The sequence below is a fragment of the Hoplias malabaricus genome, chromosome Y (genome assembly GCF_029633855.1).
Source record: "Hoplias malabaricus isolate fHopMal1 chromosome Y, fHopMal1.hap1, whole genome shotgun sequence".
Lineage (NCBI taxonomy): Eukaryota > Metazoa > Chordata > Actinopteri > Characiformes > Erythrinidae > Hoplias > Hoplias malabaricus.
This window is the reverse complement of record NC_089820.1, coordinates 17,635,832-18,174,667: the sequence shown is the minus strand read 5'-3', so window position 1 is coordinate 18,174,667 and position 538,836 is coordinate 17,635,832. Positions and strand designations below refer to the sequence as shown.

The window sequence follows — 538,836 nt, the reverse complement described above, 5'->3', positions numbered from 1 at the left end:
TCCATTGTGTTTATGTCTCCACCTAAATGCCTTTCCATGCCCTGCATTGTTGCAGTTGGACAGTAAAGTTCATTGCTTCAGCTTTCTCTGTGGTGCAGGGTAAATGATATGGCCAAAATAATCACAGTACCTAAGGGCATATTCATTATACACATCACATATCATGATATTTCAACACCCAGATACAATAATGCTATATTTAAAAAGTGCCATAAGCTACCTCATTTATTCAGATTTATTCAGTGCTCCCCTATATACACCTACCTTAAACTCACCCACTTCCACATAAAATATAACAAAGCAGATTGTTCATCAGCATAACACAGTGCATCATGATAATCTAAATGACTATATTGCTCCAAAAATTATTATAATATATACCAGTCAACCAAAGTATAAAATTTACCTCCTTGTCTATAAACTCATTGTTAATTTTATCAGTTCCACCCCCCATATAGATTCACTTTGTACAATAAAAGACTGTAGTTCATCGATTGTTCTACTTATTTTGTTAACTCACCCAAGACCAAAAGGTGGCAGGTATTATGAGTGCTTCATTATTCTCAGCAATGCAGTGACACTGACATGGTGTCAGCATGTTAATGTGCTGCACTGGTGTAAAGGGATCAGACACAGCAGTGCTGCTGGCATTGTAAACAAAATAATGCCACTTCAGAACTTGGCCCACCAAACAAATATATCCATCCAGCATCTCCCTGTGGGCAGCATTTTGTAACTAATGATCACAAAGTAATCAACAAGGTAAGTTGAATTGAACAGTGATGGACCAATGGTTTAAAAACTAGTTCTGCTGTGTCTGATCCATTCATGCCAGATCCATTCTCACCACACATTAATACACCAACAACAATAATACCCGCTCGGTGGTGGTACCTAAAAAACAAGGGGCTTAACAATATGAAGAGAAACAGATGAAGAACAGTCTAATTATAGAGCTACAAAGTCACTTATATAGTATTTGGAGCTGATCAAATTGACAATGAAAAAATAAATCATTTTAATGTTTTGGCAGATACAAAACCTTTAATAAGTACTATTTAGTGTACTAAAACAACTTATTTCTCAGTGCTTTTAAGCAACCTAGCTAGAAACTGCCAGCCTCTTTAGTTACAGCATGTCCAATGCAGTATCATCACTGTTTACAGACAACAGATTTTCTTATTTACTTCAGGTCTACCCACCCACAGGCTCAAAATCCTTTGAAGAAAAATATGACCTTAAGATTAAGGATTCACCAATGACAGTATCTGACATTTTTCAAGTCCCTTATGTATCTATCTGTCTGCAGATCTAAACATTTGTCCATGTAGATGGTCATGTTTTATATAAACCAATTTTGTCTGTGATACTTATATAATCCCAATATCAATATGAATCCCTAATAAGATTGCAATTCAATGTCTTAAATAGCTTTGACGTACTGCAATAAATATGCTGAGAACATTCATTGCATGAGAACATCCTCTGAGAAAATCTTGAGGATGTACAATCCGTTTTCCTTAAACACGAAGCAGTATCAAAACTTTTAGGATAATATTGACACCAATTTCCTTATTTCCAATATTGTTATTTTCTCAAAGCTTGTGGTCTGGCGTCTCAGAGAAGAAAACTTGCCTCATATATTTGGACAGTTGATAAAGCTGAATCAACATGGCCCACCAGCAGCTGTTGGAGTGTTACTAACAATATACTGTTTATTCCCATGGTGCAGTTGGAGTTGGAGAAAGAAAGTTAATTAAATAAAAAAAAGCCTAAATAAGTAAGTGAATATAGCCCTAACCTGAAGCAAATACCACAATCTGTGCAAAACACTTTAATTTGGGATGCTTATAGTTCTAATAAGGAATGATCATTGCAATGGCAATAACCTGATAAATATTTAAGCAACTTAATATGCACAGTGGTCATTCTTGACTGGATCTCATATTCTTGTGATACTTAGGGGGTGAGGGACATTCAGCCCTTGAAGCATCTGTCCAAACAAAAGAAGTGAAAACAGACCACAGTCAAGTGGAGTTCTGTTTGGTGTCTTATCAATGAAAACGAAGACACACTATCTAAAGCACAATTTCCATTACATTATTAACTTAATGTTTAAAAGAATTCTGAATCAGAATCTAAGTTATTGAGTCTTCAGTATACTCGTGTCACATTGGCTACTGTACAGCACACATTATAAAAGCCAAAGACATTTAAATACACATCACATCTAGTACAGAAAAATTTACCTAGTTAAAAAGTTGTTTTTGTAAAGGAGATTGTGTAACTGTGAACATTCCTTTTATGACTGGTTTCCCAGACGTGGATTAAGTTTATTCGTAGACTACAGCACCAATGATAAATAATCATTGAAAATTCTTTTGAAGTCTAGGATTAGGCTTAATATGGGTCTGGGAAACCAGTTTTAAAGAAAGAACATCCATATAATGTAGAGGTGCTGTACCATTTAAAAGTATTTCCAGAACTGTAAGTCCAAGTCAACAATTTAAAAACCCTATTTTAAGAGTGTAAAGCAGGTTAAAATATATATATTTTTTAATTGGGTGAAAATTCCATAGAACTCCATAGACTCCATAGAACAACGAAAAGTTATACAAAATAAACTTTTTCTTCCAAGAACTGTACATTCAAACCAAAAACCATTTAATGACATGTATTTTTAACTGTGTAGTGGCAGATTCTTCAAATTTGACATTAGGGTACATTCAGTGATTTATTTAGAACCACACACAATGAATGTAGCAGAGCACGTCTTCTTAGAAACATATTCACTTTCTAACAAATGCCAAACCCATCTGTTATCCAACAAGTGATACGAGTTCACATAAAGCTGTTTTGTGTTTCCTCCTTTGTTCCATGTCCCCATCGAGACAGTCTCTTCCTCTGTTTCCAAACCCTTTTTTCCCCAAATGCGCACGCAAATATGTACTTAGTGCATCCTATTTCCAGACACAAAAGGGCTGCTCATGACGTTGGTGCAGATTAATAATACCTGTTAATTTTTAAGCAAGACAATATTCTATCCAGCCTTCTTCCAAATATCCTCTAAATCTGAGGTTTTCAAAAAGTAAAATTTAACACCAACATATGATGACAGTTGGCAATACATTTTTCATATCAGTGCATGTGAAACTGCAGGCCCTTGTGCTTCCTAAACTGTGAGAAAGTAGAGTGTGAATAACTTTTCATACATTCCAGAACAAGGCGACTTTTCATGATGGGAAAAGTGGACACATTCTGCTGATCTGTATGGCTATCTATTCTTCTAAAAAGTATTCAGTTTTTCCCTCACTAATCTGCCAAGTCTAAGCATTGCACCACACCATCATAACGAAACCTTTCAACTAAAGGCCTCTAGCAACAAATATGACCATATGCTTTGTAAATAACAGCCAAAGGAAGACTGGAAATATGAAAACAGTTTTACTACTAATAAAAAGTCCTTAGAAAACAGCGTGTCAGACAAGTCAGACAACTATTGAGGCATAACAAAACATAGAAATTCAAACTTGTGATTTGCCCCATTTGTCCTTGCCTTTCTAAATGTCCAGCATACTGAAGTGTGTTCAATATACAAAGGTTATGAAAAAAGATGTAATGTAATTTGACCTTTATGGGACACAACAGACCAACATTTCAAAGGCTTTTTTTCCTTAAGATACTATTACTGATTTTCTTAACTGTAGTTTTAGTTACTTTTCCTAGGCTACTTTTTATTTTTTCCCTGAGTCATTGAGTATATGTTACCTGTTTGAGTTTATATTACTTAACTATGAACACAAATCATTTGCGCAAATTTGTTTGCAATTCACATCTACTTCCACTTTCTAAACCCATTCTTACAGTTCCAGTCAACAGTGTGGTAACCACATCAGGTTGTAAGCAGCAGGAATTTTGGTGCTGGGAGCAGGAATGCAGCTGTGTACAGCCTGGTACGCCACACTTGTTGCAAAAGCTAACAGGATCTAGACACTCCCAACGAGGGTAAAGAATGATATCCAAGCATAACCGTGGGAGTATAGCACCAGGAGCTGAGAGCCAAACCTTTTCATGCAATGAGATTCATTGAGGCTCAGGTCATTTATTGCAGCTTGAGTCAGACTGTGCTGAATTTATGCTGAGTGAAATTCTCCTACAAAATCTCCCAGGAGAGAGTGGAAAGTCAAGGGAAAACATGCCACTACCTTAAATAAGGACTCCTAAATTGTCCTTGGCTTAAATGTACCCTTTGAAGTTCATCATACTGTTTTTGACTAAAAGTACTGATTTACATGAACATTCTTAGAAAAGAGAGTTCTAATCATTTCTTCAGTTCTGGAACGGGAATACAGGCTCACACACCTTTATTTATCATTAAATAACTTTTTTTTTCAAGCATTTAAGAATGAAAAGAGAAAAAGTCAGGGACACAATGCATTCATGCAGCTGAAAGTACTTTTGAACAGTGGGAAAACTACCAAACTTAGAGAGAACTAATAGAGGAGGTGCTGCTAATGTGTCATGGGTTAGGGATTTAGTTTGAGCTTAAACTACAGTGTTGCACATCTGCGTTCAGGAACTGATTCCTAACCGTTTATCATTCTTATCATTCAATTTTACATCCTTCCTTGCTTAAAATAATTATTTGCACATTGGAACAGAACATTGGATGGAAATTGTGCTTTTGTTCTTGTTCTGTTTTGCCCTCGTTTTCACCCAAGGTGTGGTGGAATTCCTAGAACAGAAGCAGGGCAACACGCAACTGAAAAGTATTGTTCACAGCCAGAGGGGTGAGGGACTTTGAAGGAAATTGGGGTTGGATACAGGAGCATGGTCCTTTCTCCTAAACTAATGACCAACATGCATATGTGAAATCGTTGCGCTGTACATGTTTTGCAGTCCAGACCGTGACAGTATCTAGTGTTTTTGATGTTGTGGCATTTATATAATTAGAAACAGGGAGGTATATTTCCGAGAGTTTATTTAAAGTTATTACAAGAGTTCCTCCATTTGTAAAATAAACGCTTTAACACCCTGAACATGCACATAGTCACTCAGGTTTCACAATAAACAAAAAACAAACTTCTTAAAGCTTGTTCCTAGCTTTAATATTTCCCTCCATTGTCCAAGTATTCTTAGTGACAGCTCAAACTCTCCTGAGAGAAATGTGGCTTATCCTGTTGGCCTCTTGTTCCCATAAATGAGCAAATGAAGGTGGGAGGATGAACTTCAAAAATAAATCTTGCACTCATGTTAAAGGCCATTCAAAGTTTATTTCTGTTTTAGGAAAAAATATATTTTACGTATTTTCTTAAATACAGCTTCGTGATCGCTACAAATCATTTCAGACTTAGTTGAGAAGTTGTCTCACTGTAGAGTATGGCCAGACACACCGGTGCATTTCTTCGGAATCTGAAGAAAGAAATGAGCTTGATTTTCTCCTATTTCTCCGGTGTTGTCTTGTTCATCTGGTGCTGACAGTTTTGGTGGTCTGCATGGAGTCCTGGTTTCTCAGTATCATTAAATAATTCTCTTTCAGTTTTAATTCTTTGACTTAGCAGTTTCCTTTCTTGTGCAAGTGGATAATCATATCTCTAATCTCCTCTGAAATATCACCTGAAAATACATTTCAGGATTTTTTTTCTGGTAATAATGACTGTTTTAATGGAAAGCTAAATAAAATTAACTGCTTTCAATATGTCTAATGTTCATGGTATAAAACAGGAAATAATTAGGCTTCATTGTTGTGTTTATAGATAGGAATGCCAGAATTATAAATGCTTTGAGACAAGGCCAGAAGATGATTGTTTGAAGCTATTAACTTTTTTGTGCAGAAGACATGAAACTCATACTATAAGCAAAATAACACTAATATTGCAGAAAACTTGATGGAAGATTCACATGTTTGCACAATGCTCATTTAGCTGGGGTGTCTAGATTTCATAAACACTCTTAAAAATACATTCCTCTTTGGTTCTTGATATGAGTGTTCATTTCAAGGGTCAAGCAAAATATTTAATTGTAATGTTTGATGAAATATGCTGAGGTCATTGTGACTATTCTGCACCTTACTGAATACACAGTCTGGTGGTTTCTAGATTGGGTAAACGGTAAAAGGAAATAAAGTACAATTTTATAGAACAATGCATACAGGCCAATAAAAACCCAGCGAGCACAGCTCAGTCACGGTTGAAGGCCACACGGGTTGAAGATGGGCATGGGCTCTGGGTGGGTCAGTACATAGGCTACTAATGGGACCTGGATGGGCTGCTGAACTCGGATAAATATGGGAAGCCATGAAATGCTCCATAAATGGGGGCCACATGGACTCATAGTGGGTTGTCTTAATTTAGAGAGATTTTTTGCCTTCAGGTGAGCTGAAGTCCATATTGCCCTGATGGGCTTTATATTTAACCCATCCTGGTCCCATGGTCTCACAGACCCTGAAGGGCGTCCATATGTGCAGGCAAAATTTAAACCATGGAGAAAACTTGCTGGGCTTCTCATATGATTCCTACATGGGTGTGTTGGCTGGGTATAAACACCTTGCTAAATTTACTCTAGGTCAATGGTGTAGATTTGCTCTTGACATTGGTGAGGACCTAACAATCTACAACACCCCCCCCCCCTATTTTTTTCCTTTGTTCCGTGATAAAACAACAATATAAGAGAACTGACAATTGGCAGTTTGTTGTGCAGTTAATTTACAAACCTTTGCCTACTGTTATTATAATGGACTTTAAGTGACTTACATGTTCCTTGAAAAACAGCTCATGTCCACCTTCTTCTTTTTTAATGCCATCCTCATGATGCACCTGAGTCTTGCACAGTAATACTCGCTTATGACGGGAAAGTTTTCCTTTCAGTTTTGGCGCTGCTAACAACCAAACTACAGAGACTCTCATGAGAGCAGGGAGAGGCACAGCCAATCACACTGGCCATATGTATTACGGGGAAGTAGGACTTTTTTTTGGAGGGGATCAATTTATTAATAATCGCTGGACCACGCAGATAATCGCTGGATGTTGGGGACATGTCACCTCCATCCATGCTAATTCTACGCCCTTGCTCTAGGCTGTTGAACCTGTGGGTGGCACAGTGGCATAGCAGGTAGTGTCATAGTCACACAGCTCCCGGGTGCTGGGGTCGGGGATTCAAGCACCGCTCCAGGTGACACTCTGTGAGGAGTTTGGGGGGTCCCTGTGTCTGTGTGGGTTTCCTCCCATGGTCCAAAAACACGTTGGTAGGTGGATTAGCGACTCAGAAGGGTCCATAGGTGTGTGTGAGTGAATGTCACTCTGTGATGGAATGGCACCCCATCAGTGGTGTATTCCTGCCTTGCACCCAGTTATTTCGGAACTTACTGTGACCCTGAAGTGGATAAGCAGTTACTGACAATGAATGAACAAATGAATGTTGGACCTCTTAACGTGATCAGATCAAAGGGAAAAAACGGCCTTTATATATAGCTCCCTTTGTCTCCAAACTTACATAACTGATTTCTCTTTTGTATGCAGGACCTCTTTTCCCCTATTTCTGGTACATCACATGGCCTGACATATCTACCAGCACGCGATTGGTTCTGAATGGAATTCCATTTACTCTCCAGCCAGCAGGAACTTTATACCTGTCTCAGCTGTAGCAGCAAGCCCTGGGGGAATGACCCTATAAACATTTAATAGTGCTGTACATGCCTTTAATTTCCCTGACGGCAGCTTTAATAGGGAAAACTCTCACGGGAGATATTCCCACGTATGGAGATTCTCACTAGCTGTGCAAGCTTAATTGTCTCCACACTTGTCTACAATGTCTTCACATTTTCCTGATAATGTAGCTGTCCATAAATATTCTTATTAATTCTTCTGGACTAGTACTTGCCATCTGTGGCTGGAAGCACAAGAGAGCATAACTGTCCTCGCTCCCTCTGGGTGGTTAGGATAGCAGCATCTAAATTAGGGAGAAAAATTTGTAAATATACCAAATAAAGATTACTCAAGTCAAATATTATTCTGATTGTTCAGGAACTTTGTTTCAAGGTCAGTCTAGTGAGCAATATAAGGGTGTGCTGACTGATCAAACAATTTAACAAGCATTTCAATTCACTTTATTTCTCAAGCCACTGTCTTAGTTATCTAAAGTAACTTTCTTGGTCTCAGCAGTAACTAAGAAACACCCTCAGAACACAAACACACACACACGGCTCCTTGGAATGGTCAGACCACACCACGTTTTGGTTTTCCTGACACGTTTGCCTTAGGTGTGTGCAGAGCAAATAAAGTTAATTTGTATTTACTCTTATAAATGTGCCAAAGGGTTGACCTCAAATGGGTATAAGACAAGTAACAAGTAAAGCAAAAGTACATGGGAAGTTGTAGCTTTTCCAAAAATATCAGTGGAAATTGGATGAATTTTTCCACACATTTTAGATGGTTGTGTAAGTTCTATACAAGAACATGTGTGAGACACATCAAGGTTCGCTGATGCCCACATGGTTCAGTTTATACAATGTACAGTGATAGAGTGCTAATTAAAAAACACTAAAACTAAATAAAAATTTTATATTCCTACAGGTACTTCCTAATGAAAAATATTACATGGATAAGCTACATTTAAGATATTTTCCCAAAGATGGATTCTAGAAGCCATAATAGATGGTTGTTCAAAAAGTGATCAACCAAGAGAAAACTGGACCATTATTTGAGACCGGTAAGAAAACATCCTGAATCTTCAGAGGGTTTCCTGCAGGCCTGCCGGACTAATCAGTGAGTTCTGATGAGCTGCTTGAGTTGGCCATTAACTATCTTTCTTCTGCATTAATGTTCACACTTAAGTTGTTGTTTGACTGACTTACAAAAAAATACAAATTAGTGAGGGGTGCAGATTCTATTTTGACTGGATTCATTCTGTGCCATGTGAGCCTTCTGTTTGAATCAGATCCTACAGTGATACTAGGAAACCAAGACACACTTTATACATTTCTGCTTCTAATCAGACCCATAGTGCAATATGGCAGTTTTGGGCACTGAAAAGCACCTCCAATATTAAGCCTAGTCATGCGCTATATTTCCTTTTTAATGACCATCCTGTTTAGTCTAAAGCTAGGCTGAAACCTTGTTTGGGAGACTGGCTCTGAAAGTAATAACAAAGTCAGTAAGTTTTATCACATATTTTTAACAATGATAATTTATCTGAAAACCAAACAAAGCAACCGAGATTAAGTGACTTGCTCAAATGCTTTTAGTAGAAGTGTGCATCAGTAGGATCACACCCATGATATTCTGACCGCTGAATGATTGACCTGCCCCATTTCCACATCAAAATAATATGAGTAATTATGTTAGCAAGACGCATGTCTTTGCTTGAAGACATAAGCATGATGAAGCTTGTTTGTCATGAGGAACATTAAAGGCCCCAATGAAATTCCCTCTAAGTTCAGCATTAGTATATATGAGATGGTCTTGTGATCAGGGGTGTGAAAAGCTGTCACAGTGGACTGAAAGGTTAAATGAGAACACTGTATGCTTATAGCATCCATGGTTTCTTGGCTAGGTTACTTCAGATTTAATCATATCCAAGCTCATGCTCATTGTAACGTATTCTTACAATAATAGCTCACAAGTGTTCTGTTGAGCAATATCATAAAACAGGGGTCAGCAAAGGCCAATGACTCTAGTTCTTCGTTTAAGCAAAGCAGGAGCATAGCTCATAATACTGTTTAAATATTTGAGGACATTTAAATTCAGTTTTGTTTGAACAAATGTAATTATTTGGTGCAACGCAGGAACACACCCAGGACAGGGTGCCAATCCATAACTGGGTATCACACACTCATGTAATCACTCACAAACTCACACGTGGGAATACACCAGACTTCTCAAAGACAGTGACCTGAGGCAGGAATCAAAACCATGACTCTGAAAACTTGGAGCAATAACACTACCTGAAGCTCCACTGTGCCACCCCTTTAGACCATTGACCCATTAGAGACTTCTAGATTTACAGTAAAAACCTTTTCCTATACTTTAATGCCGTTTGCATCAACATGTTTCCTGTTATATTATGAACAATGGAGCATTCCTTTATAGAGGTATTTATTACAATGTTCTTCAGAAAAACAGATGTGTATTTTTTCTTGGCCTAGCTACAAAGAAGTCCTTTATCTCCTTTATTTTGAAGAGATTATATGTTAAAAACAATTTTAAAGGTAAATAAATCAAATAGAGTAGTGGTTTTCCAATGGTATCACTCTAAAGAATTTGTCTGTTTCTTAATAGCACTGTTCTAATTTTGCTGCATGTTTGTATATTTCATTTACTGAGATGTAAAAAGACAATAACAGTAGTTTGATGTTGAATGGTTCATTGTAAGGACAAATACTGACACATTCTTTGCAGTGTTTGGTGAAAGGAACCAAGTGTTGCAATGCACATAAGGCAAGTTACACTAATTTTAGTTCCAAACCCACAATGTGATTGGCTAGGAGTGCAAATATTGCACAATAATGAGAGAATGTTATTACTTTACCTTGTGGAATGCTGATAAACTATTTGTATTTTTTCTGCAATGACAGAACTGTGGTAATATAGCACTTCCTCTCCTGTATTATTCCTTATTTGTAGCCATTATATTTACTATATAAAACAATGACTGACAATAGACGTCTCCTGTGTATTATATATAGTGTTGAGATGGGTAAAATTATCATCAAACAATGTTAAAATGTTTTACAGTAGAACATCTGCATGTAATTCTCTACCATAAACTGATTTGTAAAAAGCACATTTTAGGACAAAACAATCACAAAACAAATGCCATCTGCATTAGTGCATGTGCTCATAAAAATTCCATTTAATAGCTTAGTGTGAAATAGCTCTACAGACATCTATTTGCAATCAGCACTTCTGTAAATTGTACTGGCGTAATAAGTTTGTCTGAAATGGGACATTTTGAATGAAAACAAATGGTTTTTGTTTAAATCTTATGACTTTATTTATGCAAACAGTTTATAACATTGCTGGATTTCCCGTTTAAAGTTCTGTGTGTTGATTAGCAGTTTTTAGGAAAAAAAAAAAAAAAAAAAAGGAATGTATCCCAAAAACGATTCTAAGGCATAGCTCCAAAACAAATATTTTGCCTTTTGTTTAAAGTGTGTCCATCTGTGTGCCTATATTTATAACATGGTCATAAACTACTGAAATGCTTCTGACATTAGTTACTTTATGTTCAAATTATAAAAGATAATTTGTTTTTATGATCATATACTTTTTTATTCGTGTTTATGACCTCCTACCGTTCGATATTCTGAGTCATGTTATAAAACCATAATCACGCATCATTTTCCAACTTCTGTTAAAAGGGTGCACTCAACAGGGCAGAGAGTTTTAAAACTGAGGTTGCAGAGTTGCAATGAAGAGTGAGAGGACAGTATTGTCCTACTTACAGAGCATTAACTGAGGATCTGGCTGCAGACAGAGCTGCTTCTGTCTCTTTTCCCAAATGTAAACTCTCTTCCCGGCCTCTTTATGAAGCCAAACCTTCATCACATGTGTACAGCACGCAGAGCCACTGGCATGAGCTGGATATATCAGAGCGAAATTACTGGAATGTTTATGTTTGTGTTCATTCCTCACATGGCTGGCTTTTGCTTAAACTTAATTTAATACTGATTAAAAAGCAAGCAGCATTTGCCTTAACCTCTTAAAACATAAAGGCCTGTAAGGAGGTTCACACTTCAGCTCCTCACTACTGTACATCATAGGAGTAGTTATTGAAAAACATGTTAGGTAATGCTCTTTTTTCCCCTCCTACACAGACTGGTTTGACTCAGGTTAAAGTTTTGACTCAAATGCAACCTTTTTAGTACCTGCTGTCCCAGACCTCAAAATATAATACACCACAAATATCACAGAACTTACATAAGAAACTCAGTAAAAAAGCATAGTTATGGGTGTTTACAGCTTAAGCCCCAAACCACCATGCCTAGTTGTGATCACTGACTGTGCTTTTTCATGAACGACACAATCATGTGTTAGACATACATTTTAAATGTTGGTATATTGTTTAAATATATATATATATATATATATATATATATATATATATATATATATATATATATATATATATATATATATATATATATATAGTTAAACTCTTACTGAATGTGTAGTGTATTCTTATAATCCCAGTTCTCTTAAACAGACAAGTTTCATCCAAACTTGGCAAAAATTAGAAAAGGTTCAGACAAAACATGTGCTTTCACCTGGTCATGCAGCCAGAAAATGGCCGATCTAAATATATTTGAGATTTTTTTTTTTATTTGACGTTACACATTAATTTCGGCTTTTCTCATAGATCTTGAGAGGTGGAAATGTGAAAAGTAAAAATAAAAATCTTCTCCAGGATTATAGTAAAATAGATACTGTTACTTTCTGGACCTGGTGTACACTGTAAGAAAAATATTCATTGTTGTGGTACGCCCTTAATGGTACATTTCAGTATCTTTAGTTAGGGAATATTATTGTACATTATTCTAATTGTAGTTTTAACTGTGTTGATTTCATACACCCCATTTCATCTCCAAGACAGTTCTTACACATTTCTTTAATGAGTGATTACAAATATTCACCTCTCCTTCTGGAGAACAGAATGTCATGTAACTTAAGGGAACACAACTGGAATTTAACAGCACTGTTCTACCTTTAAAGGTACATTACACTGTTTGTACCATTAGTGACCATTAATGTAACTCTACCGTACATTTTTTTCTGAGTGTGTAGCTACTTCTGAAAATTTTTACTAGTTACACTAAATGTCGTTGTTAATCTCACTTCTTACAGGGGCTTTACAGTGGGGAATGGTGGAAATACACTAATAGTCTTTTTGGGGTAGGGGAGTTAGGCCCAGAAAATCTGCCCCAAACATTTGTGGAATGCCCCTGATCTCACTTGTAAACCTGCTTTTAACATAATCCCAATATACAGGTGCTGGTCATAAAATTAGAATATCATGAAAATGTTGTTTTATTTCAGTAACACCATTCAAATAGTGAAACTTGTATGCTATACTCATTCATTACACACAGACTGATATATTTCAAGTGTTTATTTCTTTTACTTTGATGATTACAACTGACAACTAATGAAAACCCCAAATTCAGTATTTCAGAAAATCAGAATATTACTTAAGGCCAGTACAAAAAAGGATTTTTAGAAATGCTGGCCAACTGAAAAGTATGAACATGACAAGTATGAGCATGTATAGCACACTCAATACTGTTGGGGCTCCATTTGCCTGAATTACTGCAGCAATGCGGCGTGGCATGGAGTCGATCAGTCTGTGGCACTGCTCAGGTGTTATATGAGAGCCCAGGTTACTCTGATAGTGGCCTTCAGCTCTTCTGCATTGTTGGGTCTGACGTATTGCATCTTCCTCTTCTCAATACCCTATAGATTTTCTATGGGGTTAAGGTTAGGAGAATTTGCTGGCCAATTAAGAACAGGGACAGCATGGTCCTTAAAACAGGTAATGGTAGGTTTGGCACTGTATGCAGGTGCCAAGTCGTGTTGGAAAATAAAATCTGCATCTCCATAAAGTTGGTCAGCAGCAGGAAGCATGAAGTGCTCTAAAACTTCCTGGTAGACGGCTGCATTGACCTTGGACCTCAGAAAACACAGTGGACCAACGCCAGCAGATGACATGGCACCACAAACCATCACTGACTGTGGAAACTTTACACTGGACCTCAAGTAACGTGGATTCTGTTCCTCTCCTCTCTTCCTCCAGACTCAGGGACCTTGATTTCCAAAGGAAATGCAAAATATACTTTCATCAGAGAACATAACTTTGGACCATTCCGCAGCGGTCCAGTCCTTTTTGTCTTTAGCGCAGGCAAGATGCTTCTGACTTCTGACACTGTCTCTTGTTCAAGAGTGGCTTGACATAAAGAATGTGACGCTGAAACCCATGTCTTGCATACATCTGTGTGTGGTTGTTCTTGAAGCACTGACTCCAGCTGCAGTCCAGTCTTTGTGGATCTCCCCCACATTTTTGAAAGGGTTTTGTTTCACAATCCTCTCCAGGGTGTGGTTATCCCTGTTGCTGGTACATCTTTGTCTAACAATTTTTTTCCTTCCCTTTGCCTCTCTATTAATGTGCTTGGACACAGAGGTCTGTGAACACCCAGCCTCTTTAGCAATGACTCTTTTGGACAACTGTCAAGTCCACAGTGTTCCCGATGATTGTGTAGCCTATAGAACTAGACTGAGAGACCATTTAAAGGCCTTTGCAGGTGGTTTGAGTTAATTAGCTGATTAGAGTGTGGCACCAGGTGTCTTCAATGTTGAACCTTTTCACAAAATTCTAATTTTCTAAGAAACAAAATATATCAGTGTGTGTGTAATGAATGAGTATAATATACAAATTTCACATTTTGAATGAAATTACTGAAATAAATGAGCATTTTCATGATATTCTAATTTTATGACCAGCACCTGTAGATGCAATCCCAAGGAGCATAAGAGGGTTCTCATTCTGAGCATAAATCTATTACATTAGATTTTTTTTCTCCTCAGTGTTTTTATTTAAACAAGATCGTGTACATGTATTATAATTATCTATTTCAATTATATAAGAGCATAAAAAGCAATGAAGACAATTAATGAAATTACTACAAAAAACACAAGCATTGCTAAACAACCCAGACCAAAAAGACGGAGGGAGGATAAGGGTTAACAAAAAAAAAAAAGGAACCAAAATGATAAATAATCAAAATAAAAATACAGCAGTTGTGTTGATTGTGCAAATAATAGGTTACGTTCTGTTAACACTTATGATACTGGCACAGCAGTCACTTTCAGGCATGTCTAAGGCCCTAACAGGTTTGAGATTGTTTAAAAATTACTTACAACCTCAGGCTACACATTTTTTGGAAACAATTGCCCTTCACAACTACTTTAGCACCTGGGTAACTCGTATAAAACAAGTACATTTCAGCTTAACGTTTTAAGTGAGCAGTGAAAATCTTCAGGGAAACATTTTAATGGCTGTAGAAAAAAAATCCATATTTATGAACAGTGAAATGTTCTACCCCCAAATTACAGCCCATAGGGGTTTTACAGTGTTGTATTAACACTTCCTGTTGTAGGCCTCTCTCCTAAGCATTTAACTGGAGATGGTTTATCAAAATGACTAGAGGACTGACCTGGCCACAGTGGTTTGCTGAATGTATGCTTAACTTGTTTATGCTCATATTAAATATAAACTATGGGAGATGTTAACTACAAAACTACACCACACTAAGCCTTACAAATTTGGAAACATTCGGGATTTTTTAATTTATTTACTTTGTTGTTGTTTTTCCCCTGTAATGAATGTAGTGTCCGTCTTGTTGATGACAGTGCGCCTCCTAGTGGTGCTCTCTGTGTAAGGAGTGGGCAGGGTCTGCTTCCATAGCAACCACAAGCGCACACACCAAACAGACCTGGACAAACGTGGACAACACTTGTATACGTTTTTGGGAATTAAAATCGATGTAGTTTGAAGATCAGTCAATACAAGTCGATGACTGGTACAAAAAGCAGCGAAATGAGCGACAGAATGTGTCCCACTGTGCTCCGAGAGTGCGCCCCTCAGCATCCGTGGTGAGTCCCTTTCTTTTGAAGACTTAAATCAAGCTATTTGTAAAATACCATACATTTATTTATTGTATGAATTGAATGGGTGTGAACCTTGTCCCCAGTGAAATTCAAAGCCAATGTAGATCAAAAATCAAAATAATGACTTACAGATTATCTCAGAAAATAGATACTTACTCTCTTAAAATAAAATTATTTTAACAAAGTCTACACAAGTCTTATAAAGAAATAAATAACAAAGAAACATTGCAGTGAAAATCAGATTTTTACAATATAAACGTGTCTGTGTGGTGTTTTTGTAAGATGTATCAAAAGTGAAATAAAAAGTGTATTTCCGCTGCAGTGTTCCAAAGGCAGTGTCACAGGGGTGAACTCAGAGAGCCAGGGTTTCTTACATCATAAACCTAAGGAGCCAATCCTGTAACTTGAGGGGTAGGGATTCTGAACTGCAGGCCAGAGGTGGGGGGTTATGTGAAGGCGAGGACAAATTACAAACGCAAAGATCAGTACTGAATGAAGGTGTAGAGCTTAATTTAAGCCATTTCAAGGCATTGGGTGATAGAAATACATTTTTAAAAATATATATTTTTGATAAACAGATATTAGTTTGTATTTAATCAAATTATTTCATGGTACAAGAAACATCTCTTATACTAGTTACTAAATCAATATGTTGAGAAAATAAATGAAGTATGACTGCTCCATGTTTCATAATAGGCCTGAAGATAGGCAGCGATAAAAATAAAAAAAAAGTATAGCTCCAAGTCAGGAACAGGACATGAATTCACAATTTATCTCAATGGTAGGTTTGTACGGTATAAAAATCTTTCCCGTTATTTGCTGCAGGTATAAGGAGAGACTGCGGACTAAGAGCCTAAAGCAACCGCTGAGGAAGCAGCAGCTCTGCGGGGCGGTGGATGGCAGAGCTTGGCGGTTTCTGCCCCCGGGGCAGGATGACTTTAGAGATGGACTTCCGGCGCTGCGGAGCGGCGTGTTGACTGAGTCTCAGCAGGGTGTGACTCCTCCGATACTGGGTCTGGAAAACCGGGCCCGTCCGGTAACGGGACTGAAGAAACGGTTCAGTAAAGACCAGGTCTGCTTCACCAAACTCAACTCTCTGCGCCAAACCCGCCGCCAGTTTGTGGAGGCGGTGGAACACCGGCTTAGCGCTCATCCCCTAGTCTTGTATCCGCATTTAATTAGCGGACTGCCCCCCCAGGTAACCGTCATATTACACACGTGACACTGGAAATTTGACAGCCATCTTGGTGAAAACCCTAGGCAGTTATTTCTTTCAGTATTCATACCCCAGTAAACAAGGAACGTCCCTGGACGATCAAAATAGGTCTAAAAGTAGTCTGTCTGTCAAGGACATATTTTAAACGCCATTGAACGTCCAAAATCCATCTTAATAAGTGGTGACCAATTAATAACGTCAATGGACGTCCAAAATACGTCTAATAGTCGTCTTTTCAATGTCTGTGTTTGGACGTCTTTTCAACTTTCATTTTCAACCTTAAGAGAACGTTGATTAGACGGCAGTCATTATGTTATTTCAATGTTGAACCAGGTTAAATGTTTACTGGGACAGGACCACCAGACTCTGAAGGGCTGGAGAAATATGCACCAAAAATTAAACAATAACAGTAATCTTTCAAAAACAAGTTTGAAATAGTATTTTTTTTTTACTTTGTTTTCATGCAGTTCTCTTCAAAGAGTTTTTCCCCCTGAGTGGCTAACTACTTCATGTTGAAGTAATGAGCGTTCCCCTAAACCCCTAAAAACAAAACAGCTAATTAAAAAAAATAATTAAATTAAAAAATCTGCTAATCTAATGGTGTGTCAGCTGCACCTCTTACTACTAGCTAGATTTTGAGTAAGTAGTATAGTTTCAGGTGTCACCATTGAGTATACTAAAAAATTCACAATGCATTCTTAGAACCATTTGAGTTTGATTTTTAGATTAGATTTTTGAGTAAGGTAAAAATGGACACAGTTGTCCCACAATCGAACAAGGAGCAGAAAGGAAGGAGGTTCTTGCCTCACTGTCACAGTAGTTCTGGTTAAATGACAGTTAGGGCTTATTTATTTATTTATATACAATATAAAATAACAAATAGCATTAGATATTGTTGTTAAATAAAAAAAAATTTAATTAGACATTATAAAAACTACTATAACAATTTTAATGTGGTGAGCACACGTTTATATTCTTGTTCCTATATGGTTAAAATAATCAGTATATGAATGCTCAGTAATGTTTGTGTACGAAACTGTACTAACACAAAAGCATATGACACATCATAGATTATTGATGATATTATGTAGCTAGCTTGGCAACTGGTAAATGATAAAATGTTAAAGCATTAATACTTTAATACTTTGTGTACTAATCTGCTGAACTCAAACTATTAAGATTAATACCAGTATCTACTAGTGTTTCTTAACCCTGGTCCTCGAGAATCCCATGTAAAGACTTGTATATTAACTGATTATTTGAATCAGATGTGTTGGGAAAAGGAAAAGCAAGAAATGTGCAGGGCAGGGTGCCTTGAGGAATAAGGTTAAGAAACTCTTCCATGTAATGTCTGGTATTAGTGTGTGTTACACAACTGGGATGTAGCGATCAATTTATGACATAAAAACCCTGGCTGTGTATCCACCCTTTAACACATCACAACCACAGAAGACATTGCGTAATACTCCACAAATCCCAAGGCCAAAGCAAATAGCACCCGTCTTTCTAAACCCACTGCTAACTTACATGGTAATGAAAACCTGCTTGGAACTATAAGGCATTGTGCAACACCATGCTAAAGACAGTGAGATGGTGTTCACGCGTTGAGTTAAATACATGTTTCTGTCCAACCTCTGGAGGCTCTTAATATGGGCTGATTGAACCCTCTGCTACACTTGTCAGCCTGTAGTCGTTTGGTTGATGCTGTGCAATTAGGCCTTAAAAATATTTCCCTGAGAATTTTCATACTTAAGTAATGTTAAGCCTTTAAAATCACCTTGGAAATGCAATACTCAGAAACTTAGAGTTCTGAAGTTTTTACATTTGCATGGTTTCTTTGACCTTGAAATATTGTGCCTTATGTAATTTGTCTAAAATTATTTTGATGTTGTTCGAGACAAAGCATTTCCTTCAGCTGCTTTCTCCCACTACAACTGCCTATAACACAAATCAAACATCAGAATTAAAATGAATTTATATCAGTTCTGCCATTTACATTTGAATGGTGAAAGAACAATAACATTGAACACACAAAGAACATTCCCTTCCTTTTCCTTTACACAGCTGTTTAATGACGTGCTGTACGTCCTGGACCCGGAGATGCATGTCAAGAAGGAGTCAGATGTTATTTGTTTTGCAAAAGAAGAAGATCGTAATGAAAACAATGTGGCAACTTTTGAAGGCCCAACCCAAGAGTCATTAATGGAGAAGAAAAAAGAATCATCTCTCAGCAACATGTATGTTTTCTAGCATAGCACCCGAGCAACATGCTTTACTGCTTTTTAAACTGAACAAGATCAGTGAATTTATTGATCTCATGTTTTTATTTCTGCCATTCTGTTATGTAGTTTTAGCAAACAAGGTTACATTAAACCATGCTGTACTTTTAATACATTTACAGCATGACATTTTTAGTTCTGTTAAATGGGCCAGAGTAACAATAATTGCAGAGTTAATATTGATCTTTTATGTACAATTGGTTGTTGTTAGAAAGGTATTTATACTGTAATATGTCTTCCTTATTCACCATTTAAAGACACATTATCTGCTTTATCACTGATTTTATTAACTCTAATATAATCTATGAGTTAAAAAAAAACCCTAAAATGTATTCTACTGTATGATACTCACATTTATACCTATATTAAAACCTGCTATAAGTGTTGTTATCCACACACTCTCTGTGACATTAATTCGTTATTACATCCACAGATCCTTGAAGGAGGAAGTAAATGGCCTTAGTTCTAGGAATCCCTATAAATGGCAGGAAGTTAAAAAGACCTGTGCAAAAGAGGACCAGATGGTCGGTGAAAAATACTGGCACTCACCCTCTCAGGATGAAGACATCAAGAAAGTGACCAAGCCCTTCTGTGACTGGGTTGCTTCGCTGGTCAGTTTTTGCGTCACGGCAAATACACTGCCTTATTTAAGAGCCAATAGATCACAATTTACAAACCTCTAAAACGCTGGGGTTGTTATTAAGATGATAAAGAGTATCATTTAAACACAACCACAGGTCTGATAAATACAAATCAATTCTGTCCCTTCCTATATTTAATTTCCTTCTAGAAGGTAACCTTTCATCTCTGAACACTTAAATCTTTTAGGGTGGGGACACCAGCAATTTCACAGAGTCCACAGTTCTGAGCCTGTTTTTCAATGTCCATGAGAAGAAGCCTATATTAACATTACCTGTTCAAGCACGGGAAGCCAAACAAATTCCAGAGGAGCTCTGCACCACTGTAGAGTGCACGGGTAAAGAACACTCAAGCTCTGCACAGGTGAAGGACATAGAGCAGCATGGTAATCATTTATAGTCAAAATGTATAGGGCTTAGTATCAGAATTGTACTGAAGAAGCCAAAAATCTATTAAAAAAAGGAAAACAAAGAGTAAACTTAAAAATTAAAAAAGTTCCCATTAAGCTCAAAAATAAACAAAGAATATTCAGATGCATTTGCAATCCGTATGTTATATGGAATAGTTCAGTAAACTATTAGTTTTAATTGTGACTGGGATTTTTAGGTCCATTGCTGTTGGGTTTTCTTGTTTCTTACTAGGTGTTGTGTCTGACTGTTGTGTTTGATTATATATGTTCTTATCTTTGGATTAATTTAGACTAATTAGGTTGTCTGTCTATACCCCAGGTTTGTAGTCCCAGTATAAATCATGAGACACTGTATTTAGATTCAAAAAAATGGAAGAGGCATATTGTTAACAAGAAACTGAGAGATCCTTCAATACCTGGGGACGTGGAGCTTGAGCAGCAGCCAACTGAAAAGGTAGGTGTGATCATTGTGCACATGTAACTACTAGTCACACTAACTCAACTGTCAGAAAGGGAAACTGTAACTGCAACATGTAAATAAAAACAAAATGCAGTCATTCAAATTTTAACTGAAAACATAAAACAAACAATTTAAATAGTAAATAACTTGAGTATTTTCTCACCTATAGTATATATATCATTTAAATACTTAGAGAATCTAGACAACTCTCTACATGTAAAGGACAAGGCCTAAAACCAGTATTGGTTTGCTGTGGCCTTTAGGACGTCGTGTGACACTGCCTTGAAAACAGACACTATTCTGTAATGAACATCACTGCATGGGCTGTTGTTGTTCTATACATCCACGAAGTCAAGTTACAACTCACAATTTGAAAGAGGAAAATATATAAACAGCATCCAGAAATGCTGCTGCATTCTCTGGACCCATGTTCATTTAAGATGGACAGGAAATCATTGATCATTGATCATTGAGTGGAATGTTAGTGAAGAGGAAACAAATTGGGAAAGACAGAAAGTTATATTCTGGGATGGTCTGACTTATTTCAGTAAGACAAGGCCAATCCACATTCTGCATGGCTCCTTAATAAGAGTCCAGTGAATGAACAAGATACTAGACAAGAGTAAATCTGTCACCAGCGGCTGCTAATAGCAACCAAAGTAGTTTTTCTCTAGTGGTCTGTAATATTGTCCCTAGCAGTTGCCAATGAGGGATTTGTAATTTAGCTAGCACCCTGTAAATCTACCACTAATAGCTACGAATATTGACACGGGGAACTAGTCTCTTTTGCAGCATATGTGTTAATGTAAACCCTGTTGTTTGGTGCTGCTCATTTTGCTTATTTACATTTTGCAGTGTCCCAACATTTTTGGAAGTGAGGTTTGTATATGCAAATAAGCAGATAGCATAAGGATAGAGCCTTTCAATATTATTCTTTTATTAGATATGTGACATCCATTCACATTTCCTTGTTGGGCAGGACAAAGAACTGAAGCACACTCATGGAACGCTGGCCTTCAGGCACTTCATTATCAGTGAGGGACTGAGGATGCCCCGGGTAAGGCCAAGAGTTTTTCATTCGGACCTCAGAACACAAGAATTGTATAACGTCCCAAATCAGCTAGGAATTTATTGTATAATTCCTTGCAGTTTCTCAGCTCACTCTTAGTGGAGGAGGAGCAGAAGAACAGGACCAGAGGGGCAGACAAAACAGCCACATCCTCATCACGCAAGGGGACAGGCAAGCTTTAAATATATCTCAGGCCTTATTCCTGGGTGGCACAGCTGAGCTGTACTTGAAATGAAGAATTATTAAAGGAGAGCGGTAACTACTCTGGTTTAAATGAGATTACAATGGTGACAGCTTGGTGTCTTCTACTTCTACTGTAGAAATTCCACGTTTTTTTTTTTATTTAAAAAGCCTTTATTTGAAAGTCATGGCAGGTCTAGAGGTTCATGTGTTCAGAGGGCCTCTTGTTTTTCTAAATCCCTTCATCCGCTTTTCTTGGCTTTTTATCATGCACACCATGTCTGCAAAATTAACAGAGAAACATAATAAATACAAATGTGTGTTCTTTTATCTGCCTGGACTGTAGACTGTCTGTTCTCTTATACTATACTCCTACCTTGATTCTTTATCTGAAGATCCTCCACTAAATTCTGAAGACTGTCCAGCTTATTCTGCAGTTCTTCGCAAGTCTGTCTCCTTACTTCATTTTGGTTATTGGCAGCTGTTTCAATAAAGCAAATTAAGCATGTTTAAATTTCTTGAACTGGTGTGATAATCATTTTTACATACACTGATCATCCATAAGATTAATACTACCGTATTTTCCGCACTATAAGGCGCACCTAAAAAACTCAAATTATCTCAAAAGCCGACAGTGCGCCTTATAATTCGGTGCGCCTTATATATGGACCAATATTGAGCCAGGTCTCGCAACTACGGTAAGCAGCCGCCTACTTCATTTTCTTCCGCGCGCGGTGCATGCTGGATATATACCGGTATATATATTTCATTTCCATTTGTTTTTTATGTAAAGACCCCAAAATGGCTCCTATTAAGAGACACGCATATGACGCAGAGTTTAAACTCAAGGCGATCAGTCACGCAGAAGAACACGGGAATAGAGGAATAACTTAGTAAAGTGAGCTTTACGTGTTTATTTTGTGTGTTGTGTGATTTTAACTTTTGAGCAACGTTGAGTTATTGATATATTGTTATCGCTTTGCACTATTTCGAGTGTTACTATATTGTGATTATTATTATTATTGAATCGAGGAAAAGTCCCCCCCTCCACTATGTGGGGTATATTAACATTGCACTACATGTTTTACCTTAAACTACGCTGGGTTGTAATCTATTAATAAAGTTGAACTGACCTATCTGACTGTTTTGTTGACATTCCCTTTAGCGCAGCTCCATCTAATTGATGCGTAACGTAACCCCCAGCCTCTACTGTAGCGTCTATTGTATGCGCCTTATAATCCGGTGCGCCTTATATATGGACAAAGTTTTAAAATAGGTCATTCAATGAAGGTGCGCCTTATAGTGCGGAAAATACGGTACTTCCCTTTTTTTTTTTTTTTTTTAGCATTCACTGTTCCTTCTCTCAGTTCCACTGATCTTGCAGGAATGATCTGAGTGGTGGATCATTCTCAGTGCTTCAGTGACAATGGTGTGGTGGCATTGTGTTAATGTGCATTCTGCTGGGGGACACAGCAGTGCTTGTCACAGCAGGGTTGGAGTTTTTAAACCCCTCAGGGTCACTGCTGGACTTGTCTAAGCCACAGATGCTCCGCCCACAAGTTGATGGAGAGTGATACTTTCAGTGCACTAATCTGGCTTTCTGGCATTCTGACTGGTTCGCTGTTCATCCACATATATGCACCTCTGCATATCATTTTGTACTGACTCTGCTACTGGTCCAAACTGAAAGACTGCCTCCACACATCATGCCAAAATAGCAGACTCGTGATTGGTGATTGGATTGTGTGTCAGTCAATTTTTTCTCCTGCAGTAGTATGAAAGGCGAAAGGTACTAGATTCTCTGTAGAGTTTGGCAATGCAAGACTACTGCTAGACTAATAATAGTCCAACGACCAAAAATATCCACTACCCAAACGATACCTGCTCTGTGGTGGTCCTAATCATTGAATAACAGGGAGCAGAGCAACAGATATACTACAGTCTGTAATTGTAGAACTACAAAATGTATACTTTCAGAATACAGTGAGTGTAGAAACAAGGAGGTTGTAATAAGTATTTGGCTGATCTGTATATTGGTTTGCGACAAACATATTAAAAAAGGCGTAGTTCATGTTAGTATTCAAAAAACACTTTTTATAAAATTCAGATGTTTCCTGACCTTTTGCTAGTTCTCTGGTCTATTTGTTTGCTCAAAACTGGTCTAATGTGTTTTTTACGATGCCCTAGTTTCTGTAGATTAGTAGACAAATAAACTGGCTCAGTTTGGTGTTTGGTGTAGTGTGCTAATCTTTCTCTCTCTTTGAGACAAAGGAGAGAGCTCTAAACGTTGAAAAGCATAAACCGAAATCAGGATATGGCACTGTTTCTGCTTCAAAAGTGGGTAATATTGACTTATTTTTACTGTGTCAGATCACTTAAGGTGGAAACGCCTCCAAATCAGGAGATGACTAAGTGCATTACCAAAAGTGCTACAAAATTAAACAACTCCAGTTAAAAATTTGTTTCTGTGGTAATACAAACAGTGAATAAAAAGTGAAACTTCATCCATGTATAAACAACTGCTGTTTTTCTCCCTCAAACACACGGTTTCACCTTACAGCTGCATATCCCCACAATCGGAGATGTTCCCTTTAAGTGGTCACATCGAGGAAATGTGCATTCATGACCCATAGAATTACCAGGTGTATACGTCTATAAGCCTGACAGTACATTTTTGGTCAAATTTTGATACCAAGTGTGAACAGTCATAAATTAGTCCATTAATCAAACATACGTTGATATATTTACTGATTACAGAATTAAATATTAGATGAAGACCTTATTTTTCTGAAGGAAATACCTGGGCTTTGGAAAGTGGGGCTTTCGGTTTTTAGAATATCAGGGACATCAGAAATTAAGAGAGAGTGGACTGGAGATCTCCGTCCCAGTGCAGTCATACAAGATGAAGGTCTGTAGCAAGGCCTAGCTGCTGTAAATCCTGGTTCTTCATCTGAGAAATCGAAAACAAACATCAGGTCTGAATTGAACATTACATGTACCTTATCCTTAAACTTACATTAAAGTTAACTCTACAACCTTGGTCAACATCTCGTGACTGATATTTTGTGACATAAACCAGGGCTTTTGTCACATGCTGTGTTAGAAGCAATTGTCCATTCATTAGTTACAGTGGTTATTCACAGAAGCATAGGCACGAGGACTCACTGTCTGCTGAATAAGCACAGCTCACGTCCAGTTTATCGAGGTCAGTCCTTTGGAGAGGACCCTGCTCACTGCATTACAGCAAGACATGCAAGAAAAGCCACACATGCATTAGCTGCAATTCAGAGCAATCATTTGACATTCACATAGTGCAAAACAAAGAAGACAGAAAGCAGAAACCACAAGCAGGAAATACTTCTATACGTTCATTTGTTACAGAATACCACGCATATATATAGGTGTCTCAAGCAAGCTCAAAGGAAGCACTGTAGAAACAGACACACTTGCATGAAGGAATAAGCAACAAGCCTTTGGCAATATTAAGCTCAAGATCCTGTCACTTGTAACTGTCACTGTTTAATCACCCTTCTGGCACTTTGGCTTTGGTGACTTCAAACTGCTATTCCACATTTTTTCAACTGAATTCCACAGTTTTTTTATGTTTGTTTTTTTGTTTTTATTTAAAGTTGAATGTTTAATGCTTACTGAGTCTGACATTTTCATCGTAGTGATTTTCTGAACATCTGAATTATTTAATGCCTCCGAAAGCCATGCCATTTGTTGCTGGGTATCCAAGTCATAGCATAGTTTTGCATCCTATACAGTACACTATTTTACACTGAATTAGTAACTTAAGATTCCAATCACACTGTTCATGGCTTAATGACTGAATTATGAAAAGTCATTGGCATCGTTACGCAATGATGAGCATCTAAAACCTAAACATGTTGAGAGGGCTTTCAGGTTTTTTTTTTGGTGGGTGTTTTATTAGTCCTGCGCACGTCCCACCCAGAATGCTATGGTTGCCAAGCAGAATTAATACAGAATTTAGCTGATGTGATCATATATGTGCAAGCAAGTGGACCGTTTTACAGACATGGTGAGGCAAATATTACTTGTGAGCTGGAGAGAGACTGAACATCTGTGAAATGGTGGGAGGCTACAGCAGGTTATGTTTACACATCACATCATTCACATGGATTCAGCATAGAGAGCTTGATGTGCAGCAAATTCAAATGTTGTCTATTGTAAAAGTTTTTTGTTTTTGTTTTTTTGTTTTGTATTTTTTTTTTTATATTTTCAATAAGAGGTTAGTTGAAGTGGGATGGAGGTGGATTAACCACCTCCATTGAGGTTGAGGTGGATTAACACATCTGTTAATAATTCACTAAAATTGTGAAACCATGAATGTGCTGTATTTCCTGGTAATATGAACAATTCTTTCTTCTCACTGTTTCTCTGTTATTGCTGCCTATATAGAGGCTACATGATGACTCATTTGAGACTAGTTTCTTACTTTGTAGCTTTCTTTTTCCTGTAGCTTTCATCAGACCTCATCCTGGTGGCTAGGCTTGTGTCAGGACCCTGGCTCTCACTGATTGCACTGTACAATTCCGTTAACGTACTTCGCAGCTGCAGAGTGGGGCTAGGCCTTTGGCATCCTATGTTAACCTGGACACAAGCCAGAGAAATCATGTTTCAAAGCATTCCTTCAGATAAAATGTTGATATTTGGAAAACCCCCTTTTCAGATTTATACCTCTGTATGGCTGGTGGAGTTGTTCTGAAAGTTAGGCAGTTGCTCTGGCATGGTAGGACTGGAGATGGGGTGGGATCTATGGATGTTGCTTATGGCCCTCATGTTTTGGCCTTGTAGTTCCTACACAAGATACACAAAGCAATATTGTGAAAACAGGGGAATGATGATAGGAACCGATGTTCATAGTTGGAGAAATTCTTCAGAAAAATGAATACCTTAAGCTCTAGAGCATGCTGGAGTTTCAGTCTTATGATCTCTTGTTCTTGCTTCTGGATGAACTCTTGGCACTCTGCAAAGCTGTCTGACATCTGGAAGTGATAAAGCATAATGGTCAAGGTACATGGTAAAAAAAAATCATACCCTTCACCTTATAAACACATGTACTGAAATATATTCATCATCTAAAATGTAGATCAGTTTACTGAGAACCTTGTGCAGGGCTGCATGCATTTCCTCAACCTTGCTCTTCAGCAGTTTCTCATTTGTACGCAGTGTGTCCAGTTCAGTCTCCAGCCTCTTCCTAATCTCCTTTTCAAAATGCAGCTCCTGCAAATGACGTTTGCTCTTCATCACCAGATAACGCTTCTCCTGCAAATCCATATGCACATGTATAAATTGGAACAGAATGCTTACAAGTTTCTGTTTAGAGTTTTAATCAGGCCTGAGATTCTGTCTGAATGTATTTCAAATCTAAATATATTTTCAGGAAATTTCCAAAACCAAAAACTAAACAGATATTTTTAGAGCTGAATTTTTCAACCACTATTTATGCCTGTGATTTAAACAGGTGATGTTTTTGTTACTGTGTATTTATGAATACTAATGGTAAATAATCTTTGTTTTGACTAAATTACTAAGATTAGTTGTTGACTGAATGGTAGATTTAGAAATGTAACATGGTTAACAATATACATGACAAATACGAGAAACTTCAAATCTGAACATTACTGGTGTGGACCAATGTTTAAAAAAATTTTTTAAATGTAGTGCTGTGTAAAAGCATGATGCATTTATTATTATTTATATTTTATTATTATTATATTATTATTATTTACCAAGATGCACAGCTTTAATTAACATTGTTTAACATTATAAAACCATTCATAAACAGAATGGAGTTACTGATAACCAGCTGTACCTGTGTAAGCTTGTCTGTGGTCTCCTCTAACATCTGTACATGGCTCTGGAGATGATCAATCTGCTCTCGTTTTGCAGTAATTTGCTTCTGCATCCCCAAGGCTACCTGCAATCCTGTAGTGCCAAACGTCCCAAAAAGAAAATAAATAATAAGAATAAAATAAAATAAAATCTGTGTATCACCACTGCTGTCATCAAGTCACATTTTCTGTTTGATTTAAAATAGTGTTTGTATTTTTTCAGAGGTGAAGAATATGTTTCTGATGCAATCCTAACTGCCACAGACTAACACAGGCTCAGTAGACAAAACTTTTTACATTTCAACTTTGAATAACATTCAGAATCAGTCATATTTTTTAAGCTGCTTCACATGAACTGTAGAGACAAAAGCTAGGCTATAGGGTTCAGCTATTGTCAGCATGTAAAAGGATGTTTTGTTTAGCATCTAAATGCACTTAAACTTGTGTCATATGATGTCACATTGTTCTTGTTCTCCCTGAATGTCCCTACGACTCCTTCAATAGCACCAAAACAACACTGCAAGCTGCTTTACAGCAATCTGACTTTTGTGGTTAGTTTGTCAAATGCAAACACAAGGCTCCCTAATGCATTTATCCAAATACAATGCATTACTGTTATTTAACAGTATCGTACCACAATGACGTGGTGTGAAAGCAGCAAACGAACAAACGAGGGAGTCGAATTACGTAGTCACATGACGGAAAAGAACACGATGGAATAATAGGAGGAAGTTACAGCGCTAAGATGCTCCAAAACTAGCCTCTCAGTGTGTAGCCTTCCTGCCATTATCCACAACCCAGGGATAATACAGGGAAGGCCACACTCCTTAAACAGATTAAATGACTCCAGAGAGTCAAAGTGTTTGGTCTTCCACCTATTATACTAAATAGACCTAGATCTCACCACTTAGGACGAACACTGAACTTTAACTTTTGCTATAAATGTTTTTCGTGAAAACATCCTCTAGCTTTAAACATGAGCCGGGTTCTTACTGGAGATGGAGGCCCATATTTCTGTGCATATTTATACAAAGTTTCTTAAACAATCTGTTTCATTTGTTAAGTATGGGTCATATAAAGGGAAAAAGTTCATTGGGCAAATGGGTGTGTGTGTGGGTTGGGGGGGGTGTTTGTACCATGTCCGTCAGCTCCCTCCAGTGTTCTGAGGGTGCCCTTGGCCTGCTTCAGTCTTGTTAGAGTGTGATTTAGCTGGGCTTTGAGTATTTTGTTCTGCTCTTGCAACTCTTCTGTCTTCCTGCTGTGCTGCTCTATCAAAACCTCCTGCTCTTCTATACAGAACCAATACAGTGTCAGTAACCAATAATTAGGCAGCTGGATATGGCAGAACACTAAGACATTTTAATGTCATACACGGACAAGTGACAAATTTATGTTGCTTCCAAATTAATAACATATTGCCATAGTAATATATGTCTTGATGTGATTAATGATAAATGATTAATGTGCGTTCATCACTTTTTGTGTATACATGCTTTTAAAGGTAGAATTTAATGGTGTAATTAGAAGTGTATCACTTCAATTATATATCAAGTCAAACACCCATGCTCACAAACGGGGCTAATGAATTCCAAAAGCTATGATTATTTGGGCATAAACAGAGTTCTGTTAAACAACGATAATTTATCTGAGCTAAACCCCTCTGTATAAGTAGAACTTTGTACTATGTCTTGAACTTAGAAACATGAGAGTATTGTAACACCTTTATTTTCCTATTTACTGTATTGCAAAAACCACCTATCATATTGTACAATGCTGTTTAATAGTTTTCACTCAACCAGAAGATTAGCTATACAACTGTAAAAGTAAAACCCTCATTAGGCTCTGTGTTGAGTCATTTACCTTTGAGCTTGAGCTGATTAATGCAGCAGTTTTTTTCTGAAAGCGCTGCCTGCTGCTGAATCTCCTTTACCGCCACTGAACACAGCCTGCCTTCGGGCTCCTTCAGGGCACACTGCTCACAAGGAAAGCACAGATAACACGTAGGAAATTATTGTATCAATGACAAACAACTGATGAATGTAATACTCCAGTTAATTCACTGGTTTGTATTTTATTTACCGACATCCAATTTCTATTGATTTGCAATAATTAACTCATGCACTACCCTTGGCAAAAAATAATGGGATCACCACATTTTGGAGGATGTTCACTCAGCTCTTTTATCAAATGAACAAATCATAGATATGATTACTCATACATTCACTGACTGTAACCGCTTATCCAGTTCAGGGTCACGATGGGTCTGGAGCCTACCCGGAATCATTGGGCGCAAGGCAGGAAAACACCCTGGAGGGGGCGCCAGTCCTTCACAAGGTAACACACACACACACACACTTTTTTGTCGCCAATCCACCTACCAACGTGTGTTTTTGGACAGTGGGAGGAAAACCGAGCTCCTGGAGGGAACCCACATGGACACGGAGAACACACCAAACTCCTCACAGACAGTCACCTGGAGTGGGACTTGAGTTGTGTGACTGTGACACTACCTGCTCCACCATTGTGCCGCCATAGATTAATTTATTGAAAAAGTTAAATAAAAGAAAAAGTTTAAGGAATCACTCAAAATTGAACATGGAATGAATAAAAGCATCAATCCAAAAGCAACTTCCATTATCATCATATTATGTAGAGTATTCCCAATCCGATCTCAAGGAACGTTATTGGGCCGATCAAGGAAATTTTTATATCTGATAGTAGAATTAAATTATAGAATATATAAGAAATTATAGAATATATAAGAATATATAAATCATAGACTATATAATATATAAGGTATATATTTAAATGTATACCTTGTACCTTGCCCAGAGTCTTAATGTTAATCTTCTCAGATTGGGATCAGGGGCAAAAACACTTTACAGGGACATACCTAAAATTGCTATTATTTTTTATCCTGTACAAAATATTTATAAAAATTACAGGCCTATAACACAACCTTACCATTGGTATAAAGTGTAGAGCTACAGTGAAAGTGTGTGTAATAAACACATTTTCAGTCAGTAATTGTAAACCTAAAAAACTGCAGTCATAAAAGAGCACCTGATAAATAACCAGTGGTTATGTATACAAACTACCCTAATAAACCAGGAATCTGAATCTGAAAAAAATCAAACATCCAAAATGATTTATTGCTATTTTACCTTCAGCTGATGGTTTTTAAATCTGAGCTGCTTCAGTTGCTTGGCTAGACAGTTCCTCTCTTCTTGCAGGGTCTCCAAAGGCTTCCTCATCAATTCTGTGTTCTTCTCTCCATCTTGCAGTTTTAGTCTGAGCATTTCCACCTCAGCCATCATTGCCTCCACCTTGTTCTGTGCCTCATCCAGCTTCTTTTGGGTCTTTTGTGCCTCCTGTTCCTGGAAATGCATCTCTGCCTCTTGCTTGTCAAGCACAGCCTGCAGCTGCTTGGCCTCTTCAGTGCTCAGCTCCTGAGGTAGTTTGGTGATATTTGAAATACTAAGAATAAATAGCTATTTCCAAAAGTCTCTGAACACATGCTTATCTAGTGTTTCTACTCAGCATTTCAGCTGTGCTGTATTAACAGCCTCTATTCTTAGGTGAAGAATTTACACCAGATGACGAAGGATTTAATTTCATTCAGCCACAAACACATTAGTGTAGTTATGTTCTGATGTTGAATCATTAGAGATACTGGATGATCCTCCATCCAACCTGTTTCTAAAACATGTACTAGCACTACGCCAACAAAACTACTCTAAATCAGACTACATTGTTGTAATGCATTCTTCTAATCTGTGAGTCCTGACATTTTTGGTACTGTTGTTTGAGGGAGTGGACTAGGATATAAAGCTGCTGGATGCCTATGCTGTGCCAGAGCTGGATGCTCTGGCCTATGTCCCTTTCCCTCAGCTGCTGTCTCTGCTTGCGCTCCACAGAGAGCACTTCTGTAGTCTCACTGAGATTACAACTTTATATTACTGAGATTCTGAAGCTGAGATTCTGAACAATTTTTTGTTTGTTTTCTACAGTAAAAATCTAGCAAATGTACAAGACGCCATATTTGCATTACCGTAAGTCGACACAGCTGAGAGTCCAGATCCTCTGCTTGTTGGATTGAAAGGTCTCTCTCTCTTTGGAACTGTTCTGCCAGTGAGTTAGCCCGGGTCAGTGCCTCCTCCAGAGTTTTGACCTTAACAAAGAACCAGAGATTCACTCCCTTTCTCAGAAACACACTTGATAGTTTCCATATGCTCAGCTGTTTTCTCAGAGCATATGGATACACTCAAGAATATCAGCAAATGGCAGAAAATTTTTTATTACAGTACAAAGCTCTAATTCATCAGGAATGTTTGCTTTCTGGTGTTTCTGAGAGGTGGTCCAGATGGTCTGGCTTTTACCTTTGCTTCAAAGGTCTGCAGTTTTTCCAGTAGTTCTGACTGCAGTATGAAGAGAGAAGACTCTAGATTGCTTATCTGAGAGTGGTGCAATGAGGTCTCACATTCAACTTGTGCACTTTTGGAAACATAAAAAAAAGGCAGTGTTTTCTATAGAGAATTTGGATTATTTAAATGGTGCATTCACCTTAACATTGGATAAAAACATGGGTTATCAAAATTAAAATTTCTTTCTGCTTCCACCACACTTAGCTTTGAGAACGTGAGAGATTAGCATGAGCCTTACTGTAGTTGTTCCACCTGGACATGGAGACGTTCAGCGTTACGGTTAGAACTTCTTAGTTTCTCAGTCAACACTGCCATCTCCTGTTCATGACTGGAAGTGAGCTGTTCAGTTCTAAAACAATAAAGACAGAACCTTTTTGGGTGAATGTTCAAATCAGCAACATTACTTAAAGAAATACTTAGCTTTATAACAATAAAAAACCCAATAATAATCAATAAACTATAAAAACACAACAACATCTGATTAATCAACAGACATTCTCTTTAGTTGTGTAAGTTACAAAGACGCTGTCAGTTACTCATTCCCAACCAAGTCATAGAAGTATATATACTTTTCTTGGTGCTCCTTCAGAAGACATTCTGTTTTAGTTTGATCTTCTTTTTCAAAGTCTTCCAACTGATTCTCCATCTGCAAAATATGAAAAGTGCAAAAGCTTTAAAAATCAAATGGTAGGTGATAATCAATCAATATGGATAATTTTAAAGATTTTCTTAGATCCAGTACCATTGTGCATCTCTACAATTTTTCCATTATGCAAGATGCAGTCAATCAGTCTACACATGCTTGATGTTCAAGGGAGAAGAAATAATGCTGATTTTTGTTCTTTTCATGATTTAGTTTGTGTGAGATTTCCATCTAAATTGGTGAGGCAGCTTATGACTTAGGCAACCTAATAGAACCTGAGTAAAGTATGATTTGCATTGCAATTTAAATACTTGACCTTTGCAGCTCCACTTACACACTAAAAAAAGCATGTTTTTAAACAAACTCGTCTTTGCTGATCTACTGGGCTAATTAGAAAACTTGTACGTTCACTGATTGACAGAACTATCAGTAAATTAATGTGATTGTACTTTATTAATATAAATATAGACAGGTGCCACACTATAGATAATATCATTTAGTAAATGTAAAAGTAATACATTTTATAGAGTTAAAATAATAATAATATAAAAATAGACATAATCAGGTGTTAAGGGTTTTAGCATGTTTGTTGGACAGCAAACGGCAAGAGGTTAACGTATTGACCAGTGGCTGTACTAATAAAATAGTTAGGTTTATGCGTAAGGGGGAAATGTTTTCAAGAAGGTGCACAGGCTACAAATTTTGGTAGATGGGGTGAAGCATGAGACTGGAAATTGCTGGTGGACTTAGGAAAAAAGCTGCAGGTCCCAGACTGCATTGTGTAAACTACACTGAGGCCAGATAAGGTGCTCTACTCTGAAAATAAATGGATAGTTTATTTCATAGAGTTAACTGTTCCATTTGAGAATGCAGTAGATGACACATTTGAAAGGAAGAAGCTGAAGTATGCAGACTTGGCGGCTGAAGTGAGGAAACACGAGTGGCAAGCACATGTATGACTGGTGGACATAGGTGTTATTATGATAGTTGGTGATGAAGCACGTAAAGTTCACATGGGACTGGTGGCACAGCTCATGCATTAACGGTGCCAGTGGGGCTAGGTACAGCCTTAGTCACCATGGAGTCTGGTGTGGATTTACGGGTGGGGTGGGTCTGGGACGCCAGACTTCAATATTGAGCCTTCTGGAGGCGTTGTGGCCTTAATTCAGCAAAACAACAACGAGAGGAGGTGCCTACCTGATGACCCCTGTGAAGAGATAGTGATACAGTGGGCGGTTTGGGTACTCATGGGCTGGGCTCATTGAGTAACCGTAGTTGTTAAGGATAGCTGGTTGCTGGTCGGATCATAAACGGCCACAGCAACCTTAGTGTTGAGGTGTAGGATTCAACAGGAATTTTGTGGCTGCAGGTAGGAAGAGTGTGGTGAGTCCTACGTGAAGCTTTAATGGTTTGGCATAGGATATTTTACATCTTATCTTGTGTATGATCATGATTACTATATAAATGTCAGAAGTAAGTGACATGCCTGTTGCAGTCTATCTTGGAGGCTACAGTTGTCTTTCTCCAAGTCCTGTAGTGCTTTTTCTACTGCAGGTCCCAGCAGAAATTCTGTAGGGCTGAAGGTACCATCACAGCCAAGATAGTTGCTTTTTCCACTGCATTTCTCATAATTTGAGAGCCTGATGAACATGTCCTGGAGCATTTCGTCCAAACACTTTGCTCTCCTTCTAAAAGCAATGGCTTGGTCCTCAGCTTCCATCAGCTTCTGCTCTCCTGATTGCTTTAATGAGTCCAGCTCAAGAAGAGTCTCCTGTAGCTGCCCCATTAGCTTAGACTGCTTTCTGGATTCCTTCGTTCTGTTGTGGGATATTGGGGAATTAATATATGCATTTGAGAGGGATTTTGAAATAATTGGATTACAAATTTTAATGTTAAGCATTTATTTTTTACCTTAGTTCCACCAAACAATTTTTCTCAGTTTCACTCTCAAACAGTTTTGTCTGTAACTAGAAGATGGACGGATGAAAATTACTGTTCTGCTGATCAAGCAGCTTGTGTGCCTGCAAGATCATTGACAGGTAGACTAACAATATAAGGCTGTTTTGTATCTTGCAAAGTGATCTGATATGATTCACAATCACCATGAAATACACTACTGAAAGGCCACATTTCAGCATCCCTTTACTGCCAATCTGTTGTTATGGTTTGTCTTAATGCAAATAATAACATGAGAGTGGAAATCAGATAACCTAGCTACTAACCTGTCTGAGATTCTTTTGTAGGTCTGCGACCTGCTGAGAATACTTCGCTATAGCATGCTCAAGAACATCTTTCCCTGGAAAGTTCAAACATCTTGTGATATTTACATCCACTTTGTTCACCACGGTTTGCAGAACTGGTTCTGCAGATGCTTCTAACGTTCTGCCTACAGTACAGAAGATCAGAATTATGCCCCTGAAATTTATGTAGTTCTATTAATGAAGACATCAATGTACAAGGTAAATTATATTTACACCTTAAGTATAAGGTATATTAATATTCTCACTTGAAGAGGTGTAGTTTACTGGGACTTCTGTGCTGTTAAATGTATGACCCATTCTCTCTAACGTCTGTCTTGTAGCTTGTTCAACATCTTCTTGCAGCTTTTGAGTGTCCTTAGTCTGTCTCTCCAGTTCTTTGCTGTAAAATGACATGGAGCGAAATGGACATGAAAGTTTATTTGTTTTTTTCATTTGTTAAAACAGGGCCCACCACTTTTTTCTAAAGGGAAATCTGAGCATGATGCATTTTTGTTCAGGTAGTGTTATCTTTACCTTAGAGTTTCCAGATTGATGCAGTTTTTTACTGGTGTGTCTTCCTCCAAACCTGAAATGCATTCTTCGATTAGAGAAGTTTAACTGTGATTCAATTAAAGGTGATGTTAAGTTGTTAAACTAGCCAAATAACGAACAAATCTAGCCACGAAATACTAACGTTACTGATGCAAACAAAGCACCCTTCACATCAGAACATTCCTGCAGGTGAAGCAAAACTACGGAAAAAGACGGAACTGGAGTTTGCTTCTTGTTAACACCCGTTTCTTCTTTTTCGTATTTTCCCTTTCACCTTACAAGCTTCTAGCCCCTTAACTATACTGCTGTATCATATAAAGTGGAACATTAAGTTAGAATGACTTCAAGTTATTCTCAAAAACTCCTAAAAACAAAAAACATTTCATACTCACTAACGCTAATATCATTGAGAGGCTCCAGAGACATCTGTAACTGCTATTTTTAGCGTTGCTCGGACAAACAGCTTGTGTAATATAAAGTTGTACAGCACTGTTAGCTAGCGATATGTTTCTTGTCTGCCGCTTCAATCAAGCCCGACTGCGCCTCTTAGCTAATGCTAACTAAGCTTAGCCTGCTGGAATCGAGCTAGCGCGGCGGAGCTCTCATTACCATGGCAACAGACAACCATACACCAGCGAGGCACAGTTTTGTGTGTGTGTGTGTGTGTGTGTGTGTGTGTATGGGGGTCGCAGGTATTTTTTGGAGAGACTTTAGTCTCAAAATATTTTACAAGATACCTAAATGTTAATACACAAATTAAACACAAGTCGCAAATATGTTTAACTATTCACAAATGAATACATCCCAATCTGTGGCTCACGGTTTGCAGTTTGTACAAATACAGTTAAATTCATAAGTACATGTTTTGATTTTCATAGATATATCTTAATATAATTTATGTTCGAAAATTCCACATTAAATATTGCGCAAATGCGTCTCCATTTAAGTTGGTCCCCACATCTTAAAACAACAGTGCCAAAGGCCACAAGTACATATCTCTGAGAGTGAGAGGCGCGAACGCAGCAAGGGGCCGGAAACCAGCACGTGGGCGATCTATGTTTTGTGGGAAGGCGAATGTAGGAAAAGCAGCGATTTGAAAAAAGGGCATAATTTCTCTCCAGCAGAATTAGATACCCTCTACTAGTTATATCGTTTAAAATATTAAGTATCAGTGAAAACGAAATACATAGCACTTCTGGTATTTTAATGATATATTTTTGATAATCTGATTATGGGGTGAACTGCAAACTTATGAAATCCATTAGGTCTCTTATGTCTACAATCATTATTTTAATTTGATTACAGAACTATAGGACTGTATTATTTGTTTTGTATTCAGCACAGTATTCGATTATAATCAGTTTAAACGTGTAAACCCTTAAGTAACACTATAGAAAATGGCCCACTATTCAAATAAATATTTAAAGCAGCTCCTTTCCATTAATGGACATGGGAGAAATGGTGCTAATGATTTGCAAATAATCATAATATTCAGCAAACCTACCATGACCTCTCAGTCACAGTGGGTTTATATGACAATAGAGTCAGTGCATGTAGCTACAAGTGAGGTGAACTTAATAAGATGGAATTTCACTGTAATGTAGTTATGGTTTAATGAATTCCAAGATAGTGGTGCAACCTTTCAGGAAATTTGGCTCAACTTAAAACTAAGAAAATAAACAGACATTCAGAGAAGTTCACTGTACTTCATGTCTCTTGTTAGGAAGTGAGTAGTAGCCTATATGTAAGCAAACGTTATCATTCTCAGTACATGTGGTCTCAGTTAAATGGTTATTCTATTTTTATTGCAAGAATTTCACATATTAAGCCAACCACAAACAAGTCTGTAAATCACATAATGCTGAAAATGTACTCCATATAATGTACTCAATGTTTACAAGGTACAATATTAATGAAAATTACTGAAAACTAAACAGTTATTACATGTTCGCCAGGCACACAGCTTTACTACAAAATACACAATAATCTAACACAATATCCCAAAGAACTCGCTGACATTCTCTTAAACTTCCAAACAATGCTCAAACAGAGCAATTTGAGCTGCATTAGTTGTTAGAAGAAAGAAAATAACTAGGATACCTATTTTGTGCAAGGGCATTTTATGCAAAGGAGGTCATCACAGTTAACCATGACAGCCTAGGTTTCTAAAAGTATGAACCTATACAAACTGTTTGAACTGTGGTGTATAAGGTGCCCTGCAGTCTAGTATCTGTGTCTTAAGAATTGAGGTGAGGGGCCCTACAGTCCAGTTTCCATGCCTTAAAAATTATGGGGTGAGGGGCATGCTGTAACCATTGGACCTGAGACCCTGCTTTTAGACGAGCTTTTAGAAACAGCTCCATATCACCCGTTTTCAAAAACAAATAAAAAGGGTTCTTTAGCCTCTGGGTCATCTCCAGAGCCTTTATGCCAACTACATATCTCGAAGCCAGCGACATGCTTGAGTCGTGTTTAACATGTTCTTCCGCGCTCACTTGGAGCTGCCTCCAGCCTGCAGAGATACCCTTTTTGCCAAAGGGCACTCCGCCAGTGGGCGTGAGTAAAGGGCGGAGCATATGACAATTATTTTTGACTGCAGCCAATTACACAAGCGAGTCTTGATGTCAATCATTTTTTATTAAGCCAATCACCAGCCAGAATTAAGTCCTCTCCTACTGGGGTTTGTTTTGCGGCTGTAAAAACATGGCGGAAAAGCACTAAATTGCAAGGCCGGGAAACTTACAGACTTATTTTAGGTATAAATTAAACTGGATTTAACAGACTGTTCAGACAGATAATCTGCTAGAATAGTAACTTATATTTATCAAGTGTTTAGTCTGTACTGCTATAAGTAGGAAGCGAGGTTTGCTTGGAGTAAGTTAGAGCTCACCATTTTTTTAAAATGAATATTTATGTTTCACATGATATGTATCTTAATTTTGAATGATAGGCCATTACTCTTGGTTAGCCAGAGGAGGCAGAAAAAATTTCATCAGTGGACCAGCGTACACTCAAATACGACAGAGTTTTAGGGCCACAGTGTTTAAAAAAAAAGAAAAAAAAAGGAAAAAAAGATTCAGAGAATAAAGTCAGAATTCTGAGAATATTCTCGGAATAATTCGCTGTGTATAATGGAGCAGACACACAGTGTAACTGTGGAATGCTGTGTGTTGCGTAAGTCATACTATGGTATATATTTCAGGAATAAACACTCGGTTCTCTTCCACATCAGGACCACAGTGTGAATAGTATTTAAACTCTGAATCGGTGCATGAACCCATGGCATGTAGTTTCACGATACAATTAATGATCACGAAAATGATAGATCCAGAGTGAGTGGAACTCCGGCGTGCCCATGAGACTCCATCGCGTTACGGTTCGGACTGGTACAATAAACTAAACTCTTCTGCATCGCAGTCAGGGGCTGCACTGACGGGGTTGTCATGTCGTGTGAATGCGTTTAAAAAATAATTCTGTTCACTTCACTGACTGCTTCTTTCACAACTCACTCACGGCACACAGACTGTGAGTCTGTCTGTCTACATATTATAATAAATAATAAACCAAACAGTATTTTTCTAAATATTCTGATTATATTCTCCAAATTATACAGATCTTTTTTACTCAATCTTTTTTTTTTTTTTTTTTTTACATCGTGCCCCTAAAACTCCATCGTACTCAAGGCATGGTAACACTAAACGTTACTGGTTTATGCTCTAAATGTTTATGCTGTGGTTGATTTCAAAGTAGTTAAATTGCTTGTTAACACATTTTATTTCTTTGAATAATGGGACTATTTTATAATGTATTAAAGAGATATATACTATTTCTATATTATTTCTGGTTTAAGAAATTGTCAAATACATGTTTAAAATACAAAATTTTAAAAGAAATTTATCTTTATTAAGAAATAGTAATTACACGTTTGTATTAAACGTGTGTGTGTGTGTGTGTGTGAGACATTCCTGAACGTGGTGTGTGATGATACAGGCCTTGCCTACGGAACGTATTAAAGAGGCAGTTGTACCTCATAATGGCATTCGAGATCTGAACGTGTTGCAGTGCGGATGAGTGTCCAGCTTCTCTCCCTCTCCGATTCGGTCAATCTACAACACAAACAAAACAATGGTTTCGAGCAATAAGATCTTCCCCAGCGCTTGTGCAGAAAAAGAAAGGTAAAGGTTTTCAAATGAAAATAGATATATTTCCAGTATGTGTGTGTTCACTGCCACAGATGGGTTACATGCAGAAGACACATTTCCTTGTGTGTTGTACAATGACAAAAAATTTCATACATTAATAACTTTTAATGGAACTCAAAATAACAACATGCCCTGTGAAGGACTGGCGCCCCCTCCAGGGTGCCTTACGTCCAATGATTCCAGGTAGGCTCTGGACCCACCACGACCCTGAACTGGATAAGCGGTTACAGATAATGAATGAATGAATGAATGAAAATAACATTTTATTCCAAATAAATTTTGAATATTTCAACTGGTTCATTATTAAAGGATCACACTGTGTTTGTATATGTGTGTGTATACATGTGTTTGTATATGAACACACTGAATTGTGTCTAATATTACAAAGCTAGCAGATTCCTGAATGAACCATAATTGTCAGTAGTGTGTGTGTTCTTGTGAAACAATGTACTTACTGTAGCAAAGAACCAGAAGGAAGAATCTGCAGGAATGTATAACGAATACAAATCATATGTTAATGTTGGTAAAAAACTCAAAACCCCAGTCACAATAGTTATTCATTTAAACTGCTGCATATTTACATCTTACTTAACATGACTTTAAAAATGTGGAAACACTCAACTCAACTTTATTTATAGAGCACTTCAAAAACAACAACAGCTGAAACAAAGTGCTGTACAAAGATGGTTATAAAAGAAAAAATATCCAATAAGGAGAAATAAATAACTCAAATAAAACAAAGCAAAAGTCTCATGCTGGGTTGAAAGCCAATTAATAAAAATGGGTTTTAAGATAAGATTTAAAAATTGATAGCGAGGATGCCTGCCTAATATATAATTGGAGACTATTCCACAATTTCGGCGCAGCAATTGAAAAGGCTCTATCCCCTCTGAGCTTACGTTTTGACTTTGGCACCTCCAGGAGCAGCTGGTCAGCATTGGGGCGGGTCCATTTTAAGATTTAAAAACAAATGAGAATCTTAAAATGTACTCTAAAATGCACAGGCGACCAGTGGAGAGAGGTCAGAATGGGAGTTATATGCTCCCTCTTACACGATCCAGTTAAAAGTCGGGCAGCAGCATTTTGTACTAATTGGAGACGTTTGAGAGACTGGCAGACTCCAAAATAGAGTGCATTGCAGTAATCCAGCCAGGATGTGATGAAGGCATGGATTACTGTTTGAAAGTGCTCATGTGCGAGAATTGGCTTCACCTTTACCAGCTGCCTCAGGTGGAAAAAGCTGGACTTAACTACTGGGCCAATTTGGTGGTCCAATTTAAAATCAATGTCCCTCGTAAAACCTAAGATTAAGATTGTTGGCTTCAAATACAAATTCAAAAGGCCCAAGTCAATCAGAGGGGCTTCACGGGGACCACTGGGACCAAACACCATCACTTCTGTTTTGTTTTCATTAAAATGTAAAATATGACTTTAATGTCATTAAGACATAACAAAAGTGGTTTAATCGAGAAAGCAACTTTCTTCTTACCAGGGTCATATATCTGGCTGTCGTCAGCGTAACAATGGAATGATGCCATGCTTTCTCAAGATAGAACCCAATGAAAGCAGATAAATTGAGAAAAGAATGGGTCCTAAAACTGAGCCCGGTGGAACCTAATATGATGGGGAACTGAGGAGGATTCTGAGCCTCCTCGTAAAACGTAGATTATGTGCTAATAATATAATTTAGCTTAGTCTGAATGTCCAGCTCTAACTTACATTACTTTGTGGTTGTGTTTCAGTGGGTGTTTATTATTTGTTGTTCGCTAGGGGACATTTAAATTCTGAGGTAACTTTACATTAACCCGGTTTGCTAACTGAAAGACCAACAAAAGATTTTAAACCCTGATCATAACCCACATTTAACAAACAAACTATTCATTAAATACATGGGGTTTGTTGAATTCAAAATCGAACGTTTTTGAAAGCGGTTATTTTCAGAGTTACAGAGTGTGAGACGGTTGTGTATCGATTGACGCTGAAGAATCTGTTAAAAAAAATGTTTCAAAGCACAACAGGCTCAGTGACATGTTTATAACAAGCCCCTTCCTGAAGTGTATGCTTCAATGAGGTTAAAGGGTGAGTGAAAGGTGTGCATTTATTTTACAATATTTTTTTGCTTTAAAGAAATATATATTATTTATAAATTATTTCTGGTTTAAGAAATCGTCAACAAATCAATTGCAGCAAAAGCCACGCACTCTTTGGAAGTGAAGTAAGCATAAAATGACTTCCAGTGATCTTCATCTCATAGCGCCTGGGGATATGAGTTGAAAATCAGAGCTTAATTGGCTCTCTGATTGGTTAGTGGAACCACACCTATTGGTTTGAGAGCTTAGAGGCAAAAAAACAGGTCCCATTTTTCCGTGGAAACTGAGCAGTGCACGTGATAAGCTTTTAAATGGTAAGTTAATGCATTTTTATTTCATAATTTCAAAGTTATGTAAAATATATTTACAATTTAGTTTTTTTCTGATTTATTTAATGCATTTGAAATGGTTCTGTGGTTAAACTGTTTATTTATTTATTTAATATACACGTTTGTTGAACTTGTATGTTTAACCAGGCACATACGTAGACATTTTAGAGTGCAAAGGTTTTAAACTGGAGAATAAAATTTTGTTAAGTCGACATGCAACGTGTGAAGGAAAGGAGCAGCATCGAGAGTACATTCAGGAGAGCAGAGCGGTGGACTGCAGAGTGGGGGATGGGCGCGTGCAGCACGGACTGAGTGGGGGATGGGCGCGTGCAGCACGGACTGAGTGGGGGATGGGCACGTGCAGCACGGACTGAGTGGGGGATGGGCACGTGCAGCAGACTGCAGAGTGGAAAAGTTTAATCACAGCTACAGAGAGAGTTGGGTGAGGGGTGCAGGGCTCTGCCATATAGTAATTAATAAATGGTAAATAGGACAACCGTTTTTGGTCAAATTTTACATGTACATCTAGTCTAGTCTTTAGTATATTTAGCCATTTACAGCCATGTTTTCCCTGTTTCTTAACCCTAGCTCTGCAGAATATTTACAGTCTGTTATATTATACAAAATACTTATTCATTGTATGTATTAAGTATGCAGTGTACAGTTTGTGTAAAATTACAATGAGCATACTGAGTATGTTGTTTCCTTAAAATGTTTAGTATTCATATTTACTCTTTTTCCATGATAAATTCTATGATTTAAAAACAGTATTAAGGAAAATGTTAAATAGAAGAACAAGACGAAATCCTGTGGCAGATGCTACAGAACATATTCTTTCCTGCAAGGACAAGCCTTGGTTTAAAGAAAGATTTATCAACTGTTGTAGAAAACAATTTTATTACTTTGTGTTTGTTGACAAATATCCTTAAATGATGATTAGTTAAATTAGCATACTCATTGTGTGAAATCCTGTACCCTATATGCATTTATATGAATGACTAACCAGCATTTACATTATGAATTACTTACACATGTAGTTAAACATTTTTGCTTGATTCTGCACTACTAACTCATATGATAATTACTCTTAAAGACATATTATAAGCTAACTTCACTATATGGCATGATAACTTGATATTGACACACAGTTTTAATTCTTAACGTCTAACCTTGAACAGATGTGCACTCCAGGATTGTAACACACTGACATCATAGTGTTGGGCATGGAGGCGCTGATCTGTAGCTTCTGTTTGTGGCCTTGAAGTGTATTTCTAACTCCCTAAATTTTAGTCTCTAGGGAAAAAAAGTGCTGAGAAGAGAGGCCCATTGTAAGCCTGGCCAGATAATGAATGTCTTCAGAGTCACAACAGGCACCTGAATATTGCACGTGAAGAGCTGAGTACTAACATGTGAAATTATGCATATTAATATACGCTAATCAGCCAGAAACGCCTCACCACAGGCTATACGTCATCATGGGTATAACTTTTTGAGTCAGATGATGGGAGGTCAGAATTTTCACTTGGGAGGGGTATCACACTGTTCTCAATGTGTTAATTCTCTTGGATCCAATATTTTGTAAAATAAATACTTTGATTTGCTTTGAACTTCACTCGACTGGTGTCTGCGACTCTCTCGTGACGGACACGCCTTCCCCGAAGAGGGAGAGTGTATTTTTGGACCTTTTTGTAAACTTTGAAATACTTTGAGAGTGGTCCAAAGGAACATTTTTATCTTCAATTGGTGACCCCGACGTGCGGGAGGTCCAGACCGGACACCTTAGGACTCCTTTCCACTCGCGGCCGCAACATACTAAGGTGGGTGTGCAGACCCTGTTTTATTCAAATTCTGCATATTGGATTTTTTAAATTGGAGTGGTGTGGAGCCCCGAAGGTGGTCCGGAGTGGGGTATTGAGCAAATCAATTTATTTTAAATATGTTTTTATAATTTGTTATTGGTTTATTCTTTTGGGGTTGCTTGGTTATGGAATTTAAAATGGAATAGATGGACGTTGTACCCATCATGGAATTTAAAATGGAATAGATGGATGTTGTACCCATCTGAGACAGAGTGGTGGCGTCCTCAGCTCGGAACCTGACGAGGTTTCGTGTTAATTGCCTGGTCTAAGGGTAGGCCGTGAGAGTTCGTCTCCTCAGAAGTATATTCATAAGCGGAAGTTGTCCCCGCAAATTTATTAAAAATAGCAGCGGAAGTTGTCCCCGCAAATTTATTAAAAATAGCAGCGGAAGTTGTCCCGCGAAAAATAAAAAGAGCGGATGTTGTTCCCGCCACAATTTGGTGTATATTTTAATGAAATTTGATTGTGCATTCATGTTTTATGTCTGTTTGGAATTGCCTGTTATTCTTACAGGCTGTTATGTGACTGTCGTGTATGTTTTTGCTCGCTAGAGGGCGATAGAGGAGTGTCTTGCTGTGTATGTGTATGTGTGTGTGCCAGCTGAAACAATTTTTTTTTGGGAGAAAATGGAGAAAGTGGGGGACTGATCAACCCCCTTTTCTTCTGCGGTTGCTTTTGAGTGTGTGTGTGTTGAGAACTCTCCATGTACTGTAAAGAGCCATAAATTTTATGTGAGTGTGTTTAGAGAAAAGGGGGGAAAAGACATCTCTGCCTAGAGAGTGTCAGAGAGAGAGAGTGTGTTTAAAGAGAACGGAAAGTGTCAGAAAGAGAGATTTAGAAATTAATAGGGAAAGAAATTTGTAATGGTAACAATTATGAGCTTCGTTCAAGGACAGTTATTTAAAGTATATGAACCTCAATAATATGAGGGGCTTGTTTATTTATGACAATGAGCCTGAACGGAAGACGTTTTAAAACAAAATATATAAAGTAAATTAAATGAGCTTTCTTGGAGACTATACATTAAGAAAATATAGACAATGAGCTCCAGAAAGATGTTTTTAGAGGTTGAGAATAGGAGAAAGGAGAGCAAGGTGTAAAGCTGAGTAATTAATAGGATACATTGGGGTAACTGTAAGGTTTAAACATGGGAATTAAAGGGAAAATTGTTAATTGAACACTTGCTCTAATTTTGAATCTGGTTTCTTTGATATTGTTAATTTAGACTTGTAGTGGATAAAATATATTTTGTATTTTGTTTACTGCTTATTGTCCTAAGAATATTATTTTTCCGGTTTAGTTTGCATTTTTTTAACTATGGTAGTTCGTCTAAAAATTTATTTTCTGCCTCGGTTTCAATTTTTTCGTTCATCATAACATATTTTGTAACTTGCTTGCTAAATTCAGTAGTTCATAAAAATTGTGTTTTTGCTTGCTAGAATATATCTTGTGATTTCACTGTGGCCTGTGGACTGTTGAGTGTCTCTGGAACATTGTTTTCGTACCTTACATATAGTCTTTGGTTTAATTCTGTGTTGTGACCTCACTGTCCTGTCTTCCTAGCTTTTTTGTTGATTACAAATTCTATTTCATATATTGGTGTGTTATTTGCTTCTGACTTATAAGCTTTTTCGGTCCGTGGGTCGGTTTCATACTTCATGTAAATTAGGCTTCACTTGCTTTTAAATTCAATACTGTGTTTGAAGACAAACTTATGTTTTATATCCACCTGTGAAATTATTCACAGAGCTGAGGTGGTCCTGCTTTTATTGGCTGTGTTTCAGAACCTGTCTTTAAAACTTAGATTTTTTTCTCTTCTTTTCTATATATCGTCCGAGGTTGCGTGGGTGTTGGGAAACTGTTTTGGTTCACTCTGAATTGTGATGAAACCTAACGGTGATAATTGATTTGCATTTAAGGGGTGAACTAGAACGAAGACCATTTCAGGTAAGGTCCAATTTTTTAATCAGTTTCTTACAGACACTATGGCTACTCCTAGAGACTTGCATAATGAATTAAACGCCATTTACGGCATGGGGAATTGGGAATGGAAACCGTTTGTACAACAAATTGAAATTATTACTGAGGGATTAAAACTGGGAGAAATACATTTGAAAAAGCGGGATATTGTGCACAAAAGTGTGCTCCAGAGATTTGAAATGTGGGCTAAATTACACACAGGGGAGAAAACTTCTTCAATCACCTGTATTAATCAGTTAAAAAGAGAGTTGGAGGAAATATTATGTCAGGCTGAAGCAGAGGTTAGTAAGGCTAGCCTTTTCCAAAGACCTAAGGCAAACACAAGTTTAAATATAGCCAAAACGGACATTGCGGAGCTTCAAAATTTTAAAATGGCGTTCCTCAGTCTCCTTCCGCAGCTTGTGGTTTTGAAAACACCAGGTCCGTCACCTTCGAGCGCTGTATCACTCACTGCCGTGAAGCCGGAAGTGGACATTGCCTATACGAACCACAAGGGGGAGGAGCCTACAGCTCCTACAGCTCCGCCTCCCGCATATAACATAGGTCACGTCACACCAGTTGATAATGTCCCACCAGTTGATAATATCCTCCCTGTTTTCAGTGTTGATTCCGGCAAAGTGAGCGTACAGACAGACACAAGAGGCCGGGATTTTGCTTGTGAGCAGCCAGTTCAAAGTGACAAACACACAAACGCACACACAGACGACCCATTCCAATTGCGAAAGCCACATGAGTCAATTTTAAATACACACACGGATATTAACACCGACTGTTATGACATTATAGATGACACGGGAAAGCATGTAGAACAGGATAATCCGCGCCTTGTCGATAAACAAACACTAACAACACCATTTAAGAACCCGATGCCACGTAAAAATAAACAAAAAATCAGGATTAAAGCTGATTTAGAGGGCCATGTCACAACGGATGACTCTGACCAAGATGAGGGACTTATAGCAGATGATGAGGACAGTGCGAATGAACGTCGTGGTGGTAGACGGATTTCTGATTTGAACAAAACATTGCGTGCCATGGAAAAACTCATATTAGAAGAACAGAGACAATTGGACTTAAAAAAACAGACTTTAGAATGCGACATGCACACCTCAGACAAAACGGACATTTTGAGACGAAGCAACAGACCCCGACACCCGCCTGACAGGTATATGTCTGACACTAACGTTGATACTATGCTTCCATTAGTGGCCACTAGTACTGGAACATATAAATATGTACCATTATCACTAACTGATGCACAGACTTTGGTCGATCAGCTTCCGCCTTTATGTAGTGGAGCGGCTGCCTGGTTAAGAAAGCTGGACAGTCTGACAGGTGGCATGACTCTGGCACTTGGGGATTTTAGAAACATTATTAAAAGATCGACTACTTCCATGGAAGCAGCTGAAATAGAGAGACAGGCGCAGACATCTACTCAACCTAATTATGATCTTTTCCACATTCACTCACAGTGCCTTACTGACGTTATGAGAGAGATGTGGCCAACCAGAGCAGCGTCCACAATCCCATTATATGCCTGGGATGAAAAGCTTAGCCCAGGGGAATATATGGGTAAAGCAGTTGAGGATTGGACTAACACTACAGGGGTTCACCCTGCTAGGGGGCAGCAGGTGGTTTGGTTTAGGACTGCAGTTGTGAAAGGCTTGCCAGCCCTCATAAAGGATAAAATTGAGGACGATCCTAATATGGGCCCTGACGCACCACATGACTTGTGGGTTAGACACGTTTTGTTCCATATGAACAAATATAAGGAAAAATTAGATAACAAGGACAAGGAGACACTTAAGTTACAAAGAGACCTATTAAGTGTTCAACTAACAGAAGCCAGGAAATCTATAAATGATAATATAAAGCAAACAAAGTCTGATACCATGATGCCTATCACTGCACTACCACCTAATATGCAGTCACCACGAACATTTATGAACACAGACACATATATGCCTACTCAATCAGGGCCACCACAAAACCCACCGTATAATTATGTTAATTATTAATAATTAATAAGTCCATATTTCTCATATCAGCCCTACTAAAGGGGCAGTGGGCGTGGTAATGGCAGGTGGAGGGGCAGGGTCCGCCGTCAGACAGGGGCGTGCCTAAGATGTGGAGCTTTGGACCACTGGGTAGCACAATGTGAGGCACCACACCCACAGGCGGCACCAAAATCGGAGCCATCACATCTTCCTGCTGGCCAATACAGCATGGAGCCGTGGGGTGGACATTGACGGGGTCAAGAGGAGCACCAGGACAGCAGGGCCAGGGCAGAACCCATGCTGTCATTAACTGTGGGGGCCTCAGAAATCGTTTTTCTGGTAGACATGGGAGCCACATGGTCAGCCATCAACACAGTATTACCTGCACATCTGATGAGCGAACACACTGTGCAAGTAAGGGGCTTCTCGGGGACATCTACATCACTGCCAAAAACAAGACATTTGCCAGTCAGTACTGGTACACAGACTGTGTCACATTCATTTTTAATTGCATCACAAGCACCCTTGAACATTTGTGGTAGAGACTTGTTGATGAAAATGGGAGTTACTATTTTATGCCAACCTGATGGGATCACACTTACGTCGTTGGACGGACATAAAACTGTGGCAGTGGTGGGGTACACTGACAGTATGTACCTGATGAGACCTCAACAGGATGAGTCGGTAGACATTTATTGGGGTTTAGTGACTGGACAGACGGACCCGTCACCACGACTCATTGCCTTGTTCCACCAGTGGTCGCCTTGGATTACAGCCATGGTACCCTACATCTCTCCGTTCGACCCATTCCATGTCACCCTGTTCTATGATGTAGGGGGAGATTTAACTTACTATGAAGCTTTTCAAACAGAATTAGAGGGTACACAGTGGTCGGTTGACACCACAGGGATTTATGTGGGTCCTGAAGGGGTGGCATCTCCTGTTTCACTAACACCACAACAACATTATTGGTATAAACTGTCTGACACGGCGGCACCACAAATTTCACTAGCTCTCCATCAGAGACACGAGGCCAAGCAGTTGGGCCGTATGGTAAAAAGAGCAAATGAGGCCACGGATTGGGTCTGGACCCAGCTGCCTGGTGTCATGTTTTGCAGTCCACAAAGACATATCACATCACTGATAACTCACCCATCCTAGTCACATTGTACCATCAATTGCTGCCTAGACACCATGGTTGTGAGGACACTGATCATCTACAGACGGAGGTATTATTAGCATCTCTACCTGACACATTGTGGTCCATAGGGCCAGATGATGTAGGATAAACTAATCAGACACCTGTCTCTTTTTGTATGAATATTACACAACCAATTTGGATTGCCCAATATAACCACAAAACCAGAGACTGTGTAAGACATGTTAGCATTTTTAGAACTGACTGGTTACAGCAGACAATAAATTTCTGACTTTGTCGGACGAACATAACCTTTTAGGGACATGGTGAAATTTCTAGGGATGAGAAATTTGTCTGGTAAGCTCAATTGGACGGTGGAGTCTGAACAGGCGTTTATAGATGTTAAACAAACCTTATTGACCCCATTAGGAGATATAGATATCTCCTGGTCGTTGTAGATAGATTCTCGGGGTGGGTGGAGGCACTCCCCACTCTGAGGGAAGATGTAAAATCAGTCTGTAAGTTTCTGATTGATTGTTGGATTCCGAACCATGGATTTCCTAGGAAATTTTTTTTTTTTTTTCAGATAACGGGAGTCATTTCACGAGTAAAACACTGCAGTGGGTGGAGCAGTCATTGGGGCTGCGCCATAGCTATGGTTGTGTGTATCATCCTGCCTCACAAGGTCAGGTGGAGAGGATGAATCAAACTTTGAAAACCAAATTAGCAAAAATCAAACTGGCCACGGGCATGAATTGGCTTGAGGCCCTTCCAATTGCTTTAATTAGTGTCTGTAGTTCAGTAAATAGAACTATAGGATTTACTCCTTTTGAATTAGTGAGAGGCATGCCATTTCCGGGCCCCAACAATGCGCTTGCGTCCCCACAGAAACCACGTCAAGCAGAGTACCGACAGCTATATGAAGAACTAAAAGCTGTTTGTAAAGATTTCTCTATACAGGTGCAGGAAAGGAGAGAAGGAGAAGAAACGGAGGAGAAGGATCCAGAAGTGACAGTCTCACCCTGGGTCCTCCTGAAGGTCATCAAGCGGAAGTGGTACGAACCTCGCTGGACAGGACCCTACCAGGTGACAGAGAGAACCAGTCGGGCAGTCCGGCTGAAGGGTAAAGGCTTATAGTGGTACCACCTCACACAGTGCAGAGCCACACCGACACCTAACATCAAACATTCACTGAAGGAAAAACAACACCTCAGAAGAGGCTGATCAAGCAGCCTCAACCAACATAGGGGCAGAATAATCCCCTGAGGCAGGGGCACGACAAGGAAAGTCTATCCTTGCCCCCAGCGCAGATCCCTACCAACGGATGAAGAATACACTTTAACACATACACATATAGGGCTCATTGTAATCTCTTAGTCCAGAGAGTGAGTGGTAGGACAGAGGTGTCCACTCCCAACAGGAGTGGTGTAATTGCCCGCTACCACCACAATCTGCCATCACGCTCTACCTAAGTCACTCGCCAAACCGGGGGTGACCTAGGCAGACCAATCTAACATTAATTGCTTACCATTTATCTAAATGTATTGACCTGTCAGTTGGACAGGTCAAAAGGGGGAATTGTTGTAGAAAACAATTTTATTACTTTGTGTTTATTGACAAATATCCTTAAATGATGATTAGTTAAATTAGCATACTCATTGTGTGAAATCCTGTACCCTATATGCATTTATATGAATGACTAACCAGCATTTACATTATGAATTACTTACACATGTAGTTAAACATTTTTGCTTGATTCTGCACTACTAACTCATATGATAATTACTCTTAAAGACATATTATAAGCTAACTTCACTATATGGCATGATAACTTGATATTGACACACAGTTTTAATTCTTAACGTCTAACCTTGAACAGATGTGCACTCCAGGATTGTAACACACTGACATCATAGTGTTGGGCATGGAGGCGCTGATCTGTAGCTTCTGTTTGTGGCCTTGAAGTGTATTTCTAACTCCCTAAATTTTAGTCTCTAGGGAAAAAGTGCTGAGAAGAGAGGCCCATTGTAAGCCTGGCCAGATAATGAATGTCTTCAGGGTCACAACAGGCACCTGAATATTGCACGTGAAGAGCTGAGTACTAACACGTGAAATTATGCATATTAATATACGCTAATCAGCCAGAAACGCCTCACCACTAGGCTATACGTCATCATGGGTATAACTTTTTGAGTCAGATGATGGGAGGTCAGAATTTTCACTTGGGAGGGGTATCACACTGTTCTCAATGTGTTAATTCTCTTGGATCCAATATTTTGTAAAATAAATACTTTGATTTGCTTTGAACTTCACTCGACTGGTGTCTGCGACTCTCTCGTGACGGACACGCCTTCCCCGAAGAGGGAGAGTGTATTTTTGGACCTTTTTGTAAACTTTGAAATACTTTGAGAGTGGTCCAAAGGAACATTTTTATCTTCACAACTCATATAAAGGCATGCCTGAATATTACTACATTTACAATAATTACAATTATAAATGTTAAACCTCAGGGGTACATGTGTGTGGGGTGGGGGAAGGACATTTCTTGTAGCTTTAAATTGTTTTGGTTCTAAAATTTTATTACTGTTACAAGAAAAAAAGTTTAAAAGGTTAAATCTCACTTACATTGGCTCTGTGTTAGTAGAATTGTATGTAGAATTGGATTTGTAGAATTGGATTTGTGCACCTGCAGTTAAGAATTTGTGAAGGTGTAACTGTTAAGTTGCATTTGTGGGAGAGGAACAAATCTACAGGTTTGCAACTCCTGAGGAGGTTTTCTCTGTGACTTCAAATTATAATAAAACACGTGTGACTATTTTCTCCAGAATAGATTTCACTGTCACTGGTGCTCAGGGGTTTTGCTCCAAATATAACTCCATAGTGGCACACTTTCAAAAGGAAAGAAGCATATTCTATCTTTCCGTGGTATATTTATTGTGGCGTACAAATGCAGGCGTTTACAATTTTGCGTGGAACATGTGCCCCATCCCTGTGGTTCCTATGCCAATTAAACTAAGACTAATACTACTTCAAGTGATATTTAAAAAATGTTGTTTTTGTGACACCCAGATGGAATTCAAAGAAAGTGTACATTGTTTTTTCACATGATGTTGTAAGCCATTATATTGAGCCAAACAGTGGGTAGGTCTTGTATGCTTGATGTCTTTCCTATTTAATAATTTCTGCTTATGTTCTTAAAGTTTGATATTTAATTAGAAGTAATTAAAAATTAACTTCATTTACATTTTCCCCTTTGCTGTATTTTAGGAAGGGGAGTATTTGCTCTGGTGAAAATAGAAAGAGGAAGTTTTGTCCTTGAATACCAAGGACAACGTATTTCTCAAAAAGAGAGTTCAGGGGGCGCTCGAGAGCTCGCTATGGAGTAGGACGTGTTGAACTTGAGCTCCTGCCGAGCCTTTGTTTTATTTAACTTTTTTGGACGCTTAAGATTACGATATTTTGTTAAACTTTCCTAAAAAGTGCTCTTTAAGTAAGGCAGCAAGTTTGTGTGGACTTATGGCTACAAATTTGCGTAAATATAAGTATAGTGGCCCGCTCAGTACTAGGCCTAACGCCGCCTCGACCTCAAGCTCCACAGACACCTCGGAGCGATTACCTTCGACCGAATCCCCTGTAATGGACGTCGTAGCTCTCAAATCCGAGATTCTCCTCTCACTAAAAGCGGATATCTCGGCGGTGATTAAATCAGAACTGAAAAATGCACTTGCTGAGGACTTTGATTCCCTTAAAGCCGAGCTGCACGGAGTAAAAGCTGAGATCGTTGGAAATATGGCGGCAATCCGCTCCGAGGTTGACCAGGTGAAGGTAACGCTGAAAGATGTGGAAGGCGGATTGTCAACATGGTCAGATGAGGTGACTGCCCTGCAAACAACGGTGGCGGGTCTGAGAGCGGAGTTGTCGGAGCTACGGGAGAAATGTGTAGATATGGAGGGGAGAATGAGACGATGTAACATCAGAATCCTCGGGGTGGCCGAGACGGACGGCTCGTGTACTACAGCATCCGTCTCAAAGTTGTTGCGGGATGTTCTGCAGTTGGATAGAGATGTGCTCGTGGATCGGTCACACAGAAGTCTGGCTCCAAAAAGATTAGATGGGAAGCCGCGAGCCATTATAGCCAGGCTGCACTACTATCAGGACTGTGTTGAGGTGCTAACTCGTGCACGCACCCGCTCTCCACTTCGGCTTAATGGCAACCCAATTGCGATCTTCCCGGACTATACCGCCACGGTGGCTAAGTCCAGGGCTGCGTTCACGGAGGTCAGGAGACTGCTTCGCAATCGCCAAGGTGTCCGGTACGGCATTCTTTTCCCAGCTCGACTTCGTATCACGCACAAGGGAGAAGAAAAGGTATTCACTGATGCCAAGGAAGCGATGAGTTATGTAAAAGAATATATCATTTCGCCAGTAGAGATTGAGGGATAGGAGTCTGAATTTAGTGGGCTCTTGAGCTGCAATTAGTTTGGGCATATATCCTAATCTTGTCTGTAGTGCCTGTTCATTTACCCGTGATTATATCTCTCGGACACACTGCTTTTTGTTCAGACTAATTTTGTTTGTTATATTGCACACTGTTTTAGTGCATATTTTCCGTAGTCTTGATAGAGTAATGTACCATATATAGTGCTACATAGCGTCTAATATTGTTAATTTGTTTTATGTTTTACTTTTATTGCTCGGCCGGGGCTCTAGCGACTGGCTCTTTAAGTTCCCTGATAACACTAAATGTGTAGTTCTTTTTGGAGGGGGTACTGTGTTCACCTGTGTTCTGTAGGGGGTGAGGGGGTGGGGTATACTAGGCATGTTATTACGGTTACTGGTTTTTATAATATTGGTATTATTTATGTTAACTCTGTATTTCCTCAGTCGTTGCTATGCTGTAAATTCTCTGTGCTCCAATTTCTCAATCTGTTGTACCTAAATGGCTCAGATCAACTTTTCTAGTAGGTCAGGCGGCTGTTTAGTCAATTTTGTAAGTTGGAATGTTAAATCACTTAACCACCCTGTTAAATGCAAAAGGGTACTGGCACATTTAAAACACCTCAACGCAGACATTGTATTTCTACAGGAGACCCATTTACGTACAACAGATCATTTTCGGCTAAGAGGGGGTTGGGTTGGGCACACGTTCCACTCTAACTTCCACTCAAAAGCTAGGGGGGCAGCTATATTGATTAGTAAAGATATACCATTCACAGTCTCAAGTGTAGAGGCAGACTCAGCAGGGCGATATATTATTGTGGTGGGGCAACTATATACATCTCCAGTAATATTGGCCAATATATATGCGCCAAATTGGGACAATCCTAAATTTTTCTCAGATTTTCTCTCTTCCTTACCAAATATGTCAACTCACCATCTTATCCTCGGGGGTGACATTAATTGTGTACTATCCCCTGTCTTGGACCGCAGTTCACTAAGGCAGGGCTCCTTATCCAAATCAGCTCATACTCTCCAGTCATTTCTGGAGCTCTACGGAGTAGCAGATGTATGGTGGTTTCGTAATCCCACCGCCAGAGGATATTCCTTCTTTTCTCCAGTCCATGGAACATACTCTCGTATTGACTACTTTTTTGTTGATAAGGGCTTTCTGCCCTTTATCACTAAATGTGATTATGGAGCCATAGTTATCTCAGACCATGGCCCCTTGTTTATGCAAATGCGTATTCCTAACACACAGCTCAATTACCGTCCTTGGAGGCTCAATCCATTACTCTTATCAGATGAAATTTTTACTAATTTCATTACATCAGAAATTAGATTATTCCTTTCAATCAATCAGACCCCTGGAATGTCCTCTCTAACTGTATGGGAGGCATTGAAGGCATATCTAAGGGGCCAAGTCATATCGTACAGTGCCAATATAAAAAAAGTTGAAACCGCACACCTTAAGGCATTGATGGACGAGATGTTGGAGATAGACAAATTAAATAGTGTTTTACCATCTGCAGAAAATGTGAAAAAGCGCATGTCATTACAAACTGAATTTGATCTCCTATCAACACGACAGGCTGAATATCTGATCCATATATCACGCCATAGGAGTTATGAACATGGGGAGAAAGCTGGTCGGTTACTTGCTCACCAGTTGCGACAAAGAGCTGCTAATCAAGCCATACCAGCAATTAATGATGATCTAGGACATATCCATAGCGATAGTCTTAAAATTAATTCATGTTTTAAATGTTTTTATCAGTTATTATATACGTCTGACTTAAGTACAAATTCATCTGAGCTGGAGGAGTTCTACAAGACCTTGCATATCCCTTCTTTAGATTTAGAGGTAGCTGGTGAATTGGAGGAAGACTTCTCAGTAGAAGAAATAACATTAGCAATACAATCTATGCAGAGTGGTAAGTCTCCAGGGCCTGATGGTTACCCTACAGAGTTTTTTAAAAAATTCTCAGAACTACTTTCTCCGTTGTTATTATCAGTCTTTGAAGAATCGTTTTCAGAACAGTCTCTACCTTTAACCATGCGTCAGGCAGTTATTTCTTTGATTCTAAAGAAGGATAAAAATCCTGTGGATTGTAGTTCATATCGCCCCATTTCTTTATTAAATACAGATGCAAAAATTCTCGCCAAAGTACTAGCTCGCCGTTTAGAAGGGGTCCTCCCCAATATTATATCTCAGGATCAAACAGGCTTTATCAAAAATCGTTTCTCTTTTTTTAACATTAGACGCCTCCTGAATATTCTTTATACCCCTCCCCCGCCTGGAACGTCTGAAGTAGTGCTATCACTTGATGCGGAGAAGGCCTTCGATCGGGTGGAATGGAACTATCTCTTTGATGCGCTGCGGCGGTTTGGGTTGGGCCCCAAATTCATATCATGGGTAAAGATTTTATATAAGCTCCCAATGGCTGCAGTGCGAACTAATAATAATCTGTCCTCTTTTTTTGAACTTCATCGCGGTACAAGACAAGGGTGCCCCTTATCCCCACTCATTTTCGCAATCGCAATGGAACCACTTGCTATAGCTATAAGGCAAAATGTAGACATTAAGGGAATTGTGCGTGCTGGGATGGAGCAGAAAGTCTCGCTTTATGCTGATGATATGTTATTATATATTTCTGACCCCCACTCAAGTATACCAAAATTAATGATCCTACTAACAGAGTTTGGTAAGATTTCTGGTTATAAAATAAACTTCCAGAAAAGCGAACTAATGCCTATAGACGCTGGGAAAGATATGTCCTTGACCTCCTTTCCATTTAAACTTTGCCTTAAAAAGTTTAGGTACCTCGGAATTTGGATCACACGTGATCACAATGATCTATACATCGCTAATTATCAACCTTTATTATCTCAGCTTAAACAAGATATGGTGCGATGGGCCCCCCTGCCTCTTTCCTTGATTGGCCGAATTAATTCAGTTAAGATGAACGTTCTACCAAAATTCTTGTATATTTTCCAGTCTCTTCCGATTTTCTTGACTAAATCGTTTTTTCTCAAATTAAATAACTTAATATTGAACTTTATCTGGAACAATAAAACACCCCGAATAAAAAGGAAAATACTGCAAAGAGGTCGGAGTTCAGGGGGTCTAGCACTCCCGAACTTTTTGTTTTACTATTGGGCAGCAAATATAAGGGCGTTGTTGTATTGGATGATGAATGAAGGTACTGCCCCTGTATGGACGATCTTAGAGGAATTGTCTGTTGATTCTACTTCTCTAGCTGCATTATTGTGTTCCGATCTGCCATTTACACAACCTATCACTGCTTTCAGCTCAAACCCTGTTGTCATATGTTCAATTAAAATCTGGAACCAATTCTGGAGATCCTTTTCCTTGAGAGGTCTGTCACAAGCAGCTCCAATTATAAACAATCATATGTTTCCCCCATCAATATTGGATAAAACCTTTGCTATTTGGGCCAGAAAGGGCATGCTTTCATTGTCTGATCTTTACATTGATGGTAATTTTGCCTCCTTTGAACAGCTAATACAGCGATACAATATTCCTAGATCACAGTTCTATAGATATTTACAGCTTCGACACTTTGTATCTTCAAAGTTGGACTGTTTTCCATTATCTCCTTCAACCTCTCTGCTAGAATCAATCTTTAAGTACAAAGCAATTAATAAACAGACGATAAGTATAATTTATGAATTAATTAATTCACATAATTCTACCTCACTAGAACTTCTTAAAAATAAATGGGAAACCGATCTGGATGAAACAATTTCGGTAGAAACATGGCATAAAATAATACAAGGAATCTTCTCAACCTCTATATGTGCGAGACATACCGTTATTCAGTTTAAGATTGTACATCGTTTACATTGGTCCAAGGTTAGACTTTCAAAGATCAGGACCAACTTAGATCCTACATGTGATCGATGTGGATTGGCACCAGCGTCACTTCTGCATATGTTTTGGACGTGTTCAAAACTATATCCCTTTTGGAATTCTATCTTTGAGACTTTCTCAAAGATTTCTGGGAAAACAGTGGAAGCATCACCATTCATAGCACTGTTCGGTGTAGTCCCGATAAATTCTGATCTCAATAGACGGGATATGAATATGCTTGCTTTCTGCTCTCTCCTCGCCAGGAGGTTAATTTTGTTCAAGTGGAAAGATACTAACCCACCAACTTACAGTCACTGGATAAGAGAAGTCTTGTACCATCTTAGATTGGAAAAGATTAGATATACTCTGAGAGGGTCCATTGGGAAGTTTTTTGATACTTGGCAACCTTTTCTAACTTTCGTTGAAGATCTGGATGCAGACAGGGTGTTAGTATAACATTTTGTTTTGTTTTACTTTGTAATTAATCTATATATTCACACATTGTGTGTGTATGTTTGTGTTTATATGTATATATGCATGCTGTTGTTATTATTAATTATTGTTATTTGTTGATTTGATTACTTTATAATTTCTGTTTATATGCATAGCTGGCCTTTTTTTTTTTTTTCTTGAGAATATATGTGTATCATGCCTGGTATGGGGAGGGTTAGGGATGGGGAATCTGATATTTCTTTTCTGTGATTGTAATATGAAAAACGCAATAAAAAAACTTTGATCAAAAAAAAAAGAGAGTTCAGAGAGACAAAAAAATGTATACAGGAAAATAAAAAATGGGTTTTTGTTTGACTTTAAATGTAATGGGAGTAGCTGGTGGTAAGTGGCTGCCTGTTTAGGGTATTCTAGCTTTCCTTCTTTTAGGAAATTTTAGGAGTTAATTTCTAACAGATAAAATGAAATTACATGAATAAATGATTAATACCTCATACTGACATTTATTTAAGAGTCATATTAAGTAGTTGTAATTTTAGCAGTTGGTGTTGTAATTAAATATATCTGAATTTTCTTTTTCAGTACAGATGCTGCCAAAGAAGATGATCGAATAGTAAATGATGATCACAAAAATCCAAACTGTAAAATTAAAAAAAATACTGGTTAAAGGCAAGCCACATTTGTGCTTATTTGCTATGAAGGACATAGACCCAGGGCAAGAAATAACGTACAGTCATGGAGACAGTCTCTGGCCTTTGTGTTCACTGGTGAGTTTAGATTTAGATTTAGGAATTAGATTTAAAGGACAGGGAAAATATTTTCATTAAATATTTTTTGTATACTTTGTAATATTATTTCAACTAAACTATTTGTAAAATATAAAAAAATTGGAATTGGAAATTTGATGTCTGCAAGACACGGGACAGAACCAAGTTTACCACTGTTACATTTCCTTTTAATTATACTGTTTAATCATTTGGGAACTGAGGATACTAAACTAATAAAGTGGAATGTTTGCCCATTCTGGTATGATACAAGACTTAAGCTGCTCAACAGCCCATGGTCGCTGTTGCCTGATTCTAATATCATTATTAAAATAGGAGACACAGATCTAGACCACAGGCAGGTTAAGCTCACGCTGTTGTAGCACATACCAAATAAGGCATGGCATCATCCCTCTGAAATAACCCTAGACTTCCTGGGGAAAGACCTAATCATTTTTCTCTAAAAATAGTAATGTTCACATCCACATCAATAGAAGCTACTCACATATGCAAGTCATCCATGCAGTGGTCACTGATGCCCACTGATACCTCTCGTAGGGTTTTGCCCCTGTCACTGATAAAATTTGGATGGTCCATTGTGTCAGTGGTACAGAAAACATGATTTATTTGGATTTTTTATTAGGTACAGTAGATTTTGAAATATACTGTATAGAACATTATATATTTTTACAATAATTCACTCACAAAGTTTGGCACAAAGTGGTGAGAACCAACCCATCTTTGCTTAAAAACAGTGGAAGCTTTTTACCCAATATCGATCTACTCTCTTGTTACCAGCTCACCTGCTTGTTATGAAATGCTTTAAGATTAAAATATATCTTGAGTGTCTATACATATTGTCCCTTTAAAATTTTGTCTCTGCGCCTGTGTTGAATGCAGCCAATTCTTAATTTTTTTTATATTTACAAAATTTTAAAAAAATTAGGTAATTAGAAACACATCTTAAGGCAGACTTAAACATAAAAAAACTTAAACATTCTAGACTTTAACACTTGAACACTGATAAAGACAATTTCTGTGTTCTCTTGCATGTCTGTCGTGTTTACATTGTCCATTTTAAAGATGACCAAAACCAACCAATTATCCTATGAATCTCAGTGTACTTTACTCACCACCGGGACACAGTTAAGCATGTTGAAGCATATTGATACGCAGCAAAATAGTAGTTTTGATAAAATATTACCATGTTTGGAATTCATGTGTTATATATTAAGAAATATCCGTATGTCCAGTCCTTATTTTATATTTGGGTGTAAGCGATGTTCATGTTGCTTCTATTAGTCCTTATTTTTGTAAAATTTTTTCCATGAGCAATGAACATAAGCAGTATGAAATGTCTGTTGACTGGTCTTTGTCTCACACCTTGCAGGACAGAAACATTAACAAATCACCTGAAGATCCGGATCTTTTGTGATTTCTCATGAGCAGAGAGCAGAAATCATGGCAGCACAGGTAGAAATTGATTATCCATACACTCTATTTGGACAGTTTAATAATAAAAATAACTGCCCTAATAATGATGCTCCAAATCTTTTCTGGGGTAAAATGTTTTGACCTGAGGGAAATCTCAAATGTCTTGACATTGGACTGTACCAGAAATGGGGTGTGTGTTGTGTCCTAATTTTGCATCTCGGCGTAAATCACTTTGAATAAATTATTGTTGATACTTGTTTTAGATTTTAATAGTCAATTTTGTGGTCTTTTTCTGTTATTGTTTTAATATTACTATGCCTACGTTCATTTAGACTGACAGCAGAATCATGCGGAGCGCAAAGCTTGCCAAGTATGGTGCTGAACCAGAAACATCTTTGGCCCCTGAGGAACCAACAGTGGAGGCTACTGCTGCACAGGTTAAAAATGAACCTATTTTCATATAATAGTAAGCTAGGCATTTCAGTATTTCTTTCCATTAAGGGCTACTACATCAGTTCTGCCCTTACCCAATGATTGTTCTGACACCAATATTCCAAGACTGTTTTGGGGTAAAATATCTTGGTGAAGTTAAAGGGGACTTTCACGGTTTTAATCAAAACACACATTTATTTATATACAATTCTGATGATGATTCCTCATTATTTGCTGCTTTCCAGTAGTTTTGCGTGCTTAGAACCTATCTAATGCATTTCCAAAGCCTGTTTAAAAAAAATTATAAAAAAAATAGAAAAAGAAAAATGTCTCGGTCCACTGTGTTCACTCTCTCAAGAGTTCTGTTCATGTAGCATCAATGCCATCCTCAAATACAGGCTGGAGATGTAAGAAGCAGCAGTATTGTCTATATTGTGAGAAGCCATTCTCTAAAATTTCAAGGCATCTGCAGTATGTACATCGCAATGAGTCAGATGTGGCTGAAGCATTCAGCTTTGATAAAAAATCAAAAGAGAGGCGAGTGCGCCTGCGTTTGTTAATAAGCAGAAAAAATTTTGTGCACCATGCTGTTGTATACAGTGAGGGTAAGGGTGATTTGGTGGCCTCTAGGAGACCTAAAAAAAAACCTGCATTCACAAATGACTTTACACATTGCATCCACTGCCAGGGTCTGTATGCAAGAAAGACACTTTGGAGGCACATTAGAAACTGTCCACAGAATTCCAGTTTTAATGAGTCTAGGACTGGCAAAAAGAATGTGCAGTCACTCAGTTACATGGCATTTTCCCCTTCTCCTGATCCGTCCAAAGCATTTTGGGAAAACAGTCGTATGCCAAATGAAGCGTGATCAAATTTCTGATTTGATCAGGAAAGATAAATACATACTTCTGTTGGGAACAGATGTTCAACAAACTCAACCCAAGTTCCTCGAAAAACGATTACATTCGACAAAAAATGAGAGAAGTAGGACGTCTGCTGTTTGAGGTAAGAAGAATGACACCTATGAAGTGCATGGAAGATTTTGTATTGCCATCCAATTTCCCCCATGTCATCAAAGCAGTGAGAAGTGTTGCTGGACACTGTGAGGAAACAAATACATAGAAGACTCCTTCACTCACTCTAAAATAATAGTGGGACGAGAGCAGCTTGCTCAGGATGCGCGAAACTTCAGAGTTTTGCACGAGATTAATTGGTACGAATCAATCTCAGCTGCAGCAGGAACAACCCTCAATGAGGCAAAAATGAACAAGCCACAAATTTTACCATTCACTGAAGATGTGAAGACCTTGCATTCTTTTTTAAAAACAGAGATGGAGAAATATAAGAATGCTTTGAAGGAAAAATCTGATGTCAAAAGCTATGCAAGCTTATGCAAACTGACACTTACCAGAGTCATACTTTTTAACAGAAGGAGGGGTGGAGAAGGAGCAAGGTTGAAACTAGAGTCTTATGTTTCAAGAGAACAGTCACCAATTCATGAAGACCTGGCAACTGGGCTTAGCGATTTTGAAAAGAGTCTCTGTAAACATTTTCAAAGGGTGGAAATTTGTGGAAAGAGGGGCAGGATGGTGTCTGTACTGTTGACACCAGAGATGGTCAATTGCATGAATCTCCTCGTTGAGAAAAGACGAATTTGTCAGGTACCAAGTGAGAATGTACACCTTTTTGCACGTCCAAATGCTCTCAACTTATTGTGGATCGGATGCTTTGCGTGAGTATGCAGAAGCCTGTGGTGCAAGAATTCCAACAGCTCTTTCGTCAACAGTGTTAAATTTAAAAGAAAATGAAGTGGATCAGCTTGCCAACTTTTTGGGTCATGACATTAAAATTCATCGTCAATACTACCGTCTGCCTGAAAGTACTTGGCAAATGAGCAAGCTTCTTATCGCAATGGCGAGAGGGGCACTGTCAGAAATTCAGGGTGTTCAGCTGAATGACATCGTAATTAATCCAAAAGGTAGAGGAACATAACATTTATTTATAAAACTAGAATTTATGAAGTGCAGTAAGATCAGGTCCAGTGGGTCATTTAATGTGATGATAATTTGGCAAAGTGAAATGTTTTTGATACACCTGTATTTTGTAATATCATTTTCACTAACCAGTTTTATACGTGATTAGATTAAATTGAAGACACTGATGCTGATACTTCAAGTGATGAGGCAGAGATAAAAGACCTTCCGCAAAGCCAGAGCCCAAGAGCTCCTCAGCCATCAACTTTAGAAAATCCAGGCAACTCAGATCCAAATGGTAAGCTTAGGTTAACAAGTTGAGTTGAGGCCTAAATTGTATATAAAATCGCCCAAAAGAAAGAATACTACTGTTGAATTTGCTGGTCGCATAGTGTAGCTTGATTTTTCTCCTGTTCATGCTAATTATTCCATGTAAGTTTGTTTTATTCATTGAATTTTTTTTTGTCTGATCTTTTTGTTTAACTTAATCCTCTCTTTGTTTAATCTTCTTCCTCTCTGCCTGGTAAAGCACTCTGATGTGGCTGTTGCGTTCATACCTATTTTGACATTTCCAGATTACAGTGCTTTTGGAGTAGGCTGTTTCATTGTGCTTGTGCATTGATCATAATTATAGATAATATTGCAGCATGAATTCAATTGGTTTTAACATTAAAAGAGTATATGGTGTAAAGCATTTGTCCAAATATAATGTATACTATAGTATTTGGCTTGCAGTTTTAGGATGGCTTTGAAATATTCTATTTTGTACAAACACTATATTTAAAAGTTGTAGGCTGGTGATTTACATTAGTGTAAATTTTATTTATTTATTTATTTATTCATTTAGTATTTAGATCAGCATAACGGAAAAGGAGAAAAGCGGAAAATCCTTTTCTGACCAAACTCGTCTACAAGACTCAAGTTCAACACAAAGCAACGCTAAGGGAAAACAGTTCTGGAATTTTATTTTATATGGCACACAGATCAACTAGTCACTTCATTATCCTTCAGTTTTCTACACTCTGCCTATTCACTCTGTTGCACTGACCACACAGTAGCACTTTGTAGTTCTTCAGTTATTCTGAATATTTTTTACCCATCACACCAGGTGTGATGTGGTGGTGGATCATTCTCAGCACTGCAGTGACACTGACTGGGGAGGGCAAAAATATAAAGAGCCACCACCATTTTCCCTGCATTTACAAGAAAGTAATGTCTACACCACGTTAAAATTTAGACTAGACAAGGCTGGTATTATTTTCCCTTCAACCATAAGCATCAGTTTAGAAGGCAGATTCTTGCTTCCTATTCACAATTTTTGTATTTAAGCATGTAGTTCCACCTTAAATGGGTCTGTTTAAGAGTCTCCAGCTACTTATTGAATACTCATTTCCATCTTAAACAGCTATGCGAAGCTAAAGCTAGCGCTAGGATTATAAACTAAACTCGTTTTGAAACACTAATTTCCCATCTTATCCATTTAAAACACACACCCAAAGAAAGAGTAAAAAGATGAATTAACAAGAGTTAAAAATAATAAATAAATGAATGAATGAACACTCCCAAGTGCTGAAATATAATACTGCACGTAACCCATTAGAAGGCTTTAACAGTGCTAGTAACAGTGAGAAAGCTAGAACATTTTCAGTTTCACACATTCATTCGTTCACTGCCTTTAACCTCTTCTCCAGTTCAGGGACGCGGTGGGTCCGGAGAATACCCAGGCGAGAAAATTCCACCCTTCGGAATTTTTATTTAAGAAAAGCAGCCTGATCTATGGCATCGGAGCCAATTAAAAATTTGAGAGAAGAGAAAATAATTTTCTGTGAGGAAAACCACGTCAGGCAACGAACAGTGCTCTCGCAAACCGGAAAACATACACTTTGAGTGAAGAAAAACCCACCGGATTCACCTTGTGTGCGAGGGAAAGCTTCTGTGCTTGTGTTCTGACAGGGGGTCACCATACCAAACACAATACACCCCAAAACGCAGTGAACAGCAGACTATAACATTAAACCTATTATAGTCTTGTTTACCTTCTCGCGTTCATGCGGTCGCCGTTCATTTACCGTAATAGCATGAGTATAAGCGCCAGATAACGTGCAGTTGGCTGTGCTAACCGGGAATAGAAATGAAAGCTTATCGTTATCAATCGAAAATTAATCACGAAACATATCGATATCATTTATCGCCCAGCAATACAACCAAGTGTACATCATGTCATTAAAACATCTACCTACTAGAGAAGTGCTTACACAGGTGCTGGTCATAAAATTAGAATATCAAGAAAAAGTTTATTTATTTCAGTAATTCCATTCAAAAAGTGAAACTTGTATATTGTGCTCATTCATTACACACAGACTGATATATTATAAGCGTTCCTCTAGTAGATAGATGTTTTAATGACATGATGTACACTTGGTTGTATTGCTGGGCGATAAATTATATCGATATGTTTCGTGATTAATTTTCGATTGATGACATGACAATTGTCCAAATGACGACCATTGACACCTTACACAAACAGAGCACGACACAAAAGGTCATTGCTAAAGAGGCTGGGTGTTCAAAGAGCTCTGTGTCCAAGCTCATTAATAGAGGGGCAAAGGGAAGGAAAAGATGTGGTAGAAAAAAGTGCAGAAGCGATAACTGCACCTTGGAGAGGATTGTGAAAAAAAAACCCTTTCGAAAATGTGGGGGAGAGTCACAAAAACTGGACTGTCATTTCTTTTTTATTCTTCTGACATATCAGATGTGTTCTGTGCAGTTTTTTAAGTTGGTAAAGTTCAGCCAGCAATATTCTTATACCTTCTTTGTTCAATATATAACCGTCATTGAATAGTTAACACTGGTCACCATTCACCAGTTTGCCATTTTTATTTTAATTGTTTGAGAGAGAAAATTTGCAGTGGATTGAGCAATGTATTAAAATGTTTTAAATTATTGGCTGGAAGATAATATAAATGTAAATGAAAAATTGATGCGTATTATTATTATTGCTATTGTTATTAATAATATGATTATATTGATAACATAATTGTAATAACACAATGCAAAGTTCCTATAAGTGAATACATTGTCCCTGTCCAAAAAAAAGCCCCATGCATATCCACTTTAGAAGAGATGGATAAAAACCTTCTTTGGAAGTCAATCTAAAATATTTTATTCCATTTTGGAGTATTTTTATTCGTCCATTCATCATAGCAGACTTGAAAGTGTGTGTATTGTATGTCCTGGAAGTTCACATAAACCTGAAAGTGTCCTATAATTTCACAAATAGGTTTCCTTTGTTTCTGGAACCTCCAGAAAGGGATGTCCCCATTTGTAGGTAGTTGGTCTGGTGTCCTGAAATTACACAAAAATGTGTGTGTGTGTGTGTGTGTGTGAGACATTACTGAACGTTGTGTCTGATGTTACAGGCCGTACAATGCTACAGAGCGTATTAAAGAGGGCATTGTACCTCATAATGACATTCGACACCTGAACGTGTTGCAGTGCAGGTGAGTGTCCAGCTTCTCTCCCTCTCCGATTCGGTCACTTCTTCTTAACCTACTTTAACTAAATGCGTTTTGATGTTTTACTATTACTATTTACTGTTTTAATATTGTGAATTTGTCTTTATCTTACTACAGTAAAATCTACAGCATAAAAAAAACACGAACAATAAGATCTTTCCCAGCTCTTGTGCAGAAAAAGAAAGGTAAGGGTTTTTAAATGAAAACATATATTTCCAGGTGTTTTTCTACTGAAATGATATGAAATCCTGTTAGAAATGATGTTAGCGGATTCATATATACACCATCCAAAATTAGTATTTATCTGTATTTTAATATATTTTCTCAACATTTGAACTGTGAGACTTCATTAGGAACGGTCCAATAGAAACGCAGCAGAATTAATCTGAAAAAAGTCTCTGTACATTAATGTACATTAAAGGAGCAATATAATATATTTGTATATGTAATATATTTGCTGTAATAAATTATAACATGGCCAGTATGTGTCATCGGAGATTAAGGGAACTGTCTTAGTTGAAGCACTGGTGTCCCTGAGAGCACTGCTGCAGGCCGTTTTTTCTTATGTGAGGAGGCCCAGAGCGGCGCTCGATTGGTGTTTGGTCCCGCCCCCTGCCCAATCACAGTCCGATCACAGTACAGTACACAAACCCCAGGTTGCCAGGTAAAAGAAAAACAGTACGCTACAGTCAAGGAAGACACAAGCAAAGAGTGCTGACGTTAGATGTAACTGTTTTATTTATATTTTTTGTGTGTGTTAGACAAATTCGTTTTGTCATTAGTAGTTTAATTGAATGCAGATAATGGATGTAAACTGTGTGTTTTGAGAGCAGATAATGGATTTAAACTCTGTGGTTGTTTTAGACAAATAGGTGATTAATGACCACAGATTAAGGATGTAGAGATTGTGTTTTTTAAATGAAAGGATATTCAGAGCAAATCTTCATATTTATTTGATTTCAGCTGCATCTGTTCCCTGTAAGAACGTCCTGTTCCACCTTAAATGCTGCATTGTTTAATAACTCTACAAAGGTCACATTGGAATCATATATGGAATCAGTGGAATGGAAAATTCTACAGGTGACCAAGAGTATAGCATTTTAAGGTGGAATGGATAATTTCTACTGGGTCCACTGCTCCATTTAAGGTGGAATGTAAAGTTATGCAGGTGACAGTATGGCGTGATTATGGGAATTTATAGCTTTATGTTATTTAGGTTTTATTTATTTAAACATATGATATTCCATATCTAATGTGTGAATATTCTTAACTTAAGTTATTGCTAAAATGTATTTGCTCTTTAAACGGGTGTAACAGCATCGTAGAAATAAACACAATTTAAAAATCCACACTTAATACAGAATATGGTACAATTATGACTCATAACGGGAAGTAGTGAATTATGTCCCACAGACGGACAGATAGATTGATTTAAGTTTATTGTCATTGTTCAGCAAAAGGCACAAAAGAAGTATGCAAACAGAAGAGTGAAAATGTGCCTGAAGTAAAATAGGTCGATGATAAAATATGAATTAACGATGGGGTGCCATCATAGCCACAGTTTATCTGAGAATGTAGGTGTGTTATTGTAGGTAAGCCTTTATCTCTTGACCAAATGAGCATTACTGTGCGATTGTAGGGGTGCAGAAGGTCAGGAGGAGATGGACAGTGAAGAGCGGCGCCGAACAGAATTCCTGCAGCAGAGGATTCAGCCCAGAGTCCTGTCCACCTTGAACTGCCATCTTCAGGGTCCGGCTGAATCCAAACCTGCGGATGTCCAGAGGGAGTTTACAGAAGGACTCGCCCTGGAAATTATGAAGGAGGTCATCACAGTCATAAACCTGCTAGATTATGAAAAGAGACTGACCCCAGCTGATGGTTCAGTTGGCCCAGGACTTCCTGCGAAAGAGGAGCAGGATGAAGAGGGTGCGTCTCCCTCCGGAGCTACTGAGGAGGAGGGGACGGAGAAAAGCTCTGGACCGTGTGACGCCTGGTACGACTTTATTCGACCTGAGCGGAGGGCTGTGGATGCTGCGGAGGACAGTGTGGATGTGTCAGACACAGAAAATCAGGAGGACACATCCGTGGAAAGTGTGGAGGTGGTGGACGAATCCAGCTGTTGTCCCCGCTCCATATTGTGGACTTTATCCAGGGGCCATTCACAGAGGAGGCCGTGATGGGGCTCCTGGAGTTCTTGATGAGCATGGAGCTGTCTCATCCCAGATACAGACGCCAGACTGCCACCGTGGCGGAGGTGTACTCTCAGCTGCTCCGTATGGTCGGCACTCTGGAGAATCTGCAGAGAATCGCAGAGCATCCAGCTGTTATCCCAGCCTCAGGAAGTTGTGCATATCTGCCAGGAAGAGGATGAGGAAGTTAATCGGCAGAGCTGCTCGCATCTTCCTCAGAAGAGTATCTCCTTCTCCCTTCAAATCTGCAGGACAGGGGCTCCACCGTTTCCCCAAGATGTGCGTCCCTTTCCAATTTGGGGCGTGGTCCTGTCCAGGAGTACCTCCATGTTAGGTCTCATTTAGAGGAAGCCGGAAATGAAAGGCCGCTCCCGCTCCATATTGTGGACTTTAACCAGGTGCCATTCACAGAGGAGGCCGTGATGGGGCTCCTGGAGTTCTTGATGAGCATGGAGCTGTCTCATCCCAGATACAGACACAAGACTGCCACCGTCACGGAGGTGTACTCTCAGCTGCTCTGTATGGCGTGATATCTACTACCTGATCACGGACTCCATCATGAGGGCAGTGTTCAGTGTCCCGCCCTCCTCTTAGCTGTACTGGGGATGTCCAGAAGGGTTCAGGCTTCCTATGGAGAGTCCTCACTCCTGGGATCGTGAGCCGGTGGTTGAAGGAGAAGGCCAGCTCCCAATGGGACAAGAGGGACAGGAAAGAGAAGGAGGGGACCCTCCAGGTTCTTCAGACTCTTCAGAGTCAGAGAGAAGGAGTTTTGATTTTACAGACAGTGCATTTACAGACAGCATTAAAAACAGGTATTATCTCTGAAGCTTACCACTGGGAACCATGAGGGGACAGTGTAGAATGCAGCTCATGGTTGAACCGAAACATCTTTCCTGTTGTCACGCCTGTCTCTGCGGACGTCTCGCTTCCTCCCTCAGTTCAGGACGCAGTACCACTTGAGTCTGGGAGGGGCTCAGAAGACTTCAATTCCCATGATTCAGCTGATGGTCACATGACTTCACCAACCAATAGAACCCCTCTCACACGCTCCAGGTCACCTGAGTTTTAATTCAAAGCTGTTTCGTTTTAGTCACAATCACTCACTCACCATATAAACCCGGACTCTTGCATTCACCATTTGCGAAGTATTGCTAACCTTATGTTACTTACCGAGCGAACCTTGTTTCTGAAACCAACCCGTGTATGACCCTTGCTTACGTTCCACTTGACTCTGTGTTTTTGGTTCCGGACTGCTATTGTTTAGTACGTTGTGTTTTTGACCCCAGCCTGTACCTCACTATTCTTTGGATTGCCCCTTTTGCTGTGACTGCTTTCTCTTTACGGTGTGCTTTGCACATCCCTAAAGTAAATCTCTTTCTGTTAAACACCCATGAGCGTCTCTCTTGTTTACCAAGCCTGACAGAATACTTCGCCTTTAAAATGCAGACGGCGGGTTCTGGTGACTTAACAACTGCTATCGGTAACCAAGGTCAGTTGTTAGGAGAACATCACTCTATATTGCAGCAATTATCGGAGTCTGTAACCCTATTGAGGCAACAGCAGAGCCAGCAACAAGAGCAAATGGCGGTGATTTCTGAACATCTAAAGAATCTTGTTCCCCAGCGACCTTTTGCTCCTTTGCTCGAACCTCCGTCGACCTCGAATGAAGTTACTCCTTCTTCTGTCCCATCATCTCCCTATAGCGTAAGTAAACCGGAGAAATATGATGGCTCTATGGACAAATGTCAGGGATTTTTGTTGCAGTGCTCATTATATTTTAATAGCTCCCCTCCATGCTCTGATTTTGCTCAGATATCATTTTTAGTATCTCGCTTGACTGGTAAAGCTCTTGATTGGGCTACGGCCGTTTGGCCTAATGTACAGAGCCTCTCTTACGATCATTTTGAAAAAGACTTTAAGACTGTTTTTGATCGCCCTAATGAGGGGAGATCTAATGGCGAAATAATCGCAAAAATTCGTCAAGGCAGCAGATCTGTGGCGGACTATGTATTAGAGTTCCGTATTCTCGCTGCTGGTAGCGGCTGCAATAAACCCGCATTAATCATTGTCTTTCACAACGGACTTAACGGGGACATCCAGTCGGAGTTAGCCTGTAGGGATGAAAATTTCACACTGGAGGGATTATTCGACTTAGCTATTCGTCTTGACCATCTTTTAAGTACTCGTAAACCTTGCAATATTGGAAAAACATTCCAGGGCACCCACATTCCTACCCCGCAGCAACATCACAACAGGGCAATCCCTGCACCTGTTTCTTCCACTCATCAAGCATCAGAGTGTCCTACTCCCATGCAGTGTGATTCGTCACGTCTTACACCAGAAGAAAGGCTTCACCGTCAAAACAACGGTTTATGCATGTACTGTGGCGCAGCTGATCACGTTCACCGTCAGTGTCCGGCTCGGCCACGCAAATATCAGGCACCTCACCCTGGAAAGCGCGAGACGCCTCCGCAGACGAAATTGGTGAGTACCATCACAAAGGGGCTGGTTTCGAGGTCATTCACTCTTCCAGTGACTATTCACTGCTCTCAGGCTTGTTCCCCTATATTTTCAGCCTTGATTGATTCGGGAGCAGAAGGAAACTTCATCACTGCGGTTGTGGTGAAAGACTTGAAAATTCCTGTTATTTCTCTGGAACGATCTCTACAAATATCAGCTATTGATGGAGACCCCCTAGGAACTGGTTTGGTTTCTCAAATGACTGCTCCTGTCCTGTTAGAGACCAGTGCTCTGCATAAAGAAAAAATCAGTTTATTTGTTATAGACTCTTCAGACTATCCTGTAATTTTGGGTTTGCCATGGTTAATGAAACATAATCCAGTTATCTCTTGGTCCGAAAGGGAGGTTTTGTCTTGGTCACTACATTGTTTTAAGCATTGTCTGTCCAGACCACAGATCAATATTCATTCCACCTCTATTGAGAGTCCTGAGACTAGTACACGATGTGATATTCCTCATGAGTATAGAGACATTATCGAAGTGTTCAGCAAAGTAAAGGCCATGTCACTTCCCCCACATCGTTCATACGATTGTGCTATAGACCTCATAGATGGAGCTAATCTTCCTAAAGCTCGGATTTATCCCCTTACACAAACCGAAAACCAAGCTATGGAGGAGTACACAAAGGAAGCGCTACAACAGGGTTTTATTCGTCTTTCCACTTCACCAGTATCGGCGGGATTCTTCTTTGTTGAGAAGAAAGATTGGGGTTTAAGACCATGCATTGACTATAGAGGCCTAAACCAAATAACCAAAAGATTTCCATACCCATTACCATTAGTGCCTGAAGCCTTGGAACAGATTAGGGGAGCAAGGGTTTTTACTAAACTAGACCTCCGTAGCACTTATAATCTAATAAGAATTAAGGAGGGAGATGAATGGAAAACCGCTTTTTCAACTAGCAATGGACATTATGAATACCTAGTAATGCCTTTTGGTTTGGCAATAGCGCCTTCGGTCTTCTTAGTCTTTTATTAATGATGTACTGAGAGATATACTGGGAAAATTTGTTATTGCATATTTAGACGATATTTTAATTTACTCACCAGACATTAAGACACATGTTCAACAGGTTCGCCAAGTTCTCCATAGATTGCTAGACAATCAATTATACGTAAAAGGAGAGAAATGTGAGTTCCATGTACCAAGAATCTCATTCTTGGGATATATAATAAGTAATCAAGGGGTAGTCATGGACGACAACAAAGTTGACGCTGTTATTAACTGGCAAGTTCCCACTACTATAAAGGGTCTTCAACGCTTTTTGGGGTTCGCTAATTTTTACCGCCGCTTTATTAGAGATTATAGCACAATAGCGGCTCCTTTGACTTCATTACTTAAAGGGTCCCCTAGAAAACTCCAGTGGAACAGTTCAGCTGTCACTGCATTCCAAAAGCTTAAAGAGGCGTTTACTACAGCACCAATCCTTCATCATCCCAATCCGAAGATGCCTTTCGTTGTTGAAGTAGATGCGTCCGATGTAGGTATTGGAGCGGTTCTCTCCCAACGTTCAGACAGTGCTAAGAAACTACATCCCGTAGCCTTTTATTCCCACAAATTAACGTCTACGGAGAGAAACTATGGTATAGGGGACAGGGAATTATTAGCCATTAAATTGGCTCTCGAGGAGTGGCGTCACTGGTTGGAAGGGTCCCTACATCCATTCCTAGTTTTAACGTATCATAAAAATTTAGAATACTTACGTAATGCAAAAAGACTCAATCCCCGTCAAGCTTGTTGGTCTCTCTTCTTTTCGCGTTTCCAATTTACCATTACTTACCGCCCGGGTTCGCGTAATACTAAAGCTGATACTCTGTCTAGACAGTTTGTTACGGAAGAAGACTTGGAGAAACAAACGGAAGAAATACTGTCACCCGGGGTGGTAGTCGCTGCAGTTAGATGGGAAATTGATGATAAAATTGATAAGGCTTTAGAAACCATGAATATTCCTTCTCAGTGCCCCGTCAACAAAAAATATGTCCCTACGGAATTCCGAGATTATTTAATCACTTGGGCTCATTCTTCACTTTCCTCTGGTCATCCAGGAGAGACACGTACTCAGGAATTAGTAAAAGCTAGGTATTGGTGGGAAAACATGTCAATGGATATTCACCGTGTTGTTGCGTCTTGTACAGTTTGCGCACAATGCAAGACCCCAAAGACTTTGCCTGCTGGAAAATTGCATCCATTACCTGTTCCTAACTGCCCATGGTCTCACATAGCAGTTGACTTTATTACTGATTTACCTCTTTCACAGCAATTCACCACCGTCTTAATGGTGGTAGATAGATTCTCTAGAGCGGTGAGATTTATTCCATTTTATCAGATTCCTACAGCCTTCGAAACTGCAGAAGCCTTGTTCAATTATGTGTTCAGACTGTTTGGTATCCCGGAAGACATTGTATCAGACCGAGGTACACAGTTTACTTCCCAGGTGTGGGCCGCATTCTTTGAACATCTGGGGGTCAATGTAAGCTTAACCTCTGGTTACCATCCTCAGTCCAATGGACAATGTGAAAGAGTTAACCAGGAACTGGGTAAATTCCTTAGATTAGCACATTGATTAGCACACCCTTTTAGCACATTGAAAGGGTGATACACAGATATAAGAACTTTGCTGATCGTCATAGAAAGGAGACTCCACTCTATCAGCCGGGAGATCGGGTCTGGCTTTCTACACGGGACTTCAGAACTGAAGGGGGTTGTAAGAAACGGACTCCTAAATATATTGGTCCATTTAAGATTATGGAAAGGATTAATGATGTTACATATAAATTGGACTTACCTAAACAGTATAAAGTTTCTAGGTCTTTTCACGTATCCCTTTTAAAGCCTGTGGTTCCAGGTCCTTTGGACGAGGTGATACCAGGCGAGGCACCTCCGCCTCCGGTGTTCGTGGATGTAGTCCCGGTGTACCAGGTTCGTGGCTTGCTGGACTCCAGGAGGAGGAGTGGTCAATTGGAATACCTGGTAGACTGGGAGGGTTATGGTCTGGAGGAGAGGAGTTGGGTTCCTGCCCATGATGTTCTGGATCCTGCCTTAGTGTTAGAGTTCCACCATCTCCATCCTGACAAACCAGCCCCTCGTCCTAGAGGACGCCCCAGGTCTCAACCACTTGGCACAGGCAGGGTTCATACTGCTTGACGTTCTGGGAGTCGTCGTGGGAGGAGTTCTTCCGGTCAACGCTCTCTTGACTCAGGTGGTTCAGGAGGCTTACCTGCTCGTTCCGGTGCGAGTCCTGGTCGACCTCGTCATTCAACTGCGCCGGACTCCTTGGGGGGGGTACTGTCACGCCTGTCTCTGCGGAAGTCTCGCTTCCTCCCTCAGTTCAGGACGCAGTACCACTTGAGTCTGGGAGGGACTCAGAAGACTTCAATTCCCATGATTCAGCTGATGGTCACATAACTCCACCAACCAATAGAACCCCTCTCACACGCTCCAGGTCACCTGAGTTTTAATTCACAGCTGTTTCGTTTTAGTCACAATCACTCACTCACCATATAAACCCGAATTCTTGCATTCACCATTTGTGAAGTATTGCTAACCTTATGTTACTTACCGAGCGAACCTTGTTTCTGAAAGCCAACCCGTGTATGACCCTTGCTTACGTTCCACTTGACTCTGTGTTTTTGGTTCCGGACTGCTATTGTTTAGTACGTTGTGTTTTTGACCCCAGCCTGTACCTCACTATTCTTTAGATTGCCCCTTTTGCTGTGACTGCTTTCTCTTTACGGTGTGCTTTGCACATCCCTAAAGTAAATCTCTTTCTGTTAAACACCCGCGAGCGTCTCTCTTGTTTACCAAGCCTGACACCTGTAGTGAATAATATTATAGGTAGATGACACGGAAGTATTGAAGGGTTCATTTGCACCACGTAAAGGGAGAATATATGAGCCTTAAAAATATACCTGAATAGGAACATGACGTTAATGAACTTATAAAAGAGTTTGACATCATTTAAAAAGCAAGGGGATCCCTTACACAAAACGGGATTCCTGTTAGCCAGTTCCATTTAGGCTTAAGTTATCTGACTAAACTGAAATTTTGATTTGTGGCCGTTTAAATAAACCAAGCAGCTCCTTGGATATTAAACACAGCTCTGAGTTGTTGGGTAGTGGTCTCTTTTTAAAATATTTATGATATTATTTCTTTATTTGATTATATATGATTTGTATATTATTATATATTATTTAGACTCTGGGGGTGAGACGGAAGGGTTCAGGCTTCCCAGGGAGATTCCTCACTTCTGGGATTGTGAGTCGGTTGTAGAAGCGGAAGACCAGCTCCCACTGGGACAAGGGGGACATGAAGGAATTTTAAGGTGGTCTGTCAAAACCAGACATTTAAAAAGGGAAAGCACATTTAAGGAACACTATGTAGTATTTCTACCTTAACATTTCAGCTTCTAAATGATTGTGAGGTCCCACTGAGCTGGAACAGGGAGAATAGAGCCTCTGTGGCTGCTACACCGGGTCATCTGCTGGTCCCTGCACTAAGCAACTTAAGAATCACAGGACAGAGGGTTCTTGTGAGAACTCCGTTATGCTTGATGGCACATCTCACAGGGGTTTATATAGATACAAAAATAATCTAGCTTGGTATTCTCAGTGCGGACATTGTGGCAGAGGTAGCAAGGAGGAGAAAGACAGCGAACGAGTGGGCGGCCATACAAGAGTTAATAGTGGACTGGTTTTGCACAGTAGGGTGAGCTGAAACTGACCTAAAGATAGAAGCCGGAGGAGGTCCTCAGATAGTAAGTCTGCTCTGAGTTATGTGTAGTGGCCTGTTGGTAAATATCTGTGATGTTATTTCTTCACCAGTGGCTGGTGGTGATGAGATGCTGCTCTGCGGATCGACTGTGACACTGTCCATAGAAGCCTTAGCCCAGTGATTCTGGCCTAGCTCTGGACCCTCCACCGCCCTAATCAGGATGAAGTGGTTATGGAAGATGAACGAGACTAATCTGGCAACCCGTTTGGCTGTTCCTGTACCCATTTAGAAGAAGCGGATTTGTTCACCCTGGTTTTCCTGTTACTTGTTTCTAATGTTAATTCTGTACTTATTTCTGTTTTTACCACTTAACCACTCATAGATCTATTTTTTTAGATTGTCTCCGCAGGATTATTTATTACAGAGGCACTAAAATTGCCACCTGCTCCTGGAGTAACGTTTCTGGTGTAAATTCCTAAATCAACCAAAAGCGGTAAGTACCTGCAATACCATGGCTACTGCTGGCTGTTTTGCCTGCTCAGAGTATGGCATATTTAGTTTTAACTCCCTTTACCACCCGCTTTACCACCCCATTTACCAGAGGATGTCCCCTGAATTAAATGTAAAAGTAGAAAAACTAAATCAGCCTGTTTCAACAACCTAATCAATATTAAATCATACACATATGATAGCAGCAACACCTCAGAACTAAACTTTGGGTTACTCAACATAAGATCACTAAACTCAAAAGCAGTCATCGTAAATTTTAACATAAGTGATCATAAATTTGATGTTTTCTGTCTCACAGAAACATGGGTTAGACCAAATGAATATTCAGCACTAAATTAAGCCAATTAAGCCAAGATTATAATTATGTACATAGCCAAAGAATATCAGGCAAAGGAGGTGGAGTATGTGTAATTTACCAAAATACCCTAGACACCAGTCTTAAACAATGTGACACCTTCACTTCTTTTGAGGTGCTCTCCACCATTATTACAAATCCAATCACAAAAAAGGACGCATATTTATTATGTAACATTTACAGACCACCAGGGCCTTACTCAGAATTTCTTGAATAATTCAGTGATTTCTCTGCAAACCTAGCTGTGTGCAATCATAAAGTTATAATTGTAGGAGATTTCAATGTCCATTTTGAGAAGGCTAAACCCACTAAAAAGGCATTTACTTCAACCTTAGACTCTATTGATATTACTCAAAATGTAACAGGGCCTACACACTACTGCAGTCACACTTTACACTCAGTTTTGACTCTAGGTCTTAACATAGACAAAATCAATATCTTACCACAATTGTCAGCATTCTCTGACCATTACGTAATTTCATATGAGCTATGTCTTAGCCATAATATATGTAAGTCCCCTCACTATTCTACAAAGCATATAATAAAACCATGTACCACCCTACAATTTATAGAAAACCCAGAACTATCAACCCCAGTTCCCACTCCATCAGACCCAGTGGAGCTAGATGTACTAACTGATTACTTAGAAAATACCTGTCAATCTACTTTAGAAAATGTGGCACCACTTAAAAGAAAAAGCATGAGACAGAAAAAGCTCGCCCCATGGTACAATGATAAAACCCATACCTTAAAACAAACATTACGGAAACTAGAGCGGAAATGGCGATCAAGCAAGCTGGAAGTGTTCCACTCTGCCTGGAAGGGCAGCCTTATAGACTATAAAAATGCCCTCACTAAAGCTCGCTTAGCATATAAGGCCTTGCTGATCTCCAGTAATAAAAGTAATGCTTGAGTAGTGTTTAGCGTGTTTTCCAGAACTACAAAAAATCAGGCAGGCTCTGAACAACTAATTTCAGCAACTCTCACCAGTAAAGTCTTTATAGACCATTTTTTAATAATAAAATTGAGAATATTAGACAACGAACTCAAGCCACAGTATTAGATCTGACCTGGCTGCCACCTGATGTGACTGATATAGAACATAATGTAATTATTAAAAAAAGACTTGAAACCTTTTACCCACTTCCACAGTTAGAACTAGAGAAGATTATCACCTCCACAAACTGTACAACTTGCACACTTGATGCAATTCGCATAAAATTACTCAAAGAAGTACTACCAGCTATTATCAGTGCTCTTTTAACTATAGTAAACTCATCCCTTAACCTGGGCCATGTACCCAAAGATTTTAAACTAGCAGTTGTTAAACCTATGATCAAGAAACCAAATCTTGATGCTAGCACACTGTCTAATTACAGGCCTATTTCTAATCTGCCATTTCTATCCAAGATCTTAGAAAAAGCTGTGGCCCAACAACTTAGTTCATATCTACATAAGAATCATATATATGAAAAATTCCAATCTGGATTCAGGCCACACCATAGCACTGAGGCAGCTCTAGTCAAGATAACATATGATCTTCTACTTGCTTATGATCAAGGCCACGTATCCCTGTTGGTGCTCTCTGACCTCAATGGAGCTATCTGGATACGATAGACCACAGTATTGAAAGGTTAGAAAACATTGTTGAAATTACAGGGACAGCCCCTTTTTGGTTCAAATGTTACTTAACGGAACGTTATCAGTCAGTAAAAACAAACGATTTATCTTCCAATTATTCTAAAGTAAGATTTGGAATTCCGCAAGGCTCTATTTGAGGACCTTTATTATTTACATTATACATGTTACCGCTAGGCACAGTTATAAGAAACCATGACATTAATTTTCACTGTTATACAGACAACACACAAAAGCCCGAGGACAAACACAGATTGAAGAAAATAGAGGACTGTGTAAAAGACGTAAACAGCAACAAAACAGAGGTCCTGCTTTTGGGTCCAAAGGTGGCAAGAAATAATTTTAATTTTAAGTCTCGCTGACTTTCCAGTTAAACCTGTTTCAGGAGCAAAAAATCTTGGTGTCATAATTGACCAGGATTTATCATTTGATCAACATATAGGCAGTATCACTAGGACAGATTTTTTACATCTTCGCAACATTGCCAAGATTAGAAATGACTTTTCCCTGCAAGACACAGAAACATTAGTACATGCCTTTAGTAAACTTCAACTAGTTCAAAATGCTGCAGCCAGGGTCCTTACTAAAATGAGAAAATTTAAACATATCAGTCCAAGTCTATCATCACTTCATTGGCTGCCTGTTAAATTCTGCATTGATCACAAAATTCTGTTATTAACATATAAAGCTCTACCTGGGGTCATTACTGAATACCTTCAAGATATTTCCTATTATGAGCCTCCACGATTACTCAGATCACAGAGTACTGGATTTTTAATATTTCCAAGAATTTAGAAGGCCTCAGCTGGGGAAAGAGCTTTTTCTTATAAAGCCCCCAACTCTGGAGTGATCTTCCAGAAAATTCTCGGGACTCAGACAGAATCGCAATAGTCAAATCGAGGCTAAAAACTAATTTGTTTAGCTTATATTTTGGTAGTAAATGCTCCCCATAGATAAAGGTGGCAGATCCAGGGGGTCCATGGACACAAGGATTTATAGTAAACTGAGACGCTGGTGTCGTCCATCCGCTTCACAATATCACTCAGTTTTGTTGATAGTGGAGCGGAGGGATGCAGGTGTTTCAGGATGCTCCCGCGTCTGTGTCCTTCTGGTTCTCTGCTTTTAGTTAAAGCTGTCATAGTCAGATCTGCCAGAGTCATTAGCCACACTCTGGAAATGTTAATATTTTCTGCTTTACAAACACCAAACCGTTTAAAACTAAATCCATCCCTTTACCTTTTTCCAAATAAACGACCGCCCACCTGTCCAGCAGGACGCTGATGGATAACTGTCAAGCTCCTCCTCCATGCTTCAGACCAGCTGCCCACACTCCAGCAACCACCAAGTGCCTTGGACCTGCACCTACACTGAAGTTCTCATGGACTCCTGTTACCAGTAGATTGACCAGAGGAGGATAGGTCACCCCTTGTGAGCCTTGGTTCCTCCCAAGGTTTCTTCCTTAGCTGAGGGAGTTTTTCCTTGCCACTGTCGCCCTTGGCTTGCTCACCTGGGGATTTTTACATCTTTTATGTTCTTTACATTTTTATATTTCACGTCAAAAATGTCTTTACTGGAATTATGTGAAGCTGCTTTGTGACAAAAAAGTTGTACAGTTGTTTTACAGTTGTAAAAAGCGCTACACAAATACATTTGATTTGATTAGATTTGAATGAATGAAGACCAGTAAAGCATTACCTCCCGAGTGCTACAGGTGAAGTGAAGAATCATTTCAGCTCAACGGATCTGTCCGAGCAACTCTGTCTAACTCCAACTCTGAACAAAGCTCTGAAATAAAGACCAACAGAAAGATACTCGCCTTCAGTTCATTTCAGACTTCACTCACAAACACTGCACAGTACTGGCATCTGTACTGTAACTAACACTGTGAGGGGTAAACAGAGCACTGAGGGGTAAATACAAATACACACAAAGCACTGAGGGGTAAATACAAACAGAAAGAAAGTAGTCAGTGGTAAATAAAAACACAGACAGCAGTGAGTGTTTCTGAGACAAAGATCAGGAGGAGAGAGCTGGAGTCCCCAAGCAAGTCCCAACTTTGGTTCTTGGCTGAACCTTCAAGACTCTGATACGTCATTAGAACACAAAACAGAGCAGCGCTTCATTCCCTGGAAACATACATTTAGAGCCTCATTCTAAATTTTGATATTATACAATTTCAGCTAAACAAGCTAAACAAAAGATCAGAAGCATAAATATTTGATCCGGTCCAATCTAAATGGTGCCAGAGGTGTCAGAATGGAGCTTTACCAACAACACAAGGTTTTAGAGTGGCGCAAGCAACAAAACCAGTCAATCTACCTGCATTGTTTTCAAAATTCAGCTTCCAAAGTGGAGCAGCTACTAACCAGTAACACACCAGCTCTCTAAAAAAGAGTTCTTGGAGAAAGACAAGAGAGACAGAGAATCAAACTGTGTTGGTCACTGATGACCTATATACACCTTTAACACATTTACTATTTAATACTATATTATTATATAGTCATGTGTTTATTTCCTTTATAATTTAAATGTTTTTGCTCCTGGGGCTCCCTCTTGTGTTAACTCTGTACTGAAATCAATGGGGAAGGGGAGGGAGGGGGTTGGCTTCCTACCCTCCTCCAAAGGTTACATAGTGTAGTTTCTGCAGTGCTGAGCCCAGAGTTGCAACAACAGTGGCTCTGTTCTCCCTATTACAGATCAGTGGACTACCACAAATGTTTTGAAGCTGTAATTTTAAGACATTAATATCACACAGTGTTCCTTCAAGGTAAACAATGATTTATTAACAGCTTTGTTAAAAAATATCTTGCAGGTTTAAATATACTGAATTACATCTACCCATAATCACCTGATCATCCAGATTGTCTATGAGAATTCTCATCTTGTCTCCAAGTACCATCTATTATCAGATCATAGCCTCAAAGTACTACCTATCAATCCTATATCTTGCTTGAATATTTGTAAACTGCATGCATTCCACAAAGTTGCGCTAAAATAATCTCTAAAAATTTATTTACAAATAAATTAGTTATTTACAAGTTTCTGACCACTTATATAATGTGTTCAAAGTGCTGCCCATTGTGTTGGATTGTCAATGCAACCCTCTTCTCCCACTCTTCACACACTGATAGCAACACCGCAGGAGAAATGGTAGCACAGGCTTCCAGTATCCGTAGTTTCAGGTGCTGCACATCTTGATGGTATGGTGTGGTATATGGGGTACAAAGATAGTGGGGCCATTCTTCATCAATGGAAACTTCAAGGCCACTGGATATATGAAATTACTACATGATGATGTGTTTTCCTCTTTATGCACTGAAGCTGGCACGTTCCCTGAGTTTTTCCAGCAAGATGGTACACCACCACATTATGGGTGTCAGGTCCAATCATTCCTAGATGGACAGTTTCCTGGAAAGTGGATTGGTCATCGTGGGCCAGTTGAATGGCCCCCAAGGTCTCCCGATGTGACCCCCTTAGACTTTTATCTTTGGGGTCATCTGAAGGCAATTGTCTATGCTGTGAAGATACGAGATGTGCAGCACCTGAAACTACGGATACTGGAAGACTGTGCTAGCATTTCTCCTGCGGTGTTGCTATCAGTGTGTGAAGAGTGGGAGAAGAGGGTTGCATTGACAATCCAACACAATGAGCAGCAGTTTGAATACATTTTATAAGTGGTTAGAAAATTGTAAATAAGTCCTGAAAGAATAAAGTCACGTTAAAACCAATGCCATTGTTTTTCTCGTGAAATTCCCAATAAGTTTGAATAAGTCACATGACCCTCTTCCCATTGAAAAAACAAAAGTTGGATCCAAAATGGCTGACTTCACAATGGCCACCACCTATGCTGAAAAGTTTCCCCTCTCCCATATACTAATGTGCCACAAACAGGAAGTTAATATCACCAGCTATTCCCATTTTATTAAGGTGTATCCATATATACACCTGAGCATGTTTCAATTTCAGATTTTCAGTTATTAATCATCTTTTTAATTAAGTAGTTATTTTTACGAGGTCACCTGGCATACCACCATTTGCTGCTTCACGTACCACTAGTGGTACGCAACACAGTTTCACAATCACTGCCCTAAGGGGATCAATAAAGGTGTTTCTTCTTCAGATTAACACACATGTCAATCCATATGAATCAACCGGAAATGAAGAACACACAAGTAAAATGTTGTGTCAATTTCCCTCCCACTGTTATGCAACATGTATTTGCATTTTGCATTACTTAACACCCTAACCTGGCTTCATGAGTATTTTAGTATAACACGTTTAGCGAGCAGAAGTGTTACTCGTATATGTCACGACTAAGGTTCAATCCGTTGAAAACTCACAAAAAGCTGTTTATTTTTGAAATATCCACCGTAATAAATACCACTACTGATTTCAGTATTTTCATGGATAGAGATTGGAGATATCAGGCTTTTCTTTGCCATGTTCTCTGCTGTGTCTAGCACTAGATGCCATATCTTCTAGTCAATCCAGGAGGAAAGCAAAATGTGAGATTTTCCGTTGGGTTGCATTATTTTCAATACGTTTAATAAACAAAAATTCATGGGATAATAACCATCATTTTTCATGGCATATTACAGTGTGAAACTACTAACTTTTATTGCTAAAATCCTAGTGTTGACAAGCACTTCAGGTAATTACATATGTTTATATTTACTTATGTGGGGAGCCGTGGCCTACCGTTTAGGGAAGAGGGCTTAAGACTAAAAGGTCGTTGGTTTGATTTCCACAACCGACAGGAAAACTGGGTGCAGTGGGAGTGAACAGCTGAAGTACCCCTGAACTGCTCCCCGCCCTGGGTGTATTTTCACAGCCCCTAGTGCTCTAGTGTGTGTGTGTGTTCACAGCCTCTAGTGCTCTAGTGTGTGTGTGTGTTCACTGCCACAGATGGGTTACATGCAGAAGACACATTTCATTGTGTGTTGTACAATGACAAAAAATTGCACACATTAATAACTTTTAACGGAACCCAAAATAACCTTTTATTCCAAATAAATTCGGAACATTAAATTGGTTCATTACTAAAAGTTCACAGTGTGTGTATATGTGAGTGTGTATACATGTGTGTATATGAAAACACACACAAACACTGAATTGTGTCTAATTTTACAAAGATCGCAGATTCCTGAATGAACCATAATTTTCAGTAGTGTGTGTGTTCTTGTGAAGTAATACACTTACTGTAGCAAAGAACCAGAAGGAAGAATCTGCAGGAATGTATAACGAATACAAATCATATGTTAATGTTGGTACAAAACTCAAAACCCCCGTCACAATAGTTATTCAATTAATTGCTGCATATTTACATCTTACTTAACATGACTTTAAAAATGTGGAAACAAGTAGGTTATGTGTTAATAATATCATTTAGCTTAGTCTGAATGTCAAGCGCTAACTTACATTACTTTGTGGTTGTGTTTCAGTGGGTGTTTATTATTTGTTGTTCGCTAGGGGACGGTGAAGACATTTAAATTCTGAGGTAACTTTACAAAAGCGGTTGTCTTCAAAGTGGTTATTTTCAGAGTTTCAGAGTGTGAGAAAGTCACGTATCGATCGACGCTGAAGAATCCGTTAAAAAAAAATTTCAAAGCACAACAGGCTCCGTGACGAGTACCGCACGGGTTTAACCAGACGCACGCACAGGGGGCGCCTCTAAATGCAGTTGAGGCTGTGTCTGAAACAGAAGGCAGTACCCTCAATAAACATTACTGTTTATAACAAGCCCCTCCATGAAGTGTACGCTTTGATGAGGGTAAAGGGGAAGTGAAAGGTGTGCATTTATTTTACAATATTTTTACTCTAAAGAGATATCTTTATCTATCTTTATGAATAAATAGTAATTACACTTATTATTACAAATAATTACAAATAGTGGATACAATTACAAAAACATTTTATGTAAAATAAATAAATATATAAGTATTTCTTTAAAAAACTATATATATATATATATATATATATATATATATATATATATATATATATAAAATATTAATATTTAATATATATATATATATATATATATATATATATATATATATATATATTTCTTTTCTTTTTTTAAACATGTAATTCCTGAATATTCCTGAAAGTTGTGTGTGATGTCACAGGCCCCGCCTACGGAACGTATAAAAGAGGGCCTTTTACCTCATAATGACATTCAAAACATGAACGTGTTGCAGTACAAGTGAGTGTCCAGCTTCTTTCCCTCTCTGATTTGTTCACTTCTTCTTTATCTACTTTAACTAAATGTGTTTCGATGTATTACAGTTTTTACAATGTAAATTTGTCTTTATCTTTCTACAGTAAAATCTACAGCATAATCATGGCTTTAAACAATAATATCATTCCCAGCGCTTGTGTAGAAGAAGAAAGGTGAGGGTTTTTAAATGAAAACAGATATATTTCCAGGTGTTTTTCTACTGAAATGAAATTAAATCCTGTTAGGAATGATGTTAGCGGAATCATATATACACTGTCCAAAATCAACCTTTATCTGTATTTTAAATATATTTTCTCAACATTTGAATTGTGAGAATTCATTAGGAACGGCCCAAATAGAAATGCGCCAGAATTATTCTGAATACAGTCTCTGTACATTAAATGTACATTAAAGGAGAAATCTGTAACATTTGCTGTATTAAATTATAAAATGCCCAGTATTTATCATCGGAGATTAAAGAAACCGTCTAAGGCCCAGAGCGGCACTCGATCGGTATTTGGTCTGAGTTCCCGCCCTCTGCCCAATCACAGTCCGATCACAGTACAGTACACAAACCCCAGGTTGCCAGGTAAAACAAAAACACTGCGCTATAGCCAAGGAAGACGCAAGCGAAGCGTGCTTAGATGTAACTGTTTAATTTACATTTTTTGTGTGTTTTAGACGAATTCGTTTTGTGATTAGAAGTGTATTGAATGCAGATAATGGATTTAAAATCTGTGGTTGTTTTAGACAAATAGGTGATTAATGACCACAGATTAAGGGTGTAGAGTTTGCGTGTTTTTAAATGAAGGGATATTCAGAGCAAATCTTCATATTTGACTTCAGCTGCATCAGTTCCCTGTAAGAACTTCCTATTCCACCTTAAATGCTGCACTGTTTAATAACTCTACAGAGGTCACATTGGAATCAGTGCTCTATTGAATCATATATGGAATCAGTGGAATGGAAAATTCTGCACGTGACCAAGAGTATAGCATTTTAAGGTGGAATGGATCATTTCTACTGGGACCAAATTTTACTCTGCTCCATTTAAGGTGGAATGGAAAGTTATGCAGGTGACAGTATGGAGTGGTTATGGGGATTTGTGGCTTTACATTATTTAGGTTTTATTTATTTAAACATATGATATTCCAAATCTAACATGTGAATATTCTTAAATAAGTTATTGATAAAATGTATTTGCTCTTTAAACGGGTGAAACAGCATCATAGAGATGAACACAATTTTAAAAATCCACACTTAATACTGAATATGGTACAATTATGACTCAAAATTGGAAGTTGTGAATTATGTCCCACAGACAGACAGATAGATTGATTTAACTTTACTGTCATTGCACAGCATAAGGCACAATAGAAGTATGCAAACAGAAGAGTGAAAATGTACCTGAAGTAAAATGTTATATGTTAAAATATGAATTAACGATGGGATGCCATCACAGCCACCGTTTATCTGAGAATGTAGGTGTGTTATTGTAGGTAAGACTTTACTTCTTGACCAAATGAACATTACTGTGCGTTTGTAGGGGTGCAGAATTCCTGCAGCAGAGGATTCAGTCCAGAGTCCTGTCCACCTTGAACTGCCATCTTCAGGGTAATCTGGCTGAATCCAAACCTGTGGATGTCCAGAGGGAGTTTACAGAAGGACTCGCTCTGGAAATTACGAAGGAGGTCATCACGGTCATAAACCTGCTGGGTTATGACCGGAGACTGACCCCAACTGATGGTCCAGTTGACCCAGGACTTCCTGCGAAAGAGGAGCAGGATGAAGAGGGTGCGTCTCCCTCCGGATCTACTGAGGAGGAGGGGACGGACTCTGAGGGGACGCAGACAAGCTCTGGACCGTGCGACGCCTGGTACGAGTTTATTCAACCTGAGCGGAGGGCTGTGGATGCTGCGGAGGACAGCGTGGATGTGTCAGACACAGAAAATCAGGAGGACACATCCGTGGAAAGTGTGGAGGTGGTGGACGAATCCAGCTGTTGTCCCCGCCTCAGGAAGCTGTGCATATCTGCCAGGAAGAGAATGAGAAAGTTAATCGGCAGAGCTGCTCGCATCTTTCGCAGAAGAGTAGCTCCCAGCACCGTCAGGGACGATGTACTCCCCTCCCCTGCAACCAGCGTGTCTCTTGGCCTTCTCCCTTCAAATCTGCAGGACAGGGGCTCCACCGTTTCCCCAAGATCTGCGTCCCTTTCCGATATGGGGCGTGGTCCTGTCCAGGAGTACCTCCATGTTAGATCTCATTTAGAGGAAGCCGGAAACGAAAGGCCGCTCCCGCTCCATATTGCGGACTTTATGGAGGAGCCATTCACAGAGGAGTCTGTGATGGGGCTCCTGGAGTTCTTCATGAGCTTGGAGCTGGCTCATCCCAGATACAGAGGCCAGACTGCCACCGTCGCGGAGGTGTACTCTCAGCTGCTCCGTATGGTCGGCACTCTGGAGAATCTGCGGAGAATTGCAGAGCACCGGAGACGTGATATCTACTACCTGATCACGGACTCCGTCATGAGGGCAGTGTTCAATGTCCCGCCCTTCTCTCAGCTGTACTGGGGATGTCCAGAAGGGTTCAGGCTTCCTATGGAGATTCCTCACTCCTGGGATCGTGAGCCGGTGGTTGAAGCAGAAGGCCAGCTCCCACTGGGACAAGAGGGACAGGAAGGAGAAGGAGGGGACCCTCCTGTTTCTTCAGACTCTTCAGAGTCAGAGATAGAGTAAGAAGGAACTTTGATTTTACAGACAGTGCATTTACAGACGGTCCCATTCGTGCTCAGCATTAAAAACAGGTATTATCTCTGAAGCTTACCACTGGGAACCATGAGGGGGCAGTGTAGAATGCAGTCCATAGTTGAACCGAAACATCTTTCCTGTAGTGAATAACATTATAGGTAGATGACACAGAAGTATTCAAGGGTTCATTTGCACCACGTAAAAAATAAATGAGCTTTAAAAATATACCTGAATAGAAACACGACGTAAATGGGCTTTAATAGAGTTTGACATCATTGCAAAAGCGAGGGGAATCCCTTACACAAAGCGGGATTCCTCAGATAGCCAGTTCCATTTAGGCTTAAGTTATCTGACTAAACTGAAATTTTGATTTGTGTCTTTTTAAATAAACCTAGCAGCGCCTCTGATATTAAACACAGCTCTGAGTTGTTGGGTAGTAATCTGTTTTTAAAATATTTATGATATTTTTTCTTTATCAGTTTCTAGTGGTGAGACGGAACGGTTCAGGCGTCCCAGGTAAATTCCTCACTCCTGGGATTGTGAGCCGTTGGTAGAAGAGGAAGACCAGCTCCCACTGGGACAAGGGGGACAGGAATGAGGAGGAGGGGGCCCTCCTGTCTCTTCAGATTCAAAGCTAGAAGGGTAAGTGTGTTTTTTGACTTTATACACAGTGCAGGAACATGAAGGAATTTTAAGGTGGTCTGTCAAAACCAGACAACATTTAAAAAGTGAAAGCACATTAAAGGAACACTATGTAGTATTTGTACCATAACATTTCAGCTTCTAAATGATTGTGAGGTTCCACTGAGCTGGAACAGGGAGAATAGAGCCTCTGTGGCTGCTACACCTGGTCCTCTGCTGGTCCCTGCACTAAGCAACTTAAGAATCACGAGGCAGAGGGCTCTTGCGAGAACTCCGTAACGCTTGATGGCACATCTAGAGGGCTTTTAAATTAATACAAAATTATTCTAGCTCAGTATTCCCAGTGTGGATGTTGTGGCAGAGGTAGCAAGGAGGTGAAAGACACCGACCCAGTGGGCGGCCATACAAGAGTTAATACTGGACTGATTTTACACAGTAGAGTGAGCTGAAACGGACCTAAAGACACAAGCCGGAGGAGGTCCTCAGATAGTAAGTCTGCTCTGAGTTATGTGTAGTGGCCTGTTGGTAAATATCTGTGATGTTATTTCTTCACCAGTGACTGGTGGTGATGAGATGCTGCTCTGCGGATGACTGTGACACTGTCCATAGAAGCCTTAGCCCAGTGATTCTGGCCTGGCTCTGGACCCTCTGCCACCCTGATCTGGATGAAGTGGTTATGGAAAATGAACAAAACTAATCTGGCAACCCGTTTGGCTCTTCCTGTACCCATTTAGAAGAAGCGGTTTTGTTCACCCTGGTTTTCCTGTTGTTTCTGTTATTTCTGTTTTTACAACTTACCACTTAACCGTCCATAGATCTGTTTTTTAGATTGTCTCTGCAGGATTATTTATTACAGAGGCACTAAAATTGCCACCCTGCTCCTGGAGTAACGTTTCTGGTGTAAATTCCTACATCAACCAAAAGCGGTAAGTACCTGCAATACCATGGCTACTGTTGGCTGTTTTGCCTGCTCAGAGTATGGCATGTTTAACTTAGTCCACTTTACCAGAGGATGTCTGATGCAGTAATCTGCTTTGATCCCATCCCAATGCGGTGCGGCACTGAAGCCTACAGCAGACATTCAGCGTTAAACTGCTGGATGTCCAAGTGGTGTTCCGAAAATCAAGTGGGCTTTATAGACAGTTGGTTACATTTGAGGGCAAGCATGATCTTATAGGTAGGAATGGTGCTGCCTTCTTTTCTTGCAGCATAGCACACAGTCTTTTAGTTAGTCAGCAGTGTAGTGTAAACAGTTGCTGACAGTCCAGAGCCGGGACCAAGTCGCAGACAGACAGGCTAAACCGACCGTCTGCGAACTGCCTTCTCGTTTTCTGCTTTTAGTTAAAGCTGTCATAGTCAGATCTGCCAGAGTCATTAGCCACACTCTGGAAATGTTAATACTTTCTGCTTTACAAACACCAAACCGTTTAAAACTAATTCCATCCCTTTACCTTTTTCCAAATAAACGACCGCCCACCTGTCCAGCTGGATGCTGATGGATGACTGTCAAGCTCCTCCTCCATGCTTCAGACCAGCTGCCCATACTCCAGCAACCACCAAGTGCCTTGGAGCTGCCCCTACACTGAAGTTCTCACAGACTTCTAATTATTGTTACCAGTAGATTGACCAGAGGAGGATAGGTCACCCCTTGTGAGCCTTGGTTCCTCCCAAGGTTTCTTCCTTAGCTGAGGGAGTTTTTCCTTGCCACTGTTGCCCTTGGCTTGCTCACCTGGGGATTTTTACATCTTTGATGTTGTTTACATTTTTATATTTTACATTAAAACTGTCTTTACTGGAATTCTGTGAAGCTGCTTTGTGACAATATCAGTTGTAAAAAGCGCTACACAAATACATTTGATTTGATTAGATTTGAATGAATGAAGACCAGTAAAGCCTTACCTCCAGAGTGCTCCAGGTCTACAGGTGAAGTGAAGAATCATTTCAGCTCAACGAATCTGTCCGAGCAACTCTAACTCTGAACAAAGCTCTGAAATAAAGACCAACAGAAAGAGATACTCGCTTTCAGTTCATTCCAGACTTCACTCACAAACACTGCACAGTACTGACATCTGTACTGTAACTAACACTGTGAGGGGTAAACAGAGCACTGAGGGGTAAATACAAACAGAAAGAAAGTAGTCAGTGGTAAATAAAAACACAGACAGCAGTGAGTGTTTCTGAGAGGAAGATCAGGAGGAGAGAGCTGGAGTCCTCAAGAAAGTCCCAACCTTGGTTCTTGGCTGAACCTTCAAGACTCTGATATGTCATTAGAACATAAATAAAACAGAGCAGAACTTCATTCCCTGGAAACATACATTTAGAGCCTCGTTCTAAATTTTGATATTATCCAAGTTCAAAAGAAGCTAAACAAAAGATCAGAAGCATAAATATTTGATCCGGTCCAATCTAAATGGTGCCAGAGGTGTCAGAATGGAGCTTTACCAACAACACAAAGTTTTAGAGTGGCGCAAGCAACAAAACCAGTCAATCTACCTGCATTGTTTTAAAAGTCAGCTTCCAAAGGGAAGCAGCTACCAACCAGTAACACACCAGCTCTCTAAAAAAGAGACTGAGTTCTTGAAGAAGGACATCAGAGAATCAAACTGTGTTGGTCACTGACGACCTATATACACCCTTAACATATTTACAATTTAATACTATATTATTATATAGTCATGTGTTTATTCTCTGTATAATTTAATTGTTTTTGCTCCTGGGGCTCCCTCTAGTGTTATTCATTTTTACAACTCTGTACTGAAATCAATGAGGAAGGGTAGGGAGGGGGTTGGCTTCCTACCCTCCTCCAAAGGTTACATAGTGTAGTTTCTGCAGTGCTGAGCCCAGAGTTGCAACAACAGAGGCTCTGTTCTCCCTATTATAGATCAGTGGACTACCACAACTCTTTTGAAGCTGTAATTTTAAGGCATTAATATCACATAGTGTTCCTTTAAGGTAAACAATGATTTATTAACAGGTTTGTTAAAAAAACATCTTGTAGGTTTAAACATACTGAATTACATCTGCCCATAATCACCTGATCATTCAGATTGTCTATGAGAATTCTCATCTTGTCTCCAAGGTCTCTGGTGCTGTAGATTTGGGTTCGTGTAGCTGTGTGAGGATCAGGAAATGTTGTAAAGGAGGATTTAAGGTCCATACAAGTCATCCTTTTGAAACTCAGCTAAAACCTGAAGGGGACCAACCAAGAGAGTGAGAACGAAAGAGAGACGAAGAACAACACATTTACAGTATCAGTAGAATATTACAATCAACTATCTAATTTGCACTTACTCTCAAACAAGTAAACCTAAATAAACACTTACTTGTTCTCCCAAAAATACAGAGTGAGACTGTATTCTCCATTCCGGAATTGTTCACATTCTGGTCCACGTTCTTTTTCTTCACTTCATTTCGGAGGTGAGGCTGCTCTCTTTCCCCAGTGGCGTCATCTACACCAACAGCGGTGTCTGGAGGAAAGTTAATGCGTTATTTGATCATTTTAATACATCAGTTTCTGTTCCTGATTCTGCGTGAGGCTGGCGCATGGGCGATGGCTGAAATCTAATTGGAAGATGGTTTCTGCATTAAACACCACTATGTTTACGACTGGTATGACATCTTGATTAGTCAAGAATATTTGGGTTTGTGTATATTTGATTTCTCTTCAAAACCGATCGGTCCATCACATACTGCAGAAAAACAATTTCCCTAAGGCAGTGGTTCTCAAACTTTTTAGACCAAGTACCATCTATTATCAAATCAAAGCCTCAAAGTACTACCTATCAATCCTATATCTTGCTTGAATATTTCTAAACTGCATGCATTCCACAAAGTTGCGCTAAAATAATCTCTAAAAATTATAGAGCGAATATGAAGGTCACGCCTGTCTCTGCGGATGTCTCGCTTCCTCCCTCAGTTCAGGACGCAGTACCACTTGAGTCTGGGAGGGACTCAGAAGACTTCAATTCCCATGATTCAGCTGATGGTCACATGACTTCACCAACCAATAGAACCCCTCTCACACGCTCCAGGTCACCTGAGTTTTAATTCACAGCTGTTTCGTTTTAGTCACAATCACTCACTCACCATATAAACCCGGACTCTTGCATTCACCATTTGCGAAGTAGTGCTAACCTTATGTTACTTACCGAGCGAACCTTGTTTCTGAAAGCCAACCCGTGTATGACCCTTGCTTACGTTCCACTTGACTCTGTGTTTTTGGTTACGGACTGCTATTGTTTAGTACGTTGTGTTTTTGACCCCAGCCTGTACCTCACTATTCTTTGGATTGCCCCTTTTGCTGTGATTGCTTTCTCTTTACGGTGTGCTTTGCACATCCCTAAAGTAAATCTCTTTCTGTTAAACAAGAGCGTCTCTCTTGTTTACCAAGCCTGACAGAATACTTCGCCTTTAAAATGCAGACGGCGGGTTCTGGTGACTTAACAACTGCTATCGGTAACCAAGGTCAGTTGTTAGGAGAACATCACTCTATATTGCAGCAATTATCGGAGTCTGTAACCCTATTGAGGCAACAGCAGAGCCAGCAACAAGAGCAAATGGCGGTGATTTCTGAACGTTTAAAGAATCTTGTTCCCCAGCGACCTTTTGCTCCTTTGCTCGAACCTCTGTCAACCTCGAATGAAGTTACACCTTCTTCTGTCCCATCATCTCCATATAGCATAAATAAACCGGAGAAATATGATGGCTCTATGGCCAAATGTCAGGGATTTTTGTTGCAGTGCTCATTATATTTCAATAGCTCCCCTCCATGCACTGATTTCGCTCGGATATCATTTTTAGTATCTCGCTTGACTGGTAAAGCTCTTGATTGGGCTACGGCCATTTGGCCTAACGTACAGAGCCTCTCTTACGATCGTTTTGAAAAAGACTTTAAGACTGTTTTTGATCGTCCAAATGAGGGGAGATCTAATGGCGAAATAATCGCAAAAATTCGTCAAGGCAGCAGATCTGTGGCGGACTATGTATTAGAGTTCCGTATTCTCGCTGCTGGTAGCGGCTGGAATGAACCCGCATTAATCATTGTCTTTCGCAACGGACTTAACGGGGACATCCAGTCGGAGTTAGCCTGTAGGGATGAAAACCTCACACTGGAAGGATTATTCGACTTGGCTATTCGTCTTGACCATCTTTTAAGTACTCGTAAACCTCGCAATATTGGAAAAACATTCCAGGGCACCCACATTCCTACCCTGCGGCAACATCTCATCAGGGCAATCCCTGCACCTGTATCTTCCACTCATCAAGCATCAGAGTATCTGACTCCCATGCAGTGTGATTCGTCACGTCTTACACCAGAAGAAAGGCTTCACCGTCAACACAACGGTTTATGCATGTACTGTGGCGCAGCTGATCACGTTCTCCGTCAGTGTTCGCCTCGGCCACGCAAATATCAGGCACCTCATCCTGGAAAGTGCGAGACACCTCCACAGACGAAATTGGTGAGTACCATCACAAAGGGGCTCGTTTCGAGATCATTCACTCTTCCAGTGACTATTCACTGCTCTCAGGCTTGTTCTCCTATATTTTCAGCCTTGATTGATTCGGGAGCAGAAGGAAACTTCATCACTGCGGCTGTGGTGAAAGACTTGAAGATTCCTGTTATTTCTCTGGAATGATCTCTACAACTATCAGCTATTGATGGAGACCCCCTAGGAACTGGTTTGGTTTCTCAAATGACTGCTCCTGTCCTGTTAGAGACCAGTGCTCTGCATAAAGAAAAAATCAGTTTATTTGTTATAGACTCTTCAGACTATCCTGTAATTTTGGGTTTGCCATGGTTAATGAAACATAATCCAGTTATCTCTTGGTCCGAAAGGGAGGTTTTGTCTTGGTCACTACACTGTTTTAAGCATTGTCTGTCCAGACCACAGATCAATATTCATTCCACCTCTATTGAGAGCCCTGAGACTATTATACGATGTGATATTCCTCATGAGTATAGAGACATTATCGAAGTGTTCAGCAAAGTAAAGGCCATGTCACTTCCCCCACATCGTTCATACGATTGTGCTATAGACCTCATAGATGGAGCTAATCTTCCTAAAGCTCGGATTTATCCCCTTATGCAAACCGAAAACCAAGCTATAGAGGAGTACATAAAGGAAGAGCTACAACAGGGTTTTATTCGTCCTTCCACTTCACCAGTATCGGCGGGATTCTTCTTTGTTGAGAAGAAAGATGGGGGTTTAAGACCTTGCATTGACTATAGAGGCCTAAACCAAATAACCAAAAGATTTCCATACCCATTACCATTAGTGCCTGAAGCCTTGGAACAAATTAGGGGAGCAGGGTCTTTACTAAACTAGACCTCCGTAGCGCTTATAATCTAATAAGAATTAAGGAGGGAGATGAATGGAAGACCGCTTTTTCAACTAGCAATGGACATTATGAATACCTAGTAATGCCTTTTGGTTTGGCAATAGCGCCTTTGGTCTTCCAGTCTTTATTAATGATGTACTGAGAGATATGCTGGGAAAATTTGTTATTGCATATTTAGACGATATTTTAATTTACTCACCAGACATTAAGACACATGTTCAACAGGTTCGTCAAGTTCTCTGTCAGGACATAACAGAAAGCTGACAGTCGCGGAACACAGTTAACAGTCTGTTTAATGTCGTTATCCAAAAGGGTAATCACAAGGCAGGCAAAGTTCAAAAACAGGAGCAAACAGTACCTCGGAGGATGGACAAAAATCGTAGTCAAAAACAGGCAAAGTTCAAAAACCAGAGAATGCAGACAATACCAATAGGGACAAGACAGGAGACGTAAATCGGGTACACAGGCAGGAAGTAGGCAACAGGAGACCGTCAGACAAAGTACAAGGAAACGCGTTGTATGCATGGGAGAACCAAAACAATACTCGGCAGGGAACAGTTCTCAGAGTGAGGTATATATAGGGAGACAGACAGGTGTGAGTAATTAGAACTCTGGTGAGGGAGACCGGTAGGTAGTCATGTGACTGGCAGGTGCATTCTGGGAATTTGAGTCCTGAGATGTAGGCGTGACAGTACCCCCCCCCGAAGACACCGGAGGAGGCCTGGAACGAGGACGACCACGACCACGACCACCCAGCGGAACAGAGTCACCAGAACTATGGACTTCTGCACGTGCGGAGGACTGAGATTGACGTGGGTCTCTGGATCGAGACCTGGGAAGGGACGGAGCGGGATTAGATACCGATCCTTTCGGGCGACCTCTGGGACGGGGAGCCGGCTTCTCAGGATGACGAGAGTGAAACGCCAACACGAGACCCGGATCATAGATGTCCTTTGCTGGTACCCATGAACGCTCCTCAGGACCGTACCCCTCCCAATCAATAAGATATTGGAGAGTTCCTCCACGTCTACGAGAATCTAATACCTCTCGCACAGCATATGTGGAAGAGTCCCCAACGTCCAATGCCGGGGGCGGAACGTCGTCAGGCTGCAACTCATTCAAAGGGCCAGAGATCACAGGCTTGAGAAGAGACACATGAAAGGAGTTAGCAATACGGTATTGTGCAGGTAATTCTAACTTGTAAGTAACCTCATTAATTTTATCAGAAATACGAAAAGGACCAATATACTTAGGAAGGAGCTTCCTGCACCTCCCCTCAAACCTGATATCCTTTGTAGCCAACCATACTCTTTCTCCAATCTGGAATAACAGGGAATTTGATCTGTTTCTATCAGCTTGTTCCTTATACCGTGAAAGGACTTCTGTGATGTGAAGATTAGTTTTCTCCCACACCTCCTCACTACGTTTCATCCACTCGTCGACTGATGGAATTCCAGATGTAGCTGCAGTCCAGGGTGCCAACGGAGGTTGATAACCTAATATACACTGAAATGGGGTGAGACCAGTAGTCGAGTTAACCAAGGAGTTTTGGGCTATCTCTGCCCATACCAAGTACTGGGACCAGTCTTGTGGATTCTCATGACAATAAATTCGTAAAAACTTTCCCAGCTCCTGATTAACCCGTTCACACTGGCCATTACTCTGGGGATGATATCCTGAGGTGAGGCTAACATTTACTCCTAAATGTTCAAAGAAAGCTTTCCATACATGTGACGTAAACTGAGGACCTCTATCAGATAAAATGTCTTCTGGGATTCCATAATGACGGAATATATATGTATATAAAGCTTTAGCAGTATCCAGGGCCGTGGGTAATGAAGGAAATGGGATGAACTTAACTCCTCTAGAGAACCGATCAATGACTGTGAGAACTGTAGTAAATCCCTCCGACAAAGGTAGGTCAGTGACAAAATCCAGCGCCAAATGCGACCAGGGACGTTCTGGAACGGGTAGAGGCATTAATTTACCTGCTGGAAGGGTTTTAGGTGTTTTTGCCTGAGCACAAACTGAACAAGATGCTACAAATTCATGTACATCCGCTCTTACTGACCCCCACCAATAACGTGCTAGAATGAGCTGTGTAGTGCGTCTCTCTCCGGGATGACCAGATGACAGTGACGAATGGGCCCATGTAATCAGCCTATTACGGAATTCTGGCGGTACATAAGTTTTGCCTTCCGGACAAGATTCAGATACTCCTTTTGACCGATTTTCCTGTGCAATCAGTTCATCTAACTCCCATCTGATAGCTGCCACCGAAACGGAGGAAGGTAGTATAAACTTATTTGATTCTTCACCTTTCTCTTCTGATTCATTCTGATTAAAACGAGAGAGCGCATCTGCTTTAAGGTTACGATTACCTGGCTGAAACGTGATGGTAAACCGGAACCGGGAGAAAAACAGCGACCACCTAGCTTGTCGAGAGTTCATACGTTTTGCAGAACGAATATATTCCAGATTCTTGTGGTCAGTTAAGACTGTGAAAGGATGTAGAGAACCTTCTAGCCAGTGTCTCCATTCCTCTAAAGCCAACTTTACCGCTAAAAGTTCTCTATCCCCGATACCATAATTTCGTTCAGCAGGTGATAATTTATGCGAAAAAAAGGCAATGGGGTGTAACTTAGGAAGTTCCCCACTACGTTGAGATAATACCGCCCCTACACCCGTCTCTGATGCGTCTACCTCCACCACAAAGGGGAGTTCAGGGTTAGGATGTTTTAATATGGGAGCGGTAGTGAAGGCGGTCTTGAGACGTTCAAAAGCACCTTGGGCCTGAGCAGACCAACACAAACGATGAGGACTACCCTTTAGTAAAGCAGTAAGTGGGGCTGCAATAGAACTAAAATTTCTGATAAACCGTCTGTAAAAATTCGCAAACCCTAAAAAGCGTTGAAGCTCCTTCACGTTAGTTGGGACTGGCCAGTTTACGACCGCCTCTACCTTCTGGTCGTCCATGACTATACCCGACACACTGATAACATATCCCAAGAATGAAATGGTTTGTTGATGGAATTCACATTTCTCTCCTTTGACAAAAAGGTTATTCTCCTTTAACCGCTGAAGCACTTGACTGACCTGTTTTACATGAGTTTTAACATCTGGAGAGTAAATCAAAATGTCATCAATGTATGCAATTACAAATTTTCCCAACATGTCCCTAAAAATGTCATTGATAAACTCCTGGAACACAGATGGAGCGTTTGCCAACCCATAGCTCATTACCAAATACTCATAATGTCCCTTGGTAGTACTAAAAGCAGTTTTCCACTCGTCACCCTCCTTAATTCGCACTAGATTGTATGCACTACAAAGGTCCAACTTGGAGAAGATGGTAGCACCTCTAAGTTGCTCTAATGCAACTGGAATAAGGGGTAGAGGATATACAAATTTCTTGGTGATCTCGTTCAGAGCACGATAGTCTATACATGGTCTTAATCCACCGTCCTTCTTTTTGACAAAGAAGAAACCCGAAGATATAGGAGACTTTGATGGACGTATAAACCCCTGTGTTAAAGCTTCTTTGACGTACTCTTCCATGACTCTTTCTTCTTCTAAATTCAAAGGATAAATACGTGATTTAGGTAAGGTAGCACCCTCAACAAGTTCTATCGCACAGTCATATGGCCTATGCGGGGGTAGTTTAGTAGCTTTTGTTTTACTGAAAACTTCTAAATATTGGGAATAAACGGGAGGAATTTCCACTGACATGGTTGAATCTGGACTCTCCACTGAAGTGGAATGGATAGAAATGTTTTTAAGGGCTAAACAGTTTGTGTGGCATAAGGATGACCAGGATGTGATTTCGCGTTGGCTCCATGAGATAACTGGGTTATGAATTTCTAACCACGGTAGTCCTAAGATAATCTGAAAATCCGCCTTGGGTAATACCAAGAACAAAAGCCACTCGTGATGCAAGAAACTTGTCTGGAACCAAACAGGAACTGTCTCTTGTGAGATGAAATCTCCTCCAACGGGAAGGCCATCAAAAGCTCGGACTTGGATCCGTTTGCACAACTGTTTTGTCTTAATTCCCAGCCGGGTAACGAGGGATTGTTGAATGAAGTTTCCTTCAGCTCCAGAATCTATTAGCGCTGAAATGACAAAAGAAGTTCCTTGGCAGTACACTTTGACAGGTATGAGAAAAGATTTTGATATTAACCCTTTTGTGGGTACACTCACCAAGTTAGCACGAAAATTCCTCTCCAGGTTTTGAGTCCGGACTCGTGGAGGTAAGCGTGTACAATCACGACGAATATGATCGGATCCTCCACAGTATAAGCATAGTCCACCGTGGAGACGACGAAGGCGTTCTTCATGAGAAAGTCGCATATTATCACATTGCATAGGATCCGAAGGAGGATTAGGACAGGGAGCTTGACCTTGTACCGGGCGAAATAGAAAACCAGGAGCGGATTGACGCTTGACAACCTCTTGTCTCTTACACGGTGGTCGAGGACGTTTTTGTAGGAGTTGGTCCAGGCGGATGGATAAAGAAATTAACTGATCTAAAGTCAATCCGTCATCTCGACAAGCCAGTTCCGTGAGTATTTCTGGATTTAGACCATTACGAAAAACATTAATGAGCGCAGGTTCATTCCAGCCACTACCAGCAGCAATAGTCTGAAACTCTAACGCATAATCGGCAGCTGTTCGGGCTCCTTGCTTAAGAGTGAGAAGGATCTCACCACAAGAACGTCCCTCATTAGCATGGTCAAACACTTCCCGGAAAGTATTGACAAATTCGGGATACGTGTTACTGACTATACTGTTCCAAATAGCGGTGGCCCACTCAAGTGCTTTACCAGACAGACGGGAGACCAAAAAGGCGATTTTTGCCTGGTCATTACTGGGAGGAGAATTCTCAAAAAATATAGAACATTGCAATAAAAACCCGCTACATTTGGCCGGATCGCCTTCAAACATCTCCGGTTTACTGACAGGATAACGAGAGTTCAAACTGACAGACGCTACAGGAGGATTGGGATTAGGGCTAGGAGCAGGAATACGCGCTACAAGGGCGCTAACACTCTCCAACACTTGTTTCAGCTGGAGCTGTTGACTCTGTTGTTGTTGAGCGAGAGAATTAACTGATTGAGTCACGCTATCCAACATTTGCTGGTGTTGACCTAGCATCTGGCCCTGACTAGTGATAGCCGTTCTGACGGCATCTGTGTCCGCTGTCTGCATGTTGGCCGAGTATTCTGTCAGGACATAACAGAAAGCTGACAGTCGCGGAACACAGTTAACAGTCTGTTTAATGTCGTTATCCAAAAGGGTAATCACAAGGCAGGCAAAGTTCAAAAACAGGAGCAAACAGTACCTCGGAGGATGGACAAAAATCGTAGTCAAAAACAGGCAAAGTTCAAAAACCAGAGAATGCAGACAATACCAATAGGGACAAGACAGGAGACGTAAATCGGGTACACAGGCAGGAAGTAGGCAACAGGAGACCGTCAGACAAAGTACAAGGAAACGCGTTGTATGCATGGGAGAACCAAAACAATACTCGGCAGGGAACAGTTCTCAGAGTGAGGTATATATAGGGAGACAGACAGGTGTGAGTAATTAGAACTCTGGTGAGGGAGACCGGTAGGTAGTCATGTGACTGGCAGGTGCATTCTGGGAATTTGAGTCCTGAAATGTAGGCGTGACATTCTCCATAGATTGCTAGACAATCAATTATACGTAAAAGGAGAGAAATGTGAGTTCCATGTACCAAGGATCTCTTTTTTGGGATATATAATAAGTAATCAAGGGGTAGTCATGGACAACAACAAAGTGGACGCTGTTATTAACTGGCCAGTTCCCACTACTATAAAGGGTCTTCAACGCTTTTTGGGGTTCGCTAACTTTTACCGCCGCTTTATTAGAGATTATAGCACAATAGCGGCTCCTTTGACTTCATTACTTAAAGGGTCCCCTAGAAAACTCCAGTGGAACAGTTCAGCTGTCACTGCATTCCAAAAGCTTAAAGAGGCTTTTACTACAGCACCAATCCTTCATCATCCCAATCCGAAGATGCCTTTCGTTGTTGAAGTAGATGCGTCCGATGTAGGTATTGGAGCGGTTCTCTCCCAACGTTCAGACGGTGCTAAGAAACTACATCCCGCAGCCTTTTATTCCCACAAATTAACCTCTACGGAGAGAAACTATGGTATAGGGGACAGGGAATTATTAGCCATTAAATTGGCTCTTGAGGAGTGGCGTCACTGGTTGGAAGGGTCACTACATCCATTCCTAGTATTAACGGATCATAAAAACTTAGAATACTTACGTAATGCAAAAAGACTCAATCCCTGTCAAGCTCGTTGGTCTCTCTTCTTTTCGCGTTTTCAATTTACCATTACTTACCGCCCGGGTTCGCGTAATACTAAAGCTGATACTCTGTCTAGACAGTTTGGTACGGAAGAAGACTTGGAGAAACAAACGGAAGAAATACTGTCACCCGGGGTGGTAGTCGCTGCAGTTAGATGGGAAATTGATGATAGAATTGATAAGGCTTTAGAAACCAAGAATATTCCTTCTCAGTGCCCCGTCAACAAAAAATATGTCCCTACGGAATTCCGAGATTATTTAATCACTTGGGCTCATTCTTCACTTTCCTCTGGTCATCCAGGAGAGACACGTACTCAGGAACTAGTAAAAGCTAGGTATTTGTGGGAAAACATGTCAGTGGATATTCACCGTGTTGTTGCGTCTTGTACAGTTTGCGCACAATGCAAGACCCCAATGACTTTGCCTGCTGGAAAATTGCATCCTTTACCTGTTCCTAACCGCCCATGGTCTCACATAGCAGTTGACTTTATTACTGATTTACCTCTTTCACAGCAATTCACCACCGTCTTAATGGTGGTAGATAGATTCTCTAGAGCGGTGAGATTTATTCCATTTTCTCAGATTCCTACAGCCTTCGAAACTGCAGAAGCTTTGTTCAATTATGTGTTAAGACTGTTTGGTATCCCGGAAGACATTGTATCAGACCGAGGTCCACAGTTTACTTCCCAGGTGTGGGCCGCATTCTTTGAACATTTGGGGGTCAATGTAAGCTTAACATCTGGTTACCTTCCTCAGTCCAATGGACAATGTGAAAGAGTTAACCAGGAACTGGGTAAATTCCTTAGATTATATTGCCACAAGAACCAGGCAGAATGGGCTCGTTTCCTCCCCTGGGCCGAAATGGCACAAAATTCCCTGGTAAATTCCACAACAGGTATCACACCATTTGAATGTATTTTGGGTTATCAACCTCCTATCATGCCATGGACAGCGGTGACTACCGAAGTTCCAGCTGTGGACACCTGGATGAAAAAGAGTGAAGAGGTATGGGAACTTACTCATCAGCACATTGAAAAGGTGATAGACAGATATAAGAACTTTGCTGATCGTCATAGAAAGGAGACTCCACTCTATCAGCCGGGAGATCGGGTCTGGCTTTCTACATGGGACTTCAGAACTGAAGGGGGTTGTAAGAAACTGACTCCTAAATATATTGGTCCATTTAAGATTATGGAAAGGATTAATGATGTTACATATAAGTTGGACTTACCTAAACAGTATAAAGTTTCTAGGTCTTTTCACGTATCCCTTTTAAAGCCTGTGGTTCCAGGTCCTTTGGACGAGGTGATACCAGGCGAGGCACCTCTGCCTCCGGTGCTCGTGGATGGAGTCCTGGTTTACCAGGTTCATGGCTTGCTGGACTCCCGGAGGAGGAGTGGTCAACTGGAATACCTGGTAGACTGGGAGGGTTATGGTCCGGAGGAGAGGAGTTGGGTTCCTGCCCATGATGTTCTGGATCCTGCTTTAGTGTTAGATTTCCACCATCTTCATCCTGACAAACCAGCCCCTCGTCCTAGAGGACGTCCCAGGTCTCAACCACTTGTCACGGGCAGGCTTCCTACAGCTCGACGTTCTGGGAGTCGTCGTGGGAGGAGTTCTTCCGGTCAACGCTCTCTTGACTCAGGTGGTTCGGGAGGCTTACCTGCTCGTTCCGGTGCAAGTCGTCCTGGTCAACCTCGTCCTTCGACTGCGCCGAACTCCTTGGGGGGGGTACTGTCACACCTGTCTCTGCGGACGTCTCGCTTCCTCCCTCAGTTCAGGACGCAGTACCACTTGAGTCTGGGAGGGACCCAGAAGACTTCAATTCCCATGATTCAGCTGATGGTCACATGACTTCACCAACCAATAGAACCCCTCTCACACGCTCCAGGTCACCTGAGTTTTAATTCACAGCTGTTTCGTTTTAGTCACAATCACTCACTCACCATATAAACCCGGACTCTTGCATTCACCATTTGCGAAGTATTGCTAACTTTATGTTACTTACCGAGCGAACCTTGTTTCTGAAAGCCAACCCGTGTATGACCCTTGCTTACGTTCCACTTGACTCTGTGTTTTTGGTTACGGACTGCTATTGTTAAGTACGTTGTGTTTTTGACCCCAGCCTGTACCTCACTATTCTTTGGATTGCCCCTTTTGCTGTGATTGCTTTCTCTTCACGGTGTGCTTTGCACATCCCTAAAGTAAATCTCTTTCTGTTAAACACCCGCGAGCGTCTCTCTTGTTTACCAAGCCTGACAATGAATAATTAGGCTTAAGTGAATGTTTAAATAAAATTATACATTTATGAGAACATATAGAATTTTGGGGAATTTAGCATTTCTGAAAGAAATAAAAACATGAAGAGAAGTTAATTTAATATGTGCTTTAACAGACTAGATGTGGAGCAGGTCACAGTGGCTCTCGGAGCTTGTAGGTGATGGCGCTGTTAAACAGTGTTTTAGGACTCTAATGATGCCAAGATCGGTCACGTTCTTTTCCTTCAGCAATGCGTTCTCTCTGTTTATGCCTCTAGATTTAGTCCTTCTGGGCTTTGAAGTAGTTTTTTTGGGGTGGGTCTCTGTTTGTTCGTCTCGTTTCCACTTTGCCGTTTTTGTAGTGGAATTCTAATTAATCACGTCTGTCTCTAGCCTTTCCTCACATTTAGTAGGAAGCTGAAACTGGACTTTCTTTTCATGGATTGTGCAAAATACTGGGAGATCACGTTCCCTCTTTGGAAATAAGAAGCGGGGGAACGCTGCACCACCCCTTCTCTTACAGACGTACTGAATACCATTTCTCCGTAGCCCATTCTGTATTTTATTTTTTTAAACAAACTACATTTACACAAACTTATGAAAACTGTGAAATATTATGTAGTTTACACATTAGCATGTTTCAATTTGAGATTTTCAGTTTTTAACCATCTTTTTAATTAAGTAGTAATTTTTACGAGGTCACCTGGCATACCACCACTTGCTGCTTCACAGTTTCACAACCACTGCCCTAAGGGGATCAATAAAGGTGTTTCTTCTTCTTCAGATTAATGCACACGTCAATCAACTACAGTCTTTTATTTCACTAAAACCTACCATACATCCAAACACACACACACCAAAGAAGGACACTGTGTGCTCATGTAATACAGTTTTAACAAAAGCTTTACAGTGTCAAAGAGATTTAAAAATAAATAAAAAACACAGCAATCTGAAATGAACACACAAGTAAAATTTTGTGTCAATTTCCCACCCACTGTTATGCCACGTGTATTTGCATTTTGCAATTTGGATTACTTAACACCCTAACCCGGCTTCATGAGTATTTTAGTATAACACGTTTAGCGAGCAGAAGGGTTACTTGTATATGTCACGACTAAGGTTCAATCCGTTGAAAACAAAAAGCTGTTTATTTTTGGAATATCCACCGTAATAAATACCACTACTGATTTCAGTATTTTCATGGATAGAGATTGGAGATATCGGGCTTTTCTTTGCCATGTTCTCTGCTGAGTCTAGCACCAGATGCCATGGCTTCTAGTCAATCCAGGAGGAAAACAAAATGTGAGATTCACCATTGGGTTGCATTATTTTCAATACGTTTAATAAGCAAAAATTCATGGTACAATAACCATCATTTTTCATGGCATATTACAGTGTGAAACTACTAAATTTCATTGCTGAAATCCTAGTGTTGACAAGCACTTTATATATATTATATATGTTTATATTTACTTATGTGGGGAGCCGTGGCCTACCATTTAAAGAAGAGGGCTTAGGACTTAAAGGTCGTTGGTTTGATTCCCATAATAATTGGGTGCAGTGGGAGTGAATGGCTAAAGTGCCCTTGAACTACCCCCCCACTCTGGGTGTGTGTTCACAGCCCCTAGTGCTCTAGTGTGTGTGTGTGTGTGTGTGTGTTCACTGCCACAGATGGGTTACATGCAGAAGACACATTTCATTGTATGTTGTACAATGACAAAAAATTGCACACATAACTTTTAATGGAACTCAAAATAACATTTTATTTTAAATAAATTTGAAAATGTTCAGTTGGTTCATTATTAAAAGTTCACAGTGTGTTTATATGAACACACACACACACACACACAAACACTGAATTGTGTCTAATTTGACAAAGCTAGCAGGTTCCTGAATGAACCATAAATGTCAGTAGTGTGTGTGTTCTTGTGAAGCAATGCACTTACTGTAGCAAAGAACCAGAAGGAAGAATCTGCAGGAATGTATAACGAATACAAATCATATGTTAGTATTAGGGTGACCAGACGTCCTATTTTACCCGGATATGTCCTCTTTTTTAGCCTTAAAAAATGTCCGGGCGGAATTTCACAAACGTCCGGGAGTTTGTTTTTCTAGAGCTTACATAAAATTTCTAGAAGCGTTTCGTTCAAAAACTAGTCCCGCCCTCCCCTACTCCGTTTGGTTCGCTTGAGAAGGGGGCGTGGTGAAGTAGCCTAATATCTTCGGATTGCACGGTCTGACTGTAGAGCTACCGTTATTGGTCGATAACCTTGTCTGTAAACATTTAATTGGTCAGTCTGCACGTCAGTAGTCCTTGTCCATCTTACTTAACATGACTTTAATGTGGAAATACGTAGGTTATGTGTTAATAAAATCATTTAGCTTAGTCTGATTGTCAAGCCCTAACTTACATTACTTTGTGGTTGTGTTTCAATGGGTGTTTTTTTATTTGTTGTTCGCTAGGGGACGGGGAAGACATTTAAATTCTGAGGTAACTATACACTAACCCGGTTTGCTAACTGAACTACCATCAAAAGGTTTAACCCTGATCATAACCCACATTTAACAAGCGAACTATTCATTAAATACACGGGGTTTGCTGAATTCGTTTTTGAAAGCGGTTATTTTCAGAGTTACAGAGTGTGAGACGGTCTTGTATCTATCGACACTGAAGAATCTGTTAAAAAGCGGTTTCAAAGCACAACAGGCTCAGTGACTAGTACCGCAAGGGTTAAACCATGCGCATGCGCAGGGAGCGCCTCAAATGTAATTGAGATAGTGGCTGTGTCTGAAACAGAAGGCAACACCCTCGATAAACATTACTGTTTATAACAAACCCCTTCCTGAAGTGTACGCTTTTATGAGGTTAAAGGGTGAGTGAAATGTGTGCATTTATTTTACAATATTTTTTACTTTAAAGAAATATATACTATTTCTATATTATATTTAGTTTAAGAAATTGTCAAATATATGTAAGATTTAAAAAAAATATTTCTTTATTAATGAATAGAAATTACCCTTTTGTATTAAATGTGTATATATATGTTTTATGTAATAACACATTATGTATAAAAAAAAAGACATAAAAAATGATTTATATATCTCGATTGGTCTGAGCTCCTGCCACCTGCCCAATCACAGTTTGAACACAGTACAGTACACAAACCCCAGGTTGCCAGGTAAAAGAAAAACAGTACGCTACAGTCAAGGAAGACGCAGGCAAAGAGTGCTAACGTTAGATGTAAGAGTTTTATTTATATATTTTGTGTGTTTTAGACGAATTCGTTTTGTTATTAGTAGTGTAATTAAATGCAGATAATGGATGTAAACTCTGTGGTTTTTTAGACAAATAGGTGATTAATGACCACAGATTAAGGATGTAGAGTTTGTGTGTTTTTAAATGAAGGGATATTCAGAGCAAATCTTCATATTTGACTTCAGCTGCATCAGTTACCTGTAAGAACTTCCTATTCCACCTTAAATGCTGCACTGTTTAATAACTCTACAGAGGTCACATTGGAATCAGTGCTCTATTGAATCATATATGGAATCAGTGGAATGGAAAATTCTGCAGGTGACCAAGAGTATAGCATTTTAAGGTGGAATGGATCATTTCTACTGGGACCAAATTTTACTCTGCTCCATTTAAGGTGGAATGGAAAGTTATGCAGGTGACAGTATGAAGTGATTATGGGGATTTATAGCTTTACGTTATTTAGGTTTTATTTATTTAAACATATCATATTCCAAATCTAATGTGTGAATATTCTTAACTAAGTTGTTGCTCAAATGTATTTGCTCTTTAAACGGCTGTAACAGCATCGTAGAAATACAATAGAAGTACAATAGATCTATGATAATATATGAATTAACGATGGAGTGCCATCATAGCCACAGTTTATCTGACAATATAGGTGTGTCATTGTAGGTAAGACTTTATTTCTTGACCAAATGAACATTACTGTGCGATTGTAGGGGTACAGAAGGTCAGGAGGAGATGGACGTGAAGAGTGGCGCTGTACAGAATTCCTGCAGCAGAGGATTCAGCCCAGAATCTTGTTCACCTTGAACCACCATCTTCAGGGTAATCTGACTGAATCCAAACCTGAGGATGTCCAGAGGGAGTTTACAGAAGGACTCGCCCTGAACATTATGAAGGTGGTCATCACGGTCATAAACCTGCTGTGTTATGACCAGAGACTGAACCCTGCTGGCGGTCCTGTTGGCCCAGGACTCCCTGCGGAAGAGGAGCAAGATGAAAAGGGTGCGTCTCCCTCCGGAGCTGCTGAGGAAGAGGGGATGGGCTCTGAGGGGACGGAGACCAGGTCTGGACCATGCAACGCCTGGTACAAGTTGTTTCGACCAGAGCAGAGGGCTGTGGATGCTGCGGAGGAGAGCGTGGATGTGTCAGACACAGAAAATCAGGAGGACACATCCATGGAAAGTGTGGAGGTGGTGGCCAAATCCAGCTGTTGTCCCCATCTCAAGAAGCTGTGCATATCTGCCAGGAAGAGGATGAGGAAGCTAGTCGGAAGAGCTGCTCACATCTTCCATAGAAGAGTAACTCCCAGCACCTCACTCCTGGGTTCGTGAGCTGGTAGTAGAAGAGGAAGGCCAGCTCCCACTGGGACAAGGGGGACAGGAAAGAGGAGGAGGGGGCTCTTCTGTCTCTTCAGACTCTTCAGATTCAAAGCTAGAAGGGTAAGTGTGCTTTTTCACTTTACAGACAGTGCAGGAACGTGAAGGAATTTTAAGGTGGTTTGTCAAAACCAGACCACATTTAAAAAGTGAAAGCATATTAAAGGAACACTATGTAGTATTTCTACCTTAACATTTCAGCTTCTAAAGGATTGTGAGGTTCCACTGAGCTGGAACAGGGAGAATAGAGCCTCTGTGGCTGTTACACTGGGTCCTCTGCCTGTCCCTGCACTAAGCAACTTAAGAATCACAACGCGGAACTCCGTAACGCTTGATGGCACATCTCACAGGCGTTTACATTGATACAAAATTATTCTAGCTCAGTATTCCCAGTGTGGACGTTGTGGCAGAGGTAGCAAGGAGGTGAAAGACACCGACCCAGTGGGCGGCCATAGAAGAGTTAATACTGGACTGATTTTACACAGTAGAGTGAGCTGAAACGGACCTAAAGACACAAGCCGGAGGAGGTCCTCAGATAGTAAGTCTGCTCTGAGTTATGTGTAGTGGCCTGTTGGTAAATATCTGTGATGTTATTTCTTCACCAGTGGCTGGTGGTGATGAGATGCTGCTCTGCGGATGACTGTGACACTGTCCATAGAAGCCTTAGCCCAGTGATTCTGGCCTGGCTCTGGACACTCTGCCACCCTGATCTGGATGAAGTGGTTATGGAAGATGAACAAAACTAATCTGGCAACCCGTTTGGCTCTTCCTGTACCCATTTAGAAGAAGCGGTTTTGTTCACCCTGATTTTCCTGTTGTTTCTAATGTTATTTCTGTTTTTACCACTTACCACTTAACCATCCATAGATCTGTTTTTTAGATTGTCTCTGCAGGATTATTTATTAGAGGCACTAAAATTGCCACCTGCTTCTGGAGTAACGTTTCTGGTGTAAATTCCTAAATCAACCAAAAGAGGTACCTGCAATACCATGGCTACTGCTCACTGTTTTGCCTGTTCAGAGTAAGGCATATTTAGTTTAACTCCCTTTACCACCCCCTTTACCAGAGGATGTCCGATGCAGTAATCTGCTCTGGTCCCATCCCAATGCGGTGCAGCGCTGAAGCCTACAGCAGACTTTTGGCGTTAAACTGCTGGATGTCCAAGTGGTGTTCCGAAAATCAAGTGGGCTTTATAGACAGTTGATTACATTTAGAGGGCAAGCATGATCTTATAGGTAGGGATGGTGTTGCCTTATTTCCTTGCAGCATAGCACACAGTCTTTTAGTTAGTCCGCAGTGTAGTGTAAACAGCTGCTGACAGTCCAGAGCCGGGACCAAGCTGCAGACAGACAGGCTAAACCGACCATCCGCGAACTGCCTTGAGGCGTCACCTAGGTTCAACTGTATTGAGATTGTGTCTTTCCCCCGAAATAAATGTAAAAGTAGAGAAACTAAATCAGCCTGTTTCAACAACCTAATCAATATTAATTCATACACATATGATAGCAGCAACACCTCAGAACTAAAATTTGGGTTACTCAACAAATCAGATCAGTAAATTCAACCCTAGTGCTGTAGTGTGTGTGTGTGTGTTCACTGCCACAGATGGGTTACATACAGAAGACACATTTCATTGTATGTTGTACAATGACAAAAAATTGCACAGATTGATAACTTTTAATGGAACTCAAAATAACATTTTATTCCAAATAAATTTGAAAAATTTCAATTGGTTCATTATTATAACACACACACACACACTGAATTGTTCCTAAATGGTTCCTAAATGAACCACAATTGTCAGTAGTGTGTGTATTCTTGTGAAGCAATGCACTTACTGTAGCAAAATACCAGAAGGAAGAATCTGCAGGAATGTATAACGAATACAAATCGTATGTTAATGCTGGTACAAAACTCAAAACCCCCGTCACAATAGTTATTCAATTAATTGCTGCATATTTACATCTTACTTAACATGACTTTAAAAATGTAGAAACACGTAGGTTATGTGTTAATAATATCATTTAGCTTAGTCCGAATGTCAAGCGCTAACTTACATTACTTTGTGGTTGTGTTTCAGTGGGTGTTTATTATTTGTTGTTCGCTAGGGGACATTTAAATTCTGAGGTAACTTTACATTAACCCGGTTTGCTAACTGAAAGACCAACAAAAGATTTTAAACCCTGATCATAACCCACATTTAACAAACAAACTATTCATTAAATACATGGGGTTTGTTGAATTCAAAATCGGACGTTTTTGAAAGCGGTTATTTTCAGAGTTACAGAGTGTGAGACGCTGAAGAATCTGTTAAAAAAAATGTTTCAAAGCACAACAGGCTCAGTGACATGTTTATAACAAGCCCCTTCCTGAAGTGTATGCTTCAATTAGGTTAAAGGGTGAGTGAAAGGTGTGCATTTATTTTACAATATTTTTTACTTTAAATAAATATATATTATTTATAAATTATTTCTGGTTTAAGAAATCGTCAATTAATCAATTGCAGCAAAAGCCATGCACTCTTTGGAAGTGAAGTAAGCATAAAATGGCTTCCAGTGATCTTCAACTCATAGCGCCTGGGGATATTCCATGAACAATGAACATAAGCAGTATGAAATGTCTCTTGACTGGTCTTTGTCTCACACCTTGCAGGACAGAAACATTAACAAATCACCTGAAGATCCGGATCTTTCGTGATTTCTCATGAGTGGAGGGCAGAAATCATGGCAGCACAGGTAGAAATGGATTATCCATACACTCTATTTGGACAGTTAAATAATAATATTAAATAACTGTCCTAATAATGATGCTCCAAATCTTTTCTGGGGTAAAATGTTTTGACCTGAGGGAAATCTCAAATGTCTTGACATTGGACTGTACCAGAAATGGGGTGTGTGTTGTGTCCTAATTTTGCATCTTGGCGTAAATCACTTTGAATAAATTATTGTTGATCCTTGTTTTAGATTTTAATAGTCAAATTTGTGGTCTTTTTCTGTTATTGTTTTAATATTACTATGCCTACGTTCATTTAGACTGACAGCAGAATCATGCGGAGCGCAAAGCTTGCCAAGTATGGTGCTGAACCAGAAACATCTTTGGCCCCTGAGGAACCAACAGTGGAGGCAACTGCTGCACAGGTAAAAAAATGAACCTATTTTCATATAATAGTAAGCTAGGCATTTCATTATTTCTTTCCATTAAGGGCTACTACATCAGTTCTGCCCTTACCCAACGATTGTCCTGACACCAATATTCCAAGACTGTTTTGGGGTAAAATATCTTGGTGTAGTTAAAGGGGACTTTCACGGTTTTAATCAAAACACACATTTATTTATATACAATTTTGATGATGATTCCTCATTATTTGCTGCTTTCCAGTAGTTTTGCGTGCTTAGAACCTATCTAATGCATTTCCAAAGCCTGTTTAAAAAAAAATTATAAAAAAATAGAAAAAGAAAAATGTCTCGGTCCACTGTGTTCACTCTCTCAAGAGTTCTGTTCATGTAGCATCAATGCCATCCTCAAATACAGGCTGGAGATGTAAGAAGCAGCAGTATTGTCTATATTGTGAGAAGCCATTCTCTAAAATTTCAAGGCATCTGCAGTATGTACATCGCAATGAGTCAGATGTGGCTGAAGCATTCAGCTTTGATAAAAAATCAAAAGAGAGGCGAGTGCGCCTGCGTTTGTTAATAAGCAGAAAACATTTTGTGCACCATGCTGTTGTATACAGTGAGGGTAAGTGTGATTTGGTGGCCTCTAGGAGACCTAAATAAAACCTGCATTCACAAATGACTTTACACATTGCATCCACTGCCAGGGTCTGTATGCAAGAAAGACACTTTGGAGGCACATTAGAAACTGTCCACAGAATTCCAGTTTTAATGAGTCTAGGACTGGCAAAAAGAATGTGCAGTCACTCAGTTACATGGCATTTTCCCCTTCTCCTGATCCGTCCAAAGCATTTTGGGAAAACAGTCGTATGCCAAATGAAGCTTGATCAAATTTCTGATTTAATCAGGAAAGATAAATACATACTTCTGTTGGGAAAAGATGTTCAACAAACTCAACCCAAGTTCCACGAAAAGCGATTACATTCGACAAAAAATGAGAGAAGTAGGACGTCTGCTGTTTGAGGTAAGAAGAATGACACCTATGAAGTGCATGGAAGATTTTGTATTGCCATCCAATTTCCCCCATGTCATCAAAGCAGTGAGAAGTGTTGCTGGACACTGTGAGGAAACAAATAGAAGACTCCTTCACTCACTCTAAAATAATAGTGGGACGAGAGCAGCTTGCTCAGGATGCGCGAAACTTCAGAGTTTTGCACGAGATTAATTGGTACGAATCAATCTCAGCTGCAGCAGGAACAACCCTCAATGAGGCAAAAATGAACAAGCCGCAAATTTTACCATTCACTGAAGATGTGAAGACCTTGCATTCTTTTTTAAAAACAGAGATGGAGAAATATAAGAATGCTTTGAAGGAAAAATCTGATGTCAAAAGCTATGCAAGCTTATGCAAACTGACACTTACCAGAGTCATACTTTTTAACAGAAGGAGGGGTGGAGAAGGAGCAAGGTTGAAACTAGAGTCTTATGTTTCAAGAGAACAGTCACCAATTCATGAAGACCTGGCAACTGGGCTTAGCGATTTTGAAAAGAGTCTCTGTAAACATTTTCAAAGGGTGGAAATTTGTGGAAAGAGGGGCAGGATGGTGTCTGTACTGTTGACACCAGAGATGGTCAATTGCATGGATCTCCTCATTGAGAAAAGACGAATTTGTCAGGTACCAAGTGAGAATGTACACCTTTTTGCACGTCCAAATGCTCTCATCTTATTGTGGATCGGATGCTTTGCGTGAGTATGCAGAAGCCTGTGGTGCAAGAATTCCAACAGCTCTTTCGTCAACAGTGTTAAATTTAAAAGAAAATGAAGTGGATCAGCTTGCCAACTTTTTGGGTCATGACATTAAAATTCATCGTCAATACTACCGTCTGCCTGAAAGTACTTTGCAAATGAGCAAGCTTCTTATTGCAATGGCGAGAGGGGCACTGTCAGAAATTCAGGGTGTTCAGCTGAATGACATCGTAATTAATCCAAAAGGTAGAGGAACATAACATTTATTTATAAAACTAGAATTTATGAAGTGCAGTAAGATCAGGTACAGTGGGTCATTTAATGTGATGATAATTTGGCAAAGTGAAATGTTTTTGATACACCTGTATTTTGTAATATCATTTTCACTAACCAGTTTTATACGTGATTAGATTAAATTGAAGACACTGATGCTGATACTTCAAGTGATGAGGCAGAGATAGAAGACCTTCCGCAAAGCCAGAGCCCAAGAGCTCCTTAGCCATCAACTTTAGAAAATCCAGGCAACTCAGATCCAAATGGTAAGCTTAGGTTAACAAGTTGAGTTGAGGCCAAAATTGTATATACAATCTTCCAAAAGAAAGAATACTACTGTTGAATTTGCTGGTCGCATAGTGTAGCTTGATTTTTCTCCTGTTCATGCTAATTACTCCATGTAAGTTTGTTTTATTCAGTGATTCTTTTTGTCTGATCTTTTTGTTTAACTTAATCCTCTTTGTTTAATCTTCTTCCTTTCTGCCTGGTAAAGCACTCTGATGTGGCTGTTGCGTTCATACCTATTTTGACATTTCCAGATTAAAGTGCTTTTGGAGTAGGCTGTTTCATTGTGCTTGTGCATTGATCAGAATACACCTACGCAAAATAAGTGAACATGTGACCACGATTTCCCTGCATTTACACATTTACTTAATCTATCCAAATCCACCTGAAATATTTCCACTAGACATGGCTGGTGTTACTTATCGATTTTCTTTTCCACCATAAATGTTGTTTAGGAGGCAGATCTTATCCACAATTTTCGTAGTCGTGTCGGTTTATGAGTCTTATTGGCGTTATTCGCCAGGTTCTTGAATTCTCTGTTCCACCTTAAAAGTCGAAACTAGCGCTATAGCATTTTGAAGCAACTGTTATTCCACTTTATCTGTTTAAAACACACAAACCATGCTACGTCACTATTTACCCACTTAAGGGGAGGGCAAAAATATAAAGAGCCACCACCATTTTCCCTGCATTTACAAGAAAGTAATGTCTACACCACATTAAAATTTAGACTAGACAAGGCTAGTATTATTTTCCCTTCAACCATAAGCATCAGTTTAGAAGGCAGATTCTTGCTTCCTATTCACAATTTTTGTATTTAAGCATGTAGTTCCACCTTAAATGGGTCTGTTTAAGAGTCTCCAGCTACTTATTGAATACTCATTTCCATCTTAAACAGCTATGCGAAGCTAAAGCTAGCGCTAGGATTATAAACTAAACTCGTTTTGAAACACTAATTTCCCATCTTATCCATTTAAAACACACACCCAAAGAAAGAGTAAAAAGATGAATTAACAAGAGTTAAAAATAATAAATAAATGAATGAATGAACACTCCCAAGTGCTGAAATATAATACTGCACGTAACCCATTAGAAGGCTTTAACAGTGCTAGTAACAGTGAGAAAGCTAGAACATTTTCAGTTTCACACATTCATTCGTTCACTGCCTTTAACCTCTTCTCCAGTTCAGGGACGCGGTGGGTCCGGAGAATACCCAGGCGAGAAAATTCCACCCTTCGGAATTTTTATTTAAGAAAAGCAGCCTGATCTATGGCATCGGAGCCAATTAAAAATTTGAGAGAAGAGAAAATAATTTTCTGTGAGGAAAACCACGTCAGGCAACGAACAGTGCTCTCGCAAACCGGAAAACATACACTTTGAGTGAAGAAAAACCCACCGGATTCACCTTGTGTGCGAGGGAAAGCTTCTGTGCTTGTGTTCTGACAGGGGGTCACCATACCAAACACAATACACCCCAAAACGCAGTGAACAGCAGACTATAACATTAAACCTATTATAGTCTTGTTTACCTTCTCGCGTTCATGCGGTCGCCGTTCATTTACCGTAATAGCATGAGTATAAGCGCCAGATAACGTGCAGTTGGCTGTGCTAACCGGGAATAGAAATGAAAGCTTATCGTTATCAATCGAAAATTAATCACGAAACATATCGATATCATTTATCGCCCAGCAATACAACCAAGTGTACATCATGTCATTAAAACATCTACCTACTAGAGAAGTGCTTACACAGGTGCTGGTCATAAAATTAGAATATCAAGAAAAAGTTTATTTATTTCAGTAATTCCATTCAAAAAGTGAAACTTGTATATTGTGCTCATTCATTACACACAGACTGATATATTATAAGCGTTCCTCTAGTAGATAGATGTTTTAATGACATGATGTACACTTGGTTGTATTGCTGGGCGATAAATTATATCGATATGTTTCGTGATTAATTTTCGATTGATGACATGACAATTGTCCAAATGACGACCATTGACACCTTACACAAACAGAGCACGACACAAAAGGTCATTGCTAAAGAGGCTGGGTGTTCAAAGAGCTCTGTGTCCAAGCTCATTAATAGAGGGGCAAAGGGAAGGAAAAGATGTGGTAGAAAAAAGTGCACAAGTGATAACTGCACCCTGGAGAGGATTGTGAAAAAAACCCTTTCAAAAATGTGGGGGAGAGTCACAAAGACTGGACTGTCATTTCTTTTTTTTATTCTTCTGACATATCAGATGTGTTCTGTGCAGTTTTTTAAGTTAGTAAAGTTCAGCCAGCAATATTCTTATACCTTCTTTGTTCAATATATAACCGTCATTGAATAGTTAACACTGGTCACCATTCACCAGTTTGCCATTTTTATTTTAATTGTTTGAGAGAGAAAATTTGCAGTGGATTGAGCAATGTATTAAAATGTTTTAAATTATTGGCTGGAAGATAATATAAAAGTAAATGAAAAATTGATGCTTATTATTATTGTTGCTATTGTTATTAATAATATGATTATATTGATAACATAATTGTAATAACACAATGCAAAGTTCCTATAAGTGAAACAAAAAAACACGAACAATAAGATCTTTCCCAGCTCTTGTGCAGAAAAAGAAAGGTAAGGGTTTTTAAATGAAAACATATATTTCCAGGTGTTTTTCTACTGAAATGATATGAAATCCTGTTAGGAATGATGTTAGCGGATTCATATATACACCGTCCAAAATTAGTATTTATCTGTATTTTAATATATTTTCTCAACATTTGAATTGTGAGAATTCATTAGGAACGGTCCAATAGAAGCGCAGCAGAATTAATCTGAAAAAAGTCTCTGTACAGGTTTGCTCCCAAGGTTTCTTCCTTAGCTGAGGGAGTTTTTCCTTGCCACTGTTGCCCTTGGCTTGCTCACCTGGGGATTTTTACATCTTTGATGTTGTTTACATTTTTATATTTCACATTAAAACTGTCTTTACTGGAATTCTGTGAAGCTGCTTTGTGACAAAAAAGTTGTACAGTTGTTTTACAGTTGTAAAAAGCGCTACACAAATACATTTGATTTGATTAGATTTGAATGAATGAAGACCAGTAAAGCCTTACCACCAGAGTGCTCCAGGTCTACAGGTGAAGTGAAGAATCATTTCAGCTCAACGGATCTGTCCGAGCAACTCTAACTCTGAACAAAGCTCTGAAATAAAGACCAACAGAAAAAGATACTCACCTTCAGTTCATTCCAGACTTCACTCAAAAATACTGCACAGTACTGACATCTGTACTGTAACTAACACTGTGAGGGGTAAACAGAGCACTGAGGGGTAAACACAAACAGAAAGAAAGTAGTCAGTGGTAAATAAAAACACAGACAGCAGTGAGTGTTTCTGAGAGGAGAAACACAGGAGGAGAGAGCTGGAGTCCTCAAGCAAGTCCCAACATTGGTTCTTGGCTGAACCTTCAAGACTGTTTTAATGACAATGATATGTCATTAGAACACAAATAAAACAGAGCAGAACTTCATTCCCTGGAAACATACATTTAGAGCCTCGTTCTAAATTTTGATATTATCCAAGTTCAAAAGAAGCTAAACAAAAGATCAGAAGCATAAATATTTGATCCGGTCCAATCTAAATTGTGCCAGAGGTGTCAGAATGGAGCTTTACCAACAACACAAGGTTTTAGAGTGGCGCAAGCAACAAAACCAGTCAATCTACCTGCATTGTTTTAAAAGTCAGCTACCAAGGGGGAGCAGCTACCAACCAGTAACACACCAGCTCTCTAAAAAATAGACTGAGTTCTTGGAGAAGGACATCAGAGAATCAAACTGTGCTGGTCACCGACGACCTATATACACCCTTAACATATTTACTATTTAATACTATATTATTATATAGTCATGTGTTTATTTTCTGTATAATTTAAATGTTTTTGCTCCTAGGGCTCCCTCTAGTGTTATTGATTTTTACAACTCTGTACTGAAATCAATGAGGAAGGGGGTTGGCTTCCTACCCTCCTCCAAAGGTTACATAGTGTAGTTTCTGCAGTGCTGAGCCCAGAGTTGCAACAACAGAGGCTCTGTTCTCCCTATTAACGATCAGTGGACTACCACAACTCTTTTGAAGCTGTAATTTTAAGGCATTAATATCACATAGTGTTCCTTTAAGGTAAACAATGATTTATTAACAGCTTTGTTAAAAGACATCTTGCAGGTTTAAACATACTGAATTACATCTGCCCATAATCACCTGATCATTCAGATTGTCTATGAGAATTCTCATCTTGTCTCCAAGGTCTCTGGTGCTGTAGATTTGGGTTCGTGTAGCTGTGTGAGGATCAGGAAATGTCGTAAAGGAGGATTTGAGGTCCATACAAGTCTTCCTTTTGAAACTCAGCTAAAACCGGAAGGGGACCAACCAAGAGAGTGAGAACGAAAGAGAGACGAAGAACAACACATTTACAGTATCAGTAGAATATTACAATCTACTATCTAATTTGCACTTACTCTCAAACAAGTAAACCTAAATAAACACTTACTTGTTCTCCCAAAAATAGAGTGAGACTGTATTCTCCATTCTGGAATTGTTCACATTCTGGTCCATGTTCTTATTCTTCACTTCATTTCGGAGGTGAGGCTGCTCTCTTTCTCCAGTGGCGTCATCTACACCAACAGCGGTGTCTGGAGGAAAGTTAATGTGTTATTTGATCATTTTAATACATCAGTTTCTGTTCCTGATTCTGAGCGAGACTGGCGTGTGGGCGATGACTGAAATCTAATTGGAAGATGGTTTCTGCATTAAACACCACTATGTTTACGACTGTTATCACATCTTGATAAGTCAAGAATATTTGGTTTTGTGTATATTTGATTTCTCTTCAAAACCGATCGGTCCATCTCATACTGCAGAGAAGCAATTTCCCTAAGGCAGTGGTTCTCAAACTTTTTAGACCAAGTACCATCTATTATCAGATCAAAGCCCCAAAGTACCACCTATCAATCCTATATCTTGCTTGAATATTTGTAAACTGCATGCATTCCACAAAGTTGCGCTAAAATAATCTCTAAAAATTTATTTACAAATAAATTAGTTATTTACAAGTTTCTGACCACTTATATAATGTGTTCAAAGTGCTGCCCATTGTGTTGGATTGTCAATGCAACCCTCTTCTCCCACTCTTCACACACTGATAGCAACACCGCAGGAGAAATGGTAGCACAGGCTTCCAGTATCCGTAGTTTCAGGTGCTGCACATCTTGATGGTATGGTGTGGTATATGGGGTACAAAGATAATGGGGCCATTCTTCATCAATGGAAACTTCAAGGCCACTGAATATACGAAATTGCTACATGATGATGTGTTTTCCTCTTTATGCACTGAAGCTGGCACGTTCCCTGAGTTTTTCCAGCAAGATGGTACACCACCACATTATGGGTGTCAGATCCGATCATTCCTAGATGGACAGTTTCCTGGAAAGTGGATTGGTCATCGTGGGCCAGTTGAATGGCCCCCAAGGTCTCCCGATGTGACCCCCTTAGACTTTTATCTTTGGGGTCATCTGAAGGCAATTGTCTATGCTGTGAAGATATGAGATGTGCAGCACCAGAAACTACGGATACTGGAAGACTGTTCAAGCATTTCTCCTGCGGTGTTGCAATCAGTGTGTAAAGAGTGGGAGAAGAGGGTTGCATTGACAATCCAACACAATGGGCAGCACATTGAACACATTTTATAAGTGGTTAGAAACTTGTAAATAACTCCTGAAAGAATAAAATCACGTTAAAACCAATGCCATTGTTTTTCTCGTAAAATTCCCAATAAGTTTGAATAAGTCACATGACCCTCTTCCCATTGAAAAAACAAAAGTTGGGTCCAAAATGGCCGACTTCAAAATGGCCACCACCCATGCTGAAAAGTTTCCCCCCTCCCATATACTAATGTGCCACAAACAGGAAGTTAATATCACCAACTATTCCCAATTTATTAAGGTGTATCCATATATACACCTGAGCATGTTTCAATTTCAGATTTTCAGTTATTAATCATCTTTTTAGTGCCCCTGAACTGCTCCCCGCCCTGGGTGTATGTTCACAGCTCCTAGTGCTCTAGTGTGTGTGTGTGTGTGTTCACAGCCCCTAGTGCTCTAGTGTGTGTGTGTGTTCACTGCCACAGATGGGTTACATGCAGAAGACACATTTCATTGTATGTTGTACAATGACAAAAAATTGCACACATTGATAACTTTTAACAGAACCCAAAATAACATTTTATTCCAAATAAATTTGGAACATTCAATTGGTTCATTACTAAAAGTTCACAGTGTGTGTATATGTGAGTGTGTATATGAAAACACACACAAACACTGAATTGTGTCTAATTTTACAAAGATCGCAGATTCCTGAATGAACCATAATTTTCAGTAGTGTGTGTGTTCTTGTGAAGCAATACACTTACTGTAGCAAAGAACCAGAAGGAAGAATCTGCAGGAATGTATAACGAATACAAATCATATGTTAATGTTGGTACAAAACTCAAAACCCCCGTCACAATAGTTATTCAATTAATTGCTGCATATTTACATCTTACTTAACATGACTTTAAAAATGTGGAAACAAGTAGGTTATGTGTTAATAATATCATTTAGCTTAGTCTGAATGTCAAGCGCTAACTTACATTACTTTGTGGTTGTGTTTCAATGGGTGTTTATTATTTGTTGTTCGCTAGGGGACGGTGAAGACATTTAAATTCTGAGGTAACTTTACAAAAGCGGTTGTCTTCAAAGTGGTTATTTTCAGAGTTTCAGAGTGTGAGACAGTCACGTATCGATCGACGCTGAAGAATCCGTTAAAAAACCTTTCAAAGCACAACAGGCTCTGTGACGAGTACCGCACGGGTTTAACCAGACGCACGCGCAAGGGGCGCCTCTAAATGCAATTGAAGTAGTGGCTGTGTCTGAAACAGAAGGCAGTACCCTCAATAAACATTACTGTTTATAACAAGCCCCTCCATGAAGTGTACGCTTTGATGAGGGTAAAGGGGAAGTGAAAGGTGTGCATTTATTTTACAATATTTTTACTCTAAAGAGATATCTTTATCTATCTTTATGAATAAATAGTAATTACACTTATTATTACAAATAATTACACATAGTGGATACAATTACAAAAACATTTTATGTAAAATAAATAAATACATAAGTAATTCTTTTAAAAACTATATATATATATATATATATATATATATATAAAATATTAATATTAAAAAAAATATATATATATATATATATATATATATATATATTTATTTTCTTTTTTTAAACATGTAAATTCCTGAATATTCCTGAACGTTGTGTGTGATGTCACAGGCCCCGCCTACGGAACGTATAAAAGAGGGCCTTTTACCTCATAATGACATTCAAAACATGAACGTGTTGCAGTACAAGTGAGTGTCCAGCTTCTCTCCCTCTCCGATTTGTTCACTTCTTCTTTGTCTACTTTAACTTAATGTGTTTCGATGTCTTACAGTTTTTACAATTGTAAATTTGTCTTTATCTTTCTACAGTAAAATCTACAGCATAATCATGGCTTTAAACAATAATATCATTCCCAGCGCTTGTGTAGAAGAAGAAAGGTAAGGGTTTTTAAATGAAAACAGATATATTTCCAGGTGTTTTTCTACTGAAATGAAATTAAATCCTGTTAGGAATGATGTTAGCAGATTCATATATACACTGTCCAAAATCAACCTTTATTTGTATTTTAAATATATTTTCTCAACATTTGAATTGTGAGAATTCATTAGGAACGGCCCAAATAGAAATGCGCCAGAATTAGTCTGAATAAAGTCTCTGTACATTAAATGTACATTAAAGGAGAAATCTGTAACATTTGCTGTATTAAATTATAAAATGGCCAGTCTGTATCATCGGAGATTAAAGAAACCGTCTAAGGCCCAGAGCGGCACTCGATTGGTGTTTGGTCTGAGTTCCCGCCCTCTGCCCAATCACAGTCCGATCACAGTACAGTACACAAACCCCAGGTTGCCAGGTAAAACAAAAACACTGCGCTATAGCCAAGGAAGACGCAAGCGAAGCGCGCTTAGATGTAACTGTTTAATTTGCATTTTTTGTGTGTTTTAGACGAATTCGTTTTGTGATTAGTAGTGTATTGAATGCAGATAATGGATTTAAAATCTGTGGTTGTTTTAGACAAATAGGTGATTAATGACCACAGATTAAGGATGTAGAGTTTGTGTGTTTTTAAATGAAGGGATATTCAGAGCAAATCTTCATATTTGACTTCAGCTGCATCAGTTCCCTGTAAGAACCTCCTATTCCACCTTAAATGCTGCACTGTTTAATAACTCTACAGAGGTCACATTGGAATCAGTGCTCTATTGAATCATATATGGAATCAGTGGAATGGAAAATTCTACAGGTGACCAAGAGTATAGCATTTTAAGGTGGAATGGATCATTTCTACTGGGACCAAATTTTACTCTGCTCCATTTAAGGTGGAATGGAAAGTTATGCAGGTGACAGCATGGAGTGGTTATGGGGATTTGTGGCTTTACATTATTTAGGTTTTATTTATTTAAACATATGATATTCCAAATCTAACATGTGAATATTCTTAACTAAGTTATTGCTAAAATGTATTTGCTCTTTAAACGGGTTTAACAGCATCGTAGAGATGAACACAATTTTAAAAATCCACACTTAATACTGAATATGGTACAATTAGGACTCATAATTGGAAGTAGTGAATTATGTCCCACAGACAGACAGATAGATTGATTTAACTTTACTGTCATTGCACAGCATAAGGCACAATAAAAGTATGCAAACAGAAGAGTGAAAATGTACCTGAAGTAAAATAGACCTATGTTAAAATATGAATTAACGATGGGATGCCATCACAGCCACAGTTTATCTGAGAATGTAGGTGTGTTATTGTAGGTAAGACTTTACTTCTTGACCAAATGAACATTAATGTGCGTTTGTAGGGGTGCAGAATTCCTGCAGCAGAGGATTCAGCCCAGAGTACTGTCCACCTTGAACTGCCATCTTCAGGGTAATCTGGCTGAATCCAAACCTGTGGATGTCCAGAGGGAGTTTACAGAAGGACTCGCTCTGGAAATTACGAAGGAGGTCATCACGGTCATAAACCTGCTGGGTTATGACCGGAGACTGACCCCAACTGATGGTCCAGTTGACCCAGGACTTCCTGCGAAAGAGGAGCAGGATGAAGAGGGTGCGTCTCCCTCCGGATCTACTGAGGAGGAGGGGACGCAGACAAGCTCTGGACCGTGCGACACCTGGTACGAGTTTATTCAACCTGAGCGGAGGGCTGTGGATGCTGCGGAGGACAGCGTGGATGTGTCAGACACAGAAAATCAGGAGGACACATCCGTGGAAAGTGTGGAGGTGGTGGACGAATCCAGCTGTTGTCCCCGCCTCAGGAAGCTGTGCATATCTGCCAGGAAGAGAATGAGAAAGTTAATCGGCAGAGCTGCTCGCATCTTCCGCAGAAGAGTAGCTCCCAGCACCGTCAGGGACGATGTACTCCCCTCCCCTGCAACCAGCGTGTCTCTTGGCCTTCTCCCTTCAAATCTGCAGGACAGGGGCTCCACCGTTTCCCCAAGATCTGCGTCCCTTTCCGATATGGGGCGTGGTCCTGTCCAGGAGTACCTCCGTGTTAGATCTCATTTAGAGGAAGCTGGAAACGAAAGGCCGCTCCCGCTCCATATTGTAGACTTTATCCAGGGGCCATTCACCGAGGAGTCTGTGATGGGGCTCATGGAGTTCTTGATGAGCGTGGAGCTGGCTCATCCCAGATACAGACGCCAGACTGCCACCGTCGCGGAGGTGTACGCTCAGCTGCTCCGTATGGTCGGCACTCTGGAGAATCTGCAGAGAATTGCAGAGCAGCGGAACCGTGATTTCTACTACCTGATCACGGACTCCGTCATGAGGACAGTGTTCAATGTCCCGCCCTCCTCTCAGCTGTACTGGGGATGTCCAGAAGGGTTCAGGCTTCCTATGGAGATTCCTCACTCCTGGGATCGTGAGCCGGTGGTTGAAGCAGAAGGCCAGCTCCCACTGGGACAAGAGGGACAGGAAGGAGAAGGAGGGGGTCCTCCTGTTTCTTCAGACTCTTCAGAGTCAGAGATAGAGTAAGAAGGAGTTTTGATTTTACAGACAGTGCATTTACAGACAGCATTAAAAACGTATTGTCTCTGAAGCTTGCCACTGGGAACCATGAGGGGGCAGTGTAGAATGCAGTCCATAGTTGAACCGAAACGTCTTTCCTGTAGTGAATAACATTATAGGTAGATGACACAGAAGTATTCAAGGGTTCATTTGCACCACATAAAAAATAAATGAGCTTTAAAAATATACCTGAATAGAAACACGACGTGAATGGGCTTTAATAGAGTTTGACATCATTGCAAAAGCGAGGGGAATCCCTTACACAAAGCGGGATTCCTCAGTTCAGCCAGTTCCATTTAGGCTTAAGTTATCTGACTAAACTGAAATTTTGATTTGTGTCTTTTTAAATAAACCCAGCAGCGCCTCTGATATTAAACACAGCTCTAAGTTGTTGGGTAGTAATCTGTTTTTAAAATATTTATGATATTATTTCTTTATCAGTTTCTGGTGGTGAGACGGAACGGTTCAGGCGTCCCAGGTAAATTTCTCACTCCTGGGATCGTGAGCTGGTAGAAGAGGAAGGCCAGCTCCCACTGGGACAAGGGGGACAGGAATGAGGAGGAGGGGGCCCTCCTGTCTCTTCAGATTCAAAGCTAGACATTTAAAAAGGGAATGCACATTAAAGGAACACTATGTAGTATTTCTCTCAGATAGTAAGTCTGCTCTGAGTTATGTGTAGTGGCCTGTTGGTAAATATCTGTGATGTTATTTCTTCACCAGTGGCTGGTGGTGATGAGATGCTGCTCTGCGGATCGACTGTAACACTGTCCATAGAAGCCTTAGCCCAGTGATTCTGGCCTGGCTCTGGACCCTCTGCCACCCTGATCTGGATGAAGTGGTTATGGAAAATGAACAAAACTAATCTGGCAACCCGTTTGGCTCTTCCTGTACCCATTTAGAAGAAGCGGTTTTGTTCACCCTGGTTTTCCTGTTGTTTCTAATGTTATTTCTGTTTTTACAACTTACCACTTAACCGTCCATAGATCTGTTTTTTAGATTGTCTCTGCAGGATTATTTATTACAGAGGCACTAAAATTGCCACCCTGCTCCTGGAGTAACGTTTCTGGTGTAAATTCCTACATCAACCAAAAGCGGTAAGTACCTGCAATACCATGGCTACTGTTGGCTGTTTTGCCTGCTCAGAGTATGGCATGTTTAGCTTAATCCACTTTACCAGAGGATCTCCGATGCAGTAATCTGCTCTGATCCCATCCCAATGCGGCGCGGCACTGAAGCCTACAGCAGGCATTCAGCTTTAAACTGCTGGATGTCCAATTGGTGTTCCGAAAATCAAGTGGGCTTTATAGACAGTTGGTTACATTTGAGGGCAAGCCTGATCTTATAGGTAGGGATGGTGCTGCCTTCCTTTCTTGCAGCATAGCACACAGTCTTTTAGTTAGTCAGCAGTGTAGTGTAAACAGCTGCTGACAGTCCAGAGCCGGGACCAAGCCGCAGACAGACAGGCTAAACCGGCCATCCGCGAACTGCCTTCTCGTTTTCTGCTTTTAGTTAAAGCTGTCATAGTCAGACCTGCCAGAGTCATTAGCCACACTCTGGAAATGTTAATATTTTCTGCTTTACAAACACCAAACCGTTTAAAACTAATTCCATCCCTTTACCTTTTTCCAAATAAACGACCGCCCACCTGTCCAGCTGGATGCTGATGGATGACTGTCAAGCTCCTCCTCCATGCTTCAGACCAGCTGCCCATACTCCAGCAACCACCAAGTGCCTTGGAGCTGCCCCTACACTGAAGTTCTCACAGACTTCTAATTATTGTTACCAGTAGATTGACCAGAGGAGGATAGGTCACCCCTTGTGAGCCTTGGTTCCTCCCAAGGTTTATTCCTTAGCTGAGGGAGTTTTTCCTTGCCACTGTTGCCCTTGGCTTGCTCACCTGGGGATTTTTACATCTTTGATGTTGTTTACATTTTTATATTTCACATTAAAACTGTCTTTACTGGAATTCTGTGAAGCTGCTTTGTGACAAAAAAGTTGTACAGTTGTTTTACAGTTGTAAAAAGCGCTACACAAATACATTTGATTTGATTAGATTTGAATGAATGAAGACCAGTAAAGCCTTACCACCAGAGTGCTCCAGGTCTACAGGTGAAGTGAAGAATCATTTCAGCTCAACGGATCTGTCCGAGCAACTCTAACTCTGAACAAAGCTCTGAAATAAAGACCAACAGAAAAAGATACTCACCTTCAGTTCATTCCAGACTTCACTCAAAAATACTGCACAGTACTGACATCTGTACTGTAACTAACACTGTGAGGGGTAAACAGAGCACTGAGGGGTAAACACAAACAGAAAGAAAGTAGTCAGTGGTAAATAAAAACACAGACAGCAGTGAGTGTTTCTGAGAGGAAGATCAGGAGGAGAGAGCTGGAGTCCTCAAGCAAGTCCCAACATTGGTTCTTGGCTGAACCTTCAAGACTGTTTTAATGACAATGATATGTCATTAGAACACAAATAAAACAGAGCAGAACTTCATTCCCTGGAAACATACATTTAGAGCCTCGTTCTAAATTTTGATATTATCCAAGTTCAAAAGAAGCTAAACAAAAGATCAGAAGCATAAATATTTGATCCGGTCCAATCTAAATTGTGCCAGAGGTGTCAGAATGGAGCTTTACCAACAACACAAGGTTTTAGAGTGGCGCAAGCAACAAAACCAGTCAATCTACCTGCATTGTTTTAAAAGTCAGCTACCAAGGGGGAGCAGCTACCAACCAGTAACACACCAGCTCTCTAAAAAATAGACTGAGTTCTTGAAGAAGGACATCAGAGAATCAAACTGTGCTGGTCACCGACGACCTATATACACCCTTAACATATTTACTATTTAATACTATATTATTATATAGTCATGTGTTTATTTTCTGTATAATTTAAATGTTTTTGCTCCTAGGGCTCCCTCTAGTGTTATTCATTTTTACAACTCTGTACTGAAATCAATGGGGAAGGGGGGGAAGGGGGTTGGCTTCCTACCCTGCTCCAAAGGTTACATAGTGTAGTTTCTGCAGTGCTGAGCCCAGAGTTGCAACAACAGAGGCTCTGTTCTCCCTATTAACGATCAGTGGACTACCACAACTCTTTTGAAGCTGTAATTTTAAGGCATTAATATCACATAGTGTTCCTTTAAGGTAAACAATGATTTATTAACAGCTTTGTTAAAAGACATCTTGCAGGTTTAAACATACTGAATTACATCTGCCCATAATCACCTGATCATTCAGATTGTCTATGAGAATTCTCATCTTGTCTCCAAGGTCTCTGGTGCTGTAGATTTGGGTTCGTGTAGCTGTGTGAGGTTCAGGAAATGTCGTAAAGGAGGATTTGAGGTCCATACAAGTCTTCCTTTTGAAACTCAGCTAAAACCGGAAGGGGACCAACCAAGAGAGTGAGAACGAAAGAGAGACGAAGAACAACACATTTACAGTATCAGTAGAATATTACAATCTACTATCTAATTTGCACTTACTCTCAAACAAGTAAACCTAAATAAACACTTACTTGTTCTCCCAAAAATAGAGTGAGACTGTATTCTCCATTCTGGAATTATTCACATTCTGGTCCATGTTCTTATTCTTCACTTCATTTCGGAGGTGAGGCTGCTCTCTTTCTCCAGTGGCGTCATCTACACCAACAGGGGGTCTGGAGGAAAGTTAATGTGTTATTTGATCATTTTAATACATCAGTTTCTGTTCCTGATTCTGAGCGAGACTGGCGTGTGGGCGATGACTGAAATCTAATTGGAAGATGGTTTCTGCATTAAACACCACTATGTTTACGACTGTTATCACATCTTGATTAGTCAAGAATATTTGGGTTTGTGTATATTTGATTTCTCTTCAAAACCGATCGGTCCATCTCATACTGCAGAGAAGCAATTTCCCTAAGGCAGTGGTTCTCAAACTTTTTAGACCAAGTACCATCTATTATCAGATCAAAGCCCCAAAGTACCACCTATCAATCCTATATCTTGCTTGAATATTTGTAAACTGCATGCATTCCACAAAGTTGCGCTAAAATAATCTCTAAAAATTTATTTACAAATAAATTAGTTATTTACAAGTTTCTGACCACTTATATAATGTGTTCAAAGTGCTGCCCATTGTGTTGGATTGTCAATGCAACCCTCTTCTCCCACTCTTCACACACTGATAGCAACACCGCAGGAGAAATGGTAGCACAGGCTTCCAGTATCCGTAGTTTCAGGTGCTGCACATCTTGATGGTATGGTGTGGTATATGGGGTACAAAGATAATGGGGCCATTCTTCATCAATGGAAACTTCAAGGCCACTGAATATACGAAATTGCTACATGATGATGTGTTTTCCTCTTTATGCACTGAAGCTGGCACGTTCCCTGAGTTTTTCCAGCAAGATGGTACACCACCACATTATGGGTGTCAGGTCCGATCATTCCTAGATGGACAGTTTCCTGGAAAGTGGATTGGTCATCGTGGGCCAGTTGAATGGCCCCCAAGGTCTCCCGATGTGACCCCCTTAGACTTTTATCTTTGGGGTCATCTGAAGGCAATTGTCTATGCTGTGAAGATACGAGATGTGCAGCACCTGAAACTATGGATACTGGAAGACTGCTAGCATTTCTCCTGCGGTGTTGCAATCAGTGTGTGAAGAGTGGGAGAAGAGGGTTGCATTGACAATCCAACACAATGGGCAGCACTTTGAACACATTTTATAAGTGGTTAGAAACTTGTAAATAAGTCATGAAAGAATAAAGTCACGTTAAAACCAATGCCATTGTTTTTCTCGTGAAATTCCCAATAAGTTTGAATAAGTCACATGACCCTCTTCCCATTGAAAAAACAAAAGTTGGATTCAAAATGGCCACCACCCATGCTGAAAAGTTTCCCCTCTCCCATATACTAATGTGCCACAAACAGGAAGTTAATATCACCAACTATTCCCATTTTATTAAGGTGTATCCATATATACACCTGAGCATGTTTCAATTTCAGATTTTCAGTTATTAATCATCTTTTTAATTAAGTAGTTATTTTTACGAGGTCACCTGGCATACCACCATTTGCTGCTTCACGTACCACTAGTGGTACGCAACACAGTTTCACAACCACTGCCCTAAGGGGATCAATAAAGGTGATTCTTCTTCAGATTAACACACATGTCAATCCATATGAATCAACCAGAAATGAAGAACACACAAGTAAAATTTTGTGTCAATTTCCCTCCCACTGTTATGCCATGTGTATTTGCATTTTGCATTACTTAACACCCTAACCTGGCTTCATGAGTATTTTAGTATAACACGTTTAGCGAGCAGAAGTGTTACTCATATATGTCACGACTAAGGTTCAATCCGTTGAAAACTCACAAAAAGCTGTTTATTTTTGGAATATCCACCGTAATAAATACCACTACTGATTTCAGCATTTTCATGGATAGAGATTGGAGATATCAGGCTTTTCCGTGCCATGTTCTCTGCTGTGTCTAGCACTAGATGCCATATCTTCTAGTCAATCCAGGAGGAAAGCAAAATGTGAGATTTTCCGTTGGGTTGCATTATTTTCAATACGTTTAATAAACAAAAATTAATGGGACAATAACCATCATTTTTCATGGCATATTACAGTGTGAAACTACTAACTTTTATTGCTGAAATCCTAGTGTTGACAAGCACTTCAGGTAATTATATATGTTTATATTTACTTATGTGGTGAGCCGTGGCCTACCGTGTAGGGAAGAGGGCTTAAGACTAAAAGGTCGTTGGATTGATTCCCACAACCGACAGGAAAACTGGGTGCAGTGGGAGTGAACAGCTGAAGTGCCCCTGAACTGCTCCCCGCCCTGGGTGTATGTTCACAGCCCCTAGATAAATACATAAATATTTCTTTAAAAACTATATATATATATATATATTTATAAATATATAAATATAAATTAAAAAAAAAAAAATATATATATATATATATATATATATATATTTTTTTTTTTTTTTTTTCTTTCTTTTTTTAAACATGTAAATTCCTGAATATTCCTGAACGTTGTGTGTGATGTCACAGGCCCCGCCTACGGAACGTACAAAAGAGGGCCTTTTACCTCATAATGACATTCAAAACATGAACGTGTTGCAGTACAAGTGAGTGTCCAGCTTCTCTCCCTCTCCGATTTGTTCACTTCTTCTTTATCTACTTTAACTAAATGTGTTTCGATGTATTACAGTTTTTACAATTGTACATTTGTCTTTATCTTTCTACAGTAAAATCTACAGCATAATCATGGCTTTAAACAATAAGATCATTCCCAGCGCTTATGTAGAAGAAGAAAGGTAAGGGTTTTTAAATGAAAACAGATATATTTCCAGGTGTTTTTCTACTGAAATAAAATTAAATCCTGTTAGGAATGATGTTAGCGGATTCATATATACACAAATGCGCCAGAGTAATCTGAATAAAGTCTCTGTACATTAAATGTACATTAAAGGAGCAATCTGTAACATTTGCTGTACTAAATTAATAAAATGGCCAGTATGTATCATCGGAGATTAAAGAAACCGTCTAAGGCCCAGAGCGGCACTCGATCGGTGTTTGGTCTGAGTTCCCGCCCTCTGCCCAATCACAGTACAGTACACAAACCCCCAGGTTGCCAGGTAAAACAAAAACACTGCACTATAGCCAAGGAAGACGCAAGCGAAGAGCGCTTAGATGTAACTGTTTAATTCATATTTTTTGTGTGTTTTAGACGAATTTGTTTTGTTATTAGTAGTGTATTGAATGCAGATAATGGATTTAAACTCTGTGGTTGTTTTAGACAAATAGGTGATTAATGACCACAGATTAAGGATGTAGAGTTTGTGTGTTTTTAAATGAAGGGATATTCAGAGCAAATCTTCATATTTGACCTCAGCTGCATCAGTTCCCTGTAAGAACTTCCTATTCCACCTTAAATGCTGCACTGTTTAATAACTCTACAGAGGTCACATTGGAATCAGTGCTCTATTGAATCATATATGGAATCAGTGGAATGGAAAATTCTGCACATGACCAAGAGTATAGCATTTTAAGGTGGAATGGATCATTTCTACTGGGACCAAATTTTACTCTGCTCCATTTAAGGTGGAATGGAAAGTTATGCAGGTGACAGTATGGAGTGGTTATGGGGATTTGTGGCTTTACATTATTTAGGTTTTATTTATTTAAACATATGATATTCCAAATCTAACATGTGAATATTCTTAACTAAGTTATTGCTAAAATGTATTTGCTCTTTAAACGGGTGTAACAGCATCGTAGAGATGAACACAATTTTAAAAATCCACACTTAATACTGAATATGGTACAATTATGACTCATAATTGGAAGTAGTGAATTATGTCCCACAGACAGACAGATAGATTGATTTAACTTTACTGTCATTGCACAGCATAAGGCACAATAAAAGTATGCAAACAGAAGAGTGAAAATGTACCTGAAGTAAAATAGACCTATGTTAAAATATGAATTAACGATGGGATGCCATCACAGCCACAGTTTATCTGAGAATGTAGGTGTGTTATTGTAGGTAAGACTTTACTTCTTGACCAAATGAACATTAATGTGCGTTTGTAGGGGTGCAGAATTCCTGCAGCAGAGGATTCAGCCCAGAGTACTGTCCACCTTGAACTGCCATCTTCAGGGTAATCTGGCTGAATCCAAACCTGTGGATGTCCAGAGGGAGTTTACAGAAGGACTCGCTCTGGAAATTACGAAGGAGGTCATCACAGTCATAAACCTGCTGGGTTATGACCGGAGACTGACCCCTGCTGACGGTCCAGTTGGCCCAGGACTCCCTGCGAAAAAGGAGCAGGATGAAGAGGGTGCGTCTCCCTCCGGAGCTACTGAGAAGGAGGGGACGGACTCTGAGGGGACGGAGACAAGCTCTGGACCATGTGACGCCTGGTACGAGTTTACTCGACCTGAGCGGAGGGCTGTGGATGCTGCGGAGGACAGTGTGGATGTGTCAGACACAGAAAATCAGGAGGACACATCCGTGGAAAGTGTGGAGGTGGTGGATGAATCCAGCTGTTGTCCCCACCTCAGGAAGCTGTGCATATCTGCCAGGAAGAGGATGAGAAAATTAATCGGCAGAGCTGCTCGCATGTTCCGCAGAAGAGTAGCTCCCAGCACCGTCAGGGACGACGTACTCCCCTCCCTCAGAACCAACGTGTCTCTTGGCCTTCTCCCTTCAAATCTGCAGGACAGGGGCTCCACCATTTCCCCAAGATCTGCGTCCCTTTCCAATATGGGGCGTGGTCCTGTCCAGGAGTACCTCCATGTTAGATCTCATTTAGAGGAAGCCGGAAACCCAAGGACGCTCCCGCTCCATATTGTGGACATGATCCAGGGGCCATTCACAGAGGAGGCCGTGATGGGGCTCCTGGAGTTCCTGATGAGCGTGGAGCTGTCTCATCCAATATACAGACGCCAGACTGCCACCGTTGCGGAGGTGTACTCTCAGCTGCTCCGCATGGTCGGCACTCTGGAGAATCTGCAGAGAATTGCAGAGCAGCGTAACCGTGATTTCTACTACCTGATCTTGGACTCCATCTTGAGGGCAGTTTTCAATGTCCCGCCCTCCTCTCAGCTGTACTGGGGATGTCCAGAAGGGTTCAGGCTTCCTATGGAGATTCCTCACTCCTGGGATCGTGAGCCGGTGGTTGAAGCAGAAGGCCAGCTCCCACTGGGACAAGAGGGACAGGAAGGAGAAGGAGGGGGTCCTCCTGTTTCTTCAGACTCTTCAGAGTCAGAGATAGAGTAAGAAGGAGTTTTGATTTTACAGACAGTGCATTTACAGACAGTCCCATTTGTGCTCAGCATTAAAAACAGGTATTATCTCTGAAGCTTACCACTGGGAACCATGAGGGGGCAGTGTAGAATGCAGCCCATAGTTGAACCGAAACATCTTTCCTGTAGTGAATAACATTATAGGTAGATGACACAAGTATTGAAGGGTTCATTTGCACCACGTAAAGAATAAACGAGCTTTCAAAATAAACCTGAATAGAAACACGAAGTCAATGAACTTCAATAGAGTTTGACCTCATTTCAAAAGCGGGGGAATCCCTTACACAAAGCGGGATTCCTCAGTTCAGCCAGTTCCATTTAGGCTTAAGTTATCTGACTAAACTGAAATTTTGATTTGTGTCTTTTTAAATAAACCCAGCAGCGCCTCTGATATTAAACACAGCTCTGAGTTGTTGGGTAGTAATCTGTTTTTAAAATATTTATGATATTATTTCTTTATCAGTTTCTGGTGGTGAGACAGAACAGGCTTCCCAGGGAAATTCCTCACTCCTGGGATCGTGAGCCGTTGGTAGAAGAGGAAGGCCAGCTCCCACTGGGACAAGGGGGACAGGAATGAGGAGGAGGGGGCCCTCCTGTCTCTTCAGATTCAAAGCTAGAAGGGTAAGTGTGTTTTTTGACTTTATACACAATGCAGGAACATGAAGGAATTTTAAGGTGGTCTGTCAAAACCAGACATTTAAAAAGTGAAAGCACATTAAAGGAACACTATGTAGTATTTGTACCATAACATTTCAGCTTCTAAATGATTGTGAGGTTCCACCGAGCTGGAACAGGGAGAATAGAGCCTCTGTGGCTGCTACACCTGGTCCTCTGCTGGTCCCTGCACTAAGCAACTTAAGAATCACGGGGCAGAGGGCTCTTGCGACTCACAGGTGTTTACATAGATACAAAAATAATCTAGCTGGGTTTTCCCAGGGGCGGCACGGTGGCGCAGCAGGTAGTGTCGCAGTCACACAGCTCCAGGGGCCTGGAGGTTGTTGGCTTGATTCCCGCTCCGGCTGACTGTCTGTGAGGAGTTGGTGTGTTCTCCCCATGTTCGTGTGGGTTTCCTCCGGGTGCTCCGGTTTCCTCTCACAGTCCAAAAACACACGTTGGTAGGTGGATTGGCGACTCAAGTGTCCGTAGGGGTGAGTGTGTGTCTGTGTTGCCCTGTGAAGGACTGGCGCCCCCTCCAGGGTGTATTCCCGCCTTGCACCCAATGATTCCAGGTAGGCTCTGGACCCACCACGACCTTGAATTGTATAAGTGGTTACAGATAATGAATGAATGACAGACATTGCGGCAGAGGTAGCAAGGAGGAGAAAGACACAGACCGAGTGGGCGGCCATACAAGAGTTAATACTGGACTGATTTTACATAGTAGAGTGAGCTGAAACGCACCTAAAGACACAACCCGGAGGATGTCCTCAGATAGTAAGTCTGCTGAGTTATGTGTTGGTACATATCTGTAATGTTATTTCTTCACCAGTGGCTGGTGGTGATGAGATACTGCTCTGCGGATGACTGTGACACTGTCCATAGAAGCCTTAGCCCAGTGATTCTGGCCTGGCTCTGGACCCACCGCCACCCTGATCAGGATGAAGTGGTTATGGAAGGTGAATAAGACTAATCTGGCAACCCGTTTGGCTCTTCCTGTACCCATTTAGAAGAAGGAGTTTTGTTCACCCTGGGTTTCCTGTTGTTTCTAATGTTATTTCTGTATTTACCACTTAACCATCCATAGATCTGTTTTTTAGATTGTCTCCGCAGGATTATTTATTACAGAGGCACTAAAATTGCCACCTGCTCCTGGAGTAACGTTTCTGGTGTAAATTCCTAAATCAACCAAAAGCGGTAAGTACCTGCAATACCATGGCTACTGCTGGCTGTTTTGCCCGCTCAGAGTATGGCATGTTTAGCTTAACCCCCTTTACCAGAGGATGTGCGATGCAGTAATCTGCTCTGGTCCCATCCCAATGCAGCGCGGCACTGAAGCCTACAGCAGACCTTCAGCGTTAAACTGCTGGATGTCCAAGTGGTGTTCCGAAAATCAAGTGGGCTTTATAGACAGTTGGTTACATTTGAGGGCAAGCCTGATCTTATAGGTAGGGATGGTGCTGCCTTCCTTTCTTGCAGCATAGCACACAGTCTTTTAGTTAGTCCACAGTGTAGCGTAAACAGCTGCTGACAGTCCAAAGCCGGAACCAAGCCACAGACAGACAGGCTAAACCGATCATCTGTGAACTGCCTTGAGGCGTCACCTAGGTTCAACTGTATTGAGATTGAGTCTTTCCCCCGAATTAAATGTAAAATTAGAAAAACTAAATCAGCCTGTTTCAACAACCTAATCAATATTAAGTCATACACATGATAGCAGCAACACCTCAGAACTAAAATTTGGGTTACTCAACATAAGATCAGTAAATTCAAAAGCAATCATGGTAAATTATATCGTAAGTGATCATAAATTTGATGTTTTCTGTATTACGGAAACATGGGTTCGACCAAATGAATATTCAGCACTAAATTTAGCCACCCCTTAGATTATAATTATGTACATAGCCAAAAATTATCAGACAAAGGAGGTGGAGTATGTGTAATTTACCAAAATACCCTAGACATCAGTCTTAAAGTGTGACACCTTCACTTCTTTTGAGGTTCTCTCCACCATTATTGCAAATCCAGTCACAAAAAAGGATGCATTTTTATTATGTAACATTTGCAGACCACCAGGGAAAGAGCTTTTTCTTATAAAGCCCCCAACTCTGGAATGATCTACCAGAAAATTTTCGGGATGCAGACATAGTCGCAATCTTTAAATTGAGGCTAAAAACTCATTGGTTTAGTTTATCTTTTGGTAGTTAATGATCCACATCGATAAAGGTGGCAGATCCGGGGGGTTCATGGACACAAGGATTTATAGTAAACTGAGTGTCGTCCATCCGCTTCACAAGATCACTCAGTTTTGTTGATGGTGGAGCGGGGGGATGCCAGTGTTTCAGGATGCTCCCGCGTCTGTGTCTCCTTCTGGTTCTCTCCTTTTAGTTAAAGCTGTCATAGTCAGACCTGCCAGAGTCATTAGCCACACTCTGGAAATGTTAATATTTTCTGCTTTACAAACACCAAACTAATTCCATCCCTTTACCTTTTTCCAAACAAACGACCACCCTGCCTGTCCAGCTGGATGCTGATGGATGACTGTCGAGCTCCTCCTCCACGCTTCAGACCAGCTGCCCATGCTCCAGCAACCACCAAGTGCCTTGGAGCTGCCCCTACACTGAAGTTCTCACAGACTTCTAATTATTGTTACCAGTAGATTGACCAGAGGAGGATAGGTCACCCCTTGTGAGCATTGGTTCCTCCCAAGGTTTCTTCCTTAGCTGAGGGAGTTTTTCCTTGCCACTGTCGCCCTTGGCTTGCTCACCTGGGGATTTTTACATCTTTGATGTTGTTTACATTTTTATATTTCACATTAAAACTGTCTTTACTGGAATTCTGTGAAGCTGCTTTGTGACAATATCAGTTGTAAAAAGCGCTACACAAATAAATTTCTTTTGATTAGATTTGAATGAATGAAGACCAGTAAAGCCTTACCTCCAGAGTGCTCCAGGTAAACAGGTGAAGTGAAGAATCATTTCAGCTCAACGGATCTGTCCGAGCAACTCTAACTCTGAACAAAGCTCTGAAATAAAGAACAACAGAAAGAGATACTCGCCTTCAGTTCATTCCAGACTTCACTCACAAACAATGCACAGTACTGACATCTGTACTGTAACTAACACTGTGAGGGATAAACAGAGCACTGAGGGGTAAACACAAACAGAAAGAAAGTAGTCAGTGGTAAATAAAAACAAAGACAGCAGTGAGTGTTTCTGAGAGGAAGATCAGGAGGAGAGAGCTGGAGCAAGTCCCAACCTTGGTTCTTGGCTGAACCTTCAAGACTCTGATACGTCATCAGAACACAAATAAAACAGAGCAGCGCTTCATTCCCTGGAAACATACATTTAGAGCCTCGTTCTAAATTTTGATATTCTCCAAGTTCAAAAGAAGCTAAACAAAAGATCAGAAGCATAAATATTTGATTCGGTCCAATCTAAATGGTGCCTAAGGTGTCAGAATGGAGCATTACCAACAACACAAGGTTTTAGAGTGGCGCAAGCAACAAAACCAGTCAATCTACCTGCATTGTTTTAAAAGTCAGCTTCCAAAGGGGAGCAGCTACCAACCAGTAACACACCAGCTCTCTAAAAAAGAGACTGAGTTCTTGGAGAAGGACATCAGAGAATCAAACTGTGTTGGTCACTGACGACCTATATACACCCTTAACATATTTACTATTTAATACTATATTATTATATAGTCATGTGTTTATTTCCTTTATAATTTAAATCTGTTTTGGCTACTGTGGCTCCCTCTAGTGTTATTCATTTTTACAACTTTGTACTGAAATCAGTGTGAAAGGGGAGGGAGGGGGTTGGCTTCCTACCCTCCTCCAAAGGTTACATAGTGTAGTTTCTGCAGTGCTGCGCCCAGAGTTGCAACAACAGAGTCTCTGTTCTCCCCATTACAGATCAGTGGACTACCACAACCCTTTTGAAGCTGTAATTTTAAGGCATTAATATCACACAGTGTTCCTTTAAGGTAAACAATGATTTATTAACAGGTTTGTTAAAAAACATCTTGTAGGTTTAAACATACTGAATTACATCTGCCCATAATCACCTGATCATTCAGACTGTCTATGAGAATTCTCATCTTGTCTCCAAGGTCTCTGATGCTGTAGATTTGGGTTCGTGTAGCTGTGTGAGGATCAGGAAATGTTGTAAAGGAGGATTTGAGGTCCATACAAGTCATCCTTTTGAAACTCAGCTAAAACATGAAGGGGACTAACCAAGAGAGTGAGAACGAAAGAGAGATGAAGAACAACACATTTACAGTATCAGTACAATATGTTGTATTGTTTTTTTTCCCCTTTGGATCTGAATTGTAACATTTCTCCTATAACATTTTGGACTGTTTTAGAGATCACACATTCCCTGTTTTAAACACCTTTGATAAGAACTGATTGTTAACTTTACAACTCAGGAACTCAGATGTTGTTTATGGCCTAGGTTGTTTATGGCTTGTTCACGACAGTGATGTGTTACGACAGTTCCTGGTGCTTCCAGATCCTGTTTTAGGTAAAGATCAATCCATGTGTGAAGTTGTAAAATGGGTATAAAGATGTGTGTCTCTTACAAACAATTAGATCAGTCTGAGATTCAGCCTGTGACCAGATCATTCTGAGATCAGTCTGAGGATCAACCAGAGCGCTCAATAAACAGCATTAAATCCAGACTGGTCTCCTCTCTTCACTTTGAAACCACCAGAAGACAAGTTTACAAAAAATATTACAATCTACTATCAAATTTGCACTTACTCTCAGACAATTAAACCTAAATAAACACTTACTTGTTCTCCCAAAAATACAGAGTGAGACTGTATTCTTCATTCTGGAATTGTTCACATTCTGGTCCACGTTCTTATTCTTCACTTCATTTCGGAGGTGAGGCTGCTCTCTTTCTCCAGTGGCGTCATCTACACCAACAGCGGTGTCTGGAGGAAAGTTAGTGTTATTTGATCATTTTAATACATCAGTTTCTGTTCCTGATTCTGAGTGAGGGCGGTGGCTGAAATTTAATTGGAAGATGGTTTCTGCATTAAACACCACTATGTTTACGACTGGTATCACATCTTGATTAGTCAAGAATAATATTTGGGTTTGTGTATATTTGATTTCTCTTCAAAACCGATTGGTCCATCTCATACTGCAGAGAAGCAATTTCCCTAAGGCAGTGGTTCTCAAACTTTTTAGACCATGTACCATCTATTATCAGATCAAAGCCTCAAAGTATTACCTATCAATCTTATATCTTGCTTGAATATTTCTAAACTGCATGCATTCCACAAAGTTGCGCTAAAATAATCTCTAAAAATTATAGAGCGAATATGAATAACTAGGCTTAAGCCGAATGTTTAAACAAAATTAAACATTTGAGAACATATAGAATTTTGGGGAATTTCGCGTTTTTGAAAGAAATAAAAACATGAAGTAAATTTAATTTAATTTAATATGTCCTTTAACAGACTAGAGGTGGAGCAGGTCACAGCGGCTCTCCGGGCTTGTAGGTGATAGCGCTGTTAAACAGTGTTTTAGGACTTTAATGATGCCAAGATCGGTCACGTTCTTTTCCTTCAGCTAAGTTTTCTCTCTGTTTATGTCTCCAGATTTAGTCCTTCTGGGCTTTGGAGTATTTCATAGGGTTTGTCTCGTTTCTACTTTGCCATTTTTGTAGTGAAATTCTAATTACTCACGTCTGTCTCTAGCCTTTGCTTACATTTAGTAAGAAGCTGAAACTGGACTTTCTTTTTATGGATTGTGCAAAATACTGGGAGGTCGCATTCCCTCCCTGTATATAAGCGGGGGAGCGCTGCACCACTCCTTCTCTTACAGGCGTACTGAATACCAATTCTTCATAGCCCATACTTTATTTTTTTAATGTCAGGGCCGGGCGGACGCACACGCTTAAACACAGTGACTCTATAATAAAAGATAACAAAACAGAGACGGACTTGGATGACTAGACAGGACACTTAGACAAAGGAAGACCTAGACAGAGAGACTTGGACAGACAGGGAACTGGACAAAGAGCTAAAACAGTCTCAGACTATTAAATATTACCAACTTTGAATTTGTAGCACTGAATTTGTTTGCACTGAAAATTTGCTCTTGAATAGTACTCGTGAATTTTCAGAGTACACATCCAGGATACAAAGGATGAGCAATCGATTCATTTGGATTTTCCCTTTCACCTCAAAATTGTGCCCTAGGTGCATTCACTAGATGGCGAAATACGAACACAACTTCCATACTGTGTAAAAACACGTTTAGCTTCCTTCCGCGGATATTATCTCTTTATTTTCAACGCGTCTCAAAAACCTGAAAGACTCACTAAAGACACAATATAACAGACTATTAATATACTGAAGATGAAGAAATTTTACTGTGGGAAATTTTTTGTAATGGCCCTGTGTACATAGAATGTGATATGACAGAATATGGAAACATGAACTGTGGGGATACAGTCATGTGAAAATTAGAACACTCCATAAAAGCCTTTGTCTTTTTAAACATATGTACATTTTACTTATTTGAACAGCACTAAGAAATGGAGCTTATACAAATAAAACTGAAGAAATTACTTATAAACATTGTACAACCTGTTATTGGCTTTAGCAGAGAGGATTTGGCAAGTTTTTCATGGCAACCCACACACTAATCTCTAATGCTCATTCCACAAATGCATGTTCCTTACAAATGTGGGACCATTGAAAATGAAAATTAACAGGCTTTTAAACAGTATAAAGTTTATTTGAAGCATTGTTACAACAAATTTACTAGCATAGACCATGCCCAGAGAAGCGTCGGAGAGGGGGGCGAACTCAGGAGGTTTGGGCTGGAGTTTGAATTGGCTCGGAAGCTTGTGCGTAAAGCTGGGAGTGGTGGGAATAAGGATGTGGAGAACTGTGGAGGATTTTGTGGAAAACAATGTATGGCTGCTAGGTAGACTTTGATTGTTGATGACCGGATAGAGAAGTGTAAACTAGTAAAAGTGATGAACGAGGTTGTGGTTTGGGAGTCAAAGCATGAAAACGGAATGTTATGAAGTTGGTGGAAATGTCTGAAGGTTAGCCAGCCCGTCCAGTATGTATGATGCTACGGCCTGGAGGATGAGGTCTTGTGAGATGACTGAAAGATGGCGGAGCCGGGATGAAGTGGGAAGTTGATTTCTGAAAATGGAGGCGTCTGCGTGGGATGAAGGTCAGATTGAGGTGCCAATGCTCTGAATCTCAAATTGAGAGGGAGAGTCAGCTATTGGATTGGAATGGCCAGGGATGCGAGTAGCTCTTAAAATGAATTGGTGCATAACTGAATGCCAAACGAGACGGCGGAAAAAGAACATGAGTGGCAGTGACTTTGAAGGCCCTTTGTTAATTATGTTTACAACTGATGCGTTGTCTGAATGAATGATAATGGCACGACGGGCCAATTCTTGCCCCCAAAGAATGGCAGTGGCCACGATGGGGTACAACTCACACAACGCAATTGAGAAGGGGGGGAGATCTGAGGGCCAGTGATATGTGAACCAGTGACCATTGTAGTAGCTGCCAAAACCTATAGAAGGAGCTGCATCCATAAATATGGAGGGGTCTTGGGATTGGAAAGAGCATGAGATGCCATTCCAGTGGCAGGGGAGGAGGAGCCAAAAGTTCAGCTCGGATTTACAAGCAGAGTCTAGATTAACGACCTGGAACAGAGACGAGACAGAAGAGGTGAGATTAAGGAGGTGTGAAACGAAAGTGCGACCTTGGGGGATAATTTGCATAAGCAAAGTTGAGGTGACGCAACAGAGAGGAGTTGATGCTTATTGCAACTAGCTTGGGTAAGAAAGTCAAAGAGGAACTGGATGATGCGATTTTGTTTTTCCTGTGGGAGGGATGCTTGGAATAGGACGGAATCCAGGACGATGCCAAGGAACTCGAGGGAAGTAGTGGGACCGAGGGTTTTCTCTGCTGAGAGGGGAACACCTAGGTGGCAGAAGGCAGATTTGAGTTGGGTAATGCAGTGTGCTGGCGGGGAGGAAGGGATGTTAAGCAACAGGAAGTCGTTGAGGAGGTGGATGATGTAGGGCAGGTGATAGACGTTCAGCAATATCCAAGATAGGGCCTCGGCAAAGGAGTCAAAAATCTTGGGGCTACTCTTACAACCGAAGGTCAGCCGGACTGCAAAATAATGAGCCTCGCCAGTGCACACCAAAAAAAAGTGCCAGAAGTCGGGATTAACTGGGAGGATTTTAAGGGTGGAGACAATGTCCGTCTTGGCCAACCAGGCGCTGTGTCCTGTGATCTTGAAGAGCGAAATTGCGTCCTCGACGTGAGTATAGGAGAGGGAAAAACCCCTGCCGGGGATGAGACTATCGATGAACCGCACGAAGGACCCATGGGGAGCCGAGAGGTCTATGATGAGGCGTTTCTTGCGACGATGCCGATGGGGTTGATGCAGAAGGAAGAGAAGGGAGGCGTGGAGAAGGGGTCAATCATGAAACCATCTGAGACGAAAAGACATCAGGTTCAGCTTCGGCTGATAGCAGTTTGCGAGAGGAGGAGTTGGGGAGGACTACCAGACCGGGAGAAAAGCCAAAGAGAAGGCCATCGAGAAGGAAACAGGCGAAAGTGGAGTCGGGATAGGCAGGTGGCAAATTCCGACACATTGATAGGAGTGGAAAGGAACTGAAGCAGTCAGCTGCTGCTGAATCTCGTGATCTAAGGGGACAGCTGGGTCGGGCGTGAACCTGGCCACAGTATGTGCAGGAATCTGCATGAGAGTGCGAAACATCCACCTGAGTTAAAGTTGTTACAAAATCATCTGGCCATTGAGGTAGGACAGGTGTTGTCCGCGACTATCACGAGAGCTGGAAGTAGTAACGTGGGAGTTTGTGTGAAAAGTGAACATGATGCTGCGGGATGGTTTGGGTTGCCACACACATCGCACGAAAGGGCGATGTGACCGGCGAAGACACGACAGTAGAGTTCTAGATCCAGAGCATCCTAGTAGCAAGCGATGTTCCATTGCTGCAGGCTAGCAGTGGCCTGGGCAGAGAATTGCCAATGGTACTCCTAAAAGCCTTGAGTGTAAAGGAAAGATCCCCTATGTTGATTGTGCGAGGGGCTACAGGGGCTAACGAAGGACGTAGTAAGGCTGAAAGGTCGATGTCTGCACCTTGCAAGATCCTTTCTCTAAGACTGGGAGGCATGAGCGGTGGATTGAACAGCCAAGGAAAAGGACGTGTCATGAGGCCTAAGCACAGGGAGCTCGGACGGGTCAGCAGTAGCACCTGTAGGCAGATAGAGAAGGTGAGGGGCCTGAGAAGGTGCAGCCAGAAATGGAAATGGTTGGGATGAAGGGGGAGGGGGCTGAGATGACGAGAATGCGGGAAGAACGGAAGAGGAGGACAGCAGAAGAAGAAGAAGAGGCAGGTAGAGTAGAAGGATAGAGAAAGAGAGAGAATTAGAAACAAAGGGGGCAAGGAGGGGAGGAGAAAGTCGAGAAAACACGTAAACCTGGGAAGGGGGGGGTCTGGGTAGAAGAGGTGGGGCCTGGGCCGGAGTTAGAGCCTGGGGGGCGGGGGAGGCTGCCGTCCGGCCACCGGTGGAAGTAGCAGCAGACAAGGGACACCTGGAACAGATAACGAGGAGGCAGGATTACAAAGGAGACACTGATGAGGAGGAGGAACTAAGGCGGGACTAGGGCGGAGACAAGCACAACAACAAAGAGCCATGTGCTACATGGTTGGAACAGACACTGGACAGGGCGTGACATTTAAACAAACTACATTTACACAAACTTATGAAAACAAAATATTATGTAGTTTACACATGAGCATGTTTCAATTTCAGATTTTCAGTTATTAAAATCATTTTTAATTAAGTAGTCATTTTTGTGAGGTCAGCTGGCATACAACCACTTGCTGCTTCACATACCATTAGTGGTACGCACCACATTTTGACAACAACTAAAGAATAAAAGGTGTTTCTTCAGATTAACACACATGTCAATCCGTATGAATCACAGATCAACTACAGTCTTTTACAACACCACACACACCAAAGAAGGACCCTGTGTGCTCATGTAATACAGTTTTAACAAAAGCATTACAGTGTCAAAGAGATTTAAACAGTGTCAAACAGCAATCTGAAATGAAGAACACACGAGTAAAATTGTGTCAATTTCCCACCCACAGTTATGCCAAGTGTTTGCGCATTTTGTATTAAACACCCTAACCTGGCTTCATGAGTATTTTAGTAGAACACATTTAGCGAGCAGAAGGGTTACTTGTATATGTCACAACTAAGGTTCAATCCCTTGAAAACTCACAAAAAGCTGTTTATTTTTGGAATATCCACCGTAATAAATACCACTACTGATTTCAGTATTTTCATGGATAGAGATTGGAGATATCAGACTTTTCTTTGCTGTGTCTAGCACTAGATGCCATATCTTCTAAGCAATCCAGGAGGAAAGCAAAATGTGAGATTCTCCATTGGGTTGCATTATTTTCAATATATTTAATAAATTCATGGGACAATAACCATCATTTTTCATGACATATTACAGTGTGAGACAAATTTATTGCTGAAATCCTAGCTTTGACAAGCACTTAGATTAGATTCAATTTATCGTCACATACAAAGTTATACAAGTACAACATTGCAGCGAAAAGATTGTTTCGTCTGTCCACTCGCCCAACAGGGGTTAGGTCTGCGCAACAGACGCGACGGCAGCAGATGCACCGCGCCATCTTACAGTTAGAAAAACAGCAGGATTACAACAGGGTTACAAAGAAGGTCCCAGACCCCCAGCCCTTGAACTGCTCTGGGTGTGTGTTCACAGCCCCTAGTGCTCTAGTGTGTGTGCGTTCACTGCCAAAGGTGGGTTACATGCAGAAGACACACATTGTTGTACAATGACAAATAGCACACATTAATAACTTTTAATGGAACTCAAAATAACATTTTATTCCAAATAAATTTGGAACATTTCAATTAAATTATTAAAAGTTCACACAGTATATACGTATGTATACGAACACACTGAATTGTGTCTAATTTTACAAAGATCGCATATTCCTGAATGAACCATAGCTAATTGTCAGTAGTGTGTGTGTTCTTGTGAAGCTTTGCACTTACTGAAGCAAAGAACCAGAAGGAAGAATCTGCAGGAATGTATAAAGGATACAAATCATATGTTAATGTTGGTACAAAACCCCAGTCACAATAGTTATTCAATTAAACTACTGCATATTTACATCTTACTTAACATGACTTTAAAAATGTGGAAACACATAGGTTATGTGTTAATTGTAATGGCAGCTCCCGGTGAGGTTGGAACTTTCTATTCCTGGATGTTATTCAGAAATCCGAACGGGTGAGCTACCAGTGTAATTGAGGAGTGGACCCAAGTGCCAAGCAGTAAGGGAGGGGAACAGAAGTGAGTAACTCCCAACTGAAAAACAAACAACAAAAAAAAAAATAAGAGAAAGAGAGCGAGACCGCTCAGCCTTCTAATAAAACAGAGGAAAGATGAGCAGACAGATACCAAAATTACCAGCTAGACTCTCTCACACATGTAGTGCCAAAGAACCAGCAACTCAGGCTGTTTCTAGTGAGTCTTTACAGACCTGTTACCAGGTGCAGGGTGTTATGGCTGATTGGCCGTCTGCCGCTGCCCTCTGGTGGCTGGAGTGGTTAATAATATCATTTAGCTTAGTCTGAATGTCAAGCTTTAACTTACATTACTTTGTGGTTGTGTTTCGGTGGGTGTTTTTTATTTGTTGTTCGATGGGGATGGGCCCCTCCCTGGAGTGTAATCTTCGATGAGTTTAAAAGGTGGTTTAAAGGTGTGCATTTATTTTACAATATCTTTTACTTTAAATTGTTATTACTTAATTAAATGGTTTACATTGAAAGAAGAATACAAAGTTATGTAGTCCTGCTTCAAGAGTAAGAGCTTGAAAGTAATTCTGATTTTTTTCACATATTACTGAACATGGAGTCTGCATTACAGAAAGCCCTGTTTCTAAATTCTGAAATTCACAGCAGATTTTTTTACAATAAAAAATGGACATACTTTTCTGTGGAGAAACATTATGTATTTTTATTAATGTTTCTTTAAATAGTGAGAGATAATCATGAAGCACCAAAATAACTATGGCACCACATTTTCCCCACTGGCTGACACTGGCAAAATAGGGTAAAGCCCCAAGCATCGCCACAAACTCCCTAAACCCCCCACAGAACTTCTGAGAACATGTCTGAGGAAGACATACAACAAACTCCCATCCTTCCAGGACATTTACCAGTCGTGACGCCTGATAAAGTCTCAAACTCACAGCAGACTGCAATCACTGAGCACACAACCTGTTTACCAGGCTACCATCTGGTAGGCTGTATAGAAGCATCTGTACTACTACTGAAGAAGTTGCTTTTTGTTCTCAAATTTCTGATTCTTACTTAATATGTCTCTTCATATGCTTTCATACATTGATGTCAATGCTGCTATTCGCTTTCATTTGTCGTATATGGACTGTAAACTTGGCTTATTATTATATGTTTTGTACATTTCTGCATGTTTTATATTCTGCATATTACAAAGTAATAATGAAACAATGAATTATCAAAAAAGTATTACTAATACTGGGCGTCATGGTGGTGCAGCAGGTAGTGTCGCAGTCACACAGCTCCAGGGACCTGGAGGTTGTGGGTTCAATTCCCGCTCCGGGTGACTGTCTGTGAGTAGTTGGTGTGTTCTCCCCGTGTGTGTTTGTCTGTGTTGCCCTGTGAAGGACTGGCGCCCCCTCCAGGGTGTATTCCCGCCTTACGCCCAATGATTCCAGGTAGGCCCTGGATTGGATAAGCAGTTACAGATAATCAATGTATTACTAACACCACTTTAATTTCATGCAGTAGCACAGCAATCGAGACATAGAGTTCTCATTTACTGTCTATAGTATTTTTCAGAGAAGTAAGTAATTGTTTATAGGTAATTAGAAATATATAATCACATTAGATAATTCCATATAACACTGATACAAAGTATTCTAAGAGTGCAAGACAAATGTGAGAGTCTTAAACAAGCAGATTGTCCTGTATACAATACATAGCCTAACAGTAAAACAAAACCAGCAAATGTGTACGATTGTTGATAGTAATATTAGAGTTAATTATTGTATGTAAAATGCCATGCAAGGAGATAAAGATACATGATATATGAAGACAATGGTAAGTATAAAAAATGTTAAAATATTTCCATTGGAAAAAAGAACCAAAAGTAGTTTAATCATGATTTGAAAACATTCATTCATTCATTCATTATCTGTAAGCGCTTATCCAGTTCAGGGTCGCGGTGGGTCCAGAGCCTACCTGGAATCATTGGGCACAAGCCGGGAATACACACTGGAGGGGGCGCCAGTCCTTCACAGGGCAACACAGACACACACACACACACATTCACTCACACATTCACACCTACGGACACTTTTGAGTCGCCAATCCACCTACCAACGTGTGTTTTTGGACTGTGGGAGGAAACCGGAGCACACGGAGGAAACCCACACCGACACGGGGAGAACACACCACACTCCTCTGATTTGAAATCAGAAAATCGTTAATGGGTTCTATAGTTTGATTATATTTGGCTACCACAATCTAAAATTATTTGCACTGATAATCGTGAAATCGGTGAAGGCTGCAATGAAAGAACGCCAGATTTGTTTATTTACTTACTGTAATGTAATGACATTTACAATAACTTTTAAGTCGATAAGATACTTTACTTATAGACAAGTTGGCTAATTAATAAACAACCTAAAGGCAAGACACGGCATGTTTATTTATAGAGCACCTATCACACACAAGTGCAATTCAAATTGCTTTAGAGAGTGAAAAGAAACTGTTAATATGCAGTTAAATTAAGAGCAACAATAAAAAAATCATAAAAGGAATTTAACACTATTAAAATAGTACAATAAAAGTAAATACATGATTACATTATTCAAACAATTAAAATCACACAAAAAAACATTAAAATACCGTTACAGATTTAAAAGTGAAGATTATTTTGATCTCAGCTGTAGCAGCTCAACCAGGAAATGTTCAGTCTTGATTTAAAAGTGTCTAAAGTTGGGGCTCTTCTAATGTTCTAAGGTTCTCTGTCAGCTGGTTCCATTTAAGAAAGGCATAGCATCTTCTCCATGTTTAGTTTTCACCTTACGTTTTGAACTCAAATGTTTCAAATAATCACCATGGACTGAGCAGTAAAAAAAACAATAAATGAAGATATGTCCAAAATGTTCACGATGGGGGTCTTCACACTACAACTGCATGACGTGCTCATTGTCCGGCCCTCTCTCCCTCACACACACACACAGGTTTGGGTGGCCTATTCCCATACACTCCTCCCCCTCTCCTCTTGTTCCTTTGCCAAAATATGTGAAGGCAACTCGAGCCCAGAGTTATTTCAGACGTTTCTGCTCAGTTCAGCCTGGATCATGGACGGAGCTCAGCTGTGGTAGTGGAGAGGAACCGTTTGCTTTGGTTCACCGCGAAGAAAATGAAGGAGCCTCACTGCCTGGTCTTTGCCGTCGTTGTTGTGTGGGCTGGTGTCAAATGTCTTTGCCGGTAGTGCTGCCGGGTTCCTGCTGTCGGTTGGCGGGGGGTTCGACTCTCTCCCAGGCCATAGACCGCTCTCCGTGTGCCCGGACCCGCGGGCGCTGCTGCTCGTCCGCTGCACGCTGTCGGACTCCAATGCCGGGCTCCGAGGCACGGCTCCCCGCCGCTCTGTTGCCCGCCCGGCCGCTGCTGTCCCTCGGGCTCCTGCAACTGCTGCTCGGCTGCTCCACGGTGGCACTTTCCTTCGGGGCTCTGTCCCTCAGCAACTCGCCCCCGGTCCGGAACGCCTGTCCGTTTTGGGCTGGATCTTCTGTGAGTATCTCTGGGTCTGTTCATTTACAATAAAACAGTCTAAAGGCTCCGTGGAAATATCACACTAGCCAGTGTGTCAGAATCACAGTGTAGCCTACACTATTTAGTGCATGCCACAATTAAAAGTGCATTAATTATTGTAGGACCTATTTACACCATCAGAATATACTTAAACGGTACTGTAAACAAACTGCATCAACAGGTAGCGGGCTTGTTGGTAAATCTGTGCAATGATGGGATAAAATAACCTCTGAACAGCGCCTACGCAAGGTACACGAAAATTACGTTAAACGATTTTCTATGGGTTTTGTAGGGTTTTATATAAAGTACATATCAGGTTACCCTACAGCTCCTTTGGACAACCTGCAATAGTCACACTAACTTCTCTTTGAATTAATAAATAATGCACATTACATGAGCAAAATCTACTGAACAAGAGCTTATAAAATTTCAGTGACTCAGTGCCTCACTTCCCACCAAAGCAAAGTGTGAAAATCTGTTTTAAATTGTGTAAATTGTGTAAACTGTTTTTAATGGCCGGATGTTTTGCCCTGTCTCCCTCAAAAGCAAACAGACAAAAATACTTTACTTTTAGAAGTATTATGATTTTGTGATGTTCTGAAGATTAATAATTTTGTGGCCATCAGGGACAAGCCATTGTTTCTACCGCCTCTTAACACGGTGCAATTTATAGAGATGTATCAAGGAAGAACAAAATGTCACTCGTCAATCATGTACTGTTCTAATGCCCCCCACAAATGTCTTTCACATGATTCTCAGTATTCTTGATAAACAAACTGCTCATTTACCCAGCAATAGTAGGAATGATTTAGTACACCAGGGGCATGTCTGTCAAACTCAATTTTATTTGGGATTGTTCAAATGTCAAATTTCTACAATTTTTCAATTCATGAAAATTATCACGCAAGATAATGTGTCCAATGTCTGTTTTTATTAGTTTTATACTGGAGATACAATGCTTTCATTCATTATCTGTAAGCGCTTATCCAGTTCAAGGTCGCGGTGGGTCTAGAGCCTACCTGGAATCATTGGGCGCAAGGGGGGAATACATCCTGGAGGGGGCGCCAGTCCTTCACAGGGCAACACAGACACACACACATTCACTCACTTTTTGAGTCGCTAATCCACCTACCAACGTGTGTTTTTGGACTGTGAGAGGAAACCGGAGCACCCAGAGGTAACCCACACAGACAGGGAGAACACACCAACTCCTCACAGACAGTCACTCGGAGCAGGAATCGAACCCACAACCTCCAGGCCCCTGGAGCTATGTGACACTACCTGCTGCGCCACCGTGCCGCCCAGATACAATGCTTATATAATAGAAATATTCTGGCAGTTACACAAGCATCCATAGTGTGTTAGGGTAGTTAAATCCTAACTCCAGGGCAAAATTAATAAACAATTCTCACATTTTAATAATTTTGAATTGAGTGATCAGTTGCAATGTGTGTACCATCCCATGTGAAATTCATTGGAAGGTACACCCATTATTATCTCTGTTCCAAAAACACATATCTCCAGAGTAGAAAACGTACAGGAAAAAATATCTTAATATTCAAAGTAATACTGCAGCATTGTTCATTGTTCCAAAAATGGAGCATTGTTATCATTACATTTCTTGCATAAAGTAAATTACAGCTGTTATGGCCAAAACTATGTAGAAATATGACATTTATTGATAGGAAAATAATGGATAGGAGATAGTGAAAAATAGCTAAATATATAAATGTGTACTATGTACTATACCTTTTTAATTTTACACTGACATCACTTAATGGAGAATTCCCATGGCACTGGCATAGCCACATGTTGGAGACACTTAGAAATGGGAAGTGGTGGTCAGATTTTCTGAGGAAGGAAAAAAATTATATAGACGGATAAGAATGGGATCAACTTTACTAATAGCAGACTGAATGAGAAACAAAATGTCAGGATATGAATGTGTTCGCTGCCATATGGAAAAGTCTTATGCATCTGCTGTGGCTACATTGCAAAGTTAATCTGTCTGTTTCATGCCGTCTTTGCTGAATTGGCTGATTCTGCTCTCTGCAGGTCATCCTCTCTGGGATTATCGGCCTCACAACATGGAAACGGCCCATGCTCCTGCTGGTATGTGTCTCAGGGCTTTAGTTTTTAACTCTCAGGTTGACATATTCTCTTAATATAAGGGTTTCTAAATTGTTCTTGGCTTGAATATACATTTGAAAAGAAAAATCTAATTGGCGTAACATATAGGGGTATTTGTCCACATAAGAAGGCAGAAGTCCAGGCTTAGATATTACACACTTAAAACATAATTATAAATATATGAGTGTAGACATTTACAGAGGGTTACACAAACATATTTTCCACTGAAAGCTTGAGTGGTTCTTCCTTGATATGGATTTGCTCTGAAGAACCCCTAGGGGCAGATTTATTTTTGAAATTGTAAACAGCAGGACTACAATTAGCAAATGGTTGCTGTCCTTGTTCGTTCATGATACAATAACACACATACTCTAAAGATCATAAACTGCAAATATGCAGCCAGTTTGAATCAAGGCTAGTGGAAGATAGAGTATGATGTACTCCAGTCCGAGGAGAATACTTTATCTCCTTATCATGGATTCTGTTTGTAAAATTCCTTATCCTGTGTGTCCATGGTGAGTTATTAATGACAGAAATGCTGAAGATAGTGCTGACCTCACACACAGGATCTATGCACAGCAAGCATTCAAATTTGGCCTCGTTAATCTAAGCTTAAACTGTCCATTTTGTCTCTACCTGCAGGCTCTTAGTCTGATGTTTGTGTACTGTTGTTAGTTTATTATATCGTTTGGAATCTTTCCAAGCACTCACTGTTGTATTATTCTGCGGTAACACAAAACAGCAAATCAAACCCATGTCTGCTGTGTTGAGGTAAGTAGAGTTACACACTGCTAAATAAGCTTCTAAAAAGTGAATAAAAAGTAAACTTATAGTGTTTGGCAGACACGCTAATGTTGAGTGATGTGCAAGCTTAATCACGTAACCCATGTAATGCAGGGTTAGAAACGTTATAATGTGTGGTGCTTACTTGAGTGGGGAATTGAAACTGTAGTAATATGAAATGTGAAATAAATATATCATCACTTTCAATCATCACATCAATTTTTATTTTACTACATCATTGGAACACAGCAGCTATCCTTCACACGTTGAACATTTCATGATGAATCGACCAATAGAAATTATTCCTAAATTACCTAAAATAATTTTTTTACATTGACTTCCATTAATATTTAAAAAGGCTTTTTTTTCCTTTTCCTGTAAAGTTGCTATTTTAAGGGATACATGGTTTTTAATTGGATAGTGACGACATCTGAAATATGTTTTGATTTTAGAGTAAACTTAAATATATATATATATATATATATATATATATTTAAGCTATATTGATTATTAATATTTATACACTTTCTGTCTTAGGTGAATCTGTTTGTGTTGCTGTCAGTGGTGTGCATTCTACTAAACTTGGCGGGCTTCATCCTGTGCTGTCAGGGAGCTCAGCTAGTGTCCAACGCCAGCAGCTGTCCGGTAAGGACACAGACCTCTGATCTGTTCCACTGGCAAAACACACACATCATAATCTAACCCAGGCTGTAATCTGCTGCAGTGGTATAGGAGAGATACTGAAATTACACAGATGAACATACAGTAAAGTGGAATAAGCCCAATTTATATCTTCAGGAAAACTGAGGTCCTGGAATAAAAACAGAGTAGATCCTGTACACTATTTGGCCAATATTTAATAATGATATTGAATGTAGATTGCTGCAGTAATGGTCTCTACTCTTTTGCTCTTGTAATATGATGCACTCTTCCTCAGCCCAGTGTTAGGGGGCTTTTGTACCCCTCTAGCCAACACTTGTATTAAGCATGGTGAATTTAGGCTCAATTGGAGCTGTTCCAGAATGTTCCATTTCATTTAATCCTTTTTTGGAGATTTTTTGGGTTCACCCTAATTGACCTCAGTTCTCTAAATTTCAGGGAATAAATACCTTTTCAATAATAACCATTGATTTATCTACAAACCCCATTTACAGAACAGTTGGGACATGTGTAAAATTAAATAATAACAATAATTTGTGCTTTGGTATTTCTATTGAATTTTTTTAAACTTGTTTTTTGTAAATATAAACACATTTATGAAGTGATTTTTGCACATTCTTGCTTTATACGAGACTAAAGCTGCTCAGCAACCCGTGGTTGCTGTTGCCTGATTCACCTTTTCACGATGTGTCATAGGGCACAAATCTGGACTGCAGTTATGTTAGTCAAGCACACACATTCTGTGTCTACAAAGCTATGTAGATGTAGCTTGAAAAGAATGAAGTCTGGTTTTGTCTGGGTGTAATAAACATTAACTTCCCAGGATAAGATGTCATCTTTATGGCAGCATTTGTCTAAAAACCCTCTGTTTGCCTCCACAGCAATGGAACATTTTCACATATGCAAGTCCCCCTGCTGCAGTCACTGGTGCATACCCTATACCATAAGAGATGTGGACTTTTGCGCCTATCACTGATTACAATCTGGATAGTCCTTTTTCGTCATTAGCAAAGAAAACGCATGATTTTTTTTTCATGAAAACAAACTGAAATATGGACTCCTGACCACAGCATTTGTCCAATGTCTTTTAGACAATCTGAGAAGAGTTTTGGCACAGATAGCTCATTAGCTGTTCTGCATAGTATACATGTGGGGCTTTTTTTCCTTGCTTAATATAGTTTCCGATCACATTTCACAGTGTATTGGGGAATCTGTTCATTTACTATTTGTTCAACCTTACTCTTTGTAGACTCCAGATTTCCTGAATCTTTTCAGAATACTGATAATGGTAGATGATAAATTGCCTAAATTCTTTGCAATGGAGGATTCAGAAAAATCAGTTTGAAAATGCTATCATGAATTTTGGCATAAAGTTACATACACTGATTTATTTTTCATTTCAAACTCTGAGTGTTAGCTGAATGGTCATTTCATACCTTCTATATTCCCTTGCTTATAGGGTAATGCTTCAGAACAGTGATATGCAAATTTTCTATGCATTTTTCACTTTTATTTGACCCCTGTCCCAAATTTCTTGGAGTGTGTTGCAGGTATTATATATATATATATATTAAAAGTATAATCAAGTTGTTGAGTGAAAATATTGTAAACCATTTCGTCATATACAGGAGGTCCTCGGGTTACATCAGTCCCGAGTTACGATGTTTCGTGATTACGACACATCTCCCATTTACTGTATAAATCCTTGTTTCGACTTAAGTGGTTTTGCGTCGTAAACGTCGTAACGCGAACTTGGTGTTTGGTGTGCGTGGCGGAAGAATACACGGTTATGCGGCTCGGCACTGAGGAGGATAGGTGTTAGGATAGGATAAGTGCTTACAGTATGTTATTTACGTTATTTAATGTATGTATGTGGGCGGCACAGTGGCGCAGCAGGTAGTGTTGCGGTCACACAGCTCCAGGGGCCTGGAAGTTGTGGGTTCATTTCTCGCTCCGGGTGACTGTCTGTGAGGAGTTGGTGTGTTCTCCCCGTGTCGGTGTGGGTTTCCTCCGGGTGCTCCTGTTTCCTCCCACAGTCCAAAAACACACGTTGGTAGGTGGATTGGCGACTTAAAAGTGTGTGTGTGTGTGTGTGTGTGTGTGTTACCCTGTGAAGGACTGGCGCCCCCTCCAGTGTGTATTCCCACCTTGCGCCCAATGATTCCAGGTAGGCTCGGGACCTACCGCGACCCTGAATTGGATAAGCGCTTACAGATAACGAATGAATGAATTAATGTACGTATGTTCCGACTTACACCGAAAATCGGTTTATGACGCGACGTAGGAACGGATCAACGTCGTATGTCAAGGACCCCTTGTATTTGTCAGTTAAAGGAAAATTAAAGACTCAGAGAAGAGTGGTTAAGTCAGACCCAGCCCTGCTACATGGACAGAAATGTGAAAGATTCACACCATAGTGGCCTGCTTTATTTTCACACTCTCTCTCTCTGCATTTTAAATGGCTGTTAAAAAAGATGGACAGGTAGCAGATGACCATTAAAGTGGAGCTTGATTGTGGTGTGTGTTGCAGATTGTTGAGAAGGATGTCTGTAACTGTTGTGCTGATAGCCACACCAGACAATGCCAGGAGGAGAAGCTGATAAAGATTTCTGCCATCCCCTCGTGCACGATAAAGAGAGGGCTGCTCAAGGTTTGGCCTGAGTTTTTAGTAACACTACATTACCATTCAGTTCTTCATTAGGAACAATGCAATACTATAATCCTCCACTGAAATTCTCTTGAATGGATGCTGTGTATTTGTGGGAATGACTGTGAAATACAGCATGTAATCAGTTTGAGTGTGTTTTCACTGCATTAAAGTGGGTATTAAATGATGTTTTTCTTGGTTCCAGAAAGTTCTGTTTGCGTTGTGTGCATTGAACGCACTGACCACAGCAGTGTGTCTGATAGCTGCAGCACTCAGGTACCTCCAGATTTTCTCTACCAGGCGGCCCTGCATGGTAAGAATCCACTAGAATCAATATTGTTTCTATTCTATTCTGCACCTAAATGCTAGGGGCTAGGTCTCCATAAAAGGGATTTAGGCCTGAGCTACATTTTATTCTCGGTAGGGTTTCTCTTGATAGTTGAACTCAGGATTGAACGTTTTAATCAATCAGTCATTTTCAGTCATTATTAAACTTTAAGCCCTGTCCAAGAACTTGAATACAATCTGGTTGTCAGTTAAAACAATATTATGAAACAATATTCATTTTTACATTCTTAAAAGAGATATCAATGCAATGAAGTAGAAAATACATTATGTACTTGCTTTACATGTTTTTATCAAATAAGTTTTTCTCCATTTATAAATTTTACAAATACTCTTCTCCAATCTGAGTAGTTTGTAAAACTAAAATTCCTTAAATGTCTTTGTGCAATGTATATTTGCAACACACTAGAAAACTAACTTTAATTAGTTTTTCTTCTGTACTGATAATGTTGATTCATGGTGCAAAAATACATTATGTATCATGAAAATTGTTTATAGTCTTTTTTAAGAAAATATTTATGGGTTTTTCTGTTTTTTTTACACTGCTGAAACATTATTTACACCTGTAGACTCCCTCTGGACACTGTCCATGGATTCTGACACTGTGAAAGTCACTGGTATCATCTGGCAACTTGGGCCCATGCTAAATTGCTAAACTGGTGTTGGCACTGTTCCTATCTGCCAGGAGGAGACGAGGAATGTTCCAGAAGAAGGAGAGGAGCAGCAGCAGACCCCTGATCCTGAGGAGTTCGTAGCTCCGACCCCACCTCCTTCATACTTCTCCACCTTCTATTCCTATACCCCACGACTAGCTCGAAGGTACTAGCCAGCATAGTTTTCATTATGATAGGATACAAAGCATGTTTTTTCTGATGAGTACATTCATCGACTGCTCACAGGGACACGCTGAAAATGTGTTAATGACATTAAAAAATAATGACATTAAATTTTCATTGTGTTAGCATGTTATTATCACGTTACACCCTTAATATTGTTATATATAGTTTAATATTCTAAATAACCTGCATTGCATAAATACAACAGATAACTTTTGGGGATCCCTCTGGTTTAAAAACATCATGACACTTAGCCTAGACAATGACCTGTAATCTAATAAACACAACCAAGCTAAGACTGGTGTTATATCAACAACATTAGAATTGAATAAAACCATAAAAACATGATTATATCTCTAGTCAGCTCAATGTTTATACCAAATAAAAAATGGAAAGCAGTACTGGCCTACGATATTTCACGACTTTCCCATTACATAGCCAGGGAGCTTGCAGACATTAGCCACTGTCCACTGTCCATTTGATTTGAATGTATTCTCTTTTGTAATGATGAAGATTGTTCAGAGTTATAGAGTTGCAATAAGATGTTATATAATGGTGGCGCAGCAGGTAGTGTCGCAGTCACACAGCTCCAGGGACCTGGAGGTTGTGGGTTCGATTCCCACTTCTTGTAACTGTCTGTGAGGAGTTGGTGTGTTCTCCCTGTGTCTGCGTGCTCTGGTTTCCTCCCACAGTCCAAAAACACACGTTGCAGGTGGATTGGTGACTCAAAAGTGTCCGTAGGTGTGAGTGAATGTGTGTGTGTCTGTGTTGCCCTGTGAAGGACTGGCGCCCCCTCCAGGGTGTATTCCCGCCTTGCACCCAATGATTCCAGGTAGGCTCTGGACCCACTGTGAATTACACAGTTATTAGTTTATTAAACCACACTTTACGCTGGTATTTGAACTTACATTTAAACTCATTTCCCCATCCCAGCTCTACCCTCATCATTCTCTCAGGTCAGGATTAAAGCTCTCTCATTCCACACACACACACATCCCTGCTGCACAACAGATGCAGCTGGATTTAGCAGCTGTGTGGGAGGTTTTGCTCTTTGGCAGAACAACCAAAAGAAAGCAGTCGGGTGCGTTCCATATTGTGGAACACGATGAAAGAGCTCAGTGAAACATTATGTATGATATAGAGCATGTCTTTTTGGCAGTTTTAAAGTTAGCTGTAAACGTGACTACAGATATCTGACAGATGCTCACAGTAACTTCTGGTTCTTATGATTGAAATTCAGTCTGCTGTTGGTAAAGTTCTGAATGGTGAAAACAGTCAGTATAAGATAAATGAATTTGAAATATCATTATTTCTTTCTAGATCCAGATTAATCACTGTATCGGTGATTGTTTAATATCTGTAGTAGTAGAGCGTCAGTGTCACAAAAAAATCACAAATTATTGTTTTGCGACAGCAATAGCATTTACCATTATGTATGGCATTGGTAACATTGTGTCTTTCTGCTTTGACAGGATGTTTGGTGACAGTGTGATCCCGCTGCCTCATATTTACGGAGCCCGGATCAAAGGAGTGGAGGTTTTCTGTCCCCTCGACCCCCCACCCCCCTATGAAGTTGTTGCAGGAGAAGAGAACCAGCCCATGTCGGTAATTCCAATGTTTAACTTGCACATTTTTGCTTGAAAAGAATAAAGCAAATGTAATACGTTCTCAACATGCCCTCATAATTATACATCAAATAAATCAGGATTTTCCAGTTAAAAATAATTGATCAGCTGATCCCAAAATCTTCTGGGTAATAAATCCCAGGTGGCAGTGATTTGGAAATCACTGTAAATCACATAAAAATGTATTCTCCCTAATGGCTCAGATTATATAGAAACCACTGCTTTAACTAATATTTTATTTTCACTGTGTAGAAAAATGGATTTTAAATAAATGACTGTACTCTGTATCTCTCAGTCACATGTTTACTTCCAGGATCCCTAACAAGCAGAAGGTGCTGTAGCTTGTGTTGGCAACAGCTCAACCATATTAAGCTTTGTGCTGTTAACCAATCCCATGTGTTTATATCAGGCGCAGAACTCTGAGCTTCAAGTGACAGAGTTAACCGAGGGGCTAACCCACTGCTCTGAGATAGACACCGCCAGCGATGGTAAATAACCTCAGTCTTTATTACCGTCAAGCACAATTTCACATGGCACTGATAGATGGTGTTACAACATTGAATGTGGTTTCAATTAACCTACATGTAAATGAATGTGGAATTTTCCATTGAAAACTAGGATCTATATTAAAGTTCTTTGTTTTCTTTGGGCAGAGACCACTAACAGCACTATCTCTATATATACTTGAAATAATCTAAGCTATAAACCCACAGTATGTCAGGCGCTTCATCCGCAATTATGTCACCCATGTATTAAAAGAAATGTATTTGTGTCCCCCGTATCTTGTTTCCATCTCCATATGCTTCCTTTTCATGAATAGAGTTGACCCCATTGACTTTCAGTGAAATTTAAAATCAATCTTTTAATGAGCACATTTACTTGGTTCACTGCCAGCATCATCCACCGTACTTATTTAGCTACCTTTCTGGAGCATTTGTAATTTGTTTAGTTTGTCAGCTGGCAGCGGTTTCTGCCTTGAGTATTTGTTTTTCGTCTTATGCACTAAATACATTCTTTTTACTGTTGCTATTTACTAAACTTTCTTGATGTCTTGAAAGTAAACAGACTGATTTGTTGTGTGTTTTAGACTATTTCACAAAGCAGTCCATGCTAAAACACTACCTACAATTAAAACATTATTTTACATTACATACTTTTATATTTAAAAAGCAAGTAAAATTCAGAGGAGTTGGTGTGTTCTCCTCGTTTCCGCATGGGTTTCCTCCCATTTTCCAAAAACATACGATGGTAGATGGATTGTGAGTGACTGTGTGTGTTGCCCTGTGAAGGACTGGCGCCCCCTCCAGGATGTATTCCCGCCTTGCACCCAATGATTCCAGGTAGGCTCTGAACCCACCGCGACACTGAACTGGATAAGAGGTTACAGGTAATGAATGAAGTAAAATTCAGGCTTTATTAATATGAACCTTCATCCATCCATTTTCTGTAACTGCTTATCCAGTTTAGGGTCACGGTGGGTCCAGAGCCTACCTGGAATCATTGGGCACAAGGCGGGAACACACCCTGGAGGGGGCGCCAGTCCTTCACAGGGCAACTCACACATTCACTTTCCAGAGGAAACCCATGCAGACACGGGGAGAACACACCAAACTCCTTACAGACAGTCACTCGAAGTAGGAATCGAACCCACAACCTCCAGGTCCCTGGAGCTGTGTGACTGCGACACTACCTGCTGCACCACCGTGCCGCCCTTAATATGAACCTGAGCATTCTAATTCATAAGGTCCAAAACAAATGTTGAGATTTAAATATGTACTGAAGGTTGTGTTTCACTCAGACAGGTGTCTGCAGACATCAGTGCTGTATCCCACACCTCCATCACAATCTTGTCAGCCTGCATCCAGCAGAAGAACACATTCACAGCGCCTCCGCAGGTCCAACAGTGACCCTGTGCTCGTGGACCTGGCCTCTAAAGGTACACATGTGAACTCCTCATGTTTCTGAAATGTGTTAAAAGCAGTCTGCAGGAAATGGAGCGTGATAAATGTTTAGAGTGTAAGACAGTATAATTAGCCCTACTATATCTTGGTGAGTGGGTATTATGGCCCTCACTCTCCCCCATCAATGAGTCAAATGCTATCCAATATTTGTTTGTTAGCTTTTTTTTTTAATGTTAATATAACAATCTTTATTTATTTATTTTTAATTGTGTAGCAATTCTGTTTTATTAAAATTTAGCAATAGATTTTTACAAAGTTATAATGGTTTTATTGATGGATTTAACAGTTTAACAGTTTATTTACAGATTTTGTGGGTAAATTGTAGCAGTATGGTTTCACTTGTTTGCACATGTACACAACACCACATTCCATTTTTTCTAAATGAATACATGTCAGTGTATTTTATCTTTAAGGAAACATTTTGTTCAGTGTGAGTGTAAAATGAGCCTTAACCTCAGTTTAATGAGCTATTGAACAAAAAGCCAGTGGCTTCATGTTTTGAAACAAAGGCCCAGTTATGGGTTATCTTTAGGTAGTGTGTGTGTGTGTGTGTGTGTGTGTGTTTCAGAGTCAAAGGTTGGGGTCTGACACTTCACATAGTAAATCTTTGGACCCTCTCACTGTCTGTCAGCAACTTCATCAGAAGCTTTTTAAATATAGAGCTCTACCTCTTCAGTGTCACTGACTGAGCCTCTGCTCTTTGGCACTCACACAGACATCTGAGAGGATGAGTTTGCAGGGCTGTTAAACACATTGCTAGCACGCACTTTTATCAACACCCCTCACAGAAAACATATAGCCATGTGCAAATGTTTATACACCATTGGGCAAATTGCACATTTGTGGATTTTCTAATAAAATAAGCTACTCTTGTATTTAATTTCCACTCGTTCCTCTGAGTTTAAAATATTGGAAAAAATAAAATGTCTAATAAAAAATATTCCATAATTTTCTTACAAATTTGTTAAATTCAGCAAATACACAGTAAATCTCTGTGTTAACGTCTTTCAATTAGAATCTCAATAAAACCTTTAAAATGGAAGTGCACACATGCTTAAAGGCAGTATATGAATAAATGCAGAGGGTCACTAAAAAATATAAGAATATATGGGTAATCTTTGGGCATGTGAGATGTAGATGCCTATAAGAGGCTCCCAGAGTAAAAATAATCCCAGGCATCTTGGCTATGAGGAATTAGAAAAAGCTTTAATTGAGCTTTAAAATTGAAAATGTATGTGTTGAGATGTTACAGTTCCTTCTATATTAATTATCCCATTTTTTATGACTTATATTAATTATGCAAAGTCAGTAAACACATATCAGTACTTTTGTTAATGTAAATGTATGCAAACTGTGCTCTCACAAATGATGGCGCTCCATTAAGTATCTCTGACATTAGTTGGAGTGGGTGTTGTGATCCAGAACTAATCATCCAACCTGACCTCACTAATGGTATTGTGGCTGAATACAATCAAAGCCTCACAGCCATGTTCAGATATCTAGTGTAAAGCCTTCCTAAAGGAGTAGAATCTGTTTAAACTGCCTGTTCATTACCTTGATTATACAGGGTGGGCCATTTAATGGATACACCTTAATAAAATGGGAATGGTTGGTTGGTTTGCTTGGTTTTAATGTAATATTATTCTTTCATGAGTTATTTACAAGTTTCTGACCACTTAAAGTTTCTTGACCACCAAAATGTGTTCAGTGCTGCCCATTGTGTTGGATTGTCAATGCAACCCTCTTCTCCCACTCTTCACACACTGATAGCAACACGTTAAAACCAAGCACACCATTGTTTTTCCTGTGAAATTCCCAATAAGTTTGATGTGTCACATGACCCTCTTCCCATTGAAAAAACAAAAGTTGGATCCAAAATGGCCAAATTCAAAATGGCCACCATGGTCACCACCCATCTTGAAAAGTTTCTCCCCTCCCATATATTAATGTGCCTCAAACAGGAAGTTAATATCACCAACCATTCCCATTTTATTAAGGTGTATCCATATAAATGGCCCACCCTGTAGATAACATCATATATATTTGGCCATGTATTTCATTCTCACTGTTCCACAGTCACTGCTCAGTTTCCATGATATTAAAGACCATTGTCTTCTCTGGTCAACATTTGTCTGTTTTTCCACTTCAGTTATGAGCTGCGAGGCAGCCACTCAGACGGAGTTAAGTCCTGGGACGGGGTCAGTGCAGCCGGTCACTGTGACCCTGCGGCGGGGGAAGGGCCATCGGAGGCCACGCCCCTCCTCTATGGTGGACTACCAGAGCTACAGAGACACCAAGCTGCTTGTGGCCCGCTTCCTGCAGCAGTCCTCTTGCAGCCTGACCCCTGAGGTCCAGGAGCTCATCAACAGCATCAAGACAGTGCTGCGCACAGACCAGGAGCACATGGAGGAGGCTGTACGCTGCGCCAATTTCATCGACCAGGTCAGACACAGGAGACACAAAATAATGAAACCAATAACATGTTTGAATGAAAAAATCAACCATAACATTATGACCACCTATTTGTTTCTTCACTCACTGTCCATTCTCTCAGCTCCACTGACCACAGGAACAATTTGTAATTCTACAATTACAGACTGAAGTCTATCTATTGCTCTGCATACTTCGTCAGCCCCGTTTCACCCTCACACCCACAGGACTCCCACAGAGCAGGTTTGATTTGGGTGGTGGATCATTCTCAGTGATGCAGTGACACAGGTGCGGTGGTGATGTGTTAGTGTGTGTTGGGTTAGTATGAATGGATCAGACACAGCCTTGCTGCTAGAGTTTTTAAACCTCTCATTGTCACCGCTGGACTGAGAATAGTCCACCAACCAACCTACCAGTGAGTGTAGAAACAAGGAAGTGGTCATAATGATATGGGTGATCGGTGTGTGTGTGTATATAAATGTATAGATTTGTGCACACACACAAATAACACACCACTGCTAAATGACACAGAGGGTTCTGAGCAACATGCTGTTATCCAGATGTATTTTCTGGCAAGACATTGCTTATTCCAGTAAGACAAATCCACTCCACATTTTGTATGGATTACAACAGCATGGCTGCTTAGTTAGATTCCATGTGCTAATCTAATCCATGGTGTATTATGAAACAGAAGATTTCAGGTAGGATCCTGACCCACCACGACCCATTCATGAATGAATGAATGAAGCAAAAAACACTGTAACAGGCTCTATATGGTTGCGCAGTTGAACTCCTATAACAAGCATAAACAGGAAAACATTTCTCTTTCAGAACTAGAACAGTACTTCAGTTAACAAGCACACCAGAACAGTGTTAAAGAAGTGATGCCACCCAGTGATAAAGATGAAATTGTGTGTTTATGTATGTGGTTAAACACCTAGGTGCTTATGTATATACTTGTTATAAAATTGATTTCTAAAAATCTGTACATGAATATATATATATATATATATATATATATATATATATATATATATATATATATATATATATATATATATATATATATGAGGAGCAGTTAATTGTAATAAGAAACAAATCTGTGCTCTATTTCACCATAAAACAATAAAACATCATCATAATCTCTAAGCCCTAATCATAATCTCACTTTTAACACCCATTTGAATTTCCTGCTCCATCCTTTGTTTCCAGGCCATCACTGGGTCAGGGAGTGATCGAGGGACAGTATCCCAGACAAGGCAGCTGCAGCCAGACTGCACATCCATCACACTGCCACTGCGCAAACGTCCAGGCCTGCTGCACCTGCGTAGCTGCGGCGACCTCAGCACTTTCACATGGGCTGAGCTGCAGGGGGGCACTGCCTCTCGCTCTCGGACTGCAACCCACCGCCACAGACACGAGCGTCCACACAGCCTCATAGGAGTGTCCAGAGAAACCATCCTCTGAAAACTTTAGACTTTCTCTATGGACTTTGAAGCTGGGGGTGGGAAAAGGGGAGGGGTGGTGGTGGTGGTGGGGGTGGTTCGGGGGCTGTATGGACTGCCCTCAGTGACACAAAGCCTGGCGAACATAGTTTGTAATTTTGAGGATTGTAATTTTATGTCTGTTACCAAGTTTAGTTGTATCTGCAGGGTTCCAGTGGTGGTAGAATTTACTTTACATTAGCTTGAGCAAAATACTGTGCCACAGCTGCGTTATGAATGTTAGAAAGCACCAGAAACATCACTGCAGGATATGAATAATTTCTTTCTTAGAAAAGATGCACTTCTGATATAACACTGGAGATTAAAATAATATTTAGTTTTTACTAAAACACTATTATTTACACTATGACTTTGTATTATTTTCCTTTAATTCAAGTTTACAAAAGGCAAAAATCAGAATGAGGCAAAGCTTAAACCACACCTGGGTTCGGTTTATTATTTCATGTCACATTCAGATTTGTTTCTATTTTGATTATCTTAACTGTCTGGTCTTGAGTCAGGTTTGTGTATTTCACATTGTCCTGTCTACCAGCTTAGTTACTGAGATGAATGTGTGTCGGCAGTGTGTTTTGAAAAAGGCAGGCTAATGAAAGGGCTTATGAAATAAAAGTTTAAAAATCTGCAGAGAGAAATTTTTAAATATGAAATTTAAAGCCATGACAATCTTCTATCAAATAAACACTTTTTTAAAAACCTTGCTGGGAGGCTTTGTGTGGGTATGTGGAGAGTATGTGTTATCTGCACATCTGAATTTATGTATTCCTGTTTTTCAGACCAGAATAGAACTGAAAAGTGTTGATTATATGGTCTGAGCTCTTTGAGGATGATCGTACTGGGGTTTGATAGGATTAAAGGGGATTTCCACTGAAAACAATTTCTGTACTGTTTCGTGACCCGTTATGGAAGTGTAGGTGCTGCTGTCTGCAGCACAGTTACATCCTGATGCTTAGGCTGTTGTCTGTGAAAATGAGTTGAGAATTGATTCTACACCTTCACTTTGGATTAATCAACTGCACTTGCTGCCCCATTTCCACATAGATATGGTTATCCCTAGTTTAAATAACCTGCACACTTACTGTGAAATTCACATGTGCTCTGAAATGATGTAAATACAATGCAGGTTTATTCTGAGCTCAGGGAAGTCTCCCTGTTTATGAGGCTTAAAAAATATATATATTCAGGTACCTGGAAAAAGTAAAGGCAGTGTGGACACTAATGGCTCTGGAAAATAAATAACCTCCCCAGTAAACATTTGATTCAACGTTGAAATAACGTAATGACTGCCGTCTAATCAACGTTCTCTTAAGGTTGAAAATGAAAGTTGAAAAGACGTCCAAACACAGATATTGAAAAGATGACTATTAGACGTATTTTGGACGTCCATTGACGTTATTAATTGGTCCCGAAAAAAATTACTTGTATAAAACGCATTGTGGACGTCCACTGACGTTATCGATTGGTCCCCACTTAACTAACTTATTAAGATGGATTTCGGACATCCATTGACATTTAAAATATGTCCTTGACGGACAAACTACTTTTAGACCTATTTTGAACGCCCAGGGACGTTTGTTGTTTACTGGGTCTGCTATTTTGATAAAACTGCACATCTACAAGTGTTGTGTGATTCCATTTAAAAAAAAATACTAAATAAAAAGTGTCAGCGTGTTTGTACTTTCTCAGTAAGTCGTTTATTGTTGTAAATACTGTTACAAACATTCCTGCTATGGCAAAGGAATGTGGCTCAATATTTAATCACGGAAAAGCTAGCAAATAAATAAACATTGCCATTGCTTTACAGAAAGTGTTTTTTTCCCCTATTTCTTTACAATAGACATACAGACAAACATAGATATAAGTTTATTACATTCAGAGCGAGTGCATAATAAACACTACAGTCAACCCCCAGCAACCGGCTCGTGTTCCTCTAATTCAACAGCACTATTCGGCCAGGACTGGTGTTCTACTCTCAGTTCATATTTCTATATCTGTCACTTCCACGTGTTCAAGGTCCATGTGTCTAATATGTACAAGGGGATTTCTTTCCTCATGGCATTTCAAAACCCACCACGTCAAGCCACCTATGGATCTACAGAAACTCGAGATAATTTCCCACATAAAGCCATCACTACAGCCATCGGCATGGATAAAGCTTGCTAAACTTAGCCGGGTTTGCCACAAACATGTCCTGCTTTTATACACAGCCTACAGTGCAGAAGTCCTGGGAAACCGAATGGTGTATTTTGAGGTGTGAGGTTGTTTACATTGCTCAGAGACTCAGACAGCAGCACTGCTGTCCATAGAGTAAATACAGTATAGAATTTCACCTTGATATGAGCCGGACATTTCATCATCAGTTTCACAAAATTACTATTCACATTCAATTCAGTTCAGTTCAGCTGAGATTATACATATAGTGCCTTTTGCAATAGAAATCGCCACAAATCCGCTAAATGCAGCACTGGAACATATCATATTAAGACCAAAGAAATTTTGGTCTTATTTCAGCCAAATGGAGATCACTTGGGTTTTGCCATATCCCTGAAGAAATTCATATGTGAAGTACTCAGGGACAGAGACTCAGAGACTCTTGCACTGCTTATCATTCTTAATTGTAACATACTGTATATAATCTGTGTATACTGTAGTGTATATGTGTATATAAATATATTTATATATTGGTTTACAGTTATCCAGCTGGTTTTGTTTATGGTGGAGTAATGTCATCACACATCACACCCACTACAAGCAGAAATGATAAAGCATACCTATGACATGACAGACCATGCTCATCATTAAAAAAAAAGAAAAGAAAACCATGAAGTCATCTTTTATATCCTTCCATAGAACCTGCCTCACACAGATTAAAATACAGTATTAATATGGCCAGGCCATTTAGGAACTGGGACACACGTGAAATGGCCACTGCTAAAGCTGACACTGCAGTACCCTTATGACCAGCTGTAGGTGTAGTGAATGCAGACCTGCATCACTGAAGTTACAATACATTGTTTGTACTGTCATCAAGTGAAAATCACCCAAAAGACTGAAACATATCTTCTGAAGGAGGAAAAAAAGAGTGGAGGTTCCTTAGAAACCTTAGATTGTCCAGTCTCCAAATACACAAAGCAAAAAATATGCAACATTTGGGTGCCTTAAGGAACCAGCTGAAAGCCACTGCTCTTAAAGAAACTGAAAAATGTTATGAGACACAAAGTGAGGGGCATGTGCTAGTCCCTCCAATAAGATCACAGAGAAAAACTCTAAACAAAACAAAGCAAAAAGTGCCCTCTGAGGCTAACGTGCACTTTAGTTGAGTCTGCTTAAAAACATCTGAATGAATTTGTACTTATTTTGAAATTTTGACTTGTGCTGAACATACTGCAACATTTATTTACTTTATGACAGCAACTGCACTGCTTCTCGACTGGCCACACAGATTAGACCTCTGTGGTTTATTATCTGATTTATACAAAAAAATTCATCAAAAACAGAAGGACATCCCAACAGGCTTCTGGTTCTCACTGATGGGCGCTGGATTTATGATCAGCTCAAGCTACTCTGTACTTAACTAATGTTTTGACAAATAACAATCCCTTTAACTTAAGAAAGATTTTACATTATTCCACCAATCAGCTTGTTATTAAAAGGTAGTAATGGGAAAAGCATGTGGAAGCCCACTGTTGGACAAATGGCACAAGACCAGCAAAACCCACATGCTTAACTTCTCAAATTATAGTTTGTAATAGATGTGAAAGAGAGCTGATTAGATTTTTTTAAATGTAGACTGATTAGTTTTAATCTGTGCTACACTATTCCCTTTAATTGAGTTCCCTGAAAGAGCTTGTGGGATTAACCCACAGACCTAGATTAAACCTGGCCAAATTACTCAGCAAATGCACTTCAAAAAACTGCCAAAAACATTTATAGCAGTCTAAACACGGGGTCAGTGCACTACACTACACAGGAAAATAAGTAACCATAGTGTGAAACGATAAACTCTAAAAGTGCAATGCTGTAATAATCATACTACTTAATTATAAACCATACTTTTACATAATTACAACTTGTTAAAAAAACAAACAAACAAACAAACAAACAAAATGGTCTCAAACCAGAGAAGAACAGTTAGGAAAATAAAATCTCAAATAAAAATCAATATACACCTCATAACTTTTTACAAACAGAGGTTTCTTCAAATACGGTTTCAAGTATGAATTTTTTAAACTGAAACAAAACAAAAATGCAGACAAATAAAATAGCAGTGATGTCATTAAATATGAAAACCATATGTGTTCTGTACACCAGGATACAGAGGAAATTATCCCAGAGTTCAGTCACCACAAAATATCAAATTGCACATCAGTCCTGAAAACAAAAAACTACCTCCAGAAAATCTCAACTAAAATATACTTTTCAAATACGGACCCTATGCATTTTGCAAAACAAAATTCAAAAATTTCAATTTTTTTTTAAATGATGTCAATGTCAGTTTGGTTATTCTGTGCTACCAGGAAGGCCAAAATCGCCTTTCTGTAATATTAGATCAAGATGTCAAAGTGTGGGTGAACCACATTAGGACCCTCTATGATATTTCATGTGCTAAAATATCTGAGTTGATTTCCCTCTTTCAAAATACGGTGTCATGATATTGTTAAGGCATTAACAGTCCACGGATTCATGTTATATATATTTAACATTTCTTCAAATCCACAGAGCCTGCTTACTCTAAGTAGCTGTTGTTCTAAGGAATGCACATTGCAGTACACAGTTTTCACATTTTTTTTGGTCCACTTCTCCACACTATTCCTCTAACAGCTGCCCTTTAAAACTGCAGTGGAACAGAATGAAGCTGGAATGTTTGATGGTCTCCAGGTTCAAATTAATAACAGGGAAAGAATCAGTGAAAAGGCAAGTTCCATTTGCATGAAGAATGTGATCAGGTTCAGAGAACTTTCAATTCATTTCTGGGAGTAAACAAGGTTTTTAAAGAGAAATGTTGGAAGGGCCACACATTGTGTCCAGAAGGCGAGGTCTTCATTCTCACTCTATTTCCATCACTGTTTTCTTCCTGGACAGCCAGACATGTGCAGAAACAGATGTTCAACACATTGAAGCAAACACCACCACACTGACAGAAGGTGAGTTGGAAGGGTAAAGGCAGTAAGTAGAAAGTAAAAGTTCATGGAAAATAGTGGTCATAGTGGGTAGAGCTCAGTTCAGTCATTCAGTTAGCAGTCCATAGTAGATTAAAGAAGGATAAGGGATAAGGTGAGGTGAGGACAGGTCAGGAAGTTGAGGGTAGTACTGTGGATTCAGATGTAAACTGGTTGCTCCTGGGCTGTCAACAAGCGATACATGGCAGCAGGCATAGTCTTCATGTGAATCTGTTTAGAGACAGAGATAAAGGATATGCATCAACAGCCACCGATCTATTTCAGGAGGTGATGTCCAAAATCAGTTAAAGAAAACAATCTGGAGGAAATACAAACTGAAACTGATGCTTTGACTAAAGCAAACAGAGCAGAGTAGATGATGAAATAAATGTAGAAGCCGTGTAAGCAGAGAAAGCTAGGTCAGTTTTTGTCATTTATCAGACAGAAAGCAGAATGAGAGCAAATAGAAATACATTCTTTGCCAAAACATTTCAACATAGTTACTAAATAATAAACCTGAGTCTGAATACTTGTCAGTAATTAGATAATGTTGTGTATATTTGCTTAAACATCTTGCTCTTGTCTTTTGAATTGAAAAATTAAGGGGAATGCAGTAAAATGACTGTCTGGAGAGCATCCTGTTTAGTGCATCTCAGCACTCACTTTAGCTGTTTTGAGAGTTTAGTGCCGCCTGTTTGCATTTTAATATTCCATATAAAAAGCATTGTTTTGTTCTTTATAAAAACACCTCCTTCATTCTTCACAGTGTAATATGTAAGCACACATTTAATTAAAAAAAATATATACATCTTTGTGTGTAAACAGCAACACTCACAGCATTTAAAAATCTCTTGACAACCACTGCAAATGATTCTTTTGTTTTGTTTGATAATCATTGAGGTTCCATTGTGAGGAAGAGTAAATAATTCACTCTATAAATTATTAAACTCTTACCCTACTATTGTCTACCCTTACCTCGCCAACTGCGTTTGACAGGATGTGTACAATCTTCTCATGAGGAGTGGCCACAACACTCTGGCCATTGATCTCAATGATGCGGTGACCCACACGGACGCCGCCTCGTTCAGCTATCCCTCCTCTCATAAGGCTGCAAATCTGTCTCACAGAGAATATACTGCAGGTTAATGGAATAAACTGTAGTAATTAATAAATATTTTCCCCAAATCAATTTAATGATACGCTCAGCATATACACACAATGCCATTTTGCACGCTGAAACCCAGCTGGTATCTCAGGTCCGGTCTTCTGATGAGGACTGTGGTTACTGGTGGGCATCTGACTATGTTTAGCTTGATTCTGGACTGGTTCTTCAGCCCCTGGAGTATAAGACAAGACCAAAGACAAGAACTGAGGTCATAGATTTATACAAATGTATCATGCTGTAGATACAAGTTTACTATCAAACATTAATCCAGAACAATCTCTACCTTTGAACAATCCACTAAAAGAAAAACAATAACTACAATCAAACCCACTGATGGTAATATTTTGTAGAAATAGCACTAACCCAAGTGAGAGTACAGCTTCAACAACACAGAAAACTAAACTGAACATAACTCCCCAAATGAAACGCAAAACACTACCTTTATAATGCTTTGACATGTTGAAAGAGGAAGTCCAACAAGGCTGGTGCCATTGATAGACATGATCTGGTCTCCAATATTCAGTCTTCCTGATTTTTCTGCAGGTCCAGCATGCATCATGTTAGCGATAATGACTGTGGGAAGGATAGAACCCCAGCCAGACTCTACAATCACCACGCCTAGAATCTCTCCCTTCTGCTTCTCTATGTAAACCTAAGGAGCACATAATAAACACTCAACTTACAATGCAAATACGGAAAGAATTACCAATATATCTTACTGCTACAGCATAGTACAGCCAGTTAGTGATGCAGAGGTTTTGCCTCTCCATAAAGACACTGCTCACTCACATCTTTACAATTCTCTGACTTTGAGAAGTGTATGAGGTCATCATTGTACATGTCCTGTGTGTTTAGGAGGTCACTGTACTCTTTCTGGCTCAGGTCTTCAGGGTTGATGCCATTGGCACGCAAGAATTCTTGGTATGCTACACTGAAGGCTTGACCAATGGACTGTGCTATGAGCTGGGCCTAAGGGAACAGGGGAATAAGGAAAAAAACAAGAAAGCCAAAGTTAAAAAAACAACTCACAAAATCTGCCTAAGAAGTAGCTGTTACTTGTAACTTACAGACATTGGCTTGTGAAAATATATAAATAAATGTTCGGGAAAATAACAATAATGGGCAGCATGGTGGCGCAGCAGGTAGTGTCTCAGTCACACAGCTCCAGTAGGTTGTGGGTTCGAGTCCCACTCCGGGTGACTGTCTATGAGGTGTTTGGTGTGTTCTCCCTGTGTCCGTGTGGGTTTCCTCCGGGTGCTCCGGTTTCCTCCCACAGTCCAAAAACACACATTGGCGATTCAAAAATGTCTGTAGGTGTGACTGTGTGAATGTGTGTGTGTTGCCCTGTGAATTCCAGGGTGTAATCCTGCCTTGCGCCCAATGATTCCAGGTAGGCTCTGGACGCACCACGACCCTGAACTGGATAAGCGGTTACAGATAATGAATGAATGAAAATTAACAATCAGATTTTTAGTTATTATTGCATTTTGAAAAAACAATATTTATGACTTTTTAAAATAATTTTAGCAAAAAAAAAAAAAAAAAAAAACATAATAAAACAATACATTTTTTTGGCTGTCCCGTTTAGTAGTAACTGGATATTCCAATAAATCATCTTCATACTGTTCATATATCTAGACGTTCTGAAATCCCTGACAAGTGTCCTTTTGGTGGTTTTACAAAAGGTCACACTGGCAGTTCATTAAAAACTGGACTCACATCTTCAGACTCGAAGACATGGCAGATCATCTTGTACTGGCGCTTTTCATCCTGGGCTGGGTCAGACGCCTCCATATTCTCCTGAGAGTCTGAGCGAGGCATTCTCCTCCTGGCCATCAGTACAACAATGTTCCCAATGTCAGCAATGTAGGAGATGGTCCTCAAGGGGTGGTCCATCATGGTCTCCTACAGAGCAGAAGAAAAGGTTAGATTCGTGATGGTTAAGCGGAACCAGTTCTTTAAACATGACATGATATTTTACAGAGATTTTACTGGTTACAATAAGTCCAAGTACTGTTGTGTAATATTAAAAGGTTACATGTCAAAAAATGTAAAAGAAAAAAAATAATTAATCAGACCAGGCTCCACTGCTCCACAGTCTAGTTCCGGTGCTTAAATGACCAATGTAGTTACTTTCAGCTGGGCAAAGGGGGCAGCATGGGCTTGTCTGTGGTTATGCAGCCACATAAGTCGCAAGCTGCACTGTGTTTTGCAATGTGTTTTGACAACTTTGTATCATAGGCTATATACATTTTTCTGACAGCCTAGCCTTTACTCCCCATGCACATGCGTGAGCCTAAGGTCGCCAGCTGCTTTCCTTGGGCTACTTCTGGTTGGTAAAAACCTCTGCATACTAGGAACACCCCACACGACCTGACAATCATTTACAGCCCAATTTATTCAAATCCTTGTCAAATATAGAGATCCTTACATGCCTACAGTTATTTATGGCAAATCAAAACAAACTTCAGCAATGGGCGTTTTGTCTGTAAGTTTAAAATGAAAAAATAAATGATGGGAGTTATACCTGGGAGTCTGCATTCAGCACTTTAATTCTCTGAGTGGAAATAAAGAGATCCACCTCAGTCATGGGCTGAGCTTCACCTTCAGGAGCCTGCTGACACAAAGGAAAGAGCACTAATCATCAGTCACTCCCTCAGCAAAGATCCACACAGGTTAGTCTGATACTAGTCATTCAACGAGAGTTAAATGAACATGTAGAAATAACAGAATTTTAATAGGGTCCAGGGGGGTAAGGCAAAGGATTTGCATAAGCTTGTTTTAATCATGGTATTGACGAGCTCTGAAAACAACATAGATTTTTCCATATCTGGAGACTCATTCATTTCAAACAAGGTGTAAAGATAAATCGCTTTCAGTGGAAACTCTGACAGCCAGAGGATTAGTTTCAGCTTCAGTTAGTGTGGTAGTTAGTATTAGTCTAAAATTGCCTTATTCATACATTGATGAATATGTAAATTACTGCATAACAAAAGCTGGTGTACAAGAAACACGCCTTGGAAAAAAACACACTCACAAACACAGGACATCACCTCAGAAAGAAAAGACTTTGGAAAGAAAAGAATGCTGTAGGAACCTGTATTTTCTGCATCCAGCAAAAACAGCTTCCTCTAATCTTATCTCAGCCACTATCTAACCATCTGTTTTAATGTAAAGACTGCATTAATTTCTGATATGGATGGAAACAAATGACAGACAGACTCCACAGACAGACATCTGACAGGTTTATGTCTTGTTGCTGGATTCAGAAAAAGAGTAAACTACAGAAAGGCGGGCACTAAGAATGCAGAAATGTCGATACCAGGCAAAAAGAAAGAGAAAGAGGAAGAAGAGATATAAATATAAAAAGCAAAACACCAATCAATGAGGATTTACTGCACCTTCTTCCTGTTTTTGGCTAATTTCTGGGCCGTCTGCTTAGCATGGAACAAACAGAGACAGGAACATAGTTAGAGTGAGACAGAGCCCAGCTGACACAATTTGCACTGCTAAGTGCATAGAAATACAGTAGATTTAGGGAACCTAATCAGCTGTTACTTCAAACATGGGCTTGAGATATCCACCACATGCTGGCTCTTTGCTGAATCGTAATGGGATCTGCATTTATTTTTAAGTGAATGCCCCTTTCCTCCACCAGGTGGCTTACTTGCCCTTTCCTCAAGAATTCGGCTGGTGTTACATTACAGAACACCCTCTGAAACAAAAGAATGACTGCAAAAGGCATAGAGGAACTCCGCTGAAAATTAGATCAAGAGCTAGTTTGTACATGCCAGTGTGTAAAAATAGATCAAATAGAGCATGAAAGTGAGACTCGCGTCACAGCGACTGCCGTGTCACTGTCTGTACTTGGGAATCTCTCTATCCTTCACTGTCTCAGAACTCATTTTTAACATGGCATCAGACCATCTTGTAGAACATGAGCTGTGGCAGAATGTCACTGCATGTGAATAATTAATAGGTGGAGGTGTGTTAGCTCTATTGGAGGACAGGAGGGGGGTTTGATATGGGAGGACACTAAACATTATCTGACGATACAGCAGAGCTTCCTCCATACAAATAAACCCTCTATTGTTTCGTCATATGTAGAAGAGTAAAACTGTAAACTTTCAAACGAAATCAAACCAGACATTCGTATCCTTTCAAATAATAGGATTGTACTAATAAAACAATTAGGGCATTGTTGAAAAGTTTTGAGTATTGGATATGAAAACTACATTTGAATCTTCTTGCCCCAGTTATAATTTGAACAATTCCAGATCAGAAAAGGTCTGGAAAAAGTCAGTACTGCAGTGGACGTGTTCAAACAGGGTTCATCAGCAGACCTCTGGGTGGGTTCTGAGTTTGCAAGGGACCTGGTGCAGTTTGTTATTCATCACCACCTACTACAGTGGTTAAAATGCAACAAAGGTTTAGCTCTGATGAGGTGGGGCGTTTTCAGTGTTTTAGTCTGGTTTTCATTATGGTTGAACAACATATTTTCACTGTCAAGCTGACAACAACATTGCTCAGATTTAACAACCTGATCATTTAAGTTCTCTTCAGGGATGATGAAGCACTAAATATAAGACCCCCTTTTATGCTACCTGTCTGTAAAGTGAATGTTTGTGCTGAAAATTTTAGTGAAGCGATTGTTTATTTTATCGTTATTCAAAGCCAAACAGCAGTCTTGACGGGCTTTATGCGTGTTATAGCTGTCCAGTATTCACCATGTCTGTATATACAATAATATCTAAGGCTCAGATCAGTTAATCTAGCAGCACTGAGCAACTGAATAGGTTTAATTTCACAATTACACTAATTCCACTCCATACAGAGATGTTCTGATGGTGCCGACACATGCTGAGAAAACACAGAATGGTGGTGCTGGGCTCACTGCACCATGAGGCTGACTAGGAGAATGGCTGCCTATTGCCGCAGGAGGATGAAAAGGGGGTGAAGTGGCAAACGTCTGCAGTCCTTCGGGATTGAGGCAGTCAGTTGAAATTGATCACCATTGCACAGAGGAATGTTACAATTACTGCTTAATTATTCTTGTTTTGAGAAAGAGTAACTGGTGTAAAAAAAAAAAAAACAACTGCTTTAAATCTTTGCAAACATTAAGCCCTTTCTCAGATCCTATATATCACCTTTGCTTCAAACTGCTAGCAACATCCTAATATTAGGACAACAACAATTAAATATAAAAGAGGCAATTCCTTATCACTCTATCAACATCCTTTGTCCTAAAAATGTCATTCTGGATTTCTGAGAGCATGTCTGCTTATCCTGAACACGTATGGTGTTTTGCTGAGAAAAAGACAAGAAAAAGCTGAAGTTCACTCAAATTCAGTTTCTCAGGAGAGTCTGATCTCAAAGATGCAAAACCACAGAGCCACAGCTGTCTCACCTTGATGCGACTGACAGCCTCCTGGGCCTGCATCATGCGTACATTCTTTGAGGGCGTCTTGTCTGAGAGCAGCTGCGTCGAACCCAGGTAGTTTGCAGCAAAGATGATGCCATCAATGAGGTCCTCTGGGTCACAAGGGCCTGGAACTGAGGCAAGAGGAAGATTCCAAACAGTGTTTAATAAAATAAACAACTATATTCTTCCCTGAAACTACTACTACTACTACAAAAATATTAATAATGTTTAAAATATGATTAAAAGAGATGAACTGTGACAAAATATGGAAAACATATAAGAAATCATCATCTAAAAGGTCTTGCCCTTCCCCTGCAACCGGACATTTTCATGGGTGTTTCCTTACTTTTGAGTCATGCTGTATTTCCATGCTTGTAGTCAAAACTCACCTTCCACATATGTTGGGAATGAGGCAAGGCTCCTCCTTGACTGCCATTTTAAGAACAAAAGCAAACAAAAGTCAGTTTTGTATCATGTCACAAGATGTAAACCAATCAGAACTAGACATACAGTAAGACAAAATAAAGTGATAATGAACTAGAAGAAGGTTTTTCTGCACCCAGTGTAAAGGTGTGCCACCATTTTCCTGACCCAGAGATTCCAGAACAGCCATCAGAAAGCAAAAAATTAATTCTTCATTGCTCTACTAAGTCAACATCATTTCAATAGTTTATTATTTCAATGTTTTGGAAGTAACATCACTAACATTAATGTTGGCAAAACTAATCACACTGATTAACAGAACAGCTATGCATGACTATGCTTAACCATGGTGTCAGCCAGTCTGAATTGTAGGTTTTGATATTGTCTACTTTATATTTTATATTCAATGATGTCCAGGCTGTAACCTGAGTGTGGGAATGGATTGTACAGTGAATGTAAAGATTTTAAAACAGTAACTATGTCAATTTTCACACTTATCAAAAACAACTGTTCAAGTCTCCATCACCGATCTCCCAGTGAGATGCAGCAGATATTAATATGGCCAAAATTGACAAACAACAAAAAATAGATATATAATAATACACACTCATACATAAAGATGTGTTTTTGTCTGTATCTTTTGTGTAATTATCACCAGTACACCTCTTAGACACACACGCTACACTTCTCTGTTGCTTATGACTGTTCACAGATGCTTCTGGAGGCCCGCCTACCTCTTTGCTGGCAGGAGATGGGGACTCAAAGCTGTCACTTCCCTCTTGCAGAGGTAGGTGGCGGCTGGAAGACTCCGCCCCCTGTGGTGAGGTGGAGTCTGAGCCTGGGGACTTGACAAAGGGAAAGAATATATATAATATATATAAGAAATATATTGGAGTAGAACATGTAAAAGCGCAAGCATGTATCAATGTATAAAGAATCGTCTGGTAAATAAAACACACTGCAATGTTTATTTAAAAATAACAAACAGATGATGGTATGAGATCAGATGAATTTATGCAAATAATTTAGACAATAAATATTCATATAAATTGAAACAGTACTAAATATCACATAATTGTAATGAGGACACTGTTTAAGAAGATGCAAGATTTCCAAGAGAGAATAAAAAAAACATCTGCTAAAGCCCCTACACTGTTCATCAAGCCAGCAGAGCAGAGGACTAGTGTTAGCCAATGCCAGATTTACATCTCACAGGTGAAACTGAGTCACATATTCAGAAGAAATACCTCGTAAAAACAAGAAAACCAACGACTCACTGGTTCATCGGCACGAGAACAGATTAACATATTGAGATAAATCTATGATCTGGAGTGTTTTTCAGGAACATTAGATTTCTTTACAAAAGTGGTGTATAAATGTTACAATTAATTAAATGTGTTTTCATTACGTAATTACACAAACATTTTTATAGCTAAGAGAACAAGAAGTTCTTGCTCACAAACCATTAATCATTAAAAAGATCCAAAAACAACCAAAACCAAAACTGACTTTGAACCTAACCTTGTCAGTGTTGTGATGGTCAACCTGGTACATCCAAAAGTTCTCCATAACAGAATGAAGCAAGTAGCAAAAATTAAAGCAGAAAACGTGTGCAGTGCGAGAAGCAAAGAAGCCTGGGGGCAAACAAAAGGTCTGACTAAATAAAATGAGTGCTGCTCTCTGGTAGCCTGTAGACAGATCAGAATTCACTGTAGCATGGGACAAGAGAGAGCTCCTGTTACAACCCAACACCAAAGATGACTTTTTTCAACTCTACTGCATCCATCCATCCATCCATTATCTGTAACCGCTTATCCAATTTAGGGTCGCGGGGGGTCCAGAGCCTACCTGGAATCATCGGGCGCAAGGCGGGAATACACCCTGGAGGGGACGCCAGTCCTTCACAGGGCAACACAGACACACACACACTCACACCTACGGACACTTTCGAGTCGCCAATCCACCTGCAACGTGTGTTTTTGGACTGTGGGAGGAAACCGGAGCACCCGGAGGAAACCCACGCAGACACGGGGAGAACACACCAACTCCTCACAGACAGTCACATGGAGCGGGAATCGAACCCACAACCTCCAGGTTCCTGGAGCTGTGTGACTGCGACACTACCTGCTGCGCCACCGTGCCGCCCTACTCTACTGCATAATAAAGAAAATATATAATTTTCTTCTGTGTCACAAGTGTCAACAAAAAGCTAGCACTGATGATATGTCAAAAATGTACAATCATAAACAAAACTTTAATATTTGATAAATATGATAATTCACTTTTTGTGTAGGTTTGTCTGAGAATTTGACACATCATTTACCCATTTGATTGACTTTCATTCATATTTAACATCTTCCCAGAGAGCAGAAATATGATGGTCAAATTTGTCTCACTTTTGGCACTTATGGCTCATGTTGTGAGTCAGACGTGGACTTGATTCCATGAGCTGAGCTTGACATAATTTATGGCACATGTTGTGCGCACCAGCCATTTGGCCCAGATTTGTTCCACAACACACCTGACATCTGGCCCATTTAAGGACCTGTGGCAAATAAGCATCGCCATTCAAAGCCAACTGTGGGCCATAAGAGGCCTGCAGATGTGCCACATTTGGGCCACATTTGTTGCAATCTGTGTTCAAGCTTTGTTCAATTAAGTAAGGCCAAAATCATGCTCTACTGGACTCAAGAGCACAGAGTTTACTAACACTTGAGTTTAGTGTTTAATAAAACTGGCAGTGTTTATACTAATCTCAATATTTTCAGAACACTAATTTAATTCATCCTTATATTGCAGTAATATCTTTACTCTTTCATGGGAAAAGCAAATCAAACTTCACTGTGGTGTCTAGATCAGAGGTTAAAACAACAGGGAGATTTGTTAAAAGGGCAGTGCAAGATCCATAAAGATTCCAGTCCTTTTACTCCTCCCCTCTTGAAATTATAATGTGTTAAAATATACAAATATTTACTAGGATTTTTTTTCAGCTGGTATGGTCTTTGAATACTACTGCAAAGCAGAGGCTCCTTGTAACATATCAGCTCCATAAAACTCATCACATAAATAAGCATAAATAAGTACTTTTCATACTGCCAAGACACTGTGAAGGAAAGCTGTTTTTTCTTTCCTACAGTGTTATGTGAGTCTCATTGAATTATTTACACGCAGTCTCTTTCAGTGTCTCTCACCAGTGCTAAATAAATTATACCATGGAAGGAAAAAGTAAGTCCTGTGATGAACTTGCAGTGGAATATGGCTGCACATGAAAGCAGACAACACAGTAGTGATCTAAGTTTCTTGATGTTTCAGGGAAATAAGAGAAACTCTCTGGCTTTACAAAGTGTTTATTTTTTTTATTATTATTGCAAAACTTTCAACCAGCTGAAAGGCGTCACGTCCCAGTGTAAGGAATGGTGTAATTGGTGACCAAAAATACAACATAAAACAATCTTTTTCCTGTCTACACAACCACAGAAAATCTTAAAAGGCAATGCTTGTGTAATACTCATTTTGCTGAGAGCTTCAAACATAACATTTCATTCATTCCATATGCAGTATTGGCTTCTCTCTGGACCACACAAACATTTTGTATTCCAGTGCAGCTGTAAAGGCACCAAAGCACCAATAGATCTAGCTGTCTTACAGACAACTGGCATTAAATGAAAATTTTAGCCGGTGAGTAAGACTGAGACAAATGCTGGTAATCAATTAGCATCACCAAAGGAGCCGTATGGGAGATGTGGGTACCACCGCAATGTGTTTGTACAGCGACAGGGTATCTAATTTGCTTGTGAATTACAAAGAGACTTACTACATTCAATAGACAGCTCAAGTGTATAAACTGTGTGTGACAGGACAGAAGAAAGGACATGAAGTGTCCTAAGTACCAAAAATAGCATTATAACATTCAGCAAGGACACAAGATAAATACTAAGCAAATGAACATTGGTTTTCATTAGAATTTTGCTAGTACCGTTGTTAAATGAGACCTCTGTCTCTCCCTTCGGTCTCTCTTATCAGGCAAGCCCTGTCGTGACTGAGGTAGTAGTCTGATCCATTTGCATGCACTGGTCATGTGTTTCTAACACAGAATACAGATGAACCCTGCCAGCTTGGGGAGAAGCAGACCCATTGCAATATGTATGTCTTCAATTTTCTACAGGCAGGCAATTTGGCCAGGCACCACTTGCAGTCTGAAGAAAAGCTCGGGTCACAGCACATTGAGGATGAGCGAGAGAAAAGTGAAGACCCAGGGAGTACAACAAGCATCCAGAGACAGCCTCGATTCGTCTGTGAATCTTACCAAAAGCAATCTCCTCTCTTTTCAGGAAACTGAATATGTTTGGATCTAAGGGTCATAAAGTGCAAGTCTGTAAGTAACAGGACATATACAAGGACTTTCTGTTATTATAGAGCAAAATATGCTTTTATCTTGAAGATATAAAGTAGGGATGTCCCGAGCCGATCTCAAAAATTGGTATCGGGGCCGATCACAGGATTATTTTACTGAGCTGTATCGGCTTTATTGAGCTCAATCTTAAGTCACATTCTCCATATCCTCTAGATGGCAAGCTCACACTCCCACCTACTCCTGTAGCACGCTTTGTAAATGTTGTGACTCTGCTGGCCATCGTAGCAGACTGTTCCTCACAAATGCCATCCTGAAGTTCACTGGTGTTTGTGTCATTGTAAATATCACATCTACAATATAGATTCTATTCATTACCCATTCCGTGGATAATAAACATATTTCTGTTTGTGTTCTTTTCGTCCACATTCTCATCTCTGTTACAGTTACTCATTTCCCGTGCATTAATCCTAACACACACCTCATTCTGTTACGGCTCAACCATAGACTGGGTCGTAACAACACTCCCGTGAGTCAAATTCAGAGATGGAGTGTGAGGGGACGTGACTGGTCGCTAACCATCCACAAAGGAACACTTATCCCCTTAAAGGAACACTACGCAGGATTTTTTCATTAAAATTACAGCTTCAAAAGCTTGTAATGCTCCACTGACCTGTAATAGGGAGAATAAAGCCTCTGTTGTAGCTACTCAGGGCTCAGAACTGCAGAAAGTGCCCTTTTGGAGGAGGAAAAGCAAACACTCAATCCCCCTTGATTTCTGGATAGTTTTGTGAAATTTATTTAAACTCTGCAACTGAAGTGGGTGCCTAGGAGCAAAAAAACAAAACTTACCTAGGGGTCTTTTAATGGAACTTGGCAGAGATTTTAGGAAAGCACTGTGCTGTGGCATGTTTACACAGGCAGGGAAATTACAGTTGACAAAAATTAGTCTTTGTAAAACGCAGCAATATCACACCGTATCCTAGATGTTTTCATACATATTTTTTGTATTTCAAACAGCAAAGTGTAATTGAACACCTCAGTTAAATGTTTAAAGTCATGTTTCATACTTGGTCACAAATCTTTTGCAATCAAATGTTTGAGGTCCAAAAGCCACAAACATCACCAGACATTGGACATTTTCAGTTCCTGCTTGTTTTGAAGGTGCTTTATCAGCGGTCTCACATTCAGCATTAAAAACTCCTGCTCTCGTCAAACATAACAGTAACGTAACAAACATAATCAGTAAGTCAAGTGAGTGATGCCATCACGCTTGACAGAACATTCAACTATATCTTATCCCTATTACTTCTGATCAAGAGGTTATTTTCATAGTGAAAATCAGGTGTTGCATATCCACATATCCATTACTGCAGTCTTCCAAGGTCTGTCAGGATGTTTAACTATATTTAGCTGTCCCTGACCCATTCACTTTCAAGAAAATCAAAATAATGTAAATATGCAATAGGGGTGGGCGATACGGCCCTAAAATTACATCAAGATATTTCAGGGTATTTTGGCGGTAACAATATTTTATTTATTTTAAGAACACACTATTGCATCGAAATAAACGTTATATTAATATTAACTACATTAAATTAACGATATATTTCTTATTTAAATTATATTTAATTATATTTTATTTTAGTAGAAATCTAACAATATTAAACATTCAGAAGAAACAACAAATACATTTGTAAACATTTGCTTATTTTGTAAACAACCCTCTTTTTGAGCAAATTTTTGAACACAGGGCAAATCAAGCATATGGTTAAGAAAACTACTGATGTAAATACATTACATACTAACTCACATCAGGCCCATCTACATACATTCATTCATTATCTGTAACCCTTATCCAATTCAGGGTCGCGGTGGGTCCAGAGCCTACCTGGAATCATTGGGCGAAGGCGGGAGTACACCCTGGAGGGGGTGCCAGTCCTTCACAGGGCAACACACACACACGCACATTCACTCACACCTACAGACACTTTTGAGTCACCAATCCACCTACCAACGTGTGTTTTTGGACTGTGGGAGGAAACCGGAGCACCTGGAGGAAACCCACGCGGACACGGGGAGAACACACCAACTCCTCACAGACAGTCACCCGGAGCTGGAATCGAACCCACAACCTCCAGGTCCCTGGAGCTGTGTGACTGCGACACTACCTGCTGCGCCACCATGCCGCCCTTCATCTACATACACCCTTAAATAATTTAAGAATCTACAAATTATCTTCATGGAATTTTTTACTATGCAATACACATTTAAATTTTCCACTTCTGAAATCTTAACTGCTTTCTGAACAACTGAACTGAGCTTGTAGAACTGAAACACAATGCTGAGCCTAAAAAGGCAAAATCAAAAATGTAAAATTTATATTTAAGTCAACTGAAGGTTTTTGAAGCTCAAGTAAGTAAAGGGTTTGCATGATCTTCACATGAAATACATGACATTAACGTGGTGCGTTAATGTGGCATGTCACATGGTAGCTTCAGTACTTAAAATAGCTAAAAAAAAAAGATGACCAAGAACACCCTGTGAGGATGACGATGCTGTTTATTTTCTGTACTCACATCTCCCCCTAGTGACGGCTGTAGGTCAGACTCCACTGTGGGGCTCAGGTCCTGCCTCATTACCCAGATGGGCTCTTTGGGCTCGTCAGGCGTGTACGGTGAGCGCACTGTCCTGGTCTTCACCTCTTCAATGGCCTCCTTGATGTCCTTGATGGCCAGAGAAATAGCATCCCTCTTCTGCTGACTGTTCCTAGCTGTAACTGGTTCCTCAGACGGGCTGCTTACAGGTGTCCTACCTTCCTCTCCTTTTCCCTCCACACCTGGGGTCTCCTGCAGCTTGCCCTCCTCCGTCTCAGCTTGCCCATGGTGCTCAGACTCAGGCCACTCATCTTCTTCTTCCTCGTCCTTGCCCGTTCCTGCAGCAGCACGCTCAAGACTTTGTGAACTCAGGCTCTCCTTCACCTCTGCTACGATCTGGTCGATGTCCTCATCTTGCTCACAGCTGTCAGCACGAGGATACGGTGCAAACTCTGCCTCCTTCTCTGGGCTGTCTGACTCACCATCTGAGCGTTCATCATAGTGGTGTAACCTGGAGCCCACAGCCTCCTGCTGCTGGTATGAATCTCGCTCAAACAAACGAAAGTTGGCTCTCTGTCGCTGCTGTGGCTTCTGGCCTTCGGTCTGTGTCCCAGGGGCTTCTGGGATCTCCTCGTACACATGTTCCTGGACGCTGTATTCGGCATAGGGTTCAGAATAGGGCTCGTCTTCAGCCTGAGTTTGGCTCTCTCTGCCTGGCCCACGGTACACTGGCTGCGTATAAACGTAATTGGAGTAGTTAGGGTTGAGGGCCTCTGCGTCGTGCCTGAGGGGCCGCTCTGTGTTAGGAAGAGGCTCACGGGGTAGTGGTGGTGGCTGGGGAGGGTACTGGGCCTGTGCATGAGCTGGTCCTGCAGGCTGTTGTTCAGACTCAGCACTCTCTGTGTATTCTTCAGCCTCAGGCCTCAATGGGACACCATACGTGCCCTCATCCTCAGGCTCCACCTCCAAAGCCATGACAGCATCACCTTCTGCCCGATCCGTGTGGTTATGAAAGCCACTTTCGGTGCTGGCTGATCGAGCGAGTGCATTGCCACCATCCTCATCCTCTTCAGTCTGCTGCTGCTGCTGCTGCTCCAACCTTTGCTGCTCAGCCCTCTCTGCCTCCCTCTGCTGCCTCTCCCGTTGTCTCTGCCTCTGCTGCTGTGCTCGCAGTCGTGCCTCTGTATCACCCTGCCGGCGGTAGCGTGTCACTGCAGGCCGTGGGATAGGCTGCTGTGTATGTTGCTGCTCCAGATCTCCCTCTTCGGGTGTCCTGCGGGAAGTGCGTGAGCGGCCAGACCCCTCAGAGCCCTCGTATCTGCGGTAGCGCTGGGACCCAGGCTGCCCCTGGGCATTTTCTCCACCTTGGCCATTGTGGTGGTTGCGGGAGCGGCCAGAGTTGTCATGGCGTCTGCGGTGGGAGGGAGGCTGCTGGCCTTCAGGGCCTCGCCGCTCCAGGTCTGCTTCAGCCACCTCACTGAGCTCCTGGCCCAGTGTCGCCTCCTGGTGGCTCATGGCTGGAAAAGGAGGTCTTCTACAAACTCAGCATCATCTCCACCAGGCCAGGCTCCAATCAGCTCAAGAGAAATCTGCAAAACAAGAGGAAGTAGTTAAAGGTCATACATCACACTACATACCTGGAACACCTAATAAAATCCGACCCTTTAATTTTATAATAATATGTTGAATCCCAAACGAGGATGGTAAGGTTTGGTATGTCCATGAACTCTACACATGAAGTTCTGGAAATCACTTGAATTCAAGCATAGTGTATTCAACTGCTTGGCATATCCCATAAACTAGGACAGTAATCTTCATTGGCATGCCCTCTGCATGACATCCTCACTGATTGGCTGAAGCAATACACATTGGAAAGACCCAGACTGACTGGAGATAAGGCAGTCACATGAATTAGTGAAATCACATTTAACCCACTGCAAAGCTGTCTGCCCCATTTTAACTACATTCATCCACACATAGTATCTAGAGAAGAAAACAACTAAAGGGAGTATTACACTGTGCTGACAGAAGCAGGCACTGTTTGTGTTTAATACAGAAATTATGGTCTAGTTCTGTATACACACAGCTCACATCTTCATTCAGCACATGGTGTCCTAATAGAACATACTGTCTGTGTGTATTTAGATCATTACACAAACAAGAGAGTGAGTTTCTTCCAGCAGCCACACATCTTCAAATACAAAATATGCAGAAAACAATCTGGATGAATCATCTTAATGAATATATTTTTCCTGATGAGCTGTCTTGTTGTCACAGATAGAGCATTATGGTCATGTCAGTGATGAGTCATAATATTGTTATCTTACACTACATAAGTGTAAGTGACTGTGAATGAGTGACTCACAAAGGAAGCACCAATGCAGATCTAAACTGCAGCCAAATTTTAACAGAAAATGACAGAAGTGCTTTATAAAGCAGCTAATCCTGATACAGTGTGTACATATACATGTAGATATATCCCAGAGGCAACACCTCCTCTTATTAGTCACAGGAACGAAAACAAACCACCCAGTGTGTGTGCGCACACACACACACACAAACAAGATATTCTGAGAAGTCCGGTTGCCACGGTGATATGCGCCACCGGTAAGCTGCTACCGACTGGTGTGTTCACACACTGTGGAAAATCCATGAACGCAGACATGAATCTGAATAATCTTGAACAATAACATTACTTTGATAAAACAAACCAAATTCAATCTCAGCATTAGGACTGCTATTGATTTTGCACATCTAAAATTACAGGATACACATCTTGGCCCTGACCACCACTTTCAGAACACATTTCAACAAACACCCGAATACTGCATGCCTGTATTGGTTTATTGGTGTTATATGGTACTAACTAGGGCTGTGCCAGATCGTATTGTTCGTGATATCGTCACAATTATTAAAACGATTTAAAAAATTAAATACTGTGATAACACTAATATTCTGACTTGTTTATGCAATGGCTGAATTATGTTGAAATAGTGTGTTCCTGAAATTATTAAAAGCATTTATCAGTGTTTTATCATATCGCCAACAATATCGTTATCGCCCAAATACTCTGAAATACAGTGAAATTATAACTCCCACCCTAATAACTGTCCATTTAATTCCTACCTGGAATCACTGGGCGCAAGGCAGGAACACACCCTGGAGGGGGTGCATTCACAGGGTGACATTCACACACACTCTCACAACTATGTACACTATTGAGTCGCCAATCCACGTACCAACATGTGTTTTTGGACCATGAGAGGGAACCCACTGTGACACTACCTGTTGTGCCACCGTGCCGCCTGGGTGCAGCATTATTAGGTTTATTATCTGTAATGTGCACTATGTAAGGAGTGACAGGCAAATATAGCTGTTTATAAATGTTACAGTTCTTTAAATTTAATGTCTAAATGGGGATTATAAGTGTTAAAAAGGCAATAAAATCATTTAAATATCTCATCATTTGTTTGAATTGTGTCTTTAAGTAATAAATTAATACCAAATATCGCACCTTCTATACACAGTCACCTGCAACACATGGATAATAATATTAATAATAATAATATAATATAATCTGACAAGTAACCAAAGAGTATGACAGTTCTTTGGTATTTTATTTTTATTTCAAATACATAATATTTTCAAATACATAAATTTAAGAAAATCTGCATACAATGTGATTAACATCTGCCACACTTTGAAAAGTCTGTCCAAAATACATTTATTTATTCAGGACACTATACTGTATTTAATGTAGTGCACTGGGGCATTACAATTGTCTGCTCTCAAGCTTTTACTTCCTTTCAAACTTTACTTTTTTTCTGATCTATGAATATGCATATCACGCTGCATATTTTCAGCACAGAAACAACACAGAAATCTTTGTACACTGCATATTTCAAGGAGGGGGAGAGGGAGAGGGAGAAAGCTAGAGAGAGAGAGAGAGAGAGAGAGAGAGAGAGAGAGAGAGTAGATAAAGTCTATCTTTAGCATGAATAGAGATGAAGGTCAGAGATAAAGGCAAGGCTAACAGGTAAAAACTGACAAACCAATAAATAACTGATCTTACTAAAACACAGATGTACCTTTCTGGCCCCAACCCTCCGTCTGGCTTGTTTCTCTCTCTCTCTCTCTCTCTCTCTCCCTCTCAGGCCTGCATATTAATTGAGAGGGGAGAAAAGCAGGTAGTATCATGCTATGACCTTCTCTTTCCTCATCATGCTTGGTGCTACAGGAACACACATTCAAATGGTCAGCTCTGAAGGACAAAGCAGATGCTGCCAACTGCCTTGCTCCCGGCTGAGAGCAGGCAAGGGCTAAAGGACATGACATGATTCAGGCTCTCTTAGAACTTAATGCAAGTATGCAATGTATACAGTGTTTATGTGTATACAACTGATATATGAGTACTTGTTTAATTGTGTGGTGATTGTGTTGTTTTAGATTTTGATATTCTATTATTAACCCTTACAGGTATAGGGCTAGGCAAATTAGCTAACATCCATGTTTATATATGTAAATATATATAAAAAACAAATCCCTGTTGCATACATTGTAAAGTTTAGTAGTTATTTGGAAGACTGAGAAGCATTGCTTTTTTTTGGGAAAGAGGCGCTTCGAGGTATCCAGATCTGCAAGGTTAGCTATGTTTTTGAACAAGGTAACTTTCACACTCACACAAACCCAAAGCTGGGAGGAGTTATGGAGGTACTGCAACATTAACAGATAAACAGGGTTTGACAACTACTCTGCTACTCCAATAAAGTTCTAAGAAGCCACTGCACAAATACCAACCCATCATATTATAGATTACGTAGAAGAATGCTTTAACATGTTCCGACCAAAAAGAATTTGACTGATGGAACACATAAAATGTTCACTTGTGGAAACTAATGTAAATCAAGCTTCTTCAAGTTTCATTAATGCAATTTGTTGACTACACTCTACAAGTACCTACACAGGAAAATTTAGCTGTTGCACAAACTCAAACAACAAAAACTATTAATATATATTTTTAAATACATGACGCTTGGCAATAAATAACCATATACTGCACACTCTTTACATACTGTTTACATCTGCAAAATTACATCCAGTGCAAGTGCCCAATGACTAAATGGAAAGAGCTGCAGGGACATCATTATCATATAGAAAAGGTCATCAACCATGCTTTAGGATACCTACAGGCCAGTTGAGTTCAGCTGCATGTATAATCCAACTAACCTCATTTGTCTAATTATTGCTTTCAGGTGTCCTTGTGTTGGAGAAAGAGGTGTGATTACAATTGGAGTTAAAACCTAAAGGAAGGTAGTCAAATCTACTTAGGAGCATCAGTGTATAACCTCTGTCAAGGTAAAATGTAACAGATAAATGGTCCCTTTTGGTCCATGTGATACAGATTTTTAAAACCAGTAATCTTATCATATGAATTATTAAAAGATTTGTGTATTTTAATATAATCTTACATAATCATCAACCACTAAAAATACATTTTATTTTACCCCAACATTTCAACATTGTGATATAGTGTGTTAGTGGACAGTTTTCCTAGGTATAATAATTAGTATTTTGGTGAAGATCCCAAGTGAAAACTGAACCAGCTCCGAATCAGAAGGGAACTGTTGTGCTGTTTTCCAGAGAACGCGTTCATCTGTAACTTAAACACACAAATACAGCCACCAGCACTGTGCTGTCAGCCAGTCCCTTCTGATTAAGCATGGTTGCAGTCTCTCTCTATAATCGCTGGCACACACATGAACCCATACATAAAGATAAACACACTCATTCACATGCAACAGACAGATGCTTACTTCTACATTCATGCGTATAAGAAAAACGAAACACAACGATGAAAAGAAAAAAAAAAAGAAATGCATGGGCTTTGACAGTGTGGCGAGTTTGATTGAATCATTCCTTTAACAGGATTACCACTGGTGGATTTAAACGGCTAACAGCAGCTGATGTAAAATAGGCCCTCAAAAAATAGGGGGTGGGTGAGGCCTTATGTCTACAATGCACACTGAAACACTGGAGTAGTGTGTCTGGCTGGGTAGAGGCACTCACATCTAAACTGCTAAGTGAGGCCACTTTACTAATCAAGCTCCAAGACACTTATTTGAAACACTGTTTTATTTTAACAGAGCCTTATGATGAAGTAGATGACATCTTTATAAATGAAGCGTTTATCATGTCAAACTCCAAAGAAAACAATGTAGTAACTTAAAACAAAAACTACATAGATGACCTACTTTATTAATTTCTCATATCATCAGACAAGAGTCATGCACTTGAGTACCACGGTATATTTAGATATAATTATTACATTATGTTTTTCAGGTTTACATAAATAAAAAAAATAATAAATAAAATAGAATATAAATAGGAAAAAAGTAGTATACAGTTTTGTTAAACATACTACTAAAAATGCCCACACTTGAATATTCTATGCTCATTGTCCATTTTATCAGCTCCACTTACCATACAGGTGCACTTTGTAGTTCTACAGTTCCACACTGTAGTCTATCTGATGCCCTGCATATTCTGCCCTTTAGTTTGCGGATCGTTCTCAGCACTGCAGTGACACTGACGTACTGGTGGTGTGTTAGTGTGTGTTGTGCTGGTGTGAGTGGATCAGGCACAGCAATGCTGATGGAATTTTTAAACTGTTTGTCCATTTACTGAAATTAAATTATTAGAAATGCTTTCCTAGGTGGTCCAACATGTATATGCAATGTTAGGGATGGTAGTTCATCAGTTGCTTCACAATTTGTGTTGTTTATCCTCTAGTCCTTCATCAGTGGACAAAAAGACCCCACCAACAAGGTGCTTTTGGCTGGAAATATTTGGTTGGTGGTCTGCTCACCGTCCAGAAGTGACAATGAGCAACATGGTTCTTTATGGAACAGAAAGTGTTTCATCGATGGCATCGCTCAAACAACCTTTATTTTTATGAGTGCACTCTTAAAATACCAGAACCACACAAACTAATACAGCACTATTGTAGTCCTGTGGGGGTCATGACCATTGAAAAAGAGTGTGCAAGAAAAACCTTCTTTAAAGGAAAGCTACTAGAGTAGGTATACCCGTTCCTTTTTTTATCTAAACCAGGGCTGCTCATTCCTGGTCCTGGAGATTTCAGATCCAACAGACCATGCTGTAGTATTCAAATGTCCCTGAAGGTTGTTACCTGGATTAGGTGCGTTTGATTAAAGTTGGAGCTAAACTCTACAGCGTGGTATCTCCAGGAACAGGACTGGGCAGTCCTTTTTTTTATGTGTACATCATACATTCGTATGTAGGTCAAATGAAAAGTCAAACCAATTTTAACCCCGTCTTTTTAACTCCATAAAATTTTAAGCTGAAGAGGTTCTTGTGAATTTCATCCAATGTCTTGGGGAAATTTAAAAGAAGCTCTTAAGTAAGATATATTAGAATACCATGACCAATAAAGCCAATCAATGGTATGGATCTTCCATCCCTGTACCCATTCAGAGTTGCTCACATCTGCTTTCGGCAAATCAAATTGGACCTGCAATTTACCGTGACTGGATAAGCCAATAAAAACCCTCCAATATAGAACTAATTACATTCGTCTGAATAATGAGGAACACTATGACAATTACACTGAAGGTCAAGGACATTATGTCTGAGGCTACACACTTCTGCATAATTTCAACAGCGCTGCAGCATTCCTGACTGTGTTGAATTTCTGGGTATTACAATTCATACAAAAACTGAAGTCTCAGAAACTGTTTTGTAGTATGTGTAAGTTGGCATTTTAAAACACCTTGCATGTAAGGCTTCTTCTGAGCTCACAGGAATAAATCAAACAGAATAAGGAACAATGAAGCTTATAAGTAAAAAGTCAGGTTAATTTTGCACCTCATATGCAAAAATGGAAAGCAGTGCTTCAAGGCCACGCTCATACCTTTCATGATTAACTTTGTCTCTTTCGCCCTGAATACTGCCCTCAGGATATATACATTTCACTTCTGTTATTTCTTACAAGTAGTAGCTATTAAATGCCTACAGGCCAATTCTGTTCTCCCTAAGATTTGTTGTAGTACAATTCTTTGGGGATACAGATGCTGAATGCTAATCTCAGCTGTTACTCAGTGCAGCACATTGAAGTAAAAATATACTACTTCTTATAAGAACATATACAGATTAGAGAAATTCCTTGAGTATTCATGGTATTCAAGCAATTTTGAAATGTCAAAATGCAGTTCCTATTACTTATTTATTACAAATATACCACGTACAGAAATAACCTGATCCTAGATTAGTAATAATTATGGTTGTGTGCAAGTTGGTCTAAATGTGCCTTTGAACAATCTGTGCCTTAAATGACAAGCTGTGTCTGGAATCACATTTAACATCAACAAAAGGTTTACAGCAGCTAAACATTTTAAATTTTAAATTGATGCAAATGCTTTTGTTAGCTTTAGGTAATGGGTTATACAAACTGTTTTTCCTGAAAAGTTGGGACATTTTGTAAAATGCAATAAAACCCAGAAACTCAGATTTCATTCTGTTTAGGTCTACACTGTTGTTGCATGACACCTCAGACAGCATGACATGAGAAACTGTCATACTACAGCCAAGTGTGTTTGGAAGCACTCTGGAAATCTAAACAGATGAGATCCTATTTTACTTTCCCATGTAAAAAGCACACTAATGTGTACATCATTTTCATTTCACTTCCTCTAACAGGCTAAAAACCTTTCTTACATGCTGCTACCAATGTATTCTACATTCTCACACCTCTGGAATGAAAGTTTAAAATTAGAAAATAAATCGTTTGCAACATTGGAAAAAATAGAATTGAGAACTATAACATCTTACAGTTCTTAAAGTAATAGAGAGAAAAAGGCTCATGTAGACCTAACTCACAGCTCAACAGACATAAACACACAAATCATACAACAACCTGGGAGATTTAAATCGTTTTACTGTTTCTTTCAAAACCTATATTCTCATTTAGATGTTATATTTAAAGAAATATAAATGAGGAACGCTGCCTCATTTATTCGTGTCATGTCATGTTTATTCTTGTAAGTCAGTACAGAGGAGCAGGGGCTCTGTCCCATATTGTTTCATACTCCCTAGATAGTGAACTTCACAAATTATAAACCCAAGATGACTACTACAACACCAAGTACAATAAACGTTAGACAGGGAAATAAAACTTCTAGCTGGATACAAATGGTTATGTTATCCGACATACAACACACTACTTTGGGTGCAGAGACCTACATGGTGCACAACATAGTGTGGTGGGAGACATCTGAGGTTCAGCGTCACGTTTTCAGACAAGGAGAACTATTTGTTAAACTATCTGCCAAACCAGAGTACAAATGTAGCTAAAATAAGGCATAATTTAATTGGTTAAACATCTGAGGTCAGGGTCAGCCTGATCTGACTCTTTACCTCATAAACAGAGCGAAAATAATTAGAATTGATTACATGGCTTTTGCTTGTAATCTCTTATACGCTAAAACAAAACATGAGTGAAATAACCAGATTTCTGGAGCGTATGTATTTCCTTTGCATTTTATAAACCTTCACTCAGTTAAAACTTGGTGACACAGCAGCTGATGCAGTAGAGAATGCCCCTCTGTTCACAGCATGCTCCAACCCTGCAGATCCCAGATCTGTGGACTAAGTTGACTCCTGCTGTATCAGATGGCAACAACAGAGGATATGACTCAAATCCTGCAAGAATCTAGTAAAAGAGATTAAGGGAATACAACACAGGCACTCTGTCCTCTGTCAGCTTGTGCCTTCTTTTTTTTAAGTGTACACCATTAAATGCAGGCTTAAGGAGTCAGATTTTTACGAGAAGAAAAAAAAAAATACGCATGTCATGTGTTGAAAACAAACATGTATATTAACTGTGTCTTTCACCGAGCCATAAACTGAAGGTCTACAATGCTTCTTCCTCTTCCAGCGTCGGAATTTTGTGAACCTCAGTAAGAATGAGAACATTGATACAGTGCTGCACGTCTTCACTTCTTGAGTTCTTAATTAAGTGTGAATCTGAGATTTTGACTTAAACAAACACTTGGTAAGGTTTGATGAATTTGCTCCAGGGCTTCCCCAAAAGGGGGAGGGTGTAGTATTCATATATATGCAAACTAGTGTGGCACGGTATACCAATACTAGAAAAGTATCTCAATACTTTGTCATTAAAAACAATACCATACCCCATATAATGAGTACTGGTACCTTCGAGTTATTTAAAAACAAAAAAACCTGACTAGCACCAGTGACTTGAAACTTTAGCTAATTTTTATGGAAGAATCGCCGGTTGCGCAACTCGTTAGAACACCAGGAGTGACCATTAGCGTGAGAGACAGCTCTGCTACAGAGACACAGCTCCATCGAGCAGTGCAGTTGGTCCACATGTCAGCTTACACAGATCATAATGAGCTGCGAATGTGCAAAATGTGCTGCCAAAGACACCTTTGATTCCTTTTATGTTGAATTAAATCCTTCTTCTGAACTCCTGAACTGAGATCACATAATAGATTGAGGCATTCAGCTTTATTCAAATAGTAAACACATCTTACGAATGTATGACACAGGGCCAATATGGCATGCATTTGGGGCCAAAATTTTCTTAATTGTAACACCTGGACACGTAAAAATATTATGTGTCCAGATGTAAAATATGTACGTGTACAGACGGCAAAATATGACGAGTTAACGCCTCTTCACACCTTATAGCCAATCAGTGAACTCTAATATGAATATATCCGCATGGGAATAAGGGACATTGACAAAAGCTGTCAATGTGCAACGTTTGGCTTCTCATATTCATGAGACACTTACACATGTTACAACATATTGCCTACTAAATATGACACACATGTAAACATAGCATTACGTTATTTGCACGTGAGAGCACGCACTTCATACTCACTGTGCTCTTAACTAAAACGTAGGCTCATGTGACCATGATGTAATCTGTTTACTTGTTCGATAAAATGGCTCTTTTTGGAAATTTTCTTTTGAATTGCAGAAGAGTATTTGCGGACTGCACAAGCCTGGCCAATTCCAGACATGCTCCTGTAGATGTGGATCTGAGTACAGAGCCATAAAATTGGATTTCCGTTTCATGTACATGGATAAAATTGTTGGGACCTCTCCGTTAAAGAAATAAAAACTCACAACGGTCAGTGAAATAATTATATATTACCACCATCATCACTGCTTTCATGATCTACTATTACTACTATGATTATGTTAAGTTACGGTTGTGTGTAAAGCAATACTCTTGAATATGGCAATAAAAATATAACTAAATATTATTATTATTATTATTATTTTCTTTCTGACATTTCAAAAGTCTCAATATTTGAATGGTACACAGAGCTCGCTGGTAGGTACAAAGACATGTCACAGGTTGTCAGCATATATAACTGTATCATTTGAAGAATACTGCAAAAGAAACAATAACTGTTGCTGTAGTTGTGGAAGATTATATGTGCATACAGGCACTGTAATACACACATGACCATGGCAGTGTGAGAACCAGATAGTTTGCATGCTTATTTTAACTATGGTACAGGAAGAAAACTTCATGTCTAAATTATTATGGCTGCTTGTTATTGACCGAAATAACAATTATCGGTCTGGATCACTTTTAGAGTGTTTATAGATTTATTAGCATTACATTTAATATATGTGTATAAATACCGATTTTGCTTAATTTTTGTTTTATATTTTAAACTGTTTGTTTTTTATTAATGTAATTGCTTATTTAAATGAATAACCTAATGCTGTTTAACATACTAGTTTAATATTATAGCTGTTTAACTATAAATGTATATTTACATCATACTACAGATTATAAAGAAATAAAGAAGCAAGTTAAAAAAACATTCACGTTCACGTTGCAACTTTATTCAATGTGTAAGTAAATATCGCCATGACTGGCAGAATGTTGCAACTTTACTGAAAAGGCAAATATGTTGTACAATTACGTTTGCACACAAACAAATAAAAAAAACTAGAGATGGAATGATCAACGTTTCTGAGGCCGATTCCGATCCCTGATCACATTTCAGCACGATTGGCCGATAGCCGATACCGATCGAGGGTGGGGCTATATGCCACGGCAGGGCAACATGCAATTTTTAGCAAGCAAGACACGAAACTTGGTCTAAAATTGTTTATTACCATTTTTAACGAACTCATGTGAAACAGCATAATACAGAAAATTAGCAATAAATACAAAAATAAATACAAACAATGATTACTTTTAGACCATTCACTAATTAAAAAACAAAATGTAATTAAATGCAGTCAAAACTGCAGTCATTAGACTCTAGGTTATTTTAAATGAAAAACTGCAACCGTTAGTTTTGATTTATATTTATTTTTACAATTGTTTTAAAACAAACTTGAATTGTACACCAAAAAAATACAATACTGCAATTATTAAATTTAGACCACCAATTATTTTAACACGAAAAAACAGTATATTACATAAATACAGTCAAAATTGCAGGTATTAAACTCAGAACCTGGATTATTATAAAAACGAAAAATTGCAACCATTAAATGTAGATATTGAATTATTGTTATACAATAAATTTTAAAAAAATGTCTGCCTAGCGTCACTGAAATTGTGCAGTTAGGTCTTGTATGAATTATAGATTAAATAAAACAGCAGGTATAAAATATGGAAAGTTTGAAATTAAACAACCGGGCCTGTTTTAATGGGAAAAAGGCCCATCTGCCGAACTACTGCTTCTTAATGTTGAGTTTTAAAGGCATATTTCTTTTCACAAAGAGTAACATTTCAGCTTTCTGGGATGACCGTCTGTTCCTCTTTTCAGTGAGTATATTTGAAGTGACGCTAAACAATCTTTCACTATCCACGCTTGTGCAAGGCGCAGCGAGATAGGCTCGAGCAACTTCGGCAAGAGCGGGAAAACCGGCCTTATTGCTTTTCCAATACGCTAGTGCTTGCGCGCTCCGTGGGATGGTGGGCTCCGAAAAATAGCAGCGCACTTGGGATGTGATTGGACTGTTGCTCTCCTGGACCTCCATGCTTTCCTCCAGTATTTCACTGTACATGGCAGACAAGGAATCTATTCGTGATTTTTATGTTGGCTTGGCTGTGTTCATCTGACTTGGTCCTGGCATTTCTTCACCGGAACACGGCTCCCGTTTTGTTTGCGCAAAACCCTTAGGTGGGATATTAAGTACCGTATCAGATTAGTAGTGTTAAATGACTTTGTTTTGGTTCCCCCACGAGACACCTTGGTTTTACAAATTTTACAAAACGCCCTGGATGAGTCTGTGTCACATAAGGTAAAAAACTGCCAGACTGACGACATGTTTTCTAACAGTTCAGATAGGAATTGCAGGGACTTTACCGGGGAGGTTTTAAGGAGGCTCCTCCTGGATGAAACGCTAGCACGGGATTGGCTAAATTTGAGAAATATCAGCCGATCGCGATCTCATATTTTGATTAAAAATCGGCCGATACCGATACATAGCCGATCGATCCTTCCATCTCTAAAAAAAAAACCTCTTAGAAGTAAAAGTTATATCGTCTATAAACAAAGAAAATACCTCTGCAGACACAAAAACATGCTGCCTGTACACGTAAAAGAAATACGTCTCAATACATCAACACGCACATATTTTACGTCTTGACACGCATTAGAATTAAGACGATTTTGGCCCCAAATACATGCCATAGGTCTAAGGTGTGATTGGACCCAGAAATGGTGAAATGTCAGGTTACGTCACACTTAACAAGCTTATAACAGTGATTTTGCCGACCGCTCTCAGCTTGTAAAGAAAGTACATTACTTTTCCTAATGTTTTAGGTTTTTGCCATGGTATCGTTTCAGTATCGATATTGAGATGTTTAGACAGATATCGTATCGAAAGTCATAATTTTGGTATCGTGACAACGCTAACACACACACAAACACACAGAGATCTGAAGAGAGGGAGAACTTAGGAGAGAGACATCTGTTGCTATGGCACTCTTTACGATGGCAACACAAGCTGAGGAGGTATAAACAACATTATCTAAGCAGCTGCTGTCCTCTAAAGCCCTGAGAGAGTGCGAGAGAGAGAGAAAAAGAGAGAGAGAGTGTGAGAGAGAGACTGACCACAGAGGCAACTTCAGTCATTAGTGATTAGGCACCAAGCCTTGATACAGTTCACACAGGCTAAATACTTTGAACAGATTTCAGTGCACCAGGGCTGCCCCTAGGAAAGACTGTCTGCAAGAGATTATTTCAGCAGAAGGGAAGTTACCCTTGTGGTCATGCTCCCACTCTCTCACACACACACTCACACACCATGAATATCAATCTCAAAACCCTTTGGACTCCATCTGTCTACTGTTAAAGCACAGATTTGTTTGGGTTTATGCATATGGTGTTAGAGATGTGTGTGATGAGGCAGAGAGAGCAAGTGAGAAAACGAAAGAACAGTAGGCCGAAATACAGAAAGAAGGAAGGAGTGTTATAAAAGGGGTGACATACTTGGGGTGAGGGTTGGTGTGGCACACTCGACCACTCCTTCAGCACTCAATTACTCCCTCAGCTTCCCTCTCTTGCTCTCTCTCTCTGACACTATCTATGTGACGAGCTTCTCATTAAAGAACCAGCTGCCAGCTCACCTCACACTTATTCACATCCACTTAACACCAAAGTATTCAGTAGTTTAATTCGGGATTCTGCAAAGTCTGTTGTCTGTTATGACATTACACAAAATGTGCCATTTAAACCTCAATGTTTAAGTACAGAGGCAGACACAAACAAGTTATCTGACTTATCCATGCTCCGTCAGCCTGCTTAATTTCAGTTAGCTACAATAGTATGGTGCAGCTTTATGCCATATCATTTTAAACTGAAAACCCAAACATCTGAAATGAAAAAGATTAAACCTCCCAAGTGTTGTGTACACCACAAGTGATAAAATCACTCAGTGTTGACCATGAGGTAGGTGATGTGTCGCTGGTGGGCGTATCCGGCAACACGCAGGCAGGCAGCACTGGACTGAATAGTGATACTTGAACTTTAAACAGGTCAGGACGGAGTAATTATGGGTCTCTCTTTTGTTTTGAGAAAGGAACAAATCTTCAGTAGGAACCAAAGTGAGTGGAGCAGTTCCAAGAGAACGTGGTTGGTAGTCACTGCCGTGCCTCACTTCTCATTTGCATAGAGTTGAGTGGAGCTAGGTACACTGAATTCACCAAATTCGCCCACTTTGCTTCGCTCAACTACAGTCACTGACTCTGATAATGAAAGACTCCCAGTCGCTGTGTAGCTTTTGATGCTTTCGATGTGCACACAAAAGGAACTGCTGTATTAAATGTAATCAATACTGCTCAACACTAAAGCAAGTGCTTAGCTTTATCAAGACACAAGTTTTACTATCAGTGAGCTTTAGTTTAGTACCTAGCATTCGAGTCCGGACTCTATAGTAAAACCTTCCTTTTCCAAGGTAAAACAGGTAGAGAGGCATTGCTCCACACTACACACAAAAACAAAATAACTGAATCACAGACTTTCACTAGAACAGACCAGACATGGGCACAATCCCTGAAGCATAACTCTCCCCATAGTGCATCTTTACTAATTAATGACACTCCAGGCAGCCATGAAGTGGAATCTAAAGCATTTTCAAGTTTCCGAGTCTGCAGCTGGGCACAGAGCTCTCTCAAACAACAGCAGCAGGCTAACAGCAGTCAGCAGTAACTACATTTAAAACAATGCTCATGTCTTACTGTCAGAGCATTAACTACAACTGTAAAATGTGGCATTGACCTACAATGGACTTACAATTGCTAGCAAGAAAGGGTACAGCATATTTTCATATGGTGCTTTGATGTTACAGGATTTATGTACAGAGAATTCATGGCTTTTGCTTGTAGTCCCTTACACACTAAACCAAAACATAAGCGAAATTAACCAGATTCCTGGAGCGTATATACATGTTTCTGACTATTGCTGTAAAATCTGTTACACATTGGATGATTTATGTGGAATTGCAAAAAACATCACCTCAATTTGTTGGTTTGATTGATGAATCATTTTTTTATAGCATAATTGTTTCATAGTGTCAATATCATATACATCCATGAAATTATTAAACATTAAAAACACATCCAATGATCCATATTTCTTCAAAATGCCAAAATGTACAGTCCATCTCCAGTGTTCAAACACTGGTATATGGCTTAGAGGGAAACTAAACATACACACACACACACACACACACACACACAGCCATTCTCCAAGGCTACTGTCAGTATATGGGGCAGAGGTTCCCAGGCGCCTGTCCTTGGCTGACAGTGCCATTTATATGTGCCATGTGAAAGCCTGCTCTAGGCATTTTTTTCATTCACCAGCTAAGATCACTGCCACCCCAGGGTGAGGGTGTGCCTGTGTGAGCATGCGTGCCTGTGTATGAGTGATGGATGCATTCATGTTTTCCTTCACTGAGCATTTATGTCCAAGTCTGCGCAGTCCAGCATCTTCACTGTAGGGATGACAACATCGTACATTGTTTCATACACAGGATATGTCATATATTGTACATACTGGAACACTGACAGAAAACAGTGCAGATAAAATGAGAGGTGTGGGGGAACCTAGTGCCAAACACATACATATGTGAACTAGAAGAACCTATTCCCAAACTTACTAAACAAATCTTTTCAGTTTTCAATCTGCTAAAAATGATTTTCACTTCTTGCTTTTGCCCATTCTGTCTTGGCTTTGAGAGAAACTTGGCTGTTCTTCAGCTTCCTGATTTGCTGCATTACTAATGAACAACAGTTTGTGGTGTACAATCTCCTCATGACACAGTGCTACCAAAGCCAAAATGTAACAAAATGCACAAGCAAATATTGTTTATAGTTTTTATAGAACCTAAACCACATCAGGGCAGTCAACAACATAAGACAATGAACCAAATATAACCTGTGAGCTGAGTATATCTATAGATCCCAAAAATAACAAAGAAGATAGTCAGTCAATGACAGAACCCTAAGTAAAATCCTGAGGTAAAATGGTTTCCATGAAGCTGTGGATGCCAAGATATTCTAACTATAAGAACACCTCACTGACAAATAGCTTTTGTGAGGTTACCATACACATGTGTATTCGACCTGTATAAATCAGTTATAGTCTACTGGGGAGAAAAGAGTAGACCATAGCTCAAAATTTCAGAAAATGCTTTGGTTATCATTTTATGGCCCTTTATCTCCATTTAAAATAACAAGATCTGACAGCCAACTGATGCTCTTAGGAGCATACTGAGACATTTCTGCATGCATACTGCAATATCTTGTTTTTGTTTTTGAAAAAAAACAGCTGAAGTGGAGAGTAGATCGACCTGATTACTGAGCGCCTGTCTGGACATTGTCCACTGCTGTCATTCATCCCATGACTACAAAGAATAAACAAATATGACTAATTGTTGAGTAACACAAAAACAGAATAAAATAAAAGAATTAAAAAAAAACTGCAAAACCTTAGTATGTTGACATAAAAACTCTCCTGTCTCTACTCTACTGAAAAACAGTTGTTGATAATAATTATTATATAAAATAACAATTAATTTAGAACAATTATTGTGTAATTTACATAATTTGGAACCAACACAAGATAATGATAAACGTGGGTATTATGTGAAACCTTCAGCAAAGTTTAAATAAAAAACACACAAGAGAAATATCCACAAATAACACAAATGATAATTCTCTCCTGACAAATGACCAGCACTGCTCTCCTCTCGATGTAGAATGGTCCTAAAAATGGATAATTCTAATGTCAGAATTACCCTGACCAATCACAAGGCTACACTAGCAACGCCTCCTCTGTGAGTTGAAGAAACTGGTGAGCTAAAGCAGCTATCCAGCTATTCGCCAAGCTATGGGGAGGGAGGGAAAGACATAAATAGAGCAAACACAGAACTCAAAACAATACAGAAGGAGCATGAATGGATTAGGTCTGAGTACAACAGGAATAGCATCAACACTCCCTCTGTGTGTATAACAGAGTAGCATTGGATATAGCAGTGACACTAGACCGGCGTGTACAGCAGAGTTACAGCAGGGAAGAAAGACCCACTTGGTAGGCAGTACAGCAGAGATAGCGGCCACACTGGGCCGGTGTGTACAGCAAACTAGCAAAGGGGGTAATAGCCACACTCCAGTGGCGGATGCTGGTCTGCTCAATTTCGGCCTACATCATAAAATGTGTCGGTTTATTTATATGTAAATTCTACCCACCGTTCCTTTTAAAGAAAATGATCTGTGACCCTGTTGTACTAACAAGGCGTCTTTTCCAGGGACTTGACTAATGTCCTCTCAATGGCCAGCAGAGCTAGGCTGCTTAAACGGCCTTGGCCCATGTGAAGTGTGTCCGCCTGTGAGTGCTTTGTGACGGTGGAGGGGCTCAGCAGCACCTGCTGGACAGAAACTGCGATAGAAGTCAGTCTCCAAACACAAGCAGCTACAAAAAACTCCACCAGAAATAGAAGCTTGATTTGTCGCAAGTCGTTTTTAACAAAGAAAATGCCGCTAAGAGGATTAAGAAAGTCTCCGGTTCAACTCAAAACAGAATTAAAATGTAATGCTCCAACGGATCTTTACACCAAAGGATCGCTGATTAGCTCATTTCGCTGTCAATCAAAAAGGGATTCAGCTTCAGACAGATCATCCAATCATCATGCAGAAGCTGAGCATCTGGGCCAGCCGAGGCCAGCCCACTGCCCCATAGACCCCCAGAGACGCTTAGTGTCCGATGGGCGGGACAAAGCCCAGCATTTGTCCAATGACTCGTGTCGTTTCGCTGCACTTTGCTGCTTCGCTATTGAACTCGATTTAAAACACTGTGGGAATGATTGAGAGGAAAGCTGCGTCTTTACCAGTGATAAGAAGCTGATTCTGAACAAAAGTTGAGCGCGTTGTAGTGCATATTTATTCAATGACATGTACACACAAAAGTATATATTTGATCACTTATTTTTGACATTTTAGGGGAAGCTGAGCTTCCCTTGCAGTTTCTGCCACACTCGGTCGACAGTACAGCAGAGTAGCGGCGGTGAGCACCAATTTGGAGACACTCTAGAAGGTGTCCCATTTGTATAATTATGTTAACAAAATAATCAGAAAAAACCACACTAAGGACACAAAAATAAAGGTCCGTAGGTTCATACATGAAAGTGTATATAATGCCAATTCTGTGCCGTTTTATTGTATACTTTGTGTAAAATGACAACCGCATTTCAGAGTAAAACCCAGCGACTGCTGTCTTGAGGCTGTGTGTTTCTATGGTAACATAAACAGCATTCTGTTCTCCAGTGATAGAGACCTGTCAGTCACGAAAGTCATTAGTATTGGACCATGCCCACATTGTTCTCAGAGAGCTCTGAGGAGTGTATTTTGGTCATACTTGAGGAGAGATTGATCATATTTATATTTTGTGTTTTTTTATTTAAACTTTGCTGACACTTTGCTATAATTTAATGCTTCGACTCATTCTGTTATTATCAAGAAGTACAGGTATGAGCCTAGCAGTTAATCTAGTGCATTAAGTGACAGGGAGCCAGGGAGACAGAGAGGGAGATATGGAGATAGACCGAGCTGGTGGAGTCTGTTTATAATTGCTCCCACTGGAGCTACAAGTGGGAAGGAGTGACCTTTATGCAGAATTAAATATATAGCACATGCATAGCTATTCTTTCATATGCCATATATTCCTATTCAAAATACTTGGTCCACAGATGTATACTGCACATTGAGCAATATATTAAATTGTACAATTAGAAACTTGAATCTATCTTTGTGAGCCGTAAGAGAAATCTCCAAGAGCTCTATGATAAGGTATCAATACAAGTATTACTAAATCATGTAGCTATTAGGCCTATCACCATATAGTGTTGTATTATACTTAACTTTGGATTCCATGTGAGTACTTGCAATATGTGATTTAAATGCAATCCTGTGTTTCTACTTCAAAAATCTTCAGCAGCTTTCAACTTGGAAAAACATTTTCACTTTTCAAGGTCATGTTTTCCCAAGTGTTAATTAATTCATTCTTTAATGTAATGGGTGTAATATTAAAAAAAGATGCTGCTTTTGGAATGTGAATGAAAAAGCAACTCAGTGAGACAAGAGCATCAAACAAGATCCTAAGAGCCCACATGGTCTTGGAGATCTCTTGTTGAGCAAGGGGAGTGCAGAACAAGAACCCACGTCATATATACACTCTCCCTACAGGATTAATCCCCATCACTTTACGCAGGACTAATGTGTGCCAGAGGCAAGCCCAGCTCTCCGTTCCCAGAGAACACCACTGAGTGCCTGCTCTGGTTCCCAGACAGAGTTGCTCTCATGTGGAGCGACCTTCGAGAGCTCCAGAATTATCACAGCAGGGCCTACACACCCACATGCACACAGAAAGACCTATACATAAGTGTACCCAGACTAACACACATGCCCAAACACTGGGTCTATAGTTTCAAGTTCTTCACTGCAAATGACGCAGAAAATAGCCAGAGAGTGAACATGAGCAAAAGACACAAAGGGAATCTTCATCTCCTGTGTAATACAAGGCAACACTGTTAATCTGGATGCCTTGAGGAGTGCTGAATATAAACTACATACAAATTAGCCTGTCAGAATCAGAATGCCTAAACTGTAGGATTTTGCCAATAGCAGCACTGTCCTCTCTTGTCCGTAAAGCACCCAACTCCAGGGGCACAGTGCTAATAAACTGTTGTGGGTAAAGAAAGAAAGAGAATGTGTTAGCTAATCGAGGACACCTGTCTTCCCTGCAGGTCTGTATTGTGATGCAGCTGGCTCAGTTAACGTGATTGCTAAACTGCTAATGCTGTCAATGATACTGGCTAGGTGACACCGTCACTCACTTCTACTGAAGATACGGCTCTGAATGTCAAATCTTTGCCATGAATTTTGTAAAACATCTCTAGTATGTAAAATGTGGGGTTGGAAAATCAATATAAACATAACCTTTTCTTGTTGATTTCCCAAAGGACCTAACACATCCATATTTAATGAACAATGTTCAACAGATGACAAACTATGTAAGAAGGGGCTGCAACAATATACTTCTTTATATATATTTTCTGCTGTCACTCCTAAGTACAACTCATACTCCTTAAGTTTCCAAAAAGCAACAACTAAATGATACTTTAGTATTGAGAACCTGATATAATAACATTCACGTGGAGTTTCAGGGTTACAAATCATTCTAGTCTCAAACGGATCAACATTTCTGATATCAATAAAGTATTAGAAATGCTAATTAAACATGGTCAATTAAGTTCTGTGCATCTTGCAAACATTCAGTCAGCTCTGCTTTCTCATGAGTAATAAAGCTGAGAGTATTTAGGGGATTACTGTCAGAAAAACTTAATTATGACTTTGAAATATTATTTTCACCATGCTAAAGCAAAAGTGACTGCAGTATGTAATTAAGCAGCTCTCTAGCTTTAGCAATTGCGCTGCTTACATTAATTTTGCTGCAGTTAGTTCATTGCCTTATTAAGAATTCTTTTTAATTTAGTGCATACAAAAATGCAATCTCTAATTTAAGTTGAGGCCTAGTAGCTATTTATAGCAACCCTCATAATGATTTTGCCTGAGCACACAAAACATTAAAACACAACCAGCTGCAGCCACATGGCCGTAAAATAAGAAGAAGAGGTATTTTGGCTATTCCCGAAGGGTGTTTTGATTTCTCTCAATTATAACAATCACAACACCATTCTCATCACCTTCCTACTACTTTGCTTTTTAAACTCAGTATCTTCCCATATTACTGGTAGTCAGAAAGAAAATGCCTTCAATCATAACCCAGAATGCTTATACACCACCTCTCTCATAGCACTTCAAATAAAAGCTGTTTTCGTACGCTGGTTTCAGATCTGCTTCCATTTCCCAAATCCCAATTAAGGCCATTAGAAAAAAAGCACCAAAACTGGTCTCCAAGCAGCATCAAAAGGCAACCATCAGCAGGACTCACTTCTCCTTTGCTTGGCCTGTCTTCTCTCCTCGTGTTTGTGTGTCAGGGTATCAGTCAATCTATTTTTATACTGGCATTTAAAATCTTATTGGCGCTAGTGTTTAACGCAAACATTTCTCCGCCTGACAATAAATGCATTTACATAAATGAAGTGAGAGTGTGCTATCCATAAGACTCAATCATAGGAGGATATGAATATCGCTGTTGTAGTATGCACTTAGAAGTGTGAGTAAACAATGCTGTGTTTGCACAAGGATATGCCTATGTGAAGCAGAAACCTGATGGACTGGATAGCTAAGTAAACAAACACTTTAAACCACTAAATATGTCAAACTCTGGTCCCAGCATAAAGAAAGTCCGTTCATAAGAGCAAATACACATTGTACAGGCTTGATGCTCCTTCAAAGTCCATACATCCTCTGTGTCTCATCTGTAGTATGGTGCCATCAACATAAATCACGTGGGTTCACAAGTATGTGAAAGAGTAAATGTGATGGTGAAAATACAGTCTAATAAGCATGGTATTAATTTACAATCCTTGCACGGAAATGGATCGTTCTTGACCTGACTGGACACACTGATGGACCAAACCACCACAAAAACAAACAAGAATTACATATCCGTTTTAGAGTCACAAACCTGCTGACTTCCAAGGCCACACAAGACAAATAATAAATGAGAGGAAGCTGCCCAAGGCTATACAGACCTCTGATATTATTGAACTGCAGCTGTTTCTTCTCCCTGGCTTCATATCGAGGCCATCAGACCAGACACAATTTGCCACTGTGTGCTTAAAAATGAATATGGCCTGAAGCTTTTTCTATCACAGCATTCATCAGAAGGGTACATGACATCATCATATATAGAATCACATCCTGTACTGTACTAATTTCATGTACTTACAAAAACATTGTGTTATTTTGTCATAAGTAAATGACACATACTATGTAAATGCCATGTTTAAGACATTTCAAATACATTAATAATTTGTTTAGCATTTCACTGAATTTATTTTAGTCATTCTCATTCATTTATGCTTCTGCTTTATCATATTCAGGGTTGCAGTGGGTCCTATCCAGAATCACTGGACAGAAAGCAGAAACATACCCTGGATGGGGTACATCACACACACATCTATGGACAAACCTGAAAAGCCAATCAAACAACCAATGTGTATTCACACCAATGGCACGTGATTTATTGATGTTTTTTTATGTGCACTGGGTTGAAAGGAGCTGTTGCAAGATGATATAAAAAGGATTTAAAAAGAATAGGTAAATATGTACAAGTATTTTTTTATATGTTTTAGAAGTGCTGGTGTTTCTGTGTACCTTCACAGCTCATTTGTCAGCCAAAGGCAGAGTTCAAAAATTGTTTGTTTGGCTGTAAATATATATTAACCTGTCCAAGACAGAACTTCAATGGGTCAGTCACACACACAAACCCCCTTGATGTGATTTGAGCTATGAACAGAGGGATAGGCAGGTTATCTCAGCCAGTCCACATGGCTGCAGGTGGAAAAAAAAACAAGCTAGGAAGAACATTTCTCATGCTGGCCACCTTACACATCTCCCTGGAAAGTGTTGTGACAGGCAACAGGCACAACCAACAACAGCTCATTTAAAAACATTATCAGTAGTAGATAAATAATAATAATAATAATAATAATAATAATAATAATAAAAAATATCACACTTTTGATCCTGCCCTTCTGGATGCCATGAAAAACGTCCATCAGTGTTTGCTGTTGGTATTCAACCAGAAGCATGCGAGCTCTACCTATGCCCTGTTTTTGAGAAACCCTATGTCAGCCAGCTTCTAGACATCTAATTGTGAACTGCCATGCCACAAGAGCACAGACAAGAAATCAATGTAGGCTAGGAGAGGAAAACAAACACAAGCAGAAGATGGATTTCAGTTTTGATTTCTCAAAGGGCTCAGAAGAAGATCACAACTGATTTAGTAATTTAGTCCAAGCGACGGCTTAAAGTGAACGCAGGTATTATGCCCTCCCTGATTATGTCAGGGGATTTCATAAAGAGCTTGGGATTTAATGCCCCACCCTGTCTTGAAGGATGATGATAACAAAACTAAACTCCAAAGGATTCATGTATATTTGAGAGATGACTATGCAGGAAGATTGAATTCTATGGATGAGAAGATGCAGTCAAAGTCATATCTGCAGTGTGAAATTGATGTTCAGATTTTCCTATGACTGGAGAAACACGCTATTCGAACATGACAAAATCAACTACCGTCTCCAAGCACTTTTGAATTAGTCAGTCAGTCAAAATTTTATATTCTCCTAACCATGTGTATTTTACCAGCTGCCTGGATTCAACTGGAATAAATGATATTCACTCTATTTGCCCATTCCCTACATTGATTTATTGATCTGTGCTGTTCCCTACAGAAAATATCTGGATGGGATAACTGTTTAAAGACAATGACTATTACATTTCAACACGAATTTCAACACTGATTTAAAACTGATTTGAATGTTACCATGAAGTCTATCAACATTAATTCATTAATCATGTGGGGGATTAATTATGTGGAGGTAGGGGAGCTTGTCTTTTAAACAATATATTTTAAAAACTATAAGCATATTTTATGATTACTGGAACATGCACTAAATGTCAAAGTAGATGCCTGAAAAAACAATGTTTCTACTGAAATCAAGAGTGTCAATTTGGTGTCTCCCTTATGCTGCAGTAGATGATGGAAATCTGCTGTAAGGGCTTTACTGAGTCCAGACATGAGAGCATTACTTAGGGCAGGTACTGATATTGTACTGATATTGTGTGAACCGTTCTGGATCACAAACCCCACAACTCATTGCAAAGCTACTCGATGGTGCTCCATCATTCAGAGAACACAATTTCACCTCTACACAGCCCATTTATATTTAGTTACCACTAGCCCTATAACATTTGGCCCCTCCAATGATGACCTTAAGTTCATGTCCAGCTGCTCCTGGATATTACATTCATTTTTCAATACTTTTCTATGTATATTACACAAGCTTTGTGTGCGCAATAGAACCACTGTGTCAGCAATGTTTGTACCTTACAGTAGCTGAATCATTTGAAGTGGTGTCTGCATATTTCTGAACATATAATGCATACAAATGCAAAAAGCACTTACTGCATGGTGCAGATAAATTACACATGCACAATTCACACAGAGACAGTTCATCTTATGTCGTTTGTTTGTTCATCAGTTACAGAGGATCAAATACAGTCCCATAGGAAAGAAAATTAAAAAACTGTATCTTTAATGTCTCATTAGTTTCTCCTAGACAATCACACAGATATCAAGTCTCTCTCGGCTGAGATAATATTCCTTATGAGCAGAAAAACCTAGAAATCGTTGTGTGCCTCATCACTTTAATTTTAATAAAGATCTCAATAAAGCCACACTTTAGACTGGCTCAGATAATAATACACTGCACAAAAAAAATATCCCAGACACTAATATTTGACACTCGAGTGTCCATTTTATCAGCTCCACCTAACATGTGCACTTTGTGGTTTTACAGTTACAGACTGTAGTCCATCTGTTGCTGGGCTTAGTTGGTAAGCCCAATTTCACGCTGTTTTCAACGGTCAGGCCTTCAGAAATCTACCAAAGTGTGTATAATTTGGACGGTGGATCATTCGCAGTGCAGCAGTGACACTGATTTGGTGCTGTGTCTGTGTGTGTTGTATGAGTGGCTAAGACACAACACTTCTGTTGGGGTATTTACACAGCACACACAATAACACACCAACACAGTGCAGCAGAGAATGATACACCACTTGAATAAAACCTGCTTTTCTGTGGCTCTGATTATTTTTATGTAATTTATGTAATTGTAGTTATATAAAATAAACTGGGGTGTTCACTGTATCTGACAAAATGGACAGTGTTGAATATATTTGTGTGTGTGTTTGTGTGGATCCTGCGTTAATCTGAAAGTGAACACCCATCTCTCATTCTGATCTTCTCAATCTCACCTTTATCACATGCGTCCTTTTTGTCTAAAGCTATATCATCTAGGGATATTTGAGAGTCAACTTTAAGTCTCCTAAGCCACCCAAGAGCATCATTTTCTCTGAGGTTACAAGTTCTAACAGTAACCTTCACACACAACCGCTGGGTTACACACATACGGTGTTTTCACAACCAGCAAGAAGGTATCATTAGCAGAGGGACTGGGATATACTTGACCCACAGCCTCTGTGCAACACATAGAAGACTCCTTTTTTAATATTTACTGCGACAAAATTATGAGAATTGCAAAGTGCGGGGACCTGTCTGCCAAAAATAACAATAACACAACTGAAAAATAACCTAAAATCAGTACAAAGCCGTTGAACACCGTTTGTGAAGGTAGTCTTCATTTTATGTTTTGAACGTGCAGTAAGTGTAAAGAGAGATGAAACACTGCATGTAGTGTTATGTTGGTTCTCAAAAAAACACACCCAAACGCGGCCAAAAACTCCAACATCCGCAGTCTTTCCAATGCATCGTTTATGGCGACGGTGCTGCTGCAGAGTGCTTTTCCCACCTGCAGAGCGGAGCGGAGCGGAGCAGAGCCAATACTGAGGACGCCATTCAAAATAAAAAAAGAGAAAAGCTAACAGCAACCTTGCCTACGGAGATCTACCGAGAGGCAGAGATGAAAAAGCTCAGAGAGAGCTGATGTGACTCCTCGGGTCTTCAACACTGGAAGGCATAAAACAGCCTAGTGAAGATTAGGGAGTCACGAAATGTGAGTCTGGGTGTGACATGAAAGATTTAACCCCCCCTCAACACACGCAAAGAGGGATGCTGAAGCGGTATTAGCTACTACACTCGCTCTACACTCGCCAGGCTTAACGGCTGTTAGTTTGTCGCGCTCCAAGTTTGCCTTTATCCCCGTTTCTCTTTCGTTAACTTCGTTAACCCCTCTTGCCGTTTTCCCCGAATCGTGTTCGCCTCATAAAGTTATAGTTCTATACATTTGGGCCCGGGTTTCGTCCGCATTAGCCCTCGGACTGAAGAGCAGTCAGTGGGCGTAGCAGCAAGCTCCTCGGTGATAAAGCGTCTTTTATTTATTTGAACTCAAATTTCAGGCGTTAAAATATGACATTCATATTAGGGACTGAAGCAGGACTCGAATGAATAAATCAGCGACTCGGAAACAGAAAGGTTTTCTTCTCGCTGTGGAGAAGCTCGTCGATTCCAAGTTGCCTACACTGAAGGGACCGTCATATTTAAAATTCATATATCGTTTTAAAACGGCTGGACCGCGCTAAACGGCTCTCACCTGTTTTCAGGAGTCTAACGGTTTTCCACCATCTTCCGTCCCTGCTTTTCACACTACTGCCCTACAGTGCGTTATTGTTACACACCCGTTTTCTGACAAGTCCCGCCCCACTGCTCTCGGATTGGCTGTTGGCTTTTAAGTATCAACTATTAGCCAATCCTCGCACACACGGCTATATACTACAAGCCTATATCAGGGCTAGGAGGCGGGGGATGCAGCAATAGGAGTGTGATAAAAAAAAAAAAAACCATAGGCGTGTGACTCCGCCCTCCCGGCAGGCGTGACATCAGAGGCCTGCGAGTCAAACAATACCAAACCTAACGCACCAGTATTTCTGAATGAAGCGCGACTGCTGTACACAGCTTTGAGGAGCTTAGACTCCAGTTTTTCCTCTTCATATCCATCCTTTATTTTAGCCTGCTTTACAAGTATTATTAAAAAAAGGTAATATAATGCAGGTCAAATTTGCGCTACACTAATGAGAGATCCTAACATTTGTACTGGCTATTAATAGAAAATGGAAAAATGCCCCTCCTAGGAACAATGCACAGTTACTGAAAAGCTAAACATTTTTGTATGACCTAAGCATATACAGCATGATGATACATAACACTACATACAGGGGAGATGTATGTCCTCCATACCTAACTTGAGCTGGTCAATAAATCACCCACCACCACCCCCTCTAATTCAGTGAACAACTTTGTGTCATGAAGACACTGCAGTGATGCAATTAAATTTAAACTTTTAGACTATTGTAATTCAGTTTTGCGTCTCAATTACTCAGAAAATTCAGTTTCTAAGACAAATTTTATTTCATGTGGTAAGCAACTGACAAAAACATTTACTGTGAATATTTTTTTAAATCTACAAATAAATACAGAACACACGGATGAAATGCTAGATTTGTTAATGCTTGTGGTATATATATATATATATAAAACAGTTCCTTTGTAAACTTAGCTAACGGAAGGGTAAGAAGGGAAACTGCAAAAACCAAAACCTTCTCCTTCCAACATTGTATGAAATTTAAGAGAATGTATCTGCATAGATGTACCAGCATGTTTCTTCAGTTCTTCATATATTGTGTTATGGCATTCAATCCACAGAGATGACTCAAGAAAAATGAACATGTAACACAAGTGCAAACATTTTAGCATCTTTAAAACAGCATAAATTAATATAATTCAACTGTTAAAGTTACAGCTTTCACAACTGAGCAGGATAACATAAGAGTTAAGGTGGAAGCCCTGCAAATATAAGACTTTAATATAATATGTTCTCAGGGAAAAAATAAAAAGGCTCATCTAGACAAGACTGATAGCTGCAGTTGGTTTACTGAGCAGGTAGCTTAAGAATAGTGGCAGAACTTACATCAGTAGCACAAAAAGCAAGTACGTTAAAGGAAAGGAAAACTCAAAGTAATACTTTTTTCCTTTTTGTGTCATCTTGAAAAAATAAGATCCTAATAATTTCTGAACAAGCAACAGAAAAGGCAACTCACTTTACAAGAAACAAATGCTTCAAGTAATATACGTTACGAAGACTTTTAGGTGAGTATGGCAAGTTTTAATTTGGTGTAAAAGTACTGTATAAAGAACTTTAAGCATGTAGTGATTAATGTAACGTAACAAGGATGTATCACTCTCCAATGCTGTCCTTCATTAGGGGCTCTGTTCAGCATCAGCTCTAATCTGCGCATTTGTGCTGAGAACAGACCCCAAAATCCTATGTTTTTGATATAATAAATCATGAACACCTGATGATGACACACTTGAACATTATGGATAGAAAGCTGTTTAACTTTCAACACACTTGGCCAAACAGGAAGGTGGAGTTGAGTGAAGGAAGCATGGACTTTATTGCCAAGCAAAAAAGCAGCAACCCAGTACTCCTGATTGCTACGGCACCTCGGAACAAACATGGTGCAAGAAAAACACTTGAAGGTTAGATACCAAAAGCCAGACTGAAATAGCCCTAAATATAGTCATGGAAATCAAAACGTCTATGTGCATCACTGTGCAACAACGCAAATATTTCCTAATGGCATATAATTAAACGTCTAAGGTCCAGTTTTTTTCAGACACAGCTTAATCCTAACCCTAAACTAAATAATAAAATCAGTAGGTATTGTTATCCTTTCTATGTAATAAGCAGACTCAATCTTATCTGAGGAAATGAGCTCAAGTTACAGAGTTACAGTAAGTCAGTTTTTTTTCTAAATATTTTAGTGTTTATATTAATAATACCTTTATTTCAGTTTGCCAGGAAATATTTTTGCATATGCAGTAAAATGAGTAAAAGTGGTATAACTTTTCTAATGTCCAAGCCTCTATAAATGTGCCATAAATAACTTCCACTACTGTTACAAGACCTTGATTTCTAGAATTATTACTTCAGGAGGTTGGCAAATTACTTAAGCATGGCTGGAACAATCTAAGAATTCATTCATTTAATAAATCAAAACATGAGTGATACCGTGAAACTATCATCAACTTTACACCAGATTTTTTTTTGCATAAATATATTTCTAAAGTAGTGTTAAAAGGTAAGCAGCATCTGTCAACCCAGGCCTTTACAAGCCATATTGTATGGGTGCAGAAATAAGCACCATTTTACAAGTGTTATACTTTAACTTAGTAGCTTGTACCTATTCTATTCAGGTAAAACCATCCATATTTACAGAGTAGAGAAAACGACTTGCACTCTACTGCAAATGCAGAAATTCCCCTTCATAAAGAAAACTCATACTTGTGATATGACACTATGTAAAATGGATAAAAACCACACATTGTGCTTAAACGCAGAGATTCGTCTTATGTTAATGATTAGATTATGTTTATTGTTCTAAAGTGTAATGAATGTGCTTCTATGAGATTATAGAGAATGTTTGAGGCCTGTGCCACTGATACAGCAGCAGATACAACCTAAATAAAACCTCAAATCCCAAGAATGCCACCCATTTCCACTATGTTCATTAGCTGTATACAAAAGTGTTAATAAATATTGATCACAAAAGGCCAGACCTAGTATGTTCTTTTAATTGATTTAGAGAAACTTTAAAAATCCTTGATTGTGCTCACATTGCTGAGTGTGCTTGTAGTAAAATGCTCGGCTATTTCTATGCTCCAGTACAAAAGCTCAAAAAGGAAATGGAGACAGGTATGTGGGCCCTGTATGTTGTTGATCAAACAAAAAGGAGAATGTGTGTCAGGATAACTTTGGGCTCCTAGACTTCCAAAAAATGTGCACTGAAGTCTCTTAAGAGGAAACCTACAACTGAAGGCAGCATCAGTAGAACATCCTGCAGCCATAAGTTGTGGAAGACAAAAAATATAATAATTAATTAAGAAAAAAAATAAATCTAACAAAAGTTGGAAAAAAAAATTATATAAAAGTTGTACAGAACTGACAAAATATCGAAACAGACCTGAGATATCAAGTACCTGAACTAAAGCGGATACTGCAGACCAGCCAAAAAGTGCCATTCTCCCAAGGCTCCTCACTGGTTTTCATCATGAAGGGGAATTCGCTTACTGACAAAATGGAGTCCGGCCATTTTCAGAGGGCAGGCTTAAGTGGGTGGTGCTAAAAACTATGTTGACCTATTGGGTTCCACCCACAGGGTGTTTCTTGGGCTACTGACCTATGACAGAGTCCAGCCACTTTTTGTAAGCACTGGCAAAACGGCCTTGCTCAGGGCTCCGGCAACTACTGAGGATTTGTGACACAAAAACATGTTCAGAGGGGAGGCCAGGGCAGGGAGGCACAGGTCCTCTCTTCAGACGTTTGGTGTCCTGCGTGTAGCCTCCATGCTTGCTGCTGTCCGGCACGCAGTCTACATCCATGTCCAGTGAGCTCCTGCTTTCCACATGTGGCTCTGAATTCTCACTAAGGAGAATGGCGGTGTGCGTCAGAACCGGAGACTGAGGCCCTGCACCCTGGCTGTGTTTCCGCCAGTAGTGCCACAGATAGAACACATGCCGTCTGTTGAGGAAACATGTTCATTATAAGCATCTTAAATAAAAGCTTAAGAAGTTAATAACAATAAAAGTGACATCATGATTACCAGTTTCATTTTGATTACTCAATTAAAAAATAATTATCAATAATATGTAGTTGAATATAATTTTATTAAGCTGAAAAAAGCACTATATTTGGATGTTAATGTAAATTTTCTCAACTTTATTAGTGATTAATATTTGAAGGTGCCATATGCATTTATTCAGTGTTTTATGAAGTCTGAATAGAAGACTGAGAAATGCTCAAATAGGATTGTAATCATATTGTTTTCTTTTATTTAGTGGGCTCAAGAATAAGCTCTGCTCTGATATAATGGTTAACCACAAAGACAAAATAGGACGGTACTGAGAGAACAATTTTGTGTCTCAGTCTAAAAATACTTGCTGTAAAAATGTTGCTGTATTTATTCCTGAATTCCATGCACACTTTTAAGCTGTGCAGCGGTATGGTGTGTACTACTTCCTTATGGCTTCTGCCTGTGTTCCTAATCTCACCTTTCCAGACTCAAACTTACACATACAAGACAACCATATCGAAGGCTAAACAACATGGATCAAGGCTTAGATTTTTCCACCAATATTTCGCATGGGATGGACTGCTGAAAGATCACTGCTCTTGACTGCTTGTAAAGTGAAGAGACACACAAAGCCAGATTGTTGAAACATGTTGAATGATGTCACACTATTGCATTTTAGTTTATAGAGGATATACATATTTAAAACTGTGCCTTTATATGCTAAATGATGTGCTCCATCAAACAATCCTCCTGACTTTTACATTCAATTAATTATGACTATGCACAGGACTGCAAACTGTACTCAGGACTGTCAAAAAGCGGTACAAAGCCATGAAGTAGCTTAGGACATAAAAGAAAATGCAAGTATTACAACAAAGTCCTGGGGGGGGGGGGGGGGGGTGTATATGTGAAACAATAACACAGACCACACAAATGCTGCCTCCACAATGTCATTCTTAATTATTCCTTATTTATTTCTACACCCCCCAAAAAAAACTTAAATTTTTTTTTTGTTATGTGACACTTTGTCCATTTTTACTTTTATGCCAACCGTGCTTTCCTGAATTAGGAAACATTTCACTCTACAGCAAAAATAAGTAAGTTTTACCCATCTATGGAACAGATTTAGAGCAATATCCTCATCGGTTCAAGCTTTTCAAAGTCTGGAGGTCTCTTTGTTCTCTAAAAACCTCCAAAATGTCATTTAATTGCCGTGAGCAGAGAAAGAAAGCCTAGCATACCAGACCAAGACATCGTTTTGTACCCATATACAGACACTGGGTTTTCATAAACATATCAGAACAGAACACCCAAACAGATTGGAGAGTTAGCAAATCCTCAGAATTCATTACACAAAAAAAAATAAAAATAAAAAAATATTTGACTAAAATCATGAAGGTCCCCTTTAAGTCAATTGTAATTGCATGACTTTTGCTTACATGACTATACAAGCAACCAATTATTGTGACTATTAACCTTAAATAAGTCATTTTAAATAGCATTTTAATATTAAATTTGAATATTATTATTAAATTTAATATTGTAATATTTAATAATAATTAATATTATTCAGTTACTCAAGCCATGCTCTGGTGCAAACAAATATTTCAGATGAAAATTATTTGGATTGATTACATTAAATATAATTAAGTTGATAATGTGACCATAGTGACTGGACTTATATTAAAAAGCAGGATGTCTTCAGAATGAATTAGAATGTTTTTTTCCTCTCTTTTTCATTGCTCATTACTTTCTTAATTAAAAATAAGAATTGCTATTGTATTTTACTTATTTAATTGTTTTGTTTTTATTTGTATTCCCCATTTCTGCCCATTTTATTGCCTTCTCTTTTTTTAATATCTTTATTTTTCATATTAGTAACTGTAGTTTGTGAGAGAGAGTGCGAGAGGTGTGGAGACAGAGAGCAAAAGAGTGCGAGAGAGAAAGAGGATCCCATTCACTGAGCTATGGTGCTGCAGCAGAGTATCATCCATCAAACTATAACCCTGTGCTATAAACACATCAGGCTGGTCCAGCAGAAGGCCAAGGACAGCTTACTAGAGACAAAGTCATCTCTCTCTCACACACACACACCTTCCATCAGCATTGTATGCAGCTGGAGAACACGTTCCACCTGATCCACAATCCAGATGTAGATTAATATGAAGAGCCACTGAATGGAACTCTAGCTAAAGCTTGACACAGATAAATTGGTGCAGAGGCAGATGACACACACACACACTATATATATATATATATATATATATATATATATATATATAAACTGCATTCGGTCAGTGATAGCTGACACAGAGCTAGCTAGTTCATTTAGTAAAACAGAAGGGTCAGGAAAATTTTATACGCACAGATAACTTAAAGCAAGTGTGATATTTGTCCAGTAGGATTATTAACTATATTAACAAGCTAAAACCAGCTTTGTAAAATAACCTGCTCTCATAATCTTCAACTGCACAATACTAGGTGTGGGTGATTTGGCCCTAAAATAATATCACAATATTTCGGAGTATTTTGGTTTTAACGATATTACTGGCGATATGAAAGAACACTGATATATATATATATATATATATATAAAATTTTTTTTTTTATTTCAAGCACACACCACTGCAACAAAATAAATGTTATATTCAATTAATACTATATTTAATTTCTTATTTAAATTACATATAATTTTTTACTTTAGTACAAATATAAAAGTTTCACACATTAAGAAACAACAAATAAATTTGTGTGTGTGTGTGTGTGTGTGTGTGTGTGTATGTATATATATATATGGCACAGGCCCACACAATATATTTACTTATTTTAGTAAGGTATTCTAAGGTTTGTCCCCCAATATCTACAGTTAGACCCTGAGTCTGCTCACCTGTGGCACCAGAGTGTTTCATGACCTGGATATGACTCAATGAGGTCAGTGCAGAGCTCCATCTCCTCATGGAAGAGCTGAGGGATGGCAGTGATGTGGGGGTCATCCAGTGCAGTTGCAGTAATCTCTCCATTAGATTGATGGATCTGCTGGGAGTCAGTGGGGGGATGTGGAGGCAGGTTCAGACTCCCTGTGTGAAGACTCTCACATGAATGACCTAATTCACCCAGCAGAGCTTTGAGAAGGAACTGCCGGTAGTGGAAGCCACTGTGGTCAGACACATGCATGGACACCCAAACCCTTGTGGAGGACAACTCGTCAAGAAGAATCTGTAGAAACAGAACCCAAGCATATTATTGACACATTTCATAGAAGGCATCTGAATGGTTGCAATGCTGGAACAGACCAGGTGTAGCATATTTATTGCATTAACAAGGCTGCAAATGTTTGGTTCACAAATTCAATTAGCTACAACATCCACCTCATTCAAATTTATTCATTCATTCATTCATTATCTGTAACTGCTTATCCAGTTCAGGGTCACGGTGGGTCCAGAGCCTACCTGGAATCATTGGGCGCAAGGCGGGAATACACCCTGGAGGGGGCGCCAGTCCTCATTGAAATTTATTTTATACTAAAATGTTATATGTCTTCTCTAAACAAAGAGCAATAATTTCTCACTATATTAAACAGGATTACCAATACAACATGTCCCACATTATAACTGCTGTTAGGAATAAACACTTTTATAGGTAGAAAATTGATACGTGAAATGCAATCAAATTCAAAGTGAATGAATGAACTGAAGAAATAATACATACATGGGGAATCTGCAGGGAAGGCAGTCACTGAACATAAAAAAAAAACCTTAAACCACCAAACTCATTTTCATTCTTATCTCATTAGTTACAAAAAAAAAATCACCTCCTTGTTAACAAATTATCTTTAAAATAGCAAACTGCAGTAGAACTGTTGTGTCTGAATTTATTTTGGACCGTTAAAACAAGTGCTTCCCCCTCACATTCTGTTCAGACCCTGAGGCTCAAATTGTGCCCTAGAACACTTGCCCAACTCTGAATCCCATTAAGAGATGATAAAGACACATCAAACGGTCTGAGATGCAGTGAACCCTGAGATCTAATAAGCTCTCCTAACTACCCACACACAGTTCCAGCTCTCACTACCATGAGAAAATACTCTAGCTCAAAACAGGTCATCTCGCAGAGTCCCAAAGGGGCTTCAGTAAAGACAGGGCAGCGGGAATAGACAGTATTAAGGTCATGAAGAATCAAAAAGGAGTTGACACATTGTGTCTTTGAATATTATTTGTACTGAGGAAAAAAAAGGAACATTGAAACAAGAATATGAACTACTGTAAAGGGCAATGTTGCCGATGATTAACCATTATCAGTAATTCTTGCACTGTCTTGCACTGAGGCCTTTAGCTAGTCCTTGTTAACACTGTTTTGGGAAATTGAGCACGATGAATCACCAATCAATCAGAAACTGGCCTGGGAGAGCAAGGCTGGAAAAGGGCTGCTGTTCCTGTGTCTTTTAAACAAATAACATTTATTATACTAAAAATGACAGAAATTTAGATTATTATGAATAAACATAGATGCATCAGAGCTCTAAAGGGGTACTGACAACACTAATCTAATCTTACATTAAGCCTGCAGATGTTGGCCATCAGTGTTTAAGGGAAAATCTGCACCGTTATCAAGAATCTAGCTCTAGTTAGCACTATTCAAAAAATAAATAAATAAATAAATAAATAAATACATACGAGTGGCTTAGTATGTCCTAAACCAAATACAAAATCATAATGGCTTATCCCATTTTGGGTTCAGCAAGAACCTGTGCCCACCTTCAAGTTGCCTTTGGCCATATGCTGCAGAACCCAAATGCGGTGGGACCAGGCATTATAGTTGCTAGGATAGCGGCTGGCAGCATCTGCACACACCCTCATCTCCTGCTGAAGTGCTCTTTGCAGTCTCTCACTGCTCCTACTACTTTCAGGGTCTCCATGTGGCTCAGCCTGGCCCTGCTGCTCCTTCTGTCCTGAACCAGAGGAACACTCCTCCTGCAGCCTCTGCAGCACCCACCGCCTGTCACATGACAGATAAAGCAAGAGAATCAGTCCCATTTTTCCTCCATACAGGTACAATATTTAAATATTGTTTTATTATTATGCATTACATACTCAATTACTGAATTACAAAAATGATATCACACATTGTTTTATTTAAACATATACACACAAAATGTTTCACACGCTTTTTATTATATATTAATAAGATACAAACAGTAATGCAAAATCTGAAAACTAGTCTAGTGCAATTCAAAGAGCAACTTCTAGACACAACTGCCTTCTCTGCACCCCTTCAAGTTTCTAGCACAAGTTCCACCAGTCATAAGCCCCTTTCACATACGCATTGTAACCCAAAAATACTGCAGGGTTTTCTCAGAGGAGCTCTATAGGTGAATGCAACATTTGCCCTGGACTTTACGTGGATTTTTGGCCCACCATACCCTTAGTAAATCTCAGCGTATGTGTGAATGCAGCCGCTGAAGTTCAGGAGTATTTTCTGTATGTGCTGCACAGGGACTGTCATCCGCCTAAAACACACAGAGCATTTCCCACTACAAGAACCTGTCTGATGCTGAAAATCTCCCGCTGTGCACAAGATCATCTATAAAACAGTAATAGATACATCTACTGCAGATTGAGCACTTATGGATACATCTAGACCACAAGAGAAAGGCAGGTTTGTATGTTCTTTTGCCCTGTTCATTAAAATCAGCTGACGTCATGACAAAATGACTTAAACCAAACACTACAAAGAGACTTTGTTCAGAGTTTAGCTGGAGAAGAGACATTACATTTGTCAACGAACAAACGATCAAAAGAACAAAGAATAATCTACTGAACTGTATGTTTGTTGCTCATTAAGTGCCATATTTGAAGAAGAGACATTCTAAATAGTCAGAAATCTATGAAAGTTAAAGAATACTGCCTCCCCCTCAGGAGTTCTATGAGATTTAGGACAGCAGAACACTGTGACCCCCATTTCTTCAAACCTCCTTGGGGATCAGATGACTACGTGATCTGCCAACACTCACAGCTGTCAGCACCTGATCTGAAGGGATGGAGTGAAAAATGCATTCTAATTGAGTACTAAAAATAGGAAGCGTGTTTGGTCCATGCCAAGATGCAGTATTGCATAACTCAGTTCAGATATTTAATATTTCAAAGACCTGCTCATCTGACCTCATTTACGTGTACTCACGAAAGCCATTTTTGAAGAGCATGTTCCGTAGCTGCTTAAATTAGGTTAGGATATACAAAATGCCTGCTGTATTAACACCATAGCCATCACCTGAACTGGTTATTATACACATATCACATGCATTTGTATGCACTTATCAGCTGCACATATAGCACAAAACTGTTTTCTCAGATAAATCAAGGTGGCCTGACCTGTGTATCCATGTCTCTGGGCTCTTAGGGTACTTGGTCAGTGCTAATTTTCCCAGGTAGAGGTCCTTCTCTGGATTTAGCACTCCACAATGTAGCAGCTCCTTCCTACAATTTACAAATGTACCAGGGCCATAAACAGAAGTTTTCAGATTTAATAAAATGTAGGTATATAGTATATATATGACCAGAATTAGATGTACTGACACATTAGCACCCCCTAAAGGACAATGTACATTTTTTTGTAAAAATAAATAAATAAAAAGTAAAAATAACAACAAAAGAATAAATACATAAATAAACAGGGTTTCAGATGATTGATGATAAATGCCACATTAAAAAAAGCATCTCTTTTTTTAAAAAGTACTTAAAAGTACCAAATGTCCCAGGTTTTTAATGCATCATTTCTTTATGAATTTAAACATTTTCTATTATTAAAAATAAAAATATATATATGAAAGAATGGATGAATGACAGTGACATAGTGCAGACTAAGGAAAATGAATCAAATTGTCAGTAAATAAAAATCTGAAAAATTAACGACACCGTATATTGGGAAGCGGTTTTAGCTGTTTACCACTTAGCAGCACTGTTCATAAAAAATAACTTCCTACAAAGACGACATATTGTAACCATTCTATTGGAAAAAATGATTGTTTTGGCTCATTTTATGTTGAACATAATTACAGCTCTGTAGATTTATCATATTTCAAAGAACAAATTTTGACATAAAAGTCATAATTACTCTCAAAACATGCATATTTAGACCTCAATAAGTTGTGCATCAGGACCTGAAAGATGTGCAATACCTAAATAAGAATTTCTATTTAACAGATTTTTAAATAACGGGGACTGTAAACAGATTCAGTACCTGACATTCCAGGCAGTGGTAAAGTCTGGGTTTAACAGCAGCAGTGTGCAAGTGATGTCCACCAGCACTGCAAGGAAAAGAAAGTCACATTTACAGGCAAAGCCCAAATCATCGGTTATAATTAGCATTCACTGCCACCTCCGGAACAGGACAAATACAAAAGCAAGGACCAAAATGTCTCCTTGATTCAACCTCCCTCTCAGTTTGCCAGAATAATGTCTTCATGCCTTGCCTTCAATATTCCATTTGTGTCCTTGCCATGTGTTTGCTACATTCAAGTACGAGGCAATGGAATATTGAATGTTGAATAAGAAATTGTCTCACCCTCTCTGTCGAGCCACTGCTTGCGTTGCCTGTAGAGCAGCAGCTTGTTGTGCACATAGGGCAGGAGGAACTTCACACACCAGCTTTCTACTCCCAGCTTATTCTCAACTAAGACAATGGGGCTTCTGTTGTATCTTGCTTCAGGGCATAGTATGAGACCAATCTCATCTCTACAACAAATAAATAGGACAGCATATAAACAACACCAACAACAAAAATAAAAGATAAAACAACAAAACCAGCTCCAGCGAGGACGCTTTTCTGTCAACTACCAAATAAAAAAAATATTCTTTAAGGGTACATTCAGGTTTTTATATTCTCTATGATGGTTAATATGCAGGAAGCACAGATTCATGAAACCATTTAAAGTTGCTTTATATAGTACAAAAAATACTCTCTTTTGTTAACAGCTTTATCTTTTACCAGAATAAGTCTAAAACTACAGCGTACCCGAAAGCTGCTCTGGCACATTTACAAGAGATTACATAATAGACAAAAACCTTTAGGTCAGACTTTCAAATGTGCTTGTGCACCCACAAACAGCTTCTTCAGTATTTATGGAAAAGCTTTATCGTGAGAATGGGATGCTCTGTAGCTGTGACACTTGAGCCATGTTTACCATGCCCAGTGCAAACAGTCAGTGGGAATGGTTTTAAGTCAGCCACCACTGGCTTTGCAGTTTTGAGCATTGGACCTACATTCTGAGGAGAGACAGAGCAGCATTCAGTACTTTTCCGGTGAGCTTGTGTCATGTTTGAAATAAGTACTCTACCTCATTAATACTCTTATGACTGACTGCAATTATATTCTCAGAGGTACAAGCCTTCCCAAAATAGAAGCTGTTACTGTAGCAAAGAGGGAACAAACTCTCAAACAGGCAGACAAAAGTAAAAATCAGTATGTCCTATAGGTTGTACTGGAAAGTCATTCTAAAATGTACTACTAAATTTGCCACGTTTGTAAGAGCTAAAATCCTCCACCAATTAACCGATAAACTCGTGTTTTTTCATCAAAACAACATATACACTGAGATCTTTTCCCCAAGAAATCCCCAAATGTCTCGAAAGCGGTTTAAATGCAACTCTAAAGCATCATTTACATTCAGTACCCATGAATTCCTGGGAATTCAAACAGTCAACAACTCTATCTCCATCCATTATTCGCCTGCAGATGAAAAGCCGTGCACTGAAAGTTGACATGTCAGGTTTCTTAAGTTAATGACATGTGATAATCTGGCTGTCTGAATTTGCCTGTTTAAGTGCGTCTTGGGAATAGTGCAATTTCTCAAAGCAGAAATGTTCAGAAAGGGCACAGTCCGCTTATTTCCCTCATGATACCTATTCTAGTACATAACCACCACCACATAAACGTGTTAACAAAGCAGCTAAAAACTTGTTGTGAAAGATAAAAGCTTTAGCGGTACGCAGAGTTTTAATTCAGACACCAAGTGCATTTGGCGCTGAATCGTCTAAAAAGACTCCGTTACAGGGAACCTTAAGCTCCAGCGGCATCTGTTAGCGTTAGCTTAGCGCAGCTCTACTTCTTTACACCTGTCCGTTAGCAGCGCCGCTAGTGTCTAAGTAGTTTCCAGCTTTAGCGTCATAGCGACAACGGCACGCTCACACGCCCTGGTTTTAAAATACGGGAAAAGATGAAGCCAATGCCACTTACATGTTGGGGTTTCTCTTAAAGGCGTTGGTAATATCTTTCACAACTCTCTGGACCAAGACATCCACCTCCTCTTCCGACCCGGCCATTTTCAGAGCGCTGGTGACGTCAGCGCCAGTGACTCAACCTCATCCGGGAACTTTATTTATTTTTTATTTATTTAATTAATTATTTATTTATTTATTTAACCTAACGGCCAAGTTCAAACGCACACACCCCAAAAACCAACAAACATTTTCCATTCTCTCAGTTCCGCTGACCATACAGGAGAACTTTGTAATTCTACATTTACAGACAGCAGATCACCTGTGGCTCTGCATGCTTTGTTAGTCCCCTTTCACCCTGGTGGTTATCCAGAAAGGGGGGCTTATCAGTTTAGCGAGATAAACACAATGTCAAGACTGTCCAATAGGAACAGAGCTGAGGTAGATTCCTATTGAACAGTCTTCAACTTTGGGCAGCTGGCTACCTGAGAAAAGTTGCTTGGTGGAGTAGTCCCCATGTTCTTGTTCATGTACAAAGCAGGTATGATGATATGCAGAGCAACAAATGGACAATACTCTCTTTAAATTTAGAACTACAAACTGTACTTGTATGGTACATGCAGCTTATAAAATTGAAAGTGCGTGTAGAATATTCCTTTACTTATTCAGTTTTTCATTCATCCATTCATATGGCAGTCGCGCGTGCGCGCTCTCCCATTTGTCATAGTAACACCGCGTCTTAGTTACACAACGAGAGAAACCCAAGAACTTTGAAAGGCTGAGTTACAAATGGCTCACTGCTCCCTACCTAGGCTACGGTCACTGCACTCTATGTTACATTACAGGTAATAAAATGACGGCTTATAACGTACCACATGTCGAATGAAAACCCTTTTATGTTCAGCCATAAGCTGCACGAATCTTCAGTATACTTAGTAAACTATTTTGAATGAGAGTTATGGTATCCTGACCTAGTGTACTAGCTAAGGAGTAGAGAGTCGTTTGAAATTCAGCCCCCGCGGCTAAAGCCCTGTCAAAAATTTCTTTCTTCAGTGTTTTTGAAAGGTATAAATATACCGTATAAATATTCAGTGGTCTTTCATACTCATTCACTAGTCTGTTTATGTCGAGATGAATTACAGCAGATCAACTTTAATTTTTAACTGGCAAGTATTGCAAGTACGTTACTAATATATTAGTTCTAAATGATAATGTCTTTATTTTCACACAGGCACAAGCACAGAGAGGCTGAACCCAAAGATTATGATATCACAGCATGTACAGATGGACAGAAGAAATTACACAAGTCTACATACAAATATTTTGGGACGTGTATTGATGCTGTAAGTGCAGCACAGCTACAGAGGCCATACGTATACCACGTATAAAAGGTTTAGAAATCATTCATTTCTGTGGTATATTGAGTCAGTGCCAATTTTTCAGGACTGGAGCACAACAGCTGAAACACAGATGTCTCAGTATGTCTTAAAGAAGGACTATGAGACCAAAGAGACTCCCAAATCTATGGTGCATGCTGGTTTAATCCAGACCTTGGTGTTTGACAGGTAAATAATTTTTATTCAGATTTTTTCCAGATTATAAAATAATTAAAATTCATTTTATTTCCTTTTATGTTCTTTTTTATTTTAAAAGGTTTTAGAATATCACCAAATGTTTCATCTTACAAATGTAATTTCCAGAAAAGTCAGGACATTGTGTAAAATGCAATAAAAACATTCATCTGTGATTTGTCCATACTCTTGAAGCAATGCACAAAATACAATAAGACTTTGTGTGTGTGTGTGTGTGTGTGTGTGTGTGTGTGTGTGTGTGTGTGTGTGTGAATATTAAAAGTATGAAAGGAGCATTCACCAAAAGATCAGAATTTGTAAACAAAAAATATTCTGACACACTTAACTATGAGAAACTTAATGAGAGAAATGTCAGGCTAAACACATTGCAAAATTAACAGTGCAAAATTATAGATAAAGTATATAAATATATATATATATATATATATATATATATATATATATATATATATATATATATATATATATATATATATATATATATATAAAGTGTGTGTTCTTATTTTAATGTTTTCTTTTATGTATTTATTTATTTTGCAGAGATGCAGAAATAACTGGATGCCAATCCATTCTACCCCGCCATCCACCAGGGCATAATGAAATGTAAGTAGAATTCCAAGCCTTGCTGTTATGTACATATGCAAGACATCTACTGAGGCACTTTATTTTATTTTGATATGTGGTTTCTATGATAGAGGGTATTCCACTAGTCGAGCTTTCCAATTTAGCTGGATATATAAAGCCCAGTGTGAATTGTCCAATAGGGCGATCTCCTAACTCTTCTTTTATTGGTAAAGCTTGACTTGACTTAGCTATATCTGGTTAAGTCAAATTCTTAGAGATGTGGGCACAGGTTTTTTGTATTAAATTATTTTAATTTAATTTAATTTTTATATATTTTAATAATTATCATTTTAGAAAATAATTTTAAATGCTCAATTTTCTCAGTCTGACTGTATGTTAAAAATAAATTGGTCTCCTAAGGTAGCTTTCACATAGCAAATAGACCTTAGTAAAAATCCTGCTTTGTGGAATACCCACCTATTTATTAACAACAGACGACAAGGCTGTTGCTACTGTGGAGTCCAGTAGAGGGTGATGCTCAGCAGAGCTCAGAAAAATTAGGTGCTTGAACACTTACAAGAAGAATAGCAAGAAATTCTTGTTCTGCGTCGGCGTATAGCATATGTCCACTTAAATAATATAGGTTGTAATAAACCATTAATACATTCTGTTGCATTATGTGACAAACCAAATTAAACAACATTTTTAAAAATTGTTATTCCTCATGCCTCTTCCACCCGTTTTAAAATGCAGGGCAAGTGCTACAGATTTCTACAAGGTCACTAAATAGGAAAAATATGGAAAAATTGAGGTGAAGCCGAAGCTTTTCCTCTGTTTGGTTTACAACAGCCCTGCTTCTAATGCATTTATCCTACTGATTCTTGCTGGGAAGTGCACAGATTTTAAGTGTTCACACCAGGCATTTCCTGGTTTGCTTGGTCCCCTAGTCACATAAGAGATCACAAGAGGTCATGCTCACAAACTGAACTCCAGTGGAGATGCATTGTAATAACAAAAAGGCAGCTTTTGGCTTGTGATCTGGGTAAAGAGAATTAGTCATAATACTGAAAAAGAGAATTTAATCTCACACTTAAATTGATGAATATTGTTAGCATAGGCCCCAATCTGGGTTTCAGTTTTAATATGCATCTAAATTATGCTGACTATTAGGAGATCTGCTAATATAAAACTTAGATTCAGTACAGATTGCCTTACAAGACTGAGCTTACATAAGATTTACTCGAGAATCTAATGCTTATTGTATAAATTTGATTACAGGGAATTGTGTACTACATATGCACAAGATTACCTTCCCCTACGTTTTACAATCAAGGACACAGTGAGTACATGAAATTATATGTGTTTATTATTGAGAGGTTTCTTTTATTTAGACTTAATATCAGCTTTCAAGGGGATAATATCCACATTTTGGCAAAAGCATAGTTTCCAAAAAGCGTATTAATGTTAAGATCATAGAGAGTGCTCTGTGTGAGGCTTGTTGTACCATTTAACAATCATTTTGATAAGGGATATGTAAAACCTTGAGAAATATAATTAGCCATTTAATTTACCCCAAATGAGATTTGTGTTTCTTTAGTCATATTTGTACTGTTTATCTTTTCTTTTTTATTGCTAACTGCTGCCATATGAGTAATATGGTCTGTAATTCTCACAGTAGCAGAGTTTCTTCAGCAGGCAGCTTACCTCTGAGCCCTGAAGGACTACATGCGCTTCATGTTAAAGCTTGCTTCCACAAAGTCACTCTTCATTTTGAAAAGGAAATAAAGATACACAGAACTGTACAAAGTTGCTCAGGAGTGTTATTTGTTTAGGGTCCAAGAATTTCATGGGCAGTCAAGTTTTACAAGGACCCTCTAAAATTGCATCTTTTGTAATCAATCCCATATCAAAAGGACTCGAACATGTACTGTAATTGTCACATCTTGGCACTTTCTTGTTTATTTTCCCCTTCCATGTGGCTCTGTCTTTGTTGTTTTTCCTATCTCCGCCCTCGCTCCACCTTGTTTCCGCCTCCTTGTCATTGTCTTTCGTTATCGGTGTCAGGTGTTTCTTATTAGTTCGTATATTTAAGTCATCTTCCCTCACTTCCTGGTATCGGTCATTTTGTTTTCGTTGTCGTTTGTTGTGTTTTCGTCCTCGCTCTTACCCGTCTCCCTTGCCTGTTTCCTGCCCGAGTCCTCTAGTGTCGTTTCCTTCTTTCTCCCTGTAAAGCCGTGCCGTTATTATAGTATTTGTTTCTTGTTTCTCATTTCTGGTTTCTCGTTTGCTCTCTTACTCCTTTCATGACCCTCTAGTTCGTTTGTGTTTTGTAGTGTTTGTATCTCTAGCTTGCCCTGTCTCCTGCTCTTCCCTATGTTTATTAGTCATGCTATTTCGTGTTTCTTGTCAAGTTGGTTTGTTGTGTTTTCTCTTTATTAAATCATCTGTGTTGTAGCGAGTGTGTCCGCCTCCCGTAAATCTACTCCTCACGTCCCCTGCATGACAGAATGACCGATCAGTATAAGGACACAGCTAGCACGGACTACCCGTTTAAAAGAGGTGTTATTCGCAGAACTCCATTCCGCACAGGCCCCAAAGATCCGATGGAGGAGGCTTTAAGGGCGGCCTCGGAGTGGAGTCAACGGCTCCAGAACATGCCCGGCGCGGATAATTATCTTCGTCATAAGGACTCGTTTCAGGAATCGAGTAGTTGCTCCAGCGGGAATCGACGGATCCGGAGGAGAAAGCGGGCTGGAGTCTCCCCTTCGCTGGAGGATTATCCCCTCAGGTCCGGGGAAATTCTTGGGGGGGCTGTTAGCCTCCTACCTCAGGATGACGGAGGTGAGGCTAACAGGGGCGCACCTCTGGGGGAATCCCTCAAGAGTGCGCCCATCGGTGCCTCTAAACCCGATAAATCCTCAACTCGTGCTCGGCGAGCAGCACAAGCACCTGCCTCGCTGGACGTCTCAGTTCCAGTCTCCGAGATCACGGCGCCAACGGCTGCTCCAGTCTCCGTAAGCGCGGCTCCTCCAGCCGCTCCTGTCTTCGTGAGTGCAGCGCCCGCCTCTCCTGTTTCCAAAAACGGTGCTGCAGTCCCTTCTGCCGTCCAGGAGAAGCTGGCAAGCCTCATGGCAGATCTGGAAGCTCTTAAGAGAGCGGCGTCTCCTGCCGTTTCTGTTCCTATGAGAGCGGCGCCTACGGCCGCTCCTGTTCCTGGAAGAGCAGCACCTACGGCCGCGCCTGTCTTCGTAAGCGCGGCGCCAACGGACGCTTCTGTCTCCCTGAGCGCGGCGCCTACGGCCACGCCTATCTCCCTGAGCGCGGCGCCTCCGGCCGCGCCTGTTTTCGTGAGCTCGGCGCCTCCGGCCGCGCCTGTCTCCGTGGACGACGTCGCAGATCCTTCTCCCTCCGTAAACGTCGTCGCACATCCTCCTGCCTCCGTGAACGTCATCGCACATCCTTCTGCCTCCGTGTACGACGTCGCAGATTCCTCTGCCTCCGTGGACGTTGTCGCAGATTCCTCTGCCTCAGTGGACGACGTCGCAGATTCCTCTGCCTCCGTGGACGACGTCGCAGATTCCTCTGCCTCCGTGGACGACGTTGCAGATTCCTCTGCCTCCGTGGATGACGTCGTAGATTCCTCTGCCTCCGTGAACGTCGTCGCACATCCTTCTGCCTCCGTGGACGACGTCGCAGATCCTTCTGCCTCCGTGGACGTCGTCGCAGATCCTTCTGCCTCCATGGACGACGTCGCACATCCCTCTGCCTCCGTGGACGTCGTCGCAGATCCCTCTGCCTCCCTGGACGTCGTCGCAGATCCCTCTGCCTCCGTGGACGTCGTCGCACATCCCTCTGCCTCCGTGAACGTCATCGCACATCCCTCTGCCTCCGTGAACGTCGTCGCACATCCCTCTGCCTCCGTGAACGTCGTCGCACATCCCTCTGCCTCCGTGAATGTCGTCGCACATCCCTCTGCCTCCGTGGATGTCGTCGCAGTTCCGCCTGTCTCCGTGGACGTCGTCGCAGTTCCGCCTGCCTCCGTGGACGTCGTCGCAGTTCCGCCTGCCTCCGTGGACGTCGCCGCAGGTTCCCCTGTCTCCGTGGACGTCGCCGCAGGACCTCCTGTCTCCATGAGTGCGGCTCCCTCAGCCACTCCTACTCATGTGACTTTGGCTTCGGCCGCTTTTGAGCCTGAGACTGTGACTACGGCCGTTTCTGCCCCTGAGACTGTGGCTACGGCCGTTTCTGCCCCTGAGACTGTGGCTACGGCCGTTTCTGCTCCTGAGACTGTGGCTACGGCCGTTTCTGCACCCGAGACTGGGACTACGGCCGCTCCCGGTCTAACCCGTAGGACGGCCCCAAGGACTTCGGGGCCGATCCCCAGAACTGTGCCCAGGCTGGCTTCTCGGACTTCTCCACAGACACATGCCAGTCCTGGGTACCAACCACCTATTGTCTTTGTTCCTGTATCTGTTCCTGTCCTGATTCCTGTATCTCTTTTTGTCCCTGTACCTGTGTCTGTTTTTGTTTCTATTTCGGTCCCTGTCACCGTGTTCGTCTCTATCCCTGTAAAAGTCCTGGTCCCAGTTCCCTTGCCTCAAGTCCAGCCTATGTTCCAGTCCAGTGTCTGTCCCTCTATTTCCAGAATATTCCAGTCCCCTGTTAGTCCTGTCCGGTCTCATGTTCAGTCACAGTTTAAACCCTCTGTCCAGACCCATGTCCAGTTCCCAGTCCCGTCACGTGTATCTGCTCCTTTCCAGTCTCAGTTTCCGTTTAGTGTTCAATCAAATGTCCAGTCTATCTTTCAGTCCCCTGTCTCTACTCCTGTCTTCTCTCATTCCCCATCTGTTCTTTCTAGTTCTGTCCGATGTCCTGTCCTATCATAAGTCTTCTAGTTTCGTTTTTTGTCTTGTTCTTCTGGCCCCCTCCTGCGCCAGCTCCTGGAGAGTCTATTTTTTTGCGCTCCGGGAGTTGCGCGTCTTGGGGGGGGCGTCTGTCACATCTTGGCACTTTCTTGTTTATTTTCCCCTTCCATGTGGCTCTGTCTTTGTTGTTTTTCCTATCTCCGCCCTCGCTCCACCTTGTTTCCGCCTCCTTGTCATTGTCTTTCGTTATCTGTGTCAGGTGTTTCTTATTAGTTCGTATATTTAAGTCATCTTCCCTCACTTCCTGGTATCGGTCATTTTGTTTTCGTTGTCGTTTGTTGTGTTTTCGTCCTCGCTCTTACCCGTCTCTCTTGCCTGTTTCCTGCCCGAGTCCTCTAGTGTCGTTTCCTTCTTTCTCCCTGTAAAGCCGTGCCGTTATTATAGTGTTTGTTTCTTGTTTCTCGTTTCTGGTTTCTCGTTCGCTCTCTTACTCCTTTCATGACCCTCTAGTTCGTTTGTGTTTTGTAGTGTTTGTATCTCTAGCTTGCCCTGTCTCCTGCTCTACCCTATGTTTATTAGTCATGCTATTTCGTGTTTCTTGTCAAGTTCGTTTGTTGTGTTTTCTCTTTATTAAATCATCTGTGTTGTAGCGAGTGTGTCCGCCTCCCGTAAATCTACTCCTCACGTCCCCTGCGTGACAGTAATAGTATTGTAATAGTTGACACGGGTGATATGTACATACAAATACAAATGTGTATTTGTAGGTGAGCATGAAATTCATCAAGCTTTGGTTTTCTTTTGGCAATGATATTTTTCATTGTTGTGCTGTTGTGCTGTCAGTCTCACATCACCACATCTTTGTGGAGAAATGTGAACTATTTTCATGGCAACAGTTGCTCACTAGCAGCTCAACATAATGTAATATTTCAGTGAGTCAAAGGGGTATCCTAGTTAATATGAAAACATTTAGTAGCCAGTGGAATACATAAATAAAACAAATATGATTAACATAAAAATTGATTTGTGCTTAAATGGTGTGTACATAACCATATTCCTTAACCTCATACTGGCATTTAATGTTCTCAAACTGTTGTGCCTCTGGCTCCTGTTTGTAGATGCCAGTAAAGACTGTTCAGGACCAGATGGTTGATTTCAGAAGACGTCAGTCTCACTTCACTGATGTGGCAGACCACCGGCGCTGGGGGCGTAATGCATGGCAGGACGTGCACGAGCCTCAGCCAGGGGTCAGAGGAGTCATGAAGCCATTGTATAGTGATGTCATTTCTGGATAACTTTAGGCGTATTATCCTTTTTTGTTTGCTTTCTCCTTTCAGATGTAGCTGTGTAGTATTTGCTGTATATATTTGGACATTGTTTTCATGGTTGTTGCTATTAATATTAATACAATTGTATGGAAAAAGTTTGTTACTGGTCAAATGACACATTATTTTGATTTTCAAAGTCAAAATAAATGTACATCACGTACCACTCCAGACACCAACTCAAGCCACCCCATTCATTCATTCATTATCTGTAACCGCTTATCCAATTCAGGGTCGCGGTGGGTCCAGAGCCTACCTGGAATCATTGGGCGTAAGGCGGGAATACACCCTGGAGGGGGCGCCAGTCCTTCACAGGGCAACACACACAGTCACACATTCACTCACACACACGGACACATTGGAGTCGCCAATCCACCTTCCAACGTGTGTTTTTGGACTGTGGGAGGAAACCGGAGCACCCGGAGGAAACCAACGCGGACACGGGGAGAACTCACCAACTCCTCACAGACAGTCACCTGGACCGGGAATCGAACCTGGAGCTGTTTGACTGCGACACTACCTGCTGCGCCACCGTGCCGCCCCATGCCACACCAATTAAACTCAAATGTATTAAATGGAGTTACAAATCGTGAACACCTCTACAGAGAGTTCTGTTCTTCTGCTCCACAGCCAAATGTCTAGGCCTTTTACCCCTCTTACTGAAAAAAGCATTTAGCACGGTAGCAACAGGGCAATAGGTTCATGTGCAGCTGTATCAGAGCAACCCACTTTAAAGTATCTTAAAGTAGCTGAGTTCACTAATTTAAGTTTCTAGGAGGTTCTTCAGACTTATGGACATATAGGGTTCAACCCACACACATCACAGGCCAAGTGACTGCTGTAATTTATTCACTGTCCCTTTGGGAACTGACCTGTACATCAGCCAGATAAATCAATCCCCCAGTTTGCTCTCTAAAGAGGCTCCAACTTCCCTGCTTTACTGTTCCACCTGTTCCATCCATTATCCTCCATTCATTTAGGGAGTCTCATGTTCTGCATACACACAAATTTTGAGCTTCTCTCTCCATTTACAGAGAAGCTTTAACTTCCATCAGCACAGATTGGAACTACATTGAATGGGAAAACCTATACTGCTTTATGGATATCATCTGAGCATGAGTTTCTTGATGCATAACTGTTGCTACCAGGGCCATTGGGTAGTTTCTCTCCTAGAGACAGTGACATCATTTTCCTCTGACAGTTTATGGCTTTCCTTTTTTAAGAGAAGGTCCCATGCCATCACAGTGGAGACAACCGCAACAGCCTGACTGACAATTATTCACCCACATAAAGCAAGTGGTTGTGTATTTTTGGAACAAAGAATCTGGCCTGTGCATTGCTCAGCGCAAACGTTTCAAGCTGACTTCCATTTATACATTACAAAATATTCTATTAAAAATAACCTCTTAAATGAGCAATCCTGAGCAAAAGCTCACAGAAGTTGTTTAGAGTTTAGGCACCAGTTAGTATTGTTGAAATATGCTTCAGGCAATTTTAAAAGAAGCTGGTGCACTCATAGCGTTGGTGCTGATTTATGTTCCAAACTCAGAAGTAATTCGTTTTAACTTGACCATTCTTCAGTCTTTCCTATTTATTTAGAATTAAATAGGCTCAGTGTTTGTTACTGTGTCTTTAAAACAGGGTTTATGTAACAGCACTGTTCTGATTGGCTGCCCAGTGTTGTGCCTCATTCAAGAAGCAGCCTGGACAGAACCATTCATTATAATTTCAATATGAATGGGCAAAACTGCTGTAGGATATTCTCCTCTAGGCAAGTTGAGCTGTTCAATGAAGTTGTATTAGTGTCTGTTTGAAAAATAAAGCAGTGGCTTCTTTCACATGTCTCAGAAAGTGGGCAAACCGTTTGTTTTGTAAGGGCCAGGGAGTGTAATCCGGTCTGTACAAGTTCTTGTCCATCTGTTTCTCTGCACTTATACATTCTTCTTTTCCGTTATTGTTCATTTCTGCTGTGCTCCTTAAAGTGGGCTTTCGTTCTGAGCATAAACATACCACTTTTCCAAACTAGAGACATTCTGTCACTCAATTGGGAACTGATGGCAAGAAGCTGAGACAGAGTGTGGAAATATAAAGCACTGTTCATTTCCTGTACTTCTTCAATGACTGCAATGAACTAGAATGTCTTTTCATCTAGTGAGAACATATCTGAGAAAGTTATTACTAAGACACCACTCCTTAGAAACAAGATGAACTTAGCATTTTGGGGCAAGTGCATAAAGATTTAAGGCTTCAGTAACTAGGATACTGTATGATTATGGCCTTTCCTGCATCGTTACTATTGGAATGTTAAATAACATAATTAACGTAAAAACATCAATGTAAAACATTATTTTTCTTCTTGGACAACAATACACAGGTAGACATCAGCTTATTTGTAACCTATGAACCCTTCTGGAACTGTTGCAATGGTTACACAAAAAGGGGAAATTCACTTACGAATGTATACATTTCTGTATAATTCATTCATTTTAATGTAAATAAACTCATTCAGAGTGGTTTAATATAAAATGATTCATGTAATTTCTTTACAGTGATGGTAAAAGGCACCAAGGTTGTGATGTAGCCAAGACCATTCAATCTACAGGGTCTTTGATAAATTATCAAAGTGTGTCATAATGATAACACAGGAAAGTACAATTTCAATTGGAGCCTATGCCTTAGAACCTCCTGCATTCATACTTCCAAGATGAAGGTTTTTTTTTCAATAACATGTTTTAGGCCAAAATCTAATCAGAAAACCTTCTCATATTCTGGGAATTTACTTTATGACATTATATGTTTCGGACATCTGGTTCCTATCAATGCTGCTGTGAGCAGTTCTGACTAAGTGTCTCTATAACACATAAAACCAATGGATGACATGGTTCACAACATAATGGTTCAATTTTTGAGACATTCTGGGACATCTGTGGAATTCCCCTTTTACATTTAGATAAATGGTGCGGACTGAGGCAGGTCACAGCGCAGTTCTTAGCTGGGTATAAACAGTGTCTGGAAACTATAGGACTTGGCAGTCTGTAATGCATAGATGTTAATGTTAGGGTTAGTGTTGAGCAAAAACAGTTCAGAAGCTCATATGTTGCAATGGTCAGTGTAATATGGTGGGTAACGTGCTGACTCGGCATGGCAGACCAGGGTTCAAATCAGTGCTCGGGTGAGCACACTACAGTACACCAGTAAGAGTCCTTGGGCACAGTTGTAAATAGCTCTAGGGAGCAGCATCTGCCTTATACTGTAAAGATACATTATGTCCTCTATATATCGCATAGCCCTAGAATAACCAAATAATGCTAAATTAAACACGACCTGCACTTATTTCTTAGGCAACACAACAAATCCACTAGGTTTAGTTCATTTTTCTACATCATCAGCACTCTCTCAACTACACAATAATTTTGTTGATAATTAATCAACTTAATTCACTATGACATTTTTTCCGATAATTTTTATATGGAAAGATTTTGTCTTGGAAAAGATGAATTTTAATGTGTCTTGATGTTCCACGGGTGTCTAAAATTCATCATGTCTGAGGATATATCTGTCAAGTGATATCATGATTTGCTTTTGGCTTTCAGGATATGTTCTAACAGCTTGAAAGGCTGGCCTTCTTGTATCAACATTCCTCTGATTATTGTTATTATTAGGCCTAAGGTGATTAATTGTTACATGAAATTAGTGCTTTACTTTAGTGCACAATCTACATCAAAAACTATTCCAAGTCTTAATCATAGCAAAAAAATAATTTTGACAAATGGACAAATATAGATCATTCAAAATGACTGAGAATAAAATCTTCCTTCCATTTACATATATTGAAACCTTTTTTTTCATATCAAAAATTAATTTGACTTTTTTGGGGAACATTTGTTCAAACAATGACAGTGTGTCACTATAATATTTGATTTAGATGTAATATCAGACAGGGTCCCCATCCCGTTTATGTTCACATTCCCGATATGTGAAATACTTTGATACCATGCCCAGAGACAAACTGCTGTAGATCCAAAGGACAAATTGGTGCATAATAAAACATAGATATTTCCATGAAAAAGATTTTGAAGACCCTCTGCAAGATGTGAACAAAATTGAATGTGCTTTTTATAGCAATGAAATCTCCTTGTGTCCATAGTAACCAGATAGCTGGGAAGTTGATGAGAGACAGCTGGAGTGCATAAAGCTGACTATCATTTCTCTGTATCCTCAAAACTATCCTCAGTGATCCGCAACTTTGGCTTCATTTGTGGTTTTTGTTCTTCAGTTCATATCCTGAATTGACCTGACTTCACAGATAATGTACTAAATTGTACTTTGGAGTATGATATAACCCAGAGGTGCGGATTCATGCCCAAACTAGTTTGTGTGCTCTGTCATTGCGCCCGATATATTCATATATTTAATTTTTCAGTACTTTTGCTGCATGTCACTCAATGATGATAAATTCTTAAAGTTTTGGGACTTGTTTTTCATGCATTATTAAACCTAGTCTAGATCAATTTGCAGTGGAAATTCTAAATCACAATAGGAACATTTTTAGCATATAACTAGGCTTAATTTGGGTCTGGGTAACTGACCCATGAATTCTTAAAATCTTGAGGCCATACAGTACACTCTTAAAAAAGGTGCTTGGTGTGTTGTCCATGTGGGTTTCCTCCAGGGGCTATGGTTTAAACTTGGTTCATATGTTGTCTGAGCTTACTGAAATCCATCCATCCATTATCTGCAACCGCTTATCCAATTTAGGGTCGCGGGGGGTCCAGAGCCTACCTGGAATCATCGGGCGAAAGGCGGGAATACACCCTGGAGGGGACGCCAGTCCTTCACAGGGAAACACAGACACACACACACACTCACACCTATGGACACTTTCGAGTCGCCAATCCACCTGCAACGTGTGTTTTTGGACTGTGGGAGGAAACCGGAGCACCCGGAGGAAACCCACGCGGACACGGGGAGAACACACCAACTCCTCACAGACAGTCACCCGGAGCGGGAATCGAACCCACAACCTCCAGGTTCCTGGAGCTGTGTGACTGCGACACTGTATGGCTAAATGATAGTTTTTATCTTGTCCGTTACATTTTTTCCGGTCACATAAAACCAATGTTTAGACATGATACTCTTTAACAGAATGATAGAATGACAAAATGAAAAAGCACTGTAATCCTAAGCCAAGGACTGTAGACTCAAGTCCAATTTGGGTGTCAGAATAGCAGTGGATACTGGATAGTTACTGGATCTAAATCATTCTCTGCTACTTACATTTCTGTGTCATTTCCTTTGAATCAATCAAGTCTGTACTATTTTAAAGTATGACCACACTTATAAAGGTTTATAAATGGTTTCATTTCTGTTCATTACATGGTTGTTAATTAGGTTGTAAACACCATAAAGTTCATTAATAATAATTTATAACACAGAGATATAAAGAAAAGTGACCTACCTTTTTTATTAAATGCTGCAAGTGTCAGAGGGTGGCAAAGTGGTACAGCAGGTAGTGTCGCAGTCACACAGCTCCAGGGACCCAGGTTGTGGATTCAAGTCTCGTTCCGGGTCTGTGAGGAGGTGGTGTGTTGTCCTTGTGGGTTTCCTCTGGGTGCACGTTGGTAGGTCAACTACAAAGTGTCCCTAGGTGTGAGTGAATGTGTGAGTGTGTGTTGCTCTGTGAAAGACTGGCGGCCCCTTCAGGATGTATTCCTGCCTTGCTCCCAGTGATTCTCCGGACCCACTGCTGCCTAAAGAGGCCTTTTAATTAGTCGTTAATTGATTAAACTTGTTTGTTAAATGGTTCAATGTATTAACAAATGCTGAAGCTGACAGGTTTAATGTTGACTAATGGAGAAGACAAAGTAAGATGGATCCAGCACCTCTGTGTTTGCATTCATTACTTAATTGTCTGTAACTGTTATCCAGTTCAGGGTTGTGGTGTACCTGGAAAGTCACTGGGTGCAAGACGCCCAGGATGGGGCACCAGGCCATCACACAGCATCACTCATACACATACTCACAGCTATGGGGACTTTTACATGAACATTCCACCTACTAACATGTGTTACTTGGACTGTGTAAGGAAACTAGAGCACCCAGAGGAAACCCATACAGAACGCATCAAATTCCTCGCAGAGAATGACCAAAGGTGCAGCTCAAACCCATGACCCAATGAACCAGGAGCTGTGTGACAGCCACATTATCCGTTGGACCACTGAGAAATATCCTGTGTAACCCACCACCACTCAGTCAGTGTATATCAAGGTAGGTTTATAGCACACACACACCTTTGGCTTTCTTTCAAAAAGATGAATCTACTCAAGTCAGACTATCATGCTACATGCTTTAATAACCAAATCCCCTTCTTAATCCAGAATTGTCCATTCTGCATCTCACAGTGAGGTCACCACAGGCCAGATCTGCGAGGCTTGTTATTATGCAGCAGGTCTACACACATTACAGCCATGCCTAGTGCTGGGTGGACCGCCCTGCCCACAACCCCCTGGCACACTGCTGTGAAGTGCTGCCAGCTAGAGCAGATAAAAAAGAGAAGAGGGACATCTGCTCAAGATTTCAACTTTCACTTATAAATAATACAGTGACACACTCTCCATCTCCTTTCATTTTTATAATGACACCTCATCTGGGTTTTTCCTGATTCTGACATTATCCAAAGCACCAAGTAAAACCACTTTAAAACTACTTTAAATGTTTTCCAAGACCACAACAAGTGTACTGTGGTGTGTTGTGGTGGATCAAGTACATAAATACATTTTCATGTCCATTTATTCTTCATACAAGACTTCAGATAACAGTCCATGTTTATCATTTTCTTATTCTTCTCTTCTTAATGTGTCATAGGAGATAGATTTGGACAGCAGGAAGAATATGTCTCTTAAACATTCCATTATATGCCTCAGCATCTGTGGAAATTAACACATATGCCTTTCACCTATGCTGTGGGCACTGAATCATCTCCTACTGTGACAAATGTTGGCTTTGTATCATTTTGCTGACAACAATGTGGATGGTGCCTGATGTCTTTGGCACGGACAATTCAATGTCTGCTTTTCCTGAAAACAAGCAGAAACATGGACTTAGCTCACCCCTGAGAATTTGGTGGTGTTTCTACATAGGCTTTCTCCTTGGATAATGAAGATTCGGGTTGCTTGATGCCCATGTAGGTGCATTCAGGGCCCATGGTTTCTCATGCAATGCCGTCTGAGGGCTCAAAGGTCACGGACATACAACAGTGGGTTTTGAACTCTGTCTACATGGACTGATATTTCTCTTGAGTTCATTAATCTTTCACAGTATTATATAAAGTAAAATATGGTAAAAGATATACATTCTTTGCAGTCTTTGCAGAGTATTGAAAAATATTTTTTGAACTGTTTGAAAAATCTCTCACAAAGTTTAACATAATATTGTAAGCAACGACACCTCATTCAAGAACGTTTATATTCATTGGTTAGTGGACTAACTTGTAAACTTGTAAAAAATTGTCAACTACTTTCAAGTGTGTTGCAGGCATCCACCGCTTATCCGGGTCCGGGTCGCGGGGGAAGCACTCGGAGCAAAGAAAGTGTGTTGCAGGGATGAGAGTATAAATAGTTTAATGTATACAAAATATAGTCAAGTAATCTGTGAAAACACTGAAAATTTCAAGAGATTAACAGATCACAGCATTATACAACAATCCCAACTTTTCTGGGTAAAGGTTTTCTACAGAGAAACTGACTGGTCTGAGGCAAATAGAAAAATGTTTTCTCAGATTCATTATGAACACTTGGTCTAAGAAATGATCTAGGAAAGTAAGAAGCAGGGAGTTTGCTTTTTCTTGGAGATGTAAATTTGTAATAGTACAAGTATTTAACGTCATTAAATATCATTAATACTTCAGATACCATCCAAAATAATATATCAGTTAAGTATTCTCCATTTTTGTGCCTAAGATCTTCACAAAAATGTTTTTCAGTCCTAGCCAGTGACACCAAGATTCATTATAAATATTCCAAAGGTTCCACATGTTTCTAGTAATTACGACTTACGTAACTCAGACACAAAAACAGTGTGCTATAGCAGTAAAAATGATGAAGGGGGTATTTTCTAACCAATCAGTAAGCTTTAGCCACTAGCAAGTTATGAGAGCTTACTCTTGGGCTGTAGAGGAGCAATTTCTTCATATCCTGTTTGATGTGACTTAATAGATGTGAGGCTTGGGGCTGGGCTTCTGCACTATCCGTCATCCACCAATCCCTCCATCCCAGCTCTCACAGCCCCAAGGCATCCAAACTAAACACATGCTAACTGCAGGGCTAAACTCCTCACCGAGAACTGCTTAAGAGAGAGCTTACTGACAGGGGAAATTTACAGAACACCATCCAAACATAGCCTGCACATGGCAGAGAGAGAGAGAGAGAGAGAGAGAGCATGACACATGTTTTTATTTGACTACACATCAACACTATTTGTAATAAATGAGACCCAGTTACTTCTTTCTGTCTGTGTACACTGTGTTTTCTAGAGTAGCTATGGAACCATGTCAATGTCCTTTAGTCATCTGTACAACTGTGATTCTGTTTACTGTATTGGATTATTAAAGCAGTTTAGGTTTTTCAGTATATTTCATAATTTGCTAATATCTAAGGAGGTTGATCAGCTGTATGTGGTTTTATGTATCAAATACAACAATAGTTTTTAGCTACACCCTGATACTAATACAGTGACAGGTTATGATCTAGTGCAATATAATATACGTCATATCCCTTGTAGAAATCTATTTATGAATTAGAGTGTCAATAACATTGACCTAAAGGCCACATATAGTGGACATTTTCAGTGGATAGTAATTGTCTTAATTATGGGTGAATTATAAATGGATGGAGGGATTTTACTGATTGTTTCTATGTGTAATGTGTAATGTGTGAAAGTAAGTGGTGTGCTTTATGTATTGCAGTGTCTCAGAAAATCATTTCTGTCATGATATTATGGAGGGCGGCACGGTGGCGCAGCAGGTAGTGTCGCAATCACACAGCTCCAGGGGCTCCAGGGGTTCGATTCCCGCTCCGGGTGACTGTCTGTGAGGATTTGGTGTGTTCTCCCCGTCTCCGCGTGGGTTTCCTCCGGGTGCTCCAGTTTCCTCCCACAGTCCAAAAACACACGTTGGTAGGTGGATTGGCGACTCATAGGTGTGAGTTTGTGAGTGAATGTGTCTGGGTTGCCCTGGCGCCCCCTCAAGGGTGTATTCCCACCTTGCACCCAATGATTCCAGGTCGGCTCTGGACACACCGCGACCCTGAATTGGATAAGGGTTACAGATAATGAATGATATTATGGAAAACTAATTTTTCCTTAATTTGCATTTCACCTTAAAGACACAGTAGCAAAAATAAAATGTTTAGTTCTGACATGGTCTAACATTGAACACATATTAATGTATGATATAGACCATTTAATATTTTGTAAATCAGCATGTCTAATACTTCACCTAATGTTTCCACAAAATGTTCCATGATCACAGCTTCACACCAGCTGCACATGTACACTCAAAGGCCTAAAAGCTATATGAGCATAAAGCTTGTCACCAATGGGATAGATGCTCAAGGCACTCTGAGGCATAACATCTGTGCCCCACTGTCTACAGAAATCTAAAGCAGAACAATACAATCACACATCTTACTCAGAGGGAAATTACACTGACACATCTATGATACATCCATAAAACGGCACGCTCTCCCTCTTGGGGGCTTTTACTGAGATCATTTAATTGGGAAAAATAGAAAAAAAATGAAACGTTTTCCTCACAACTGAGGTTTGTTTTTATCTTCATATTCCAATGATCTAAGTAATTTATGAGATGAAAGGAGGTTTCTCACTGTGGTGGCCATTTCAATCCAGGCAGAAAGAGAATTTGACCATAAAAAAATGCATTTTAGTGGTTTCAATGTGGTGGATGAGTCATGGAAACTATCTGCTGAAGCACAGAAAGGAAACTACCCTGATTTACACATTCTAATCTGACACAGTAAATCAGTTACCCCCCTGCAATCTGCAAACTGAAATGGAAAGAAGCTCTGTGGGATGATGGATTCAATCTCCAATATCAACATCAAAACAGGTGCGCATGTCTGACCAGGGAGACAAAGACTCAATTGATCTTGGACTGGTGCAGCCGTAGCTGCTCTAAATTAAGCAGAAAATGACATACAATCATGCAGACATTTTTCAGAGCTACTGTTAGTTGTAAATTTGAACTACAAATGTAATATCATAATTTTTTTCATAATTGAAAAAACTACAAATTTAAATATTGTAGATCAAGACAAGCTGTTGCATAAACAGTCCAAGATTCCTGAAAATTATGTGCTATTTTTAGAAGCATTTGATATGCCAACTGCCAACTTAAGAGTTAATTATTGGTTCTGTTGATTTATTCTCTCTTGATACTACATTGAGAAATCCAAGAATAAATATGGACCTCCAAAGAAATAGGCTCCTCTTTGAAAGACATTTTTAAACAACAGTGACATAAGACACAATTCAAGTATTAGAGCAGATTTAATTTTTGTTCAAAACACTTCAACAGTCAGAAAGCTGTCAATGATCCTAAGCATTTCTCTAAAGTTGTGACAAATATATGGGAGTGACAGTTGCCATTCAATCTAAATAATATAGAACCTTTGTGGGCTGAGCTGAGAAAGTGAGTTCAAGCAAAGAGGCCTTGAGTTGACTACAGTATATTTCTTCTGTCAGTAGGAGTGGTTTCAAATTCAATCATTTTAATAGCCACCAAATACAAAGTGTATGTAAACTTGTAAAATTCTAAAGCTAAATTGGAGCAGCCTGGTGGCCAATCTTCATTAATTGTACATTGCACCAGTAAGACCATGTGCATCCAATAGTTCAAACATTGTGTCCTGAAGGCGGTGCCGTGTATCAGGACGACAATGCACCAATACACACAGTAAGACTGGTGAAAGATTGGTTTGATGAACATGAAAGTGAAGTTGAACATCTCCCATGGCCTGCACAGTCACCAGATCTAAATATTATTGAGCCACTTTGGGGTGTTTTGGAGGAGCTAGTCAGGAAACGTTTTCCTCCACCAGCATCACGTAGTGACCTGGCCACTATCCTGCAAGAAGAATGGCTTAAAATCCCTCTGACCACTGTGCAGGACTTGTATATGTCATTCCCAAGATGAACTGACGCTGTATTGGCCGCAAAAGGAGGCCCTACACCATAAAAATAAATCATTGTGGTCTAAAACCAGGTGTTTCAGTTTTATTGTCCACCCTCTGTATATATATGTATATATGTATTGCATAGCCGCGAAGAGTAAAAGACAAATAATTTTTTGTTATGGGAACACACCAAAGCTCAGAATTACTGTGGCACAACTTTCCAATGAGACTCTTGTGAACATTTCTGCCCACATTTGGACAAATTAACTCACCAAAACTTTCTGAGGTAAATGCCCACACAACCTTGACCACATTTACTGGGAATGTTTTGGAGCAACACTCCAAATTCCCATCACCTAGCTCTGAAGGTCCTGAGGCCATGAGCTCTTCACATCAACATGGTTTGTTTAAAGCCTGTCTTCACTGGACCCACCGATATGTTTACATTCTGGAAGAATGGCCTAGCTCACTTAAGCAAAATCCATTAATAATGCAACACTTTTACACTTGAAAGCAAACAGGGCCTGTGGAATGTGGGTGTTTTTAGACAGAACCTCACGCACTTCAGTTAAATAAGAAACACATATTCACTTTAATTTTGAGAGAACCATAATGTTGCAAGGAGATTCTTCTTCACACTTGGACATTTTATTTAAAAAATACTATAGGGAACCAAAGGTGGTTAATGTATGCCACTGCTCCATCTTTTCCTTCATTTTTTTAAAGGTTAGTAAACTTTTATATGGGTCCATGGGATAACAATTTTCTCCCTGAAGGTACAAGTAGGAAGGAAAGGATGTTGTTATGGTTTATGTGCTGTTTATGTGGAGTTAACAATAGAGGTTTAGGCAAGAGATAAAAAACATTTCCTGTTAGCTCATGTAACATATCTGAAACATGCTAACTGTTGGATTTTTGCACAAGGCCACTTAAGGAAGCATCTCCTGCGGTTGTTCCCCAAGACCCTGCCAACTGGGAGCTTTAACGCCCTGTAAAAACCAAATGCTGTGGTTTGTTCCATGATCTCATCAGAAATTTTACTGACTTGTAAGTAAATGAAAGCAGTTAGGACTTAAAGCATTTTGATTCCAATGACACAGATTTAACAAAGAGAAAAAAAAACAATCAAATAACCAGCAGAAAGAGAGAACAGCTCCTGGAAACTGACAAAGCAGAGCTAGAGACATTATATTTAAATAATTCTTGTTTGATTACATCATTATTTCCAGTTCTAAATATAATTCAAGCACATCACATGGTTGTTCGCAAGATGTGTTTAGGACCGATATTATGCTATAATTGAAATCCGGTGTTGAGTCACCTTTGAAATACTTTTATATTAAATTTTAATGATATATTTTTAGGCGGCACGGTGGCGCAGCAGGTAGTGTCGCAATCACACAGCTCCAGGGACCTGGAGGTTGTGGGTTCAATTCCTGCTGCGGGTGACTGTCTTTGAGGAGTTTGGTGTGTTCTCCCTGTGTCCGCGTGGGTTTCCTCTGGGTGCTCCGGTTTCCTTCCACCGTCCAAAAACACACGTTGGTAGGTGGATTGACGACTCAAAAGTGACCGTAGGTGTGAGTGTTGCCCTGTGAAGGACTGGCACCCCCTCCTTGGTGTATTCCTGCCTTGTGCCCAGTGATTCAAGGTAGGCTCTGGACACACTGTGACCCTGAACTGGATAAAACGCTTACAGATAATGGATGGATGGATGGGTGGATTATATTTTTTAAACTGTTTAATTAAAATTCAAATTAGTACATGTTACCCTCACCACAAGCATAAAATAATACTGATTGAAAGAAATTTTAGACTACATCACCCTAAAACTTTCTGCATGGCACAGACTTCCACTACATTAGTGCATTATTTCTTGTGCTATTTCATAGTTTATAATGCAGCAAATAATATATCACAGCTGCCCTTCACTTGGCAAAACTGGGTTAAAATTCCAGCCTGGTCAGGAACATCATGTTATACCAGTAATAAAACTTGAGTCTCCCAACACTGCAATAGCCTGCATCTGTAACATAATTTAAACTGTACGTTATTCTGGATAAGAGCATCATCCAGATACCACAAACATGTCCAAGATTTTGACTGGTGTATTTTGTATCACACATGATGGGACAAGTGGCCTGCTGCAGCTGAAGTGCAAACTAGGATCATGATTTCACTGTGGTCATGCAGTGACCAAGAAAATCCTCCAGCGTGAAGAGGAGCTGGGCATGTCCATCAGTGGCTACATGCTCTCAGTTATCATACACTGACCCTCCTACTTCAGCTGTGGACAGCTTCCAGCGCCGAGACTCCACCACTGCTGAAAGCATGGGGACTTGATGCTGGGGGCGATTAAAGGAGTGTCTACGGTCTTTTCCAGCACATCAATGACCGAGAAGAGATCTAACTGTAATATCTGCCAGTCTGCCATGACTGCTCTACATCTTTCTGCTCTTTTAGGTGAGGCGTCGTTTTTTTTTCTTTTAAAACTAAACAGAACATTAGTAAAGAGCATTTTTGTGGACACTTTTCTCTCCAGACTCGGATGAAGCAGCGTGTTACAGAGCCGCTCATTGTCGGCGTGGACGTTGTTTAGGAAACAATTTGTGGTTCTTGTTCCTCAGAGTTTTTTTTTCTTCGCGCTCGTGCCAACTTCAAAGAAGCGCGGAATATTCTCGAACTCCTGTCAGGAGCCGTGTAAACTGGGGCTGATGAGTGTGGTGTGTGTGTTTGTGTGTCATTCAGCTGCTGTGGTGGTGCTGCTGGCGGAGGCTCAGCTCCAGCTGCTTCCCGGTTCCTGCAGCTTTGACCAGGGCACATGCGGCTACACCTCGGACCCAGAATTCGCCTCATGGATCGTCAACGACGAAGGTGAACACAGCGCCCTGCTCCGACACAAATTATCAGCTCATACAGCCGCCTTTCAAAGTAGCAACAAACGCTTTTTCTATTTCTTGAGTGAAAATGAGTCAATGAATCAACCTGAATAAGAAACAAACGTTCGCTCTGCAGGTTTTAATACAATAAAAAAAGTAAACACGGTTAGAAGGGTGTAAACCATAGGCTGAGGTGTAGTGGACCTGTGTTCCTTGAAGTGATGGAGTTCCATATCTTTTGCTGTGAGTGGATGAATAAAACATCTTTTCTGTATCTGACTAATCCTCACAGCAACTTTCCATCTGCTAGTGAAGTGTCCTCAGAAGAATGGAGGCTGTTAAACAGGCAAACAAAATGCCCTTCATTTCTCAACTGAGTGAACAGTTGTCTGCAAACCTTTGGACATATAGATAGTGCAGATGTGCTTGAGCTTTGTCAGCAAATGACATGGGTCCATGCGTCGAGAACTGGTGTCTGGATCTGAGAAGCACAAAGCAGTGGTTAACTTAGGAACCCTTTGTTCTCTGAAGTTGCTGACATACGGAGATTTTTTATGGTCTCAGCCTGCACCCACAGGAACAGTTTTGCATTTAAATATCTCACTAAAGGCCAAACTCTGTTCATATTTACTGTGGTCCCAGAAGCTGTAAACTGTTAAAGAGGATGTACTGTTTTTGTTTTTCCATGTAGCCTTGCAGTTACAGATTTTCACCCTGACAAATGGATTCAGGCTCTTGAACACATTACTGACCCCCAAAGGTTTTAACATGCAGTTATTAATTATAAGGGTTATACACTGATGAGTCACCGGATTAGGAACATCTACCTTGTTTCTGCATTCATTGTTCGTTTTATCAGCTCCACTGACCATACAATTACAGACTGTAGCCCCCCTGTAAGGTATGATTAGGGTGGTGGATCATTCTCAGCGCTGCAGTGGCAGTGACATGGTGATGGTGTGTTTGTGTTTGCTGTGCTGGTACAAAGAGATCAGACACAGCAGGGCTGCTGGAATTTTTAAACAGTGTCCACTCACTGTCCACTGTGTTAGACACACTTACATCGTTGGTCCACCTTGTAGATGTAAAGACAGAGACAGTGGCTCATCTGTTGCTGCCCAGTTGATGTTGGTCGTCCTCTAGTCCTTCAAAAGTGGACACAGGACGCTGCCCACACTGCACTGTTGTCTGGATATGTTTGGTTTGGTTGATTATTCTCAATTCTAGCAGCCTTGCTGTTTCTGATCCACTTGTACCAGCACAACACCCACTAACACACCACCACAATGTCAATGTCAATGCAGCTCTGAATATGATACCTGCTCTGTGGTGGTCTTCTGGGGGTCCTGACCATTGAGGAGCAGGGTGAAATGGGGATAAGAATGTATGCACAAAAACAGGTGGACTACAATCTGCAATTGTACTACTACAAAGTGCCCCTGTATAGTCAATGGTGATGATAAAATGGGCAATGAGTGTAGATACAAGGTAATTGTTTTTAATCCAGTAGTTTAATTCTAATTCCTAAAATCTACAATTTAATCTCAGTCTTGTAACTAGCATCAGACTATTCTTAATAAATTAGGAGTGTTTATTTGTGTATGATCCCAAAAATAGGTTTTGCTATCATTGTTAGCATGCCTTAAATCGATATTGTCAACAGTAGCTGTTGGAAAGCTGTGTGGCCTTGACTGTTATGCAACAGATTTTACTAGAGGAGAAAGTAGACAGGACTGGGACATGTGCACTGCAGCTGGCTCAGAATCAAACCAAAGCAGGTAATTTGGCCGCATTGAGGGCTGCCAGGATTGCCAAAAATCTCACCCACGAATCGGCACTTTGAATGTGGTTGCACCAGATTTCCTCCAATGGGTCATTAAAAAGCAGCATAAACCCAGACTGTGCCTTGACCGTGTCTCTGTTTGGTTTCCCTGGCAACCTCAGGCCAGTCTCCATGGTGGAAACACAGTTGAGTGCCCCGTTGCTTGCTTGGAGTGCAGTTGACAGTCCTGTAGCATGAAAAGAAAACGACAAGTTTTTTTTTTTCATAATAGAGATGACCAGATAATTCATATTTCTTTTAAAAAAATTGACACGGAAACCATAATTATTGTTGAATACAGATGCTTAAGTTGTTGCTGTATATATTTTGTTTATAATATTGTTAAACATGAGGGGATCCTTAGGAAATTGTATATTTAAATCATTTAAGACAATATGGCATGACTTTATATATATATATATATATATATATATATATATATATATATATATATATATATATATAGACCACAATAATTTATTAGTATGGTGTAGGGCCTCCTTTTGCGGCCAATACAGCGTCAGTTCGTCTTGGGAGTGACATATACAAGTCCTGCACAGCGGTCAGAGGGATTTTAAGCCATTCTTCTTGCAGGATACTACGTGATGCTGGTGGAGGAAAACATTTCCTGACTCGCTCCTCCAACACACCCCAAAGTGGCTCAATAATATTTAGATCTGGTGACTGTGCAGGCCATGGGAGATGTTCAACTTCACTTTCATGTTCATCAAACCAATCTTTCACCAGTCTTACTGTGTGTATTGGTGCATTGTCGTCCTGATACACGGCACCACCTTCAGGACACAATATTTGAACCATTGGATGCACACGGTCTTACTGGTGCAATGTGCAATTAATGAAGATTGGCCACCAGGCTGCTCCAATTTAGCCATGAAACCTCCCACACTAAAATGACAGGTGTTTCAGTTTCATTGTCTAACCCCTGTATATATATATATGTATAAGCACAAACAAATTTATCTGTGCCCAAATCTTGCTCATAGAGTTTACCACCTGCTAGTGTTTATCTCAGCTATGTGTCATGAAGATCATGTGCTTCACATTAACACTGGCTGGCTGTCCAGTACATTTGGGGACAGCTCAAGGCCTAAACAATACTTGGCCCAAAATCAGGTGACAGAAGCAGTTTGATGATGCAAATATTTACATCACTTCTTTTCAGAATGCTACAAACACATGTTCATTTTCTATCCATTTTGGTCTGGACACTGTATGCTTGAAGATTATTCAGATTCACAGAGATAAACATCAGCCAAACCTTCACATTCACAGAAACACATGCTCCCTTCTTTACTTTGGTTTATAAAATGCTCAACAAGTAATTCTAGGATTTGTTTTAGGACTTATTAATTTATTCATACTTTCTGCTGGAATTAACACAATGCTACATATCCTGCTGGATGTTTATTAGTAATTCCTAAGTGATTTTCTGTGTGGAGGAATGACCTTGACCTTTTACAGTGACTTGAGCTTTTACAGTCATCGATGTTACATGGCAGTGTGTCTGAGAAGAGGAAGGGCTCATTTTTGTTCCAGAGCTGAACAAGAACTCAGCACTGACCCTAATGTCCTGGTCTCTCAAGGCTTTAAAAACAGCTGCAGAAAGCATTTGTAAGTGTTTTGAGATGTAAAGCAGACTTAGATGGGCTTCTGTTCAACATCTATTCTTTTCCAAATGGAGAAATATACAAGCAGGCTGATTTGGAAATAATCTTCATCATTGCACAGTCTGTGAAGTAGAGCAGCTGCACTAAGTGGGAAATTCTAGGGGGATTTCTGGGTTAAAGTTTTGCTCGCTGCGACGAAGTTCAGGTGGGAGTTACACCATGCTGTAGTCACTGAACTACAGTCTTCTAGATCTGGGTTTTACTGAGTCAGCTGTACATTTAATTGAACTCCATCCGTGAATGACATCACCACTTGCTTGCATGTGTCTAGACTAGTGATTAGAGCCACTAGTTGAAGAGGAAACTTTGCTGGCACTCAGAAAGGAAAATGAGGTTTTCCTTTTGAATTTTGCAAAAAACAGATTCAGAGCCTCAAGGAATGACACAGTCTTTATGTGTTTACTGTGGTCTCAGACATCAAAAAACAATTGGTTTACCACAGCAGTTCCTGATTTGATTTGAAGGTTTATAGAGTTGTACACTGATAGGTTATTGACTTTCACCTTCATCCCACTTCATCGTTTTTTTAAATGATGGTGCAGAAGAATCCTCTGGTGAATATTTCAGGGTTTAAACTACATAATGAGCTAATGCAGAAAACTTAAGAGTGCAAGAAAAGTGGCATGGTGCAACAGGTAGTGTGACTGCCATACAACTCCAGGGTTTGAGTCTGTGCAGAGTGTAGCGTGTTCTCACTGTGTATGTGTAGGTTTCCTCTGAGTGCTCCACTTTTCTCTATGTACAGTGTTTTCAGTTGTGAGTGTGACTGTGTGAGTGTGTGATGCCTTGTGATTTACTGGCATGCATCCACGTTATGTGTCTGCCTTGCATCCAGTGATTCTGGGTAGGTTCTGGATTCACCTTCATCCTGAACTGGACGAGCGATTACAGACAATGAATGAAAAGTGCAAGAAAAACCCTTTAGATTTAAAGCATCTCATAGACCCGAAACACCTTCTGTTTTTGAGTTACTGTTACTTCAAAACATACCCAAAATTAACTCTACCACCCATGGAATGGTCTAAAACCACGGTTTCACCAGTGAAACACCACATACTGAGGTAGTTATTACTTTTGGCTTACACAGTTCCGTCTAAAGCTTCGGTATTTGCTCATGGGCTAAATAAAAATGATGGCAAGAGCCAAGCCAAGGTGTAGGAGAGGAGCATGTTTTTATAAAACAAAAAAGGAAGAAGAGACAGAGGAATAGACATCAGTGACATCTGGAATGAATCACCCTCACTATGAGCACATCTGGAGGTATCAGAGAAGGCTGTAAAGTTAACTGCACCCAAACAGCTCTCTTATGTCTGATACTTTTTGAGAATGTACCAATTTGGATGCATACATGTCAACAATGATTACTTTATTCTGAACAAGTGATATTTCTGTCCTGTTTTCAAATTAAACTGTTTAAATCCAAATGAAGCCTGTTACATATGCTCTAAACAGTCTACTTGGACTGCAGTGCTAAGATGAACATCAGTTCTATCCATTTTGATCCTTTATTTCCAAAACCCCAATTGGGGAAAAGTGGTGATATAGATCACACATGTTTTTTGACCCATAGACTCTATGTTAATGGTGGGCAGGCACCATGGACCACCCATTCATTTCATTTAGTCTCTGCACTGGAATTAATCCTTAATTGTATTGTCATTGCAAATGCGTTGTCTCATTGTGCGTGATGTTGATAACATACACTGTATGCATTATTTGACTTTGATTTAGTGAAAGGAGCTTTTTGTTTAAGTGGAAAGTCTTGTATTGGCAGAAAGTGAGAAAGGACCCTGTATTAGTGGTCTTTTAGAACTTGGTGCATAAACAGTAGAATGAAATTATTCATCAACCTGGCAATGATATCAACTCATGTCAGGGTGTTGATTTAGACCTCCATCTGTTTTATAGAAACAGATGTGGGTCTTCTGTCAAACATTTGAGTGAAATTGTCAATGCACACTTGTACACCTGTAACGTTTATGTTCCAAAGGTTAGAGATGTAGTTTAATTTTATTTTAGAGATGATTTGATAGTTTGGGCGGCACGGTGGTGCTGCAGGTAGTATCGCAGTCACACAGCTCCAGGGACCTGGAGGTTGTGGGTTCAATTCCCGCTCCGGGTGACTGTCTGTGAGGAGTTGCTGTGTTCTCCCCTTGTCCGCGTGGGTTTCCTCCGGGTGCTCCGGTTCTCTCCCACAGTCCAAAAACACACGTTGGTGGATTGATGACTCAAAAGTGTCCGTAGGTGTGTGTGTGTGTTGCCCTGTGAAGGACTGGTGCCCCCTTCAGGGTGTATTCCTGCCTGGTGCCCAATGATTCCAGGTAGGCTCTGGACACACCGTGACCCTGAAATGGATAAGCACTTACAGATAATGGATGGATGGATTTGATAGTTATGTTTCTATTCTTTGATTTCATTTACAGTTAAAAAAAACATAATTGCTTTTAGTCAGCAACAGAAACATTTTGAAAAGCTAGGAGTTGATCACTTTTGATGTCCAGTTTGTATGCAGGCACATTAACAAGTACAATTAATACATATTGTGTTATTCTTGCAGGTCGCTTTATATCAGCAGACTCCTCGTTCCTGGGGGAAGCTGACAGGGCTGTGCTGGTCAGTCCTGAGCTTGAACAAGCTGAGTGGAGCTGTTTGCGTCTGGTCTACCAAATCACAGGGGCAGGTTCCCTTGGGGTTCATCTGCGCCCCCATGGAGAGAGCTTTGACTACATGCTGTGGAGGGCAGACAAACCTTCTGACAGCTGGCTCATTGCCAGCATAGATCTCCACAATATTTCTGGAGCCTACCAGGTAGCAGACATGGAACAGTGATCTCTGTGTGTGTCAGAGAGGAAGGAAAGGAAGAGAAAAAGTAAAAAAGCAGATACTCCCACAGACTGTGTGCACTGTAACCTAATGTATCTAGGGTTTTCAGAGTTCCAGAGAAGGCTTTAAAAAACAAAAAATGTATTGGAGCTCTGAGTCTGAAACAAAAAGCATTGTTGGTTAACATGCCTTAGAGCCTCAGCTTTGACTTTTTGGCGACAGTTTAAGAAGTCATTATTTACTCTAAGACCATTCATTTTGGTTAAGTATTGCTGGGAATTACATATAATAGAGGCCACAGATTGAGTGTAAGATGGAATCAGTGTAAACGACTGAACTGAAGTTGACTGTGTTTAATGTGCCCCATGAATAATGATCACATAGCGAGTAAATCCGTGCAACTTATTTTCAGTTCATGCGCATACGTCACTTAAATGGCCTAACCATATGCCATATTTACACTGATATATATATATATATATATATATATATACACACACACACACACACATTGAAAAGCACAGCCCTATATATTTTGGATTGTTGTTTATAAACTGCACCGTATAGCCGTATTGGTCTAGCTTCTTAGATTTAAGAGCCACAGAAATAAGAGCATTGACATACTAATATTCTGTGGCTGTTTTCACACTTAAAAGCATTACATTTGTCAGGCCATGTGAATGCTTTGATTAATCCAAACACCCCACAGAACGTCTGGGATTGGTCAGAATGGCCACAGCACATGATAAATCAAAATAAATCACCCTAGCACAAACTCCAGGTAAAGTCTGAGTGAGTGCATGTGTGAATTAAGCCGGTAATGCTCCAAATAATTGAAGAATTGCGATGTATAGTATGAACTGCACGCGCTGCACAGGCACAGCTCCATGCCGAAAGCACACACAACATTCTCCAGAGTTTCCCCAGAGTTCGTATGTGAAATGTCTATACAGTAGTCGGATTGTGTATTGTAAACATCAGGATTGAAATCTGTATTTCCAAGACTGATATCATGATAATGATGACCAAATCAAACATTGTCCCGTTTTTTTTTTTTTATTTGATGCAGCTTTTAATGGAAGCTCGTCCCAACCAAGAACCAGGATGCAGTATTGCTATCTTTGAAATTCACATTATTCCAGGCTTCTGTATAGGTAGGTCTATTGATTTCTTACATTGTTTTATACAGAAAGTTATCTTCTTTGATTTTGCTGATTCACTAGTGTTTTGGACTTGAGGAATAAAGAAATGATGGCATTGACATGCACATATGTGCTGAACTTCTGAGCAACTGCAGTTCTGTTGCTGCATAAAGGTGCATGAACCTTTACAAGATTACCTAAACATAAGCACATTTATTACTCTGCCTTAGAATGTAGCTTTGAGGAGCATCACTTGTGTGGCTACAGTAACCAGTGGAACCCTAATGTGAACTGGTATGTGGGAGGCAGCCTTACCCGAGATCCTCAGTCCAATCTCCCTGACGACCACACCATGAATAACCAAAGAGGTATGAATGAACACATTAACATCTTCAAGCTTCATTAATTCAGCCGCACAGGCTGCTGACACAAGCTTTCAAACACTTTGTAGTTTCTTCAGCCTCTTCCCAGCACCCTTGTCTGATTGCTTTCTACTCAATATGCTGACTCAGTCCATCCTTTGTGTAAGGACTCTACTGAGTGAGACATGAGCTACATTGCTAATTCTGTGTTGTTACCAGTCAAACTGTATTGTGTCTTAGAGATTAGAATACACATTTCATATTCACACAAACTCTGAGAGTCCTCATTATACTCTCTGCCATGTTGTCACATTGGGTAGCCAAATATCTATGGTTATCTAGGACGGATCAACAAAACACTGGTTCTAGAGATTGCCTTTTGCATTTTAAAGTTAAAGCAACAGTTTGGAAATGGTGCGTTGAGGGAGAGGTATTCAGCTGGTTGCAGTCTTCCATTAAACCTTTACCTTTAACATTAAACATTGCACCTTTAACATTAAACATTTAAAATAACATTTCTTGGGTTAAGTCAACTTGAAGGCATTCTTAATATTTTTCTCATAATCTGATGATGGAAAGGGGTGTAATGATGTGATTCAAAAATAATATTTAGCCTGGCTAAAAAACATTAAATATTAGTTTTATTCCAAATGCCCCTTTAAAGTTGAATCAAAAAGAAGAAAGGTTCACATATTTCTGAATATGCCTTGTTTTAATAAAACTCTGAACTAGGTCACTACATGTATGTGGACTCGGTGTATGCCAAGGGGTTCCAAGAAGTGGCTAAGCTTGTGTCACCGATGACAAACACACCTATGGCTGGCTGCTTGTCCTTCTACTACCAGAGAAACCAGGCCAGGGGCAACTTCTTCTCTGTCTTCACAAGGGACCAGCTGGGTCACTATGAAGAGATCTGGAGGCCTGAGGTTTACGCAACTACCACCTGGAAACTAGTCCAAATAGATATAAAGGCGCCCCATCCTTTGGAGGTCAGTACAAGTAGATTATGTAACATTTAGTACTAGTTTGTGAAAAGATTTTGAAGCTTTACACAGTGCTTGATTTAAACATGCAGCTCAAACTTCCAAAAAAAGAAGTTGGTTTGGATATATGAAATACGCATACCGTTTTTGACTGTTTTGGTTGTAAGTGGACTTTACGTAATTGCAAAACTTGGTTTCATTTTCAAAATAACCTGAATAATAATGTTATATAATAATAATAATGTTAAAATTAATAGCATAAGCAGGCTAAAATCTGCAATTGAATTTAATGCTTCGACTGAGATATTGTTTTATTCAGTTTTTTTATCTGAATATTCTTAATTAAATCCGGCCACAGCGGGCACTGAAATGTAGGGCAGCACCATTGACTGCCCATTAATCACCCCGTGAGGCTGCACTGCACGGAAACATAGTGTCAGAGTAAGCAAGAAGCTTCAGATGTCTCCTGGTTGCAGGGTTCTCAGCATTGTTTCTCGATGTTGCACAGCAAAGTTATAAACAACTGTCGCATTCAGTTTGGGATGCATTTAATCTCTTAGTGTTTAAATGTACTTTTGTCTTTGAGACTTAGGAACTGAAAAACTTTGGCATGGTGTTGGGACGCACTGTAATATGGTGCTTTAATTCCTAATTTTTACTATAAAACACCTAATTTGTACTAATATTCATTATTTTATTATTAAGTTTAACATATTTCCTTAGCTGTCACTCTGGTGCAGATAATCTGTATTCCCTGTAGTAATGGATCATATTCTAAAACGTCTAAAATGAGGTAGAGTGATGTTGGTGACCCCAATCATAATTCAAAATCATGACCTTATCTGAGTAATACTCTAATGGCTGAATTCCTTTCAGAATCCTAAAGCAAAATTTCAACATCGACTGCAGCCATCCCAGAAGAGTAGAGGCTTTAATGCAGCAAATGGGGACAAACTCCCTGTTAATACCCTTCTCAGTTTCAGAAGAAGTGTTTCATGAATTTGTGGATACAGATGTTTGGACACCAGCAGAATATCTCAAGTCACCAGTAAACATTTTAGTTTTGGGAAATAGTAGATTTACAGATTTTTCTTTGTTAGTTGGGAGTCGGTTACTCCCAAAGTTGCACTTATGCAGAAATATAATTTACCAGCAGTTGATTTTTAATTTTTTTTATTTTGCTGTAGCCCCTCAAACACAGTGGCCTCTGTTTTGGCCTTTTCATAACGTGCCCTTGACAAATACAGTAAAATTAATTGTACTACAGTTTCAAATATGGAGCATGTGCAGTCTTACGTAAGTTTAAGGAAAAAGTGTTTTTTGCCAGCCCCATTCACGTAAACATGCTGAAGAGGGATATATTTGTACAGGCTCTGAGACCGCTTTGTTTGAAGTTCTGCAGCCGCTTCTTTAGTACCGTGTAAATAAAGAGACTGAAAGTGCATGAGAGGGTCCGGATATCACCTCATGCACATCGTGTTTGGGGTCTTTAGCTCTCTGTAACATTGTTTTGATAGAAGAACGCTAGAGTATTCAGCCAGAACAACATTTCCAAAAGATTTGGGTGGTGGGGGGGAGGAGTTGGTTAGCTTCCCCAGATCAGTCCCAGTGGATTGCTCTGTTGTACAGTATTCTGTGTCCATTTCTCAAAATATAAATCATAAGTTTGTCTGTACTCTGTAAACAGTTCACTGGAAGCTTTGTGACCCAGTTTTATGGCAGTGAGCGATGTCCACTTGTGATAGAGTTTGTGCTGGAATTCATTAAGCTGAGGTTTCATTAAGAGAGGCTTTTGTTTCTTGTGTGTGTAGGTGGTATATGAGGTAGCCTTCAACAGTCCTCGTGGTGGCTTTGTGGCTGTGGATGACATCAGCTTTTCTCCCCAGTTCTGCCACACTGAAACAGGTCAGTGTAGTTGTGTTTCATAAGGAGCAATAACATGACTTACGCAACTCTTCCCCATCCAATACACCACAGTGCTGCTCTCTGAATGCAGCTTTCCTGTTTAATTTCTCATCTTCTTGTGACTGTAAAAAAAAAAAAAAAAAGACAGGAAGGACATCTGAAACACCACAATATTGAAACAACACACAATCCAAATACAGGGAAAACAAAGCAAGAAAAATGTTGGTTTAGTAAGAATATTGAAGTGAATGTTTTGTTTGGTCGGGTGGAGCTGGAGTGTGTCTTTCAGGTTGTGCAAGTAAGACTGAAATGAGACTTTCTGTTAGTAGTGCTTATTCTGTTTCACTGTAAGGAATGAATTACAAGAGTATTATTTATTATCTCAAATGAGCTCTTACCACAGAAATGAACAGCTTATACTTTCCCTCCTTTTACTATTTATCTTAAGATAAGAGTGTTAATCTATCTACACAGTCAGCTTCATTACCCTGGTCAGAAATATTGGTTTATCTTTAGATGAGTCTGTGTTTTGCTGTTGTTTTTTGTTCCTTTGCCAGTACTGTTCTCTCTGTCTGTCTCTGATTTTAAAACTTATTAGAAGGAGACAAATTGTCTGCACATTGAACTATGTAAACAAAATGTAGCCAGCGTATGTAGAATATATGGAAAAATTCTTTTTTCGTTTTTTTTTCTTTTTTTCATTAGCCACAATGGGAAATTCCTACTGCTCAGCACATTTTGACAGATCCTAAACCCAAAGAATTTTCCGGCTGATGTTAATGTTGTGTTTTGTTTCTGTGTCTCTGTGGCCATCCCTCAGAGCCCACCTTTGACCCCTCCATAGCTAATTGTGACTTTGAGGAGAGTTTGTGTCAGTACTACCAGGAGCATATTGGAGGAGCCGTCTGGAGCAGAGTCTCTGTAAAACCAAATGTCTACAGGATTGGAGACCACACTACAGGATCAGGTATGTGTCTAATAATACTCAGTATCACATTTTATTATATGTTGGAAATGCATTGCCAGTTTGATTAATCACAATAGTGCTGTCGTTAATTCAGAGTAATTTGATGCAAAAAATAAATATATAAATAAAAGAATAAATACATTTTTAGCTATGAGAGGACATGAAGTTTCCACCAGAATTCATGCATTACCCAAAATGTTCAGAATGAATTGAAAATAAGTTAGAGTTTCCAGTTTTCATCACTGATTTCTACTGTCTTCTTCTGCTTTCTATTTTATTGTTTTGGTTTGTTTTGCATTAGTTGAATTATGAATAGTTCTGTCACTAGCATGGTTCAGTGGAGTTGCTGTTTATGTCATATGAATGTTTGCCATAATTTGGCCTTTTTTGATAGTCTGAATGGCAGATTTGAATCTCTCAGTACATAATGTAATTACAAATGATTATTTTAAGTCAGCAAGCACTGAGACTGTGCACTACACTGATTTTCCACAGGTAAATAGTATTTTATGGCTCTGTGACAAGCGTTTTCCATAAATTCAATCAATGGTTTCCAAAATTATGACAAATATTGGCTCTGTGAAGAACATTCTAGCCAGATTCATACATAATTTATGTTTTCCTATACATATTTTATGGACATACATATAAAATTAATATCAAAATGACCAGTGGGTAGTTTCCACAAGTAAATCCTTTAACTCTTTCAAAATGCTTTGATGGAACTCATTTTATATTAATGGCTTAAATTCAAATGCTTCACCCAAGGGCAGTGAATCTGCATTTTTCAGGGAAACAGAATACATAATAGGATTTTATGGATACTTTTCCAGGCTAGAAAAATATTCAGTTGCAAATGGATCTTGAAAGTGTAACATATTCTAATTCTGCAATTAATTAGTATTAAGATGTTGAGAGTGGAGATTATTCTCTCATTTTCAACTTTGTCTCCTCATGCCTTAGGGTCCTTCCTAATGGCTAACTCTCGTTTTACCTTTCGTCCGAGCTATGTGGGGCGTCTGCATGGACCCTATCTGCCCGGCAACCACAAGTATTGTCTTAGATTCTACTATGCCCTGCATGGCTTCAAGAAAATTGACAACGCTCTGGCCCTTTATGTCTATGATGAGAAGGACATAGCTCAGGAGAAGATTTGGACAGTGTCAGAGAGCTCTAGAGGTGTGTGGACGGAGGTGGAGGTTACCTACCATAAACCCATGTCTACTAAGGTAATTTAAAGAGAATATAAGCAAAGAATTTTAAAAACGTAAGTAAAGAATGTGATGGATTTGCTTTATCTTGAGTTCTCTGCCTCGTGTGGAGCATTTTGTTAAACATGACTGGGTGAGTGAGTGAGTGAGTGAGTGAATGAGTGAGATATAGCCAGTTCCATGATGTGCTTTTTCTTTGAAAAATGTAAAATCTTTCTAACAAAATTAATATTCACATAAAAATAAGAACTGAGCAACTGAAACCATCTAAATTGCTAGGAATTTTGGTTGATCCACGGTAAACAATACAAATTGTATAATTTAAAACTTTTTTAAGCTGTTGAATCTGAATGTAAAGTGAAGAATGTAAGAATGTAAAGTCTGAATGTATTATACCACTTTATTAAGAAGTTAATACAGTCCTGAGGACTTAATGAAACATCTTTAACATGCTTTGGTCAAAATACTACAAGGATCAAATAAAACAGCACAGTTCTCATGCTGTCTACGGCCCAGGCTTTGCGTAGGAAGAAAAATAGCTTTGCTGAGTTCTTATGTCTACAAAAAAGGTTTAACCATAGGTGTAATTCATGGTGTGTATATGTTCATAACTCTTCAGTGACAACCTTTGTACTTACAGTATTTGAACCACATTGCTGCTCATACTTCATTCAACACCCATTTGCTTGACAAACATTTCATGTCCTCTTTTTTCAGATAGTGTTTGTCAGCATTTGCAGAAACTTCTGGGATTGTGGGCTTGTATCCCTTGATGATATCACGGTGACGCTTGGAGACTGCCGCATGACTGCAGGTAAAACGGCCTAAGCTCGCACTCCTGAAAACTCCTGAAGATATTCTCCTATCCCTATCTCAAAATTGTCAGTACCATAATGAACCAATGGGAAAAGAGTAAATCCAACATCCAGTCACTTTTAGTCATTTAAAAAGTTGTGTTTTAAAAGAAAGGTCATAAGTGAGAGTTTATACACAATGTATCACAACAGACATTCAGTACATCATGTTGCTTGTTTGTATGAGCATAAATCAAATATGTAATTAAGTAACTCAATTAAAACACGGTGGCACAGCAGGTAGTATCGCAGTCACACAGCTCCAGGAGCCTGGAGGTTGTGGGTTCGATTCCCACTCCGGGTGACTGTCTGTGAGGAGTTGGTGTGTTCTCCCTGTGTCTGTGAGGGTTTCCTCCGGGTGACTGTCTGTGAGGAGTTGGTGTGTTCTCCCCGTGTCCGCGTGGGTTTCCTCCGGGTGCTCCGGTTTCCTCCCACAGTCCAAAAACACACGTTGATAGATGGAATGGCGACTCAAAAGTGTTCGTAGGTGTGAGTGTGTGAGTAAAGGTGTGTGTGTGTGTGTGTGTGTGTGTGTGTGTGTGTGTGTGTCTGTGTTGCCCTGTGAAGGACTGGCGCCCCCTCCAGGGTGTATTCCCGCCTTGCGCCAAATGATTCCAGGTAGGCTCTGGACCCACCGCGACCCTGAACTAGATAAGTGCTTACAGATGATGAATGAATGAATTATAATGTCCAAAAGGACATTATGGTATCAATATTACATTTGTATTTTACAATGTTGTACTATACATTATAGAGGTTTTGGAAAAAAGAAGTTGATAATTTCTAGGGTTAAACTGGATTGGACGGCACTGTTTTGCCATTTGATGATAAAAATAGATCACAAGTGCTGTTTGCTTTCAGACCAGGCCTAAGTGGGGAGTACAAGTGTCAAATAACCCTCATTGTTTATAGCTCTATAAAAAAAGTTCTGTTTGGGAGCGTGGTCTTAAAGAGTACATGGTTATAGACACAACAGTCTTGGTCTAGTGAATTAAACCTGCAGTAAGTAAACGTTTTATTAAGAAATATGCACATTTCTCTGCAAACCTGTCTCAAAAAAGTTGTTTCAGTTGTTACACTTTTTTGCAAGAATGATAATAGGGTGCAAACCAGGCAGGGACCTTGTCAATTTTTAAATAACTGCTGGTTTTAGACTTATATGCGCTGTAGCTGCAAAAAAACATCTACTTATGTGAACATAGAAATTAAATGGGCAGTGCCCATTCAGCAGGCAAAAACAGAAATAGATGTTTAACCACTCAGCTCTCTGAAGGAGACATAAGAAAGCAAATGGAAGAGCTTTTGTGAGCAACCCCAAAATTCAAGACAGGTTACAATGTGGTTGTCCAAGATATTCCTATAATCCTTTTGTTTACAGAAGAGTCTCTTTTTTAAAGGCAGAACCCGTGTGCTGTGGTTTCAGGGCCGATGCGACCACCACCCGGACACTGCTACTTCGAGACAGGAGACTGTGGTTACACTGAGGAGAAAAGTAGTAAGAAAATACACTGGTTACGCATTAGAGGAAACACGCCCACCTCTTACACAGGGCCCAAGGGGGATCACACCTTAGGGGTAGGTGAGTCAACAACATACCTGCATAAAACTTCTGCTGTGTATTAGCAAGCACTCTTTTATATCTTTAAATTGGTGTTTTAATTTAATAACAGCTACATTTATTTAGTTTATTAGTTAATAAACTACATGTATAGTCACCACAACATGTCACCACATGTTATATCACTCTAAACATTTCTCAAGTGTCCCATTCCTGCTTCCTGTTTTTAAAATACATCTATAACTTCTCAGCACACATTTTCTTCTGTATATTTTAAGCTTTAAACAACAACCACAAAGCCATACACTAAATTTCACATTTGGTCATTTTTTACTAGCACCATAAATTTTTTACCTTATATTCTTATTAGCCCGCTAATTAACATTTTGTTCTATGGTTACTGTGTCTCTAAGGGTACTACATGTACATTGAGGCGTCCTACATGTTGCACGGTCAGTCAGCAAGGCTGCTGTCTCCAGAGCTGCGAGGGTCAGTAACACCTCAGTGCCTCACCTTCTACTATCACATGTACGGCTCAGGTACAGGAACGTTGAGCATTCTTCTGCTACGAGGTGATAGTCTGAAGGAGAAATTGCTCTGGAAGAGACAATGGGAACAGAGCATCTCATGGATGAAGGCCACAGTAGATTATGATTCTTCAACCAGGCACAAAGTGAGAGCACGGACACATCTAAAATCAGAAACACTTAGTTCATTGATCACGCTGGACTTTAAAGTGGTCACATTTTAAAAGATCAAAGACAGAAGGGGCAAACTAATGTTTTCAAGCAATGTTCCCTGAGTGTTTCACAAGCCATTTTAGGTCACTTAATTGTTTTTTCTTTTTTTTGTCAGATAATATTTGAAGCTATCAGAGGCCCTTCAATAAGAAGCGACATTGCTATTGATGACATTGTATTCACAAAAGGACCATGCAATGGTACGTATGTTCTGCAGAATGTGCTCACACAGAAAATAAATATTTAATTGCTGTTCAAAGAAAAACATGCATCTCCACAACAATAAATTTATATGAGAAGGAAAAAACTGTGGAATCAGTGGAAGTCAATGTAGCATTTTTTAATTCAAGTAATTTTGAAGCATTACTATTGGGCTATTCATTATGAGCTTTTCACACAGTGTGAAGGACATATGCTCCTATGAGGTAGAAAACTAGAGTATGAGACGTTTTTCTTTTGACCCTGACGTAGTTCTGGGCGATAAGAGCACAAATCAATACCACGATTACGATTAATGAACAATTAGTTTGATTTTGTATTTTTGACCCTCATAATTTCTTTGGTACGAGCGGCTTGATTCGCTCGGTCGGCCTCTGTGTTGAGGTTGCTTTCCTGTGGCAGATAGGGGCAGAATCTACAGCTTGGAAGCATGGTTTTAAAGGGACAGTACATGAACACACAGTGGGTACATAACAGAATAAAAATAATTGATATAGACAAGATTATGTCAATGAGAAGTTCTGAATGTTGATTTCGATTCATTTTTGATAATTGCCCAGTCTTACAGTGATGATATGAACAGCGTATTTTCTAAATGGCAAAAAATGTTTTTGTTAAATATATTTTAGTGTTTGCAATTGTCACGTTTCACGGGGTGGACTGACGGAGGCGGACGCACTTGCTAAAACACAGAATACTTTGTTTTTGTTTTCTTTGGTTTAAAATAAAGACAGGCAGACTTGGACAGAAAGACTTAAACAGATACCTAGACTAAAGAGACAGATACTGACTAAACCTAAACCGAGGGAACTAGACAGACAGAAAAACCTAGACAAAGGGAGCTTATACAGAGAGAGCTAGTAGACTACAGACAGAAACCACAAAAGTACAAAAGCACAGGAGAGGAAACACTAACAGACCAGAGAAACAAACTAGAGAGGTACAAGGAAGAAAACAGACAGAACAAACCGAAGCGAGGGACAGACAAACTGGACTGAGCAACATAATAACGGAAGCAAAACAACGAGACTGAGAATAGGAACGAGAACGAGAATGACCCAAAAAAAAGACATGACTAGGAAACAAAACAACACAACATGACATGACTTTGGAAACAAAATGACTTGACTAGGAGAGAAAAAGAAACAACACGACATGACTAGGAACATAGCAAAACAAATGACCAATAAACGGAAGTGACACAAGGGAGCTTAAATACATGAACTGACGAGACACACCTGAAACAGATAACGAGGACTGCGGACAAGGAGGCGGAATAAAGGTGGGACAAGGGTGGAGGCAAGGACAATAACAGACAGAGCCATGTGCAGAAAGAGCACATGGCGGGGAAAACAGGCATGACAGGACGAGGGCGTGATAGCAATGCATAAAATATATATATATATATATATTTCCACATATAAACAAATACATGTAGACTTCTTTATTTTCAGTCAAGAAAATCTGTTTACAATAAATCATAATATATACAAAAATATATAAATATTTAGTTCATATATTTTAATGATAACACATGGAACAAAAAAACATAACAGGCCTATTTTCATATGGTGGTTTGCAGCTTTGAGGCTGAAGCTTTAACATCTCTAAGTTGCCTGGTATAGAAACCTAAGTGTCAGGTTAATGTTAGTTTTTTGCTCCAGTCAAGTCTTTTGCTTAGAAGACACTATAATTGATTCACCATATTGAATCCTTTTCTATGATTTACATGGGTTGTGCAGTCTTCTGCTTTTAGATTCACAACAGGATGTGTGGTTACTAATGTCTTAGGTTATGTCCTTTTCCATAGCTGATACAATAACTTCTTTCACTGAGGCATAGTACAATATCCAGTCTGAGCTGAGTTAGGATGATGCACAGATGCTGAGTTGTAGCAGACATAGGAGTAGAGGAGGGATTTCCTGCCCTGGAACTTGTGCAAGCCTGGGGCTCCCTGTTAAGCTCACAGAGTTTTGTTACTGTAGCTACTTGAGTTGGAGCTGCCAGTGAAATGTTCCAGGGCTAAGATTTTTTTTGTCCTACATAAAGAAAGAGGTGAGTTACTATATCTAAATGGTATCGAATTGGCTTCTCTCCCTTTGGGTAAGTTGGATGACCCTCCTTCCCCCTGTCAATCATTTGTCTGTTAGCACAAGTGTTAAAAATGCAAGGCAGAAGGAGCTGAATTTTTGCCAGACATATCAACAAAACTAAGAGAGACAGGCTCGACAGGATTTTGCCAGTAGTCAACTGGGCAACATCTGACATATTCCCACCACACTGAAACACTCAAAAAGATGCAGTGTCTGGCTCATGCACATTTACACTACTAAACTGGTTATTGCTATATGAATGGGAATATTGTTTGAGCATGTAAAGACTGAGAGAGAAGGAAAAATCTCTCTTTCTATCTTTTTCTCTCTGTTTGCCATAGATCCCGGAGACAGCATCTCATACTCAGGATTCTCTGAAAACTTCAATGAAATTGAGTACTGAACAAGGCACTGGAATATTGATGTGTGTTTGTATATGTTTTTGTTTTGGGGTGGATTTGTGTTGGGTGGTGTGGAGAAATGTATTTTTACTATGCATGACTAAGCTGAGAGACACACCTTTTTCATTCTTCTCTAGTGGGAGATAGATAGTGTCTAGATGATAATGTAGCCAGATTTTCTTTGAGGTCACACAGACAGCTTGGGAACTGTCTTGTTTTATACAGCTAGCATATCAGTTATGGAGCATTCAAAAAGCTTGGTTTTATTTTCTCTAATGACGTTACCCAGCATATTTCCTTTATCTGATCAATGTGACTCTTAAAGGTATATAATTGCTGAGGTAAAAGTTGTGTTGTTATGTTTGAATATCACAAACACCCAAAGAGAATGGACACTTTGTATTTATGCAGTACAAAAATTAATATTTTTTAATTTTTATGGGCTCACTGTTTCAGTCAGGTAATGTTTTTTTTGTGGAATATTTGTACAATTATATTAAAATGCAATCAAGCAAAGACCAATTTCCTCAATAAAACATATAAAATAAACTTGTGTCTTGGGATGACAGTGCTTTTAAAACATTTGTTTGCTTACAAAATAAAGTAAAAAAAAATATTCAAAATTATAGATGGTCAAAAACTGTTGTGGTGCAAACTATGGCCTTTGGGTTATAGGTTAATGTTATATTTTACATCCCTCTGGTGCATGGTGATGTAATCAAAAGTGGATTCTTGTTTTCTAGGCCAGAAAAAAATGACTACACTCTCATGAACAAAGATGAATAGGTAGTAAATGTGTTATTTTGAGCTCAGTCTTGTTAACTAGGGTGACCAGGCGTACAGTTTTACCCGAGCATGTCCTCTTTTTTAGACTTAAAAAATGTCCGGGCGGAATTTCACAAACGTCCGGGATTTTGTTTTTCTAGAGCTTACATAGAACTTCGAGAAGCGTTTCGTTCACAAACTAGTCCCGCCCTCCCCTACTCCGATTGGTTTGCTTGAGTGAGAAGGGGGAGTGGTGAAGTAGCCTAAAATCTTCTGATTGGACGGTCTGACTGTAGAGCTACCGTTATTGGTTGATGACCTTCTCTGTAAACATTTAATTGGTCAGTCTGCATGTCAGTAGTCCTTGTTTACGTCAGGCAAAGCTCATGTACCCACCCTCATCTCGAGCAGCTATGCCGAAACGTAAATGTAAGTTCTCGGATGAATTAAAAAAGAAATCCCCATGTTTTGTGTAGCAAATAAAGGTATAAAGGACCTAAAAGCACACATAGGTTCAGCTAAGCATACAACGAGAGGCGAGAGCTCATCACCCCACCGTCCTCTTTTTCTGCATCTCAGATCTGGTCACCCTAGTTAAACTGGTTAATGGTAGGATGCTGCCACCCTATGGGAAGAGCTTCTTGTTTTCCAGAAGAACGTTTTGGAAGATTTCAGAAAAGTAAAAATGACTAAATATTAGGATAGAATCACTATGCAAACTGCAAGTACATGAAATCCAACTGTGTGCTTTAAGTTCATTCGTCTCCCTGGCCTATGTTTAAATTGTACTTAATATTTTTTCCTTTGACTCCTCTTATAGTGTATGTGGGGTTTTCTGTGATAGTCAAATAATTGATTTTACGTAATCATTTTCGAACAATTTTATCATTAACCTTTATTTCCAAAAGAGGGCAACAATTCAGTTTTCCATTTAAGGAGTGATTGAAACCTTAGGCTGTCGTAGGAGACTACATTTCCCAGAAGGCACAGCACAGAAGGTACGTTGGCACAGCGTTTTGTCACGTGGTGATTCTCAAACTTTGTTCACCCAGAGTGCTTCAGTTCGGCGTTTAGAGGAGGCGAAGTGAGAGGTGAGTCTGGTGTTCCTCACTCTTTCGAAGTTAGTGTCTCTGTTCTCACGCGTTTTAAATATGCTAGTCGTTTCTTTATAGTTGATTGAGTGGCTGGGAGCAGGAAAAAAAACCGACTGAGACAGCGAGTGAACTAGACTTAGGATAACTAGTTCTCTCTCTCCTATTTGTTTGCGTTCAGCTGTATATTTTCTATAATCCTGGGTGTCTAAACTTTGGTCAAACCCAGTCTTTGCTGTCCTTGTACGGTACCGCTACATTCTCATAGCTCTGAGCACAAAGGTCATAGTCCGGGGTCTAAAGGTGTCGACAGCTGTATCTCTTGAAATACCACAGCCACGGGGACCTTTGAATGTTAATATAACGTTAATGATTAACAAACAAAGACCATGGTACCTTTTTGTGTAATTGATTTTAACTCATTTTTATTATGCTTCTTGTCAGAACACCTTTCTGACAGTTTTCTGAATGTATCTAGATCAATAGGAAACCCAGGTAGATAAATGCTGGTGGTTCTCGTGGTTACAGCTGCTTTATTCCACAGCAACACTTTGCACAGCATCGTCTAAAACCGTGTCGTGACTTGTTCTTAGCTGCCTCATTACTTTACCTCAGACCAAAGCCTAAGGCTAGTCCTAATCCAAATGAATATTATGTGGTTTGGTTTTTGACCAGAGGCTTGTATAGGAGCCTAAATCCGTTTTCAAGTGCAAGTATTTTTAGTTCAGTGAAATAACAACAGCAAAATAAAAGATAACGTGAGAACTTTTTGATAGTGAAGTTATTGGTTAAAAATAGCTGAAGCATTGAGGATCAGCAGTGGAGCTGGATACATCCAGGAACTGAAGAATGTTGGGTAATATCTTGTTCTGTTTTCTACGGAAATTCTTGAACGCAGCCGTGACGTCACTGGTGGACAACAGCTGAACAACGCCGCGGTAAAACACTGTTATGACAGTATCTAGCTAAATAACCAACATTATTCATGACAATAGCCTAGCAATAAGCTAAACTCAAATTTAGAGGTACCGTTATTCTTGTAAATGTGATCGAAGTCGAACTCGAATTCATCCGACACTATAAACCTCCGTAATGCAGCTACGTAGCCGAGTATAATCTGAGCCACCGAGTTTACCAAGTCAAGCTAACGTTAACTAACACCAACTAAATCAGGCGAAGTGTGTGTCCTTACCCTGTTTACCTCCATGTTACAGAGGCTCTTGAACACCTCTCGTTGGTGTCCTTACATGCCCATAGTGTTGGAAAAGCACCAGTGAAATGAGCTACAGATAACGGAGGGGATGGTCCTTTCCAAAGTGCCCGTTTAAAGTTGACAAATTTAGTCAATTTTCCGGATATTTTGGGATCTTTGGGCCATTTGTGCACAGATGTCCCACTGTACATTGAATTATTGCAGCCGAAAACAACAAACCTTTTCGTCATTTTGTATTAAATTAAGAGCGACTTCTAGAGTTGTTGTCCACCATCTACGTCACAGGCGAGACACCTACTAGAGTTTCCGAACACCGTTTGGGGGGGGGGGGGGGTCTTTTAAACCTTATTCCTTGAATTAGTCAGAAATAACATGTTTTCTGACTATCACTAAACACAAGTTAGGAACTCAAATTCCACTGTATTTATTTGTTTGACACTTTCATAGAGCTGGTGCTTAGCCTTTAACAGCAAGTAAAACAAATGTACTTTTAGAACATTCTGTAAATTACAAATCTATCCAAAGTCAGATTTTAATCTCGGTAGATGTTTGAAACCTTTGATTATGCCAGGAGATGTATGACTTATCTTGCTTACGTGGTGTTTGTTCAAGTGCAGGTTTGTGCAAGTTGCTACTGTGAAAAAGAAAGTCTCCTGTGAAACATGCTGACTTAATGTTTACTGTGCTGACTTCGCAGAAATGCGATGATAAAGGTGTCTGTAAATGTGGCGTCTGCCAAACTCACCTGTAATCTTTCCACAGATTCACAAGCTCCTGTACAGTTAACACTCATAATTACAAAGTACAGTGTACAAAGTACAAGCTTATAGTGGTGTCTCTGTGCTCTTCTAAATAATATACTGTCTAGGCCAACTAACTGCCACTGCACATGGGAGCATTTCGTGTCAGATGCCTATAAATCAATGAGTTTCCATCATGTGCTTGTGTTGGAAATGGAAAAGCTCAATATGCCCCAAGGTCAATGCAAATACTATAAAGATTGTGCACACAAATGAAAGGAAATTTGTAATTTTCAATATTTCCAGGCCAAAAACTATATTTACACAGTTTACCCAATAAGCATTCTTGCTAACTGTTTGTGGTCCTTGTGTTTAGACATGCTACCTACATACCAATGTGGATTCTTCAATACAGGGATGTTATGCAGTGTTGAAAAAGCCATTTGAGACCACTTAACATCTCAAAATAGATGTAACTGTGGGCCAGGTTGCACAGGGCTATCTTTAATATAAGCTTCAAAAACTTATCTACAAACGTATCGACAGCCCCATTTCCTGAAAAGTTTGGACATTTTATAAAATGCAATAAAAACCTGAATCTGTGATTTGTTAATTCTCTTGAGCCTTTTTTTTTAATGAACAAAATTACAAAGAAAAAAATTTCCAGTGAATAACTTGATTGTGTTTCGTAAACATAACATTTGATTCTTGCAACTGCATCTGTGATGTCATGTGGGTGCATCAGTACCTATACTGTAGAAACACAGTCTGCTGTCAGACTGACATCTTTTTCCAGGGGCTCCATGTCTATTTCAGCAGCACAATGCCAGGCCTTGTTCAGCATGAGTTACAACATAGTGACTTTGTAGACAGAGTGCATGTGCTTGACTGGGCTGTCTGCAGTTCAGATCTGTCTTCTGTTGAAAATGTATGGTGCATCATGAAAGGGAGAACCATACAATAGCAACCACAGACATTTGAGCAGCTTAAGTACAGTTTACAGCAAAAATGAGCAAAATTCCACTTGCAAACCTACAATAATTCATATCTTAACTTTAGTAGAGGTGTCCCAGTGGTAAATGCCTTTGTTTTCAGATATCAATTTCCAAATTAGTTTAATAAATTCTACATATGTATTATTAACTTGGTAATAAATCTATTTTAGTCTGTTCAATTTCAAGTGAAAGAACAAGGTAGAGTTCTGTTGTTACTGCATTTTTAGATCTGGAATTGGGTTTTGTTACTTAACACCAGACATGTCTTTAATGATCAACTACATTTCTATTTACTGTCACTAAAACTGCGTTTTTCCATTTGCGCAATATTGCACAATTACGCCACAATGATGCTTACCGTGTTTCCCCGAAAGTAAGACAGTGTCATACATTCTTTTTACCCCCAAAAGTCCCACTATGTCTTACTTTCGGGGTATGTCTTATATTGGTAAAAAATGTCGATTTTCGTTTTAACCATAAAATTAACATTTATTAACAACCTGAACAGTATGGTATTCACCATAAAACAGTTTTATAAAAGCAAGTGCCAAGAATATCTTGTTACAGCTGTATCATGACGGTATTTCCATGTATAACATGTAAAACAATGAAAAACGGTAGGAACGAACAGTTTAAATATGTTATACTGGAAGATGAAACAGATTTATTCCATGACAACCATGGCCATGCCAATCAGAGCGGCCACCAGCGGCTGCACATGAGGGCACTGAGGCTGGGTGTTGGACCACGGACAACATTACTGCTGCTCCCGCGGCCTCCACATCCCTCCGCTCGTTCCGCTCCAGATCCGTCCGCATCCCGCTCTAACCGTCCGCATCCCGCAGTTAATGCAGCAAAAGGTACCGGTACAATGGCTTATATTTTTCCAACGTACAGTTTACTATGTCTTACTTTCGGGGTACGTCTTACATTAGCCGACCCCCCTAAAACCCACACTGCGTCTTACTATCGGGGAAACACGGTAGAAATACTGACTCTAAAATGTTGATCAATACCTCCCTTTTCTATGGCCTTCCTCTCAAATTAATAAGCCGTCTCCAGTAAATCCAAATCTCTGCTGCTAGAGTTCTTACGTCTACCAAGTGCACTTCACATATTACACCTGGCCCCCAGCAGCTGCACTGGCTCCCTGTCATTTTTGGATAAGATATAAAATTCTTCTTCTAACCTTTAACGCTTTACATGGCTCCTTTTTATCTTTCTTTCTCCCTTATCGTCCCTCTCGCACACTTGAATCTACCAACACTGAACTTACTGTCCCTCATATCAGACACTCAACCATGGGTGGCAGATCCTTTAGTGCAGTTGCTCCTAGTCTTTGGAACATTTTGCCTCAATCTCTCCATCTCTGTTCATCACGGTCTTTCTTTAAATCTCTGCTTAAAACTTTCCTCTTATCTTCTGTTCATCCATATTAATTATTATTAATTTTCCCCCTCCCCTTAATGTTCTGTAAAGCATCCTTGGGTTTGTGAAAGGTGCTATATAAATTGAATGTATAATTATTATTATTTGCAAAAGATTGTTTAATATTAATATTTGCCTGAATCTTTGAAATAAGGCATCATATTCTTCCAAGCCTTAAAGTCTTGGTTAATATTTACAGCATTCTGTTGGTAAATGTCATTGTTTTCCTATAAATTATTAAACTTTAAAAAGAAAAGTATAAATATAGTCTGACTTAATAAGCTTTTTTGTATCTTCCAGGTATATGCAGATGGCCAAATGTGGAACTGAAACTGCCAAGTGAGCAGAATCCCTTTCAATAATGTACAGTACAAGCTTGCACTCCTGCTGCTCTGCAGATGATACAGATGATTACATTGTTGATTGAATGCCAGAGTGTATCCAGGAGGTTGTAAAGATGTACCAAATTGTCCCAGTCACTGTTGGCGATGTTGGCCTTAGTGCCATGCGCCATTACACGCCTCCAAAGAAGAAGCGAGTGGATCGACAGGGAAGGCGTATGATCGCAGCAAGCTTGATAGGTGCAGTGTTGGTCATCGCAGCTGTGGCGTCCTGGTGTTATTACTCTGCCTCATTAAGCAAGGCAGACTTACTGAAGACTGAACTGTTAGACCTCCGTAAAAATGGCTTTATCATCCACAACCAAGCTGGAGCTGTTGTGTTCCAAATGGCTTTTAGGTATGTATACTCTTTTTTTGTTGTTTTTTTATTTTTTTTTATTTTTTTTTTTTTTTGAATGCTATAACTGCGATGATAAGTGAGTTTTCTTTGCTAATAACTTCACAGTTCATAAGGTTTCTGTAGTTATTTAAATAAAACATTTTATAAGAACCGGAAACATGGATTTAATATTTCAAATTGAATACAAATCAGCAATACTGATTTAAGAAAATAACTTGGAAATGAAGGTGTGCATTTGTTTTATGTTCAGAATAGGCATTAAGTCTGGAAAAATGTTTTTTTTTTTCCTGCTTGCAACAAGAAATACATTTTGAGGAACAAAAACTGTCAGTATGTGATATTTCTGTGCAGCTAGTCATGACTACAAATATCACAGCTGTAAAACAGAGCTTAACAAAATAAATGCAATTCTACAATGAAATAAATGTTGGTTCTAGGTGTAACTTTAAGTCCAATGTGCTTGTTTTAGACTGTAAATTCTTTTTTCATTCTTTATTTTAGATCAGGCTCTCTTGATTTGGATTCCTGCTCACAGGAGGGCAGAAAACTCAGCTGCAGTCGATCCAGTGCAGGACAGCTTAATTTCTTCATTGAGACCGTGAAACCCAAGGATACAGTGATGTGTTATCGTGTGCGTTGGGAAGAACTTGAAGCTTACCGTGCTGTAGAACATGCCATGTCCTACAACAGTTCACACTGGTATGGTGGGGCAGAAACATGGTCTCAGCATTGGCCAATTGTTTTTGCTGGGAACCAAGAACCTAAGCCGTTTATCACAAGCGATATTTATTCGAATCCACAAGCATTTGGAGGAATCCTGGAGCGCTACTGGCTGTCTTCCAATGCAACAGCTATCAAAATCAATGACTCCGTCCCTTTCCATCTGGGTTGGGATGATAACAGCAAGACTCTGAGATTTCAGGCGAGGTACGACAACAGCCCTTACAAGCCAGATCTTGGACAGCCTCTCCGTGCTGAATTGAGCTACCGTGTCTGTGTTGGGTACGATGTCACTTCCATACATAAATACATGGTCCGTCGTTATTTTAACAAACCCAATAAAGTTCCATCTGAAGTTGTTTTCAGACAGCCCATTTGGTCCACCTGGGCCTTGCACAAGACAGCAGTGAATCAGGAGAAGCTGCTGAAGTATGCATCAGAGATAAAAAAACATGGCTTCAACTGGAGTCATCTAGAGTTAGATGATAGATATACGAGCAGCTATGGGGAGTTTGAGTTTGATCCAGAGAAGTTTCCAAATGCATCTGAGATGTTTCAGAAACTTAAGGATGATGGTTTCAAAGTGACCCTGTGGACACATCCTTTTGTAAACTACAACTCTACTAACTTTGGTATCGGAGTGGAGAGAGGGCTTTTTGTGCGAGAACCTAGTGGTGAGTTACCTGCTTTGATCCGCTGGTGGAATGGTATTGGAGGCATCTTGGATTACACCAATCCAGAAACTCGTGACTGGTATGCTTCACACCTTCGCACCATGAAGAACAAATATGGAATAGCTTCCTTTAAATTTGATGCTGGAGAGACTAGCTATTTACCTCAACAATTCAGCACCTTAATGCCCTTGCAGGATCCCAGCGTGTTCACCCGTCGCTATACTGAGATGGCTATACCCTTCAATGACCGTGCAGAACTGCGTTCAGGCTACCAATCTCAGAATATCTCCTGCTTCTTTCGGATTGTTGACCGGGATTCACTTTGGGGCTATGACCTGGGACTCAAATCTATCATCCCTACTGTGCTAACGGTAAGTATTCTCGGCTACCAGTTCGTTCTACCGGACATGATTGGAGGAAATGCTTACCCAAACCGTACTGAAGGTCACCAAGGACTGCCTGATCGGGAACTTTACATCCGCTGGCTGGAACTTTCAGCGTTTATGCCAGCTATGGAGTTCTCAATCCCTCCGTGGGTCTATGATGATGAGGTTGTTGAGATAGCCAAAAAGTTCACAGCAATTCATGAAACCCTGGTGGCTCCTCGAGTTCTTGAACTTGCCAGTGAAGTGTTGGACACCGGAGATCCTATCATCCGTCCTCTTTGGTGGATTGCTACAGAAGATGAAGCTGCCTACAAAATTGACTCCCAGTTTCTCATAGGGGATGACCTTATGGTAGCACCAGTGCTTGAGCCAGGCAAACAGGAGAGAGATATTTACCTCCCAGCTGGTAGATGGAGGAGCTACAAAGGTGAACATTTTGATAAAGGACCAATTTACCTTACTGACTACCCAGTAGATTTGGATGAAATTGCCTACTTTGTATGGTCAGGATGATAAGGGATTAAGACACCAGTGTTGTTTTTCCATTGCATGGTATCAACAATACTGGCTCTCCCGGAAATGTAGCTGGTAATGTTGCAAAACACGAGGGTCTCCAACACGCTTTGTAAACCACAACAAAAGCAATGTATCTTTAAGACTCGTTTACTCATCCTGTATTTGTGTGTTGTTGTTTTTTGAGACTGAACATGGTTATGTCCGTGCATATGTTAGACAATCCAAGAAACATATTAACCTCTTCAAAATATGACAGTGTAGTTTTACATGCTGCTGTTGTGAGTTGGGTAAAAACAAATATGATCTCTGCTGTAGGGCGGCACGGTGGTGCAGCAGATAGTGTCGCAGTCACACAGCTCCAGGGACCTGGAGGTTGTGGGTTCGATTGCTGCTCCGGGTGACTGTCTGTGAGGAGTTGGTGTGTTCTCCCCATGTCCGCGTGGGTTTCCTCCGGGTGCTCCGGTTTTCTACCACAGTCCAAAAACACACGTTGGTAGGTGGATTGGCGACTCAAAAAGTGTCCGTAGGAGGGAGGGAGGAAGTGAGGGAGTGAGTGAGTTTGTTTGTTTGTTTGTTGCCCTGTGAAGGACTGGCACCCCTCCAGGGTGTATTCCCGCCTTGCGCCCAATGATTCCAGGTAGGCTCTGGACCCACCGCGACCCTGAACTGGATAAGCGGTTACAGATAATGAATGAATGAATGAATGAATCTCTGTTGTAGCTTGGAGATTTTACAAACAGCTAGAAAGCAAAAAAGTCAAGTAGAGTAGGTGCCATGCAGTGGAAAAGTGCAACAAGAGCATTTAGCGGTTATCTTTGAGCAATAAGCTGTCGTGCACAATATTTTTCAAACCTATGTGCCTTGGGAGTATGTTTCTATATATGTTTTGTGCATGTAGATGACTTTGATACTCAGCATCTTTTTCAGTTAATAATGTATTTTCATATAGTGATTTCAAAAGTGTGTGTGTGTGTGTTGCCCTGTGAAGGACTGGTGCCCCCTCCAGGGTGTATTCACACCTTGCGCCCAATGATTCCAGGTAGGCTCTGGATCCACCGCGACCCTGAACTGGATAAGGGTTACAGATGAATGAATGAATTCATTAATTAATTTAAAAGTATCATGTGACATAACTTTTTACCTCTTAATTTTTATGGAGAGCCCACAGTGTGTGTTATTATGTATTGGTTTGGAAATGTATTTGGAAGTTGGGAGGTAAACAGTTAAAAAGAAGTGATATTTTGACCTGTTGGTTTGTAAGTAAATAAAATGCCAGCTATTGCTTTGTCTCCTCATTAAGAGAGTATGTGAATGTTGTAGTCTGACACTGAAATTTTGAAATATATTGCATTATTTGTTTAATGTATCTGTATTCAGATAAAAGCACAATAGAAAATATACATTAATTTATGGTGATATGTGCTGCCTATGCCATTTAGTATTTTTATGTTTTTTAAATCGTTCCTGCCTTTTCTAACTGAATCTGTGCCACAGGTTTTGGACAATGCCACTTTGCTCATAGTGCCATTTTCTTGGTATGTTTTGATAGTGCTACTATGAACATGATGTACATATCCAATACACTGGTCAGGGATTGTTTTCCAGTGTGTTTAAAAAAAAGTCTTGGTAAAATCTAACTTTATTGGAACAAGAGTTAGAAATATTAATTTAATAATAACAATTTATTTCAATTTTTATTAGAACTGTTAGATGTGTATTCCTGCTGATACTCAAATGGTTCTGAAGCTTGAAACAAAAAAAGGCCAGAAAAGGGAACTTCTCTGATTTAGTTTTGTTTGTTTGTTATAATTATTCTGAAATTGTGTGTTCATGAATTATTCAAATTTCACATTTAAATAAAAAAAGGAAGCCATGTATTTAATGTTTTATTTTTAAAATGTTTAAAAAAGTTGTTTCGTACTTTCAACAAACATCAGTTGGTTGTTATAAATAAAATGTAACAAAAATGTATTTTTGTTTTTTGAAATAACACATTTTAGTGAACCACTTTATGGCCTTTTTCTTGTTGTTTATGCACTATTTAAAAAATAAAATAAAGTAAAAACATAAACCTCGCAATTATACATTTAAAAAAATCATTGCACTTAACCTTTCACAAAATCCTGTGCTTGTCTGTTATTGCAGTGTCCTGGTCCTGGAGGCACCATGCCCTACACATTTTAGTGGTTTCCCTGCTTTACCACACCCACTGCAACTCTGAAAGGACTTCTTTATTAACAGGCAGGTGTGTTGGGAGAAGGGAAAGCAATAAATGTGCAGGGCAAAGTGCCAGGACTAGGGCTGAGAAACACCGACATATTGCATGAAGCTGCTTAAATTCATATCAGTGCCAAATGGAAGCAATCATATAGAACTAGGTGTGAGTACTGATTATTGGCTTGAGACACCAGTAAACCTGAGTCCTGATCTGTTTCAATGCAAGAGAGTGAATACTGTGAGGAATACACCAACCAGGAAAGCCTGAAACAAAGAGTGGATAAATCTATTTAGTGCCATGTTTATGACATTCTACCATACTTTATGGCATGTGTAAAAATGCCTAGCAGACCAATGATCTCAATTATATTTTGTTCCGATGTTTGCATGGCTCAAACAGGCACATTGTGGTTCAATTACAGACCATTAGGGTAGGTGACATTTGATGGCATAAGCATAGAGAAGTATATGTATATGCCAATTTTAATGGCTTATGCCACTGCTGGACTGAGAATAGTTCAACTAAAAATATCCAGCCAGCGGTAGGATGGCCACCCAAACCGTATAGCAAAAGACGAGCTACTGTCTCATACTGTACATCTACAAGTTGGATCAATGAGGAGTTCTCTAACAGCGTGGACAGCAGTACTGTTGTGTCTGATCCGCTCGTACCAACACAGCACACTAACCACCACCACCTCAGTGTCACTGCAGCGCTGAGAATGATCCACCAACCGAGTCATACCGACTGTGGTGGTCCTGAACACTGAACAGCATGGTGAAATATGAAGGTCAGTCTGTAATGATAGATTTTCAAAATACTCTGTTGTCACTGGAGCTTAGAGAATGGGCAGTGACTGTAGAAAGTTAGACGACTTATTGATAGGGTGACCAGACGTCCTCTTTTACCTGGACATGTCCTCTTTTTTAGACTTAAAAAAAAATTCCGGGTGGAATTTCACAAACGTCCAGGATTTTGTTTTTCTAGAGCTTACATAGAATTTCGAGAAGCGTTTCGTTCACAAACTATTCCCGCCCTCCCCTACTCCGATTGGTTCGCGTGAGTGAGAAGGGGGCGTGGTGAAGTAGCCTAAAATCTTCTGATTGGACGGTCTGACTGTAGAGCTACCGTTATTGGTCGTTAACTTTCTCTATAAACATTTAATTGGTCAGTCTGCACGTCAGTAGTCCTTGTTTACGTCAGACAAAGCTCATGTACCTACCCTCATCTCGAGCAGCTATGCCGAAACGTAAATGTAAGTTCTCGGATGAATTAAAAAAGAAATCCCCATGTTTTGTGTAGCAAATAAAGGTGTAAAGGACCTAAAAGCACACATAGGTTCAGCTAAGCATACAACGGCAGCGAGGGGCGTGACCTCATCACCCCCCCCCCCTTATTGATGTAGCATATATCCTATTACAGCAGCTCAGTCTTTTATTTTGAAAAACTGAGTGGGCGGTTTGACTAGTGGCGGCGGTTTCCAAAGAGATGCAGCGGCTACACACACACACACACACACATATACATATATAACCGTCAAACCCTCCTTCACGCTCAGGACCTACTGCTATTCATCATTTCACCCCGGTAAATATGACTTACAGTCAAGCGATGCCATTTTAATTGTGACTGGTCTGTTTCCTTTTGTTCGTAACATAAAAATTAGCTGTTTTTTTTACAATTTAAAAAACAGTATTCACTTTTATTTTGAGTTAGTGTGTTTGGACATATTTCAGCAAAGTTAGAAGTTAATATTTCCACTGTGATAAACACGACAGCGAGGGTAGTAGTACCTAAGGAAAGACTAAAGTGAAGATTATTAGCGCCACCGTGTGCCCAGCAGAGCTCACACAACATGGAGGTCTTGATATAAACGCTCAACACCCACCTCCCACCAACTCCTTCCGTGTGCCACTTACCTACAGTGGTTCTGAACCCCTGTCCTGGGAACCCCCCACAGCACCATTTATCACGGCTATACCTGGCTGTCTGAATTTACCTGATTTGTTAGTGATTCCTGACCTGGTCATATCAGGGATCTGTCAGCCTACAAGTCACTTGTGTTATGTGTAGATTTCACCAGCTGTTACACACCAGACATGGTGTGACTCCTGCCCAAGGCCTGTTACTGTGGGTTCTGCTGGAAAACCCTCCACTCATTTATTCAGCTGTATCCTGAGGGAAGCGGTGGTGTGGCTTGGCCAGAAGTACGATGAGCCAGACCAACCCTGAAATAGCCTTTCTGTATTCTGGCTGCACATTTTATATGGCCTTTCTAATTTCAAAATATTTAGCTCTGTAAATGTTGTTAATGAGCTATTCCACACAGAACATGCTTCCCCTGCCTTTATCACCCAGACCACAGTGACAGCTGCTCACTGCACTGGACTAGAAAAACGTATCAATATTTATGACTCTATCAAAACATAGAACAAATCAGTTTAGATTATTTTTCACAAATTACATCCAATTAAACTGTGTTAAGAGATGTCACGTGGCATTACAGAGTATTACGTAATATAACCAATGAGATATTTAATGCTAGTTTTAGTCAGAGATTAAATACCCCGTTAATCTCTGCAGTTTTTATGGAATTGCATGGTTATTGAGGTGTGGTATCTTTTAGGTTTAGTGGCTGTGCATGCAAGTCTCACTTTCTCACTTGTAGATTTTGTGGGCCTGGTACCAATGTTTATATCTTTTAAAAGATGATATTTCATGAGTATTATTTAAACATATATAATTGGTTTCAAAGAAGGCAGTATTTGGAAATTTGTCTCATACATGTATGCTTATCAAACAGTGTTACATCAGGATTAGTGGTGTCCCAGTAAACATTTAGCCGTTGATTCAACGTTGAAATAACGTAATGACTGCCGTCTAATCAACGTTCTCTTAAGGTTGAAAATGAAAAAGACGTCCAAACACAGACATTGAAAAGACGACTATTAGACGTATTTTGGGCGTCCATTGACGTTATTAATTGGTCCCGAAATAAATTACTTGTATAAAACGCGTTTTGGACGTCCACTGACGTTATCGATTGGTCACCACTTACGTCCATTGACGTTTAAAATATGTCCTTGACGAACAGACTACTTTTAGACCTATTTTGAACGTCCAGGGACGTTCCTTGTTTACTGGGATAGCATTGTGAAATATCTTCATTAGTATTTTAATACTGAGTTTGAGTGTAAACCTTGAATAATTCTCCGTGCTGAGAAGGCTCTCAGGTCTGGAACAAAAGCAGAACAATACTTTTCTAAGACGCAGTTAATAAAATGATACAAATCAAAATAGATGCCATTTGTGGAGTGTAATATTAAAACCTTTTGTTCAGCAGAGTGAAGCCCCTTCAATATTGCAGTGTAATAGACTGCACAAACACACAATATTGGTATAAATTAGTTAGGGCTTGACAGCAGGGTTGTTTAGAATACGTTGTAGCATTTTTGACCTGACAACAGCATGATAAAGCAAATTTGATATAATGGAGCTATGGATGGAGTATATCTGACTGTAGTTATTAGTCCAGGGGGGCACCCTTGTTCACAGAGGGGCCTGCTTTACAGCTGACCTGTCGCTTAATATGTGCATGGGTCACCGCCCACAGTAAAGAGAGGCCCGAATAGTCACAGTTCACAGCAGCTACCACCAGGTGGCAGCGCTGACCCACAACAACAACCTGGACATCGTGCCGTCATGTGATCACCAGGCCCTCACAAATAATTGTTGTTTAAAGCAGTGGTCAGCAGGCTGTATCTGTGCTACTGTTTATACTGGTCCCCCTCACAGTGCTACTGTAGTTTGTTTGTGACAAAACAACAACATTTGTGGTTTCTAGAAAGCCTTTTTTTAAAAAAACAGAGTGCTGTATTGTGCAAGTGGTGGAATATAAATTAATGTTAGTTGAATATGGAAAATAAAAACTAAATATCAATCCTAATTTCCATTCCCCTCTTAAAGGTAAAGCAGCCACAAAGGGTTCCTGGGGAAGATATCACACAAGAACAACTCATAGTCCTATGAATAACCCTTTAGTTTATAGTTCTGTAAAGATATGGTATCTGAAAATGAGGAATATGAGAGTGGGGAAGTTTTTAAATTTTAAATGTGTTAAGGTCTCTATTGGCTAAAAGTTTTCCCAAGAACTGCCTGTTTAAAATAAGAACATTTATTTTTAAGGTCGTCTCTATAGGCTAGTGGTGGTTTATATCTGGTTTTATTCAAATCTCGTTTGATGTCGAGAGTCAAATAAAATTGCTCCCACTTGTTTTTCCCTGTTTTTCCCTGTTTTTCCCGTCACGTATTCCCTCCACAACAAAGCGGCGTCGTTTGAAATGTTCTGCAGTCCCTGCAGCTAAGGCAATCTCACAGTCCATTTAATTTCAGAGCAGCTCCCCAACAGATTTAGATAGCTTCTCTCAGCTTGTGCTGCAAACGGTGAACATCCCCTTTTCCAAGGGGGCCCATGCACTTTTGCGTTTGCTTTTCAACTGGCCCCTTATCCCCGACCCACCCATAAACCACCGCCTGTGGAAATGAATGTGAAATGATGACCCCTCTCTCTCGCTCTCGCTCTCTGACCCACTCCCTTTATATAGGGGCCCCCAATTTAACCCCCAACCCCCTGAAACTCATCTCGCCTCTCTGAGTGGAAACAAAAAGGGACACAAAACAAGTTTGGTTAGACCAAACCGCGGCTCCGGCGGCAAATATTTCAGCTGGGCTGTGCCAAGTGTACGGTTCACTGTCCGGTCACCTGAATCTGTCAGTTTAGCACGTCTAAGGCAGCAATCAGCGCCCTGCTCCCGCGCCGAAGCTGCTTCTCGAGGCCCCAAACATTGCCTGGCTCATTATTCCCCCCAGGAAGGTCGTGGCCTTGACTGGCCGACCGGAACCTGCTCACTAATTAAGTGCGCTGCTTTGGCACTGGACGTGTCGTGTCTGTAGGACTTCCTACTGGGATTAACGCTGCCCCTGTTCACTTTTCATAAAGCTGTGGGACGGGGGGCTGATCCAGCACATCCGAACCCTGAAGCCCTGCGGTTGTTGTGCTTGGGCTAAGCTAAAAGTGGGCGTTATGCTCAGAAATATGTCTTTGTTCATTTTAAGTCATTTTTTTAAAGATATGCAGTATTTTGTTCTTTTAAGTTTTATGGAGACATTCATGAGCAAAGACATCCGTTTATTTTTAAAATGTGAAAAATTCCTCTCCGTTTTTGAAAACGGCTGCGCTATCATGCCAGTCCAGTAGGGGGCCATAGTACATCTTAAAGAGAGACACCAAAATAACGCGCACGAGAGAAACAGGTTTAATCCCAAATCACTCCATACTCCCTATGTAGTGCACTATGCAAGTCACGAAATGACTGAATTTCGGTTTTAATAGTGCATTAAATATTTATAATAAAGCAATATGTATATTTATTTATATGTGGGAATCTGAAATCTAGTGCTAGTGGCATGTACCTTGTAGTTTACTGACTAAGGGACTTCGCTATGTAGGGAGTGAGGAGGTATTTGCATTTCAGCCAGAGACAGGCACGCTGTGTGACGTCAGCGTTTCCGAAAATATCAGTTTTCTTTTTCGTCCACAGAAGAACGGTGACAACGGTCTTTTCAAAATCGGTCTTTTCAAAAAAGCGTTTTTGAAAACTTCAATTTTCAGTGACCCCAAACGCTGTTTACGTGTGGACTGCCAAAACGCAGACAGAAACTTCCGTTTTTAAAAGTAAACTGATCTGTGTGGACGGGGCTATAGAATCAGACTTTGTTGGCCATTTATGTTTGCACATACAATGAATAAGTATTTGATTACACAGCAGCTTACAGTGCACAGTAACACACACACACACACTTAAATTACAGTGGCCTACGCGAAAAGTTACAATGTGCAGTTTCTGCAGTGCTGAACTCAGAGTAGCATTAACAGAGGCTTCTCCGAATTACATGTCAGTGAAACATCACTATAATTTTGAAATAAAATTTACTTGAGAAAGAAAAAGAAACTAAAGAAGCCCTAACAATCCATCAGTTACATTTTGTATTTGGAGACCAGTTTTTATTTTCCAGTAATATGCTTATTATCTGTTTATTTTGTTGTCCATGACATTAGAATAATATTTTGCTCTGATTTTTAACAAGACACCTCAAGAATAAGTTATGTATTTGGCATATTACCATTTTGAGTTTGCCATGCTCTAGGTAAGAATGGTATTATTTCAGAACAATTTGGCCTTAATGTTTCTATACTGTGTTCAGAGTTGAAGGAAGGAAATGTGCTGTTCTTGCTTGGGCCTGTGGTGGCTAATGACAGCTGTCCCATATGCGCATGCCCAATGTGTCCCATGGCATCTTCTAATGTATCCTTTTATTGATCGCATCTGTATTTCTCTCTCTCTCTCTCTCTCTCTCTCTCTCTCTCTCTCTCCCTCCGTAAGATGCTCCCCTCCCTCTGTATCTGTGTGAAAGTCATGCTCCACCAGATCGTGGCCCGAATTGTGTACAAGTTACCAAATGTCCAGTGTCCAATATGAGGCACACAATATGTCCTAGAAGTATTAGATCATCGAATTAAGCTGTGTTACAAATCGTTTGCAGATTGCTCTGGGAATGCCCAGCACACTCTAAAGCCATAAGAAGGATGTAGAGGATCCTGCACTGTGGATGCCATATGTAGAGCAGCTATTGTTCATTACACGGTGATTACAAAGCCCACCCTGCATCTCCTCTACAGACTACTGGCATGATCCTTTCTGCATTCTTCTCCAGCAGTGCTGTGAGATGCAGAACTTCAGCCCAGCTGCTGTGGCTAGATAACAGCCGGTCATTGGGAATGGCTGATTAAAGGATTTGGAAAATGCTATGTGTTTCCCAAAATCTGCCTGGTCAGGGATTACAGTGCTGTGTTTAATTTCCTGCCAGGGGTTAGCAGACCTCTAGCAACATCCAAATGGTCATGTAATCTTATCAAAGAAACAAGCAGAGCTTACCATTCAACTGAGATGATCGGGTTTTAAAGCTTAGACTCGGACAGCAGCTGTGTATATCAGGGCAAGAGTGGTGTTCTTGGATTCGTTTTGGTTCTGCGTACTGTAATGAATGCAGCATACGTCCAGAGATGAAATAATCCTACATCTTTGACGCTTAGGGCAAGTTTCCCAGATTACATGCTCATAAACCTGAGGATTTTCGATTTCACCGCAAGGACATCCCCCAAGTGGTAAAATACAGCAGGTTCTGTCTTACCTGAGTTTGAGTCATGGCATTTCACCAACCAGAACAGCCTTAGACCACATGAGCACAATAAACCAGTACCAACCTTTTCTTTGAGATCTACCATTTTTCAGGTTTTATTTCGAACCCAAAACTTATACGTCTCATTCAGCTAATCATAGACCTCTGAAAGTACCATGATTTATTAGAGTTGATAGAAGATACAGCTCCGAGAGCAGTTTTGGTGGCCACTGCACTAGTTCGGTCTGGCAGAGGTCCATACGTATTGTTCCTGTGATGCATCTACCACTTGTTAGAACCACCCAAAAATAAACACGGTGACATGGCAATTTTGCAATGTTATGAGTTAAAAGAGGACCACTTGAGTACACCAAAAGTATAAAAGCATAATGGGATGTCAAAATGGCTTCTTTTCAAACTCACATTCACTTCTGTTTATTTTTGTCTGAATAGTGTGTACAATGACCGCAAAGCACCCCTCTGTCACACGCGTTTACATTTTAAATATAAAAGTTTAAATTCTTAACTTGGCCCACCAGTAAAACAACACATTATCACAGGCAACCAATCAAGATTTAAGTCTGTAACTAATCCAAAATGATTGAAAAAATCTGTGAAATTTAGGAAATAATGAATCATATTTTTGCTTTTTCTGTGTTTTTAAATGGTTTCTATGTTTTGACTTTGTTTTATGCTCTGTAAATCCATTACTGAATATTCTTGTGTCCATGTACTTGTCAGACGTATTAAACCATCCCTGAGCAGTACCTTGCGCTTGTATTGCATCATGCCTTGCAAATAATAAGGCATCATATAAATGTCGCATAAGTATGCACCATGCAGTAATGGTACTGTATCACTGGCCTTGCTGTTCAGTTCTTGATCCATCTGTGAAATTGCCTTGTAATGTAAGCATACAATTCAGGTCTACTTGCCTAAATACCTTGGCGGTTTGTTGTTTTTCACTTGTAGCCTGTTATGGCTTTACAATGTCAGGCAGTTTACAAAGAACAGGAAGTGGAGACAAAGATATGCCATACATTTTATTAATTTAATATAAAAGCAGCAGGCTCTAGAGTGTAGTGTCGGTTTTCTTGCCTAGATGGCACTCTTTCCCCATATTCTTCGCTAATTGGTCTTTGTATTCTACTTTGTTCTGGACAGGAGAAAGCCAAGCACAGTTTGTTAAAGAGCTTTTGTTGTGGAAACCTTGCGCCCTTAGATACATATGGGGAAACTGGGCTGCGAAAATGAATTGAATTAATTGTTTTTGTGATGTCATGAAAACCAACACTCCTTTATCAGCCTACAGCAGCATAGCTCCCACTATTTACATTAAAGTTATAAGTGGTGTTCAGACGGGACTGCTTTTAAATAAGGCACAACACAGGCAGCCTGTCAAGACAAATATTATTTAAACGTATTTATGTGTGTCATAAGAACTGAATGACATTGACTCCAAAATTCTAAAAACAAGTTGGTACTTGTTTTTTAGGGCACTGAAGGTAGATAAATATTCAGTCATATACAGGAGGTTGTGATTTCTTCATTATTAGTGATAGCAAGCTAACTAATAAAAATGTACAGTGTTTAATTCAATTCTGGTGGACCTCAGCTGCACACTGACTTTCATTCATTCATTGTCTGTAACCGCTTATCCAATTCAGGGTTGCGGTGGGTCCGGAGCCTACCCGGAATCATCGGTTACAAGTTGGGAACACACCTCACAGGGCGACACACATTCACTCTTCTACAGAGATTTTTGAGCCACCAATCAATGTGTGTTTGTGGGAGAAAACCGGAACACCCGGAGGAAACCCACACGGACACAGGGAGAACACACTCCTCACAGACAGTCACCCTTGAACCTACAACCTACCTGCACACTGACTTGTGGTGGATAAAGAGTGAAGAACTGTTGCATTAGTGGAGGAATATGTGGAAATATTTTAACCAGTGAGCTACCATAGTTGTTAGCCAGCTAGTGATCTCGCTACTATCAATAATAAAGTCATAAACGTGGCGAGGGTTATAAGCTGAATTACATTATTAAGTTGTTTATGTCTGCTGTCAGCACTGTGGAGTTATGATGGCGAAGGGTTAGTCATTATATTGTCATTTATAACTACACTTTATAACTAAAGTCAATCTCCTGCAGTCGTTAGAGACTGTTGACAGAAAAAAGACTTTTAAAAGCAGAAAAACATCTCAATAGCTTTAGTGCAGCACTGCTGCTAATCTATAAATATACACCAAATAAATACTTGTTGTTCAGAGGTGGCATTTAAGGTGGAATGGAAAAAATCCAATAATACACTGGTCAATCAGCTTGGTTTGTCCTTCATAAACAAACGGTACAGTCATTCACGTATAAGTCATTCACCATATGGAAGAGTTTAGAACACAACATACAAATATAATTACACATTAAAGATAAAAAGAAAATAAATTGTAAAGAAAGTTTGAGGTTTTTATAATGAAATGTCCTACTATATTGGGATATTTCTTTTAATTTGTTTATGTTAATATTGACATTTTGCTTTATTTATTACACATGCTGTTTATTGTATTTATTTGTTTTTTTATATTTCAGGCATTTGGTGAACCCAGTAGAAATGCTGTGTCATCTTCTTTTATTATTTATGTTTAGCACAAAATAGTTTTTTTTTTTTTAAGTAGCGCTAGTGTATTTTAACTTTTTTTAAAGAGACGAAAACACTATAAACCAAAGGCTCCATCCCACTCTTGTTGTTAAAGACAAAAATAAAAAAAAAGAATGTAGTCTGTTCTAAGCAACATATAATCATTGAAAATATAAAGGCATATGTGACAGGATCAGTGTGATGCCCTGCAATGGACTAGTGCCCTGTCTGGGGTTAGTTTCATACTTTCCAATGTCTCATGTCTATGAGATCGTGTGGTGAGTGTACTGGCATGAATAGGCTGCATCGCTTCGTCCAGGTGGATGCTGCACAATGCTGGTGGTTGGGGAGACTGTAAGATACTTGGATGTTAGACCTCCAGGCTGAAAGTGGTGTTGGTTGGGCCAATAGAGGGCTCTCTCCCTGTGGTTTGTGTGGGTCCCAATGCCTGAGTGCAGTGACGGGGACACTTTACAGAACAAATGTCCCAGTCCTTTACATGAGACGTGCAGCAGACTTCCTTTTTCACTGAGGTGATAAAGGATACCTTGGCAGTGTCTTGAAAAAGAGAAGGGGTGTTATATTCTCATTCACTGGTGACTGAGTAGTGCTAAGCAGTATTAGATAATGTAACTGCACTTATCTGTATTTGCATGTTATTCTATAGCATACATTTCCTTTGTTGTTAAACACCAGTTTGGCATTGTGCACAAAAGGCATGAAGTTCATTTAGAGGCCAGACTTTCTGCTCTTAGCTACAATGTCACATGGCGATGCTGTGAAAATAATGAAATTCAAAGTATTTTCTTAGACATGTACTTGAGCTCATGATATTATTTATTAGCACTGGAAAGTGGAAAGCCACTATCCACCGTTTTACTTTGACAGGAGAACTAATAGGTGCCTGTCCAGGCATTGTGTCGGACGCAGGACAAACACAATTTCCAACTTAAAGCCTTGAAGTTTCCTTAAAGTCTTCTGTTTTTAGCAGTACAATATTCTACTGCTAAAGTTCCACATCTTTTTTTAACACCATTCTGTGGCACGCCAGTGTTATCTTGTTACACTGACAGACATGCATTCAAACTGCTGTCCTCCCTCTGAAAAAAGGATGTATGCTGTGAATTCTGACAATAGTCGCTGGGAATTCAAGAACAAACCCAGACAACGAGTGCCTGCTCTTGCATCAGCTTTTAGCTTCAGTGCTCCCTTCAGTCTCCCTCCTCCCAATTGTCTCCGTCGTATGCAAATTGGACGACGTGCTATAGTTTTCTGCCTCTCTGCCTCTCTGCTTCTCTCCCCTGGCGGTCAGGTGTGGTGAGCACAGTGGCAGGAAACCAGTCGTTGACCCCTAACTCGTCCAGGGCGGTTCCTGCTCAAGGCCTTGTGTAAACTCACTACTCAGTAGAAACACTCCCAGCTCCTGCATAGATTGAAGAAATATCCTGGTAATGTTTTACAATTTTTTTTAGCCTAAAAGAATTCAATCAGTGTCTAACTGTTCTGTCATTATATTTGCATTGGAGTTATGAGGTTAATGTTGCAAAGAATGGGAGTTTATGCTACAGCAATTAGCAGTGTGCAAACTGCATGGCCGAGTGAGCATTCACTTCCTGTCAACACATTCAAATGAGAAGTAATCCAAAATAAAAGAACTGTTTTTTACCGATGTATGACACGCTGCAGACAAAACACAAGCTCCAACATAGCTGCTACTTAGGGAGGCCACTTTCAGTACCCCAGAAAGTACGAAGAACCTGGACCTATATATAAATTGCAAAAGCTGCTAAAATGAGACTTCTGTGTAAATTCTGTGTGAGTTGTAATTCATTTAACTCAGTTAAGAACTTAGTGTGGCAGGTGTGTTATTATTTAGACTGGAAGCTTTATCATAAATGGTATAGAGTACAGGGCGGCATGGTGGCGCAGCAGGTAGTGTCGCAGTCACACAGCTCCAGGGGCCTGGAGGTTGTGGGTTCGATTCCAGCTCCAGGTGACTGTCTGTGAGGAGTTGGTGTGTTCTCCCCGTGTCCGCGTGGGTTTCCTCTGGGTGCTCCGGTTTCCTCCCACAGTCCAAAAACACACGTTGCAGGTGGATTGGCGACTCGAAAGTGTCCGTAGGTGTGAGTGTGTGAGTGAATGTGTGTGTGTCTGTGTTGCCCTGTGAAGCACTGCTGCTAATCTATAAATATACACAAAATAAATACTTGTTGTTCAGAGGTGGCATTTAAGGTGGAATGGAAAAAATCCAATAATACACTGGTCAATCAGCTTGGTTTGTCCTTCATAAACAAACGGTACAGTCATTCACGTATAAGTCATTCACCATATGGAAGAGTTTAGAACACAACATACAAATATAATTACACATTAAAGATAAAAAGAAAATAAATTGTAAAGAAAGTTTGAGGTTTTTATAATGAAATGTCCTACTATATTGGGATATTTCTTTTAATTTGTTTATGTTAATATTGACATTTTGCTTTATTTATTACACATGCTGTTTATTGTATTTATTTGTTTTTTTATATTTCAGGCATTTGGTGAACCCAGTAGAAATGCTGTGTCATCTTCTTTTATTATTTATGTTTTAGCACAAAATAGTTTTTTTTTTTAAGTAGCGCTAGTGTATTTTAACTTTTTTTAAAGAGACGAAAACACTATAAACCAAAGGCTCCATCCCACTCTTGTTGTTACGAAGTACGAAGAACCTGGACCTATATATAAATTGCAAAAGCTGCTAAAATGAGACTTCTGTGTAAATTCTGTGTGAGTTGTAATTCATTTAACTCAGTTAAGAACTTAGTGTGGCAGGTGTGTTATTATTTAGACTGGAAGCTTTATCATAAATGGTATAGAGTACAGGGCGGCATGGTGGCGCAGCAGGTAGTGTCGCAGTCACACAGCTCCAGGGGCCTGGAGGTTGTGGGTTCGATTCCAGCTCCAGTTGACTGTCTGTGAGGAGTTGGTGTGTTCTCCCCGTGTCCGCGTGGGTTTCCTCTGGGTGCTCCGGTTTCCTCCCACAGTCCAAAAACACACGTTGCAGGTGGATTGGCGACTCGAAAGTGTCCGTAGGTGTGAGTGAATGTGTGTGTGTCTGTGTTGCCCTGTGAAGGACTGGCGTCCCCTCCAGGGTGTATTCCCGCCTTGCGCCCGATGATTCCAGGTAGGCTCTGGACCCCACGCGACCCTAAATTGGATAAGCGGTTACAGATAATGGATGGATGGATGGATGGTATAGAGTACATTACCCTTTAGGTAAATTAGCCTCAAAGCTCCAATGCAAATCATGTCTTGTCTGATAGATGACATTTGGGATTTAGGGATATAAGAATTTTGCCAAACTATTCCTTAAAGCCTGTCCAGAATATTTCCACACCTCAGAGCGTGCCTTGGCCAGATGTGAGTGTGAGAAGTATTGGTAACACTCCAACTGTCTCTCTTCTTTACCCACCTTTTTTTTCTTCATCTCTCCTGTGTGTGTGTATGTGTGTGTGTGTGTGTGTATATGTGTGTATATATATATATGTATATATATATATATATGTGTATATATATATGTCTGTGCATGTGTGTCTGCCTTTGGTGGGGTGTTAAAGGATGGGAAGTCGAAAGGGCTGAAGTCATTACAGGATGTTCGGCTCATAAATTAACATTAATATCGTTGTCCAGCGCATTCTCTCTCCCATCCCCCATGTTTCTTTGTCCTTTGCATTCTGTCTGTATCTCTTTCTGTATTGACCTTCCTGTCTGTCATTTTATTTACATTTATTTGTAAAATCAGTATCCACTTCTTTGTCTCTCCCGTTTTCTTTGTCTGTCTTTTAACCTTTTATTTTCTTTTTTCTGTATTTCTTCGTCTGTATTTATTTGTTTAATTCTGTAACTTTTCTATCTTATTGCTATAACTCTTGTCTTTTTCTCTCTGTCTGTGTCAGAATACCTCTTTCAATTTCTTTGACTTTGTTAAAATAAACATTGACCTGGTCACTCCTGGTGCAGCTGGAGCTCTGACCCTCTTTGGCCTTATTGACAGGTAGGGGGCAGTTGCAGTAGAGGATAGTTTTAGGTGGTCCTTGCTTTGATGTTGTGTTTTCAGAATCAATATCGAGTGTGAAACTTAAGTGTGAAGTTTTCGACCTTTCATTTTGTGCTCAGTTCAAACAGCTAGCAGCCAGGGGTATGGCCAGCAGCCAGGGGTGTGATAAGCTCAGCCTCGCTTATCAGACACATGCCCTGTGTTTATTAATATGAAACAGCTTGACCTAGATTAAGCATAGTGCAATATTTTCATAAATTAAAAGTTTTGCTTTGTTTATTTAAATATTTGTTTGTTTTAATACATGGCCTAAGATCATGTATGTCAGTAAGTGGAATGACTTCAATGTTATGTAAGTTTTCCTACCACAGTATTAGTGTCTGATGCTGATATGATATCTCAACAAGCAAACGTGACCTGAAATTACTACATTTAATATGTATCCTCTTAAATATTATGGTTCTAAGATTCTTCTTCTAAGATGGTTCTGTATATCACCTTCTAGAGAAGGTTTAGTATGACACCAACAAAGGGTTCGTCTATTGTTATGATGTTAAGCATTTAACAATAGAAGAACCATTTCTGGATCATTCTCCATCAATTTGAAGAACCCGATTGATGTCACTTTAGAAGAACTTGTCTCTTTATTTTGTTGTGTTCAATATGTAGTTGCAGCTTTGTATGAATTACCAATGAAAAGGATGGCAGTGCAGAAAAACTTTGGGACATATACTGGGGTATGTACAGGTGCTCTGGTTTCCTCCCACGGTCCAAAAACACATGTTGGATTGGTGACTCAAAATGTCAGTAGGTGTGAATGTCCCCACTCCAGGGTGTGTTCCTGCCTTGCGCCCGGTGATTCCGGGTAGGCTCCGGATCCACCACAACCCTGAACTGGATAAGCGCTTACAGACAACCCATTCATTCCAAACTAAATTTGGGTTGATACTAAATAAATTATATCATAAGAATGATACACAATTCTGTGCAGCCTTATTGTCACAATGTAAATATTGTCACTTTTATTGTTGAAAATTTGAAGAGACCCCATTTAAGAATAAATCCGCTCAATCAGTGCTTTCTGGATTCCTCTGTCATGTTCATTTTGAGGCTTACTCTCTTCACTTCCCCCAGATGATGCTGAACAGGGACAAAATGTTGTTGGACAGAAAGTCATCCATCAGCAGTGATCTGGAGAGATGTTCTCTGCACACAGACGCTGGGGAGCACAGGAGCAGAGTCACTGTGGAGGTAACTGAGAGTCAACTGGAGCATGAAAAATAACTCAAAAGCACAGTTACTGAACTGACCTTTCAAGTGGCGTGATACATTGATATGGTGATACATGATACACTCAGTACCACAAGTTCTGTCACAATTCTGGATATCAACACAATACTACTTAAAAACATGAAAAGATTTGCCGGAACAAAAATGTAATGAAATAAATCATTAAATGAGACTTCCAGTGAGTTCATAAATCGCTGCATAATTGAGTCAGTGAGAGATTCACAGTGGCTTTGATGTGGAATGTTTCATTATAGAAAAACTTACTGACTCTGATCTATTTATAATTGTGGCGATTTGAACAAGACCATATTTGCTACATACAAATACAACCCCTTTATTCATTTAAAGTAATGCATCAGAAATGCTTGGAATAACTTTAATTCTTTACAATGAGCACTTTTCAGTTCTTCATTTCTCTTCAGTTTTTTCTCTCATAGAGGTTTTAATGTAAAACCATCGTAAAATACAAAAGCAAAAGTATTTAAAAGAATAAAGCTCTTCAATTTTCTGTTGAATATTTGAATGAGTCCTATGTTCATTGAGTTGTTCTATTTTTGTATAGCAGAAAAGAGAAACAAAATTTTTTTTTTCATTGTGTCGGATGTGATTCTCTGGACATGAAGTGTACAGCTGGATGTTTTCTGTGTCAGACACATGAGGTGTGGGTGTGTCAGATGCATGTTCATGGTTCGGAGGCACCTGTGTAGCATGTGCATGTGTAGGTGAATTCTCCGGAATATTACCGGCTCTGTTCAAACATGGGCTTACTCTGACATTACCCGGATTTTGTACTACAGTTCTGATTAGATGACATCCAGGTAATGTGCGGTACTTATGTTAAGGACATTCGCATTCACACATACAGCTCCTCCAGGTAATGTCCATAAAAGTTCTCAGTTACCCTGCATGTGTGAAATGGACATTCTAGTGATATTTTACACTTCACTGTTTCTCCTTATTCTTTCGATTTTTTTTCATTTGTCTATGAACTTAATCTTTGCTTCAGAAACTAGAAAAGGAAAATGCTAAGTTGAAGATGCAGTATGAAGATCTAAGGTAACTGCCAGAACTTCACCTTCTTGATCTGCAAAACCTTTCATTTTGTTTTAAAACTGATTTTTAACTAATTTCTTTTATATCACCTCCTTTTTCTCTTGTTATTCAGAAGCCAGTATATGCAGCTGCTGGAGGAGGCAAAGGAGGAGAAGTTTGAGGAAAGGAGAATTAATCTCCTCAAGGCTCAAGTGTTGCAGCTGGAGAGACAGGTTCACTGCACCCTCTTTTCATTTTGACCAGTTATTCACCTTGTTTTCTGGCCAATTCGTATTATTAGTTCACACAAGCTTACAATCAATAGCACAAGCCATCAAAGTATAATTGATACTTTCTGAAATCTGAATGTTATAACACTATTTACACACTTATTTGTGCATAATTCAACTGAATTCTTTATGGAAACAAGAATAGATTTAAAGTGTTCCTTGTCCTTGATGTGTTCCTCATTAAACGTTTTGCTTCATATGAGCTTTTATATGAGTTCTGATTTTATTGCAGTATAACTGACAGAACCTGCTAAACTGGCCAAATGTGGAGCATGCTGTAAAACCATACAGCAAAACAGTGCCACAACATATGGAGTACTTTATGTTGTTTTTCATGCTCTAACCGTGGTTAAGTATTCAGAATGCATGGTGTCTGTTTTGCAGGTGATTTTACTTTCTGAGGGCTTGAGCTCGCAGCTTTGCCGCAGTCAGGATGTGGAGAAAGCTCTTGATCCTCTAACACAGAGATTAAGGTATGCTACTGAATTGCACTGGTAGTGCAGGATGGTGGTTTGAATGCAAATGATACTCTCCATTTATCTCCTCCAGGCACGTTACCACAGAAGCCAAAATGCAAGTTCAGATATGTCTTTGAAGTAAACAAGGGTAAAGTGTGAAGGAACATTTTGGCCCAAAATAAAAGGAAAATAGACTTTAGTTGGATGAAAGTGTAATGTTAAATTTTTGTCCTAAATTTTATTTTAAGCCATATTTTACATATTTTGCCTGGTTTTATATTCATAGAAATACATATCTTTATTTCAAAGAATTAAACACATTTTGTTTATTTTGGCTCTGAAATCAATGAAATTAAAAACTATTATCCCTGTTTTTAATAAACCACAAAGACAAAAGTCTGCGATTAAATTGATTGATATTTATGAATGACATCACTTAGATGAGATTCAGACAATAGGATGTAACCAGCAGGTGGACATTTGTTTTCTAGTGTTTTGTTTGGTGTCAGTTTGGGCAAAAATAAAAAGCATCTTTTTCAAATGTAAAAATGCACATAATTTAGTTTCCAACCCTGGCACAACTCTGGTCAGAAATGTATCATTATGTGAACAAAGCTGGTTGGTTTGTGCTGGAGAAACAAGGTAAATGTGTAAAAAATTTGTGACATCATAATCATGATGAAATAAAAACAGTAATTTTTTTAGCTCAGTTTACATAATTGGACTTGGGTGTGAGGTGTTATTTTTGTTTTCCTATGGGCCCTTTAAAATTGTTACTAGTTCCCCAGCGTTCAGCTCAGATATCCTCTGTATTGTTCTCCTAGTGTCTTTAGCGTCACCTTGGCTTCCTCTCGCTCGTGGCAGCCCTGCACCTGCTCTGTGTCAGCTCTTTAGCAGGAGCTGTACTGACAGCCGCCGGAGGCATGAGACTATACAGGCTCTTCAAAGACTGAACAGGCTTTGCTTCTCCTCGACTGAGCTCAGATCAGATCAGACTACCAATATCTATTTTACCACTTCAGCAAAAATCCCACACGAAACTGCTCTGAGATCAGGTGAAAAAAAGGGAACTTTTCCTGCCCCCTCTGGGTAGAGTTAGGGCCACCGTACTCCTGCTGGATGTGTGTGATGTGGGCTGAAGTGATACGCTGCAGTTAATCCGCTCAGCTTGCCGCCTCTAAGTGCCTGTTATTGGGGCCTCTGATCCAATAATGACCAGGATTATGGCACTTTGCTCCCACATAATTTCATTTTGTTACACCCCGCAAAAGCGCATTCACATTGTTGCTCCCTGCTGACGTCTCGACGTTCAGCAGAAACGGGCGTGGCGCTGGAGAAATGGTATTGCCTCTTAGAAAAATTGAGAGGATGACAATGCTGATTATCTTTTAACATGTTCAACATTGTTCTCTCCTGACACTGGATTGTTATGCCTGCTTTATCATTTCCACTAAGACAAATTCCTCGTCTGCTACAGAGTGACCTCTAGGGCAGGTGAAGGCTTTCCAGATTAACTCTGGTGCAAATGATGCATTAATTTCAGAGCTTATAAAAATACATTTATTTAAAAGGCCATTGGACCAGATGAAGTTTGTAACATTGACTTCACTTATACTGAATTATACTAAGATGCAATAAGATGTGTACTCCACTTTGACATAAATAATGCTTTCAGATTATTTACAAATGAAAATTTGTTTGTCGTCAGAACGTTGCTGAGCTCTGGTGCAGCTGCAGATGTGGTAATTGCCCGATCAGAACTGACCCAGCTTTTGGAAAGATGTGAGGATGTGAAGCAGAAGCTCCACAGGAAAAATAAGGTAAATCCTAGTGTAGTCAGAGTTAATGCCTTCTCTGTTCTCCCTCTTCTTTTTGGTGTGAACTGCTGTGATGTCCTGAATGTACTGAGACAGCATGTAAAGATTACAGATACAGTAGTGTGCAAAGTCTTTAGCACCTAAGATTATTGTCATTATTAATATTTAATATAATTTATCTTCTCAATATGCAGTGTTTTTATAAAACATATAAATTCAAATAAATACAAAAACATTAATACAGAAAAAAAAATTTTGAATTGTGAGCGATAGTGAAGAACAAAGTTTCTAAATGTTCTTCTTGATCAGGATTTTACTTGATTTAACATAGCAAAGTATTTATAAACCACTAAAACTAAGTATTGGATGATAACCACAAATAATGCTGGACTGCCAAAGGGTTAAACCAGCATATTCACACAATATCACTGCTTACTGTAATAATGTAATTTGGTTATGTGATTATTTTAGAGGTTTTTGTTTGTTTGTTTTGACCAAATAAACTCATATATTCCTCATATAAATAGCTTTTTAAATATAATTTCCTGGTGCCTAAAACTTTTGCACAGTACTGTGAATCTGAAATATCAAAGGGTCAAAAACTTGCATGCAATCTAATACCTGACAAGAGGTTATGGTGCCTAAATACTGTCAAATAAGACTAACGTGACCTGACATTTCATAAATCTGTGTTCCTTAAAAATGTATATGGCCCATAATGTATGTGCTGTAGGCTGAAACAGTTTTATGATCACATTTTTGATATTAAGTGTATTTAAGTTTGAGTGTATTTTGAAAATCCAGCTGATTTCAAGCAAAGTCTGGAAAACTAATTTTTCCACCATATGGGCTCTCTAACATCCGTACCTGGCTTCACCTAATACCCTTGGGGCTGAATGCTGTCAAGTACTCACAAAAATGTTCCATCTAGACAAATATTTCCCAAAAGAGTGGGGGCTGTTACTGCAGCAAAGGAGGACAAACTGCCTATTGATACTCTTGATTTCAGAAAAAAATGTTGGAAGAGCATGGAAGAGGGTGAATGGCCATATACTGTGTTTATAAATCTCTTTTTTCAAAGTGCAAATATTTACTGAAAAACCACAATTAAAGCCAGTGGGGATTATCTTCTCATTTTAGAAGTAATTTATTCTCTGTGATAATTGACCATGTGGCACAGTGTGGTGGATAGAGATTACGTTGAAACACACCAGTTTGTTCTCTTAATCTTTTATTTAACTCCTCCTATAGCCAACTTCACACTGCAGGATGATAAGAGAAGTTTCCCAGCCGGTTTTATATTCTCGTCACTGATGCAAGCATCTATCATCTACAGAACTCGGGTTAGAGAACATAACCTTATCACCCCCATTACCCGTGTAGATGGATCTCTTACAAGCTCTAATAGTGTGTAACTCTGAGAGGTAGATTTGTCCTCTTGACTGACCTAGGATCTGTTCATCTTCTTGCTATCTTTTCTCACCACTGTATTTCACTATTACACTCCATTGCCTTTGCTGAATATAGACCAACACATTGCCCATTTCTCTCTCTGTGTCTCCCACCCGGAGATAATAACATGCCACAATGATAGAAAGTCCTGTTAAATAATAGGCAAGGTGTTATTACATGCTCTGTCATCTGTGCGCTCTGGGGGGATTTTGTATACCTGCCAGAATGAAAGAACGCTGTCTGCTGAATGGCTTAGGTTTTTTACCGTAGATGTACCAGGCTGCACACGTGTCGTAAATGCCTCATGAGTGGAGATGGAGCTCCTCTCATTCCTCTCCCGCTTCTTTTCATTTCTACCTTCCATTTTCAGCTCAGCCGGGGAGTCAGAAACAAGCAGTCTGGTCGCAAATTAAAGGCCTAGAACAAATGCTTTTGAACAATCTGGTCGTCTATCGCTCCTGAACAGGGGGTGGGGGGGCGCCTGTCGCTCCTGTACAGAGACAACTACAGAAAGCCTATCTGCCTTTGTTCAGTAGTGCAGAATGTGTAACTGAATCTTATTTATGTCTAGGAGGAGTGTATATACACTGATTGATCACTGGATTTGGAACACCTACCTTGTATCTACATTCATTGTCCATTTTATCAGCTCCAATGACCATACACGAGCACTTTGGAGTTCTGCAAATACAGTCTGTAGTCCACCTGTTCCTCTGCATACTTTCTTACCCCCATTTTCCCCTGCTCTTCAATGGCCAAGACCCCCACAGTACCATCACAGAGCAGGTATGATTTGGGTGGTGAATCATTGTCGGTGCTGCAGTGACAGTGATTTTGGTGGTGTGATATTGTGTGTTGTGCTGGTGCGAGTGGATCAGACATGGTAGGGTTGCTGACGTTTTTAAAGCCCTCAGAGTATCAACCACCAACAAAAAGTATCCAGCCAACAGTGTCCTGTACTCACTGATGAAGGATGACCAACACAAACTGTGCCAAAACAGATGAGTTACTATCTCTGTCTTTACATCTATAAGGTGGACCAACCTGGTAGGTGTTGGACAGTGAGTGGACACAGTGTTTAAAATCTCAAAAACCACTGCTGTGTCTGATCCACTCTTACCAGCGCAACCCACACTAACACACCACCACCACGTCAGTGTCACTGCACCTCTGAGAATGATTGTGTGTTTCTTTTCGCAGAAATCAATTTGAAGGCTTTAAAAGAATGTGAAAAAGTATCTCATTTATCTCAGATGTCGTTGGCCAAGACAAATATGATGTCTACGGATTGCTTGTTTAGTTTTGCGCCAAAAATAGGAGACTAATGTTGCTGAATTGCAAAGGAAGCACACAAAGGAAGTGACATTATGATTGAGCCTTGTAGGCTGTTATTATTATCACTGGCCTAAATAACTTAAATATTTCTACATAGAAGTAAATTAACTATTCTTATTAGGTTAGAATGCAGTATAATCAATGGAGGTGGGAGGATTTATGCCAATGTCATTGTCGTAATATGTAATGTTCATTTCTCATTAGTACAATTAGAACATAGGTGATTCAAGCTTTTTTGTGATAGTCCCACCATCAATGCTTCCTTAAAAAAAAAACAAAAAAAAACAATATCTGTAATGTTGCCTATGTATCATGAAGGCCTTAAGAGCCTTCTTCTCTCCCCAGTTACCCAGCTTGGTTTCCGAGTCATTTGTTTCCTGATTGAAGCCGAACAGGTTGAATTGCTGTTAAGAGGCGCTTTCACGATCTGCCGTGTAATTGAAGTAATTACAGGTTCCATCTGCTGTGTGTTGAACAATGCACAGTAAACATTGTTACAAGGCAAATCACGGGAGACAAGTGCTAGATCAAGTACTGCTGGGTGCTTCTCTCCACTGTCTCAAGCATTCCGAAAAAAATAGAACCCATAATGTGACACATCTCCATGGTTTGCAATTCAGATGCGATCATGAGGCTTCTTTTCACTCACTACGCGTGGCGAGGAGTGGATGGGCAATTTTGTCACTTACGATAAAAGCATTCCTGTTTACCTCTCCTCTCTCTCACAGCCGTCTCAAATGGAGATTATGGTGGAGAGAGGGAAATCATTTGGGAAAAATATGCTTTCCCTTCCGTTCTCAAAATGATCTCTAATTTTGTAATTTCCTATAATTGAATTTGTGGTCTTGTCATGATTTTAAAGCCATTCCTGTCAGTTTATAAGAGTTTGATGAACAAACTGCTGCTTATGAGTTTATGAATCATACTTACAGATTACAGATAGTGCGGCACAGTGGCTTTGTGGTTAGCACGTTCCCCTCTCAGCGCTGAGATCTTGGGTTCAAGCCCCATGTGGGTGGAGTTTCCATGTTCTCCCCGTGTCTGCGTGGGTTTCCTCTGTGGTCTCCAGTTTCCTCCCACAGTCCAAAAACGTGGAGGTTAGGTGAATTGGCTTCTCTAATAAATGTCCTGGTGTGTGAGTGAATGACTGTGTATGTCAATGAATGTCTGTATGTGTGAGTCTAGATATGGATTGGTGCTCTATTCTGGGTGAAACCCTAGTGCCCGATGCTGTCTTCCAGGTGGACAGTCGTTCCTGGTCGAGAGTACACTGTGTGCGTTTGGCTGCCGCTTGTGTGGATTGAGTGTTGAATGGAATGGAGTTCTGTGCAGTGTTGATTGTAAAGAATCCTTGGGTATCTAGAAAGGCGCTATATAAATGTAACAGAAAATAAAAATTAAAAAAGCTAAATTTGTGTTCTGTATAGCAATAATGAAACAATCTTGCAGTATTATACTTCTAATTGCTCAGATCCAAATAGTGCACCTAGTAAAGCATACTACAATCATTCTAACAACTAATGCAAGCTTATATCCTGCCAACGAAGAATGTGCAGCATCAGAAACAACAAATAACAATCTATTTAAATAGGGTAAAGCAAGTTTTGAATGATTTGGGAATGCACTTGCTAAAGCTGTGGCAATATGCTTTATTTGCTAGCAGCATTAGCCTCAAAGTTGTAGAATTAAAAAGGAAAGCTTTGGACATTGAACATGTTTTGGCTGATGCACTTTACTTGGGATCAGGGAAAATTATATTGGCTAAAATTTCACTATCACTGCTGACCAGTGATGTTTTACTGTGTTTTCATTTATTTACTTGATGTTAATCCGTGTAGGGAAAAATAATGGTATTGCAACAGTCTTGCTTTCTGCCTCCTCTTTTCAACAGACCAATTCCTGATGGTTTTGTATTTATCAGAAGGGAGTAAAGGCATTATAAGTTTCTTAACAAGAGCAGTCTGTAGGCCTGGCCTTGAGTCTGGGAGACAGACGTGTTTCATATAAGTGTGTGTGTGTGTGAGGCCATATTTGGTGCGAGGGCCATGGCTGGGATTCTCATCTGTCCTGCATCTGGATTCCATCATATTAACGTTCCACATCATTACACTCACACACTGCCTCTGCAAGACCCTGATGTGCATCAGAAGAACTCAGACGACATGAGGTTTCTTGAGTGTTTTGGTATTATGATCCTCATTGCCTGCTGTAGTGTAAAATATGAAAACATATCTCACAGTGTGCACTCATTGGTTCTTTGTAAATGTACTTGTCTACACTGTCCATCAATTTGTAGTTTCTTTCTTTGTTTTCTTCTTTGTCGTTTCATAACATGTGAACAGTTCAGTCAGCTTTTTAAGAGTTTGCTGAATGTCTTTATCAGCTTTTATTTTTTATTTATTTAAAAATTTTTTAAAGTTGTATTGGTTCCATGCACTTTTTATTTTTTGCTTATTATGTATTGAGTTTAGGATTTTAAAAGGTAGAAAAATGCAATTACTGGACAATAATTCAGTATCAATATATATATATATCACAATATAGAATGCTTTAATAATGATATGAATATTAAACACAGTTTCAATATTTTAATATACATTATTTACAATATCTATTATTGATTGACTTTCATTACAGGGTGCTGTCGTCAGTTCTGTGCACTTAATTTAAAATTTAATTTCAAAATATTAATATTGACAAAGTCACACAGCTCCAGGGACCTGGAGGTTGTGGGTTCGAGTCCCGCTCCAGGTGACTGTCTGTGGGGAGTTTGATGTGTTCTCGCCGTGTCCGTGTGGATTTTCTCCTGGTGCTCCGGTTTCCTGTCACCGTCCAAAAACACATGTTGGTAGGGGGATTTGCGACGTGTCCGTAGGTGTGAGTGTGTCTCTGTGAAGGACTGGCACCCCCTCCAGGGTGTGTTCCCGCCTTGCGCCCAGTGATTCCGGGTAGGCTCCGGACCCACCGCAACCCTGAACTGGATAAGTGGCTTCAGATAATGAATGAATGAATGAATGAATATTGACAAAGTCAATAAGTTTATGTTTGATGGTGATGCCATGTTTCTTGTTTTGGAAGTTTTTCAGTGGATTTTATAGTGTTCATATCAATCTTGGAATTATACCGTATCGACCAAATGTAAGAAGTATAATGTGATATCAATTTTGGCCATATTGTCTAGCCCTGTATTTGAGTCTTTTAACCATAAGGGTACTCTTTGCACTGTTGACACTTTAAGAGTACCCTTTTCCTGACTGGGTATGGTCTAATATTTACTTTTTAAGCTTGTAGAATAAGATGAGTTTCTTTGACCATTTTGGTATTCTGATCTTCGCTGCTTACCGTAGAGTGAAATTGGAGGTTGTATTGCACAGTGTGGTGTGATCTTTTGGGGCTGATGGCTTTATTGACTGCGAGCCATTATCTGACTCGGAGAAGCATGTTCGTGCCACTTGAGACTTCATCTGCAACAACAAACGACTTCATTGATGACGAGGGAAAAGAGCACATTCCAAGCATAGCCTATCAAGTCTGTGATCTTAATGTTGGTGGCAAATTTATGTCTCTGTGACTTGGAATGAGTCTGAGGACAACCGCAGCTATTGCCTTTGGACTTTCAGTCTTAATTAGCCAAGAAGTATCATCTGCTACCATAACCTCCATGCAAATCCTCACTCCACCCCAGGGCTTTTTCTTCATCCAGTACTAAGGAACTGTTTGGCAATGCTTTGATGTTCTGAAAAACCAGCTGAGGTTAGGTAAGGTGTGAAATAGGGCTGCACAGTATATTGTTTGATAATTATCACAGTACTTGCAGCTTATACCAAAAGCCTACAATACATTTTTTTAAGCTTAACAATAAAAATGAAACAATAACACATAGGCTAAGGTACAGCCTTTACTGCACTAGCATTCTGTTCATATCTGGGAGTCCTAGTGTGAAAAGAGCTTAAACATATTTACATACACAGCCTGAGAATTAGAGGTATCACGTGTTTATGTTGAAGAAGTGTGCTCTTGTGATAAGACGATGACCCCCATGGCCGCTGGCCATCTGGATGGATCACTGGCACTGAGCATCTGCAGAAGCCCTTTGTCAGGAGAGAGAGAGAGAGAGAGAGAGAGAAAGAGAGCGAGCGAGCGAGCTTGGGATTGAGCTGAGCAGAATCTACTGTGTGCTGCTGCTCAGAGTCCACAGCCGACACATGGATCACTGTAATTACGGGGCAGGCCAGGGCCAGTTATTAGTTTAAGGAATGTCAGGGGCGTATATCAAACCCAATTTGCCGTAGAGCTTGAGAGGTCACTCATCTTCCTCTGCCAAGCTGCCTCTCCGGCGGGTGAAGGGCGGTCGGCCTTCCTTATGAGCAAACAAAGGAGATAGGTTTCTGTTTCAGTCTTTTGCCTGCTTTGAAGTTTAAGATTTTCCAGTCCTTCCACAGGTTGCAAAATGAGTGGGTTTGTAATATTTGTTGTCCAAAGGCAAAACGCCACTAATGGTCATCTGGTCAGATGTTAGTTTGTACAAACTAATTCTCAAAATACAATTGACCAGATCCTAATAAATCTGGACAGTATATATTTGAGGCTGGCCTCTAAATTAGTAATTAATAAAGTGCATGTTAAAGTAGCTCTGTGTACTGAGTGAAGCGGACTGTACTGATAGACTAAATTGATAGATGGTGCTAAAGCTGATATGATCCCCAGTGATTCTTCAAGATGACCACCTCCTCCCCTCATCACAAATGCACAGTGCCAGCCAGCGTGGGCATCGTCAGGCTCAGCAGGCAGATCTGGGCCATTGTTTTCCGCCAGTGCACTGAGCTGTCCGGTGGCATTGTGTTAGCAACTGTTTGAAAAGATGTGGTGTCTTGGAGTGACTATGTGCTTCCATTTACCCTCCTAGGTCCGTGGGATTGTAAGTTTAATTGGCAGATTACTAGCTATCATGGTGGAATTGTTCATGACTAAATATTGGGAGGAATATTAGGATAAAATAAATATATATAATCAAGAAGTAAATCTTTGCTAAGGCATAGAGTTACAGTCTTGTTTAAGAAGGTTATTTGATGCTAAATTATGTCAATATGCTAATATTAAATGTACAAGTATGCAGGGTGAATAGATCATATTTAAAATAGAGAGTCTCAGTGCAGGCAGTAGCTTCTCTCGTCTTGCATCCACACAACTGATACAATGAGTAGGACAGGGGCTCTCATAATGCATTCATTATTTATGGTTGGCTTTCGAAATGTGGGTGCATTAAATTTGAATGCTTTTGCAGCTTGCAGCTGAAGCACAGACTTGGGTGTTGCTGTGTGGACCCACCTGCTCTAATAAAAAGGATTTTAGATGGAAAATTCCTATGCAAACACTGTAGCTTGGTGGGCATGTCCTGGATTTTTTTCAACTTTTTTTTTCAGGCTGTTTGTTAAATCTTGAAGTCACTGACATCACTGCTGGTAACTAAAGTGTGGGGCAATTCAGTTTAATTTATGTGTTTTGCAGAATAATAAATCAAATTTTAAGTAAATTTTTTGATTGGCAAGTAAACTAAATTAATGTCTAATGTGCAGAACCAAGGCTGTTGATGCTAGCCGTAAAACATGGAGAGTAATTAATTGTTTAATTGTTAACTAGGTATGTTTATTTGAAAAGTCCATCCAAATAGATGTACTAAATCAGTCTGTAGCCTTTATAATGTGTGTCTTCCCTCAGATTTGATAGGCTCAGAAAGACAAAAATACCCCAGTAGCGCCACATATAAAAAAAAATAGTCAAAAATATTAAAGAGATTGTTTTGTTTTTCTTATTGGCCTACAGTACTACATTAAATCTAGTTAGTTGTTAAAACTAGAGTATAAGATCTTAGCTCTTAGGAGCCACATGGAATGTAGATTAATTACACTGTTGTTGTAATGAAAATGGATTTGTGTAATGAAACCTATATCATGTTTTTCTGGTGTAATTTAAAATAACAATGATGAATATAACCGCGTGGGTTTCCTCCGGGTGCTCGGTTTTCCTCCCACAGTCCAAAAAACACACGTTGGTAGGTGGATTGGCAACTCAAAAGTGTCCATAGGTGTGTGTGTGTGTGTGTGTGTGTGTGTGTGTGTGTGTGTGTGTCTGCGTTGCCCTATGAAGGACTGGCGCCCCCTCCAGGGTGTATTCCCGCCTTGCGCCCAATGATTCCAGGTAGGCTCTGGACCCACCGCAACCCTGAACTGGATAAGCGGTTACAGATAATGAATGAATGAATGATGAATATAATGATACTAATCATACTAACCCCCAGGCCAGAGTGTCTTTTCACCTGTCCTTTCACCTTTCCTTGTATTTGTCTTTTTACAAGATACTGCCATGGATGTAGTCCTGTAGAGACAATATTCCCTCAACTCCCTCACTGTACTTGATAAATACCTCTCATGACAAACAGAACCGTTGGGCACTACCTCCTCATCCCCTTTGTTTTAAAGGTTTTTTTTTTTTTTTTTTTTAACTTTATCTGCCTTTGACCACTCTGCTGGCTTTATGCTAATGCGCAATCTCTGTGACAGCAGTGGCCAGGTGGCCTCAAAGGTGGCCAGTGGGGCTGCCATCTCTGTGAAGGCTGATTGAAAATTTGATGGCTGCCCTGGAGCCTGGAGAGGGCCTGGAAAAGGGCTGTCTCCCCCAGCCATGAGCAAGCATCCCGCACGGATCAGAGGAATGCACCAGATGGTGAGCTTGGCATAGCCACACGGACGCAGGGGAATGGCGGCCTTCATTCCCAAAACGCTCCACTGCCCATGCTATGTGTCTGAGGCCACCTGCCGAGTGCGTATACCTGAGCTGGAGAGATGAGCTTCTTTAGTTTCTCATTGTTTGTGAACCAAAGCAAAGCTAGCGTACTTTAAGTCTTTTACCATCAGTTAAATTGTTGTAGCATATGGCATATTGGCATAATGTTGATGTAATTCAGTTCAATAAAATATTTTTCCTAAATGTTTGCAATCATCCAAACCATGCTGGCCAAATATGCTGTGAGGCTAGAGGCTAACGTAGCACACAAATAATGTATTTTTTTAGCCATCAGCGTATTATTTCACGAACTGCTTGCCTAAATCATCACTGCTGTGCTTCATTCTGTGATGAGTTGCTAGTTAGTACATGGCACAACATCAGAGGTCAATGGTTTAGCCATGTCCATATTAGGAACTCTGTGTCTAAGCCGGTTTTCTCTTTCAGAAAATGGATGCTGCTTTCAAAAATCTCCCACAGCTATGGTTTGTTCAATCAAGTAAATGCTCTCAAAACGTAAATAATCTCAATTAAGCATTTGATTTCTAAGGATTTTTTTAAATGTGATTTTAATCTCATTAATCTCAAAAATATATAATCTTTGAATCTTTTAAAAGAGACTTTTCAGAAGCACGCTGGAGGCATTGATCAAACAGTGCTCCATTGATTTGTACCTGGTAAGTATGGTGCTTGGAGTGATTACCTTAATATCATTCACCTAATGCCTCACAGAAGAGCTGTAGTCTTTGGGCAGCTTGTTTACTGGTGGGAACAGACTGTTTGTGTGTGGTTTGTGTTTAAAAAATTCCTGGTATGTAGATCTGCGGTCCTGACAGACTAGCTGTGCGTAGTGGAGGAAGAGTTGTTTACTATGAAGGCCAACTGTGCGTAAGTGTTGAGCTTAGCATACAGACAGCTACTAGCCTCCTCTGGGGATTTGGCACGCTCCAGGTTATGTTTGCATTTTTACACTCAAACAGTTTTTCCATATCTCCACAAACAAGGACTGCTTTGCAAGTACAACTAGACAGTTCAATTCAGGTTGATATTTGCCTGCAAGTATAATGTGCATATATATGTATATTTTATGATGTTATTGAGATGGTGTAGATAACAGTTTATTACTCATTGGGAGGCTATTATTATAAATATAAATTTGTGTGTGTGTGTGTGATTGAGCATTGCATATACACTATCCACAAAGAGCTTGGAGACATCTTGCCTTGTTTTGAAATGTGCTATTTTTCAGTGAAACAAGAAAATGATTAGGGATTTCCAGATCAAGTTTTTTATCCTGATCCGAGTGTCTTAATATTGTGTATCTGCTAATACTGAGTCCCGATTTGATACTTAGATTTTCCTACATAGAACTGTTACACAGTGCACACTTAAAGTACATTACTGTTATTAAAATCAGCCCAGTGTATCTGCTTGACACTGAATATCTCACATTAAGAAAGAAATGGCTTGCATCCAAGATGCTGCTTTTTTATAACAAAGTAAACAAATGGTGTCTTCACAAACAACTCATATAAATAATTAAATATTATTTTAAAATCTTGAAATCAATTGTTATTTTTTATGTATAAAAATTACTTTGATTCTAAATGTCAGTCAGCTTTATTGTCATCATGTCTGTTGAGGGAGAAATTAAATGTAGTTTCTTCAAGACACTGCTAAAATAAGTTATGTTTTTTCAGCACTGACCTGATTCTCTCAGCGCAGCCGCACCATAAACCCCTGTCGGTGGGACTGTGACTCCATTGGAAGCAACACTAAGTGATGTGCAGCTAACTCTGGCTGCTGATTGGCTTAATAAAAGTGACGACTAATGACAAGCACATTCTCTGTTTAGGAGCCCCGGAGTATCTGCCCCTCCCTTTCGGTTAAGGGAGAGAAGCGTATCTCAAACAAATAATGGTCTTAAAAGTCTCACCTCAAAAATACGGGATTAAACATGTCCCATATGGGTCCAAAACATAACACTGCTTTTAGTGTCCAAATACCGGAGGGTGGGAGGGAGTGTGAGCTTGCCACCTAGAGGAAACGGAGGATTGAATTTAAGACTGAGCTTTGAGATCGGATCAGGACATCCCTAAAAACAATACTTTCATTAACATAAAACAGATGTTTGCTCATCTTTTTATTTTCTGTAAAATTCAGTGGTTCAACTCATTAATGTCCAAACGTTTTAGCTTTGCAGAGCATACATCTGTAAAAGAAAAAGATCTGATCATATAAAATAAAAAAAACATTGAAAAACGACTAGTTTAAATATTTATCAATGGTAACTAGATTTGTCAAAATTAAAACATTAATTTAATAATTAAGGTGATAACATTTATCAAATTGTCATAGCACCATTTCATAATTTCCAATTACACATTTCAAGTTTTTCATATACAGATACAAATTTCATAGATCCAGCAAAGCGGCTGAACAGTCAAGGGAAAGTTGTCATTCATTTTCTGTAACTGCTTATCCAGTTCAGGGTCGCAGTGGGTCCAAAGTCTACCCGGAATCACTGGGCACAAGGTGGGAACACACCCTTGAGGGGGCACCAGTCCTTCGCAGCGTGACACACACTCACACATTGACACCTAGGGACACTCCTTGAGTTGTTAATTGACCTACCAATGTGTGTTTTTGGACTGTGGGAGGAAACCGGAGATCCCGGAGGAAACCCACACAGACACGAAGAGAACAGGAAAATTGTCATGTTTAGCATAAATAATTTACAGCTGCCAGAAAGCTGCTTTTTCAACACCTGCCCATATACCATGCATGTTATCCAACAGTCCATTGAACTGTCTCTACATAACAGACAATGTCTTAGCCAAATGTTGAAAAATCCTACCCTCCCCCAAAAGTTACTTAGTGTAGTTTCTGCAGTGCTGAGCCAGAAGTATACATGACAAAGCTCTATTCTCCCTATTACTTGACATAATATAAGCGCTCTCTAATGATATTAACATTTTTTAAGAGAATACAGTGTTCAAGTGAAGAACACTAAAAGTAAAAACACTATAGGAATAAAGTAGTATTGCTATAGAGTCTCACAGGTGTGTGGACACAGATTTGTCCAGAAATACTGAGATCAGTGTTTTGCAGCTGCTGTGTCTCTGGCAAGACAATATCTCTAACTGTCTGATTAATTCTGCTCTAGCGTGCTGCAGAAGAATGTACTTGCCTCAGGCATCATCAGCGTACACTGCACTTCACCAAATGTTTTTCTGCTCATTCCGAAGCCAACGGCCAAGGAGATTGTTTTCCCGACCTAAAGATTAAAAACAGACTGAGCAATGTTGCCTGAAAAGCTTATATTTACTGTTTACTGCAAATGGAGCCATCATGTGATAGAGTGGTAAATAAAAATGTGAGAAATCACTTTTTCTTTACTGACACTTGAACGTTGTGTACCATTTGATACTGATATCACTACACTATTTTGTATTTTTCCTGTGGTTGCAATGATGTTATTAAGTGATTGCTCTGATGTTCCAAGATGTTTGCTGTGGTATAAGTGGTGGTTGCTAGGGTGTTGCTAAGCAGGTTTGGTATTTCAGGTGGTTGCTAGTGGTTTCCTAGAAAGCTGCTAAGATACACCACCTTGTTGACAAAACTGTTATGTAGTTGATATGGTATTTCTGTTGGTTGCTAAGGTGTTGCTAGGTGGTTAATATGATTTTCCTGCTGGATGATTTGATGTGGCTTGTGTTATTTTATTAGTTTGAAATTTAATAAAAAAAATTGTGCCAGGAAGGACTGGCGCCCCCTCCAGGGTGTATTCCCGCCTTGCGCCCAGTGTTTCCAGGTAGGCTCTGGACCCACCGCCACCCTGAATTGGATAAGCGGTTACAGAAAATGAATGAATGAATTGTGCCAGGTAATGTGTGCTCATTTTTGGCATTTGAATGTTACATTTTATTTGTTATTGTTAATTGTTTTGTAGAATTTTAATGTCTTTTTTTTACATAAGAAATCAACATGTAATTTGACCAGTGATGCCAATGCCCGTAGCCATGAGTGGCTACTGTTGTTACACATGAGCTACATACAATACAGTGTAATAGTTTTAGGCTCAAGAGATTATGAGATTTAAAAAGCTCAGCAGTAATTGTTTATTTGCTAAACAAACAAACAAACAAACAACAAATGATGCCCAACATTAGAATAAAACCAAATAACATTGAGTGTGATATTTTTCCAAATCTCTCCTCGTGGCAGTCCGTATTATTTGAGGTTATCATCCAATACCTAGTTTTAGCGGTTAATAAATAATGATTTTAAATAATGTGTGCTGTTGATTTAACAAATTCATGCAAATCAAGGATAATCTGGACAAAACATTTTTCTTCAAACTCACTCACACCTACTACATTATATTTTTTATTTGTTTTATATTATTATTTTTTTTATTAACTTTGACTATATATAACTTTATACAAGCACCATGCTTACTGAGAAGGCATTAGTTTAAATATATATATGTAATTATCTTAGGTGCCTCAGACTTCTGCACAGCAATGTACATACAAAAAGTTTTGGGTCTGATATTTATAATGAATATTGTTTTTTAGTAAATGCAAATGAATTCTGTTTATTTACAGCAGTGACAAGCAGGCGTTTATTTATTACACTCAAATTAGATGTACACTGTTCACAGGTCAGACCTGGGTTCTGTTTGAATTACTCACTAATATTGAGTTTCATTCAATTTTAATGGATTTTTGTTTGTACACAGTGCACAAGCACCATTCCGGATGCCTTAACTGCTGATTTTGTATTGCTAACAAACTGCCTCAGAAGAAGGTTATCACAATGTGGAAGAAGGTTATCGAAATGTTGAGAATCTTCATTGTGATCAGTGTTGAAAATGTCAGGGCTTATAGCCTGTTTTCCTTCCTGATCCTCAACATAAGCAGAGGTCAGCAGAGGGCATGCAGGGAGCAGGTTCAATATTAGATATGCATATTCCCCCCAAAGGAATACTGTCAAGCTTTCAAGTTCATTTAGTGTTTTCTCTCTCTCTCTCTCTCTCTCTCTCTCTGTCGCTCTCTATCTATCTCCCCTTTCCTGCTGTCTTTGTCTCTCTTTCTCAATTGCTATCTTTATTCTCTCTCTCTCTCTCTCTCTCTCTCTCTCTCTCTCTCTCTCCTTTGCAACTGCTCTCTTTATTCTCTCAGTATATCAGTAACTTTCTTGCATTAAACATAAGTGTGGTTTCATCAACACATGTTTGTTTGTAGCATTCCTGGCACATTTTTGGAAATCTGATTCACAACCAATTTTGGTAATGCCTTATTTGCTATTGATCTTAGAAAGCAGATGTAAGATGGAATGGTGATCCTGTATTTATCACTTGGCCGTGGCCTCAGATTGTGCGTTTGCTTTCATATTCCCTGTTTCTGTGTTAAAGCTCTATTCAGAAAGTGTTGCATTGCCCTTTGAAGTGCACCTCTATATTGAAGGTAAAGAAGCTTTCATCTTTGGGCATTGTCCCATTAATCCTGTTCCTTTGATGTCACAATGTAGAAAGAAGACCAAAAAAAAAAAAACGAATGCTGGACAGATACCAAGGGTTGAAGAGTGAAGCTAATCAGCTTTTGGTGTGTTTCTAGGTGACGGCAGTGGAGGACCTGGCCATGCCCTGGCTGCTGAACGGGTCAAAACTGACCAAGCAGCCCACTACCCTGCTGGATCTTTGCTATGGCAAGACAAACAACCTAAACCTTCAGCAAGTGGTAAGTCAATTAATTCAAAGCCCCCCAGGTAATATGTTTTGTTTGTCAAGGAGTTATCTACGCGACCTTCATCTGCACCCCCAGTGTGATGACAGTCAATTTATTTTTTGGGGGGTGGAGCAAAGAGCAAAAATAACGTGTCTGTTTTATTTACTGAGGCCATCCTCTGCGGTCTTATCTAACCCTAGCTTCTTTCTCCAGTCTGAATTCTATATGCTCTTATTTCCTTTCCTGGATGCAAGTTTTTCACATAGTGACCATTCCTTTTGTTTGATATTACTAAGCTGAGACATCTGCAAGACAGATCAATTTAACTCCCAGTAGATTCCATACTTGCTCCCATTAGTTCAAAACAAAGCGATGGATGTGAAGGAGAACAAGGCCTAGCAGTTTTGCCCTCTTCATGACGTATTCATGCTGCAATATATTTATCTGATAGTTATAAACACTATATTTTCATCTATAAACCCATATATGTTTCATAAAATGGAAATATCAAGACTATGAAAAAGTCAGAGACCACTTTTTATTCATTTAAGATTCGGTCAGATTAAGTTATTCATTTTCAGCATCAAGAAAAACAATAAAAAATACATTTAACATGATTTTGCACAAAATCGTCAGGTAAATATACTGCCAAATTTTTCTTCTGTTGCGTATGTTCCCCTTACAATTTCCATCCATCAAGAGATCAGCTTTCTGCAGATTTTCAAATGTCGAAGGTATATAAAATTTGCACATATAGCAAGTTGAATGCTTTAAATATTGTTAATAATCAATGTTTTTATTCCTTCTTCTTGATTTATTCCTGTAATAGAGTGTAACATTTTCTGTTGCTCAATAGTAATTTTATTGTCTGTATATCAATTTGGCTGTAGTTGCAGTTGTCCTCGGGTGGCTGTTATAGTATTGAAACTATAATTTGTAATCTCGTTCACAAAGAAAACACTGCCTGCTGTGCTCCCACCAGAATTGAGCATGTTCTTGTTGAAAATGCGGTGGCATACGGCAGGCTTGATTTCTCTTTGGGTCTCTTGGGGCCCACCTCAAAGCACTTTACTCTTGGTTAAAAGGCTTGAGGCAGTCAGTAACTTGAATCATCTTGCAGCAATCTAGAAGGCTGCCAAAATTGCAAGGGAATGCAATGCCTTGTGGATGAAGCACAAAGCTAGTAGATTTGAAAGGGGGGGGGGGTGGCTGACTCTAACATGCTTGCATTTCTAAAAGACACACATACTGGTGTGCTGTAAGGCATTACGTTTACTCACTTGACTTCTCCAGAGATATTGTAGATGTTTCACACATCTGAAATATTTATAAAGACGTAGAAGGTCGTAGAATATCATTAGTCCCATGGACTTCACAGATGGAGTTAAAGGGAGAAGCCCATTACATAGTAAACTCTGAAAATGGAAAGAGATGCTCCTTATATTTGCTGAAGGTCAACTTTTTTCACAGACCATCTGTGTCTCCTTTAAAAATTGCCTTTCTGTATAATACCCTTCAAATATATAACAAATCATACACATGTTAATGTGTGGGTTTTCTGAAGTGCCCTATGAGTTCTCGATGTAGGTTGCCATTTGTCACTGAAATACTCTAAGAATGTTAAAATAGAGACACTTCTATGTAATTGGACAGGGAAATAGTATGCCATTCAGTGCTGTGGAAATGGTATGAAGATATTTTCTGCAAATCTGGATGTTCGGCTCAAGGTGTTGTTCAAGTGGTTTGTCCTTGCCCTCTCGCCTGTGTTTGTAGAGCTTCACGAGAGATTTCACCCTAAATCGCTCTCAGGTTCTTTCCCATTTCGACACCCACCCATTCTCCACAGTGGACGAAATAACAACAGGGAATGTCATGAAGCAATTTGAATTTAAAGTGGATTTTCCTTTGACCAGCTTCCCTGGAGAATTGCAGCCCAGCTGCACACTCGCAGTTTGAACATCTGACAATAGAATTCCACATATAATAGACAGCAGGCCTGTAGCCTCACAATAGTGCACCAAGGAGTTTACACTCTAAAAATGAGAGTGCATTATTTCCAATGAACATTGCAGAAATGTGATTTCCTAATGGGGCCTCTCTTGCCGTGGACATGAAAATTAGACCTCAAACCGAGCTTGAGGAGTGGTCCAATCACTGTAGTATTTTCACTTTGCTTGATTTGAGGTTAAAATATGCTTTAACACTTAGGGAGTTTAATTCAAGTCAGACTGGGAGGGGGTAACACGGGGGATTTTCAGCAGCACCTCCACACCTCTAATGACATTGGTGTATAATGAGGCCTCATATGGTGCAATGTTAAAGTCATTAAAAGGCAGAAGAGGCTGCCGCCGTTTGACTCGGTTTTGGGTTAACTCATTTGAAATGGTTTTCAAATAATAGATAGCACGCATCTGGCACTTAACTGATCTGATCCATCCTAATTCCCTTCAACTGCATTTGTAGAACATTCTGTTCATTCTGTTAAAGCACTTAACGGCCGCTCATTATTATTAAAGTGATTTGTAAATGTAATTGATGCCGTTGTCTTAGCTCCATTTACAGAAGATTCATTTGAGTGCAGTCTTTCATTTAGTTCAGAGTTCCGTATTAACTAAGTGCCCTGAAGACAAAAGATATATTTTTTGCCTTCTTCCTTATTTCGTTCATTCTTTATATATATATATATATATATATATATATATATATATATATATATCAGTTTTAGACGTATTATTTTACTCTTTAATTCTTTTAATAATTTCAGTTTTTCTGTTTTTATATTTTCTTTCCATTCATCTTTTCTTCCTTCTTCCATTTCTTTCTTTTGCTTTTTACTCTGTTTTCTTCTTCAATGTTTAGGTTATCTTTCTTGTACCATTTATTCATTCCTTTATTCTTTCATTCATTTAAAATTTCTGTTTTTCTGTCTTTGTTTGTTTTTCTTTATTTCTTTCATTTGTTTGTTACTTCCTTCAATCCCTGTTTTCCTTCCATCTTTGTTTTTCTCCATATTTTTTTTTCTTATTTTGTTTGTCAATGGTTTTTCTTTGTTGTCCATTGGCCCTCAGTGGATTTTGGACAGTTCAGTATTTTCTCTTTAAGCAATGAACTGACATGATTTGTTCAGGTGAGCTTTTTGATCCTGTTTGCAGAGAGAGATCTAGAGAGTGGAACGCAGACAAGGATGAGTGTGTGTGGAACGACAGATGGGAAACACATGTGGATGGACAGGCCTGAGCTCCATAATGACTCTCCCATCTCTCTCTCTCTCGCTCTCTTTCTCTTTCTCTCTCTCTCTCTCTTCCTCCTCGCCTCACACTCACACACACCTCACCCTTCACCTACATGGCTGAAGCCGCCATATGCTGTTGTGTCTCTCTCAGAACTGCTGGCGAGAAGCTGTAGAGATGGATGGATTTGATCTCACCTCTCTAAGCTACATGCTCTTCTTCCTCCTCCCCCTCACTGTTGTCATGCCAAGCTCAGCCTCTGCTACTGTGTGGAAAGCTGGGAAGTGAGGATATTGCCAATAACTCTGGATTCTTTATACCCTTTGAATTTCAGCTCAGATAATACACTTTTTTCTGGTCAGGATTAACTAAACAGAGTGTAAGCTTTAGAGATATGCCAGCATTGTTCATTCAGAGCCGTACTGAACAGTGTCTCTCAGCAATGTTGTCACGTTCCATCACGTCTCTGGAATGTTGGACGGGCTCAATAGCAGTGGAGTTCTATGCAAGTCCATGTGTGGAACATGAGAAGGGGTGAGAAGTTGAATTATGTTTATCACTCATGTGTTGGATGTAGACATTGTCTGGTTTAGGTGGCAGATTAGAGCATAATATTTAGCTTTCCTATATCCTGCTGTAAATCCTCTTACAGCTTTTCCCAACCATAACCAATTGTATTTTAGGCCTACCTTTTCCTCTGCACTGGCTCCCACATTCAGGCTTAAAGCTGTTAGCATTTAGAAGGCAGTTAGATATGCTGAGCGTAGAGAGGTAAGCTATGTCATCTGGTGTAATTTCACACTTAAACCTATTCCAGCCATGCCGGAGCACCATGTGTGCCCACTAAATCAAGCCCTTTGCCTGCCCACGTTACAAATTGGTCATAAGTCCACTGTAATGGAGAGCATATGAGGTGTAGTCTCCTGGCACTGACAGTGTGGTCAAGGGGCAAGACCGCTGTTGTTTTATGAAGGGGCTTTTTGCAAGCCTGCCAACTGGGAGCAGGAGAAGAACTGTGGAACAAATCAACACCGAAGTGGTTTGCACCAGGAGAACAGCTGAAAAGGTGCAGCTGACTTTAGAGACTGAGAAATTGCTCCATATAAACTATTAAATAAAGCTTCTTCAACATATCTCAGCCTGTACATATGGCTGAGCTTTAATCAGGCCTGAAGTTTTGGCCCAAACACAACTATAGCCAGAAGGTCCTGTCAGACACTAAAAGCTTTCTAATTCAAAATTAATTTGAAAACAAAAATACTGCATTAAAATTGGACCCAAACTGGCCCATAGCCTCCAAAATGCAATAATCGTTCTTACCATCATGTAATGATATCTATAAATCCCAGGTACATTTTCATGTACAAATATCATTTCAGAAAAAAACTTTTTTTTTTTTTTTTAAAACTGACCAAATTACTAAAAAAAAAGATTTCAAAGGTTTCAAAACTGACCAACTTGATTGTAAATATAAAAATTCTCAATCTGATACTTGCAACACACTCTGAACTGAGGCGTTACCCACTATTTGGCAACGTTGATTTTCTCTAACTGCTTTATCCTCTTCTGGGTTGCAATGTGTCCAGTGCCTACCTGGAATCAGTTGGGCACAATGCACGAACACACAATGGATGGGGCACCAGTCCATCACAGAGCATCGCATTCGCCCAGTGACTCTCAAACACGCACATATGGACACTTTCATACAACCAATTCACCTTTTTGGATTGTTGGAAGTAAAGGGAACACCAGGAGGAGACCTACACAGACACAGGGAGAACATGCCAAGCTCCTTACAGACAGTGAGCCAAGGCAGAGATTGAACCCTGAGCCCTTAAGCTTTGTGTCAGAAACACTACCTATTACGATGCTGTTAATTTCACTGTTATCATTTTGGCAACTGAGGATACTAAAGTATTGCAAGTGGAATTTTCACCCATTCTTGACTCATACAACACTTGTCAATGGTATCAATGGTACCTTGGCACATCACCCATGCATTGGGCACTGATGTACCCCATCTGGATTGTCCCTTTTGTCTTTGGCACAGAGAACTGAACATCCATTTTTCATTAAAATAATAATAATAGTTTAAATTAATAATAGTTAATAATAGTTCTTTCTCTTTATATTTTAGTGTTTCAGGTTGCATTCCTTGATGCAGCTTCAGACAATGTAAAGGTCAGTTGGTTAGTTTAAGGTAAGTTTCCAAAATGCCTCAGAATCCATGTGGCTGTATTTACCATACCAATATTGCCATTCAAATGAGGTTTCTGGGCTTTGCATACGTGGACAGAAATGTGTCTGGATTTCCTGAAAAGTATTTATATGTTTCATACAAATATTTATATGAAAGGTAGTCCGTGTTTAAACTTACCCTGCCTTACGTTCTTAAACAGCCTTTTGATATTTACTATCTAATGAAGTTTGGCACAAAACATTCAGCTAAGACTAAGCATTTAAAGGATGCTACTTTTATAACTTTTATATTCTCCTACTCATAGGGAACTGTTTGGAAACAGTATCTTGAATACTCTATAAACGTTTCCCTATATTTGGCCCCTGTGTCAAATTTTTGGAGTGAGTTTTAGTGTTTCCAATTCAAAATGTTTAATATTTATGAAATATCATCAGGTTGTTATCATTTCTTTGTATATTTGTCAGTTAAATAAAAGCTTTGAGAGAATTAATACACAGATTATTGCATTTGCAAAAAATCCCAATTTTTCTGAACTGATTTCAAACAACATCCCCGTGATTTTCATGTTTGCACTAAATGGATAAACCTGCCATAACATAGTGTTCTCACAATGTGCAGTGCTTATGGCTGCTCTTTGGACTCAATTTGACTTTGTTTTTTTTTTTTTCCTGTCACCTTGAGCTACTTTGTGGCATTCCACAAACAGTGGCCCCCTATTCTGTTGACGGCTCTGAGTAACGTTCTACAAGCTCAGACCAGCTTAACCAGTGTGTGCCAGACAGGTGCAAGGCCCCTGCAGCCTCTTTTTACCAGTCACCTGCGTCCAGCCTTTGCACTTTGATGGCTGTTGACAGTTGCTTTCTACCTCTTCTGTTTCCTGCAGAGTGCTCTGGAGTCCCGGCTCAGCCAGCTGTTCAAACACCTGCACGGAATGAGGCAGACCCTCTGCTTCATCCTCGCCCCTCATCAAGATCCCCAGCAAGTCACGGCACCCTCAGCTCCTGCAGTTGTCTACGGTCGGCTGCTGAACCAGGCCGGCCTCTGCCTTACAGAGCTGGACCGCTGCTGCCTAGACCTCTTGACCCTGTCTCTCATCATACCCTCGGCACCCTGGGTAAGCAGATCGCCTCCCTCCGGCCCTCCCTGTCCCTTTTGACAGCAAGAACATCCATCAATGGCACTCCCATTGTTAACTCAAAGCTTTGGGATGTTTCAGGTGCTAGTGGTGACACAGAGGTTGTACATGTTTTGGAAACTGATACATTTGTACTTGACAATTAGCCTGCATGAGGGCTTTAGAATCCAGTCAGTGGAATGTGCATGGCGGAAGAACACAGGAAAGAATGCAAAACACTGAAATGCAGCTCCTGATGTTGAAGCTTGTTAACCAAGCATGTAATTAACCTGCTCATCTACCAGTAACTGAGGTATAATTGTAGTCGGTTAGCAAGGAGTCTATTGTACATGCTAACAAGGCAGGTGCTTGGAATGCCATTAAAAGACTCTCTTCACTAACACACAGCTTTTATAAATACATTTCATATTATTATCAGTATAGTGATACTCTGTTGTTTACTCTAAAGTGCACTTTTGAAATATTTCATAGAAACTAAATTATTAACCTAAAGTATTGTCCCACACTTCTGACCATGTGATGTGATTGGTTGAGAGGCATTTTCCTAGTGCCAATGTCTGTTCATAAAGTTATTCCTGAATCTCTCTAATTATTACTTTTTCTTAATCGCCCGTAACCTAGCAATGACAGCCAGCCATTAGAAAATTGAGTCAGACCAAGGTAGGGTTATAATCAGCGTGAATTGTAATCATTGCAATCTATGGAGAGTTTCTAGGCACCTAATGATTTGAATCAATTTGATTTATTTAATTAAACTGCCTCAAGCCTATGACAAACTCACATCAGTGATCAAATTCTAATTTTATATAGTTTTTCATCTTTTGTGCATGGTATAGAAGATTGGAAGTGATCTACTGCAGTCCTCAAAAAACAGCTCCAAGACCTGCCTTCCAATTTCAAAGTATGTCCTTTATCCTATTACTGTGTGGAGAGAACTGTTTCATGTCAAACATTTCACCTCCATCTCACCTCTGACTAGCAGCCAGTTCAACTCATCCTCCTCCTAATCTGTATGAGTCACACTGGGGCACTGAGCCCTCAGCGTGTGTCTGGCCCTGCACATATTGACTTCTCCTGGGGTGATTTGGAGAGAAACGCAGGAAGTGTTTGGGCCATTGCTCAACTCTTGACTCCCCTTGGACCAGCTCAACTGGGGCCCTTAGGATGGAACAACCAGACCCACATTAGCTCTTTTCTCCCCCATCATTTCTAACCCCACTCTGGACCCAGGGGCTTTAAGGATGTGCATTATTCATCCCTCATTGAAATTATATGCTATCCACTTGTGACAGAGTATAATGAAATCTGATGCTGTTTAGAATTCCAACTTGCCTCAGCAATAATGCAGAGGAGACAGAGCTTGAGAAATTGTTGCACCTTTTTTGTTTCCCATTTTGTAAGGTACACTGCAATGCAGAGTTTACTGTATACTCACACTCAAATGTTTTAGTTATGCAGCCTACAATATGTGTACATGCCGTTAATTACCAATGATTTTGAATGAAAATCTATTTACACTGGAATTACAAAATATATGTTCACAGTCAGTGAGAGACCACCATTTATTCACTACATTTATAATTAAAACAAGCTTTAAATTTATACATCATAAGGGCAGTAATGTGTTTATTTTTCAGTGTCAGGAACAAAGCAGAGGTCATTTAACCTACATTACAGAGACCTCTTTACAACCAACTATTATGAGTTTTTCCGTATTTAAGGTGTCTAAAGTTCACCTTTGCTAAAGCTTTCGTTCTTTTTGAAAGATTTGCGTTTAAGTTTAAAATAAATAAATTAATAAATAGCCACTGATGGTTTCCTACACATCAGAAGTTCAGATAGAAGTTGTGTGAATTGTCTGCTTCTCACTAACCATGTTGTTGAGGTCTGAGCTATTAGTAGCCAGTGCAGAAGACCAGCATATTTTTGTAATTTAATTATTTATTTCCCTTTGTGTTATGACTTTACTTAATAGTCATTTTTAAATAAAAAACATTACAGAGTCACTTCTGAATGACAATAGATGTAGCTTGAATTGTAATTTGTTAGATACACGTAGATTTTATATTTATTATATTAGTGTCATCCAAAAATACCATAAATAAAGGTTGTCTCCTTATTTTCTCCTTGTCAACAATGCAGTATGTGAAGTGGTTAAATTAAGGAACTGACTAACCACACAAACAAAACAAAGTTTGTACAAAACATGTGTAAAATATAAAAAGTTATCTACTTCATATTGCACAAGTTGTTGGAACTATGGCCAGTAAATGAGGTGTTTAGCCTGGAGACGTGCTCCAGGAGCATCAGGAAAAAGGACCCATATGTTCCCCTCAGTCCCAACAGAGTCCCTTCAGTCCTGTAAGCGGGGCACCAATTTCTGCTTGAGCAGTGATGCACATACCGAGAACTTCATCAAGAGTGGAGGACATCCATTACTTTCTCAGCCATGTTGCAGAATCGCAAAGCTCCAGCCAGGGAGCTCACCTGATGATGTGCCTCCACCGTTCGGACAAGATAAATGTCCCCAGTTTGTACAGTGGCCCTTTGAGAAACCGCAGACAAAGTGTCCCATCTGCTGTGAATAAGGACATGGCCGCGTGATTTATTTTAATATTTAGAGGTGTGTACACAAACTGTTATTAGCCATTTGGAAAGTATGCTCCACTGGAGCTAAAGGCAATCAGTATTAAATGACTGTATGTGATGATTGATCTCACGGTGCTTACGCAAAACCTTGAGCCCTCTAAGTACGTAATCGCAACCAAGCAGGTTTACATGGAAATGTACTAAGAGTTTAGGTGGTGTCCCAGGTGCCTGATTTGCATAATTACATGTGCTGGATTTCAATTATGGGATTTTAGCCATCAAGCGAGAACAAATGTGCAACTAAGAGCTAGTGAGCAGCAGGGTCTGAAATAGAAGATAAATGGCTTTTTTGCTGGAATGATTGAATGGAGCTGCCCATTTCCACAGCAAGCTCCTGTGGGATCAAAAAGGGAGCCCCCCGGTGTCTCGGATGGTGGAGCCAGGAGGGAATACTTTTTGTTGTGGACTCCCTGGTGCTCTCAGTAGGAATAGAATGGGCTTAGACTCCAGGAGTGGTTGAAGTACCTGCCATTAAAACAGATCCAAAGGCCCAACAGCTGGGGCCCACCAGCGGCAGGGTTTTTCCTCCCCCTGAGTAGCGCCCTGATTGATCTGTGCATCTCCTATTAACATTTAGTTACAGCCTAGAGCTTTTCACCACAGGCAAGCCCTGGATGTGAGCTGATTATTGTTAATCATTATTTTAGACTGTCTGTAATAGCCCCTTGGTTTTAGTTTCCAGCACCAACTACGCTTATTTACCCTCAAACCATGCTTCATACATATTTTCAATCAATAATTTGACAGCTGACATCCACAAAATGTTACTGAAATCATGTAATATGTAATTATTTGTATGTGGTTTTTGTGAATAAATCTATTAGCTGATGTTTCCTCAATAAAGCAGTGCTGTTAAACTCAATGTACACTGTTGGTTGTAGACTGTTGGTATAAGGGGCAAGGCTTATCTCAAAAGTGTCAAGACACATTGGTTAAATGTTCACATCCGGTTTCTGAAACAAAATCTGTGTGGGTGTCTGAACTACAATCTGAAGGAGCTCGGTGATAAGAATGGTGTGGTCTCTTTTGTTCTTGTGTCGGAAATGTTTACGATAATCTTTTTCTAATCTTTCTGCCAGTAGATGTGATGTCAGCGTTGTTTTTTTTGTTTTTTTTTGTGTAGTGCAGAAATTCTCTGCTGAAGTAGAAAGACACACAAAGATGTCTGTGGATTTTGCCACAAAACCTTTTTATTTTCTGTATTGAAGCTTTAGTGCTTTAGCCTTGTGCAGGCAGTGGGTAAAAGGTTTATTTTACCTTCCTTTATTCACTAATACATGTGGATTTAAGACACTAGCATAAGCTGATTTATGCTTGCATCTTTTCACAGACTTTGTGACCTCATCGTCATGTAAGACTTGACATGCACCGACTCAATCCATGTTTGATCTTCAGTGCTTTCCCTAACATGGCTCTCTAACCCTCGATTTTAATTTGAAGGACCCTGTAAGTGTAGCTTTGATGTTTTATTCACACACCATGCTCTTTAAACCTCATGAATATTTGAGGAGAAACCGTACAAGAAAGAAATAGGTGTGAGAGGCAAGTCATTATTGAGCCAATGTGCAGCTCAATAATGTAAAATAATGAAGTCCTTTTTGTTTTTAAAGATATATTAAAATTTGTCTGTGAAGGAAAGGAACTACCTCTGCTTTGGGCCTATCGCTGCATACAGTACATTCAGAAGTTCAGATTTTGTAGCAGATCTTTGTTATTTTTGCTGTGTGATATTTAACAGCTCTTATCTGCTTAGTCAGGGACCACTACAGTTATGAGGAGAGAACTACGTGAGTACAGGTTTTTGTTCAATGAGGGCTGTAAAGGCACATTGGTTTGAATATTCACAGCATGCGCAAATTGATTTTTAGCTTGTGAGTGGTGTAGTTGTGTTCATTTGCTTTACTCTTGGTGAAGGTGGGTTTCTTTGGTGGAATATTAGGAAGGTTTTGCCTGCGGGAGTTTTGAGGTGCGTTAGCTGATGTTAAGCTAGCCTGAAGCTTAAACACCTGCTCCCTCTGCATGGCATCTAAATTAGCTATCTCCCTTTCTGGGGAAGCTGTGGGAAGCCTTAGAGAGAATCAGGCTAAACAAATGATGTGTGTCATTGCCATTTTTCATACACACGACCGTGAACACTACGGCACTGGTCTGCCTTTATTATTCAAATAGTTACCGCTGTGAGCCGTGACACAAAAAAAAAAGGTTGAGAAAAGCAAAGTTGAGAGAGGGAGGAAAAGACGGAAGTGGAAACAAATTGTGATTGACTCACAGCAGGTGTCCTTCAGGTTCACACTGAGGCTGGAGGTGACAAAAAGACTTAGATATTCTTCCTGACAGAGTTCCACGTCTACTTACTGTTTTACCAAAGAAGTGGTGCCCTGTGCGTTGTATTCTACAAAAGCAAAGATGGTGTGAGAAGAGAGGCTTTGATACTGTTTAACGTTTCACTGTGTTGTATATTTCATGAGCTTGAAGAAGATGTGAATAATGACTACGTTTGTTTATCACCTACATGCACCATTCTGCTCGATTTGTACCTTTCCTGGTGTATTCTGCCTTAACAGTTATTCCTTTCCTAGCACTCATGTACACTATATGTCTAAAAGTTTACAGACTCCTGATGAGGGAACATAGCTGATATAAGGTGCATCCATTTGTTGTATAATTGCCATTAAAAATGAACAATAAGCCTGTGACGCTCTGGAGAAGCTGCCTAAAGTCATCATGCTCAGTGACTTTATACAGAAACACACAGGCTATGCTTAACATAAATAAAAACCTATATTTGACATCAAACCTTTTAACGTGTAAATGAGTGTGAAAAGCTGTTTCCATTATTTCAAAGAAAGTAACAGTAGTTTTACTTGAGTGTGGGTTTAGGCTGCTTTAACTGCCTCTGGTTAGAAGCCACAGCTCTGCAGTAAAGAGGCTGTCTTTACTGCAGTGGTATATATATATAAAAAAAAAGCTGTGATTATGTCGCTTTTTGCCTCTGTAGAGCCGAATCCAACGGTGTTGAGCCGAGCAAAGGGCGGATTGGTTTTGGACTGTAATCCTGCAGCAGCTGTATCCTCCTGCTGCCATCCCTGCTCACTGGGCCAAAAAACACCCCAAACTCACATGAGAAGATCATTATACATCCCAAACCGCCTGAGCTTCTTTAACCATAAATATCCCCTCCCTCGCCCCTCTGTTGTTTTCTTCCACCGTTCCTGAAAACCCCTTGTTTTAATGAACTGGATTTACTCCAAGTGGAGGGTTAGGCTCTGGAGCAGACACCTTATCTGTCAGAGGAGATCAAAGTAGCTCCTAGGATCAGAACTAAGCGAGCTCGACTGGGGCTCCCAGCATTTAATTAGGCCCTAATTGGCGCACGGCTAAACAGACCCACTGAGCAGGTGTAAACAAGCCGGGATACAATCCACGCACCAGCAGGGAAACCTCCAGGGGGAAAAAAAAGCAAGCTGTGGGTAGTAATGCAGGCCGAATACTGGCTGGTATTAGAAGGGGATGATGAAATTATAGTAATGAATTTGTAAGTAGGGAAACTTGAGGAAAGCATTTTTAAAAGCTGTTGCAAACTTATTTCTTCAGGTGCAGCATGAGACGGAAGGTTAAATGATTTTAGGAGGACGGAGTAGACATAAATCTTACGAAACTAGAAGGCATTCCTATTTCTGTTTTGGCTACTTTTTTATTCTGAATTGCAGTTGCAGTGGCATCATCATTTTAATGACCTCAGAGACACTTTTTTCAGAGACGTACCATTGACTCCTGCACTATTCAGTAGCAGTGAGACTTTCTTTGCTAGATGCGCATGACAGCTCTCTCTGTCTAAGTCTCTGTAGTAGAGTTGTCTGCAGTTTATCCCTCACTATTCTGTTTATTTAAAATTCTAGACATATGGCGCTTAAATCCATTATTGATGGTAGTCAGAATTTCGTTTTATATGTGTGCCTTGTGCTGTTGCTCAAGTCAGAAGCTGGAATGTGTCTCATTCTCCCAGGATACTTTTGAGAGAATTATTGAATTCATGCCAAACCCTTCCTAAACACAGCGACAAAAGAAAGGCTCTGCCTAATCCAAATAAAAGTTTCCTTTGTCCACTTTTGCTGAGCAAAGCGCCGTCTTGGCCAATGCAAAAGGTGATATTTCCATTGGAAACCATAATAAAGAAGTGAAGCTTCAAAGCAGTCCTGGCCTACGTACAGCCAGCAAGGTTGGTCTGCGTTAAGCCTTGTCAGGACAATGGATGATGTTTATTCATGGCTGCTAAATAGCTCCAGGCCCTGTAGTACACTGCTCACTGTAAACAGTGAAGGAGCAGGCTTTTAACCCTCACCTCCACTAGATTATTCCTGAGCAGTGATCAAACTACTGAAACGCCTCAGTGACGGATCCCCACTTGCCTGACCCTCATTGAGGCTGATTTACAGCAAGAGCACAGACCTTTCACTGTGAAACATTGCAGCTCTACTTTATCTTCAACTCTTCCTTTAAATAGGTGCCTCCTATCTATCATATAGCTGTTAAAATATTAATATTTTGTTATTAATATTGAGATTTAAATTGGATTTGGGCACTTCTGAACACACATCATGGAAAACAGAGGACTGTTTTTACAGAGAACTGTATGTTTGAAGCTTTAATATCATGACAATTCTGCACTCATGGTTAGTTGGCTAGTGTTAATTGATTTATTTGAGCACATAAAGGACAAATGTGTAAATACACTGGTGGTTTTTGATAGTAGATATCAGATACATCTCACAACTTCTGCTTCATATCACCACTAGCCTTGGAACGATATTCTATATTATAGGATATTCTGATATGTTATTTATCTTTCATTCATTCGGTGTTACGTTCCACCCTGTAACAGTTTCTTTGACACGCCCATCGTAAAGTGTCCATGTACTGCAGAGAGAAAGTAATGTGTTTTGACTGAAGACTGTGTATGAATGTGTGAAGATCATTGGATCCTGCTCTTTTATTTACTTTTTGTTTGTAAGTAATTCAGCCATGGTGCTTTGGACTTGTATAGTTTATGTATAGGAACAGTTAGAACAGTTGTAGTTGTGAGATATGGCTTTGTATGGTAAATGTAGCTAAGAAACAAGCTAGTTGTAATACTCTTCTGTTTGGTTTCGTTAACCTCTTCTTCTACTCATTTTCTACAAATGTCAGTTTTAAACTTGCTTCAGTGCTGGAGGAGTATGCTTTTATTTTGAAATTCGAATGTATCTCAAGCCACCTAGAAACCTTTCAGCCTTGAAGCAAAATATTAAGCAGCCATTAACCTAAGCTTTACAAAAGAGTTCTTGAAGATTTGGTTTCCGAATTTTCAGACGAATCAGATCATTTGTGTAAAGTTGTGTAATACTCAGAAGTTTGATTCGGGTTAAATTTTAATCACACTAGTGATTAAAATAGTGGCAATCATTTGTGAAAATTAATATTATGACACAAGCGTTGTTGCTACAAATCCTCTCATTGAGTTTACATAATTTTTTCTCTTGATGCATTATTTTGAGGAATAATCAATTTTAAGTACCCTCCAGGGTTTGTTCCCACCTTGCGCTCAATGATTCCGGGTAGGCTTCGGACCCACCGCCACCATAAATTGGATAAGTGGTTACAGACAATGAATAAATGAATGAATCAGTTTTAAAATTTTTAAAATAAATATATTTATATCATTTTTTAAAATAAAATAATTGACTTTATTCAAGAAAGCCTAACAGCCCTAGATTGTATTATACACTACATCAAAGGAAGACAGTAGGTTTATGAATCCCATCCAAGCGTTAAGTGCCATAATAAGCACCAAAAGCTCCCGTTGGCTCCCTGTTTTGATGGATTCATTTGTGCGGCACTCTCGCGAGCCTGTCTCTGCCGAATGGCCACAGTGATGTGCATCAGCGAGGCCTGATGAGCCCGCTCACAGCACACCTCTCTCCGTCATTGAATAATTCATCATAGTAAATATGTCAGATGAAGACCTGAACCGGCCCACTGTCTCGTTTTTCTAAAGAGTAAGCACATTCACTTGACTTGCCCAAAGATATAGTGTTTCCTGACACTTTTTTTTTCCCCTCTGCATATTTTTTTTAACTTTCTGAGCTGGAGAGGATGTGGATTGTGCCTCGGTCCTACTCTGTTTTGTTCTTAAAGACCAAAGTGATGAAAAATAACACTTGGACACATGGGCAGGTTCTCAGGTTGGGGCCTGGGGAGTGGGATGTAAAATTTGACAGATGCATTCCAAAGTATGTAACTATGCTGCTGAAATTTATTACATGAACAGATAATCTTTAACAAGACAACTAACAAAAGCCTTTATGGATGGATTCTAATTAAGTTAATTTTAGCTTTGTGGCCAATTCAGTCATGATCGCTTCTGAACCATCTGGCTTTGAATAGTTAAAACAATATAATGCACTTTGTAAGCGTAGCATTTTAAACTAGTTATTACTAGGAGAAGCCGTCTACTGTTCAGTGTCCAAATTTATTTTCAGAGTATTGTTCCATAGCCAGGCCGGCACAGTGGCGCAGCAGGTAGTGTCAAAGTCACACAGCTCCAGGGGCCTGGAGGTTGTGGGTTCAATTCCCGCTCCGGGTGACTGTCTGTGAGGAGTTGGTGTGTTCTCCCTGTGTCCGCGTGGGTTTCCTCTGGGTGCTCCGGTTTCCTCCCACAGTCCAAAAACACACGTTGGTAGGGGGATTGGCGAATCAAAAGTGTCCGTAGGTGTGAGTGAATGTGTCTGTGTTGCCCTGTGAAGGACTGGCGCCCCTCTCCAGGGTGTATTCCTGCCTTGCGCCCAATGATTCCCACTGCGACCCTGAACTGGATAAGCGGTTTCAGATAATGAATGAATGTTCCATGGCCAGGGCGGCACAGTGGCGCAGAAAGTAGTGTCGCAGTCACACAGCTGGAGGTTGTAGGTTCAAGTCCTGCTCCAGGTGACCGTCTGTGAGGAGTTTTGTGTGTTGTACCACATGTCCACATGGGTTTCCTTTGGGTGCTCTGGTTTCTTCCCATGGCGCCGCCTCCAGGGTGTGTTTTTGCCTTGCGCCCAATGATTCCGGACCCACCGCAACCCTGACCTGGATAAACGGTTACAGACAATGAATGAATGAATGTTCCAAGGCCGTCCCACAGCATCTCTGTACAGTGGTGTGGGTATAAAAAGTAAACGTAGCTTGTGAAAATCGGTCGACTCCCGAACAAACTAATTCTTTGATCATCTTAGCAAATGATTCAGAGAGTCAAACTTCAGAGTCGACTCAGTCTCAGCTTTGTAACACCTTCTTGCAGTGAAGGTCATTTCCACATGTATGTCATATATTTCTATGATTTGAATGCGCTATAAACAGTGGATTACCACCATCTCCTGACCCTGTTTATCAGTGGTTCTTTGTCTTGGGGATAACAGTAGCTCTGTGAACCATAAAGGCTTCTCCTAGTAGACAGGCTGTATACAGACTTTAAGACTGGCAACCACAGAAGCAGGACACATCAGCCAATACCATCAATATGTGTGGAAAATCCTCTTGAGCACAGAAAGAGCTTGGCATGTGAAGGTATCTTTAAACTCAAGAGGGTAAAAACCATTAAAGAATGAGGTAAAATACAGTTTGAGACTGAGATTATGATCAGTGCATGCTCAGTTCCTCTCTCTGTGCTCACCAGTTTCACATTTCTGCTGGCAAGAAAGATATTTACACACGTGAAATGTTAAAACTTGCAGAATTATATTTTCCACCTGGTGTTTTTGCACCCTCTACTTATAACATTGATGTGACGACATAGCATGACCACTTAAAGCTACTTTCCCTGTAACATTAGTGCAATTTTTAGGTATGAGTAGCACAGCTCAAGCCTGAGAAGCATTGTATGCTCTGCATTTAGTAACACTACTATGAAAACAATGGATAAATATCTCTATGGAACAAAGCCTAGTCGCTAGTGATTTTTTTAAAAGAGAATGATGTGCACAGTTGATAGTGTAGGGTTATAGCAGGTGCAAGTAACTGAATAAATAATCATAAATCATGACATATAGGGAATTGCTGCAGTCGAATGTTTTGTTCCTGCAACAGATTGGAGATAGTAGTGAATCTGTATTAAAAGCAAGAGCAAGCTCTAGTAACACGTTGGTTTGTGGAGCCACATAAAGTGACCCAAATGAATAAGGGCTTGCATAGTTTTGCGTAGAGTTTAGGCTTTTAAAGACGTCATTCGCCAGTTGTCACACCAAAGCCCAGCAGATGAAAAGTGGGATTAGAGCCCTGGTTGTAAGTGTGGCCTCTAATTTGTTCTGCCACACACCACAGCCCTGTTGTCTTTTTACACCTAGCCATGACCCTGTGTATGCTTTCAGAGGTGGTCCACTTTGGGGGGGGGCAGGCTGGGTGGTCCTTGGGTTGGCTCAGAGAAGAGCATGTGACCACAGCCACATGGCTGGTGCACATTTGACACATTTGAATGTTGCTGCCTGCTGGAATCACGTCAGCGAAAAATAAAGACTGGTGCAGATTTATCTGGAACTTGGTTGATAGACGATGTTTCTGGGACTTGTGTAAAGTGGATGTTTGTGATAATGCAGTGATATTGTTCCTATGTCTGGTTGAATTAAACATTTCGATATACCTTGCCTTATATTAAAATTTGTGGTGAAATTTTAAGTTTATTAAATATTTTGTTAAATGTATTTATTCATTACATTTATATTACAATTTCCATTATTTTCAGCAGAATTGTCGATCTGTCCAGTTGCATAGAGTTTATTATGTAGAATATGTAGAGTGTAATGTTTCCATATGATGTACTAGTTGAGCAATTGTATTCTTCTAATTTCCCAAGAGTGCAGTTCTGCATCAATATTTTCAGGGGGAAATATCTTCTTCTATAAGTGTGTATGTGTTTTTTTTACAGACAGGCTCAGAGCAGCGGGTGATGCCTGGGCTGGAGGTGGAGAACATTCTGGCAGTGCTGCCCGCTTTCCCCCGGGGAGCAGCCCTCCAGCGAGCCAGACGCGCCGCCCACGCCCTCAGCCGAGCCGCCAATTACTCACTGCTAATGGCCCAGCAGCAGGTGGGTCGAGAGAGACAGAGAGTGGGAGAGAGAGATGAGTGAGAGAAAGAGACTGACTCACCACTGTTGCTTGCTCTCTCTTTCTCTCTACTGTAACCTCAGCAAGTAGGAAGTGGTCATGCTTCTGCATCATATTTCTCTCTCTCTCTCTCTCTCTCTCTCTCTCTCTCTCTCTCTCTCTTCCCTCTATCCGCGCTCTCTCTCAGAACAGGATGTGGATACAGACAGAATCTATGTATCAGTAATAAAATTATAAACAGGCTTCTGTGTACTGGTTTGTATCTTGGTTGATGTTTATATGCACACCATTTCATTCACACTGTGCTGCATCTGTGTTTGCACTGGTTATCTCACTCAATTTATGTGATGTCTTGCTGTATGTAAGTAATATCGTGAATGCATATTTATCAGTAAGATCAGTGAGTCTGTGTCTGTCTACCTGTATCTTCCTTGTCTGGTTTTCTCTCTGTTTTGTCTCCACCCATCCAGTCTATTCCATAGACACCTCTTCTAGTGAGTGATTTCCAGTATGTTAAGGTGCATCTGTTGCTGAAACAAGTGCTCAGTTGTGTACTGTAGCATTGAAAAGCTTTGCCAATAGAATTGGGTGCCCTGGAACAGCTGCACATGAGTCTAATGCCAAATGTCATGAAGAGAAGTATAAAAGATTATAAACTACATTTTATAATAGAGCTCCGTTCAGTACATTTGAGAGGAGGTTGATGTAGACCTAATCATCAAGCATCATGCAATGCAATCTGAATGCAATCAGATCCTCAAAGCCTGTAAGTCCTCTGTTTGTCTGTCTGTCTCTCTCTCACCCCCCCCCCCCCCCCCCCCATAGGCCCCTGCTCATCTCCTTTTCCTGTTCCCACAGACATATCCAGGCTCATGCTTCCTCTTTGCGGTAATCTATCTTGTTCCGTATGCTAACGGTCCGTCAATGCCAATCAATATTTCATACTAAAATAACCCGGCCAGGGTGTTCCTGTCTAACCCTCCCACTCCAGCCTCATGGGTCATCTGCACTGTTATTTGAGGAAAAGAGCCCTGATCAGACGCAAGGAGGTGGCAGAGAGAGGCCAGGACATGAATCATTCATGATACACTGCGCCCTGCCAGGAAAAACACAATGATTTATGCAACACTTGTTGTGACGCCTCGCTACAGTCAGGGCCGGCATGGCCCAGGCACCTCCTGACTCCAGGTTATGGGCCCATAATGCATTTTTAAAGACCCACCATTGCTGGCGCTGGATGAGGGAATACACACTCGAGAGACTGAGTGCTCCTCTCTCCCTCATTACTCACTAAATGTGTTCTTGAAATGTTGTGCTTGCCTTTTATAAAGACAAGATCTGATACGGTATAGTGGCCTCTTAACTTTACCTTAGAAAATTGTTTTTTTTTTCTTTTTTGAACATCTGCACCTCCAGTGAAATCAGCTTTTCTCAGAATGTGAGCTAACCTTTTGGCTTGTTTTGGATCTTTTTTTTTTTTTTATCTCTGCTGTGGTGTAGGTGGAAGCTCTGAAGAGTGAGTTGGATTTCCACAGGAACTTGTACAGCCTCCAAGTGCGGACCATAGAGGATCTGGTGCAGGGAATCCGTCAGGCTTACCACACTTTCCAGGAGAATATCTTTCACAGTTTGTGTGCTCCATTGCAAGGTATTAAAACAAAAAATGAAAACATACAGCAGCACATCAGTTTCATGCTAATACAGTACATCTATAAGATTTCCACTAGACATAATCCAAAGCTTCTGATCCCTGACCTGCAAATTTAAGCAGAATAGCAAGGTTTTTATTTTTTTTTATGTGTAATTGGATATAAGGGTAAGAGCGGTATGATGGAGTGTGTAATATTTAGACTGTACATGATGTTGCTCTACTTTTCTGCTGCCACAGCAGAGTGTCAGCTCATTTTCATCCGTAGCTGGGACAGAATGCAGTGCAGGTCCCGAGCAAATGGTGTGTGTGTGTGTGTGTGTGTGTGTGCTGCAGTATGAGAGCTCTTTGAGAACAACCACTTAGTGAAGCCATTCAGGTGATGGCGGAAGCACTATGCTGATGGTTGGGTGTGTGTGTGTGTGTGTGTGTGTGGCCAGTGTTTGTGACTTCTGAATTGAACCTTGCACCTGAAGACTTGTTTGATTTTCAAGTAAAGCACGAACAGTGCGTTCTCCACTCCATTTCACTGGCAGTCATAACTCCTCATTAAAAGCTGAATGCTGGACTTACTTTGCTGACCTACTTTGCTCTTTGCACTTTAGAGGACTTATGAGGTTGCCACAGGTCTGCTATCTGCTAATGTGTGTTATACTCTGAGATGGCTGTTTATTAGACAAACAAAATACACCTACCTTCTTTCATTTGGCTGTTTTATGAGGAAAAACTACCATATAACACCACAAAAAGAAAAAAATTGGACAATAAATGAAAACAAAATATGTGAAATACATGTAATAAACCAAAAACGATTATATTACAGTATGGGTGACAGTATATGAAAAATCATCCAACACAATAAATTCTCTGAAGTCTCTTATTTGAATCTTGACACATTTAAAGCAATTACATTACTTCACCTCTACAACAATGTAAAGGCTTCACAACGTTAGCTTCAGTTACAGGTGGTATCAAAATTTTTGAATTAATTATACAGCAAAATTTACAAACCTTTAGCTGTTTACAATAAACCAATCATTTATTCATTCATTTCCTGTAACTGCTTATCCAGTTCAGGGTCACGGTGGACACAGAGCCTACCCAGAATCATTGGTTGCTAGGCAGGAACACACCCTGGAGGGGGCGCCAGTCCTTCACAGGGTGGCACACACACACACCTACGGACACTTTTGAGTCGCCAATCCACCTACCAGCGTAGGGGCTGTGGCAGGAAACTGACATGAACACGGGGAGAACACACCAAACTCCTCACAGACAGTCACCCAGAGTGGGACTTGAACCCACCACCCAAGGTCCCTGCAGCTGTGTGAATGCGACATTACCAGCTGTGCCACCGTGCCGCCCAGAAATCCGTCAAATAACTTCAATTTAAATAGCTCAACAAGAATTCTTTCCAAATTCTACACTAAATGTCACTTTTAATGAGCACTGCAGTCTCAGAATATTCAATTCCTTCATGACAAGCATTTTTAATGCTTAGTGGAGCAACTCCTCAGGAATCTGGTGGCAGCTGGTTTCCTCTTTTGTCCATGTCTGGGTAGTGTAGCCAGGGGTATTTTAAATTTGAACTTGCAAACTATGCTTCCAACTGTATCACAGTGCCTTTGGCTTGCACGAATAAGGAAAAGGACACAAACACAGTAATGATTTCTTGTGGGGAAATAAAGCCATATTTCTAATCATCACAGTCAGCAAACCTCTGGCCAGTCCAAGTAATTTAAGTGTTTTTCCTGATGCAAAAAATGAAGCCCTTGATTAGTTTCATCAGTTGTGCTTGAGACGCCTGAAGTGCAGATGTGGGCACCACTGTATACTATGCACTTTGGCTGTCATTTGTGAATTCGTTTCCATGATTCGAGGCAGGATATTTATAACAATTTCATATGATAGCCCTCTGCATTTCAGATTGATTCCCATCACCAGTGCAAACAATTCTGAATTTCTCAAGTTCTAAGTTTTTATTCTTTCAAGAAATTTGGATGAATCTGAGTTACTCCTTTTTACAGATCTCAATAGCATTGTTTTGCTCAGAACACTAATACCAGCTTGTAAACACAGAACTGTCAGTCCACTCTTCCAAATACTATCTGATCAAAGGTGGTCTTTTGATAAACTGTGGAGCAACAATTGGATGACACTCAGTAATAGTAAACCCACAAAGTTCATCTATATGTGGGGTGCCTTAATGGAATAAAATCCTCTGTAATAAATTTGTATCCAGCGGGATTTAAATGCAAACTGTGTCAGTGTATATAGAGAGAACTCTAAACGCAAGTCTCTAGTGTCCATTTTCCTACTTCAGTAGGGTTGGTGTGTAATTTTTATTCTGATCATCTGCTCCTCACATTGAATTGCAAATGCCTGGCTCCTCTGTGTTTTGAGATGAATTAGGCTGTGAGCGAACGTCTGAGCCATCCCGAGACGCTCCGTTGCGCGGATTAAAAAAGACGAGCCTCCAACATCTCCACAGGGCCTTTTTGATGCAGCAGTCTCTCTCTCTCTCTCTTTCTTTCTTTTTGCAGATGTCCTTTCATGTTATGAGGATCTGAGGGCCTCTGCATCTGAGGCTGCTCTCCGCCGCTTCCTGTCAGCTTTTAAGAGTAGCTCGACGCAGATACGTGAGGCAGTGGAGGCCCTCGGCCCTTCAAAGAGTCAAGGTAGATCAATGCCTTTCTCAGACCCTCTCTGTCACTCTCTCTCTCTCTCTCTCTATTACCTCATTGTTAGAGTTGTCTTTGTCCAGTTTTTTGGTCTGGATCCCAATTTGTATCTTTTAGGATGTGTTCAGATTTGTTAAAAACGAACCTTGGTGCGATTGGCTCGTTAGAGTAAACGTGATCGCTCCCTTACAAACTCTTGTGTGCACCAAACAAGTGGACACAGGCCGTCTGAACAAATGAGCCTCGGTCCATTTCTAAACTCTGGTTCAGTTTGTTTCAAGTATGAATGCAACTTGAACCAAAGGCATCAAAACTAACCGAACACAGGATGTGATTTCCCAAGGTGAAAAATTATCGCACCATGAGGGAACAGATTGCGTTTAAAACAACCTACGAAGGACAGACCTCCTAAAGTCTTCTTTCTGTAGCGTTGCTTCCCTTGGAATTCCTGGTGCCACTTCCCCACCTCTTGCTTTGTTTCCACTTGGTAAAACCAGAGTTGCCGCTCTGGTAAAATTACCTCCAGGTAAACACACACAACCCTAATAGGTGCATTAAGCCCAGCTGATGACTTCACTGTCTAAGGTGCATTAAATGGTGCATCATATGTCACTTTTTGCTTACTTTGGTTCAATTTTGAGTGAGAACTTGAACCAAACCAGAACTAAAATGCAACAACGTGTTATTTTATTGTTTGGTTTGGACTAAGAGAACCGAACTACAAGTCTGAACACACCCTTAATGCTGTATATTTGCTCATGTTCTATTTATTCTACCACTCCCTTAGATTACCGCACTGGCTGCATAGTGGCAGCTCCAGGGTCTCAGGTTCCAAATGCAAATGTGCAATCATTTGTCATTGTACAAACGTGACAGTTAACACACACTCACACTATTGCACTAGAGGCAGTGAACACACACCTGGAGCATAAACGGCACCCGAGGAGCAATTGGGGTTGTGTGCCATGCTCAGAGACACCTCAGCTCTGGATTGAGGTGTGAGGACAGTACTGTTCCTTCACTTCTACCACTCCCATTTTCCCTGTCAGTCACGGGAATCAAACAAGCAGCCTTCCAGTCCCAAGCCCACCTTCTAGCCATGTTGGTTTGTTTGTTATTTAAATTAAACAATTATATTTTATTATTAATAACTATATTTTTAAATTTGTGTATATCCTCTAATTAATCTCCCACTCAAACATTTATACCATATACCACTATTATTTTCAATGTGGTAACAATAACCGGAAGAATAAAACTGTTACCAGCAGAGGCCTAATCTTACAGGTTTATTTTTATAGCCCAAAACTTCACTCTCCTATGAATGTTTGTAAAACAGTTTGTATTTAGTGAAAGCACAGATTGCAGACTTATACTAGTGTGCACCAGAAGACGTTGAAGGAGGTGGAGGAGGACGGGCGTAATGGAATGACTCAACACAAAACCAACACAAGTGTGTGAGCAGCTGTGACGTGGTGTGAATATAAACAAGCAGCCTGTGTTAGTGTGTGGCAATCTGCAAGTGTGTGGTGATGTATAATGTGTTTGTGTGGTATATGTGTGTGTGTCTGTGTGTGTGCGTGTGAGTGTGAGCCTGTGTTTGTGCCTAAGTTTGTATTAGTGTGTGGTTTGTGTGTGTGGGCACAGCATACTCTGCTGTAGTGTGCGGTTATGCAAAATTGTGTGTGCATGTGAGAGCGTGTGTGATGTGTGTGACAGGCATGGCTTGCAGCCCAGGCGTGTGTGTGTGTGTGTTTGGAGCAGTGCTGTCTGATTAGACTGCACTCTGCAGACTGAGTGTTGACATCAGCCTCTTAATAACCACCTCACCGCACACACACTCCCCATTACTGCACACTCTGGGATAATAAATGTGACACCCAGGGCAGTGTGGCACTGATTGGGGCTGCACCTGCCACAAATCTCCTGCTTTACACATTTTGAAACACACAGACACACACACATTCCATATGCCAGCTTGCACCTTTATTTGCCTCTACTGAAACCAGAGCATATGTTAATACTGTCCAACTGTGGTGTAAATCTGTGACTTCATTACACTGGCAATTCTAAGTTTTTTCAAAGGTGAGGCCAAAATAGGTCCTGTCCAGCTCCTTTTAAAATTTATATTCAGTGTTCTATAATTATCCAAATGCATCTGTTATAATTAGAACACTTCATCAAGCTGCAGCCACTCTCCTGATATAGACAGATACAGTAAAATCAGACATGCAACTCTCCAAGAGTGACAAAGCACCTGCAGGTTTCTCTCTGCTGTCAGTCCTCACAGTTCACCATGATGAGCGATGCAGTCAGTGAGATGGCAAGAGACAAGAGAGGGGCCAGTCAGAGTTTGAGTCGAGAGAGCACCAAACAAACTTGAGCATCCAGTGCCCTGATATTGGTATGACCTGGTGCTTATTGGTTCAAATTTTGAATTAGAGAAGAAAAAGTGGTTTCATTGAATTTTGTGCTTAGATCTCATATTTAAACACAGTTATAAACTTAATATATAAATGCTAATAGAATAACATGTAACAAAGTAGTGCAGCATTGACTGTAAAAGCCAAACAAATACATTTTCCTCAGATTATTAAACATTTTTTCTATTTTAACCTGAAAAGACTACTTATATTTTAAAAATTATACTTATAAAATATTACTATAACCATAGACAACTGGTGACTTGGAATTAATGATGCATTGATGCTTTTTTATATTCCTATTTAAAGCAGGTAAGCAGATATTTTGCCTATTACTCTCTCTGTCTTATCTGCTATTCCTGTTTGTATTACTATGGACCCTCTTCAGCTTTCACACCGGCCCTGTGCTTTCCTTCCAAACACAACACATTCTTTGGCTTTCCATCACCGCCTGTAATATCTGCTAAAAAGCCATCAGAAATGTGATCTCTGTCCCACCCTCCAGAAACCAGCTTCACCTTCTTCCACTCTAAACGCTGGAATAATCTCCCTCATGTTTGTCGAATTTGCTTGCGCCTTTCCAACTCAAACACGTCTGCTTCTCTCCTTTGCCATTCCAGCCGTTCCTTAGGTGGCCTGCTTTCTCCAGGCCCTCCGCGTGTGTGGTCTTCAGCAGGGCAGCCACCACCCGCCCTGAGGCTTTCCTGAGCTCTTTCCAGTGTATCTTTGCCTCTCCCTCTCTTTTACTCACTAGCGCTCTCACTCTCCGGATGCCAAGCACTCTCTCCCTGCGAAAAACGCTCTCGCTGGAGATGCCGACGGCAAATATTTACACAAGGGGCTGGTGGAATGCCTTGGTTTCATAGCAGCGTCCCATCGTTAGAATAGCTGGAGGTGTTCGGACCCGTCGCAGGTTTCTTTTGATGTGGTGGCAACGCGTCATTGTGTTCAATCAGCCGTGTGACGCCTCCTCTCAGAGACATTTATTATATGGAAATGCTCTTATCCAGCCATCTCCTCTTTTGTCTGGCAAATATCTGTAAAAGTGTAGAGGCTCATTTGCTCTGAAGCTGAAGGGTTGAGTTGTACCAGAGGAGGGGAGCGGAAAAGAGCCTGTGATTAAGGAAATGATTCCGTTAGAGATGTGTTTGCCTTCACACTTGTCGCTAGAGGCTTTTTTTGTTCTCTTCTCTAAGGGTGGAATGCAGCCTTTCACTCGCAGACTTGCAAAGTTTGGAAAGTTTTAGCCTTAAAAGATCTGTACTTTGCTCACTGCCAGACTTAAGGCACAGTACAGATGATTAGAACTGCTTTTGGGAATGTGCAACATCATCAAAATGTACACATCCAGCAGTTTATCTCATTAGTTGTGCTTTGGTCAGCCATTGACAGTGGCAAAGCATGTAATCCAAGCAGTGCATGATGCCTAGTGCAGAGCTGCCTTTAGCTTGAATTAAATCACACCATAGAAATAATAATTCTCACGGAGCAAAGCAGTTTTGCTAATCATGTGTAGTGTGCCTTTTTTTTAAGGATTTTCAGCTGTTGACCTTATTCAAATGGCAGAAATATATTCTTATTATATCACAAAAAGGGTGTCAGCAGTTATGGCAAAGCGTGTTTGCCTGTAGAAATAGGGGTTCACTCTATCTCCTGAACCATTAAATTCTGACTTTGCCACAAACATGCTAGGAAGTCAGAAAGTGCAAAGAAACCTCCTAATTTTGGATGCAATTAATGGTGTAATTTCTCTCCTCTTGATTCCTATTTTAGAACGCTTTCACAATCACTTTCCCAAACACATACTTAGTGGTTGGTTGTTTTACTTGTCGGTCAAATGTCCTCTTCATGTCAAAGTAGATGGCTTGTGGCCACATTGGGCGACAAAACACATTAGACACTCTAGTGATAGAAGTCTGACTTGTGACACTAGGGATGAATTAGATGTCTCCACGTTCACTCCAGTTCGCCACAATATATCGCTGACCTTTGGAATGCGCCATTCTTCAGTGCTGACCGTTGAAACCATCCCCATTTGTTACCTTGACAAAATACAATTTACTTCATAACAAGATAATGCCAGGTCTTGTGCCTTCCGTCTCCCTGTTACAAGTGTCTGTTATCTGGCTCTCTGACATTCTAATATAATGCATTGTGCTACAGCCTATTCTTTAGCCATAGGTGACAGTACTGGCCTTTGTTATCAGGCTGTGCTGTCCTTTTGTTTTCTTTGCCAAGTAATCTCCACATCTATGTGTGTCGGTGAGGATGTCAGGGGAGCTGCCCCTGCACCTTCTTATCTCACATTGGTACTGTTGCCTGCCACCATACTGCTCCATGGTTAGGTGATGATATGGCAGGGTACCTACACTCGACAGTGACTGGAGGAATGTTATCTGACTCCAAGTGAGCCCCTATTGTTGATGTTTCATTTTTATATTTTTCATATATTTCCAAATATTCATATATTTTTATAACTCTTGGGGGGGGAGGTGGGGAATGTAAAAATAAAAGTGCATAGACGGTGCAGCAGGTAGTGTCGGTGTTACACAGCTCAAGGGTCCTGGGGTCCTGCAGTGGTTGACTGTCTGTGAGGAGTTTGGTTTGTTTTCCCTGTGTCCAGGTGGGTTTCCTCTGGGTGCTCCGGTTTACTCCCAGGGTCCAAAAACACATGGATTGGTGACTCAAAATGCCCAGTGACTCCAGACTCACCTCGACCCTGATCTGGTTCAGCGGTTACAGACAATGAATGAATGAATAAATATGCGTTTATTTGTCAGTCCCAAGCCTGCTTCATAATGGTAACAACATGGAGAAAAGTGCAGACACAAAAACGACAACATAGGATAATATAGAGCTTACATTTACATTTGCTGTAAGATCATATTTTATACTACTCTGGAGGGGGGCATTTTATTTATTGTACACAACTATATATCCCGTGACTGATGTGTTTACAGACTGTGGAATGCTAAATGGCTTCACAGTGTAGTTCAATACTTATGTACAAGTATCATCATTAGATTTATGTACTTGTAATTTACACTTAATGTTTGTTAGACACAGGTGATATTTTCCCCTTTAAAGCATTACGGTATGAAAGTGAGCCAGTTTCACTGCAACAGCTGCAACCCTGAGAAAGTATTTCCTCTGTTGGCCAGGTGACTGTGCTGAGGCCTGAAATCTGAGATTTACAGCAGCGTTCCTGACACATACCTCTCTCTCCCCATCAGAGCACACTCCTCATTAATCTTGCCTTCATTTCACACTCCTACCTTTCCAGCCTCCCCCTCTCTTTCTCTCCACAAGGAATGGGCTTAATCTATTCTGTAGCAGTCTCAGTGCACACTACCTGCCTTGGTTATCTATGGGTTTAATGTAAACTCAGGGTGAGGCCTGTATGCATGGAGAAGACCTTAGGGAACCAACACCAAGTCTAGTTTATTACACTGCATTATAACAGACACTGCGCCCCGTCACATGTAAGGTGTCAGGTGATTGAGTATTCTGCTGCTACCTCGCAGAACTGCAGTTATATAGAAACTGTAATGGAAGTGTATTACATCTATCTTGTATCTGCGCTTACTTTTCACCAGAAACACATGCCATAAAGCTTTGCAGCTGAAAGCAGCAGCCACACAGCACTCCAGCACAAGGTCTTAGTTTCTGTAAAACTTATGATTTGTGTAATGGATTATTAGTATGTAAGGTATTTTTTTTTACCTTACCTTAGTTTAGAGTTACATCACAATGTGTTAAAGATGTTTGACAATCATGGAAATTGTTATTTAATTGTTATTTATATTGTTTTATTGGCTGATTTTTAAATAGTTTTTTCTTTTTTTTTTCTTTTGACATAATGACAGTTATAAATGTTGCTTCATAGTGTTTTTTTTCTCAGCACCTTGGGGATAAGGTACTGGTTCTGGTTGGTTCATACAGAATAATTATTTATTTTATTTTATTTTTAAATATATTTTTAATATATATAAATGTCCACCCCAGTAATTCCGGGTAGGCTCCAGACCCCACGACCTTGAACTGGATAAGCAGTTACAGACAATGAATGAATTCATTTTTCCTGGACTGAAAACATGATAATATCATGGCAACTTGGATTTCGATTGAATTGTATTAGGCTTTAGTTGGACTTAAATGTCAAATTCAACCCATATTGCGATGCATGTTGAGGTGCATATTCTTCCTGTGGTGTCTGCCGATCACATGCTAAGAACTCTCTGTGTGTGTGTATGTGTGTGTGTTTAGGTGATGAGGCCTTGGCACAGTATGGCCACCATTTCCTCCAAAATGTGGAAGCCCTCCTGAAAGACTGTGCAGAGAAGAGAGAGAAAGCGTCCAGTCAGCTTCACTCCCTGCAGGAAGAGCAGCAGCAAGCCATTCACACCTTAAACAAGCTCAGGTCTCAGAGGAAGGAGACCAAAACCCTTTTAGATAAGGCCCATACCCCTTCAGACAGTTCCCTCAGCCCTTCAGGCCAGCCCCACATTGCTGCAGACCAGCCCCACCCAGCCTGTCCTGAGTGCACTCAGAAGGACAGTCCTGAAGCTGTGGCTCTGTCTGGAGGCTCTGGAGACCCCAACAGCAGAGCTCAGGGTAAACAGCTCTCTCAACTGTCAGCCCAACAGAGGCATAGAATCCTGAGAAAGGCCCTGACAGTGGATGTCACATCAGATCCCTCCAAACATGGTCCGTCCCTACCAGCCGGGGTCAACCAGAGGCTGAGAAGGAGGAGTTCTCCCCTGGGCAAGTGCAGCAAGGTAGCAGCCAGACCAGACTGGCAGAGCTAGATGTAAGGAATTGCAAGTTTTTTACAGCACATTTTAAAAACAAAGGCAGTACAAGGTGTTTTACATTTTTTTAAATTGACAATAATAAAGGCAAGCTTCTAACAAAATATAATATGAAATTAAGTGAATATAAAAATTTAAAATTAAAAACAAATAACTAAATCTTTGGGAGAACATTTCTTTAATTTTTTCCCTTTGGGAGCACAGTATGTTGAATCTGTGACGTAACAGTCAGTTTATGCTTCTTCATTATATCTATGTTGTGGAAGAATCCGTAAAAAAACTCTCTAAGAAGGTCCAGGATATTTGTTTCTTTCCTGGCGTGAATTGCAGAGCGAGGCAGACATATTAACACGCAAGTATAAACACTATGGTGTAGACTTCACATTGAACACAAAAGCATAATTCCCCCTTTACTGAAACCTCATTAACACACCCTCTACAGTAATCAAACTTTAAAGGTGCGATTTTTCTGAAAAAATGTAGTGCACAGCTCCCTCCCCTTTTTTAAGACAATGTGTAATTAAAATATAATCTTTCTTACATAATATATGCACATCATATAGACATGCATCATTTAGAGGGTTTAGTTTACCAGTTTAACATCTGTTATTTAAAAACCAGTAAGTAAGTATGTTTATATAATTCTGCAACACAAACAGCAAAGTAAATGAGAATTAAATCCAGCCATATTTTTTTTGTATCGGTTTTCGGTTTAGTGTCGAGAGAAAGAGAAAAATAATGTATGCATGTTTTTCAACACCCCTCCTTTTGTACTACTTAACCATCCACTGTAGAACCATCCACTGAGAAGTGGGGTGGGGAGGACGACCAGTGTTTTGGGGGAAAAGGTGGATCAGAGGAGGAGTGGGTTAGGGGGCTTGGGCGGGGGCTAATAGCCCATAGAGAAGCCTCTCCAGCCACACAGACCTGGAGGAAATGAAAGCACTTAGAGAGCCTTGTTCTGCTGGTGTCAAGCAAAGTCCATGTCTATTCCTGTCTGCTCTCTGTGCTTCAGACCTGCTGTTGTGGCAGGAGAAGCCCAAAACAAGAATGGCTGGGTAAACCAGACACCATTACACTGTGAGTTTATGCAGTTCTTCAAAAGAAGCTGTAGAGGCAGGTGCACTGAGCTTTTTTTTCCTGAGCCTAATATAAAGCCTCAAGACTGCTTTCTTTTAATTGATTTTGTTTATTTTGTTATTATTTTGAGTAAGTACAACGCTTAGGAACTATTTCGTCAAAGATTCACCAAAGGTTTGTAAACACCCTTTCCTTTCAGCTAATTTGAGTTGGACACAGATATTCAACTGAAACAAAATCAGACTTTCTGGAGCAGGAGATGGTCACAATGTTCAGTACCAGCTGTTGGCTTGAGCTTTAGGACGTCCAATAATTCTGAGATGCGCTGGAGTGCCTCTATGATCCAAAACCAATAATCCTACATCAGTATCTGGGCTCACTGTTGCTCTTGTGACTGAATGCTATTAAATCCATACAGCCATGTGTCAACATCTATTATCAATCTATTCCGGAAGAGTACAGGCAATTGACGCGGTAAAAGGATGAACAAACTCCCCAGTAATATCCTTCATGTCCACAAACATTTGGCTATATATTGTATTTGTGAAGATAATGAATAGATTTGTTCTAAAATGTCATCTCTCAAAGCAGGTAATGATCCACAAACGCCTAAATTAATATCCACCCGACATGTCAACAACTTCACATTCGTGTTATAGTCTTTGAGCCGTGGTATTTTCTTGTTTATTCAACACTTTCTTTGTGTGATTTGTTGCCTTTAAAATAGGCCATGAGAATTCATTGCATATTCATGCCATTTGAATGTTTATTAGTACCACTATTAGCATATTTCTTCTGGATGAATCCAGACACCCGCAGCAGAGCTCATAACAGAAGCCCCTCCGAGAACCCGTCGTCTTCTCGGTTGTTGTAAGATACTGTATGGCATCTGTGGCACTGGAAAACAATTTCTTCCCCTCCTCCTTCTCTTTCATTCCATCTCTCTTTCTCTCTCTTTCTTGCTCTCTCTCTCCAGACAAAAGTAGTCTGGGGATGTATTAGTCACCTCCCTGCATCTGTCTTCCTCTCCGACAGCTTCAGATTTGAAAACAAAAGGCAGAAAAAGAGGGAGAGAAGAGATGAGATAAGACGAGCCAAAATGCAAGTGTAGTCATTGTTCTCATTCAGAGCCCCGGCAGCTTTTAGGTAGAGGGAGGGGAAAAAGGAGCTTCTTTCTCTCTTTTTCTTCCCCAAAAAATTCCACCCTCATGCATTATGCATGAGTTGCCCCACCCCCTCATGTGCGCTTTTGCGCTTTGGCCCTGCTTTTGCTTTTATCCTTTCGCTGTAAGCGCATCTCACTTTTCCATTCTCCATTTCTCTATATTCTCTCTCTCTCTCTCTCACTCACACCACACACACACACACACACACACTCCCTCTCTCTCTCTGTCTCTCCCCCTCCACTCAGTCCCTACTCCCTGCAGGAGCGCACAAATGGCACAGCATGAGCCATTTCCTCTCCGAACGCTAACTTGATTACTCTGTTTTTGTGCTCGCCCTTGTTTTGTTTTTCCTCCTTTTATGTATCATTGTCCTGTACACAAATTTGTCGGAAAGAAAGCATTCATTTAATAAACCTCTCCAGCACACCATCAATGGAAAATGCCCAAAGCACCCTGCTACCCCTGCCACAGTCGATTTTTAATTACATATTTTCAGTATTTTAAAAAAAATAGTGTATTGAAACATCTGACGCAAATGCTGCCAGTGTGGTCAGGGGATGGCTCTGAGTGTTGTGGAACTTGATGAACTTTAGCGACACAGAGAAAGCTGGATTCAAAATGGCTGATGTGACGCACCATAATTTATATTACTCATCTCATTGAAAATTTCTTGCAATTCTCTGTCGTGTTAAGCTGCAAAATCCACCCAGTTGGATTTGACTGTTTTTGTAAGGTCACCAAAACCAATGCATTGCCCATTTAGACTGAAGATATAAGGAGTGTTTGAACCTGGAATACTTTTTGAAATGTAAAGCAATACAGGGCACCTAAGTCATTTAGTCTTAAATTGTAACTATGGCTTTTGGTACTTGAACCTACACATATCACAAATGGAGTTGATACAAAACAAAACATTATAAAGAAAGTGCTAGACATGGGCTCTTTAATAACTTGTGTGCACCAAGGTGAACGTGGCATCTGCGTTGCAGCTGATTGTAACATGCTCTTTATGCACATGCGTGTTCCAGCTAATTAATTTATTTACTCAACTCCCATAGCAATGTGCTGCAGATATCTGGTATCTTTCTATTATGAAACAATTCGTTGTCAGCCCCCTGATGAATTCCATATGATACTATATCAGCTATAATATTCAGAAATAATCGCTGAGCGCAAAACCAAATTTCAGCTCTCATTGTTTCTGGCTTGGTGTGGAGGGATTTCTCTTTATCAGCGCCGTCTACTGCAGTGTCCCACTAATCCTGCATTCAGAACTAGAGACTCAGATTGAATCAGCCTGATGTATGCAGGGTTTATTTACGAGGGCCCAAAGCATCATTGGTATATTCAGTGTACAGGATTTACACTCCACTGAACTTGGTGGAGGGGGACTGAAAGCAGGGAGGATTGTGGCACAAGTGTCAAAATGCTGGCCCTGTCTTTAAGACATCGTGATAATACAAAATTAATCGCAACAAAGAGTTTTTAGAGCAATTAATTCTTGTTTCATTCATTATTTGCAGTTATTTGCAGATCTGTGAAGTGGTGCAGTAGTAATAGACTTGTTTTATACATTTTTAGCAACCTTTTTCATTAAATTAAGTCAGTGATCCCAAATTTCTGAAATGGGATTCCAAGCTTTCGTGCTCATTTCTTTTTTGAAGCTAAGGGGGGGAGAAAATGGACCCAACAAATTGAGCCGAGAAAGATTACCCATTATAAATTGAGAGTGAGAAAATAAGATACGAGTGTATGGCAATGGAGAGAGGGATTTCATTAGCATTCCACAGGCCTCTGGGAAGTTTTTCTTATGTATCATACCCTTAGAACTTGTGTTCGACATTCTACTACAGAGTTAATAATCATTTGTAATAATTATACTTATTGTAATCTCTCTTAGATCTCATCGTTCCTGTTTTAATAATGGAGCAGATAATTAACCAGGCTCATCACTCTTTATCCTCCGGCACAGACTCGTTACCAAAAATGTGTGCAAGGGTTAAAAAATCCACAGTATTAATTATTGAGCTTTATGGGACATGAAGCGGCAGCAGAAATGCTTACCCTACAGATATTATTTCTGTTAAAATCTGTATGTGTAATCAGTTTTACTATCTTTATGAGAACCTGGTATCCTCATAATGATTACAGAGCATGAATTCTGGTTTTGGGGAAATGTTGCTAGTAATTAACAAAAAAAATTATATTTCCTTGACACAGTTTTGAGAACTTAAGAGATAAAATATTTTCATGTTGCTTCAGAAGCTAAAGCATTATTCCAGTGTTTCTTTATCTCCCACATTTGTGTTGTACGGTCAACACATGCATCATCTGTAACAGTTAAACTGCAGCAAACATATCCATTTGAAAAATGCTGGGTTATTCCTTTAAGGTTTCAGTGAATTCAGTGTTTCACTGGCAGCTGTTTCATTACCTGTGATTACAGCTGCAATAAGTGCTTCATTTCATTTCTTGTACTGGGCAGCTTCTGGGGCTTGGGTTTCAGTGTCTGCTAAGGAACAAATCTGGGTTACGTCCAGCAGCAGCTGCCAGTCCAAGGAAGAGCCTAAAGAGTCTCTACTCATAAACATGAAAATGGGCGAACAGTAATATGTTTTTAAAAGATATTAATATTTGCAAATAATACCTTTCTCAAATCATGCCTTTACTCATCTTTGCTGCCAGAACTTCTATTCTATTGACAAGGCTTTACACAATATACTGGGACATTCCTGTGAGTATGTGTTTGCTTTTAGCCATAAGAATATCAGTGAGGTCATATTGCATGATTTGTTCTGAATCAAAGCCACTTGAACTCATCCCAAAGTTATTCTGTGTGCTCCATCACTGCAGAGAACACGGTTGCACTACTCCACAGAGTGAGGGTGGCTGGATGAAGAAGAATTATACCTACAGCATCCTGAAGCAGCACATGGGCATCTTCTTCTGGAGCTTGAAGTGCTGCACTGTTCTTTGATGTGGTCTCCAATGCTTCTGACAATAAGGAGCTGAGAAGCAAGACCTTGGTGAAGATCTGTGTGGTCCTTGTGGACAGCACTCTGTTCAGACTGTGGTATGAATCTGACTAGCTCCCTCCCCCAAGAAGCAGGCCAAACTGACCTCTGTAGACGAGGATAATAAGAAGAGGTCAGCAAAGCTTGAGGAAAGTTTGGAACACAGTAAGAACAGCCAGATAAGTTCTGCCTTGTATGAGAAATCTCAGAAGAGAAAACGGCTGCTTGCATTGCCTCCAGAGTTAGGGTTCATGTACATTTTGGTCTTAAAAGTAATGTAAGTGAAAATGAAGAGTATAGTTTAAAAGCTGTGGATAGGCATTAGATGTGTATATGAGGAGCTTTGGAACACTTAATATGAAATTCAAGAATATTTCCTAAGTAAGGGGCATGGATAGTGCGGAAAAGCTGAAGGCTCTAGTATGGACAGTAATGAATTCTTCTCTTCCTTAAGAAAGAGGCCAGGCAAATAAATGCAGTATTCTGTTTGATGCTTCTGCCACTGAACAAACTGATAATGCCTCAAAAACAAAGATCATATAATGCTGTGTTTTACTTTTTTTTCCTGTTGTAATTGCTATGTTTGACACAGCAGGCAGTGTTGGGCTCAAGGCAGTACTGCACAAGGCTATCAAGAAGCCATTCAGTTGGATGGTAAATGATGTTGCTGATGCTGGGGTTGCCATCTTTGAGTCATTGTCTCATTAAGTCATCACATCAAAATGGGGGAAAAATTGAGGGAATGGGGAAAATCATTACACTTCAGAATTCTGTCAGGAATAAAATGCCTGTGTAAATCTTCCCAGGGCCTCAGGCCATCCTTCACGTGTGCCTTTTCTTCAGGACGCCATAAATTTCCTACAAGTTAGTACCTTGCGAGGCAGTTAGTAATTTAGCCAATGGGGGAATAATTTTAGTGGAATGGCGCTATATCTTGCATTATGAGTTTCTCAAATAAAATATTGAGCTTTCGACACCTTGCAGGTGTTTAAACCCAAGGCGTCCCCTGAGTGAAGTAGAAATGTTTAACGGTTTGTTTGGTTTGGAGTCTGTCTGGGCTATTCTTAGCCATGTCTGGGGAAGCTTTGGAGAACTTTCTGCTGAAACATAAGGCCTAATGTGTGGAACTGTTTTAATTTGCCCATATTTTATGCATGTGTTGGGTTTTGGTTGAGTGTAGAACTTCACAGCTTTTGACCAGAAGGTCCTTGTAGGTTTACTTTTCCAGAAAGTGGTGTGTTAGCTTGTTTGGAAGGTGGTTTCACAGGAAGAATGGCATTACTCTGGCTGTGGTTTTTGTCCGTGGTCCGAATTGAAGTCAGAATACAAAGTCTAGCAGTGTAGCTGCTGGAGAGAGGAAAAAAAAATACGAAGAAGAGGAAGGGCCTTAACATATTGTGAGTGTTATTCCAGATGGTACTGAGTGGAAAAGATGACAAGTTGCAAACTCCCACAGCTGTCTGTCTGTGCCTCTCTCTCTCTCTCTCACTCAAGGTTAGATATTTCTAAATCGTTTACGTTGAATGTCCGTCTATCTTTTTCTTTGAAAAAAAATAAAAAGGAAACACTGAACAGGGAACTGGTAGCTTTATGCTGTGCGTCCTGATTTCTCTCAGTTTACATCATTCATGCCCTGCAGTGTGAGCTGTGCAGGACGACATGACATTAGCATCTGCTGAGGAGGCGGAGGAGGACCATGTTTTAGCACGGGGAAGCAGCTGCTCTTCTTCCAGGACGGATTTCTCTACCTCATGTCAGTCAGACTCAGATCCTGAAGAGCAGCAGCCCTGTTTACCTTCTCAGGAACACTAAACTCAAATCCCAGTAGCCTGAATTAGCTGATGAGATGAGTCAGACATACTGAAGAAAGACTAGGCCCAGAATTTATTCACAGTTTGTCGCATAACCTTTACCTTAGTTTTGTACATGCACAACAATTGACAAAATTCAAGCTGCAGTGTGGCTATTCTTTGTACTTTCTAGTGAAGAAAAAAAACAACTTTAGGCCTTGGCTACATTTTGATGTCAAAAAAAGTGAAAATTCTTGAGTATCTAACTTGCATTTTGAGTTATTCTGAGATGGCTTTGGCACACTGAAAAACAACTAAACAGCCCAAACACATTGTTATTTTCCTCAGTGTAATGATTAGTATTCATCATTAATTAATCATTAACTAACTGAATGATGATAATGTGACCTGCTAAGCCACTTTAGCGAGCTAGCTAGTTTGTCTCCACTTAAATACTTTAAATTCTCTCTGTTAATAATCATCTTTTAATTCCGAGTCTAGAACAAGGTCATAATCTAACATGGACTTGTATGTCTATCGTGTCATTTAAAAACAGTTGGGAATGCTAAGTGGAAATAGTTATTGGTATGCATAGGCTGCTCCAATGTATTCTCATTATTGATAGTAAAATGCACCAGGCCAAAATCAGCAGTTTGCAAGTTGGTTATCATGCCTTGCCTTACAATGGTGTGAACCCTTTTGAATTTTCCATATTTCCTCATATGTATTTGACTTAAAATTTAGATGAATCTGATTTTCACATACAGTAAGTCTTAATATTAGATAAAACTAAATAATGCCAATGAGGAAAATACACTAAACTTGGTCATTTATTTATTGAGAAATAAATAACCCAATGTTACATATCTGTGAGTGGCAAAGAATGTGATTCATTAGGATTAGCAGATAATTTAAAGATGAAATTATTCAGGTGTTTTTCTATCAATGGGATGACAAACAGGTGAGAGTAGGTGCCCTGTTTTATTTAAAGAACATGGATCTATCAAAATCTGATCTTCACAGTACATGTTTGTGGAATGCATGACACAAACAAAGGAGATTTCTGAGTTGTTGATGATCAGGCTGTTCACAATACCATCTCTTTGACCATGTCTTTAACTCCACCAGTCCACAGACTGCATACACATGGAGGAAATGCAAGAACATTGTAACCCTGCCCAGTAATAGTTGACCAGCCAAGTTCACTCCAAGAGCAAGACATGTAATAGTGCGCAAGGTCACAAAGGAACCCAAGGTAACGTCTAAACAACTAAAGGCTTTCCTCACATTGGCCAGTGTTAATGTTCAGGAGTCCACCATTAGGAGAACAATGAACAAAAATAGTGTGCATGGCAGGGTTGCAAGGAGAAAGACCTTGCAATTTGCTAAAGATCACATGGACAAGCCAGGAGGCTACAGGATCAAAGTTTGTGGATGAACAAAATTGTTTTAAATGAAAAGTGTCATGTTTGGAGAAACAGGATAAACATCATCCCATCTGTGAAACATGGTGCTGGTAGTATCATGGTTTGGAAGGTTTGCTAATTCTGAATTATACCAGCGGATTTTAAAGAAAAATTTCAGGGCATCCGTCCATGAGCTGAATCTAAAGAGATTGTGGGTCATGCAGAGAGACAACCACCCTAAGCCCACACAGGTCATTCCACCAAAGAGTGGTTAAAGGAGATAAAGTTAATGTTTTGGAATGGAATGGCCAAGTCAAAGTCCTGACCTTAATCCAATAGAAATGTTGGGGAAGAATCTGGAGCAAGCAGTTCATGGGAGGAAACTGCAAAAATTCCTCCAAGCAGATGTGCAGGATTAATCAACACATACCACACAAGGGGGTCACACCTCATACTGAAAGCAAAGGTCCAACTATTGTAATACTGGACCATTTTCCTCAATCAATTAAGGATCAGATAAAATAATTTTGTCTGCCTTTTTTTAAATTTTGGTTCATTTTTCTACGTTAAGGACTTGGAAGTTTTCGATCAAATATACGGTAAGCAGAAATATAAAAAAAATATATTAATATAGAAAATCTTTTCTTTATTATGAAAGGTCTCTAGTCTCACAGTTCCTCTTCTAATAGACCTGGCCAGGGCTGGAGAGTGAAACAAATTAGCATAAATGCAAAGCCCTATGTGTTCAGCTGCAGCTTTAGCAGCTTGGCTCTGAGTGATGACCTACTGCTCCAGACCAACTCAGCCTTAATGCATTCAGCCTGGTCTTCCAGACCTCCAGTCCACCGGGGAAATGCTTCATTTGCCAATTTTAGAGCCACTGCAGCTGCGCATTGTGTATGAGAGTGTATTTGTGTGTTTGAATGTAAAGCAGTGTATGTGGGCTTTTGCAGCCAACAGCTGTTAGCAAATGTCCAAAAGGGCACCCCCTTCAGGGGATTTCTTTAGATATGTTAGATGGAAATATTCAAGTTTGCTCTCTCTTTAGAATCAAATTCTCACTTTTTCCCTGCCATTTGCTTTTTCCTATTCTCGTTTATGAAAGCCTGGCTGTTGATGTTGGTGTAATTTGGACCAGTATTGTCACATAATTTTGCGTTCTTTTATTTCAAACTGTGGCCTTGTGATTCTATCTACCAGTGACCGTCTCCTGTAACTGATATTTTTATTTGTCAATATAATTCCTCAGTTCTCAGTCTCTAAGTTGAGACCAGTTCAGTTGGTGCCAATCATTAACCCTGTGTTTAGATGTCAGCTCTCTGAGGAAAACCTGTACAAATTGCCATTAATAGCAACAGTTCAAAGTCTCCACGGCTCGGGTGTTGCTGTGTTTTTTGGTGCCAGGGCAACTGCTGCTGTGGTAGAGTGGTTCACTACTTTATTGGACAGATTTAGAGTGTAAAATCATCCCAGGCACTTTAGCTTAAGTGATTTCATTACTAATTTTAATTAACTCAAAATTAAATGCCTTTTACATGTATGGCATTCGTTATAAAGAGTTATCCAAAGTCACTTACTGTTTGTTTTTTCCCCAGTTGTGTTACAGATGTAGACTGCAGTATAAGGAGTTTTGCTTAAGTATGTATCTCATTGTTATAAGCTGGGAACTGAACACTAGTCTGCCATAATGTTAACAATGATGTTAACTACGCTGATTTTGAACACTACATTTCTATACCTCCATATGACCATTACAAAGGTAATTTGTTTATTTATTAGTTTTTCTTCCTCAGCCACTGCTACTGGTGCCATCTTTAAACCACATTGCATCGTGGTATGCATTCAGAATTGTAGTGCACCACTGTTTGCTGTTTGTTGTGGGTCTTTGATAGTGAGCGAGAAAATAAAGATTTCAGACCACTGAGAATTGGAACATCTCTGTGAAATAGCTGACACCATGTAGTGCACTATTTCTGAAATAGAGAGAGTCTACAAATGCAGCAGTGGCCTGGCAGTGTTGCTGAGGTGAGCAGCTTTCATCTGTATATCTCTCTTTACTGCCAGTGGGATACATGCCTTGATCCAGCTTCCATCTGCCTTTACAGGATAAACATTTCTGCATATGTAGAGTACAGAGAGACACAGTAGGCCCAGTGTCTGTATGCCTACAGGCATCACAAATACATCACACAATTAATTTCAGAGGAAAAATAAATATTTAAATATGAGGGAGTGCTCCTTTAAAAACTTAACTTTAAAAATATTATAATCAGTACCCCCCCCCCACCACCACCACACATGTCTCCCCATCTTTCCAAATTAGAGCCATGCAAAATCAATGGCCCACAGCCTCTTTATGGATAAACTATTAATCATCCTCTCTCATCCTCCTCAGCAATTACCTGCAAAATTATTCAGAATCCACCATTTGGCTCCTCATACCTGCAGCTCGTTAATCAGAAGAGTGTGTATGTGTCGACAGCCCCTTAAACTAAAATACCAGTTCTGATGCTCCGAGTCTGCTTTGCTCAGAACAGTATTCACACTCATATACACACATGGAATAGAGCTAGTTCTGTGTAGCAGGACCAGAGAACCTGATGCTGGCAGTGAAGTGTAAATGAGAGAGAGGGGGAAGGGGAGAGAGCCTCAGTGAACGAGGGATGAATTTTTATATTTTTGAACTAAAAGCTGGCACTGATAGGCAGAGAATGATTGGCGTACTGTGCACATTCTCTCTCTCTCTCTCTCTCTCTCCACCCCCTTCTCTACCTCTATTACCAACCCCCCCTACACACACACATTTCTGTCAGACCCCCAGCCAGCAGCATCAGGCCCACACCAGATCTGTCATGCTGTCAGTGCTGATGCTCAATTAAAAGAGTGCTCAGGACCCTGGTTCAAATTAATGATGGCACTGTCAGATTTTAACACAATCCATGGGCTTTTTTCCCTGGTTTGACCTTGCTGTTGTGCCCTTTTTATGGAATTTTTTTGCTGAGGTTTACAGTTTTTTTTTCCACCCATTTTTGTTGAAATTGTGTCACATTTCCTGGCGCTGTCTAGACTCAGAGCTTTGTCTGTGACGCTCAGTACAGTCTCCTTTTAACAAAGACATGAATCGGTGACAACTCGCTTAAAGCTTCAGAGCTGCCTGCATCCTGTGAAACGTTGACTTCTTTGTCGCTGTACTGTGAACCAAAAACAAGGCTTCAGAGGCCTTGGACCTACTGAACTGTGATTAATTTTAACCAGTAACACAGCAGAGGTGGGGTTTAACAGTGTTACATGTTATTGCCACGTACGTCCTTCAAAAGCAGGCAAAATACACTATAATTAAATAAACCAGTGTTAAATATATAATTAAATTGTTTATTAGAAATAATGGCAATAAACTCACCTGTCCATATTTTGACAAAGCAACTTATAGGGACCACTCGCATCCAATTCCAATCATAAACTAGGTTCATACTCACGCCAGGGTGAATTCATGAGATGTTACTAGTTCCACTAGTTCTTTGTTTATAGTCACTGTAAACTGAGATTAGCCTGGTTCAGAATTATTCTTTTTGTGTGATATTTAAATGTAATCATTGTAATGGTTTTTAACTTTCCTATGAAATGATTTATGTTTTTTATTATTCCAGCAAGTGAGGCAAAACTGTTAATCAATATTACAGAGTTTGACCTTTCTTTAAGCCACTCTCAAGTATCACTAAGTGAAAAACTAGCTCGGCCAATCACATTTTAGAAACCACTGTTTTATCATTCCTGTTTTGGAAACTAATGATGAAAGGTAAAAGAAAAGAACAAAGCCAGCGTATCACCCACCAATTCGTCTTTCACCAAAGCTCTGACACCAAACGGATTCCCTGGATTTTCATCCAGACAGGAGATGGCTTTTGACCTACCTGAGAATTTCAAGGAGACACCCCACCCCCAATCCTCAAAACCAAAACCATTTTTATTGCAGTTGAGTTGTATTGATCTACGGCTCACATGATGAAATAGGCTGTGGCTGATTAAAAAAGCCATAGAGGATTGCAGAGGTCAAATAACCATGGGCAATTAATCCCTTTTGGGCAGAGGCCATGTTAAAGATGCCCCCTTTGTTTAGCGAAGCTTTCAAGTTAAGCTCATGCCAATCACAAAACTCCTCATTTATCCAGTTTTTTCAGTATCTTGGTATTTATTTGGGGTAAGACTGGAAAGGCGAAGATGAGTGTGTGCACTTACAAAAACATGAAGAATAGAAGGAACATTGTTAAAGAAAGAAGACCAAAATAAGAGTTATTAGTGGCTCAGTGACAGCTGCTCAGTACAGTCGTACTTCAGGTAAAGCTGTATCTTTTTAAAAAAATGGAGAAAATGCAGAAAAAAATAGGAAGGCTTCCAGTAATTTCCAACTTATTTTTTTTTCAACTTTATTTATTTATTTATTATTATTATTCTTATTATATATATTTTTCCATTCTGAATTTTGTAGGTACTTGTGTAGTTACATCTGGAGCTATAAGGCTAATAACCTAACACAAGGAGTAGTGCTGGGCGATATGATCGTAAATCAGTATTACAAATAATTGTATATTTTACCACAATTACGATTAATGAACGATTGTTTTTGGTTTTATATTTTTGACCCTCATAGTTCAGTGACGAGGCTTGTACTGTAAAAAATGGGATATTTTTTCTAATGTTGCTAGGAGCTTCTTCCACTCTTGTTTCTCAAGTCGCATGTTCCGTGTTTAGGTTGCTTCCATGTGGCACACAGGGGCAGAACCACATGACCTCAGCTTGGTAGCGTGGTTTTAAAGGGACAGTGCATGAACACACAGTGAGGACATAACAGAATAAAAATAATTGATATAATCGATATAAACAAGAGTATGTTGATTAGAAGATCTGAATGTTGATTCATTTTCGATTAATTGCCCAGCTCTAACAAGAATTCAATAGTCTCTTTAATGTTTTCATATTCTATTGCTTAATAAAAAAGTTTGGTTTTATTACTGAATAATTTTTTCAGTACTAAATAAAACAAGTTTTGCTAGGATTTTGAATATTTTCTTATTGTTTTGCTCTGCATCTCTTGCTACTGAGGATACGAAGCTGCAAGCTGTTTCATCACCGACAGGCAGATGAAAGTGTGATAGTTTCGCAGTATCATCTGACTTTTCCCTGTGACTCTACTTTCATAAGTCATTGGGTGTGATGCGGCATATTTCAGCTTCATATAGAAGCCTCTATTACACTGTCAGGTGTAAAGAATGAGTCAAGGTGAGAATGTCATTATGGGAGTATTATATCTGCAGATATGCCGAGCCAGGCTCGTCAGGATTTATAAACCACGGTTGAGGAATCCTTTGACGGCCCGCGGCCTCATCATATATCACACAGCTATTTTAAATATCATCCTGCGCAGTGTCATCTGTGTTAGCGCTAGCAGTGGCTTAGTGGTGTGATGGGATGTCTGTTGCCTGAGACAGATTAAGACGCTGAGGTCAGGGAAACGTTACCAGCTGTCATAGGACATCTTTCAAATTAAGTGAAAGACGCAGGCTTCTTTAATTTAATTGGAAGGTCAGCAGTCATGTAGCACAAGCTAGCCCATAATTAGCTCCCTGGAATCATTCTTAAACCTATTTAAATGACCCCTTCTTTTCTCACCTGGTGACATATATCACACATGGCATGGACCAGATCTCTTTTTTCCTCAGTGTTGACTGAAGGCACTTGCACTGAACTGCATTATGATGGATACAGCAGCAGAGTGCTCAAGGTGAAGTTTTACTTATTGCTCTATTATTCAATACAGCTTGTAACCTCTAGAGCACCTTTATGTCAGAGCTCGTAGCCATATAAAAGTCAGTTGTGGACATCACTCACAGTTTAAATGGTCTGGATGGAAACGTACAGGACGGACTGAAAAGACATCAGTCCAGTAAAAGGTCCTTTCCTCGTCATGTGTTCAGTTTTTTCAGTTTTTGCCATCAGTTGTCGTTCTTCCAACAGCTCAGACTGAATTTAATTCACTGTAATTGAGTTAGGTTTCTACAGTCATATTTGGTTATATTTCTGAATACTGCTCTCTGAGTGAAATGCTGATTACTCTAGTGTGTATGCAATTATACACAACATGGCACAATATTCATGAGTATGAATAGGCCGCTTCTTCGAAGTGCAGCTCAACAAATGCAAACCCGTCACACTTGATACACAAACAAGAGAACATCAGGCCCTGGAATGAAGCCTGACTCATATGACGCTTCTCATCCAGTTCTTTTCAAGTCAGACAGTTATATTAACACTCTAACCGCAACACACATCTGGTTCAGATTGCTTGACTTGTGAGTAGAAGGGATGGAACCCTCTGCCTGCCTCCTGTGGGCTGACTCACTAAAGGGGGAACTTTATTTATCCGTGTACCACACCGATCGTGCTGGAAAATTCCTAGTAGCTTGCACAGATAAGCGCAGCTTGGTGTGGAGAGAAAAAGCAGACAGAGTTCCATCCTGTTGCTGTTTTACAGGGTGTGGGAACTATTGTCATACCGTCTATTGCTATCTGCCAAATGTTGACTTTATCTGCTGTGAGGCCTGGATTAAGTTGTCATCACTGATATTCCAGAATATTCACTCAGGCCCACACAATGTTTCAGGAATGCAAGGATGTTTTGCTAACAATATCAGACTAGTGGGCCCAGTCAGCAGTGTTGGAATGGGTGTGGGTTTTGTGTTAATTCATGATGCTGTTGAAATAAGCACTGCTCCAGGGGTATCACAAAGGAGGAGGAGTCAATACACTGAATAGTGTAGGGGATAACACCCAAATTTATCTTTTTCACTGAATATATTGCTCTTTTGTCTCTCTGAGACTTTGCTGGTCTGTCTGCAGATGGAACAGGTGGACAGCAGTAAGCTTGATATCTTCCTGATTGATCTAATTCTGGAGTGTAGTTACCACATGCTGAAATTGGCATTTTAATTGCAGGTCATAAGATGTAGCAGCTAACTACCTATACGCTATGGACAGGGTGACACCAGCATTAGCTTTGTAAAAATCCTGTGTTGGTTTTCTCTATATTTATTAGAAGAAGAATATGATTTATTGTCAGGTAATATATCATATTTATGATCACGCTGGAGAACCATATTAAAATGTTAAAGGGGACACATTATGCAAAACTTAATTTTTGAGTGCTTTTGTATTTCCACTTGGGTCTCTACTGCTCCTTTAAACACTCCAAGTGCTAAAAAAAACATATGCATTTTCTGTGAGTCAGTTGAAAGAGTTTGGTGTCAGGAATCATAGGCTTCTACGAGCTGAAGGGATTGGAATGTCACACTAAGGAAATTTGCATAACTCCACCCTGGCATTGTGCAGGCAGGGCCAGACCGCTCTATACGCTCACTACACATGTTGGGTACGGCCATGCAAATTAACGAAGACCCTCCTCATCTGAAGTTAGGGAGAGTTGTTTGTGTATAATCAGAAGATGAAGAGAACCTATCCTTTAGGAAATGAAAAACAGGTAAACCTGTGACTGTTCTTCTTGAGGTAGGAGTGTTAATAAATAATAGTCTACGTACATAGCCATGTGAATATATTTAGAGGTGGAGTGCACTGCGCAGCTTCTCTCCACAACCTTAAAAGACCACAGTGTCATGAAGCAAACTTTGAAGATGAACATATACTGATGTTATTGGGGGGGTTGGTGGGTGTAGGTTCATGAGCTTTGCCTAACGTGCAGACTGACCAATTAAATGTTTAGAGAGAAGATTATCGACCAATAACGGTAGCTCTACAGTCAGACCGTCCAATCAGAAGAGTTTAGGCTACTTCACCACTCCCCCTTCTCACTCAAGCGAACCAATCGGAGTAGGGGAGGGCGGGACTAGTTTGTGAACGAAACGCTTCTCGAAGTTTTATCTAAACTCTAGAAAAACAAAATCCCGGACGTTTGTGAAATTCCGCCCGGACTTTTTTTTAAGTCTAAAAAAGAGGACATGTCCGGGTAAATGAGGACGTCTGGTCACCGAAACTTGACTGGTGACAAACTTGCAAAAATAGAGCGGGTGATATCTCTTTGAAACTGATTTTGTGCAAATTACTTCATGAACATGTACCTATTCTAACTTGTTTAAAAAGAGGTATAATATGTTCCCTTTAATATAAACTTTAAAAAAACCTGCATACTCATGCTAATAGCTGTCTGACTAAACTGCTTAGCAAGAAACAGTTCTCATAAAGTAAATACCATGCTCCTGTGTCTCTATGTGTCTGTGCATGAAATGAACAGTACAAATGCAGTAGGTGAATATTAGAAGGGATTTTAAATGCTGAAGCAGGTGTGGGATGTGAAAAATGTGGAGGTGAGATTGAACCACTGAGCTCTCAATCACCCACAGTATCGCTAACATCCCTAACATACTGTAAATGAGGTTAATTGTATCCTCTGGCAATGTATAGCTTGTATACAAAGGCTATTTTGACTGAAAATCAAATCAAATGGATGGATTATAAAACCATGTATTAGCATTGACATATGTCTTGTTGTTAAATGGCAATTAAAATTGTAGGTCTGATGTTTCCCCTGACAACAGGGCATTCCTGAATGAAGGACTGAATTAGAGCAGATTGGTTGGTTGAAGGCAATGTTAGTTTTCCCATATCTTTAATGTGCTTCCATTTTCTCCTTTTTAGGAAGAAGACTTGTTCTAAAATGCCAAGGATAAGCCAGACACAGGTCAGAATATTTATGAGCCTTTCACTCTCTATACAAAACAGAGGTATGTTTTTCAATTATTGAATCTGTAGTGGTCATTCAAATGCTGAAAATGGAAGACATTTGAAACTGAAATTAACATTTTGAGGCCCTCTCGGAGTAATTACATGCAATTTTTAAATCTGTGACTTGCCAATCCAGTCTGAATGGCACGATTGTTATTAGCATGTCTAATGTCTGGACAATGTTTTTCGAGGAGCAGATTTCAAATTCTGAGCTCAGAACGAGTTTTTACTGGCCTTTCTTCAGTTCTCAGTGTAGAGGGTGCTGGAGCCTTGTTCTTCAGACGTGTGGACATGCTCTGTAGGTAAAGGTCTGAGGTCAATAGAGCCTCTTATGTGAGCTGAAGTGGACAGCTGGTATGGTTTAGAGTGGGCTCTGGTGTGAGCGCCATTTGAATATGAAGCAGCAGTGATGGTTTTAAAATGCACACTGGTCTGGAGAGGTGGCCTGCTTCACGGGTGCCCGGCTAAAGCACTAAATGATTGCTTTTGGCAGCTGCTGTTTTCTCTTGCTCTCAGGAACGAAGATGAATTCATCCATAAAATGATGGGTTGGCATTAAATGGTTTGCTCAATGGTGGACTAATTTTCGAACAAACAACTTTGCCGAAAGGTTGGTAAACAGGGATGTGGTGACGTAGGTGTCTGGAGCCAGCGTTCTTTACACAGCAAAGACGGTGGAAAGGATTGATTGGCATGTGCATTGCCCCTCTATCTGCGGCTGAAATGGAAAGAAGGTGTTTACAGATCTGCCGCTGTGATGAGGATTAATGTGGGAGCAGCTCAGCTGGGCCTAGGCCTTTGTAAAATAGACACACATCGAAGATATCAGCGGCCTAAAAAGCCCTATCCATCTGTAATGAATGAGCTACTGTGGTCTATCAAAAGCACTAAGACAAAGGAAATAGGCTAGAGAAGACAATGGAAGGGGCTTCTCTCCAGATGAGTCTCCGAACCAATCAGTTCTCATCATTTAATTAACATGGCAGAAATTAAAGCAATTTATTAATTACTGCTTTGCTTTATTGGAGGGAGATGAATGAAACAAAAGCAATTTGCATTCAACTGGATGTGCATAATTGAATTTTTCCACTGTGATTAATGAATCGACACATGCAATTTTACCATGAACATCACCAAAATGAACATATTTTATTTTTCATCTGTTAAATTGATTAACCTGCGTATCTGGAGAAAGGACCTTGGCATAAATGTCATTGTTTGGCCTGGGTAATGATGGGTTTCTAGTAAGTAGGCTTTCCTACTACCTGCCTTATGAAATAAACGAGGAGAATCAGGACATCAGGTAATAAATGAACAGTTAAAGGCAACATCAACAATTTTGGAGAAGCGCTCTTCTCTTGTGTACATTCCGAAGCTTTGTGTATTTTAAAGGCTGTTATTGTAAATAAGAAAATCTTTTATCTTATTGAACGAAATTAAGAAATATATTGTGAAATAAATTTTAGCCACATCATCCAGCTCTAGGGAAAGTATGTTTAATGAGAAAAATTGCCTTGTTTATACGTATCTGAAGTTTTCACTGTTTGAATTACCAAGGAATCTCTTTTGTAACTCCACTTTCATCTGTGTTTACTTTCAGGCAGGTAGCCAACTCTGGAATTTAGAGTTAGTTCCACCTAGAGTTAGTTTCTCTGCTGTGAGCAGAGAGAGAGGAAGCCTAGCATATCGGACCAAGCCCCTTTGGTTTTTTATTTGTTTACGGACATTAGGGTTTCGTAAACAAATTAGACCAGCTTCCAGTGCACAAACAGGTTTTTATTATTATTATTATTAAAATTGTGAATTTCAACTTTAAATAAACTCTATATTTGACTTGAATTAATACTAGTGCTCTTTCTGAATTAGCAAAAGAACTGCTGTTTATAAGATAATCCTTGTTTCACCTCCAAGTCTGGGCTATGCTGTGTTTTTTTTTTTTTTTGTCTTTGAGAACAAGTGTACGCATTGCAGTTTCAAATCCAGTGTTCAGCACAAAATCAAAGGATGGTTCAAATGCAGAAATGTCTGATTTTACGTTATACCTAGCCCTCCTGTGGGTTTCTGACTTTACGTCAGACTTCGACAAGCAGGACTCCTCTGCTAAACCGTTGAGTGAGTTTGTGTTTGGGATCTTGAACTGGGTTTTCTGGGAGCACAGATGGACAAACAGCCTCCCCAAAGCCCTTGGAGAAAAGGCCCAAAATGTGCTGATTTGACTTTCAGGCCCAGCAGCCTCTGTAAATATTTTCCTTGAGCAGTTTTCATGGTGCCATTTGGCGAGGGTGTGAGAAAGGATTTAGGGAGATTTACCAAGGCTTTTGTTTAATAGGCATGCAAATGGCTTCCCAGTATGTGAATCAGTTCTGCTCAGCTACATGAGGAAAGCCTGTTCGTCCATTGTAAGTTTTTCACATACAGATGTCCACAAGGGTGCTATCGCAATTCCCAAACTACAGTACTTCTTTCCCTTCTGCATGAACTTGGCCAGTGAATTGTCTATGTTTATGAACAAGTGGAACCTGCAGAGCTACCTCCTTGAAAAAAAAAGTTGCCAGAAGTCTTTTAAGGAGCAATACCACGGAAAAACTTGAGGAACCCTGAAGAACCTTTCAGTTAAAGAATGTTTTTTAATGCAAATGTTTGAATGTTAAGAAACAGGAGAACCTTCAAAAGATTTTGAGGGATTTTTTCCTATTACAAATACAAGCTCCAAATCTTATATTTTGTTATTCTATGGTTATAATGCTCTTCTGTCCTCAAATATTTGAAAGCATACAGATTACCACAGTGAGAACATAAGTTATTATCATACTTTTTGACCTTAGCCACATCTTTCCATAAGTTTCACCACATTCGTCTTCAAGGTACTTCAAAGCTGATGCCATCAAAATTCACACCCTGCTGGCTCAGTGGGGTCCCATGTTGTGGTAATTGGTGCCAATGGTGCAGAAAGAAAGCTAAAGTGCCGTCTTCGCCTGTGCACATAACCCGGAGGAGGATCTTTCTGATTGGCTGCCGTGGTCCCATGGGACGTCTAAGACAGCTTATGCTTTACTCCATGGACCAATTAGTGCAAAGGAGGGAGGTGCTACCCAGGTGTTGGCCACTCACAAGTGTAATTTGGGTGGCTTTGCTTCATTGAAACAGCACTAATGCAGGCAAAACAAGTGAAGAGGAACTCAACTTCAAAGCTCGGTGGGGATGATGTGGAATTATCGTCCTGCTCCAGCGCTGATCCTGTGTGTAAGCCCCGCTTCTGGGAGAGGGCCTTTTCGGAAATGCATGCAGATGTATTCGGCTTATTAGCCACTCTGGCCCTCTGCTTGAATAGCCCTAATGCCTCCATAACAAAAGGCCCGGAGCATGATATGCAGAGTCTAAAAAGAAGCTTAATTAAAGTAAAGCTGTATTTTTTTCATGCCTTCAACTTTATGTTAATCTCTTTGCAAATGTGTTTGGCTCTGAGTGTTTGCTCTTAAGGTAATGCATCTTTGCCCCACATTTTCTGTCAGCATTTTAATGAGGTGACTCTTGAAATTTATAGGCAGGATATTTGGTACAGCAAACATTTTTTCAACAAGAATATCTATATGAAAAGCTGCTCAGTATTTAATCTAAATGAGAGAAACAGAGCATAGACTGTTTAGATTAGGACCGTGGAATATGCTGTGCAAATTTCTACATTTTTTTGACTATACATGTTCATACATGGGCGGCACAGTGGCACAGCAGGTAGTGTCGCAGTCACACAGCTTCAGGGACCTGGAGGTTTTGGGTTCGAGTCCTGTTCCAAGTGACTGTCTTTGAGGAGTTTGGTGTGTTCTCCCTGTGTCTGCGTGGGTTTCCTCCGGGTGCTCCGATTTCCTCCCATGGTCCAAAAACACATGTTGGTAGGTGGATTGGTGACTCAAAAGTGTCCGTAGGTGTGAGTGAATGTGTGTGTGTCACCCTGTGACGGACTGGCTCAGGATCCTGAACAGGATAAGCGGTTTCAGACAATGAATGAATGTCCATACATATTTTGGACTATATTCCTGGTCAATTAAACATTTTGGACCTCTGTGTTGTTCCTAGATCTCCAAATAAATTCTTACAACAAAATACCACAAAGATCAAGCATCACAGCACCACTGTCCCAGATTTAAACAGCCCTGTTCAGAATGACCAGTTTCAGCACCTATTCCTTTAAATGACAATGAGCCATTCACAGTTCACTACAGCCTTAAACGAGCAGCAGTAAGAAAAAAGCATGAAGCCTTTTCATACTTGCATTAATACAGGTCCTAAGTTGTGACTGTGTACAATTCTAAAGACCCCCCTTATTATGTGATACAGTGGCTCTCAGTCCTGGTCCTGGTGGGCTGCTGCCTGCTCATTTTAGGGATTTCTCTTTTCCCAACACACCTGATGCAGAGTAATGAGCTAATTAACCATCCCTTCCAAGGTTGAAGTGGGTGTGATGGAGAAAACTACAACCTGCAGGGCAGAGGCCCACGAGGGCCAGGATTGTGTAATAAGATGAGATAACTATTCATGTTATCTCATGTTTTCTGACTTAGTCAGCTTACAAGAAACTGAGTGGGTGGTCTTATTTCACATTCTGTGGTTTGGAAGGCTCCAAATCCCAAAATTAATTTTATTTTTTGTTTTGTTTCCTCTTAAAAAATCAAGACTGGAAAAAAGAAAGATCAGTATGTAACAGGAACATTAGGTTAGATTTCTTAGGCTCTTCCTATAGTAATTAATTCTTGTTGCACTGTAGTAAAATCTGTGTGGAGGGGGAGCGAGTTGGGATGGTCTCCTACCTGCTTTCAAAACTGTACATAGTATAGTATATAGTATATAGTATATAATGATTTTGAAGCTGTAATTTTAAGGTAATAATATTACATAGTGTTCCTTTAACAGAGCTAACACTGTTAATTCCTAGCTGCTGGAAAACATGATTGCTTGAGATTACAATGTGTGAAACAGGTTAGTAGATTTACCTAAAGCATACTGCGGTAAATAGATGGTGGTGCAACAGGTAGTGTCACTGTCACACAGCCCTAGGGTCCTGTGGTTGTGGGTTTGAGCCCAGACTCTGGTCACATAAAAGTAAATATATAATCTGCTCAAGCTGTGTGGCCAGGAGTATATTCCCAGCCGGTAAGACTGCTGTTTGAAAGAGTTGTGTTAGTGTATAGTTGAGTAAATATCATTTCTGCTGTGTGTAGATTTGAAGGGTTTGAAGGGATTGGTGGAGAATCTATAAACTGTGCTTGTCGTGCTCCTGTGGAGCTGTGAATCCTGGGGAGTGTAGTAATCACTTTTGGAAAAATGTTCCAAGGTGGTCAGTTTTTTCCTTGATTTTGCCTCTGAAATGACATTGATGGTAAAAGAAAAAGTTATTTTGCAGCACTTTCTGATATTACAAGCAACAGGCAAACCTGGCTGACCCCTTTAAAGAAAAACATTCTGCTAAATGGGAAATTTATGTTGAATATATTTTTAAAATTAGAAGTGCTACAAAGGGTTCTTCGAGCAATGCCTTAGAAGAACCACTTCAATCTTAAGGTTCTTTACCCATTTAAACGTATTAGTAAAAATGGTTCTTTATGGAACAAAAAGTGGTTCTGCTATGGCATCGCTCAAATAACCCTTTGTAGCACCTTTGATTTTTAAGTGTAGCTAAAAATAATAATAATATTATTTTAAAAAAAAGTTTCCGTTGCTTGTTAGCTACGTTAGCTTTGTAGTTCCAGTGTAAAACGTTAATTAAATGTGGGACTCTGTCTAACTGACTGCTTTTGAGGTTTGGGGAAAGTTTTGTAACTTTTTAATTTTAGTTTTGATTTTTACTTTTAGTTCACCTTAAAATTTGAAAATATTTTGGAAGTTTTAAAGTGTTTAGAATAATCTTGGATATGATGGAGGTAAGGTGGAGGAGTTAAGAGTAAAGCACCCAGAACCACTCTTGAGATGGTATAAATGCTTCCTTAAAAGTAGTTGGTGAATAATTCATCTGCTTCCTGCAGCACACACACACACACACACACTTACACACACACGAATGCACACTCACCACAAGAAGGTCCCGCAGAGTTCATTGACTAGTGAATAATGAAGCAGTGCTCTCTGGGATGGTCTGTCGTGGATGGGCTGCCTTTTTTTAAATGCAATGTTTGTGACATGAATCTAATTTCCTAGCCATTTTGTGTGGGTGAAATTGAGGACAAAGAGCAGAGAAGGCAGATGAACAGCCGAGATCCCCCTCTCCTTGCAGACGAAGACACTGGACGTCACACAGAGGTCACTCCGGCATCTCTGCTTGGAAACCAGGGGGAAATTGCTTTGCCAGACATTTTGACACGAACAAAAGACCTGTCTTAATCCCATATGCTCTGTCTGACAAATGGAGACCAAATTCAAGCCTGGACACAGGAGGCCCATCTTTTAAACACATCTATCTTCTGATCATCCTCACCGCTGTTGTTTAAGAACAGCATACCCTTAAAAAATAAAGGTTCCTCAGTGCCTTATGGCTTGAATCTACCCATTTAGTAAAAAGTCTGCTGTAATCAACACTGTCCTGTTGTGAGGTGAGAACAATATTTCATTTTTCATGCAGTGGAGAGATACAGATAGGTGTTATTATACAAAAGCAGAACAAGTTTTACATGTGTATAATTCAGCTAACACAAGAAACATTGTTTCGATTTACTGAAGATTAGAGCAATAGAGTAACACTTTAAACTGCAGACTGGCTTTTACATAGAGAAGCTAAGGTTAAACCTCCATTTTAGAACATTAGGATTTGTGGTGTACATTTGTTCTCTTGTGATGTTAGTAACAAATCTGAGCAGTGTACAGTCTACAAAGTACAGCACTGCAGTCTAAGGGACAGCTGTGGTCTCAAGGTAAAGACTGAAAGAATGCTTGTTTGATCCCCAGTACGCAGTATTTAAAGGTTTTATCTTAGGGACCAGTGTACGGGTTTTGTAGTTAGTAACATCATCTTTGGGTCAAAAAGACAAAATAATACATTAATAGGGAATTTAGGTTTAAAAGCTCTCAACAAGCTGCTTACTGTCTTCACTGGCATGACTTCTCTGCAATTTGTATGAATAAGCCTTATCATATTTGTCACTACCCTGACTATTGACTATAGAGTGGCGGTCTTCTATTGAATCTGGGCCCTGCTCATTCTGCTGTTAGTGTTATTGCAAGTATGCAGTGCTGTCAGTGTGCTCCTGGAAGACAGAAGATAAAGCCTGGAAAAGCCAAGGTGGTGTAATAAAATGTGTGGCCAACTGCTTTTCTGTGTGTTTCACTCGTTTTCACAGACATTGGGTGTTACCTCGACCTTGAGCCACATGTTCATCTGCAGTAAGGAGAGCAAAAAACACCTGCCTTTGTCCTGGGAAATCCTGCCAGAAGCGTTTATTGCCCCAGGTTGATATACAGCGCCTGAAGGGGCCTTGGGGCCCACAGGCAGAAACCACTGACCTTCCTCTACTTGTATAAACTTCAATCAAGAAGACATGGTTTCATTTGGGGTGAGAGGAGGAGAATGTTGGTTATATTTTCCACTCCAGAAACAATGCAAATAAACCTGGTCAAAAATGGAACATTCAGTGGCCTTCAAATCCTCCATTTTTTGCCGGACCGGCCTAGAAGAGGCATATGCGCTTACTGACTGACTGACACCTACTTTACTGGAGTCCTGAACAGAAATGTGTTGAACGTTGTTGAGGTAATATTTATCATAGTCTCTTTATGTCTGGAGAAAGTTTCTGTGACAGCCTTTTGTTTTCTAGTATATATTTAACAAACAGAAATCTTGTCTGTCCCTACAACGACATGAATACACAGACACACCTCACTGACTTCCTGAAGAGTAAATTACATATCTGCACAACTTTTTGTTTAACTTTAAACGAAACCGGGCAAGATCTCCGGATTATTAAAGCCAGAACACCAGAGCGAGGTGTAACTACTAAACAAATGAGGCTGTGAGTTTGTAACAGCAACGTTTTATCAGTCGGACTCTTATAGAAATGTAAGTCAGTAATAAATATCTAGTTCCCAACGATGCCCTGTTCCTTTATCAAGTGTAGGTTACTTGGTTGATAAAATGTTAAGGTGCTTGGCTTTAGAAATATTCAAAAACAAGTAATAATCAACTTTTCTAATTTATTATTTGTTATTATTATTATTATTATTATTGATGTGAAGCACCAAAGCTTCTCCAGACCTTCCAATGATAAGGGTATGTATTTTGGGCTTTCCTGTTGAAATGCCAGAAAAACCTCTGTGACAATGGCTACATGGCTAATGGCGGTTCGGCTAAACTAGGCTTGCCTAGTTTCTCTTTGCTCGTAATAAACTTGACCTCTGCTAATACAGTATTGATACAGCTCTTATTGGCTCTGGGAAGTTCTTCAAGGGGAAAAGGGGGCATCATCAAGATGCTGAGGGAAGGTCCACACATTTTGTGTGAACTATTCCTTGAGTTGAGATCTGTATAATAGTTTGATTTGGGAGGATAATCTTTTTATTATTCCTGATGCAGGTTGGAACATGTGGAATGGTCTGAAACTGAAGAGGAAACATCAGTTAGAGGATCTACGTACGTCAGAGGAGATATTACTCTACCACAGCAGTCATTAACAAATTACCTTTTAAAAAAGAGGTCAGCAGTGAAACATTCTGACCCCAGGAAACACTGGTGAATGGAAATAAAGTCAGAGTCTCCATAAATCACTTCAGTAACTGACATTTATCACAGCACTGTCGTTACAAATTACAGCAAATGTCTGCAGACTGATAAAATCAGATCTGAGACAGAATACACAGAAATACACAGCTTCGGTGTGTCTGACCTCAGATGATACACTGATCTTGAGATATGATATGACAAGCCTAGTGAGGGTGACAGGCCATCACTATTATCAATAATATTGGCTTTCTTTATGGAGAGGAGCAGACTTTGGTGCCAAACATTGTTCACTGTTAAGTAGTGTCCACCCAATATTCTCTCTATGAGACACACCTTTTGGGTAGTGGTTTATTCTCTGACCAGCAGTGACAGTGTGAGCACAACACACATTATATCAAAATCACCAGTGCCACAGCAGGAGTGACAATAACCCACCACTTAAATAACTCTGGCAATTGACTTAGTGAATTTGTAGTGTATAAAAATCTCCTGGCACATCAGCTCCAGAATACATCAGTTAATACTGTGATTTATTGTAGTGGAACTTTATTCTTTTGTACCGTTAATATTTTTCCAGCTATTTTTGGAAGATTAGAGTTTATTCTCAGCTCTTTATTCTTGAAATGTTACGACTGAAAACGAAAATGTCATCATGAAAAGCCCACATCCTGGGAGTGTATTAAAAATAGCTGAATATAATTGAAAGCCTGGTTCACATAAAAGTTCACTAGCTGGGGAACTGGGACTAAACGTCCCAGACAATAAGCAGAAGATGTTCAGACATCTGTGGTCACCCTGAAGTGACCATAAATATTGGCGGTGTGGCTGCTGGTTGCGTCAGAAGAGCCCAGGTGCAGCGCCTCAGGACGCAATCTAATCCACACTTCTGACAGCAGCCTGAGGAGCTCAGCTTGGGTTTCGTAGCGTGGGGGATGGGGTGGGCACAGGAACAAAAACATTTCTCCTATGTGAGCTGTGTGAAATGCTGATGTGTGGTTCCGCTGTCCTGTTTAAGCATTTGGCGCTGCTGTTTGTTGCAGCATTGACATGTGAAATGGCCGCTCGGTCCTCTGCCGACGCTGTGAAAAAGAGACACATTGGTGAAGACCCTGCTGTAAACCAGTGCTGAAACACGCTTTGAAGTGTGTTATGGAAACATGCTAGAACACATTGTGCAATAGAACACAAGGCCTTTTCTCAGAACTGACGCTACAGTAAGCGCCGCCTCAAAATGTGTCATAAAAGCACTTTATTATTGTCATATTAATATATTACTGCTGCTGTGTGACATACATTCACCACCTCAGCAGTCAAAAGGGGGCTCTGACACAATTGTTAATTTACAAGCAGAAAATTAGTTCCTTATACATTTCAACAATATCCAGTTCATTGCAGCTGTTATGTGAAAACCTCTTAGGGTAGGCTTCCTATATTTTCAAGGAGAAGGTTTTAATACATTTATGTCAAATTACACTGTATTATTAATTTTAATTTATTTATTTTAGATCATAAAATGTGGCAAGTACATAAAGTTGCCACCCCTGTGTAAATGAAATTACAGCCTCCCAGTATTTCTTGGAGCTGGTTAATGGCATGTAAATGGCTTAAATTTAAACTTAACCAAATCCCCCAATTATAAATGTACGTTTTAGACTTATTCTGCAAAGCTGCCATTTTATAGAGGTATTTAATGAAGATTGTTAATAATTTTTGATGGATCAAGGTTTGATTAATGCAGGATTCACAAAGGCCTTAGAGACTTTGCAGTGGACATGCATGCGCTTTCTCTGCTATGTGCCTCTATTATAAACAAAATGAGCATAGCTAACCTTTTTAAACACAAGGGGCCTTCTGAGTGTTTGGCAAAGGAAGTAAGACACACTGAGATGTTCGGCTTGGTCGAGGCAGAATAAATATTTGGGTAGCTCCAACACTTGGAGAATGGGCTTTTATAAAACTGCCGGCACAGTGGAGCTATCCATCCACACAGAGCAATAAATCCTGACAAATAAACCAAAGACCTAAAAGAAGCGATTAATGATCCATGAGAGCTTCAGAACACGACCTTGCCGATGCTGTCGCACTGAAGGAAACACGAAAGCCCTGTAATCCTGACTTAATCTGAATCTGCTGTTCCAACATTTGCTGGATTTCTTCACTGATTGGTGTGAAATTTAGCGCTGGAGCACACACATTGGTCATAAGGCGATGGCTGCTTTAACTTATGAGACAACATCAATCACATTTTAGATTGCAGAGGAAATGTGTTAAAGAGAACATTGAAGATTGAAGGGAAATGCAGTTCCCTCTGGTTTGCTTACATTCAGAAGCCTCGCTTCTTTTAAGTTGGAATGGTATGTTTGAGGGGAAAAAAGACTTGTTTGAATGTGGCAGAAGTTTAATTTGTTTTAAGAAGTTTTTATTCACTATTTGAATTACCACAGAAACTAATTTGTTTAATTTTAGTAATTTGGTCTGTGTTTACTTTCATGCAGTTAGCAGTCTCTAAATTATTTCTTGAGTTTATAGTGAATTCCTACTATAGCACAGAAAATTAGCCTAGCATACCTGACAAAGCCACTTTTTTTTACTCGTTTACAGATGCAGGGGCTTTGTAAACACATTAGACTGGTTTCCAGGTGGGGAAACAACCTCTGCTTTTATAAAAGTGCTTTTGATGACAATTGTGAACAATGCTTTTAAAAGCCTCTGCTCTCCTGGAATAGTTTCGATCAGCTGTTGCAACTTTTCTGTGAGGATTTGATGGCATTCAGCCACAAGAACTTTAAGTAGGGGGTCAGGTGCTGATGTTACATATTTAGTTCTTAATAATAAAAGTCACTCATTGGATGGTGCTCAGTTTCAGAGAACACAATTCCACTGCTCCATGGTTCAGCCGTAGGTGCTTTATACCACTTGATTATTGGAATTGTCCAGGGTGATCTTGGTTGATGTGCAGCTGCTCCAAAATATATGTGTATAGTTCAATATCTGTGTCCAATATGGGTGCAACTTAAAGTATCAGAAAACATTCATTACAAGACGTGTCACTTCAGACCTTGGGATACATAGTGTAGCTATGAAGCTGTTAAATATATATCATCGATACATGTACAATGTGCCTTAACACTGTGCTGAGTTGTAAAGGAATTTCCAGGTGACTTGCTTATGTAGTTTTCATGAAATATTATATCTTGTATTGCCATAAAAGTAGGCAGACAACTGCAGCGATCTTGAAGCCTGAATCTTGTTTGTGCTGTTTTTTAGATGTGAAGCACCTCGTGGAACTAGCTTGTAACTCACTCACATACATACTCACTCAAGGTTAGTAACTGCACCACAATGGGTGCTCTTTCTTGCATCTATGCATCTACACACATTTATGGACTTCTCCTCAAGTATGTGCTATTATTACACTTTCTGACCTTGTTCATATATATTGTCACTGTCTAGTTAAATACATATGTCTGCATTTTTGTAGATTTTTAGCTTTGTTTGAACACAGCAGCTGTCCTTCACACTGTGTGAAAATTTCATTATGTATGGACCAATAAAAATGCTCCAAGATTACTTTGAGAACAAATCTTTTCACATTCACTTACATTGAAACTTAAGAAGGTTTTTTTTTCCTTTTCCTGTACAGTCACTATTTTGGAAGATACGTGTTATTACTTGGATAGCGATGATATAAAAGTCAGGGAAGTAACAACACAGCATATCATATATAATTTATATTGAGGATCTAGGATTCTTAAGAATTTTAGAAAATAATTATTATTAACTACAGGATACTATACTCAGACAATCCTATAGATTATCATAGAGCAAATATTGGTGTATGTATTTTGTATTGCTACAATGCTTGTTTCCTAATAAGGGTATTAATATGAAAGCACATCGTATGACACCAAATTATAGATTGTTACACCCTAAATAACAATATTCAGCAATACTGAAATCAGAATTAAAAACACCTACATTTACCAGTTGTAGAGTTAAAGGGGCCCGCAGCTGTTTAAGGCCTGATTAATGAAGTGCTGAGTGTGGCTTGAGGGGATCTGCTCAGCTTCATCAGCTCCACACAAAAGTGTGCAGCTCTCTGAGAAGTGATGATGTCTGCTATACATTCTATAACCAGCCTCCTGCTTATCATCACACCACTCTGATTCTGTGGCATACTGGACTTTTCATAAGCAGGATGACTTTACCACACTATAAGTCTGAAATGACCCTTCACTGTAGTCAGCCCACACATTCACAGATTATTTGGATGAGCCCCATGAAAATTAGGTCTATAAATATTTGTTTATATAGGGTTTTTCTAAGCCCTGATTATATTTCCATGGCTAAAGTAAGCTGCTGTAAATGTAACTTATTTTCAAACAGCTGTTAATGCAACACCAGAACAGTTCAACGAGCTGAAGGGGATCACCAGCTGCCCAGATTTGTCACGTCAGCCAGTATACGCCCGCACTGGCTAGCACTGTGCTTGTGTGATGAGCGAGAAGTGTTGTCCTACCCACCCAGAGAGTCTCTCTTGGACTTTGAGGCATCAACAGGGATCAAACTGCCATCCCCCAGTGAAAGGACAAATGTTTAGGCTTTTCTATAAACAAGAAAAGATATTGGTATCTATAGGCCTGGTGTACGCTGTGATAAAAGAATTATTCTGGCGTCCAGATTTGGCTGAATGTGACTGGAACATGTGTCCACAGATGGGTCTGGCAAAGTCACTTTGCCCCCACCAATCTTAATTACTTGTCTGCCAGCCAGACAAGTGAATCTTAAGCCAAATAGCTGCAATTATGGTTCAATCAGACACCCGACATTGCACCATTTGGAGGAGAAGACGAACGGATGGGGTCTTCTCTAATTTGCATTTCATCAGGGAGCTCTGCCGGGAGTGGGGTGTCATTAGGCTGGTTGAGGTCCTAGAGTCGGTTTTTGTGTGGCAAATATTCTTAACATGTGCCAAATATCGGCACCCGACTCTAATTATTGACCCAATTGTGGTGCCATCCAACGTGATCTAACTGGCATTTTAGATAATAACACGGAATTACTGCACACATTTCCTCCATTCACATCCTGACACTCATTCCTAAACATACAATGATGGTGCTGATCAATGGTCAATTTGCCCATAAATCAGAACAAAGCCATTACTTGCGAGTCTAACCTTTGAGATTGTGCTTGACCTATGTGTAATAATGTTCATGAACAATGATCAACATCATGTTTCTGCCCTTTGTCTCAAAGTAATCGGTGGGGTTTCTGAGATTATGTTGAAGCCTTATCAGAAAGTACAAACTCAGATTAAAAGGCCTTTGGAAGTTGCAGTTTTTAGATAATTAGACTGAATTACAGTGCTCACTTTATCTCCAGTCGTGTTGGGAAACATATCTCAACATTGTCCGGATCCAAAGACACAAAAATACCATTCACAAGTCTGTCCCATTAATGCATAGCATTCAATATTAATTATACAGCATTGATTTTCAGTCAGGGCGGCACAGAGGCGCAGCAGGTTAGTGTCGCAGTCATGCAGCTCCAGGGACCTGGAAGTTGTGGGTTCGGTTCCTGCTCGGGTGACTGTCTGTGAGGAGTTGGTGTGTTCTCCCCGTCTCCGCATGGGTTTCCTCCGGGTGCTCAGGTTTCCTCCCACAGTCCAAAAACACACGTTGGTAGGTGGACTGATGACTCAAAAGTGTCCGTAGGTGTGAGAGTGTGAGTGAATGTGTGAGTGTTTGTGTTGCCCTGTGAAGGACTGGCGCCCCCGCCTTGCGCCCAATGATTGCAGATAGGCTCTGGCCCCACCGCCACCCTGAACTGAATAAGCGGTTACAGATAATGAATGAATGAATAACTTTCAGTCATAATCACAACAGTGAATGTCTAAAAATGTACAGAAATATTATGACCCAAATTAGAAATTTGAAGATTTCATTGTAGTTATCAAATGTTAAATAACTTAGTAAAAGCTTGAAGATTTTTGGGTTGAGGCTGAGTGAGAACAGGACAGTCCAGGGGCTCTGTCTTATTCATGAAGCTCCTGGGCCTTTGTTTCGGTGCTGTGGCTCATAAAAATGTCATCTAAAGTCTAGAGCAGGCTTCATTTATAACGCAATGCCTGCAGGGCGGAGCCATGTGCATTCCAGCACCCTGCTTGCATTGTGTTCATCTTTCTGCTATTTGTTTTGACATCCTCTTGACAAAGCCTAAAGATCACACTACTGACCTGCTCAGAAAAACACTCAAAATTGATGCTTCCAAAGTTGTTCCAGCTGCTGGGTGTTGTCTATAAAAACAACAGTCCGTTATGATCGCTTTGTCTATAAGGAAAAAAAATATATATATATATATATATATTCTCCAGGTTGCTGGATTTTTGGTTTACATTAAATTATATTATTTTGGTTTATATTTATATTATGTAATATGGAAACTGAAAAAACAGCAAAAGTTAGAACCAGTATATTAGTTTTGCGATATATATATATGGGTTTTTTCTAAATATTTATCAATTCAATTAAGTTAATTTATCATGTGTATTCACTGTCACATAAAAAGTAATTCACTTAGAAGTATGTTTTTTATTTATCTACTGAACATAGAGTTGGGATGGACATAATATTGCATTCAATAACATTTTCACAGTCATCGTTGTGTGTAGAGGAGTTGTGGCAAGTCCACGCTGAACTGAAATTGAAGCAGCTGCAGAACTGGCAATGGCAGAAGAAAGACAACGCTCCAGAACACATTTCACACATCTTCACACAACACTACAGCACTGTAAATCAATCGCCTTTCATTCCACAGACCTCCGCCAACTTTCCAGCTCCTCCCCGTCTGCCAGCCTGCATCATCTGCTTTACCTGACACCACTGCTGCTGTAATCTTCACCAAAGCTTTATTTTTCTCAGATGTATAGGGTCTTGTGCAAAATTTGATCACCTCCAGTCAAATTATAAGTCTTATTAAGTTTCTGAGGAACTGCATGAACACAAATACAGCACCGGAATATCACATACTGATGTTGGAGCATTATTTTTGGATGCCAGATGACACTCAGTAATCACTAGCTGTGAGGGGCTGTATATCCTCTATCTGATGATTGGTATTGAGCATGATGACCTTACACTCATGTAAAACTGATTCAGAGCCAAACATTGCATTCCATAAGTTTATTTAGAAATTAGGCAAGCTGTGTGTACACTGTTTAACATGTGTCCGTGATAAATGCACCATGAATTTGCTGAATTCACTAATAAAAATTTGGATATTTACAACTTTGTATTGAACTCATTGTATGTACCCTTTTTTATAACTTTTATCAGCTGAGGTTAATAAGTGCAGCTGTAAACTTTATCACTGCACAAATTACAATGGCTCTAAACAACAGCACATGCTTTTGAGCACTTAAAGCTACAATGGCTTTGGATTCAAACATTGCCAACAAGAAATGATAAGCACATGTTCACAACAAAGACATTCTGCTCAGTGCTGAACAGTTCAAGGGTTCCTGTGAATAAAATGAAGGTCAGTTTAGTTTTGAAGTGGTGGTAAAAAAAAAAGAAGAAAAAGAGTGAGGCAGGGAAAGAGTATCACGGTCTAACAAGCATTCAAAGACACTGTGATACATTTTCCTGAATTTGTCAAGGTTTTTAGAGAAACAAAACAGGGCTTATAAGTATCTTCCTTCCATATAAATAAAACTAATGTCAAAACTGAAGGAAAATTTAATTTCTCTTCAGTTTATACTAGCAATAATTACACTGATGAAAGATATTTTACGGGCGGCTCAGTGGCGCAGCAGGTAGTGTCACACAGCTCCAGGGACCTGGAGGTTGTGGGTTCGATTCCCGCTCCGGGTGACTGTCTGTGAGGAGTTGGTGTGTTCTCCCCGTGTCTGCGTAGGTTTCCTCTGGGCGCTCCGGTTTCCTCCCACAGTCCAAAAACACACGTTGGTAGGTGGATTGGAGACTCAAAAGTAACCATAGGTGTGAGGGAATGTGTGTGTGTGTGTTGCCCTGGGACTGGCGCCCCCTCCAGGGTGTATTCCTGTCTTGCGCCCAATGATTCCAGGTAGGCTCTGGACCCACCGTGACCCTGAACTGGATAAGGGTTACAGAGAATGAATGAATAAGGATATTTTACTTTGAGATGATGTACATACTTGAATCGTGATTAGCACTTCCCTTCTGTGTATGAAGCAAAAGTTCATTCGGTGATGTGAGTTCCTCTGCACAGACTTAAAACTGAGAGTCATTCACTTTAATAACGTACCTCTGGAAGCTGATTCTTCATTGTTTTTTTTATCAGTCAGAACTTGCTAATGTTCTAATTAATGTTCTAATAAAGACCACAAAGGTCTGCAGAGGAAGGTGAAGACAACGCAACACATCGAACTTCCATCACTCCTGGAACTGTAACCGCTGTCTGAAGAAGTCCAAGAAAATCATGAGACTCAAGCCACAACATGTTTCAACTGCTGTCATCTGGTAGACATACAAACTAAAACCAGCCGGCTCAGGGACAGTTTCGGGCTGCTGAACAGCCAGTAGCTAAGCAGCATGGCCTGCACTCTCACACACTCATACTCACATCAACACCATTTAAAACCTGTTACTCTGCACTTCATAGACCATGTCATGGGCAGTTTCATAGTCACTGATATAAATACACACCAATCAGCCGAAGCAATATCTGCACCTCCTTATTTGCATTTGCATTTATGGCATTTTGGCAGACGCTCTTCTTCAGAGCAACTTACAAGTTACAGGTATTACAGGTAGGCCAACGCAGTGTTAGGAGTCTGGCCCAAGGACAGACTGGTTGCCCAGACCTGGGATCAAACCCATGTCTCTTTCATTTTTTGCAATTTTTATGTATCGTTTTACTCCTGCGTATGAGAACCAAGTGAATTTGATATGATTTTTGAACTTTCATTAAAACTAAAAGACATTTGCTAGTATAATATTTAGTTTAAATTTCAAATCTTTGCATAGTAGTTTGCCATCTTTTTTTCCCCCTTCACAATTTTTGTCCCATATTTTCAGCACCCTAACAGATACATGGGTTTCATTATCTTGATCCTTGCTTACTTGTCTCATGCATGAGTCTCAAGCCCCACAAGGGGCCCCAGGCAAAAGCCTAAAGGATGGAAACAATTTTGTCATCAACTCACCATCCGTTTTTGGTAATCATTCATTCATTCATTCCTCCATTCATTCATTTTAACCGCTCTATCCTGTTATAGGGTTGTGGTGAGTCAGGAACCGACCCAGAATCCCTGGTCCCATGACACAATTACAGCTTGCATGCAGTGCACTGTCCATCCCAGGGCATCACACATTCACAGATTCATTCACACACCAACATCTGTAGACACTTTTAAATCGTCAATCCACCAATCAGCATGTGGCTTTGAAGCACACAGGAAACCCACGCAACCTGGAGCAGCACTACGTGTCGCACCTCCCCACACCCCATTGTGAATCTATATTAACCCAATTAAAATGAAGGATAAAAATATCTCAGTGGTCGTCTTGTGAGTCAGGAGCCTTAAGCAGCTGCTTACAAATGCAGCTAGAAATGGCCCTGGCCACTTTGTTCATCATTAAGCTGAAAAAAAACCTTGTATTTCCAAAAATAGTAACTTTACAAGTGAAGGATACAACCCTCGATTTCCTTGGAAGTCAATGTAAAAAGTAACTTTGGAGCATCATAAATTTTTCACACAATATAAAGGACACTTGTTGGGTTCAAATGATATATTAAACTAGAAATGGACAAAAATGGAGGGACATGCTTTTCACTGGACACTGATGACATATTGAGTATGTGTCACGTGATATTTCTGATTTGAGTGTTTAAGCACATTGTGCAGTTATAACATTTATAATTGTGTGTCATATCCTGACCATTCTGGCATTACTCTAGCTAAACTAATTTCTGGTTATTCACAGATTTTTCTGGTTTTGCTGATTTCCATTGACAAGTTGATAAAAAATATATATGAATTAATTATTCATAGTGTTATTTTGGGAAATTCTGAAAAGTTAAAACGTGATGTCAGCTTGTCATAGTCAGCTCATGCAGTTCTGCAGACTCAACTGCTCTGCCTGCTGACGTACACTTCTTCTGAGAGTTTTGACAGATGCAGTAAGTGAGTTAGCTTGGGAGACTCAGTCTGTAGTAAGATTCTCATTATTCAATAATCTGTCACTTTACTTTTGGGGGTCCTTACGGCATGCATCCCCCAATGTGAGCTGAGGAAAAAGCAAAACGTCCATCAGGCAATTACTATGCTGATTTGCTCCCAGATTTCCAGGGAGGAAGTCCCAGAGGATGAAATGACAGACAAGCTTCCCACAGGGAATCATTCCCAGCGCACATGCAAAACTGCTGTAAACAGGCCTCTGCACTATATTCCTGAAAAATAAATCACTTTACAAACCAACAGGCAGCCAGCAATATTCAACTGAAATTTTAAAATGATACTATTAAGGTATTTTATACAATAAATCATGGCACAATAAGCTTTTCTGTATATTTTTGTGAATAAATTGCATCAGGTGACCACAGGGTTGAGTCCTGAATGACAAATAACACTTCAAAACCCAGGATGAGACTGGTTATAAGAACTGAAATCACTGATCTGTGAGTTACATTTAAATTCAGTTGTTTAGGAATGTTCCAAAAACTTTGAGACAGGACCATAATTATCACTGTGGTCACCATTGAGTTAATAACATCTTCAATGATTGTCTAAGGACTGAAGACACCAGCTAACATTGGGAGGATGAAGATGACACAGTGGTGCAGCAGGTAGTGTTGCAGTTACACAGCTCCAGGGACCTGGAGGTTGTGGGTTCTGGTCCTGCTCTGGGTGACTGTCTGTGAGGAGTTTGGTGTGTTCTCCCTGAGGAGTTTGGGTGCTCTGGTTTCATCCCATGGTCCAAAAACATACGTTGGTAGGTGGATTGGCGACTCAAAGGTGTGTGAGTGAATGTGGGTGTTGCCCTGCAAAGGACTGGCACCCCTCCAGGGTGTGTTCCTGCCTTGTGCCCAATGATTCCAGGTAGGCGCCAGACCCACCGCGACTCTGAAATTAAGCGGTTAACCCATAACATATCTCAAACACACTATTGGCTTGTGTAAACACAGTCAGGGGTTAGGAGTCTTGGTGGGCACTTCAGCCACTTCATTCAATTTTCCAAGGAATTTAACTGAATTTAATTTAATAATAATAATAATAATAACGATAATACATTTTATTTCATAGGTGCCTTTCTGTCACTCAAGGACAAGTATAAAGTAAACAATAAGCATAAATAATACCGAAAAACACACAAGTATACAGTATTGGAAAAAATAAACAATGCAACTGAGTCATTTTAATGGAAAAGCAATCTTGAACAGGTGGGTTTTGAGTGAAGACTTGAATTGTGGGAGTGAGTTTATGTTCCGTATGTCGAGGGGTAAAGTGTTCCAAAGCTGGGGAGCAGTGCAGCTGAAAGCCCTACTTCCCATGGACGTGAGACGGGCAGGGGGAACAGTCAAGTGAATGGAGGAGGAGGACCTGAGGGTGCGAGAGGGAGTTACAACATGGAGGAGATTGGAAAGATATGGTGGAGACAGATTGTGGATGGCCTTGAATGTTAACAGAATGATCTTGTAATCAATGCATAACCTGACTGGAAGCCAGTGGAGCTGTTGCAAAACAGGAGTGATGTGGTGGATGGAGGGGGTTCTAGTGATGATACTGATAGTGATGAATTTGACTTAAACTGTCATTTCTGGAATCAACTGCATTTAATTGGAGTTTTATCAGCATTCTCTAATGTTTATCTAACCCAATAACAACTGCTATGACAGAAGGTATTTGTGGTCAAGGCATGGATAACACTTTTTAAATGTAGGTAGAACTTTTTATTACTATTATTTTACTTCTATCTTTCCCTAATTTGTAATTATCTTGTAAAGTGTATATTTTAAAAACCTGAAGAAAATGAAATGCCACGACATCACATTGTTAAAAATTTAAAGTATTGATTTTTTTTGCTGCATAGACCACCCCTCTTTGACCAATTACTGAGGCCATGTAAATAACAAACACAACCTTCAACAGAATTATTAAACATACATACTTCAGACGATACTTGCCAGTTGTGTGTCTATTGCAAAATATGAAACAAAGAAAGGCTTCTACTGGACTTGGCTCTCTGAGTCTCTCAGTGGCCAGCTGTGGACGGTCTGGAGGAGTCATTTGTTCACAGCGGCTCTCTTTTATGGAGGGTGCTGACAATGTGGCAAATGTTGAGGAAGTGGGCGGCCATCTCTGGCCCTCATCCCTCAGCAGGCCAGATGGTAGGAACACTTGTCTCACCACCAGTCCCCTGGCACCCACACACACACACACACACACACACACACTCACTCACTCTCTCTCTCTCTCACACACACACACACACACACACACAAACACTGCCTCAGCTGTTAACTCAGCTCAAGTCACAGCAACAGGGAGGTCCTCATTTATGTACATTTCACATGGATTTGGGTCACCAACATAAGCAGCACTGCAGTACAGTCTGTGTACAGTGTATAGTATGTCATGACTGTTGGAAAAAGTCTTCCATATTTGATGATTTTGGAAATTGCCTGACAGCAGCAATATGACTAAGAGCAATAATTAAACAGTGAACATAAGTGCAAAAATATACACCTTTAAGTATAAACCTTAAACAATTATACAAATATACACTTTCAAATGTTAAGTAAACACAAGTGTTGGCATTTTTTACTAATATTAACACAACTATTCCCTTTTAAAGCTGGAGATAACACAAATATACACTTGTAGCGGTAGAGTTAGCTTTTGCAAGCCAGCTATTTTCATCACAGCATGAACGGTTCCCAAAAGGTCTGAGGAATTTTGACATCTGCCCCAGCACACATGGGAACACAGATGTGTGGAGAACATTTAAAAAATACAAATCCCAGATTTCCTGTCTTTTACAGTTGAAGGGGATATTAGAAGAGGTCTTGCTTCTCTCAAGGGACTAAGATCAAGTTTGAGGGGATATCTGGGACATGGGTTTTTTCTTTTTTTTTTTGATTGGCCAATATCTTTGCTACAACTTAAATTTACTTGCTTGCTAAAATTACACTCAGAGGAGTAATCTGATTATTTTTTCATAAAGTAGAGCTGTGAAAAGAATGTGCTTTAGGAGACAAGAGCTGAGAGCTTGTGGGTTAAGCCTTGCTGTGGATTAGACTACAATCTATCTTCATCAAAAATTCTATGAGAACCAGCAAAATCCATCATCTTCTTTCACCACAGGATGGTACCAGCTTAAGAGAAGCTCTATAAACTTTATACTAGGGCATCGTAACTCTAGCGTATGCAAAAGACCCATGAAATGAAAACCAGCATTTTTCAAATTAACAATATCTCCCTTGTATTGTTAGAGTACCGCCCTAAAATATAGATGCTCATTTTGGCAGTGTAATTAAGTCACTGGGAATTGAAAAGTCATTGCTGGATTCTGTTAAGCGACCTTTATGTAAACAATAAATGGTATGGCATAAGATACTAGGGAGAGTACAAGTCACCAGATTTGCATTACTACAGCACTGAAAACAGTTAGATAACACTTAGAAAGACAGCTTTGGTGAGAAGTTTCTATCATTTGTGACAGAACTAGTTGTAGTATAAAGTGATCATATATTTTACTTATTCACATACAAAATAAAGCAATTGTCTAAGTGTTGGCCTTCTCATTGGAAACTGGGCAGTGAGTGTTCTCCTCCAAGCGTGTTGAGGTGTCCAGTGGTGTTGCGTTATTTCCATTTTGAAATGAAGCAATGCCTTTGAGGAAACATGAGTTTTGTGTCCATAGTTTTAAAGTATGTTTCTAAGTATGAGCTGAAATGTTGGTCTGCAGTAACTGATGACACAGTAGAAAGATAGCAGATTTGCTTGAGAAATGAGAATAGGCCTACTGGCTATAGAAAACATGTTCATAAAGTTCTTTGCACAAAATCACTCTCACATAAAGAGATCTCACCAGCTTTATTTTTACCAGTTTCAGTTCCTTTCAGAATGGCTCTATCAATCTTAGGCAAATTAGCTGTTGCTGGCCACGCCCCACCCACTTGTAAAACCAGCAGACCAAAATGGCGGAACTTCATCTAATCTAGTGGTTGGGGCTCTAGTAGTGATTGGCAGGTGAGGGGTGGTACCAGGGTGGTTCTACACAAATTTCCTTATTGTGACATCACAATAAGGGAGCCATCCAAACAGCTCATAGAAACATATGATTCCTGACACCAAAATCTCACAGAAAACCTTTTTTTTGTTGTGTGTGTTTATAGGAGCAGTAGAGACTCAAGTAGACATTTCAAAGCACACAAAAGTTAAGTTCTGCATAATATGTCCCCTTTAGTGAAGAACAAGGTAGAGATCTGTATGGACTACAGCCGGCACATCTCTGTTTTCAGAGCTGTTCTACAGAACAATGTTAACAACAAGTCTGCCTGGGAGGGCTGTGAGCTATTGCATTATATCCGCTGGAGAGAGTGAGTAATGGACATGATGAATTCACTTCGTGAATAGCGTGGCTGTGTGCCAGAGGCTGAGGAGACTGTGGGAGACATTATCAGTGTGAAGGTGATTGACAGGCTTAGGCTGTGTATGACACTTCATCATCAGGCTCCAGCATATTTCATCATTCACTAGAATGTAATTCATGCAAATGAAAAATGCAATGTAAACGGAGTTATTTTTGTATTTAATGTTTAACGTTTATATTTAATGTTATCTCCTTTTTTCATCGTTACTGACACAACTGCATGTTTGGTAATGCTTATTAAGATTTTTAATATTATTATATGGACAAAGAGAACTCAGGTTCACTGTGTTCACTCAGATTCCAGTGGTGTGGAGGGTTTGTACATCTCCAGTCCACACTTTTGATTAGCACAGTGATATTATCCAGAATTTCCAAACAGTTGAAAGAAATTACAGATGTAGGTGAATGCAGTGAGAAGATTATTGTGCATTGTCTTTTATTGGTATAGTGTGGTGTTCCTGAGCAGGGTACTGAACCCTAATCTGTTACTGACAGTACACCACCCACTATTTCTGGACTCTTATCCTGAAAGGTCATGCCACCGTTTGTCATTACTGTAACATAGAGCTTTTCTCGTCACTGATAAGAATCAACAGCATTGAGAGAATGTCAGTATTCGACAGGGGGCTGTCTGGTGGTCCAGCCCTCAACAGAGGTGACAGCTGTCTTTCGGAGACCCCCATCACCCCGGGGACATTTCAGAATAATGAAACGGCATGCACACATTTGGCCCTCCACACTTGAAGTGAAAGCAATCCACAGCACTCCTCCAAAAAAGAGCCATTAGATTTTATAATTACTATAGAGACCCTGGCCGAGGGTCTATACGCTGCTTTAAGAGCGGAGGTCTGCCTCTTGCCGTTGCAGTCATGCATTAATCATGAAGCTTATATGCTCTGTGCTTCCCGGGAGAGAGTCGTGAAGAGGATGAGGGAATACAGGGAATTCTCTTCATGTGTATGGAAAAACAAGGATGGAAAACTTCAGTCCAGGATGTATGCACAAGTGGACTGGAGAGGTTGTGTTTTCCAGCTGCTTGTTCACTGTTTTGTGTCTGTCGATTTTTTGGGGACAATGTGCCATCTTGTTCCTCAAACTGTTCTTTGTCAACATTCAACCAGCTCTTTTCTAAAACTGAGGATGCTGTGCCTTTCTTTTGGCCCAAAGCTGATGTTTTATTGTACGATAAACATGTGCTTAATCTTCCCAAAATTAACAAAAATTGATGTAGCCTTTTGTTATTGTGTTTGGAAGAATGAAATGATTGATCAATAGAGACCTTTTTGCCCTTTAATTCTACATGAGGAGGGTACTATGCAAATATTAGACACCTGAAACTGTTGAGCACTGATGAGCTCTGACATCACAACAATGGGATGAAATATGTGGGCTTTAGCTTTGTTCCGAGGATAGGGCTTTTGTCTGTTTTCCTTTGGTTTTGCAGTTTTTGCAAAAGAAAATGACAAGATGTAAGGAGCTTTCTGTTAAATATGTCACAACACATGCACTTTTTTTCTTTTTCTTTTTTAACCATGGGAATAATATTTTGAAAAATAAGGCATACTCAAACATTACAGAGTTAAATCCTTGTTGATGAATAATAGTGTAATTACTTGATGAACCAGGTCTGAAATGTACACATGCCTGGGCTTTTTATAGCAAATAAACAATATAGTGTATAAATTGACTTGCTTCAAAAAAAAATTTTTTTAATTGAATTATTAATCACTACATAAATAAAGCATGTTACATCTACTGAATTACTGCCAAAGGTACATCAATTGAAAGTCAGCATTGCGCGGTTGTAATGCATTTTATCCATGTGGCAATAATGCAAATATTTGAAACTGTATAAGTGTAAATGTATGCTATTTTTCTTCACTTGAAAGGAAGTCTGTCCACTGGGCAACCATATTGGTATTGCCCCAGGCCGTTTTTTCCCCCTTCTACAAAACAAGAGTCCTATTTCTTTGAATGTGGAGAGACCTGTAAAGCAAAAACTAGAAGCCACAATAATGTTTGTAAAGCATATTTGAAATGATTAGTAAAATCAGAAAAAAGTGCTCATAATATAGTGTTTGCTCAACTGATGGTGGAACCCCCTCACCCCCACCACACCATAATATTTTGGCTTGGATTTTACACCGAGGTACATGAACAGTGCAGTGTTGCATTTCCACATTCTGAATAAAGTAGAATGGTGGGGGCTGGGGGAGTATGACTGCAGGTGGCTGACCCAGTGTCACTGTGCTGTTTGGGGGGACTAGTCAGACCTCCCAGAGGATATGACTAGTGTTCAGGCTCACTTCACACAGACCAGGTGGCCAAGGTCAAGGCCTCTTTGCCCACTGGCCCTTGCTCTGCATGTGGACAAGCATACGTGAGACATGAAGAGCACACAGTACAAGATTCAGAACTGGCAGCTGGCCAAGCCTGGGTATTTTGTTTCAGCAGTTCTATTCTTTGACATTCCTATGAAATTATATATAACATGACATAAGAAACATGCCCACAAAGACATATACAGACACATTCTACATTTTTCATTCTCATACACTGCACTGTAAATAAAATAATACACCACATTTTATATTTTACCAAATCGCCTGGGCACAAAGATAATTATAATTAAATAAACGGTACAGTGAGTATCACAGTAAACCCTTATCCAGTTCAGAATCACGGTGGGTCCAGATCCTACCTGGAATCATTGGGCGCAAGGCGGGAATACACCCTGGAAGGGGCGCCAGTCCTTCAGAGGGCAATTTTCAACATATTGAAGTTGACAATGTGTTCTCCCCGTGTCCGCGTGGGTTTCCTCCGGGTGCTCCGGTTTCCTCCCACAGCCCAAAAACCAAAAACACACGTTGGTAGGTGGATTGGCGACTCAAAAGTGTCCGTAGGTGTGAGTGTGTGTGTAAGTGTGTGTGTGTGTGTGTGTGTGTGTGTGTGTGTGTGTCTGTGTTGCCCTGTGAAGGACTGGCGCCCCCTCCAGGGTGTATTCCCGTCTTGCGCCCAATGATTCCAGGTAGGCTCTGGACCCACCGTGACCCTGAACTGGATAAGCGCTTACAGATAATGAATTAATAAATGAATGAATGAATGAATGAAGTTGACAAATCGGTTTTAAGTTTAAGCTTAACCATAGTTGGACAAGACAATAAACTGGGGGGGAGGCAGAGAGGCAAATGATTTAGTGCTGATATATAACTGAATGTATATAGCTTTTATGTAAACAGAACAATTGTGGGATATTTAAAAACAGTGTCCCCTAACTTTTGATGAGCAGCATGTGTGGTGAACAGAAGTGTAATGTCAGAATATGAGATCTGTCCTTATATGATCTCTGCAGGGTTTTTAAGTGCATCAGATACAGACAAGAGAATCACATGCCCAACTTTAATTTGGAAAGTATCATAAGACCCAGCATGGGGGACATCCTGGATATTTCCTGTTATAGCCTGGACTCATTGGACACTCTCCTCATTGATCAGCTAATCTCTCTACTTGAAGCATGTGTCTTTTGGTCAGGTTTATGTTGCCTGGCTAACGAGTACCTGCACAGGCCTGGAGGACGCTATTGCGCTGCCGTGACGACCAGATACTCAGGGAAAAAAACACACACACACACACACGCGCACACACACACACCAACCCCCACACACCATCCCCAGATCTTATGATGTTCATGTGCTTCATTAGATTTCTCTGTCAGCTGTATTCTCAAGAGGAGGAGGGGAAGTGTGTGTGTGTGTGTGTGTGTTTGTGTGTGTGTGTGTGTGTGTGTGTGTGTGTGTGTGTGTGTGTGTGTGTAAACATGGGTGTATGCCATTTGTATCCCTGGGTAACTAGGTTTACAGCTCAAGAGACCCTCTAGTAGTGTTTGTATGTTTGTGTCCATGTACTTCTGTTCATGAGTGTGATCACACGTTTGTGTATGTGTGTGAGTGTGTGTGGGGAGGGTCTAGGGTGCTAAGTATGTCCATGGCAGAGGTCTTCAAATGTAACCCTAAATCCAGTTTCTAGTCCTGGATTTTGTGATGAGTAGGTTACACAGTGTCCAAACATACTCCTTATACATTGTGCACTCGCTGTGGACACAGATGTTTAGTTGTGCAAACTTCATTTGTAACATTTTCACAATTTTGAAATGCAATTAATGAGCCCATGTTCACAATGTTCTGAGCCAAGCAGAGCTGTAAAGAACTGGTTATCCAACATCAGTACCTGACCTCCCTAATACTCTCTAGGCTAAATGCTATCAAAAGCTCTCAGCAATGTCTCAGCATTTTAGTGTAAAGCCCTTCCCAGAAGACAGCAGCAGTGAAATAACGGTACAGTTAATTTCATACCAAATTTCATCGCAGATTTACACTACATTTTCTATGTTCTCTCCCTGCTCAGTGGTCCTGTGGGGGTCCTGACCTTTGATTTATGTAGTTAATAGTAGCTAACACATTATACAGAAACAGGAGGACTACAATCTGTAGAATGAGGAAGTGCACCTGTTTGCTGAATGTGCTCTAGCATGTGTATATTCAATTATGTTCTGTGTATGGTGTGTGTGTGTGCATGCACATATGCATCATATGTGTTACACATATGCATCTTTATGCACACATTTGTATGTGAGATTAGATATATTATTTACTTAGATATATCACTGACTTATAAAAGACAGCTGAACACTGGGTTTATGTGGGGCTTTCCAGGAAATGATGAAAAGAAATTGTTTTCATTTTTTCAAATTTTAGAAAATCAAGCACAGAAGCTGCTTGTGTTCTCACAAGATCCAGAGCGCAGACTTCACATTTGAATGGGAGCATGTGCAATCACTTTGATCTTGGGGCACAGAAAATGCCATGGAATTTTTCTTTAACTGAACTTTGCAGGTTTAGTTTTCTCTAAAATGCTGAAGTCAAATCTCTTGTGAAAAATGGCAGCTGAATAAAGATAAAATTCATAAATCTTCAAAACACTGCCGTTAAGGTCTGTTAAGATCTTTACTGCAAGTCACTGTAATTAGGTCATTTTGGACCATTTCTTTTTGTCCATTAATCATGTAATTTCAACATAATGTAACAGACAGTTTGTGTGCTGAAATCAGGTCAAAAAATAAACCAAAAAAATAAAGATACATTTTTTTGGTCAGTGGCTGTTTGTTTTTGGCTATTTTCCTGACACTGGAAAATGAATGGCTTGTGTTTAATGGGAGGTTTGATTGGAAATTAAATAAATGGAGGGTGGTCTCTGAGTTTTGTCCAGTACTGTATGTTTATGTGTTTGTGTATGTGTGTGTGTGTGTGTGGCTAGGTTTGCCGTCCCTTCCAGGGAGACCAAAGAGAGCACAAAGCCCCTCTTGTGAGAAGGTGTCATGGAGCAGTGTGTATCAGACACAAGATTGAATGTCCTTTAACCATAGAGGAAGCAGAGAGAGAGAGGGCGCGGCCGTTTGCGCCCCCACCACCAAAAAGGCTTTTGATGGTGGCCAAAACAGATGGCTGGGAATGAAGCAACAAGGTCAGAGGACAGCAAACTCTCTCTCTCCACCGCTTTCTCCTCCGTGCATTTGATACGGCACAGCATCATCTGATGTCTGCCTTCTCTTTTTAATTAAAATGGATGGTATGGAATAAGAGCTTGCTTGTTTTCCCTGGAAGGTGCTTAGGGGAGAGGTAAAGCTTGGCTGCAGGCTTTGTGAGGGCCCGTCACATGAAAGGAGCCACTGTGTTGGTCGTTTGGAGCACAACCGCTCTGAGATAACCTGGGTCTGATTGATAACAGCCACGCCAATGTTTAGACGACATGTATCTACATGTGAAGTTGATAAGTTGTGGTAATGCAACCCTCTGTATTCACTCTGCCACAAAGCAGGCAGGCTTTTTCCCGTGTTCCTGCATTTTAATCTGCTGCTATCCGATGCCTTCTTGGCCTGTGTCGGATGTTTTTGCGTGATTTTGTCTCAGTGCTGATCAGCCATGCGAGAAATGGGTCCCCTGGAGTGCTAAATTCACTCAGGCTATTAGAAGAAGTGTCTGGATACTTTTGGAAACATTGAGTACTTAAAGATGCATTCCCTGCTGTCATTACAGTTCTAACACAATGGGTGTTAGCTAATGTGTTCATTTTGCTCACTATGAATAATTCCAAGCATCAGCTAGAGCAGTGTTCTACGGTGCTCTCTGAAATGTTCACCTTTGAAATGAGTTGGTGTGAGGTTTGTGATTCATAACTCATCATCACATATGAGTACCTGACCTCAGAAATGCTCTTGCGGGTGAATGCAGTAAAATCCTCACAGCAGTGTTCTGACATGTAGAGTAAAGCCTTCCCAGAAGTGCCGAGGCTGTTGCTGCAGGCAAGAAGAGACAAACATCCTTGAATACCTTTCATTTCAAAAGAAATCCTGGATAGCACGTGTCTATAAACTTTTGCCCATGTAGTGTATACACCATGGGTCTTTTTTATACACAGCACCTTCATTTCAGATCCAATACACTGTCCTGTCACTTATGGCCTGCACAATAGATTTTATTAGCATTGTTAGACTGTGCTTCAGTCATTCGCATTTGCTCTGCAGCTGGGCTGGGGTCTCGTCCAGCTGAGAGTGGGCAGAGTGGACTATCCAGTGCAGGGGCGGATGTCCAGCTGCAGGGACAATGCTCTGTAAGCAATAGTGGATGAACCATGTGGACAAGAATAGAAAACGCATCAGACAGGATAATAGAAGGTGGGTGTTTATGGGCTTGTAAAGAGGGTTGCACTGTAAGAGGTTAGTGCATTCAATGGGAATTTAAGTGCCAAGTGTATGACTATGTATTTGGAAGGGAATTGTGCCATAAATTTGTCACCGGTTAACAAGATCCTCACTGCAAACTACATTACCACATCCCTCTGGATATGAACCGTATATATCTTCCACATCACATCACATTATAAACAGATTGTTCTATTTTTTATATTTTTTTTATTTTTCAGCATAGTGTTGTTAATATTTCCTGGCAAATGGACCAACAGATTTGACCAAAAATGTATTAGAATATAATCTCCGAACAAAGGACCTGCTTTCTCTTAAAGTCCGATTAAAAACATCGTGTTTTTTAATGTACTAAAAAGAGTCATATTTCTTTTTTGTCAGACTCACTTTGTTATATTCCCACCCCTTATTCATCCCCTATAACACCGTTTATGGGGCAGCCACAGGCAGTTTTGCTGTCACATAACTCCTGGGTCTCTGTGTCCTGGGTTTGATGGCTGTGTTGGCTCACTGTCTCTCCAGGCCTTTGTGGGTTTCCTTTGCATGCTCCATTTTCCTCCCACTGTCAAAAAATGTGTGTCTGTGTGTGTTGGATTGGCTGTGTGCAATGGTCTGTGAGTGTGCGAGTGACTGGGTGAATGTGTGACGCCCTGTGATGGACTTGCAACCTGTCCATGGTGTATTCATACCATACACCCAATAACTCCTTGGAGGCTCAAGACTCACCTTGACCTTGATCAGGATGAATCGGTCACAGAAGATGAATGAACTAATGAATGAAGATCCCTTATAACATCACTGTGAATGCTGTAGGCTAAATAGGCAAATACACGTGTGTTTGTGACATCAAAAAAACTGTTCAAGCTTAGCTTATATGGACTCATTTATATTCAGAAATCAAGAGAAGTGTGATATGGACATTCATTAAACTTTCATTACATTTTGGAGCTGTCCATCTTTAACAATTAAAAATGACAGTTTGAGAGCTATATAGGTTACAGATCTGTAAACAGTACATCTAGAAATGTACTTGTCCTGGTGAAAGTGAGAGAATTCACACCAAAGGGCAAAAGAAATGCCTACTACATTTGAGCCATTGACAGATTTCCATGCAGACTTCACACTCAGCAGGGCATTCGGATGCATGCAGTGATTTTTAACGGCCACATAATGTGAATTTGATGATTCTTTAAATTGCTGTATGGTTTGCCGGGGCACGGAAGGTCAAGAAAGCTAATAGTAATTGACCTCTATTCAAGCTGGGACAAGCCTCTGATAGTGTCCTTCTACCATGCTCTATATGACCAATCAATATGTGATTAATGCCATATGGACATTGTAGAAACCCTAAGCTTTGTGAGGCCAAAATGCCTGAAGGGCAGCACTACAATATATACATTGTATATATCTTAGTGCCCACAGAAGCTGACCATGGCCAGTCAGATTTAGGAGCTTTACACTGTGGTTAAGGAAGTGGTTTGGTCAATGTTTCCTCAAAAATATTTTGACATTATGGAAAAAGTATAATCTTCTAAGTAATATCTCACTATAGCAAGAGTCAACATGTTCATTTGAAGTCAGATCCTATTTTGGATCCTGACAGAGGCTTCCCCAGCACCTCTGCTGATTTTGGGCAGGCCCCTTAAGCCCCCCGGAGCAGAGAGGATTAGAGTAATAAACCTCTGAAACCTCCACACTTCCTTTAGCTGTTACTCTATTAAACTGCAGTGTACCCAGCTGACAGACTTCTGCCTTCCCTCTGGGAGCGTGAGAAAAATATTCACAGATATTTAAAAACGTGCATAATTCAGTTTTTCAAGTTGATTCAGGAGAAATGGTTACTGATTGAGATACAAACTAACTCTGATTTCTACACAATGGTGTTAATAGAAATCAAAGGACACTCTTTTTATGTACTCCACTGTATTTTATTTACTCCACTGTAAATGCAGTTTAAAATATTAGCTCAAAACAGTAGTAAAACAATATCCAAGTCTCAGACATAATATGCAGCTAGAGCAAGCCTAGTGGCAAGGGTCAGCTGGAGGAGTATAAATGTCTTGTGGCTGAATGCGGACAAATCCTCACAGTAATATTAAAACATCTAGTGTAAAGTCTGTTGGATAAGCAGGTGTCTGCACACAAATATGGCCCCGATAAGACGGATTTGTTGGACTCTCCTACACCCCTGCTGGACACTGGGTGTGCTGCGGTCCAGTCAGTCATGAGTATGAAGGAGACAGAGAGATGACTTTGTGTGTGTGTGTGTGTGTGAGAGAGAGAGAGAGAGAGAGAGAGAGAGAGACAGGGTAGGGAGAGTGTGGGTTTGTGGCCATTTAAACACCACTCTCACTGCAGTTATACTCTGCAGGAACCAAGAACAAATAATGTATTGTAAAATATTAAGGTGTCTGTATACTGCATCTGTGACAAAGCAGACTTAACAAACCTATAGCATCTGTTTCAGCAAACATTTTACATCTGATATCAGGAATGGGTTTATCTTTATCTTTAATTAGATACAATCATTCATTACAAAAGTATCCACAAACATTTGAGCACTCTATATGCTTTTAAAAATATATATAAATATGTTCTAAAATAAATAAATGGAGTTTTTGCCCACTTTACAAAATGTGATATTTTGCCATAAATATGTAGGTAATGTTCTTTAAGGCCTTACGTGTTCATTAAAAAATCACGTATTCAACGTTTTTGCATGAGATGAAGACTTATATGTGTCTTGTAGAATAAAGTTATTTAAATGGGACCTGCTCTGCTTTATGTTCAGAAGGCGTCATATATGGGCGGGGATTGGGCGTGGTCGGGGTCTTCATTTTTTCAAACGGGCGTGGTTTTAAAACATGAGTGGGCGTGGCTTCCCTCAGCGCTGCGCTCGTCTGACTCTCGTATCGATCTCTTGAGTCCACAAGAAACACAGGGACTCAGACTCGGACGACGCGGGGTTATTGTCCGTGTGCTGGAGGAGAAATGCGATGGACACACCGGCTTCTGCTGCGTTGTTTATGGACTGACCGCTTTCTCATGGAAGGTGGAACGTAAGGAACGAAAAAGAAAAGGAAAAAAAGGACGAAATAAGTAGATAGAGAAGCCCAGTGGTTCCAGTAGCGTTTCTCCTCACTTTTGTGTTGTTGTTTTTCTTCCCCCTCTACGGCGTGGACGGCTCGGAGCTCCCGGGTGTGTAGTTGCGGTTAAAGTCGCTCGGGGGAGGAAGCTCCAGGCTCGGCTCCTCGGCTGTGGCTCGGCTCGCTCCGTGGCGCTGGATGGCCGGGTATGGGGAGAGCAGACTCCTGCTGCCCCGGGGCTGAGCGCCTCCAGCTCCCGGCCTCACTCCGCCTACTCCTGCTGCTCGGATACCTCTCCGTACTCGGTACAAACTCCGTATTAATTCTTTATTTATCCCCAGCACTTTCTACAAATATTGATAACTGTAGACTGCTTTCAGAAACTGTAATTCGAGCAATAATATCTGAGTATAGTAATTCTGCAAGAAAGTAGAATGTTTTAAAGTGCTGAATAATAGTTCTGTTTTCATATATTTTTTAAAAATCATGTTTTATTGCGCCATTTCTATAGCGCTAGTGGTGTACAATGTTCACTTCAGCTTTTTATCTTTTGTGTTTTTCTTCAGCCAGAAGTCCTCTAGGACTGTAAAGTACTTTTCTAGCTAAGTCACAGTATTTTATTTAAACTTTAGTCATTTTCTACAGTATTTAATAAGACACTGGTATTCAGCCTGTAGAAATACACTTAAGCCAAAAGCCACATTTAAATACAGTACTGTCCTTTAAGTACTAGATAGTGCACTATTTCTGTTTATTTTCTGTGTTGAAAATATTGGAACACAAATCAAGCTTGTGCAAATAATCATTTGTGTGAGGCTCTCACATCTAGTAAATAAACTGTAGTTATTTATAGGAATGTAGTGTTGTCTGAAGAGAAATCTCACTCAAAATCAATCGAATAGGGCCTGAACTTTATAGGTTTTACTCATAAGGAAATGAATAAGGAAAAGAAATAAATGAGTGCCAGGGAAACACCAGTAGGAATTGAACACTGATGCCAATATCTGACTTTTTTCATGCACATCTGCTGATTTATATAATGAATTTATTGATTACAGTGACACAAAAATATCACACTCTTGGATTACAAAAGATTAGTAAGAGATTACAGATATGATTCTGATGTCATTGTGTATCATACTGTATTGTGTTTGATATTTTATGAAGTTTAAGTCAGACATTTGCCATATTGTATATGGACCACAGCACACTCCAGTGTCCCTTAATGACAAAGACTATTTTGCATGATTGGCACATCTCTTAAAATTTCTAATGTGATCGGAAATCTGTCTGAAAGGCAGCTTTTATCTCTGAGAGAATCATCCCTTCTTTGTCTGTTGCATCTACAAAACAAAGCCAAACTAAAGAACTCTCAAGCCTTTGCAGACATTTTTAAAACCGATCATAGAATTTAGAAGTTCTTGTATTTTGCAAAACTAAAGCAACCAGAGAGAGAGTTTGCCTCATGGTTTCTCCATTTTCTTTACTCTGCATTGGTGTTGTATTGATTTGCACAGATCTGTAACTCAGGATTGGGAGATTCTGGCTTTTCCGCTGCTAAATGTCTTACTGCAGGATCACTTTCACTCACTGTACAGTGCAGTTTGTTTTTCACCTATAGTTGCTGACTCTGAGAGAAATGTCCCTTATTATTAAATACTGGGCTTTGGCAAAGCTACAAACTACTCGTTTTTAACCTGGTTTTAACCAGTGCTTTAATGTCCTTAGAGCACAAGGAATGTCATGATCTAATTTTTGATTAATTTAGACTATTTGATGCCAATATAGACTTGTTTATCGGTCAAAAAGTCTGATTTGTTTTTTCTCAAGCAAAGAGTGGTTCTTCTTTCTTAGCAGAGATTATTAAAAAAAAAAAAAAACGCTCCACAACATTGCTTGAGCTACTCTGAATATACCATTGTGTATTTAATTTGGATTTCCATTTTGGACTGGTTAGTGAAAACAGAGTTCCTTTAGAGGGCTTCCTCCAATTTGGAGAGCACTTTATCCCTTTCTGAGAATTTGAATTGTCTTGGGATGAAAAGGAGATGGTGATCGCTACACATTCGGTGCATTCTGCTGGCTTGGCTCTCTGACAGCTGCTCCACTTTGGGTGTCCTGGCTGTAGCCTGTATTCATGCCATTCTGAATTAATGGCAGTGGGAGAATACTGCTGGGTGTCCATTGAGAAGTCACACCTTCGTAATTAATTTAACGTGGACCCTGGGCAGTCAAGCACAACACACTTCAGTGGACCTTAGTGTTGACAGAAAGACAGTTGAACAATTCAGACACGTGCAAAAAGCTGAAATAGAGGTGATTTCAAAGATGCTATCATTTTTATACTGTCTCCCTTTTGTTCCGCATATAGTTTTTTTGAGTTACCCTGCCTGACAGGCTGTCCCAGTGACTTTTAAGGCGTGCACCTGATTTGGTGAGGTTTAAAACAGCTTTAAAGCTGAAACAAACTCAGAATGTTGTGCTATAAAAATACAACACTCGTCAGCATGAAGTGATGTGTCATGGTGTTCACCATTTATTACTAAATGAGATTTATTAATAATCATTCTTTCTTTTGTTTTGGTTGTTGGTGGGGTAGTGCTGCTCAGGGTGCTGAATTTCCAAATGGGAAGATCATCATTATTAAAAGAATAATTCAGTCAAAAATGCCTATTTTTCTAAAAAAAAGCATGAATTCATTAGGAAAAAGACAACGCTGTAAACATGGCATCTTGCTAGTTGGTGTCTATTAAGGAATATTAATTGTTAGAAACATGACTGTGTATGGTTGGGTTTTTTCTTCCTATCTAGAGTGACACAAAGAGCAGAACACCCCCTCCTCCCTTTGTCTTTTGTCATTTCCAGCCGCTTGTGGCTGATGTTCCTCACTGTCATACAAGGAGTTTGAAATGTGATCTTTGTTATCAACCAGGCGCCTTTCACTTAGCCCAGTTTTCAGTGTTCTAGCACATGTTCGGAAGCTATCTGATGAAAGAAACGGTCAGTTAGACAGTGGCTATTTTGCGCGAAATCCAAGAAAATCTCACTAAGGCTTTAGAGCTTGAGATGTCATTCCAACACAGTGGTTTGTAACCCCCCCTGCTGCACGCAGTTGTTAAATTTCACCCCCGGGGTAGGGGGTGTTGGGGGTGGGTAATGGAGGTATTGAAGGGGGGTGCAGTTGACCTCTCTGCCCTGGCCAAATTCCACATCTTGAAATTTCACTCGCTGCTCCAGAGAGGGCCCCACTGCAGCTGAGGAGCCTCACCGAGCAGCCGGCCACCCTGAGAAAATATTTCCAGCAGCTTTAATTGCAACAAGGGTGTACTCTGTGCTCCGAAACGACACACTTCAGTCCTGCAAATTAACTCGGCCTGTGAAACAAACACCTTGTTTTCTCTCTCTCTCTCTCTCTCTCTCTCTCTCTTTTCTTTCTGTGCCTCTCTTTCATTCTCTCTCTCTCTCTCTGCTGTCACTGGTTTGTTACGAGTTTGGTTTTATGATCTTGGCTGAACCAGAAAAGAACACTAAGGACTTTGTTCTTATTACCCTGAAGACTCAGAGTTAAAGACAAGGCCATTGGAGTTTACATGACATTTTTGGATTGCAGACATCCATGAAATGAGTCTTATCTTACAAGCTTCTGCTATCTGTATAAAAGATTTCTTTCAATTATTTCTTTATAAATCTATTTCCGATTGTAGTTCTGTCTTACATGTCCCACATTAAAGGAATTGTTATTGCTGAGCCCACTGAGGCCGAGACCAGCCAGATATGTTGGCACGGAAATGCATGTTGAATCATCTTAGAATATTTATATATAAAAAAAAAACTCTTTAAAAAGGGTTGTAACTCTTGAAATTCAAAAAGAAACAAAGAGGAAGTTATGGCGATTGGGTTTAGAATCACTATTTGGCAGCACACTGAGACATTCTAACACAGACTGTGATAGTTTGATTTGTTCACCCTCTGCTGCTCGTAATAGTTTATGATCTGCTGCCCCCACCTGGGGGACCCCCAAAGACATTCCATTCCTTGCTCTCTCACTCGCTCTGAAATTACAAACAGCCTTCAGCTTGAGGAGACTGGAGGAAGAATGGCCTACTTTCTCCTGCGTTCCTTCGTTGCTCCTCTTATCAAGTGTCTCGGTGTCATTATTGTTATTGGTATGACCGTGGATCCAATTGCTTGGCTCCCTCACAACAGAGATTTTGAAATAGGAGTGTCAGGTGACGGGCTAATTGTGTTTCAGCTACCTAGCCGTGAAAAATAGCTTGTGTCCATGACTGCTGTGAATTGGATTAGGACAGATCTCAGATAAAGGCCTCACAGTTTGCCCTGATCACACACTGGGGCTCAACTGACACCCATCCCACAAGCAACAGCAGGACAGGAAAATAAAAAAAATAAATAAAAAACAACAATAGCAAATTACAGTACTATGTTGTCACTTTTGTGATTCATACAAAAGCTTAATAACTGTTTTGACAAAGTTAATTTACAGAAATGTACAGTTTTACACACACCCCATGAAAAGCATTGAAATATGATGGGATGCTCTAGAGCAACTGCATATGTGCTTAAGGTCACCATGCCGAATACCAAGCATTAGACTAGTTGGGTTAAAGGTCCCCAGAACTAGACGACGGAGCAGAGAAACAGCATTCTTTTAAGTGATGTAGCATCATCCAATTCCTTTGGATTGAGTTAGAGTGGAATGTATGATCCACAGCTAATCATCCATCATCAGTACCTGACCATTCTAAAGTTCTCACAGCTGAATGTAATCATATAGTCAGAGAAGTGTTCCAACATCCAGTCAAATGCTCTCTCACAAGAGTAGAAGCTGTTACTGCAGGAAAGCGGGGGCAGAATCTGTTTCTGGGTGTGTCTATGTATATAGCTAATGTTTACACCGTGTTTGCAAAGTTTGATATTAAACTATGATATTTATTGTACATTGACAACGTGTGTAGTGTTTGGTTTTATATATTTGTCGTTAGTGCTGATGTAAGATCAGAATTGTTGGACGTTTATTCACCAACGCGTACATGCAGCTGATGGCGTGCTGGAGACTTATGAGTTTGGTGGGTGACGAGGTCACGCTGGGCCTCAGTGAAAGGCCTCTCTGTTTGTGGGTGGGGCGTGGGGCATGCCTACCTAATGTGGTTACATCTGCAGCTGGCAATTTTGTCATGTTGGAGCCTTTGCTCAACTATCTTTTTTGAGTCATTCATTAATTAATGTCATATATATCTGATAAAGTTGAGGCGGTTTTACAAGAAAAGCTTCACAATATTTGTGTTTAATGATTATCATGCTACTGGCTTTTGTGAGACAAAGGGCTGCAGTATGCAGAGTTAACCCACTAACCAATCGCAGTGAGTTGGGCTCAGCTGGACAGATCACAGTGCCACATGAGTATGTCTGTAGGTTTTTAAATGACTAATGGTTCATATAATACAACTGCGCATAATTATTTGAATTAATTTAAGCACATACGATTTTAAAATATGTTACATTATTGAATCCAACACTGGGGCAAAACATCTTCTGTCCTCTTATGAATACTCTCATAAACTATTAATGAATATGTGTTGAAAAGTGTTACTTTGTAAATATGTAATTCAATACTTATATATGTGTTATGAAGTCTCTTTGTAGATAGTCTTTAAACAAAGTGTAAGTAGATAGTGTTTCACATTATCATGGATCTGCTTGTGTTTCAAAGTCAGTGAATAATCTATGATTTTATTAAAGTAGATTTACATTTATATGAAAATATATGCTTGCTCCTTTTAAGTAAATATTTAACTCGTTAGGGTTTTTAGAAAATTATATTTTTGTTGTAGTAACAAAAATCTAAATAATTTCTAGAACAATTCTTTGGTCTTTGTCTAAAGAAAAACATGTATCTGCAAAATAGTAACTTAATAGGATAAGGGGAAAAACCCTTAACTTTGGAAGTCAATGTAAATATTTTATTCAGAGTACTTTTGGAACATTTCCATTGGTCCATTTATTATGACATTATCGTACACTATGAAGGATAGCAGCTTTGTTCAAATGATGTAGTAAACTATAAATTGTTTTTGAAAATGAGATTAGATAAGATTCTTTTGATACAAAGAAAACTGCATTGTTTGTTTTGTCTTGGCACTGCCATCTATTTGGAGAGTTATATACTTAGAGCTGAGTTCTTATCCTTCCCCTTTCACCCTCATTCCTCGCTAGCAGCTCAACATAGATTTCACTTTCCAAGAGACAACCGATTTTCTAGTTCATCTGATAATGTAGTTACAATATTTTTATGTTTTGCTTATAATTTTCACTATGGATTTCTATTCTGCTTGTAGAATTATCAGTAGTGGCGCTGTAGAAAGGAGTTCGCCCAGCAAATCCCTGTTTGTAGTGCTCACAATTCAGTTGTGCATTCTAAGATACAGTCTCATCACTAGATATGAAATAACTCCCAGCAGTTGCTGAATAATGTAAAGTGCACTGTAAGAAGCCTTAAGATGAATAACTGAATAATAAGCAATGGATCTTGGCTTGAGATTCTTCTTTTTTTCTTGGAATAAAAACAGTACCTTTGCAGAAATGCTAAAACCCACCATGCTGAAGTGTGTGTGGGGGTTCATTAAGGCCTTTATCTTGGCGTTTTCAAAGCCTTGCTTTTTGTACCACAACACGGCTTCAGCTGGGCTTCCATATTGTTTTACAGCTTGTTAGTGAAACCCAATCTGGCCGTGCTTCGTCATGCCTCCTCCGCTGGCTGCAGTGGGTCGCGGTGGGCTGATCTTCCGCTGCCTGCAGTACGCCATCATCTGATAATCAAATCACATGCATTTGAATGGGCTGTGGTTGGAAGCTCTTGGCAGAGCAGGCTGCAGTGGGAGGCCCTTACTGTGGAAGATTGAGTCATTACAGGCGTGTTAATGGAGAGGCTGCAGCTCATATCAGATTATGAGAGGCCTCCCTTTCTTTCCCCTCTCGCTCTTTTCCTTTCACTCTTTCCCTTTCTCTTATTCTTTGATGCTCACTCTTTTACTCTCTCCATTGCCCACTCACTCTCTGAGGTAATGCAGTTGGACCACACTTGAGCATATCACAGCTAATGGTGTATGAGTGTTTCTCTCTCTCTCTCTCTTGCACTTTCTCACTCTCAGGCGTTTTATTTTGTGCTATGTCATTGCTTGATAATGGAGTGAAGTGCTTTGTGTGTGAAATCAATAATGAAACAGAGCCTCTTACCGTTTTTAAACAAACAAAAAACATTGTGACTTGGTGTGTAGAATGCTTTTTACCAATGCAGCTCACATTCGGACTTCTGAGCGGCCAAAGCTAGAAAAAACAACTGACTGTGGCCTTCAGTCTGGAGAGGAAAGTGGATTAACATGAACATTTATGCTCCATTGAAAAGAACTTAGTTGAATATTAGCTCAGAGTAAGTGGCTAAAGTTGACTCTATGATGAGTGGCTCTTTGTAGTTCCAGGCTAAGGGTGCTAATCCAACCTCTGTATTCCTTACCGTAGAAACGCCTCTGTGTTTTCTTCCTTTGATGTACCAATTTATGTGATCTTATTGGCACAATAAAGGAGTTCCTCCAGTGATAACAGGAGATTTTACACACTCTTTGAGCTTGCTCTTTCTGCCTTTTGTACCATAGTGTAAAACAAGGTGCAGAGTCTGACCTTGAAGAAACGCTTATGCAAGACAAACCCCAGCTTAGGAAATTCCAGTTTGGACCTATTCAGGACATATAGTTAAATACATCTCACGCATAGTTTTTACTTGTATTCTTGTAACTCTGGGTGTCTTATATTGCATGCAAATACGCAAGCCCACAAAAGTTGATGAGACAGTAATGATATAATTCTGGCTTATTAAACCAAGTCAGGTCATTCGATTAACGACACTGTACAAGCTGTGCAAGTTTGTTTTTCTTTTAAATGTGTTGTGTGAATATAAGGCCGTATCTCCACTTCATGCTTGTGGTGTTCGCTACCAGAAATAAATCAGTGAAAATGACTGGGGATTTTTTTTTCACAAAGGAGGGTCATTTGAACTACAAGGTTTTTAATAAAAGGTTTGTATTTGATCAGTCAGAACTATCACTGATAATGCTAGTAGACCTCCAGAAATCTCTTTGGTAGGTTTTACTTTAAGCTTTCGTTTAAAGGAAATCAGACCATCATTTTCCTCATTCAGAATCATGTATCATTCCTCTCTGATATCGTCAGTGGTCTGAACAATACAAAATTTTGTCACATTTTTACCACAGTGAGGATCCACCTCTCCCTTGATGACCATTAATAAGTCCCTCTTTTTTTTTACTCTGACATCTAGGAGAGAGCCAGGTGCAGACCACACAGTGTCGGATCCAGAAGTGCACCACAGACTTTGTCTCGCTGACCTCACACCTGAACCCCTCCCTGGATGGCTTTGACGCCGAGTTCTGCAAAGCTCTGCGGGCTTACTCCGGCTGCACACACCGCACCTCCAAGAGCTGCAGGGGAAACCTGGTCTTCCACTCAGCCCTGCTGGGCATCAGTGACCTCATGAGCCAGAGAAACTGCTCCAAGGATGGCCCTACGTCCTCTACACACCCAGTGGCCCCCATCGAGCCCTGCAACTACCACAGCCGGCACCAGCACCAGATCACCTTGCAAGGGACAGGAGTCGAAAACCCACGCCCCAACTACCTTTTCTGCGGCCTGTTTGGGGACCCGCATCTCAGAACTTTTAAGGACCAGTTTCAGACCTGTAAGGTGGAGGGGGCGTGGCCTCTTATCGATAACAATTACCTGTCAGTGCAGGTGACAAATGTGCCGGTGGTGATGGGATCCAGTGCTACTGCAACTAATAAGGTGAGTTATTACAAAGGGTGTAAATCTAACCTGTTAATTATTTTATTATTTAGGTTTCGTAAGGGAGGAATATCATACATTCTCAAATCTCACCACAGCTCAATTTATTTATTTTCTTATAGTTTATAGATGTATTTAGAAATACACTCAACTATTAACACAGTAATGGAATGCACATTAAAAAAATAACAATAAATATTGGTAAAATTATTATAAATAATGTTTCAGGATTGATTCAGTCAAACTGTCAAATCTTGGTTCACTGATTCATTTGTACTTGCCTAGTTGCTGGTATGTTAACTTTTATTTAACTTCTTCTTTTTGAAGGATTGCTTCAACCAGAATATTTAAACACCGAGAGCTTGAAAGCCTTTGCTGTTATCCTATGTGTAGTGGGAGCGAATTGTTTGTTCTGGCTCTGATACTTTGAAAATAATGAATATTTGGTGGGATATATCATTAGAACTTTGAATATCAACATAGCATCTCTCAGGAAACTTCCCAGTTTTGTACGATGAGCATCTCATTCACAGTATTTGTGTAGATTACATTTTTTATTTGGTTTTGTATCAGAGAGGGTCTGCTCCCTGAAATTTTAAAATATAGCACAGTTATTTTTTAGCCATCAGCAGATTCCCTGTCAAATTCGTATTGAGATTTTGAACTCGGTGGGAAATAGGTCATTTTACTGCAGCACATAAGCAGTTCTTTTAATAACAACACTATGTACGCGTCAGAACAGAAAAATGTATTTAAATTAAGAGTGACAAATAAAGCTTATCAGTCGGACACTCAGATGGGTGAGAAATGTAAAGGCTATTTTAGCTGTGGCCAAGTGTTCACAGGTGTTAGTTGGACAAAGCAGAGCGCTCAGATCTTGTGACTAACACTTGTGACTAACATGTACGTGAGAGTTTAAGGTTGTTAATAACTGGATGTAGCCTGGGCTGTGGTACAGCCCTTAATAAGGTGGCCTTGAAAGAAGGCTCTGTCTCTGTTTTTCCAACTGCATGGCTGTAAGTTCTCTCTCTCGCAGTATGTTGACTTCTACATGCTACATGCCTTTCTTTGTTTAAGGCTCAGTAAATATTTGTTCAAATATAGAAGGGAAATATTTCAGATATCTAACAGACAGATTTCTTTTTTCTTTCATATAACACAAATAAAATTGAAGGCTGGACTGAGCTAATGCTAACTACCTCTCATTTGTGACCTTGTGACTTTGGAGGTGGGGGTGCATTATTAACTGTTTGCCCGTAATTATTAGCACACACTGCTCCACTGAGGCCCTTTCAGCTGCCTCACCTAATGGCCAGCTAGTGGTCATTTTTCATCCATGTCATGCGAACAAAGCTTGCATTCATCCTTCACTAATGTAACGCCACACATCTTGTTAGTCAGCAGGCCTTTGCCTCCGTTTCAGCGTTGTGGAACACCACCATTTTAAACCTGTACGGTATGTTCATGTGTACAGGAGACCACACATAAGTGTGCTACTCTGCAGCTTGAATGTGGATTAGAGCTCAAATAGCATTTTGATTTGACCTAATGTAGTCAGTCAGTTAGCACTTGTTTGGTGTCCCAATAGTTGTCTTTAGATTAGAGTTGGAATACAGTGAGATTTAGTCTTTTTTTAGCACATAGTTGGAATTCTATGCAAAACATGATGATAAATCTGTTTTCTTTCATGGATGAAGTGTTTCTGAAATGATTCAGTGTTTATCAAATAGCTCTAAAGCTAAAGTAAAAATGTAAAAATTTAGACACAATGAGATCTTGGCTTATTATTTATATTTGGGTGAGAAAAAAACACCAGTCCTGATTTTAAGGAGCTAAAGATTCAGTAAACCAACAAAAGCAGTGATAAAAATTTTAGTTCAACAGTGCTTTACTCAATTTTGTTGAAATGTATGGCAGAAATAACATCAAAAGAAAGAATGAAAGAATATAATCTCAGTTATAGCTAAACTGTATAAAGTTAACTCACAAAAAATATAAATATTTTATTTGTGTCTAAGAATATAAATATTGTATTTGGGATGCTGTATTCACATTGTCTGTAAAACAGTAAACTGATGTGAATCCCTTACATTCTGTGTTTTCAGATCACAATAATATTTAAACCATACCAGGAGTGTACAGATCAGAAGGTGTACCAGGCGGTGACTGATGACCTGCCGGCTGCGTTTGTGGATGGGACCGTGATGGGGGGCTCCAGTGAGATGCGCAGTTTGCTAGTGATTGAGAAGTCTCCAGGTCGTCACGTCGAGCTGCATGCTGCCTACATCGGTGTGACGGTGGTGGTACGGCAACTGGGCCGCTACCTGACTTTGGCCGTGCGCATGCCTGAGGAACTGGCCATGGCCTTTGATGAAACGCAGGACCTGCAGCTGTGCATGAACGGCTGCCCCAGCTCAGAGCGCATCGACCAAGAGGGCCATCTACAACTACCAGTGCTTGGTCTTCAGCAGCAGCAACAGCAGCAGGCCAGGCCTGGGACTGCCACCCCGCAGCAGGGGTCCACCTTCAGCTTGGAGTCTGCCTCCAGCAAGTGCAGTGAGCAGCTGGGAATCAAGGACATTTACTTCCACTCTTGTGTTTTTGACCTCCTGACCACCGGAGATGCTAACTTCACCTCGGCTGCCTACAACGCGCTGAAGGATGTGGAAATGCTCCACCCCAAAAGGGAGCACTGGCACATTTTTTCACGCTCTGGAGCCCAACAAAGCTCCTCAGCGGCAATAAACGCACTTCTGTTGTGCTTACTCCTAATCTTGCTAGGGCCATGACCATTTCCATTTTAAAAAATTGCAAAAAATTAGACTGTTTGAGAACAATCAAAAAGTTACTTGTATATACTGTGTATACATCTACGGAGGAGACGGGAAATGTACCTTTCTATGACTGTAAATTTTGTGTACATGCCATTTTCAAAAGTGGGGTGGGGTGGCTGGGGCTTAGAGATTTTATTTTATTTTAAAGTTTTTTAATACGTTTTTTTTTCTAGGTTTTTTTGTTTTTATTTTTACTTTATTTTTTGGTAATATTGTTTTGTCGTCGTCCTCATGAGAGGATGTCTTAAAAGCACTTTATTTTTTTATGTTGCAACTACAGAACAGTGTTCCCACAAGCGCTTTTATTGTTTGGATTTTCAGTGAAATTCTTTACGTGTGTCTGTACATAGATAGAACATACCTCACCATTTTATTCCACAGAACCCTGTGGCAGTAGGTTTTTCAGTAATGTGGTTTGAAGTCCGAAGGATCAGAAGGAGTTGTGACAGTCACAGTATCTGTCTGTACATCGTTCCTTGTTTTGTAGTCTATAACTCAGTATCGTAGTAACATTTGTCTGAGCATAGATTTAAAACTAAAGAAATATGAAGAATCCAAGCAAACACAAAGACATAGGCTGAAGTAAAGCTAATCCTCAATGGCTTAAAACAGGGGAGTTGACTATTGTTCAGTGACTTGTTGCATATCCTGCCGCTCAAATTTAATTTGCATTCAGTTACGGTCCTGCGTTTCATCAGTGACAATCAGAAACTTTTATACACAGTAAAGATGTGCATGTAACAGTCATGGATAGCACTGTGATGGCAAAACAATCTGATTCGATCGAGGTATTCCTGTCCAGAGTGAAGTTCAACACTATATTAACTGAGGGAACTGGAAGGTGGTGATTTATCCTGTGCTGGCGAGCCATGCCTTGCATTCTGTGGGATCAGATGGAGCTGCAGATTTTTCTTTGTCTTTCAGCTCTAAACTCTTCTATAGTTTCTCTCTGTTGCCAAACAAGGCTGGCCATCAGTTCTTTGTTGTCCAGTATGATATCTTATTGTCCTCCAACCAAAGATCTTGTGCATCCTTTAGCTATTACAGCATGTGGCTGGTGCAAGCATTACACTGTTATACCAGAGATAGCATTATCTTTCCTTGAAAAAGATATTTCATATGACTTAATTTTGCCAAAAATTGGTGTGAGTCACTGTTTTGATGGGGACACTCCTGGCATTTCCTAATTAGCACATGAAGCCCATGGCACTATTTTATGTTTGGCGCAAACAACTGTTATTTTATACTCCTTTGTAGACCTGTACATCCAAGAAATGCAAAATGTGTTTGACAATTTTCTTTTGCTCCTCAGAGAAAGTTTATAAAGTCTTTAAGGAGCTTCCTCATCCACAGACAAATTGAAGTACACTATAATTGGAGAACTTCCAAATATCTAATTGGTTTTGATGAAATATTCACAACACATGCTCTTTTACTGAAAAACCTCACTGTGCTTTGAGTTTGCAATGAACTGATTATGCCAGCAATGTTAAATCTCGTACATTATGGTAATTGCCTTACGGTGCATCCAGAGTGGAAGCCCAACAAAACGCTCCCCAACCTAAAATCTTCCTATGTACCATATTACTTTTTTAAGACTTGCTACTGTAGACTCATGTTTGTACGTTTTATTTGCAACTACTGCCAGTGCCGAAGAGCTGCTACCATACTGTGACAAGTGTAATAGATTGTATTTGGAACACTGAGAGCGGTGATTGGCCAAATCCTAGATAGTCTGTATTGATTGGCCAAATTTTAAATGGTCTGTATTGATTGGCCGAATATTAGATAGGCTTTATTTCATTGTGTAATGGAATATTTAAAGACCAGAGCAAGGCATCTGAGTGCAATTAACTGCAAAGATAAGCCTTCATCCTGTGTTTTTGCTTTGTTGCATTTGATTTTGTGACATTTTTTTCTTGAGTGAATTCTGTTTTTGTGAAGAGTGACTGCTCAATGTTTATACTTAAATTATTTATGAAATATAGTGTCTTGTTAGAAAAGCTAAGCTCCATATTCTTGCTGTTTGGAAAAAAAATTGAGATGTGATTGTATCGCCACCTAGTGGACCACCATTGTTACTTCAGTGTTTTAGTATTGTACTGGATGCGGTGACATAAAAACAAGGAAAAAAGAAAAAAAAATGTGTTTTATTTAAGACATTAAATGAAAATACATAAACGCTGTCGACCTTTGTTTATTATTGTACTGTTGGCTCATCAGTTGTCCCTCTTGAATTGTTCTGATATTGCCAATGGAAAATTTAAAACATGCTGCATTGGTGTTATGGTCTGTGTAGTTCAGATACAAATCATACACGTTCATATCCAGCCACTCAGTTATTCTGTGAGTGGCGTATTGACATTAACATATTACATGGAAAACCTAATTAAGTGGAACATGCTTTTACCTCTACGAAGTTACATTGTTAGGATGTAAACAGTGTTATTCAATGTCAAAAGAGATTGTGGTAATAGGAACCAGACTTCGAAAGAGTTTAATGTCTCTAAAACCTCCCTCTCAAAAACTACAGGAAACTGTGATAAATATGTTGTAGAACATTGTTTTATGAAAACTTGGCAATTGTATTTTGGCCTGAAAGTTGCAGTGTATATTAAAATGCAAGGTACTTTTTGGGAAAACTTTTACCAGGAGGCCAATGTGGATTTACCGTTAAGAGAATGGTAAATGACTGTAAAGCTAGATGGGGGGTGAGGGGGTGTTGCAGGTTGCTGATCAGTTCATAAACAGCCACAGCAACCCTAGTGTTTAGGTGTAGGATTTAAATGTAAAGCGAATGATGACAACAGGACTTTAGTGGTTGCAGGTAGGAGGAGCATGGGCTGGGCCCTATGTGAAGTTCTAACGGATTGGCATTGGATATTTTCTCATCCTGTGTATAATTACAATTACATATTTTTATAATTATAACAAAACAATTTCAGATGTCTGAAATGTCAACATCTGGTTCCTTTCACAACCACCTAAATGAGTCAGTGGCTTTCACATAAACAAAGCCTTTCAATATTTTTTTATATCTCACACATCAACAATCACCTAGGAGTAATGCGAAAATATCAGCATTCCCCTGAGGGAGATGTGACTAAGCAGAGTGATGACAAAAGAAAGTGAGCACCCATTAATGAAGAACCTAGAAAGAAAGAATGGTGCAGAGCTGTGTGTAGTGCACTTCACCTGTTGCGTTCTTCAGAGTATGTGGTTAGCTTGTGATCAGATATCTCCCTGTACCTGCACCTGTACCATTATCTGATCATGAAGTGTGCAGAAAAAACCCAACATACAAAACACTCAGCTGCATTTTTTCACTCCTTCAGATATGAGGGTGTACATCCCAGTGAGCTGGTCGTCTACCGTCCATCACTGGGTCATTGTTTCTTCTAAATTCTAAGAACTGCATCACATTCTGACAGAAAGATACAAAAAAGTTCAAACTGATGACATAAGAGATACTAGGCCTATCACAAAGAATCAAAAGTTAACTACCATTAGTTTCCAGTTTCTACCTTTCATCATCATATCTTTATCTCACCACAAATAAAATGTTAAGTATACTGTTAAGTAACCAATCAGGGAGGGTTTCTTTTGTTTTATTGTACAGTACAGTACCAGTCAAAAGTTTAGACATCTTTTCATTCAATGTTTTTCTTTTGTTTTTAATTGTTGTTTACATTGTAAATTAATATAAAATTATGTCGTAACCAAAAAAGTGTTAAACAAACCACAGTATGTTTTATACTTTAGATTCTTCAAAGTAGCCACCTTTTGCTTTGATGACAGCTTTGCACACACTCTGCGTTCTCTCAGTCGGCTTAATGAGGTCATCACCTGGAATGGTTTACAGTAGTGGCCTCATCAAGAGTTAATTTGTAGAACTTCTCGCCTTCTTAATGTGTTTTAGCCCATAACTTGAATTCTGCGAAGGTAGGGTGGATACACAGTTCTATACAGTGAACAGCCCTATTCTACCAATGACTAATGAGGAGATGTGTCCAAACTTTGACTGGTATTGTATGTGTTTATATCTGTTATGCCACGGTAGATAAATATAAATAAATATGATCAATATTTACCTATAGAGGGCATCACTGAGTAATGTTTGTTTGCTTAAGCTCAGGCTGTGTCTACTTCAACCTATTAGGTATTACCTCTATGGAAGAAGTTCATAAAACTGATTTATTTAGGCTTGTACTTTTGTAGCTGTTTGCAATAAATAAAGAAATATGAATAAATTGTCAATCATTATAATTAAATATCAATTAATACTCAACTAAAATTGTATGATTGTGACAGATAACTACTGGAATAGGACAAAATTACACTGTACAATTACAAAATATACAACATAAACAATATACTACAGAACGTACCATTTTATGACGGCTTGTGTTGTCACCAATATGTTGAAAACAGTGACCTTCAGAAGGAGAATTCTCAGAGTCTGAATGATTAGCAGATTAGTTTGCAGTTGGATGTCTGGAGGATGAAACACAGAAACAAACAAACAAAACTTGTAAACACTGTGTACTGGAAAATAATTTGTGATGCCGACAAACAAACACCTACCCCCTCAATAAGTGTTTGTTGTCCTTCCATATTATCACTTTAAAACCCTGGACCGAAATGTGTTTTTAGGCCCATTTAATATTATCAGCATTACTGTTGTGGATATGTGAAGTAGATAAAATGGCATTAAGATTTAAAGAAGTCATTAATTAATTAATTCATTCATTCATTATCTGTAACCGCTTATTCAGTTCAGGGTTGCGGTGGGTCCAGAGCCTACTTGGAGTCATTGGGCGCAAGGCAGGAATACACCCTGGAGGGGACGCCAGTCCTTCACAGGGCAACACAGACACACACACACATTCACTCACACACTCACACCTACAGACACTTTTGAGTCGCCAATCCACCTACCAACGTGTGTTTTTGGACCATGGGAGGAAACCGGAGCACCCGGAGGAAACCCACGCGGACACAGGGAAAACACACCAAACTCCTCACAGACAGTCACCCGGAGCGGGAATCAAATCCACAACCTCCAGGTCCCTGGAGCTGTGTGACTGCGACACCACCTGCTGCGCCACCGTGCCGCCCAGAAGTCATTCAGAATGGTTTAAAGTAAAACGCTTCATTCTTGATAAACTTACTGAGCCAGAGTTTTCACAGTTGTGGTGATAGGAGCCAGGTGTCTGAAGAAATTAATGCTTCCATAAAAGACTGGTGAGGTTTTCATTCCAAGCCAGCGAGATATCCCTGATTCTACTAGTTTTATCCATAATTTTCATTCTTTAAACAGTGGATTATGTGTGCTCCTGCATGGTTGGAATGACATACTGCATATATGAAGACACCCTGTAAGACTGACCTTTAGTGAAATCATGTTGATCCTCTAAACATGCATCATCCATGTCCTCATCATGTAAATCTAAAAAAGCACAAAGACAGATGCATTAAAATAAAAAATGAATTTTTACTTACACAGACGGTCACCTGAAGTTGTACTGGGTGCATTTTAACTTTGTATAATATAATCACTGAACAGTTATTTGGGGCAAATAACAGACTCTCAGAAAGTAACTTATAGTACTGTAGTGGAATACAGTAGAACTATATACGTCTTTTTGGATGTTTTTTCTAAATTAAAACACTGGCATTCCAAACTAAGAAATATACTAAATACTGAAAATACTCAAATTGGTACAAATCCATCTGCATTTTACTTAAGTACATGTGAGTAAATGTAACTGATATCTCAAGTCATAATTACTCACTCATTGAACAGCACAGAAAAAATGAAGTGGTGCTGTGGCACGGTCAGAATGGTTTAGCTGATGATTCACCTGTTCTCTCCTGTTGAAATCCATGGTACCTTCTATTAATGAAACGAATGGTGCTTCTGTGACTCACAAAGCAGGTGTAAGTCTTCCATTCAGTGGAAATTGAGGAGTGGACAGACACTGCATTCTCAGAGTTGTTCTCTTCTCCCAGGATGTTATAGACCACAGGCTTGAATCTGCTCGTGCCACCAGAAAGCCAATATAGTCCTCCATCTCCGTTAAGGACATCATTAACTACACACACCAGAATAGTCAAGCCTCCAGGGTCCAATGGGATGTGAAAAAATGGGGAACCTATAGCAAAAGGGGCAGCTTCTATGCTGTGCACTGACAGATGGACATAAAAAAGGAAATTTTAGAAATATGTTAATATAAAAACAATATAAAATTTGTTAAATATAAAATTAGACAAACTATAAATGTAAATATTCCAAATACACCGGATTAATTTACAGTATTATGTATATTTGTAATGATATTATATTGGATTTATGACAACCATCCACACAGGTGGGAGGCACATAAAACATTAAAAATAAATGTAAAAAACAATCAAGTAGTTATAAATAATTTTAAACAAATAAAATACTTTCTAAACTTTTGGTAACTGAATATATATATTACAGTATTTATACTTTGGATATTGGCATTGTACAATTAAAAACATGTATTAAAAACAGGAGAAGGAATAAACCTTCTTAACTTTCTATGGACATCAATGTAAAAAAATTATTCCAATTATTTCTGAAGTATTTCTATTGGTCCATTCATTACGAAATTCTCACATGATATTAGGACAGCTGCAGTTCAAATGATGTAGTCGTTTACCAGTAGTTTATACTAAATTACTGCAGATTAATTATACTTTTTTTCTCTGCACTGTTGTTACTTACTAGTGATGGTGAGGATGAGGATGATGAAGCTGAAGAGCATGATGCTGACCGTGCTGTTCACTGCTCTGCCATCAGCTCAGTGCCGGAGATTATCACTTTACACTCACGTGACTTCACACCCGCCAGGAATCTTTCCACTGGACTGTTGTTCTTTCCTCTTAGGCCTCTCACTAGACACACGCACGATCTCAGTCCATTCCACAACTCCACAACCCAAATACCAACCTCAGCTTGGCACTGGGTCCTGAGGGGAGTTAAGGCTCTCCCATACTCATATTCATGTCCTGATGCATTGTTTGTAATTTGAACAAATGTAAGAAAAAAACAGGAATAGTTTCATATCACAGTATCCCTGCAATGAGCAATATGTATATAAGCTATAAAAACTGCACACTCAAATGACAGAGCAGTGAATAACTGCCTTCCTATTTGATGCTAGGTCTGGGTTTTCTAGGATCACACCTGCTTTGTGATGGTTTGTGGTCAGAGAATGATACAAACCCTAACGGCTTTTGTACATCTGGGTATTTGTGTGTGTACATTTCACATGTAGCCTAATTTTGTGTTTGGAAAGGACTGTATTGTTGAAATAATCACAATATATAATATTAATAGAAGGCTAATCTTGTGAAGCTTTAAGGAGAATACAATCTGGATACATAACATAAATACAGTATTGTAGCGAAGGCACTGAAGAAGATGAGGAACATAACAGCTCTCCTAAGCTAAATGCTTTTCACTGAACTGCCAATACACAACAACTTTGACAAAAGCCCATAAAAAACTCCTAGGCCAGCACTTTACAATGCACCACAACATAGCAGCAGTAAAACACAGTAACATTTGAGGTCACTGGATCGCCACAAAACACAAAAAACAATGTCTGCAATGTCAAAGGCCACTTTTCCTCCCTTAATGCATAAACTTTAAAAAGGCAAATTTTTGGTAAAAGTGAAATAACCTTTGATATATCATTCTGTAAAATTTCTAAGTTGATGGATATGATGAAATATTTTCAATAATGACCCTTAAAAACTTAGAAAACAAATACTTTTGTTTAATATCAAGTTGTGAAATATTTAGCCTAAATGTGAGCATTTCACGTTTGAAGATTTAAGAGTAAATTTACACATTTTAACCGTTTAACTATTTACCTATTGTCCTCTGCTTGTAGGAAGATATGTCTTCCTCAGTCACAATTCTCTCGGTTCAGCAACATGTGACTGGTGAAATGACAAGCAGAGCAACAGGTAGCCTGTATGTAAAAGCTAAACATGACTCGGCCCTGCTGATTCTCTAAAGGCATCAAACGGCTAAACTCGTGGACCGTTTTCCAAACTGTATCTGCGAGTCAAATCAGAAAAGAACCAAATCTTTCCCGCCTTCCGCACAGTGATTCCGGGTAGGTTCCGGACTCAGTGGACCGATATATTCTCGCTGTCTGAGTTTTGAATAATTTAGAAGAGGTTACAATTTTGTAAATTAATTATAGGGCATTTAAAAGGTCATAAAAGATCAGGTAAAGTACAAAGGCAAACTCTTATCTGATGAAGCTGGTCAATTAAATTTTTACTGATGGAGAACGTCAACATCTGTGTCTTAACATGAGGTAAATATGGTTTTTGAGTAAAGAAAGTCAATATTTGTGAAGAAATATGACTTTTATAACGTGTGGTTTATAATGCAGTATTGGTGTGATGTATGTGATTCAGTGTTGTATTGACTAGATTCTTAGAATCGACACATTCCGTTTGAGTCAGAATCAGAGTCGACACCAAAAGGTCCGGATTCGAGCAGCACAAACGGTTGAAGGCGGCGCGCGAGGGAGTCGCGGGACCAGTGTGTGAAAGAGAAAATGAAAGCCAGAGTGCTCGCACCTCGGTGATGAAGCTCAGACTCAGGTAAAATAAACTCTCGCTTTCTCTCCGGAGCAGAGCTTAACTGCCTGCTTTCGCCATTTACAGTCGTTTCTCTGTGCGTGCAGCTTTGCGTGGTCTTATATACTGCTCCTACGTTAGCTACAGATATGAAGCTGTCGCGTAGGGGACACTGTCCTCACTTTATCTACGACTCTGTCACTGTCTGAACGTGGCTCATATTACACAGTCATGGCGGTGGTTCCTCTGTGGCCTGCTGCCGGGGGTGACTTGCCTCTTTGTTTGTTGTACAGTTATCTTGACAATTTTGTCACATTACTGTAACTGCATTGCTCTTCTCTGCAGGGACAGGGATCAAACGAGGAAAGAGGAGGACCTAAATGTATTCTGATTGTTGGGCAAGAGAAAGACTCCTAACAATTAGGTTACACTTCAAGGGCTAAGCACCAGCTCTATGAAAGTGTCAAACAAATAAATACAGTGGAATTTGAGTTCCTAACTTGTGTTTATTGATAGTCAGAAAACATGTTATTTCTGACTAATTCAAGGAATAATGTTTAAAAGACCCCCCCCCCCCCAACGGTGTTCGGAAACTCTAATAGGCGTCTCGCCTGTGACGTAGATGGTGGACAACAACTCTAGAAGTCGCTTTTAATTTAATACAAAATGACGAAAAGGTTTGTTGTTTTCGGCTGCAATCATTCAATGTACAGTGGGACATCTGTGCACAAATGGCCCAAAGATCCCAAAATATCCAGAAAATGGACTAAATTTGTCAACTTTAAACGGGCACTTTGGAAAGGACCATCCGCTCACTCTGTTATCTGTAGCTCATTTCACTGGCGCTTTTCCAACAATATGGGCATGTAAGGAACCAACGAAAGGTGTTCAAGAGCCTCTGTAACATGGAGGTAAACAGGGTAAGGACACACACTTCGCCTGATTTAGCTGGTGTTAGTTAACGTTAGCTTGACTCGCTAAACTCGGTGGCTCAGATTATACTCGGCTACGTAGCTGCATTACGGAGGTTTATAGTGTCGGATGAATTCGAGTTCGACTTCGATCACATTTACAAGAATAGCGGTACCTCTAAATTTGAGTTTAGCTTATTGCTAGGCTATTGTCATGAATAATGTTGGTTATTTAGCTAGCTAGATACTGTCATAACAGTGTTTTACCGCGGCGTTGTTCAGCTGTTGTCCACCAGTGACGTCACGGTTGCGTTCAAGAATTTCCGTGGCGAGCTCGGGTTTTTCCGTCAGTTTAATAAAATTGTCAGTTTTAAAGCAAATTAAGTATCCTATTTTCATTTTAATTCATACTTATATATGTCCGTAACCAAAATAATGTGAAATATTCATGGAGGTTCATTAAGTGGTGCTTAGCCTCCAAGTAGTATTTAAAGAACTGTTTTTTTTATGTTTATTTGTGAATTAATATAATGTAAACATTGTTGAATTTCAATATGCAAATGTACACAGTCCATAAAGGGATGTGGCTTCAATTAAATTCTTCTTTTCTAGTAGGCTTCATGGAAGCATTAGCGAGCTGCAGTGATCTTTCAGTTTTTGAAACTCTAGGCCATATGTAAGTCTTTAAACTGCTGTCTTTTGAAAAACAGACTCTTATCTTATAAGTTCAGTTATACACGAGCTCACTGTCTCAGTCCCTGCCTCCAGTCAATGTCTGTGTGGGTTTCCTCCCGGTGCTCCTCTGGTTTCTTCCAACAGTCCAAAATCAAACATTGGTAGATGGTCAAGCTGTGCAAAGTATCCTTAGGTGTGAATGTGTGAGTGACTGGCAGTGTGTGTTGTGTCTTGTGACGAACTGGTACCCCGTCCAGGACTGGTTCCTGCTTTGTGTCTCGTTTCATGGCTCCATTCCCACCAGACCCCGAGATCAAGCAGATCTCTGGCTTAAGATGAATGAATGAACAATTTAGTTTTCATATACAAATCATAATGTCCTATTTGAAACCTTAATAAAGATTCATGCAATCTTTTTTGCCTCTTTCTTCAGGCTGGACTGACTGCCAAGACATCAAGCAAAGAATGTGAAAGGAGCAGTTAAGTGCAAATTCCACAGTCATTCACCAAACAAATCTGTCATATTCAAAATCATGTCATCCTCCAGTGTTCTCTTATTGGTTTTGACCTTAATCTCACTCACCTTGCCCTGTTTATGTGCACCTCCGGAAAGTGACAACAGTTCAGAAACAGTTCATGTGGCAACCAATGGCCTTCCTTTTCCTTGGAGCAAGCTGCGTCTTCCAAATTACATTATTCCCATTCATTATCATCTGTTAATCCATCCCAATCTCACCACCCTGAGGTTCACCGGCTCCGTCAAGATTGAGATAGATGTGGTAAACAACACCAACTGGGTGGTTCTGCACAGCAAAAACCTTGAGATCACTTCAGCGAATGTTCTGGACGAGAGTGAGGCACACCTGTTTGAAAAAGCACTCCCTGTTCTGGAGTATCCTCCTCATGAGCAGATAGCCATCTTCTCGCCTAAGATTCTGACCTCTGGAGAAAAGTACTTTCTGTACTTGGAATTTAATGCAGCACTTAGTGATGGATTCTTTGGTTTTTATAAAAGTTCATATCAAACAAAAGAAGGAGAAACAAGGTTTGTATAAGTTCTTATGGAAAATGGTATTTTTGGCCATGTTTAAAAGTTTATAATAATATGCACATTTTTTATGTTTTCTCAATTAACCCCAGACTCTTGGCATCAACACACTTTGAACCTACCTCTGCACGAATGGCCTTTCCATGTTTTGATGAGCCCATCTTTAAAGCCAACTTCTCTATCCGCATCAGAAGGGGACCATCACACATCGCTTTGTCCAATATGCCAAAAGTAAGTTTTTAGTTGTTCACTTATCATCACTTTCCCAACAAAAGCTGCTATCTCATTACTGGCCTTAATTCAAATGATGAATAACATATATAATTTCTGTCTTATCAAAACTTTCTAATGTTTTTATGAGATTTAATCAACATTTCTAACTTAGTGTAACTTGTTCTGTTGGTCAGTTTGCCTCGAAATTATAACACAGAAAAGGGCAGCTGCTTAAATATAACATTAAAAAAGGTATTATACGCACTTAATTGGAGGTTTTAGCCAAACTGAAAAATGTAATGTTACCTCTAAATACTCGACACTTGCTTCTGTAGCAGATATTTCTTGTTAAAAACTAGGAAAAAACACTTTTGGTGATGTCACTTGAAAGTGGACTTAAATATTAAAATAGAAACACATTTTGCCAACTAACAGAATAATACTGGCTTGTACCACAAAGGTATTCAATTTCAGAGTGGTACAATACAGCTAATTGCATTATCCAAGTTTGCCACTTTAGTGCACTTTTATTAGATACACTGGAGCAGTTCATTCGTCCTATGGCTGGAGATTGTAATACCTTGCCATTAAAGGTTGTTAATTAAAAACACTTTCTCACATTTAGGAGCACACTGTGGAATTAGGCAACAGCCTTTTTGAGGATCGGTTTGAGGCAAGTGTGCAGATGAGCACATATCTTGTGGTATTTATCATCTGTGATTTCAAGTCTGTCAGCAGGAGAACGGTGACAGGAATTGATGTAAGTTGGTCTGTAGTTGGATGAACACTTATTTTATTTGAAATATTGATTTTGTTTTGTATTTTATGTGTATACTCAAATTATAGTGTCTGTAGTTCATGTTTATTATTAAATCTGTTTCCTTGATTGTCCCTTATCTCTGTGACGCTCTAATAGTGAAGAATTGTTCTTTGTCAGGTTTCAATATATGCTGTTCCACACAAGTGGCACCAAACCCACTATGCTCTTGAAGCTGCTGTAAAACATTTGGAATTTTATGAGACATACTTCAATATCTATTATCCTTTGCCAAAATTAGGTAAATGTTTACAGGTTATCTGTTCATTTTTCAAAATATTCTTATAATTATACTCTTTTAATTATTGTCACTGATTGCATATTTCTTTTATATTTTTTTGTTTAGATTTGATTGCCATTCCAGATTTCCAGTCTGGAGCTATGGAGAACTGGGGTCTGAACACCTACAGAGAGACGTCACTGCTCTATGACCCTGATGTCTCATCCACTTTAGACAAACTATGGGTTACCATGGTGATTGGACATGAGCTGGCTCATCAAGTTAGTATAGCACATGGTCTGATGGGCCAAACTCCTTATTAGACCACCTAGTGTATCCCATCCCATGTATTTTGTTTATCTTCTCATATTCTGCGTCTTATAGCCTTTAATTTTCTTAAGTACTTTGGTTTCCCTGATTGTTTTATATTTATGTAAAATGATTTTGAGTATCTTGAAAAGCACTATATAAATAAAACTTCTTCTTCTTCTTTTTATTATTATTATTATTAATTTTATTAATGTTCTTATTAACAGTTTTTCTGGAAATGCTGTGAATCTATACATGAAAATGTAGGATGATTGTCAGGTGTTTGGGGATGTCTAGCTTTTTCAGTGTTTTAATAAATTGGCAGGCATTCTTTCAACAATAGTTTGGCATAAAGCAAAATCTACTCACAAATAGTAAATACTCAGATGTTTGTGGACAGTGTAGATGGCGTCAGGGAGCAGATTTGTGACCAGAGACTAAAGTGGGCCGTGACACTGAATGTACATGTTAACACTGGTGATGACAATTTAAGCATTGGTTCACAAGTGCATGTGATTTATTTGTGTTTATTAGCGCTTCTTTTCCCCTGGCAGATAAAAGCACTATTTGAATACTTGACTCAAAGCCAGGATGAAATAAAAGTCACGTAGCCAAAATTAGATCACAACTGCAGTGCTCTTTATTCTATATTTGTTGTACAGGTCTGCTAATGTAAATTGATTTAGCATGCTCCTGAGTCCTTCATAAAATGAATGTAGTATCTGTTTCTTTTTACAGTGGTTTGGAAACCTAGTAACTATGGAGTGGTGGAGTGATATTTGGCTTAATGAAGGCTTTGCACGATATATGGAATTTGTGTCTGTTGAAGCTACTTACCCAGAGTTAAAAGTGGTAACTTTTTTATACGTTGTCATTCCAAATCTTTTTTAACCTGTTTGAAATTTGAATGTCTTGTAAGATAATTATAAACATCTATCTTTGCTTCCTGAATTTCAGGAGGATTACTTGTTGGACACCTGCTTTGCAGCTATAGGAAGGGACTCGCTCAACTCCTCCAGGGCAATCTCCTGCTCTGCAGAAAACCCAACTCAGATAAAGGAAATGTTTGACACTGTATCTTATGACAAGGTGAGAACTATCCTCGTCTTTATATATAATATAGCAATTGTAAGAAAGTGCCCAAATTCTTAAATCATAGTAATTTTCAGTTTCTAAACAGAAGGTTTATTTATTAACTGTACTGAATCTGATAAACAATGCATTGAGTAGTTATTTGAGTGTCGTTAACTGAAGTGTGGGCCCACATACAGGCCTTTTGTGTTAAAGTTGTTCATTTTGTTTATTTGTCTACTGTCAAATGACTTAGGGAGCATGTATTCTGCACATGCTGAGGCACTTCCTGACAGATGATGTATTCCAAAGTGGCATCGTTAGGTACCTGAAGAAGTTCAGATACAGGAATGCCAAAAACGAGGATCTATGGAACAGCCTGGTCAATGTGATTACTCTAATCTGATTGAATTAAATAGGTAAATGTATTCTAATTTCAAATGTGAAGGTAATGTTTTTCTGTTCTACAGACGTGCTCTGAAGAGGAGTTCATGTCAGGAGAATACTGCTATAATGACAAACAAGCCACCAAAAATGCTGTACGTTTCAGTCCACCCTTACATACACCACCAAACATATCCTGTGTCATAATCAAAAAAAAAGATAAAGAGTTACAACTTTATGAATGGCATTTTCTGCAGTATCGGTTTGCTGGTGAACATATAGATCTGAAGAAGATGATGTATACATGGACTCTACAGAAAGGCATTCCTCTGGTCACAGTGAAGCGCCAGGGAACCAAACTTTATATTGAGCAAGAGCGTTTCCTAAAGACGGTTCAGCCCAGTGACCCACTGTGGCAGTCCATGCAAGCTGGGTAATAACCTAAATACCTCATATTATTTCTGTCTTTTCTGCATGTCTTTCTGAATTCAATGATGTCTTAATGCAGCATTTATTGTTGTTGTTATTATTAGTAGCATTTATCTGTAAGAAAATCTTTAAGTCATAATTATAATTTAGCTTAACATATTTTTTCTCAATAGCTATCTCTGGCACATTCCTTTGACCTACAAAACAAGCCACTCCAGTAATGAAATCAGACATATACTACAGACAAAGTCAGGTATGGAAATAGATGAGATGCCATTAAATCAAAATTAAACAAAAATTAAGCTAGGCTGTTGACTGACTCACATGCAACCACTTCTCAGATGTTCTACAGCTGGATGAAGATGTGAAATGGGTGAAGTTTAACACAGACATGAATGGCTACTATATGATTCATTATGACGATAAGGGATGGAATGCTCTGATTGAGCTACTGAGAGTAAACCACACTGCTGTGAGCTTCAAGGACAGAGCCAACCTTATACACAATGCCTTTCAGCTAGTCACGTAAGATAAAAATACAATAAACATTAAATATTATTAAAATGGTATGATATAATCTATTAGCCAAGACAAGTTTGCTTTTTGAAATTTTCACTTAACTTTGAACAATTAATACAACAAGAAAGTTTATAACTTGCTTCCTTACACCTAAAATTCTGTCAGCAATAAGACGTCTACTGATTTATTAGATGTGCTATTGTGCTTTTGTGTGAGTCTAAGTATTACAAGATGTGGTATTTGTTCTTTTTATTTGATCTCTCTAGGGCAGGGCGATTGACACTGGACCGAGCCTTGGATCTGATCACTTACTTAAAGTCGGAAACCCACAATGTTCCCCTTTTGCAAGGTCTTGGATATTTAGAATCATTTTACAAGATGATAGAAAAGAGAAACATAGCTGATGTCACTCAAAACCTCAAGGTATTTCATGTGTTGTATCATACTGATCCTTGTTAACATTCTTGTATAGCACCTACACAATTAAATTAGAGTACAGCAGACTAGAATGTTTCTTGGCTAAGCTTAGTCTGCTCAGTAGACCTGCCATAGTTCAATAATTAGTACAAGTGGCTTTAGAGCACCACAGCTCATACAACACTAATGTGATATGCCAGCAAGACATTCCCAGGATATTGGAGCAAATACGATTTACTATCTCTCATTAGACTGGATTTCAATCAAAGAGGCTTTCATTTCACAAAATTACAGAGCAACTGGAGATCTTCCACATACTCCAGGCTATAATCACTTGTGTATACGTATGGCCTCTTACCTACTGGATTGTTATAATTCTGCCTGGGTGTGTGGGTGGATAGTGACACCTTGTGTGTGTGCTTTTATTTGCAGACATACATCCTGCAGTATTTCAGAGAAGTGATCGACAAGCAGACATGGAGCAATGAGGGCACAGTCTCAGACAGGAGGTTGCGCTCTGAACTTCTGTCCCTGGCATGTGATTTTGGTTATGCTCCCTGTGTGGAAAAGGCAAAACATTTCTTCCAAAGCTGGGTGAAATCTAATGGCACAATCAGGTATTAATTGATTAAAACATGTACATGATATTTGCACACACACACACACACACAGAGTCACAATTGTCACATTTTTAATATGGAAATGATGAATAAATTTTCACGGCATTAAATTTTTCCAAATCACACAATTGTTTTCATGATTGGTTTAATATTGCATAGTTTTCAAACTCTGGTGACAGTAACCCTTAAGCTATAGGTATACTTGCTGATTTGCATATGTGTTCGTGTAGACAACCAGCTGTGTTGGGAATGTAACTGTACACATACAAGCCTACATGTGTTACTGGAGGCTTGCATAGAGAATATCATAATAGACTTCTGGATTTAAATGAATACTGATTTCTTGCCAGCTGAAATCAGGACACTTCATACAGATGCACATAATTGAGAACTCTGTCACGCAGCTTTGCTTTAAGGTTTTCCACCATATTTATTGCCCTGAGTGCCGGCACTGCCCCTACAGTTTTTGTGTATAATCCACCTTGCATATGCACAGCATTAATTTCTGGGGAAGTACACAACAAATTTACCAAAAGCACGCAGGATAAGCAAAGAAGGCATCGTGCATACACAAAGACGTAGATAACAGCAAGTACATCTCTAGCCTTGCACTCAGTTTCCATGTAATTGTAAGAAAGTGTATTAACATACTTTGTACTGGAATCTTCAGCTTACCTAGTGATATTACTGAGACCATCTTCATGGTTGGTGCCCAAGATGACAGCGGCTGGCACTACCTGTTAGAGAAGTATAGAGTTTCCATATCTGAGGCAGAGAAATGCAAAATTCTCTCAGCTTTAACAAGCACCAAGGATTCCAATAAGCTACAAAGGTATGGAATTGTTTACTAGGGAGTACAATTTTTCATGTCATTAAATGTTTTTTTAATTTCATTAAAATTTATAAAATTGTTTGAAAGCACCAAGTTAATTATAAATATTTTAAATTATTGACTACACAAATATGGGTTCTGATTATGCAGTAAATATAATAGATTTTTGAAAACACCCTTATTATTACCAAAACTGCAAAGAATTGCACTTAAAATGCATTAAAATAAAAAGGTGTATTAAGTGTAGTTTGACTATTCACGAATTTCTAGTGAATAGAGAAGGCTGTTTGGTTATGATCATGCTTTACATTATTAAATCAATGCATTTCATTTTAGACTTTTGGAGCTTGGAATGGAGGGGTCAGTGATAAGATCACAGGATTTATCTACACTAATTTACACTGTGGCCAGAAATCCAGCTGGACATTTCCTAGCTTGGAATTTTTTGAAGAAGAACTGGAACAAGCTGGTGGAAAAGTAAGTGTAGTGGTAATTGATTTAAATCATAATTTGTTGTAATATGGAAATGTTCTAGGGCTGGGGGCTTGTTCAGGTAAAAACCAATGATCTTTCTTATTTAAGGTTCCAGCTCGGATCATTCAGCATCAGAAGTATCATCATTGGTACCACAAGCCAGTTCTCATCTAAAGAGGAGCTTACTAATGTAAGTCTTACTCATTCTGACACGGTTAACAACACGCAGTTAAAGAGTTGCTTATGGAAAATTAAAAACTGCATTTTTTTTCTCCAGATCAAGGATTTTTTCAATTCTATCAGGGACCACTCCTCTCAGCTGCGTGTCACTCAGGTGGCTGTGGAAAACGTAGAGAAGAATATTTTGTGGTTGGAGAGGAACTTTAAAACTCTAAGGACCTGGCTTCAACAGAAACTGAACTAAACTAAGTGAACTTCATACAAGTATAAAACAGCCAATGTAAACACATTTCCACTGAGTTCAGATAGTAAAGATGAATGTATGACAACGTACACTGTTCAGTTTTACAAGAGAATTATACGGTTAATCAGGGTCTGTCTTTTCATATGTCAGTGATGCTTGCAAGATGAACATATTAATACATTAAGCATGGTTTGCCTGGTTATGTGTCCCAGGGTAAATGAAAGTGTGCTGAAATAAGTAAACTATGTGGTGTTGAGTTTGTGACATTTATATTAGGTTTTCTAAAAATGAATTGTGATATGTTTTGATGCAGATATACTTTAATTATTTTTCTTTCATAAATTGAAATAGAAATTTTTAAATAAATGCAATTCAAAATATATGCACATGTATTGAGTTTATTCTTGGAGGTTTTTCAGTGGATTTTATATTGTTCATATCGATATCAGAATTATACCTTATCGACCAAAATTAAGAAATATATTGTTCTATAAATTTTGGCCATATTGACCAGCCCTACATTTTGACTTTTAGCTATTTGAATATTGATAAAGAAATAACGTTCTGATATTTTACATCCAGCAATATATCCTTGGGTGTACATGAGAACAATCAAGTTATTTTTACAACTCATCATAGGTCCAATTTTTTGTTAGTGCAGGTCAGGGTGCACCTTGCATTTACTGGAAGGGTGATCTCTAAATTCTACACAGAACTGTAGGTATTCACATGTTCTCTTCATTTAAAGAAACACTGGGTAGTATTTTTAGCTTAACATTACAGCTTCAAAATGATTGTGATGCTTTACAGACCATTTTAGGACCATGAGAGAACACACAAACATGGAAGGGAAGCATGTTCATTTACATTCTGAAATATGAGCAACAATTCTCGTCTGTTTGAGTGAAATGTCCAGTAATATTATAGGGTTTGGCAGGACACTGCAATCATATGAGAAAACATCAGGCATTTGTTACACGGAACACGGAACAATTGCATGGAGTCATTTAAACTGAAGCATTACCAGAGAAATTGTCAGCATGTGATGGCTCAAATTGCTGAACAGAGACACTACGCTATTGCTGCTCACTTAGTGCTGTAGTGGCCCTGGTCTGCTCTATGGAATCAGATTGCTTCTTAAGCCAGTTGGAATATGGATCCATGGGTATGTTTTTTTTTTTTTTTGTTTGTTTGTTTGTTTGTTTGTTTTTTATGTTTATTTAATATATTGAGTTGTCATGCCATCTCTGCTTCTTAGACAGGTAATGAGTATTGCATTTCCATTTAAGCTCAATATATAAATGGCTGTTTTTGTCAGCTGTAAGCCTAGATTTAGATATCAGTTCCTAAACAAAAGCTAGTTGTTCATTCAGTCAGAATTTTTATAAATATATGATCATCTTACGGAATAGAAATAGAGTTCATTGAGATGTCTGCTCAACTACAAGAACCGAGCAGAGAATAGGAAAGCAGGTAATTTTTTAGATGATACTCTTACACTGTCAAGATGCACAGTATCTTTAAATATTATGTATATTATGTAACATAAAATGAATATGTTTCATTTTATGTTTCCCAAAATTATTACCTACTCAATAATGACAAAAAAAAAACAGAGAATTTCGGAAAAACCCTGGTCAAAAATAGCCACATGTAGAACTTATGAAATCTTTTAAATAAATATAAGGCAAACTCACTAAATTATACAATCATATAGAATCAGGGAAGGTTTGAGACCTAATGGTCATTTAAAAAAGGAAATCTATCAAAATAACATCGACCATTTCAAAGAGGCAGTAGCAATAATGTCATTATACTGTAGAATTTTGAAATAACTAGAAGCCAGATTTCACCAGTAATTTATTTATATATATATATATATATGTGTGTGTGTGTGTGTGTAAGGTGTATGTATATATATATTTGGTTACTGTTACTATGCTCTCTGTGTGTGTGTGTGTGTGTGTATATATATATATATATAATTCCTGGTGAAATCTGGCTTCTAGTTATTTACTAATTCTACAGTATAATGACATCACAGCTACTGCCTCTTTGAAATGGTCGATGTTATTTTGATAGATTTCCTTTTTTATAAATGACTTTTTTAAATTTCCTTTTTTATTTTGGTTTACATTTTTATGTAAATAATGTGAAACATAATGTTTCATTTTTTCAAATTACAACTTTATAACTGCACTATAGGCATTTGCGTTTACATTGATATGCATTAATTGTTTAACCATTTACATTGGGTTTCATTCCTGGAGTGGGGCTGTGGCATTTCTCCTTTTGAAAGTATGTCAAATTAAAGTGCTAAATTCAGACTAGAAAAAAAAAACAGAAATCAGTGAAGTCAATGAGAGCAGTGAATATCCACAGGTTAGGGGGTGCAGTGAGCCGCTCAGAGCTGAAGTCAGAGACTCGAGCTGAAGTCTGGACGATCAGCGGCCGGTTCGTCTTTGACCCTCGGTCACTGAGGCAGCTTTGTTTTCAGTTTACCGCATGCGTTTTAATCGGTTCCGAGATCGACACCGGGCATCTCTCAGTATACCTCAGGGCCAGGAAGCTAAAATAAACGCACGGAATGATAACAACAATGCTAGAACTCAGCTAGTGGACTAGCAAGGCTAGGCTAGCGTAGTTGTCGTCGCTGGATTTCAAAGCCCTTTTGCCCTTTACTAGGCGGCTGAACCACGCTGAGCACGGCACTGTGTCAGTGGAAGCGAAGAGGACACATTTTTATCCCGGTCTTCGACTGAACTCTAAATATGGACCCGTTTGAAAGCGGTAAGGTGACTTGTTCGCTAACCGTCGCTAGCAAATATACTCTGCACATTTATAGCAGTCATTTAAAGTTTAATTTTCATTAAGATATAGTTGTTTTTAACGAGTTCACAGACATTATGAACAGCCAAAGTTCACACAACTCTGGTGTCGAAGTCGAAGCCAAACCAGGCTCGCTTTCTGATTTTGCATTCCACCTTAAATAGGGCACCAGTTCCGTTCTGGGAACTCCGGAGACCTTTGTTGGTTCAAATTGTTTACGGCGTGTCTCGAAATAATTAGCTCTGTTTCAAAATATAGCAACAGTCCCCTGTGTTATTAAAATATGAACTTCATAGAAACGTGGTAGCTCGTTATATCAATTTGGATTTGTAGCTCGCTAGTGGTAACTCCAGGAAATAAGTCGTGAGATGCAAACGGAAATACGGTAGATATTTAAAAAGGGGTTTTTTAAAGGTAGAAGTAAACAAGCTGCTATGTTAAAATAGTAGGTGTAAATTTAAATGCTGCACCGTTTAGGGTGGAAAAGATAAATTAAAGTAAGCTCTGTATATATCTATGTAATACATTAAATTGGGATAGCTTTTAGAGACTTTAAACACTTCTCATAACACCACTGTGAAGAATTCAAATAAGACCACTCTGAATGACAGTTTGAACTTTATATAATTGTTAAGAAAATCACATTTAACGTATTCAGTATTTACATGTTTAATATACAAAATATTGGCAGGTGGGGCTTCTCTCGTGTGTGGCTTTATAGTGTAAAATTGTTTAGATTTTATTGTTCAGTCAGATATAATCTGTAAATTTACTCAATAGATAAGATTTGGAAGTGCAGCACAGCCACACCTCTGTGATAAGGAAAGCTAGGCACTGGAATCCTTGAAACATGAGAGAAGTGTGGCTGTATGAGACTGGCTGATAATATACTAGTGATGTTTGCACAGACATTGTTTTCTGGTTTGTTTTCTATAGCACAGGGCCTCTCTCAAGCAGTAGAAAGAAGACATTTTAAAAAATAAGCCACATAATGAGCAACTTTTTTTTAGTAACTAGAGCTGTGAAATGGAAACTCATAAGAAGGACCATTAAAAGCAAAAGCAGTTTTCTTAAGAGTATGACTGTAGGTACTATACATTCTCAAAAGAGTACGTGTTCTTTGTTCGACATGCTTTTCTAGACCTTCTGAGAATTTTTTTTTTTTTTCAGTTTTTTTATAGGTGGAAATGAAAGTAGGAAGACTGTGGTTAGTTGGTACGTTTTGAAGGATGTTTGTAAGTCTGTACACAGACTTGTTCCTCTAGTTGTTCCACTAAAGTAGGCCCAGAGTTTTGATGACATGTCATTTAGAGTTTCTTATAAGATGACATTATGATGTCTCGGATTTATTCTGTGTCCACATCAAGCTGTATTAATGCTGTTAGCGCTGTTGACATCACTATATTATCTTGTTTTTGTAGACTATAATGTAGGCAGAAGCGAAAATCATGTGTCAGTCTGGGTGCAATCAGCTCACTTGTCAACAGGAAATAAAATGTCAGAGGGCTTAACTTTGACATTTTGTTTATCTCCCATCTTAATGTACAGAACGGGCCCCTCTCCCTAGGAACATGATTGAAAACAGCATGTTTGAGGAGGAGCCAGACGTGGTTGATTTGGGGAAGGAATCCCCCTCTTATCCCATTGATTCGGATGATGTGGTCTATGAGCCGCGCAGTTCCAGGCTGTTGGTGCGAGGCCTTGGGGAGAATGACATGGATGAAGAAGAAGAGGATTATGAGTCTTCAGCCAGGCTACTAGGAATGTCGTTTATGAACCGAAGCTCCAATCAGCGCAGCAGTGCTGCATCCTACACCCGCCAGCAGCCCTCAGGAACATGCTCTATGCCTTCAGCAAAGAAAACCGTGCTGGGGGTCTTGATGCTAATCTTGGTTGCTTCAATAGTTATGGTAATCTACTTCCTCCCACGTTGCACCTTTTCCAAAGATGGCTGCCACAAGGTCAACAACTCCATGGAAAATATCTATCCTGTTGCATCAAATGGAGAACTTTTCCCATGGACAATGTTGAAGCTTCCAGCCAGCGTGCGTCCAATTCATTACAATATTTCACTCCAACCCAATCTGACCACCATGACTTTCCAAGGGAGCGTGTCCATCAGAATTATGGTCCTGCAGGAAACCAAGAGGGTTGTTTTGCACAGCTCTGACATGATGATCCATGATGCTACTTTTGAGAATAAACCTGTGACGATCTTGGAGTATAAGCCATGGCAACAAATTGCCATTAAGTTCTCAGATGAACTCCAAAAGGGACAGTATGTTTTGAATATTGAATATTCAGCAAATCTCTCCAACAGCTATGATGGCTTCTATAACAGCTCTTACATTGATACATCTGGAATAAAAAGGTAGACCTGGTGCATTTGTATATATTTATATACACTGAATGAAAACTTGATTAGGAACATTGAATATACACATTGTCCATTTAATCAGCTCCACTGACCATACAGGAGCACTTTGTAGTTCTATAATTGCAGACTGTACTCCACCTGTTCTCTGCATACTTTCTTTTTCCCATTTTACACTGTCAATGACACTGACAGTGTGGTGATATTTTAGTGTGTGTTGTACAAGTGGATCAGACACAGCAGGGCTGCTAGAGATTTTCAAGCAATCAGTGTCACTGCTGGAGTAAGTGGTACTGTGGGAGTCCTGACCATTGAAGAGCAGTGTAAAATGGGAATAAGAAAGCATGCAGAGAAATGGGTGGACTACAGTATGTAATTGTAGGACTACAAAGTGCTTCTGTGGTGTGGTAAGTTGAGCTGATAAGATGAACAATAAGTATAGATGCAAGGTAGGTTTTCCTATTCCAGTGACCATTCAGTGTATATACACACACACACACACAATAAGCCATAATATTAAATCATAAAGTGAACACCTCATTTTTACATTCATTGTCCATTTTATCAACTTCACTTACTGTATTTTCTAGGTCTATATTTAGAGACTGTAGTCTGGCTGTTGCTTTGAGCAGAGCTTTTTCAGTGACCTTCAGTGATCAAGACCCACACATGAACAACAGAGAGCAGACATTATTTGGGTGGTTAATATTTCTCACCACTGAAATGAAACATATGTGATGTGTGTTGCTCTAATATAAGTGGCTCAGACACAGCTGTATATTTTAGAACTGCACAGTGCATCTTTATGCTAAGTGGAGCTAAGGTGAACTGAAATATGAGGTTTTTAAAAATTATTTTTTTGTTGATTATTACAAGTGATGCATGATATATCAGCAGCCGATATGTTATTTGTTGATATGTGGATTTTTTTAGTTATTATTGTTGGTCTGATATTGGAATTTTATCTGATATTACAACCAACATAGAGTCATTCAGCGTCGGAATTTATTACTGAAACACGCTGCTATACGATTATAAACACTCACTCAAACACTCTTTCCTTCGCTCATTGCCCTCCCTCGCTCTCAAACACACTCAGGGTTGCACTAATTAGCACCCCTCTAGAAACCATTAATACGGAACCAGCAGTGTATCTTTTATAAAAATGAACTATAAATTAACTGCAACTAATATACTTAAAAGATTAAATTAAGAAGTACAATGGACGAAGAAATGTAGGAATAAAATGTACGAATACTGAATACTGAATGTTATATAACAGCCTAATGATATAATTTGTTTTGCTTTAATCCAACGTGACTTTCCCTAATTATTACCTTTTATTTTTTTATTGACATTATTATTATTATTTTAACTTACTCAACTTGTCTGTGTGTGTGTGTGTGTGTGTGTGTGTGTGTGTGTACGTTTTCGCTTTCATTAGGGTCTTGGCTGCGACTCAGTTTGAGCCATTGGCTGCCCGCAAGGCTTTTCCTTGTTTTGATGAACCCGCCTTTAAAGCCAGTTTTCTGATTAAGATAAAAAGAGAACCTGAATATATCAGCCTATCAAACATGCCTAAGGTAATAATCCTTCAGTTTTTAAAACTTTTAGAACAATAATGCTGTTTGCTATAAAAACACAGATGACACAGCATTCATTCTACTGAGATAAAGAAGTGTTTTAGATGATGCTTAACTAGAGTTCACAAACCTTTAAAAGAATTTCCAGAATGATGTATGAATTATGGCACATGAAGATTTAAACATGTATTATTATCTAGGTCAGCAGTACAAAGTTACCCAATGGGCTTTTTGAAGACGAGTTTGAAAAAACTGTGAATATGAGCACCTATCTTGTTGCGTTTGTTGTGGCCAATTTCAGCAGTGTCAGTAGAAACGTCTCAGACACTCTGGTATGTATGGCTCCAAGTCGATCCAAATTAAATTTACTTTTTTTTAATTTGACTGTCTAATGTCTATGCTGTTTTAGATGTTGTCCTGTAAGTCAGCTGTGTTGTGTCTTTTTATAGTTTTTAAAATTTTGCTTACTTGTTCCTCAGGTCTCTGTATATGCAGTTCCAGATAAAAAAGACCAAGTTCTTTATGCTCTGGACACTGTATCTAAGTTGCTGCAATTCTACAATAGTTTCTTTGAGATCCCCTATCCTCTGCGCAAATTGGGTGAGACATGCCTCACTTTAGAGTAACTATACAAATAGGAATGATTGTTTTCTGTGTGCAGATGAGAACCCGTGATAATGTTGTTACCAATATTGAATTAGTTCAAATTTAGTTTAGTCTGCTTTTGTGACTTAGTCTGACTCCAATTTATCAATAGACTTAGTGGGCATTCCAGACTTCCTGGCAGGAGCTATGGAAAACTGGGGACTCATTACATTCCGAGAGACAACTCTACTTGTGGGCAACCATTCCTCTCCCATGGATAAGCAACTAGTGACCTCTGTCATCGCACATGAACTTGCCCATCAGGTACAAAAATACACAGTGAAATCAGGCCACAATTTCTTTCATCATCCTGATCCTTGCAGATATGCTTATGTACATTACTGTTTTATTGGTGTGTGGCTATTTTTGTTGACTTAATTGATGTGAACATTAAGATCTGTTTTATTTCAGTGGTTTGGAAACCTAGTTACGATGCGTTGGTGGAACGATCTGTGGCTGAATGAAGGATTTGCAACCTACATGCAGTACATGTCTATTAAGAAAGTGTTCCCTGAACTTGATATTGTGAGTTTGTTTTTCAGTCCATTTCTTATTATACAATTCAGTTTTGAACATTTATGATTCATTAGATTAGATCTTTAGAATTTTTTATTTCAATCAGTGGCAATATGAACTAAATGATTGCATAGTATTGCCATATGACCTATTATTTATTTATATATTAGTCTATAATTGACTAGTCCATTGCTCCATGCATTTTGTTTCATCATGCCTCATTTAAATAATGTGAATCAACCCCTTTCCAAATTAATATAATTAAGTCCAAATATGGGTACATTACATCTGCCAAATGTGCCTCACCTCCCCTGTAAAAAATCCAATCGTCTAACACTCCATTGAAGGCTTAATTTTGAATTTATCCACTTAAATCATTAAAGAAATGTCATGTTAAATGTAGATCTCAAGTCAAAAAAAACTTATTTCCAGCTGAAGTCCCCATACGAAGCCCCCAAAATGTCACTTAATTTCTGCCACAGAACGAGAGGATCATCTGTGCCCCAAGTGTCGACAGAATAATGGAGACACGCAGTGCATCGTTGTGCCCTTTTGGGCACATTTATTTAATAAGGTACTGAAATACACAATGAGATGAATTATTGTGTTTTAGGAAACACAGGAATTAAAATAGGTGTTTATATGAAATTAATCCGTGGACCGTTTGGCACTGGAGTAAATAAACAAACCCTCCTGCTTTAGAAAACACAGTATGTTTATTGGCCAAGATCCAATAAAGATAAAATGCCGTATATGGCATGTCTTAGGAATTGACAGGGTATTTTTGCTCTTCATACACGTTACTGCCGTGGTGCCGTGTAATCACCTGTGGGAAAAGCTACACTGATTATTATTGAAGCATACTGCATGAGGCACGCACCATAGTGACTGTCTGGTGTGCAGATCACTTATAAATGCTGCAATAAAATGCTTATTTGACTAAAATAGATAAAAGGCCCTGTAACGCTCGAGTGGGGTAATACGTAAATACATTTTTAACATAGTGACTAAACTAAAATTGGGACTTGAAGGTGGGGCAGTGAGGATGACATGTAATTGACATGTAAAGTGACTAAGCGAAGGAGCTTACAAGACAGAGCAGGAAGTTGGAGGCTGTTTAATACAAAATACAAGATAAACTTGTCAGGTGGGATTATGAACAATGAGCTAAGACTGTATTTATCTTCATGCTTTGGTTATATTAATACTAATCTACACCTTTATATTAACGTAAATGTATGTATTTGTTGCCTTACTTATAAGCAGCTTATACAGGTGCTTCAGTATAATACAGCAATCATAGTTTTTGTGAAATAAAAAAATATGGAATCACCTTGAGAGTGGAGCAGATGGTAACTGCAACTCAAATGCCTGAAAACTATGTAATCTGCCTGATGTAATCTATATATCTAATATCAAAATAACATGAGTTAGGATATCCTGTTTACATCTTAGCTGTGTGTATGTATGGGTTGTTACCTCCCATCGCTAATTAAGGGAGTATATTGCTGTTTCGCTCGGTATAGTCATATAAAATGTTAAAACGTAGTTTCTTCACTTTATTACTCTTCTATATTTAATTAGGTGTAGTGAAATCTTTCTCTATGGATTTTAGTAATTTGCATATGGTGTGCGTTTTGTTTCGATAAATATTTTCAACATTTGTATCAACAATAATAATAAAAGCATTAAAATTACAAATATTTGGTTGATTACATTTTTTCTGTGTCACCAAGGCCTTTATAGTCTTTTAAAGCCAGCCTTTGTCTTTTAGAATAATGTATGATTCACCCTTTTGAGAAATAATTTGGTTTTGGGGGTTGACATGGTGGAATTCACAACTTAGAAGCATTTTTCAGTTTGCAAGGTGTGGACAATATAATAATAATAATTTTATACTTTATATTCATTTGATGTTAGCTGTTTATGAAATAATGTATAAATACATCAGTAAGTACATAGTGTACAGGAAAGAGTTTGATGGCTGTCATTAGTGAATAGATTAGACCTAGCCAAAATGTTATGACTTGATCTGTGCAGTTGCAAGTTTCATTTTAAATTCATTCTTCATTTCTAGGATAATGAATTCCTGAGGGTGCGTTTTCAAGCCTTGGCTGAAGATGCATTGAATTCATCCCATTCTGTGTCTGCAGAAGTGACCACACCAGAGCAGGTGGCAGAAATGTTTGACTCAATGTCATATGAAAAGGTACTGTTTTGTTATTTTATGTTTAATTTTCCATTGTTCCTCAGCCTACTAAACATACCAATAATCTTTTCACGTCTCTTTCCCACTCAGGGTGCCTCTGTATTGCTTATGCTCAATGCAAATCTCAAAGAGGAAGTCTTCAGAAAAGGCGTGATTGATTATTTAAAGAAATTCAGTTACAGCAACACAGAAAGTGTAGATCTGTGGTGCAGCTTTTCACTGGTATGGCCTTCTCCTGTTTTGGGAATTGCTTACATAATAATTAATAACAAATAGTTAATCCTCATGAATTATATTTGACATGGGTTTTATAGATGGAACAACACATCAATGTGACCGAGATGATGAACACTTGGACTACGCAGAAAGGCTTTCCACTTGTCTCTGTGAAAAGAACAGGCATGCAAGTCTCTCTAACACAAGAACATTTTCTCCTGAATGCCAACAGTACCACGGATCACAGGTAAGCATTTTTTTTTAATTGTTAAACATGTAAATATATGTTTAACTGATCTCTGTACTACAGTACTCCTAATTCCAAAAGTGGTAACAACTTTAAAAAAAACTTGTAACTTTAACAATTTACTATATTAATGTTTTAACAATTTGCTTAAGTGTCTTAAGAATTAAGGTTTTGCATGTTATTGTCCTATTAAGAGCTTGAAACTGCCTAATGTGTTAGCCTAGAAGAGGCTTTTTTTAATTAGGCCTAACTGACTGGCTGACTGAGTTATGAGTTATGAGGCTCTGATCATAAATGGCATTAGTATGTGTCTCGGATGACCCAAAAACAAATGACTGCCAAAACACATTGTCACTCTTGGCATTTCCCTTGTGAAAGCTTGTGATCAGATTTCTCCCTTTATTTCCATTGGAGGAAGTGCATGGCAGATTTGGCACTCCCACCAGCAGCGTAAAACTGAAAGTAATACTTTAACTCCACCTGGTTTATTTGTCTGTGAAACAATAAATGCACCCCCAGAACTCACTGGTTGAAACAAAATGTTTTTAGATTATATTGTGACCAAAATGTGACATGTATGTTTCAATCTGTGAGTCAGAGCCATGCTGGCTCATCAATTAACTCTCTCTCTCTCACACACACACACACACACACAATCCTTACAGCATGAAACTTTGTGATTTATTGGACAAACCATGGCTGGGTTATTTGATGGTTGAACCCTGGCAATGATGTGGTCGATGCATGAGGTTATTAATGCTGTTGTAGACTCATCGAGACTCTCTGGCATTCACATTGCAAAAATGATGTGAGTATGGTTTAAGTGATTGAATTACCCCATTCCCACCTGTAATTTGTACTGGCTTGTGATCAGATCACCCAGGACAAGTGTTAATTGCAGGTATGAAAGGGTCCAGTGTGCGGGAAGATCATTGTCAGGGAGGCGTAGGGGCGTAACAGCCTGCCTGCAGCTTCGCTGCTCCACAACCCTCTCACTTTACAAGACTTTCTCTGTGGCAGACACCTACACTGAACAAAACGCATGTTGCATAATTTATTAAGTCTTCAGAATGGTTGAATCAAAAATGTCTGTGGCATTTTTGCAGTATATAGGTTGGTACTATGTAAAGTAATTCTACTAAATGTGTTTGCAGAGTTGAAATGGTTAAAAAGGCAGTAAAACAATGTGTTTTCTTGAATATTTATTTAATGAATTAAAGTATAAAGAATAGAGTTCCAATGTTTTGGCTGAGGGTCATGAAAGTATTTGGTAAACATTTAAAAATCATTTAAATTTGATTATTGTATCACACTAAAAACACTTGGGACAGGGCCAGAATAAAATTGAATATTTTTATAGAAAATTAAGATTACACAGTTTTCTAAGAATGGTTTAAAATCAACTTGCAAACCTCTTAAGTCTACCTAAACTATTAAAAGTGTGATTAAAAGGAAATTAAAAGTAATACAGTGGAAAAATGTGCCTGTGTCCCAGTATTTTGGAGTTTGTTGCAGGCATCAAAGTCTAAACTTCTTTATATATACACAAAATAATGTAATATCAATCATGGTGGTTGGCGGTCTTATTAGTAAATTAATCAAATTAAATTAGTTAATTAATTAATTTAAAAAAATCTAAATAAAATATTAAAATATGTTCCTAAATTTTGACCAAAGACATTCAAATATTTGCTACAACAGCACTGTGTACATAGGGGTATTCAGGAGGTCCTCGGGTTACGTCAGTCCCGAGTTACGATGTCTCGTGGTTACGACACATCTCCCGTTTACTGTATAAAGCCTTGTTTCGACTTAAGTGGTTTTGCGTCGTAAACATCGTAACGCAAACTTCGCGTTTGGTGTGCGCGGTGGAAGAATACGCGGTTACACGGCTCAGGACCAAGGAGGATTGGTCAAGTGCTTACAGTATGTTATTTACGTACAGTATGTTCTGACTTACACCGAAAATCGGTTTACGACACGACGTAGGAACGGATCAACGTCGTAAATCAAGGACCCCCTGTACGTTTTTCATTATTTATCTTTTATAATAAGAATTTTCTTTTCTAAGATATGTGATCATAGACTAAAAACCTTAATGATGGTAATAGAGGGTCAAACGAGTTCTTTTTTTTTTTTGTCTCTACCATGGTCATGAGAAATCAAAATCTAAAAACTGTTGGTCAAAGTCAACTGAGGTAAACATGACTTTGTTCTCCTTACAGCAACCTATGGCACATCCCCCTCACATATGTTAATGACACCTGTAGCAAGTTGGACTCTTGTGTGCAGTTGCTTCTTTTCAAGACTAAAACGGGTAAATTGATTTTATTCTTGTGAGATGTTGTATACAGTTTTGGTGTATCTGCTTTGTTACAGTAGCATCATCAAGCTGGGAAGCTAAATGAAATATTCCAGGCCTGAAATTGACTCTAGAGAACTGCAGCTAATCAGTTTATAGGTTTCTTTACCTCCTTTCTAATGTTCTCTTTTTCAGCCACTCTTAACCTTACAGACAATGTGAAATGGCTGAAGTTTAACTACAAGAATAATGGCTTCTACATAGTTGACTATGGAGTAGATGGCTGGGCGGCATTGATTGAAGCCTTAAACAATGATGTGAATGTTCTTCCTCAGATGGACCGTGCGTCTCTCATCAACAATGTGTTTGCTCTGTCACGGTAGGTTAGGTTTAGTTTTCTTTAGGTGTCATCTTTTAAATGTCTGAGTTTTGGAAATAAAATAACAAATGTGATTATGTAGGTTGGGAAAGGTGTCCTTCAGACAGATCTTAAATCTGTTGGTGTACTTGAAGAATGAAACTGAGGCAGCTCCACTGACTGAAGCTCTGACTCAGCTCAACCATATTTTGAGACTGCTGGACAAAAGATCTGATTTGAATTTGATGTCCAGGATGACGGTTTGTTTGTTTGTCTGTCTTCATACTCTCACTAAAAATGTATTTTGTATGAATGTTTCTTTCAACTGACTGTCTGCAAAATATTGATAAATCTAACCTTCCTTGAGTACTTTTGCTATGTATGTCCAACTGTCTACTCAGGTAATCTGCAGGTGTCTGAGACTTGTGCTAACATGCTAACAGTAAAGCAGTGTGGTTAAATAAGAACAGAAAGAATTATCCCTACATTTTTGCAGACACGAGGAATTGAAGTAAACCTAAAAATATTTTGTAAAGCAAGTAAAACAGACACCTAAATATGTTAAAACTTTAACATGTCAGACACTGACAACAAACATACATTTAAAATCAGTGCAACAAATCATTAACTGCATTTTAATTAATTAATTAGTTTAAAGCAAAAAACTCAAGTGCTGGGACAAAATTGATAGACTTTTTAAAGAGGTCTGGAGAACCAACACTTGTTAGATCAGCTGACAGTAAAGTTCATTTTAACACAATTATATAACATTATAATTACACATCATATGAAAATTGTTGATAGTAAGTACAGTAACCTAGATAATATTTAGATAACTTAACAGTTATCACCTAGCCTAGTTTAATCCAAAATATTTACAGCATTGGACATAAAAACAGCACCACCCTCCAGCTGGTGTCTGAATTAAAATTTCCCCAGTAACACAGTAGTTTTTGTCTTATCCTAATAATTGTGACTTATTTACTGCCAGTGTAATTATTTTTTCAACAGGTGTTTTTGTTAGAAGTTTTCTCAGAGAAACTTTAAGCAGGATGTAGTAATTATGGTTGTTTGGGGGGAATGTCAATCTTGATTTTGCTAACTGTCTGATTGAAAGGAATGAGGCATTTTTCCTTACCAGAATTTTTCATTTCTATTTTCTTCTCCACAGTCATATATCTTTACTATTTTTGGTAAATTAATGGACAGCCAATCATGGGGAGAGGAGACATCAGTGTCAAAGCAAACGCTTAGATCAGCCCTGCTTGAGACAGCCTGCAACCTGGACAGGCCTAATTGCATAGAGCAGGCAAAAACTCTCTATGATCAGTGGAAAGCTTCAAACAAAACTAAAACGTAAGTTTAAGGAGTTTTTCCTCCCATTTCACTGATATTTTTTATTTTTATGTCCAGTTTGCCTCCTGTGCATACACATCATACTCCTCTGTCAGCCAGTGGAACTAGAACAAACAATTTCACTTTTTTTGTGGTGTTGATGGCATGATTTAGAAGTTGCGGGCTTTATATGCCCTTTTTTAAAATGAATGAACACTTGTTCTTAAAATCACACTTTCTTATTTGTGAATTATTTTTGCGCTGAGTACAGGGACTTGTCACAGCCGTCAATTTGGACACCTACATTTAGGTGAGAGCACAAATACAAGTTTAAACAAAGCAGCAGAAACACAAGTGCAGAGCAAAGAAAGCACTGAGTAAATATGGCAAAAACGAGAGAAAGGAAGGAAAAACAAGCTATAATTCTTAAAATCCAAAATGGCGTTGCCTTCCTTCTCACTTCTAGGCTCTCATGATGAACTGAGCTGTGGTTTATTTTTTAATTAAAGGAACAGGCACTGTTTCATTCTGAACAGGACTTTTTAGATGGGAGAATGGTCCTGTGTTGTTTGAACTTTGTGTTACATTTAATGAAGCATGTCAAAAAAAAAAAGTATTTCTAATATTTTATCACAACGGGTAATGTACCTTATGAATCCGTACAGAATTATCAGTTTTTTTATTTAAATATATTGAGAATCCCAGGTAGAAAGACGTGTTGAGCAGTTTTGCTTTTTTCAGTATTCCTGGAGACCTGCTGAGAGCCGTTCTGTCTGTGGCAGCCCAAAATAAAGAATTTTGGCCAGAGTTATTTGAAAATTACCAACGCTCCATCTTTGACTCTGAGAAACGCAAGACACTGGAAGCATTGGCTAGTACACAGGATGTGCACACTATTATGTGGTAAGGATTCTGTCTAAATTACCAGCCTCTAATTCAGATGGATACAGAGACTTCTTGGACAGTTCATGTATCAAAAAATATATATCTTTCGTCCCATTAAGGATCCTACAAGCTACTCTTTCTGGAAGTGATGTTCAGACTCCTGAACTTCCTCTTGTGATTAGGACAGTGTGCAGACAATTTGCAGGCTACCTGCATGCCTGGGATTTTGTGAAAGAGAACTGGGACAAAATTGTTGAAAAGTAAGTGGTTGCTTTATGTTGCTCAAAAGGCACAACCTCTAATACTGACAGCAAGCATTTAAAATGGGAACCACAATACAGATTCAAACCAGTGGAGACACCACCCCGCCCCCATTATTTATCCCAATATTTATGAGGGAACTTAATAGAGAAGAAAAGCAAAATTAGTCAGTTTACACAGAAAAGGGTACATCATTTCACTAGAGAAAGAATGCAAACACATTTATCACATGCAACTATGTACATGTAACTATTTTTAAGTATTTACAACTATGTACATGTAACTATTTTTTATTATACTATTTTAGTATAATAACAAAAATATGTCTTTTTTTTCTTTAATATATATAAAGATTTCCCATTGGTAGTTTTGCCTTGCAAAACATCATCATGTCAACAACCAGTCAGTTTTCCTCAAAGATGCATCTTGAAGAGGTGAGTTCTTAATTTTACACTTTTCCCCTTAATTAAATATAGCAGGTTTCCCATTGAAGCTACGAGGCTGATACAGCTAAAATATAGTCTAGCTTTTGACCACCAGTTAGCCGTGTAAAAACTTTACAGCAAACTCATCAGACAGTAACTTCAGTTTGGTTCCGGACACTGTATGAAATATCACTGTATATAAAAATAAACAAAAAATGTCACATGGCCAACACAGTGTCAAACGTGAAGCACCAAAATCAGCAGCAACTAACTTCTCTTGAATGATCATCTAAAGGAAGTTGCATATTTATCACAAAATCACTTCAGAACACCATGCTTTAATCTTCTAGGTTGAGAATTTCTTTAGCTCGCTGAAGGACAGAGGTTTTCAAATGAGGACCTTTCAGGAAGCCACAGAGACCATCAAGCTGAACATGCAATGGATGGACAAGAACCTGGCCACACTCCGGACGTGGCTGTAGACTTTGGGGCCTGCAGCTGCTTCCCTGATGCACATGCCCTACCCCCAACTTATTCAGGAGATCTGGCCGAGCACTTGTGAGTGACATTGCCGTAACACACAGCCAGAGCTACATGTGTGCAGAGATGGGCCATGGACATGAAAGAATCAGGGCTTCATTTGTTGTTCATATAATTATTTATGTCCTTGATTTCATTTTGTTTTATTTTTTCTGAGGACTAAACTGACTAGCTGGCTAGATTCTAGATTGTCCCTTGAAACCAAACTTTATAAAGTAGGTCATTGTCACTGTGGTTCAGTATATGCCACGTAGATGTCAGCATCATGTTGTTTATGAAATTCCAGTCTTGTGGGTAAAAACATAGGCATCGCACATGCCTGTTTTAACCTTCAAGCACTGCTTGGAATCTTGCTGCTCTTGCAGTGATGGGCCCCTCTCTGTTCATGTGTGGCTTTAGCTATAAATCTGTTTGCACTATTAGGAGTTCCAGCTTGCTCAGGTCTACTGTGAATGGTTTATGAATGATTGTGTTTGAACTCATTTGCTTCCCACTGCTGTCAGTGGCTACAAACCAAACCTCTCAGCAGAATCTCTTCAAAATGCCTTTCGCATATGTTGCCAAAAATGTAATTTAGGGAAAAGGGAGTTTGATTTCTCAAATCCTGTGATGACTGAAGTATGACAATAGACCTCCTTGTTGTATTGACAGGAGATATGCACCTGTGGTGCTAAGATAATGTATCTGTCTGAATATGTGCAGACAATCAGCACCTGCAAGCCTCTCATTTGTGAGTTGCTTTTCTTTCCCTTAAGTAAAATTTGAAAAATGCATATTCATCTGGAATCTGCAATGCCCGTAGCCGGTACTGTGTAAATATTCTTGCCTTAGCAGTTTTTCTTCCTCATTCTTTACTTTCTTTTTAAATTTATATCTGTTTTATAGTTTGTGTGTGTCACACACTGATCACCCATAACATTATGAACATCTTTGTTTCTATGCTCACTGTCCATTCTCTCAGTTCCACTTGCTTTGTAGTTCTACAATTACAAAGAGTATCCCGTCTGTTGCTCTGCATACTCTTGACAGTGAGTTGACATTGTATTTAAAATCTCCACCAACATGCCAACAGTGTGAAAATCTCACCGCATCTAAGCGAATGATCCTCCACCCACGTCATACCTGCTTTATGATGGACTTGAACATTGACAAACAGGATGAAAGTGGGCAATCAGTGTATGCAGAGCAAAAGATGAATAACTGTCTATAATTGTTCAAATACAGAGTGCTCCTGTATGGGCAGTGGAGCTCAGAGAATGGACACTGAGTGTAAAAACGAGGTGGTAATAAAGTTAATGTTGTATATACAAATCCTATAAATAATATATGTTGTGTGTTTTATATTTTTGGATGAACTTGCACATAGAGAAGCTTTTATTTGCCTTGATAAAGCTGTTAACCATAGGAATTAAATGTAGGTTTTCAATTTTGTGTTGCTATGCATTTCGTGGAAGAATCTGAGATTGATGTTCTATAATATTAACTTTAAATGCATCAGGAAAAATACTGAAGATTTTATAGATTGGACTTCAGAATTATTGGCACATGTGCGGGGAACTAGACCAGAGGATTTTACTGATGATATTTGTTGCAGCTATAAGTAGTGTTGTTAATAATGTTGGGAAGCTGAACAAAACAATACCTTCCAGAAGATCCAGATAGACACAACATAGGCCATTGTTTGTTTCTTCATAAATCAGTCTTAAAACAACACCAACACAAAACAGCAGATTTAATTTAAAAGAAAATATTTATTGCTGTCTTTGTTATATATAAAAGCTTTGAATGTACCATTGGAAAAACAGTTTTAAAATTGCAAACATGGTCTTATGAGGAGAAATGCATGCTTACCTTAGTATTCAAAGTAGTAGTAATTATACTTCCTGGCCGCTTCATGTTTGCAAATGGGTACCAATAATTCTGAAGTCAGTTGAAGTTTAAAAACCGAAGCAGAACTGGCAGAAATTATCAAAGATAATTTTTATAATCTTTGTTATAGCTGAACATACTGGCTTCTTCAAAAAGACCCGAACCAATTACATTTTTTTGATTAATGTTATATTTATTTTTCCACATCAAGGAAAAAAATTTGGAATATGTTGCTCCTTCTTAGGCCTGAATTGTTTGACGCATGGACTTTGCTAATGAACAGTAAAAACTGTTCAAACTGTTTCCAGCTATCTTGAATTGTTAGTGGTTCAGCAATGGAAAATGTTTTAACTTGAAGCAGTTTTGATAATCTTTTCTGTTGTTTCAGTTTACAGCTCTCTTGTTGGGGCCATCTTTTCTTTCAGTCAGCCAAGTCAAACAGTTTCAATCTCTAAGCACTTCCTTTAACTGCAGACATTTCTTTCCATATATTTTTCCTCTGTTCTTAAAATATAAACCCAGTAATTTAATAAATGATTTGAAGTGTTTGAAGAAACCAGAAGGTTCAGCTAATGAACAAAAAGTTTGTCATACCTGTGATTTGTTTGTTTGCTATAAATTAAAAATACAGTGGATATAAAAAGTGTACCCACCCCTGTTAAAATGCCAGGTTTAGTGATATAAAAAAATTAGAGCAAGCAAATATTTTCAGAAGTTCTTCCACCTTTAATGAGACCTGTAACCTGTACATCTCAATTAAAAAACAAACTGAAATCTTTAGGGGAAAGAAGTAAATGTGCACACCCTCTTATACCTGGGGGAGTGGCTGTGTTCAGAATGAACCAATCACATTCAAACTCATGTTAAATAGGAATCAGTAGATACCTCCCATCATTTAAAGTGCCTCTGATTAACCCCAAATAAGTTCAGTTGTTCTAGTAGGGTTTTCCTGACATTTTCTTAGATGCGTCTTACTGAAAAACCCATGATCCGCAGAGAGCTCTCAAAGCATTAGAGACATTTCACTGTCAAAAGGCATCAGTCTGGAGACGGGAACAAAAGAATTTCCAAGGCATTTGATTTACCATGGATCACAGTGAATACAGTCATTATCAAGTGGAGAAAATATAAGACAACAGTGACATTGCAAAGAACAGGATGAAAAGACGAGAAGAAAATTAGTCAGGGATGCTGCCAAGAGGCCTACAGCAACATTAAAGGAGCTGTAGGAATTTCTGGCACATACTGGCTGTGTACTACATGTGACAACATTATCCCGTATTCTTCATATGTCTGGATGATGGGGTAGGGCAGCAAGACAGAAGCCTCTTCTTACGAAGAAAAACATCCAAGCCCAGCAAAATTTAGCAAAAACGCATTTGAACTCTCCTAAAAGTATGTGGGAAAATGTGTTATGGTCTGATGAAACCAAGGTTGAACATAATTCCAAAAGGTATGTTTGGTGCAAAAAAACACTGCACATCACCAAAAGAACACCATACCCACAGTAAAGCATGGTGGTGGCAGCATATTGCTGTGGGGCTGTTTTTCTTCAGCTGGTACTGGGGCCTTAGTCAAGGTGGAGGGAATTATGACCAGTTCCAGATACCAGTCAATGTTGGCACAAAGCCTTCTGGTTTCTGCTAGAAAGCTGAAGAGGAACTTCATCTTTCAGCAAGACAACGACCCAAAGCATACGTCCAAATCAACCAAAGAATGGCTTCACCAGAAGAAGATTAAAGTGTTGGAAGAGCCCAGAGCCAGAGCCCAGATCTCAATCCGCTTGAAAATCTGTGGGGTGATATGAAGAGGGCTGTACACAGGAGATGCCCCCACAATCTGACTCTTTTTGCAAAGAGTAGGCAAATATTGCTAAGTCAAGATGTGCCATGCTGATGGGCTCCTACCCAAAAAGACTGAGTGCTGTAATAACATGAAAAGGTACACACTCTTATGCAGCCAAATTATTTTAGTGTTTTAATTTTTACTTCTTCCCCCTAAAGATTTCAGTTTGTTTTTTAATTGAGATGTACAGGTTATAGGTCTCATTAAAGGTTTTTTTTTTTTTAACATCACTAAACCTGGCATTTTAACAGGGGTGCGTACACTTTTTATAACCACTGTAGCTGAGTGAACAACATCTATATAATTAAAAAGATTTCTGCCAGGTGTAGTTGTCCTTAGTGTTAGAATCTGGGCTACTGTAGGAGAATATTGACAATGCAAATGGTACTGTAATGAGAGAGGTCATTTTGAATAGTTCAGCATCTTCATACCTGTGCAATGCCATAATGGTACTTTGTGTTGTCAGGCACGTTATAACAATCTGCCTACACAATAAAAACAAAGACCTGAAACTGCACTTAAATTGTGCTTTTCCCAGGTTGCAGTTACAGGTTTTACTGAATGTATAGTTTTAATGTTGTGGCCATCAGTGGCAGGCTTTATTATTGTTACACTGTTGGTAGTACTGATGTACCCCAAGATCCAATGCAACAATGTTTTATTTTTTTTTTTTTCCTTCTTGAAATGAAATCTGACTTTGTGTGATTATTGGATTTATAACCAATATCACTTGCTAAATAATGAAAGTCATTTATTAAATACGTACAGAGGAAATTCAGGAAGAATTTAATTTCTGAAGCACCTTGGTAAATGGATTTTTCATCAAAAGCACACAGAGCTTGTATCTTTGATTTCTGTATGTTCCTCTGCTTGTCCTTAGAAATACAAGAATGTCTGCAGCAAATTAAGTTTTATCACTGTGTTGTTAGTATTGGTGCACCCCTAATTCCAGTACAAATGAAACAAAGGTGTCTGAATTTAGATAAATATTTATGTACAATACTTTTTGTTGTATTTCATTTATTTTTAAAATAAACTTATTTCAGGCTTTAGACACTGAGAATATCAGCATGATCCATTTGGGGTGTTTCTCTTAAAGTTTGTCTTTTTTATTTTTTATTTTTCTCTGTGAAAATGTCAGGTAAGGCACAGAACAAGGACGAAGAGATGAATTTAGCTTCTTAGTAGCTTCTTGTTCAAATATTCCTTTCCACCTTAAAAAAAAAAAAAAAAAAAGTGAGAATGTACAAGTCTTTATTCCAAAAGAGTTGATACTGTAATGCTGATAAAGAAAAAACAGTGATTTGTAAACTTAATATGACCTATATTCAGTTAAAAACAGTACAATACACCTATTAGTCACAACATTTAAACCTTTCCCGATATTCTGTAGGTATGCTACCAAAACCGCCAAAAATCAATTTAGGCGTGGACTTCGCAAGATTTCTGAAAGTGTCCTGTGGAATCTGGCAGCAGGTTGTTTACCGCAATTACTTTAGCTTCTGTAAGTTGTAAGGTTGGGCTTATACGGGCGTTGTTTTTGTACGTTAGAGGCTTCTTCGATGGACCACCCTAATGACAGGATTTGACTCCACAATATTTTAGTCTTTGATAGTTACTATGTCAAATTGAAGTAGATGTGTGCCCTTTTTTGTTGGGAGGCAACATTCACGCTTGACACAGACCAATCATAATTTGCGTTCTTGCGTGAGTTCATAGGTCATTCAGGAGGTTGGTTGAGAAAGAGTCATTCATGGCCACAGGTGTGTTTTCTGTTAGTAGAAACATAAGAGGAAAAATTGAAATGGGGTCAGTGTACAGTAGGGACTCTCTGTCCTTCAAAGAGAAGTTGAGAAAACGTAACAGGTTACAAACATTGCATAAATGTATCTAGGTCCAGATTCACTGCATGTACAAGAGAATGTCTCTTGTTGGGGAGAACTTTTTCGTTTTAACTTAACTGTTGTTCCACCTCACAGGTGCAGATTCCTTTGCTCCATGTTTACGTGTGTGTGTGCCAGAGTGCGCTCTGGCCTGCTGTGCTACTAGACTTGGGCAGGATGCCGTCTGGCCTCCCAGACAACTCACTCCTGTCTTTTGTCACACTACATGTCCCATTCCTAATTACAAACACCCATGTTCATAATCAGTTTTGATGGTGGAATGTTGTCGGATGTGACAAATTTAGGCTAAATTCATGTATTCTGATCCTTACATAAAATACTTTATTCATATATAACGTGAGGTCTGTTTCCAATGATCCCTTTAGTGTTACTTTTTATAATGTATTCCGTTAAAGAATACAAAATACATGAACTAAAATTGCTCTCTGTATTCTGAATAAATTTCAATCACACCCTGAAACTTAATAATATTTTGTTGTGTTCTACTGTAGCAAATAGTTGAATGTATACAAGCTTTCCTGAATGTTCCCAGCATTCTCTGTGAAAGTAGTAAAGACTACAAGTATGTCACCACAAAATATCTTAAGTGATTTGTCTGGTAAAGTATGAAAGAAAGAAAAAGACCCAGTATTCCCATGACTAATTCCAAAGCTATTAAAAGCTTTATTTATATATTCAAATACCAATAGATTTTAAGAGAAGAATATACTTTGATAGTTTTCCTGTTGTTTCCTTTATGTGCTTTGAATGATGTTTTTAATTTGTGAAGTAAGTGGCTTCAAAAAGTTTCCGTTTAAGATGCTTCTATCTAAAAGCAGAGTTATAAGTTCAGTGTTTCAGGATTGACTTGCTGCTCTCTCTGTGCTACGTCCTTGTTTTAAATCGATGTTTCTTCTGTTGCCGTCAGCAGGGATTTCTCCTGCATTTCGAATCTGTAATTCTCTTTTCTGCCAGCGGGTGTCGCAAATATCCCCTCGTTCTATTCCTCGTTTTTTCAATCCCGCCATAATGTAATCCGTTAATTTTACAAATGTAACTGTATTCTGAACACTGTCTTTGTAACTGTAATGGAATACAGTTACTTATATTGTGAATTCTAAATACATAAAGCTTACATGTATTCCGTTGCTCGCCAATTGCCCCTTCACTGTTCACTATTCCCTACTCACTATAAAGTGCATACTGGAAAGGCCCCACAAGACCTGCCATTTTGGATATACTCTGACCCAGTCAAGGTCGCTCAGATACACGCCCATTTTACTGCTTTAGCAAATCAATGTCAGTGTTTAGGCTGATTTGTGAATACAGGTTATAAATAATTCATATTGGGAATGCAGTGACGAGTGGTGTTTATGGACAAGTTTTGTTGAGGCATTCCTGAGGTAATGTGATAATCTTCATCACAGAAACAGGCTCTTTCTTTTAATGCGTTGGCACTCAAGTTACCAAACGTCATGGTAACTGTCTTGTACATGTCACAGTGTTACAAGTCTTAAATTTCCCATTTTTAAACCTTTACAGGGTTCGATTTTAGAATGAGCCTATGTTTACAAAATAACCATCAAGTTATGTTTAAATACAGGTCAAAGGGTATTTACAGATCACTGTTTTTATTATTATTATTATTATTTATTCATTTTTTTTTTTTTTGCCTTTCACCTTTTGTCCCAATATTTAGTTTCTGCAACCATCAAAGATGAAGTGTATAATCAGTTTAAGATGCTGGCAAATTGAAAGCTAATTTCAGTCTTGTAAACTAATGTGTGTGCTTACCATTGGCTCTTCAGCTCCTGTTCCAGTGATAAGCTCTTCAGCCCTTTCAGATGTTTATGTACAGCACCGAATGAATGTGTATTGTTTATCCAGTTTCCCTGTCACTTAATGTTCAGGTACAAATATAATATTACATTTGTTCACTTTTTTAACTTCTAATATTGATACAATTCATGGAAAACTTTAGTCTGTCATCTGTTTCAAAATATTCAGAAGCCTGTTTTCATGCAGTGCTTCATATTCCCTCTCCCTCTCTGTATTTCTCTCATATTTTCACATTTCTCACACGCTTTCACTGTTACTTCCCTTTTATTTTGTGCAAAAGCTTTACACTGGACGTCACTCATAACATTCAGAGGTTATTAGTCTAGAAATGAATCTGTAAAACTGTCTCTTTGACAAGAAAATGAACAAATAAATTGCCTTTATAATATGTCTCGTTTTCTGCGTTATTCTTTTGTAATCTCTTGTCATTCCCACTAGATGGCACTGTTCTTTTTATTTAACAGCCTGACCTGACCTATTTTAAATCAACAGAACAACCCAGGTATTTGAGTACTAGTGTTTAAGGATAATCCGTGTTTACACTTTACCTCTCTGAAGTCCCCGTGGATAACTTCTAACAACCAAATATTATGAAAAATACAGTTTATCAAATTTTAACCTATGTTTAAAAACACTAACAGTAGTTGCTAGTGCAATGTCTCAGTCATCTGTACACAAGTGTTTTTATGTAAAATGTATTTGAATTTTAAAATATTAGCGTATGAGGCTGGCATAGCCCACATGTGTCACTGCTTGTAAGTTTTGGCACCAAAAATCAAACACTCCTTAAACTGCATATGAGAAAAGCAAAGCTCAATGACATAATTAACCACTGAGCAATATTCATTCATTCATTATCTGTAACCGCTTATCCAGTTCAGAGTTGCAGTGGGTCCATAGCCTACCTGGAATCATTGGGCGCAAGGCAGGAATACACCCTGGAGGGGGCGCCAGTCACATTCTCACACACACACACACACACACACATACGGACACTTTTGAGTCGCCAATCCACCTACCAACGTGTGGTTTTTTTTGTTTTTTTTTTTGTTTTTTTTGTTTTGGACTGTGGGAGGAAACCAGAGCAAACCCATGCGAACACGGGGAGAACACACCAACTACTCACAGACAGTCACCCGGAGCAGGACTCGAACCCACAACCTCCAGGTCCCTGGAGCTGTGTGACTGCGCCACTACTGAGCAATATGATACTATAAAATATTATCAACTAACATACAATTTCAAACACAAGCATGAGAAATACTAAAATCTCCCAGCCTTTACACAGGTACATTTTGACAGACATAAAACAAAAAGTTGTTTGGCAGATGGACATTCATAAACATTTTTGTGACCCATTTTATAAAACTCATCAAAAAATGATGTACATTTGTTTAAACCAAATGTTCTTTAGTCATTGCCGGTTCAAACTCTTTGCTGGATACTGAGGCCTACTGAACTAGGAGGATGTACACTAGTAGATGCTTCCTCTGAGACATGAAGCAAGGCTGATATTTGAAATGCTGCTTGTACAACAGCACAGGTAGAGACCAATACAATTGATGACTCTACTGTTCTTTGGGCCAAAGCTATTCTCAGAAAGTCCTAAAGACAGTGGAAATGTGGTTAGATGAGTCCATATTTCAGACAACAGACCATTCACACTTTTCAGTGATTTGTGCAACAAACATTATTTGTCATGGTATGGGGGATGCATCAAGGTTGCATCTATTCTCCTTTTTTGCTTTTAAAAAGGAGACTCTGACAACACAGACATCTGAGAAGCTAAAGTCTTGTATTAAGCAAAAAATTGGCAACAATTTGAAACAGCAGCTCTGTGTATCTTCAGTTTCCATATGATTATAAGGTGCAGTGAACAGTGGTCAGTGAACAATTTCTTTATAATGATCTGTTTAATTAAGGTTCAGGTGAATTAACATATCACAGATTCTTATTCTGGATTTTACTTTTATTTTTTTTTTCATTTTATTAAATTCTTGAAAACAGCATTTGTAGTGGTGTGTGAGAGTGTGTCCTACTAAAAAGATTCTGGACAGTTGGCATTTCTATTAATTCTCAGACCAGGAGAGGTAAAGGGGTGGTGAATGTGGTTGGAATGTAGAGAATGTAATCTCTGCCAGATTATCTGCCCAGTGAAACTGACAGCTGTATGTCTAGATGGCAGCTTCTTTCTAAATGCCAGCTTTTCATCTGGACACAAATCAAGATGTTACATCATTACACTTACCTGTTTCCAGAAACCCTTTCTTAATACAAAAATCTAAATAGGACAATGGCAGGGTGAGTGTATCTGCAAAGTTTTGGACATGTATAATTGTGCACATACAGCTTTGAAAATCTCCAAAGAACATGAATAACTGTGTGAGTGTCTGTGGTGTACTTTGGTAATTGATACTACACACTTCTGGGTATATAACTTAGAAATGCATGAAATATTTCGGTGCTGTGGCCTTCAACATGTAAATAAATTGTCTTTTGTGCTCCCTTCACATGTTGCAGTACAGAAACCAACTTTTCTAATGGGAGGCTAAAATGGTTGTGAATGAAAACGGAGAGCAAATAGCATTTTTCATTCATACATTGTCTGTAAACCCGTATCCAGTTCAGGGTAGTGGTGGTGGTGTCTGGAGCCTACCCGGAATCACTGGGCGCAAGACGAGAACACACTCTGGAGATGACGCCAGTCCTTTACAGGGCAACACACACTCGCACATTCACTCACAAACTCACACCTATGGACCAAATCACATTATTCTGCTGCATATTTCTACTTTCTCAAACAGGGAGATCTCTATGTCAAGTACATCCCCACCCTTATCCTTTATCACATTACCTGCTTTATCACAGTATATGGCCTCTGACCTCCTGACATTGTACATGACAACAGTCTCCCAAATTCTGCATGCTTGTTTTAGAAAAACAGAAAAGTCGTAACTTGAAAAGTTTAAAGTTTTGCTCCAAAGTCTAAAATAAATTTTGATTCAGTGACAATACAGCTCATCACCTATAAAACACAGAGCCTGTTTTGAAATGTGGCGGCAGCATCATGTTTTGTGGATGCGTAACACAGATTGGCACCAAGTATGACGATATACTACATACAGGGGTTGGACAATGAAACTGAAACACCTGTCATTGTAGTGTGGGAGGTTTCATGGCTAAATTGGACCAGCCTGGTGGCCAATCTTCATTAATTGCACATTGCACCAGTAAGAGCAGAGTGTGAAGGTTCAATTAGCAGAGGGTAAGGGCACAGTTTTGCTCAAAATATTGCAATGCACACAACATTATGGGTGACATACCAGAGTTCAAAAGAGGACAAACTGTTGGTGCACGTCTTGCTGGTGCATCTGTGACCAAGACAGTAAGTCTTTGTGATGTATCAAGAGCCACGGTATCCAGGGTAATGTCAGCATACCACCAAGAAGGACGAAACATATCCAACAGGATTAACTGTGGACACAAGAGGAAGCTGTCTGAGAGGGATGTTCGGGTGCTGACCCGGATTGTATCCAAAAAACATAAAACCACGGCTGCCCAAATCACGGCAGAATTAAATGTGCACCTCAGCTCTCCTGTTTCCATCAGAACTGTCCATCGGGAGCTCCACAGGGTCAATACACACGGCCGGGCTGCTATAGCCAAACCTTTGGTCACTCATGCCAATGCCAAAGTCGGTTTTAGTGGTGCAAGGAGCGCAAATCTTGGGCTGTGGATAATGTGAAACGTATTGTTCTCTGATGAGTCCAAATTTATTGTTTTCCCCACATCCGGGAGAGTTACGGTGTGGAGAAGCCCCAAAGAAGTGTACCACCCAGACTGTTGCATGCCCAAAGTGAAGCATGTGGGTGGATCAGTGATGGTTTGGGCTGCCATATCATGGCATTCCCTTGGCCCAATGGCTGGATGGGCGCGTAACTGCCAAGGACTACCGAACCATTCTGGAGGACCATATGCATCCAATGGTTCAAATATTGCATCCTGAAGGCGGTGCCGTGTATCAGGACGACAATGCACCAATACACACAGCAAGACTGGTGAAAGATTGGTTTGATGAACATGAAAGTGAAGTTGAACATCTCCCATGGCCTGCACAGTCACCAGATCTAAATATTATTGAGACACTTTGGAGTGTTTTGGAGGAGCGAGTCAGGAAACGTTTTCCTCCACCAGCATCAGGTAGTGACCTGGCCGCTATCCTGCAAGAAGAATGGCTTAAAATCCCTCTGACCACTGTGCAGGACTTGTATATGTCATTCCCAAGACGGATTGACACAGTATTGGCTGCAAAAGGAGGCCCTACACCATACTAATAAATGATTGTGGTCTAAAACCAGGTGTTTCAGTTTCATTGTCCAACCCCTGTATATCTTTTAAAAACCTGCTTATATCTGGAAAGCAGGATATAGTAATTAATTTCATCTTCCACCATCATAATAATAGGATGTTTATATGCACAACATGGACAATATTATATAGAGTACTTGCTCTCCTACTTGAAAAGTGGTTTATATTTGATGTTGGGGGCATTTTTTTGTGAGGATTTAAAGACTTTAAACCACTACAGCATTAATATGATCAGAAACTAATAGTATTATAGTATATTAAATAATATACTGACATCACCTGGCAAACAGACTCTGCTTCAACATTTTGTAAAGTCGGATAAAACTGATGGAATGAAAGTTCATGTAAGGGCTTCTTTACAAAAATGTACAGCTGTATTACAACCAAACAACACTTCAAAAAGTATATGTTGTATGATTTGATGTTTATACAACTAAGGTTTTGTTATTTTGTATGTTATTTATCTTTTTTTTTTTTTCATTTGAACAGTGGTAGTGTCGCAGTCACACAGCTCCAGGGACCTGGAGGTTGTGGGTTCGATTCCCACTCTGGGTGACTGTCTGTGAGTTGGTGTGTTCTCTCTGTGTCCGCATGGGTTTCCTCCGGGTGCTCTGGTTTCCTCCCACAGTCCAAAAACACACGTTGGTAGGTGGATTGGCGACTCTAAAGTGTCTGTAGGTGTGAGTGAATGTGTGACTGTGTGTGTTACCCTGTGAAGGACTGGTGCCCCATCCAGGGTGTATTCCCACCTTGTGGCCGATGATTCCAGGTAGGCTCTGGACCCACCGCGATGATAATGAATAATGAAATGTTTGCATTCCAAAAATAGGCAGTTTCAAAGAGGCCATTCAGACGTTATTTATTCACTGTAGTTTATTTAATAACTACATAGAGCATTTAAACACTACACAGAACAGTGTAGTCCAATGTAGTATGTACAGTGAGAGCTTCCCTTGTTCTGTTCAACTAAATACAATTTCTATCTCTAGGTAAACTATTTTATTCTCATTTTATAAAATATAAATCTTGTACAGAATAACGTATTTGACTTTTAACATACAGTTACATTTTTTCAATTATAACAATAAAAAAGCAAGAAAAATAAAAAAAAATACCTGAAGATATCTTTAAATACTGGTAAAAATTAGGTAAGAGGTACAGCTTCATTTGAATTTGACACTATTCCTGTAAGTGTATTTTGTTCCTTAGTGGATAAACAGTGATTTACAGTACACAAAGAAATAGATTTACACTATGGGTTCTTTATAAAGCATGTGTTGCAAAACAGGAAGATTTTAAAAGGATTTTCAATGTTTTAAATGACCATATTTAACAGTCTATTTGTCAATTTCTGGAGGCATTTTTAACCCGTTGGCTCTGTGTGGTTCACTGACTGGCCATGAACTCTCACTATTATTTGTGCTGTTTTCGTATTCTCTGGATTGCTGTGTTATTTGTCTGTTGATGTCCATTGTTCTGAGTATTGAAATGTGCTTTATTAAAATGTTTTGTTATTATTTTGCTTGCATTATTATAAGAATATATTATTATAATTTAATAGTAATATACATCATATTAAAAGGCCACAAATTACTACCAGTAAAAATAAAAATATATAATGACATCTCGGTCAGATATCTATGTGCAATAAGGTCCATATATCATGACATTTTTACAGAGAAATGGGCCGCTGGTGTTTCTAAATTATGCAAAAAAAAAAAGGCAAATGAAATGCCATTGCTCTGCACACTCAGGTACCAAGGGTTCTCTGAGTGATGCCTAAAAGAAAAATGTTTGTTTTGTAAAAGGGTGATTATAAGCATTGCATTCACTCAAGACACACTGAAAAATTGCTTTTTTGAAGAGTGGAATTTGATGATATATGAACATCTATACCTCAGAGACACAGGGAAGGTGGAAATTGTGTACATTTAAAACATTTACATTTTTCCCATAACCAAGTCTCTCATTAAGAAAATGTGGTGTTAAATGCAGCTATTTGAACCAGGGTTGATGCTGATGTTTATAAATGGAATAATATGTTGTGTAATTGTCTGCTTGTGCAGATCAATGAGCATATAAAAAATATTCAGCAGGCCAAAGAAGTACTAATGTAATTCAAACTGGAGGTAATTATAAACATGTTGAATCTGTGCTGACAGTAATGGTTGTGTTTTCTGGTAAATTCTCCGTGTTGTTAGTGTGTTTTTCAGCACTCGTCTCTGGAAGCTTCGATTGCTCCTGCTGCTGGCTCTCTATCATAATCTTAAAGTCACACTCTTTTGCCATCTGAGCCTCTTTCTCCTGCTGTTGCACCTTCTCTTGGGCTTTCTGCAGCTTCTCAGCTCTCTCCTCTTTTTTCAACTTCCAGAAGTAGATGAGGTTTTTCTCAGGATAGGTCACCTTGGCCAGTGGCAGCTTGTAGATGGCTTTTATCTCAGTGGTGATCAAAAGGAAAGTGAGGGCAGACAGGCAAAAGGGCCAAGTGCAAGCTGGGAGACCAAACTATACAAGAACAACATTAGAGAAACGACTGATTATGAAATTGGCTTGTTACAGACCACACCATTTCAACATCATTTAGGGCAGTTAAACTGCCAGTGAGTGAATAATGCAGTACTTACCGTGGCCATAATATTGGCGATAGCGGAGCTGAGGTAGGCGCAGAAAAATGCTGCAGGGAAATGAGAAATGAAATGAAGGTCATTAGAGTGTATCTGATAGTACATCAAACTGTTCTTACGTAACCAGAATCATTTAGCAAAGAGGAAATAGAAAACTGTTTCAGTAGGGTGCATACCACATGTGACTGCCAAGAGATGGGCCTGCCATGTGAGAGCATAGAACATTCCACCTATTGCGATACAAGCCAAAACGCAGTTGTATCCCCACAGCCCAAAGTAGATGTTCTGGAAGGGTGCAGCAAGAGCGAGACCTGAAATAACAAATAAGGAGGAATCACTCTCTGTTAATGTGACATTCAAGGATCAATTAACCTGTCCATACATCACTTACACATGCTGTTGCAAAGTTGGACGAATTTTACAAAATGCTGGCAAAAGAAACCCATGCAATCCAATGCTAAATTTGAGCAAATATCTGATGTTTGAGTGCTATTTCTTTAAGATTATATTTATTTTCTAAGATATATAATTTATTAAGATTTATATTATGTCACTGGGTTTAATGGATCACAAGGTCTGCCCTAACATCTCTGTAAAATTCCTACTCTTATCAGTGGCTTGATTTTTTTTTTCATGGGACTCATGAGGTCTACAGGAGATATTTATCAGTTCAGCATATTTATCAGTACCTAATCTTCTAGGGTATCAAAGCAGTGCTGCCAAGTGCTTAAACATGTCATCAGGAGTGTACCTCCCTGCGACGCTGATGATAATCTGACCTTTTCACAGTCATTCTTTGTATTCTAATGGTTTTACTAGATGCCAGATGGCGAGGGCTGTGTTTCTTTGCTGTAATGTAACGAGGTTGTCCAATTTTTTTTTAGCACCTTTCAAAAATGGCTGGGTAATGTGAAATTCCAGGACTGTTATACCACAGTTTGTAGCAGGCCTGATATTAGGGGCTCATTTTGTGAGGCAAAGACCCACCAGCCAAGCATCATGCCGCACCGAAGGTTTAAAAAGTTGGCAAAAATCAAGGTAAAATGAAATGTATAAGAGGTTATAAGATGTATCAGTATAACAGGCTATATTACATGAGGTTCTGCAAGCAAAACCTTTTACTGGCAATGTTTTAGGGCTATGATGCATGTTGAAAATTAATCTAATATTTATAATGTGCAGATATCTGACTTGTTGAAAACATGGCTGACCTCTTGATTCTCCCTTTAATATGTGGCTCCATTTAGACCATTATAGCTGCTACAAAAATAAATCAAGAGAAGTTGACGCAGACTTACCTGACACCATACCTATGGCAGAACCAATCACCGCATGAACACAAGTGATTGGTGAAGAAATAAAAAGTGCAATGATGAAAATGCCTCCTGTCCAAGCATTGTCACAGCCATAGACCTGCCCAATACCCACAGGAATGGACCGAAAGAGCTAGGGAAAACAATGAGAGAAAAAATGGTCACATAATCAGGAATATTGGGATATGGCTGATTCTGCCTGGGTTGACGTGTATGTTAGGTATGAGGTGCAAGGTGCCTCATAGAATATGCTGACTGTCAGGAAATCTGGCAATTCCAGCTCTCTTGAATTCCAGACTTACCGTACCAGCATCATCTAAATGGCACACTAAACTTGTGACCTTATTATCAGTTCAGAAGCTTCTAGAACAGCACGGCGTGTCCTCCTTAAAACGTTGCTGTCCTTAAAGGACCCATACCCTCCCATTTAGTTAATGACCACAGGACCGTTTTTTTAATGTTAATGTTTATCTAAGAAAGATTCACATAAATAATCTCAGTTCTCATTTCAGATTAAACACTCATTATTACAACAGGAATGTTTCTGAATGTGTGACATATATACAACAATTATAATACATTTACTGGATTTCAGTGCAGGGGACTACACTTTTAAACATTAACACTTACAAATACCATGAGCCCCTGCAATAGAAGTTAGAAAATTGCAGATTTATTTTAAGAAATGAACATCAACTTTAGAGCACACTCTTACCAAAGCATAATCCAGCTCAGACCAGGTGATGTTGGGGAAGGAGGTCACAGGTTGGATTAGAACCTGAGGGAAGTGCTGGTTGTAATGGCCTGTAGCCACTATGTGTAGACACACCAAGATGTTGAAAGGAAGAGTAAAGACCGGCAAATCCCAGCGACTGTTGATAGAGGCCAGTGCACTGGAGACAATCGGGCTGCAGGATGTAAAATATTCAAGCATTTTCAATAGGACATAGAGATTCCCTGCACATGTTTTACTACATTCACTGTACAGTAAGTGTAAAAACTCACCATGCCATTGACAAGAAGATATTGGGCAGCAGAAGCCACCAGTACCAGTCACCAGCACTGGAGAAGACAGCCATCAGAAGACCCACCAGGATTCCATTATATCCATACAAACCTGCTGCTATAGCTCCCCTAAAATAAAAATATATATATATATAATAAATAAAATGTAAAAAATAGACACTAAATATGTATCTTTCCACTGATGTTTCAAAATTTCTGCATAATTTAAAACTTTTGTTTAATCTGTTTGAAAAAAAAAGGCTGCAAAGAAAGCAATTTTAAAATCTTATTTAACTTAATTTTACATTCAATAAAATTACATATAACCACACAGCAGACACATGTACATGCATTGGTCATTTTAATAAAGTGTATACATTTATGTTGTACACAGACAATAATGACTCTGGGTTCCTATCACAATAACTTAAATATCAGTTCTTAAGTGTCTAAAGTGTGATTACTTCACTTCAAATCACGCGTAACATTTCAATAAAGTAATTATACAGAAATTAAAGTAAAATCTTACAGAAGCATAGAAGTACCTGTTTTGTTTCAAAATGAGGGCTGAGATAGTGGCAAATAAGGTGCCTACGAAGCCATTGAGAGCAACCCATCTGCTCTGGAGGATAAGTCCAGCAAAAATGATGAGTCCACTCAAGGGGTTGTTCACAAACATGACCTGTGCTGCCCCTCTCAGCACCCAGTCCAAAATCTGAATCAGGATGAACTGACCTGAACACAACACATTTTACAAGAAACTGTTAATTTAGCACTGATTATGAAACTCTAAAATATAAGCTACCACTATGAACACTACACCCCTGAAATATATTTGATTCTCAGACATTTATACATTGTCAAATCTAACCACTAGACCTCCTCTTTATAACAGAACTAACTACAGGGTCATGCACCAAACATGACCTACATTGAATGATTGCCTGTGCATGGCAATCATTTTTTAAACTAAAGATCTCATCAAATATCACGTTTCAAATCTTTTTTTCTTTTTCAAATACATGTTTTCAGTGATGCATTCAAAGAATTTTACAAGTGAATAGACATTCACACACAAAACCAGATATACATATTTTTATCATTTCATCTACGCTGAGATAAGAGTTGAGTTGTCATATGCTATTCTTGACATTAGGTCATGTACGAGCGCAGGAAACTTCTAGAATTCTCTAAAAGCCATAATGAATTTTTCACATTATGATTATTGAGATGTAAACATATGATTGTAAAAGCTAACAGTTATCCCCCTGAATAATCCTGACAAATCTAAGACACCCCACCATTTTTACTGCATAATATGGTGGAGTAGACCACAAAATCACTTGCATGTCACCAGGATAATGCACTTTTACAGACATTGTGTTTCGATGGACGTATTGTTTCAGCACTGGGTGTGGATCCTAAACCAAACAAATTAACCCCCCAAGAGAGGAAGCGATGTCTGGTTTGTGCTTTCTCTAATGAGCCAAGGATAAGTGCAATTCAGTTTGAAACTGCAGCAGTACTAATTTTCCTGTTTACACTGTAGACCCACCTCTTCTGCTAGGCTTTAACAGGGTTATCCCAAATACCAAGAGTCAGTGCTAATATTGAACTTCAACTTAAATACCCTTTGTACGCGTTACCTCCGGAAAGGCTTCAAAGACACCAATATGTCTACTTACAGAAACAGACAAATTGCTGCTGAGCAGTCATTAGGCCTGCCAGGGAAGCCCTGAACCAGACAATCATCTGTATGTATATGCATATATGACAGCAAGCATGCCAGCAATACACCATAACTGTTATCAGTATCTGTTTAAGAAAGTGTAAACAAAGGGCCAATACAGACATATGCTTTGATGCATTTCTACTTATGCAGGGGGTCTGGGTGTGCTGGTATCCAGGCAGTTAGTTAGAGTGGGCTGCTGATATCGGAGAATTGTGGGCAGCTCTTTATATATGTGGCCCACGTGGTGTAATCAGTTGTCTTCATTTTGAGAGATTTTGTAGGTCCTATGTCAAGGCCAGAGATCTGCATTTTTCTCATTGGGCATGTTTGACTTGAAGCTTATTGTAACTTATTCTACTAAACTGAGAAGTTTGACTTTGTTGAACAGTGCATCTACCACCTCACAGATCCAAATTCAGTAAATATGTTTTATTAACTCTCAGCAAATAAAACATATGCATTTAAACACAATCAGGCACCGAACATAATGCAAGGAAACACAATGTTAATCATGGGCAACCCTAAAAATATGTGCTGACCCCCAGTCAAAGGCTATGGCTAAGCTCAGCCTGGACAGAGGCAGGTCTTGCTGTTTATTACACTGATATTTTTCTAACAAGCTGAAAAATTGGTCATAAAATCTCAAGCAATGAACTGCTGCTCCACTGTGTTAAAACATGTCCATGTAGTGTTTTAAATATGCTAGGTGTAGCATTAAAGAAATTTGCAGTTAACATCATGGCTAAGCATTTCCTCTGTGTTTCATTTTACAGTCTCCAATGGGCAGATTCAGACTGCAAGAATTTGTTTTAAGTTATAAACCTGAGTAGCCAATCCTGTCTAACTGTGCAGGCGGGGCTTTTGAGCATGCAGCCTACTGAATGAAAGTGGAGGCGTAGAGTCACTTCTTTAAAGGCTTAAGGAGATTTCAGGTTGGAAACATTTTGCTGAACAGATTCTTTTTTATTGGTCTAACTTATAACCTGAGGACAAACTTTCTTATATCAAACATGAGAGAGCAGGGAAACCCAAGCTTCCTCAGGTGAGACTTTCTGTTGATATTTGAGAGTTTGTTCAGCAGTGCAGTTACTCTGTTTTTCTGTCATCACATTTTCAAAGGGCTGATATAGTACAGTACTAATGACTGGAATAATATAAATGTTTATATACACACACACAACTTAGGCTTTACCTTTTATCCACTCGGCAAAGGGAGCCATGTCTCCGGCGAAGTAAGACACAAAGCGCGTAAGTTTGACCTTCACGTTCCTGGATGAAGATGTGGTGGGGTGCTGCTCTCCCTTCTCAGGGGTCTGACCCTTCTGCTCTGTCTGAATAACTTTGTTGGCCATGAGTGGTTGCAGCTCCTAGCAAAAACAATGATTATGTTTTTTCTCTTTAAAACAGTAAAGATAGATATCAACCTGTTTGATAGAAACATTAGAAACAAGCAGTGAAAAATTAAGGAATGTATTTTTTTCTTTTCAGAAAAGAGAGAGATTAGTGATTCAATATTCAGTGAAAAAGCCTAATAAATATTGAATAAAATACATTAAATCACTGCAGTTTATACATTTTCAAGCTACACTTAAAACATGCTTCTGTTGCATCTGTTGTAATAACGTGTATGCTTTATTCTTTGTTGTTATTAGAAGTTTTTCATGTTTGTTTTTCTTTGCACAGCATGTGATCGGCTCTCAGTACAATGAGTTTAGGGTCTTTGAGTATCTTGTGTAACAGTGAATGTTGCACAACAGCTGCAGCAGTAGTGAAGCAGACCTGCATTCTGACTGTTGCCTAATGTACAGTAACATTTTACAGTCCAGAGTCCAGTTTTATCTCCTATAGACTAATAAAACAGCTAAATGCCCATAACATTTGATGAAAGTATAATGCATTTGTTGTGACAGATCTGTTATAAATCTCAAATTCGTTCATATTTAGACTTTCTTTAGGTGATTCACTGATCAGGTGCCTTACCTTTGAGTGCTCAGAAATAGATGCTTGGAGGATGTTTGCAATATTCGCAGAAATAACCTGTAACAGAATTAATATATTTAAATATTGAATATTATTATTCAAATCATTCATAAAACAGTTTAATGAAATTACAAAAGAAATATAGAATACACTCTACCTCTGAGATTTGTGATGCAGGCATATATAGGGCTTGTTGATTTCAGGAAGTTTCTCCAGAAGACAGCAAGTGTGCAGAAAATATCTATCTGAGCTGTGGTTTTTATAGGGGGCTCCTGAAAATAAAACTCCTCCTACTAGGACTTAGATACTTAGGGAAATGAGTCTGGAAATTTCTCTTTCTCACTCTCTCTAACACACACACACACACACACACACACACACACACACTCTCTCTCTCTCTCTCTCTCTCTGTCTCTCAGACGTGGTCATCACCCAATACCTAGTTTGATAAATCAATATTTCATCATGTAAATCAAGCCTGATGCTGATTCAAAACGATCAAGGACAATATTTGGATACAAACTTTGTTCTACACACCAGCTCATTGACTACTTTGTACAATAATTTTTACATTTTTTTTAATATATATATATATATATATATATAAAACCACCCAATGCAGGGAAATAAAATGTTTAAAGCGGAACAAGCTTTAGCATACAGTGTCAAGGTCTACACTGAGGAAAATGGAGAATGCATAGATTTCACTTTATTTTAACTTTGGAAAAAATTCTGCTAATACAGTGGAGTCACTTGCAGTGAGGGTGGCATAATTCTGAGCACGAGACCCATGATCCCTGACTATTGTGAAGGTGTGGTCACAAACAAATTCTCTTGTTCACATTAAATACTACCCCCTTCTCTAAAAATTATCATCTCACAACATGGCTTAAAGCCCCTAGGAACCCATTTTAAAATTTTTTTTTTTTTTTGTATAATTCTAAACTTGGGTGTTATGTAAAACGTTCAACAAAGCTGAAATAAAAAAACACAAAACAAAAATATGATAAATCTCTCCTCAAAAATGAGCAAAATACACTCTTCAGAGCTGGTATGAGAACAGTGTGGGCGTGGTCCAATACTAATGACCTTGACTGACAGGTCTCTATCACTGAAGAACAGAATGCTCTTTAAGTTACCATGGCAACACAGCCTCGCGACAGAGCTGTCTCTGGGATTTTACTGTGAACTCTGGTTGTAATTGTGTGATTTCATTGCACAACTAAATAGCACAGGCAGGTAGAATTGACATTATACAACCGTTCATGTACGAAACTATGGACGTCTTTGATCTTTTATGTGTCTGTGGTGTGGTTTAGGGTGATTTTTTGTATATATGTAATTGATTATATTTTTATTTATATATATAACTGTGTGAACTGGATACCATAAAGAGTGTTTCCAAATTGGTGCTTTCCCCCACTGCTACTCTGCTGGACTGCAGACTGAGTGTGGCTTTTATCCACTGCTACTTTGCTGTACTGACAACTGAGTGGGTCTGTCTTCCCTGCTGTTACCCTGCTCTGTGCGCCGGTCCAGGACCTGCCCATTCTACATTGAGAGGAGAGCAGTACTGGTCATTGTTGAGGAGAAATTTATTATATTTCCGTTTTGTGTTTTTTTCTGTTTTTGCTGAAACAATACACCTAACACTCAAGTTTAGAATGATAAAAAAATTACGCAATGAGTTCCAAGGGGCTTTGAAGCTCATTCCTTCACATAAAATATTTTATCACACATTAAGAAGTCACCTGCATGCTTCATTTTACTATGGCTCAATAGTTCTGTTGCATTTTGATTTTTATCATGCTGAGTTTCAGACTCATTTAAAAGACAGTGGAAATTTCCTCAAGTGTATGACTTTGTCAAGTTGCTAGCAAGAGTTCAGTTCATGCAGTTCAAGCATGAAGAGGTACACCAGTGTCAGCCTTATCACATTTATACAATCAGGCTTAGGGTTTGAAAAAAAAAGTGCAGTGATGTAAGATAGTGATGCCTATCTTCTACAGCCTTCTAGTAATTTCTCATCAGGGTTCGTTACTATTACCACCGCAGGCACATATTCACTTCAGGAGTGAACATTGTGATCAAAATTTTATTCTGATTCTGGAATTTGATGGCGCCCAGGGTTCTTAGTTTAGCAAAAGAAAAAGAAAACAATCTAAGTGTATGGATGAAATGAACAAAGAAATGATAGCAGAGCAAATTTGTGCAGCATATTACACAAATTCTTTCCGTTTCCTAGTAATAGCTCCTGTCAGCTAGATATACTTTCAAATCCATAGCAGTGAGTAAAGTGTGGAAACTGACTTTAAGTACCGATAGAGACAGTTCTGGTGAACTGCCAGGTCATGGTTGTTAGGAGTTCATGTTTTTTTAAATGTTTTTTTAAATAAATTTTGGTAATTTTTGGTCATCAGTTTTGCATAACTCTTTACTCTTTACTAAACATCCCTTTACTCACAGGGATTAATTGTTTTGGTGATAGAAATGGGTTTACCTGAGTCATTAAATAGTGGACTATATGAATTAAATACTGTTTAAATGTGTAAAAAATGTCTAAATGGGCTCTAATTTACAAAATTTTCATTCAACTTGAATAAAATGAACTGGTAATAAAACTTGTTTATACTGTAAATGTTCTTTGTCTGTCCATCAGTATATGTTTCACTCTGTTAAAGTTCATTGTCTGTCAATTAGTGAATGTTACTCTGTAAAAGTTTTGCCTGCCGATCAGCAAATGCTTCACTGTGGAAAAGCAATGACCAAAAATGCACAGAATAACAAACAAACTATATACAGTGTTTACTCATGCCATGCTGCAAAAACGGTTGTGCTCAGCTATAGGCAAAAGGCAACATCACACTCTTAGCACTTCCATGGTGTGTCCTTTTGCACTCCTTTCTGTTCACACCTCCTACTACCTGTGGGTGCCCTTTCACTGGTGACTGCTGAATGAACATCAATGATGGGCACAGGAAGATGACCAATCAGTGACTTGGCAGGAGCTGAGAGAAGAAGCCAGCCGCAGAGCTCAGATGTCAACTTCTTCAAGAAAGTTGTTTGTCATTGTTTGTTTTTCTTTTACCAGACAGAGTTCTTTGTAAAGAATGTAGCTGTTTGTCATGGCAAGAAATGATAAAAGAGCTTTTTGTACCAGCGCATGGTTTTATGTTGCACAGAGTAGTATTGAATCAGCAGGTCTGACTGATCCATTCCACCTATGTGTCTGTTGTACTGGGTAACTGGTGTGGGACAGGGGACTGAAATCTTTGACCAGGAGCTGCCATCTTGCTTCACCCTCCTCTGCAGAGTTCCACTTGAAGGAGCTGGGTGAATTGTGGAGCACACCAATACCACCCAAGTATCCATTGTATGTATAAGATGTATAAGATCTTATAGAGCTTCTCTCAGATTTATCTGTGAGGGCATTTATATCTGTCCGAGGACAGTCCTTCTGGTTCTCTCTGAAAGTGCCACAAGCAGAAAATCTGAGCTCATGGAGAGCCCAAAAGATTGGGGTTTGTGGATTGTAGCTTGGGGCTACAATAAAACTGTCCATATAAATAAGGTAGCCTGGGCCAAGGTAGCCTGGCTGTACAAGGGACATAACAGCATCACTGGACAGGCTATGTTTAACTGGGATGTCACATTTGCCTGTATAAATGGAAATGTCATTCAAGACCATTCCTTGAATCAGCCAGGCTGATTTTTATAGGTTGAACTTTGTGAGTTTTGCCTTTATATACTGGGTCATCCCAGTTTTAGCCGTGGAGGCAACCACCCTTTCATCTACAGACAGGTCTCTGTGAAGATGATAAAATTATTTGCTGGTGTTTTTGACGGTGTCCATCAGAGGTTTTAGCCAGAAGAGTCGGTCGTGCTGTTCTGTGCCCTTTTTGCTGTTATTAACATCTTTATCAGGTTCATTAAGGTGAAGATTCCATTAAATTACTCTATATCTGTCCTGTGGCATGATCTGTGAAAGCAAAGGCAACGAAAGGTTTGTCCATTTGTATTTACATTTACATTTATGCATTTGGCAGACGCTTTTATCCAAAGCGACTTACAAAAGAGGATCTAACATTCAAACTACAGCACAATTTATACAAATTACCTTACATTGAGTGCAGTATGCCAGGAAGTAAGAAGTGCATTAAAGAAAGACTTTCAGTGCAAGAGATACTATCGGAAGAGCTGAGTCTTCAAGGATTTCTTGAATGCGGAGAGGGTTTCTGTTGCTCTGGTAGTGCTTGCCCTTTGATATATTTATAGCACACTGCTTGTTTATGTTTGTAAAGAATGTTTGTACAGGAAAAGAAAAGCTTGAACAATCTGTGGCCCTGGTGTCCTAGTTGGTTGGACACAACGCACTCCCACCTATGGGCACTTTTTAGTCACCAATCCACCTACCAACGTGTGTTTTAGGACTGTGGAAGGAAACCGGAGGAAGCCCATACGGACAAGGGGAGAACACACCAACTCCTCACAGTCACCCTGGGCAGGGCTCAAACTCACAACCCCAGGCCCCTGGAGCTGTGTGACTGTTTTTAATACAAAAGTAAACATTAGTTAAGGACAGACTATGAACTTTTACAATGTGAATTAAACATTACTAAGGAATAAAATTTCAAAGTTCATGGCTATAGTAATCACATCGATTTCACGCATTGTGCACAGAAGAAGAATTTAGCCTCACCATATATATATATATATATATATATATATATATACACACACACACACACACACACACATACCTTTACCCATCTTCAAATGGGAGGCTTTTATTTCCATATTCATCTTAGTCATATACATCAAGCTCTGAAGCTCTGCTATGAAGGTATATTTGTTGCAAAACCCCAGTGCACATGTGCCAGTGAAATTTGTAGTTGTAGAAAACAGTCACAGAGAAAATCTCTGTGAATGTGTGTGTGTGTGTGTCTGTGTTGCTCTGTGAAGGACTGGCGCCCCCTCCAGGGTGTATTTCCGCCTTGCGCCCAATGATTGCAGGTAGGCTCTGGACCCACCGCGACCCTGAACTGGATAAGTGGTTACTGATAATGAATGAATGAATGAATGAATAATCAAACAGGATCCTTTTTGTTTCAGGTGTGTTGTACATATGTTCGCTGACACCAGTGGTCAGTTACCACCAAACAGTCCTAATGCTTATTCAAACATATACTGATCCAGCACCAGTGGGTAGTGTTTGCTGTTTCATAAAAAAAAAAAAAAAGGTCAACCCACCTCATGTTTTTCATTAATAGCTGACCTAAACACGTGTGAGTGAATGTGATCATTTATTCTCAGACTCAATCAATTCTAGTACATATACCTATACATCATAAGTGAAATGCCTGTAAATCCCACAAAACTCTGCCTACAGTAAGAGTGGCCTGATTGATTCTGAGTACCTGAAGGAGACTTTAGTTGAAGATTGTAGCCTTTTCATTGTTGTCATATATAAATGGTCTATATAAATGGCTTTGTTTATTGGCCAGAATGTACACGAAAAATTCTGGATATCTGAGTCTAGCTACCATGCTTTTCACATTTGTATTATTCCTATTTTGAAACACTTCAAAATAAATGTTGGAAATGGCAGAAGTGCCTGCAATTCTTTCACCAATGCCTGCATACCTGTACTTTGCATCAGCTCTCCCAGAAAATTGTTGGAATTACACATGCTTTGGTTTTCAAATATTTCTCTCGTTTGCATCAGAACAACACAAAAACAGAGAAAAGTCTTATCTGATCTCACTCCACACAGAACTCCAGAAACAGGCTAGAAAAAAAAGTTATTGGGAAATGTTTCAAAATTGAAAGAAATAACTGGATTGTAGTTATGTGATGCTCATTTAAGTTGTATTTAACTCACCTGGGGTCGTAAAAAGTGCTGTCTATAGAATCACACTGCTGCTAGTTTTAAATGAGAAGAGCATGACATCTAGACTCAGATATCCAGAAATTTTTGTGTACATTCTGACCAATATAAAAAGCCATTCATATAGACCAGGATGAAATATGACAACTTTTGTGTCTGTGTACCACACTGTGCATGGAGAAAGAATTATGAGATGTAGTGAGAAGACAAATTTCAGAGAAGCATCAACAATCACAATGTTTTATGGCCCATCTTCAGCTAAAGGCTAAAGGACCTTAATCAATTTACAATCAAATTCAAAATAAAGTCAGTGACCTGTGTACAATAGCATCAGCTCACATTGCCTGTCGCCATTTGAATGAATTGGGAAACTATGACAGGACGCAGTGAGATTAAAAAAAATGATAATTCCATCCATAATTGAATCCATAATTCCAGTTTAGGATTGTAAACCTTTATTTTATTTCTGATATTATGTCCAAAAGCTGTGTTACTAAGTGGGGAGCCAATATCTTCATCCAGTCCATTTCTAGATATTGTTTGAATGCCAAGCAAATCGTCTTCTGGTAGAAATCATGCAGTTTCTGAAAGTGCAGGAGGTTTTTAATATTTTTAACCATGTCTGTAACATGACACAACCCTAACTAAGTCAGGTACAGATGAGGGATGATTAGAACTAAGGCTCATGGATACCAGCTCTGAAGAGCTCTTTTCTATCATTCATGCTTTCCTGTGTTTAAACTGTGTTTTTGAGTCATTCATTTTTTTTCCTGTAACTACTTCATCCTGTTCTGGGTGTGGATGTGTCCAGAGCCAACCTGGAATCATTGAGTGTAAGGCAGGAACACACTCTGAATGGGAAGAACACAATAAACCCCTCACAAACAGTCACCCAGGGCAGGGATTGAACCCACAACCCCAGGACCCTAGAGCTGTGTGACAACAGCGACCACAACATGTTGGGGAAAAATTCCACTAGAGAATTGTAAGAAACTAATTCACTGGTTACAGAAAGTGATTTATTATAGGTAAGTTTTCCAAAGGGTGTGCTGGCAGTTATGAAGTTGATTGTGCCAATCATTTTTCCCAGTTCATTTGTAGAGTTTTGTGTGGAATGAGATCAGATTTTACATGTTTTCTCTGCATGCTTTTTTTAAATGGAAACAAAGGAAATAAACATATTAATGCCAAATTTATTGTCTTTCTTTTATTGGGTAATTTTTATTGTAACTATTTGCACAAAGGCCTTTCTAACGTGCTAGATCTCAGGAATGTTCTAATGCTTTGATTTTTGTTTAAATAATTTTAATCATGTATTATTGCACTTTTTAAATTTTAAATGCATTTTATGTTTCTAATCTCTTTTTTTACTGATACGCCTGATTCTGTAAAGCACTTTGAATTAACTTTGTGTATGAAAAGTGCTCTGTAACTGAACTTGCCTTGACTTGCCTTGCTAAAGCATGTGTATTTGTAACCATTTTCTGGTAGAAGTGGTGCATATTCTGAAAGCAGTGAAGGAGAGCCAGACATTTTAACCATGACATGGCTTTCAGCCATAAAACATCACCAAGGTATGTTCTAATGATGGATGGTTAAACCTAAGGCTCATGAATCAGTCAAGTCTACAGAGCACATCCAAAAATATATGAAGAGGATAGAAAAGGGAGACATCTGTAAGATCCTCTTGAACAAGTCTGGAAGTTGCAGGAGCAAACAAAGAATGGGGAGTAAAAAGACACCAGTCAGGACCTGGATAAACACTTTTGGACAGAATACAGTGGAAGTTAGTATAGCAAGGAACAAACGAGTAGTTTTTCTTTGGCATGTGCTTCACCCAGCCCCAACAACCTCAAGGTTAACCCAGTTTAACACGGCCTTGGCTGAGGTTGGGGGCAACAATGAAAAGGAAAAGCTGTTAGTGTCGCAGTCACACAGCTCCAGGTATCTAGGATTGTTGGTTCAAGTCCTGCTCCGGGTGACTGTCTGTGAGGAGTGTGGTGTGTTCTCCCCGTGTCCATGTGGGTTTCCTCCGGGTGCTCCATTTTCCTCCCACAGTTCAAAAACACACGTTGGTAGGTGGATTGGCGACCCAAAAGTGTCCATAGGTGAGAGTGTGTGAGTGAATGTGTGAAGGACTGGCACCCCCTCCAGGGTGTGACCCCGCCTTGCCCCCACTGATTCCTGGTAGACTCCAGACCCACCACAGCCCTAGACTGGATGAGCGGTTGCTGACAATGAATAAATGAATGTTTCACTCAGTATTGAAAGAAATCTCTTCTCAGTTTTGGTACATACAATGACAACCTACAGAGAAGTGAAGAATGAAAGACAAGCATATCATTTTGATTGACCTTGCAAATTTAAACTACTTTGTTTCCAAATACTTCTGAAGGTAAGATTTACTCTTCAGGATTTTTAACTAGAAGGCAGCATGTGGAAGCAAGAATTGAGTTCCCATTCTTTTTTGTGGTTGCTTTCCAAGTGATACCCATTGGAGCAAGAGAGAGTGTGGGATTAGTCAGTTTGCCCTCAGCAAAAATTTATATGGATGATATTCTTAGCGTCCTGCCAACAGCACAGTGTGCATCTAGGCTGTGGAAAAGGTTGGATAAGTCGATGTCTTGGGCAAGGATTAAGATCAAGCCTACAGACATCTTTCATTCTGGAAAGGATTAAGAAAAAACAGCACCATCTTTATCATAAGCACTGAGGGAATCCCACTACAGCCTGAACAACGTACAGCAGAGCTCTGTGACAAAGACATAGGGAAGAATGTACTGAAACAACTTTCTGATGATTTGGGAACTATAGACCAAACCCAGCTTTCAGGAAAGTACAAGTTCTAGTACTGCCGCACCACACCAGAGCAGAGAATAATAAGACACTAAACCTGTGTAACATCCCCTATCAACAGTCAGTAAGATTTATGGAAAAATAGTTTTCATTTTAAATGTGGCTTGGCTTGTCACAATGCTTGTCACAATACTAGGTGATGATAAGGCTAGTGTTTTAGCCCAGAGTCTACTGATCATGCAGTGAGAAATACAAATGTACAGGTCCACACTGGCCAAGTTGAAACTAACATGGAAATTAGCAGGCTGTGCAATAGATCATTTTCAGTCCAGAAATGAAAAGCAGGTTCTAGCTTCAACAAGCTCCTCTGTCTAAGGCCATTAGAAAAGAAAAAATGTGTGATGTCTAAGTTTTTGGGAACCGAGAATGAGCACTGTGATGATAGGGGGCAAGACAGTTAGGGAAAGGTTGTTGGCAGACATCCAGATGGTGGGCTGATGGAAGATCCCACAGGCAAATGTTTGTGTCCTAATTACGGAAACAAACGACAAACACCCCTGCCCTATGAACCTGCACTGGTGGTTTGGATGACTTTGTTCTGTACAAGGTGCTTTTAAAAAAATAATAATAATAAATAAATAAATCTATATTTAAATTTCCAGTAATTTAAGCTTTAAAACTGATTTGAAAAATAGTGCAGTTTATTTGTTTTTATACTTTGTGTGAACCTTAGTTTGATATTTAAGTGGATTTCATCTGTGACATAGATCGATAATTCTCATATATTTATAATGTTCACGTTTCAATGCAGTATTCACAAACTGAGGGGAAAACGCTGAAAAGTACTGTTTAGTTTTTTTAATTGCTAACAAATATTTCTAAATGTAAACGATTTTAATTCATACTAAAAATATACAAATACAATTTGACCTCTGAACAAAAAATCGGCCAATTCTGTAAGTTGTTACACCATGTAATTTATAATTTTAAGTTTACTTTTCTGGGACGGTTATGGCCTAGAAAAAAAAGACCTTGGTGATGAAACACTAATGCTGCATTAGACGCCCTCTTGTGTTGAGCACTGTTCTGTCGCTTAGCTACACTTTAAGCAGTGTTTATCCTGTCAAAAAGGATTAATGTAATCAATCTGTGTAAATTCTGTAAATGTACAGTGAGAAAACATCAGTCATTCACTGTCACCTTTGAGCTGTATAGAACTATATAACACTCTTTCCTGTAGTGTAATACGCGTCACTGTTTTTTTTAGTGACAAGTCCTTCATATTAATGTTCTTATGTGGTTTCTGGCTTAGATGTGGCTTAGTTACAGGACAATGGTATAGATCGCTCAAAACCACATTTTCTTTTCTGATAGATACTTAATTTTGAGTATCAGCCCCTTTGATATAAACTATTAAGTTTTGAAATGAAGCACTAGTAAAGGCACGCTGCTCAGATTGCTCAAAAGCTGTACTATAATGCAGACACCAATGTGTACCAAAAAAACCCAATATTTCAATCAAACTCTTTCAAGTAAACAAACAAACGCATCAAACATAAATATCAACAAATACTTCCAGAATTCCAGAGGACAATTTTTGAAATAAAATTATTTTAAATTTAGTTTAGTACTTAACTTAGCTTTTTAATACAAATGAGTAGGATATAAACCAAATTGCTTCAGTTAAATAAACTCAAGCAAAACTGCTTTCTTTCAGAAAAGAATGTACTGTACACAGACATATTACTAAGATGTCATGTTTAGGTGGGCATCAACAAGGGGAGAGTTTTATTTTTAGAACTAGATGTGGAGTGTTTGGATGAGATGACAATGACAAAGGTGGTGGGTGGGGGATGGAAGCACAAAACGTTTCATTGGACGGGCAAAATCTGGACCAATATTGATAAACAAAATCAAACAGTGAATGGACAAGTTAAGCATCGATGTTCAGATAAGCATCAGAATTCATTCACACAACATTAAATAAATCTTAAAAATTCATAAAATCATTTACATTCTTAAACTACAGAGACTTTTATCAGCATTATAGATGTGACATCAAACAGACTAACCTTATTAGTGTTTTAGAAATCCGGTAGTCTCTGATGTTAAAGACACTGGTACAAATCATGTGTAAGCAGTGTAGGTTTTAAAAATATGCATTCTATATTAAGCAAGTTTGAAAAGTGGGTTTAACATATAACAACTAAAATAGAAATGAATAATTAAGCATAAATTGTTGTACTTTACATAAACAAAAAATGTACTATTAACATAGTTTAATTATAAAGTAAATTTGTATATAATAGTATAATAAAGTAAATAGTTTTCAATACATCAGTTGCTTTACAAAAAGACACCAAATTTTTTGCAAAAAGATCTCTTCTGTTGTCCACATGTATTGTTGAAAAAATACATCTATATTCTGAAATATAGGGTAATAATCAGATGTTTGTCCCCTCTTTCCTGCTGTAGATGTTGGAACATTGCTGTGAGGTTCTGATGGCACTCACAGCCATATAAGCCAATTTAGTTAGGTACTGATGTTTGATTATCCAGGCTGATCGAACCCAGTCCACTATGGTTCAAATCAACAAATCCCTAGTTACGTATGTGGTTATGTGAGTAGTGGATGACCACCAGGGCGGTACTTACTGAGTGAATGGATGTTCCTCATGCGTGCTCTTTCTAGACCAAGAATGTATACCAAATTAGACACGTGACCTAGCATGTGACGTCACCGAATCTATATTTGCCTGTGACTCACTGCAAACTGCCTCAGGAAACTGGATCGCCTCTCTCACGCCGAGTGACCAGGAACCCTGGCGGTCATCCACTACTCACAAAACCACAGCTACATTCATAACTAGCATTATGTTTCGTATTTCCCGACTGCCAGTGCGGTACTTACTGAGTGGATGACCCACGTCGTCACAAGGAGTGTCTCTGTTCTCCATCTGTGATCAGGGACAGTACTGACTGTGCAAGACTGGATGATGGATGTCGCCAAAGCACAAATGTCTACAAGGGAGACCCCTCTCAAAGCAGCCCAGGAGGTAGACACTCCCCTAACAGAATGGCGTGTTGCTAGGTCTGGGAGTGATCAATGAGCGGCTTTATAGGCTAGCCAAACACTGCTTAAAGAGTCAACAACCACGTTTAGCATCAGAGAAGCAGACAAACAACTGATCCGTCTTACGTATGGATGCCGTAGCCAGCACATAATGCTTCAGTGCCCGGACAGGGCACAAGAGAACACACTTAGGATCCAACTGATCAGCGTAAGCTGCCAGACTGATGGACTAATTGACATATTCAGGATTAAGCACCTTAGGAAGAAAGGCCGGATTTGGTTTCAAGACCACTGACGCCTCATCCAATCCCCACCTGAATCACTCAGAACTGACAAAGTGCATGCAGGTAACAAATTTGCTTTGCAATGGTTACAGCCAACAAGAACAGTCTTTAGAGACAACCACTTGAGACCAAACCCATCTAGAAGTCTGAATGAGTCACCCCGTAGGTACTGAAGTACCAAAGGCAAATCCCAAGGAGGAGGACGAATCCTAAGTCTCAGTCTCCATGGACCCTTTAAGAAGGCCACAATTTAACTTGTGTGAGCTTAGGGACACACGCCCATTCAAGGTCAGATAGGCCACATAGACCTTCAGCGTCGAAGGAGATCTTCCTGCGTCCAGTAACATTTGTAGGAAGGAAAGCACAGAACCCACTGAGCACAAGAGTGGATCTTCCCACTGCCCTGTGCACCAGCGCACAGCGTTGTCTGGGCCGGCGCGGTGCCACCAGAAGGACTATGTGACTTCCTTCTCGTATTCTGACCAGGAGTGAATGAAGGAGGGAAAGAGAAGGCAACATGTATAGCAATACCCTTGGCCAGTAGTGAGCCGGGGCATCTTGACCCAGAGGGCTGTCCTGGGCATGTTCTGAGAACCACAGACTGCAATGAGTGGTGTCTGAGGAGGCAAAGACATCTACATTTGCCTGACCAAACCGTTTCCATATTTTTCAGATGATCTTTGGATTAAGTCTCCAGTGGTCTGGAGAGCATATCTGCTGTCTGATTGGATGTTCCCGCCAAATGCACTACTTGCAGGGAGAGGAACCACTTGTGGGCCCACATCCACAATTCTTCCACCAGGTCCAATAGAGGTTTGGACCTGGTTCTGCCATAATGATGTGTGTTGATGTGATGTGTCTCTGACTGTCTCTCTGACATATCTACATGGATGAAGGAACATCACCTCCAATTGAATTTATCCAAAACTGAACTACTGGTCCTCCCAGCCAAGCAAGCTTTTCTCCACAACATCAGCATCAAGCTAGAGTCCCTATCAGTGGCTCCCACCAAGCTTGTAAGAAACCTGGGTGTCATGGTTGATGACCAGCTGACCTTCGCAGATCACGTTACCGCTGTAGCTTGATCGTGCCGCTTCTCCCTATTCAGCATAAGAAAGATTAGGCCATACCTAAGTCAACATGCAACACAGCTCCTTGTTCAGACGTTAGTAATCTCCCGTCTAGATTATTGCAACGCCCTCCTGACAGGTATTCCGGCCTGTGCTGTGAGACTACAGATGCTGCAGCACATGTCACGCCCCTATTAGTTGAGCTGCATTGGCTACCCTTAGCTGCTCGCATCAAATTTAAATCACTAATGATGGCCTTCAGAGTACTCACTGGTTCTGCTCCCATCTACCTCAATAGACTCTTAAAACCATACGCTAGCGCCCACCCTCTCCGTTCCTCAAAGGAGCGCCAACTAACACGACCAACCCCACATACAGGTCAGTCAAGGCTATTCTCATCTCTGGTACCATGCTGGTGGAACGAGCTTCCAAGCACTATCAGAGCAACAGGAACCCTCTCCGCATTCAAGAAATCCTTGAAGACCCAGCTCTTCCGAGAGTATCTCTTGCACTGAATGTCTTTAATGCACTTATTACTTCCTGGCATATTGCACTTAATGTAATGTATTTTGCATAAATTGTGCTGTAATGAATGTTAGATCATCTTTTGTAAGTCGCTTTGGATATAAGAGTCCGCCAAATGCATAAATGTAAATGTAAAAATGTAAAATGTAAATGTGTTATACAGTCGTTAGGTGGTCTGAACGCACTAGCACATGCCTGCCATGCAGATGTGGAAGAAAGAACTCCAGTCACAGCTTTACCTGCTGAGGCTTCCAAAATATCTGGACTTCTCTGCATGTGGGTAAGCACAGGAGAAACCTCAGAGAACGTCAAGGCCTCAGTGTTACTAGACACTCGTGAGATATAAACCTGCACATGCCTGTGGTGTACAGAGTCCAGTCTGAGGGACATTACCCAAATCTGGAAGCGCCTCAAATAAAGTTTGCCCAGAGCAATGACTTGAGCTGCAACAGTGAGGAAACCCATGAGTCGGAGCAGAACCAGGTACCGCCCTCTCCTATTTTCAGAGAGCCGATCAGAGTCACAATAGTCTGAACACGCCCCTTGGGCAGTAAGGCCATCATCGTACAGGAATCCAGAACCATACCGATGAATTGGATACGCTGGGATGAAAGGAGGATGCTCTTCTGCCAATTTATAGACAGACCCAGGGCCTGAGCATAGTCCAGCAGTCTGAGTGTCCTGAAGTGCTCGTTCCCTGGAGGGGGCGTAAACCAGCCAATTGTCCAGGTACAGGAGGACCTTTAGGCCTTGGTTGAGAAGTGGTTTCAAGGCCACGTGCATGCATTTTGAAAATGTTCTTGGGGCTAGAGACAGCCAAAAAGGCAAGACTTTGAATTGGTACACGTTTCCCTGAAATGCAAAGCGGAGAAGCCTTCAGTGTTCTAGAAACACTGGGACATGAAGTCCTAGAGGTCCACTCCCCTTTAGTGTTTTATGACACTACTGAGTACAGCAGCACTGTGGAGCATTCGAAAGGAGAGAACCCCCTAGAACATGAGGGTCTACAACCTCTACTGCGCCTCTCATGAGGAGGGAACAAACTTCCTTCAAGAGAATTGAGGCATGCAAAATATCTGAAACAGATATTGAAGACAACCTTCGGCGAGGTGCTAAGCGGAGGCCGATGATGGAACTGCAGCCTGTAGCCCAGTAACATGGTTCACAAGACCCATGGGTCTGTGACATAGCTCTCCCAATAATCCATATGATGAGCCTTCTGCAGTTCCACCATCAGCGGCGATCAAGGGTGGCAGCTCCCTTGAAATTTATTCTTTTCAGAGACCTATCTGGGGCATCCAAAGGTCGTTTGAGAGCCTTTTTTTCAGTGTGCTGTGGCCTTGGCACAGCCTCACTTCATTCTCCTAACATACCAAGTCGCTCGCGACGTCTGTCGAGCGGAATAATAGCACAATTTATAAATGAGTTAGTTATGGCCTCACGAAGGTGCTCCAGCCCAAAACAAGAGGGGCACAAATCATGTCCATCATCCGCTTCTAGTGTGGAGAGGCCCTGTGTACAACAGGTTTGAGAAAACATCTTGAAAGTGTGGCACTGAGAGGAAACCCTGATGGGTTCGCAATACAATCACATGCTTGCCAGAGTAAAGTATATAATATTTCACTCGTACGCACTCACGCAAACTCGCTCACCGAGTAATAACTCGAAGTATGCTTAGTACATGTGCTCAGTATTATTGAAACATAACACTGAATAAAACTAAGTAGGATAAAATAAATAAATAAATAAATAAATAAATAAATAAAAAACCCATGAACACCGAAGTTAGTAACGAGCTAGCTAATAAAACTCCAAGTGAGCTCAATATATTTACCCGATCTCGTTGCGCTTGCTGGGGCGTGAGTTACGAACGTACACCGAGCAAAGGCTCCAAGTGAGTTCAACCTACACTGCAACACCACACACGTGCACTTGGCGCAACTGCTGGAGTGAGAGGTATGCAAGCTACACACTGAGTAAACTCCAAGTGAGCTCCACACACAGAGAACAAGTGTTTAAATCCGAACACTGAGCTGAAACTCCAAGTAGCGAAAAAACTTACGTCAAATACCTCGTTGCCAGAGAGAGTGTATATGAGCTGAACACCGAGTAAAAAATCTAGGTGATAATTACAAAGCGGTGTTAAGATCAATGTCTGCGATAGACTGAACGTAACAGCTCATGGAGGACAGTGGAAAAAATAAACTTTAGCTCCGACGATGTGTCAACGAACGGTTATCGGTCCGAGGCAAGACGAGAAAAGAGGCGGTTTGCCGTGAGTCACAGGTAAATATAGCTTCGGTGACATCACGTGCAAGGTCACATGTGACTAATTTTGTATACGTTCTTGGTCTAGAGCGCACACGCGCGTGGAACATCCATCCACTCAGGAAGTACCGCCCTTGCGGTCATGAGATACAAAACATAACCTCTAAGAATAAACAGAAGAGTCCTGATCAATTCTGGTATAGTCTGTGCTAACCTGACCCAACACAATAATAAATTGTTATGATTTTGTAATGTGTACCCAAGATTGTAATTATAATAAATTCAGGAATGTCTGAAGCGATACTGGTCCTTTTTATTTATTAATTTTAAATGTATTAATTTATTTAAGTTTTGGCTTACAGTTAATGCAGAAATAAGAAAACTAAAATAAAAATAAAAGCAAATGTATTAAGAAACGTATCTATCTCACATTATATTTATGACTGCATACATCCATTAACTTTATTGCCAATGGAATGTGAATAATTCTTTGGACACCTGAGCATCACACCTGTATAACCTTGTGGAATATACACTTCCAAAACGCTGGGGTAAGTAATGTGCTAACCATGCTAGAACAGGAAAGGGCCTCCACCAAGGTGTAGCCACAAACTAGAATTTTTATCTGCCTGTAGTATGCTATAGCATTCACATTACCCTTCACAATATAAGGGGCCAACATAAAGAAAAAATAATTCCACCATTCCAGTCAACATTCCAGTGATTTTAGGCTTGGGTGCAGCAGCTCATTCTTCAAAACCCATATCAATAAGCTGCCAATTCAGAGCTCATTTACTGATTTTGCCTTCAGAAGCAGTCTGTAACTCTCTAGTCTAGTGCAGAAGAGGGTAGGCTTTGACAGCACTCAGCGGTCCTGAGCTGTGAGTTTGTGTAGACTACTGCTTCATGGCAGAGTTGTGATGATCCTGAGTGCTGCCATCCTAAAGTAAATGCACTCAGCTACAGTGGTATAAGGCAGAGATTTTGCAAAATTCTGACTAGTGACTTGTATATAATCACTGACCTCCTCTGTACAACTCATTATACTGCCTTAGTTTATGAAGATTTCTCAACTGTGCTTGACTTTATAGCCTTAGGTATAGATTTTCATTCTTAAAATTAAAGTGAATTTCTTATGGACATAAGGGCAAGCTAAATCTTCTTCAGATTGAATTTATTACCGTCAGATTTCAGCATATTTGTAACATATTGTTACAAATCACAAAATTAAACTCCGAAACTACAAAGTCATAACAGACTGAGTCTGAGTCTATTATTTTCCGCTGTGAACTCTGTGTGGCTTAAATGGATTTGTATCTTCCCAAGACTGGGAAATAAAATTCAATTAACAGAAAAGAGTGCAGTCTGGATGCAATTAGCTGCACTTATTCTAGTTAAATGGCCTAGGCTTCAGAAAACACGCAAAATATTAATCCCACTGATACAAGAGGATCAGAAACAGCAGTACTGCTTTAGTTGTTAAACAGTGTCCTCTCACTGTCAGCTGTTAGACACACCTACCTCATTGTTTCACCTTGTAGATGTAAAGTGAGAAACAGTAACTCATCTGTTGCTGCAAATGTTGTGTTTGTCATCCTTTAGTCCTTCATCTGTGGACACAGGATGCTGTTGGCTGGATATATGTGGTTGGTGGACTATTCTCAGTCCAGCAGGGACACTGAGGATTTTAAAAACCTGAGCAGCCCTGCTGTGTCTGATCACACACTAACACACGTCAGTGTCACTGCAGCACTTGAAATTATCTACCTCCCAAATCATAGGTGCTCTTTGACCATTGAAGAGCAGGGTGAAATGGGGATTAAAGTATGCAGATTAACAGATGGACTACAGTGCTCCTCTATGGTCAGTGGATCTGATAAAATGGGCAATGAGTGGAATTTCACAAACGTCCGGGATTGTGTTTTTATAGAGTTTACGAGAAGCGTTTCGTTCACAAACTAGTCCCGCCCTCCCCTACTCCGATTGGTTCGCTTGAGTGAGAAGGGGGCGTGGTGAAGTAGCCTAAAATCTTCTGATTGGACGGTCTGACTGTAGAGCGAGGGGCGTGACCTCATCACCCTCCAGTGCAGTCCAATTAAAAACATGTATCTACAAAATACAAACTTTACTGGAGAAGCAACCTTTCAGTATAAGTAAATGTAAAAATATTTTATAATAAAAAAATATATATATAACTTGGTCCATTCCATTGGTCCATTCATCAATGTGTGAGGGACAGCTGTTGGGTTCAAACCTAAAATTGACAAGCGACTGTATATTATATTTGGGTGCTGTTATGCTATACAGCCAGCAGAGGCATCCTGTGGGTGACCACTAAACCAGCACCTGACCAAAACTAGACCAGCAAAAACCAACACAGGCCAGAATGAGAAGTATAAGAGCTTGTGATATTGTTTTGCAGCTGGAAGTAGGGATGTGTTGTGGTGAAGAGGCATTTAGTTGGAATAGGGGCTAAAATCTTAGATTGCAGTGATTGAATGTGGAGTAAAAGAAAAGTAATTTATAAATACTGTGTATTTATTTATTTATTTATTTTGTATTTTTTCATATAACCGCGACCCTGAATTGGATAAGCGGTTACAGATAATGAATGAATGGATTTATTCATATAGGTTTTTTGTAAATATGGTAATAAGTAAATAAATAAGTTGAACAGTTTTTACTTTGGAATTTCCACCACTCACAGACACCACCCACCTTTATTCTTGTGAAACTGGGAGTCATACTGTCGCTCTGATTGTTTTTTTGTTTTTGTTTTTTTTTGTGTGTGTGTTTTTGTTTTCTCTCAAACGCAGCACGACGTTTTTCTCCCAGTCTCAGTGCACTGCCGCCGGCCACAGTCTACACCTGTTTTAAGGGCGGACTGAACCATTTCATGTAAATAGGAAGGGGCAGGAAAACCAGGAAATGCAGAGAGTTGTGTACATTTTGCCAAACAAGAAAAATGAAACAAAATGTTTTTAATGTAAGATTTGGAAAGTTTCATTTTCGTTAATAATATGAAACTTGAACTTGAAACATTTAAATGTAAATAATACAAAATAATATTTTAAATTTAAATAATAAAATAAATATTGAAATAATATATATATATATATATATATGTCCACTGGAAAATATTCTGGGGAAAGATACTTAATAATGATATATGTTTGATAAGAATTTGTTTAGAGAGGTGAAGTGTTCTGGTGACAGTTACGAACTATGAGCTGCTATTTTTTAACGGCAGAGAATGTATATATTTATAATTTATATATTCATCACTGCGTAGCTACTACTATAGGTATGATCATCTCCTGCAGACTTAATGTGATCACTATAATGTCTGAACACCAGGGGGCAGAAGAGATCTATCTAAAATGTTTTACCTGTGTTTTTATTAGGCTTGATTTGGTGTGTGTAGATGTATCAATATTTCATGCATACATTTCTCCACAATTTTTTAACCAGTGTGTGACCACCTTTTACATAAACATGCATTCTCAAATCAAAATGCTTTAGCCGTGTAGGAAACTGAGTATAAAATATGGCAGGGAAAGCCATCGTAAATATAGTCAATACATCTCATATTCCTTGAAAAGACACGCATTTTTAATTACTATAATTATTATTATTTAAACATTGATGTAACAAGAAACATCAGATTTGTCGGCTGAATTTAAGACATGAATACTTGCCAAATCATCTGAATGTTTTTGCAGTGTGTCTCCTACAAAACCTATTTGGTGGTAAAATCTTCCTGGTCTTTGGCACCTCATTTTCAGGGTTTAATAACTTATTAAGCAATGAGCTGAAGCCAGTGAGCACAGCTGGCTGTGGAACAATACGAGAGCAGAACCCTCTGCATCTGTGTTTCTCCCAATCCTGCCAAAGTCAATCCAACTTGATACATCATGACTCCCAATCTTTGGAATGCAGCTTTGCCTTTTGCAGCGAAGGCCTTGGCAAAGAACTTGATGAGATAACCATGTGGAAGTGGAGCTATAGAAGCAATTACACTAATATTCCGTCTAGATAGAGAGAACACTCACACAATGTGAGGTTTTCCTTGATTCATAATTCAGCACCACTGCTTACTTCTACTGTTTATTTTATTTATTTATTTATTTATTTTCTTTCTCAAGGCTTTTCACCTAATCATTTCAGCCTCTTGTTTGGCATGTCGAGAAAAGCAGGTCATTAAACCAAATGCCTGAAACCAGGCTGATGGAGAAATAATCAGATCTGAAGCTCATAAACAGGGAACATAAGTGAAAAAGGCATGGGGCCATTTATTGCACCTCATTTTAGGGCTGAAAGCTGTCTAAGCATCATGAAATAAACATGAACAGCTACTTAGAAAAATGCTTTGTACTGTATTTTTAATCTTTGCTTCGGGGAAAACAGAGATCTTTACTGTTTCTACTGATATGATCTGTCATATCAGTAGCAAAAAAAACTGGGTGAAATAAACTCTAACAAATCTATCTTGTGGTACCATACAGTAGTGAAGTGTTTGAGTAGTTTAGATGCTAATGATAACAGTTACAAACTAATGCTTCAGTTACAAACATATGGAATCAGCACCAGTAATATTAATATACCAAGGTTTCAATAATCAACATCAGAAAAGTGGTATTGTGCCATGTACAGAATATTGTACTTCTTTAAGTGCTTTGCCTTACTTAAGTATTTTCTGCTAAAAGATATTGAGGTCATTCTACTGTCTGAAGTTTGGCACACACAATAACAAGGAAAAACAATGTTTAATAAGCAGTGGGTGGAACTGCAAAAGGAAAATGGCAGTATGGAACCCTCTGGGCCTTCAAGGCGTCAGGAAAGGCATAAAGATTTCAATGGACATTAAAAAAAATACTGTCTGCAGTCTTTCATGATCTTTTTTTAATAAAATCATCTTGCTTATTAATTTTAAACTCTACAAACATTGTATTACCACAGTCCATTGTTACGTTTTGGTTGACAACAAATGCGTTCAAATGTCAGTGGGAAACTGCAGTGCTGCTTTATTAAATAGTCACTGTACCATGTCTAAAAGGCTATATAGTCAACGTTTCCTTTTTATAACAAATATAGTCACAAAGCTGAGACATGTTTAGTGTGGAAAGTTTTTTCCTGTAGATTTGCAGTTATAGACTCATTTATTTAACAAGCAATAGAAGCTCATTGCTACCATTTAGCACAGCGTTAACTGCATCACTGAATCATCACAACCCTCTAAGTGTTGAGTAATCTCAAATGTTTAACGCAAGAGTGAAATTATTTAGGCGTGCTGTTTACACAGTGTTAATAAAAGTTAGATTCAGCACATATGGCTCACTCTAGGAAATCCAGTGCAAAACTAAAAAGAGCAAACATGGGATTAATGCCTGCATGCAATTGCCAAGTCAGGGCGCTGACTGCTCATATCCATCTTAATTACAACACACATCTCATTATAAACAGATCTTATGAGGTCATTAGTGGCCGTCGAGCCAGAGCAAAAAAGACACCTAAGTTGTCTCTCTGCACATCACTGTACTACATTCCACATACAATAGGTTGGCTATATATGGCCAACAACTTTCCTCACACTAGGATTCAGACAGCCGAAACAGCAGAAGTGGTTTCCAGATGTTGACACAGACAGACAGTAATTGGAGTTTGTGATGGCTTCCAGCCGCTGTGGCACGCAGCCAGAGAATTCTCAAAGGGAGAGAATGTTCTGTGCCATAACTCACACAGAAAGGTTTGCAATAATAATAATAACATACTTTGCCGTCCTGTAAGAGTGAGAGGGGAAAAAAACGACTCGGTGATTGCAGTAATTGTCTGGGTTTTTTTTTTTTTTTTTTTTTGGCTTCACCTGAGAAAGTTGACCAAGAGGCAGACTTTTAATTTTGATAACTGTTGTTTTCAAATTGACTGTAGGTTTTATATTTAAATGGAATATAAGGGGGAAGAATAACTTATTATTCTATTATTCAGATTTTTTGTTAAATCTGTATGTTTAGTATATGTAAATGCTGTATTTATACCTGACAACTGGTTAGTTGCCTCTTACTTTTAGTGTGTATTTCTCTAATATAATGTTCGGTAAAGAACAAATATATATATATATATATATATATATATATTTGTATCGGTGACCCTGAGCTTGATAAGCAGTTACAGACAAATAATTAATAAACCTCTTACTCAGTTAATGAATCACACGTTTATCCATGTTCCACATACAGATTTGGTCGTTTAAAGCATGTGATTAGAAATTCTCGTTTAGCAAAATGTTTTAAGATTAGTTAAAGAGCAGTTAAGATTCACTTCATAGCAACGAGTTTCTAGTTTGTAAAATGACATATCACTATGTTTTTGTAGTTAATTAAAACCAGGCAGATTAGAAATTGGAAATATGCTAACATGCTAACACTAGCATTTCCTTTTTCTCAGTAGGAAGTCTACTACAACAACTGTTTTTGTGAAATTAGCTGTAACCACATAGTCCAGTTTGGTGACATAACATTTTAAACTGGAATCCCTGTAAACGCACCCTGTGTAAATTGCTATCTCAATTCATCAGCATGACTGAGACTTTTTATTAAATTCTGTAAAACTGCTCAACCTCACAACAGTTGCTAACAGCAAGTGCATTTAAGGACAGGTCATTTGGTCTAAAATGAACCATCACATTTACAAATTTGACAATATCCCAGATTTACAGTGATGTCATATTTCACCGAAATCTGTTATTGTCTTGTTTGGGGTCATTTTAGAAGATCACTTTCATAGTGAACGTACCCCTTTAGGGCTTTTCCGTATTGCATGAAGTCTTTATGGATGTTCAGACTTAGCTCTCTTATCTGATTTGCTGTCTCCGATATCTCACTCTGAATGGTTTTTGCTGGCTTTCATTCATAAATTCATCAAGGCTTTAGTTCTGTGCTTCAGGGAAGGTAGCCATTCTAGAAGGTTTCACAGCAGGGTTTTGAAGTGGCATGCAGAGCTCTTTAAAAAGAGCTTCTGAAGAAACTAATAGTGTGTTAGAATCAGAAAACACTGCTGAATTTAATCCCCAGTGTGAAACTGCATGAAACTGCAAGCGTCCAGCTGGGCTTTTTTAACATCTTCTGTGTACATTAGGCTCACTTCCCAAAGCACAACACATACTGTATCTGTCTACATACAACACCATTGTATCTTTTTATCTGCCCTGCTTCAGGATATTTGGAAAATGGGGCCCCCGTTATTAAAGCTACACCTTTGATTAATCAAAGCCCGTTCTGCTTTATATCGACTTCTTGACAGCTGAGTCCAGTTTGACGAGCAATGGCTAGAAACCTTTAGTTCTGACACACACCAGATGTTGGCCGCATCCCCAGTTTTGCTCCAAATGAAACGGCGGCAAACAGCCAACAACCTGAGCTGTGTTCACTATGAAATTATATGTTTACAATAATGTGCTGCAGCTAGGGCACAGGGGTGCAGTTTCTCAAGGAGAGCGAAAGCTAAACCAGCTGTGAATGGTCAGGACCAGTTTGGGTATGGATCTGAGGCACCTAGGGGACGACAGGAGACTCTTTTCATTAACATTGACATTTTTGGATCTTTACTCATTTTTTTTCTTTTTTTTCTTTTGTTGTTGTTGTCTTTTTTAAAATTCCACATTATTGTCCTTATGTGCTTGTCTCTGCCCAGGGTTCTTAATGATGCCAGAGTGCTTTCAAAGAAGAAAAGAAAGAAAGAAACAAAACACTCCACATGGAAAAACTGAACAGTTATATAATGTATTTGCTCAGAGTGGTCTTGAATTCCAAACAAAAAAAGGGAAGGAAAGAAAAAACAACAAAAAAAATTGTTGCACAGTGGAGAGAATTACACCAGCACAAGAAACACATAAGTCCATCCAGTCATCATCCAGACAAGAACTCAACTGCTTTCACAGCTATCTGAGCTCTCAGTAAGTAATGAATAGCAACTAATAATGCATTATCACCTGTGGAATGCAATAAACCTTGATTAAAATTTTAAATATGCCACTTTATTGAAGATGAAAAGGAAAGTATTATCTGTTTTATTTTGATTTCTAAAATACACTGAATGTACCAAAGATTTTGAAATGAAGGGTTTCCACTGAGGAGTTCAGTTGTTGTTGCAGTAGTGAGGATTTTTTATTTCATTCAGTCACTGGAGCATAACTGAGGTCTTGGATCACATATTTGGACACTCCAACTTTTCCCAAAGGTATTGGAAAATACTTTGGACGCTCCCAAAGAGAGCGCAGTTCCATTGCTCCACACCTCTGCATATAAGAACATTGTTCCAATCTAGCCAGCCATGGAGCAGGTGACCTTAGACTCCAGAGCACCTTTTTTGTGTGTGTTTGTTTGTTTGTTTTCTTTTACAAAGAAGATTATAAAACTTTGAGTGAGCAAAGACAAAGACCTGTATCTCTAATGTCTAAGTTGAATTGCTCTTAATAAGTCTCAATAAGTTTGGAAACATAGATTATTCTAAAATAAATTTAGCCTTGCCTGTTTCTGAGGAAATAAATGAGCCAATTTGGCACAACACTGCAGTCTCTAGTGAACAGCAAACCCCCGCCAGTATGGAAGAAATGGTGAATGAGTGTAGCGTCTCCAAAGCAAAGTTAACAAGTGGCATTCCATAACAGTGCAGTTATGGTGTTTTTAAAAGCAGCTCTTGGGGAAAAGGCTCACTTCAGAGGTGGAGAAGCTAACCTCACAAACCCCTCTTTTCTCTTTCTGTTTAGAGAGAGAGAGAGAGAGAGAGAGAGAGAGAGAGAGAGAGTGTTGGGGGGTGGGAGGGAGCGAGGGAGAAAAATGGGTGTCTGCATCGAGCCTTGGGTTGGCTTCACTAATTACAAGGAATAAAAGCACCTTTTTACCCGACTGTAACCTGAGTATTTTACTGACAGCATTGCTGCAAGTAGATTTTGGAAAGATCTATCAAACACCTGGAGTCACTTCACAGAAACAAGGAATGGAGAGAGTATCCCTCCATTTTAAAGGGTTTTATTTTTATTTAAAACCATTATTATTATAACCAAATTATTTTATTCACTCCCCTGTCCATAAAAACTCTGTTGAATTTGACATTTTTGTGATGTCACAAATATGTACTTGCATATATCCAGCTAATTAACATACAGTAGTTTAGATCCACCCTATAAAACATTTTTAAAACTGCACACGTTGTAGTAGATGCAGCTTCATGTCAAAAGTGAATAAAAAAGAAAAAATACAAGAAGAATGTAAGTTACAGGACTTTTTAAAGTACACTTTTCTTGGGAGGAAGTGGCACAAAGTGAGCACCAGAAAGGATGATTGATGAGGCTTTAGACATGTTGCCCATACATAAGTGGAGAGAGGGAAATTTTTTGTACAATAAAGAGAATGACATGCAGAGCATCCATATCAAAACAGTCAAGCATGGCCGAGTGCGCCCTCATTCCATATACCCCCAGCATCTTCCAGACTCATTAATCATTTCAGAGGATATAGCACGTCTTTATGTGTTTTCATTAACAGCTTTAATGTGGAATTCCACCAGCATTTGCTCTTGTACTATTTTTTTTCTTTTTCAACCATTTGCATTCTCTTTGGACTGAACATGGCTGCTGGAGTAATGTAACTTTATTTGAAAACAGAACTACTGTGCACTGCTATGGGGGGTTTCCATTCATATTTTCATTCAGATATTACTGTACATCTCAGACTTGATGTTAAATACGAAAGATTTCTCTTTAGCCTCTGAGTCAACAGCGAAAAACCTTGGGGTAACAATCAGCTCAGATCGATTATTTGATGAACAGACAGATAACATTACTAGGACATCTTTTCTTCATCTTCAAAAATAGTGCTATATTAAGAAAAGCCCCGGTCCTACTTGATGCCTTTATTTCTTCAGTGTTAGATTATGTTAACTCACTGTTCTGTAAACTTCAGTTAGTTCAGAATGCTGCAGCCAGGGTCCACACAGGTTTAAAACCTTGCACTGGCTTCCAGGCTTATTTCTTATTGATTAGAAAATTCTCTTATTGATGTATAAAGCCCTGCCTGGTCTCACCCCTGAATACCTGCATGATATCATTTTCTCTTATGAGCCATCACCTCTACTTAGATCACAGGATGCTGGCTTTCTCCTAGTCCCAAACACTCTAAAAAACTTTTGCTGGGTTAACAGCAATTTTTTTAAGTCTAGGCCGAAAACTTACTTGTTTAGCTTTTGGTAACTAAACTTTGCTTTTATAGAAATGCTGTAGATTCATTGATTCATTGACACAGGGAAATGTGGTGAACTGAGATGATGGTGCTGTCATCCCAATGCTCACATGCAATCATTCTAATGGAGGATTGACTGTTTTACTCCTGCTAACTTGCTTCGAGACCCGTAAACCATTCCATTCTGGGCATCTGCTATACTCCTACACCTCCACATTTCATATCTGTGGCAGCTGTCATCCTGTTACAGCAGAACTTGTGTATATATAAATATATAAATGTGCATTTATTTGTCATTGTACAAAGTACAATGAAATGTTTCTTCTGCTCTTAACCCAGCCGTGGCAGTGAACACACACACAGAGCGGTGGGCAGTCGTCCCCAGTGCCTGGGGAACAGTTGGGTTTATTGCTCAAGGGATTCCCTCAATTCTGGATTGAGGGAAGTGGACAGTGCTGTTCCTTCACTCCCCAATTTTCCTGCAGGTCGTGGGAACTGAACCAGCGACCTTCCAGTTCCAAGCCTTAGAGCTTGGCTAATGGGGCTGATTGTGCACAGACCTTTACTAAAGCCTACTGCTTACACAGATCCCAGGTCTGCGTGTACCTGTGCAGTTTAAACAGAAAGCTCCTTTTTATTTATAATCTTCTAAGTGGCTTTGAGCTGAGGACGGTGGGTCATGGTCTTTATTGGACCACTCAGGTAGATGTTGACATAATTAACAAATTAGATGTTATTGTAATGTATGTGTAATAGGAAATGCAGACACCGTGTCGATGTTTTAAAGTCTGATTCAGCTGGTGAATTTGTTTGACAGATTTAATGTAACAACTAATTTGTGGACGAGCTGGACATCACATGTCACCCAAACAGTTAGAGGCGCTTTTTGAGTGAATGGGAACAAAATAAGAGGCGGAGACGGAGGAGGCTGGGTGGGTGGGGGGTGTAAATAGACAGTTGGGGGTTTGAAGAGGAAATGATTTGCTGTGGAATATTTCTGGGTCCTGGAGTGATTTTTTTTCTGTCAGGGTTGATGCGGTATTTGCATATGAATGAGACTCTTGTAGCCTGTCTGTGTTCAAGCCGAGCGCCTCAGACTGTGATTAATCACGTTGCTCTTGGAGACGCTGGTGTGCCGAGTTAGTTTTGAGTCGAGTGTCATAAATCTATTTGGAGGAAAAAGTGTATTTAAATAAGCCTTAAGGAGCTAGACCCCTTTGACTGGACTGAATCCTGCATGTCATCATGTAATCACATGCTCTACAGACATTTAAAAAGTATATTCTTTTTGAGTGCACTGATGAAATACTGACTTTTTGGGGTTATGAATGGCTTAATTTAAAATTATAACAAATAAATAAATTATACATGACCTTATCTCTGAAACTGTATTCAGGAAAAAGAAAACATGGCTGATTACCTTTGTAAAAATTATGGGGAAATTACATTCTAAACAGTTAAAGGATCAGATCTGTTCGGCATGCATCTTTAAAAATAACGTCAAATTTAATAAGTAAATAAATAAAAAATCAGTCAGATTTTGGATTGATCTTGAAGTAATGACACTTGGGCTCAGGAGGAATCGACCAAAGCCGTAGCCGATCCATGCTGGGTTTTGAGGGCGTTTGGGTCACAGGGTCAATGTGTTCATTTGTATGTAATTGCAGTGACGGCTGCATTTGCATGTGCTCTCAACAGTGACTGGAAGGGGGACTGACAAGTGAGCTCATAATTTAAGGAGAAGAGGTTATTCCGACTCAGTGGCTGTGCGTTCACTGCACAGAGCTGTAAACTGTACTAAAGAGAATATATCATAATATGAAAATGTAATGGGCCCAGTCATGGCCTAATAGTTAGAGAAGCAGCCTTGGGACTGAAAGATTGCTGGTTTGATCCCATGACCAGCAGGAAAACTGAGGGCGTGGGGGTACAAAGGAACATTACTGCCCTCCCCCAACAGGTATGGTCACTGTCACATATCTCCAGGGTCCTGGGGTTGTGGGTTCAAAGCGGTCCTTGGGCGACTGTCTGTGAAGAGCTTTGTATGTTTTCCATGTGTCTGTATGGGTTACCTCTGCGTGCTTTGCCCAGGGTGTGATGCTGCCTTTCCCTCACGGGTCCTGGGTAGACTCCAGACCTAATGTGACCCTGAACAGGATGAAGTGGCTGCAGAAATTAATGAATGAATGAAGGAAGGAAGGAAGGAAGGAAGGAAGGGGTTTATTCTAGAGACTCCTTTTGATTAGTGTATTCAGCAGCTAGTGTGTTCAATTCCACACATATGTCTTGTCTAACCTTATAATACATATTGTATTGATTTTTACGATCCAACATCCGATATCTATTCTTCTTCCTTTTTAGAATCATAGAAGCTGTTATTGCAGCAAACTTCACTATTAAATCTCTTAATAGATGATGAATTGTTGGATGAGTGTGTGTCAGCAAACTCTTGGTATCTGATAATATTTACGTTTGCATGAATAAAGCTCATGGACGCATGCTTTCAGGGGATTGTAGGGTAAAAAAAAAGGTCTTGCAGACTGGATAGAACTTGTTTTAATTAGACTGTTTTGTTCTGTCTTCTTTTCTGTTCCTTCAAAACAATCTCAAGCACCTAGCAAATGACATCTTCTACAGTTAATGGTGAGAGTCTGGAGAGAAAGCTGAAAACAAACCACTTGGCAACAAGTAGCTTAAAGAAATAAATCAACTGCAGCACCACAGTTTTCTGGAACAGAAAACATACTGCACAGTTTAAGGTTCATTTTACTCACAGGTCTGGTCCATACAGAAGCTACTTTGCTGAACTCAGAGACAATGGTTTAATTTTATTGTAGTCAAAACAATTCGGTGTCCTGTATTGCCACTTTAACTAGGGTGACCAGATGTCCTCTTTTATCCGGACATGTCCTCTTTTTTAGACTTAAAAAAATGTCCGGGCAGAATTTTACAAACATCCGGGATTTTGTTTTTCTAGAGCTTACATAGAACTTTGAGAAGCGTTTCGTTCACAAACTAGTCCCGCCCTCCCCTACTCCGATTGGTTCGCTTGAGTGAGAAGGGGGCGTGGTGAAGTAGCCTAAAATCTTGTGACTGTAGAGCTACCATTATTGGTCGATAACCTTCCCTGTAAACATTTAATTGGTCAGTCTGCACGTCAGTAGTCGTCCACCCCCCCCCCCCGCCCCCCCATAACAGTTGAGTTACAGCCGTGTCCTCCTGAAAAACGCTCCTCCCAAATGTGTCACTGAAATTATGTTCCCCTTCGAGGAACGCTTACATTCAGAAAAACAACCTCCTAAACACACATCTGTGCTTCTAAAATGACTAAAGCAGATACAATAATAAAGAGACACATCCAGGAAAGTAAGTCAAGGACTTTCCAAAAGTGGCAAATGGAACCAGGCAAAAGAAGAAGAAAAGGTTGAGTACGGTTCAAACTTTAGATTTGCTCTGAAGAAAAAAAAATCAAAACAAATATTAGGACATAATTTTAGAATTGTGGAAAAATATCCCAGCAAGCATGTCTCCTAGGACGAATAGGATCATATCTGACTGGATTCTACAGGTTTTGACTGTAGCTTGTACACCTCCCTGTTAACAGACCTCCATGGACCTATAAGTGGTCAGTGAGTGTGCTGTTGTATGGTTTCCTCACACTCCCAGCCTGGGAAAGCTTACAAAAAACACAATTTAAAGGACATTCAGTCGTCTGTAAAGGCTTCATTTCCTTACTATGTTAAATAATTTTTCTGTGACAATCTCGACTTCTAAAAGCAATATTTGTATATTGACAGCATTTTCAGGCTTGTGCACTGAGGGAAATACCTCAGAGGTTTTGTAAATTACAATGATGTCGATATGAGAACTCATGATATTGGTTATTTATTGTGTGTGTGTGTGTGTGTGTGTGAGAGAGAGAGAGAGAGAGAGAGAGAGAGAGATACCACTTCTGTCAGAGCAATGCATTTTGCTGTAAAAATGTCAAATCTTGCAGAATGTTCCATGTATTTCTAAACTAACAAATAATGTATTGATATTTATCTGGGTGACCAACATAATTCCAATATATAAATCACAATTCATTTGAAGTGCAGTACAGATGAGCCATTGCTATGAGATTCAGTCCCTCATTTATCATTCTCATAGCCTCATTATCAACCTTTCCATCTCTGTTTTTCTAAATGAAGATGTGCAGTCTTGACCCTGCTCGTGCTGTAGACTGGAAGCTCACAGCTGCAGTATTTTAAGGAGCCTTGGCTTGCCCATCTCTCTGCCTTAATTTTATGCATTCACCAGATTGAGTTGAGACATTTCATACGAGCCAAGCGCTGCACCAGAATATTTGGGCAGTTCACCCAGCTGCCATGGCAACAGGAATTTTACAGCAGGCACAAGCCTATGGTGAAGCACTTTTCACTTTGCCTCCACCAACCAATGGCTGGGACGCGGTCCAATCCATTTATCTCTCCTATGCAGTGTTGGAGTAATACAATGAGGGGGAGTGCGTGAGGTGTTAGACCTGGGTGAGTGGGGATTCCCTCCACTACATTGTTCACCAGTACAAATTACACTGACACAAGCCAGCCGCGCTCGGTGAAATGGCAGAGCAATACTTCATTTATATTTGAATTTCACTGTGGTTCCAATTTACTGGTTGAGTGCCATCAAATCCTCACAGCAGTGTTTTTCAGTATATAATATAAGGCCTTCCTAGAAGAGTAAAAGCTGTTGGACGAAAGCAAATGGATGAGCAAGTGTCCCAATAACTTTTGGCCATGTAGTGTATGGCTACAAGCTGCAGAAGATGCACCTCAGAAGTCTATTCAGAAGAAACTGACACCAGTCAGGTATTGATGTCTAATATATTGTGATAAGGCAAAATGTATCATGAGATATCAAATAATACTGTGATAAGTTCTTGCACATTGATCCATTTTAAAATACTATCAAAAATACAGGTAACACTTGACATGTTACATGACGCCTACTTACATCTATCTTTACAACTCACATAAACATCAGTAATGTGTTACTTCATCAAGTGCCAAAGTTAATAATATAATCCAGACAACCAAGGATATCTTTATATTGCTCGCTCCTGAGTAGCAGCTTCGCCGTAATAAATGAATCTAACAAGAAAAACAGCAAGATTCATATATTTGATAAATTCATTTTTTATTTTTTTTGCACAATGAATGACATGAACAAGATCAAGTGTATTTAAGTGCTCAATACTGCACTGAGATGGTTGCACAAAAAGAAGAGCTTAAAAGAGAAATAATAATAATAATAATAATAAAAAAAACAAAAATACCTACAAGATCAGGAACGGCAAATATGACCAAACACATGCGAGCGTAAATGTATGTACATATGTACAGTGCAGTATACTTCTCTTTTAAATGTGTATTCACAGGTACACAAAAACATGAGGGTGTATACCTACATACACTTTATGTACAATGCATAAGCTTGCGTTTCTCAATATTTATTCTTTCTATATATGTCCATTATTTGCTGTTCTTTATTATTCATACAATTTACAAAAATGCTTTATGAATTAAAAACCATTTCTTAAAAAAACTTATCAAACAATGTATAAGATCTTCTCCAAATTGAAATTCAATATTTGACTTTTTCAAAATTTGTGTGCATACAATCAATCGGTTAGGGCATGCAGGTTCAGGAAACATCAAAGGATTATCAAAATGGTTGTAGTACCCATAAAAAGCAAAATATGCTGAAATTGACTCTTGTGCCCTTATTCTGTATATTACCCTTCAATAATACTTCATCTGCACTGGAACTGCTGTGATAGCTTAATACAGACATTATGGTAATATTGGGATGGAACTGACATTCTCTTAAATGATCACCACTTGAGTAAACCCTTCGTATCAAGTTGGACCATATTTACATGACACAGATCAGCATTTGATGAGTTACTATCATTGTTTAAGAGCCAGAATCTAAGACGGAAAATAAAAACAAACTACACCTTAACTTCACAAGGCACCATATTATTAGCTGGTAGAGAAAATATATCTGGTGGGTTTTTTATTTATTTTTAAAAGCCAAAAATTATGAGCTGCCAAATACCTTGCTATTAACATCTCCTTTGATAAACCGAAGATCAATGACACCACTTAGGAATACTGCTACTGAATACAATTTGGTTTGAACTGCGAAATGTAGGTCCATTTTCAGTAGGTTCAGCCACTGAATGATGGATATCTTTATTTTTGGCGATGTCTCCAGGTGGTTTGCAATGCCGGTCCCCAATGGAGACATGCTGAAATGTCCAATTTAATGCTGCAGGCAGAAGGACATAGCTGCCAGCCAATAAGGAGCAGCTCTGTTGGCTCTAATGCACCACAAGTCATGACCAGACTGAATGTCCTGGTTTAAAATCCGTAGTCTCTGACAGTGGGTTCTGTATTCTGGATTTATTTTTAGGCAGTTCTAAGTAGATTAAGCACAGTTAGTCCACATGGTCAGTTGTTCAATAACAGACAGGTTATTCTACTATTTACAGGGGGTTATTTGTCAGATTTAACATAATGATTAAGGCTCAGCTGCGCACTGGCTGATCTGTCTGCCTTATGCAGTGATACGAATTGCAAAAAATGATAGTCACTACGGAAAACAAAATGAAAAAACTATTACATTTGATTATTTCCTTAGAAATAGTTCGATATTTCAATAATCCCTGTCCAACAGATTTTTACCAGGAAAGAAAGCTTTAAGAATTACTTCACATTAAAAAGCCATTACTTTGTCAATTAGCAGGTTTAACCCTGATGCATAGTAAATAAGAATGAACATGTCACAACAACCTCTATGTGGTGCTAAAGCGTGCAATGATCTTATTTGAATTGTCACAAGCACGGTTTGGTCTTGTTCATTAGAATTGTGCATTTCAGTTTACGCACTGATCCACCAGAACACTGAGGAAAACCATTTGTTTTTGATTCTGATTCACATAAATACAGGAGCAGATCATCTGATCCGCATGCTCCATTTTGTTGTCGCGCAAGTGCATCTAAACAACGACAGCTCTATTGACCAGGAGAGACAGCAGGCATATGTACATTCATGACCATGTATGTATACGTAGAATATATGTATATATGTTATATGTTAAGCACAATTTCTTGCCATTCATAGTTTCCAGTACCTGAAATGTTATGGACTTATTGACAACATAAGGCACATATATGAAACAACTGAGAAATAAACCACAAATGAAGAGCATTCTGTATTACAACCAGTTGAATGTACATTTCGAAAAGAGCTTAGAACAACTACACTGAAGCCTGATTTCAGATGCTAACCTGGGAAGAACCCAGATATTTTCCTATGCAGCTTTCTGTACTGTATGCAGTAGTGACATCTACGTCTCAGATCCACACATATCGTCCTTTATGCCATTTACAAGCATCTAACCAAAACCCACCTATAATATGAAATACAACTTGACAGAAACTTTGGTTGTATGAATATCTAATACTGACAGGTATCGACTTATTATTACTTTATTAGTAAGAGCAGGCACATTCTCAAATAGACTCTGGGAAAGGCAACTCAGTTACTCTGTGTGTATTTTTTTTTTTATTCTTTTCTTTTTTTTTAGTAACTGATTGAGAAATCACGCAACTGATATTACTAAAATATTTTCCAGATACTGTTGGTTATTTAAACAAAAATAATCACTGTGACATTGTTTAGTACTTAGACCCATCTTCAAAGCAATGGAGACTGGATTAAGTGCTGTGTTGGTCTTAAATGCGAGAAAAAGGTTTTTCATGTACACCATGATGAACGGCGTATATCTACAGCTACGGTTTCTGAAGGTTTGACTCTACACTCTGTCGTCTAATACAATCCTTCAATCTGTGATGCATCCACTTCGTTATGATTTGATTAATAAATACTGTATGGTTTTTTTTCTCTCCATTTGAACACAAGCTTTTGTATGTCACATCTATTTCTAGTATTTGGTTAAAAACATTATTTGAATATTGTACAGTTTTCTATTTGATATGATGACAGTACAGGTAACTCTAAAATACTTTCACTTTGAAATGTTTGTAGAATACGTTCCTATGTACAGTCAAACTATAGCCATCCAAGACAGTTTTAAGAAGGGTCTCATTCAAGGGTATTGCCTTTAGTTCATGCCCGGAACAAACCTGAGCGCAGGCAAGCGTATGTGTGTTTATATATATGTGTATGTCTAAAAGTTATTGTTGACCAATCTCGTCACATTGGTCAAGTACTGTGCTTTGACTTGAGAGAACCGAAAAAAGGCAAAGAAACCCCAAAAAAGTGCACAGTACTGTATTAAAAGTTCATTTACACTTGCTGGTAAGAGTACAGCTGAAGCCGTAGTTTCAACATCCTTTGAGTTATGGACTTTGGGAGAATAAAAAGCTTAATATCAAGCAACAATGTCTCCATGAGAGAAAACATAATAATAATAATAAAATTAATAATAATAAAAAATTTCGATGATGGCATATACAAAAAAAAAAAAAGTGGGGCACTTTAGACCACATTCATAATCAGAATCCTCAGAGAATGCCCATGAAGAGTAGTTCAGCCGTCAAACTGAACACCTAGAAATTATCCAAAGGTGGGGAGTGCAAGTTGAACTCACAGTGCACTATTCCGAAAACTGTTTTAATGATCTGGCTCCTCTCTTCTGCTCCCTCTGGCCCTTCGTGCTGGCCGCTGGGGGAGGTCCTCTACCTGTGCCTTGGGCCAGGGCTTGGACCCCTGCGGGGCCTGTGGTTTGGGCTGTGCCCGGGCTTGGTGGACCACTGCTTCAATGGCGTCAGTGATGGAGTCATGGTTGGAGAACTCCAGCTGGGCAGGCACCAGGCCGCTGTGGAGACTCCTCTTGCTGGGAAGGTCCACACACTTCTCCAGTATGGGCATCTGAGCCAAGAAGCCGTCATCTGTGGGCAGCGGCTGCTTCCGGGGTCTCCCCCTTCGCCGCTTCACCACGTTGTTGCCAGTCTTAGCCTGCCGCTGAAGCCGCTTGACCTTAAGAATTTTGTTGACGTGGTCCAGGCTTCTCTTGCTGGTGAGGATCTTGGAGAAGGTGTGCATTCTCTGCATCTCGCTCTGCATCACCTCCATATCTTTGTGTTTGTACTTTTTCTTGTAGGAGCCAAGGTCTGTTTAAGAAAAACACAAATAGGCAAGGGTTAGAAAGCACAATATATCAACTATTGTTTAAAATAATCTTTAAACCAGTGATGCATCCTTTATTATTTGCAGATCCTTTGTCAGAAAAATAACAGCACAAAGCCAAGACAACAAACAGTAGGCCACAGCATACAATGCAGATGCCTGTTTAAACAAATGCTTTTAACCTGAGTTAAAAATTATCATCTGTTTCTTCAATCTTATAAACCTATTATTTTCAGGAGTACTATTGCAAACTCAACTTTCTCAAATGTGTTGCAATAACAAGCACAGCAGTCAACGTTAAGACAAACTCATGCAGTATTCAATGATTTAACATTCATGTGTCAACACTGTAATCTGCATTGACACATGTAAATAACTTTAATACACACAAGTCTGATGCTGATCTACACTTCTATATATCACAGTATGACAAGCCTTCAGACTGCAGTTCCTTTACGAGCCTCTATCTAAATGAGTAGACTAAAAGACACGCTCAAATAATGTCCCCTGAGAAAAAAGAATTATGGTGCTATAGAGCACTTAACACTTGACTTGTGCATAACTACATCCATGCGTTTAATTAGCGCATGTGGTACCATTGCTCTTATCCCTCTCTCTGTGCACGCAGCCAGCATTCATCCCTGTGTTGAAGAGACGGCTCTGGAAGTGTGAGTAATAAACTAGGAGGCTTTAGATACATCAGTGATTAATTTACTGCCTCTTCTCTTCGCGTCAGAGCACTGGAAGGAAGCCCAGAGTGGAGGAAATGTTGGGTTTCTGGCAGCCTTGTCTGAAATGAGTTCAGACAGCCTAAAGCTGCCTAAAATGTGTGTTCCGCATCAAAAAAAACTCTCCTGCACCCCTCAAGTCTCTGGAGAAATCGCTTGTTTTCTTGCTCCTTCTCACTGATTGCCACTCCATCTGGTTAGGTCTCCAAGAAATAACAGAATTGGAAGATTTTCTGCCAGTGGTTTGTTTGACGGGAATCACAGGCAAATCTATTTATTTCCAAATGTCACGATGGAGAAAACAGAAAAATGAATAACTAAAAAATGTATATATGTATGCAATGTAGAAAAATACTGCAACAAATATTTTGACCTTGTACAATAAACTGTTATATCGAATTCATTTAGCAAAATAATAAAGCCTTCTTTCTGGGTCACTAAGTAAGTTTGCAGCAGCTGCTCATTTGGTTTCAATAAAGTAATATGCAGCCAGCCTCTGGCCCTGGTTTATCAAACCTCTGTGAGTCTCTCTGAGTGCCAACAAATCATGAGAAAAAAAACCCCAAAACATTAGTTTTCAAAGGGAGCGTCACAACTCATTTATCCCCTGAAACCTCTACCTGCATCCTGCACACACTGTTTTCATTAGAGCAAACCAATTTATAGCCTCGCCCTACTGCAGTCCTCACAGCTCTGCTCTCCACACACTGGCATCCATGCACTTCCTATCACCACAGCAACAGAATTCCACTGTTTTAAAAATGCAAAAGAAATAGAAAATGTAATGTAGAATATGAATTTGATCAGGAAAAGCATTTTTTTTATTTTCCAGAAGGAAAGTGAACACTTGGCAGCAATTGCAACAGTGACTAATTAGTTTAATTTATTTTTTTTTTTTCTGTAGACTAAACTGGAATGTTATTAACATCTGGTGCTGTGTTAAATGGCTAGAGGTTTAGAGAAATATAGCTGATGAACAGCCTGAGAAAACCTGCTTGGTATGAAAATGTACTGCATAAAGTATTAGGAAAAATTCTTAAATTCTTGTCCATGGAAATCAGGGAGCATGAAGTTAAAAGAGCAAGCAGGCTCTGGCTAAAGAGGGTTTAGTGTACTGAAAGATCTTTACACTGAGCACTCCATCAAACGCTCAATCCAGACCATATGTGCACAATGCTGCACCATGCACTGCAAGGCTACTTTAGAGAGCTCGCCGAAGGGTCACACTTGTTACAGAAAGATTTAGATTCCTACATCCACTCACAGTCCTTAACCAGAAAACCTAACTTTCAATTGTAAGGCTTTTGGAACTTAACATATGCACAAATACTGAATTTCATGTTTATAAATACAGTGAAACCTTTGCTTTCGAGTGAATCAACTTACAAATTTTCCGAGATACGAGCCGTCGCTCGGTTGATTTTTTGCTTTAAGATGCGAGCCGAGATCTGAGTTACGATCAAGTGAGCTTACGCCACCCACCAGTAGGTAGCCCAGCGAGTGTTCAGTTCACTTGGTTATCTTGCTGTACATCTCTGACATATCGCTGTTTATTTGCAGCATTGTAGCATCAAGTGCGTAGCGAGTAAGTTAAGCTAAGCGATTCAGCGCACAAAAAGAAACAACTCCCCCTTAACCTCCTCTGCCAGTCTCCTCCACCTCCACCAGTGTCTTCATCTGATCTTCAAGGTAAACACACTTAATAGAACCAGATTATTTCTTTACATTCTCTTTTATTATGTATTACTATTTTCATAAAGTATTTGTTATTTATAAACAACATTTTTCTTATTTAAAAACATGTAATAAATAAAGTGTTGTGGTTTTTGGGGGGCTGGAATTAATAGTATTTCAATTCATTTTAATGGGGGAAATTGTATGTGATTATACGAGCAAATTGAGTTATGAGCTCGGTCACAGAACGCATTAAACTCACAAGTCAAGGTATTACTGTATAATATCTATAAAAATCTTATGCTAGTAATTACAGTGCCCAATGATTCCGGGTAGGCTCCGGACCCACCATGACCCTGAACAGGATTGTTACAAGCAATGAATAAATTAATAGTAATTACAAGGCGACAATATAATTTAAGTAATTAATAACCTTGCATTGACAGAAGCAGCCTTATAATAAAGTGACAGAGATTAAATGTTATTAAAAAAAGAGAACATTTATAGAGATCCTCCTCAAGAGCCATATGTGTGTGTGTGTGTATATAATATATATATATATATATATATATATATATATATATATATATATATATATATACATATATACATATTAATCCTAATGAAGATTTTGATGTCCTGAAACTTGATTGATGATTTTCATAATTATCCTAAAAATATACAAGAGTTAATAAAATATTAAAAGTCATGTTTGGTAATGTGAAATATTAAAGTATCAAAAGCAAAAATAAAAGTAATTATATCTACTGTAATATGAATTTACGTTTGACAGTAATCCCTCGCTACATCGCAGTTCATCTTTCGCAGATTTGCTACTTCACGGGTTTTTTCAAGGAGGCTTATGGCCGCTATATCACGGATATTGAGGGAAAATCTAGGACAACCGTGAAAGATGAATAGCCAAAATATTTCATTAAATCCATTAAAATTTCATTAAATTCTTTTATGTATCATTTACAAGTATTTCTTACGTACAGTACATGTATTGTTCATGTCCACACCCGAGTGAAATTTACTTACGCTAAATCACAGCTTAGGAATTACTCTATTAAAGAAACTGGTAGGATATCACATGTAGTTCCAGCTGAAAAACATTATAGAATGACTGTTTAATGCAAAGGGTTGTCACGCCCTCATCCTGTCATGTCTGTTTTCCCGACCATGTGCTCGTTCTCAGCACATGGCTCTTTGTTGATGCCCTAGTCCCGCCTTTGTTCCGCCTCCTTGTCCGTCCTCCTCATTATCTGTCCAGGTGTATTTAAGTTCCCTTGTGTCTCTCCTGTTTGTCGAACATTTCACCTTTGTTTGTTCCCAAGTCATGTCGTGTTGTTTATCTCCTGCTTCTAGTCAGGTCGTTATTGTTTCCTAGTTTTGTCATTTTGTGTATTTCCTGATCCTAGTCATATCGTGTTGTTTCTTCCCATTCCAAGTCATGTCGTTTTGTTTAAAATCCTAGTCTTGTTGTTTCCACTGTTGCCTGTCTTTGTTTTGTTATATCTTTTGTTAAATTAAACTGTGTTTAAGCAAGTGCGTTCGCCTCCGTCAGTCCGCCCCGCGAGTCCCTGACAAGGGTGGGTTGTTAACAGTAACGGAGGGTTTTGAAAGTCCAAATACTCGATAAATACATAAAAAAATATCTTTCCTCTACTTTGCGGAACTTTGTTTTTCGCGGGTGGTCTTGGAACCAAAAATGAGGGGATCACTCTAATGCAAGTATTAATTTATAATTAATCAATGCATGTCTCTTGTTTGCCTTCAAATAAAGGGCAACTTAATGATACACGCAAGCACGTGACGTAACTTCATGGGATTATAATTCTGAGGTTTGACAAGGTAAATATATTTGTCTATGTTTGAACTACAGAATACCCACTAAATACGAGTGCTGCCTCTTTACTCTCGCATTAAAATACACTCCAGAAACAGACAATATTTGACTACAACATTGATTCTCCTGTAATTTAGGTTTAGTCATAAACACACATACTAATAAACTGAACAGTCTTCCTAAGCAATGTGCAGTAATATCATAAAACTGTGGCAAAAACATCTGAAAAACTGAAAATCACTGGCAACATCAGACACAATTTTGCGCAACTAATTTACCGCCAAGCTTCACTTAGTGTGACACATTTCAAACCAGACAGTTCATGGCCAAAATATTTAATAAGCTGCTATATTAAGTTATTTTACCAAAACATACTTTCTCTAAACCTGATCTGGAACCTAACTGGATGTATGCTTTTGCATGATATGTATCACTGTGCTGTATTTTAATGATGACATCCAAGGTTTTTGAAGCATAGCATTAATTCATGAAGGTAGATGGTAGTATGGGTTAGGCAGTATGTGACTCATCCTCTTCTTTTCCCCAAGGAGCAAAAATGTAATCTAACTGAGCCTTGGGCTTGCAATTCCCCTCCACTGGAGTAGACTGGATTCATTAAACTGTTGGCTGCTGGCCAGCTCTTTTAACACAGGGAGGTTTTTTTTATTGCATGTCAGTAGAAAATAAATCAAAATGTGTGAATAATATATCTCTAAGAAAACCATTGGCAAGCAACAGAGGTGAAAAGGGAGGAAAAAGAATGTTGTGAATTATAGTTGTCTCCATCCATGCCTTATGCCTGCCTCGCCAGATGTTCTGACTAGAAAACAATAGTGCTCAAATGAGCATATTTGTTTATCATTTAGTAAAATAGTACAGGATGCTGCTTTGTGAGACCCACCACAAAGCTTCAAATTTGTGATTAAACTGTGCTTTTATTATTTGCCAAACTGAGTATTTCACACACTTTATTTAAAATTGTCCATACTTTCTTCCTAATGGAGCTACAGAGATGTTCTGACCTGCTATAGCTGTGCTGTTGCTGCGCTGGTAAATCTGTTTTGCTCGTCCTCCTCTGTCGTTCTGGAAAGATGCCATGCTTCCCTCACTGTAAGTTGCAAACTCCTCCAAGCTATGCCTCCGACTGCAGATGCTCGGACCCTCCTCTCGTAAGTGCTGCCCCTTGAAAGAGTCCAGCGGCCGGTCTTGGCTGGCTCGCAGACGCTCGTGTGATTGTGTAGTGCAGATGTTCAGGAAGTTGTTCAGCGGCTCTCCTCGAGCACGTTTACAGTGCTGCGAGTCGGATAAGGACAATGATGACAGTGTGTCTACTTCAAAGTAATTCCTGGAGGTCTTGCATGAAGTATCTGCACTATGCTGGCTCCTCTGCTTGTCCTTTAGTTTAGACAGAGGTAGCGCTCCGCTGAAGAGTCCACCTAGATTTTCCCGCTGTGGGACCACGTGCTGCTCCTCCTTATGTTTGTGCTTATGCTTGTGTTTGCGTTTGTGGAGGCAGACGTTCGCTAAACAGCTGCTTGACGTGTGATGAGTGTCGCCCATCCTGGGAGATGGCATCTCGTGGGGCATGCTCTTTGTCCTATGCCTGCTAGCAGCAGAGAGGCTAGAGAGCCCACCAGAGTGGAACTTGGGCGGAGGAACTGGTGGACGCATTATATGAGAGCCTGAAGACCCAAGCGCATGGGACAGGTATAAAGGAGGTGGATACTGCCCGTAATAGCCCATGTTCATCATACTTGTGGCAAGAGGCATGGATGTGTAAGGCATTGCGTAGGGTGCATAGTAATTGCCACTGGGCACTGGGTAGCCAAACCCTTGAATGAAAGGCATCTTTGTTATTGGTTCATTTGATTTGGCTGGCCTGCCACGCCTCCTTTTGGATTTCTCAGAACTTCTTCGAAGATAGTGTACAGGATCATAAGGGTAGTAGGGCAAAGGGTAATAATGGTCAAAGTTCAGGCGGAAAATGCTGGGGTAAGAGTTCTCGTGGTAAAACTTGTAGCTGCGGTGGGAGATTCGGAAGACCTGGAACTTGCTAATGAGCTCCTCAAGGTCAGCCAGGAACTGGAGGTCATCCCGACTCGGGAGGCTCTTCCGCTTCCGTCGATGTTTCTGCTTTTTAAGGCTTTCTTGAGTGAGAAAATTCTCCATTGCAACAGTGGTAGCATGCTTCTGATAGTGCCCTCTACTTGTTTTACTTGTGGCTTCTAGCGTGGCAGCTTCGGCAGCTTCAAAACTACAGAGATCAAAGGAGTACCTCCTGCGAGAAGCTGGACCTTTTTCAGCCTGGTCTGATGTGCTGTTGTTGTCCGTGCCAATACCACTATCACTTGGGATTGTCTCTTCGCTGTGGGACTCACTAACGGGAGACAAGGTGACCTCTTTGATGGAGGCCACTTCTGAAAGATGGGATGGTGAGTTGGCCATAAGTCTTGGAGGAGAAAGCTTCCAATTACTACTGAGCAAACCCTTCTGCGTTTTTGTGGGCAATGCACTGATAGGCTGTAGATTTGGCATGGTCTTCAGGTCGTGCTGGCTGGTTTCCGCGGTGACATGGTGTGCCACCCCACCTGCTAAAGATTGAGCAGATAGAGACTGCATGACCCTGGGAGAAGGCATTCTGGTTGTGAGTGATGGATTAGAAGGCACTAGAAGGTTTTCAAACGGACTTGAAACAGGCAATGAGTGCTCATCACTGGCTTTGTGCTCATCTTGCTGGGCCTGCAGCTCAGCTCTGGGCTTCCTCCCCCGTTTTTTGCCTATATAAATAGTCCCGCGTTTGCTGACGTTGATTTGCTTGCCTAGACGGGCCTCGATTGTCGATGCCACAGTTGACATGGTACTAGAACCTGGAACACTGGACCTCATAGCCAAATTGCCACTACTAGAAGAGGACAAAAGCTCATTCAAAATGCTTTGCATTTTAACTACTTTAATTTTCTTTGCTGTTCTCTTTTTAAGGACACCACAGATCTGCCCTGTCTTCTTGAGTTTCAATTGTTGTGCAGTAGGGGATTTGTTTAAGGCCAAATGCACAAATTTTGATAAATTATGCTTCTTTCTCCTCCTCTTTGAAGTATTTGATGAGTCTTGGGCGATGGGACTAACAGGACTGGTTGCAGTTCCCTCATGAATTGTTTCTACAGTAAGCAGAGGCTGTTTTTTGGGCCTTCCCCGTTTCTTCTTTACGGGGGTGATGACTGTTAGACTGTTTGTGTTGGTGTATAGTGGGCTGGATGGCGTAATAGGGAAAGCAGAGGGTGGCTCTTCAATTGGCATCACTGGATTAATTTCTTTATGTGGAGCAGAGCTCTTAGATTTCAAATAACACCATCTGTCCTTTACCTTGTTTTGCCTCCCTTCTACTTCCTTTTCTGCATCAGTCATTGATCTTGGTCTCCCGACTAGACTCCTATACCTATTCTCAGACATCTCCACATTTGTTACTGCTGTTGCATTCTCCTCCCCTGGCTTCAGTGAATCCATTCCAAATGGCTTTGTAGTACTAATTTCCATTTTGTTTGACACTTTAGGCTTCGCTGCACTTTGGTCACACTTATCTTTCATTTCTACTGTCTGTGTTGCTTGTGTGTCCTCTAAAGTGTTGCTATCCTCAGTTAATCTTCTGTTTTTCTTCTTTTTGATTTTGGGTTCATCTGTATGATGTGGAACACAAATTGGCATTGTTTTGGCCTCATCCTCTGCCTTTTTTGTTGTTTTTTCTGCTTCTTCTTTCTGAACATCACTTTTATCAGTGTTGTACAGTAATCTATTCTTAGAATTTTCTGGAACAGGGATTTCACTCTCCTTGTCAATCTTTTTGACCCACGGCAGATCTCCATTATGGGTGGTCAGAGCCCTCAAAGCATCCCTCCTGCCGTACTTCCGTTTGATGTTCCCAAAAACCTGCTCAGTGACCTCCTGCAAACCTTTCTCTTTACTGAAGGAAGAGTACAGTAATGGATTTGGGTCTGTTGGTGGAATCATTGATAAATCAGCTGGCGAAGAAGCCTGTGTATCCGAACCTGGACAAGTCATTCCGGGGGCAAAGATACTTCCAGATGAACCCTCATTGACCTTTTTAGCCTGGGTCTTAGAGAAGGGGGTGTTGACCTCTGACAGAAGGCCTTTATTAATGCATGTTGATTCTTGTTTTGATTGTGGATCTCTCCCTTGGTCCCCTAGGGACGCTGACTCTCTTAATATTGGCTTTGTCCAATCCAGCTGGTGAATGTCATTGTTTTTGGGCTCATGCTTTGGTCTTGTGCTCTCCCCGAGGACATCCATCATGTTGTTGTCATTTTGAGCCATTAGTCTGTAAGGCCTCTCATAGGTCTGCAAAAAAAAAGAGAGATACATTTTCAGTGAAGACGGTATATAATGCTAAATTAATTTTAACTATCCTCATTCTTTTACAAAGGAAAATGCCATTAATACATGAACAGCACAACTGTACAACTTATGCAGAGATATTCAAGTTCCACTGCCAAAACCAACACCAAAATCTTTCTTGCTATTGATAACAGCTTTTGCATTACTGCCAAGTTCTCAGTTAGTGACACACCTAAAGAAAAGCATATAAATCCTATGCACCATTGTGCAATACTTTGAGCCTCTGTGGTTTGGTCTGTTAGAAATAAGGTATTGCAAGATCAGCATCTTGATATGAGGATATGTTCTGTAAAGCCATCCTGTTTTCAAAGCCAACAGCTACAGGCGGTGATGAAGTTTAACCACAGTTTTGTTTTTCAGCAGGTCAACTTCCATTTTACTGTGCTGCAGCTGAGACCGAAGCAGTCTGTACTGTGGTTACAGATTAGCTTACATCTGGAGCCACACTGTTTTCAACAGTCTCTCAGGATCCTTTCAAAACATCGCCAAACAAATAGCATGTTATCTACACAACATTTAGAAGTGTCACTTGCAGGGTACACTTCATGATGGGAGTTAACCAAGGAGGTATGGAAATGATAGTAGCAGAAAAATAAACGCTTAAAATGAAAGTCTCTCTCTCTCGCATTCTTCTGTTACAAACAGTGCCACAAAGGGCCTTTTATACTGTGAAGGTACACATCGCGAGTTAAAATCTTTGGCGCCGTCACTTGCGGCGTGACTCAGATTACAACACTGGAGGATCATTTAGTATACTGGAGTCTGGTTTGTTTCAGCCCCTGCACAGTAAATGAAAAGATTTCTGACTTAAGCCAAATGAATGTGCCAAGAGACTTTAGCAGAGTGAAATAATGTCTGTTTATATAAGTGCTCTTGAGAGTTGACAACCTGGAGCGGTGAAGGCACTGTCTCCTAATAACAAAGCGAAAGTGGGCAGAACAATGTAAACAAGAGAGAAAAGATACTCAAACACAACTGTATCCTTTGGTGTTTGTGTAGTACACTCAGTGTTTGTGGTGCAGCCATTGGCAGGAAAAAATATAAAAATAATACAAACAAAAAAACTGAATGTGTATGAATAACGTGCGTGTCCTCTTTCATGCTGATTTGAAAGAAAATACCAGTGCAACTGTTTTGACAGGTCGAATTACCACAAGCAACTTGGCAGCCCATCTGAAACCCTACAGAAAACCGTATTTCCTGAGTAGTCAACCTCTCGCACTATCTGCAACTACTTTTCTCTGCCCTTCCTCCCATTTGTAATCAGCACGCAGCAACTCATCATCCCCCCCCCCACCCCCCCCCCCTCAAGAAAGCACAGGCAAGACTTTTATCTACCCTATGCAGCCTGGGCAATCACGCTTGGTTATTATAAAATAGCTCAGCATTCTATGGAAGGTGTTCAAGAATGAGTTTTGTGTGTGTGTGTTTTCAGAAATCATCCTTCAGCCTAATCCTCTCCAATATCATTCAATCAGTAGCTTTTAATTAAAAGGGAGCATGCATTAACGGTGGTTCACCCCTCTGCCAGCCTTGTCCTTTTTATTTCCTCCATCTGTGAGAAACTGCATCACCTTTCAAATTCTTAATCCTGTAATCCTGGGAGGAATTTGAGGTCTCCCCTGGCCCACAGGATACAGTCTCTGCTGCAGCATGCCAAGTCTCTTGGTCGCCCTTTAATTTGCCTAAATGGCATTATATTCCTACCAACCACCCCCCCCCACCCCCCGGTTACCACAGCAATATCACAAGGATTGCATAACCTCTGTGCTGAAGATGTAAGGCTATTATTCAAGTCCATTAAAACTGTATCAATGTGAAGAGTGTGACAGGAGAGGAAGAACAACAGATTTCTCAAAGCCAGTTGCACTCATCCTTATTATCTTCCCATGCTATTCCTTTCCTCTTACTGACAATATCCTTTTAATTCATAATCTGACACTGATATGACAAACAGATAGAGTGCCTGCTGAATAGCCGAACTGTGTGATGGAAAATTAATAATCTAAAAAAGAGCACAGCTTTCTTAGGTTACTGGCCCAATAAATTAGACATGGGAAAGAAATGTTTTTCTAAAACATTATCACTCATAACCACTGTCTGCCGCTATACTGCAGCATATTTAGGACTGTGATAGGCCTGCTCAATCACAGCCTCGATGATCTACAGACTGTGTCAGAAAGATGACACCCAATGTCTCACCGGCAAGGTAGTGCAGAACCCCTGGCCGTCATAAATGACTTGTGTCTTCTAATGAGCACTTCCTATCTGCTGCAAACAGAATGGCAGTCCTGGCAGGGCTGCTGGGCAGTTTGGCTCAGTGGGTTCCAAAAATCCTGGTGGCCCTCCACTGCTCTCAAAAGCCCAGAACTCAGGAAGACGAGTCAGACGCGGAAGAGATAAACAGACAGGGAGAAGGCAGCAGAGATTAAGGTCGTCTCACATGATAAGCCTGCGTTTGGCATACTGCTGTTCCCTCTGCCCCCCACCCCCTCCCCCAACTTCCATTTCTTGTCAGTTCGTGTTGTTCTATTTACCCTGCACCTACCATGTCATCTCCACTTCCCCACCCTTCAATGCAATGGTAAGGGGCCAGCCGAAGCCTCATCGGCCTTTTGTGTGTGTGGTAACTAAGGGATACCATGAGTCAGAGCCATCCGAAATAGGCAATCACTGCAGCCCTGCCTGACTGATAGCTGTGCCTTCCACCTTAATCTTGCCTATCTATGAGCATGTACTCTCTAGTTTGTATTTTAGACTGACAGGAGAGCAGTACATAAGTCAAATGAGCACAACCTGGCATCCCGTTAGTGCCCAAGTTGTACTCATAGTAACAATATGGAGAAGCCAATAAACAGAGATGTTTGTGCTAGAGCTGCTAGCACGACACAGAAACTAAACGCAAGGGTTTCCTATGAATGTGCTTTATGCATTAAATTATCCAATAACATCAGATCATCAATATCAGATTTTGGTAAAAATCCAATCAATGTGTTTACATGCACTTGGGAAGTCAGATAATGGGAAAACTCAGAGTTTACAATGAGTTCCACAATAATATGCATTCTGCTTTGCAACAGCCAATAATATCACAGACATTCATTCATTCATTCAATCATTTATTGTCTGTAACCGCTTATTCAGCTCAGGTTCACGGTGGGTCTGGAGCCTACCTGGTATCACTGGGCACCGGGCAGGAACACATTATGTAGGTGGTGCCAGTCCTTCACAAGGTGGCACACACTCACACCTGTGGAGACTTTTAAGTCACCTATCCAGTAGTGTGTTTTCGGAGTAGTGTGTAGGAGGAAACCAGAGCACCCAGAGGAAACCCACGCGGACACGGGGAGAACACACAAACTCCTCACAGACAGTCAGGAGACAGGTCTCTTGAGCCATGTGACAGAGACACTACCTGCTGTGCAGCTGTACCATCCTATATCACAGACAGATATGACATTAACTTTTTTGTGGGTTTTTGTAAACATGGACCCATAGCAAATATGGATCTTCTTTTGAATGATTTCTAATATTGCGCATTGCTGCCCTTCTCTCAGCTTTCTCTGCACTGCTGCTGAGACAGAGACAAGCTTTTTTAAACGAGTGTCTGATCTTGGACATAGCGTGTGTCTCTCTCCATTACAGACAGAGGCCGAGTTGCTGGATGCGTTTTCGCAGTAAGGACTGGTGGGAGTGAGTGTTACTTAATGTGAATGAATTTTCTGATAATGAATGATGAGGAGAACTTCAGAATATGTGTCGGAGACAGCTCTGAGCTCTTAAACTGATTTCTTAATCTGAGTTCCAGACCTTACTCCGATCTCAGAAATCAGAGTATGCCGATTACATGACAATGTGTATAATCACATAACTGCAGAAATCGAATTAAAACAAATTATTAAGTGCATGTAAATGCACTCTTTGCGCTAATGTACACGGTTGTGGGCTGGCTGTTTTCAGGCCACACAGCAGTGTTTCTTGAAGCCACAGGGCTAATTGGTTGCATTACAGCATTTGTAAGGCAGTGTCTGGTAACAGTTTGAGAGAGTACTGTGGTGAAAGCCAGTGCTGACTTGTACAATAGCCCTTACACTGCAGCGGCCTCATGGCCTTCAGTAATATGACGCTGAAATGAAGACAACACACACCTGGATAGGGTGTCATTCACCTGATATGGCAATGCTAGCTCTTGTTACCTCAGGCAATTTTAATCCATTTCAGGACCCAGACTAAAAGCCAAACAGTTTAAACGGGAAGGATCAATGTGGAAATGAAGCTACATCCTAATTGTGATATCTAGTGACACAGACCAAATACTGCAGACGCAAAGCTTTTATAAAGCTTTTAAGCTAAACATACTAACATCCTGTATAAATTCGTAGAGATTATGTAATGCAAAATACATTAGAACATCTTGATTTTAATCAAAAGACTAATAACTCTATTGAAATAAACAAACACAGATTAAATTCCCTGCCTCTGTGACATTTTACAGCCAGCATCAATATATCTCAACTGCATTTTCAGTTTTCAGTTATATTTCAAGTAAGGCTTTCCCCTTACTGACTCCATATGGGCTGCAAAATGTACTTGATTAACCAGGAGTACAGGGACTTAAAAGGGTCTTTCAAGCTTCCTATTAAAGATGATCTGACAGCCGTGACATATGCAAGCTGTTTGGCCGTTGTTGTGGCCTAACAAAAGTCATATTAAGATTATCAGTTATTAATGTAGTCTGCTCTTCTCTATGCCAGAATACATGTGCTTGCTGTTCACAGAATCCTTAGTTGTTTTAGGAAAAGAAAAACAGGATTGGAGTCAGCCTTTGGTTGGTCAGATCAACTTGTTTACATCAAAAGCGTTAACACAAATGGAACTCTACCACAATCAGCAGGTTACACCCTACTAACATTAATCACGTTATGTGCCATGATCTATTTGACGAACAAAACAATTAACAATGAACTGTTTCAGTTAGGAGAAATCCTGCTCTCTGAGTCTAATGCCGCTTTTAATCATCCGTTTGATTGATTTGAAGGGAGGGTCAAACGCAAACGAGCCCTCATTGTTCACCACCTCCAGCCCCCGCGCCACACTTCATTCAGCTCCTAATACTATTAGCCTCCGTAATCACTGCAATTGGCTTTAAAGTTCCACTCACGCTGGGTGTTTGTTGGTGTCGGGACTAATTAATTATGAGCTGCCCCACCAGGCCCTCCAAACTCATCCGTCCTGTCTGAAGCGAATGATTAACCGACTGTGGGCAGGAACCACGGAGCTCCATCGCCCACACTGACATGTGGCAGGCGAGACTGTACAGCTGAGCTTTGAGGAGATAGTACAGGAAAGCATTCTGACCACCATTTTTCCTGTGCGCATCCCCCTGATTATGCAACCTGCATCATTGAGGCTGTTCGTGTGAGAGCTCATTCGGTTTCGACACGTGCAAGTTCCTCTTCTCCCAAATGGAGGCACATCTGGATGATGGCTGTTGGAAGGCAGAGAATAAAAAAAAGGAGGCTGTGTCCATAAACCACATTAAAAATGTCTGAACGGAGAGCTAAGGAAATGTAAAGCTTTTGCTCCAACAATGAGCCTGGCATAAACAAAATGGAGCACCCAATTTGTACCAGGGAGGCTGCATGAATACGTGCACAGATAATAAAACATTTGTGGCACTGGTGTGCCTGAAAGGAAACAGCAGCGCTCTGATGCCAGGTTGCCATGTGGCAGAGAGGCAGACACAAGCAAAGATGCCATGTTTCCTAGAAGAGCTTCATTGTTTTAATGATTCTTTCTCGAGACATTAACAGCGTATAATTCCATTTTGGTTTGAGAGCAAATCTCGAGAAATCGTACAAGAGTTGACTGTTTTGTATACAGTCCTTGTTAGATAATCACAGTCTGCATAGTGTGAGTCCCAATAGAGACACATCAGATGTTCATTGCCCATTCAAACCCATTCATTCTGGATTAGTCAGAATTAGCACTTGCTTATTCTGATGTCTCCATTGTTTTTCCCCAAAAATCATTCATTTTTTTTGTGCGGCACACAAAAAGACAAACATGTCATGCACTCTGAATTCTACTTTCAAACCACAGCTGAAAACACCTCCATCCCAGACATGGAGATCAATCCATTGTATAAGTCAACCCAAATCTAATACATCGTCCACCCAGTCAAGGCAGACACTTTGCAATTTAGCTAGGAAGCACCGCCTATGAGTGTTATAGGTTATTACCTTTTTTCTGAAATATTGATTATATGATTATCACATAATGAGGCACAGGACCAGCTTCCAATATTAATTAATGGTAACTGTATTCTAAAAACCACATGTAGCTCTGTTAACATCCAGTGATTCTCTATTTACTTTTCATTGGACACTGAAATGCTGAAAAATAAAAGCTACAAGCAAAAGAGAAAAACGTGTACTAAGCATAAATTAGAATATATATATATATATATATATATATATATATATATATATATATATATATATATATATATGCTCTGAGTACTGCTAGTCCTGCTGTGAAGTTAACTGTTCAAATCATACATATGAATTGTGTTTATTTTTTCAAAACTCCCCATTCACCCCATCGGCCTGTCTCTCTGACGGCCTGGTGAACCACAAAAATGTGGTGGCTGGAAATGAGGTATATGGGAACGGAGAAAGAGGTTTCAAACAAAACTAGGTTTCAAAATAAAAAAAGTGTTTCAGTTCCAAGGTAATTGTAAAACATGATTACATTTGCTGAAACAGGACAGGGATGGAAAGCTACTTGAGAGGAGTTCATGAATGTATTAAATGCAAAAGCATGCCTTTCTCAGTAGTCAGCAGGGGTCATTAGCCCCAGTCAAACACTTAAGTGATGTATATTTTAAGATTGTAGCTGTGAGATTTATATTCCTGTCCACACATAACATCAGTTATCTTAAATATGAAATACATAACATGATGCAATAAGTGACAACTTTTCTAAACTCTAGGAATAGTTGTCCTAATATTTCACCAAAATAAATGATTAAAAAAAAATGTTTTTGTCAGATACATCAACTGCCCACTTGTTTATTAGAAGCCTGGTGTCCTATTCTATTAATCATCAAACTTGTTTTACAAATGACTTCCCCATTGGGTTGTAATCTTCCCTAATTGCTGTTCCTAAATGAGTACTCTGCTCTTATCAAAAACGAAACCTGATATTTCAAGATGTATGAGGTGATCACAGTCAAACATTCCGCTCTGACCTTCAGAGCACAGACAGAATGACCTTTTCTTTTTACTCACTGTGTGCTTCTCCTTTTGCATGATGTCAAGGCTCACTTTGCGACACGTGGTCAACGACCTTCCACATACCAAAGAACGCCTTAAGTCAAGCATTCCACTACAGGGCCAGACAGGTTGCAATTCATCAACTTCCCTAAGCCCCTAAACCTCTAAACATGAAGCATTCCCTCATTTGGCGTTTTCAGTGTTTAAAGAATGTGTGGTGCGTGCATGTCTGTGTTATTGTCGGGCTGGGGGAGGGAGAGACTTGGCATTTATTTTGGATCAGGAAATCTCAGCCTGGGCTGGGTTGGTAGCACAAATGCTAAAAGCCCATTCCTGGAATATGAGATATACCTTCTGGCAGATCTTAAACAACTTGTGCCCTTAACACTTAAAACAATAACGAATCTACACAATTTCTCCTTTAGTCCAACATCATTAACCAAAGATCTGTCGGATGTCTGGCATCTACCAAATAGTGGAGGCCTACATCATTAACTTCATGCAAACTGCATGACAGTCATGAAATATTTGCCTGAAACTGTACGAAGTGATATAATGTCACATTTTCTTGGGGAAAAAATGGCAGAAAAAATTGGACTCCTAATGTTTTTAGCCATTTAATATTTATTTTTGTAGATATCAGTATGTCATGGGGTAAAGCTACATGTGTAAATATACTTAAGGCATGATCTCAGTGATGTCGCTGCCTTTATTTTGAATCATAAATAATACATAATTTCTTTGATATTACCATTACAGCCTCCAGACAACAGAGACATAAAAGAGCCCAAAAGGACAGTTAGATATAGGAGTACCACCCCAGAGATAGGTATCTATGATTAGATGAAGGCTGCTCTACTTGGATACTTTCAGGAATTCAGGAATAATATGAATTTAGGGATGATTCAGCCTGTTGCAAATAAATGTTTAGCAGAACCAAATAATCGGTGTGAAAAATGCTATTGAAGCAAAACCGTCTAATTTACAAATTAAATCCTTAATGACTCACTGCATTCTCCAACTAGTTTTTGGCAGACGTCTTGTTTGGTAGGCAGAACTCTGGACTGGATTCTGTGGTTGCAAACTGGAAATCAGGGAAATTCTCTTATGAAAAAGAAACTTATGTCTACTGCCTTAAACGTACCATCCATGTTTCCCTGTGCTCTTTCTTTAGTCCTCTCAGATTCTCTCTCTGTCTTAGCAAACACAAAAACGTACACACAAACTGCCCTTCAAATAGTACTCTGCAGCTCTTTATTTGGCAAGATGCCTGGTGGCTTGAGTGTTTCATTTTTCCCTGTGTATAGGTCTGGGCAGATGTCCAGGAAGGCCTCAACACAAAGAGAGAGAGAGGGAGAGAGAAAGAAAGAGAGAGGGGGGGGGCAGAGAGAGAGAGAGAGAGAGAGAGAGAGGGAGAGGGGGAGACAGAAGGAGGAAGGGATGAAAGCAGAGAGAAAGAGAGAGGAGAGAGGGAGGGAAGCAGAAAGAGGAGGGGGAAGGGATGGAAAGCAGAGAGAGAGAGAGAGAGAGAGAGAGAGAGAGAGAGAGGGAGGGAGGGAGGGAAAGGGAGAGGCAGGGACGCTGCCCCTCCAAAAAACCTAGCTTCCCTGTCATAAACGTTTCCCTCCAAAAACACAAGCGTGATTGATATAATCCTCACACGGTTTCCTCAGCTTTGAGACAACACTCACCCTTACCCCCTTTACCCCTTTTTTTTTCTGCCCCAGCACGTCCTGGCCCTGCCCTCGTGCAACCTTCTCCACCTCAGCCCCTGGCCCCTTTTCTTTTTCTCTCCCTTTCCCTTTTTTTCCGTAGAGGACCACCCTCCCCTGTGGGAACAACGTTCAGCAGCTCCCCCTCCTTTGCTGCCCCCCGTCCACAGACCCCCTCTGGTTCCATTGAGCTCCGAGCTCCCTTCTCTGATCTGGCCCGGCTTTGTGTGACCGGCTGACAGGTCCAGAGCAAACAAACAAAATGAACACTAACACTCCTTTGTGCGCGCTTCCCGACGAGCAGCACTTAAGGGGAATGGAGGGGGTGGGGAGCTGAGATGGGGGGTTTGAGAAGGCCAGCAACAAGAGAACCGGGGGGTTGGTAATGGGGAAACTGTGGTCTTTCTTGATTCTCAAGCCACTTGCTCCCACTCCCCCTCCCAGTCTTTTCTGAGAGTCTCCCCTCCCATAAGCTCCGGCGAGAATAAAGAGGCCCATTGAGTGGGCCGGCGAGCTTCAGCGTCTTAAGGTGTGCCTGGCCTGGTGTGTGTGTGTGTGTGTGTCTAGGCAATGATGATGGTGGTGGTGCTGGCCCTATAGTGGGCCTCTCAGGCCAGTAGTCTATTCAGCAGACCACACCTCCACAGGCCAACAGGCTTCTCCATTCAGCACCTCTCCAGACGCACACTCTTTCATTCAAAAGCTGCCCACAGGAGTGAGATGTTTCATGGGTCAGGGGGCTTGTCGCATCGTAACAGGTTCATTTCTGAAGATCCACTATCTGATGACACAGTAAAATATGGTCATATAGTGTAGTATGAAGGCGTGGGACTAGCTGCCCCCATCGCATTAAAATCACATACCTTCCAACTGCTGCCCACATTTATCTCAATTTTGCACGCCAGGGAGGGATAATGTGCTTTGGACTGAAGGTAAAGTTAGACTAGCTCATGTAAGCTTGAAAGCTAACTCGTCTTTCTGCTACTGTGAGTAGCTGGTGGTGTTATATTGACTAAAATAATGTTCCTATGTGTTGTTCTTTTCCAAGGTCTGTGAATTTCACGTCCTTTAACATTCAGATGCATTTTTCATCAATCACATTCTACTTGTGTTTAGCTTCACAAAGCTAGCAATTGATCTGTTGGGAGAATTTTCACTACAGTGGTGCAAAGACAGAAAAATACAGTTTTTTTGCCAAACATTATGAACGTTATGAAGGACATCTAGATCCTGAAAGGGCTTTGACCTTTTCCTGCCACAGGCAAACAGTCAGGTAACAACATAACTTTTTTTGAAGCTTTGTCAGAAATGATTCACTGCAAACGCCTGTGTGACACTCATTCACAGAACACCATACGGTTTGTTTTCAGTTTTTTTCATGTATCCTGTCTGCCTGTTCAAATTTGTGATTCTGTGTTAATTTGTCTGTTACAGTTTCTCAAAGCATAGTAATAGTACTACTAATTAACAAAAACCATATCTGGGACACAGATAACAAAACACCATTATCTACGTTCTCCTGCTGAATTTACCATAAACAACAAGGTCAGTTCTCGTTCACAAACTACTGACAGATGTCTGAATCAGAGTCACATTTGGAGCACATATTAAGGGGACTGTTAGACTGATGTGACCTGAGAACTGATCTAAGTTCCATGAGAAGGCTGAGAAAAACTATAATTATTTTTCAGTGGCAGCACTCCCAATAGCAATTTACACCAAATGAGTGCAAACAGCCTCTATTCAAACCGACCAAAAGGATTGATAAATGCCATGCATACAATGAAAATCTACATTTCTTTTGTGTGGAAAATTACCTCTATTTTCTGCTAATAACACCTTTGGCTTGGTGATTTAGTGATTTCACCTTGGTCTGTAATGGCGGTGTAGTTAATTGACCGAGGCAGATGTTAGAAGAGAGATCAAAATGTTCAGACCACTGCAGAGAGCCGAAACTTCCATTAATATTCAAATTTTACATCAGTGTTGCACGCATATTCATTACAACATTACAGTTTGTGCAGTATGAATAATCCATTGCAAATACAAAGAAAAGAGAACTCAGAAATATTTTTGAATATAAAACATTTAAACGGTGAAAAGAGGAATCTGAATTTGAAATAAGACAGGACAACTACGTAATGATCCAATGCATCCAATGATGCATTCTGGGTAGTGTTCACCATATATTAGGACATGTCTCACACTCTGTTAGCCTCAGTCATACACACAGTGGAGGGGACTCGTTACAACTCTCAACTTTATTGTTGTCACTTCCTTTAACACAGGACATGAACCGAGTTTTATCAGCCTTTAGACTTAGGGTATTTTCACACCTACACCTTATAGTCCAGTTAAATGAAACTCAAATCAAATCAAAAGGGTTCATTTTCACTCTTGGTGCGGTCCATTTGGGTGGATGTGATGACTGCCAAAGCAAGAACCTCAAAGAAGGTGGTCTCAGTCCGGTCCCAAACAAACTCTGCTGCGGTTCTTTCTGGTGAGAAACCTCTGGTGACCTCAATCCTGGACACCTCAACGAGTTTACCTCAACAAGGTGTACGCAGCAGGTCAGTACTAAGCGGCTCCTGTAGCCAGAGTGCTTTGCATACAGGATGCAGCAGAGCAGGTAAACAGAGAACTGGTTAAGCTTTGGCAGAAAAATAAAACAGAAACATGCACTAGCCCAGAACACAGGCCCGTATTCCTGTGTTTACGTTCTTGCTCCCCCTCCAGTCAGATCTGACCAATCGACGATAAGATTTATGTGATTTATGGTGATGTTTGTTTGTGCAATTGGATTTTTCCCTGTGTGAAAACCAACCAATCTAAACACAAAACTCTCCAGGACTACGAACTTCTTAACTGCCTCTGACCAGAACAAATGAACTACAGGTGTGAAAACGCCTTAGGCTGTAAGGTCTTAAAATACTGCATGGTGAACTAAACTCTAAACCTAGGCTGTAACATGTTAGTTTGCATTAATATAGGCTACAGTTCACCTCCAACGTTCCCTGGGCACCTTTCTTAAATGATACAAACAGATGTGTGCTGTGTAGACAAAGCAACTTTACAAAACCATATAGAGAGATTTGACATGTAAACACGGGCCAAAGGGGAACCGAGGGAGAATGTATGTTTGTGATGAGTTTTGTGATTGCTTTTGTGAGCCGTTCCCATAGTTTGAAGTATGTTCACTTTCTGTATATTTCTTTGTTTACTTATTTACTGCTTTTATTAAATTTGCCTTTATTTTGGCATGTAAGTTCTATGAATGTTACACTGTCACTTCCTCTACCTGTTGTAGTTTCAGTTCAGTTGTTCTTATTGTGAACTGTACTCATTTATTTCAGCACAGCGTTAATGAATATTTTTATACAAATAAAGAGAAAACTCAGAATGTAGTAAGCAACATATGAATACTGCTTTAAATGCAGCATATCCATTTCATGTAAGGGTTTTTGGTTTCATAACAACATTAGGGCATATATTAGTCAAAGCACAGAACAAAGGCTCAGTCTTGTCATGGAAAATCATGTCGTGCTTTCACATATATGATGTTTGTTCGTCTGACACCTGCTACCCATACCATGCAGTGTCTTGTTAACACGACAACCACATTCCCACATTTGCTTCCAAGCTGAAAAACTGAAAAGAAAAAAAAAACCCACTCCATTTGCAATGTTTTCCATGACAATCATGAGAATGATTATGGGATCTTTTCATCATATTCCCACATTGGACAATATAAACACCACCTTGACGTCTACCTCACCACTTGGTGTCTACGACATCTATCATGTCCTAAAATGCCATGCACTGCTCATGATCCTATTCTCTATAAGGAATACAGTTGCATGTGTGCATGGTAAGCAAATGTAGCTGGACTTAATAAGCCCAGTTTTCCACAAACCACAATGTCCTCAGGGCCAAAATACAACCAGGCCAAGCAGCCATTTCAAGAAAGGAAGTTATTTGAAGGCTGTGAGGTCCTGGGCTACAGCAGTCTGTGGAAACGTTTCAGGCAGCAAAATGTCAGGATACTAAAAAACACAACAAAGTATTAGAGGTACGCCTGCATCACCACCATGTACACTCCATGTAATTAATGCACTGTGATTACAGAAGTACTGCAGGAAGCAATTTAGTGTCAGCACACTTTTCTCACTCCCTTCCTCTCTCTCGCTCTCTCCTTTCTTTCCTTTGGGGCCTTTCTAATTTAAGCTAGAGAATTGCGAGTAGTTGATTTTTGGAGGGAAAAAAGCCCTCCATAGACAGAGCAATCTATTTTGGTCAGGCTGAAAGATGATCTTCTGAATCAGCATGATGACCCCCTCCCTGGAGTTTCATGTTTTATTAGCTCCTCTGTGGAAGGCTGCTATACAGACACTTTAGATCTACTGTAAGACTGATCGAACACTAAATACGTGAAGTGATTCTTTTTACAGTTGGCAAGTGGCTCTCAAGTGCTTGTGAAATAAAGCCCTGCCCTGGGATCAGGGCTTATCACGCTTTATGTCTCATTAATGAAACTAAATATTCTCTAGTGGGGATTCTGTGGCCTGGCCTATGCTGTCCCGAACTGGTTATTAAATGACAAAAATAAGCACTTGCAGAGATCTATAAATATTAACGTAAGCTTTGTCGATAAATTAAGTGGCATACAAAGTGTCATGCAGACTCTGGACTTGAGGCTTCATACGCTGATAAAATATCTTGCGCCTTGAAAACATTTGTCATGTGCTTGTTACTGTATCTAAGTGCAAGCGAGAGCTTAAGCAATCAACACCATGTGCTTGCTCGAGACCTGCCAAACACAAGGTCATATCTCAGAAGTAAGCTCTAATGATTTAAGACTTTATACTTTGGGAAGATAGGAAACCATAGATTAAAACTGTCCTATTAATTGTTGCTAAACAACACTCTGAAACACAAAGCACAAACAGAGCGATGGATATCCCATAGTCTACTTAGCCCCTGGATTCTCCATTCAGTGACAGATCCCATTTAGTCTCAATGACAAACCCTGACTGACACGCTAGATATAATGACGTCCTCAACACTGTAGCGAGAAAAGATGCGGAAGGCCATGCTCTGCCAGCCTAAACTGGAACGATGAGGAGAGCTTGGGGCACAATAGCTTAAACCAATAAAAAGGATTGTTTAGCGCCGATCCTTGAGTAACTGAACAATGGCCCCTTTGTGAGGGGCAGCACTTGGCTCCCGGGCAGCTGTTTTTCCACTCGATATCGATCTAACCCAAAAAAGAACAGCACAGGACCAAAAAAAAAATGCACCTATGCATCGGAATACACAACAAGAGGAGGTACAAGCGCACTTTAAAAGCTCAATACAAAAATAAGCCAGGGCACATTTTCTGTGTCTGTAAAGTGGTTGCTCTACAAGAACAAAAAAGGTTTCTTAAGTGTTTCAAACTCAAGTGACGTGAGAGAATCACATCACGATTACATGATGTGATAAAAGCAGTGACAGGTCCAAACAAATTCTGAGCACTAATGTAGAGGCAGATCAATGCTCAACCAGCTTCACCATGGCTTAAGTGCCTTTAGATGATGACTAAGAGGCCACTCCACACGTCACATCTTACAAACATGTTTCCGCAGTATGGGCAAGGTGTTAGTTGACTCACAGTTATGACCTTGAACAACAGTCATACTAGCACACCTCTGCTTTACTAGTTGATGCAAAAGAAGTGAAGCTTAGTGTTAGTGCTATTGATTAGAGACATCCACTGAGCTGCCCATTAGTGTGAATTTAAAAATGGAAAAACGACCACTGACTCCATGAAAAGAACATTATAAAAATAGTAGGAGTGTAATTTTGGGCTATAACAATAACAATGATTTCTGTTTTTATATAAAACTCATTGCACATCAGCAATTGATATATCTTATGGGAATAACATATATGGACGTCCATTAATTAATATGTGTATTCATTTAATTTACAGATGACACCCCAGAGCGAGTTACATAAAAAAAACATCACAAATGAAAATCTAGACAGTAGGAACATGACAAGCATAGACCACAATGCTTCTGGAACACAGGCTGCAAGTAAGATGACACCTGTAATCTTTAAGTTAAGAAATGTCCTGTTAAATGAACACTAAGTAAAAATTGATATTTGTGCTCCTGGGCTCCCCCTACAGGTGCAGAGTGTAATTCACATTTACAGCACTGTCCTGAAATCAAGGGGGTGGAGTAGGTGGTTTCCTACCCTCCTCCCAAGGTTAAATAATGCCTTTTCTGCAGTGCTGAACCTAGAGTAGCAACAACAGAGGCTCTATTCTCCCCATTTCAGGTCAGTGAAGAATCATAATCATTATGAATTTGCAATTTTAATGCAAAATACTACTTAGTGTTCTGTTTATGCTCATTGTTCTTCTTCATAAATAACTGGAATAACTTGTTAAACTGGCAGTTATTTTACTTCAATGAGACCTAAGTAACTACTAAACAGAATTTATTCAAACTATTCAAACAATGAAATTCATTTTGCCAAACAGTCTTAGCTTTAAAAAAAACACAAGCCTTCCTTCAATGTTTGCTCACAGAAAAGTATTTAGCCTAATCCAAATCAACTCTGCCAAGCACACGCAACTTCCAGACTAAATTCACAAAGTACGTAAGTGTGTTGAGGGTTTTAAACAGGTTTCATAAAAATGCATAATACATCCAAATAAATTCTGGATTTCCATTCCATTTTCTGTGGCCTTACCAGAAGGTAACTGTACTTTCACCTGAGCACATGATCTTTATGACACCCCCCCCCAAACCCTTCACCCAACCTCATCCTACAGATGCACATATGCACACACTCCCTCCCCCTCACCGCCACATTCAGTGTGTGGGTGAAAGGTCATGCTAAAGTAGCATTCCACAGAGTCTGCAACACACAACGCAGTGAAAAGAAGAGGGAAAAAGGGTTTCGTGTCCCTAATCCCACAGTCTGGAGGATTTGCAAGGACAAACCAATCCATTCCCGTAGGGAAAAAAAACAACAAAAAAAACCTATGCATAACAGCCCACCCGTGGCTCCCACGGTGTGTTTGGTTATGTGTGTGTGGTCATGCTCCCTCATGAGCCAGAAGATATCACGTTTGAAAATGGGATATGCATCTGCATACTGCAGTTAACAGATTAACAGCACTGAATGTTGTCAAACAGTATCCTTTTTTCGTCAGTTCGTAAATCACAACTTCTTAACTGCTTAAACGTCTCTAGGATCTTTGATCTAGTTTCCCAGGCACAGTAGTAGTTTCTCAAGAGTGAAGTACAGGCCTTGGAAGAAAGGAGCTCTTTCATGGCTTCAGGCTGTTTGAGAGGGCCACTGCATTGGTTGGCGCTCACTGTCTTATCCTTACAATTGGACTGACACTGAATACTCCGAGAGGTCACTCCTGGTGTCAGTTTGACACAATGCCCAACACAAACACAATTGTCTCTATTTGTCCATAAGGCTCTTGCCCCTTCCCAGGGTCGGCGAGGAATTGTTCATCTGTGAGGACAAATCCTGCATATTAAGTAGTCTTGCTCAACTGAAGGTATTCTTTTCCTACAGCCCATAGGTACCATACCCCGTTAGGGTTGAGTCCATGGGAGTGACACCATTTCATACCAGGTCCATACAGTGCAGGGCTTAAAAAAATGTACCACATTATTACTGTCAGCGCCCACATTTCCTTTGCCCACGCTATTGAGTACAGACAGCTAAGAAAGGAAGACAAATATTAATAAACATCTGTAATCTTCTTAGTATGAAGTGACAGACCTAACAATTTAGATTAAACCTCAGAAAGATGTACAGCAAACGTTTCTAAAGTCTAGACTCAGCAACCTCAGTTACTGGTGACTTTCTGTTTTGCTGCCACTACCTTACATGACCCATAGCTTTCATTTCAGTAACAGAACTCCCTGCATCCCCACTCTGGGACGGCACTGTCCTTTGTGTCGGGCACAATTAATTACTTGTTTTTCATTGGCAGTTCGGTTGGAGAATGAGATGGAGACGAGCTCGGTGAAAAAGTATCTGGGTTTGCCGACATCTCGGCAGCAGCGGCAGGGAGCATCTCCAGGAGACAGCTGATGGGTCTGATCGTATTTCACTGACAAACTCAATTGCGCTTGAAGTGAGATCCAGTGAAAGTCAATATGCCACATGGCCCTTGTGCCTGCTGCGTCCATCCACAGTGACCAGATATCTAGCCGCATTGATGCCACTCATTTATTCATTATATTTCCAATGTGTCCCAACATGCAGGTTTGGGTTCCCTAGTGAAAAGCCATTTAAATATACTGTAAAACTATTTTGCAGTTTATAAACTAAATACCCCAGCGTCAGCAGTAATCCCAGAGCTATAATAAGTACCATGCTTCAACAGAGTTTAACTCTTCCAAGGGCAGTGCAATCTATGAACCATGATTGTTGTGCTAGTACAATAACTGATTTTTTTCTCCATCACTTTATTCCTGAAAAGCTTTTAAAACAAGCAATTGTCCACAAGAAAAACATCCCTCAACCGCTAGTTGTTCTTACTGACCTCTCTTCATAGATGTGAGGTTTCAGAGCTTCATAAACCTTAACCGCCAAGCACAGCAGAGGCTGTCTGAAATCACTAGCCCCCCTTCCACCAACCAAAATTCTAAAGGGCCTTGCATTTGAGGCTGTGGTTAGCAAAGACAGCTGCCCTCCAGGCAGTGCCACAGGCAGGAAGCACACTTACACAACATGCAGGGCTTTGCCACTTACCAGGCAGGCAATTAATGAGCTACAGTCCCACCAAGAACATTTGCCTCCACCTGACAAGGGATGCGGAGGAGTTCCTCAGCTGAGATGCTGCATCATTCCAGCCAGTCATTAAATTAACAGCTAAAGTTACTGTCATGAAAGTAGTGAAAACAAGTTAGAGTGGAAACAAAAAACCTGCCAATGCTAAAAATTTACTGACAATTCTATATGAGGTTCAGAAATCAAGCAGTAGCTTGTTAAAGATTATTACCATGGCACCAACATGACACCAAGCCATTAGCCACCACAGGTCGCATTATTAAAATCACCCTGAGATACCGGCAAGGTTTTATTTTTCAAAAGCTTGCCTAATGACTTTGGGCGGGAATGAATGGATGAAAATCTATCTTGAGAACCAGTGTGCTGAGCTATGAGCTATGGTTGCAGCTAACAAGTGGTCAAAGCTCAAATGATAAGTGAGGATGTTTGGGACACCACAGAAAGAGATGTTTCTCAGCAGAATGAGGCTACTGACACCAAGTCGACTCTGAGGAGCCCTTAACATTATTTCCATTGCTGATGCTCTATATTCTGGCTGGTTCCCCAATTGGATGTGTGTAGTGGCTGGAAAGACTGCAGCTGATTTTGTAAGGATCCTTCCTTGACTGGTTCAAGGGGGCTTTTAAGAGCCGCCATTTTCCATCTCCATTCCTATAGGTGCCTGCATGCCACTCAGGCAATGATCCCTCAGAGCAAAGTCCAATTTGGAAAGCTCAGTAAGCTGGCCAACGTCACGAGATTACAAGATTGAAGATGGGATCAAGACTGATGAAGAGGGACTTAAGTCGCCAGTGACACGAAAGTGTGGGTTGAACTTTCGAGTGTGGTGGTTTTGTAGATCTGAAATGCTCTTACACCCAGAGTCTCCCGTCTTCAGTTCAAACTGAAACAGGCAAGAAGTCATCTCAGAGCTGAATGTATAGCATTCTCAAACACAGGAGGAAGAAGTACTTGTCTTTAAAGGATGGATCACTTAAAACAGCTCTGGTTGATTAAGTTTCCATTACATGGTAGGGCTATCTCACTTTTCTTCTTGTTTTAGCTGAAGTCACGCCTTGTCTGAGTAGAAACACAGCTTACTCCCTGAGCTCTAATGAGTTGAACACCATTTCTCATGCTGTGAGGGAAAACAAGAAGTGGTGTGTTCTGGGTAAAAACACTGCATATCCACTCCTCCTGCAAACACCAATAACATCACATTCCACGATCCAGCGAACCTCCCACATTCCTCAGGCATCTCTCTGGTACCAAAAACTGTAATTTGACATCTGTGCAGTATTAACTGAGACTGTGGCCAAAAAGGCTTTTTTGCTCCATGGAGCACGGATAATAAACAAGGTAGGCGCACTGCAGGCTCCTTCTGAGCCCTAATACTGCTCAGGGGCCATAGTAAACTAACAGTTCAATGGAAGCCATTGTGAAGTACACAATACAGTGGGTGCTCATGTATGTCAGCCTCTTTCATAGAGACATCAGAGGATGTTAAGGGCATTTTGAGCTGGCCATGAGTGGATGGAAGATGAGCACCCATCCAAGCCTTCGATTTAAAGGACATAGCACGCTCACTTGAGCTCCTCATGGGCAAAATTAACACATCAAGTGATACTATACTTCCTGCCGTGTATCTAGGGCTGCCTTACCACAGACTTTTATGCTCATGCCCACGAAGACGTCTGTTGTTTAACCACCTAATAAACACAGCAAGCTTCCACTCTACATATTTCAAGAGATTAAAAACACACCAACAGAAGAGTTTTTTTTTCCAATTCCAAATATGTGTGACCTTAACAAGAGGAAGTATAATTGTCGAGGAGTTCTGTTTAATATGTTAACAGTTCTTGAAACTATTCCAACATCCAGTGGTTCCCAACCTTTTTCTGCCATGTCCCCCTTAGTAGATAAGAATATTTTTGAGCCTCCAACAAACATTTACACAAAATGTGCTTCCAAACTCCACTGGAATTTTAAACACTGTAATTCATATAAAAAATATATAGCAAATAAATTACCTTTACAGTTAAAATATTAGTGATGTGTATAATGTACTCATTAATTTGCTTCCTGTACCAACATTCTTTAAGAAATAATTAACACCTCCAAATTTTTTAATATTATTTAATATCTATGAAGCTGTAGAGTACTAGCATTATATGAGAATCATTTTATACATGCATCTACAGCAAAAACAGACAGAAATGAACATAAGCTTGTGCAAACTGAAAACACTTCACATTAATTGGCAATTGGTGGGAAATCAGTGTGCTCTGCAGAGTGGAAACTCATACCAGTTAAACCAATAAAGAAAATAAAAATCAGCCTGAAACATTTTAACAAGGCCAAAAAAAACACAGTTACATTCTTCAAAGCCAGCTAAAACTCTACGAAGTCACAAGCGTTCAGGAAGCCCATTTTTGGAACTCTAACCTCTGATAACATGAAACATTCTCAGATCCAGAGAGACAAGCTCAGATATTTAAAATATATTTCTGAGCGCATGGGGGAAAATCCAGCAGAGAGTATGCAGCTGAAAACAATACTTTATACAAGATATGAATTATTGATATAGTAGGTATGTGTTGTTCATGCTGATATTTCTTTGTCTTGCACCTAGTTAAAATGATGGACAGGTGAAATACTGCTTATGGCTTGAAGTTTGTTTATAATTTACAGAAGAAATATGTATACAGTCGTCCCACAGCAATGGCATGCACACAACTGCAGGTCTGTGTACATGCCATGAGAGGCCTTCGGGCATGCTACTATATACAGCTGAGAGTAAATGATGTTCAGTGTGTGTGTTGCAGCTCTGAGATTGCAGCTGAAATATGCAGTGGGCTGGTCATGGCTAGCAACAGTCTGTTTATAGAATCCACCAACCAAAATCTAAAGGTCTCACCAGGGGGAGATTCCAGTTGTCTAAACCCTGACCCTGTGTGTGTGTGTGTATGTGTGTGTGTATGCGTCTTTATCTCTCTCTCTCTCTCTCTCTCACTCACACACACACACACACACACACACACAGAACCTAAATCTCCTAGTGTGCGATTCTCACCAGCAGTCTGACAGTTCACGCCAGGTCAAAACATGGCTAACTACTTAGCTTTCCAACAAAAGTGCTGCTATTCTTATAAGACAGAGATACTATGTTACAATAGTACACCAGACACGTAGTCCTAGCCAGTGCTAATTCAGAGGCTTGATACACACAATTTTATTAGAGAGCAGTGGCAGTGTTCATTGCCCTCGAGTGGGAGGAACACATGTGGTGGCAGGTTGCCTGGGCAAGCCGTGTGTTGAGGGGTGGGGGGGTTAGGCTGGACAGACACAGAGGGACAGCTGGTCTTTCAGCGGTAGTAAATCATACAGACGCAGCTCTCGGTACACCCCCAAATCTCTCTCTCTCTCTCTCTCACTCACTCACTCACTCACTCACTCACTCACTCATATCCGAGAGAGAACGAAAAAAAAGAGAGGGAGAAAAAGCCCCTTCTAGTTCAATGGCCCAAAAAACAAAGCCAAGCATTGCTAACAGCCAGGCGGGAAGGAGAACAAACAGACAGCTGCCTTAATCTGGGACTGAAAAATGAAAACAAGAAAACACAGTAACAATATCATGTGAACGTGGAAAGAAATCTAGTAACAGTTAGCTTACTATCAGAAGGGGTATGATATCACAGCCATAACAGAAGTGACACGTAATGGCTTTTTACTACTGCATACATGTTTAGGTTTAGCCTTACCAAATACATAGCTTTCATGTTTTTGCTAATCCCAGTCAGTGCAGTATCAGTTTCTATATTATATAAATGTCTTATTATGTTGTCACTGTCCAATTAAAAATAATTTCTCCCAAAATAGCAACTTTACAAGAGAAGGGGAAACCTTCTTAAATTTCAATGGAAGTCCACAAAAATGGAGATGCATGTTTTTTAATTGTAAAGTGACAATATGAAATGATATAGGATATTTTTTAAAGTAGTCCAATGTTGCTGCATTCCTAATGACCCTAGATACTGTCAGGTAAGTTAACAATGCACGATCAATAATCGAAACTGACTAAAGAAACAGCTGCAATGCTTTCATCTAGAATGATTCTACACGCCATCATTATCTCCAAAATGTGCTCCCTAGGACCTAAAAGTAATTGTTTCCCCCCTTTCTTATAGTCCACTCTGGGTATACTGACCAAAAAAACAGCAATAAATAACCAGGGCAGGAACACATTCATCCCACTTTTCTTTCCCCCCGCTCGCTGGCTCTCCTCCACATGGAGGTCACTTTTATTTGACCCCTCAACTGCCTACAATTTCCTCCCTAAGTCACCAGCAATGCTCCCTCAAAGACAAATAGCTTGTTATAAATACCCCACGCATCCACAGCCCGTGGGAGTCACCTATCGACTCCGGCAAGCACAGTGGAATTAATTTTCTGGTGACTACACTAGACTAGCTCTTAATGATTACGCTGCGTTTATTAAAGGATGGTTCTACAGGCAGCAGGGGAGTGCCGCTTCAGGAGCAGGGGTTGTGTGACGGAAAGATAAGGACGTGGCTGGACGCCATCAGGATTCAAAAACGCCTGGCCTGGAAGGGCAGCGGGCCTTGGACCCACTTAAAAGGGGCCTTCCTTATCACACCTTGCACACACTTAAATGGATTTCAAATTTGGCTCCTGTTGATGAGGACGTACATGAACATGTAGAAAAAAAAAAAGACCCCTCTTGACAGCTACTGAAGTTGACGATGGGGATATATAGGGGAAAAAAGAGCAGCCCATACAGCTCAGTGCAAGACAGACAAATGCAGGCTCTATATTTCTTTAGCTGTGATTACTGTTGACTCTATATCACAGGCCGCCAAGGTGTGGACGCGCAAGCCAGGCGAAAATATGATACATGTGTCAGGCGGACTGGGCCATGGCAGTAGATCACTCCTGTGAGCTATGCATTGCAGAATGAAGGCCAGACTTTTGGCGGGTGACTGAACACAAGCTTGTGTACACACACTCTCATACACAGAGTACAGAGGCTGTTAGTCTGAGTGATGAGGCTCTGTAGAAGTGTGTGTGTTTGTGTTTGTGTCAGCATGGTTTTTCAGATGTGTGTGGATGTTGAGGCGCTGTGTGTGATACATATTGAACAGAGTGAGAGGCAAGTATCACAAGGGCTTTAACCTCTGGCAGATCTGGCAGGGTCTAGTGTTCTGGCAGAAACCTCAAACATAGGAAAACACCCATCCCCCATCAACTCCATCCCAGGTTATCACTCAAACATCCACAGCAGTAAACATATCACTACTTATCAAAGCAAATCAAATATTTACATATTGTTATGGGTGAATTAGTTGAACACTTTGAATTTAAGAGCATCACCAAATACGCCCTCAGTGTCTCTCATTCGTCTTCTTGCAAGAAAATGACTGTAAACAATTAAACCTAAGCATCTGCGTGGATCCTATCAGAGACAGACTGGCAGAGATGGGGAGGGGCTTATGTTAGACATGCACCCATTCTGAAATCACTGAGATTTTTTATTAACTAGTTATAAATTGTGATTTTTTTAGAGTTTATTTTGCTACAGAGAACTGATCATTTTTAAATATATCAACTTCAATTTATCAGAGAGAAATCAATCTAGAATATAATTTAGAGCTCTGCTGAATCATTTTAAACACAATATCAAAAATTGACCATGTTTTTGCGTACATTAATATGCTCACATGTAATATATCTTTAAAATCATAACTGAAGAATGCCTTAAATAACAGGCTCTAAAAAAATGGACAGCAAAATTGACTAGCATGCCTAGTACTACAAAGCTTTTTGACAGTTTTTTTTTTCTTGTTCAAAAGAGAATCTTTCTAATGAGAAGCCAAACACAGATGTGAGCGTTGAGAAAATAATCACGCTCAACTGGGCAAAATCAGTGGAATAATTTGACATACAGCAGTGTTGTCTGATACTGACGGCGGGTTCTCCAAAAAATATTTTTCAGTGCACAAAGGATTGGCGGCGAAGTCAAGTCCTTCCCTTAATTACCTGCTATTGTATCACACGTCTCCTGCCCATCCCCCGCCACAGTGGGGTCCCATTTTAACCAGGCTCCCCATATGCCCAGGCTCACTTGTTGGCCTTTCCTCTTTGCCACCATCTGGCATATTAGTTCAGCCAAAATGAAAAAAAAGAGAGAGAGAGAGAGAGAGAGAGAGAGAGAAAACAGGGACAGAGAGAGAGAGAGATAGAGAGAGAGAGACAGACAGACACAATAAGACAGAGAGGTAGCCCATCTGCTCCCTGCCAGACTCCCCAATCATTACTGCACAAAAGCAACGTTTAACCCAACACACAAATCCTCTTCTTAAACCTGTTTCTGTCCACTGACTTTGCCCTGGGTATAGGATGCCCTTTGTGCTGATATCTACCACTAACCATTTAAAACTCAAACCTTAGCTGAATGCTTCAGCCGGAAATGCTAACACAACACACAATACATTACGATATACGGAGGTTACCGGAAGACAACGTAATATTTACATAAAGCTAAATGACCTCTTCTAGCTTCTGTTTACTAGAATATACCCCTAGAATGTGAAGTCCCTTTCAGGCATGCATGGTAACCCAGAACTTTTCTGGAGCTGTGTGTATGAATGCTAATATTCAAATCAGTTGTACTGGACTATACCCGGACTTTATCGTGCCAGCCCCCAGCAAAAAGTCTGGGTAATGTCCCAGTGAGCCCATGTGTGAATAGAATAGGTCATTTTCTGAAGCATTCACAGATAATTCATGACATGCCTCCTGCATGCACTGCACAGGCCGTGGAACAGTTCCTGTCGTGATAACACGTCTGACGCAGAAAATCTCCAGCTGTACGCTATGTGTTGATGAGCATCTCCGGAAATTATCCAGTTCATATGGGAACACGGCTTTAGGTTCAGAAGTATTTCTCTAGAATTTCCCCACATCAAATTTACAAAATGTACAGTTTCCCAGTAAAAAAGGTTAAAATGGAACGGGTTTGTCTTTGTTTTGTTTTTGACAGTGAATGACTGTCATGTATCAAAATGAACAACATTCGGGCTTTGAGACATTTGAGATATTACTGCTTTTAGTAATTTAAGGTAATCTAACTAGAGTGTAAGCTTCCATTATTCATACAAAACTTAAGAAGTAAAATGCACTTTAGCTTCAGCTCAAAAAAAGCCACAATTAATAATCTTGCATCAACAAATAAGCAGCATCTCCACCATCACACCTGTCTCAGCCAAGCCTCTCCTCACTCCATCCTCATTCTCCTTAAGCTTCCTCCCTTCTTTCTGCCATCGTTCCCTCACCTCTCAGTCTCCCCTCAAACGCCCCTCATTCTCCCCTGACAGACACACACCACCGAGCACAGGCAGTCCGGCGGAAAAGGCTGACAATCAAAGCACTGTCGTCAAACACGGAGCAGTGCTGGGGCAAAGATCTCCCCTGTCTGCCTTTCACAGCACACACACACACACACACACACACACACACACATCGATCTGGTTTCTATCCGCCTTGTCATCGCAATGAACCCTCTACAGTGTTAAACCACAGGGGTGATACTGGAGACAAATACAGGATACACTTCAAGACTAGTGAGTCTCAATGGACATCCACATACATTTTTTATTAACCTGATCTGTGAGTCTAAATCTAAACAGGTATTTTAAATTATTGCTTTAAAACAATTGTCATTTTAGTATTCTACAAGCCCAAATGAGTTTTTCAAAACTCATCACTCCTAAAGAGACAGGGGCATCATAGGTGACGGCTGAATATTTCACTTCAGCTTTTGGAGTAAGGAAAAAAAAAAACACACCATTTGTAAAAGGCTGTGGACGGCTAATGGAAACGACAAACAGAGCACACCCCGACCTCTGCATATTCAGACTGTCTAATTGCACATCCAGGCGCAGGGCTTTTCACAAAGCCGGAGAAGAGAGTGGAGCTCTATTCCTGGCCGTGTGGTCACAGGGCACCATTGTGTGGGCGAGGAACATTTCTGTCACATTACACTCGTTTTCCAACCCGCAACACTCACAAAACTGCTTCTGCAAGGGACTCTGTTAATCCCACCCTAAAAAGACCAAACTCCCAAGATAATTCATTAAAAGTGTCCAGTTTTGATGAAAGAGCTGTGGGCCGAGTGCTGGTGGGCAACAGCACTGATACAATTCAGTATCACACTACACAATATCAAACGCAACTTACATTTTCATTAACAACTAGAGAGGAACAATGAGAGAAATCATGTATTTTTCTGCATGACATTTGTTTAAAAAGAATATCAGTATCCGTGTTTAACAAAAGTATTTAGATTTGACAGATATTTCCAGTTGATAAGAGATGGGATTTTAATTGCACTGTGAAAGAACAGAATGTTTAGTGAATGCTGGACAGATATCCAAATAAATAAATCCTGTTATTGTAACCTATAACCCCAAATATGCAATTTAACAGATACATCAAAATATCAGAAATTGATGACGGCACACAGTGTGTATACCGGTCTATTTGGTATATTGTCCAGCTCTAGCTGGAGTTGTGATTTCATTAGCAAGGGGAGGAAAAGGGGGCTGTTCCAGGGAGCAGCTGTCACGGGCTGAGCAGGCTGAGGTAAGCCCTATTCTCAGCGAGCCCTGACTGGTTTCAATTACGCACTAACCCCTGACCCCACGCAGCTTGTAACTGAGAGATGAGAGGAGGTGGCAAGCCTGACGCTTCAAGCCCCTAAAAAACTGAAAAGACCAGCATCGGGCTCACTTTCAGATGAAGAGTAATGCTGCACTGTCTTCTAGCAGAGCAAATGGGGTTTCATCTGTGCTGTGGGAGTGGGGTCTTGTGTTTGTGTTTGTGTGTGTGTGTGTGTGTGTGTGTGTGTGCGTGCATGTGCGTGTGTGTGTGGTGGGAGGGGAGTGGTGGGGCTTGGCTTTTCTTTACCCCTTTTAGAGCACTTTTCTATAGACACGGCCATCCTTTAGAGGGTGGCGTGGGGCCACCTCCTCTGTTCCTCCTTCTGCCCTTTTTGACCTTTTGTCTGTGGTCAATGTGGAGATTGCCAGAAAGGGACAGCTGCACTTCAGGCTTCCCGCCTCCAGCCCCTGTTGATCCTCGAGTTTTTCTCCCTCTTATTCTTTTTACCCCTTCTCTACGCCTTGGTCACTCTTGCTCCCACCCCTCTGCATTTATCAGATGCTCTAAAAGGAAAAACTGACCCCCTAGGCTTCGTTGATGGCTAAATTGTGACGGTCTACCACTAAAGAGATGTGCAAATATCTGTCAGTTCCATAATTATCTTTTATTTCTCTATCTACTTCATTCTGTAGCTTTATCACTGCACACAATGTAGCCAGAGATTTATTGTTGAAGAAATATCATAAAAGAACCATTTCAATTTATGGCAAGAAAGCTTGAAAAAATATTAATGCATAAATATGTATTTAATGCATATTTTTGTGTGTGAGCAGAAAAGGCATTTGTAGAAACAATGTAATGTCTGAGGGCATTTCTGTGCCAGAGATTTCTCAGTGTTAAATAAAAAAAAAAAAAAAGGGGGGGGGGGGCAATCAAATTTCAGCTTGTGGTACGCTCACTGAAAGATGCTGATGCTGGCAGTTTAGCTTTGATTTGGTAAGCATGCATTTTCTCCCTAATTATGGTCAAATTACAGGCTCCGGCTGTGGGAGCATCAGTCACTCCTCCCCTTCTCTCCCAGAATTCTCCATTCTTGCCGTTTTACTGCAGTGAAGTTGGCAAAGAAGAGCCAGAAATGGCAACAAAATGAACGTTTTGGAAAATTGTAGTAGCATTCTATGGTGCACTAAATTGGACTTTTGGTTACAAACAAAACCGTAGTAATCTAAAGTTATCTTGGTGCCACATACCAATTACTGCCACATAAAATATTGACCTTATCTAAATCATACCATGATTCAAAGCAATTATACTGAAACCAAACAATGACTTTGGAAGAATTATAGGACATGGAATATAAATTAAGGCTATCTGGAGCTAATGTACCCTTGTGTATTAACCGATGTCAAAAAACCTGGCCTAGAGTGCAAGACTAAAGGAAGTTGCAATCTACTGCCATATTTTATAAAATAACATTTCAGGACATCATGAATATTTCAAAAGGCCAAAATTTCGTGAAAAAAGCCTAAGCGCACCAAGACACTTGATCCACATGTAAGTCGATGAACTCGTTGAGTCTAAATGCCACAAAAGGTTAATGGCAGACTTGCATTGCACCACAGCATGCCCTGGACACCCTTCATTTGACATGCAGCCGGCTGAACAGTTACAGACAGAACTGACAGCCAGCAGAATACAATTGTCTCGCCTTGGCAACGCGCCACACGTTCTAGCATTCAGTAATGAGTTCAACCACAGCAGAGGGCCAGATACAAAGAAGGCAGGTAGAACAAGAGGTAAAGGCAGCACTTTGCAATCAGTGAGAAGAAAAATAGAAGAATGAAACTGCACAAAAGAATTCAGTGTAAAGCTTTTAGTGCTACAGACATTCACAACCCGAGTACAAGCTTTAGATTATATCTGTAATGCTTATGGAATTATAACTGTAGCAATATGATAGAAAACAAGGGCAGAACAATACAGTACAATATTAGAATTGTTTAATGTGCTTCCTCTGGAATAGAACTGATTCTATTCAACTAGAAGCCAATTGGTAGGTTGCGATATACATGCAGCCAACATGTTTGTTCACAAAATCAAATTCATTCATTCATTCATTGTCTGTAACCGCTTATCCAGTTCAGGGTCATGGTGGGTCCGGAGCCTACCCCGAAATCACTGGGCGCAAGGCAGGAACACACCCTGGAGTGGGCGCCAGTCCTTCACAGGGCGACACACACGCATACGTTCCCTCACACACTCGCACCTATGGGCACTTTTGAGTAGACAATCCACGTACCAACGTGTGTTTTTGGACCATGGTAGGAAACCCATGCTGACACAGGGAGAACACAACTCCTCACAGACAGTCAACTGGAGCGGGAATTGAAGCCACAACTTCCAGGTCCCTGGACCTGTGTGACTGCAATACTACCTGCTCTGACACCGTACTGCCCTTCAATATCATATTGTGAATCATATATGGTAACATCCCTAATACTTCGTGTGATGTATATTCCTGCCCTTGTTGCCAGAGACACTCACCCTCTTTCTTGGAGGTCCCCTCTCTTCCTCCTTTGACCCTTTATTGTTCTTGGCATGTTTTGTGGTCTTCTGTTCCCCAGGCTGTTTGATGGTGATGCGGATCTCCGGGGGACAGATGTAGTTCTCCAGGCTCTTGGGCGGCTTCTTGGCACGCTTGGTGGTTTGGATCTTCAGTTTTAAGCTGCCCTCCGAGAAGCTGGCCTCTTTGATGGAGAATTCCTGCTCCTCCAGCCCGTCTGGCTGCACCCATTTCTCACTGTCAGCATTGGAGGTGACATCCACATCCTTCCCCAAGCCCAGGTCTTCATCCTCCTCATGCTCCTGCTGCTCTCCACTCAGGCCCAGGCCCTTCACAGGGCCCGCTAGAAGGCCCACCTCAGTGAGATCAGCCTGGTTGATGGTGGTCACAGTGGAGTAGAACTCCTCGTTGCCCTTGGGCCGTGTGGGGCGTGTTAGGTCCCTTTGCTCCATCAATGATCCCAAGGCTCAGGTTCAACACACAGGAACCAGGTCAGGGGGGATGAGAGACGCCGATCACAGTGAATCGTGTTCAGTCAGAGAGGAGTGAAATGGCTCTTGACTCTATTGCTTCCTGAATCGCACAAATCTCGGAAAGGTACAGATTTCCTGGAGTGAAACTGTTAAACAGAGAAGTGAGAGAGAGAGAGAGAGAGAGAGAGAGAGAGAGAGAGAGAGAGAGAGAGACTATCATTACAAATCAGTCAAATCATCATTTACAATTTTTAAACACTGAAAAAACAGTAAAAAAATACACATCATAGAGAATGTAATTTGAACGCAAATGAATTAATTACAAAATATCAATCAATCATTTATCAAATGACATAAAACAAACATATAATAATGTGTAATTGCATTAACACCTCATGAAGGTCTCATGGTTATAAATTATTTTAACAGTAACAATGTGTTAGCCTGCATTACTATCTAAAACATCCTTCTGGATTGTAGCAGTAAGAAAGGCTCCTTTGCTGGTCATTTTATCTATCAAGCAATATCAGTTAACTAAACAAGACAAATGCCCTTTCATTTAACTCCTGATCAATCAGAACAGCAGTTCAAGCCTCTACCTATGTCGAGAGTGATTGGAATGGTCACACCATTTACTCCGAGCTAACTCACAGACACCTTAATTACATCACTGACCAGCTCATTTGCTTTGGTGGTCAGTTGAGTAACCCCAGTCCTGGTGTGAAAATGAACAAATGAGGCCTCTGGCCCCATGATAAACACTTCTCAGACATCAGACAGACCTCAACCTGTGCAGTCAGAGACCTGGAAAAGCCCAATTAGGCTTGAACACAACACCTCTACTGCCGGCTGCTTAGCATCAAAAGGGAAGCATGAATGACCTCAGCTCAGTTCCTTTGGTCCAATTATAAAATGAGTGAAGGGAGGGATACAAAGAGGCATGAACTGCTGAGGGAATGGAACACGGTTTAGAGAAACGACATAGAATGTAACGTAAATAGCAACATTTAGGAATATTGTGTGTTTCACTACTGGTTAAAATTATTTTATTTTGACAAGAACACTGTTTGTGTGATTTCAAAAAATTGAGTGTATAGTTTGGTGAAATTGACTTTTTCAGCATGGTGACAGCCTATTGTATTCTGCAGGTATAAAAACTGTATAAACAATGTAAAGCTGTGTGCTTTGAAGTGTGGATGTAGTAATGTCAATGTACATTTGCATGTAGATGCTACCGTCAATGTTAAATTTGGTTTGGTGGCTCACAGCATGCAACTGTTTATAACCGACTGTCATGATAGATTTTATGCAAATTATCTTGTGCCCTTTTGGACACATATGTCATACCTTTTACTTCCTTCTGTCTGTAACCTTAAGTTGAAATGATCTTAAAGAACTGGGTAAAGCCAAGCCTCCATCTTCAAAAATTCTGAGCTAAACAAACAACAAATCATCCAACACACATTTTGCTAGCTGCAAGTACACAACACAGCAGTTAGTCAAATCCAAACAGCGTAATTCCAGTGATGTTGGCTTAAAATCCCCATCTCCTAACATCTGAGCAAAGTGCTCTCAGGTAACTCCCTGAGCGGCGACCATGTTGTGTCAGTATTGATGTGTATTGACTGAGGACTGGGGAGTTTACTCCTCTCGCTGGCAAAGCTCAATCTTTCATCCTGCTTAACTGCGGCTGGCCGGGTGTCAGACAGCTCTTGGTGTCCTTTCCCTTTCGCCTGCCCGACAGGTGACAGATGAGAGGCTACTGAAAACAACGGCCATCACACAAGTGCATGGATCTGAGCTAGACTAAACATCTTCATCTATCCATCATATGGTGACAGTCATAATAGCATAATGCTCATTCCATTCCATGATGATTCAAACACTGCCATTCATAAATCCTCCATGAAACCCCTTTCGTTTATGCTGTGATGCATCATTAGGAGTCTATTATTCTGGAGGGTTTCCTGTGGAGGCCTGGGTGTTCTGAAAGGTTTTGGACATCAAGAACCCCATTTAGGCAATTAGTGGCCTCCATGTGAAGCTCTTCAGTCACAACAAAAAAGCTAGTGACAGTGACTGGTTGAAGAATTTTACTTACCTAGCTTACTAATGTGTGTGCACAAAGGTAAACTGCCATTATTCTACATCCATGCAGACTCACGTGTCTACTATACACACACACACACACACACACACCAAAGAACGCCTCACTACTATCTGGACGAATATGATACTCATAGGCCATTGCTGATATATGTTTATGTACATGTACATATTTGCCAATTCTCATGAATGAATATTTAAAGGACATGAGATGGGACTACATCTACCTTAAATAGCATTTCATGCACTAAAAGTTAAAACTGCAAACATTTTGGCGTTTAGCCTAAACATTCTCCCAGTCCATAGTACAATACAGGCATTACAGGTATTGGTGTTTATTCTAAGCTTCTGCCCAGTGCTGATAAATATTTAGCAATTATCATCAGATGTCTATATGATTTCGATATTGTTGTGCATCCTCCCTAATCCTTGTCCTTTCTTTAAACTTGGAAATTAAGCATCTCTTAGAATCCATCTCTTACAAACCACAATATCAATCACAAGTTTATGTAACAGTAACCCCAGTCTGAACTTGCAGGCTTAGCCAACTTCAAGCTAATTGTGTAAGACCACAGTCTGCTCATAAACCAGTTTATTATTTTCACAAATATGCCCGAGGCGGATCCTGGGCTTTCCTGCTAAACTGCATGAAAGAGTTTTGTGTCAGCAGCATAGCCTCTGGCAGCCTCAAAAGGGAACATATTCAGACGTTTGTCCTTGAGGGCCTTTATGCGTTGATCTGCTATGGCCTCTTTTGGGCGCATCTCAATTAGGACGATCACAGCTTTGTGTAGCAATTATCTGAACGTACATTCAGTGCGCCAAAAAAAAAAAAAAAAAAAAAAAAAACAGCCCTTAATTGCCACAATCATGACGTAATGGTTTAACTATGCAATGCAAGCTTTGTGCTTTAGTAGGTTGCACAAAATATGGAGAAGCTTAACGAGTGTGGAAAACACAAAGAGTAACATTTCAGCAAGAGTACACAATTGGGAAAGCTCAGACAATAACATGACCTAAAATATCTCATCCATGCTCCTGCCATATCTCTATGAAGCCTAGGATGATACTTAATATTACCGTAAAACTACTCCACAAAATCAGAGACTATTCCATTTCTATTCAAAACCGTTGTTCAATATTCCACAAGTTTCTGATAAGATATAAGATTGACCATTGTATAAAGAAGGAGGAAATTCAAAAGAAAAAACAGGAATTAACAAAACAGACATCCAAAGTTAAAGATTAAATGGGACTCAATCTGATAGTACAACACTACATAGAGCTTTCATCTTTGATAAAGCAGAGAATATCAAGCTCCACTCTTGATTCAGTTCTAAAGGAAAGAGTTTTCTGTCCATCAATCCACTGTAAAAAGAAAACACTGTACTAGACCTAGCTATTATTAAAGCTGTTTGAGAGGACTTGGATAGTGAGGAGAGGTAGAAAACCAACTTTTACAATATTTGCAGATTTCGGAAGAAACACACAGCATTTTTCCCAAAGAGAATGGGGCTGTAAACAAGGCAAAAACTGAACATTTAATATAATGAAGTCCTACTTGTGGACCCAACTTTCACACATGACAACACTTTGTAAACAGTACCTATAGGTAATTTTGGCTCATGTGTAAACAATAATTGTAACCACATCACATGATATGTAAATAAAGATTTGGGCGATTAGGTATACAGACTAGCAGTGGTCTCTCCTCCCTGGGTTTGGGTGTAACACACACTGAGAGTGTGAAAAGATTCCACCCAGTAACACAGCCCCTTTTAAGGCAATGCACAGTGCACACTGAGGCACACACAAAAAAAGAAAAAAGAAACAACCAGGCCGAACAGACACATGTTCACACTTTGCTCCAGTGCAGTTATAAACACTAATGAAACTTTCAATCTTCAAAAGTTTTTTGAAGCTGTGCAGCATAGAAAAGAAAGTACCTATCTTACCATTGTGTACTAATGTTTAGTACAGTACTTCTACATGCAGTACATTATGGGCACAAAGCAAATGAATCTCCAAACAACACATTTCCATGCATATTGTTGGCTGTGAACTGGACATGCAGAGGATATAAAAATATTCACAACAGAAAACAAAACAGGAAGCTGTCTTACAACCAAGAAGCCACAATTGAATTCAATACTTGTCTCATTAGATTCTATTCATTGAGAGTAGCGTCAATGGGACCCCAGTGGAAGGCTTGTCAATTACAAGCCCAATAATATATTCAGAAGCTCTTTAGATGAGAACTTTCTGGAAGGAGCCTGCCAAGAGAATAGCCAGCTCACCCCCTGGGTGGAAGGGGAAGTGACTGCATACCCCCCCTCACTAGCGATCCGCCTCTCCAAAGTGGCAGGGTTGACAGCTCTCTCAGAGAAGCCAAACAAATGCCTGGAAGTCCTCCACTAAATACTCAATTCATCTCCCAAGCCACAGTTGTTCAAGACAGTCCTCCATGGCCATAAATTCAATGCACTACAGATGCAAAACTGTGAGCTTAGGCCAGCTAAATACAGTACACAATACATCAGAGGTCAAAAAAGAACATATAATCCACTGCTGCTTGGATGACGTTGGTTGGTTTAGACATGAATACCACATAACAACAGAACTGTCCATGATTATATTCCCTTCGTATTTTGTGCTTGGATATGACAAGGCAGAACAGCAGACACACACAAGGGCATGACCTAGAGTCTAGTCTTGGACAGCCCACAACAGACCAAAAGCAAAAAAACTAATGACATGCCCTGCTCAACTAAGCTAACTCAGCAAACACATCTGTTGCCAAATTCAAAAATAGCCACTAGGTCTAAATCGCCTTGAAGCTTTAAGGTCCTCCAATGCTGTTCACAAACAATTGGCCAATGCCATTCAGTTTATGCTGTCAAACATACAAATTGTACATGCCATGGGACAACAGTAAGCCAGCTAATAAACCCCAAAACAGGTTTCTCAAGGCCATTCCTCGGAATGGAAATATAAATAACACCTTTGTCCGATCAATGTCCCTGCTTAGCATAACCGTCTAGTTATCCTGTAACAAGCCCAATGCTGCAAAACTATATGCATTTCTTACTATATGAATTTTGATGCCACTTGTTTTCTCCTTTGGATTTCAATGCAGTGTTTGTGCAGTGTCATTTAATAGGCAGGTTCTTATTCCCCTGCCTTGTTTAGTTTTCTTTTAAAGCAGTAACTAATACAAAACTGTCAAGCTTGATTATTCTTATCTGAGGAGAGACAGGAATTTCAAGCACAGAGTGGAAAACAAAATGGCTGGAGTAAAAAAAAAAAGAGAGAGAGAGAGATTGTCTTCCTCCTCCTCCTCTGTGTCTTGCTGCCAAAAGGTGTTCTTGCTCTGATACTCCGTTTGGAACGACTGCCAAAAATGAGATTTGTCCTTGGATATCTTCCCCTCTTCCTTTGTCTCCTGTCAGGACTTGGCTGTCCTCCAGCAAAACTAGCCCCAGCCAGGAACAGAGGGAGATCTATTCACACACATAAACATCACTTTGGATTTGTGCTTTAGTCAAATAGCACTGTATTCTTTCTGTGGAAATCAAATATACTATATCTGAACGTAATATGGTTTTTAGCTTCATTTTGCTGGGCAAGATTATAGTAATAAATATATCTATTCTGTCTGATCATGACTATCTGACTTGTGGCTTTGAGGCTTTCACTGAATAATCTCCATGAAATGTTGAGAAGCCCTATGTGGCTTTTTTTACATACAGTCTGGACTACATATATAAACCACATCATCTCTGCATACGCCAAACTGTGAATGCGCATGTCAACACATCTGGAAAAATCTCTGCTACAAAAACGCTTTACAGAAATAGGAGGGTGGCCATCACTGTCACTAATGGCCCCAGCATCGTCCCAGTGCTGGCAAACCTGATGTAAGTCAGAAAGTCCAGTTGTCATGGCAACTAAAGTTATGAGAAACAATGTAAGTCATTTTTATGCATGCCTCAGTCCTGCCCTGGGCTAATACATACCATTAGTCTCCTTTTTCCAAGACTATAACAACTGCTTATGACTGTTATCCAAATAAACAGTTCTTATCAATTTGATATAATCAAGAGCCAGGTGTTTTGGGACATTTCTTTCTCTGACTGACAATATCTTTAATTATATTTTTATAAAATCACTAATGACCCTTTTGTTAAAGGGCAAAGTAAAATAAAAAACAGGATCCCAACCTGCACATGATTCAGTAATCACAACACAAATAATTTTCTCTTAGTGGACCGATACAGTAAAATGTGTTTAATACTTTTTTCAATCATAGTTATATTTCCAGTGGAAGCCTGAGTTTGACTGGTGATATTGGGTATATTCAGAACAATAAAAGTGATGACTATAATCATGTTTGGAAGGCAGGGGTAATAATGAGGCAATGGATTATTGATTGGTGATTGTGGCTTGCAAACTTTGTTGTTGCACCTATTTTAGTTGCCAACATTATTAGAATGTCAATTTTCACACTCTTTGTGATGCATACAGTCATGGTTTTGCAATGAAGGGTCCATAATGTCCTTTTTTTCCCTCAGTTTTTTACTGGTGTAGGTAATCATCACCTGTTGCCTTTATAATCCTTCAGCTTAACTTGCCACAGAACACTATGCAAATGGAATATAAATTTACATTTCTAAAAAAAACCCTACATCAGAAACCCAGGGTACATTAAAATGACCTTGTAACCTAAAGGCTTTCAATCAAGTTGCACATACAAGCATCGAGCTCTGTCAATAATCAAAGACCAGAGAACCAGCCAGGTCATCACCTAAGCACCACCTTCTTTACATTTTGCAGGATTTTAGCAAAAAAAAAACTGAGAAGAGAGGATGCCTTACCACAATTTATGCAGAATGCCAAAACAGCATTGGTACTAATAGTAGTACAGAGTAACGATTTGTTAGTATGGTGTGTACAATATATTAATACATGAATGCCCAAGTAATGCAAAATTTATACTATGTAATACACAGCATTACATTACAGATGATGTGCTCTCATGATATTAGCCTCCTTAATTTAAGAAATGTGAACATCCAAAATTTAATGAAGCTTCATCTCAGTATTCCTTCATGTCTCATAGATGATAATGAAGGAAGATTGAAATTAGGCTACTCTCCCACGCAGCTTCTCTACATTTCAGACAAAACAAGACTGTCCCAAGGGTGAGGAGGCTGTAGAGGTGAAGCCCACACTGTTTGGCTCGTAGTGGAAATGGCTTGGTTTGGCGTTGGCTGGCCGTCTACTCTCCTCAGCGAAGCAAAGCAAAAAGACAAATTACTGAGAGAGGAACCTCCACCCAGTCTCTGGATCACCTGAAACCTGCCCCAAAGCCCTGTCTTTCTTTTGGAGGCTGATGCAAAATAACTTTTCCCATATGAGAGGAGCTACAGACAATTCTCAATTTACCATTCCACCTTAAGCTGAGACATCAGAATGCAACTGCTGAACATTTTAAGGTGAAACAGAAAATTGCAATATGAAGCAAGTTTCAGTTTTCTCAGCATCCCTCCACAGCTAGCTGCTTTTCCACTATCAAAACACATATTGTGCACTCCACCTTTCCTTTTAATCTTTTGATGTAAATGGCTTATTTAATGCAGTTTTCTACTTAATAACATTAGGATTAAAGATCTGATTGTTATTTGACCTGCTATGTTCATTACTACAAATAGCAATAGTAACCTTAAAGGACCTATATTAAAGACAATTAGGCCCTTGCTTAAATATGTTAAAAATGTAACACTGTTACATTTTCCAAATATCACATTCTCAGTCCATATATGGAAACAAAGCTGCAAGGAGGGTTCATTTTGATTTCTGTTTGTGAGGTCACAACAACATATTTAAGTAATCTCTAATGCTGCATGTAAATTACAAAACAGTGAGATGGTTTTAATGTTCTGAAACAGGGCACCAGCCAGCCAGACTGTTAAAATGTGCCACCATGTGTTATGCTATTTGAACCACATGCAAAAATCTGAGATGATGGAAAATTTTGATTTTTTTTTTTTACTTTAGTTCACAGTTCATATTTACTTCACATTTATAAAGAGGTAATTACCTCTTTTGCTCACATGTGGTTCATCTGAGCACAGGACAAGCCTTGTACTCTATTTGGACACCTAAACATGCTACCAACATGCCTACAAGGTGGTCACCAGTCACAAAGTGTTTCACTGTAATGTAAATACAGTATTAAGCAGCTTAGCCCCGCCCACTCACCCTGAAGTTATAAGAAGTGTTTCCCTTCTGACTGCTTTTTGAATGAGGCACAATACAGGGCAGCCAATCAGAACAGAGGTCATTTAAAAGCAGTCTTGAAAACACAGGTTTGATCATTTATAGGGATAAAGACGTTGAAAATTGCCATTTCATCGTTGGCCTAACAGGTTTGGTGTAGTTTGTACACAAAATGTCCCTAAGTGAACAACTGGAAGAACGTTCAAATGCAAGAAAATGGAGGACATACACCCCTTGAAATATGAAATAACGTTAATGTGATTTGGTTGTTTAGATTAAAAAGCACTGCTGTGGTGTGCATATAACATTAAAACTCACCCATTTCCGAAGCTGCTGTTCACGTAGTTAAAAGCAAATCCATCCAGTGACATGAATACGATCTCAGGCAGGACCGACGGCAACTTTACAATCCGTCAAACTGAACGATGCATTAAAAACCCAAAAATGACTATCTTTATCGGCGTAAAATGGCGTCAACCGAAATTTCCGATGAGGTTAAAGAGGGAAAAGAGCCAAAGAGTCGATGAGCGGCCGGTAAGAGGACAGAACAACACTAAATCGTAACGTAATCGTTACACAAGGAAATATTTATGGTTAATGTCAAACAGAAACTGTGGTCTTTGCTTTAGAAGCTTGTCTATCAAGCTTAGCTATAGAAAAGCCCGCCGTCTCGCTACTCACAGAACTGCATTGCTTCTCTCTCAAATCCCAGACTTGTGTGTGCGTGTGTGTGTGTGTGAGAGAGAGAGAGAGAGAGAGAGAGAGAGAGAGAGAGAGAGAGAGAGAGAGAGAGAGAGAGAGAGAGGAGGGGGTCAGTCAAACCTCTACCACTGCGGAGAAAGAAAACACGCACACTACAATCCTCAATATCCCTAGTCCCACTTGTTTAGCCTAGCACCCTATTCGCACCAAAAAGATCAGCCTAAAATATCTTCCTATATTCCCCTTTTTAGAGTTGAGTTCAGTCTCAATTTCCCTACAAAATATCGCGTCTTGTATTTACTCTTTGCTCCCGTCTGTTTCGGGTTTGGTGAAGGGTGTTTAGTTGTTTTATCCTGTTAATCTCTATAGATAACGATCTCTCCCAGAAAGGTACACTCAGCTCGAATGGATTGCTCTGTGATTTTTTTT

The 538,836-nt window shown here is 39.7% G+C and overlaps 17 protein-coding genes and 1 long non-coding RNA gene across 37 annotated transcripts; 13 read left to right on the top strand and 5 right to left on the bottom strand.

The window, feature by feature from the left end:
* Positions 1 to 15,496: 15,496 nt before the first annotated feature.
* LOC136677844 (protein FAM47E-like) lies at positions 15,497 to 21,943 on the top strand. 3 transcript variants are annotated; one of them, XM_066655516.1, is made up of 8 exons: positions 15,497 to 15,641; positions 16,482 to 16,728; positions 18,937 to 19,109; positions 19,585 to 19,762; positions 19,980 to 20,153; positions 20,519 to 20,653; positions 21,639 to 21,716; positions 21,809 to 21,943. In XM_066655516.1, exons 1-8 carry the CDS (start codon positions 15,562 to 15,564, stop codon positions 21,908 to 21,910), a joined length of 1,167 nt encoding a protein of 388 aa, XP_066511613.1. In that variant the 5' UTR covers positions 15,497 to 15,561; the 3' UTR covers positions 21,911 to 21,943. The 3 variants fall into 3 exon arrangements, with proteins under 3 accessions (XP_066511613.1, XP_066511612.1, XP_066511614.1); XM_066655515.1 differs by having other exon boundaries at positions 16,482 to 16,854; XM_066655517.1 differs by lacking the exon at positions 19,980 to 20,153 and having other exon boundaries at positions 16,482 to 16,854.
* A 110-nt stretch (positions 21,944 to 22,053) lies between these two features.
* On the bottom strand, positions 22,054 to 39,731 carry LOC136677842 (coiled-coil domain-containing protein 158-like). Of its 5 annotated transcripts, none has more exons than XM_066655509.1 (22): positions 39,653 to 39,731; positions 35,608 to 35,659; positions 35,340 to 35,473; positions 35,056 to 35,219; positions 34,745 to 34,800; positions 34,320 to 34,650; positions 32,760 to 32,836; positions 32,429 to 32,539; positions 32,146 to 32,260; positions 31,818 to 31,937; positions 30,931 to 31,215; positions 29,627 to 29,738; positions 28,903 to 29,055; positions 27,748 to 27,860; positions 27,039 to 27,197; positions 26,825 to 26,917; positions 26,610 to 26,729; positions 26,368 to 26,522; positions 25,074 to 25,141; positions 24,709 to 24,858; positions 22,285 to 22,389; positions 22,054 to 22,189 (listed from the first exon to the last, which is right to left on the bottom strand). In XM_066655509.1, exons 3-22 carry the CDS (start codon positions 35,389 to 35,391, stop codon positions 22,113 to 22,115), a joined length of 2,616 nt encoding a protein of 871 aa, XP_066511606.1. In that variant the 5' UTR covers positions 35,392 to 35,473; positions 35,608 to 35,659; positions 39,653 to 39,731; the 3' UTR covers positions 22,054 to 22,112. The 5 variants fall into 5 exon arrangements, with proteins under 5 accessions (XP_066511606.1, XP_066511604.1, XP_066511605.1 ...); XM_066655507.1 differs by lacking the exon at positions 39,653 to 39,731 and adding an exon at positions 36,018 to 36,205; XM_066655508.1 differs by lacking the exons at positions 28,903 to 29,055; positions 39,653 to 39,731 and adding an exon at positions 36,018 to 36,208.
* Positions 39,732 to 45,578: 5,847 nt separating this feature from the next.
* Positions 45,579 to 66,275, top strand: LOC136677737 (uncharacterized). 2 transcript variants are annotated; one of them, XR_010796420.1, is made up of 7 exons: positions 45,579 to 46,052; positions 58,569 to 58,748; positions 60,136 to 60,218; positions 60,512 to 60,616; positions 62,754 to 62,882; positions 66,004 to 66,084; positions 66,217 to 66,275. It is a non-coding gene; the product is annotated as an uncharacterized lncRNA (long non-coding RNA). The 2 variants fall into 2 exon arrangements; XR_010796419.1 differs by having other exon boundaries at positions 58,564 to 58,748.
* A 17,883-nt stretch (positions 66,276 to 84,158) lies between these two features.
* Positions 84,159 to 89,578, top strand: LOC136679567 (uncharacterized). Of its 2 annotated transcripts, none has more exons than XM_066658175.1 (6): positions 84,159 to 84,226; positions 84,346 to 84,414; positions 85,788 to 86,972; positions 87,468 to 87,630; positions 88,187 to 88,556; positions 89,116 to 89,578. In XM_066658175.1, exons 1-4 carry the CDS (start codon positions 84,207 to 84,209, stop codon positions 87,472 to 87,474), a joined length of 1,281 nt encoding a protein of 426 aa, XP_066514272.1. In that variant the 5' UTR covers positions 84,159 to 84,206; the 3' UTR covers positions 87,475 to 87,630; positions 88,187 to 88,556; positions 89,116 to 89,578. The 2 variants fall into 2 exon arrangements, with proteins under 2 accessions (XP_066514272.1, XP_066514273.1); XM_066658176.1 differs by lacking the exon at positions 89,116 to 89,578 and adding an exon at positions 88,640 to 89,094.
* Positions 89,579 to 116,376: 26,798 nt separating this feature from the next.
* LOC136679366 (uncharacterized) lies at positions 116,377 to 125,050 on the top strand. Of its 4 annotated transcripts, XM_066657852.1 has the most exons (10): positions 116,377 to 116,443; positions 116,550 to 116,775; positions 116,902 to 117,032; positions 117,164 to 117,237; positions 119,973 to 120,049; positions 120,170 to 120,238; positions 121,613 to 122,782; positions 123,261 to 123,297; positions 123,540 to 123,913; positions 124,473 to 125,050. In XM_066657852.1, exons 5-8 carry the CDS (start codon positions 120,030 to 120,032, stop codon positions 123,271 to 123,273), a joined length of 1,272 nt encoding a protein of 423 aa, XP_066513949.1. In that variant the 5' UTR covers positions 116,377 to 116,443; positions 116,550 to 116,775; positions 116,902 to 117,032; positions 117,164 to 117,237; positions 119,973 to 120,029; the 3' UTR covers positions 123,274 to 123,297; positions 123,540 to 123,913; positions 124,473 to 125,050. The 4 variants fall into 4 exon arrangements, with proteins under 4 accessions (XP_066513949.1, XP_066513950.1, XP_066513948.1 ...); XM_066657853.1 differs by lacking the exon at positions 123,261 to 123,297; XM_066657851.1 differs by lacking the exons at positions 123,540 to 123,913; positions 124,473 to 125,050 and having other exon boundaries at positions 116,380 to 116,443; positions 123,261 to 123,524.
* A 2,042-nt stretch (positions 125,051 to 127,092) lies between these two features.
* On the top strand, positions 127,093 to 135,203 carry LOC136678404 (uncharacterized). Its single transcript, XM_066656462.1, has 9 exons — positions 127,093 to 127,242; positions 128,874 to 128,950; positions 129,071 to 129,139; positions 130,419 to 131,603; positions 132,097 to 132,254; positions 133,123 to 133,249; positions 133,391 to 133,487; positions 133,616 to 133,738; positions 134,814 to 135,203. The coding sequence occupies exons 1-5, from the start codon at positions 127,093 to 127,095 to the stop codon at positions 132,107 to 132,109; spliced, it is 1,494 nt and encodes a 497-aa protein (XP_066512559.1). The 3' UTR covers positions 132,110 to 132,254; positions 133,123 to 133,249; positions 133,391 to 133,487; positions 133,616 to 133,738; positions 134,814 to 135,203.
* Positions 135,204 to 146,579: 11,376 nt separating this feature from the next.
* Positions 146,580 to 162,142, top strand: LOC136679383 (endosomal transmembrane epsin interactor 1-like). Its single transcript, XM_066657881.1, has 11 exons — positions 146,580 to 147,212; positions 149,289 to 149,345; positions 150,684 to 150,791; positions 153,337 to 153,456; positions 153,659 to 153,766; positions 154,484 to 154,617; positions 156,107 to 156,239; positions 156,669 to 156,747; positions 158,058 to 158,195; positions 160,370 to 160,662; positions 161,863 to 162,142. Exons 1-11 carry the CDS (start codon positions 146,613 to 146,615, stop codon positions 162,115 to 162,117), a joined length of 2,025 nt encoding a protein of 674 aa, XP_066513978.1. The 5' UTR covers positions 146,580 to 146,612; the 3' UTR covers positions 162,118 to 162,142.
* A 1,705-nt stretch (positions 162,143 to 163,847) lies between these two features.
* LOC136679137 (amyloid-beta A4 precursor protein-binding family A member 1-like) lies at positions 163,848 to 208,653 on the bottom strand. 4 transcript variants are annotated; one of them, XM_066657445.1, is made up of 13 exons: positions 208,600 to 208,653; positions 181,252 to 182,858; positions 175,056 to 175,166; positions 174,288 to 174,327; positions 173,884 to 174,029; positions 171,878 to 171,910; positions 171,004 to 171,090; positions 170,196 to 170,381; positions 169,266 to 169,445; positions 168,916 to 169,128; positions 168,529 to 168,648; positions 168,287 to 168,427; positions 163,848 to 167,542 (listed from the first exon to the last, which is right to left on the bottom strand). In XM_066657445.1, the coding sequence occupies exons 2-13, from the start codon at positions 182,782 to 182,784 to the stop codon at positions 167,471 to 167,473; spliced, it is 2,862 nt and encodes a 953-aa protein (XP_066513542.1). In that variant the 5' UTR covers positions 182,785 to 182,858; positions 208,600 to 208,653; the 3' UTR covers positions 163,848 to 167,470. The 4 variants fall into 4 exon arrangements, with proteins under 4 accessions (XP_066513542.1, XP_066513543.1, XP_066513544.1 ...); XM_066657446.1 differs by lacking the exon at positions 208,600 to 208,653 and adding an exon at positions 185,358 to 185,419; XM_066657447.1 differs by lacking the exon at positions 208,600 to 208,653 and adding an exon at positions 185,342 to 185,417.
* A 787-nt stretch (positions 208,654 to 209,440) lies between these two features.
* LOC136677613 (protein prenyltransferase alpha subunit repeat-containing protein 1-like) lies at positions 209,441 to 221,967 on the bottom strand. Its single transcript, XM_066655179.1, has 7 exons — positions 221,870 to 221,967; positions 220,199 to 220,368; positions 219,875 to 219,941; positions 219,007 to 219,111; positions 217,393 to 217,633; positions 215,526 to 215,854; positions 209,441 to 212,586 (listed from the first exon to the last, which is right to left on the bottom strand). The coding sequence occupies exons 1-7, from the start codon at positions 221,953 to 221,955 to the stop codon at positions 212,238 to 212,240; spliced, it is 1,347 nt and encodes a 448-aa protein (XP_066511276.1). The 5' UTR covers positions 221,956 to 221,967; the 3' UTR covers positions 209,441 to 212,237.
* Positions 221,968 to 222,598: 631 nt separating this feature from the next.
* Positions 222,599 to 230,356, top strand: LOC136677676 (cilia- and flagella-associated protein 95-like). The gene is made up of 6 exons (XM_066655271.1): positions 222,599 to 222,695; positions 223,082 to 223,193; positions 223,294 to 223,415; positions 223,983 to 224,045; positions 225,285 to 225,345; positions 229,987 to 230,356. The coding sequence occupies exons 1-6, from the start codon at positions 222,640 to 222,642 to the stop codon at positions 230,161 to 230,163; spliced, it is 591 nt and encodes a 196-aa protein (XP_066511368.1). The 5' UTR covers positions 222,599 to 222,639; the 3' UTR covers positions 230,164 to 230,356.
* Positions 230,357 to 243,713: 13,357 nt separating this feature from the next.
* On the top strand, positions 243,714 to 263,481 carry LOC136679483 (MAM domain-containing protein 2-like). 2 transcript variants are annotated; one of them, XM_066658015.1, is made up of 14 exons: positions 243,714 to 243,842; positions 244,128 to 244,253; positions 250,326 to 250,576; positions 251,661 to 251,745; positions 251,964 to 252,101; positions 252,828 to 253,084; positions 254,890 to 254,983; positions 255,804 to 255,950; positions 256,914 to 257,179; positions 257,879 to 257,975; positions 259,439 to 259,594; positions 259,987 to 260,246; positions 260,429 to 260,513; positions 262,967 to 263,481. In XM_066658015.1, the coding sequence occupies exons 1-14, from the start codon at positions 243,722 to 243,724 to the stop codon at positions 263,026 to 263,028; spliced, it is 2,145 nt and encodes a 714-aa protein (XP_066514112.1). In that variant the 5' UTR covers positions 243,714 to 243,721; the 3' UTR covers positions 263,029 to 263,481. The 2 variants fall into 2 exon arrangements, with proteins under 2 accessions (XP_066514112.1, XP_066514113.1); XM_066658016.1 differs by lacking the exons at positions 260,429 to 260,513; positions 262,967 to 263,481 and having other exon boundaries at positions 259,439 to 259,590; positions 259,987 to 260,181.
* A 1,338-nt stretch (positions 263,482 to 264,819) lies between these two features.
* LOC136677636 (myogenesis-regulating glycosidase-like) lies at positions 264,820 to 274,210 on the top strand. Its single transcript, XM_066655213.1, has 3 exons — positions 264,820 to 264,882; positions 269,559 to 269,996; positions 270,501 to 274,210. Exons 2-3 carry the CDS (start codon positions 269,686 to 269,688, stop codon positions 272,290 to 272,292), a joined length of 2,103 nt encoding a protein of 700 aa, XP_066511310.1. The 5' UTR covers positions 264,820 to 264,882; positions 269,559 to 269,685; the 3' UTR covers positions 272,293 to 274,210.
* Positions 274,211 to 275,986: 1,776 nt separating this feature from the next.
* Positions 275,987 to 357,439, top strand: LOC136679235 (protein lava lamp-like). 4 transcript variants are annotated; one of them, XM_066657651.1, is made up of 14 exons: positions 275,987 to 276,100; positions 289,568 to 289,684; positions 290,730 to 290,779; positions 290,889 to 290,988; positions 291,430 to 291,518; positions 293,212 to 293,323; positions 308,512 to 308,634; positions 314,936 to 315,166; positions 326,775 to 326,933; positions 328,453 to 328,600; positions 331,144 to 331,278; positions 337,971 to 338,514; positions 355,675 to 355,717; positions 357,362 to 357,439. In XM_066657651.1, the coding sequence occupies exons 2-12, from the start codon at positions 289,568 to 289,570 to the stop codon at positions 338,510 to 338,512; spliced, it is 1,806 nt and encodes a 601-aa protein (XP_066513748.1). In that variant the 5' UTR covers positions 275,987 to 276,100; the 3' UTR covers positions 338,513 to 338,514; positions 355,675 to 355,717; positions 357,362 to 357,439. The 4 variants fall into 4 exon arrangements, with proteins under 4 accessions (XP_066513748.1, XP_066513747.1, XP_066513746.1 ...); XM_066657650.1 differs by lacking the exons at positions 355,675 to 355,717; positions 357,362 to 357,439 and adding an exon at positions 343,615 to 345,299; XM_066657649.1 differs by lacking the exons at positions 355,675 to 355,717; positions 357,362 to 357,439 and having other exon boundaries at positions 337,971 to 338,601.
* Positions 357,440 to 388,794: 31,355 nt separating this feature from the next.
* LOC136678627 (repulsive guidance molecule B-like) lies at positions 388,795 to 402,782 on the top strand. The gene is made up of 3 exons (XM_066656692.1): positions 388,795 to 389,249; positions 397,295 to 397,815; positions 399,921 to 402,782. The coding sequence occupies exons 1-3, from the start codon at positions 389,153 to 389,155 to the stop codon at positions 400,602 to 400,604; spliced, it is 1,302 nt and encodes a 433-aa protein (XP_066512789.1). The 5' UTR covers positions 388,795 to 389,152; the 3' UTR covers positions 400,605 to 402,782.
* Positions 402,783 to 409,193: 6,411 nt separating this feature from the next.
* LOC136678329 (endoplasmic reticulum aminopeptidase 2-like) lies at positions 409,194 to 418,956 on the top strand. Of its 2 annotated transcripts, none has more exons than XM_066656345.1 (19): positions 409,194 to 409,304; positions 411,300 to 411,911; positions 412,007 to 412,145; positions 412,753 to 412,887; positions 413,065 to 413,185; positions 413,291 to 413,445; positions 414,212 to 414,325; positions 414,431 to 414,562; positions 414,801 to 414,932; positions 415,015 to 415,083; positions 415,186 to 415,361; positions 415,531 to 415,610; positions 415,699 to 415,882; positions 416,143 to 416,299; positions 416,726 to 416,910; positions 417,584 to 417,745; positions 418,082 to 418,222; positions 418,328 to 418,409; positions 418,497 to 418,956. In XM_066656345.1, exons 2-19 carry the CDS (start codon positions 411,400 to 411,402, stop codon positions 418,641 to 418,643), a joined length of 2,823 nt encoding a protein of 940 aa, XP_066512442.1. In that variant the 5' UTR covers positions 409,194 to 409,304; positions 411,300 to 411,399; the 3' UTR covers positions 418,644 to 418,956. The 2 variants fall into 2 exon arrangements, with proteins under 2 accessions (XP_066512442.1, XP_066512443.1); XM_066656346.1 differs by having other exon boundaries at positions 409,246 to 409,304; positions 411,300 to 411,345.
* Positions 418,957 to 421,068: 2,112 nt separating this feature from the next.
* LOC136677986 (leucyl-cystinyl aminopeptidase-like) lies at positions 421,069 to 443,178 on the top strand. The gene is made up of 18 exons (XM_066655723.1): positions 421,069 to 421,433; positions 423,021 to 423,843; positions 425,291 to 425,429; positions 425,630 to 425,761; positions 425,909 to 426,029; positions 426,187 to 426,338; positions 426,486 to 426,599; positions 428,668 to 428,799; positions 428,890 to 429,021; positions 429,114 to 429,262; positions 431,488 to 431,579; positions 431,760 to 431,943; positions 432,026 to 432,182; positions 433,094 to 433,278; positions 433,999 to 434,160; positions 434,262 to 434,402; positions 434,756 to 434,837; positions 435,179 to 443,178. Exons 1-18 carry the CDS (start codon positions 421,415 to 421,417, stop codon positions 435,308 to 435,310), a joined length of 3,048 nt encoding a protein of 1,015 aa, XP_066511820.1. The 5' UTR covers positions 421,069 to 421,414; the 3' UTR covers positions 435,311 to 443,178.
* Positions 443,179 to 448,020: 4,842 nt separating this feature from the next.
* Positions 448,021 to 456,069, bottom strand: LOC136678668 (urea transporter 2-like). Its single transcript, XM_066656755.1, has 10 exons — positions 455,984 to 456,069; positions 455,827 to 455,883; positions 455,039 to 455,213; positions 452,660 to 452,849; positions 452,115 to 452,243; positions 451,825 to 452,017; positions 451,095 to 451,242; positions 449,973 to 450,107; positions 449,797 to 449,846; positions 448,021 to 449,677 (listed from the first exon to the last, which is right to left on the bottom strand). Exons 1-10 carry the CDS (start codon positions 456,005 to 456,007, stop codon positions 449,306 to 449,308), a joined length of 1,473 nt encoding a protein of 490 aa, XP_066512852.1. The 5' UTR covers positions 456,008 to 456,069; the 3' UTR covers positions 448,021 to 449,305.
* Positions 456,070 to 487,159: 31,090 nt separating this feature from the next.
* On the bottom strand, positions 487,160 to 538,502 carry LOC136678856 (SET-binding protein-like). Its single transcript, XM_066657021.1, has 4 exons — positions 538,024 to 538,502; positions 528,829 to 529,466; positions 496,439 to 499,769; positions 487,160 to 491,149 (listed from the first exon to the last, which is right to left on the bottom strand). The coding sequence occupies exons 2-4, from the start codon at positions 529,297 to 529,299 to the stop codon at positions 490,650 to 490,652; spliced, it is 4,302 nt and encodes a 1,433-aa protein (XP_066513118.1). The 5' UTR covers positions 529,300 to 529,466; positions 538,024 to 538,502; the 3' UTR covers positions 487,160 to 490,649.
* Between the last annotated feature and the right edge of the window lie 334 nt (positions 538,503 to 538,836).

Coding starts and splice junctions, on each gene's coding strand:
- LOC136677986 (XM_066655723.1), top strand. Junction 431,580..431,759: donor TCTTTTCAAGACTAAAACGG/GTAAATTGATTT, acceptor TCTCTTTTTCAG/CCACTCTTAACCTTACAGAC. Junction 432,183..433,093: donor ATTTGATGTCCAGGATGACG/GTTTGTTTGTTT, acceptor TCTTCTCCACAG/TCATATATCTTTACTATTTT.
- LOC136677613 (XM_066655179.1), bottom strand. CDS start 221,955: ATGGCCGGGTCGGAAGAGGAGGTGGATGTCTTGGTCCAGAGAGTTGTG. Junction 220,369..221,869: donor TTTAAGAGAAACCCCAACAT/GTAAGTGGCATT, acceptor TATTTGTTGTAG/AGATGAGATTGGTCTCATAC. Junction 219,942..220,198: donor GCAGTGGCTCGACAGAGAGG/GTGAGACAATTT, acceptor TTTTCCTTGCAG/TGCTGGTGGACATCACTTGC.
- LOC136677676 (XM_066655271.1), top strand. CDS start 222,640: ATGGCTCACTGCTCCCTACCTAGGCTACGGTCACTGCACTCTATGTTA. Junction 222,696..223,081: donor CACTCTATGTTACATTACAG/GTAATAAAATGA, acceptor ATTTTCACACAG/GCACAAGCACAGAGAGGCTG. Junction 225,346..229,986: donor GTTTTACAATCAAGGACACA/GTGAGTACATGA, acceptor TCCTGTTTGTAG/ATGCCAGTAAAGACTGTTCA.
- LOC136679567 (XM_066658175.1), top strand. CDS start 84,207: ATGAACGTGTTGCAGTACAA. Junction 84,227..84,345: donor ATGAACGTGTTGCAGTACAA/GTGAGTGTCCAG, acceptor ATCTTTCTACAG/TAAAATCTACAGCATAATCA. Junction 84,415..85,787: donor GCTTGTGTAGAAGAAGAAAG/GTGAGGGTTTTT, acceptor GTGCGTTTGTAG/GGGTGCAGAATTCCTGCAGC.
- LOC136679483 (XM_066658015.1), top strand. CDS start 243,722: ATGCTGGGGGCGATTAAAGGAGTGTCTACGGTCTTTTCCAGCACATCA. Junction 250,577..251,660: donor ATATTTCTGGAGCCTACCAG/GTAGCAGACATG, acceptor TATTTGATGCAG/CTTTTAATGGAAGCTCGTCC. Junction 257,976..259,438: donor AGACTGCCGCATGACTGCAG/GTAAAACGGCCT, acceptor CTGTGGTTTCAG/GGCCGATGCGACCACCACCC.
- LOC136678329 (XM_066656345.1), top strand. CDS start 411,400: ATGTCATCCTCCAGTGTTCTCTTATTGGTTTTGACCTTAATCTCACTC. Junction 412,146..412,752: donor CTTTGTCCAATATGCCAAAA/GTAAGTTTTTAG, acceptor TCTCACATTTAG/GAGCACACTGTGGAATTAGG. Junction 415,611..415,698: donor TATACTACAGACAAAGTCAG/GTATGGAAATAG, acceptor ACCACTTCTCAG/ATGTTCTACAGCTGGATGAA.
- LOC136679137 (XM_066657445.1), bottom strand. CDS start 182,784: ATGAGCCACCAGGAGGCGACACTGGGCCAGGAGCTCAGTGAGGTGGCT. Junction 175,167..181,251: donor AGCCGTCACTAGGGGGAGAT/GTGAGTACAGAA, acceptor CCCTTTGTCAAG/TCCCCAGGCTCAGACTCCAC. Junction 174,328..175,055: donor CATCTCCTGCCAGCAAAGAG/GTAGGCGGGCCT, acceptor TTAAAATGGCAG/TCAAGGAGGAGCCTTGCCTC.
- LOC136677844 (XM_066655515.1), top strand. CDS start 15,562: ATGACTGGTACAAAAAGCAGCGAAATGAGCGACAGAATGTGTCCCACT. Junction 15,642..16,481: donor TGCGCCCCTCAGCATCCGTG/GTGAGTCCCTTT, acceptor TATTTGCTGCAG/GTATAAGGAGAGACTGCGGA. Junction 21,717..21,808: donor AGGGACTGAGGATGCCCCGG/GTAAGGCCAAGA, acceptor AATTCCTTGCAG/TTTCTCAGCTCACTCTTAGT.
- LOC136678404 (XM_066656462.1), top strand. CDS start 127,093: ATGGGGCCATTCTTCATCAATGGAAACTTCAAGGCCACTGAATATACG. Junction 127,243..128,873: donor CACCACATTATGGGTGTCAG/GTCCGATCATTC, acceptor GTGATGTCACAG/GCCCCGCCTACGGAACGTAC. Junction 128,951..129,070: donor ATGAACGTGTTGCAGTACAA/GTGAGTGTCCAG, acceptor ATCTTTCTACAG/TAAAATCTACAGCATAATCA.
- LOC136678856 (XM_066657021.1), bottom strand. CDS start 529,299: ATGGAGCAAAGGGACCTAACACGCCCCACACGGCCCAAGGGCAACGAG. Junction 499,770..528,828: donor GGGGACCTCCAAGAAAGAGG/GTGAGTGTCTCT, acceptor TTTTTTTTGCAG/ACCTATGAGAGGCCTTACAG. Junction 491,150..496,438: donor CAACAGCACAGCTATAGCAG/GTCAGAACATCT, acceptor TTTCTTAAACAG/ACCTTGGCTCCTACAAGAAA.
- LOC136678668 (XM_066656755.1), bottom strand. CDS start 456,007: ATGCCTGCATCACAAATCTCAGAG. Junction 452,850..455,038: donor CTTTGCCGAGTGGATAAAAG/GTAAAGCCTAAG, acceptor TGTTGTGTTCAG/GTCAGTTCATCCTGATTCAG. Junction 449,678..449,796: donor TCGCCAATATTATGGCCACG/GTAAGTACTGCA, acceptor GTTCTTGTATAG/TTTGGTCTCCCAGCTTGCAC.
- LOC136679383 (XM_066657881.1), top strand. CDS start 146,613: ATGACGTGCTCATTGTCCGGCCCTCTCTCCCTCACACACACACACAGG. Junction 147,213..149,288: donor CGTTTTGGGCTGGATCTTCT/GTGAGTATCTCT, acceptor TGCTCTCTGCAG/GTCATCCTCTCTGGGATTAT. Junction 160,663..161,862: donor GCGCCAATTTCATCGACCAG/GTCAGACACAGG, acceptor CTTTGTTTCCAG/GCCATCACTGGGTCAGGGAG.
- LOC136677842 (XM_066655507.1), bottom strand. CDS start 36,051: ATGTCTCTGGAGCCTCTCAATGATATTAGCGTTA. Junction 32,540..32,759: donor CTGAAGGAGCACCAAGAAAA/GTATATATACTT, acceptor TTATTGTTTTAG/AACTGAACAGCTCACTTCCA. Junction 22,190..22,284: donor TCTTCAGATAAAGAATCAAG/GTAGGAGTATAG, acceptor TTAATTTTGCAG/ACATGGTGTGCATGATAAAA.
- LOC136678627 (XM_066656692.1), top strand. CDS start 389,153: ATGGGGAGAGCAGACTCCTGCTGCCCCGGGGCTGAGCGCCTCCAGCTC. Junction 389,250..397,294: donor CGGATACCTCTCCGTACTCG/GTACAAACTCCG, acceptor TCTGACATCTAG/GAGAGAGCCAGGTGCAGACC. Junction 397,816..399,920: donor GTGCTACTGCAACTAATAAG/GTGAGTTATTAC, acceptor CTGTGTTTTCAG/ATCACAATAATATTTAAACC.
- LOC136677636 (XM_066655213.1), top strand. CDS start 269,686: ATGCCAGAGTGTATCCAGGAGGTTGTAAAGATGTACCAAATTGTCCCA. Junction 269,997..270,500: donor GTGTTCCAAATGGCTTTTAG/GTATGTATACTC, acceptor TCTTTATTTTAG/ATCAGGCTCTCTTGATTTGG.
- LOC136679235 (XM_066657651.1), top strand. CDS start 289,568: ATGATGCTGAACAGGGACAAAATGTTGTTGGACAGAAAGTCATCCATC. Junction 289,685..290,729: donor GGAGCAGAGTCACTGTGGAG/GTAACTGAGAGT, acceptor TCTTTGCTTCAG/AAACTAGAAAAGGAAAATGC. Junction 290,780..290,888: donor ATGCAGTATGAAGATCTAAG/GTAACTGCCAGA, acceptor CTTGTTATTCAG/AAGCCAGTATATGCAGCTGC.
- LOC136679366 (XM_066657853.1), top strand. CDS start 120,030: ATGAACGTGTTGCAGTACAA. Junction 120,050..120,169: donor ATGAACGTGTTGCAGTACAA/GTGAGTGTCCAG, acceptor ATCTTTCTACAG/TAAAATCTACAGCATAATCA. Junction 120,239..121,612: donor GCTTGTGTAGAAGAAGAAAG/GTAAGGGTTTTT, acceptor GTGCGTTTGTAG/GGGTGCAGAATTCCTGCAGC.